Source organism: Lynx canadensis, chromosome C1 (assembly GCF_007474595.2).
Source record: "Lynx canadensis isolate LIC74 chromosome C1, mLynCan4.pri.v2, whole genome shotgun sequence".
Classification (NCBI taxonomy): domain Eukaryota; kingdom Metazoa; phylum Chordata; class Mammalia; order Carnivora; family Felidae; genus Lynx; species Lynx canadensis.
In genome coordinates this window covers 188,555,610-189,132,325 of record NC_044310.1, presented here as the reverse complement: position 1 = coordinate 189,132,325, position 576,716 = coordinate 188,555,610, and the positions used below count along the sequence as shown (strand labels likewise).

The following is a 576,716-nucleotide window of genomic DNA, read 5'->3' as shown; positions in this document are numbered from 1 at the left end:
TATGAGTTTCAGAAAACATGACCAAGCTTACATCTGTTGGTGAGTTCCTCAGAGGTTAATTATCATAATGTCTCTAATATATAATCACCCTACTGTCTGTAGTATAATAACATCATGCCTGAGATCGTAGGCTTTCTATAAGGCCTGACTGGATGAACGAAAAATAATTAAATGAATACATGATTTATAATTAAATAGTGTCCTTTTTAACCTCTGAAACAGTTCCAAGCTGTGCTACTCAAAAGTCCCAAAAGATGTTAAGAAGTATACCATAAAAGTGGGCTCTACTGGAATGTTCTACAGATAGATTCCTGTAGAGAATTTTCAATGCATATTAGCTTAATAAGTGTTCTGAGAGGTACCTGAGAAGTAAAGAATCTAATTTTATTTATCCAAGTACTTCTTAAACATTTGCCCACAGAAATCACTCATTTCTTTTTACAGAATTCTTTTAACTTCCCTTCACACACCAGTGTTCTATGGAATATGGTTTCAAAAAGAAACATTTAAAATAAAATCCCCAAACCTAATAGTGGCAGGAAGATACCACAAAAGAGAATAAAAGTATTCTAGGTATAGGAGTGATATTTTGAAAAAGTTCAGAGACAGGAATAGAACAATGTAACTGAAGGTCAGTTGGTGTGAGATGGACCAGATCAAAAAGCACCAGAAAATCTAGGATGCAATGTCCCATCGGACACACTCTTGTGGACCAGGAGCTCTGGGACTGTTCTAGGTTAGGCATTGGACTAACAAGGACTAGATTAGTGTCAGGAAGATTCCATGTAGGTGCAGGTGAGGGCTAGAAAATAAGAACCCCGGTACCTGGATAGCTTAGTCAGTTGGGCGTCTGACTTCAGCTCAGGTCATGGTCTCACAGTTCATCAGTTTGGGCCCCAAGTTGGGCTCTGTGCTGTCAGTGTAGAGCCTGCTTGGGATTCTCTCCCTGCCCCTCCCCCCACTCTCAAAAATAAATAAACATAAAAAAATAAATAAAAGAAAAAGAAAGAAGAACCCAAGCATCCAAGGCATCCAGGAACAGGCAGAAGCAGAGATGGAGGTTGATGGCCATCAGAAACAGAGAGGTCTTAGCAAGCACAAATTTCTATAGGGACTAGGGCCAAGGACCAGAAGTTTAAGCCTAAGAGCCATAGTGAAAAAGGTAGATTCCAACCCCAGAGAGGTTCAAGTAACAAGTCAAGAATGTTGACAAAAGGGAACTAGTTAGGGCCTAATAACTATAAGTGTTATGTACTTATGTAGCATTATATGTTGTATTATATTATATGTATTATATATTATACTTCTCATATTATATTAATGTATATCATATTATGCTATAAATATAATGCAATTAACAAGGGGACATCCCTGCTACTAGCACCAAAATTTAGAATTCCTCCATTCACTCTACTCCACCTTAGGGCTTAGGGCATCCAGAACCATTGCTGTATCCAATGCACAAAAAGGGTCTTGGGAACAAACTAATCTATATTGTTTGGGTTTGGGTCTCTTTAGTGGATAGTCAGTTTAGGTCATGATTAGCACCTTCTTAAAAATCAAAGCCCCTCTTTCCCCTCTTGCCTCTTTCCTTTATTTTGGAGATCTTGTGAATGTTAATCTCATCATGCCTATCATGGAGGGCTGCCACAAAAGGCTGTGTAGGCTGTGCACTACTCAAGGGGACACCATTACAAGGCACTAACATCCTTGTTATTTGATTACAGGTTCCCCTCCGTGCCCCATGTAAATCCCTCCTACACTCTGCCTTCTATATTTCCATCCACAGTTCATCACTTCAGCCAATCCTAAGAATTCTTTTGCTCAGATGCCTTTCATTTCAAATCTATTTATCTAATACAATGTCAGTCCTCTTTTCTCTACTGTGTTAGACCACTGGGGAAAAAAACAAGGTCTCCAGAAAAAAAAACAAACTCGGATATCAATATGCCTACATGTTCTTCCAGGGTATCTCTCACTGTTTCCCATTTTTCTCGCTCTCCTCAAACCTTCTACTCTATCCCTGAATCACTCCCTCTGAACCAGAGACTTAACCTCCTGCTCCCCAAGACAGTGGAGGTAATTAGAAAATTCCCTCAGCTTCAGTTCCCCGACTTTCTGCCTTCGTACTCATCCCTGTTCTTCTTCTCCTGCCCAGTGCAAGAAGGGTCCTTCCTCCTATCCCCCCAACCTGCTCCCAACTCACCTGTCTCCAGTTTTCACCCTTTTTCCTCTTCTTTCTCAGCTGGTTCTTTACCACCAGCATTTAAACAATTCACCCTTCACCTCCACAGGTACCTGTACTTATCATGCTCCAGGCCTTCCTTTTCACCTCTAAATTTCTTGAATTCACTAGCTTCCCAAACTCACTGTCCTCTTGTATCTTCCATCCTGAATTCTATTCCTCTCCTTTCTCCCTCACCTCCCATTTATCCTGAGCCCATTGCTAGCTGGCTTCTGCCAAACATTCCACTAAAACTCCTCTTGCCAAAGTTCACCCTATCACAAATGGACTGTTTTGCATTCTTATCTTATGCACTTCTTAGCAGCATTTGACACTGGTGATCACTCCTGCCTCCTGAAGTGATTTCCCCTTTAGGCTTGTATGACACTGCATGCTGCTGGATTTTCTCCTGCCTCTCCAGTTACTCCTTCTCGATATCCTTCAAGTGTTCTTTTCTTCCTATCTTTCATTCTCAGGATTCTTGGAACCTCTCTTTTTATCCATCTACTCAGCCTCCCTGGATAATCTTAACTCTACTTCTAGGCTTTCAAGTAGCCTCTTCATGCTGACTACTTCCAAATCTTGTCTTTCGACCTAAATATCCAGCTACTTAAGAGATGTTTACACTTGCATCCACAAGCACTTCAAAGACCACATATGAACTCATTGTTTTCCCAGTCCATCCTGCTCCCCAGGCATCATCTTTCCCAGCAGCTGCTCAGTGGAACAGGGGATGGAACAAGAAGCTCACCATCTTCCCTGCAAGGGAGCTAGGTAAAGCAGAACTTCCTCCAGGCTCAACGACTTCAGGCAGATGTCTATACTGCAGCAAAGTGACATATTTAAAGCAGCAATAGGGATTCAGTGAATGGTTTTAAAGTCCTAATTCTTGGCACACAAGAGTTTTCTTTGGCCACTCCCGATTTTTTATTGGATACTATAGCTAAATAATAGTAAACCCTTATTATTATGCTATTAATAGGCACCATTGTATATATGCTATATATATGTATATATATGCATACATATATACATATGCATATATGTAATATGCTATTATTAGGCACCATTGTAAGTAATTGTACATATTAAGTTTATTATTTTTCATTGCAATCCTATAAGAGTTTCTATTGTTATTCCTATCTTATAAACGAGGAAACTGGGGCAAAAAAGATTAAGTATCTTGCCCAAGGTTACATAGCAGCAGTCAGAATTCAAACCCATGTGGTCTGGCTTTGAGATCATGATCTTAACTCCTGTGTTATAGTGCCAAACAGGGCTACTTAGCATTCCTGAAACATGCTGTGCTCTGGTTATCCTCCAGCCTCTCTCTCTCTCTCTCTCTCTCTCTCTCACAAACACACACACACACACACACACACACACACACACATTTTTCCCTATGTACTTGAGTAACTCCTACTCATCCTTCAGATCTTCGTACAGAAATCAACTCTAGGGGCGCCTGGGTGGCTTGGTCGGTTAAGCGTCCGACTTCGGCTCAGGTCATGATCTCACGGTCCGTAAGTTCGAGCCCCGCGTCGGGCTCTGTGCTGACAGCTCAGAACCTGGAGCCTGTTTCAGATTCTGTGTCTCCCTCTCTCTCTGCCCCTCCCCTGTTCATGCTCTGTCTCTCTCTGTCTCAAAAATAAATAAACGTTAAAAAAATTAAAAAAAAAGAAATCAACTCTTTTGGGAAGCTTTTCTGAAACCCTCTTCTGTACCCACCCTATGCTCTCTTCTAGAGGTTGATGCCTCTCCCAGAGGTTCCCACAGTGTCCTGTACACGGCCATGTCACAGCACTTAACACTACTGCAATTGCTGGTTAACTTGTCTGTCTACTTCCAGACTGAAAGACTCTCAAGATAAAGACTGTGTCTCAGTATTTGTTGGGTCTTCGTTGTTTTACGCTGTGCCGGACACATGGAAGGGAATGAATGGCAGGGGGATAGATGATGAATAAATACAGGGAGAATGTTCAAATGGCATCAGCAGAAAGGCTGGCTTGAGGCTGAGTTTTCCGGATACTGGCCTGGGGCTCTTTAAATTGCCTCAGACCTGATCAAGAGTTGTTCCCAAATATAAGTGTAGGAAAGAATGTGTGAGTGAGGGCTTTGGGATCTCAGCTGTTGGGACCAAAAGAAAGGTGATTGCTGAACACCAAGAAGAGACTAAAGAATTAGCCTTGATAGAGCCTGAACAGGTTTTATAAAGTGGATTAGGATATAAGAAAAAAAAAATAAAAGCAGATAAGCAGGAAAGACAGCAAAGGATTAAAAAGAGTATTACTCTGGGAGGTTAAAATAAAGAGTGAGTATGGGAATTTTATACGGGAGCTTGATCTAAATTTAAACTAGGGAGTTTAAGGTTCCCCACCCCACACTATTGGTTTAGAAAATGTGACTAAGTTGAACAGCAGTGATGGTGCATTTAGAGTAAGCATTTCTGTATGATTTGGAGTGTGCTCTGAATGTCTGTAATGATTTATTTCTTGTAGGTAAGGGCAAGCCTGGCATTTTTCTGTGTTTATTTACCACTCTAGAAAGTAGTGCTGGAGTCAACATGGCAGAGGATAGAACTCCTATTCTAGCTGAAGGTCCATCAGGTCCAAGGTCCAAAGGGTTGGTTTGCTTTCTGGATGAAAATTGATCCTGGTTATAATCGCTCCATTCACCAACTCTTTTAATAGATGCCTAAGTCTAGGGCAAAAACATTAATCTACTGTGGCAGTCCAGGCTAAGAAAAGCAACTCAGCAAGAAAAACCAATGCAGTTACCACCACAAACAGCAAAATAACTAGAAATATCAGAAACATGTCTTTTTTGTGCATCTATTTTAATGAACGTTATATTTATAATAAATCATCTTGTAAATATTTTAAATATCCTCCTTTATACTAAATTTCATTATTTCAGATTCATTAATTTAAAATATGTAATAATCAGTCCTAGGTCTGATATTAAAAGGGAGTTTTTGGGGGCACCTGGGTGGCTCAGTCGGTTAGGCGTCCAACTTCATTTCAAGTCATGATCTCATGGTTCATAGGTTTGAGATCTGTGTCAGGCTCTGTGCTGACACCTCAGAGCCTGGAACCTGCTTCAGATTCTGTGTCTCCTTCTCTCTCTGCCCCTCCCCTACTTGTACTCTGTCTCTCTCTCTCTCTCAGAAATAAACATTTTTTTTTAAAGTTTTTAAAAAAGGGGTGGAGCATTTTGGGGCACCTAGGTGGTTCAGTCGTCAAGTGTCTGACTCTTGATTTCACCTCAGGTCCTGATCTCACGGGTTCATGGAATGGAACAGCACAGCATGAAGCCCGCTTGGGATTCTTTCTCTCCCTCTCTCTCTCTCTCTGCCCCTTCCTGCTAACACCAGTGTGCACTCTCTCTCTGTTTCTCTCTCTCTCATTTTAAGTTTATTTATTTAAACAAACAAACTTTTTAAAAGAGGGAAGTTTTGCCCCTCAAAACAGTTTTATTTTTCCAGCAATAGAGGTCTGGTATATTTTTGGGGGTCAGGTTGAGATAATATATAAAAGGCAATTAAAACAGTGCCTGGCAGGGGCACCTGGGTGGCTCAGTCGGTTGAGCGACCGACTTCGGCTCAGGTCATGATCTCATGGTTTGTGAGTTCGAGCCCGGCGTCGGGGTCTGTGCTGACAGCTCGGAGCCTGGAGCCTGTTTCAGATTCTGTGCCTCCCTCTCTCGCTGCCCCTCCCCCACTCATACTCTGTCTCTCTCTGTCTCAGAAATAAATAAACATTTTTAAAAAATTAAAAAACAAAACATTGCCTGGCACACAGCAAGAGCTATGCAATGTTAAATGTTATATTTAGCTTGTACTGAAATTAAGACTTCAAGAAAACAGTTTACCTCCTGAAGAACATAAGCAGTTATTAAAGACTTTAAAAATGTGTCCAGATGTTGTACAATGGGTATAAAGTTTCAGTCATACAAAGCAAAAAAGTTCTAGAGATTTGATGTACAATGATGTGTATATATAGTTAACAATACTACAAGGTACACTTAGATTTTTCTCAGTGGTTAAATTCATGTTATGTGCTTTTTTACCACAGTTAAAAAAAAATCTATGTCCAAATGGTCTGTTAATTGCAAGTGAATCTCATCTATTCATTAAAGTAAGCCCAGCAGAATCTCTTATTGGAAATTTCCAGTAAATGACAGTAATAAGGGTATTTACATTGCTGGAGAAACACTAGTTGCTGTACAAATAAATTTCTGTTGCCTTATAGCTGTTACACACTTTGAAGCCTACTTCTTGCTCGTGTAGTACTTCTGGTTGGCAGGCAGCTTTCTTCCAGATGGTGACTTGGGAATCAAGGTTCAATTTATTTGTGGCCCCACCTCCATCAGGCCCCCACCGTCATGTGCCTCCAGCTGGATGGAGGAGGATAAAGAGGAAACAGAAGAGGAGATTGCAGTAGAAAGTTATGCCTGCTTCTTAAGCCTTGGCCTAGAAGTGACAAAAGTCATTCCTGCTCGCATTCCATTGGCCAAAACTATCACATGGCCACACTTAGGTGCAAGGGAGACTGGGAAATCCAGAGCCTGGCTCAGTGGCTATGTCCAACAACAGCTCTGGAACAGATTTTGTCAGTACAACTGGACATCTCTGCTACAGCACTTGAAAAGAGTTTTTGAAACATGTTTAATCTTAATTTCAGACCTCTCACAAAATCAAATTGTTATCCTCTTCAGTACTCTGAAAGTACTTTAATTGCAAAAATACTATACAATTATTTTAGGATTCTCTTTTCTCATAATTTTTCCTTTTTCCTTTGTCACGTCCTTAATTTCCATATATCTGACTTTTAAATGTGATTTAAAATGATCCAAGAACCACAGAATTCTTATTGAGACTTTAAAGAAATATTCAACGTTAACAACATGGATGGAACTGGAGAGTATAATGTTAAGTGAAATAAGTCAGTCAGAGAACTATAAATACCATATGATTTCACTCGTGTGGAATTTAAGAAACAAAACAAATGAGCAAAGGAAACAAAACGGAGAGAGAAAAGCAAGAAACTGACTCTTAACTACAGAGAGAAAACTAGTGTTTACCAGAGGGGAGGTGGGTGGAAGGATGGGTGAAATAGGTGAAGGGGATTAGAGTACACTTATCATAACAAGCACCGAGTAATGTATAGAATTGCTGAATCACTATATTGTACACCTGCAACTAATATAACACTGCATGTTACTATACTGGAATTGAATTTAAAACCTTAATTAAAATAAAATAAAATATTCAACACTGACAAAAATGGCTTCCAACACTTCCTCCTGGCTATAAAAACTTATTATTTTATACGATGCCTACAACATATATTGAATGTACAGTAAGAAAAATAATGTCAGCCAAATTCCAACTTAATTCATATGGAACACTCACTTATTCAAACTTCTGCTTTTGGCTTGCACATCAAATTCACAATGCAGATTCATAATGCAATAATTTCCTGATAAAATAAATACTGTAAGCAATATTTAGAAAATCATTTATTCAGGGATTGAAATGGAAAGTAAAAGCCCTGAGTTGACATTAGAGGTGAGTTCCTAAGAAGTAAAAGTAAAAAGGGGCGCCTGGGTGGCTCAGTTGGTTAAGCATCCAACTTCGGCTCATGTCATGATCTCACAGTTCATGAGTTTGAGCCCCACATTGGGCTCAGTGCTGACAGCTCAGAGCCTGGAGCCTGCTTTGGATTCTGTGTCTCCCTCTCTCTCTCTGCCTCTTCCCAGCTCACACTCTGTTTCTCTCTCTCTGTCTCTCTCTGTCTCTCTCTCTCTCTCAAAAATAAATAAACATTAAAAAAAAGAAATATAAGTAAATGGAGACAGGATATCACAAATATGAGGAGGGATAATAGGATTTCAACTTCTTCCTATTTGAAAAATGGATTGAACCAACAATTTGGGTGAATCATGTGAATTCGCACATTCTCAGTATTTCTGTATAAGTAACCTGTGGTCGTACGTACATTTCTAATTAATAGAAATGGTAACTAATAATAAATAGTAGCTTACTATGGAAACCTGAAACTACCTTGTCTAGAATTAGACTGCTTTGTAGTGAAGTTGGACATTTTAAATCCTCCTCCCCACATGCAAATCCTTCTATAAAACGAGAAGTATGCATTGTGTAATTCAAAAGCAATATTCTTGAGTGGAATAAATGACATTTTCCTTTAGAGTCCTCGTCTCCCTCTTCTTAGAAAAGACTCATTTGAGTCTTGCTGCTCAATGGAGGCTTCTCTCCACCTCATCACCCACTTCAAGGACCCAGTAGCTTCCCCCAAATCAGTCACTTAAGCTTACTGATTAACTGGTTTATTACCTTGGTATGAATGAGTTTCAGTCAATGTATCTCTTCAACTAGGCACTTGTCTTATACTCTAATTGTCCATAAAAGGATTTGTCAAGGAAAGGAATGTCAAGCATAATCAAGTGGGTAAAGAGGTCTTTGTTGGGTCAGGGAGACCCTGGAATCACCTATGCCCCCTCTGAATGAAGAATTCATTTTTTCCCCATATTTTAAGTGTGTCAGAGTCCCCATTGGGCTGAATCCTTCTCCCTGGCCTTGAAGAAACAGCAGTTTTCAACTGAGAAGAATTCCCTTGATAGGTGGGGGACAAGGTTCCTAAACCAACTTACTCAATCTCCCTGAGAAAGGGGTTCACATCTATGCAGCTTCAAATCAGGTCAGAAGCTGGGACCTCCCTGTTTATTCAAGTTCCTGATCACATTTCTCAGAAAGGTCAACCATTTGGTCAGTGGGCTATTGGAGACACGGTTGGAGGAATCAAGTCCGAAATTGAAGAGTAAGAGCTTTTGAAAGGGAAAAGGGCCCTGCATGGGTGCAAAGTCAATAATGAGGTCAGGCTTTCTAGAATTGAGACCTCAGTAGAACCTTATACTTTGTTAGAGACAATTCAGACCCTAGGACATATTCAGTGGATCAAACTCTTTCTGGATGAAGTGCTGTGTAACCCAGCAGACCAGAGCTTTATTTCGGTAGGCCTGAAACTTTGATACTTGGAATATTGAAAGTCTAGGGAAAAGACATCTGCCCCAACCCACAGTTAAATTCTAAAACTATCACTAGCCTGACCTCAGGTAACCCACATCTGGCCTGACCTTAGGTAACCCGCTTCCTGCTACCTCACCCCATGCCTGGCCTTACGTTAGATGCTACCGCTCTGTTCCCACCTGCAAAACTGTGTCTGGTACAATTTCCTAGCCACTTTCTTGCCCACCAATAAAAGGATAGGAAAATGTCAGCAATGACTACTTTCTTCCCACTTAAATAAATGGCTTTCTCCTCTCCTGGGAAAGGATGTTAGACTCTGGCTCCCAGAATTCTATTCCCAGAGGATAATAGGATCAGAGGAGCAAGAATCTCCTTTTCACCACTAATGTCCTGGGTGGAGCCCAGTCTGTCTTCAAGGCCCTTCTGTCTCCTAGAACTTCCTACTCTCTCCAGCACAGCTATATCCTCGCCTCTTAACCTTAAACTTACTTCTTCCCTTCTTTTCCCAAGACTCCATCATGGATTCCCAGAATGTTTTCTTTAATTCGAGATAGAATTTAATTATACATTCAGATGACAAAACTTATTTTCCTACATCTTACACCTTCTATATTGCTCCTACTTTTTAAAGAAGTTTTTATTTATTTATTTTTGAGAGTGTGAGAGAGAGGGGGAGAAGGGCAGAGAGAAGAGAGAGAATCCCAAGCAGGCTCCATGCCGGCAACGCTGATCCCCACACGGGGCTCGAACTCATATACTGTGAGATCATGATCTGAGCCAAAATCAGGAGTTAGATGCTTAACCGGCTGTGCCACCCAGGTGCTCCTCTACCTTTGATTAATAAAGGTTTTAACCATCTTTAAATGTGATGCTTTATTTGCTAATAAAACACTACATTTATATTATTGTTATACTTTTTCAGACTGAGAAAAGTCTTCATAGGTGTTAGTCCTATAAGATCTCTTGACTCTCGTTTTTGTAATTTAGATCAATTTGTCTTTAATATACACTGTAACCAACTTATTAATGGCGGGGGGGGGGGAACATGTGACTTTCCAAGAACTCCAGAAAAATTGTGTTTGCTTCTTTGGTTTATATGATGAGGGACATTATTTTGATGCTTTTAAACAATAGGATGAAATTTTAAGAAGAATTTGATGATGAAAGACAAGACTTTGATACTTCTCTGTCTTCTCTGCCCCCCCAAATTCTCCATGCCCTAAACTACACCCATTGTCCTCTCATAGGTTCTGAGTCCAATCCTGTTTCTGCGCACAGAGGATAAGAAGCCTGAAAACTAGCTTTCTGCCAGTTATGCTCTGTCTGAATACATTCTCTTGTTGTAAATCACTGAGTTTTGACCTAGTTCCCTATAACCTATCTCCTATCTCTTACCCCTATCTCAATAGCTAAATCCTCACCTCTATCCCTTATTTTCCATGGAGTTTCTATCTTGGTTTCTATTTCAATTAAGAATGTGTTTGACTGTAGGCAACAGAATTCCCAAAGGTGGCTTAACCAAACAGGTGCGGTTTGTTTTGTTTTGTTTTGTTTTGTTAATTACAAGAAGCCTGGAGGTGTGGCATCCAGAGCTAGGATTGTGGCTGCACAGTGTCAAAGACCTAGCTAACCTTATTCTCTTTTCTCCACCATCCTTAGCATTGTCTTTGATCACTATGTACTGATGCAGCATGCAGCATGCTTACATTCAAGGCTGGAAAACAAAAAGCAAAGGTTCTTGCCAATAATGCTTATTCCTATTTCTCAGGAAAGCAAAATATTTCCCCAAAACTTTCCCCTTACTCCCAACAGACATCCTTTAATATGTCTTGCATTAGAATTGGATGCAATTGAATGCAAGTGAATGGCTACCCCCAACTGCCAGGGAGGGAAGTGGAGAGGCTTTTGGGTAACAAGCAAGAGTATGTTGCCACTCCAGTTATTCTAGCCTTAGGATCCACCTTGTTCTTGTCCTCCTGGGAACCAGAACCTGCAAATCCCAGATCTATAACAAGGGTAGTGCTACCAGCTTCCAGGCCTCCCTACTGCTAACCCTTGCCTGGGGTTCTACTCATTGCTCTGACATGATTCGTGGCTATTACTCTCAGGAGATTGACTGGAGAGCTTCCCATCGCCTTGGCTGACCTCAAAGCACCCACTCTATGTCCAGAGCTTGGTCAGGTACGGTGAGCCCCCCATCTCCACCCCTCAAGTCAAGCTATTCAGGAGGGCTGAGCTCCAATACTGATCCTTGGAGACAATTCAGCTTTTCAGTCCTAGATTGCCTTTGATCTCATGTTTCTAGGAATGTACCTGACACATGGCAAGCCCTAACAAAAGTTTTTCTAAAGGAATGAATGTCCAGGTCTACCCGATAAACACAGATTCGAATGGAAGTTTAGACAAGCCAAACATCCAGAAGGAATGTTCTGTGATAATTCTTTGTTCTATATGAAACTGTAGGAGTACACATTTCTATGTGATAAAAAATTTACACGTAGATGATTTGTTTTTCAATCGCTATGCTGCTTAGAGAATGCTGGAGGAAAAAGATTTTTCTCCCTTTCTGGAGCCTTAAGGAAAGAATCAGACACACATCCTCATATTACACTGAGAGCTAGTAACTTTTTTGTTGGCCTTCCATGCATGCAGTTTTAATGTCCCTGATTCTGTGAACCATGATATATAGACATGGATAATCAGTGGCAGATGTACATATCTTCTCCTCTAGAATAAGTTTAAGGAAATATGATCTAATTGAGGAACAGTTCAAACAAACACTGATATTTAATTAAAGGTCATGTTCCCTTTGGATAATAATTAAGAGAAAGAAAGTTTTTGTCATACAAATAGAAGCTTAAAATGTAAATAGGAAATATAGTAAAAACATTTAGGAAAAAAAATCTTTCACAGTTTTGACAAATATTCTACACGGACATTCCCTCAATAGAAAAATGCATAAAAGGCCCTTGTGGTTTCCCATTATTTGTTGTGGTAACAGCAAAGCACTGCAAAGATGTATCTCATCCTACGTTACCATGATATTCTAATTATAACTTTTACTTAGCATTGCTATCACGTGCATAAGTGTCTCCAAAACTGGAGCAGAGGAGCAGAGCATAGGAAATCTCCAGACAAAATGGAAACTCCTATGTTTCCCTCTGTTAATTTCTACATTTCTAAAAAAGAAAAATAGTAATTACACAGCAAAAGTTATTACAGACGTTGCCAATATATATCATAGAAGAAACTACTGGTAGTGACTTGCCTCACTCTTTACCAAATTATTTTAGGAGGAAAAAAAATCAATGAATGAGTTAAACATAAATACATGGGAGAGGATTTGCCAAAAATCACCTGGGGATTCTTCTTACAGTATAAATTGTTAACTATGTAAATTACATTCTCATCAATATTTTTTTTAATTTTATTTTTAAGTAATCTCTACACCCAATGTGGGGCTCAAACTCAAAATCCTAAGATTAAGAGTCACATACTCCACAAACTGAAACAGCCAGGCACCCCTCTCATTGATATTTTTTATGCGAGAATCAGGCTCTCAAAGGACAAAGTCACTACTGAAATTTTTCAACTTTAACAATTGATCCATATTATAGGTGCTCATGCTTTGAACATTTTACATACTGGAATTAATCTTGTATTAATAAATATCAACCAAGGAAAGAATTCCATACACCCGTTTTCCTCATATCTCTGATCTTAGACTTTTCTTTCTCATCAGAACTTCAACTGAATTTGTAGAAGAGGGCAGATACCATGTAGCTTATTAGTAGTTGACCCTTTTGCATTAAGACTTCAGGCAGAAGATTCGCATTCAGCGAAGCAAGCTTGGACAATCTGACAGTGTGGGAGGATGAGGATTTTGAGACATCTATTTATGGCTGCCTTGTATATTTTTCTCTTTCTCATCCTAAATTCAGGAAGGTAGTAGGCCACATGCTTCTTTGCCTCGGGGGAGTATTAAATATGTCACAGGGAAGAAAGCAGAAGTTGCCTACAAGATACTTCCCTACTTGGTTTTATGTCCAAATGCCAAAACTGCCCACCTCTTCCCCCTTCAGAAATCTATGCTAGATTCCCTGGAGGGAAAAGAGAACTGAGTATGCATGTAAGGGAAAAAAGGTTGTGCCTTGAGGAAAATTAGACATTTCTGTGCACCCTTCCTTTCCTGCCGTCTCTTCCCTGGTAGTAGCCTGAAGAAGGGGCCAAATATTTCTAGCTCATCAAAGATGCCTGTACCCGATGGTTGAATGAAAGCCACAAGAGTCATGGATCTGAGAGACTCTGAGAACTATGTCAGTGGGCACCTCCACGGAACGCAGAGTGGGTGGATGACAGAAGGGACCTCCCCAGTGCTTTGAGGCTATGTGAAGCCTCGTACTTGCTTGGCAAAGGATGGGGAGCAACAGGGCAGGGGAGTGCCAGGAACAACTGAGCTTGAATTTCTTGCCTACATTGTGGGAGGGGAGATTGCGGGTCAAAATTAATTCAAGAAAACAAAGAAATGTGGTGTTTTTTGCAAATTAGCAGTTGAGGATTAAGATTCATAGCCAGAACAACTGAATACAAATGCTTAAAAAAAGCATAAAACGGAAAACATACCTCTTTTCCTTATTGAAAAAGGGTAGTAGTCCCTTTTACTGACAACTGATATTCTTTAGAAACAGTGGTGAACCACAGGTAAGAACTAGATGTGTTCATTTGAGAATGTGATCTTCAAATATATACGAAGCATTTAGTGGACCAGTGCGCATTTGGATATATGGTCCTATTTCATTGCTCAAACCTCCCCATTCCTTCATTCAATCAGTTAATTCCTCTCTGCCCTTCATTCCCTGGGCTCACAGACACCACTCATTCCCTAAGCATATGCCCCATGATGTGTTCCCATAGGACCCTTTTACTTGCCTTTAATAATAATGTCCAGATTCTGCACTGATCTGTAAAGTCCATAAGGGCAAGGGTTTTGAAAGGAATCATTCTTTCTAGAGGACTGCTATCCTCATTATTTGTTCAAGTTTTACAATACAGTGTAGGGGCAGTTGGCTGGCTCAGTTGGTGGATCGCGTGACTCTCGATCTTAGGGTTGTGAGTTCAAGCCCCACATTGTGTGTAGAGATTACTTAAAAATAAAATCTTTAAAAAAACTAATTTGGGGTGCTTGGGTGCTCAGTCGGCTAAGCATCTGACTTCAGCTCAGATCATGATCTCATGGTTTGTGAGTTCCAGCCCCACAGTGGGCTCTGCACTGACAGTGAGAGCCTGCTTGGGATTCTCTCTCCCCCTCTCTCTCTGCCCCTGTCCAGCTCTCTCACTCTCTCTCTCTCTCTCTCAATAAATAAATAAATCTTATAAAATAAAATAAAATAAAACAAAATTTAATTTAATTTAATTTAATTTTAAAAATACAGTGTAATGACAAGAACAGCAAATGAACATATTAACTACTTTAGACCCACGATGGACCAGCATTGATACCGACATGGTTTCCTCCCCTGACTCTCTGAAATTAGGGCTGAAATACTGCATTATTGGGGGGGTAGAAAAGGAAAGGGAAAATTTTGTCACAAGTGCTTTTGGTTTCATAGGAACAACAATCGGGTATTCTCCCTAATTTTGGTTCATAGTGAATAAGCAGAACCACATACACACACACGAATATTCATGGCTTCAAATTTAATGTATTTTCAATGAGACTCTGATCATTACAGCAACAGGATTTTCCTGGGTGTTTAAAAGATTGGGCAGACCATTTATTATAGATATATATTGGCTATATGTAATATTCTTAACAAAAGATAGCTATTTTATGCTTACTTTCTTTCCCTAATTAAGGACTCATTCAGGTACTTGGAATCCACTTTTTAAAAATTAGGCTATTTATTTTAGAGTAGTTTTAGGTTTACAGAGAATTTGAGTGGAATCTACAGAATTCTCATACATTTCCCCGTACCACCTTCCATGCCTTGTTCCCCTCCCAAGTCTTCCTATTACTAATATCTTGCATTAGTGCAGTATGTTTTACAACTGATAAGGCAATATTGATACATTATTGTTAACTAAAGTCTGTGGTTTCCATTAGGGACCACTCTTTGTAAACATCCCATGGGTTTTGACAAATGTATAATGACACCTATCCACCATTATAGTATCATACAGAATAGTTTTACTGCCCTAAAGATGCCCTGTGCTCCACCTACTCATTTCCCCCTCCCCTGAGACCACTTTTTAGGCTGGTAATAGATATATCATTGGTGCTCTACTGGTCCTGATGGACAGTACTACATAGAATTGAGCTGTTTTGGGGCGCCTGGGTGGCGCAGTCGGTTAAGCGTCCGACTTCAGCCAGGTCACAATCTCGCGGTCCGTGAGTTCGAGCCCCGCGTCAGGCTCCGGGCTGATGGCTCGGAGCCTGGAGCCTGTTTCCGATTCTGTGTCTCCCTCTCTCTCTGCCCCTCCCCCGTTCATGCTCTGTCTCTCTCTGTCCCAAAAATAAATAAACATTGAAAAAAAAATTTTTTTTTTTAAAATAAAAAAAAAAAAGAATTGAGCTGTTTTGTGCTGTTAGAATTATTGTGAGAAGGGTGTCATTGTCTAGGTAGAGAATACAGTTAAATGTTTTTCATACCTGATTTGGATTTAAAATTTACCTTTATACTTGAAGCAAAAAAGGCAGAAATAATTTCAAAGCCAGAAATTGGGTTATATCTGAACATAATTAAGTTTTTCCTTGGAAGAAAGCAGATGAATAGATCAGGCAAAGTTTTTAACTTATCCCTGCATGTATTTAGAACAAGACATTCTCCTTTTGTGGAGAAAACAACAAACACATCTGCATACATAGCTATAACATTTAAATGTAATTCAAATTTTTTCCCTCCTCTGTATAATACTAAATTTTTATAAAATATATCCTTATAGTTAGTAAAAATTTTTTGTAGTCATTTTATTCAACTTCTTACCTTTAGATAAAATCACCATTAAACCATTCTCCCTATTCCTCCCAATTTTTTTTTCAGAACTACCATAGAACTACATAATACAAATTTCAGAATTCATTTAATTGTTTGATACTTTTATGGTGATAAATTTGTCTAGGCACACCTATATTTCATCATATGATTGTATCTTGATTCCCTGACTAAATCTCTGTTCCTAGGGAGAAGAGCCCTATCTTCTGTACAGCAAATTTTCACAAATGTTAACATTATTGTTAGGTTCACTTCCATTTTTTTCCCTCATGGCTAACTGATTCTGGTTTCTTCATCTTTTCCCATTAGGTCTTACTTCCCATTCTTAAATTATTTCTGTGGAAATAATGAGAAAACATGCTAATATAAGGATGACAATTTAGTATCATGAAACTGTCTTCAGTGGACCAGACCATTTCTAACTTATAAATATTCACAATGGCCTATGCTTTCATCCAAAAAGAACTACACCTTAATATTTCTGAGCTTTGACTTAACATGTAATTTAATCAACATGAGCAATGAGTTCTATGAGGGCAATTTTTAAAACATGGTATGGTTTTCGTCCTCATGGGGTTTATCAAATCATAAAAAGTGGACATAGGTATTGAGTGCATGATACAGACCTTACGTATTATAAATATATGGAGAAGAGACATTTCTGTGGCTGATTTGGTGGATATTTCCTGGAGTGTCCTAGAGGCAGCCGGGAAGGTTGGTCAGGATTTGGATGCAAGGGCAGGGAGGGGAGGAGAAAACAGTCCAGACTGGAACAAGAGCAAAGCCACAAAAGCAAAGGCCGTAAAGTGAGTGAAGAAAGATGAGAAGGCCAGCCAGAGTGCAACAATGTTGAGAAGTGGGGGCAGAGAAGGAGGGGGTGGTAAATAGCTTTGAAGCCAGTCAGGGGAGCTAATTTGAGACAGTAAGTAATAAGCAACAGGGAATAGCTATGGGCTTAAAAACATATCTAACTATTTTAACCTGACTCTTTTGTTGCAAATTATAGTAAGAGCCAGTTTGGGTAGAAAGAGGAATCTATTGGTTTATATATCCAAACCTAGGGAAGGAGGGGAATATAGCGAGCAGTTCATTAGACAATTCCAACCATGCATGCAAAATACCACTGGGATTCTCCCTCTCTGTTTTCCTCATCTCTGCTTTGCTCTCATGTTTTCAATGATATTAGAACCATGATCACCAGGGTGCCTGGGTGGCTCAGTCAGTTAAGCGTCCCACCTGAGTTAAGATCATGATCTTGTGGTTCCTGAGTTTGAGCCCCGGGTCGGGCTCTGTGCTGGCAGCTCAGAGCCTGGAGCCTGCTTCAGATTGTATCTCCCTCTCTCTGCACAACCCCCCCCCCCCCCACTCATGCTCAGCCTCACTCTCTTTCAAAAATAAATATACGTTAAAAAAAGAAAAAAAAAAAACATGGTCACCAACATTTTCTAGTTTGCCTTTTCATGAGTGCCCCATCAGAGAAGAAGACTTTTTCCCCTAATTCTGGTTAAAAGAAAGAAAGAAAGAAATGCTGGGAATGTCCCTGGTCACCCCAGTGTGGATCACATGTTCTCATCTATAACCGTGGTAGGGTCCCCTCCCTAAGAAAAGAAAAAACCTCAAGGCTATAGGCATATGTGACAACATCCCTCACAACCTCGTAACAGAAAACCACTTAATCAGACTGCACATTTGTGTGTTGCCATATATGGGAGACAAAGAAGCAAAAAAATATATTAAAAACTATGCCAGGTGGCTCTTGGGGTTCAGTTCTTTGGGCATGGACCCAACTGAGCAGTGCTGGCAGGAATAAAGTTGTTTCCTGGAAACAAAAGACTCCGTGTCACAACTCTGTGCGAGAATCCAGCTACGTAACCAGTAAAGAGGCACCATGATTGTCAGCTGTTCTTAGAACCACACAGCTGAGGTTGGAGGCTGGATTAGGAGTAGATCCAAAAGAAAAATACTGTCTCCAGAAAAAGAGAAGAGGACAGGGCAGAGAAAATAGCAGATGTCCTCTATAATGACATTGACTTTTTTCATTGTTGTCATTATGTGAATAAACAAGTAATGCAAGAGCATTTTGAAAAGTAGGAATATTGATCAAACACAAAGGAGTAAAAATTAAAATCACCTGAAGTTCTTAATCTAGAGATAGCAAACTTCTTAATTTTTCATGCAAATTTTTATGTATCTAATGTTTGGGTGTGGTAGACAGAATAATGCTCCTCCCCTCAAAAGATATCTATGTTCTAATTCCTGTAACCTACGGATATGTTACTTTACATAGCAAAAGGGATTTTTTCAGATGTAATGAGAGGTCTTGAAACAAACAATCTAACCTTATACCCAAAAGAGCTAGAAAAAGAAGAATATACAAAGCCCAAAGCTAGTAGAAAGAGGGTAAAAAGTAATATTAGAGTAGATATAAATGAAATAGAGAAATAAATGAAACAGAAAATTTCAGTGAAACCAGGACCTGGTTCTCTGAAAAGATAAACAAAACTGATAAACCTTTAGCCTGACTCATCAAGAAAAAAAGAGAGATGGCACAAATAAATAAAGTTAAGGATTTTGAGATGGAAAGATTATTATGAATAATCTGGATGGTACCAAATTAATCACAATGGTGCTTAAAAGAGGGAGGCAGGAGGGTCAGAGTCAGACACTAAGAGAGATTAGAAGATGTTATGCTCCTGGCTTTGTAAATGAAGAATGCGGCCATGAGCCAAGGAATACAGGCAGCCTCTAGAAGCTAAGAAACAGATTCTTCCCGGAGCTTCCAGAAGAAATGCAACTCTGTCAACACCTCAATTTTAGCCAGCTGAGACTGATTTTGGACTTCTGACCTCCAGCACTGTAAGATAATAACTGTAACTCGTGTCGTTTATATATGTATGTATGTATTTATGCATATATATGTGGGTTTGGAGTTTTTGCTTTCAACAAAATCAGGATCATCCTGTACTTTACTTGATGTTTTGTGATGTATAGTTCTCCAAAATAAAAAGACTGTATTTTTGGCTTGTTTTTAACAGAAAAAAACGACACAGTGAAAGTGGTCCTGGTAGAACCAGAGATTGGTTAGGAATATTATTGCAGGGCATTATCAAAAGGAGAAGGGAGAGGCTAGTGGGAGATAAGCCCACAGACTTTTGCAAAACTCTAGTTAGAGATACTGAAGATCTTGAGGGGTATAGCAGTGGCGTGGACCATGAAGAAGGGAAAATTAGGGACATTTGAAGAGCATGACTGATGGGACTCAGTGATAGCACCTTAGGTGATGTCATGTTATTTGGCATAGCCTTGCTTCAAAGCACATAACTGAACAAAAGTTCTAGTGATCAGTGATCAGCCAGTCATCTGTTTACCTTGTTTTTCCATGACATATTTTTCAAATGATTTTTCCCTAAGCAGTTCAAAGAATCATGCAGATATGACCATGAGGCAACAAAGGGAGAGAGCCTTTTCTTAACTCAATCATCAATCCCCTAGAGGAATTACAAAGGAATAAAGTGGTAAGTGATAAATATATAATAGAAGAATCTAAAAATGTTTTCGGTAAAATAACACTTGTAATTGTTCCAAAATGCATATTTTGTCTATATACTGCATACATGCATTTTGACCATTAAGTCTGGAAACCTACATAATATATATATATTTTTTTTACAGATTGAACACTCTTGATTACTTCTTCTAGGGTAAGCTAAAGATATACATTTTTCTATTTAAAAATTTTGTTTTAATGCTTATTTTTGAGAGAGAGAGAGAGAGAGAGAGAGAGAGAGCAAGCGGGGGAGGAGCAGAGAGAGAGGGAGACACAGAATCCAAAGCAGGCTCCAGGCTCTGAGCTGTCAGCACAGAGCCTGACGCAGGGCTCAAACTCATAAGCCGTGAGATCATGACCTGAGCCAAAATCAGGGGCTTAATCGACTGACCCACCCAGGTGCCCCAAAATATACATTTATTCAAAGGCAATCTGAGACACAAATCATCTGAAGCAAAGAATCATAAATGAATGTGCAGGGGTCAATGGAAAGACTGCATTAATGCACTATGTCCATTGCTATTTTGCACAGTGAATTCTTTGCTTATGAGGAACAACATAGTAAACCTATCTTGCACTATAATTGAAAATATCATGTGTGATCATATCAATAAACCATGTATTATATATAATATATATGTATATGTATATGTGCATGTGTGTTTCCTGTCCTTCGCCCCCACCTCCACCCCAGTCTTCAATTACTATGTTGCCAGTCTCTGTGGCTACAAGGTATGTGTGTATTTATTTCTTCAGCCTTGATTTCTCACCTTAGGTAAGTCCCTTCAATTCAATACATATTTACTGGGCAGCTGTCATGGACTGAACTGCATCCTTCTTCTGCCCTAACCACCCCTCCCTGCTTCTAGAATGTTTTCCCTGTTTACAGTGGCAACTGTAGACCTGGCAATAACCCACACTAAAGGGATACTTGATGGAAAGTCACGTTATGCCCTGTTCTTTCCCATTGCAGACATTTTTGAGATGGGCATAGCCTTTATAGTTTATTAAGCACTAAACACTAGTCACTCACTCTTTCAGTTAGCGTGTGTAGCTAATACTACTGCTAGTAATTTAGTTATTGAACTAGAAAGCTGGCTCAAAAGTAGCAGTCTGTAACATGTGCATAATCAGAGAATTGCTGCGTTCTGATTGGTTGAATTTCCACGTGGTCTGATTGTGGATGAGAGAACACTCATAAGAGTGCAGGTTGTGGTAACTGCTCTTGCATAATAGCTGTTGTTTGTTCTAAATAAATATCTGGAAATGTCCAGTTCTACAGATTTTGCAGATAACATGTCCCCTCCTGTAGAAGGGCTACGTGTAAAAAAAAAAAATCTAATATAACGTTTTAAAAAATTACAAAGAATATGTAATACTCTACTTATTACATATTCATATTACATGTAAATCCCACTTGTGAGAAAGAAACAAACATACTGTTATAGGCAAAGATCAAGTGTTCCGCAGTTGTTAATGTTCAACTGGGAGGGCTAACATTAGCATGGGCTGTGCAAGGCTCTTGCCTCACCTTATATTACTACCCCTGACCCTGTTTCTCCCCTTGGCATTCAGATTCCTAGTGCCAGCTACGTCTCACTTCTTTCACGAAGTCATCTTAACCTGCTCCAGTCCCATTCAATTTCTCTTCTCTTTTTCTTTTTCTTTTCCTTTTCTTTTCTCTTCTTTTCTTTCTTTTCTTTTCTCTTAATTTTTTTGGAGAGATAAAGAACGAGCAGGGCAAGGGCAGAGAAAGAAGTAGACAGAGAATCCCAAGCAGGCTCTGTGCTCAGACTCACAAAAGGCGAGATCATGACCTGAGCCCATCAAGAGTCGGAAGCTTAACTGACTGAACTCCCTAGGTGCCCCAATTTCTCTCTTCTCTTAACTCCTATTATATTCACAATCTGTATCAGAGCTGAGTTTTTAGTTGTTCTCAGGTTAGTTCATTGGTTCTTGCCTCACCAACAGTTTCTTGAATGCAGAGATGCCTTTTTATATTAAAATTAACTTTATTTTCTGTTAAATATTTTATGCTCTGTGTGTTATTTTCCTCAACATTTTGTTTCAGAGATTTATTTACCTTCATAAATATTAACTTAGTTCATTCATTTTAATTTCTAATTAAAGAATACAAATTCATTAAAAGATAAAGAAATAAAGTACCGTAATCTTATACCAATCAGCAATAAACATTTTTGTCTTCTTGTGGTATTTTCTACATTTCTCCTATGTAATATGTTTTTTTCATGAATTCATATTATCCATGTTTGTAATTTTTTATTAATCAACATATTGTGCATATCTCTTCATATCAAAAACTATTCTTCTAAAAATCATCATTTTATTAACCTCATTGCTAGACATTTAGGGAATTTATGATATTTACCATCATTTCACAATATCCTAGCTAATGTTTTGGTCTTACTCCTTGGAATAAATTCATAGAGGAGAAATTGCTTGGTCAAAGAGATAAACAGTTTAAGGTATTTTAATGTCTATTGCTAAATTGCCCTCCAGAATAAGTTTGTAACAATTTACATTCCCACATACAGGATATGAGAATGAGTTGTGTTGTTCCCCCCCCCCCCCCCCCCCCCCCGGCCTTTCCAACAATGGGTGAGATCACTTTTTTAAATCAGAGACTACTTCTTGTATTTCTCTAGTACTGCTTAAAGTGATTCAACAGAGCTGGAGACATGGTAGACACTAAAGAAATAGTTTTGATAAATTGATAAATAAGTAGTGTTCTTTTCACTTATGACTACAGATTTCTTTAAGTAAATAATTAGTCATTCACTCAACATATTTACACTACATGGGATGGTCCTTGGTGTGCCTACTAAAAATGAAGATAGCATCTAGAAATGAAATAGTTTGTTTAAATTACTAAAACATAAGACTGTGGTGACTAATTTTAAAGGTAACGTGTATAAAAGCTACTCTTAAAAAGAACGTGTCCTATTGTCCCAAGAAGTCTCTTGGGAACAAATAATTTGTCTCCTTTCTCTAAGAATAGGAAGTACTAAAACTTCTCCTCTGGGGAAAAGGACTATGAATTTAGGATACGAAAATCTTCCCATCCATTAGCTATTAGCGTCTTCAGAAGCAGGGGAATTGTGCCAGAGAGGAAGTCAAAACCTGGTGTGGATTTTCATAGTCTCAGCACATTTTGGAAGCTGTCCTTTCTTCAAGATGAAGGGGGAAAAATCAACACTAAAATTTCTGGGGAGAGTTTTTATGTTTCTATTCATTCCTGAAAGTTTATTTAAAGATACCTCAGGGCTAGGGCAACTAGATGGATGTCCTATTAGGTGATTTAATTTTACGAGGCTCCTGCTAAATTATCAGAAAGATCATACTAAGGTAGTAATTGGTCCCACTTTTCCAATGTACAAACATTTTTACCTTATATAAGGTGGTAATCATTAAAAATTATCATAGCTTTAGAAATTATAGCAGAAAGAGCATGTGAGTGGGGTCAGAAGATGTGGATTCCAGTCCAATGTCTTCTAATAATAGCTATTTAACTTTAGGCAAGTCACTTCTCTTGGGGCTACAGTTTTCTCTACTCTAAGCCAAAAATCTGGCTTAGGTCAGCATTTCCCCAAGTGTGTTGTGTGAAACACATGTTTTATGAGATGTTCCACTGAAAAAAGCAGTTCAAGGTTGAATACATTCGGGAAATGCTGCATGTAACATGTATCTCTTAAAAAATTCACAGTGAACATTAACATATTAAAACTCCTGAAAACCACTCTAGTTTAAAAACCCACGAAATTTTAACCTAACATTTTTTCACTTATTCGATTAAAGGACAATTTTATGTTTTTAGAATCCTACCTACTAAAATCGTGTGGAACTCGAGTTCCAAACAACACACTTTCGGAAATGACAGACTAAGATCCTTTGATGTACCATATACCTGGTGTCTTTCTCCTATAGGTATTCAGCCTGTCCCCTGAAACCTGCTCTTCCTTCCGGGGTCCCTACTTCACAGAGATGGCTACTACATTCCAGTCTGACTTCCAAACCAAAACCCTGAGGATCATCCTAGCTCTCTCCTTCTCTTTCACTCCCTCATATCCAATTACACATCAAATCCTATGGAGTCTCTCTCCTTAGTATTTCTCCCATCTAGTCCATCCTGCCCACTTCACCTGCAGCATACCTTGTCCCGGTTGTTGCCATCACCTTCTAATTTACTCTTGCCCCAGTCTGGTCTCCCTGGTCTCCAAAACACAAACTCAGGTGTTCTGGGGTTTAAAATCTCCAAAGATTTTATTATTTATTATATTTCCTGGAGTATCAAGTTCAAACTCCTGGGTTTAACACATGAGCCCCCTCCCCCTCCCCTGTTTTAAAGAAGCCCTTCTACCTTTTCCTCCCTCCTCTTTGACCCTTCTCTCTGCTTGTCTGGACAAAATGGAACTGCTTGCAGAGCCTCTAAAGCATTGTGCTGTTTGGTGCCTCCATTCCTGCACAGGCATTGTTGCCTTTGCCTGGAATGCCAGCTCATTTCTTCCTTAACAGGTTAGCTCTTCCCTGTCGCTGAACATTCAGTTCAAGAATCCCCTCCACTGGAAGGCTTTCCTGAGCTGGGAATGGACTCTACGATAGTGACTTCCTTGCATCCTTTACCCATTAGACTGTGTGCTTTTTGAGGGCAAGAACCACCCTGCCTTGACTTTCTTGCATTTGTTAGACCTCAATAAACCCTTGTTTAATAAATCAATGGTTTTATGGTTTAAATGTTAAGAACTTGCTTACTTTTCTCAATGGCTGAAAGTGTGTTTCTTTCTTTTTCTTTTTCGTTCTTTCTGTCTTTCTTTCTATCTTTCTTTCTTAACCTTGACCAACCTAAGCACTGGGAGGAAAAAGCTATCTAAAAAGCACTCAATGATCTATTTTTTAAAGGAAGTTCAGTGAAGTGAATATCTTCCTTGTATAGTATCTCTCAGCCTGGTAATAGCGTTTGATGACAAAAGAAATTTATTAGGTCTGGCACTCAGGTGTGCATAATCTCAACAAACCTAGCCATAAGGGAAATGGGATGAAAGGCTGTAGACAGATACATATGAGTTATCACTTATCAAAAGGTTTACACTTGTTAATTTAAAAATATTTATTGTACAAGGTACTATGCTAGTATTATGGAAGATATAAAAATAAACTGTTGTATTACATTCATTAGGCAAGATCATAACTTACTAAAATAATTATAATTAGGGGTAATGAATGATGAATTCCACAGAAAGGAACAGAAGGCAAGGAATTGGTCAGCAGCACCATCTTCATTTATAAGATTACGTTATTCTACAGAAGAATATGAAAGCACCTACAAACTTAAAATGCAAAAGTGCAGTTATGTTTCTAAAGTACAAATATCTCAAGCGTGAAATGCAACTAGTAACTGTATTGTATGGTTCTAAATACCAGTTTGAACGGATTGTGCACCAGTTTGGAACAGATTGTGCAAAAAGCCTGAAACCACTCGTGAAAGTCCTCAAGAATATATGAAAAAAATGGAATGTAATTAACCAAACCAGGATATGGCCCCAAGACAGAGAAATGAACACTCTGGTTCTTAGAAAGGGAGCCCAGGTGTCAGAAATGGTATAGTCAATCCTTCATCTGTGAAAATTCAAGGTGCAGATACTCATACTTAGCAAGCAGATGGGAAGGCATGAAAAAGGAATGTTCACTACAACTATTTCCAGGTCACCTTCCAATTGGTCAATTGTTTTAACGCTGTCAACAAACTTACTTTGCATGTAGCCAGGCAAAAATAATTTAATTCTATTTTTTTCTCTCTTTGATGAACTTTAGGAGGTCAAAATAAACATATAAAAACTTAAGATTAAACCTTAAAAGTCTGAGTAAGTCAAGCCTGTATCAAAATGAGCAGTATCTGAGGAATTTAGAGCTTGGTAATCCAGAAAAATGCCAACACCTTATTCCTAAACAATTTCAGTAAGGGGGGGGGTGGTGACAAAACTTGGTGACACCAAGGGGGGTGGTGGTGACAAAATGTGCAAGATAAGCACATTTCAAAGGTAAAAAGTAACTAAAAATCATTGAAATGTCCAATTTCTAAAAGCTTCTCAATACAGTGCATGAAAATACAGAGAGTTGTCGGCCAAAATGGGTTTTCCTAACAAAATGCCTCACAGACTGTTACGACCATGGTCCTTTAAGCACCTAAGACATCTGATGCGTTGCTGGGGTGTTTGGATACGTGGATGACATAAAGGTGCATGCATACAGGTCCTTTGACAGATCTGCTCGAAGCTTCCGTGTGTCTCACGGCCCTGGGACCTAGGCCACTGGGCCTGCGTCCAACGAAAGGCGAGCAGGGGGTGGGACAGCACCGGGATTTTCCTTCCTCGCTCATTCATTCTGTGATTCACTGGTTCCTGGAGGCGGTTCACAGGCGCGCGCGGAGGAAAGGCGGAGCACGGAGCACAGCCCCGGCTGGGTGCGGTCCGGCGCCTGCAGGGAGGGTGAGCAGGGCCGGCGAGGGGGCGCGGGCGGGGGGCGCGGGCGGCGGGCGGACGCCCGGGAGGGGCGGGCGCGGCCGCCTGCGCCGGAAGTGAGTGGTTGGCGGCGGGCGGGGGCAGCTAGCGGCGGGGCGTGAGTCGGTCCGCCCGTCCGCTGCCCGGCCGTCAGCTCCGCCTTCTGCGCCTCGGCCGGACGCGGCCCCACTGGGCTCGGCCACCGCTGGGCGCTGCGGCCGCCCCGCCTGCTGCGCGCTCCCGCCCCGCCCGGTCGGTCAGTCAGTCAGTCAGTCACGGTGCGCGCGGCGCGAGAGCTGCGGGCGCTCACGGCGTCTCCGGGGAAGGAGCGCCGCGCCTTAGGAGGCGGCGGGGTGGCGGCGGGAGCAGCGCGAGCAGCGCGAGCGGCGGCTGGCCAGCCCGGGGCCGCTGGAGGATCGAGCAGCTGCCGCGGTGAGTGTTTAGCCTCACCCTCGGGGCGGGCGGAGGGAGCCGGCCGGGCGCGGGCTGTGAGGCGCTGCCTCTGCTCCCGCCTCCATTTTCCCGGCGCCTGGCGCGGCCCAGCCGTCCGGGCGCGGTGCGGGCAGCCGAGCCTGGGGCGGGGTCGCTGCCGGGCCGGGCTCGTGGGACCACGCCCGGCTAGGCGGCGGCGGCGGCGGGTGGTGGGTGGGGGTCGTTGGGGCCTGGGCTGCCCCCTGCGCCCCTGGGGGCAGCGACGGAGGGAGACAATGAGATACAGGACCGCCTGGAGGGTGCGGTTGGGGTTGGACCCAGTACGGGGGGCTGGTGGCCCGGGACCGCGAGGAGGAAAGGACTCTTCCCCGACTCGCCGCAGAATCCTGTGATTCCATGTCTGGGATTCCTCGGGCTTCGGTGGCCCCCACCTTCCATACATGAATTCATTGCAGAGATACAGAAATGCGGGGCGCCTTCTGCGTCTTGTTTCTAATTAAGCAGGCTAAGTAATTGCGCTCTTGCTTTTGAGCCCCCTCTCATGTTGCTGTGTCCGTGTGCATTCCCGCCGGAAATCCAAACTGCAGTTCGTTGGGGGGGGGGGGCGGGGGACGGTAAGGAGGAGAGGGAGGCAGAGTAATAACTATTAGGATGCCTTCATTTCAAGAGTCTGTAAGATGCGGTTTTCTTATTCAGACAGTGTCTTAGGGTGTCCCCACAGTGTGAACTGGGAACCGCATAAGCCTTTACTGCTTGTAAGCACGAAGACGTTGCTGAGTATGAAATAAGAGCTTTTTGGAAGGGTATAAGCATCGCATCAAATGTGTCTCGTGTGGGGGAGGTTTCTTCTATTTTGTGGGAAGAGCAGTTGGGGAAATCTGGGAGAACTGAAAGGTTCTTCACTTAACCTCCCCATAAGGGTTGATAGGTCTGCAGCATTTCTTTTGAAGATCTGGAGAGCTGCCTGTGTGTATGTAAAATCTGTATAGGAACCGTAAAGGTAATGGGCTAGGGATAGAGCGTGAACGGATTGTTAAAAGGGTGGTAGTGAGTTCAGAGGAATATTAAATTCAGCGAATCTTTGTGGAATACCTTCTTGTCTGTTAGAGTGAGAGACACACAAAGTGGACAAGACCTGCAGCACAGCTTGATGGAAAGAGCTTTTTGAAGCCAGGGAAACCAGAGGCTCCATAAACCTGGAATTGTCTAGTAGTGTGACGGCAAAGCTGTTAACTCTCAGCAGTACTTTTCTATCAGTAAAATGGGAATAACACCACCAGTTATCTCCCCAGGTGGTTGTCAACGAGATTGAATGAGATAATGTATGCCAAATGCCTAGCACCTTGCAAGGCTCTGAGGTGTTAGCAAATGTTGATTCCTTTCTTCCTTAGCCTACTGCTCTTGAGATTTACCTGAGGGTAAGGTGGGGGAAGAAGTTAAGGTAGATAATTGTAATGCAATGCATTATATAATAAAATGTTGAAGTAGAGCTGCAAAATATGGGAGCAAAGAGGAGAGAGACATTATTTCTAGATTGGGAGCACTGGGGGAAAATTCATGGAAGCTGTGGCATTTAAGTGGAACCTTTAAGAATGGGTAGAATTTCAGCTGATGTAGATGGGGAGGACATTCCAAGCAGAGGTGGCACTGTCCTTTGACAGCCCAATTGAGGAGTAAGACCAATGGGGGAAGGGCAAAATAGAGACGCTCAAAAGCCTTTTCCGCTCTTGTTGAGTCAAAGATTGTCTCTGTTATTTTGCTTTTTGTGTTGCGAATTTCCCAGAAACCAGATCTAGCCCTATCCAAAGAAGTACAAAAAATGTCAACAAAGCTTTAATACATGAGTTTTTGGATTAGACATTTTGTGTAATTTGGACTGCTGCTCTCTTCTGTTTGAATTTAATAAAGAATTATTTGTAGATGTTTCCTCGTGGTGCATATTAGCTCCATTTGGTAGAAAAAGCAGCTGATTTTTCAGATTGAGAGGTCTCACTAAGATTATATAGTAAGTGGCTAACAGGAGTGGAGTAGTGTGCACATATTGGGTGTGCCTCATACTCTTGGTCAATATAATTTGGTTTTCACTAATGTTTTAACACTTTATTTTCTGAAGAAGTGTTTTTAAGCATGTCTTTGAGAATAATTAAGATGACTTTCCTTTTGGTTTTGCTACCTTTTGGTTTTCACCCCATATATAATTACTGTATTTTTTAGATTAGCATGGTGGATGGTATCACACTATTCATAGAGTCTATAGAATCTCATGGCTTTGCTTTGGTTCTGAAGTATTTGAATGTCAACATTATTGTTCATCTCAAACTCTTATTTTAGAATAATTAATATTAGCAAAACAAGATATGTGACCTAGGCAAACCTCTTATCTTGGATTTTAATTCCTTTACCTGTAAAATGAGAAATTTGGATTAGATCACTGGTTTTCAGTGTGTGTTTTACTGAACTCTGGAATTTTGAGGAGGACCTTCAAGGGCTCTGCGGATGTTTCACTTAAATCTCATTAAAAATGTATTTTAAACCTACAATGGTAAAAAGTGACTACTAAATGACATGCCTTATTTTTAATGCTTTACATAAAAAATTTATTTAATTCTTGCCATAATTCTATGAAGTAGATTCTGTTACAGTCTGAGCAAACAGGCTTAGACTACAGAAGTATAAAATGACAGAGCTGGGTGTGAAACCATTCAACATAATTCTTAAGCTTGTTTTCTTAACTACATTTTTATACTGCCACCATAATTAAATAAATAACACACAAATTTTTTATTGTAAAATATACAACATAAAATTACCATTTTAACTATTTTTAATTGTACATTTCAGTGATATTAAGTACATTCACAAAGTTGTACAACCATTATCACTATCTTCAGAACTTTTTCATCATTCCAAACTGAAATTACTCATTAAATAATAACTCTGTACACCCCCCCCCCCCCAGTCCCTGGTAGTTACTTTTCTCCTTACTGTTTTTATGAATTTGACTTCTCTAGGTTCTAGGTACTTTATATAAATGGAATCCTACAATATTTGTTCTTTTGTATTTGGCTTATTTCACTTAACATAATGTCTTCAAAGTTCATTGTATACCATGAATCGGAATTTCGTTCTTTTTTTAAGTGTGTGTATACACACACACACACACACACAGACACACACACACACACACCACAGTTCTCTTGGGTATATACCCTGAAGTAGAATTGCAGGATCTTATGGTAATTGTATGTTTGATTCTTGAGGAACCTCCATGCTGTTTTCCACAGTGGCTGTAGCATTTTATACTCCTACTAGCAGCGTACAATGGTTCTGGCTTCTCCACATCTTCAGCAACACTTGCTGTTTTCAGGGTTTTGTATTGTTTTATCATAGCCATCCTAATGAGTGTGAAGTGGCATCTTATTGTGGTTTTGATTTACATTTTTCTAATGATTAGTGATATTGAGCATCTTTTCAAGTCCTTATTGACCATTTGTGTATCTTTGTAGAAATGTCTATCCAAATCCTTTGCCCATTTTTAAAAATTGGGTTTTTATTGTTGTTGTTGAGTTGTAGGAATTCCTTATATATTCTGGGTATTAATTTCACATCAGATCCATGATTTACAGTGACTTACAACCCATTGCCATGGGTTGTCTTTTCACTCTGTTGATGGTATCCTTTAATGTACACAAGTTTTTCATTTTAATGAAGTCCACTTTATCTTTTTTTTTCTTTTGGTGCTGATGCTTTTGGTGTCATGTCCAAGAAATCATTGCCAAATCCAATGCCATGAAGGTTTTCCCATATGTTTTTTTCTAACAGTTTTATAGTTTAAGCTTTTATGTTTAGTTAATATTTATGTGTGGTGTTAGAAATGGGTCCAACCACATCCTTTCACATGTGTATATCCAGTTTATAGCACCATTTGGTGAAAGGACTGTTTTTTCTCCATTGAAAGGACTCAGCAACCCTCACATACATACACAAAAAATTTTAGTTCACAAGTGGCTGGCATTGTCGGGTGTTTGTGTGTTGGTGTGGAGGTGACTCATTGTGATTGGATTTAGTGTCTTTGCATTCGCTAGCAGGTCAAAATGCAAATCTTCACTAAGACTTTGACCGGCAAGACTATTGCCTTGGAAGTGGAATCCAGTGACACCATAGAAAAAGATCCAGGATAAAGAGGCTCATTATTGCAGGCAAGCATCTGGAAGATGACCAGGCTCTTTTTGATTACAATATCCTGAAAGGGTCGACCCTGTACCCTGCCCTGCATCTGAGGCGTGGTATGCAGATGTTTGCGAAGACCCTGACTGGCAAGACCATCACTCTGGAGGTGGAGCCCAGTGACACCATTGAGAATGTGAAAGCTAAGATCCAAGATAAAGAAGGGATCTGCCCTGACCAGCAGAGGCTCACCTTTTTGCAGGCAAAGCTGCTGGAAGATAGCCGCACTCTTTCTGATTACAGCACCCAGAAAGGATCAACCCTGCACCTGGTTCTCCATCTGAGGGGTGGCTGTTAATTCTTCAGTCTTGAATTTATATACCCAATGATGGCATTACTCTGCGTTCTAGCCATTTGTCCCACTCTAGGTTTAGATATTACCAGTTTCATTAAAGCTGAATTGATGTTTCTTTCGATAGCTATTCAAAATGTTAATAAAGGTTTTGTTGCATGGTAAAAAAAATTTTTTTAACAAATTGAAAACTATAACAACATATTCAAAACCAATTTTGAAAGAAAAAACTTACAAATTTTTTTTTTTTTTTCAATTTAACTGAATCATATCCTGAGACTACAAAAGCTGCTACCTACTTGGAATTACTTATCTGGGTGAAATCAAAACAAAACTTTACAGTAATAAATGGTTTGCTTAGATTGTTATAAGACTATAACATACTTAATCCTTAACTTGTCTCTTTGAGTTGGTAATAAATTAATATATTTGAACATAGAATAGTATTAGCAGCACTTGGGTCAGTTTTACGTATCTGAGATGCTGTATAAAGATTTCGTCTGGAGGGGCACCTGGGTGGCTCAGTCGGTTAAGTGTCCAGCTTCTGCTCAGGTCATGATCTCACAGTTTGTGTGTTCAAGCCCCGCCATCAGTCTCTGTGCTAACAGCTCAGAGCCTGGAACCTGTTTTGCATTCTGTGTCTCCCTCTCTCTGCCCCTCCCCTACTCACACTCTATTTTTCTCTCTCTCTCAAAAATAAACAAACATTTAAAAAAAGAAAAAGATTTCAGGGGTGCGTGGGTGGCTCAGTTGGTTAAGGGTCTGACTCTGGCTCAGGTCATGATCTCACAGCTCGTGAGTTGCCCCTCTGTGTCAGGCTCTGTGCTGACAGCTGTGAGCCTGGAGCTTGCTTCCGATTCTGTCTCTGACTCCCTCTGCCCCTCTCCACTTATACACAGTCTCTATCTCTCTCTCAAATATAAATAAACATTTAAGAAAAAAATAAAGTAAAAAAGATTTCATCTAGACATGCACCCCAGTGTTTATAGCAGCAGTATCAACAATAGTCAAAGTAAGAAAAAAGCCCAAATGTCCATCGACTGATGAATGGATAAAGAAGATGTGGTATATATATAATGGAATATTACTCAGCGATTGAAAAGAATGAAATCTTGCCATTTGCAACAACATGGATAGAACTAGAGTGTATTATGCTAAGTGAAATAAGTCAGTAAGAGAAAGACAAATATGATTTCACTCATATGTGGAATTTAAGAAACAAAACAGATGAACGTAGAGGAAGGGAAGCAAAGTAATGTAAAAATGGAGGGAGACAGGGGCGCCTGGGTGGCGCAGTCGGTTAAGCGTCCGACTTCAGCCAGGTCACGATCTCGCGGTCTGTGAGTTCGAGCCCCGCGTCGGGCTCTGGGCTGATGGCTCAGAGCCTGGAGCCTGTTTCCGATTCTGTGTCTCCCTCTCTCTCTGCCCCTCCCCCGTTCATGCTCTGTCTCTCTCTGTCCCAAAAATAAATAAACGTTGAAAAAAAAAATTTAAAAAAAAAAAAATGGAGGGAGACAAACCATAAGAGACTCTTAAATACGGGTAATAAACTAAGGGTTGGTGGAGGGGTTTTGGGTCGGGGGGATGGGCTAAATGGACAAGGGACGTTAAGGAGGACACTTGTTAGGATGGGCCCTGGGTGTTTTTTGTGAGTGATGAATCACTGAATTCTATTCCGGAAATCATTATTACACTATGTTAACTAACTTGGATTTAAATAAAAAAATTTCATCTGGGAAAGTTTTATTGGGAAATATTAGAAAACCCCCAAATTACATGTTCTCTAAAGCTTCATCCCATGCTCTTACTGCTGTTACTTTAAGATGTAATTTACCACATGTTGGGGCAGATGTCTTAAAATACATCACTCTTGATTTACAGATTGGCTTTTAAAACAGTATATATTTTGCTGCTAATAAAATACATATTGTTTTTCTTCATTGGGCAGAGCTAGATGTAATGGAGAAGTCAGAAGAGCTAGGTATTCACCCCTCTAAAACAGAGAGGATGCCAGTTTAAGTGCAGGATACAAGGAATTGGTAGAGAATGTAATCAAGGGAGCAGAGTCCAAGAAGAAAGCACATGGTACTGGGATTTGAAAAAGGAGAGGGATTAGATTTAGAAAAGAAAGGACAAGTAAGTCATCCCTTTACATGAGAAGAAAAGGTTGGGAGGTCCATAATGATGTCTTGTCATTGTGTGACACTTAAAATTTAAGCCCCCTGGTGAAGAATAGTGAATCTGGAGATAATTGGAACTGTAAACATTTTAGATAGGCCTAAATATTGTAGAATTGCAGTAAACCAATTTTGTAACGGTTCTTAAGAGGTAGATGCTTTTTTGGAAAATACCTTTAAAAGAATCTTGCTAAATTTGATATGTGAAGAAAAGTGTTAGCTAAGTGAGTACAGCAAAACAACTATATACAGTATATTCTTTTCTTACCCCAGGTTGTTCATGCCTCTATCCATGGTTCTCAGACATGCTTTGTTCTATTTTTTTCCAGTCAAAATCTCACTTACCCTTTGCGACCCAGCTTCATACACCTTCTTTGTGAAGCTGTTAGACACCAAGCAGAATTGCTTCCTTCTTCATTTCTCTAGGCCATACTTGATGTGCTTTGTGTTGTAGATAATTGTACTGTCTTAAATTCCCCTGAATTTTGGATTATTGGCCCTGCTTTTACTCATCTGAAATACCTCAGTCCCTTAAGTAGAATAGAAATTGAGTAAAGTTTTTAATGAAAACTATTATTTGAAGAATTATTTACAGTTGGTTACATCTCCTGAAAGGATTCACTAAAATCTAATAATGTCTAATAGTGTTTACTTTATTTATAAAGAATAATTCTTTATTGATTAGTTTATTTTATATTGTAACAAATGGTTTTAGAGACTAGTGAAGGGAATCATGATCCCCTTATCTATGAGTGGAGTACTTTATAAATGTTAGTAATGGCTACAAAACCTTTTTGTTTACAATTTTAAAATAAATACATATTTTTTAAAGCAGGAGCAATGACTATGCTGCATTATGTTTGAAAAAATCTTGGGTTTACTACTTGGTAATACAGAAATTCCAAAGTCTGCATCTGAAATCTGTTTAATTTGGTACTTGGTTTTAATGCTTGTCTTAACTAGAAGGCAGCTTATATAGGGACATATGCCCAAAAAGAATAAGTATATATTTGGCTGTGCTTTCTTACTGGAGATACCCATTGTTTAATTTCCATCCATCACTTTTGCAGATTTAGCTAGTAAAGTTTGCTTTTCCAGTGTGAGGATTTGCACTGATATATTTTTAATAAATGTGTTCAAAATCCATAGAAAACCCTGGAAAGCATTGAAAGACTTAGAAAATGGTTTCTCTGTTTTTAGGATATGTGAGTGATTCAAGATGACACACCTTGTTTTCTTTTGGAAAACAGATATTTTCTTACTGAGTTTTAAAATGTCTCATTGATTTTTAAGGTACAGATTAACCAATTTTTTGTTTTTGCTGTTGAAAACAGTGGCTAGGTGGTATTCTACTGTAGTCACCACAGAAAGTCCGCAAATTTAGACTCTTTGTAAAAAAATAAATGCTTAACTTTTTGACACCTCTTTTAAATACTTTGCCATGAAACAACTAATAAACCTGTTTGATATAAAATACGGTGGTCACTCCTCAACTACATCAGTAAAATATTATAACACTTGACAATCTTCTTGCTTCAGCTTGTCTTTTGCTGGCAGTAGTTGCTTTTGAAATTAAATCTTACTTCCTGCCCCCAACTTTCTTTTGTTGAAATCAAAACAGCTGCTTCATGAAGGATTATATAATAGTTTTTCCATAAAATACTGTTTCTATTCAGGAAATCGTTTACTGTTGAAACTGTATCTTCTCTGAACCCATTTCTTGTAGCACATTCCAAAAAGTCGTGTTCTTTATTTCATTATTGAAAAAGAATCTAGCAAATACGATCACTGTCTCAGAATACTTAGAATCACTTAGTACCAGAATACTTGGATTACTTTATATCAGGTGTGATTGATTGGTGGCCATAATGAAGATGCCAGTGTCATTTTGTGTGTTAAGGAAATCTATATATTCTATTACCTTATATTATACTTAAAATACATACGTATGATACAGATTAAATACAAAAAGAGCTCCTAATACGTTCTTCTTAGATCATCACTCCTACCTCCTGGGGTCGAGTCACCTCCATTTTAGAAACCACTATACAGTCTTACTGAATTATTATTGTTTTTTTTGTTTTGTTTTGTTTTTTTCAACGTTTATTTATTTTTGGGACAGAGAGAGACAGAGCATGAACGGGGGAGGGGCAGAGAGAGAGGGAGACACAGAATCGGAAACAGGCTCCAGGCTCTGAGCCATCAGCCCAGAGCCCGACGCGGGGCTCGAACTCACGGACCGCGAGATCGTGACCTGGCTGAAGTCAGACGCTTAACCGACTGCGCCACCCAGGCGCCCCTGAATTATTATTGTTAATGGACCTTTCAGAAGAGTTCCATTTCGTAGTGTATAATATTATTATATGAATCCATCTTAAAAATAAAGCACTTAGGGGACACCTGGGTGGCTCAGTTGGTTAAGCATCCATCTCTTGATTTCAGCTTAAGTCACGATCTCCTGATTCCTGAGATGGATCCCCACGTTGGGCTCTGCACAGTCAGTGCAGGAGGATTCTCTCTCTCCCTCTCTCTTTGCCCCTGTCCTGCCCCCGTTCACTCACTCACTCTCTCTTTCAAAATAAAAAACAAAGACAAACAAAAGTACTTGGGACAAGACATTCTCATTTTCTTAATGATTGGGAAATGATTTTTATAGAAGAAAAATATGTAAAGTGAGACTTCACAGCAAAGTGAGACCTAAATAAAATTCATTCTTCACCGCAATTGAAATTATAGACTTTTTTCAGAAACTTAAATTTGGATTTGCATTATGCTTTTGAGGATTATTGAAGGTGATTTAAAGGTACCAGTTAAACATTTAATTTAGTTATTCACTAGTTTTGATAGACATAATTTTTCCATATTCGTAGTGAGCATTTTTTTCCTGACATTTCTAGTGAGATCTAAAACATTTCTATGACTACTCTTTACCTTCCCCCACTCTCTCTCTACTTCTCCCTATCCTAGATAGTTACTTCTTCTAGAAGCAACTACAACCATAGGTAAATTTTGCCTTTTCTATAACTTTCTGTTAGTTGATTGTGCATATGTACTCTTTTATCCCTGACCTCTTGCACCCAGCATGATGTTTTTAGACACATGCATGTTATTGCTTGCGTTAGTAGTTTGTTTCTTTTTATTGTGGAGTAATATTCAATTTTACAAGCAGTGTGTACCATAGATTGTTTATCTAGTTTCCTATTAATGGACACCTGGGCTATTTCCAGTTTGGGACCATTGTGAAGAAAACTGCTATGAATATGTTTGTACAGGTCTTTTTGTGGACAGATGTTTCATTTCTCTTGGATAAAGGAGTCAGATTGCTAGGTCATAGGTAGATGTTATATCCTCTTTTAAAAACTTTGTATTGAGGGATGCCTGGGTGGCGCAGTCGGTTAAGCCTCCAAATTTTGGTTTTGGCTCAGTTCATGATCTCACAGTTCGTGAGTTTGAGTCCCGCATCAGGCTCTGAGTGGCAGTGGGGAGCCTGCTTGGGATTCTCTGTCTCCCTCTATCTTCTGCCTCCTTCTCTCTCTTTCTCTCTCTCTCTCTCTCAAAAATAAATAAACACTTAAATAGGAGTAAAAACAGTATTGAAGAAAAATATACAGAAAAGTACACATATCATAAGTGTACACTTTTACAACTTGACTGCTCTTCTGTAACCAGTACAGAGATGAAAAAAAGAAAAACACAGGTGTGCCAGAAGCCCCCTGCCCCACATCTGCTTCTCTATACCCCTGCCCCTCATGGCTAGCCACTACCTTGACTCTAATTCTGCTCTAAAGTTTTTTGGTTTGCTTGTTTCTTGAAAAATTTTTCTTCTACTTTATTGAGATATAATTTCCATATAATAAACTACACAGTAAGGTATACAATTTGATGTGTTTTCATACACACATGAAACCATCACTGCAATCAAGATAGTAAACATTTCCATCGTCCCCCAAAGTTTCCTCATAACTCTTTGCAAGTCATATCTCCCTTCCCCTCTGTCTCCAGGCAACCTGTCACTATAGATTAGTTTGCATTCTTAGAATCTTATGTGTAGAATCACTCAGTGTTTTTCTCTCTCTCTCTCTCCCCCCCCCTCACCTCCCCCTTCTCTCTTTCCCCCTCCCTCCCTCCTTCCCTCCCTCTCCCTGAGCTCTAGCTCTTGCCCATGCTCTAGCGCGCGCGCGCGCTCTCTCTCTCTCTCTCTCTCTCTGTGTGTGTGTGTGTGTGTGTGTGTGTGTGTGTGTGTGTGTGTGTGTATAATCTGGCTTATTTTCAAGTAGAATAATGATTTTTAGATTGTTCCATATTGTTGCTTATTTATCCATTCACCTGTTGATAGATATTTTGCTTCCATTTCTGGCTCTTACTAATAAAGCTGCTATAACATTTGTGTACAAGTCTCTTTTATTTGTATACAAGTCTCTTTTATTTCTCTTGGATAAATACCTATGAGAACATGGCTGAGTTATATAGGGTAGGTGTAATTTTAATCCTTCAAGAAACTGACAAACTTAGCCCAAGTTGTACACATCATTTTATATATTCAACAGCACTTGGAATTGTCAGTCTTTTGCCTTCTAGCCACTGTAATGCCAATGTAGTGGTATCTCGTTGTAGTTTTAATTTGCGTTTCCCTGATCCCCTGTAATGTTGAGCAACTTTTCAGGTTCATATTAGCCATTTGGGAAATGACTGCAAGTCTTGCCCATTTAAAAAATTGGGTTATTTTTTTTATTGTTTAGTTGTAACAAGTCTTTATATTTTCTCAATACAAGTCCCTCATCAGATATATTTGTGAATATTTTCTCTTAGTCTGTGACTTGCCTGTTTATATTTTTAGTGGTGTCTTTCAAAGAGAAGAAGTTTTTATATTGGACTTTATCAAAATATTTTTACTTTCATGGTTTAGTGTTTTCTATCCTTATACATCTTGACTTACACCAAAGTTGCAAAGGTATCTTATATTTTCTCCTAAGGGCTTTATAATTTTAGCCTTTACATTTCAGTCTGTGATCCATTTTGAATTGATTTTTGTTAATGGTTTGATAAAGAAGTGGAGGCTTCCCCACCCTCAATATTTATATGTTTGCTCCAGCATCTGTTAAAAAAAGCTTTGTACTTCAGTTTGTCAACTATATCTCAGGAATGGTAGAAAAACAAAACCTTTCCTTTTCAACTTACCTACTTTGACATCCTTGTTGAAATCATTTGACATTGTAAGAATGAGCCTATTTCTGGACTGTATTCTGTTACAATGATGGAATTCTCAATTCTTTTGCCATTACTACATTGTCTTGATTACTTAGCCTTAGAGTAAATCTTGAACGCAGGTAGTTTACCCCAGGTTCTTTTACCAGATTCTTTTGGCTGTTCTGGGTCATTTGCTTTTCCATGTAAATTTTAGAATCAGACATTGGGATATTGGCTATAATTACATAGTGAATACTTAGTTCAATATGGGGACAAGTGACGTATAATGACGTTCCATCTTTCAGTCCATTAATAATGGTATATCTGCCCATTTATTTAGGTCTTTAATTTCTCTAAACAGTATTTTTTATTTTTCAGTTGCCATGGAGTATGTTATGTGAACACTGCATGCTGTCCTATTTGTGTCATTTCTTACAGCCAAATTGTTATTTACACATGCTTATTTTTATGATATAAATTAAGATTTGGTATGAGATTTTCCATGTGAAAACCTTATCTAATGCATAGATGAAGGGACCATATATTTCGATGTGACAGTGCTAGAAACAGCAGAGATTAAACGGGTATCTTTAGAAACTGTAAAGTATAATTTTACAGCTGTATAGTTATTGGTGTAATTCTTTTGGCTTGTATAGTTGTGAATATTAATATTTAAAGAGGTTTATCTTTGTTAACATAATCCAATAATTTTAGAATCAAAAGTAAAACAGAATCTTATCAGGTTAATTGGGAAGTAAGTTTTTACAAGAGGATTTTGAGTTTGTAGTTTACCTTCTCCTTTTTCCCCCCTTTCATTAATATTAATGGAAATATGTGACATTTAGAGATGTATAAAGCAGAAAATAAAACTCTGTCCTACCACGCAGAAATGACTACAGTTTAAATTTTTGATATATTTTCTCACCTTTGTGTATGTATGTTATATAGCCATTAAGTATGCACAATTTAGTTTTGCTTCTTTCATTTAAAGTTTTATCACTGGCATTTTCCCATACATTAAATGCTTTAGGAATAATTTACAGCACCTGCATTATAATCCAGAATGGACATAAAACACACCCCAGTTTACTCAGGTTTGGTTTTTTTTTTCTTGTAGGATATTTAGTTGCCCCCCCCCCCATTTTTTCCCTGTTTTTTTTCCCCTTAATATTTGTCTTTAAGCATACTGTTCACAACTTTTTTTAATCCATCTTTGAATTTCATTTTAAAATAAATTTGTTTTTTTATCACTTCTAGGACTTTGGTTAAGATCAAGTGTGGTGTCTGTTCTTATCTGTTTAATATCCAATGCATCCTTTGTCCCAGGATAATATAGTAAGTAGATTTTTGGAGCAGGGAGATGGAATAGGAGCTTGCTCCATCTACTCCACACATTGACCTGGTATTGCAGTACCCCAGGAATGATGCACTTCCTCAGGGGAAATATTCAGGTGTCTAAAGTCAACTTAAACTGTGGGGAAATGTATCATCTGGGATTGTGTGCACTGGAATGCTTCTGTCTGTGAGTGTTGGGGTGGGTGGCTTGTGCCTGGGTTCCTGGAGGGGGAGGTGTATATATATATATATGCACGATGGTCATCTTCCACCCTAGGAACAGCATGAGTAGAAGTATGATTATACCTGTAGTGGAAGTGGAAATAAATAAATTAATAAATAAATTAATTAGTTTTTAATTTTGAAGAATTTTATTTTTTAACTTCAAGTAATCTACAGAGTGGAGCTCGAACTCACCACCCTAAGATCAAGAGCCATGTGCCCCTAAAACATTTTAAATAAAAGTGTAAAACATGATAGACATCTGCATATACTCATCAACTGTAGTAATCAGTTTTTATTTTCTTCAAATAACTTATTTGAAGAGATACAATGGGTACAGCAGAAATCTTCTCCTAGATAACAGTTTGTGTTGTTTTGCTTCGTGTTTTAGTGCATTTAATACACATGTATCCGTAAAATTTTGTTTATTGCTGTTCTGTGCTTTTGAATTACATACAAGCCATAAACTATATTTGCCTCCTAAAATTTTCATTTTTTTTCCAACTAGATGGTTTTACAATATTCAGGCTGATTCTTCTAGATCTGGTTCATATTTTTCTCAGAATGAGCCAGTTTTTCCATTCACCTTTTGAATGCTGTGGTGAATTTTTTTGTACATTTTTCCTGACATTTGTCTCTTAAGTACTTGGACACTTAGAGGTATTATTGCAGGATCTTTAGATATGTAATCTCCAAATGGCTCTCTGAAGTGATGAGGAATGTATGTACCTACCAAAAATGTTTCTCTTGTTCCACATCCTCCCCAACTTCTGGTCTGGGTATTTTTTTTAGTTTGTTTCTGGAAATACAGTTATTAGGATAAGGAGTATGAGGTTCTGCAGTATATTCAATGAAATTTTTCATCCATGGAAGTTGTGTTCTTTCAAAGGTCTGTTAAAGAAATTTTTTCTGATCACAGACCAAAGCTTTTAAAGAGTTTTGAATAATGGCACTGTTGCTTATGTTTATTTACAGTGGTATAAAAGTGTTTTCTCTAAAGATACATTAGCTGTCCTAGCTATAAACCTGTTTCATCCTGGAGAATTGACTAAAATACACTAACTCCTATGTTATGACATCTGTATAGATAATTTGGATGATTATTTGGCTAACAACCCCTGACTGATTTTACTTCCAGTACGTTTTTTAGGGAAACATATTTAATTTTTTGTAATCATGTATAGTAGAGTAAAAATACAGTTATCAGCTAGTTGGTGAATGGTTATAACAAAAGAGTAGAGATTATTTTTTCTGAAAATGCTGAATGTATCCTTACAAAATTTGTCTTTAAACTCCCCCACCATGTGCTTGTGTGTGTGTGTAATATAAAAACATTTCAAATTTAAAATATTGTACCATGTAGTAGGTGCATTCATTTTAAAAGTAAAAAGTATAAACGGTATAAAAGTTCTGTTTTGTTGTTGGAGATTTTAATAAAATTGCCTGAGGGGAGGGACCCTATTTTACTCTTTATATAGCTGTATTCCCTGTAACTTACCAGTACAGTGCCCAACTTCATAGTAGTATTTCATTACACATTTATTGAATGAACAGTATTATTTCTTGTCAAAGAGTACTAATCTGAAGTGAAACATTACTATTTTTTTGTACAAATAAGCAGAGTTAATTCTATTTGAACCTAGAATTGTCAATATTCTCAAATAGTAATTTAAACTTTGTTCTTTCTTGTCTTCTGAGAGAGAAGCATGCCGGTAACAGTTGTCCTAAATTGGTATGTTTTATTATAGAGGAACCCAACTCTGGTTGTATTTTTAACCGAAAAGGAAAGCTAACCTATGAATTCACTTGGAATGCCTCATTTGTTTTGTTTCCTAAATTCCACATACTAGTGAGATCTTATGGTATTTGACTTTCTCTGACTGACTTATTTCACATAGCAAACTACTCTCTAGCTCTGTCCATGTTGCCATTTATCCAAATGGCAATATTTTGTTCTTTTTTATGGCTGAATAATATTCCATTGTATGTTTATACTATATCTTCCTTATCCATTCAACAGTCAGTAGTCATTTGGGTTGCTTCCATAGTTTGGCTATTGTAAATGACACTATAATAAATATAGGGGTGCATGTATCCAATGTTTTTGTATTTGGGGGATAAATACCCAATCGTGCAATTACTGGATTTACATTCCCACCAACAGTGCAAGAGGGTTCCTTTTTCTCCATGTCCTTGCCAAACAGTTGTTTCTTATGTTTTTGAATTTAGCCATTCAGACAGGTGTGAGGTGATACCTCATTGGTAGTTTTCTTCTGCATTTCCCTGATGATGAGTGATGTTGAGCATCCTTTCATGTGTCCTTTGGCCATCTGGATGTCATCTGGAGAAATGTCTGTTCGTGTCTTCTGCCCATTTTTTAATTGGATTAGTGTGTGTGTGTGTGTGTGTGTGTGTGTGTGTGTGTGTGTTAAGTTGTATCAGTTCCTTATACATTTTGGATAGTAGCCCTTTATTAGATGTGTCATTTGTAGATACCTTCTCCCATTCGTAGGTTGCCATTTAGTTTGGTTGATTGTTTCTGTCACGGTGCAGAAACTTCACATTTTGAGATAGTCCCAGTAGTTTATTTTTGCCTTTATTTCCCTTGCCTCAGGAGACATATCTAGAAAGATGTTGCTGTGACTGACATCAGAAAAATTCCTGCCTGTGCTCTGTTTTCAGGTTTCAGGTCTCCTATTTAGGTCTTTAATCCATTTTGAGTTTATTTTTGTGCATGGTGTAAGAAAGTGGTCCAGTTTCATTCTTTTGCATGTAGCCGTCCAGTTTTCCCAGCACCATTTGTTGAAGAGATGTTCTTTTTCCCAATGGATATTCTTCCTGTTTTGTCGAAGATTAATTGACCGTATAGTTGTGGGTTTATTTCTGGGTTTTCTGTTCTATTCCATTGACCTGTATGTCTATTTTTATGCCAGTACTGTTTTAATTACTACTGCTTTGTAATATAACTTGAAGTCTGGAATTGTGATACCTCTGGTTTTGTTTTTCTTTTTCAAGATTGCTTTGGCTGTTTGGGGTCTTTTGTGATTACATACAAATTTTAGGATTGTTCTAGTTTTGTGAAAAATGCTGTTGGTATTTTGATAGAGATTGAATTATATCTGTAGATTTGCTTTGGGTAGTATAGACATTTTAACAACATTTGTTCTCCTAACCTATGAGCATGAAATGTCTTTCCATTTCTTAGTGTTGTCTTCATTTCTGTCATGTGTTTTATAATTTTCAGATTTCAGGTCTTTTACTTCTTTGGTTACGTTTATTTGTAGATATTTTATCATTTTAGGTGCAATTGTGAATGGGATTATTTTCTTAATTTTACTTTTTGCTGCCTCATTATTAGTGTATAGGAATGCCACAGATTTCTGTATATTGATTTTGTATCCTGCAACTTACTGAATTCAGTTATCAGTTGTAAATAGTTTTTGGGTGGAGTCATCAGAGTTTTCTTTTTTTTTAATTTTTTTTTAATGTTTATTTATTTTTGAGACAGAGAGAGACAGAGCATGAGTGGGGGAGAGGTAGAGAGAGAGAGGGAAACACAGAATCCGAAGCAGGTTCCAGGCTCTGAGCCGTCGGCGCAGAGCCTGACGTGGGGCTCGAACTCACAAGCTGTGAGACCATGACCTGAACCGAGGTCGGACACCCAACCAACTGAGCCACCCAGATGCCCCATCAGAGTTTTATATATTTATATATATAAAATCATATCATCTGTAAATAGTAAGAGAAGTTTTACTTCTTCCTTACCAGTTTGGATGCCTTTGATTTCTTTATTGTGGGTTTTACTTTTATGTTGTCTAATTGCTACAGCTAGAACTTCCAGTTCTATGTTGAATAAAAGTTGTTGTTGTTGTTTTTTTCCAATGTTTATTTTTGAGAGACAGAGACGGTATGAGTAGGGGAAGGTCAGAGAGAGAAGGAGACACAGAATCCGAAGAAGGATCCAGGCTCTGAGCTGTCAGCACAGAGCCCGATGCGGGGCTCGAACTCACGAACCATGAGATCATGACCTGAGCCAAGGTTGGACACTTAGCCAACTGAGCCACCCAGGCACCCCTTCTTGTTTCTGACTTAAGGGGAAGAGCTCTCAGTTTTTCACCGTTGAGTATGATGTTGGCTATGGGTTTTTCAATTAAGGCCTTTATTATGTTTAGGTATGTTCCTTCTAGACCTACTTTGCAGGTTTTGGTTTTTTTTTTTTTGTAATCATGAATGGATGTTGTACTTTGTCAAATGCTTTTTCTGCATCTGTTGAAATGATCATATGGTTTTTACCTTTCTTTTGTTGATGTGATGTATCACAATGATTGTTTTGCCAATATTGAACCACCCTTGCATCCTGGGAATAAGTCCTACTTGATCGTGGAAAATAGTTTTTTTAACATATTGTTTGATTTGGTTTGCTAATGTTTTGTTGAGGATTTTTGCATCTTTATTCATGAGAGTTATTGGCTCATAGTTCTCTTTTTTTGTGATATCTTTATCTGCTTTTGGTATCAGGGTGATACTGCCTTCATAGAATGAATTTTGAAGCTTTCCTTCCTCTTCTATTTTTTTAAATAGTTTGAACAGAATTGGTATTAATTCTTCTTTAAATGTTTGTTAGAATTTGCCTGTGAAGGTGCTTATATTTGTTGGGAGTTCTTGGATTGGATTACTGGATGAATTTCATTGCTGGAATTGGTCTGTTAAAATTTTCTATTTCTTCCTGCTTTCATTTTGGTAGGTTGTATATTTCTAGGAATTTATCCATTTATTTTAAGTTGTCCAATTTATTGACATACAGATTTTCATAATATTCTCTTACAATTGTTTGCATTTCTGTGGTGTTATTTCTTCTCTTAGTGATTTTGTTTATTTGGGTCCTCTCATTAACTTTTTTTTTTTTCTTTCTTCATTTTTTTTTTTTATGAGTCTAGCTAGAGGTTTATCAATTTTGTTGATCTTTTCAAAGAACCAGCTCCTGGTTTCATTGATCTGTTCTAATTCTTCAGTTTCTGTATCATTTATTTTTGCTCTCATCTTTATTATTTCCTTTCTTTTGCTGGTTTTGGGTTTTATTGTTCTTTTTCTAGATCCTTTAGGTGTAGGGTTGTTTATTTGAGATTTTTCTTACTTCTTGAGATAGGCCTGTATTGCTATAACTTCCCCCATAGAACCACTTTTGCTGCATCCCAAAGAGTTTGGACCATTGTGTTTTCATTTTCACTTGTTTCCATGTAATTTGTATTTCTTATTTGATTTCTGGGTTGACCCATTCATTGCTTAGTAGCATGTTATTTAATCCCCATGTATTTGTGCTCTTTCCAGATTTTTCTTGTAGTTGATTTCTGGTTTCATAGTGTGTGCTCAGAAAAGATGCATGGTATGACTGCAACTTTTAAACATTTGTTGGGACTTGTTTTGTGGCCTAGTATGTTATCTCTTCTGGAGAATGTTCTATGTGTGCTTGAAACAAATGTGTATTCTACTGTTTTAGGATGGGATGTTCTGAATATGTCTGTTAAGTCTATCTAGTCCACTGTTCCCTTGTTGATTTTCTATTTGGATGATCTGTCCATTAATGTAAGTCGGGTTTTAAAGTCCCCTACTATTATTTTATTAGAGTTAATTATTATTTACTGTTTTATGTATTTGTGTGCTTCTATGTTGAGTGCATAAATATTTACAGTTGTTATATGCTGTTGATGGATTGTCTCCTTTAATTTTATGTAGTGTCCTTTTTTGACTCTTGTTACAGTCTTTGTTTTAAATTCTGTTTTGTTTGATATAAGTATTGCTACTCTGGCTTTCTTTTGACATCCATTTACCTGATAAATGTTTCCCCATCCTCTCACTTTCAAAATGCATGTGTCTTTCAGTCTAAAATGAGTCTCTTATAGGCAGCATATAATTGGGTCTTGTTTTTTATCTACTCTATCACCCTATGTCTTTTGATTGAAGCATTCAGTCCAGTTACATTCAAGATAGTTACTTATAGATATATTTTTATTGCCATTTGCTACTCATTTTGTGGTTGTTTCTATAGAGTTTCTCTGATCCTTCTCTTGCTCTGTTTCATGGTATGTTGGCTTTCTTTAGTGATATATTTTGATCCTCTTCTCTTTATTCTTTGCATATCTGTCACTGATTTTTTAATTTGTGGTTACAATTAGGTTTATATATAACATCTTATGGATATAGTAGTCCATATAAAGTTGATGGTCACTTGAGTTTGAACCCATTCTTTAGTCCTCTCCCCCTCATGTTTTAGGTATATGGTGTTATACTTTACATCCTTTTATTTTGTGAATCCCTTGACTGATTTTTACAGAAATACTTATTTTTACTGCTTTTGTGTTTTTTTGTTTTGTTTTGTTTTCATACTTTCACTTATGGTCTTTCCTTTATACTCAAAGAATCCCTTTTAATATTTCTTGTAGGGTGGTTTAGTGGTCGTGAACTCCTTTAGTTTTTGTTTGTGTGGAAAACTCTTTATCTCTCCCATTCTGAATGGTAGCCTTGCTGGGTAGAGTATTCTTGGCTGCAGCTTTTTTCCCTTTCAACACTTTGAATATATCATGCTGCTTCCTTCTGACTTGCAAAGTTTCTGCTGAAAAATCTGCTTATAGCCTTATGGGATTCCCCTTTTATGTAATTGTCTGCTTTTCTCTTGCTGCTTTTTTTAAAGTTTTTTTTTTCTTATTTATTTACTTACTGATTTATTTATTTAGTCTCTACTGTCAGTGTGGGGCTCAAACTCATGACCCCCGAGGTCAAGAGTCACATGCTCTTCTGACTGAGCCAGCCAGGCACCCCTCTCTTGCTGCTTTTAAAGTTTTTTTGTCACTACTTTTTGCCATTTTAATTACTGTGTGTTTTGGTGTGAATCTCCTTGGGTTGAATTTGTGGGGGGTTCTTGGGCCTCCTGGATCTGAATATCTGTTTCCTTCCCCAGGTTAGGGAAGTTTTCAGCCATTACTTTTTTGATAAGTTTTCTACCCCCTTTTCTCTCTTCTTCTTGTAAGATCGCTATAATATGAATGTTATTACACTTGATGGAGTCACTGAGTTTCCTAAGGCTATTTAGAGTATAAAGTCAGTAATTAAAAAATAAAACTTCAGGGGTGCCAGAGTAGCTTAGTCAGTTAAGCATTGGACTCTTGATTTTGGCTCAGGTCATGATCTCGTGGTCATGGGATTGAGCCCAGCATTGGGTGCTGCGCTGGGCATGGAGCCTGCTTGGGATTTTCTCTATCCTTCTCTCTCTGCTCTTCCTCCACGCATGCAGTCTCTGTCTCTCTCTCAAAGTAAGTAAATAAATTTTAAAAATTAGAACCAAAATTGGTTGGGAGGTGTTAGGTGAGACTTTTGGATTTGCTAGTCCATCTTTTCTTTTGCATATTAAGAAAATAAGACCTAAGGATTTAAATAATTTAGCCTGAAGTTGTAGTTAGTTAAGTGGCAGAATAAGAATTTCCAGTCTCTCCTGAGTCCTTATTTAGTCTTAGATGACTTAGGCTAGGAATATCTTGCAGACTTTCTTTAAATAGACCCTTTCACTAGTATAAGATAATGAAAGTTCTCTCCTTACTAATTCAGACTTAGGTCATAAAAATGAAATATTTACCTACTTGAGTTTTCTTGTTAACCAGAATTTGTGTTAAAAATTTTAAAGGATGTTTTAGCATTTGCTGTTTGACACCTTTGCAAATTCTTTTTTTTTTTTCTTTCAACGTTTATTTATTTTTGGGACAGAGAGAGACAGAGCATGAACGGGGAAGGGGCAGAGAGAGAGGGAGACACAGAATCGGAAACAGGCTCCAGGCTCTGAGCCATCAGCCCAGAGCCCGACGCAGGGCTCGAACTCGCGGACCGCGAGATCGTGACCTGGCTGAAGTCGGACGCTTAACCGACTGTGCCACCCAAGCGCCCCGCAAATTCTTAATGAAAATTTCAGTAACTATTTGTCCTATCTTTTCACCCAAAGCAATTCTTGGCCATTAAATATTACCCATTTCCATTTGTGGCTGGTTAATGTCAGGAATAATGAACCATCTCTGGTTGGATTTGTGACTCCCGCCAGAATAAAATACTGATATGCAAAGATGGAAGAAGAACTACTACTATATGTGGGATTTACTAGTAAAGTGATTTCTCCCCAATCTTGAGTTTTTATTTAGAGTTCTGGCTAATCCTAAAAATCTATTTCAGCAGTTGTATGAATTCAGTGTTCTGGCTAATTCTAAAAATCTATTTTAGTGATTTGTGAAATTTAGGAATTGGGAGTAGCTTCTTTCAGGGATATGGAGAGAAAAATATTGATGGGACAGAATGAGAAGAGAGAATCTAAAGAAATGGACATACAGGGGCGCCTGGGTGTCTCAGTTGGCTGATTGTCCAACTTTAATTTTAGCTCAGGTCATGATCCCAGGTTTGTGGGATCAAATCCCACATCAGGCTCCATGCTGAGCATGGAACCTGCTTAGGATTCTCCCTCTGCCCCTCTCTCCCACTTGTGTGTGTGCGTGCACTCTCTTTATAAAGAGGAAGAAAGAAAAAAGAAAGAAATGGAGATTTAAAGCAGGTTGCAGAATAGGAGTACAGAATTTTGGAATGAAACCTTGGAAAGGAGAGAAATAGAGATGAAGTTGAGAGAAGAGATACAGTGTGATAAATGTACTGACAAATTTCTTTAAACTTTGAATTTGATTATATTCTTTGTTTATAAAATTAATTTCAATTAGGTTTCAGTCATGTGCAGGAACCCTTACTATTACTCGTTTGTTACTTGTTAAGAGGGTCATTTTTTAAAAAAAAATTTATTTATTTATTTTGAGAGAAAGAGAGAATCTTAAGCAGGCTCTGCACTGTCAGTGCAGAACCAGACACAGGGCTCGATCTCACGAACCCGTGGGATCGTGTCCTGAGCCAAAATCAAGAGTCGGACACTTAACCTACTAAGCCACCCAGGTGCCCCAGGAGAGTCATATTATTAATATAGCTATTGAATCAAATCATATCCCTAGAAACAGCCTTATAGAAATATTATAAAAATATTTTGTGAAAACTAAAGTGCATTGTAGAATTTTCTTCAGTTTTTTTTTTTTTAAACCGTTCTTCTGTTGATAGCGAAATTAATTTTAAATTAAGTGTTGGTTCCAGGGCACCTGGGTGACTCAGTTGGTTAAGTGTCTGACTCTTGATTTCCACTGAGGTCATGACCTCATGATTTGTGAGATCAAACCCTGTTTTAGGCTCTGTGCTGATAGTGCAGAACCTGCTTGGGATTTTCTCTCTTCTTTCTCTCTGTCCCTCCCCTGCTCTCGCTTGCATGCACTGTCTCTCTCAAAATAGATAAAGAAACATAAAAAATAAATGTGTTGGTTCCTTAAACTTAGTATTTATTGAAAATTGGATAGGGGCGCCTGGGTGGCTCAGTCGGTTAAGCGGCCAACTTTGGCTCAGGTCATGATCTCACGGTCCGTGAGTTCAAGCCCCACGTCAGGCTCTGTGCTGACAGCTCAGAGCCTGGAGCCTGTTTCAGATTCTGTGTCTCCCTCTCTCTGACCCTCCCCTGTTCATGCTCTATCTCTCTCTGTCTCAAAAATAAATAAACATTTAAAAAAAATTTAAAAAAAAGAAAATTGGATAAATTAGCCACTTTTTTTTTCTTTTTTAAAGGAGCTCACCTTTAGTTTTGAGTCCTCTGAAATTAGATGTCATCTTCTATTTGGAGTCCATCAAATTAGAAATATTTAACAGAAAAAAGTTGAAATTCAGATGAAGAAAAAATATATTTCTTTGATAGTGGCTCTGGGATGACAAATGAGAACCATATGATCTCTCTCCGGAAGTCTGCAACCTAGTTGGGTGTGGAGGGTGATAAGGCAAAGTACACATAATATAAAGCTGATTTGCGGTAAATGCCATAGAGAGGTACAAAGTTTATGGGTGTCTTAGAGAAAGTAGCATCCAACTCTTTTTTGTTTAGCACAGTGCTTAAAATTTTTTTTAGTTTTTGTTTTAAAAATTGAGATATAATACACATATATAACATTAACTTTTTTAAAGTATAAAATTCATTGAGTTTTAATGTTTTTACAAGGTTAAACAACTTCATCAAATTCTAGAATAAACTTTTTATTTTTTTTAAAGTTTATTTTCATTTTGAGAGAGAGCAAGCAGGGGAGGAGCAGAGAGAGGGAGAGAGAGAATCCCAAGGGGGCTCCACAATGTCAGCGCACAGAGCCTGATGTGGGGCTCGATATCGCAAACCATGAAGTCATGACCTGAGCCAGAATCAAGAGCCAGCCGCTTAATGACTGAACCACTCAGGTGCCCGTAGAATAAACTTTTTAAAACTTTGAATGTTTTTAGGGGAGGTTGTGCCTTCTGGTTCTCAGGACCACCCACTCCCTATTGTTTTACATCTGGTTGCTTCTGGCATTTATATTGGTTACCTAGGCTTGCTACTAGGCTTGAGAGAGCTGTTTTTTCTAGCTTCATTAACCTAGAAGCAAGTGCCAGAATTTCCCTAGGTTTGCCAGTGTGGGGAATACTGGTTCTTGTCCTGCTGAGCATCCTTTTTCCCACCTCTATCCCTCTGCGCATTTTATCGTCTACCTCCAAAAATGGTCCCCACCTCTGCTGCAGCTTTTTGTGAGGAATGACTTGTCATTGACCTCGAGAGGGCTTTCTTAGAATAAAATCCAAACTTCTGTTTCTTGGTTTACAAATCCTTGAATGATCTGGCTCTCTCTTCCTATCAGACTATTCTTTCTTTCTGTTTCCTGACGCACCAAATTTGTGTGCTGTACCTGGAATGTTCTTCTCTCTGATTTGTGCATGTCTGACATCTTTTTGTCATTCATATCTTAGTTTAAATATCACTAATTAGGCCTTTTCTGTGTATCCAATCTAGAGAAGCTACTCCCATCACTTTCCCTATAATTGTAACCTAATTATCACCATACTTGTCATGGGTCTTATTTTTTTGTTTTTGTTGTTTAATATTTCTCTACCTTAACTAGAATCCAAGTTCATTGTTAACAGATCCCTTGTTTGTCACATTTATAACTATAACCTGAGCTTCTAGAACAGTGTTTGGCACACACTGTGTGCTCATATATATTTGTTGAATAAATGTTGAGTGAAAAATGCCTGCTTTGAGGGCTCCTGCTCTGGTTCATCTTTCTGTATCTTCCTGTTTTTGTCTTCCAAAAATTTGCCAGAATCTCTGATCTTTGGATGCCTTTGCCATCTCTAGCCTTCATTGCCTTTGAGTTTATTCCCTTTTGCAATTGTTTACTGTCACTTCAGTGGGATTTTAGGGAGAGAAAGAAATGTATTTCCCCCCCCCTTTTTTTTTTGACAGATGGAGAGGTTGCAGTCAGGTTGAAAACATGAACACAGGCTATGTTAAGAAAGCATGCTTGTTTTTTGAGAATACTGAGTATGAAAGGTAGAAAATAAGGTTGAAAATTTCGGTTGAGGCCATGTCAGAGAGGGTGTGAAATCATTTGATGAAGTTTTACTTAATTCAGAATGTCATGGGAAACCCTTGTGGGTGTTTGATCAGAATCATGGCATGAAAAAAGTTTTTAAGGAAGATTAGTCTGACAGTGATGGATTAAAAAAGAGAGGTCAGTTAGGAAGTTGGTAGAATAACGTGAGGACAGTGTAGTGTGGATCTGAACCAAGATAGTAGTCATCAAAATAAGAAAGAGGGCAAAGGCTGAGAAAAATAGTTGAGCCTCCTGGTGCTGACACTGATGAATTGCTCTGTGATAATTATAGTTTAGTGATGTGACTTTTATTTAGATGGATTGGCTGATTGTATGGGGGACTGTATTGAATGTATGTTCTATCAGCAATGTGTTGTAAATGTCTTTCCTAGGATTTTTACATTTATGAGGGAGATGAAATGAAGCAGACAGCTTTGTTGAAGAGGGGATATTTGGTCAATTCTGGCACTTACTATTCTAGATGTCAGGCAGGAGGTCATGGAATATATTGATGAATAATGCAGGATACAAGTGTTTCACTCCCTTTGTTCTCACATTTAGTAACAACATTTTTAATATCAAAGCAACTTAAAAAACCATCTTGAAGTCTGAATTTAGCTTTACCCTTATTATTTGATTAAATACAGTTGACCCTTGAACAGTGTGGGGACTAGGGGTGCTGACCCCCATGCAGTCAAAAATCCAAGTATAGCTTTTGACTCCCCTGAAACTAATAGCCTACTGTTGACTAGAAACCTTATTACCAATATAAACACTTTATTAACACATATTTTGTATATGTATTATTTACTGTATCCTTACCATAAAGTAGGCTAGAGAAAATAAAATGTTATTAAAATCACAAGGAAGAAAAATATATTTATAGTACTGTACCATATTTATCTTAAATATCTGCATAAAACTGGGGTCAGTTCAACCTGTGTTGTTCAAGGGTCAAGTGTATTAGTCTTCGATTTAGAACACATTCTGACTTATTCCTGACATACTATATGACATTAACCAATTTTTTTTTTAATTTTTTTAATGTTTATTTATTTTTGAGACAGAGACAGAGCATGAGTGGAGGAGGGGCAGACAGAGAGAGGGAAACACAGAATCCGAAGCAGGCTCCAGGCTCCGAGCTATCAGCACAGGAGCCCTACATGGGGCTCGAACTCACAAGTTGTGAGATCATGGCCTGAGCCAAAGTCAGATGCCCAACAGACTGAGCCACCCAGGCACCCCAACCAATTTTTCTTAAGTTTATTCATTTTGAGTGAGAGTACATGCATGGGCAGAGAAGGGGCAGAGGAAGAGAGAGGGAGAGAGAGAATCCAAGCAGGTTCTGTGCTGTCAGTGCAGAGCCCAATGCGGGGTTTGATTTCACAACTGTGAGATCATGACCTGGGCCAAAATCAAGAGTTAGATGCTTAATCGACTGAGCCATCCAGGCACCCCTAGTTACTTCATTTTTCATCCAAAGGTTAGAAATGATAGTCTTTGCTTCTGTGAAAGAATTATCTATTTTTTCTAAATAGATATTTTTCTATTTAGAAATTTTTCTAAAGTGGTAAGCTTTTATTTGCATTTTTCTAAAGTGGTAAGCTTTTATTTGCATTATTTTTCTAAAGTGGTAAGCTTTTATTTGCATTAAGTAAAACTAATTTTATAATGACCAAAATAAGCTAAAAAAGTTAACTGAGTAAACCAGGCAAATGCAGTTTAGGAATGGTAACATATGCATACGGTAATAAAAATCATGTGTTGGAGAAATTTGCAGTTATTTTTCAGGGACCTTAAGCTGCATTATTTTATTTGGTAAAAATGTTTTTCAGCTTATGTGGTTTTTTCCTTTAAGTTTATTTCTGAATTTTACATGATGTATTAGTTGACATCCTGTGTTTTCCTAACTGAACTACAATTTCCTGAGGGCAGACTTTTCTTTATCTCCCCTCCCTCCCTCCCTTCCTCTCTCTTTTCTTTATAATTTTTTTTAGTGTTTATTTTTCAGAGAGGGAGAGGGAGAGAGAGAATGAGTGGGGGAAGGGCAGAGAGAGAGAGAGAGAGAGAGAGAGAGGGAGACACAGAGTCCTAAGCAGACTCCAGGCTCTGAGCTGTCAGCACAGAGCCTGATGTGGGGCTCGAACTCACAAACCATGAGATCATGACCTGAGCCAAAGTCAGACACTTAACTGACTGAGCCACCCAGGCACCCCTCTTCTCTCTCTTTCTAAATTTATTTTGATATAATTTGAAACTTACAGAAAAGTTATTATAAGAAGACTTATACAAACAACTGTAGTTTACTTTTTGCCTAATTATTATTCCTCTCTCCCTTTATACATATTTACACACATACATACACACATACATTGTTTTTCTGAGCTATTTGAGAATAAGTTGCAGACATTTATGACTAAGTTCTTTAGTGTGTTTCCTAAGGGCAAAGATATTCTTACATAACTGCAGTAGTGTTATCAAAATCAGGAAATGTAACATTGATACAATATTGTGATCTAATCCACAGTCCGTAGTCAAATTTTAGCAATTGTCCCAATAATGTTCTTTATACCTATATTTATGTATTTTCTCAGGGTCTGGGATCCCGTCCAAGATTGAGCATTGCATTTAGTTGTCATGTCTTTTTAGGTTTCCTTTAATCTGGAACATGTCCTCAGGCTTTCTTTGTGTTCTTGACCTTCACATTTTTTCAGCTTTAGGTCAGTTATTTTGTAAAATGTCTTACGATTTGATTCGGGTAATGCATTTTGTCAGGAACACCACAAAATGGTAATATATCTTCTCAGTGTGTTATTTCTGAGAAAGTATATGATATTAATTTGCCTCAATATTAGTGATGCTAACTTTTATCACTTGGTTAAGGCAATTTGTGGGGAGATAGTTTTGACAGTTTGTAAATAGTCTTCTCACATCTTCACCTGTTGATCATTCTTACCTGAATCAGTTGTTATCTGTTGATCATTCTTACCTGAATCAGTTGTTACTACAATGGTTACAAATGGTGATCTGTCATTTCATCTACATTAATTCATTGGCATTCTATGAAGAAGAGCTTTCTTTCCCATATGTTTGTTTATATCAGAATGGATTCATGGATTCTTATTTAATGGGCTATGTAGCTTCTTCCTGTCATAATTGATTTTAATGCTTAAATTGTCCCATATTAGGCTCCAGGGACCTCCTTCCGGCTGGCCTCTATGCCCTTATGACAGACATGTCCCTATCTTTATTGAGCACTTTCTGGCACAGAAGATATTCTAGGTTCTCATCTTGTTTGTTTGTTTTTTCCTCCAGCCCCAACTCTTGACTCATTAATCCAAGGGCCCCTGGTTACTTTTTGGGTAGAGTGTGTATTTAGAAACCAAAAACTGGATGCTAAGTATGCTAATTGCTACTGGGATGTTATTGCTATTAGGCCCTTTGTGTGGACATACCTACAAACACACATAAACATAGGTCTATCTTTATTTCTATCTATTCCATATTTACCTGTTTGAAACCTTGAGTTCAAACATAGTGATGATTCATCCTGTCCAAATGGCTTCTAAACTGTCTAGCACTCTCCCTCTCATTGAAGTCGGAGAGTGTATGCACAATATCAGCTGTGTCCAGAAATAACTGGTATGTGGCAGGGACAGTCCCAGGTATGGAGCAGAATAAGCAACATGAACATCTCTGTCAGCAGTCATGTAAGCCCCATTTCTACTGATATGTATAGTGACTGTATGTGTCTCCTAAGGCTGCTGTAACAACTCATCACACACTGGGTGCCTCAAAGCAACAGACATTTATTCTCTCACAATTCTTGAACTTTCAAAACTGGAATATAAACAAAAGAATATTACTATTATTTGTTCTTGTTTTTGGTTTATTGGGCTTTTCTGTTATTTCAGATTATGGTTTATGGTGTACTATATAATAGTTATTATATACATTTATAGTATATTATATATATATACATATATATAGTATATAGTATACAATATAGTACATTATAGTACATCAATATAGTACATATTGATCATTAGAACTTCTTATTTATTAGGAATGTTAGGGGTTTCTTTGAGACCATTGAACTAAGATATTTTTTTTTTTGCTTCAGATAAGGTATTCCTGTTTAGAATTTAGTATATTAACAGTATCCAATATTATGACAAATACAATGTAAATAAAGAAATGAATATGGTTCATTATCTGTGAAAGGAATTCCTTACCAGGGGTGCATTTAAGTGCTTTATAAATAAAACATTAAATTAAGCATATTGCCTTTGATTTGATTTATAGTTTTCTTAAAACATTATAATCGCCATCAACTATTAAAAAATTTCTTGTTTGTTTTATGCTGTTTTTTTTTCTTTTAATTATCTTTAGTTACCTTAGAGTTAATGTACATGATAATGAAGAGGATGTGTTAGTTACATCTTGGGTTGTCAAAAAACTGAGACATAAATAAAGGAGAAGGCATAAGGGGTGAATCACCTCCCTTAGTGGTTCTGTCTCCTGGGTAAGGAAGGATTCATCTTGGCCAACCAAGAGTAATACACCTCTCTTATTGATTTGGGAGGTTTAGTTCCATGGGAAACTACAAAACTTAGATCCAGATGTCAGCTCACTCTCATAGGACAAGGTGTCATGTAAGTTTCCTGGTGGCCAATTTTCTCAGGTTGCTCCCATGAAGCCTTCGAATAACAAGTACCTCGCTTCTTTCTTGATCCCTTTCAACACTTAGGAGACCATAACTTCCTTTAGATTTGATTCATGCACAGGCCTACAATAGGAACTTCGTTTTTAGAGAATTTTTTAATCAAGATACTTCAGTATTTACCATCTCTCCCATGGTTAGGATTAATGTTCTTTGAAATAGTGGAATGTATTTTTTGCTTTCTTTGTATCTTGCATAGTACTTGGCATAATGCTGTTTGTAGGCAAAGTATTTGAAGTATTGGACCTTAGGTAAAATTTGGGCCATTTCTGTTGAAGGCCACTAACCCTAACAGAGAAAACTTCAGTGATTGATTTATAAAAAGCAACTTTTGAGTTTTTGAAAAAACTCATCTGCTTTATAAATTAATAAAGTATAAAGTGATGTTTATATAAGAATAGGCTCATAATGGAAAAGAATCCTCAGGAAAAAACATAGTATGTATATGGAACATAAATATATAAATAAAAGAAAAATGAAATTTTGGGAGTAATCAATTAAGGTTCTTACTCTCATGCCAAACTAAGCTACCTATGTTAAATGTGATAACTACAGAAAAGAATGAATGATAAAATAAAACTAAAAATGTACATAAACATTTATGAGATTTTTGGGTTGTGAATAATTTACTGACCAGAACAGTGCAAGAATTCACCAGGAGGGGCACCTGGGTGGCTCAGTCAGTTAAGTGTACAACTTCAGCTCAGGTCATGATCTCATGGTTTGCAGGTTCCAGCCCTGCATCAGGCTCTGTGCTGACGGTCGGGAGACTGTTTGGGATTCTTGCTCTCTGCCCCTCCCCTACTCTCAAATAAATAAACTTTAAAAAAAAAAAATTTACATGCTTGATAACTTAAAAAATAAAACTTTTGGGGTGCCTGGGTGGCTTAGTAGGTTAAGTGTCCAACTTTGGCTCAGGTCATGATCTTGCGGTCCATGAGTTTGAGTCCCATGTCGGGCTCTGTGCTGACAGCTCAGAGCCTGTAGCCTGCTTCAGATTGTGTCTCCCTCTCTGTCTGCCCCTTCCCCACGCGCACTCTGTCTCTCTCTCTCAAAAATAAATAACATTAAAAAAATAAAAATTTTTAGCAGTATCTTAAAAAAGGAAAAAAGACCGTACAAAATTAAAAGATAAAACCAGAGGGAAAAGTTGCTGTACATACAACACAGTATTTAATGTCTTGATTCTGTGAAGAGCTTGTGTAAATTCAGTTAGTTTGTTAAATTCCCAATTTCCATTTGGGCAGTTTACAAATGGTAACATTTAGTTCACAGCAGAACTAAAGGTTCTACGTTGAGGAGTGTAGATCAAAAGCAGTGAAAAGCACCTCTGGATGCCCTAGTTACATGAGGAGTTAATGGCCCTCCATTCCCCACAGTTCTCACTTGATGTACATTATGTTGTGTCCTGTTTCTCTCCTCTTCCTTCTCTGCTGTGGCTTCCTCTCTCCTGCTTTTGATGAGTCTTCTTCCTCTTTTTGTGCCTTGCTAATTTTAACAGAGTTTTTTTCTTATTGTTTCTTTTGTCTGATTTAAGTTTCCTTCCTCCTGCTTTTATTTTGCAGGAGTTGTATCTTGCACAGTTGGGGGCACTCCTTGAACCTGGAAGTTTTTACAGCCTCGCTTATCTAGTGCCTGTTTTTCTTTGGAATTATTTATCAGATTAGAGCAGCATAGGAGGTTTTTCAAAAACTGTTTTTGTGATAGAGCTACTGAAATATAACTGGTCATAAAAAATGAAAATTTTATCTCAATGAATAACTCAGAAGAAGCTTGGAACTGTGGTATAATGGAGGAGTAATTGAGATATGTTAATTAAGGGATCTTCTCATTGCCTAAATTATTTATGGGCTTTGAGAATACTCATTCCAGGTTGCTCTACCTATAACCAAATTGTGATTGTGTGAAACTGCATCACTTTTGTCTTGCAAATCCACCCAGTTATAATTATAACACAACACACTGTGCAGTTGTCAGACTTTAGTAGGCATAAAGAATATGTGGGATGACTTGTTAAAAATGTCTTAGGACCCTGGAAATTAGTATTCAGTAGACATTAGACACACCATCTTAAAACGGACTTTAAAAGAAGCACCCCAGATAATTTTAATGTAGGTCATCAGGAGACCACAACTGGAAATAGATTGCCAATCAGCATCAAGTCCAAACTCTGGTATGGCTTATAATTTTGCCGATAATTCCTTTCCAGCCCCATTTTCCATGGGTCTACACCACATATCTTATGCTCCAAAAATGTTAAGTCACTTAGAATTCTCAACGTGTCTTACTTTGTCACAGCTTTATGCCCTTGCACATCGTGGTCCCTCTGTCTAAAACACTCTTCCCTGCAAAAATTCTCAATAAGATACTAGCAAATCGAATTCAACAGCATATAAAAAGAATTATTCACCATGATCAAGTGGGATTCATTCCTGGGATGCAGGGCTGGTTCAACATTCGCAAATCAATCAACGTGATACATCACATTAACAAAAAAAAAGAGAAGAACCATATGATCCTGTCAATCGATGCAGAAAAGGCCTTTGACAAAATCCAGCACCCTTTCTTAATAAAACCCTTGAGAAAGTCGGGATAGAAGGAACATACTTAAAGATCATAAAAGCCATTTATGAAAAGCCCACAGCTAACATCATCCTCAACGGGGAAAAACTGAGAGCTTTTTCCCTGAGATCAGGAACACGACAGGGATGCCCACTCTCACCGCTGTTGTTTAACATAGTGCTGGAAGTTCTAGCATCAGCAATCAGACAACAAAAGGAAATCAAAGGCATCAAAATTGGCAAAGATGAAGTCAAGCTTTCGCTTTTTGCAGATGACATGATATTATACATGGAAAATCCGATAGACTCCACCAAAAGTCTGCTAGAACTGATACATGAATTCAGCAAAGTTGCAGGATACAAAATCAATGTCCAGAAATCAGTTGCATTCTTATACACTAACAATGAAGCAACAGAAAGACAAATAAAGAAAATGATCCCATTCACAATTGCACCAAGAAGCATAAAATACCTAGGAATAAATCTAACCAAAGATGTAAAGGATCTGTATGCTGAAAACTATAGAAAGCTTATGAAGGTGATTGAAGAAGACTTAAAGAAATGGAAAGACATTCCCTGCTCATGGATTGGAAAAATAAATATTGTCAAAATGTCAATACTACCCAAAGCTATCTACATTCAATGCAATCCCAATCAAAATTGCACCAGCATTCTTCTCGAAATTAGAACAAGCAATCCTAAAATTCATATGGAACCACAAAAGGCCCCGAATAGCCAAAGGAATTTTGAAGAAGAAGACCAAAGCAGGAGGCATCACAATCCCAGACTTTAGCCTCTACTACAAAGCTGTAATCATCAAGACAGCATGGTATTGGCACAAAAACAGACACACAGACCAATGGAATAGAATAGAAACCCCAGAACTAGACCCACAAACGTATGGCCAACTCATCTTTGACAAAGCAGGAAAGAACATCCAATGGAAAAAAGACAGCCTCTTTAACAAATGGTGCTGGGAGAACTGGACAGCAACATGCAGAAGGTTGAAACTAGACCACTATCTCACACCATTTACAAAAATAAACTCAAAATGGATAAAGGACCTAAATGTGAGACAGGAAACCATCAAAACCTTAGAGGAGAAAGCAGGAAAAGATCTCTCTGACCTCAGCCGTAGCAATCTCTTACTCGACACATCCCCAAAGGCAAGGGAATTAAAAGCAAAAGTGAATTACTGGGACCTTATGAAGATAAAAAGCTTCTGCACAGCAAAGGAAACAACCAACAAAACTAAAAGGCAACCAACGGAATGGGAAAAGATATTTGCAAATGACATATCGGACAAAGGGCTAGTATCTAAAATCTATAAAGAGCTCACCAAACTCCACACCCGAAAAACAAATAACCCAGTGAAGAAATGGGCAGAAAACATGAATAGACACTTCTCTAAAGAAGACATCCAGATGGCCAACAGGCACATGAAAAGATGTTCAGCGTCGCTCCTTATCAGGGAAATACAAATCAAAACCACACTCAGGTATCACCTCACGCCAGTCAGAGTGGCCAAAATGAACAAATCAGGAGACTATAGATGCTGGAGAGGATGTGGAGAAACAGGAACCCTCTTGCAATGTTGGTGGGAATGCAAATTGGTGCAGCCGCTCTGGAAAGCAGTGTGGAGGTTCCTCAGAAAATTAAAAAGACCTACCCTATGACCCAGCAATAGCACTGCTAGGAATTTATCCAAGGGATACAGGAGTACTGATGCATAGGGGCACTTGTACCCCAATGTTCATAGCAGCACTCTCAACAATAGCCAAAGTATGGAAAGAGCCTAAATGTCCATCAACTGATGAATGGATAAAGAAATTGTGGTATATATACACAATGGAGTACTATGTGGCAATGAGAAAAAATGAAATATGGCCTTTTGTAGCAACGTGGATGGATCTGGAGAGTGTAATGCTAAGTGAAATAAGCCATACAGAGAAAGACAGATACCATATGGTTTCACTCTTATGTGGATCCTGAGAAACTTAACAGGAACCCATGGGGGAGGGGAAGGAAAAAAAAAAAAAAGAGGTTAGAGTGGGAGAGAGCCAAAGCATAAGAGACTGTTAAAAACTGAGAACAAACTGAGGGTTGATGGGGGGTGGGAGGGAGGGGAGGGTGGGTGATGGGTATTGAGGAGGGCACCTTTTGGGATGAGCACTGGGTGTTGTATGGGAAAAAAAAAAAAAAAAAACACTCTTCCCCTTCTCTGCCTTGCACATTCATTCTTCAGGTCTGGACTGAAGCGTCATCCCTTTCCAGTCTCCTCAAACTAAATTAAACTATAGTCACATAACATACCCCTGTTGTAGTACTTAACACAGTGTTTTATCATTGTTGGTTTCCTTGTCTGCCCCCTACTAGATTATACATTCCTTAAAGACAGAGGCTATCATGTCCATCTCTCTTCCCCCAGTGTCTAGCACACAACAGGTGTACAGCAAACATTAAATTAAATCAAAGCTTCTCTTGCCTCTTTGGAACATTGAGCATGTTAGACCTGGAGAAATGCTGTAGTGGCAGCTTTGTACTGCTGCATTCTGGGAGTTTTCATGTGGTTTTAAGTACATATATACATACATATGTATGTATGTATGTATATATATACATATGTATGTATATATTTTTTTTTAACAAAAAAAACAATTATTTTTGAATTGTTAAAGGGACAAAAGTTTCAGTAATAAATAAGGCACCTTTGTTTAATACCATGTATTTTTCTTGCCACTCTCTAAACATATGACTTGGACTTCAATTTCCATTTGTGTAATTATCTCTACATAATATTCACAGTAGTCCTCTAAATATTAGCCCCTTCCTAATAACTTTTACACAGTTAAAATACCATTTCTGAGTAAAATACCATTTCTCCCCCCTACCCCTTTGCTTCTGTGTTTGAAAATACGGTTGCCTTCTGGGGGAAAAATAGACTTGGCTTTCAAAGTCATATATATGACCTTAGTCCTCTTAAAACTCACTTTTTCAAACTCTTATTTTATTTGAGTCAGTGACATGACAGTTTTATAAACACAGGCTTTCTCCTTTGCTCTTTATAATTTGTCCTACCTGGAATATATTTATTCAAATTCTTAAATCCTACTCTAAGCCCAGCCTTCTTGATAAAGATCGCCATTCTATCTCACAGTGAGAAAATTGAATAGTAAACCAAAATATCTCCCAAGAGGAAATCTAATAGGGAAAATATGTTTAAATAATTAACTTCATAGAAAATTTAGTGGAAATAATATTGTTTCTTACTAAGGAATACTAAATGAATTGTTTTGTTGTGTGTAGTAGAGCTTGCTATATGTAAGTTTTAACCTGTAATAATTGAAGCACAATTATTGACTGTTATCTGTAAAATGAAACCCAACCTGCATATTAGCAACAGTGGATCATTCCCCCATTATTTTTGTTTTTACTACATGAAAAAAATAAATGTAAGTTAGCTTAAAATATTAGTTCATTCATTATTACCTGCAATCTGTGATTATTCTCTAATAAACGTATGATTTTGAAATAATCAGGCAACCAAACCTTCTCATTACCTGACTCCTAACCCTTCCTCACTTTTTCCAGTTGGGTATTTACTAGACATCTCTTAGTCTATCTTCAAAACAGAATCTACACCCTCCCCCCACTTCCTGCTCCAAGGAATAGCAGGCAGGACTGTGTGGTTGGAGGGTAGAGTGGGAAGAGAGGTCACAGAGGTCCCTGAAGTCCAGGATTACTCAGGGTTTTCTTGATCTGCCAGTGACTATGGATTTATTTTATATTCAGCAAGTCTGCCCTTTGGGGAATAAACCTTTTCGTTTGTGTTAGGGTACATTTATTTTTTCAGAACATAATTTCCCTCAGATGTAATGGAGCAGGGAATTAAAGTGAATATTCCCCTCACCCCCAAAGTACCTAATCTAATAGTCATAGGATAATTTAATAGTATTCTAGTATGCATTATAATTTAAAAACAAGAGTCATAAGTTCTATTTTCTTTTCCTTAATTTTTTCATCTTTGGAGGGACAGTTGACTGTTGTATTATTTTATTTGCATTTTCTGATGTTATTTCCAGTAGGGGCATTATGTTGGGAAAATTCAGATTTAGAATTGCGATCTATTTGGTGACAGGTATCAATATGTAATAAGGAATGAATTTCTGTACCAGATTTTCTGACTTTAACAGTACAGCCAAAGACAACTTTGGGGGGGGGTGCTATTTGGTGTGTGTAATAATTAGAAAATGATGCCATTTCTGGGTGTAGGAGAATAAAGATCAACTTCAGCTTCTAGAGAATGGAGAATGGTATTTAGGGTGTAGATATGTTAAGAAGATTTTAGGACCTAAATTTTTTTTGGAAAAGTCTCTGGATAAGTGTCTTAAGTTAATTTTTATAGAATAACCCATGTAGTGACAGAAATTCAAGAATGGAAAAAATTGCAAAGTTACATAAATAGTAAAAGTCAAATAGTTGCTTCATATTTCCATATTGCTCCCTAGCCATATTTTCCTCTACTTTAATCTGTAGTAATCCAGGTAAAACTATTAATGAAAACATTTAAAGAGATTTAATAAATCTGATAATTATTGAGTTTGAAGTAATAGGAAAAAACTCAAAATTACACACTAGTCTTTGATGTGGAGGCTATAGTTCGTTTTAGTTCTGTGATAAGTTAAAATACTTATATTCATTTGAACTATTTCACATATGCCTCTACAAATTATATGCAAAATTATATTCCTATTTTTTTTCCAGTATAGCATTTTTCCTTACACGGGCATTAATTACAGTGTGTGCTCAGAAGGGAAGTGCAGGCATAATCATTATCTCAAAGCAGAATTCCTGCTAGAATATTTTAGCTTCTGGGTATCCAGTGTATTTAATTTTAAGATTAGAAGGAAGAGGAAGTTGACTTAAATTCCAGTTTTGTTGCTTTTTGTCTTCATTATTAGACCTGGGTATTACTACCCCTAGATGTTCTCAAGCTAGCAACTGGTATTTGAGTAATTAAATTACCTCATCAGGTTTTTTCTTTGTACAAACATTTTATGTCTTTCTGGGTATATTTAGTGATTAAGTATGATATCAGTTTTCTGTTGAGATAGATCATGTATTCATTAATGAATAAAAATCCTTGAACTATAACACAAGTGAATTATAAAAACCAAATTTCTTTAAGACTCAAATGTATGAATGGGGAATTAGTGGATGTATTTTCCATTTGTCAAGACAGAAAGCCCTGGTCAGGGGGCAGGGCGCCAGGGTGGCTCAGTCCTTTAAGCATCTGACTCTTGATCTCTGCTCAGGTCTTGATCTCATGGATCATGAGTTCAAGCCCCACCTCGGTCTCTGTGCTGACAATGCAGAGCCTACTTGGAATTCTCTCTCGCTCTTGCGCTCTCTCTCTTTCAAAATAAATAAACTTAAGAAAAAAAATGTCCTGATTTATACATGTTTAAGGTAGTGAAATTAAGAAAATGAAGAGTTATCAGTTTACATTAGAGATATTGCTAAGCTATGATCCTTTGTAGTATTAAGCTTAAGAAAATTATTTTCCTTAAGTGATTAAATGGGATATGATCTGATTTTCCACATCCTTAGAACTAAGTTCAGTTTGATTTTGCAACATTATTTGACTCTGCAAAATTTTATCTAGTAAAATAAGGTTTAAAATTTAGTTTCATGATACTTCATTAGACAATGAAATTCCTCACATAGCATACAACCACATTTTAAGGATCACAATTTTGTTGATTGTTGCTTTGGAAGTATAATATGTGTACAAATTCTTATTTGAGATTAGGATATCTTTAATCTCTGAGGAATTGTTTAAACCAACTGACAGGCAGTATTCCAAATATTGCCTAGATCCACTGGAACAAAATTAGTGTTTCAGAAATGTGAGTCAAGAGTATGGAATATAAGGGGCGCCTGGGTGGCGCAGTCGGTTAAGCGTCCGACTTCAGCCAGGTCACGATCTCGCGGTCTGTGAGTTCGAGCCCCGCGTCAGGCTCTGGGCTGATGGCTCGGAGCCTGGAGCCTGTTTCCGATTCTGTGTCTCCCTCTCTCTGCCCCTCCCCCCGTTCATGCTCTGTCTCTCTCTCTGTCCCAAAAATAAATAAACGTTGGAAAAAAAAAATTTAAAAAAAAAAAAAGAGTATGGAATATAAAATGATGATATTCATTGTGTCCCTGGGAAAGTTAGTAGGTATTACTCCAAGTTGAAGGTAAAGGACTTGGGGTCAAATTAATTTGGAATATGTTGGTTTAAGCAAAGGTAATCTTTACTAAAGATGTCTGAGAGAGAGCCAAGCCAAGAAACAGACTCTTAACTGTAGAGAACAAAAATGATAGTTACCAGAATGGGGAGATGGGTGAAATGGGTAATGGAGATTAAGGAGTGTACTTGTGATGAGCACTGGGTAATATATGGAATTGTTGAATCACTCTGTTGTACACCTGAAACAAATATAACACTGTAGTTAACTGTACTGAAAATTTAAAAGATTTTCAGAGCCTTTATATTGAAATATAATAATCAGATTAATATTACTTTAAGAACTTTAAGTATCTGGTCAGTAATTGATCTTTGTTTGTGTATCTTTTTTGCCTCCTCAAAACAATGTGGTAGGTTCCATGTCAGATATCCTATGATTAATGAGAAGGAAAAATATCTCTTCTTTCATGAAAATTACACTTGAAAAGTCATACATATATTAAAGTTTTCAATTCCAGTTTCTAAGGTTTTTTAAATTTCAATCTGGTTCCTTCAATCTTGTAGTAACTAATGAGAAAATAAGATAGAAGAATATAGGAGGAGGAACTAATTCAACAAACTACCTAGATAAAATATTTTGTTTTGTCTTTTCCTCTGAAGTGATTTTTGGACTAAAGTTTTGCAGGATACATACTTATTTGGCATCTAACAAGATTTTACCGAATAAGTGAGATAATAACTTGCTGGATTGAAGTCTTCTGAAATTGTTTCTCTGTGGGTGTTTGGAGTGTTATAGGATTCAGTTAGTGGAGAAAACTGTACTACCATAAAATCCTCTGATTATGGGAGGGCTCTGCAAGTTTTAGAATTACTGTTAACTTGTGATTCTGGTCAAATCTGATACATTTTGCTTTTTCACAATTTCCTAAAAATTTGAGACTTAAGTGCTCATTCCTATCTCACTTGTCAGTCCTGTCTCCATTAATGATTTCTAGTTCCTTTGTGTAATGTGCATCCCTAGTTTTGAGATTTAACTCCAGAAAGTTGCAATATATATCACAAGAGATACTGCATAATTTTTCAAGTTCAGCCTGTTACTCTTCATTCTACCCAAATATCTGTATTTCAGATGGAGCAGCTATCAGATGAAGAAATTGACCATGGTGCTGAAGAAGACAGTGATAAGGAAGATCAGGACCTGGACAAAATGTTTGGAGCCTGGCTAGGGGAGCTAGACAAACTCACTCAGGTTAGAAATAGTACTTGAAAAATTATTCGATGATTTTAGTCATCACTGTGTGCTAAAAGTTTACTGTGTGGACATAAGGATATGGATATAGGTTTCATTTTTAAATACTGGTACAAAGGGAAAATGTACAAAACATTCAAAAGTCAATGAATGGTAACTCTAGAACACAGTGTTATCTTCTGTGGTTATTTTAAGAAGTCTAAAAACCAAAAAATACTTGTTGCAGAAGTTCTGTTCATCTAGAGGGATTACTTAAAATCTCTTTTGTAAATTGAGATTGCTAGCTAAAAAAGTTTTAAAACCTAAAATCTAAAAAGTCTAAATTTTAGCAAATCTTATTACATAACTTAGTAAATACGAATATATTTTACAACATAAGTAATGTCTTCATATGCAAGTATTTTCTATTACATAATTCTAGAATACTGACAAAACTTCATTCCTGGCTGCATTTTAAAATAGTGGCAAAGCTTTTTCATCTTGTTTTATTGTATCTTGGGTTTAAAAAAGGTGGAATAGTGGGGTGCCTGGGTAGCTCATTTGAAATCCAACTCCTGATTTCAGCTCAGGTCATGATCTCACAGTTGGTAAGTTTAAGACCCACATTGGCTCTGTGCTGACAGCATGAAGCCTGCTTGGGATCCTTTCCTCCTCTCTCTCTGCCTCTCACCCCCGTTCTCTCTCAAAAATAGGTAATAAAACTTTTTTTTTTAAAGGTGGAATAGTAACTCCATGCTATTTCATTGCAAATGGCATTTCTACTGGTTTGGTACTTGTATTCTTCCCAGTGTGTTTAAATTTCTTGCCATATAATGTAAAGAGCCACTCACCAAAAAAGTTGGCTCCTAACCTAATGCTGTGGACTGTTTTGTTTATAAAATTTTTTTTAATGTTTATTTATTTTTGAGAGAGAGTGTGAACAAGGGAGGGGCAGCGAGAGAGGGACACAGAATTCGAAGCAGGCTCCAGGCTCTGAGTTGTCAGCACAGAGCCTGACGCAGGGCTTGAACTCATGACCATGAGATCATGACCTGAGTGGAAGTCAAATGCTTAACTGACTGAGCTACTGGGCACCCCATTGATTTTTTTTTTTGTTTTTGTTGTTGTTGTTTTTGGTTTTTTATTGTATAAATGTGTCTTTAGAGACAAAATTAAAACCATTGCATGCTGTGGCTCACTGCTAACAAGTTGCTTGTCAACACTTTAGAAATTTTCAAAAAATGGTTTATGTACTTTATTAGCGGCTGAAACTCAAGTTTTTGTTTCATTATTTAATTTACTACAAAGTGTCATCTGTGCACCTGTATCATACATACTGTGTTAATGGGATTTTCAACTTTATATTAAATTGAGTTTAACTTCTAAGTGGTTGGTGAATCCTCTAAAATCATTTGTAAAAATTTTTGTGTATTTGCCTTTTCTTAGAAGAAGGGTCATACATAGCTTTTACAAAATTCTCATGATACTTCCCCCCACCCTGCCCAAACACCCCAAAAGAGTTAAAAACCATACTACTTGGTTACCAATTTCTTGGTGTCAAGGAGTATTTCTTACTATTTCCCTTGTTCCCCTAGCACTGTGGGTACAGCAGATAATTATAACAAGTATCTGTTTATTTGAACTGGTAAATAGATGGACTCTTAATATGTCCTCAATTATATTCAAGTTCTTTTACAGAAAATATTATCTACCTATTACTTTTCATTTCCACTGAGAGAAGCATTAGGGACTTAAATTGCAGGAAGAACTGGGTTTGAAGTTGAAAGAATTTCCTGACAGTTTTGTGAAACTTTGAAATAAGGCAGTGAATGGTTATAGAAATCCTTCATATGATAGCTTTAAAAACTGGTTGGACACTATCTGAATGGATTCCTTTTATCTTGAGACAAGTGAATAAAGAAGGCGCCATTCTAATCTAATTCCATGATTCTACAAAAAGACTATCCAGCATTCTTTTTGTATTTGAAATCTATTTGATTTTAAATAGAAATTAAAGTTTTAAAAGACTATTCCTAATATTTGCAAATTTATTTAAATAGACACCAACTACTGACCTTTCCCCTGAATTTCTCTGTTGTAAGCATCTTATATTCTTTATTGTAGAAAGGTTAGAGAGGAAAAGTGTCACTTAAAGAGTTAGCAAGATAACTTACAAGACACTGTCCTTAAGTACAGTGTAATTCTAGACTTACAGGCAGTATCACAGCTGGATTACATTTTGTCCTCCTCTTAATAGAGTTTGAGAAGAAAAAGGATATTCCGTCGTTGTTTGAAGTTGTAGCCACTCTCTGTTGAGATCTTAGGTCTTAGAACTTCTGGGGAAGATAGTGGAGTAGGAAGATCCTAAGCTCACTTGGTCTGATAGATACAACTAGGTAACACCCACATCAGTGTAAATGACCCAGAAAATGACCTAAAGACTGGCAGAACAAACTCTCTGTAGCTAAATGTAGTGAAGAAGCCACATCCAAGAGAGAAGGAAGGGCAGAGACATGAGGGAGGGGCATCCTGGGTGTGGAGAGGGGAGAGAAGCAGATGCTCACATGAGGGACCCTGCATGAGGAAGACATATCCCCATACATTTGGCTTTGAAAACCAGAGGGGCTGAATGTCCCTTCTTATAATCAGTGGAGGTTAACACTTAGAACTTTAAAATCAGGGGGCTTGGCTCTGGGAGACCCAGAAGGGCTAGAGGAAACTGCCCATGAAGAGGCAGCACAACAAACAGCCCCACTGAGATAGAGCATAGAAGCAACAGTTTGAAAAACACTTGGGGTAAAGGAGAGGAGGATTTGTTTATTAATCTCAGAAATGTTAAAGGGGACTCTGAGTGGAAAGACCAAAAGTTAGGAGTGAGAAAAGTAGGAAGCACAAAAGCAGTAAAATAAGTATTTTTATAAAAATAAGTCAAGAGATTCACAAAATAAAAGGATGTAAAGTATGACACCATACACCTAAAACATGAGGGGGAGAAGAGTAAAGAATGGGTTCAGGGGCACCTGGGTGGCCCAGTCGGTTGAGCGTCTGACTTCGGCTCAGGTCATGATCTCGCAGTCTGAGTTCGAGCCCCGCATCGGGCTCTGTGCTGACAGCTCAGAGCCTGGAGCCTGCTTCAGATTCTGTGTCTCCCTCTCTCTCTGCCCCTCCCCCCTCATGCTCTCTCTCTCTGTCAAAAATAAACATTAAAAAAAAAATTAAAAAATTAAAAAAAAAAAAGAATGGGTTCAAACTTAGGTGACCATCAACTTCGTGTAGACTGCTATATACAGAAAATGTTATATACAAACCTAATGGTAACCATAAATAAAAAACCAGTAATACATATGCAAACAATAAAGAGAAAGGAATCCAAGTATATCACTAAAGAAGGCCAAAGAAAAAAAGAGACAAACCAAAATATAGATCCTAAACTATAGAGAACAAATTGATGGTTACCAAAGGGGAGGGGATTGGTATAATGAGCACTGAGTAATGTATAGAATTGTGGAATCACTATATTGTACACCTGAAACTAATATAACAGTATATATTAACTAGAATTAAAACTAAAAAAAACAAGTTTTTAATAAAAATAAATACAAAGAAAAAAATGATCTTGGATTTCACTCATTTTGAGTCCAGAATTTTGCCTTATCTTCAGGGTACTTCATACCAAGAATGAGACTATGCTGGACCAAAACCAAATCCCTTTGAGGAGAGAGATAACAGAATTCCCTGCATTGTTCCTTTCTATTTCTTATCTTTCCATGTCCATATTCATACCCTCAGATTATAATGAATTTATATAAAATGAGTTCATCACTTGAGGTATTCGGAATGATACTCACTCTGAACTAGGATGGTCTTAAATGCCTTAAAGTTAAGTATGTATCTAACAATTGAAAAAAAAATTATAGCCAAAATAATATGAAAAACAATTACACTTTTCCTTAGGACTAGAAGGATTTTGGTTTTATTAACTATTCTATGAAAGTTCAACTAATCAAACTTTATCTTTTTTTATAATCGAAGCCTGAAAATAATACAACTTATTAAACTTTCTTTTTTAAAGAGCTTAGATTCTGACAAGCCCATGGAACCAGTAAAAAGATCTCCTCTTCGTCAGGAAACAAATATGGCCAATTTTTCTTATCGCTTCTCCATATACAACTTGAATGGTAAGATGTAATTGGAAATAAAATGTAAAATAGCATACTAAATTATATAATGTGGAAGCAATGCAGTTACAGTTCTGAATAGCTCAATGTAAAAACTACATGCATAACTTCAGTAAGTTCGTATATTTCTTGGTTTGTGCATTTTATTACTAATTGAAATGATCACAGAACAAACTGAACTGGAACATAACTAAAATAGTTTTCTAGTGATTAATAATTTGACCAGGTACATACTCAAGTTGGAACCCTATGACAAACTTAATTGCATTGTTGTATTTTCATTGAAATAAAGTCCAGTGAAATTACCTGTTAGTTTTTAAATCAGCTCCTCTGGCCTTTATTTAATGTATTCTGCCTAATCAACTTTATAATATTTGGAATTGACATCGTAATCTGCAATTTTTTTAGGCCTTGTATTTTTCCTTCTATGCTCTCAACTCTTCAGGTATTAACAGCTCTACCAAGGCACTGATCATATTAACAGCATATAGCCTACGGTAAAAAGTTGGATGGGGGATGTGGTTAAAACCATGGGACAGTATATGATTTTTGCATTATTTTTATCTTTCAACTCATAATTTTATTCTCTGCTGATTACTATAAATCTTAAAAGATGGACTATTTGCTTCTAAAAATTTTTCTGTGAATTTAAAACAAAAAACTCTTAGAAATATATATTTGGTAGGCTTTAGGCCCAATAGGATACATTTCTTTGCTTCTTCCCCTGCATTCATTAGCAGATTTATAATAGAATGTATAAATTCTCATTCAGTGTGATCTGGACACATCATGTATATTGTTTATTGCAGAAGCTCTGAATCAGGGAGAAACTGTGGATCTGGATGCCCTGATGGCCGATCTTTGCTCAATAGAGCAGGAGCTCAGCAGTATTGGTGCAGGAAATAGTAAGCGTCAAATCACAGAAACAAAACCTACTCAGAAATTACCTGCTAGCCGACATGCATCAAAACATGGCACTTTGAAAGGATTGTCGTCCTCGTCTAACAGAGTAACTAAAGTGTCACATGCCAACTACTCCCTGGATGACATCACTGCACAATTAGAGCAGGCTTCCTTGAGCATGGATGAGGCTGCTCAGCAATCTGTACTAGAAGACACTAAGCCGTCAGTAACTAATCAGCACAGAAGAACAGCATCAGCAGGCACAGTGAGCGATGCTGAAGTGCGCTCTATTAGTAACTCCTCTCGTTCTAGCATCACCTCTGCAACGTCCAGCATGGACTCATTGGATATTGATAAAGTAACACGCCCTCAAGAACTGGATTTGACACATCAGGGGCAGCCAATTACTGAGGTAAGTAGATGGAGCTTTTTTTCCTGGCATTTTAGTACTAAAAAAAAAGGAGGAAATTATATTTTTTTAAACGTAGTTTTAATTACTATCTTTTTTTTTCTACATTTAAATTTGTCAAGGATCCCTCTAAGCTAAGTTTTCAAATCAGACTACAGAAGGAATATATTACCAGATACAGCAGTGTCACAATAATTAAGAGAGTTTCTTCATTTTATTCTTAGGCTGTTTGGAGCCCTTGAATTAATATCATTTGTTTCACATGATTTAAAAACTTGAAATGTGATTTATATTTGATGACATTTTGCAAAGCTGTTATAGTTGTTAAGCTGATAATAGTTGCTTTTAATGTATGTTTATTATAAAACAACTTATGAAAAAGATACCTATCACCACTGTAGTCCTCCAATATTCTATTTTGTTATCAAAGAGTAAGTGTACTGTAGTGAAAAAAGCCACTGGACTTGGAATCAGAAAACTTGGTTCCAAGTGTTATCTTTGCCACTCACTACCATTAGGACCTTAAATGAGTTATTCAACCTCTGTGGACATCAATTTCTCCTAAGTAAAATGGAGCTAATAGCACAGAGTGTGCTCCTCATATGGTGGTTCAGAGAATCAAAAGGGATAATATATGTGAATGGATTTTTAAAAGACAAAGTTTTTTGGATGTGTTGGGGCAAGAGTAAGAAATGGATATATGTTAAAATGAGTTTAGCAAAAGCTGAGTTTAGTGTAGGTAAATTCTTTATTGAATATTTTTGTCAAGAAGAAGGCAATATTATTACAGGGTAAACAGCAAGAAAGAAGAAAATCACTGTGGGCAAAATAAAGCCAGCCTTCCATTTGGTTTCTGTTTACAATGCTCTCTACCACAGGGTAAAATAATCTATTTGTGAATAGTCAATACTAAGGTAAAATCTTGGCAAACATGATACGAAGAATCACAGAGAAATTTAAAATTTACACCTATTACTCAACATTATTGATTTTCCCCCCATTGATTTAATTCATTAGATTAATTTCTATCAGTAACTCTTTGTACCCATTAATGTACCTAGCTTGTTCTGGGCACAGTGCGGCATAAAAGAAGCATGGATCATGGTGGTTTGGAGATAAACTTGAGTTTTATTGCTTGTAAAGAATATGTACATTATATCAATCTAAAAAATAAACTTTGACTTATTTAAAATGAAGCTCATTTAAGTGGTATGTATATTATATAGAGAACTTAAAAATTGATTTCTGTCTTACGGTATTTGGGGATTATATTTAGCACCAGCTCCATTTATGTCTTTTAGATTTACCCTTTGGAATATGAGCAATATTTTATTAGGGCTATGCTTTCTTGGTTATTCTGTGTTTTATATATTGATATTCCTTCTTTCTAATCAGGTTATTTTGAGTTGGGTCAAGATGTATGTAGTCAGGTTATGAACTAATCCTTAAGTATCTTTGTGTTTCATCTGTAAAAATATACTCATTATATAAATTCATACAATAAAATGAAAAATTAAAAATCCTCTCCCAGCAAACTCTTCAAATGTGACCTTGTGGCATTCATAGGCAAGGATACCTGTGTTCAGTAGTATCATGTTTAATGTAAGACTTCAGTATAAAGTTTGGTGAGTAAACCAGGAATAAAGCAGGGAAAGAGTTGAAGCCTTCTCTATCCAGCCTGTTCTTTTGCCTTGCCTGGATGAGTAGAAAAGTGGTTTAACAAATCTGGAACTTGTTTTAGTGCACTTTTTTATGGATCTAGTCTGTTCTTCAAATTAAGAAAACCAGTTGAGGCTTACTAGATCCCAAACCCATGTATCAAATTGTCCCTACACTCAAATACAATTTTTAAAGCATATTTTAATTACATTTGCATGCATGGAGTTTAAAGAGCCCAATAGTTCTGTGAGGGTTGTTACAGAAAACACTGCTACACATGTGTACAAACATGCTATATTCTCTCAGAGGTTAAAACTGTCTGCTCTTTTAGCTGATTCTCAGGGTATTTACATCTATATCATTAAATCTATACTTCTGTTACTATTTCTTGATTTATTATAGTTATATGTGCTATCTTCTGACTTCTTGTTCTGGAAGATTAGGATTTAGACAATTCCTTTTTAGACAGCTCCTCTCCCTTCTCCCTTCCTATCCTCCCAGTGTATTTTGGTTGGGATACTATTCAGTGTTTGTATTATCATGACTGTATACATGCAGTTAGGTGCTAAATTCTATATGCCTGTCTTTTCTTTCTTTTCTTTCTTCTTTCTTTTCTTTCTTTCTTCTTCTTTCTTTCTTTCTCTCTCTCTCTCTCTCTCTCTCTCTCTCTCTCTCTCTCTCTCTCTCTCTCTCTTCTAAAATTTTTAGGAGAGATAGGGAGCAAGTGAGAGAGGGGTGGGGGGGGGGGGAGACAGAGAATCCCAAGCAGGCTCTGCAGTGTCCGTGCACCGCCCAGTGCGGGGCTCAAACTCAGGAACTATGAGATCATGACCTGAGCCAAAACCAAGAGACGGACGCTTAACCCACTGAGCCACCCAGGTGCCCCAGGCTTTATGTGCTTTTATTACATTTCCTTTCTGGGACATTACATTTTGCTTACCTGGAATTAAAACTTGTCTTTAAGTTTAAAAACATACAGTTTTTTTGTATGTTTATCACTATTTCAACTCCAAACTTTCCCCCAGTTAATTAAGTCTCTTGGTTCAAACAAAATTAGTGTTCTGTTACTATCATCTTAAAATTCTTTGTTGTCTTTTGCAGTCTTTGCTGTAGGATCATTCTTAGGTCTTTTCTCTCAGGTGGGTGAGCTTCTCCAGAGAAGATTCTTCCATTCTCCTGCATGGAGGGCATATGCTTGGCTGCCGGTGCATTAACAGCCCATTTGAGAAGGCTTGCAATGTGAGGTGGTCCTCAGTGTTCAGTATGTGAACTTCTGTCTAATCCCTTTAGGTCAGGATTTCTCAACGTTCACTACTAACATTTTGGGCTAGATAATTCTTTGTTGTGGGAACTATCTTGTGCATTGTAGGACATTCAGCAGCGTCACTGACATCTATCCACTAGGTGCCAGGAGTACATATGCCTAGTTCAGTTGTGACAGTTGTGACAACTAGAAACATCTCCGGACGTTGCTATATGTTCCCTTTAAGGCAAAAGTTCCCCTTCAAGAATCACTTTTTTTTTTTTTTTAAGTTTATTTATTTTGAGAGAGAGAGCGCGCACGCACACATGATCAGGGGCAGGGCAGAGAGAGAGAGAGAGAGAGAGAGAGAGGATGCCAAGCAGGCTCCACGCTGTCAGCACAGAGCCTGACATGGGGCTTGATCCCATGAACCGTAAGATCATGACTGGAGCCAAAATGAAGAGTTAGGTGCTTAACCGACTGAGCCACACAGGTGCCCCGAGAATCACTTTAAGTAGAAAAGGGTTAATAGCAAGTCTGAGCCCTTATTTTCATGGGAAACAATCTTGGGTGTTTTCCTTCTCCTGGCATTTTTTTTTTTTAACTAGAAACTTGACTAATAAATATAGAATGTTTCCAGGTAATATTCTTTATTGCACACTGACTCCTGATTAGTGAGTGCATATGGACTGGGAAGACTGAGTAAACTATAGAAGCCGATGAAAAGACACAGTCCTTTGTTTCCCAGTGTGCAGTGTGTCAGTTTTGTAAGTGAACATAAATACATCCCTTGAGGGATCCTAGAACCTATACTCATTGGCTGTTAAAATGTACTGCTGATTCATGTGGAGTATGAAGTTTCCCTAAGCCAGAGTGATTTCTGTACTTACCTACATGATCTCTGTCCTTTACAATGGTGTGTCCACAAAAGGCTCCTGGGGGACTGTATAATCCCTTCTAAAGATAGCATGTCTCATGCTAGCATGCTTTGTCTTTCTGCAGAACTAAGTAAACTTGGTGCCAAGCTATGGTCTGTTGGGTCCTATAAGTGACTGTCAGTCTGAACTTGAGACCACTGCTGGTGGGCGAGTAAAGGAAGGAATCTGGGAATTAACTGCTTTCTTAAGTATGCTTTCAAGTAAGCCTCCTGCTTTTCTTCCCACGATCATTTCTCTTGCTTCTGGAGACTTTTGAGGTTACATGATGTACATTGGGTTGTTCCTGTGCTTTTCTCCAGTGCTGGCTCAACATTCAGCTTTCCTTGGGTCTATGAGTTGATTACCACTCAACCAAATGCTTTCTAGCTTCCAAAATTTTGTCATGTCTTGTGAGTTTGTTATTAATTTTTTTTTTTAGAAAGCAACACAAGGGGTGCCTGGGTGGCTCAGTCAATTAAGCATCCAGCTCTTGATTTTGGCTCAGGTCATGATCTCACAGTTCATGAGCTTGAGCCCCCATGTCTGGCTCTGTGCTGACCGTGGAGTTGCTTGGGATTCTCTCTCCCCCTCTCTCTCTGCCCCTGTTCCGCTCATACTCTGTGCACACACACATGGGCTCACTTGCTCTCTTTCTCTCTCTCAAAATAAATATTTTTTTAAAAGGCAACAGAAAAAAAAAACATTTATCTTTGTTTTAGTTTGATTTGGGGAAGGAGTGGATGCATATCATTGACCATTCCTTCACAATCTCTTTCTCATGTCTATGGTCTCTTGACATTGGAGTACCCCAAGGTGCAGTCCTCAGACTACTTTTCTATCCAAATCCAGTCTTGTGAGCTTAAGCACTGACAACTCCCACATTTTAGTACCCTATTTCATTTTTCCCCACATTTTAATCCCTCTAAAACAGTGGTAACTGGGAGTTATTTTGCACTTCCCCCAGGGGACATTCAACAGTGTGTGGAGACATTTTTGGTTATCGCCGATAAAAGGGTGTTACTAGCACGTAGTGGGTAGAAGCCAAGGGTATTGCTAAAATCCTACAACACACAGGACAGCCACCACAGCAAAGAATTATCTAACCCAAAATTGTACCGAGGTTGAGAGACCATGTTTTAGAAACAGGTGGCATTTGTCACTCACTGTCAGTGAGGTGGCAAATATATTCTGTGTGAAGTTTTCTTTTGACAGTTCCTGATGAAGATCAAGAAAGTACCAGCATTAAGTCATCTTAGACTCAAAGAAATACAAGTGTCTTTTGCCAGCACCTCCACCCTGACCTCCAGGCTCATACATCCTGTCTCTAATCAGTATCTCTATTTGGACGTCTAATTGGTAGCTCAAATTTAACTCATCTAAAACTGAAATCCTGATCTTTTCTCCCAAACTAAAAGTCTGGGAGAAAAGTCTTCATCATAGTCAGTGGCTCTGCTGTCCTTCTAGTGCATCAAACAAAATCCTTGGAGTCTTAGTCTACTTCTTTTCTTTCCACCCCCCATTCCAGTCGTAGCAAATTCTGTTTCCTTTACCTTCAGAATATATCCAGAATTTGATCACTTCTCATGACCCTCACTGCCACCAAGCCAACATCATTTTGATGTAGATTTTTGCAATAGCCTCCCAGCTAGTCTTCCTATATTCACCTTCCCCTTAACATCATACCATCCATACAGAAGCCAGAGTGATCCTCTTAAAAGGTAGGTCGGGTTTTACCCCTCTTCTGGAACCCAAAGACTTTGTATCTTACTCTAAACCCCAGCTCCATGCAATGGCCTGCAGGATTTGCTTTCCCATTACCTCTCCCTCCTTCTCTCGCTTTGCCAGTCATGCTGCCTCCTACTTTTTTGCCAGACATCTGAGCCAGGTTAGAAGAATCAATCTGAGATTGGTATTGTTCTATCTTGGAGGCATGGGTAGTCAAAGTGCCCATCTAAAAATGAAACAATACCATGGCTTATCTTTTTGCCCTCTTTTGCTCTCTGAAACCAGGATAGGCACAGTACCTTTTCACATCTGGAAGAGTAAGTCTTTTTTTCCTTGCCTTTCTCTTTCCTAACTTTTGTTGAAATACTGTGCTTTATTTATTTATTTCATTTAAGCCTTCTTAGTATTTATTTATTTATTTATTTATTCCAAAGAAGACAGTAAGTAGTTCAAGTAACTGGGGAGTCTATATTTGAATTACGAAACTATAACATTTGCCCCCAGTTTTTATCAGTATATTAAAAATAAACTGAAGCTGATTGTTAAAAAATGATTACTTCCTGAATGTTAAAGAATGCTTTACAATAAAATATTTTCCATGGATAAACATAAAAATGGATCATAGAATAATTACAGTCAGTATTCTTATGAAGTCTACCAGTAGTATTCATCTAGTAAATTTTTAAACTGGAATTCATTGTGGTTGAAATAAATTCAAATGTAGCCTCTTTGTATCTTAACCCATGTGAAATAAATGTTGCAGCTGATTTCCTGGCATTGTTATGGCACTTTTATTCATGTTAACTGATAAGACAATAGTTTTCAATTAGATAGCAGTTGGCAAATTTAAATGGTAATTTCATGTTATAAATTTTATATAGAATAGGGTTCACTGATAAAAGGTTAATGCTAAAACATTCCTTTATATTTATTTTTTTGGTGAGATTGAAACTTTAATGATTCCTCTGAATTTGGAACTTTATACATGAAGTTGTACTTTTAAAATGAAAATGCTTTTAAGAGCTATTATTATTGTAGTTTATGGCAGATTCAAAACGTTTTATTGAATCCTACTAATACTTGATGATTGTACTATAAATATTATGATAGGAAAAAATTTCTTAGTATCTGATCTAGTAAATGAAATCTTTCCTAGATGAAATCTTTCATTGATAATACCATTATAACTCGATATGCCAATAGCATATCATAGGTTCAGTGCAATAAATTCTTCCAGTTCCTTCACTTTTTAGAACTATTTAAAGAATTAATTAGAAATTTTGAGGTAGTGGAAAGAAAATAGCAATTGTGTTTATTGTAGCACAAGGAGGTGGGGAACCACACTGGAATTTAAGTCCTGAGTTATTCTTAGCAAACAACCTTTTGGTCTGAAGTATTAACTTGAGAGCACAGGCTTTCTCAAACTTTAAGAGGACTGCATATCTAAAAGATAGGGATTATTAATTGATTTCTCAATTATTGCAGCTATTTTTCTCTTAAAATTCTGATGGCTGTGTTACTACATTTGACTGAAATTTATTCACGTGTACCAACTTGGGTTTAATTCCAATTTCACTGGCTTTCTGAGGTTAATAAATAGTAGAAAGAATAGGTACCAGATGAAAGAACTGAAGATTTGTTGAAAACCAGGATGAGGGGCGCCTGGGTGGCGCAGTCGGTTAAGCGTCCGACTTCAGCCAGGTCACGATCTCACGGTCCGTGAGTTCGAGCCCCGCGTCGGGCTCTGGGCTGATGGCTCAGAGCCTGGAGCCTGTTTCTGATTCTGTGTCTCCCTCTCTCTCTGCCCCTCCCCCGTTCATGCTCTGTCTCTCTCTGTCCCAAAAATAAATAAACATTGAAAAAAAAAATTTTAAACCAGGATGAATGTCTAGTTCTCACACTTTTCAAACACACCACCCCAATCAACATTTACATGTATACCCTGATTCTTGTTTTGTGTATTTCTTAGTAATCTGTGCGATTTTTCATCTCTATTTGATTTTAGGTCTGTTTTGTTTTTCTTTTTAGTTTTGTGTTGTGAGGGCTGGTAAAGGACCTTTTTTGAACAAGAATAGAAATAGATTCATCTGTTTTTACACTGAATAAGGACTATAAAATATAAAAGAAATAATTTTAAAGCATTCAGACATTTACTGGTTACATAATGGCTAGTGAAAGAGGAATAGAGAGAAGAGGGGTGAAAAACAGGAAAATAATAGCCCCTACTGTATTGGGCGTTTATTCTGTATTGGGCATTGTGCCTACCATGTCTTAACACACTGAATCTGCACAATGTCTTATGGAATAGATAGCATTACCTCCATTTTTACAACTGAAGGAACTGAAGCAGAGAGTGACCAAATAAGTTACCCCAGGGTTTGAACCCAGACAGTCTGGTTGTAGAGCTCATACTGCAGTACCTTGCTGCTTCATCACAGAATTGAAGGAGAATCAAGACAAGGCTAGACTGGCCTGTGCTCTATTTTTTTGTTTAAATATGAAATTTATTGTCAAATTGGTTTCCATACATCACCCAGTGCTCATCCCAACAGGTGCCCTCCTCAATGTGCATCACCCACTTTCCCCACCCCCCCATCAACCCTCAGTTTATTCTCAGTTTTTTAAGAGTCTCTTATGGTTTGCCTCCCTCCCTCTCTTTTTTCCCCCTCCCCCATGGTCTTCTGTTAAGTTTCTCAGGATCCACATAAGAGTGAAAACATGGTATCTGTCTTTCTCTGTATGACTTATTTCACAAAAGTATGGCCAACTGATCTTTGACAAAGCAGGAAAGAATATCCAATGGAAAAAAGACAGTCTCTTTAACAAATGGTGCTGGGAGAACTGGACAGCAACATACAGAAGAATGAAACTACACCACTTTCTTACACCATTCACAAAAATAAACTCAAAATGACCAGTGCTCTTAGACCCAGACCAAGAGACAGAAATACAAGGGTGGAGGAAGAAAAAGGGTGAAGAGATTCACGCAGTAATATCCCCATCTTGTGGTGTTTTAGTATATTCCTGAATGTATTGTTAAAATTTAACAACTCTAAACTAGCCCTAATTTAAATGAATTGAGGCATAAATGAAATTCAGATGAAGGTTGGTGGTTTCCCACATTTGTAATAAATAGTAATGGTATTCACTTCTTACAACAGCCTTTGGAGAAAATGCTATTATCACTCTATTTAACACATGAGGAAACAGGTTAAATAGTAAGCCTAGAGTCACAATGCCAGTAAATGGCTAAGCTGAGAGGCTCAGACTGGAATGACTATTCCAGCCCTAGGGTCTGCATTCTTTACTACCAATGCTGTGCTCATTTTTAATATTTGTGAAAGATGCACACACATCAGTAAAGGATGAATGTAAATGTTTTATTGAAACCTAATGTGTGTCCACTGACTTCTTTTTTCCAGTTGTAATCTAAGGTGTTAGCTATCAAAAGGAAGTGTTTTGTTCTTTGGTGTGAGGCCATTTCTTGATTATGGTTTGGCTCCTATATGAGATCAATGCTTTTCTGTGCACCTGCCGCCCCCCCCCCCCCCCAACACCAGCACAAGATTCTGGCTTGTAAATGACACTTCATTTTTTTTTTTTTTTAATTTTTTTTTTCAACGTTTTATTTATTTTTGGGACAGAGAGAGACAGAGCATGAACGGGGGAGGGGCAGAGAGAGAGGGAGACACAGAATCTGAAACAGGCCCCAGGCTCTGAGCCATCAGCCCAGAGCCCGACGCGGGGCTCGAACTCACGGACCGTGAGATCGTGACCTGGCTGAAGTCGGACGCTTTAACCGACTGCGCCACCCAGGCGCCCCGACACTTCATTTTAATATGTTATAGATTCAGTTCAAAAAAGTGGTGATTCATAACTAACTTTACTAACTTTGCAGAGATTTTTGGAGTTTTTGATTGATAGATGGAAAATTTGATAGCTTGCTAAGAAAAGTTTTTGGAATTGAACATTTTTATAGCAAAATTGATGTGTTGAATTGATTGACCCCCAGATTCATTTTTGAGGTAAAAACTAGATTTGGGGGAGATAATTTTTTGTAGTAAAGTATTTGAATATTTTGTGGAAGTGGAACCTAATATTAAATAAACTATATCATTCCATGATCCCTTTCATCTGTATTAATGTAATGACATTTAATCTTTGCACATGTACTATTTCTACTTCTGTTGTCACTTTGCATACATATATTCATTTTTGGTGAGGATGTGTTGAATTAAAAAAAAATTTTTTTAATGTTTAATTTTGAGAGAGAGAAAGAACGAGAGCAGGGGAGGGGCAGAGACAAAGGGAGACAGAGAATGTGAAGCAGGCTCCATGCTGTCAGTGCAAAGTCTGACGTGGGGCTTGAACCCACAAACCGTGAGATCATGACCTGAGTCAAAGTCAGACACCCAACTGACTGAGCCACCAAGGCACCCCTCAGTGTGTTGAATTTTAATAACTAATGTTCCGTCATACTAACATGGTGTATAGTCAGTCATCTCTTTTTGTTGAGCACTTCAGATGGGAGTTTGTGTGAGATGGAGTCTACAGAGAATAGATTCTTAACTTTTTATTTTGGCAGAGAACAAACTGAGGGTTGCTGGAGGGGTTTTTGGTAGGGGGGATGCACTAAATGGGCAAGGAACATTAAGGAGGATACTTGTTAGGATGAGTACTGGGTGTTTGTTACATGTAGGGGATGAAACACTGGATTCTACTCCTGAAATCATTATTGCACTGTATGCTAACTAACTTGGATGCAAATTAAAATAAGTAAACAAATGAACAAACTTTTTATTTTGAAATAATAGGAAACATTCGAAAACTTGAAGGAATAGTACAAAGAACTCATGAAACTCATTACTCAGATTCACTAATTTTTGGTATTTTGCAACATTTGCTTTATTGTTTTTTTATATATACAGTTGCTTCCCCATACCATTTGGCAGTCGATTGCATTTATCATGCCCCTTTAGTCTTTAATACTGCAGTCTTTATTTATTTCCCAAGAATGAGGATATTGGCAATATACATTTGATAGGCCTCCCATGATAGAGTGATTGGCACGTTAGAGAATATGTTTAATGAGACAGTGTAGAGAGGGCAAAGAAAAAAGTCTTTTTTTTTTCTTAAGAGTCACTTATTTGTCAATTATACCTCAATAAAGAAAAAACAGTTTTTTTTAATAAAGTCATTTATTTTACTTCTGAATATTTACCAGTACTGGGCACAGTTATAGATGCCCCTCAATAAATGCATGTTGGCTGATTTTTTTTTAATATTATTTATTGTCAAGTTGGCTAACATACAGTGTATATACAGTGTAGTCTTGGCTTCAAGAGTAGATTTCCATAATTCATCACTTACATACAACACCCAGTGCTCCTCCCAACAAGTGCTCTCCTCAAAGCCCATCACCCATTTTTCCCTCCTCCCCGCACCCCCAATCAACCCTTAGTTTGTTCTCTGTATTTAAGAGTCTCTTATGTTTTGCTTTCCCTTCTGTTTGAAACTATCTTTCTCCCTTTCCTTCCCCCATGGTCTTCTGTTAAGTTTCTCAAATTCCACATATGAATGAAAACATATGATACCTGTCTTTCTCTGAATGACTTATTTCACTTAGCATAATATCCTCTAGTTCTATCCACGTTGTTGCAAATGGCAAGATTTCATTCTTTCTCATTACCAAGTAGTATTCCATTGTATATACATACCACATCTTCTTTATCCATCCATCAGTTGATGGACATTTGGGCTCTTTCCATACTTTGGCTATTGTTGATAGTGCTGCTATAAACATTGGGGTACATGTGTCCCTGTGCATCAGCACTCCTGTGTCCTTTGGAGAAATTCCTAGTAGTGCTATTGCTGGTTGTAGGGTAATTCTATTTTAATTTTTTGAGGAATCTCCTCACTGTTTTCTAGAGTGGCTGCACCAGTTTGCATTCCTGCCAGTGGTGCAAGAGGGTTTCTGTTTCTCCACATCCTTGCCAACGTCTGTTGCAGAAACAGTCTTGATCTGAACAAGCTTGTGGTGGGAAATCCAAGAAGCAGTGGTCATTTATTCATGCCATAAATATTTGAGTGCCTAGGCATTGTACTAGGCTGTAAGGGGTAAAACTGTGAACATAATACAGTGTCCTTAGGAGGTTATAATTTATAGTGTGAGGAGAAAGTGCCAGTACAGACAACCAAACAATTTCAGTTTCAGTACAGTGTAGTGAGTGCTATGATAGGAAAGATAGAAATCCTTGGTTAAAAGATCATTGATGACTTTGAGAATGAATTGTAGAATGCATTACAACTCAAAGGATGCAGACTTTGGAGAAAAAAGATAGATGCTAGATTGCAGGAAATTGAGAGATAAGTGAAGGGTAGTATACTATAGCTGAATTCAGGAAATTTAGCAGTGAAAAGGAGAAAACACTAGTTTAACAAGAGGTGGGTACCTAGAAGTATTAATATTTTTCTGTCTTTCCCACTCCCAATAAGCTGGACTAGTTGAATATAGAGACTGGGAATGAGGGGAAATGAATGGGATCTAGGACATACTTAATATATATTTATTCATACAGAAATGGAGAAAAAGATGAGAAAGAGGTGTGGTTCAAGGATACATTTTAGTGATGAAAATCCTCACTGAGGGCTGTGATGTTCTTAGTAATGGGGTGAAATGAAGTCATACGAAGAGGTGGAAGGGTGAAACTAGAAGCTTGACCAACTTGGAAACTGCTTAGAACGAGCTTTAGAGGGAATGACTTAGGAAGTGGGGGGAAGAGACTAATAAGAGTACTGCCAAACAGCAGTCAGGGCCCAGTTGAAGCAGGAATTGGTATTAGACTTGGTGTTTGTGCATAGCTTCCCATAGAGCTCTGCTGTCTCAAAAGTAGTGAGGTTATCCTTAAGTTATCCTTAAGTTATCAAGGGTTAGATCATCTGGTTCTTTTTTATTTTTGCATAATATAATTAAAGATGCATGCAACTTTTCATTACTATTTTGTTTCAACAATTCATTTCAGTGATCTTTTTCTCTTCCTGCATGATAATGAGACTGGCCCTTTTCCACCTCCTTTACCTATCATTTTCTTCCTTCCTGCATTTTCACAGCATGCTATTTCTCTGAGATGCCCCAGCAAGCAGGCCAAGCATCATACTGACTTCACAGAAGAACAGGCTGAGCTGACACCTGTAAGTTCTGTAAACCTGTCCGTGGGACTGCTAAAATAGCAATGAAGAGGAATGCATTCTTTAGAACTCCTGATGATGAAAACTGGTCATATACCTAAATTTTTTGAATTAAAATTAAACCAGTCTTAAACTAGCAGAAAACAAATGAGCAACTGCATGAAACAGTACAACTGAATGTTAATACGGTAAGATTATATAGGTGGTAGGATAGCTGATATAAAGAAATTTTGTATCAGAACCTAAAGCTACATACTTTCTTTCTTACTCTGAAACTAAGGGCTTTTGTATATTTCTTAAGGTATGGACAAATTTAGCTGTTCTTCCGAATGGGGTTGTCAAGTAGAGTGACTCTTCCACACTGATGCTTCACTGAAAACCCAATTTCTTTCTTCAAAAATGTACCCTCTGATCAGTGGTTGACAAAGCTGGATGTTTAAGAGCTATGCTGTTCCTTATGGTAGCCCCTAGCTACATGTGGCTATTAAGCACTTGAAATGTGCTTAATCCAAATTGAGATGTGCTGTAAAAATAAATTACACCATGGATTTCAAAGACTTAATATTAAAAATATAAATGTTAATATTTTTATTGATTACTTCTTGAAATTATATTATTTTGGATATTTTCAGTTAAATAAAAGATACTAATGTTCATTTTACCATTCCTTTTTTTTTAATGTGGTTACTAGAAAATTTTTTTTTAATTTTTTTTTTTAATGTTTATTTATTTTTGAGACAGAGAGAGACAGAGCATGAACGGGGGAGGGTCAGAAAGAGAGGGAGACACAGAGTCCGAAGCAGGCTCCAGGCTGTCAGCACAGAGCCTGATGTGGAGCTCGAACTCACGGACCGTGAGATCATGACCTGAGCCGGACGCTCAACCGACTGAGCCACCCAGGCACCCCTAGAAAATTTTAAATTTTATTTGTGGCTTGTATTATATTCAGTTGGACACTGCTGCTTCAGAATCATCTATGAATAACAAGAAAATGCCAAGTTCCTGACCGCTGTCCAACCGAATCAGATTCCCTCTGACCCTCCTTCCATTTCTTTCCATCCCCTTCCCTTCCCTGGTAATAACCTAGTAACCCAGTGAATTGATTTCATAATCCACTAGTGGGTTATATCCTGCATAGTGAAAAACACTTTTCTTACCTCACCTTCAGCCCCTCCCTTATACTCTTAAGCATCATCGACACTTGCTGTAATATTTGCATTGCCATCTACTTGTTTCAGTTCTTAATCCTTCCAGTCCCAGTACCCCCATTTTGTAACAAATAATATAGATCACTATGTTTATCCCAAGTGAAATTCATAGATACTATACCCTACCTACATACCTACTTTTTAAAATAAATTTAATGCCCTAATTAATATCCATGGTGGAGAATAACCAAAAAGTAACTTATAATATAATAATGTATCTATTTCAGTTTTTAAATGTTTGACCACCACTGTAGTAAAAGACATAATAACATAATCATATACCTACTTATAATTTGGATTTAAGAAAGGTGAGCAGATCAGAAGTCATTTTTTACAGGAAAAAAGGAGAAATATGGGTGGGCCTAGAACTAAAACATTTTATGACAAATAATTACAGACAAAATATACCTATATTTGGTAATAGAAAAAGGAAAGTAACCTTAACTGAAGTAGGGATAATGTGCTGAGGCTACTTATAGGCTCAAAGAAAAGAAAATGGGGAAGTATAAAATTTTTACAAATGAGTCTTATTTCTAATTATGATAAAACCATTCACTATCTTACAAATCGGATGAGGCAATAATAAAATTATTTTGATATTTGATATTTTTACAGCATAGATTTCTCATTATGCTATAACTATTTTAAATAAGATAGTAATATGGAATATTTTAAAAGTCTTTATTACTGAAGCTCAGAGAAGTCCTTGCATTTCATGTCTTTTCATTAATAGTATTTAGTTCTTAATTCTGTTAAAAGGAATTTCAAATCTCTCCTGTCATTTACTTACATGTGACAGAGTGCACAGTGGTACTGTCCGTTCTGGTTTGGCAACTCTTTAAGCTAGGTTTCCATTGGTGAAATGATTTTCCAACATAATGAATAACTCTTGGCAAACTTTGGACAAAAGAAAGTGCAGACTTCCCCCAATTTATTTCACAAGGTAAATAGCATTCTTGGAAGAGTCACTGAATATTAAAATTACACAGAAATATATTGTATTTATATGTAAAACGGAGTTGGGGTCTAAGCTCAGAATATTAGGAACAGTATTTTCCATCTATATGATTTTCTATATAAAGACAGTAAAAGTTCATGTATGATGTGGGACTTTTACCGTTATTATGTGGCATTGTTCCATGCTTCAGGGCATCCAGCATTTCTGTTTCCGTCATAATAAATTCCAATAACACCCTCCTCCTCTTCATTGTGACAGTCCAAAATATCCCCATTTTCTGAAATGTCTTCTTGAAGGTAGTACTGCCCCCTTCTAGAGCCTCTGATATCTCTATTTGTTCTGTTTCTACCTCCCACAACACCCCTAGCTGCTGCTTACTCATCTTCCAGGACTCTAAGCATTTTGAGAAATACTTTCTGAGCCCCTAATTTTGCATTAGATACTCCACCTCCTACCTGCTTCCATACCACTTAACACATTGTATTAAAGTTGCCAGTTTATCTCCCTGTTAGACTCTGAGCTTTGTGAGAGCAACGGAATGCCTATCCTGATCACCTTTGCATTTCCAGTGCCTTACATGGCTCCAGGCTCAAAGTTGAAATCTAATAAATAATTGAAAAAATAAAGGGGAAAATGAAAAAGAGAAAATAAGCTAATAAACCAGTGAAATGGATTGAAAATAAGTCACTGACTTTGTATTGTTAGTGGTGAATGAAAGAAAATCTAAGAAGGCCCTATTTAAATGAAGTGATGTGCATTTTTGTTACCAGCACTGTGTGCCATGACAGAAGACTAGTTTAAGGACATGCACAAACCACTGTGGCCTTTGCTTTTCTCAGTCCTCCAACTGCATACCACTTTTCTCATCCCTCTTGCATTTTTCTCCAGTAACCAGTTCTCCTGACATCCTAGCCCACTTTCTGAGGAATTGTAGAGCAACACATGACTGGCACCATTAGGGGAAGATAAAGTAAGGCATTTGTTGAAGGAAGGAGTTGGCTGCTTGTGGTTTCTAGGTTTTCATTTTTGTGCTACAAATACTTAAAACTTAGAGGAAACATGCCGGCCTGGCTTCCCTCCCAGCTAGTGAGTAAGCAGTGAATACCTATGTGACTGTCCCAAGCACAGAATAATTTATGATCATGTTCTGATATTGTTTGTGGTCTAATTTTTTGGATGTGGATTATTTTTGGTACACCAGCTATGGTAATATAATGATTATCTCCCTTTTATTTTAGGCTGTTTGAACCTTTTAATACCTTCTTCTTTTTTTTAATGTTTATTTACTTTGAGAGAGAGAACATGCATGTGAGTGGGATAGGGACGGGGTGGGGGGGGGGAGAGAGAGAGAGAGAGAGAGAGAGAGAGAGAATGAATCCCAGACTGACAGTGTAGAGCCTGACATGGGGCTGGATCTCATGAACTGTGAGATCATGACCTGAGTGGAAATCAAGAGTCAGGAACTTAACCCACTGCGCCACCCAGGTGCCCCAAACCTTTTAATATTTTTAAATGTATAACTTCTATTTATGAGTCTTTAAACAAATACAGTTAGGTATCATTATTTCTCACTGATTAGATCACAGGTTTCTTTTTTAGTGATTTGAAGTCTTGAGGTGATTTGAGTTTGAGGACTAATTGAGTAAATCCTGTATGATTTTTAAGTTTAAACTCAAATTTAATGTCTGGAATTATATTCACCAAATAATAGTTCATTTTGATGGCATGAAGGAGATTTTTTAAATTTAATTTGAAATATAATTTTCTGAATACAGATATTCTACTTATTTGAGGGATCTTTTTCTGAAAAAGTAATCTTTGAATAAGATAAAGGAAATAGGAGTAGGTTTTTAAGAAATAGTTTTCTGTGTATTTTACATAATTGTGTAAGAATACATTTGTTTCCAGGGACACCTGGGGTGGCTTAGCTGGTTGCGTGTCTGACTTTTGATTTCATCTCAGGTCATGATCCCAGGGTTGTGGGACTGAGCCCTGCACCGGGCTCCATGCTGAACCTGGAGCCTGCTTGGGATTCTTTCTCTCTCCCTCTGCCCTTCTCCCTCCCTTGCATGTGTGGTGTCTCTCTCTCTCTCTCTCTCTCTCTCTCTCTCTCTCAAATGAATGAATGAATGAATGAATGAATGAATAATAAGTAAATAAATAAATAAATTTTTAAAAATTAAATAAAATACATTTGTTGCCATTGCATGTGAGCAAAAAATGAATGAATGGAAGAGCAGTGAAAGTTATAGTTGCTCTTTTTAATTGTCCTTCCCAGTTTTCTCCTTGGTCTTAGTGGATTGTTAACCTCAACAATTAAATAATTAAATTGCAATTTTAGAAATTTCTCTTGCCCTGCATCTTTATGGATAAGCCAACTAATCTTTTCCTTCAGGAGGATTATACTATTTAGGTAAATGAGGACCTAGAGATAATTGTCTCTGTTCTTGTTATTGTTTGATCCTGTTAGTGCTAATCTTAATGAATATGCCCAATTTTTTTTAACCTTAGTTTTTTTTTCCTTTGTTTTTTTTTGTTTGTTTGTTTTTGTTTTTGCAGGAATGGGTGAAAGGGGCAGGTATGCTTATAAGGTTCATCTTGTATTAAAGCATAAATTATATAGACAATCAAATATTAAGTAGCAAACTCAACTCAGTGTAGTGTAGATATGAGCAAAGATTAATATTCTTTTCTGTAACAGTGTTTCTAATCTTAGAATAGAATTAAGATTAGAATTAATATAAGATTAATCTTAATAGGATATTAATCTTAGAAGTAGTGTGTTTTATTATCTCTGACAATTTTCTGAGAGTGGGTGCTACTCTAGTTCATTTAAATTTCTTTCCAAAGAATTTTTTTCTCAAGAATAACTTGATATACAGTTATATTTATAAAATATATATTTATATATTACAAAATATAACTTTGTATACAGTTATATTTATAAAATGTAATATCATAGAGTATTTTCTGTAATTCCACTCAGCAGTGTCGATGTATTGTTTTAAATGGTGGTTAGTAACTACATAGCTTTAAAAAATAAATTCTAATTCAGAATTATTTAGGGACAGGCAAGTTTGAATTACATATATATGGAAACAACTATAATTTATACTCTGTGAGTTCAAATACAATTGCATGAACTTACGTTGAATATATTACTAAAAAGTTATTAAGGGGGGAAAAGGATAGTTAGGGACTTCATTATTCACAAACCATTCTTACGAAAATATACTAAATGCTTGAATTTAATCAGTGTAAAGAAACTATACTGTTAATATTTTGTTTATGTCATTTGTTTGCTATGTAAGTCCTTTATTGTGCAATATAGTCCTATTAGTGTTGATATAATGAGTGAATTGATAAGATTTTATTGAAAACAGATGATATCCACTAGGCAAAATATTTATGGACATTTTTTTCTCTTGGTGTAGCTATCATTGAATTGATCAGAAATACTTGCAGAGTTTTTGAAATGATATAGACTTGTTCTATTTTCATAAGAATATACTACCTAAAGCTATAGTAAGCTATATAAGTAAAGCTATATAAGCCTAAGTCTCTATAGGCTTTAATAAGAGGAAGGAATACATTTAGTCATTGGTCTTCAACACCTATTTATCTGTGCCGTGTGCACAGCACTCACAAACATTGCCCAAGAAGACCAACTGGCTCTGTGATCTGTGCAGTGCATGGTCCATTTTCTCAGAGTGAGGGACCACCAGGAGTCAGGTAGGGCATGCCTGCTGGCATAGATGGTATCTGCCTCTCCATCCTTTTCTTCTTCTTTTTTTTTTTTAAGTTTTCTTATGAACACATTTCACTGTAGGAAAGAGACATGAGATTAATGATAGAGAATCATTCTTTGTCTACTTTATATTTTAAACACATAAAATCTCTGCTGACTTCTATTGCCTTTTTTGTTTTTCTCTCTTTTTCTGCACAAGCACTCCTATCTGGACAGGGAAACCTCCCTTCTTCTGAGAAACATTGCAGGAAAACCTTCTCATTTGCTGACCAAGGTGATACTTCTTCTTTCCACCTGCATGTAAATATTTGTTGCCTTTTAGGTAGAATATAATTTCCAGTTTTGATTGTGCTCTCAGATTGTACTTTCTTATTTAAGCACTTTTGTTGTTAGTAGAGTTATTTTTTCTCTTACTGAAGGTAATTATTTATTGATCTTAATGACTTAAGATATAATGACTTAATATTCTGCTCTCAATATCAGAAAATATTGAGAGTGGAAAATATTTTCCATAATTTTTCACTAGTTTTTAACTTTTGTAAATGACCTGACCAATCTAGTTTAACATTTTATTTCATTTTAAAGCCAAAAAACATTGCTTTAATTTTAACTTTCATTACTAGTGGTTATCCATGCTCTGAGTTTCTTTAGCAAATTTTGTTCTCTAATTCTTGTTTGCATTATAAACACTTTGTTTAATTAAAACATTTATTTATATAAACAGAATCTTACTTTAATTTACATTAGTTTAATCAAATTGGAAGAGAAAGCTGTAATTTTAATTTCTCAGTTCTCTGCCTTCAGAATGGTTTGAATTGGTCCAACTGGATTTTCACTGGGCTGATATTTTACATCAATTTAAAATCCTTTTAAAAAAAGGGTGGGGGGAGGCAAGGCAGTGGTGGGTTTAAAAAAAAATCCTTTAGCCACTGTCTTTATTAACTAAGGAATAACAGAATAGGGAAGCTGAATAGATTTTTACCTCTTTTCAAGTCATGTTTTTATTTCATTATCTTATTTAAATACTGTTAAATTCAAGAATGGTTCAAGAATGAATTCAAGAATTCAGACTTGGTTATAGTTTCTTTGGAATATGTGTGGTGATAATGGGTAATGTGTGTTAAGTTATTATGTCTGAGGGTTTTTTTAAAAAATGTATTACTTAACCTTATAAACTTGTGAAAGAGGGTAATAAGGCTAAAATTAAAATCTCTCTGAGAGGAGCAGCTCAAAGACCCATGAGTCCACAGTGAAATCCTTTCTCTCGCTTGAGTTTCTCTTTAAAGTGATCTAGGAATGGGGTAGAAGCAGCTTATGGTAGGGAAATGTAGAATTCTAAGCAGATAATAGCCACGTTATACTTTATAACCATAGCAAAGTTTTTTCCTTTCCTCAGCTCCTACTCTGTTTACTCTCTGTCTCCCCAGAATCCACACTCATAGCTTCAACTAGGATCTCTGTTCTAGATGAGATCTCTTTACCTGAGAGCAACATATTTCCAGATCGCTATCGCATTTCTTAAAGATTACCAGCATTTTCCCAGCATCTCCACTCCTACAGATCTCTAGCTTTGTTACTCACACTTACCCTGGGGCCTCACAGTTTATGTCCTTCTTCTTGTGACATTTCTGTTTCTGTTCAGAATGCTGCCACTGTCCTGGTTACCCAAGTGTGAGCCCTCGTTACCATCGATAGTGCCTTTCTTCTCAGTTACTATCTTAAAGCTACAATGAAGAAATTGCAGGATTAGGCTCACCCATCCATTTTATTACCATTGCTACCACCCTAAAATAGGCGCTTACCTCTTATCAGGCTACCGCACTGGCCTCTTCATTCTTGCCTCTCTTTCCTCCAGTCCATTTTGTATACTGCACTCAGATGTAACATTTTACCATTTCTGTTGTTTATTTATTGAACAAATATTTGTTGAGTCAGGTATTATGCTAGGGGCTGAGTTACAGCTTTGTATAAAATGGACATATCCCTCTACCCTCAGGAGCTCACAGTCTACTTAGGAAGACAGATTAAAAAAATATTAACAAGCAAATAGAAGCAAATTCTAAATTATGTTAAATACTATGGAGGAAGCAAGGTAAAACAATAGAGAGTACTGGGCAGAATATTAGGGATACATTTTCTTTAGATGGTAAAATCAGAAAAGACCCTTCTAAATGGGCAGCACTTAACCTAAACATTGAAGGATGAAAAGAAGCCAGCTTGAGGGTGAAGGTTAGTGTTACATATAGATAGGCTCAGGGAGAAGAGTTAGGTAGGTTTGAGAAGTTGAAAAAAAGGCTATGTTGCTGGAGCCACAGTAGTTGAATGTAGATAGGAGTGGTCTTGATTTGGGTTTGGAGAAGTAGGCAGGAACCAGATTGTTCACAGCATGCTTAAAGAGTTTGTATTTTTTTTCCAAATGTAGTGGCAAACTGTTGAAGAGAATAACTTCATTCAACAGATACATGCTATGTTCACAACCCTGGGGCTTTGGCAGTGAACAGTACAAAGTTCCTATCTCGGGGAGAGTTATCCAGTCAGTAACTCTCATTTCCCTCTGCCCAAGAGACAGTGATACCAACTGCAGCATCAGAGCCATCTCTGCTCGGATTATCTCCTTCTCCCATTACCTAGGTGTTGGAACTGCTGGTCTATATAGCCAACACCTGGCTCCAGCTATGTCCCTGCTTACATACAACAAGAAATTTGAGCAAGAATGTGATTCATTAGCATAGAACCTAAATACATAGGCTGGGATGGGGCATGGAGTCAAGGAGGTGGTAGAAATCCCCAGATAACCCATGCTGCAGGAGCTTCTCAATGTCAGTGTCCTCAATACCACAGAATTTGGCTGTTGTGAAGCTAAAATGAATTTATACCTCTTGCATGCCACCTTTGTGGCAGTCTGGTTCCCTTTACCCAAAAAGCATCATGCCCCAGTTACGACCCACCTCTCATATGCACTTTTCCAAACTAAGACATTGTGACACCCAGTAGAATGAACATAGTGGCACTGTGCTTAAGCCAAGGCAGCAAAGGGAATGTTTTGTTTTGTTTTGTTTTGTTTTTCCATATAAATCCAGTTGTCCCTATACCTCTATTACCGAACTAACTATCCTACATACAGTTCTGAGCCGGGAACCTCTGCAAAAACCATACCAACCAGTTTCTTCTAAGAATGGCATTAGTGCCAGCACAGAACTATTTTGCCATAAATGGAGCAGTGGACAAAGGACACATTGTTGATCTGATGCCCTTAAAACTCTGGGTACCATTCTAAATGCCTTCCTTGACCTCCTCATCTAACAATGTGTTTTTGTCACTCTTTACTCCCTTACCCTGCTTTATTTTTTTCCGTAGGACTTATCCCTGACTGACTTATCATACATCTATTTCTTTATTGTTTTATCTCCTTAAATGTAAGCTCCTTGAGAGCAGGAACTCTCTCCCCTGCACTCAGATCCAAGCCTGCATAGTCTCAACAAACATCTGTCACATAACACAGTGGTCCTTTAGTGACTTCTAAGGACTGTTAATAATGTTAACCACCATTTTCTTTGCTTCAGGGAAGTTACAAAAGTGCTATTATATTACTGTAAGTCTTTTCATTTTTCACAAGCAGTTTTTATTTACTGCTTTCCCATAAGTTTGTGCTATAACGTTTAAGAACAAAAGGAACTGTGACAACATTATAGTGGAGAGAGCAAGTAGTTAGTCATTTGGTAACTGCCGGTATGATCTTAGAAAGATTAGTCTTTCTGGGCCTTGGTTAATCAGTATAATGGATATAATAATGATATTGGCTTTGTATAATTCAGAATTAAGTGAGATACTATGTGCAAGAATGTCTCATAGTGTGTGGCAAGTTTTAGGTGTTCAGTTAATGTTAAATGTCCTGATTTCTCCAAGGAAATAAACTAGTTGTTACTATTACTATTTGGGCTCTAAGTAGTAAAGAGTAGAACATTTCATAGGCAGTGAGCTATTTACCACTCAAAGTTTCCTTGGAATCTTTTTAAATTTACATAACTTTTTGTAAAATGTGAAGCTAGATCCCAAAGAAACTGCTAACCACTTTTTAACCCCTTAATTTCAGTTGGATTTGTTCTGAACCATAAAAGCCTTAATAATTTCTTAGTTGAAGGAATTCATTGGCTATCTCTTAGCAACTGTCACTCTTTCTGTGAGATTTTAATTTTTACACTAAAGAGAATGCTTCAACACTGTGTAACCACAGCATTGGCTTTCATTTAATCAGAAGATCTTCACTGAGTTTTGTTCTTTATGTAAATTTGAAGAGGCTTGGCATTTGATGGTTATTGATAGCCCCACAGGAGTTTTTCAGGTTGAAAATGGGTTGTCTTTTGCTCTTTTAAGAGACAGGCTAGGAGAGAAAGTTGTTGTATGTGTGAGATACCTTTTACTTATGTTTAGGATGGCTGTGGGACAAACAGTGTGGAGAAAGGGATAGTCAAAAGATAAGGGGCAGAGAAGGCTTAAGACCTGAGGGTTTCTGCATTAACAAAAAGAAGAGAACATGAGATGAATAAAGCTTTGTTCTTTGTATTGAAGTCAGTTTATAAATAAACTGCCATATGTCTTCTTACTGTATAATCTAAATATATCAACAAAGAGTGATCTTTATTGTACACTTTATGAACTTAAAACAATTTCTTCCTCTCCTAGGTTGTTAGGGTCAACATGATAATGTAGGTGAAATCAACCTTTCCGAGGAAGAGGTTATCCATAAGAAGCATAAAATGCTATGATCTTGCAATTTGATATAAATATTTTTATTTTCAATTTTGCTCCAGTGATGATATTCAGACTCTAAAATCTAAAAGTAAGAGGTATCTTGATCAGTTGTTTCTTCAAAAAGCTTCTAGCAAGGATCATCCTTGTTAATAAACTGGAGAAGAATAAACTAAAATTTGCCTAGGTTGACATTAAGCACATAGTTCTTAAATTTGAACTTGATATAGTTTTAAAACAGATCAAGAGTAGTATTTTAAGTACGTGGAAGGGCTGAATTTGGATGTTAAAATAGCCCCACCTAGGGGCATCCGGGTGGCTCAGTCGGTTAAGCATCCGACTTGGGCTCAGGTCATGATCTCATGGTTCATGAGTTCAAGACCCCACGAGTTGGAGCCCCGCATTGGGCTCTGTGCTGACAGTTCAGAGCCTGGAGCCTGCTTCGCATTCTGTGTCTCCTTCTCTCTCTGGCCTTTCCTCCACTCTGTCTGTCTGTCTCTCTCTCTCTCTCTCTCTCTCTCTCTCTCTCTCTCAAAAATAAAGAAACAACAACAAAAAAAATTTCTACATAGTCCCATCTAGGGTGCTTTACATAAAGATGGTTTCTTACTGATGACTAGGAAATCTAATTGGTTTAATATATGTCAAATGGTTGCACTGTATCTCTTGTTTCATTAATTCTTTCTTCTGGTGTGTCAGCATTTTTCCTGTTAGCCTGTGGAACAAAAACTTCATTGAAACTAATCTTACAATTGAATGACTTTTTTTTAATCAGTGCTTCAAAAGGTAGCACTGGTTGTGTTCTTTTGTATTTGGCAAATAATATTATACTAAAAGGGGAATATGAAAATATTATTTTTATATTTATAACCAGTATCAGAATGCAGTATTCAAATTTGTATATTCCTTTTTAAAATAAACTTTATGTTTGTAGAGAACTTTTAGATTCACAGTAAAATTGAGGGGAAGGTACATAGTGATCAACATCCCCCACCAGAATGGTACATTTGATACAACTGATGAACCTTTGTTGGCATATCATTATCACCCAGAATCCATAGTTTACAGTAGGGTTCCCTCTTGGGAACCCTCCAGTTTATTAACAAGGACAGTCTTGGATTTGAACAAATGTATAGTGACTTGTATCTAACATTGTATCATGAAGAATAGCTTCACTCCACTTATCCCTCCCTCTTCCCCAACCCTGGGCAACCACTCGTCTTTTTACTATCTCCATAGTTTTGCCTTTTTTTAGAATGTCCTGTTGTTGGAATCATAGTGTGCAGGGTGCCTGGGTGGCTCAGTTGGTTAAGCATCTGACTTCGGCTCAGGTCATGATCTCACGGTTTGTGAGTTTGAGCCCTGTATCAGGCTCTGACTGCCGGTGCGGAGTGTGCTTGGGACTCTCTCTCTGTCCCTCCCCGACTTGGACCCACGTATGCCCACTCTCTTTCTCTTTCTCAGATAAATAAATTTTAAAAAAGAAAGTGGAATCATATAGTGTGCAGCCTTTTCAGATTGGCTTCTTTTGCTTAGTAATATGCGTTAAAGTTTCCCTGATGTCTTTTCATGGCTTGATCATTTGTTTTTAGCACTAATATTCCATTGTCTGGATGTAGCACAGTTTATCCATTTACCTACTGAAGGATATCTGGGTTGCTTCCAAGTTTTAGCAAATTTATAAATAATGCTGCTATAAACATCTGTGTGCAGATTTTTGGGTAGAGGTAAATTTCACCTTATTTGGGTAGATACTAAGGAACATGATTACTAGATCATATTGTGAGAGCATGTTTAGTTTTATAAGAAACAACCAAACTATCTTCCAAAGTGGCTGTACCATTTTGCATTCCCATCAGCAATGTATGTGAGTTCCTTTTGATCCACAACTTTACCAACATTTGATGTTTTCAGTATTTTAGATTTGGGCCATTTTAATAGGTTGTGTAGTGGTATCTCGTCTTAATTTGCAGTTCCCTAAAGACATATGATATTGAGCATCTTTTCATAGGCTTATTAGCCACGTGTGTATCTTCTTTGGTGAGTTGTTCGTTTGTGTCTTTTACCCATTTATTGGGTTCATTTTATTGAGTTTAAGAGTTCTTAGTATATTTTAGATAAATAGTCCTTTATCGGATAAGTCTGATAAATATTTTGCAAATATTTTTTCCTAGTCTGTAGCTTGTCTTATCCTCCTGAATATTCTTTTTCTTTTAAAAATGTTTTTTGGCTTTGGAGACAATTTTTTTAACTTCTGCAGAATAATTATAATGTTATAAAAGTATTTGGCCTTTTGGAAGTTCATGTTTATATTACAAATACACAAAGCATTGATTTTGCATATCAGTCTTTCCTCACCAGACTTTGAGGTTTAAATTTGCTTTTCAGAGACATGAAGTAAAACTTGAAAATATGCCTTGATAAATTTTTCTTCTCTGTAACAGCCATTCATACTAATACAAAGATGTGGGAAATGAGCCATGAGGAACATAAGATCATTATCCCATTGAGAAAACATTTGTAAGACTCATGCTTCCTTCTTTCCTCTCCCCCCACCCCCCCCCCCAAAAAAAAAAAACAACCTGTCAACTGATTTCATAAAAACCACTGGAAATGCTAGTATTCAAAATTCCTTTCTAGAGTAGTGCTGTACTCAGAAGCCCAGGGTTTGGTAATTTAATAATGGTTTGTTTCTCTAAGACACAGAATTCTAGAAACTAAGTTTTAATGACAGTAGCATAGTTTTCTCACTGTATAGCCTGCATTAAAAAGAAAAAAGAAACTTACTGTGAAATACACAGGCAACATAGTTTATGTTGTTTATTTGCATAAAGGGGGGGTGGATACAGGATTTAATCCTTTAATCAAATGAATATACCTAGAATAGTCTAAGAATCAAGTCTTATCTTACCCCCTCCATTGTTAAAATAAAGTTCTTTGTTCCCTAATTGGGTTTACAGATAGTATTTCCACGCCTCAGTTATTATGTTAATTCACTGGCTCCTTTCATTGAAAAGGATCTGATTTCTGGCAAAGGAGCCCAGTATCTTCTCTAACCACTATTTTCTTCTCTGTTCTACAGAGTAGTAACTATTAAGCTTGAAATGAGGGAAGATAGCCTAGATTATGAAATGGAAAGAGAACAGTTCAGAAACAAGAAAGACAACAATTTAGGAGAACGGGGAGTAAATCTTATAAATGAAGTTTGTTTTTGTTTTTGACTCTGGAAGCTTTAGCTTTTTCGTGAAGAGTAACATATGGATTGTATTTTTTAATCATAATCCAGAGCAGGTAAAGTTGGCTGATATAACCAGGGTTTTCTTTTGTTTTAAGTCTTATATTAAATATAGGAATGTATAAGATGGTAGTGTATGTTTTTCTTAGATATTTTCCAGAGTAATCAAAAGCTTAGAAATAGAAAGTAATCCTTCATAAGTGAAGATTTACTTATATGAGTTTTTCTCAACGGGAGATTAAGGCTACAGTATACAATGGCCTATTGCTGGAAAGTGCAAGTAAGTACCAGTATTACAGTACTATATGTTATTTTAGGAAAAATTAAACTGTGTAACTGTGGTTGTAGTTCTTGATAATTTTATTACTACTTATCTAAATTTTATAAAGAAGTTACTAGAAATTAGATATTTGGAAAATTATATTTGAAATTATATTTGAAATTTTAAAAATTTCATCAGTGAGTTAGAAACAAATTTGAGTTTAACTGACATAAGACATTGGTTATATTGTATATTTTTTAAGGTAGAATGAAACCTAGTGTATAATGCATTCTTCTCTATCTGAATTGGTATATTAATGAGAACATACCTGTATTTTTTATTAGGGACTTTTATGTCAGTGCAAAGAAATAAACTGATACTTTTTTTTTTTTTTTTTTTGCTGTTTATGATGAAGATACATTTTTAGTATAATAGAACAAAACATTAGTATGCTGAAGATTACCCGGACTTCAGAGGCGAGTGTAAATTCAGAGTTGAGGGATTGTGCAGGTGTGACAAACTGGCAGGACCATACCACAGCACATTATGCATTCCTGTTTCTCCTACCTCAGAACCTGAAATTTATCTGCTTCAGATTGATAGATTTACTACATTACAGATTGCTTTTCCTTTAGAAGGTGGAATCTGGTCTTATAAGAGATCTTCAAGTCTTCATCTTAAAAATGTTCTTTGTATGTCTATCTTAGTGAGTAGGGTTATTTTTTAAATGTGCTCTATGTAAGTGGCTGAAGTTATATTCTTACTAAAATTCAATGCTGGCAAACATCCTTAAGATAAAAAGACTTTTCAAAAATTCTCATTATTTTAGCATCAGTTTACCTGAAGTGCTTTGTGTTCACAGGAAGAACAGGCAGCAAAATTGAAAGCTGAGAAGATCAGAGTTGCCCTGGAGAAAATTAAAGAGGCTCAAGTGAAAAAGGTGATATTTGGGTGTTTTCCTGGTTTGGGATTTTAAAAATCAGATTTATAAAGAATTGCCTTGCTTATATACCATACTTCTAAGGTACGGAGAGACAGAGGGGTATTTCTTCCTAATACATTTTCCGCATGTATTTTTGGAGATAAAATGTATTATAAAGAAATAACTTTGTTTTAAATTCTAAAACACAATTGTCTTCTGATAACCTTAAAAATGCTTTAAATTTGTTTAGGTAGGTTATTTGATACCTAATTTTAGAGTTTCTTGCATAATAAAGTCATTATTTGTGTTTTAATTTATATTTAACTAAGAACATTACTCAGAACATTGCTTGATATTGGAAGAAATTTCTAGAATGCCTATTTTTCGGTTTGTTTTTAATTTCCTTTTACCTGTTATAGTTGGTGATCAGAGTTCACATGTCTGACGATAGTTCTAAAACAATGATGGTGGATGAGAGGCAGACGGTGAGACAAGTGCTGGACAACCTAATGGACAAATCCCACTGCGGTTATAGTTTAGACTGGTCACTCGTAGAAACCATCTCTGAATTACAAATGGGTTAGTAGTATAATTGCTTTACTTACTTTTTCGTTTCTATGTAATTCTAACAGCTTGCGTGTTAACAAAAACACTTTGAGACATCTATATATATTTTTTTCTATATATAACTTTGGATTTCATACACTATCTTTTTTTTCATCAAGTATTTTGAGATTTCTTTGAATGCAAGATCATTCCCAGTTCACTTCAGATCTTATGGCTAAAACTTTTTTTTTTTTAAGTAAGAAAATACTTTTTCCCTTAAGTAACTGCATAAATAGACACACTTGCTAAAAATCATTATATCTATTCACATTTGTTCTGAGTTCCTTATTTTTTTAAAAACAAGTCTTACCTTTTTTTTTAATGTTTATTTTTGAGAGGGAGACAGTGCAAGTGGGGGAGGGGCAGAGAGCAAGAGAGGGAGGGAGACACAGAATCTGAAGCAGGCTCCAGGCTCTGAGCTGTCAGCACAGCCTGACGCGGGGCTCGAACCCACAAACCATGAGATCACGACCTGAGCCAAAGTCCTATGCTTAACTGACTGAGCCACTGAGGCATCCCTGTTCTGAATTCCTTAGACCAGCATTTGACTTTTAAAAGGGAAAACATAAAACATCTTTTTTTTTATTTTTAGCTAGATGTACTAAATCTTAGTTTTCTATGATTTGTAATGTAGTGTGGTATTTTCTAATTTTAAAAATTCCTCATTTTTAATGCCATCATGGACTCTTTAAAAAGGTTTCTTTTTATATTATTAGTTGTGTGATTATAGCAACCTGGCAATTATTATTTTATTAGGTATTATTGAATCAGTAATCAATTTCAACTTTATATTTTATTTTAAAAAGTATTTGCATTGCTCTTCCTACCTCTTGTATCTTTAAATATTTCACAGCAGTTTCCAGAGAAATAAAAGTTTAATTATTCTTTGGTCACAGAACACACATACATCACCCCCAAAACTAAGCCATAAGTTATTAGTTTATTAACATGTATAAAATATATTCTAATAATGCTGATAACTATTCTGAGAGAATTAGAAAGGTTTGAGTTTATAGGTATGGCATCATGGTACACAGAAAATGTTTGGATGCTAGTTCTTGGAATATATCCAGAGCTATAGATTAAAGACCCACATATGTAATATTTCTCTATTACAATTAGCTACAGTATCTTAACAACTGTTAATTTAATCATATATGGCACAGTGCTTCAAACATACATACTTCAGACAGTATGTGATCACTCAGTATTTGTTGAATGAATAAAACGAGGGACTACTAAGTACCCAAAATAAGATGGTGAAAACAAATTATAAGAACTGTCAATTATTCAGTTAAACAGTAAAGATCATTAAGGATGAATAAACAAAATGTAAAATGCACCTGCTTGCCAAAGACCTATTACAATACTAAAGACACAGAAAGATTGAAAGTAAAAGGAGTGTGAAAGATACTCACTAAAAAAAAAGATAACTATGTTAAGATCAGACAAAATAGACTAAGCAAAATGCATCACTAGGAAAGGAAACCACACATCTTCACCAGGAAGATGTAATCATTCTAAATGTTAATCTAATAATGGCATTACAATGTATAAAGCAAACGTTGACAGAACTACCAAGAGAAATTCACAAGTCAGCCTTTGTAGTAGAACTTTTTCACCTAAGAATCTCTTCAGTGATCAGTATAATCAAGCAGACAAAAAAGGATATAGGAGATTTGAAAAATAAGTTTGATCTAATAGACATATTAAGAACACTAATAACAGGACAGTGTGCATTCTTTTCAAGCAGAGATGGAATATTTTCAAAAACTGATTCAAATGTCAGTCCATAAGCACCTGAAAGGAAATTTCAAAAAATCCATATCTAGGATGTGTTCCTTGAACATGGGTTAATATATAAGACATGTTCTTTGATTCCTAATTTGGAAATTAGAAAATATATCTGTTTAAAATTAAAACCAATAGACCAAAGAAGAAAACATCTTGGAAATTTTTTAAATGATAAGAACTCAATACTATTGGGAATACTTAATATAAGAATTTATGAAATGCAACTAACATGCTGGGGGATTTTGGTGTTTGTTTTTTCAAGGGTGGGATGGCAAAGGCTGAAGGCTGAGGAAGACGCAGAAGTCAGAAGACCTAGATTTTAGTCCCAATTCTTCCATGTAGCATCTGTGTGACTTTGCTGAAATCAGTTAACACCACTGGGCACATTTCCTTATATGAAAATAGAGGGAAGGGGCGCCTGGGTGGCGCAGTCGGTTAAGCGTCCGACTTCAACCAGGTCACGATCTCGCGGTCCGTGAGTTCGAGCCCCGCGTCAGGCTCTGGGCTGATGGCTCAGAGCCTGGAGCCTGTTTCCGATTCTGTGTCTCCCTCTCTCTTTGCCCCTCCCCCGTTCATGCTTTGTCTCTCTCTGTCCCAAAAATAAACGTTGAAAAAAAAAAAAATTAGAAAATAGAGGGAAGACCAGATAATCCCTAAGGGCCAGGGACTATAATGTCAGTTAAAATTGTGTGGTTCCGCTCTGAATTACTTCACAAGGTTGCATACCTTTGATGCAGATCTGATGAATACTAACAAAATATTGATATTTTATCTTGGGACAGAGAGAATCTTTGAAGACCATGAAAACTTGGTTGAAAATCTTCTTAATTGGACAAGAGATAGCCAAAACAAGCTTATATTTATGGAACGTATAGAAAAATATGCACTTTTCAAAAACCCACAGGTGAGACTGAATAACTTACAGAAGCCATGATTTCTAAATGTTCACCTTACATTATTCTATTACTTTTAAGTTAATAGAATTTAAAACAAAAAACAAAAAACTGACAACCACCTGGTTGGAGCATTGTGGTTGCAAAACCTCATGGGAGCATTCACTACTGCTGAAGTGGAAGGTCTGCTGGGGCCCTGGTGTCAGGCCTCAAAGAGGCTACCAGTCTCACAGAGCCAGATGGGGTGAGCCTTTGGGGCATCAGAAGGAACTCCAGGGAGATACCAGGTTTCTCCTCTTTGTAATCCAGAGCTGTTGAACTCAGCTGTTTATTTGGTGAGCTTCTCATCTATCAAAGAAAAGTACTTTCATATTTAAATTCTCTGCTTCCTCCATTTATCCAGTTGACACTTTATTTTGACTTTTTAAAAAATCTCAATAACCTTGATTATAAATGATTCTACCTTCTAGTTTAAGTTACCTTGATTTATTTGGCATCTTTGCTTATTTCAGAATGTTTAATACTTCCTAACACAAATATTTTATAAAAATCAGTAGGTAAGAGAAAACAACTCCACTATAAAAGGAAGTAATGAAAAATGGTTGCAGTGTTAAAAGTATTAAATAATTATCCTTCAGACAGCTTAATCATGATACATTTTTACCAGATATTTTTAGTGAACAGTACACATTTGGGAATATTAATAGATCCTTTTATACGTGATTATGAAAAAGTTTAGAATTAGAATTCAGATTTTGGTTGAGTCAAGCAAATGATATAATGATAGTCTCAGAGAATTGAGAATTTCTTCTCTTAAAGCCAGAACACAAATTAAAATTTTTGTATCTGGATCACTTAAGCTTAGCATATTTTAAGGAAATTTGCCTGACTCTACTAAATTTGTAAACCTTTCAGGTCCTTTCATCAGTTGTTGAAAACATTTGCCATCTGTTACATGTGATATCACCTCCGGATTTGGGGCAGGGCTGTTTATGGAATAGTTCAAGATATTGGGAAAAATGAGGAGGAGGAGGCATTTTAGCCCTGATGCTCATGCACCAGTTACTTTTCAGAGCAGTATTCCTCTCATTCTATACAAGAAGACACAATTGCGAAATCTCGAGAAGAAATCATATATGCACCTGTTCCAAGGGAATAATAGGGTGGGTTTATTCCTTAACTTTCATCTATTTATTTTTCCAGAATTATCTTCTGGGGAAAAAGGAAACCGCTGAGATGGCAGATAGAAATAAAGAAGTGCTGTTGGAGGTATGACTCTTCACTCCCCTCACCGCCTTTTTTCTGCACATTAAAATATTAAAATACTAAGCACCTTTTTTGAAGTTGAGTATATCAATGCTATATATTCATAATTGCACTTGCAACTAGAGAAGCCTGTATTCCTCCATATCCTGAGGGGGAGAATTCAACTATGTGACTGTTAGGCCACTGAAGAACCTCTTAAAATCTGTTATTTTGCCAAGTAATATATCAGTGGACTAAAAAGGAGTCATGAGCTGTTAGAAGCAGACAGGTGGGGAAAAAAGGCTAGTCAATGAAGGACATGACTGTGGTGTTTTATCTATTTACCCAAAGAGAAATTTGAATATACTTAGTTATTTACGGAATACTTCAAGCCTTACCTTTATATAATTCAAATAATTTTATAAATCATGATCTTTTAAGATGTACACATATATACATACATATACACACACGCACACACACACACATACATACGCCCCAATGTTAATAAAATAAATTCAAACATAATTCAGTGTTTTGTTTTTTGGCCTTTGCTGATTTTAGAGAACTAAAATCAAAGAAGTGAGTATATTTAAAAACCAGAATAAACTTAGTTAGCAAAAAGGCAATTAGGAAAATGAAGATCAACACTCACCTTTTCATAGTAATACTAGTTACAATTAAAAATCCTCTTTAGGGCACCTGGGTGGCTCAGTCGTTTAAGCGTCCGACTTCAGCTCAGGTCACGATCTCGCGGTCTGTGAGTTCGAGCCCTGCATCGGGCTCTGGGCTGATGGCTCAGAGCCTGGAGCCTGCTTCCGATTCTGTGTCTCCCTCTCTCTCTGCCCCTCCCCCGTTCATGCTCTGTCTCTCTCTGTCTCAAAAATAAATAAACGTTAAAAAAAAAAATCCTCTTTATAATTCCTGATTTCTCTGTACTTGGAGAAGAGAGAAATTAATTTAGGTTCAAAATATTCTATGTTAATATTTAGTAAGGATTTCTATTTTTCTCTTACCAAATACATAACTGATTTTTTAATTACATTTTTATCTAATATAGACATTAGAATTCATAATGTTGAGTTTACATTGCTTTCAACCTAGTTTTAAATCTTTAGAAAATTGGGGCGCCTGGGTGGCTCAGTCGGTTAAGCGTCCGACTGCAACTCAGGTCACGATCTCGCGGTCCATGAGTTCGAGCCCCGCGTCGGGCTCTGGGCTGATGGTTCAGAGCCTGGAGCCTGCTTCCAGTTCTGTGTCTCCCTCTCTCTCTGCCCCTCCCCCGTTCATGCTCTGTCTCTCTCTGTCTCAAAAATAAATAAAACGTTAAAAAAAAATTAAAAAAAATAAATCTTTAGGAAATAAATGACCTCTTTGTTTTAGAATCATATAAATTGATAATTTTTAAATTGTGAATTTTAATTTATCACTTAGCAGGTTGCTTTCTTTTAAAATTTAGTTTGACAGCTAATCAAAATGTGTTGTTAATTTGGAGAAAAAATAAAATCTAATGCTTATGTTAGCTCTGAGACTTTTATTAAATTTAGTGTTATACTAATTTATTAAATTTAGTGTTACAGTGTAAATGCTGTTTACAGATGCATTTAAATCCTGTTACATGCAGCTCAGTTGACAGTTCAGCTTACTTTCTTCAAAACAGTGTTAGGTAGGGACACCTGGGTGGCTCAGTTGGTTGAGCATCTGACTCTTGATTTTTGACTCAGGTCATGATCTCAGAGTCATAGGATGGAGCCCTGAGTCAGGCTCCACCCTGAGCATGGATCCGGCTTAAGATTCTTTCTCTTCCTCTGCCCCTCTCACCCGCACCTGCATACTCATGCTCACTCGTGTGCGCGCGCTGTCTCTCTCTAAGTTAAAAAAAAAAAAGGGGGGGGTGCCTGGGTGTCTCACTCGGTTAATTAAACGTTCAACTTTGGCTCAGGTCATGATCTCATGGACTGTGAGTTTAAGCCCCATGTCAGGCTCTGTGCTGACATCTTAAAGCCTGGAGCCTGCTTCAGATCCTGTGTTTCCCGTGCTCTCTGCCCCTCCCCCACTCCCACTCTGTCTTTATCTCAAAAATAAACATTTAAAAAAAATTTTTTTTTTAAGTGTCAGGTGAAAGTTCGTAGGGATAGCCATAGTTGTTTCACAATAAATCTACATGATGTTTAGAATAGGATGTTCTAACTGAGGTAAAATTAGCAATGTGGTTTTACTACAAAGCCATTTTGGTTTAATTATAGTATCATGGATTTTACAGGCTAAACACAGTTTTGTTTTGAGAATCAAAAGATCACATGTCTTTCCAAATCATCTTCTTATTTTAGGAATGTTTTTGTGGAAGTTCTGTAACTGTACCAGAAATTGAAGGAGTCCTGTGGCTGAAAGATGATGGTAAAAAGTCCTGGAAAAAGCGTTATTTTCTCTTGCGAGCATCTGGTATCTACTATGTCCCTAAAGGAAAAGCAAAGGTGTGTCCCTTCTGTTGGCTTTTGAGCTTCCTCATTATGGCAATTGATTTTAATCTGCAGTGAGTATGCTGACAGGGTGAATCCAGGCTCTGATGGTTTCAACTCTTGTAGGACACACAGGATACTGCTTTGTTTATTGATCTGTTATAAAGAAAAAGACCCCTGAAAGTGGTCACACTTTGGTCATTCATTGGGCCCATCTCAATTATCTTGTCACATTTGAAATCATACTGTTATTTAGTATTTTTGGAACTTCTGTCAGAGTAGGTTTTGCTTGTTATTGTTTGGGGAGAATAGATTTTTGGGATTATAGGCATTTCAGCCTCACTGGGATAATATGCTCCTGCTGAGGGCCCGTTTGGTAGCTGTCACTTCTCTGCTTACTAGGGACCAGCACTGTTTTAAACTCTTTACAGCATCATCTTATCCAGTCTTAACCACCATCCTAAGAGGTATATTTTGTTGCCTCTATTTAAGGTGAGGAAACGCTGACTTAAGAATCATTGTACTTGAGATATGCATTACAAGCACTGAACTACACGATTCTTTATTTTTTTCCAGAGCTCTGTTATACTATGTTGTATTTAATATACTATATTATATTTAAAGTCTCTTTAAAATGCCACCCTTTCCAAGTAAGTGTGTTCATTGTGAATGGCAGGCAGTAAGTGAAATGGACTGCCTTTTTGTTGCATTATGGATAAAAGAAGGAACATTTATAGAGAATCTCACTGTCTTGTTATCTACAAAATATCACTATTTCCACTAAGCAAAGTTTTTATTCTCCACCAGAAACTGTTAACCAAGTATGATATTTGCTTCTTTATACATTATTGTTCATTCAGTCTTTTGGGTGTTTTTATCTTAGGTCTCTCGAGAACTGGTGTGCTTTCTCCAACTGGATCATGTCAATGTTTATTATGGACAGGACTATCGGAACAAATACAAAGCACCCACAGATTATTGTCTGGTGCTAAAGGTAAGCATGTTTCTCTTTTTAGGAATTAAAAAAAAATGTAATGTTTATTCTTAGAGAGAGAGAGGGGAGGGGCAGAGAAAGAGGGGGACACAGGATCCGAAGCAGGCTCCAGACTCTGAGCTGTCAGCACAGAGCCCGACATAGGGCTCAAACTCATGAACCGCGAGATCATGACCTGAGCTGAGGTTGAATGTTTAACCAACTGATCCACCCAGGCACCCCTCTTTTTAGGAATTTTAATTGATGTTAGACATAGAGCTAGTTATTGGACATTTTAGAATCGTTTATATCTCTATTAAGTATACTATTTTTGCCTTCTCTTTAAGTTTTGAAGAGAATAGTGAAGGATGGTAAGGAAAAGAAGTATATGCTTAAACCACAGCTGACCACTAACTCAATAGCCCTAATTAGATTGATGTTGCTAAGAAATGGATACTGTATAAGCTTTGGGTCAGAATATACAAAATATTTAAATTTTACCTTTGAGATTTTTATCTAAAAGCAGGCTAATTTTAGGAAACTTAGATCAAAGCCAAAAGTGGGAAATAGGTATTTTGTGTTTTAGTTCTTTTCCTGTATTTACCCAGCAGAACCATCAGGGGGCAGTGTGCCCAATTTCAAAGTGGACTGGCTCATATCTGGTCCAGAAATGACTTTTGTCACTTTTTCCAGCAAACCATAGCCCTGATAGCCAATGCATATATTATGACCCATCTGAGCTGTTTTTAGTGAGTTTCTTCCCTCTTTTATCCAAACTTTTGAGCTTCTCACACGGACTATAACTGTGCTTTTGAGAACTGATATTTTTAGTGCATTTTTAGTAATCTTTGGAACACTGATAAAGAAAACATTTAAATATTCAAGATAGGGGCACCTGGGTAGCTCAGTTGGTTAAACATCCAACTTCAGCTCAGGTCATGATCTCATAGCTCGTGGGTTCAAGCCCCAGGTCGGGCTCTGTGCTGACAGCTCAGAGCCTGGAGCCTACTTCAGATTTTGTGTCTCCCTCTCTCTCTGCCCCTCCCCTGCTCGCACTCTGTGTGTGTGTCTCTCTCTCTCAAATATAAATAAACATTTAAAAAAATAAAAATAAAAGTTCAAGATAATTATGGAGATGACTTAAGTTTTCCTCATTGGTTCCATCTTAGTTACCTCTTGGGTAACTACTTATGTCTACATGTTTATGTCATTGATTTTTCTTTTCTCTGAGAATTGTCAGTTGAGTTTGGGGGTAGAGTTTTCATTGCTTTGGTAAAATTAACTATTGTAATGGTACCCCTTTATTAAATAATCCTTTCCTGGAGAATACCACTGTATCATTTAGGTTATAGCAACAAATAATTTTTTAAAAGTCATTACAAAGTAGCTCAATCCAGTAGTTTTCAAAATAAAGTCCAAGCTCCCTGGGAGTCCCTGAAACTCTGTCAAGGGGCCTGTGGTGTCAAAATTACTATTCCGGTAATGCTGAGATGTTATTTGTCTTTTACACTCTCATTCTCTCACAAATGTATTGTGGAGTTTTCTAAGAGATTACATGACATGTGATGATAATTTTGCTGTCTTAGGTAGTGGAACATATATTTGTATACTTTTGTATTTTAATTTTTCTCAGTTTTAATTTCTTATAAGGTAAGTATCAGTAGACATAACCCATATAAGTGAAAGTTATTTAGGGGTCTCATAACATGAAGACAGTAAGAGTTGGTTATTTCAAGGAGTCAGGGTTGTAAGAACCGAAATTTCTTCCTTCTTTCCCTATTCCATCTTCTGCCTTATCAGCTTATCCTCAGGCTGGCTTACTTCACAGGTACAGATGACCACTGTAGTTCTAGGCATCACCTGGATGATGGATCCATGATGCAGTGGATCTAGAAAAATCCAGCAGCAGAAGAGGGACTATTACTCCCTGTATTTGTCTAAGAGTGAGGAAATATTTCCCAGGAGCTACCAACAGTCCTTCTCTTGAGAATCATTGGCCTGAGGACATGCGTACCTTTTTTTTTTAATTATTTTTTAAATTGAAGCACAATTATCAGATGGTGTTTTAATACTTTCAGGTGTACAATATAATTCAATAATTTATACATTTCTTCTTGCTTATTAAGAAGAATGTACTCTTAATCCCCTTTATTTCTCCTGTCCCCCCACCCATGCCCCCTTAACCACTAGTTCTATGTATTTAAGAGTCTGTTTTTGTCTTTGTTTGTTCACTTGTTTCTTAAATTTCACATATGAGTGAAATCCTATGCTGTTTGTCTTTCTCTGACTAATTTCACTTAGCACTATACTCTCTACGTTCATTCATGTTGCAAATGGCAAGATCTCATTATTTTATGGCTGAGGAATACTCCTCTGGGTGTGTGTGTGTGTGTGTGTGTGTGTACACACACCATGTCTTATTTATCCATTCATCTATCAGTGGACATTTGGGTTGCTTCCATAATTTGGCTATTGTATATATTGTTACAGTAAACATAAGGGTGCATGTATTTTTATGAATTAGTGTTTTTCTTTTCTTTGGGTAAATACCCAGTAGCAAAATTACTGTATCATATGGTAATTCTATTTTTAATTTTGAGGGGAAATTCCATACTGTTTTCCATAGTGGCTGCACCAGTTTGCATTCCCACCAACAGTGCACAAAGGTTCCTTTTTCTCTATATCCTAACACTGGCTATATCATATGTTTTCGATTTTAGCCATTCTCACAGTTGTAAAGTGATATCTCATTATGGTTTTAATTTGCGTTTCCCTGATGATGAGTGATGTTGAGCATCTTCTGTGTCTGTTGGCCATATGTATGTCTTATTTGGAAAAATTCTGTTCAGATCCTCTGCTCATTTTTTGATCAGATTATTTGTCTTTTTGGGTATTGAGTTGTGTAAATTCTTTATATACTTTGGATATTAACCCCTTATTTGACACATCATTGGCAAATATCGTCTCCCATTTGTAGGTTGTCCTTTTGTTGATGATTTCCTTTGCTGTGCAGAAGCTTTTTATATTGGTGTGGTCCCAATAGTTTGTTTTTTTTTATAACTTTTTTTTAACATTTATTCATTTTGTGGGGTAGGGGCAGAGAGAGAGAGGGAGACAGAATTAGAAGCAGGCTCCAGGCTCTGAGCTGTCAGCACAGAGCCTGACATGGGGCTCGAGCTCACAAGCTGTGAGATCATGACCTGAGCTGAAGTTGGATGCTTAACCGACTAGCCACAAGGGTTTATTTTTTTTCTTTTATTTTCCTTGCCTGAGGAGACATACTCATAAATATGTTGCTAGAGCTGATGTCCAAGAGATTACTGCCTGTGTTTTCTTTTAGGAGTTTTATGGTTTTCAGGTCTCACATTTAGGTCTTTAATCCATTTTGAGTTTATTATTGTGTATGGTGTAAGAAAGTGGCCCAGTTTCATTCTTTTACATGAAGCTGTTCAGTTTTCCCATCACCATTTGTTGAAAAGACTGTCTTTTCCCCATTGTATATTCTTGCCTCTTTTGGTGTAGATTAATTAACCATATAAGCATGGGTTTCTTTCTGAATTTTATATTCTGTTCCATTGATCTATGTGTCCTTTATTTGTGCCAGTAATACTGTTTGATTACTACAGGTTTGTAGTATATCTTCAAATCTGAGATTATGATACTTCCAGCTTCATTGTTCTTTTTCAGGATTGCTTTGGCTATTTTTGGTCTTCTGTGGTTTCATACAAATTTTAGTATTATTTGTTCTAGTTACATGAAAAATGCTGTTAGTATTTTGATAGCAATTGCATTAAAGCTATAGGTTGCTTTGGGTAATATGGGCGTTGTAAGATTTGTTCTCCCAATCCATGAGATTGGACTGTCTTCCCATTTCTTTGTGTCATCTTCCATTTCTTTATCAGTGTTTTATAGTTCTCGTAGTACAGGTCTTTCCTTGGTTATGTTAATTCCATTATTTTTGGCTTAGCCTAATCAGAATGCACATCCTAAGATGAGGAATTGACAGACTTCCAAACAAAATTGAGGCTCTTTCAGAAAAGAAGTAGGGGAGAAGAAATAGCTGTGAGGAAGGCAACAAACAGTGTCTCTTACAGCCAAAATTAATTATGACCACTATTATTTTAATCCCTTTTGCAGCTCACAGAATTCTTAGGTCAGGAATATTTTTGTTCAGAGGAGTTGTTCGCTAGCTTATATAGTAATTTATGTACTTCATATTTGCTTTTAGTGAAGTGTAGGTTAAGCTGAATTCATATATTTATATTGCCTACCTATTTATATCTAAAAATGTTCAAGGTACTGAAATAAACCATACCGCTAGGCACAAATAGTAGTAAAAATAATGGCTGTCATTTATCGAAGAACTCTAGGGTAGCAGACACTGCGCTAGAAGCACTGCATGACAGTGTCACACAGATCTGTTCTAGAATCCCCATTTTTCAGATATGGAAACTGAGGTTTAGAGGGATCACTGTTCTTGAGACGACACAACTGTTAGTATTTAAGACTTGCCTTTTTTTCCTGCAAAGTCTGTACTAGATTTTGCCTATGTAAGTATTTTTATTCTTGGGCATATGAGTTCTAACAAACCCAAAAATGCTGCCACACAGGATCTACACAAATGTAAATATTTATAGGGTCTGATTCTACTTATCACCTTTGGGCTATAATGACTGAGTCCGTTCTTCCAGTAAAATGCAGGATACAGGAAATATAATACACACTTGTAGAAAGTAATAAAGCACATTGTTTAGTAACTAGTTTATTTTTTTATTTTTTTAATGTTCATTTATTTTTAAGAGAGAAAGACACAGAGTATGAGCAGGGAGGGGCAGAGAGGGAGACACAGAATCCAAGGCAGGCTCCAGCCTCTGAGCTGTCAGCACAGAGCCAGATGTGGGGCTCAAACCCACAAAACATGAGATTATGACCTGAGCAGAAGTCCAATGCTTAACTGAATGAGCCACCCAGGCGCCCCTTAGTAATTAGTTTTTTTTTTTTTTAATGTTTATTTATTTTTGAGAGAGACAGAGACAGAATGCAAGTGGGTTGGGGCAGAGAGAGGGGGAGACACAGAATCTGAAGGAGGCTCCAGGCTCCGAGCTGTCAGCACAGAGCCTGATGCGAGGCTCAAACTCACAAGCTGTGAGATCATGATGTGAGCTGAAGTCGGACGCTCAACCAACTGAGCTACCCAGGCGCCCCAGCAATTAGTTTTTTTAAAGGTATTAATAAAAATGATGGGAAGAGTTTGCTCATGAAATATGACAATGAGGGAATAAATAGGACATACGTTATCTATTATCTGAAAGAGCTCCGTACATGTTGGATACATGTGTATGCGTGTATATACGTTACTTAAAGGAAACTTACATTTCTAAAATACATATACCATGGTAATTGTTGGAATATAGCTCATCTTACCCAGGTCTAAATGTTTATTCCTAAAGAAATGAGGCAAAGTAATTTATTTTAGTATGTTAGGTAAGAAGGAAAAAATGGTTAATATTTAGAGGTGGAATATGAAAATGAACTTCAAACACCATTATTAAAAGAAAGATGTTATATGATAATGGTGGAAGTAGTAGGATTGAGTGTTATGTATTTTGTTTTTTAACTTCTTACATGTTAGTGAGAGAATTAATTTTCAAGCCTATTTGTGTTTCCAAAGTAATAAATGGGTAGTATATATTCATTGGTTTTCCTTTGGCACTTGGACTGTGATTTTAGAGCATTACTTTTACTTAGTTTTAAGAATTACCTGTCTCGGGGGGCGCCTGGGTGGCGCAGTCGGTTAAGCGTCCGACTTCAGCCAGGTCACGATCTCGCGGTCCGTGAGTTCGAGCCCCGCGTCGGGCTCTGGGCTGATGGCTCAGAGCCTGGAGCCTGCTTCCGATTCTGTGTCTCCCTCTCTCTCTGCCCCTCCCCCGTTCATGCTCTGTCTCTCTCTGTCCCAAAAATAAATAAACGTTGAAAAAAAAAAAAAAGAATTACCTGTCTCGGGGCACCTGGGTGGCTCAGTCGGTTAAGCATCCAACTGGTTCAGGTCATGATCTCGCGGTTTGTGAGTTCGAGCCTCGTGTCGGGCTCTGCTGACAGCCTGGAGCCTGCTTCAGATTCTGTGTCTCCCTCTCTCTGACCCTCCCCCATTCATGCTGTCTTTCTGTCTCTCTTAAAAATAAATAATCATAAAAAAAAAAAAAAAAGAATTACCTATCTCAATCGAATTTTTGGCATAAACAGAGAAAATTAATCTGATAGTACAGTAGTAATCCGGAATTTCCTACTGTATTCTTAAATATTTTTATTTAATTCTCACATTTTTCCTTTGTTTTTTTTTTAAGTGTATTCATTTTTATTTTGAGACAGAGAGACAGAGAGCAGGGGAGGGGCAGAGCGAGAGGGAGAGAGAGAATCCCAAGCAAATTCCATCCTCTTAGCACAGAGCTCAGTGCAGGTCTCAAACCCATGAACTGTGAGATCATGACGTGAGCTGAAATCAAAAGCTGGAAGCTTAATGGACTGAGCCACCCAGGCACCCCTCAGATTTTGTCCTTTATGAAAGAATGCAAACTTTCCAAATCCACATCATTTTAAAGATGAAATGATAAAATAGCTGTTAATTTGTTTAGGGGAACAATTTGATTATATATATATATATATATTTTCTTTGCAATCTTTAAGAATCTAAATGTTAAGCTTTTGGTTTTTGACAAAGAATGTTTCCTCCACACTTGCTCCTAGCTCTTGTGTGATGTTTACAGTGGTGGAACAACAGGGGGGAAAAAGAGGAGAGAGGCATCATTTTTTGGAAGAAGATATCACCACTAATAAGACAGAAGTATGACATTATAATTAAAGGTACAGGCCCTGGAATGGATGGCATGGTTTCAAATCCTAGTTCTTTCACTAATAAGCATGAATATGTGAGCAATTTGGAGTAATGAGCCTCAGTTTCTCTTCATTTGGTGAAGATAGTAATATGTAACTCATCAGGTTTTCCTGAGGAGGGAATGCACTAATTAATATATGTGACATATTTAGCATAATGCCTGGTATGTACTAAGTGCTCAATAAATGCCACTTTATATCTCTACACCCAACATAGGGCTCAAGAGCCCCATGACTCCTGATCAAGCGTCCCATGCTCTATCAGCTGACCCACCCAGGCACCCCAATAAATGCCAGTTTTAAGAAAATAATATTTTGGTGGAACAGGCAACTGCCTGAGGTATTATTGCGGAGCCTGGGTGACCGTAATGAAGGCTATAGAAGGATTGTCTCTATTACGTGGGAAGTTAGAAAAGAGAAGTTATGAGGTCCAAAAATGAACTTTAAACTAGCAGGTAATCTGCAGATACTCAAATAATCATATCCATAGTATTCTTCAGGGTGTTATATGGATTCCCAGGTTAGAGAAATGAGAGGATGGAGGATTGTTTCTCTTTGATTTTCTCTGATATTTTATTGATAAAAATACTCCCTTAATGTAGAGAATGAGTAGAACACAAACGCTCAGGCAGGGCCACTGCTGCAGTTGAATGCCCATGCGTGGTAGGTAGCCCTGCTCTCGGGAAATGGAAGGAATCGGTCAAGAACGGTTTGTGAATCACCATAGAGGGGGTGGTGGTAAAGGCTGAGTGCCACCTTGTAGACCTTTGTTCAGATGTCCACACCGTGTCCTGTAGGCAGTGCCTGAGTGAAGCAGGAGATGGAGAACAGCTACTCTTCAAGAGCTAGCTGGCAATACTGAAAAAAGCTCTTTTTCAGTCATCCCATTTTATCTTTTTTTTGTTGTTGTTAATGTTCATTTTTGAGAGACAGAGAGAGTGAGGGGGGAAGGGCAGAGAGAGAGGGAGACACAGAATCCAAAGCAGGTTCCAGGCTCTTGAGCTATAAGCACCGAGCCCGATGTGGGGCTCAAATTCATGAACTGCGAGATCATGACCTGAGCTGAAGTTGGACGTCTAACCGACTGAGCCACCTAAGCGCCCCATCCCATTTTATCTTCTGCATGGACTGTGACTTCTTCTGTTTTGCTCACAGTATATCCCAACACCTACTTAAAGATTTGGCTAACAGTTCTTAATATTTCTGTTACATGAATGAATGAGATAGAATTCTTCTTTCTTGTATGGAAAATACATCTCCTCTACCTGTCCTCCTTTACTTTTTCAAGATTGCTATGGTGGTTTATTATAATGTAATTTAATAAGGATGAGGAAATATATGCCAAGAGAAGGCCGTGGAACCTATAGAATTAGGAGAGAAAACTGTTAAGTATTGTTTTGCTAACCTCTTTTTGCTGAGAACTTATTGTTTAAAACTTTGACTATAGCCTTTAGTAACTAAATTGGTTTTGGTATTAAATGTTTTATTATAGGAGCTGAGCTTTCTAAAGCAATGCATAGAATAAAATAAATGGATTTAAATTCCTCACACTGTAGACCAGAGAGATGGATCTTTTTTTTCTTTTGAGAGAGAGAGAGGAAGAGAGAGACTGATGTGCATGGGGGGAGGGGGAAAGGGAGAAAGAGAATCCCTAGCGGAGAGTCCTTTGTGGGGGCTTGATCCCACAACCGTGAAATCATGACCTGAGCCAAAATTTAGAGTCAGATGCTCAACCAACTTATTTTATTGATCTCATGGATTCCCACAACAAATGTGGTTAGAGAATCTTGAAAGCCTCTCATAATTGAACATAATTGTAAATATTTCCCCAGGTAAAATATAGCCATTTCAAAGTTTTTTCAGAATAACTGAAAAAAGAAGTAATAAATTAACAACCATTACATCCAGACGAAGTGTGATTTGGGGCTTTTCTTTCCAGGTTGTGGCCCAGTAGAGTTAAAATACCTTCAGTCCATTCTAGCACTTGCATTGCGTAGTTGGTCTGGTCAGTCATCTCCCATCCTAGCTGCAGCTGAAAAGTACATTGGATTGTGAAAACTCATTCTGATGATGCAGTTGAAAGGCTGCTCATTCCTTGGAGGGTACGTGCTGTGGGTAGAAGGGGTGCAGGGCAGTGCTCAGTCCACAAAGGGGGCACCACTGCACCAGGTGTGAGCACCCACTTCTGTCTTAGGTGCTGTGTCCTGCACTTCACCCACTCCACCCATTGGTTCACCTCCACAGAAGCTCTAGAAGCTTTACCGAAGACGCTCTCATTTGGAGTCTTCTGAACTCATGATTCCAATGGGTTCAAAGTGAAATCAAAATTTTCCCTTTCATAGTCTTACAGATGAAGAGTTATATTGATTTGTTAACCTTGATGGCCTCTGTTTCTCTGAAATACAGAAGGTATTTGGGAATTAGCCATGACATGAAGGTATTTTTTACCTTGCATATATCTTGACCTAAAATTTAACATAAGTTTTTTTGTAGTTTATTTTGTAAAAATACTTATGGGCCATTTTATTTGGCCTTATGCCCACATAAGAGGTTTAAATTATTTTTGGCCATTACTCTAATGGCCTATAACTTGTCAGGGTATGTTTCAGCTTTGATAGAGTTTTTCTTTAGTTCTCCAGGGGACTGAATTAGACTTTGCCTTTAATATTGCAGCACCCACAGATCCAGAAGAAATCTCAGTATATCAAGTACCTTTGTTGTGATGATGTGAGGACCCTGCATCAGTGGGTTAATGGTATTCGCATTGCAAAGGTAGGGTGTTTTTGTTTCTGTTTTGTTTTGTTTTTGGTTTGATGATAGAATTTGATGAGGTGTTTCATGTGGTTTTGATTGTCATGACAATTCTAATCGTTTCATGTTTATGATTTTGTCAGTGTTAGTTCTGAGTTTTATGTTTGAAATGTCTTCTTTCCTTGGTGAGGAGATAGACATTTAACAGTTGGTATCCATGAAATCATACTGCTGGTAAAAGTGTAGCATCAGAGTGATTTATTTTGGCTCTGGAGAACACATTACATGATTCTTCTGTAGCAGAGTTTAGCCTAAGTCAAAGAAAGTTTTTGAGAATTAAATTGCTTCAAGGTGGGAGTAGGGGGATGAATACGCAGGACACCAGATTTTTAGGTCAGTGAAAATATTCATACTCTGTAATACTGTAATGGTGAATACATGTCTTTATACATTTCTTCAAACCCCATAGCATGTACAACACCAAGAGTGAACCTAAGGTAAACTATGGACTTTGATTATAAGGTGTTAATGTAGATTCATTGATGGAAACAAATGCACCCTCTGGTGGAGAATGTTGATAAAAGAGAGATGGTGCATGGGCAGTAGCAGGGGCATATGTGAAGTTTCTGTACCTTCCTCTCAATTTTGTTGTGAATCTAAAACTCTTTAAAAAAGGGAAGTTGTTGAAAAAAATTTTAAGGACATCTTGAAGAAGATTATACATAATACATGAAGGAATATTTTTGCCCATTAAGTAAAATAAAATTTATTATAGCTATAAAATCAGAGTTGCCTTAGGAATAACAAAAAAAACTTTATATTGATAAGGAATATGAATGAAGTGTTAATTTATTGGTATCTTTATTAAAATGAAAAATAAGAGTAGATTATAATTTACTGGTAATAAAATAACTTTTGAAGTATTTATAGGTATTAATTTTAATGCAAACTATGAATCAGTAAACAGAAATGCATCCCCCTGTCTTACCTCACCCATCTGTATCATACCCAGTAAAGTTCACGTCACCATTTACTGCCTTCTGTTTAGTATGGGAAACAGCTCTACATGAACTATCAAGAAGCCTTGAAGAGGACAGAGTCGGCTTATGATTGGACTTCCTTATCCAGCTCCAGCATTAAATCAGGATCCAGTTCTTCGAGCATCCCAGGTAGTTTGAAACACTGAAAGCACTGTTTACTGCCAATATGAAGATCTCTCTATGAACTGACGGCAGACCTGGTTATTTCAGCATGGTTGTTAAAAGCAGAGCTATACCTAATGTCTAAATTATAAAATAAATTTTTTGGTGATTAGAGGGGACAATATCATGGGCTAGATCACAAATGTATTTGAAATGGAACAGCAGTATAGAGTTGTAAATTCAGGAGTGTTGTTATATATTTGTAAAGTTTATTTAAAACTCAGTCATAGTAGGGCACCTGGGTGGCTCCATCAGTTAAGTGACTCTTAGATCTCAGCTCAAGCCATGACTTCATGGTTTCGTAGTTAAAGCCCCACATCGGGCTCCGTGCTGACAGTGTGGAGCCTGTTTGGGATTCTCTCTCTTCCTCTTTCTGCCCCACCCTCTACGCTCAAGTAAATAAATGGAAAAAAAAAATCATACTGCCAAAAAACAACTGTTGATTCATACTCACGGGTAGAAAAGTTCCTTGGAGAAAGTCTCCATACTGAGAATCCATGATGAAATTGCCCTCCTTCCCCAGAGGATTCCTGACATTTCAACAGAGTGGAAATAACTAGAATTAGTTCAGTATCACAGTTAAGGAGGCTGTTTAAGTTATCAAACTTAACTAAAGTTTTCACAGAAAATCAATGATACTCAAAAGGTACTTATTTTCAGATCCCACATCCTTAAAGTATGTGGTGATCACACCTAAAAATGCTTCTTTCCCTTCAAAATATTTCATGAATATGAGTAACTATGTCCTCTAAAAGCAGAATGTTTTTATTTGTTCTTACATATTATGAAAGAAATAATGACTTTAAGAGATATTTGAAAAAAAAAAACAAACCTCTCATCATTTATTAGTACAACATATGAATTAATCTTTTACTGTGTTTTTACCAGGCTATGTGTATATGCTTTAAGAAAATTCTACTTTTCAGAATCTATTTTACTTTAGGATAAAATAAAAACATGGACTTTTATGTACTTAAAATAAAATTTTAAGTTTATTTATTTATTTTGAGAGAAACAGACACAGTGCAAGTAGGAGGGAGGGAGAGGGAGACAAAGAATCCCAAGCAGGCTCCATGCTGCCAAGTGCAGAGCCTTTCGTGGGAGTAAACTCATGAAACTGGGAGATAGTGACCTGAGCCGAAACCAAGTGTCAGACGCTTAACCCACCTACTTGCCCCAAAATACAGGCTTTTTAAAAAGAAGTATTTGACTAAAAAGTTGTATGACTTTATTTCATCTCTACGAAACAAAATGAGAATGTGTATACACATCGGTTAGTATACATACATATATTTCCTAGTACTGTCCACAGAGAGGGGTAGGAGTGGTGACACCCCAGTGGCAGTGAAAATGCAGAGAGCCTAGATCTTGGTTTTCTAACTCCATTTTCCAGAACAAAAGAACTAGGGCTCTTTGGCAGATGGCTGATTCTAGGGCTGTGGCAGAGAATAAGAGGAGCCTGGAGCAGCTTGTAATGAAGGAAGTGCTCAAAAAACACAGTGATTAGTCTGTGCAAAGGGACACAGGAGCCACCTGAGAGAGTGTCCAGGGACCAAAGCTGTAACAGTTGGAACAACAAAATAACTAAGATCATAACCCAAATTATAAAATAAACAGCCATCAGTCCATATGGATATAAATTCTTGAATAAATAAATGGGGAAGAGACAGATCTTCTGGATGGAAGAGTTCTAAGTGGTTTGTGCAGACACTCTTCCCTCAAGGAGATGGAGCTTAATTCCCCCCTTAAGTGTGGGTTGGCAGAGTGACTTGCTTGCCAAGAGGATGGTTAGGTGTGGGGGAAGGGGAGTAACTGTACAGTGCAGAAACCTGACAAAAATTAGCTCAGCCAAGTTGTCAAGGTCAGTGTCTTCAGTAATATGTCCTGTTGATAGCATGTACCCTTTACATAATGTGATGAAGTTGGCACTTTGCCTCTCTTGGTCTTCTTCCCCAAATTTCATAACTCAATCTAATCAAGAGAAAAACATCAGACAAAATAATAATTGAGAGACATTCTCTAAAATACGTGACCTGTTACTCCTCAAAACTGTCAAAGTCATCAAAAACAAAGGAAGTCTGAGAAACTGTCATAGGAGACATGACAACTAACTATAAGTGAAGTCCAAAAAAAGCTTGTGGAGTTTAGTTAACAGTGACATATCCTTGTTGGTTCCTTTATTGTGGCAAATGTACCAGGGTAATGTAGCAACTTAATAATGAGGTAAATTGGGTGCTAGGTGTGCAGGAACTCTGTTAGCTTTGCAACTCTTCTATAAATCTAAAACTCTTGTAAAAATGTTTATTAAAAAGGGAAGACACTTTTGAGACAATGGATTGAGAAAGACAAGGTAAGAATATGTCACAAGTAAGATTTTAGAAAAAGAAATTTAGGGAAAGATTGAGAAAACAGACGCCATAATATATATTTTTTAAATTTATATAGCATTAATGCAGGTTCTTCCACACATTTTATGACATGGTGTGGTGCCTTTTCCTAGTCCAGCATCATCCCTTCTTATACAGTGTGTTAAGTATTATGCAGCCTTGTAAATATAAATTGCAAAATCATGTGCATTCATGCTGAAGAGAGCTCAAGGATTCACATATTCCAGCCTCTTATCTTACAGGCTGTTGTCCTGAATAGCAGTTAAATAGGGACATACGCTAGTGAAGTTGCAACTTTTTAAAAAACATTCAGCAATTACACAAGAAACAAGTGTTGGTGAAGTTATGGAGGAAAAAGGAACACTTGTGCATTGTTGGTGGGAATGCAAATTGGTGCATCCACTGTGGAAAACAGTATGGAAGTTCCTCAAAAAATTAAAAATAGAACCAGGAATCACACTACTGAATATTTACCCAAAGAATACAAAAACACTAGTTCAAAAGGATATATGCACCCCTATATTTATGGCAGCATTATTTACAATAACCAAACGGTGGAAGCAGCCCAAAAGTCCATTGATAGATGAATGGATAAAGAAGATGTGGTATACACAAGCACACACACGCACACATAATGGAATATTATTTGGTCATAAAAAATGAAATCTTGCCATTTGGAAGAACAAGGATGCAGCATGAGAACATTAGGCTAAGCGAAATAAGCCAGAGAAAGACAAATACCATATGATTTCACTCATGTGGAATTTAAGAGACAAAACAAACGAACAGGAAAAAAGAGACTCAAACTAAGAAACAGACTCTTAACTATAGAGAACAAACCTGCTGGTTACCAGAGAGGAGGGGTGGGGGAGCGGGGGATGGGTGAGATAGGTGATGGGGATTACAGAGTACACTTACCATGATGAGCACTCAGTAATGGGTAGAATTGTTGAATCACTATACTGGACACCTAAAACTAACACTGTATGTTAATATACTGGAATTAAAATTAAAAGCTTAAAAAACACTCAGCAATTAGATGGTGGAGAAAGAAGAAAACAGAGTAGGTTTTATCTCATAGCTTATATTTTGCCTTGAGGATATGTCCTGACTTTATCCATAGGAGTTTGTGGCTGTTATCTGTGTACTTCTTTGGCTACCTTGGCTGGACTTGATTAATAAAGCAATCTGATAATAACCCCCCCTTCACCAAGTATTAGATGGGACTGCTTTAACACCTGAATCTCCATCATTGAGCTAGGTGCTTCCTTCTGCATGGTTATCTTGCCTGACTTGGGGTCCAGTGACTTAATCTCCCCAGTTCCCTGGATGTCAGATTGCAGTGTACCCTTCACCATACCCAGCTCCCTCGAAGAGGTGTTCTTGCCTTACCAGGAGGCCAGGCTGCAGTGTGGCTAGCTGCCTTGTGGTGCCAATACCTGAATCCCTAGAAAACACTTCTCACACAGGTGTAGTTCCTAAGTACTAGTCGCTGCAGGCAAAAAAGGAAGTAGACTTCATGTATGATCTGAAGTTGTGAGAACTCTCTAGGATGGTCTGAAGCAGGGGTGTATACAAAGATTGAGTCTTGGTGTAATGAAGATGTGATTGGAAAAAAAATTCAACTCCTCTATTGGTAGTTTACTGATTCTCTTAATTGCTAGGAGTTCTTACAAGAAGTTTTCAGGATACCAGTAATGTTACACGAACCTTTCATTGTAACGGTCAGCCTGTCATGGTGAACTATTTAAAAAGAATCAAGATTTCCTACCAGCCCTAAGATAAAAATTTTCTAGTGGAAGGTCCAGACAGTGTTTATATGAAATGAGTTTGAGTAAAAGTAACTTGTTGCACTGTGGCATAGCATCTTGTCTTGTGTAAAAGAGCTAAGTGTGCACATTCACATTGTCACAACAATGACTTATTTGATCCTATTTTTGAAAATCTCTTTTAAAGAATCTCAGTCAAACCATTCGAACCAGTCTGACAGTGGAGTGTCTGACACTCAGCCAGCAGGACATGTCCGCTCCCAGAGCATTGTGAGCTCCATCTTCTCTGAAGCCTGGAAACGGGGCACTCAGTTAGAAGAGTCCAGCAAGGTAGGTAACACACTTGTGTTCACTGATAGGAAGAAATCTGTTTGACGTTTCATGGGTTTAGTTTGTTGCTCTTTTATTCCTTGGTTAGGACTCTCTGGGCCCTATTTCAGTATTCTTACTTTGACTTCTCCTCAAAAATGAGTATCTGTCACTTGACTCTAATGCCCTAAGATCTCAAACTAGCAGTTTAACGACTTTATCAGTGGCTCACATTTTTAAGAAATAACAATTTCTTCTTTTTCACCCTTAATCAGTTTGGATGGAGTAACGCCATTTAGTGCCAGTGCCCTAATTTTGTTCCAGAGAAGCTGCTTATGGTGCATTATTTGTTATTAATTTAATTTATTTAGACTCACTCCTTTGTCGTCTTTTCCTTTACGCTTTTTTGGCATTTCTCTGCACATTGATGAATTCTCTCAAATTTTAGTATATGTGGAAGACTAAAATCAGATGAATCCCCTTAAAATTTTGGATCCCTGAGCTTTGTATGGTAGTTTTTTCAGTGACACTGAAGGACGAGTATGATTATTGCAAGACTATTCAGAAATACAGAGGTTCTTTAGCCCAAGTAGAAGACATCATATCACACTACCTGTGAAGTTCTGTGGGCAGTGTTGCGTCCCAGCTGTCCTTGCCCTCTGAGCAGGCAGGAGCCCACACCATCACCGAAGGACCAGTGGCACACCTGGCCTGACTGTTGTGTTTTTACCCAATAATCATTGTGATTTTTCTTGTTGCTGTTGTTGTTTTGGTCTGAATCACTTTACACAAGTGTATTCACCAATGTGAATTAAACAGATATTTTCCCTTAATTTATCCAGTTATTTATTTATGTGGTTGATAAACTGGCCCTCAGGAAGAGGCATTAGTAGGCTCTTAGTAGTAGGCTCTTAGAGGCATTAGTGGTAGTGTGGGGATGGAACACTTTGTCTTAGAAATAAATATTTGAGAATTGGTTCTAATGACCTAAATTCTCAAAACACTGCCAGTTTGTTTAACTCCCATATCAGGGGTTCATACTTTTAAGAAATTATGGTCTACCTTTCCCCACTTAATCAATTTGGGTGGAACAGCCCTATCTGGTACTAATAATTTTATGTATGTAGAAAAGCAGATTTATACAATTCAGGTATCTAAAGAAAAGTCTTCTCCCTTACTAAATTTTTAATGGTGTTCTCCATGTGCATTTGAAATGAAAGGCCAAGGAAAACAGAGGTCCAAATGCTGTGTGATGAAGCAGCATAGTTCGTCTTAGTAGTTTCAGGAGCGTGCACCCTGCTGTGTAGGGGTGCTAGTCTGTTTGTCTTGACCCCCCACCCCTGTGTTTCTTCTGTTACCTCAGCCTCAGGTGCCAAATGAGAAGGCCAGCACAGCTAAGGTCTGCACCCCTGCAGCAGCCAAGACAGGGTCAAGTTAAGGTCAGGGACTGTTCTTTGGAAACACATTAACCTGGGTGACTCCTGTAACCAAATCTCCCAGACTAATGCTTTTATTTTGTGCAGTTTTTAAAGAAACATATGAGTGTCCTAATGGGCATTAGAATTCAGCCTTCTAGTCTACTAACCTAAGCATTTTTGACGCTAACTAGATGTCATTCATAATTTGGAAACAAATGATTTATATTGGATCTTCACAGTTTGTTCAAAGAACCTAAAAGATGTACCCAAACTTAATAAACCAAGGGTCCTTCTTTTGCTCTTTACAAAAGTACTTGAACCACATTCTTGTGTGAGTTGGCTCCGTGAAATGGATGACCAAATGTGGTAATTCAGGCAATGCCAGAGATGCCCAGATGGGCTGGTCAGCAGGTTGTTGGCAAACTCTCATTCCCATTTCTTGATATATCTTCTTTACTCTAGTTTTCAAAGGTTTCCTCTCATTTTCTCCTGGCTTTTTCTGTGATGGTATTTTAATGATCTTTTGCTGTAATGTTTATGAAACATTTCTTTATGTATTTTCCAGTAACACAAATGTAAAGAATGCCCCCCCCTTTACCTGCATTGCTGGACTTCTGTGCATGTTGGATGCAAATGTCTCACACGAACACGAGTGTGTGTGTCAAGCTCATTCATTCCTGTGTGACTGTGCACGCCTGCTGAACATTCTCATATTCTCACGTGTCCGCTTGCTAGCATCAAAAAGCCATCCTCATTCCTCAGGAGGCCCTCCACCAGCACTCCTAAACCCAGTTATGGCATCTGCTTGATGTGGATGCAGCCACAGACTGAAAGGTGAACTCGACCCATCACGTCTCCACTTGCCACAGTCCGGGTGGGGTCTGTGCTCGGAGGTCCACCCACGGGGGTGCCCATTCAGGGCAGGTGTGAGAAAGTCAGGGCTCAGAAATCAGGCCGCCCATCACCCGTCAACAGCTTTTGCAGCAGGACCTTTTTCCTAGATTGTTAGGCAGTCTTGCCGTTTGAGAGTATTGCTGGGTGATCAAATGCTGTGCCTTGCTGCCCAGGGAGTCTGATTTTCGCCTTTGTGATGTCCCACTGCTGAGTCCTTTCTTGCATGTCCCAGATTCCTTGCTGTTTAGTTTGACGCAAAGCTTACCTCTGTAACTGTTGTGTTTGTTGTGTTTTCTCTCTCCCATCCCACCACCCCTTTTATACTCCTTTTAGGCCAGAATGGAGTCTCTGAATCGACCCTACACTTCACTTATGCCCCCTTTATCCCCACAGCCCAAGCTGGTCACCCCCTACACCGCCTCACAGCCTTCCCCACCTCTGCCGCCCCCGCCCCCACCCCCACCCCCGCCCCCGCCCCCTCCCCCCCCACCTCCCCCTCCCCTGCCCAGCCAGTCTGCACCTTCTGCAGGTTCAGCAGCCACGATGTTTGTCAAGTACAGCACAATAACCAGGCTGCAGAACGCTTCTCAGCACTCGGGAGCCCTATTCAAGCCTCCACCACCCTCAGTGATACAGTCTCTGGCTTCCACCCCACAGTCAGGAAAACCTCAGATCCTGGTGCCCCCCAATGGAGTGGTTCCCCCACCCCCTCCTCCACCCCCACCCCCCACCCCGGGCTCAGCTATGGCCCAGCTAAAACCGGTGCCCTGCACCCCATGCCTCCCACAGTTCAGCCCTCCCCCTCCCCCTCCCCCGCTGAAGATTCATCACGTGCAGCATGCCACTCAAGTGGCTCCTCCCACACCACCACCTGCCCCTCCTGCCCCTGCACCCCTCCCTCCCCAGGCACCCCCCAAACCCCTTGTGACTGTGCCCCCACCGACCGGCACCAAGACCGTGCCACCTGTCATGACACAAGCTGTGCCACCTACACCTGCTCCTCCAGCTCCCCCCGCAAAAAAGCAGCCAGCTTTTCCTGTTTCCCACATTCCACCCTCTCCCCCTGCTCCTCCTGGCCCTATTCCGCCACCCACGTTACCCAAGCAGCAGAGCTTCTGTGTAAAACCGCCTCCCTCCCCACTATCTCCGGTGCCCTCGGTAGTGAAGCAGATAGCCAGCCAGTTTCCGCCCCCCCCAACCCCTCCTCACATGGAGTCACAGCCCTTAAAGCCCCCCACAGCAAATGTGGCCCCTCAGTCCCCTCCTGCTGTAAAAGCAAAACCTAAGTGGCAGCCCAGCTCCATCCCTGTCCCTTCTCCGGATTTCCCTCCTCCTCCACCTGAGAGCAGCCTGGTGTTTCCTCCACCACCACCACCACCACCACCACCACCACCACCGCTGGCCTCAGCCCCGCCACCACTGCCAGCCACACCCACAGCTTCTCCAGCCTCCGCCTCCGACAAAAGTGGATCTCCTGGCAAAAAGACCAGTAAGACGTCCAGCCCCGGGGCAAAGAAACCTCCCCCAACCCCACAGCGAAACTCCAGCATTAAGTCCAGCGGTTGCGCAGAGCACCCTGAGCCCAAAAGACCCTCCGTAGACAGTCTAGTGAGCAAGTTCGCATCGCCAGCAGAACCGTCAGGGTCTCCCAGCAAAGAGAGCCCCCCTCCGGCAGCACCCCCCAAACCTGGAAAACTGAATCTTTCTGGAGTTAACCTTCCCGGAGTTCTCCAACAAGGATGTGTATCAGCAAAAGCATCCGTTCTGAGTGGACGTGGAAAAGACTCCGTGGTAGAATTTCCTTCTCCTCCATCTGATTCTGACTTTCCACCTCCTCCACCTGAAATAGAGCTTCCTCTGCCCCCCATAGAGATTCCGGCAGTATTCTCGGGAAACACCTCTCCAAAAGTGGCAGTTGTCAATCCTCAACCCCAGCCATGGTCCAAAACATCCGTGAAGAAGGCCCCTCCCCCCACACGACCCAAACGGAATGACAGCACCCGCCTCACTCAAGCAGAGATCTCTGAGCAGCCAACAATGGCCACAGTTGTGCCACAAGTGCCCACCTCTCCCAAATCCAGCCTTAGTGTCCAGCCTGGATTCCTAGCTGACCTCAACAGGACACTGCAACGGAAGTCCATCACCCGGCATGGCTCACTCTCCTCCTCCCGCATGTCCAGAGCAGAACCCACAGCCACCATGGATGATATGGCATTGCCCCCGCCCCCCCCTGAACTGCTTTCTGATCAACAGAAAGCTGGTTACGGGGGGAGTCATATATCGGGCTATGCAACGTTGCGGAGAGGACCCCCTCCCGCTCCCCCCAAGAGAGACCAGAATACCAAGCTCTCAAGAGACTGGTAGTAGCTACCATAGGACTTTATTTTCATGGTGTCTGTAATCAGTTCTACAATCAGCTCACCTGATCACCTATGAATTCTGGTGTTCAGAGCCTCCTAGTATGATGTTGTTATTCAGGTAGTATCCAGCTCTATGTGTGTGTACATTTGCGTGGACACACATAGCTATACACATATAGTGTGTGTATGTATATGTATATATATGTATACATATATGTATGTGTATATGTATATATATAGCTGAGAGTGAATCTATTTATTCCTTTTCTCTCCTAATCTGAAAATGGGTTTGTGTATCTTGGGTGGAAGAGGCCTGGAAGGGGATTGTGTCCTGTCCCTTATGATTTCTATTATCTATCGTGTGGATTGGACCAAAAACTTATAATGACTTATTTAGAAGGCATTTTATAAGTGTCCATGCACAGCCTGTCTGTGCACGTTGTGTATTATATCTTAAGGAATAGATGTATTATGTGCTGGTGTCTCAATCTGAGAAGACAACAGAATGTTTGGTGTACCAATGGGGCTTTTGTGTTTGTTTTTTCCCCATTTGGCTGAAGTTCGAACTGCTTGACTGACACTTCATGACTGTACATGAAGGGGCACTTTAAATCAGGAAACTCTGTCAGCATCACGGATGGAGAAATAGTGCAGTATGGGGAAGTTTTCACAGACACCATATCTGTTCGTGCTCATGCATAGGCAGTAAATATATGATGTAACCAAACCATTCTAGTTGCAGTATTGCTGCCATGATCCCACCCGTATCTAGGATGTGTTCTGTCACAGGTAAGCTCTTCACCTACAATACATGGATAATTTAGTACTATAATCCCGGGTAGTTCTTTTTGTACCATTGGAATCTTTTTCATAAGCTTTGCGAAGCCTCATCAAGCTTGGCTTCATGATCCTTGCTTTGATTTGTTGTGAGAGAATGTCTGACACAGTACCCCTGGAATGCTCCGTCCCACCAGTTGTAGTGTGTGCTTTAGGTAGACGTTGATAGTAGGTATCTGTAGACAATTGCTATATCAAGTATACACATCCCATGTCCGAAATAGTGCATCATTACAAAAAACAAAGTTACCTTCTGAAATGCGTATTTTTTGTGTGTTGCTCTAGGATGGGTGATTAGGAAAGAACAAAACTGGCCCCTGTGCAGGTATCATTAATCAGGTTGTACTTCGTTTAAGCATGGGACTGTCCTACAGGGAGGGAAAAATATGAGCTTTTTGACAATTTCATCCTCAGCTACTGGAGTGCACTAGGATTCTTGCTTGCCGTAGCTTGGTTGTGGAGATTTGTCCAGGTTAACCAGGTGTTCTGATGGAGTAGTGTAGTCCAAAGTGACAATACATGATATGCATGTGCAATTTGGTATAACACAGAATTATCACTCTCATCACACCCTGCAATCCTGTATGCTTCACATTATACTTAGGCAAATTTTTTTTTTTTGTCCTGTGAATTTTCCTTGGTATGTGAGCTATGTACTGTCTCATCAGCTTATGATGATAAAGTGACCATTACAAATAAAATGCAACCTCAGAGCTGCTCTTACACAATAAAAACTAGCCATCCCAGCAGTGATAAATGAGCACATCTTGTAAATGAAAGTCTCTACCTGTTGTGAATACGGATTACCAGTGCAAAATAAGGATTGTCCCATAAGGAAAAAGTGATGCCATAGCAGTGGGGCAGAGATAGTAAATAATTCAAAAATAAGCAAAAGTTGTACTGTATACACAAGATATTCCTATAAAGCCACCTCCAGAAAAGTATGGCACCATAGAGGATGTGAAGTGGCACCTCACCATTGCCACAGCCCCAGGGTATCGGTCTGCATATTCGTGTGCTTACAGAGCAATGTGTACCTTTGTGCATTTTTTAAAGCCCTGCTTCTTTAAAAGGTACTTTGGACTTTTTCATTTGTTCTCAAAGTTCTGTGTGCTTGATATCCTTAGGCTTTTAAAGCGACCTTTAACACATCTGCGTTAATTAATTTAACATGCACAGCAGTTTGGGTAATGGTTGAATACAGATTGCCACGCTCCACTGTAACTCACGAGAGAAGGAATTTCCCATTGTGTTCTGCCTGCAGCTTTATATTCTAAGGATCACCCTTATTTGTGGGGTAGAGTTATTAATATGAATCCAGTGGCATATTCATCACTAGGGTTTTTGTTGTGATGGTGGCCTTTATATATATGTATACGTATACGTATATGTGTATATAGGTGGACTTCAGCTTTGCTTGGGGGGGAGGGGGACAATAATGCGCCCTCAGTCTTCCTTCACCCATGATTTGAGCCCTAAGGTACAGCCTCTGTTTAGTCATTGTAGGATTCCTTAGGCCTTCTTGCCTGATAGTCATCTTGAACTGAAGCTTCCAGCATATCACTTTCCTGAAAGAGCAGCCATCCTTTAGAATGCTCATGGCACGGAGAAGAGAGCAGGACCAGAGGAAGAACTCTCATTCTTACCCCAATCCAATGGCTAGTCTACAATAGGCTGTTTTCTTTTACCTATCTCCAAAGACAGAGAAGGCTATTAATCAACTTTCCCATTTGTTTTTTGTGAAACGCTGAATAAAAAAAATTAAAAAAAAAAAGTTAGATTATACTTCTAGTGTTTTACTCCCTAGTGGAGTGTTTTTAAATTTGGATTTTTGTTGGGATGTAGTTCTGTGGGCTTTTTTGTTTTGGTTTTTTGACACTACTCTGTTCTTGTAACTTTTCTCTGGTGTGTTCGTGGAGAACACCTGCTGCCAAAGGACACTAATACTGTGCCTTCTTCCACTGCCTTCTGCTCAGCAGCTCTTCCAACCCCACATAGCTGCATCTGGTCAGAGAAGAAAATCTGGACAGCTGAGACTTGGCTGTGCTGAAAAATGAACAGCATGGATGAGCTCATCGTGCTGCTGAGGGCAGTGCAAACAGGTGCCTATTTCAGCCAGTGACTCAGTTAATTAGTGACCCCCTTAACTTCTACCACAGATAATTTCAGAATTAGACCACCCTGGGCTTAAAGTTTTGGCACCAACTTGGAAAGGCAGCAGAGCCTATTCTGTTGATAAAACAACTTACACTAGGTTCTAGGTAATAATACAAATGCTAGACTATTCTGTATTGCAGTTTTATTCAGCTGGGCTTTTACTACTCAAATACATTATTTCTTTAGCTGCTGTAATTTTTTCTTAAGTATTCTTAAGGTTTTCATACGTACTCATTTAACTGTAAATTTGTTTTTAATTTTGGGGACTTTTTAAGATGAGAAAGATGACGTTTCAACATTACAGGAAAATGATTTTCATGAGAAAATTTCAAAGTAATGTAGATGTGATGGTGTTTTACAGTCCTCTAAAATCAAGGTGCTCCCGCCCACCAATGGCATACTCTGCTAAGGGCTGTGAACTTTCCTGGAAGTCCTCTCTCTGTGTAAGTTTACTTGCCACTAAAAACAATGCCGAGTTTATCAACAAAGTTTAAACAAAATTGGGAGGTCGTGAATAAGTAATTCCAGTGGAGTGACAACTCTGAGATCAAGATTTAATAGGAGCTGTGCATCCAGTTAGAGTTTGAGAAGCTGCTGTTCTGGGGGAATACAGCTGTTTATCACCTTGTGTCAGGGATGTAAGGTTATAAAATAGCCTGGAAAAAAAGTGTCAGGTAATGGTATGGATTGGTTTTATTTGACTATCAAGCCACCAACAGAACCCTTTGTCACCTTTTTTCCCTAGTTTTATGTTAACAAGCTTTTTCATATACCTTCAGAGCTAATAAATTACAACTGATAGAATGTCTCACATTTTATTCAAGTTTAGACCAATTAAACCTCTATGGCCCTGTATGATTACAGGGGTAATTACTTGCTTTAAGTAAAGTAGGTATAATTTGGACTTACACACTTGATGAGAGGATGTCTAGTCCTAAAACTCCCTTTCAGGTTGCAAGTATCTTTTGGCACTTCGAGTCTTGTTTTATTGACATCACTTATTTATATAAAGTGGGTTATCCCGAACCCTGTAGGAATATGTGATCACTCACAAGTTGAGATTTGATGCAATACAATATCCCACAATTTTTTAAGATTTATTTTCCTTTAAACATTCAGTAGAAGAACATCTCTATACCTTTACCAGGCTGTCTCTCCAACTAAACAAGTGCTCTGTTCTTATTGTGCCCTCAGAAGGTCTGTATGTAAAAGAAACCTGAAATATAGCTGTAGAGTAAATTTGCTAAATAAAAAGAATATACTTGAGAAACACATAAGGGAAAACATCTCCAATTCATTTGCTCTTTGTTTGTTGAAGAGAAGACACTATCTGCTATAATCCCCAGTGCCTTGAACTCTTTTGGAGGAATAGCATTTAAAAAAAAAATCCAACAAGCAAACTTTGAGGTGCTAATGAAAGAGAAGGAAGATGAGTATTTGTAGTTTGTGCAGAAATAGAAAAAATGTCTGTCTCACAAGAGATGGCTTCATCTAGCTGAAGAGTGGCCACTTTCTACCAAAGACATTTAGAGAAGTAAGTCGAGTCAGGGTGATGGCAAGTACTGCGTATTAAAAGGTAGCTAAGTTCAGAAGTGACCACATTGATCACGGATGGCTATTAATACCAAGCTCATCATTGTTGAAGCCTCAACCTCTTCTTAGGCAGAACATGCTTGCAGCACTTAAAGTCTTTGCATTTTGGGAACTGTCCATTGTTTGTTAGATTTATTGTAACCTAATACCAAAAACTGCCACTTTTCATGATTCCTACTTCCTATATATTTTTTCTCTACTTGTAAATAATCCCTCCTCGAAAATAAGCATTAACTGGAATGTTTCAAATGATTTTGCTTAATTTTATCATTAGCCACTAGTGAACTCCTTTTATAGAAATGTACAATTACGGTATCATTAGCTTGTGCTAAATATTGTAAAAATCATTGTTTACTGTTTCAAAGGAAAATTGCACATTATATTTAACTGGGATTGCTCGTTTTCCCATTTCTTTAAAAAATGGAGTCAAGGCTTACACTGACATCCAGGCTGTGGGAGCTTTGTTATAAATAAATAGATACAGTGTAGGAATATAGTTTTTTAAAGCATGAAAAAGGCGGCAAAAAGAACTGCATTATAAAGTACCTGATAAGAGGACATTATTCAAACCATTATGATTATGCACAGCTCGGTAAAGGTGAAGTTACAATTTTTCTTTCAGCTTTGTTGCTATTTTCTTCTGCTTAAATGTACGCTCTCATTTCATTATGTGCCTTGCTCCCTGATTGTGCAAACCTATATATAGATATATATAGAGATATATATATATATATATATATATATATGAGAGAGATATATTCAGTACTACTGACGATGTTTTTTTTTGTTCTGCTGGATTAAGTTATTTTCCAAATTACTCCTACCAGTTACTGTCGGTGAAATATTGTAATGGCTTAGGACAGTAGTCATACAGTCAGTGTAAATTTGTTTTCAGTTATGTGTTTTCATTATGTCAGCTTACCCAATTCTTAATAAAAAGAATACATAGATTTCATTTAAACATGGGGACTTGACTGTTTGTGGATTGACATCATTAAGAACTTGGTTTCGCTGTTCATGTTGGTGGTACCCATAAATAGGCTGTGCGGTAAGAACAAATTAAATACATTCAATTCGTTAACCTTTAGTTTTTACTGACAGATGAGAAAGCTTTGGCTACTGAATACATTAGCAATTAAGTAGTGATAATAAATTTTAAGATTTTTCTTCTTAAAGTACAACCTTTTTTATTTTAAAGCCTTGCTATCACCATTATGTGTTGGCCTGCCATGTCGCCATGTCAAGGTATGTACACTGTGTGTTTGCCAAACAAGGCAAAGAAAAAAAAACCTCCTCTTTTTTATATTAATAGAATTGTATTTGGGGGCAAGTGATCAGAAAACAATTTAGAGCAACACGGAAGGATACACTTCAGCTTACTCACCTTAGTACTTAACCTCTTTGGTTACTTGCATAAATACATTCACAAGACACTTGGACTTACTTTGTAGAATTTTATTTAGGTCAAGTTCTTAGTACACAGCAACAATTTCAAATACAATTTTTGAAATTAAGAAGTCAATGTTCCCCCACTCATCTGGAGGTGGCTTAATGGCACACACAAAAAACATTACTGGCAACAGACTGCTCCCTCAAGTTTTCCTGCATGATTTCTACTCAACTCAGAACACCAACCCTCTCTGCAGGAGCTTAAAAATACAACTGGCCAGATCACAAGTGTTTACATTCTTTTTTGTAAACCATTTTAAGAAGAAAGATGCATGGACACAAAGTATGAAAAACTGCTTTTCCATAGAATTCTGAAGTTGCAAAAGACATTACCATTTTAATGTGAAAATAAGCTTTTTGTGTTTTTTACAAAAAACCTCAAGATATTTAGCAAGGATCATTTATACATAGCTAGGCCCTATTGTCAATTTTAAGAATTATGAAATTCTTAAGAAATAGGAACAAAGATCAGCATAAAGTAAACTTCAGGTTATGAGCACAATGCCTCCATTTAAGAACTGTCTTATAAGGCTCTCTCAATAAGGCTTTTTGCTGTGCTCCTGCCAGTGTTGAAATAATACAACCTATTTTTGCTACATAGTACTGAGTGTAGTAGAGGGTTAAAATGATTATTTTCACTAATTAAGGTTGCACTTAGTACACTCCTTTAAACAATTTGAATACTGATGGTATTTATCGAAACAGCATATCTTTTCAAGTATCTTCCTGAAGACATCAAGTAGAACTCAGTTTTTAAAGAAACATAGCACATTCAATTAAGACAGTTGTAGAAAGAGTACCAGGCGTTGAGTCAGGAACTCTACCACTGTTAACTAGCTGTTATCTGAAACGAAACGTCTAACCTCCTCAGTTAAAATGGAAAATGAACTAAAATTTTTTATCCTCTAGCTCTAAAATTCTATGATCCTAAGTAAATCATGTGAGGGAAATCATCACCTTCACACCAGTCAGGAGTTCCTGGCCAAAGACGTTCAGAAGTGAACAGATGGGAAGTGATTCAGATCCCTTCTTTTTGAAGACTTGGCAGTCACCTGCCAATTCCTCCATCAAACCCTTTTCAGAGGGCAAGGTGGCCTTCAGAACATGTCATGCTCTCTCCACCAAGGAGAAAAGGTAATAAAAATAAAGGAACAGTTCTTAATGCAGAAAGGTACCTGCTAAAAGAAAATGAACACAAAAGGATAAAAGCAAACTACCATCATTTTGATGCCTCTCCAGCAGAAAAATCTTTTAAGTAATCATCAGTAATCAACATAAGACAGCTAAGGAGCACACCTGCATCACAGACATCACTGTAAAGATGCACAAAACCTTCTCTCTAGCTGGGTAATAAACAGCAGCAGGAGGGGGAAAGAAAGGGAGGGATAAGAATGTCCCACCTAGTGACTTTTAGGAATACAGCAAAAGTAGCAGGCCCTTGCCAACCCTAAGATGGGAACAGCAGGTGCCCCTGAGGGAGATAGAAGGCAACTAGCCAAAAGAATGGAAAATACTGATCAAGACATCTCAAAAGACTCATATTTACTCCCAATACAGGCTGAGTCTCTCGGGGCTAGATTTTGGTTTTTAAATTTATTGCCCTGGTCAGAAGGTCAACAAGAAAGTGTATTTTCATTAATTTCCCCATGGCCTTTTAAATAGTAGTACCAAAAGCAACGGGCGGGGGGTGGGGTGCTTAAGTCACTTTTTTTTTTTTAAATGGAAAAAAAAAGAAGCACTTGAGGAGGAAAAAAATCCCCTCTCCCATTAGATTCCCTCTATCCTGTCAGAATGGTTGCTTACTAGTCAGATTTTAGACTTGGATCATCTTTGCCACAATATTATGTATCCTGTAAGATTTCTGTATTCATTTGGAATTCCTACTACCATCTTGTAGTTTATAAAAAGTAAATGGGGGAAACTTACGATAAATCAAGAAATACTACCTTCACAGACTATTAATAGCATGCAATCTATGAAATATTACATACATTAAAAGTCTCCAATTAGTGTAGGCCTGGCCTATCATCATTACATAGCATCCTTCCAAGACAATATAGAGAATTCAAAACTGTACAAAAATTTAAAATATGCCGAAAATCCAACAGGTTTTTTTTAAAACAATCACACAGATTAGTACTAAATAATAAAGAAAAAGCTGACCCATGGATCCCCCTCTGCTGCAGGTCTTCAGTATGAAGGACTTCATCAGTGTCTTCTGCACCCCCACAATCCAGAAGGGGTCCAACAGGCAAGCGGACTACCACCAACTGTTTTGCACAATTATCTTCTCTGCTTCTGTAGGTGTGAGCTGTGAGAACTATACTGGATTTCAAAATACCTCCTTGCCTTAAAAATCCACTAAGCTTTCTCAGCACAAAGCTATTTAAGTAAAAACTGGAACATCTAATTTCAAAACAGGTTTCCTAGTTATACACCAACACTAAGAAAAGTTTAATCTATCCAGGTCCATAATGAACCCGAAGGCTCAGACGACACTTCAGGGCCATTACTTTGAAGGAAAACAGGGAGTAAAGAATGTCAAGATGACCTAACAAAAGCATGGAGCAGAGGCAAGTTAATGAACACCAAAGTGTTGAAGAAATCTAAAAGCAAACAGCTAACCTGCAGTGTGTGGGAGGAAAACCCCTACAACTTTAAAACGAAAAGTCTTGATAAGGGAACTCTATATCTGGGTCTCAGTTAAATGGGGATGAAGTTCTGTGCTCAGATTTGTAAGCAGAATATTAACTTTTGCTTACACCGAATTCCCTCACACACTAGTGCGCACTTGTTCATTTTTCAAATTTCTCGACCTCTACTATCCTGTTAAAGGCCTTCACTTGAAGTAAATGCAGCTATTGCCTCTCCCCTTTCACCCAGCACCAGAAAATGACCTGGCAAAAGGCTCTTCTGGCCAAGTCCCTGGGACTGGGACAGACCCACAGCACTGTTGGGTCTGTGAGCTGGGTAATCGCCGCAGCTTCCACCTGCTGAGCAGCAAGCCCTCCTGGACGTTTCCACTATTTTTTATACTGATTAAAGAAGATGAGTAAATCCACCTGCCTTACAAACTCCAATGCATTTGAAGCTATAATTTGTACAGACAGAAATACTTGTTATTGTTTCTCTCAACATTACGTTAATTTTTAGCAATGTAATTAGATAAGTATTTGGCCTTACACCTCTTATCCCACGATTCTTCGTCTGAGGTACAAGGTTCAAATTCTCACCAACAGAAGCTACTAAAGCCAGTCACACAAAACTGGGAGAGTATTTCCCTTTCCTAGAATTGAGTAAACTACTCAGCAGCAGCTAACACTGGCCATTAACAACAGAGAGGACGGTAGCAAGACTTTTGTTCCCAGTAACTGTTAAGAGACTTGAAAGTAGCTGCTATTTTCCAAAAAAGAATTTTTTCTAAATAGTGAAAGAAGTAAAGAAATAACTGGTCTGACCTCCAAGATTCTACTCCTGGAAAGAATGCCTAAGGCAAGGGTTTAGGATGCCTATTGAGCAGAACGTTTCTACAGTTCAATCTCTTCAGAACCTCAGGACCTCACATCTAGCTTCACGCGCCTACTTCAGTATACGATCCGGGCTACCACACTTCACACATCTGGGTACACAAGCCATTAGTGGCAATGCAGTCTCATGCAGCAGCAGCACATTAAAATCAAGCCAGCGATTGTTAACCACCCTCAGAATGTTTGGGGACTCATTTCATCATCCTCAATCTACAAACTGAAAAACATGAAGGGATGCAAGTCAGCAGCGTTAACTCATCTGGTGCACTCAAAGTGCTGAGAGAATGCAGAATTTACAGTGTTAAGAGGAAATAAGTCATCGAAACAATTATAAAAATGGTTAAGTATGGTATTTAAATACTAGTTCACTTCTCCTCATACAAGTGGAAGAAAGTGTGGGGTGCGGGTACGGCGCGAGACCACAAGGCTGACCCTTTAGCACAGGCACTGAAGAGCATCCAATGCCACAGATTCTGCAGGAGAAATCCCAAGGGTGTACAGTATTCCTGAGAAAAATCCCAGATTTTTTCTGAATCAGTCTTAACCTGATTTGTTTTACAGAGTTATGCTATTATACCTCTGATATATTTAGAAATGGTCACTTTATTTTAATCCAAACAGGTCAGCATAGTACAAATAATGGCAGAAAGACCCATTTGTTCAGATTCAGCTTGCTTTTTTAATACTGGGGAATAAACCAAAAAAACATAAGTAGTTTGTGTCATTTGTATCTTTCCTTCATTTCACTGGAGGGGAAGCCCCAGGGCCTTTTGATAATCTGGGAAGACCTGACTATTCAGGGAAGCATAGCCCTGCTGAGCTTTACTCAGAATAATGCATGATAGACTCAACATAATTCCCGGGAAAGAGCCCAGTCACTCCATTCATAACTCCCTCATACCAACCATCATCATTCTTCTTGATGACATAAATAATGGCTCCTTCCTGAAAGGACAGCTCATCTTCCTTGTCTTTTGTATAATCATAAATTGCCACAACTAGAGGGAAAAAAAAATAGGATGTGAAAAGAATAATATTCCTAGAAAGACAAATAAATGAATAATATCCATCCTTTCCCAACTTCTGCAGCACTTCAAACAGTAACTTTCTAAACACAGACTAAAAAATTTGTTTCCTAATACCCAGTTTATATACAGTGGAATCCCATCTTGGAGAGGTTAGGTTCAAAACAGCATAAATGGCAAAAAAAAAAGAAAAGAAAAAGAAAGAAAGAAAAAAGAAAAAAAAATCACATTTAGTCAAACTTACCTTCAAGAGCCTATGGACAAATACCTCATTGAAGAAAGATGCACAATCCCAGAATCGGGAAAGATGGCTGCTACTTCAGTTGAGCTTGTATTGAAGCACCATATTGTGTAAATCTTTAAACATGAGAATTATACTAGTGCAGTGAGATGCACCATAAAAGGCAAGTGAGAAATTGAGAGAGAATAAGGGAATAGCAGATTTACTTCTCCTTTCTCAAACTCCCTAGAACTTATATTGGCATAAGGCAGCATGTGTTTTGAAAGAATATATATAGTAGATTCCCATTGTTCACACATATAACTTGTAGGAAATTCAGTAAGTTAGAGTTAAATTGGGATACCCTGTAACTTGCTCAACTCCATGTAAAGATTTATCTTTTTTATAAAAAGATCCTCTGCATCTTCATTATACCACTCAGAACTCCAGTCTCCATCTGGCCATCATTCTGATAAGTATATACTGACTATTAGTTTTTCATACAACCTTAATCTTCACATACAAAAACAAAACTACAACAGGGACTTAGGATGTAATGCAACTTACCCTAGTTAATTTTTGTTTCTGGGCTGCTTTAGTAAAATTTAAATGGCTTTCTTAATCTCTGAATATTTGCCATTATAGTAATCTATTACAGATGCCAGAAAATACTTTGGAGGACTCTAAGAGGAACCTAATTTTTTTTTTTTAAGTTTATTTTTTTGAGAGAGAGAGAATGGCAAGCGGGGAGGGGCAGAAAGAGAGGGAGGGGCAGAAAGAGAGGGACTGCTCGGACTCATGCCTGAGTCACCCAGGCGCCCCAGTCTAGGAAGAGTTTATAGTGTGGATTTCTCAAAATATAACCAAACACCTAAACACAAATGCAACAGAAGTTTAACTAAATGTAAGAGAATGTAAGATATGTAGAGTACTTAGTACTTCGTCAACCTAGGTTTTGTTAGTTTTTTGTTTTTGTTTTTTTGTGTTTTTTTTGAGTTGATAACATTCTTGATGCTTCTGGAAATGCAAACCCACTGCAAGTAATTAGCAGGAGAATATCCCCCAAGTCCTGTTAATTCTACCTCCTATGTCTCTCAAATCCAAATACTTTTCTCCATCATGACAGTCACTGCCCTACTTAGGGCAGCAGTCTTTAAAAATACACATATCACTGGGGTGCCTGGGTGGTTCAGTCAGTGAAGCAACCAACTTCAGCTCAGGTCATGATCTCGTGGTTTGTGAGTTTGAGCCCCGTGTCAGGCTCTGCGCTGACAGTTCAGAGCCTGGAGCCCATTTTGGATTCTGTGTCTTCCTCTCTCTCTCTGCCCCTCCCTTGCTCGTGCTCTGTCCCTCTTTCCTTCAAAAATAAACATTAAACACACACACACACAAACACACATATCGCTGGCTGTACCTGAAGATTTTCTAAATTTTTTTTTTTTTAACGTTTATTTATTTTTGGGACAGAGAGAGACAGAGCGTGAACGGGGGAGGGGCAGCGAGAGAGGGAGACACAGAATCGGCAGCAGGCTTCAGGCTCTGAGCGATCAGCCCAGAGCCCGACACGGGGCTCGAACTCACGGACCGCGAGATCGTGACCTGAGCTGAAGTCGGACGCTTAACCGACTGAGCCACCCAGGCGCCCCTGTACCTGAAGATTTTCTAAACAGTATGAGTCACAGATAATTTTATAGAGACACTTTCTAGATTCTCAAAGCATACTGCTTCCTTACACCTAAAGCTAATATAATACTGTATGTCAACTATACTAGAATTTAAAAAAAAACTGCTTCCTAAATCTGATCTGCTAGAAATGATACCTTCAACCAGACATCAGTCATAAAAATTCTCATTTCCTATTTATCTTTCTCCTACTTCACAGAAGTACAGTTGTGGACCACCTTAAAGTACAAAACAGCTCTGGGTACCAAAAGGACAATTCAAGAATCTGGTGTGGTATTAAAAAGGAATTACTCCACTGATTAACCCAACCTGCTTGCAAGTTGTTCCCCTTCCTTTGCTTTTAACAAAATTTAAAAAATACTATACTGGAGTTATCAGCTGACACATGATCACAAACATAATTTTTAAAGACAGAACATTATTTGATTTTTGGTACATAAACTCTGAAGGAGTTTAAAAAATGAGTGACAGTGCCACATAAAAATACTTCCATTTGCATCTACTTATTTATGTAAACAAGATTTTCAGCACCACTGCCTCGCCCTAATCTGTTGCTTAGGGAGGTATAAATTCCTGGTTTTCTTATCTCAGATTATCTTTTTTTCAAAAAAAGTTAAAATATAACTTTCATGGGAAGTTATTAATCTGCTTAAAAATCTTACACAATTTCCCTCCACCATTACATTTTTTTAAAAGAAAAAAAATGCAAACACCTCAGGCTGGTGGTATTTCAAGGCTTCCCACCGCTAATTACAACGTACTTCTCTTCCTACACTCCTACCCCACCCTCTCCGTGCCACCCACCCATGTTGCATGTGACACTACTCACCATATCCCAAACCACCTTGCCCTTTCACTCAAGAGGATTCCCTCTGCCTGGATGGCCCTTTCTATCTTTCTTCTTTGCCTGAGACACACCACAAAGCCATGTTCTCTGAGCAGCCTTCTGGAATCCCCAGATAGAATTAATGGCACTATTCACTTTTTCACAATTGTTAATGGAGCATCCGTGCTAATTTCTAGAGATACAAAGATGAACAAGACAAGGGACTGTCATAGTCTTGTGAGGCCAGAAATATTATCTGATAAATTACCATACACTGTTTATACTTCTAACAAGAAGTTACAAGAACACAAGAACAGATGGCTTGTTAGAAGGAAGGAATAGAAAATAGGACACTGACAAACAGGTTGAAGTTTGCCAGGAAGAATTTAACACTATTAAATAGTATAGCTAAAACTCAATCCCAGGTTTGAGATCAAGCTAAGGACAGTGGTTAAGAATGTAGGCTCTCGGAGCACCTGGTGGCTCAGTCGGTTGGGTGTCAAACTCTTTTATTTTTTTTTTTAAGTTCATTTATTTAGAAAGTGTGAGCAGGGGAGGGGCAGAGAGAGAGGGAGAATCCAAAGCAGGTTCCACACTGTCAGTGCAGAGCCCGACGTGGGGCTTGAACTCACAAAACTGTGAGATCATGACCTACGCCAAAATCAAGAGCCAGATGCTCAACCAACTAAGCTACCTAGGCACTCCTGATTTCTGACTCTTTGATTTTGGCTGAGGTCATGCTCAGCATGGAGCCTGCTTAAGATTTTCCTTCTGCCCTTCTCCCCCACTCTCTCTCTCTCTAAAATCAATGAATGAATGAATGAATGAGGGCTCTAGGTTTATACCACCTAGTTCAAATCCCAGCTCTAGCACTTACAAATTTACAGAACATACTTAACTTTCCTAAGCTTCTTTTTACTCAAATGTATAATGGGAATTACAATAGTGCTAACACCTCAAAACAATGTAATATTGTCATATTAAATGAAACAATGCACATACAAAATGTTTATAAGTAACCATTATCTATATAAATGTTAGCTTCTTTTATTATCATTTATAGCTATTATGATATACTGTCTTTTCTGAAACACTAACATTTTCTGTTATATAAATAATTTTTGAACCTCAATTTCCTAGTTTGCAAAATGGGGAGATTAACTGCCTTACTAATGTAATAAGTTTTGCATTATGTCAGGCACATAATAAATACATGAAAATATCTGTTCTTAGGGCATCTGGGTGCCTCAGTCAAAGTTTGACTCTTGATTTCAGCTCAGGTCATGATTTCCTGAGGGTCGTGGGATTGAGCCCCGTTTTGAGCTCTGTGCTGAGAGGGGGGAAGCCTGCCTGGGATTCTCTCTCCTTCTCTCTGCCCATCCCCTGCTTGCACACATGCACATGCTCTCTCTCTAAAAACAAATAAACCTTAAAAAAAAATAAAGAAAACATCTGTTCTTTACCCAAGTTAGATCAAGATACTTACATATACACATTATCTCCATTTGGCAGGTAAGGGCAGTAATCAAGGGTTAAGATAAACCACCTCCTATGACAGTGGTTCTCGACCCTGGAAGAACTCTAAAAAATTCTGATGCCTGGGTTCTGTGCCCATGGATTCTGATTTCATAGGTCTGGAGGTGCAGACATATTAAATGCTGCCTAGATGACTCTAAAATGCTGGCAGGGTTGAGAACCAGGCCCTAAGGTCTAAGACAACAAAATGAGTCATTAGACAGTAGCCTTAACATTGATGCACACTCAAACAAAAAAAGCAACCACAAGCTAAGCATGGTTGGTTATTTTTGTTTTGCCAGAAAGAGTAAGAAAGAGCTTAATTGATTTTCATGTTTTAAAAGATCTGAAATTATCAGCTAAATCAAACTTTGAAAAATATCTTTGGGAACAATTCAGGCATATTCTTTTAAATTTTAAAGGGTTACTTGGACTGAAAACAACTAATTTTCCTCTCTTAAAATTTCTCCAGAGTTTTACACATTCACCGAGGAGTACATTTTTAGAAAGCAAAATCTTTCATTGGCCGTTCTCAAGGAATAACTGAGCTGGTTCTTCAGAGCTGAAAACTGTCATCCCTTAACTAGGACAGTGTTAAAATTAGGTAGGGAGTTTGTAAAATGTCAATGCCCAAAGCCACACCCTAGTGTAGTGCCTTGGGCTCATTTGTTTTTCTTAAAAACAGCTTTATTAAGGTTTAATTGAGACACAAAATACAACAAATAAGTTTTGCCAAATATATGCACTTGTATATATGACAAATATATAACCACCACCACAATCATATAGAACATGCCCATCACCCCAAGGTTTCCTTTTGCTCCTATGTAATTTTCCTCACCATGGAAACTACTGATCCAGATTTCATTTAAATGGAATCATGAAGTATGAGTCTTTAGTGTCTAGATTCTCTCATTAGTATAATTGTGTGAAATCCATCCATGTTGTTGCTTGTATCAGTAAGTCTGTTTCTTTTCATTGCTGAACAGTATTCCACTGAATGGATGGATATCTCACAAGTAGTTTATCCATTCACTAGTTGAAAGATATATGGGTTGTTTCTAGGTTTTAGCTATTACGAATAAAGCAGTTATGAACATCTGAGTTCAAGTCTTTGTGTGAACATAGATCTTCACTCCTCTTAAGTAAATAGGAAGGAACTGAAAGACCAGCTTGCAGGTGTATGTCTAACTTCATAAACTGCCAACTGTCTCTCAAAGTAGCTGAAACATGCTGCACTCTTACTAGCAGTGCTTAAGAGCTACAGTTTCACCACACTTTCTCCAACACTTGGTATTGCCAGTGTTTCTAACTGCAGCCATTGTAGAGGGTGTGTAGCGGTATTTAGTTTGGTTCACTGTAGCTTTAATTTGCATTTCCCTAGTGACTAATAATGTTAAGCATCTTCTCATGTGCTTATTTGCAATTCATGGACCTAACTGGTCAAGTGTGTTCAAATTTTTTTTTCTCAAGTTGTCTGCCTCCTAACTGAGTAATTTAACGAAAATTCTTCCTAATCTACGCTTGCCTTGTCATTTTCTTTACAGTGTCTTTGAAGAAGAAAAGTTTAATGAAATTCAGTCTGTCAATTTTTTCTTTTAAGCTTCATGTTTTTATACACTCTATACATTTTTTTTTTCCTAATCCCAGGACACAAAGATTTTCTCCTGTATTTTTCTCCAGAAGTTGTATAGTTTAGGTTTTACATTAGGTCTATAATACATTTCAAGTGAATTTTTGTGTAAAGTAAGGGTAGAAAGTACATGAACATTACCTTTGTACCTTTACTTTACCATACATAAAATTTTTCCTGGATTTATTCCTAACTTTTAGGTAGGGCAAATCTGATTACTGTTGCTCTACCTTGGCCAGCAGTGGAAGTCTGCTATTTGTTACTGTAAGCTCCACAGGTGATGGATATTCAACTGTTAGAGCATATTTGTTGAAAACACTATCCTTTTCCACTGAATTACCTTGGCACCTTTGTCAAACAATATATGTGGATCTATATTCTATTGATTTATATTTCTATACTTAACATCAGCACCACACTGTCCTGAATACTATAGCCTTAGTTTAAATCTTCCAACATTAGTCTTAAAAAAAAAACAACAGTTTTGATTCTACTAGATCTCTTGCATTTCTATGTAACTATCAGAATCCCCTTGTCAATTTCCATAAGAATGGCTGGTGGAATTTTTATTGGAATTGCATTAAATTTGCAGCTCAATTTGGGGAAAGCCAGTCTTTAAACAATAATGATCAAAGAACATAATGTATCTCTCAATTTATTTAAGGCCCTTAATTTCTTTTCATGTTTTATAGTTTTCATTATATAGGTCTTACATATATTTTATTAAAGTTATCCTTAAGTATTTCATATTTTTGATGTTACTACAAAAGGTACAGTTTTGTAAATCTCAATCTCCAAGTATGTGTTGCTAGTATATAAAAATCCAATTAACTTTTCACATTGACTTTGTAGCCTATAATCTTGCTAATAAGCTTGCCTTTTAGTTATACCAGCTTTTTTTGTAGATTGCCTTGGGGATTTTCTACACATAAGATCATATCTGCAAATGAAGATTATTTCATACTGTCCCACATATCTGTTGCTCTGTTTTTGGTTTTTCTCCATGTCTCATTTTGGATAGTTTCTATTGTCATATCATCAAAGTTGCTGATTTTTTTCTTCTGAAGTACCTCAGATACTGTGATTTTTCATCTCTAAGAAATTCCATATGGGTTTCTCTTTTTTTGTAAAGATATTCTACTTCTATCTCATGTTTTTGTTTTCTTTTACTTTCTTGGACATATGTAGCATTTGTAATATTTTTTGTAATAGCTATATAACATCCTTTGTTAATTCCTCCAGCTCAGTCATTTTAGGTTTGTTTCTATTGACTGACTTTTTAGTTACGACTTACATTTTCCCGCCCCCCCCCCTTTTTTTTTTTTTATATATTTTGTAATTTTTGATTGGATGCTGACACTGTGAATCTTACTTTTTGGTGCACTGGATTTTTTTGCTTTTTTGAACAATGTTGGATTTTGTTCTGGAGATCAATTAAGTTACCTGAAGTCAGTTGGATTGCTTTCAAGGTCTGCATTCAAGCATTTATTGGGGCAATCCACAGCAACCTTTAGTCTAGGGCTAATTTGGACCCATCACCGAGAGGACAGAGTTTTGAGGCCTCTTCTCTATGCCTTGTGTATTACATGGTCTATTCTGGCTGGTTCAGGAGCATGAACTGTTCCCAAGCTTGTTATTTTGAATGATTTTTTTGCATACTTCTTTTGGTTGTTCTTTCTCCAATCTCGGGTAGTTTCTTCACACACATGCACAGATCAATATTCAATCCCAAAATCTTAAGGGGACCCTTCTGCAGATCTCCGGGGCTCTGTCCTCTGTCTTTGTGTAACTACTTTTTCTCTGTGGCCTCCTAAGACTCTGATCTCTATCTTGTCTATGCAGTGAGATCTCCAGGTTCTGTATGGGTTCCACCTCCTTGCACTATGACCCAGAAACTTCCCCAAGTAAAGCAAGCTAGGACAATCAAAGGTTTACCTTGTTTGAGTTCCTTCTCATAGTCTACCACTGCCTATTATCCAATGTCTGAAAATCATTATTTTTTGTCTTTTTTTTTTTCTGGATTCATTCTTGTTTTAGGAGGGTAGGTAAATCTGATTACTGTTGCTTTATCTTGGCCAAATTGGAAGTCCATTATTTGTTAATGTCAGCTCCCCAGGTGATTCTAATGTGGTCAGTTTTTAAAACCAGTGAGTCAGTAGCTTTGATTTCCTTAACAGAAAATTTCAAGATAGCACACATTTTTTCTGAGCTAATAAGTCTTGGTGAGATTTGGAAGTCTGTGTCCCAGAAGTGTCATGTCACTATTACCTAATATGTTTAGAGGAACTTTTTACTAAAAGAAATGCCAAATACTACTTTGCAAAGAAACTAAGAAATCATTATTGTTTGGAAGAAAGTTTCATATGGAGATGATTAAACTAAAATATCTGATAGAAGATACCACAAAAGAGTGCTTCAAAGCATGGGGGTAGGAATAACGAATAATTTAGAAAAACTATCCTCTTCCTGAGGCATTCCACTAAAGCCCTATTTTTAAAATTTTTGTCTTACTGAAGAAACCACTCATAAAAAAGCATGTTCAGTAAGAACAATAAATAAACAATATAAAATCAAATAGTCACAGAATTTTACTAGTGTGGCTTTCAAAAATCATGAGCCTTGTAAACTAAATTAATAAGAACGTTGCACAGATTATTACAAGCAAAACTTTACCTATCAGTAGAAAGTAAGATTCTCTTCAGTACCAGTAAATTCCATTTCTATGTAGAGGTTTCTTCCCATCCCTCTAGATATCCCTCTAAAACTTACCCTTTTCCAAGTAAGACCTTGGAGCCCACGGTGGGTCTTCTTCAGCATAAGGATCACTATACTCGACCACAGCTGCTTCTTCCTCTTCATAATCTTCTGGAGGAGGAGGTGGAGGGGGGGATTCATCAAAGACTGGTTCTTCCACAGGTGGTGGTGGAGGTGGTGTATCTGAAACTAAGAACGTATCAGGCTGATAACAAAACTACATGTTATGTGAAGTTCAATATTTCCTATCCAAGCTTCTACGTACATGGTATATAAATCTAGATTTGAAAATAATGCTCTTTCAAAAAATGAGTAAGGGAAGGCTCTCCACCAACTATAATGTTTCAAATCTCCAAGCACGACTTTCTCCTCTCTCTGGGTCAGGGCTGATGGGTGTTAAAGTTTAGCTAAAACAATTATTATTAGAGCCTCCTGGAACCTATTTATACTAATACATCAACCTCTTTTTCATAGAAAGAAAGAAATACAATATAGTTTGGCTTTACATTATATTCAATGAGTGGTGGTTATCAGAAATATTACTAATTTGGACATTTATAACCATATTTAATTTATAATAAATTAGAATGCACCAGTGAATAATCAAATATTGTTATCTACATTCCTCTCAATTTTTTAATAGCATTTTACCAAATTTAGTGGGATGGAAATCACAAGACTGGATAACTTCACCCATGAAGATGCTTGTGTTTGCTATTTTTTATATATAGAAAGAATTTTAACAATTCAGACTAATATAGGATCCAGAATTTCTTTAAGCTAAATACCCAAGAGTGATTTAAAAATCTCTCCTTGTAGAGATCTGCTTCCACTGCTCAGGTATCGGCATATAATAACATCTAAAAGATTATCTCCAAACTCTGGGAACTCAAAGCTTTCAAAATACTTGGTACATAAATAAGCACAGCTCAGCAAAAACTGAGTAAAGCTGCATTTATCAGCTACGCGATTTTATGTATTAATTTTTATTATGAGGTATTAGTACTGTTTCTGTGAAATCCTCTAAGCAATCTTGTTTATTTTCTATCTTTCATATAAGCCTACTGATTCAATCAAAGGGATTTGAGAAGACTGCTGATGTCTGGTGAGGATAAGCCACATCATTAGCCACAGGATAATGATAATATCATTATCATATTCTGTCCTATTCCAATATTCTTTCACCTGCTGCCACTCTACCTCCCAACCTATCTGCTTTATGCACTTCAAAACTTTCCTCATTAAAAGTAATTCTTGGGGGTGCCTGAGCAGCTCAGTCAGTTAAGGGTTCTACTCTTGATTATGACTCAAGTCATCTCACAGTTCATGAATTTAAGCCCCATGTTGGGCTCCACACTGATGGTGCAGAGCCTGCTTGGGATTCTCTCTCCTTTCTCTCTGCCCCTCCTGCACTTGCACACTCTCTCTCAGGAATAAACTTTAAAAATCCTTAGAGTTTTGGGGCGCCTGGGTGGCGCAGTGGGTTAAGCGTCCGACTTCAGCCAGGTCACGATCTCCCGTCCCGTGAGTTCGAGCCCCGCGTCGGGCTCTGGGCTGATGGCTCAGAGCCTGGAGCCTGTTTCCGATTCTGTGTCTCCCTCTCTCTCTGCCCCTCCCCCGTTCATGCTCTGTCTCTCTCTGTCCCAAAAATAAATAAACGTTGAAAAAAAAAATTTAAAAAAAAAAATCCTTAGAGTTTAAAAAAAAGAAAAAAGTAATTCTTTAGGGGGGCGCCAGGGTGGCTGAGTTGGTTGAATGTCCAACTGTTGATTTCAGCTCAGGTCATGATCCCAGGGTTGTGAGATCGAGCCCTGCATCAAGCTCCAAGCTGAGCATGGAACATGCTTAAGATTCTCTCTGTGTGTCCCTCTGACCCTCTCCCTCACTCACACTCTCTCTCTCTAGAAACAAAAAAAAAAAAATTCTTTTAGTACTAATGGGTTTTTTAAATAAACAAAAAATATAGAAATATGATTTAGCATATATTTTATGAGAAATTGCATATGGTTGGGGTAAGAATCAACAATATAAACAACATAACCTATTTGCATTTACAAGGTAAAGAAACTGACTTTAAACAATTACACAAAACAAAGATCCAAAGGAATACTGTCTTTCAAAACAATCACCTTGAGAAATTACACTACAAAATTACTCAAAGATTCTGCCATTGCTCGTTTTTTACCTTTTCTTATAATGTCTCAGAGTTAATGAGAGTAACATAAGCTACCATTTTTTACTTAAAATGTTCTAATTACTCAGCTAGCACTTTATTTCATTTAATCTTTACCTTGGGAGGTGGTGTTTTTAAGCCTCATTTTATGGATGTGGAAACTGGCTTTCCAAGATTAAGTACGACTATACTAAATAAGTGGAAAGCAAGAATTTGAACTTCAATGCCTATGATCTTAAAAGAAACACTATGGGAAGAGATCAATTTGATAACTTTGAAGTCATGGTTCATTACTCATTCAACAAAGATGAACTGAAAGCTTACTATGGCTAGTTACTATGCTCAGCACTAGGATAGAGCAGTAGGCTTAAGTCATAGAGACACAGACAACCAAATTATCACTTATATAATCAAGTGTGGTAAGTGCTTTAAGTCATTATGGAAAACAGAGGAATAGACCAAAACTCTTACGTGGGTCAGGAAAGGCTTCCTGAATCTGAAGGATAAGTAAGAGTTAATGGCCAGAGGGTAGGATGGAGTGAGGGTGGATATTTCATGTCGGATGTAAAGGGGAGAAAAAAAAAAAAAGATAAAGTAGGAGCTCTTCAAAGAACTAGCCAAAGTTCAGCAGGAAGAGGCATGAGGAAGCTGAAGAGGATTAAGCAGGAAGGGCCTTCAACAGTTTGAATTCTATCCAAAGAGTAATGGGGTGCCATAGAAGGATTTTAAGAAGAATAATAGAATCATAGCTGCACTAATTAGCCCAGGATACCTGGTTCCAAATAATTCCAGACTGTTTCCAAACATCAATCTTATTACAGACTAAGTAAGTATCTGCTAACCACAGAGTATTTTCAAAATAATATACCTGAAAACTATGAAGATAATTCCAAAGACAGGTATGTATCTTTCCAAGGTGAATGTTTTGAAAAAAACAACATTCATTTGAATGTAGAAGTCCTGCTATGTCTGTAAAATCAGCCACAGCTCACCTCATATACAAAGTTTTCTTATTTTTATACATTTTTAGGTGAGAAATGTATATTACTATTGAAAGAAAGAAAAGACTATTCCAAAAACCAATCACACTATGATAAACATTGGAGCTGCTCATGGTTTACCTTCCAATAAACAGAAGTTAAACAGACTATTTTCAGAAGCTAGCAAACAGAGGTGCAAAGGCACCTGAAAGAGATACTGAGCCCTCAGGCAAGTAAGACTGGATTATAGCCAGTTAAAATACAACAAAGAAATGTGTTCATAAAAAGGGGGCATTTAGTTAGAAGCACAAAAAAACAAAAACAAAAATAAAAAATACCAGGACTGTGTCAGATGCTTCTCTAAGTGCTGGGGAAACGGCCAGCCAACAGAACAACCAAAAATTCCTGCTCTCGTAAGAGCTTACATTCTAGAATTGGCAATGCCCATTTCCAAAGAAGTAGGAGTCCTAAGCAACAGAGTGCCAGTATTTCTACCCCACTGGTGAGACCATCCCTGTTATGAGATGCATACACTGGGCTCCTTCATACTGATGGCATTAAAACTTTCATTAATGTAATGCCTCTCATTCAGATTCCATGCCCATCATGCAACCTTACAATTGTGATGTGGGCTCCTTGTGTAGACTGCTGACAAAAAGAGAATTCACCTATCATACAGACTATGTTCATTGGTCTCTTTACCAGCAATTCCTCACTGAATATTGATATAGGCCTCCTGCTTTGTAGACATCAGTCTCCTGAGCTTCCTTAATGCTTCCCTAGGAGAAGACTGAATGTGTCAATAATATTAGTTATTTGATCCTGCATTGCTCAACACGAGACCACAGGCCAGTGTAAATTCACTGCCAATCTATGAGGTCTCCTGGGAGACAGACTGATAATTTTGCTTCCCTGAGACCTACCATGGCATGGCCATTTTTACACCTAGAATCCCAAGACTGGGGAAGATTCTCAAGCCGGCCATAACACCCTACAACTCCAGTGACAGAAAACTAGGCTACTACTTGCTTGAGCAACTCAGAGAAAAAGATGTGATATCTGATGACTAAAGAGCATCTCCTTGGTTAGAAATGGTTTTTGTTCTTATATGTGCTTTATTTTACTTTTGTATTATCTTCACTACCAGATTTAAGTTACCTGAAAGTAGAGAACTTCATCTTATTTTATCATTCACACTAGCTGCTCACACAGTGACTTGTTCATAATATTCAAATATTTGAAGTATTAGCGATATGAATGACTATTCAGCCAATCATATATAAATGACATTTTATGCCTATAATCTGATCTACAGCATAAAGAAGACATAAACTTACTATTTTCTTGGACTCGGGCCACAAATCCCATTAAAGGTAACTGAGGAGTTACCTGTAGGATGGAGGGAGGAGGAGGAGCAAGAGATACTGCAAAAACAAAAAAGGTGTGGAGGATAAGGGGTAAGGGCAAGTTACATTAAAAGGAAAGGATAATACAATAAAACAAACATATAAGGAGGGAAACCACTATGTACAAATATTTTATAAGCTATCTTAAAGATCCTCTTTTAAGGGATAATACATTAACACAAAAAATACAAAGTATTAGGGGGAGTTTTAAGAATGTTTCAAAACTTGCAACAGGAAGCATTTATTATATACAGATCTACTCTAACATGTAATGGCAAACTGATCTGGTCATATCGCTAACATGTCTTCTCAAAGAAAGAATATCTTCAGATTATCATGAATAATTTGTTTTTCAGGATTTTAAAGGTTACAAGTTTAATGTTCATCAATACAAGAAAAAAAACATCACATCCCAACATCCTAAATTTATACTTTTCATTGCTTCATTAACAAAGTAAGTAGTTCTTCATTCATTAACTAAACAAATATTTACTGACTTTCTAGTAAGCAGTAAGCACTTTGCTAGGAGACGAGTATCAAAACCATTCTAACAGGTCTGAGTCATTATAATTTTTCATAATCCCAACTCATACAAAAAAAAAAACACTGGCCTCATTCAAATCATTCTCTCCACCCAAGGTGTCTTCTCTTCTATCTCAAACACTGGTACAGCGCCTAGCACTAGTCAGCATTCAACAAACGTTTAACGTATATAAATAAACCAGATACATGCCCAACAATTGCCCAAGATTAATTCTACAGTTATAGTTTCCTTCAGAAGGGGTATTAAGTATGGTATACATCTTTTTATAAAAAGAGAACACCTTTATTAACTCCAAATTACAGTTAAGACCAATACAACTAAGAAGATGAATAAGAGTCACTACCCTCAAAGAGATCACATTGTAATTGGGAATATAAAACAAAATAATAACCTTAACCCAACAATGTTTATGCGAGAGGCAGCAGTAGTGATGGTGCAGTGTGACGGTGGTGGGGGTACAGGATGGGGTAGTGGTAAGGAAGGCCACGTAGAAATTACCTCTGAACAGGCACTAGAAGAAAAAGGAGTTCAATACACAGACAAGAATGAGAATCAAAGGAAGCTGAAAACCAAGTGACGGGCAAAGGCTTAGAGGTATAAAACAGCATGACCAGTTCACAGGACTGGACATGTTTCTATATGATTAGCGTAAAATGGCCCAGGGAGAACATACAAACCTGGAAAAGTAAAGTGTTTGGATATGAAATAGAGAAGTACCTTAGGTGAAAGATTGCTTAGTGGAAAGAGACTGGACTTTAAAGTCATTCAACGTCAAATATCTGATTTACCATTTCCTTGTTGTTGGAACACCAAGTAAAAACTTCTCTGAGCCTAATCCATAAATGTAATGAAAGAGAGTGGTTTACTTTACAGAATGATTGCAAAGATTAAAAAAATCAAAAAACTAATGCACGTAGAGAACCTAATGCAGGACCTGGCACAAAAAAAAAAAAAAAAAAAAATCAAGGCTGCATAAACAAAAGAAAAGGAGAGAACTTAGTGTGAAAAAAGTGCCACTTGGTACTTCTGGGTAACTAAGGAACATATATAATGCAGACAAGAGCTAAGTTATTAATCCTGAAGAATATCTAGATATAAGGGACAGAGCAGAATAACCCTAGAAATGGGTACCTTTTCTTTTTATAAAAGACACCTGTTGATTAGGTTTTTCCCTTAAGTCATACTTCTTGATAGTAAACCCTTAAGTTGTATGTCTCCCACTTGCAAAGACTTGGAACAATTTGATATGGTCACAATACCCTATGTTTCCAAACTTAGGAGAAGATGACATAATGAACATAGAAATAGCAGAGACAAAGCTGATAAAAGAGAAAGAACGGCAGGCAGCAACTGGCACTTCTAGAAAAACAGAAATCAGGTATATGTTCATATCAAATAAGATGAAATGTTCCTCTTCTGTTAGCACCAGTCCCAACCTCTCCTAGAACAGAAAAGCAGGAAATTTCCCACTTCAGATATTGTTTCTCATCCAAATTGAAAAAAAAAAAAAATGAACTTCTGGTACTAAACAAGAATGATTAGGTGTTTAACTCCGAACACTGCTTTTGTAAGTAGAGTTTATTATTTTTTAAGATGCGTATTTATTTTTTTGCTAGTTCTGAAAGTGAAAATCTGAAACCATATTGGTTTTAAGAAGTCCACTGACAGCACCCCAGGTAAACACCAATGCCAAATCTTTCTAAAACAGAATTACTTTACAGCAAAACAAGTTAGATTTTTTTCAAAGCCCGTCCATGTTAAAAAAAAAAAAAAAATTCAGTTCCAAATGGAGTTTACAAAGGCCACCCCAAATGCTACCCCCCACCCCAGGGAAAACTTTTTAGGTGATGGTCTAAATTAATTCAGATACCACAGCATTTTCTTTCTGGACCAAATTAAGAATTCATCTGACCAGAACTCTTTTTTTTTAATATGAAATTTATTGTCAAATTGGTTTCCATACAACACCCAGTGCTCATCCCAACAGGTGCCCTACTCAATACTCATCACCCTCCCACCCCCCCATCAACCCTCAATTTGTTCTTAGTTTTTAAGAGTCTCTTATGTTTTGGCTCCCTCATTCTCTAACCTTTTTTTTTTCCCTCCCCTCCCCCATGGTCTTCTGTTAAGTTTCTCAGGATCCACATAAGAGTGAAAACATATGGTATCTGTCTTTCTCTGTATGACTTATTTCACTTAGCATAACACTCTCCAGTTCCATCCACGTTGCTACAAAAGGCCATATTTCACCCTTTCTCATTGCCAAGTAGCATTCCATTGTACATACAAACCACAATTTCTTTGTCCATTCATCAGCTGATGGACATTTAGGCTCTTTCCATCATTTGGCTATTGTTGAGAGTGCTGCTGTAAACATTGGGGTACAAGTGCCCCTATGCATCAGCACTCCTGTATCCCTTAGGTAAATTCCTAGCAGTGCTACTGCTGGGTCATAGGGTAGATCTATTTTTAACTTTTTGAGGAACCTCCACACTGTTTTCCAGAGCGGCTGCACCAGTTTGCATTCCCACCAACAGTGCAAGAGGGTTCCCATTTCTCCACATCCTCGCCAGCATCTCTAGTCTCCTGATTTGTTCATTTTAGCCCTTCTAACTGGAGTGAGGTGGTATCTGAGTGTGGTTTTGAATTGTATTTCCCTGACGAGGAGCGACGTTCAGCATCTTCTCATGTGCCTGTTGGCCATCTGGATGTCTTCTTTAGACAGGTGTCTATTCATGTCTTCTGCCCATTTCTTCACTGGATTGTTTCTTGGGTGTGGAGTTTGGTGAGTTCTTCATAGATTTTGAATACTAGCCCTTTGTCCGATATGTCATTTACAAATATCTTTTCCCATTCTGTTGGTTGCCTTTTAGTTTTCTTGTTTGTTTCCTTTGCTGTGCAGAAGCTTTTTATCTTCATGAGGTCCCAATAGTTCATTTTTGCTTTTATTCCTTTGCCTTTGGGGATGTGTCAAGTAAGAAATTGCTGCAGCTTAGGTCAGAGAGGTTTTCTCCTGCTTTCTCCTCTAGGGTTTTGACGGTTTCCTGTCTCACATTCAGGTCCTTTATCCATTTCGAGTTTATTTTTGTGAATGGTGTAAGAAAGTGGTCTAGTTTCATCCATCTGCATGTTGCTGTCCAGTTCTCCCAGCACCATTTGTTAAAGAGACTGTCTTTTTTCCATTGGATATTCTTTCCTGCTTTGTCAAAGATTAGTTGGCCATACTTTTGTGGGCCTAGTTCTGGGGTTTCTATTCTATTCCATTGGTCGATGTGTCTGTTTTTGTGCCAATACCATGCTGTCTTGATGATTACAGCTTTTTTTTTTTTTTCAACGTTTATTTATTTTTGGGACAGAGAGAGACAGAGCATGAACGGGGGAGGGGCAGAGAGAGAGGGAGACACAGAATCGGAAACAGGCTCCAGGCTCTGAGCCATCAGCCCAGAGCCCGACGCGGGGCTCGAACTCACGGACCGCGAGATCGTGACCTGGCTGAAGTCGGACGCTTAACCGACTGCGCCACCCAGGCGCCCCATTATTACAGCTTTGTAGTAGAGGCTAAAGTCTGGGATTGTGATGCCTCCTGCTTTGGTCTTCTTCAAAATTACTTTGGCTATTTGGGGTCTTTTGTGATTCCATACGAATTTTAGGAGTGCTTGTTCTAGCTTCAAGAATGCTGGTGCAATGTTGATTGGGATTGCATTGAATGTGTAGATTGCTTTGGGTAGTATTGACATTTTAACAATATTTCTTCAAATCCATGAGCATGGAATGTTTTTCCATTTCTTTATATCTTCTTCAGTTTCCTTCATAAGCTTTCTATAGTTTTCAGCATACAGATCTTTTACATCTTTGGTTAGGCTTATTCCTAGGTTAGGCTTATTCCTAGGTATTTTATGCTTCTGGGTGCAACTGTGAATGGGATCAGTTTCTATATTTGTCTTTCTGTTGCTTCATTATTAGTATGTAAGAATGCAACTGATTTCTGTACGTACATTGATTTTGTATCCTGCGACTTTGCTGAATTCATGTATCAGTTCTAGCAGACTTTTGGTGGAGTCTATTGGGTCTTCCATGTATAATATCAGGTCATCTGCAAAAAGTGAAAGCTTGACTTCATCTTTGCCAATTTTGATGCCTTTGATTTCCTTTTGTTGTCTGATTGCTGATGCTAGCACTCCCAACACTATGTTAAACATTAGTGGTGAGAGTGGACATCCCTGTCGTGTTCCTGACCTCAGGGGGAAAGCTCTCAGTTTTTCCCCATTGAGGATGATATTAGCTGTGGGCTTTTTATAAATGGCTTTTATGATGTTTAAGTATGTTCCTTCTATCCCGACTTTCTGGACAGTTTTTATTAAGAAAGGATGCTGAATTTTGTCAAATGCTTTTTCTGCATCGACTGACAGGATCATATGGTTCTTATCTTTTCTTTTATTAACGTGATGTATCACATTGACTGATTTGCGAATGCTGAACCAGCCCTGCAGCCCAAGAATGAATCCCACTTGATCATGGTGAATAATTCTTTTTATATGCTGTTGAATTCAACTTGCTAGTATCTTATTGAGAATTTTTGCATTCATATTCATCAGGGATATTGGCCTGTAGTTCTCTTTTTTTGCTGGGTCTCTGGTTTAGGAATCAAAGTAATGTTGGCTTCATAGAATGAGTCTGGAAGTTTTCCTTCCCTTTCTATTTTTTGGAACAGCTTAAGAAGGATAGGTATTATCTCTGCTTTAAATGTCTGGTAGAACTCCCCTGGGAAGCCATCTGGTCCTGGACTCTATTTGTTGGGAGATTTTTGATAACTGATTCAATTTCTTTGCTGGTTATGGGTCTGTTCAAGTTTTCTATTTCTTCCTGTTTGAGTTTTGGAAGTGTGTGGGCGCTTAGGAATTTGTCCATTTCCTCCAGGTTGTCCAGTTTGTTGGCATATAATTTTTCATAGTATTTCCTGGTAAATGCTTGTATTTCTGAGGGATTGGTTGTAATAATTCCATTTTCATTCATGATTTTATCTATTTGGGTCCTCTCCCTTTTCTTTTTGAGAAGCCTGGCTAGAGGTTTATCAATTTTGTTTATTTTTCCAAAAACCAACTCTTGGTTTCATTGATCTGCTCTACAGTTTTTTTTAGATTCTATATTGTTTATTTCTGCTCTGATCTTTATTATTTCTCTTCTTCTGCTGGGTTTGGGGTGTCTTTGCTGTTCTGCTTCTATTTCCTTTAGGTGTGCTATTAAATTTTATATTTTGGATTTTTCTTGTTTCTTGAGATAGGCCTGGATTGCAATGTATTTTCCTCTCAGGACTGCCTTTGCTGCATCCCAAAGCGTTTGGATTGTTGTATTTTCATTTTCATTTGTTTCCATGTATTTTTTAATTTCTTCTCTAATTGCCTGGTTGACCCATTCATTCTTTAGTAGGGTGTTCTTTAACCTCCATGCTTTTGGAGGTTTTCCAGACTTTTTCCTGTGGTTGATTTCAAGTTTCACAGTATTGTGGTCTGAAAGTATGCATGGTATGATCTCAATTCTTTTACACTTATGACGGGCTGTTTTGTGACCCAGTATGTGATCTATCTTGGAGAATGTTCCATGTGCACTCGAGAAGAAAGTATATTCTGTTGCTTTGGGATGCAGAGTTATAAATATATCTGTCAAGTCCATCTGGTCCAATGTATCATTCAGGGCCCTTGTTTCTTTATTGATCCTGTGTCTAAATGATCTATCCATATAAGTGGAGTATTTAGAGTCCCCTGCAATTACCACATTCTTATCAATAAGGTTGCTTATGTTTGTGATTGTTTTATATATTTGGGGGCTCCCATATTCGGCACATAGACATTTATAATTGTTAGCTCTTCCTTATAGACTCTGTAATTATTAAATAATGCCCTTCTTCATCTCTTGTTACAACCTTTAAAGTCTACTTTGTCTGATATAAGTATGGCTACTCCAGCTTTCTTTTGACTTCTAGTAGCATGACAGATAGTTCTTCATCCCCTCACTTTCAATCTGAAGGTGTCCTCAGGTCTAAAATGAGTCTCTTGTAGACAGCAAATAGATGGGTCTTGTTTTTTTTTTTTTTTTTTAATCCATTCTGATACCCTATGTCTTTTGGTTAGAGCATTTGGTCCATTTATATTCAGTGTTATTATTGAAAGATATGGGTTTAGAGTCATTGTAATGTCTGTAGGTTTCATGCTTGTAGTGATGTCTCTGGTACTTTGTGGTCCTTGCAACATTTCACTCACAGAATCCCCCATAGGATCTCTTGTAGGGCTGGTTTAGTGGTGATGAATTCCTTCAGTTTTTGTTTGGGAAGACCTTTATCTCTCCTTCTATTCTGAATGACAGACTTGCTGGATAAAGGATTATTGGCTGCATATTTTTTTCTGTTCGTCACATTGAAGATTTCCTGCCATTCCTTTCTGGCCTGCCAAGTTTCAGTAGATAGGTCTGCCACTAGTCTTACCAGTCTCCCTTTATATGTTAGAGCGTGTTTATCCCTAGCTGCTTTCAGAATTTCTCTTTATCCTTGTATTTTGCCAGTTTCACTATGATATGTTGTGCAGAAGATCGATTCAAGTTACGTCTGAAGGGAGCTCTCTGTGCCTCTTGGATTTCAATACCTTTTTCCTTCCCCAGATCAGGGAAGTTCTCAGCTATGATTTGTTCAAGTACACCTTCAGCCTCTTTCTCTCTCTCTTCATCTTCTGGAATTCCTATTATACGGATATTGTTTCATTTGATTGCATCACTTAGTTTTCTAATTCTCCCCTCATACTCCTGGATTTTTTTAGCTTTTTCTCAGCTTCCTCTTTTTCCATAATTTTATCTTCTAATTCACCTATTCTCTCCTCTGCCTCTTCAATCCAAGCTGTAGTTGCCTCCATTTTGCCTCATTTATAGCATTTTTTAGCTCCTCATGACTATTTCTTAGTCCCTTGATCTCCATAGCAATAGATTCTCTGCTGTCCTCTATACTTTTCTCAAGCCCAGCAATTAATTTTATGACTATTATTCTAAATTCATGGTCTGCTATATTGCTTAAATCGTTTTTGATCAATTCGTTAGCTGTCGCTACTTCCTGGAGTTTCTTTTGAGGAGAATTCTTCCGTTTCATCATTTTGGATGGTTCCTGGGGTGGCGTGGAACTGCAGGGCACTTCCCCTGTGCTGTCTGGAGTAACTTGTGTTGGCGGGCGGGGCCGCAGTCAGACCCAATGTCTGTCCCCAGCCCACTGCTGGGGCCACAGTCAGACTGGTGTGTACCTTATCTTCCCCTCTCCCAAGGGCAGGACTCACTGTGGAGTGGTATGGCCCCTGTCTGGGCTACTTGCACACTGCCAGGCGTGTGGTGCTGCTTTGATGGGATCTGGCGTATTAGCCGGGGTGGATCTACAAGGTGCACAGAGGCGGGAGGGACAGGCTTAGCTCGCTTTGCCCTCGGTGGTCCCCTGCAGGAGGGGCCCTGCAGCACCAGGAGGGAGGCAGACCCATCGGAGGGATGGATCCACAGAAGCTTGGGTGTTTGCGCAGTGCAAGCAAGTTCAGTGCCAGGAACTGGTTCCCTTTGGGATTTCAGCAGGGGGATGGGAGAGGGAGAGGGCGCTGGCCAGCGTCTTTGTTCCCCGCCGAGCTGAGCTCTGTCTTCCGGGGCTCAACACCTCTCCTTTGCAGTCTCCTCTCGCCCTCCCGCTCTCAGAGCAGAGCTATTGACTTATAACATTCCAGATGTTAAGTCCCACTGGCTGTCAGAACTCACACAGTCTGGCCCTTCTGCTTTTGCAAGCCAGACTCGAGGGCTCTGCCTTGCCTGGTGGGCTGCCCCTCCACCGCCCCAGCTCCCTCCTGCCAGTCCATGTAGCATGCACCGCCTCTCCGCCCTTCCTACCCTCTTCCGTGGGCCTCTCGTCTGCGCTTGGCTCTGGAGACTCTGTTCTGCTAGTCTTCTGGTGGTTTTCTGGGTTTTTAGGCAGGTGTGGGTGGAATCTAAGTGATCAGCAGGACGTGGTGAGCCCAGTGTCCTCCTACGCCGCCATCTTCCTCCTCCCTACTATCTGACCAGAAAACTCTTGTGAACCAGAAAATCCTTCTTTAAACTAGATTTATCTTTCTTAGAGCTGAATACAAAATCAACCATTCTAGGAGATTTAAGCAGGAATCTGATGAGAAGAATTATTTGCAATATTCAGTCTAGTCCTAGGCATCTTGTGAACAGGGAAGGGCAGCAAGTAAGTAGACATTTGTTTTCACTACACTTAGCTAAGATGATTCCTCATATGACAACACCCTTTCCCTATAACCACCAAAAGGTCTCTAAATGTAGTAATTTTATGTTCACAATATACACTAATGATGTTAATGTGAGGAGATGTCTTCACCAAGTGACTGGACCAAATATGCAAACACTCACACACTCACTCACACACACACACACACACACACACACACACACACACACACACTAAAAGGCTCTGCAAGCAAACCTAATTTACATTATGAGTCTGTGCTGATGAAATATATAGCCTTTCCAAGCATGACCTTCCTGGTTATTTATAAAATCCTTTGTAGCACAATCTTTGAGGCTTACTGTTTTAAAACATCCAGTTCAAAGAGTTCTGAGGGGCACCTGGGTGGCTCAGTCAGTTAAGCATCCAACTCTTGGTTTCTGCTCAGGTCATGATCTCATGGTTTCTGAGTTCCAGCCCCACTAGGGCACTGCACTGACAGTGTGGAGCCTGCTTGGGATTCTCTCTCTCCCACTCTCTCTACCCCTCCCCTGCTTGCTCTCTCTCTCTCTCGCTCTCAAAATAAATAAATGGACTTTAAAAAATAAAAAAAAAGTTTTGAAAAATCACTTAGGATTTTACATCTTATTTCTACAGGTTTATAAATACTCTGAGAAAAGCAGACAAAACAAACATCCTCAATACTACTACTAAAACCATTAAAGAATACCACCTTTAGAAGTTGTATTTATCTGACAGCCCATTCAGGTTTAGCTGCTTATATTTTACATTGCAGTGAGGGAAATGATTTAAACAATTCATTTTAAGAGTGAAATATTTTCTGAGCACCTGGGTGGCTCACTCAGTTAAGCGTCCAATTTTAGCTCAGGTCATGGTCTTGCAGTTTGTGGATTTGAGCCCTGTATTGGGCTCTGTGCTGACAGCTCAGAACCTGGAGCCTGCTTCAGATTCTGCGTCTCCCTCTCTCTGCCCCTCCCCCACTCGTTCTCTGGCTCTCTCTCTCTCAAAAGTAAACATTTTAAAAAGTGAAATATTTTCTAAACATGAATAGCAAGGAGTATTTAAAAGTGAACTTAATGATACTCAGGAAGGAGGCTTTTTTGATGGAAGAGTATATGGTTACCAAATAATTATCAATTCTGTAGTCTCAGAAGGGTTAAAAGAACTGGATCATTGTTGTTATTCCTTTTGAACCAAAAGAGTCACAAGATGTTATGCCAAGTGAAAGTAGCAAATTAACAGTTTAAAAACATAACCTGTATTAATAATCAGTATAAAGGGCCTATCTGGCTTACTTGGTCATCTGAGAATATACGTACCACTGTTCAGTTGTTCCCTTGCTTTTTCGTTCTTAGAGTAAGCATTCTCTAACAAACACTAAAGACTGCCTAAAACAAGGACTTGAAAATAGCTTCTTGCTACTGCTCTTTATTCATACTCTGCTAAAGCTCTACCACATCTGCATTCTTCTGGAAATTTATGGTAAGTATCATTTAGTGAATATATGTTATTGATTTCTCTCCTGCAATATCACCAACCCAATATAATTTTTTCATTGTTTCTTTTTAGTTGTTTTTAATAACATTCAGTGGTTAAAACGTGGCATTTTCCCTGTGTAAAACACAATACTCATTCACAAATTCCTCATACAAACTATATATAGTCACATTTCTTGCAACCAACATTCCACTTTATGAATTAGATTTTTTTTAATCTTTGCTATAAGAAAATATGAGCAGTATAATATAGGATATCTATTAAAAAAGGTGTTGGTACTTAAATACATTACTGATTCTTTAATGTTATGGATTGAATATTTATGTATCCCCTAAGTTCATAGGTTGAAATCCTAATGTGATGGTATTAGGAGGTGGGACTTTGGGAGGCAGTTAGGTCATGAGAGTGGAGCCCTCATGAATGGAATTAGTGTCCTTACAAAGGAGACCTAGAGAACTCCCTCTCTTTTCCACCATGTGAGGATACAAGAAGATAGCAGTGTGCAACCCAGAAGAGAACTCGAGAAATTGACCATGTTAGCACCCTGATCTCTGACTTCCAGCTTCCAAAACTATGAGAAATAAATTTCTGTTGTTTATAAACCACCCAGTCTCTGTTATAGCAGCCTAAACTAAGACACTTACCAAACGAGGTTTATATATGTAAATGTACAAATGTACAAACACACACATACTTATTTACCACCAAAGTGCTTCATATTGATATTTAAAATAAAAACTGTTAAAACTTGTTAGCTCTATTTGTTTCAGTGACTCTCTTTGCAGCTGACAAGATGAGTGATACATTGGTATTCCTATTTCTTTGACTACATTTTTAAGAAACAATGAGAGCCAAAGGGATTTCAGTTATGCCCTGATCAAAGTGTTCCTTTCATTAAATTGCTTCTGAAATAATCTCATTAGAAAACAATTACTGTACCCTTAGGATCATTACAAAACAATTATTGTACTCTTAGGACTTGGCACTTCAAATAAATTCCACCAACAGTTCTCATAATTCCATATTTTAATTCCTATGTTTGGTTGCCTTTTCAACTCAAACCAACTACAGTAACAGTGCTGCTAGATTTCCATCTCACAGAAAATCACATTGAATTTAGAGACACATGAATCCCAGCCTGTCAGCTCACCCCTTCAGAAGTCCACATCCATTTTAAGCCTCTGATTGTAAAAAAACAGGCTCATAAAAAACACAGCTGGGATCATTTTTGTTAAATCAGGGAATTAGCTGCTTGAGAAAGCACAACACACGTTTTTTCATTTTAAATATTAATAAACAGGGATGAAGGTAAGACCCATGGGAATAATACAAGACACATAATTTTCTAAAGCAAATAAAAAGAAGAAACACCTAGTAGCCTTAGGACACTGGTTTGCAAAGTATTGATTCTTGAAAAAAAAAAAAAAAAAAAAAAAAGAAAGAAAAGCTTTTCAAAGAACACGATTTAGTAAAAATAAATTTTAATTCAAAAAAGCACCATGATTAATAAACTAACAAAGCTGCAGTCACCCTCTTTAAACAGTTACCAAATCCCTAGAGATGAAAGGCATAACTTAAAAGAGAGGCATACAGGAGAAAAAAAATAAATAAACGAATTGTCTCACACATTATATTGAAGGCTCAAGAATCTCAATTCGTTTTATATCCATGAGTGTGAAAAATACTTTCATTAAAATTATTCCTGAGAGTAGGGCATTTTTCTGCTTTAACACATACTTTCGTTAAAATCAGATTTACAAAGAAAGTACTGAAATATGTACATAAAACACATTTAAGTATGTGCTCAAATAGCCTTCAAATAAATTCCACCAACAGTTCTCATAAGACCAATATTTTATACGTGTATATGTACACAAAAAGAAGTAAATATCCTTGTACCTATTTCCTGAATATCATATACACATGGGTCATCAACTGTAACAGTGAAGTATCTCTCAGCTCCATTAGGGAACCAGCCATTTTAGACTGACACCACTCTTTCAAAATTCTACTTGAGCACAGGGAAGGGTGTATGGGCCATAAGCAGTATTTGTCTAGACTTCCAAGGAGGGCCAGAGAGAGACCTTACCTTCAACACAACTATGAAATAAGCCATATCTACTAACAAACTAAAGTTTAAAAATAATAACTGCATTTAGGTATAAAAATGAGTTTGGAACACATGATTTAAAATCAGAATGTATGAAAAAGATAGGCAGATTTGTCAAAATTAAGCTCAAAATGAGTGTAAAAGAATGGCACAGCAAAAAATCATTAAGTGTAATCAAGGACAGCAGCAAGAGTATATTTCAGCTCAGGCAGTTGGTCATCACACTACAGTGTAAATATGGCATTTAATCTGTAAGAGGGATCCAAAAGAGTCAAAGGATTTGAGTAAAGGAACAGGAATTCATTCTACATCCAACAGCTACTGAGCACTATTCCCAGGATAAAACTGTATAAAAGACTGACGAGGTCTCAGGCTCTCAAGCACTTTATATCACATTTGTGGGATCCTCCTCACCTCCAACCCCCTACCTCCCAAAAAGAGACTACGAGAGTAAGAGGAAGATTTTTTAAAGTCCGAAGTTAGGTAGGATAGTATGAAAGAACATGGAACTCAGAGGCAGACGATCTAAGTTCAAATCCTAACCTGACATCACCTCAGCCTCAGTTTCTTCACCTATAAAATACAGATGAAAATGAACACATGATTAGAGGAATCAAGTGAGATAATATATAAAGGCATTCTTTAAACTGCATTTATCAAGGGGCACCTAGGTGGCTCAGTCTTAGGTTAAGCGTCTGACTTCAGCTCCGGTCGTGATCTCACGGTTCGCGAGTTTAAGCCCCTCACTGGGTTCTGTGCTGACAGCTCAGAGCCTGGAGCCTGCTTCGCGTTCTGTGTCTCCCTCTCTCTCTACCCCTCCTTGGCTTGTGTTCTCTCTGTCTCTCAAAAATAAATAAACATTAAAAATAAATAAGTAAACTGCATTTATCTAGAAAGAGGATCAAATTTCTTCTGCATAACTCCCAAGGAATAAGGAGGTTTCACCAAAAGGTAGCCATGGTCGACTGGTTTCAGGGCTTATCAAAAATGGAATGGGTTGTCCCTTAATATTAAAGGTGATCATATACAGACTTACTGGCCTCTTGGCAAAAATCCAGAAAAACACAGTAAGTTGATATACCATGTCCACAATAGTCACAGTGTCTAGTATTTGCTTTTACCTTCTCTGGGGAAGAAGCAAAAATAATGTTTGCATGACTTTAAATATGTGCCAGATTAATTTTTTTCTGTATGCATGATGCATGATGAAAGACTGACTGTAGTATCTGGATCAATCTGTCCAAGTCCTAGCTTTTCCATCATAGGTTTGGTATGAGACGTGAATACGACAGTATAACTGCCTAGCACAAAACAGCTTCAAAAATATCATCTCTCCTTTACTATGCCACTTATAAACTATGTTCATATACAGTCAATTTTCATTATTTGGTATTCGTAGAGCAAGGATATCTGATAAAATAAGAAGGAAATACTGTTCACCACAGTATTATTTTTAAAAGCAAATAATCACCAGCACAATCAAAAAGATTGTTTGGAAAAATTAAGTTCTACTTTATATGGAAATCGTGTACTGATTAAAAAAAAAAAAGAAATGGATGATATAGTATTAGCAACCTTGTAGTCATTCTTCCATTCATTGAACAAATAGTACTAAACACCTATTATGCGCTAGTCATTTGTAATAAAGGTCTTTTCTTCTGTAATTGAAATTTTAAATATTCTATAAAATGCAGAAGAAAATCTAACCTGGATTCTGGCTATAAAAAGGTCCTCCATTCATCTGATTCTGAAGGCTTGTTTGTGAAGTTATGGAAGGAGGGCGTCTATAGGGCAACGAGCCCCCTATTGTTGGGGGAGTATGGCGAGAGGCAGGTCTATTCATGCTGTAGAACTGAACAGGATGACCTGGAAAAGGGATAGAGCATAAATTTGCCATTAAAAGAAAATTATCTCAGACAACCAAATGCTTTATTGTCTGAATCTTAATAACATGATTAAAAATAACAATGCTTAGCTAACTTAATTGCTATCTGACAAACATCATACAAGGCCACAGCTATTGCTTAGCTAACATATCAAAGTGCAAAAGCAAGAGGGGCGCCTGGGTGGCTCAGTCGGTTAAGTGTCCAACTTTGGCTTGCATCATGATCTTATGGTTTGTGTGTTCAAGCCCCACATCGGGCTCTGCACTGACAGCTCAGAGTCTGGAGCCTGCTTTGGATTCTGTGTCTCCCTCTCTCTCTCTGACCCTCCCCAGCTTGTGCTCTCTCTCAAAATAAATAAATAAACTTTAAAAAAGAAAGTGCAAAAGCAAGAAAGTAGGTAAATAAAACTAGGTTTGGAAAAGCTATGGTCTAAACAGATTACTAATTAATACTATAATTGTATTAAACTAATAATTTGACAGGGTTTCAAAATCATCACAATTAAAATCTGTGGCTTACTTCCTCCTCCACCCCTCAAAAATGGCCACTAAAAACTAAACAAAAATGACATTTGGAAAAGAAAAAGAAAAAATGTTTGACACACAGTCTTATCCAAAACAATAATAGTAATAATAACAATAGCAATAAATTTAAGTAGCAAAGCCAATTCATTTAAAGGAAAACAAAGTATTTCACAAAAGGTCAAGTGACATAATTCCAAATCAAATACGTCTTTATTCAATCAAAAACCTCCATGGGGCACTTGGGTGACTCAGTTGGTTAAGCATCCAACTTCGGCTCAGGTCATGATCTCACCATTCCTGAGTTCGAACCCCACATAGGGCTCTGTGCTGACAGCTCAGAGCCTGGGGCCTGTTTCAGATTCTGTGTCTCCCTGTCTCTGCCCCTCCCCCACTTGTGCTCTGTCTCTCTCTCTCTCTCTCAAAAATAAATAAACATTAAAAAAAAAATTAAAGGGGTGTTTGGGTGGCTCAGTCGGTTGAGCATCTGACTTCAGCTCAGGTCATGATCTCGCAGTTGAGTTCAAGCCCCGCATCTGAGCCCCGTGTCCAGCTCTGTGCTGACAGCTCAGAGCCTAGAGTCTGCTTCAGATTCTGTGTCTCCCTCTCTCTCTGCCCCACCCCCACTCATGCTCTGTCTGTCTCAAAAATAAATAAACATTGAAAAAAATTTTTTAATAAAAAAAAACCCCTCCATTTCCGAAGGTAGATTATTTTGCCTTAAAATTAGAGGTTGGGGTGCCTGGGTGGCTCAGCTGGTTAAGCATCTGACTCTTGATTTCAGCTCAGGTCATGTTCTCAAAGTTTGTGAGATGGAGCCCTGCATCACGTTGGGCTCTGTGCTGACAGCAAGAAGCCTGCATGGGATTCCCTCTCTCCCCAACTCTTTCTGCCCCTCCCTCTAAATAAATAAATAAATAAATAAATAAATAAATAAATAAATAAATTTCTTAATTAGAGCTTAAGCAATTTACAACTATGAATAAAGCTAAGATACAAAAAAGTAAAGTATATCTTATTTGTAATACCATCTCTGAACCTATACATATTTATTAGCAATTTCACTCAACTGTGCTGAGAATACTTAAACAGGTAATGCTAACTAAAGATATTCTTTCATAATCTATCCAAGTCCCTAATGCAATTCAGCTCCTAAATTTTCTCTTGACTCCACTTCCACTTAACATCATTCAGCTGAAGGCCTACTATAACAGACAGAGCAAACAAAGCACTAGAACACCCTGAAGAGACCACTCCAGTAGACAAGAAAGGAGGGGAGGAAACAGGAGGAGAGAAGAAGGGAAGGGAGACGTGAGAGGGGATGAAAGGGGAAGGAGAGGAGAGATAAAGGGAAGAGGATAGGAGGACTTGTGTGGCTCAGTTGAGCGTCTGACTTTGGATCAGGTCATGATCTCGTGGTTCCTGGGTTTGAGCCCTGCACTGGGCTCTGTGCTGGCAGTTCACAACCTGGAGATTACTTCAGATTCTATGTCTCCGTCTCTCTCTGCCCCTCCCTTGCTCACGCTCTCTCTCTCTCAAAAATAATAAACAAACATTAAAAAATAAAAAACAAAGGGGAAGAGGAGGAGAAAGTGCAGGGAGGAAGGAAGAGAGAGGGGAGAGGAGAAAAGAAAGAAAAACACTTCTGGCAATTTTTCATCTTATCCATGATTGTAAAAAGGATGGATTTACATGACTAAAACTGGTCTTCAGGAACTCCAAAAATTTATCAAACTTGGTTTCATATGAACTCATATAAAAAATATTTTAAAAGTACTCAAGATCTGCTATATCATTTAATTTTACATACGACAGCATCAAAACCTAAAAATCAATTCTGTTGTATAAAAATCTGGAGTATTCAAGCTTAAACATAATCTACTGTCAGGGGGCACCTGGGTAGCTCAGTTGGTTAAGCCTCCGACTTCAGCTCAGGTCATGATCTCACAGTTCATGAGTTCAAGCCCTGCATCAGGCTCTGTGCTGACAGCTCAGAGCCTGGAGCTTGCTTGGCATTCTGGGTCTCCCTCTCTCTGCCCCTCCCCCCATCTGCACTCTGTCCCTCTCTCTCAAAAATTTAAAAAAAAAATTTTCTTAAACATAATCTACTGTCAAGTCTATATAACCACAATAAAAAATGTAAAAACATATATACTAATAAATTATTACTTCAAAGGTATGTTTCGTCATTTGAATCATCAGATACAAATACATTATTGGCATTTTAGTAATTAATCTGTAACAAACTAATACAAACCTATGATCTTCAAGTTAAAAACATCCTCATAATTGACACCATTATGAATTTTATAGATTACATCCAGTCTAAAATCTCATATAAGTCATCAATAATTCAAAAACACTACTAAAAGACAATCTATTGATACCATTAATAAAGCATTTATTTTGCCTTGGGTTAAAAAAGCAAACAAAGCTACAGTTTAATTTTACAGACCTAACTATAAAACCTAAAACTAAAAACTTTTAGGAAAAACAGAACAAAATCTTTATGACCTTGCATAAGCTAACAAGTTTGAAAGTATGGCACAATTCATAGAAGAAAAAAATCAATGAACTAGACTCAATCAAAATGAAGAACTCCCCCTTTAAAAGATACCATTACAAGAATGAAAAGTTAGTCATAAATGGAAGAACGTATTTCCAAATCATAAAATTGATAAAGGACTTTTACTCAGAAAAAAAAGAATTCAAGGGGTGCCTGTGTAGCTCAGTTGGTTGAGCATCCAACTCTTGATTTTGGGCGTCATGATCCCAGGGTCACGAGATTGAGTCCTGTGTTAGGCTCTGTGCTGAGCGTGGAGCCTGCTTAAGATTCTCTCTTTCCCTTTGCCCCTCTCCCACTTCTACACACTCACTCTCTCTCAAAACAAAACAAAACAAAACAAACGAAAGAATTCAGTAAGAAAACAAACAACCCTATTCAAAAGGTGTGTGAGGGGAGCAAAACATTTGAACAGACATTTCATCAAAGAAGATAAAATGATGGCAAAGAAGCAAATGAAAAGATAGTCTACATCATTAGACATTAGGGAAATGCAAACCAAAACCACACAAGAAACCATTGTACACCTATTACAATGGCTATAGTTTAAAAACAGTTTGGGGGGGTGGCGCCTGGGTGACTCAGTCAGTTCAGCATCTGACTTCGGCTCAGGTCATGGTCTCACGATTTGTGGGTTCGAGCCCCACATCCAGCTCTGTGCTGACAGCAGAGCCTGGAACCTGCTTCAGATTCTGTGCCTCCCTCTCTCTTTGCCGCTCCCCACTTGCACTCTCTCTCTCCCAAAAATAAACAAACATTAAAAAAAATTTTTTTTAAAAGACAAACTGACAATAGCAAATGCTAACAAGTATGCAGAGCAACTGGAAGTCTAACACACTGCTGGTCGAGGTATAAAATGATTTAGCCACTTTGGAAAACAATCTGACAGTTTCTTATGAAGTTAAACATTCACTTACTATACAACCCGACAATCCTAATCCCTAGGTGTTTACCCAAATGAACTGAAAACTGACAAACACACAAGTCTGTGTGTGTGTACCTACAGCAATTTATTCATAATAACCCCAAAATGGAAATAATCCAAGGGATAAACAAACTATGGTACCTCCGAAGGATACAACGCTACTCAGTAATAAAATAATGTAACTTGAAGCAACATGGATAAATCTCAAATGCACTGGTGCCAAAAAAACAGACCCAAAAGGCTACATACCATATATTCCCATTTACATGACAAGCTAACAAAGTCAAAACTTTAGAAGGAAAAAAGAACGAAAAAAACACAGATCAAAGGGTTACCAGGAGCTAGGAGTGAAAGGGAAGGACTGATCACAAAGGGAGCATGAAGGAAATTCGAGGATGACAGTATTATTCCACATCTTGACTGAAGTTGTGGTGACATTACTGTGTACATCTGTCACAGAAATACATGCTAAAAAGGGTGAATTTTACTGTATGTAAATTATACCTTAATAAGAAGAAAAGAAAAAAGTACTTGGTGATTCAAAAACTGTATTAAAAAGATTATATTGATATGTTATTAAGGCATTTACCTTGATTTTTATTAAGAAAAACTATAATTATTCAGTCATGTAACAAATGTTTATTCAGGGTAAACTCTGAACCAGTACCTGCTATTAAATTATGATTTTATTACTAAAATATTCACTCTTGGGTGGGAGCGATTTGTTCTTTCTGGGCCTACAACCAACTTCAAGATGTATTTTTTACTGCACTGATGTTGGAGTATATAGTAAGATTCCTAGATTTAACTAGACAGTCTTGCCTAACAGAGGTGTGTATAGATCAAAGTACAGTCCATGTTTACATTCGTACACTATGGAAGCTTTTCTTACAAAGTGCTATTATAGAAGTTATCCCATAAAACGCCATCCAAAATCCATTTTAGCTAAGTGTCCTTTAACACAACCATCTAGTTATAGCAGGAGAGCTAAATATATATATATTCTATGAAGTATTTAGCAAGCTAAGGTGATACATGTCCAAACACATACATTTTTATAATAAAGAATTTATTTACTAACCAGCATCACTATTAACTTTGCAAATATATTTTGTAGAAAGTGAACCTTTTCCCCTTCCCCAACAAAACAGATTTTAAGTTGCAGTTTTAAAACACTAAAACACCAGCCAACTTTAAGTAACACTTAAGTAAGCCTGAATTTCTTAAAAAGTCCATTGTCTACTATGTGTTTCCAGTGCTACTTTAAAAGACTTACAGAGACATTCAATATGTTAAATATTACCTATAAAATATACCTTAGAATTATTTTCATAGACTTTTCTATTTGTTAAAGACGTAATCTGTAACAATAATTCTAATGATAACTTCTCGAAACTGTACAGAAGAGGGCTCCATACTAAATTCACAAATCTCTAGTAAGTGAAATTCAAGCAATAAAAAAATGTATATTTGTGTTACTCTACTGGAAAAATGTATGTCAACTTCACCCTGATTTCCTCAGTAAATGTTACTCTTGTGGTCACATGCCATCTTCTAGTTAGTCCATTACTCTTCAGATTTATACACACACACACACACACACACACACACAGAGAGAGAGAGAGAGAGAGAGAGAGAGAGAAATAGAGCACAAACAAACAGAAGTCATAAAGCCAGAGTTCCATGTAAAAGAGCCAGATGACTGGATGTGCCTGCCAAGGAACAAGCCATACTCACCTGTAGGGGGAGTGGAAGAAACAACAGGGGGAGTTGGAGAAGTGAAGCCATCAGCAAGGGTCTGGGCACCCCCAGCAGCAGCGTCTGGGGCAGTGGAGGAAGGGACAGTAGCAGGAACAAGAGGGGCAGGGGCAGATGCAGAAGTAGCAGGAAGGGGAGGAGTACCAGCAGAGCCAGCAGGGGCTGAGGGGAAAGAGGAGTAAGAGGCAGCATTAATGAGGCAGACCCATTAGGCAGGATTAGAAAAGGCATTAGAGAACCTAATGTTAGATATCCAGTGCTTAACACTAACCAAAGAATACAGAGAGTGTTAAAAAAAAAAAAAAAAAAGAAAAAAATTAAGCTTATACTAAAGGATTATTAGCAAATAATTCAAAATGTTCAGGGTAATGTACAGATTTTTTAACTCATTAGAAACAAGCATTCCATTTTACCTAAAAGCCACTACTCTGGAAGAAAAGTGCTCCCTTTATATTGTAATTTTTAGCATAATATTTTGTAAACAGCATACAAATCTAAACAGAATACACTAGAAAAATAGTATTCCATTTTGAATTACACAAATCAGAAAATAAACATATATTTCAGATATAAACACCCTATTTGGTAAAAAAAAAAAAAAAAAAAAAAAGAATTTAGAAAACACAAATCTTTTTTTATGATTTTTAAAAAGGTATTATCTATTTGCTATTATAAGTAAATTAAATACAAAATATTCGGGGCGCCTGGGTGGCTCAGTCAGTTAAGTGCCCAACTTCGGCTCAGGTCATGATCTCACGGTCCGTGAGTTCGATCCCTGCATCGGGCTCTGTGCTGACAGCTCAGAGCCTGGAGCTTGCTTCAGATTCTGCGTCTCCCTCTCTCTCTGACCCTCCCCCGTTCATGCTCTGTCTCTCTCTGTCTCAAAAATAAATAAACATTAAAAAAAATTTTTTTTTTAAATATTCTATCCTTATGTCTTCTGTGTCATACTTTTAAAATAAAGTTTAACTTTGGTGTCTTCACATTAAACAAGCATATTTTTCTGTTTCAGAAAAAAAAGGTAGTATTTCAGACAGTATTAAATTCCATAAGTCCACTAAACTTAAGTGCCAAAACTACTTTAAAATCTGCCACTGAATGTGATTCTCACACTAAGTACCCACTGTGTCCAAAGGCATGCAATGTCATAACACTGGCTGGAATATAACTCATACCCAGGTGGTACGGGAAACCTGAAAGCACCAACTGAGCCACAGCACCAAAGGCATAAAGCTAAATGACAGAGAAGTATGTGAACATGAACTCAGAAATCACTTGGTCAAAAATAACAAGAGCAGAGGGATAAGTGGATGGCTCAGCCGGTTAAGTGTCCAACTCCTGATTTCAGCTTAGGTCATGATCTCACGATTCATGAGATCTGCACTGAGCACAGAGCCTGCTTGGGATTCTCTCTCTCCTTATCTCTCTTTGCCCCTCCCCTGCTCGCTTGTGCACATGTACACATGCTTTCTCTCTCTCCCTCAAAATAAACATATAAAAAATGCATAAAGATTTCCCAACATTATTAGAGTCCTAAAGAAAACAAAATCCTGATTATGAAAAAAGCCCACTATAGTTAAATCAAATCATACATTGAATTCAAATTGAAAAAAGACAAGTAAAGATGAAGTACCATTTGTGTTTTACCTGGAAAGACACTGGGAGGAGAGGGAGTCGGGACAGCAATAGGAACCCCCACGCTCCCACTGCCACTGTTCTCCCGACTGCTGCTCCGACTACTCGGGTGGCTCCCTCCACTACTCCCGCTGCTGCTGAAGAAGTAAGAGCCACCAAAGCATGAGTATTTATATATAGGAAGATACTGCCAGCATTTCCCAAAATTTGCTGAAATGAACATATAGCTAAATAAAGATCATTCAAAAATCTTCCACTTCAAGTATTAATTTCTTAAAACAGGAAAAATACTAAGTTCAAGAAACTTGCTTTGACCAACTTCTAATAAGCATCTATTAAAGAAATTGAAAAAGAAGGAAAAATATATGTGGTAAGTGATAGGGTTCAACATATAAAAATACTATTACTTTCCTTTATTGTCTGAAGAAACTTGTTTTATAATAAAAACAGTTTCCCTAAACAGGTTATTTGATTAATAATTAAAAACTAATTTTATTTGTAATACTATCCTGATATACCATTCCATATTAATGTTTTATTGCATATAGTTTTTCATCTGTAAAGTTCCACCAAAAAACAACTTGCAATTTCCCACATCTGATCCATAACTTTTTTTCCCATATCTGGTCCACAACTTTTTCCAGATCAACTAAACTATTAATTTTGTAGAGAAGTCTGTATTTTAAGATGTCTGTTTTTTCTGTTTTTCAACTTCCTGACCTCAAAGCTTCATCAGAACATGAGAAGAGAGAAGTAGAATCAGATGAGGTTTGGGGGAGTAGAGTGAGGAAAAGAACTTAGTGCTTGGAAAATGAGAGAGATTTAACTGAAGTAATCTGAACAAATTATGGTACTATGACCATCACATTTTGCACTGAGGTAGAGAAAATACCTGTAAGTTCGATTTCTTTGATTCACAGAAGCTGTCCTCACAGGGCTCTGCTGCGAGGGAGCCATATTACGGGTTGGGCTAGGTACGTAATCATTTGGTACCACTGGAGGACGCACTGGCTCCAGTGTGCGATAGGGGGAGTGCCGCCTACAAAAAGAAGAGCGTATGTATTGTGTGATTAGCAAGTTTCGGCACAATAAATTCAAAGAGTTGCCAGTAGTGAAATACAATTTGTATTCAGAGACAGGAAAATGTTTTCACATAACCCAGCTACCAATTTCAGTCTTTCCTTAAGTATCACTTCTTTGTCATTAGGGTTTCAATGAGTATTGCTATTGTTTAGTCTCCAACCTCATTTCCCTGTACTAATGCAATTTTGTTCATTCATTCTCAGAGAGCACAAAGATTCTCCCACCAAGTAAGCCAGTGTTTCCCAGACTTTTTTTTTTAATGAGTTCGAATTATTTTAGTACCATGCCAAAGTTTCCCAACTGTACTGCATGAATGCACTAATTATCTTCCTCACCCCTCTCTCCCTAACCAAAGATATTCAAAGATAGGGTAAATAAATCTATAATTTGACTCCACAACCCCCCACAGTGATCATCAATAGCAACTCTAACAAGTCATTTCCCTTTCTATATAGTAAATACATAGAATTTGCACTACACATCCACACATAGAAATACACAAGTTAATCTCCTCTCCTTCCATTCTCCCCTCACTTCCTTTCTCACCTCACTCAACTTTTACCTTGATCTCTTTTACCTCTTACCTTCCTCAGTGTTCAACATTTAAAAGGAAGAGGAAAAAAAAAAAAAAAGACCACCTAAGTCTTTCTACTTATTTTGCTTTGGACTGTAAAGTACAAAACAGACTGGATTTTATTAATATATTTCCTTCTTCTCAAAATCTCCTTTAAAAGGAAGAGAATGAGAAAAGTAAGAGGAGGAGCCCCTGGGTGGCTCAACTGGCTAAGCATCTGACTTCAACTCAGGTCATGATCTCACGGCTTATGAGTTAGAGCCTCGCATTGGGTTCTCTGCTGTCAGCACGGAGGCTGCTTCAGTTTGGGTCCTGCCTCCCTCTCTCTCTGCCCCTCCCCAGCTCGTGCTTTCTGTCTCAAAAATAAATAAAAACATCAAAAATAAATTAAAAAAAAAAGAGGAAATATGACAGGAAATAGGATGCACAATGGCATATTAATGATTATTAAATTAGTTCTCATCTCTAAGTTTCTAAATTCTTTATGACAATGATAAATACTCAACTGACGTGAAAGTGACATTCTGCAGATACAATTCTGGTTTCTAAAGAATAAAAATTGGGATCTCAAGATGTGAAAATTAAAAAGCTATCTTTTCCTGAAATGATGTTCCTCCCTTACAAATTTCTCAATAATTCACTCCTCCCAGAGTCCCAAGGTTCCTTTAAATACAGTTTTCCTGGGCTACTCAATAGCCCAGATAGATTTTCAGTGAGATCACTTTGTAGTGACCCTGTCCACTCTACTACCCTCAAAATCTTGCATAAACACATATGTACATTAATAATTAAAAATAAGCAGTAGTGCCTGGGTGGCTCAGTCGGTTGAGCATCTGACTCTTGATTTCAGCTCAGGTCATGATCCCAGGGTGGTAGGATGGAGCCCCACATCAGGCTCTGCACTGAGTGTGGAGGCTGGAGATTCTCTCTCTCTCTCTCTCTCTCTGCCCCTCTCCCCCACCTGCTCTCTTCTCTCTCTAAAAAATAAAAAAATAAGTAAAAATAAGTAAAGGGCACTCACTAGATGATACAGTACGTCCAAGGAAGGAAAAGGAATATCAGGAACGTGGATTTAAAATACTACAAAGTAGGGTGCCTATGTGGCTCAGTAGGTTAAGCGTCGGACTTCCACTCAGGTCATCATCTCATGGTTTGTGAGTTCGAGCCCCGCATCATGCTCTACATTGACAGCTCAGAGCCTGCTTCAAATTCTGGGTGTCTCTCTCTCTCTCTCTCTCTCTCTCTCTCTCTCTCTCTTTCTGCCCTGCCCCCACTCTCTCTCTCTCAAAAATAAACATTTAAAAAAATAAATAAAATGTGAAAAAGTTTAGGGGTGCCTGGGTGGCTCAGTCAATTGAACATCAGACTCTTGATTTTGGTTCAGATCATGATCCCAGCATTGTGGGATTGAGCCCTGGGTCGGGCTCTGTGCTGAGGTGAAGCCTGCTGAGGATCCCTCTCTCCCCCTGCCTCTCTCCCCTATTCGTGCTCTCTCTCTCTCTAAAATTAAAAAAAAAAAAAAATACTAAAAAGGTTAGGCATCTGAAATTATAATGTAAATATAAAAAAAAAATAAGATACGGATTCATTTCCAAACATCTCATTTCCAGACAATAAAAATGTTCTGTTTCATGCAGACAAAAACCCTTGCTGACTGAGAGCAATACAGTGAAGGCAATGATAAATACAAAGTAAAAAATAAGGGCCAAAGGAACAAAATATGATGGCTAGACAAAGATTATGCAAAAACGCCACACTGTGACCATCAACTGGTTTGTAGTGCTCAGCAACTCTGGTCTCCAAAGATCCTGCAGAGCCCTTGCTAATACACAAGGGAAACAAATACTGGTATATGAATACATCTTCAAAATTTGAGAGCAACAGAAAGTTTTCTTTTACTAAGAGGACAGTGGGTTACCTTGTTAACAATCTTGACTTAAAACCTAACAAAATCTGTTAGGTACTACATATAATAGAAATATAGACATTCCACAGGAAAACAAATACTTCCTCTTGATCTCTCTACTTTTACATCTGCACCACTACAGCCTACCATGTCATCAACATACTACACTGAATGGGAATGCTAGCTGGTGTAGCCACTCTGGAAAACAGTATGGAGGTTCCTCAAAAAACTAAAAACAGAACTACCCTACGACCCAGAAATTGCACCACTAGGCATTTATCCAAGGGATACAGGTGTGCTGTTTTGAAGGGACACATGCACCCCCCATGTTTATAGCAGCACTATCAACAATAGCCAAAGTATGGAAAGAATGGATGAATGGATAAAGAAGATGTGGTATATATATACAATGGAGTATGACTCGGCTATCAAAAAGAATGAAATCTTGACATTTGCAACTATGCAGACGGAACTAGAAGGTATTATGCTAAGTGAAATTAGTCAGAAAAAGGCAAAAATCATATGACTTCACTCATATAAGGACTTTAAGAGACAAAACAGATGAACATAAGGAAAGGGAAACAAAAATAATATAAAAACAGGGAGGGGAACAAAACAGAAGAGACTCATAAACATGAGAACTGAGGGTTACTGGAAGGGTTCTGGGAGGGAGGATGGGCTAAATGGGTAAGGGCACGAAGGAATCTACTCCTGAAATCATTGTTGCACTATATGCTAATTAATTTGGATGTAAATTTTAAAAAATAGAAAAATTAAATAAATAGATAAATAAATAAATAAAAACATACTACACTGAAGTTTAAATCTTATTTGATCTACTCGATGCTTTCCTCTCTAATCTAAGCAGAATTTGTTTTGCTTAGATTAAATAAAAGCATCCTATTCCTGGCCGGAATTAATTTTCATCCTTTTATTTCCCATTGTCCTAACTATAATTCGTCTACCAACATTATCTTCTTTTATATTCTAATTCATCTTGTCCTGTCCTAATTAGTATTTTTGTCATTTTCTTTTTTCCCTTTTCTTTTCTCTCTTTTCAGTTTTTTTGGTTATGGTTTTTTTTGTTTGGTTGGTTTTTTTGTTGTTTTTTTTTTTGGTGAGGGGGCCAAAAACAAGATTGTCAATTTAAAAAATTTTAAGCATGTATCATCAAGCCAATGGGTATCAAAGCATTTTGTCTTTGTCTTACACATTTTTTGAAAAATCCAATTTGTGGTACAATGACTCTGAAAAGTTGATAGAGAACAAATATTACCCCCTTTTACAGATGAAAAAACTGAATTGCTAAGAGGTTGACTATGCAAAACCACAGAGCAGGAGCACAGCTGGACCACCATTTTAGTCATCTGGCTTTTGGGATATATTATGTCCACCTGATCACAAATCTCCATGATAAACCAAATGTTTATATTATGATGCTACAGAAGAAAAATGTTAAGCTTTTACATTAAATGGCCATTTCTGCCAAAAGTCAAATCCAGAGCTCACTTCTGTGAGATAGAATTAAAGCTCAGTATTCTCATAACCACACAAGACATACAGAATTTTGTAATTTACAGTGTTCTCCAGAAGAATAGTCTAAAATAAGCACAATCAGAATACTCTAAAACATTTCTGAAATTAGAGTACAATTTATAATAAACCATGAACTTGGGCTAGGATTTTACCTCAAATTTAAAATTCAACAGAAAAATAACTTTCAAACAAAATCTTTTTAAAATTATAAAGATGTTTCCCAGAAAAAAGGATAACCTTGGGAAGAAAATGTTCTTGTTTCAAATATTAAAAAATAGTTTAAACATATGTAGTGTTTAGTTTTCAACAACACTACATGAAGTGGTTTTCAATCATTACATACTTACCCAAGTGTCCCTTTCCCTGACATAGGGGGACTGGGGGGTTTCTGAGTTGGAGGTGTTGTACGCGGCAGCCCACCCATCTTCATATTCTGGGTACTCACCTAAAAAAATTTGGAGGAAAAATCAACTCGTATGCAGTGAAACAAAATGTCACTTTTGGGAAATAATGTTATGCTATTTAACAAAGGAGGGGAAGGTTTAAATAGGAAAAAAAAAAAAAATTAGAGGCCATGCATTTCATATGCAATTTCTACTCTACTATTATTCTACAGTTGTACTCAAAGGACTCTTCCTAACATGAGATTTTCAAATGATTGTAAACTTGTATGCAAAGACTGTATTTGCCATTAGGCCATCACACCAACAGATCACTGGTTAGACTATTTGATACTATATTTAATTGAAATTAAATAGGATAACCATAAGAACTTTAGTTTTAACAAAGAAAAACTTGGTCAAAAACAATAATGCCTTTAAACAATTCCTTGTTTTTTAGATAGCAAGTATATCATAAAAAATACATGTTTCCCAATAAAATATGCAGTATAGTTTTGATCCATTGTAACTAGAGAATACAAAGTCAAATTGTATGGTATACCAAAAAATTTTCAGTTTTTAAAATAGTGGATCAGCCTTACAATTCAGATTTCTTTAACGTTCTTTTATGAAGGAATCACCTACCTGAAAGCTGCCAGAAGTTAAGTCATGTTCCTAAACATCTAAACTAGAAAGTTAGGGCTGAGATATCCCATTCAATTATGAGCAATACAGAGGCCAAAGGCAATGTACTAGTTCCAATGGGAATTAGACCCACTCAGGCCGAAAATAAAGATTATGGGAAAGATGTAACATCGTCCTAAATCAGAGCTGGGCCATCACTCCTCACTATTCCATCTCTCTCTAATTGAAAATATGAGAGAAAGAGAGTAGCATAATCTGGAAACAAATGATGCCACCAAAGAAGTATATCAGCATTCATATAGAAAGCCCTAGAAATCTGGATATCTTAAAGAGGTAAGAGAAGTCATTCACAAATATAGTTCAAATGCAATCTCAAATTGTCTGAGATTACCAATGGGTTAGAGTAAATATGTTCAACATAAAGGTTCATACCTGACCCTATTTTAAGCCCCCAATATTGTGGATTACCAAACACTTCAAAAAAAGATATTAACTTTTCTAATAAGATTATGTCTGGAGTATTCAATTTTATTTATAAAATGAAACTGCAAGACATTACACCACTGAAATCAGAATGTATTTATAACTATAATTTCAAAATATAAATTTTAAGAAAACAAATCATAACCAAATACAGAGTACTGAGGCTGCCAAAATTACTCTGGCTTAAATGAAATTTTTAAAAATCCTGAAATACTACTTGTTACCTGAATAGGCAAGAAATAATATATCATGAAACAAACTCTGCAAATGAATAAGCCCAGTGAACAAGTTGTGTGTGATGTTAAAACAATCTTTAATGACAAATGATACCTTTGAGATGTCAATATTTTTTCAAGTGAAACGTTTATCTGAAATCCTTTGGTGTTACTTTTAATAAACACAAAACAAACCAGTTATCAAGTAAGACAGATTAACTTATCCTTGTTCCCCCCTCATTAATAAGCAGAGGGTATACTAATCATATCTTAAAATGAAAATGCCAGAAGTTTTTAAAACATCAATCCACATTTAGGTAAAATTTCAAGAGTAATAGGACAAATAACCAGTAGCTTTTCAAACTGTAAATCTTAATTTATGATATCAGATTTTTTATAGTAATAACCAAAGTCCTTTAAGCTCAACCTTAAACAACATAAAACCCAAAGTTACTTTAAGTGATGAGGGAGAAGTAGGTGAGCCAACACTAAACTACATCAATTTGCTAGAAACGGGAAGGAAAAGGAGCAGCAGTAGAAAAAGTAAAAGAGAATTTTATTCTATATATGGAATAGCTAAAATACTTGAAAACAGCTTTTCAACTTTGATTCAAGGTTTTGGCATGTAAAGTGTTTTTATTTAAATTGCAGTATCTTCTAGAAGTCTTTTAATCTATAAAAATATATAAAATAAACAACCTATATATTAAAATCCAGTGGACACTTCCATAAACAAAACTTGATACATTTTATGATCTGTAGAATCATCAAATGATTGTATCTGCTTGGTTAATGGGGTTTGGATAAGTAACTTAAATCATGTAAGAAACCAGAGTCCCTGTAGAATGTCCAAAAAATCTGTAATTTTATACTTTATTGATACTGTACCTTTATATGAAGCTAAAAGAGTTTTTCAATACTTCTTCAAGGTGGTTTTCCTTTGTGAAAAAGGCTAAGTAAAACGATGAATATGCTATGCAGAGTATAAATACTGCCATCTAATTTGAGGAAAAGAGCAAGAATAGGAATAACTGCCGAACAAAACTTAATGTGTCGGGGCGCCTGTGTGGCTCAGTCAGTTAAGCATCTGACTGGCTCAGGTCATGATCTCACGGTTTGTGAGTTCAAGCCCCATGTCAGGCTCTGTGCTAACAGCTCAGAGCCTGGAGCCTGCTTCAGATTCTATGTCTCCTCCTCTCTCTGCCCCTCCCATCCTCATGCTCTGTCTCTCAATAATAAAGAAATGTTAAAAAAAAAAACAAAAAAAAAAACAAATAAAAACTTAACATGTTTATCACAGGCAGGATCTGTATTACAATTAAAGAAAGTTTATTTCAAATATAAAATAATTTGATTAAAAAAATTCACTTGATAGCCATCATGGTTCTAAACACTATTTTGAGGGAAGCTTATGGGGGAGACATCACTTCCTCACAAGCAGCAAAACACAGGACTAAATTTTGTGTGTGGAGAAGTGGACAGCCGGGGGCGGGGGGGTGGGAGGGAGAGAAAGAGAGACAGGAGAATGAGAATGCACCATAAACTCAGGACAAAGAAAACAAAGCAGAGCTACACTTACTTCATTACAGCAATTCCACATGAAACTTTAAAACAAACTATAAACATAAGCAGAACTATCATCTGGTTCATAAACATGCAGTTAATGGTCCTGAATCATGAGTGTGCGTGTTCATTATATTTCAAAGTCTTTTTTGGAAATCAGAATGAAGCTTTTAACCATCGAATTATGTGGGCATTTTTTTAATTCTATAAAGGGGAAAGTCATCATTGAGAGCTAAGTAAAGCAGGTATTAGGTATAAGGAGGAAACAGTAGGAAACATTCTCCCCCTTTTTTTCCCACCAAAAAGAAATCCTCAAAACAGAAGAATTATTTCATTTAAGTGACAATGCTCAAATACTTTGCCATTGGCCTGTGACTAAGGAATGTAGGTAATACTGGAGGTAGAAAAGTTCTTTTATGTTCAAAGAGTGGTCCTATCTCCCAGGCTTTGGAGATCTCTACTACTAGCACCAAGCATCAAGCTCATTCTTATGGCCTTAATATTTTTTCTACAGTGCTCCTACTCTCCTGCTCTATGCTTTTTTGGTACATTCAATAACTCCTTGAACCTTGATATATCAAAATACAATGTTTATGACAAATCTCAGTGCTTTTTCAGAACCCTGTGAACTTCAGTATTTTTTATAAAGCTGGCTGGCCAGATATCTCTAGTTCACAAAGGACACTTCTGCTATGAAGAAATCTCCCACTGACAGATGACCTGCTGTGACAGAATAGTACCAGACACATTCTAAAATGGTTATCTGTGGTATATTCCTCATTTATCAACCACTTTTCATCTACCAGACTAGTAGGCAATGGAATATGAAAAAATTTTCTTTTTTAATTTTTAACATTTATTTGTTATTAAGAGATAAAGAGCATGAGCATGGGAGGGGCAGAGAGAGGGGGAGACACAGAATCCGAAGCAGGCTCCAGGCTCCGAGCTGTCAGCACAGAGCCCAACGCAGGGCTCGAACCCACAAACCACAAGATCATGGCCTGAGCCGAAGTCAGATGCTTAACTGACTGAGCCACCCAGGCACGCCAAGGAATATGAAAATTAAGGGAGACATGGCAGGGGGTCAGAATGAGACACAAAGGCCTATAAAATGATTTCTCTGCTTTTAAGGAACTTAGAATATTTTAGAATAAGACTATGTTTTAAACAAAAAGGAATGTCTACAAATTATAGAAATCTCCAAAAAAAGAAATATCAGTATTAATAAACATTTTTAAAAAGCAGGATTTAAATATACAAGGAGGAGCAGTATGTATAGTTCAAGGTAAATTACACTTTTATATGGTTTATTATCTGCAGTCCTTTCCAACTTTAACATTTTTAAATTCTATTTTCTACCTTAATGTATTATATTATTCCATTCATCACCCTTTGAAAACCAATCATTTTTATACCAGCACTAAAAGAGAAATAATTTGTTATATGCTGAATACTTTTTTCACTCTACTTTGTTTTGGTTCACCAAAAATTATTAACAATGTGCTTAAAAAAAAGAGGGGAGGGGGACAGGAAGGAAGAAAAGACAGAACGTTGGTGCATTGTAGCTTCTAGGATGAATGCAGGGTACTCTTCTCACTCAGTAAACTGCACCCAGATATAACAGCAACACCTATATAGAGCCACAGTACCCAAAGAGTGAAGGTTTTTGGTACAAAGAGCAAAGATGTTAAGGAATCTTATCCAAGTGTGATATTTCCTTGCTTTCTAGGAGCTTCTCTCATTTCCCACTCATTTTGGTCTATCTCTCACATGAACAGATCCTGAACCCAGGAAGGTCAAGAAGGAATCTGGAGGAAATGAGCATGGGATAGCAGCTTAGGCAAGCTGGTCTAAACTTACGAGGAAAAGAATTAGTCCACTTCTGTGTTTCATTCAGGTAATCTTTCTGTTCTCTTCAATCACTTTAAAACATCAACAGCCAAAATCTGCCTATAGTATTTACAGGAAAAGAGCCAAGCGACTACACACTGCTTTGGGTGTAGTTCTTTGTTATGCAAAAGCACTCTCCTCACAATTCCACATGCCTTCACTCAGCAAGACTGAGGGCTTGGAGCCAACATCATCTATTCAATAACACAAGAAGTACTATTTGGGGCGCCTGGGTGGCGCAGTTGGTTAAGCGTCCGACTTCAGCCAGGTCACGATCTCACGGTCCGGGAGTTCGAGCCCCACGTCAGGCTCTGGGCTGATGGCTCAGAGCCTGGAGCCTGTTTCCGATTCTGTGTCTCCCTCTCTCTCTGCCCCTCCCCCGTTCATGCTCTGTCTCTCTCTGTCCCAAAAAAAAAAAAAAAAAAAAAAAAAAGTTGAAAAAAAAAAAAAGAAGTACTATTTGCCTCAACTCCTCTAGTCACATCTCTCTATCAGATCTGTTGAAATGTCAGTGGCCGTGGTTAATAGTTAATGATTCAGATCTCAGTTATCTTCCTGTCATCACTTTCTATACTGAAGACATGGCAAATAACAGGGTTTAGAAAGAAAATGTATTTGAAAATAAATTACAAGGGTCAGTTAAGAAAATAAAGGGGCGGCTGGGTGGCGCAGTCGGTTAAGCGTCCGACTTCAGCCAGGTCACGATCTTGCGGTCTGTGAGTTCGAGCCCCGCGTCAGGCTCTGGGCTGATGGCTCAGAGCCTGGAGCCTGTTTCCAATTCTGTGTCTCCCTCTCTCTCTGCCCCTCCCCCATTCATGCTCTGTCTCTCTCTGTCCCAAAAATAAATAAACGTTGAAAAAAAAATTAAAAAAAAAAAGAAAATAAGAACAAAAAGGAAATGCATGCTTAGTTTGGTGAATACGATTTTAGTAACTGTATTTAAAAGAGACTTCTTGAATATACTTGAATGTCTTTTACCATTAATTCTCCAAAATACTAAAACTGTAAAAAAAAAAAAAAAAAAAAGAAAAAAACACCTAAACTGTTACTGAAACACATAACAAAATATTTCTCTAATTTTTAACCTGTTGTTAAATATTATCATGAACTTTTGATGTTTTGATACAATATTCAGCTAGAAAAACTCTTAAAATGAGTTTATACTGAAATATTGGAAAAAAAGAAACTAATCTTGATTTTAGCAAAATACATGATACTGCAACTTAAAAAAAAACCCATAACACTGAATATTTTCCACTTCTCACTTTCTTTACATTGACTAAGAGTCAAGAGATAATGACATACTGGCCACAAGTGTATAATAAAGCACACCATTTATAGAATAAAAAGGCTATTACACAGGGGGAGGGTTAAATGAAGCACATTAGTTGGCCCTCCAATCCATAACATAAATTCTACATTTACAAAAATCCAGCTAATTTTACTCCATAATGACATTTTATGATACGGTAACTTACATTTTATTTTCACAAAACATATTAACATTGCAAAATAAGCATTTATTCAAAAATATTTACTAAGCCACTAGTGTGTGTGTCAGGCACTGTTCTAGGAGCACAGGACAAGGTGGTGAACAACACAAAAAAATCTGCCCTCACAGAACATGAAGACACACCACAAAGTTGCATGACAAAAAGTTTTAAATATTAAAAAGAGGAATAATTTGTTGATTTTAGAAGGCCAAGTGCCGAGTATCTCTTCACTCCCCATATGTAATATTCTACATAAGAACAAAGAATGGAAATCCAGCCCTGGAATCTCTTACCTTAAATCTAAGCAACCACTTAATGCATAAATGGAGCAAATAAAAGAGGTAAGGAAAAAAAGCATTGAAAGGTTAGTTGGAACTTCAGGATGTGAAGAGAAAGGAAAAAAACAAAGAAAAAACAAGTTAAGCATTCAGCATTAAAAAATAATGTTTCAGTAGATCATAGAAAGAGTGGTCAAAGCAGAATGTGTCATGAACAGGAAGGTTTTTTGATGAAATTATATGACATTGCTTTATTCAAAAAACATTATTAAAGATTTCTTCACATTAGTGTCGCCTAAACACTAAAAGTCCAAATAAGAAGGACTACAGAGTCCCAAAAGAGTAATATTTTACTTGAATTAAGTAAGAATTGGAGTGGGAAGGAAATCATGTTTTTATTATGTAAATGGGCAAGCACAAATATTATGCTTTATTCTAAGTGCCTTTTGGAAGTAGATTCCAGCAGTATCCTAAAATTTTCTATTTACAGTTATTAGCCTTGAAAAAAAATCTCAAAATTATAAAATGTTAAGTATTTTATAAAATTAAATATCAAATTCCAGATAATAATGCTTATATTAAAATTCTAAGAAAAATATTTTTTTAATTATACTGTATGTTTTCTTTTACCAAGATATACATTAAATTTAGACTTAACTGATTTCTAGCCATACTAGTATAGTGTATTTTTTTAATTTACATTTGCTTATATATACAGACATAAATCAACTGCATAAACTATACAGTTTCACTTATATGTATATTGTATATATTTATCCAAAGTCACATTCAATAAGTCACTGCCTTTCAAATCAATGATTAAGATGTAAACTTTAAGCTACTTAATACTTAGCTGATGCTCCAAATAGTTTAAGTATAAATACCAATTTCATTGAAATTTATATGCACTTCAGTTTTGATCATGGTATTTTATATATACAGCAGGCACTCTAATACATTTTAAAAGATAGCCAAAACACATAATGGCTACATATTCAAAATGGGTAGAAATATTAATTCATATATTACTTTTGTCTACACTATTCTCACCCAAATGTTAAGACAGAATTATTTTAGAAAAATTCAAAGTACATGTTTGTTTACATATGTTCTTTCTGAAAACTAATGCCAGAAGCTTGCTGATAAATTCTTGAGGTAAGGTAAATACTTTAATAACATGCTAAGTAATCTTTTAATCAGTCATATTAAGTCATTAAAAGACTACAGAAATTATACCACACTTATTTGCCCAATCTACATGAGGTCTAATCATAACTGTTTAAATAAATGCATTTCATTTACAGATGACTGCTTAAAACTTGACAACATAGCACTAAGAAGAAGCAAGAAGGATAAAATAGTTATAGTAGTAAGGAATCTTCAGAACCACAACTGGGCCAAAACTTGGGCTTCCAAAAAAGATAAAAGCTTCATTTTCTAAAGCGTTTCATTATGGACTGCTATTTTTAAAAGGCTGACAAAAATTATACTTACCTTTACTCCATGTCCAATATCATCTAGAATTGTATAGTCAATAGGTTTTCTAATATAACGAACTGGTCGTTCAAGATTGGCTGGAGCAATAATCTTATGTGTCCTTGAAGTGTTTTTATTGGTAGTCAAAATACCAATCTCTCTTCTTGCAACCTTCTCTTTATGAATATCAACGGTCTGAAAAATATAATGTAAGTGCAACACGAGAATGTATAGTTCTAATAACCGGAAAAGCCAAAATATAGGTGCTCAGTGACTTAACATCATTATTTATATTCTTAACCCCAATGGCTAAATTTTCTCCTTTTTGGACCTACTGGCTTTCTCCATTTCTAGGCTAAAGCAAGGGCTGGCAAATCATGGCTGGCAGACCAAATCTGGCCCACTAAGTTTTTTACCACCTGAAGTTTTTTGTTTTTACAACCCAGGAGTGGTATTTACATGTTTTAATGGTTTTAAAAAGTCTAAAGAAAATTAGTGCCATGACATGTGAAAATTATACAGAATTCAAATTTCAGTTTCTATACATAAAATTTTATTGGACCACTGCCATTCTACTCACTTACATATTTTCATATTACAAGGGCAAAGATGAATGTTGTAACAAAGGCTGTATGGCCTGCAAAGCCTAAAATATTTATTAGCTGGGCCTTTACAGAAAAAGTTTGCCAATCCTTGGGTTAAAGCATGCTAATTTTTCCCAAACCCCATTTATATTTATACTAATACAATGATCAAGAAAACCCCAGTGGTTAAGTTGGTTACATTTTAAAATAACCTATTAGTGTAATTTCCATTGGTGTTTAAATGCCTTTTTTATTTAAAAAAAAAAAAAAAAAAAGGAGCCTGGGTGGCTCAGTAGGTTGAGCGTCCAACTTCGGCTCAAGTCATGATCTTGCAGTTCGTGAGTTCGAGCCCAACATCAGGCTCTGTGATGACAGCTCAGAATGTGGAGTCTGCTTCAGAATCTGTGACTCCCTCTCTCTCTGCCCCTCCCCTGCTCATGCTGTGTCTTCTCTCAATAAATAAATAAACGTTTAAAAAAAAAAAAAGGGCCTAAAATATAAATACAATGTTAACATTTTTTTACAAAAAAATTTGTTTTTTATGACACAATACTCATAAAATATTTCATTAATTTATTGGGTTTATTAAATGTTCACATAGGATGTGTTTTTTTACTTTTCCATTTGCTAATAGAGGGTGAATTTCTGTACACAGATAATACTATGTTTCTTACTAATTTAATTAATACTATTAAACAGCATTTTCAAACAGCAGGCTATAATTTAGTGGCATATGAAGAGCAATTATTTTATATTTTTTAATTTTTTAAAGTGTTTTTATTTATGTTAAAAGAGAGAGAGAGAGAGAGAGCTGGGGAGGAGCAGAGAGGGAGGGAGAGAGAGAGAATCCCAAGCAGGCTCCACACTCCCAGCACAGAGCCTGATGCAGGGCTCAAACCCACAAACCACAAGATCATGACCTGAGTGGAAATCAAGAGTTTGTGCTGTCAGTGCAGAGCCTGCTTGGGATTCTTTCTCCCTCTCTCTCTGCCCCTCACCCACTCCCACTGTCTCTGTCTCTCTCAAAATAAATACACAAACTTCAAAAATAAAAAACACTTTCAGGGGCGCCTGGGTGGCGCAGTCGGTTAAGCGTCCGACTTCAGCCAGGTCACGATCTCGCGGTCCGTGAGTTCGAGCCCCGCGTCAGGCTCTGGGCTGATGGCTCGGAGCCTGGAGCCTGTTTCCGATTCTGTGTCTCCCGCTCTCTCTGCCCCTCCCCCGTTCATGCTCTGTCTCTCTCTGTCCCAAAAATAAATAAACGTTGAAAAAAAAAAAAAAAACACTTTCAAAACGTTTTTCAAAAACAAAAAATAAAATATCTGTAATAATACAGAAAAGATGACCATATGACAGTATTAAATATCACTTTATGAAATATGAAAGCTGATTATCTATCCTCTTAAACTACCTACGGTATGAAGGAAACTTGAAACAAATTCAAAGCCTCTTATTTCAATGAAAAGACTTAAAAACAATTTTTTTAAATGTCTGTTTATTTTTGAGAGAGACAGAGAGACAGAGCACAATCAGGGGAAGGGCAGAGAGAGAGAAAGACATAGATCTGAAGCAGGCTCCAGGCTCTGAGCTGTCAGCACAGAGCCTGACGTGGGGCTCAAATGCACAAACTATGAAATCATAACCTGAACTGAAGTCACCAACCATAACCAACTGATAACCCATAACCCAGGTGCCCCTCAGCCAAAAGACTAAAAGCCAACAGGATCTGTAAGCTTCACAACTAGTATCTAAATAAAGTATCAAATCAAAGACTGGCCAAGGTAGTAACTTTATCATTTAAGTATTTCTTTTTAAAACAAAAATAATCTTTGAGCTTTTTCTGAGCATGTTAAGTAAAAATGACAAAATCTGCTTTCCTTTTCAACTACTTGGTAGAGCTGTAACAGAAAAAAAGAAATTTGTATATTAGTGACAATGTTGGTATTTACTTATGTTTAACTTCAGAGAAATAAAAATCTCATTTTGAATAATTTTTAATGAGTCACATTCTAAATCATTAAAAATATGGGCTAAGAAGATTTCGTATATATTAAGTACACTTCAAAATAAACAAAAACCAAAGAAAATAGGCACATTTTTGTACCTATTTTTTATATAACTGGTCTTAAACACATCAGTAAAGGAAAATTTATCAGAGAATGTTATTTTCTTGAGACATTGTTTCCACCCCACTTTTTATTTTTTTAAGTTTATTTGTTTTGGGGGGGGGGGGCCCACCAGCACAGAGCCCAATGCCAGACTGAAACTCACAAACTGTGAGATCATGGACTCAGGAAGATGGCGGCGTAGGAGGACGCTGGGCTCACCGCGCGTCCTGCTGATCACTTAGATTCCACCTACACCTGCCTAAATAACCCAGAAAACCGCCAGAGGATTAGCAGAACGGAGTCACCGGACCCAAGTGCAGACGAGAGGCCCACGGAAGAGGGTAGGAAGGGCGGCGAGGCGGTGCGCGCTCCACGGACTGGCGGGAGGGAGCCGGGGTGGAGGGGCGGCTCGCCAGCCAAGCAGAGCCCCAGAGTCCGGCTTGCAAAAGCGGAGGGGCCTGACGGACTGTGTTCCGACAGCAAGCGCGACTTAGCGTCTGGGAGGTCATAAGTTAACAGCTCTGCTCGGAAAGCGGGAAGGCTGGAGAACAAAGGGAGGGTGAGCTGCGGAGCCCCCGGACGACAGAGCTCAGTTTGGCGGGGAACAAAGGCGCTCGCCAGTGCCATCTCCCCCGCCCATCCCCCAGCCAAAATCCCAAAGGGAACCAGTTCCGGACAGGGAAATTGCTCGCTCCGCGCAAACACCCAACTCTGTGCTTCTGCGGAGCCAAACCTCCGGCAGCGGATCTGACTCCCTCCGGCTGCCACAGGGCCCCTCCTGAAGTGGATCACCTAAGGAGAAGCGAGCTAAGCCTGTCCCCCCGCCGCCGTGCACCTTGCCTTCCCACCCCAGCTAATACGCCAGATCCCCAGCATCACAAGCCTGGCAGTGTGCAAGTAGCCCAGACGGGCCACGCCACCCCACAGTGAATCCCGCCCCTAGGAGAGGGGAAGAGAAGGCACACACCAGTCTGACTGTGGCCTCAGCGGTGGGCTGGGGGCAGACATCAGGACTGACTGCGGCCCCGCCCACCAACTCCAGTTATACACCACAGCACAGGGGAAGTGCCCTGCAGGTCCTCACCACACCAGGGACTATCCAAAATGACCAAGCGGAAGAATTCCCGTCAGAAGAATCTCCAGGAAATAACAACAGCTAATGAGCTGATCAAAAAGGATTTAAATAATATAACAGAAAGTGAATTTAGAATAATAGTCATAAAATTAATCGCTGGGCTGGAAAACAGTATACAGGACAACAGAGAATCTCTTGCTACAGAGATCAAGGGACTAAGGAACAGTCACGAGGAGCTGAAAAACGCTTTAAAGGAAATGCAAAACAAAATGCAAACCACCACGGCTCGGATGGAAGAGGCAGAGGAGAGAATAGGTGAACTAGAAGATAAAGTTATGGAAAAAGAGGAAGCTGAGAAAAAGAGAGATAAAAAAAATCCAGGAGTATGAGGGGAAAATTAGAGAACTAAGTGATACACTAAAAAGAAATAATATACGCATAATTGGTATCCCAGAGGAGGAAGAGAGAGGGAAAGGTGCTGAAGGGGTACTTGAAGAAATAATAGCTGAGAACTTCCCTGAACTGGGGAAGGAAAAAGGCATTGAAATCCAAGAGGCACAGAGAACTCCCTTCAGACGTAACTTGAATCGATCTTCTGCACGACATATCATAGTGAAACTGGCAAAATACAAGGATAAAGAGAAAATTCTGAAAGCAGCAAGGGGTAAACGTGCCCTCACATATAAAGGGAGACCTATAAGACTCGTGACTGATCTCTCTTTTGAAACTTGGCAGGCCAGAAAGAATTGGCACGAGATTTTCAGTGTGCTAGACAGAAAAAATATGCAGCCGAGAATCCTTTATCCAGCAAGTCTGTCATTTAGAATAGAAGGAGAGATAAAGGTCTTCCCAAACAAACAAAAACTGAAGGAATTTGTCACCACTAAACCAGCCCTACAAGAGATCCTAAGGGGGACCCTGTGAGACAAAGTACCAGAGACATCACTACAAGCATAAAACATACAGACATCACAATGACTCTAAACCCGTATCTTTCTATAATAACACTGAATGTAAATGGATTAAATGCGCCAACCAAAAGACATAGGGTATCAGAATGGATAAAAAAACAAGACCCATCTATTTGCTGTCTACAAGAGACTCATTTTAGACCTGAGGACACCTTTAGATTCAGAGTGAGGGGATGGAGAACTATTTATCATGCTACTGAAAGCCAAAAGAAAGCTGGAGTAGCCATACTTATATCAGACAAACTAGACTTTAAATTAAAGGCTGTAACAAGAGATGAAGAAGGACATTATATAATAGTTACAGGGTCTATCCATCAGGAAGAGCTAACAATTATAAATGTCTATGCGCCGAATACCGGAGCCCCCAAATATATAAAACAATTACTCATAAACAGAAGCAACCTTATTGATAAGAATGTGGTAATTGCTGGGGACTTTAACACCCCACTTACAGAAATGGATAGATCATCTAGACACACGGTCAATAAAGAAACAAGGGCCCTGAATGAGACATTGGATCAGATGGACTTGACAGATATATTTAGAACTCTGCATCCCAAAGCAACAGAATATACTTTCTTCTCGAGTGCACATGGAACATTCTCCAAGATAGATCATATACTGGGTCACAAAACAGCCCTTCATAAGTTTACAAGAATTGAAATTATACCATGCATACTTTCAGACCACAATGCTATGAAGCTTGAAATCAACCACAGGAAAAAGTCTGGAAAACCTCCAAAAGCATGGAGGTTAAAGAACACCCTACTAACGAATGAGTGGGTCAACCAGGCAATTAGAGAAGAAATCAAAAAATATATGGAAACAAACGAAAATGAAAATACAACAATCCAAACGCTTTGGGACGCAGCGAAGGCAGTCCTGAGAGGAAAATACATTGCAATCCAGGCCTATCTCAAGAAACAAGAAAAATCCCAAATACAAAATCTAACAGCACACATAAAGGAAATAGAAGCAGAACAGCAAAGGCAGCCTAAACCCAGCAGAAGAAGAGAAATAATAAAGATCAGAGCAGAAATAAACAATATAGAATCTAAAAAAACTGTAGAGCAGATCAACGAAACCAAGAGTTGGTTTTTTGAAAAAATAAACAAAATTGACAAACCTCTAGCCAGGCTTCTCAAAAAGAAAAGGGAGAGGACCCAAATAGATAAAATCATGAATGAAAATGGAATTATTACAACCAATCCCTCAGAGATACAAACAATTATCAGGGAATACTATGAAAAATTATATGCCAACAAATTGGACAACCTGGAAGAAATGGACAAATTCCTGAACACCCACACTCTTCCAAAACTCAATCAGGAGGAAATAGAAAGCTTGAACAGACCCATAACCAGCGAAGAAATTGAATCGGTTATCAAAAATCTCCCAACAAATAAGAGTCCAGGACCAGATGGCTTCCCAGGGGAGTTCTACCAGACATTTAAAGCAGAGATAATACCTATCCTTCTCAAGCTATTCCAAGAAATAGAAAGGGAAGGAAAACTTCCAGACTCATTCTATGAAGCCAGTATTACTTTGATTCCTAAACCAGACAGAGACCCAGTCAAAAAAGAGAACTACAGGCCAATATCCCTGATGAATATGGATGCAAAAATTCTCAATAAGATACTAGCAAATCGAATTCAACAGCATATAAAAAGAATTATTCACCATGATCAAGTGGGATTCATTCCTGGGATGCAGGGCTGGTTCAACATTCGCAAATCAATCAACGTGATACATCACATTAACAAAAAAAAAGAGAAGAACCATATGATCCTGTCAATCGATGCAGAAAAGGCCTTTGACAAAATCCAGCACCCTTTCTTAATAAAAACCCTTGAGAAAGTCGGGATAGAAGGAACATACTTAAAGATCATAAAAGCCATTTATGAAAAGCCCACAGCTAACATCATCCTCAACGGGGAAAAACTGAGAGCTTTTTCCCTGAGATCAGGAACACGACAGGGATGCCCACTCTCACCGCTGTTGTTTAACATAGTGCTGGAAGTGCTAGCATCAGCAATCAGACAACAAAAGGAAATCAAAGGCATCAAAATTGGCAAAGATGAAGTCAAGCTTTCGCTTTTTGCAGATGACATGATATTATACATGGAAAATCCGATAGACTCCACCAAAAGTCTGCTAGAACTGATACATGAATTCAGCAAAGTTGCAGGATACAAAATCAATGTCCAGAAATCAGTTGCATTCTTATACACTAACAATGAAGCAACAGAAAGACAAATAAAGAAACTGATCCCATTCAAAATTGCACCAAGAAGCATAAAATACCTAGGAATAAATCTAACCAAAGATGTAAAGGATCTGTATGCTGAAAACTATAGAAAGCTTATGAAGGTAATTGAAGAAGATTTAAAGAAATGGAAAGACATTCCCTGCTCATGGATTGGAAAAATAAATATTGTCAAAATGTCAATACTACCCAAAGCTATCTACACATTCAATGCAATCCCAATCAAAATTGCACCAGCATTCTTCTCGAAACTAGAACAAGCAATCCTAAAATTCATATGGAACCACAAAAGGCCCCGAATAGCCAAAGGAATTCTGAAGAAAAAGACCAAAGCAGGAGGCATCACAATCCCAGACTTTAGCCTCTACTACAAAGCTGTAATCATCAAGACAGCATGGTATTGGCACAAAAACAGACACATAGACCAATGGAATAGAATAGAAACCCCAGAACTAGACCCACAAACGTATGGCCAACTCATCTTTGACAAAGCAGGAAAGAACATCCAATGGAAAAAAGACAGCCTCTTTAACAAATGGTGCTGGGAGAACTGGACAGCAACATGCAGAAGGTTGAAACTAGACCACTTTCTCACACCATTTACAAAAATAAACTCAAAATGGATAAAGGACCTAAATGTGAGACAGGAAACCATCAGAACCTTAGAGGAGAAAGCAGGAAAAGACCTCTCTGACCTCAGCCGTAGCAATCTCTTACTCGACACATCCCCAAAGGCAAGGGAATTAAAAGCAAAAGTGAATTACTGGGACCTTATGAAGATAAAAAGCTTCTGCACGGCAAAGGAAACAACCAACAAAACTAAAAGGCAACCAACGGAATGGGAAAAGATATTTGCAAATGACATATCGGACAAAGGGCTAGTATCTAAAATCTATAAAGAGCTCACCAAACTCCACACCCGAAAAACAAATAACCCAGTGAAGAAATGGGCAGAAAACATGAATAGACACTTCTCTAAAGAAGACATCCAGATGGCCAACAGGCACATGAAAAGATGTTCAGCGTCGCTCCTTATCAGGGAAATACAAATCAAAACCACACTCAGGTATCACCTCACGCCAGTCAGAGTGGCCAAAATGAACAAATCAGGAGACTATAGATGCTGGAGAGGATGTGGAGAAACGGGAACCCTCTTGCACTGTTGGTGGGAATGCAAATTGGTGCAGCCGCTCTGGAAAGCAGTGTGGAGGTTCCTCAGAAAATTAAAAATAGACCTACCCTATGACCCAGCAATAGCACTGCTAGGAATTTATCCAAGGGATACAGGAGTCCTGATGCATAGGGGCACTTGTACCCCAATGTTCATAGCAGCACTCTCAACAATAGCCAAATTATGGAAAGAGCCTAAATGTCCATCAACTGATGAATGGATAAAGAAATTGTGGTATATATACACAATGGAGTACTATGTGGCAATGAGAAAAAATGAAATATGGCCTTTTGTAGCAACGTGGATGGAACTGGAGAGTGTAATGCTAAGTGAAATAAGCCATACAGAGAAAGACAGATACCATATGGTTTCACTCTTATGTGGATCCTGAGAAACTTAACAGGAACCCATGGGGGAGGGGAAGGGAAAAAAAAAAAAGAGGTTAGAGTGGGAGAGAGCCAAAGCATAAGAGACTGTTAAAAACTGAGAACAAACTGAGGGTTGATGGGGGGTGGGAGGGAGGGGAGGGTGGGTGATGGGTATTGAGGAGGGCACCTTTTGGGATGAGCACTGGGTGTTGTATGGAAACCAATTTGTCAATAAATTTCATATATATAAAAAACAAAAAAAAAACAAAACAAAAAAAACTGTGAGATCATGACCTGAGCCGAAATCAAGAGTCAGATGCTTAACCAACTGAGCCCCTCCATGTTGTTTTTAGAAACATAATTATCCTATTCAAAAATGAAGCCATAAGAATGCAAACCCAAGCAACCATAGAATTCTAAGCTTACTGCAAACTGAAACTTCAATTTCAAATTTTCATGCTGGAAATATGAATAAATCTCTACAAAATAAAAATGGGGAAGCAACTTTCCATATCTGCACTAATATATAGTTACATTTTATAGTAAGCACATTTTTTTAATTGTTTGAAAAAATTGAGGCTTTTTTTTTTAAAAAAGCACTCAAAACATTTGATCATACCTGGTGACTGGGGCATTTACATATTACTTCTATGTTCTCTTTATATACACACAAACACACAGCCCAAACCCACAAACCTTTATGCTAAGGATAAAACAAAAACCAGTATAGCAAAGAAAAAGATCTCAGACCTATGAGCCTAAATAAGGGCTAGTTGCTATAAAAGGACATAAAATTGGGCTCTTACATCTTCCTAGGAGAGAAGGCAAAGTACAATGAATTACAAGGAAATATATCCCTTCATGAGGAAGGGACAATTTTCCCCGGACTAAACTCTAAAAGGATTTGGTTGAAGGAATTCTGAAGAGAAAAATGTTGCTTCTTGTATTAATTACCAGTAAAAACTGAATGCATGCTCTAAAACATAATTCTTAACAGGATATATACATGGGAAATCAAATGAATTTAGTTTCACTATATAATATTCTAGTTGTCTATTTTAAAAGAATACCTACATCTGGGAAAAACTAGAGCAGGGCTTCTCAACAGAGACACTATTGAGATTTGGGGCCAGATCATTCTTTGTTGTGGGAAGCTGTCCTGAGTATTGTACAATGTGAAGAAGCATTCCAGAAGATACCAAGAGCACCCCAAGTTGTGACAACCAAAAATGTCTGCAGTGCCAAATGTCTCTGCAGGGGTAAAACTACCCGGATTGAGAACCAATGATCTAGAGGAGAGACTAATTCACTTATCCTTACATTATGCACTCTCAAATATCAATTGTTTCCAGACTTGTTACAAGAGTTGATTTAAGATTAATGTCTCTAGCGACTGGATAAGTATAGATATTTGGTGTCTTTAACTTTTTAAAAACATATACAGTAATAAAAGTAATATATGGTTAAGAAAATCAAAGAGCATAAGTTGTATTCTTCCCATCCTACTACCACACTAGGTTGAACTGTAGGAGTTCTTGTGAATCAAATATATCTTCAGAAAATAGATAGCTATGATTTTATTTAGAATCTGAATAATAACAGAGAACAATAAATCTACTCCATAAAGAAGGAGAAGAAAGTTTGGTCTATAACATTCTGAAATTTTCAGCAATCACCTACTTCAAATTTTTCAAAGGTTTCTCTTGGGGAAAATCACATTCAAATTAGATGGAGTAACAGAATGAACACTCCTCTATATACCTAAAATCCAGCTTCAACATTCATCAACTCACAGCCAATTATTAGTTTTAAAATAATTTTTTTAAAGCTCTTATATTTTTTTATTAAAAATATGGCTACTCTGTTTTTCCTAAATCAAATTCATAGCCTTCAGTAATCATCATTGCCTTGCCTTTTCATATTCTTTGAAATTACAAAACTAAAATGTGTTAAAGTTAAATTTTGGAAGTACAAGTTCAACATTAATATTTAGGAAGAATTTTAATAGAAAAAAAAGTATTTCAAATTTATCCTGTCACTTCTAGAGTTGTTGGTTACATGATAATAAATTTAGTCTTATTTAGTAGAGGTCTCAATAATACCACTTACCTGTGGCAAGTAAAAAATGTGTTTAGCAAAGATGACCAAAACTAATGCAAGTAACTTTTAATAAATACTACTATTGTTTGTTACCTGTTAACCAAAAAATAACACCAAATAATGTCACTGCAACTGTGTGGTCTATTCCTATTAACTGATCCTTATTAATTTGTTTCTCTATCCTTCTCATGGCTATTGCCAAGTCTGGTCTCACATGCTGTGGGCTTCCCCCATGACACTTTAGCCAAGTAGTGCCAAACCCAAGCTCTCTAGGATACCTCTTATCACCCTCAGATAACCATAATGGCTCCCAACTCCCTTGCAAGCCTGAGACCCACTCCTACATCTCCTTCATGGATCCAAACACATGCTCAGGCCACAACAGATATCAGGCAGGTACTGTATAAAGTACTTTGTTTTAGGATTACCCATGCATTGTTGTGGCCCATTAACACAGATAATCAAAAGGTGACTGTACTGGACAGTACTACTTCAGCTGATCATCAGTGTGAGAAAACATCTGCAAATAGTTACGGTGGAATAACTCAACTAAGTTGGGTGTTTTCAAATATGTCTCAATTTTTTAATTATAAGTTAATGTTTCAAATAAGCATTTAATTATTTAAATGACAAATAGGCTTTAAATTATTCATCTTTCATAAAACAAATTAGTTATTACTAAATGGCAATTTTCACTTATTCATTTTTTATAAAACGATATAAACTATACGTAAGAATTTTAAAACTGTATAAACCCTATCTTCTATGAATAATTACATATTGATAACCTTTCAAAGGATCTCCTTAATTTAAAATCGAATTTTTAAACAAGGCTATAAAGTTTGTTCTTAAGTAGGCTTCATGCCCAGCACGGAGCCCAGTGTGGGACCTGAACTCACAACCCTGAGATCAAGGCCTGAGCTGAGATTGAGTCGGATGCTTAACTGACAGAGCACACAGACACCCCAAGGCTACAAAGTTTTTTAAACAAAAAATTACCTGGGACTCCTGGGTGGCTCAATTGGTTAAATGTCCAGCTCGTGATTTCAACTCAGGTCATGATCTCACAGTTCATGAGTTCAAACTCCCAGATGGGCTGTGTGCTGACAGCACAGAGCCTGCGTGGGATTCTCTCTCTCCCTCTCTCTCTCTGCCCCTCCCCTGCTCACACATGCACACTCTCTCTCTTTCTCTCAAAATAAATAAATAAATTTTTAAAAATTACCTTACATGGTAAGTTCCTCAGGGGTTAGAACTTCCACCGCCTTTTAGTATCTAGCCCTTGAGAAGAATTACTTCCCTTCTCATAGCATTTAATAATCATTCCTTCCTATTTCCTTTACTCTCTGTTAACTACTTCAACACCTGGCCAAATAAATTCTAGTCAGCTCTTAGAGTGGGAAGAACACTACTCTTTAAGTTCTTTATGTTGCCTTTGAACCCCCTGATCTTCTTCTAAGCCATAATGAGGGGGCACTTGCGTGGCTGAGTCGGTTAAGTGTCCACCTCTTGATTTCGGCTCAGGTCACAACCTCATGGTTCGTGGGATAGAATCCCAAGTCCGGCTCTGCATTGACAGCGTGTGGTCTGCTTGGGATTCGTAGCCTCTCTCACTCTGCCCCTCCCCCACCTCACACTCACACCACACACTCTGTCTCAAAATAAATACACTTTAAGCCATGATGAACTGAATGTAGACAGTATTGACTCTTTAGGTTAAGTTGAGAAAAGCGACAGGCCTGGCTTGGAAAAGTTTTAGTTTATAAGCTTATAAGAATTTTAGTTTGGGGGACCTGGGTGGCTCAGTCCATTAAGCATCCAACTCTTGGTTTCTGCTCAGGTCATTTCACGGTTTGTGAGTTTGGCCCCATGTCAGGCTCTGTGCTGGCAGTGAGAAGCCTGCTTGAGATTCTCTCTCTCCCCCTCTCTCTCTGCCCCTCCCCTGCTCACACTGTCTCTGTCTCTCTCAAAAAGAAATAAGTAAACTTAAAAAATATATTTAAAAAAAAAGAATTTTAGTTTGAATAATGTTCTCATAAACCTTTTTTTTTTAACCAGAAATGGACACAAAGTCAAGGACACAGTAATAGCATTCATCCTTACACATAATGCTATACTGACTTAAAAGTAGCTATGTATGTTTATACAAGTAATTCAGTAAAATTAAATGTTTGTTCTGATAACTATATATTTTTGAAAAATATTTAATGTTAATTTAACTCCTACTCTCAGTTTTAAAATTAAAAATTTGTTAGCTTTTTAAATAATATGCTTCCAAAGAAATAAGATAACAGCAACAAAGCTAGAGATAGGATTTCTTTAAAATTGCCACCCTTGGGAGACGCCTGAGTGGCTTAGTCGGCTAAGCATCCGACTTCGGCTCAGATCATGATCTCATAGTTTGTGGGTTCGAGCCCAACATTGGGCTCTGTGCTGACAGTTCAGAGCCTGGAGTCTGCTTCAGATTCTGTGTCTCCCTCTCTCTCTGTTCCTCCCCCACTCATACTCTGCCTCTCTCTGTCCCTCAAAAATAAATGTTTAAAAAAAATTTTTTTAATTGCCATCCTTGGGGCACCTGGCTGGCTGAGTCAGTGGAACATGTGACTCTTGACCTCAGGGTTGTGAGTTTGAGCCCCACAATGGGTGTAGAGAGTACTTAAAAATAAATTTTTTAAAAATATTTATTTCTGAGAGAGCACAAGTGGGGGAGGGGCAGAGAGAGGGGGCAGAGGATCTAAAGTGGGCTCTGTGTTCACAGGCTGACGATAGCAAGCCAATGTGGGGCTCAAACTCATGAACTGTGAGATAATGACCTGAGCTGAAGTCAGACACTCAACTGACTGAGCCACCCAGATGCCCTAAAAATAAAATCTTTAAAAAATAAATAAAAAATAAAAATTAAATTGCCACCCTTAAACTACCTAAGGTAATCTACATCAAGAACCTATCCTAATACTTCGTATGGATATGGTGAGTGTGGTGTAAATTAGTGCACTACTTCATACTATGTTTAGTACAAAAAAGTCTGATACTAAATATTCGTAATCAATTCTATTTTGTTTTTTTTAAAACCTCTGCCATTCAGTTGGCTAAGTCAATGGAATTCCCATCTTCAGATTCTAATTCAGAATAATTTAGGCAATAGTTCAGTTATATCAGAGTGATGGAGGGTTGAGGTCAGCGGGGCACAGACTGAGGTGAATAGCAGAGCCAGCAGAATAGAAAGAAAAAAAGCAAATATAAATCAAGTTCATTTGTAGGAACCTCAAAAGAATAAAGAATTCCAAATGGAAAATAGCTCAGATATCATCTAATCAGTCTTATCATTTTACAGATGAGAAAACTGAAGTTCAAGTCAAATGTCACACAAGTCAGCAGAAGAATCAAAGTAAAACTTAGATCCCTGACCCTCCCCACTCCCAAACATATGGAGAAAAGAGGTAGAGCACTAGGCCGCTGAAAAGTGATAAGGTTCCTACCCATGACACAGAAAAAAGATACTGATGAGGAAAGAAAGCAAATACATCAGAGATCCAGTATCTCCTAGTCCTGAACCACTCTACCAGACAATTCCTACAAAACAACTCTTAATACCTACTAGCATTCCAATAAATATGTGATCTGGTCTTTGACCTGACTGAACCTCCATTTCTTTCCTTCTTCAATCCAATCTTCTCTCCAAATTCTCTAAACCTAATACTTTTGCTCAAATTGCCAAAAAAAAAAAAAAAAAAAAGAAAGAAAGATAGAAAGAGAAGAGAAAAGAAAAAAGAGAAAAGAAAAGAAAAGAAAAGAAAAGGAAAGGAAAGGAAAGGGAAATCTAATCTCAAGATATCATAAGAACGTTCTGGCTCCCTCTAAAAACACAGTAATATTCTTAATAAAGCATAATAATAATAATAATAATAATAAATATAATTACCAAACATTAGAAAATAACAGTATTTAAGAACAAGGGCTTGCAAAAACTACAGCCTACATGCTAAATCTGGCCTGCAGACTGCTTTTATATGACCTACAAGTTAGAATAGCTTTTTACATTTTTAAATAGTTGTTTAAATACACACGCACACAGAGAATAACACAAAACTGATACTACACATGTGGCCCACAAAGCCTAAAATATTGACTAGCTGGTCCTTTACAGAAAAGGTTTGCCAATCCTTGTATTTAGAGTATTTACTAAGTATTTGCTTTGTAAACAGAAAATGTTTTCTCATACTATAATCTTTCAGTCTAAAGAGTATCAAATAACTCTGATGTTCAACTGACTTTTCTTTTTTAATGTTTATTTATTTATTTAATTTATTTTTGAGAGAGAGAGAGGGTGAGAGAGAGAGAGGAAGAGAAACCAGGAGACAGAGAATCCAAAGCAGGCTCTGCACTGACAGTCCTCCATCAGCCCATTTCTCCTATTCAGCCTCTCACCCAGCATACTCTTTTGTAAAGACTTAACAGGTATTATACAACTGCAGATCCCTCACCCTTCCAGGGATTGTTCAACTTCAAATGAAGGAGAGTCAACATATTCTTGACAGCTCTGACTCAGGCCCCTGTTATTTCCCTTTTTTTTTTTTTAAGTTTACATATATTTGAGAGAAAGTGAGATAGAAAGACAGAACCAGTGGGGGAGGTGGGCGCAGACAGGATCCAAAGCAGGCTCTAGACTCTGTGCTAATACCAGAGAGCCCGAAGTGGGGCTTGAACTCATGAACCATGAGATCATGACCTAAGCCGAAGTCTGATGCTTAACCGACTGAGCCACCAAGGTGCCCCTGGCCCCTGTTATTTCTGACCTACTAATCTCTATCCATTCATCTCTCCCATTTTTCACTTACTCCATTAAAATGGCTTTAAAAGACAGTACTAATTAGACTATTAATTATATGTAGATTTATGTGACACTCAAAAATAAAATGTTCTCATTAACTGAATTCATACATATAATTACAACTTAGAGTAGACTTATTCACCTTCCTCCTTAAGACTGCTACCCTTCTCAGGTGCCTGGGTGGCTCAGTCAGTTGGGCGGCTGACTTCAGCTCAGGTCATGATCTCACCGTTCATGGGTTCGAGCCCCACATTGGGCTCTGTGCTGACAGCTCAGAGCCTGGAGCCTGCTTCAGATTCTGTGTCTCCCTCTCGCTCTGCCCCTCTCCATCTCATTTTTTCTCTCTCTCTCTCAAAAAATAAAAATATTTTAAAAATTAAAAAAAAAAACTGCTACCCTTCTCTACCAAAGTAGTACAGAATTCTAATCAAAAAATAGATGATTATCAGGGCACCTGGTTGGTTCAGTCAGTAGAGCATCTGACTCTTGATCTCAGAGGCATAAGTTTGAGCCCCACGTTGGGTATAGAGATTACTTTTAAAAAACAGATGATTGGGGCGCCTGGGTGGCGCAGTCGGTTAAGCGTCCGACTTCAGCCAGGTCACGATCTCGCGGTCCGGGAGTTCGAGCCCCGCGTCAGGCTCTGGGCTGATGGCTCAGAGCCTGGAGCCTGTTTCCGATTCTGTGTCTCCCTCTCTCTCTGCCCCTCCCCCGTTCATGCTCTGTCTCTCTCTGTCCCCAAAAAAATAAATAAACATTGAAAAAAAAAATTTAAAAAACAGATGATTATCTTTCATTATTATTTGCTTATTGTCATCATCTATCTTCACAATCTCTTCTACTTTCACAAACTAATAACAAATTGTTCATCCTTTTTAGAAACTCTATTAATGTCTCTTCTGCATTTGAACTTTTCTTCTCATAGTCTTTTTTGGTCCTTTGTTAAGACTTCAAATATGCAGAAATTCTAAAACTCTTAACTGTAAACCCCAAAATTCTCTATCAGATTAGTAATTTGTCAATATCCCTCCTTTTACAGAAAACCAAGTTCATCTATTTCATTATTATTATTTCTTCTAAGGGGTCACTTCCAAATAAAATTTACTTCTCGTTAAAACTCACCAATTCTTGGGGGGTTTGGGGGAGGGCTTGTTTTTTACTTTAAGAGATACAGCAATATAGCAAGCAGTAAATTATACAATGTCTACAGAATTTCATATGGGATGTAAAGAAAACCTTACAGTGGCAAATACATTTTTAAGATTAAATAGTATTAAATAACAAGAAGTCCCTCTAAATCAGTTTGGTGAACTTTCAAATAGCAAATATAAGTAAGTCTTCTCATATCTGGTTTGATTATCTGGACTCTATTTTATTTAATTACACAAATTAAGCTTCAGACTTTGAAAATTTGTTGGATTAGTCAATTTCAGAAGCATCCTAAACTCTGCTACTCAGTAACAAGACAGCTAAACTAGAAAAGCTCCAAAGATCTCATCAAAGAGAAGCAGGCAGATCAAAACCTCTATCTTTTTAATGTTTTTTAAAATTCATTTTGCAATTACAAATTGGCTTTTCATTGCAGTATTATTTAAATGGCCCCCAAATACAGAAATGGTTACGAAAGCTGTGACATACACATGCAATATTATACAGCCATTGAAAATGTTTATGAAGAGTTTGTAACATCATGGGAAGATATCTGTTGTCATAGTAAGTTAAAAGAACAAAATCCAAAATTCTATACATAATATAATCACAGCTACGTTTTTAAAACTATTTATAGGAAAAATGTATTGGAATAAAGTATTAAAAGTAAAAAGTTTAAACAGTGGTGAAAGGGTTTGTTTTTCCATTTTTTTATTTTTCTATATATTAAGGGAATGGCTTTTACAATGGAAAAAAGTATAACATTAAACTTTTTTAAGTTTTATATAAAGATAATTTTATAAGTTCACTTAAATTAATATTTTCTTTATTGAGATACGGTACCATCCTGATTAAACAAAAGTCCTACCAACAGAAAAAAAAATGTAAAGAAGTGATTAGGCTATCACATTAATATTTTTTTTGAAGATAAAGAAATGTGGAATTCAGTACAAGTTGGAAGAAACCAGAGAAATTTTCACTCAAAGATGATTATTTTAACATGACTACTGAATTTTAATAAAAGTATTAAAATCTGCTTCCCTGTCAAATTCATAAAGAATCGCTCCACAAAAAGAATCAAAAACAACCTGATACTGAATTTGTATTTTGCAAATCATACATGTGAGTTAACTCACATGATAAAGCCTGCCAGCATTATACAGATTGCTTGTGTTTATAGTGTTCCTCAGAAGCAAAATAGAAAAGCAGTGTGGTCTCACTTGTGAAATATGATTGATTGAAGATTCCATCCTTCGTAGCTGGGATGCTTGGATATCCAGCATCTGCAGGACATTGTTGGCCAAGGTATTTATCAGATACGCAACACTTGCTAAGGACTGGGTGGTGTAGGCTTTGGTTTCTTCTAGAGCTCGCTGCTTATCTGCTGACTAAAGGGGGAAAAAAAACAATCATCAATTTAAAGATAACTCATTCTATCAATCTACTCTACAAAAATGCTCATAAAATCCATTGTTTCTGAATCTACATACACTAGTTAAAAATGTTCTGAATGTTAATTATCAGTATCATGTAAACCCAACAACTGTTGGCTGAGTTAATATTTTCATGTTGAATAGATACATCTTTGTATAGATGCATAAAATCCTATAGCCATTATTTTAAAAATGAGATCCACTGGATTTTTAAAAAAAATTTTTTAATGTTTATTTATTTTTGAGAGAGACAGAGCATGAGCAAGGAAGGGGCAGAGAGAGAGGGAGACAAAGAATCTGAAGCAGACTTCCAGCTGTCAGCACAGAGCCTGACTCAGGACTCGAACTCATGAACCATGAAATCATGACCTGAGCCGAAGACAGATGCTCAACTGACAGAGCCCCCAGGCGCCCCCGATCCACTGGATATTTTGAGCAATGGCAGCAAGTACATAGCTTCTCAAGATCACCGTCTGGAAAAGTAGCACTGATGTGAATGTATAAATTCTAGCATCCATTTCTCTAGTTTTCTGAATTTGTTCTTTCCTTCCATTCTAAATGTGAAATGTGGGTAAAATGTAATGTCTCGTTAAAGTAATAATAATGACAAAACAATTATAATGATAAGTAAAAATGACACTGTAAATAAAAATAGGTAATAATTGTGGCAAATAATGAAAAATTAAAATTAAAATAATTAAATCTTTCTTCTCAATCACTTTAAGTGCTATAACTCTATGGGACATAAATTGCCAAGTATCAAACTCTGGTTGAAGAACAGAGTACACAGTAAAAAGTGGTTAAATCATTATTTCCAAGGTCACAAGGCAAAACAATGGTAAAGATACATATGCTATGTTGCTAAATGCTAGACACCATCTTCTATAGAAAACTTTGGTTTAGGGTGCCTGGGTGGCTCGGTAGGTTAAAGTGTCCGACTTCAGCTCAGCTCATGATCGCACGGTTCATGAGTTCCAGCGCCACGCTAGGCTCTGTGCTGACAACTTGGAGCATGGAGCCTGCTTCAGAATCTGTGACTCCCTCTCTCTGCCCCTCACCCACTCACACTCTGTCTCTCTCTATCTCTCAAAAAAATAAATAAACGTTAAAAAATTTTTTAACATAAAAAAAGAAAAGAGACTGTAGTTCAGTAGAAAGTACATGAGCCTCTGAACAAGAAACCTTTTATTTTCATGTCATCTCTACTATTTACTTTACAAGGTATCAACTTGGACAAGATTAACAGTTTCTCAATTTCCTCAATTAGAAAGCAAAAGAGATAAACCTCTATATCAACCATTCTAAGTAGTGTGAATACCAAATAAGATAATGAATGTAAAACCACTTTCTAAAACTACAAATCATGATATGCTGTCATTATCTCTTTGAGTGCTCATTAGCTATTCAAAGTTCACTACATTCCACTCTCCTCTCTTTCCTACACAGTACAGGAGTCAAAATTAACAACCCTAGATATGTTCTTCCAGGGAGAGCAAAATTCTTTTGAAGAAGGAGCAGTCAACAAAATAATCAAATTACACTCAGTTTATCTTGCAAAGAGTTAAAGATAACTATATTAGCTTTTTTTTCTCTTTTCTATCTTAATCCTTAGTAATCTCTTTTTTTAATTTTATTTTTTATTTTTTAAAATTTACATCTAAATTAGTTAGCATATAGTGCAACAATGATTTCAGGAGTAGATTCCTTAGTGCCCCTTACCCATTTAGCCCATCCCCCCCCAACCCATCTAGCAACCCTCAGTTTGTTCTCCATATTTATGAGTCTCTTCTGTTTTGTCCCCCTCCCTGTTTTTACATTATTTTTGTTTCCCTTCCCTTATGTTCATCTGTTTTGTCTCTTAAAGTCCTCATATGAGTGAAAAAAAATATGGAACGCTTCATGAATTTGCATGTCATCCTTGCGCAGGGGTCACGCTAATCTTCTCTGTATCGTTCCAAATTTAGTATATGTGCTGCTGAAGAGAGCACAGTAATCTCACTCTTATCAATACTTGAATTAACAACAGAGTTGAAACCAAATCTGGTAGAAGATAAATACTTTAAAAAAAACCCACCATACAGACTTCTAGATTCTGATTATACACGTAAGGAGCCTGAAAGACACTATTCCATCCTAACAAATAAAAAGCTCAACACAATGACAACGATCAACAACTTTTCTTGAATTCACAGCAAAAGCAGCAAGTCAAGTGAAGAGTAACACTTTTCAGAAATTACTCTAAATCAGGGGCGCCTGGGTGGCGCAGTCAGTTAAGCGTCCGACTTCAGCCAGGTCACGATCTCGCGGTCCGTTGAGTTCGAGTCCCGCGTCAGGCTCTGGGCTGATGGCTCAGAACCTGGAGCCTGTTTCCCATTCTGTGTCTCCCTCTCTCTCTGCCCCTCCCCCGTTCATGCTCTGTCTCTCTCTGTCCCAAAAATAAATAAACGTTGAAAAAAAAAATTAAAAAAAAAATAAAACTTTAAAAAAAAAAAAAAGAAATTACTCTAAATCAGAGTATTAACTCTAGAGAATAATTCAAAATTAAAACACTTAGAAAATTTATTTGATAGTATGCCTCAAAGGATCAAGGGGATGGATATCTGGACAAACAAATATTTTCAATGTACCTTTTTATATTGGATAGTATTTGAGATTTTTTGAAGAGCAAATATTATCATTTCATGCTCTGCCTTTGTTCCTAGTGAATATATGAAATCATGTAGCTGATTGATCATCAAAGATATGAGACCCTTTTATATTAGGTAGGCTTTGTGTATATCTACTTTTCCACAGAAGACTGAAGACCCTGTAATGTAAAATATATGAGAGATGCTTTTTGTGGCTGATATAACATTGATGTAAACCAACATGAAGTATGTATTTAGGGCATCATTCTTCTACATTAAAGTAAGGCAAAGGAACACTGTGAATTTTATAAATAAATTGCTATACCAATTGCTCTTTAAGGAAAAAAAGTTGGGAGTCCTTTAAAATCCTGATGTATCCTCATAATAGTGAAATCATGAATATATAGAAGTCAGGAATATCAGCTGATGTGATTGAAATGAAAGAATATTCACATACATCAGAGAAAAGTATAGCTTACTTTTCTACAAGGGCATACATTTATTGTACATTCATGTTTCCTAAATAATTGGCCTCAGTCTTGAAAACCAAAGAACGCACAACTCTCAGATGATTGTATCAGGAGAACAAAAATGCTTTTATTTTTTTAACATTTATTTATTTTTGAGAGAGACTGTGAGTGGGGGAGGGGCAGAGAGAGACAGAGAGAGAGAGAGAGAGAGAGAGAGAGAGAGAGCGAGAATCCGAAGCAGGCTCCAGGCTCTGAGCTGTCAGAGCCCAAAGTGGGGCTCAAACCCACTAACTGTGAGATCATGACCTGCACGGAAGTTGGACACTTAACTGATTGGGCCACCCAGGCATCCCCAAAAATGTTTCTTGATTGTTTGTAATCTATTTTTTCACCAAGGAGCACACAGTGGTGTGCTTTATTTAAGTGCTTTATTTAGACCAAGTATGAACTTTATATATTTAATAAAACTAAATGGTTTCTAATGTATTAAAAGAAAAAAGTTATTCCTGAAACCCTTTAGAAGGAAAGGGCATAGATGACATGATCACCTATACAGAAATCCCAAAGAATTGACCAAAAAAATTCTTGGAACTTAATAAAAAGATTACATCAAGGTTGCAGGATACAAGGTTAACATAAAAAAGTCAACAGCTTTCCAGCAATGAACATAGTAGCAATGAACAAGTGGAATTTGATATTAAAAACAATATCACTTACATTAATAACCAAAAATATAAAATACTCAAGTACATATCTAACAGAATATGTCTGAGATCTATATAAGGAACATGGCAAAACTCCAACAAACAAAATCAAAGAACTGAATAAATGGATAGGAAGACTCAATACTGTCAAGATGCCCATTCTTCCCAATCTGAAATACAGAGTCAATGCAACCCCAACCAAAATACCAGCATATTATTTTGTGTATATCAACAAACTGATTCTAAAATGTAAAGGCAAAAGACACAGAATAGCCAATACAGTATTGAAGGAGAACAACAAAGTGGGAAGACTAACACTACTCAACTTCAAGATTCACTCTACAGCTATAGTAATCAAGACAGATATACTAATCAAGTATGGTACTGGTTAAAAATGGACAAAAAAGTTCCATGGAACAAAACAGCCTAGAAATAGAACCACATAAAAACAGTTAACTATCTTTAACAAAGGAACAAAGGCAATACAATGGAGGGAAGACGGTCTTTTCAACAAATGGTCTGAAACAACTGGACATTTAAATAAAATACACACACACACACACACACACACACACACACACACAGCTTATACTTCTCATAAAAATTAACTCAAAATGGATGATAGACCTAAAAGTAAACTGCAAAACTATGCAACTCCTGGAAGATAACACAGGAGAAAATCTGGGTGACCTTGGGTATGTCAATGACTCTTAAATACAAAATCAAAGGCAAGATCCATGAAATAAATAATGGATAAATTAGATTTCATTGAAATTAAAAACTTCTGCTCTACACAAGACAATGTCAAGAGAAATGAGAAGACAAACCACAGACTGGAAGAAAATATCTACAGAAGACACAACTGATAAAGGACTGTTACTCAAAATAAAAACCACTCTTCAAAGTCAACAATAGGGAAAAAAAATCAATTAAAATAGGGACCAAAGACCTTCACACACACCTCATCATAGAAGACACACAGATGGCAATAAGCCCATGAAAAGATGCTCCACATCATATGCCATCAGGGAAATGTAAATTAAAACAACAACAAGATACCATTACACCTATCAGAATGTCTGAAGTACAGGACACTGATAACACCAAATACTGACGAGGCTGTGGAACAACAGGAATTCTCATTCACTGCTGGTGGGAATGCAAAATGGTACAGCCACTTTGGAAGACAGGTTGTTGGTTTCCTACAAAACTAAACATACTCTAACCAGATGATCTAGTAATCCAGCTTCTTGGTATTTACCCAAAGGAGATGGAAACTTATGTGTACACAAAAACCCATACAGAAATGTTTATAGTAGTTTTATTCATAATTGCCAAACTTAGAAGCAATCAAGATGTGGTACATCATACCACACTAAAAAGAAATGAGTTAGCAAGCACTGAAAAGACATGGAGTAACCTTAAATGCTTATTACTAAATGAAAAAAGATGAATCTGAAAAGGCTACATGTTGTATGATTCCAACAATAAGACATTCTGAAAAAGGTAAGACTCTGACCATGAAGGCAGTAAAAACAACAGTGGTCTGCCAGGGGTTGGTCAGAGAAGGGATGAATAGGTGGAACACAGGGGATTTTTAGGGCAGTGAAAATACTCTGTATGATACCATAAGGGATACATGTCATTACACATTTGTCAAAACCCACAGAATGCAAAACACCAAGAGTGAACTCTAAAGTGAAACTGTGGTCTTCGGGTGATTATGTGTCAAGATAGGTTCATCAATTGTAACAAATATACCAATATCGTGGGGGATGTTGAAATCTCTATACCTTCCTCTCAATTTTGCTGTGGACCTAAAACTGCTCTAAAAAATAGTCTTAAAAACAAACACAAAATCATTCTCTGTTGTCAGCTACTTTCAACACAGGCATATCTGTTTCAAATTTCACAAATGTCAATGCCAACAAAAGATGTAAAAATTGAAACAGACTCTTAACTGTAGAGAACTCTCCTGTTGCCAAAGGGAGGTGGGTAGGGGGATGGGTGAAATATGTGATGGGGATTAAAGAGTATTCTTATGATGAGCACTGATAATGTATAGAATTGCTGAATCACTGTACCATACACCTAAAACTAACACTGTATGTTAACTGTATTGAAATTAAAATTAAAAACAACAAAGTTTTAAAAGATACAAAAATTATACTGTCATCAAACTTATATAAAATTAGAATTATGCTTATAAATTATACCATAAATTAAATTTATTTCTAAAAATTTAACAGATACCCTACAGTTGAAGGTAACAAAACTCCAATTCCTCTATTCTGACATTTGCCAAAATTTTTCATACTACACCTAAGCAGATTATTCAATAAAGAGCCACAGATTATAGGATTTTTAAGGTGTCAGATAGCATCTATTTAAGAATAACTATGAGAGAGACTAAATCACGGTATCCCAAATGTAAGTTCACAGATATTCCCCAGAAATCAGCAAATGTCTTTAATAATTTTTTGTACTTTAAATTTCCACAATAATGTATTTACAAAATTTTAAAATTCACATATTAACATTACATAATATAAATCCTCTGGAATTACTGAAAAACTAAGACGCAAAGCAAATTCAGCTCTGCTTTGGGGCTCAACTGTGTCAGGCCAAAGTCATGCTACTTTAATTGCAAAGCAAATTAATGAGATAAAAGAGGCAAACAATATATAAATAAAGCATTCGCATCAAATGATGACCAAGTGTACACTACATTGTGCTGTACAAGCAATTAAAGTTTTTTAAAGGGTTTGCAATGGCTTAAATAACCAGGAGACTTGAGTCATTCCAAGGAACCCCCGAGAAGTCCATCGTACACTCTGTAATACTGCTCAAAATAATCTGTAAACCGAGACACCTGGGTGGCTCAGTCTATTGAGGGTCTGACTCTTAATTTTGGCTCGTCATAATTTTGTCGTTCATAGGATTGAGCCCCCATTGGGCTCTGCGCTGACAGTGTAGAGCCTGCTTGGGATTCTTTCTCTCCCTCACTCTCCCAAAATAAATAAACATTAAAAAAAAAAAAAGTTAGAAAAAAGAATCTATAAACCCACCACATATTCAAATTTCAAGGACTATTAAGTTTTGGCAAAATATTACCCATGACATTAGTGCTCCTGATTTAAATTTTATTAATTTAGTATTTTGTTTTGTTTATAAATTTATTACATATTTATAGTAATAAATATGTTACTAATAAATATGTCTTGTTACAAGACAGCTGTAATTTTAAGTGGCTTATATCTAAGTTTACGTTTGAACATTAAATAACATTAGCATAAAAATTACATTTATTTTTCAAAATAAATCAAGTCAATACAGGCAGTCAGATTTCTTTCTTTCTATTTAAAAGGGTTTGATCTTTACTTAAGCCTAAGAATTACTATGTCAGTTCATATGTAATTATGAAAAAAGAATGCAAATACAGTCCTTTAAGCATTAAGATAACAGCCCCAGAACACATGTAGACTAGGGAGATAAATACTTTTTTCTGATCTTGGTCCCACAGAATAAGATTGCATTCAATTAACTAGAAATAACTCATTAACCTATAATACTCATTCTTGTACAAAATTCACAGACAGCTTAGTAACTATTTTCATTAGAAGAGACAAAAATCTGGTTTACATAAACTCTATGAAACAAAAATAACAAAAAATGACACATAGAAGTAAATGCTGAAAATGAACACTACAATGAAGGAGAACTGTATGGCCACTGTTACAAAAAAAAAAAAAAAATGTTGACCTATCATTCAATGTAACATAACTATCATATATATAAGACACTGCTCTCAGAGCTAAGGAATTTTAAAACATTGTATCTGCTCTGAGGGATCTATTATGGGAGAAGACATATAAATAAATTACCAATGTGAATTAAACAAGGTTAATAAAAACTAAGAAGTACAGTGAAATAAACATAATATGATAGTATGAGGAAAAGGCATGTTGAAAACAATTATCAATTATGTCAAACACCTAGGTCGATTTTTAACCAAGAAAATAATGAATTAACATAGTATACACAGCTGATTCAGAAAAAAAAGTAATTCCCACAGATTACTTGTATTATACGTATCTTTTTAATCAGGTAAACCATTTTATGACAAGTCTTAAGTAAATGTGTAAAAAAAACTCTACTCCCTTATTAATCTTCAAATAAAAATATCAGGAAACTTTTACATCATTATTACTTTGCACTGATAACCAAAACAGGTTAACAATGAAGACATGAGTAATGTTTTCATAGGATAAACACCCTATATATAAACAACTCCCTATACAAATAACTGTATATATTTTTCATTCTTAATTTGTAAAAAGCTTATTCTGTCTTGGCCTCTAAATCATGGGATTATAATACTGGAATCAGAACTTATTCAGACACCTCTAATTTTGGCTTAGCCATTAATTCTACCCCCAACCTATTACCTAATTCTCCCCATATTTGGGAGAGAGGCCATCCTCATCATCTTCTCTACCAGATCCTCCACCACTCAATTTGAATGTTAAAGAACACACATTTTCAAATACATAGCTACCCCTCCAATCCTTCAACAGAGCAATTCTGGAAACACTTCAGCATGATCAACTTACACTATTCTGATACACCTGAGTCTGACACTATAAAACACTATTCTCTGGCTTATCAGGTCATAATTTACCCTAAAAACATACCTCTATTCCAAGGGTTTCACTATTCTGATCTAAGCTTATATAAATTCCACTACCTTTATAGCTCTAAATCTATCTCAGAAAAATAATCAATTATGAAAAAGGCACAGATAGGGTGTTCACTGATGACACAATTAGTGGGGAAGGAAAAGAAACATAAGACTGATTAAACAGTACATTTATATAGTACATTCATACAGTAATGAGAACAGTATTGCTATGTATTACTGAGACAGAAATACATCTACAAAGTAAGTGCAAAAGAGCCAGTTATGAAGCAATTTTAACACAATCATCCTGATTCTGTAGGTGCCTGTATGTAAAAATGAGCATAAGAAAAGAGTCAGAAAAAAATAAGCTCCAAAATATCAACATAAGTTTTCTCTGAATGTTGGGAATATAATTTATTTGGGTCTTTTCATAAAGATTACTTCAGGCAAGTATTAATTTTATGTGTCAGAAAAAAATAAAGCTATTACTTTTTTTTTTTTTTTTTTTTTTTTTTTTTTTTTATATATGAAGTTTATTGACAAATTGGTTTCCATACAACACCCAGTGCTCATCCCAAAAGGTGCCCTCCTCAATACCCATCACCCACCCGCCCCTCCCTCCCACCCCCCATCAACCCTCAGTTTGTTCTCAGTTTTTAACAGTCTCTTATGCTTTGGCTCTCTCCCACTCTAACGTCCTTTTTTTTTTTTTTTTTTTTTTCCTTCCCCTCCCCCATGGGTTCCTGTTAAGTTTCTCAGGATCCACATAAGAGTGTAAAGCTATTACTTTTTAAAGTTTATTTATTTATTCTAAGAGAGAGAACAAGCAAGGGAAGGGCAGATGGAGAGAGAGAGAGAGAGAGAGAGAGAGAGAGAATCCCAAGCAGGCCCCACATGGTCAGCATGGACGCCGATTTGGGGCTCGAACCCGTGAACTGTGAGATCATGACCTGAGCTGAAATCAAGAGCTGGACACTTAACTGACTGAGCCACCCATGCGCCTCAGAGGTATTACTTTTTTTTTTTTTTAACTGTAACACATGCATTAATAAAAAGGAAGAGAAACTTAAGTGTTCCGCCCTAGTCAACTCTAAGGAATATTTGTAAGGCATAAACGTTCCAAAACAATTTTTTTAATTAAACTTTCTGAAATGTATTATACATTTGCAGGCTTACTAAAACAGTTATTTGGGGCTCAAAGATTTTTTATTATTATTTCTAAGTCCAAAATGAAGTTGTAAAGGGTCGAGGTTGCTGCACATCTACTATGAATAAGTCAACCCAAGGACATTCATTAAGGTTTTATAAGAATCTAGTATAACAAGAACTGATATTCTAAGTTTGAGATTTTTGTGATCACTTCACCAGCATATTTACTAAAGTTGAGAATTTTTCCCCATAAAATGTTCAATAAAAATCGGTATCAGAATTTCTACTTTACCTTTAACAGAGAAACCTATTAATTACAAAGAAGCTACAGTATCTTATTTCCTATAAAAGAAACAGTGAATAGTACTTTAACAGAGGTTGTTTTGCAGTTCCTAAGCAGCAATGTCTGATAAGTAAATGCCTGTGACTGACCTTTGCTATAAGTATATTTAAGTACTGACTAGATTACGGTTATATAATTTATGTACTAAAGGCATAAATAACACTTCAACCCAGCTATTTAATGTTCCTACTTAAATGAGATTAAGAAAAAAGAAAAAAAACTTTTAGAAAAGAGGAAATTATCATAGGTTTACAGAAAAACATTACAATGTATTCTCTGTATAATAATCCTACAAAGACAGATTCTTACACAGAATAAAGTAACCTCCCTAGCAGGTCCATATTATGCAATGATTAATCCTTCCAACTTTGCTATGTCTTTAGTTTCCCTCATGATACCAATTACTTTATACGTGGAGATTTTCCCAAAACCTGTCTTCAAACTACTTCTCTTCTTATCGTACTTTCACTCCCCAGAAAGAAACTTTATTCCTTCCTCAGCTATCAATTTCAAGCACAGAATTTTAAAATCTATTTACAGCTTACCTTACATCTCTGCAAAATCCATATTTTAGTTGACATAGCATCTCACCTTGCATATTATGCCAGCTCAATATATCCATAACTCATCACCTTACCCAAAACGACTTCTTAATTCTGTTCCTTATCACCATTACTCCATGATCTAACATACTTTCCAACTTTCTGTACCCTACACCTAATTAGTTGCCAAGATACTTATATTCAATCTGTGTCTTACATTCTTTCTTTCAATTCCACTGCCTACAATCTACTTCAGGTCCTCATTACCTTTCTAGTGCTACTTATACTGGTTTCCAGGTCAGCTGTAGTATCTTACAATCTGATGACTGTCCTAAAAATTCATCTTCCTAAATCAGTTCTGAAACCCCCATAGCTTCTTTATACCTACTTCTATGTAAACTCCCCTATTTATCATTTACAGCCTCCCTTAATATTGCCTAGAATTTATCTCCCATTCAACCCTACTCGGACCTTAGATTATAGCTTAATGAAATTTATGGTTCTCAAAACATAGATCATTGCTTCTTACCTTAGCCTATTTACTTTACCTGTAACCCATCAACTTCAACAACCCATCCCTTGCCTCTTCAAGGAAACCATCCCTGATTGTGATACTCATCATTTCTTATTGAGAACTCATTCCCACAGCATTCGGTCATCAGACTTGGAGCACATGTTTTATAATATGCGCATGTTTCATTGACCCAAACTCCCACGCCCCCCAGTGGTAGGCCCTTTGAGGGTAAGTACTATGCCTTACATATCTTCTTATCACATTACACATGGAAGTTACATATTATTTGTTGAGCTGTATCTACCTTAAGGTTTCAGAGAATCACGGTTACCTCTATCACCCAGTGGGGGTGGGGAGTGGGGAAGGAGAAAAAGTGCTATAAGGGAGATTTCCTGGATGTCCAGATGGTTTGGCACCATCCAAGCTATTCATGCCTTATTGTGTACCCCTAAGAAGATGATTTATGCTTACTTCTCAATTTGATGTTCTGGGATTGGTACTGGGAAATACAAAGAGTAAGAACTTTACCCCCTCTAGAGCACCTCAAAACTATAATATCACTACAACCAGATTCCTACCATTATTTATTTTTCCTTTCTACTTCTACTAAATAGAACCACAGATTTGGCAGATATTGCATAGATAATGGGGAGGGGGGCAGGAAGAGAATGACAATATTTAGGGAGCATGAGTGGGAACATGCAGGAGACAGTTTCCTCTACAGATAACACCCTGGAGATCTACTGTCAGTTTCTTTCTATTCCCAAGCATTAAATCTCTTGCCTAGTCTAGTCCAGTACATTACACTACCTGGAAAATAATACAATTATTTTTGCTCTGAGAATAAACTACAACCAGATTAGATAAAATATAGGTACTTAGTTCTCATTCAGTGTTAGCCCATCTAAAGTATTAAACAATTCCTTCTAGACCCTCCATGATATAATTTAATTCCATCAGTTTATTTTAATAATTTTGGTTTTTTTTGTTTTTTGTTTTTTTGGAGAGAGAGAGAGAGCACTCAAGCAGGGGAGGAGCAGAGGGAGAGGGAGAGAGAAAATCTTAGGCAGGCTCAATGCACAGCCCAGAGTCCAACATGGGGTTCAATCTCACCACCATGATGATCATGACCTGAGCCAAAATCAAGAGTCAGATGCTTAACCAACTGGGCCACCCAGGTGCCCGTTTTAATAAACTCTTATTCACTGAACACATATTACATGACATATACCGTACTATGCAGCAGGACATCAAAATGAATACATGTTCTCTGCACTCAAGAAGTTTCAGTCCAATACAGAGAAAAGCAAACAAACAAAATATCAACACAAAATTTTCAAGGATACAAATGATATCCAAGTAGGAACACTATCCTAGACGACCATCCAAATAGTCTCAAAAATGGAGTTATTACTACCAAGCAAGGGTGAGAGAAGTTATTCCAACTAGGGAAAACAGCCTCAACAAGGACGAAGAGGCATGAAAAAGAGTCCCTGGTTCAGAAAACATATAGTTCGGTATTATTAACGTATCATGAGTTCACTATTCACCCCTGCATTAAGACTGGGATGTGCTGGAATTTAAGATTGGTATAGTAGCCGTTTTCCTTCTTACCAAACTGTTAAGAAGGTAAAATATCATACGTGTAATTAACCTAATTAGGTCATGGCAGACTCACAGCATCTGACTCAATATGTGGCAGAGGGGAGTATTCTTATAATACCTATTTACTGAGCTTCCAATTCTGCATTCTAACAAATCTCATAACTAAACCAAATTTGAAAGAAAGACCCACCACTAAATTCCACTGAAATTCAAATAATAGCTTCTAAAATATATGACAATCATTACACGCAACTGGAAAGTTTTTGCCAAAAGAACGTGCAAAACTGGGGCACCTGGGTGGCGCAGTCGGTTAAGCGTCCGACTTCAGCCAGGTCACGATCTCGCGGTCCGGGAGTTCGAGCCCCGCGTCAGGCTCTGGGCTGATGGCTCAGAGCCTGGAGCCTGTTTCCGATTCTGTGTCTCCCTCTCTCTCTGCCCCTCCCCCATTCATGCTCTGTCTCTCTCTGTCCCAAAAATAAATAAACGTTGAAAACAAAAAAAATTAAAACAAAAAAAAGAACGTGCAAAACATTGGAGATATACACCTACTATGCCTTCAGAATTGTTCAACTATTAGTTTCTATGATGCCTATGGAAGAATATATTCATGCTTTGCTTCCAGATTCTTGGATGGAGAATATAGTCTTAAAAAAAGACAGTATGGCATTCAAACTAGAATAAGTCATACATGACACAGTGAGACACAACATAATTCAATAAACATGGACAATTTACAAAAAAAAAAAAAAATAACACAAAACAGACATGAACACGGGAAAATATTCCATACAAATGATGTGGATGGAGGAAGGATGAGAAAAACAAAGCACTATTTTTACCAAGTAATTAACAAGGGGAAAAAAGTTTTTAAAAACATACCCACACTGTTTTAAATCTGCTTTGTAATTATCTTCCTTTGGCAGATGAAGAGAAGCTCATGACAAGGATGCCAAATGCTTTTTTTTAATGTTTATTTTAAGAGAGAGCGTGCACGCATGAGTGAGGGGAAGGGCAGAGAGGAGGGAGAGAATCCCAATCTGGCTCCACGCTGTCAGCACAGTGCCCGACACGGGGCCTGATCCCACAAACTGTGAGATTATAACCTAAGCGAAAATCAAGAGTTGGATGCTTAGCCAACTGAGACACTCAGGCACCTCGGGATGCCAAATATTCTTAAGAAAGCTAAAGTAATACTGAACCTGTAAGTATTATGGTATGAACTTATGGTAAAAAGTGCTAGATTCTTTTTTTCAATGTTTATTTTATTTTTGAGAGAGATTGAGCGGGGGAGGGACAGACAGAGAGGGAAACAGAATCTGAAGCAGCCTCTGCACCAGCTCAAACTCACGAACCCATGAGATCATGACCTGAGCTGAAATAGGATGCTCAACTGACTGAGCCACCCAGGTGCCCAAAAAATTGTGCTAGACCCTAAGGCTGTTATATTTTCCTACATTAGGAATAGGGTTAACTAAAAAATAAGCTCCTAGTTAGAAACAACAACAAAAAAGGGAACTAAATGTGCAAAAATAAATTAAGCAAACCTGGGGCACCTGGGTGGCTCAGTCGATTTGACTGTCCAACTTTAGCTCAGGTCATGATCTCCAAGTTCATGAATTCGAGCCCCACACTAGGCTCACTGCTGTCAGCCTGTCAGCGCACAGCCCACTTTAGATCCTCTGTGCCCCCTCTCTCTGAGCCTCCCCTGCTTGCACTCTCCCAAAACTAACTAAATATTTAAACATAAATAAATAAAAATAAAAATAAATTAAGCAAACCTATTATCACTCATTAAAAATGTTAATATTTTGCTATATTATGTAATATTTATATTTGCTATCTCATTGTTACACATTATATTTTCATTAATCATGGAAAAAATCTGTAAATGAGTACAAAGAAAATATACAGTATGCATTTAATTATGTAAAAACATTCACAGAGCAAGAATGGGGAAAAGAGAAGTTTTTACATCACTTAAAATATTAGGGTAACTTTTTCCTTTTGAAATATTTTTAAATGTGGTTATAATGTCATATGTACACTAAGCAAACATAAATTTTAAAAAGGGACAGGGGTGCCTGGGTGGCTCAGTCAGTTAAGCTACCAACTACTGATTTCAGCTCAGGTCATGATCTCAAGGCTTATGAGTTCAAGCCCTCTGTCAGGCTCCATGATGACAGTTCTAAGCCTACTTGAGATTCTCTCTCTTTCCCTCTCTCTCTGCCCCACCCTCATTTGCTTGTGTGCATGGGTGCACACTCTCTCAAAATAAATAAACTTTAAAAGGTGACAGATGAAATTAAAAGCACAGGCAACAAAAGAAAAAGCAGATAAAACGGACTTCATCAAAGTTTTAAACTTCTGTGCAAATGACCCTATCAAGACAGTGAAAAGGTAATCCACAGAATAGGAGAAAATATTTGTAAATCATATATTTGATAAGGGATCAATAGCCAGAATATATAAAGAACTCCTAAAACTGAACAACAACAACAAAAACAAGCAACCCAATTAAAAAATAAGTAAAACACTTTGGGGTGCCTGGGTGGCTCAGTTGGTTAAGCGCCTGACTTTGGCTCAGGGTCATGATTTCATGGCTTATGGGTTCAAGCCCCCATGTCAGGTTCTGTGCTAACAGCTCAGAGCCTGGAGCCTGCGTCAGATTCTGTGTCTCTGTCTCTCTCTCCCTCTCTGCCCCTCCCCCACTACACTCTGTCTCTCCTTCAAAAATAAATAAACATTAAACAATTTTTTTTTTTTTAGGGGCGCCTGGGTGGCTCAGTCAGTTCAGTGTCTGACTTTGGCTTGGGTCGTGATCTCACAGTTCATAGGTTCAAGCCCCACGTCGGGCTCTGTGCTGACAGCTTGGAGCCTGGAGCCTGTTTCAGATTCTGTGTCTCCCTCTTCCTCTACCCCTCCCCAACTTTGGCTCTGTCTTTCTCTCAAAAATAAACAAACATTTAAAAAAATCTTTTTTTAATTTTTTTAAATGAGTAAAACACGTGATAGAGATTTCTCCAAAGATATACAAATGGCCAAAAAACACATGAAAACATGTTCAACATTACATCTTTAGAAAAACACAAGTGAAAACCATATGGTACTACTTCATATATATTAGAAAGGCTATTACTTAAAAAAAAAATAACAGAAAATAACAAATGCTGGCAGCAAAGAAATTAGAACCCCTTTGCATTGTTGGTAGGAATGTACAATGGTATGGAGACTATGGAAAACAGTTTGGTAGTTTCTCAAAGAGTTAAACACAGAATTACTAATATGATTCAGCAATCCCACTTCTAGGTATACACCCAAAAAATTTGAAGCAAATACTGAAAAAGATACTTATACACTAAAGTCCACGGCAGCATTACTCACAACAGTGAAAAGGTAGAAACAACCTAAATACCTCTCCACAAATGAATGATAAATAAAATCTGGTTGAACTAAACAATGGGATATAACAGAACCTTAAAAACAAGTGAAATTCTGGTACATGCTACAACATAGATGAACCTTGAAAACATAACATTAAGTGAAATAAGCAAGACATGAAAGACCAATGTTATGATTCTACTTATATAAAGTACTTAGGGGGTGCCTGGGTGGCTCAGTTGGTTAAGCATCCAACTCCTGACTTCAATTCAGGTCATGATCTCACAGTTTGTGGGTTGGAGCCCCACATCAGGCTCTGCTCTGGCAGCACAGAGCCTGCTTGGGATTCTCTCTCTCTGTCCCTCTTCTGCTCACATTCTTTCTCTCTCTCAAAATAAATAAAGTTTTAAAAAATAAAGTAACTAGAATAGGTATATTCATACAGATAAATTATAGTAGAGATACCAGTGCTGAGAGGGGAATGAGGGACTACTGTTTAATGGGTACAGATTACTTCTTCCAAATTTTTTTCAGTTAGAATTAAAATATACTCCTATATCCCAAATCTAGCCATTACTAAGGTCTTTCATTAGCTACAGGGAAAGGGTGTTTAGTAACACCAGCATGAACATGCTTCCCACATCAACAAGCAGTGACTGATTTCTTCTATTTGTGATTATGAAATCAACAAAAACTACTTTTACTTCCCAGTGAAACTTTACCATTATAGTGCTGACACCATACTTAGCCACAATATATCAAGAAAATACTGAAGGAGACACAAATGGTTTACTACACATGAGCACATGTCATTTACAAGACAGAACTCAAATTAAAATTGACAAAGAAGCCCTCACTATCTCAAAAGTTTCAAATTCAAAATTTCAAAATTCAAAATTCAAATATCAAAAGAATTTCATAATTGCATGTAAGATCTCACCTCCATGATTACTATTTATCACTAGTCTCTTTTATAAGGATATAAGACTAAATCCTTAAGTCTGTTCCCACTTCTGCATTACTAGAGTCATGCTGAATCTGAGTTGTCTCTAAGAAAGTCAAATGGAAGTGGGAACCTATTTGGGACAGAAGTCAAGAAATTTAAAAGACAATGGAAAGTATACTGTATTTAAAAGCATGGAAATGCAGAGCACTCCTGAATCCCCAATATTGCTTAGAAACAGCAGGCAATACAAAGTAAGTGCCCAAAAAATAGTTAAAATGAAAATATGAATGAGATGTAGAGTATAAAGAGAAGAAATGATGACTAGGAACTATGCTTCAGAACCCAACCTTCAGAGACTATGATAATGAGAAAGTAAACAATCTGTAAAGGACGAATGAGGTAGAACACCTGAGACTGCAATGTCACAGAAACCAAGATAAGAGACTGTTTCAAGAAGGAAGACATGGTCAGTGCTACTGAGAAGTCAGAAAAGATGAGGTCATATCCAGTGAATGGCTGTGGCAATATGGAATCATTTGATGAATTTGAAAAAAGTCATTTTTGTTTAACAGTACTGTAGAAACCAGATTAGAATGAATGTTAAGTGAAGGAAGCAGAGGTAGGTAAGTCTGTGAAAAATGTTTGTTCATACAGGGAATTATAGAAAAGGGACCAGAGCTAGAAGAAAATATAGGGTTAAAAAAAAAGTTTAAGATGGGAGATAACAGAGCATGTTTGCATGCTGAGGTAAATGATCCAAAGGGACAGGAACAGTTGAAGAGGCAAGAGAGTGTAAGCAAAGGAACAAAATATTTGAGAAAGAGCTCAAGTGGAGCAACTGGTCTTTGATAGAAGGAGAACAGTTCTATTAATGGAAAAGAGAAAAGGGAGAAAGTTGCTGCAGCTATAAGGTTTGTAGATTTTAAGGCGGAAAGATGAAGGAGATTTAGTCTAATGGTTTTAATCTCTGAAGTACGAAGCAGGGTAATCATATAAGAATAAAAAAGACAGATTTTGGATATAAAAAGAGACAGATGAGGATATGACAGAATTATTTCAGACAGTAAAAAACACGGATGATTAAATGAGATCATGCATGCCAAGAATTTAGCACAGAACTTGGCACAATGAAAGAGCTCAAAAAATGACAGCCCCTTTTATGTTATCTGATCTCTAGATGGAAAAAGTTTGCTAAATATAAAGCAATGGTCAAAAAGACAACCATGATCTTCAAAAGCGTTATACCACAAAATGTTTTAAATCATAAAATGAAGTTTCAAAATGGAAATAAACAAAAATCTATACCCAATGGTATAGAAAGAAAAATTAAAGTAATAAAAAAATTTGAAGACAAATTTGAGACAGAAAACTTAAAACTTCAACTCTGTAGAAGACAGTTACGTTAAAAAAATAAGCCACAAATTGAGAAAAAAATATTTACAAAACACACATTTGATAAAAGTCTGGCATCCAAAATATACAAAGAACTCTTAAAACTCAAGAATAAGTAGGGGCACCTAGCTGGCTCAGTTGGTAGAGCATGTGACTCTGGATCTCAGGGTCATGAGTTCAAACCCCAGTTGGGTATACAGCCTACTTAAAAACAAAACTCAAGAATAGTAAGCAATCAATTTTTTTAAAAAAGCAAAGATCTGAACAGATACTTCACCAATGAGGATATACAGATGGCTAATAAGCATATGAAAAGATTCAGCATGTCACCAGGAACTATAAATTAACCAATAACATACCACTACACACCTATTAGAATGGCTAAAATACCAAACACCAACAACACCAAATGCTGAAAAGAATGTGGAACAAGAACTTTCTTTCACTGCTGGTGAATGGAAGACAGTATGGCAGTTTCTTACAAAACTAAGTATACTTTTACTACGTGATGCAATAACCATGCTCCTTGGTATTTACCCAAATGAGGTGAAAACTTAGGTTTACACAAAAGCCTGCACAAGGATGTTTATAGCAGCTGTGTTCATAAATACCAAAACTTGGACGCAGCGAAAGTGTCCTTCAATAGGTGAATGGATAAACAAATTGTACAAACAAATCATACAATGGAATATTATTCAGCAATAAAAAGAAATGAGCTATTAAACCATAAAAAGACTTGGAGGAACCTTAAATGTACATTGCTCAGTGAAAGTAATCAATCTGAAAAGGCTACACATTGTATGATTCTAGCTATAAGACATTCCAAAAAAGGCAAAACTATGGACACAGTAAAAAGACTGCTGGCAGTTTGGGGAGGTAAGGAGGGATGAATAGGGGGAGCACAGGGGAATTTTAGGGCAGTGAAACTATTCTTTATGATACTGTAATTTGTCAAAATCCACAGAATACATAATACCAAGCATGAATCCTAGTCAACTGAATAATAATTATGGACATTGGCTCATCAGTTGTAACAAATTACCACACTAACGCAAGACATCAATAATAAGGGCAAGGGCGGGGGGGGGGGAGGAGGATTAGGGGTATATGGGAACTCCCTATACTTTCATTTTTCAGTAAACCTAAAACTAGTCTAAAAACAATGTCTACTTTTTAAAAAACCTACAACCAACAGACTTACGACAGAAAATCATTAAGAACAACACAAAGGTAGAGCAATGGATAGAACAGGAAATTCATTAAAGAAAAAGTAACATAATGGGGCGCCTGGGTGGCGCAGTCGGTTAAGCGTCCGACTTCAGCCAGGTCACGATCTCGCAGTCCGTGAGTTCGAGCCCCGCATCAGGCTCTGGGCTGATGGCTCGGAGCCTGGAGCCTGTTTCCGATTCTGTGTCTCCCTCTCTCTCTGCCCCTCCCCCGTTCATGCTCTGTCTCTCTCTGTCCCAAAAATAAATAAACGTTGAAAAAACAATTTTTTTAAAAATAAAAAAAAAAAAGAAAAAGTAACATAATAAACAAAAAGACGTGTAACCTCACTAGCAGAGCAGTTTCATGCTTAAAGCCTGTAATCCAACATTTTTGTCTCCACCATTTACTAGCTATGCCACCATAAGCAAGGTTTTAAACTTTTCCAAGCATCTGTCTCTCAAGCGTAGTGTACTGACTAGGATCAACAGCATCATATGGAACCCACTTGTTTGAAATGCAGAACCCTGGACCAAATCCTAGAATTACTGATTTAGAATCTGTTTTAACAAGATGCCTAGGTGATTCGTATGCACAGTAAACTTTGAGATGTCTACTCTAAGTCTCAATTTTCTCACTTCTAAAATGAAGAGATTACCATTTATCTCAGAAGACTATTAAAATTAAGATGAAACACATACTCAGTAGCCACCAAAAACTTGATAAAATGTTCGCTATTAACTATAGCAGTAATTGAAGCAAAGTAAATCAAAAGATACATCTTTTTTACAGCTTTAACCTAGCAAAAAATTTCAAAAACAACAATCAATCCTGGTGAAGGTAAATTAAGACAGATAACCATCCACAACTAGCTAACGATGTATTTGAGGTACAATCTCTCTGGAAAGCAATTTGGCAAGACTGTACTGAATGTCTTTAAAATGTTCATACTCTTTGACCCACTTCTGGGAAACTATAATAAAGAATTAAAGAGAAATATGGACAAAAACTCTGTTCACAGATGTTCTCTGCAGTTATTTATAATAGCAAGTTTAATAAAATGAACTCCAGGGTAGAATCATAAATTAACTAAATCTTTTCTCCAAACCATGCTATGTTGGGGTCTCCTTTTCCTGCTCCTAAATTATGTCACCAGATTTCATAGCTTTTGTAGTAAATTTCAGGTATTAAAATAGTTTCATTATCAAACTTCAAAAGGATCATTTCAACCTAAATCAGAAATTCAATTTTCATTCTAATTCCTCAGCTCAAGCCTAAACTGAAAATTGCACAAACCAGAATTAGAAAGCAATGTATGTTCTTTCATTATTCTTCTACCTTGCTCTTCCACTCTTCCTGCCCACTTCATGATGCTACTTCTAGTTCGTTTCTTCAGAATCAGAAGCAGCATGGTAGAAGAAAACAAGAGGAATGAAAGGAAAAGTGCAAGGACTTACGTGAGTAACACCAAATTCTGACCCTCTTTCGTGTGAACTACTTTATGGGTTCCTCAGAGATCCTCTGAAGGTGATTCATTCTATGGCAAATTCCCATACTTGGATCTTAGCTTAGAAGGCAGGGGGCACCTGTGTGGCTCAGTTGGTTGAGCATCTGACTCTTGGTTTCAAGCCCCGTGTCAGGCTCTGTGCTGAGTGTGGAGCCTGCTTAAGGTTCTCTTTCTCTCTTCCTCTGCCTCTTCCTGACTCATACATGCACTCTCTCTTAATAATAATAATAATAATAATAATAATAATAATAATAATTTTTTTAAAGGCACAAATCACATAGCCTCTTTCTGAGAGGGATAACTCCCCACAGCAGGCAGTTTTCTTGGGCAAGATCCTTAAAAGATAGCTCTAGGGGCGCCTGGGTGGCGCAGTCGGTTAAGCGTCCGACTTCAGCCAGGTCATGATCTCGCGGTCCGTGAGTTCGAGCCCCGCGTCGGGCTCTGGGCTGACGGCTCAGAGCCTGGAGCCTGCTTCCGATTCTGTGTCTCCCTCTCTCTCTGCCCCTCCCCCGGTCATGCTCTGTCTCTCTCTGTCCCAAAAATAAATAAACGTTGAAAAAAAAAAAAAAAAGATAGCTCTATCCCAACTAACTTCTGCTCTACTTATTTTGTCCATGGGGAGAGAAATCAGCATTTTTGCCCCTCTAAAACTCTAGAAGTACTAGGTCCTCCCATTACAACCTCTTCTCTTGCTCTACTCCAGGATGGATCTAACCTTCAGACTTTTCTCAGGAAAGTCAGGCAATAATTTCATGCCCACTCCCATGCCATGCTCAATTCAACTAGGGTCAGGATCTACTCAGAATTCTCTCCCTGTACTTCACAGCTCAAGCATTTCTACAAATTAGTAAGCTTCAAGCTGGGGGTGAAATCTCAGTTATTTTAGCAGATAACCCCAACTGACATGACTGATTTTCATAAAAACTCTCTTGACTTATTTGGAGATGAGGAGAAGCAGAGCATTTCTATGCCCCTCTTAAAAGAAATCTTCATTCATTTACATATATGTGTGTAATGTATGTATGTAAAGAATGGCTATATATCCATAAATATGTATATTCATGGATATACAGAGAATAAGGGGGGTTAAAAAGCAGTTTCATCTTTCAACAAATCCTATATGAGTAATCTAACACCCTTTATTAAAATATGGAGATAACTGTTGAATATTGTCCTCACCTCTGGAGCCTGAACTATAACTCTAAGACAACAGGAAAAGTCTCATTTAATATCCTGTTACACAAATAATTGGAAACCATCTAAACATCCAACAGAGAAAGGATTAAACAAAATTAGCACAATTATATCATTAAAATTTTTGTATTAAAAATGGGCTCCCGGGTGGCTCAGTCAGTTAAGCGTCTGACTCTTGACTTTGGCTCAGGTTGTGATCTCACAGTTTGTGAGTTCGAACCCCACACTGGGCTCTGTGCCAACAACATGGAACCTGCTTAGGATTCTGTCTCCCTCTCTCTCTGCCCCTACCCCTCTTGCTCTCTTATCTCTCTCTCAAAATAAATAAAAATAAACTTAAAGAAAAAGGTGATACCTATAGGGTGCCTTTTGAGGTAAAGAAAATGTTGTAAAATTAACTGTAGTTATGGCTGCAGAAATCTGTAAAGATGCTAACAGCCCCTAAATTTTATATGTTAAATGAGTAATTGCATGGTATGTGAATTATATCTCTATAAAGCTGTTATTTAAAAAAAAAAAAAGGATGATATACTAACATAATACAACACGGTGAACCTTAAAAACATATTAAGTGGAAGAAGCTAGACACAAAAGATCATATATTGTAGGACTCCATTTATATGAAATGCCTAGAACAGGTAAACCCATAGAGAGAAAGATCAAAGGTTGCCCTAAGACAGAGGGAGAGGGGGATGGGAAAGTAACTGACAATGGGTATGGGGTTTCTTTTTGGAGTGATGAAAATGTTCCAGAATCAGACAGTGGTGATGGCTGCACAATCTTATGAATATACTAAAACCTACGAAACTGTACACTTTAAAGTGGATGCATTTTATGGTATGTAAAATAGATAATGACTCTAAAAAGTTAAATAGCCATAAATGACCAGTGACTACTATTATTGGACAGGAGAGCCACAGAAGATGCTTAAATTCAGAGCAGATCTTCTAAGAGCAAGAAACAGACTTTTGTTTTAAGCCATGTGGGAAGTATGGGTTGGGAGGGGAGGGGAAGCAGACAAACTTCCGAGTACCAAAGAAGTGTAAAACATTTGGACTGCAACCATTTAAAATATTTAAATACAAATTCAGATGAAAGTCTAAAAGCTATGGTCCAGGGATAGAGAACTTCAAAAGAATGTTCAAATTCTATGGATATAAGCTTCTAGGTTTATAAAAAGAAGAAAATGGTGCTTGCTCACTTCGGTAGCACATATACTAAAAAGAAATAAATGAACTATAACAGCAATTCTAAGACTATGCTATAGTATTTATTAAGAGCTGTTGGGCATGCATAAAATAGTTCTGAGGACTATTATATTTCATGAAACACTACATTTAGGTAAGTTAAAGGTTTCTTCAATGCAAGACATCCCAGAACATTTAAAATTATATTGTGCCTTATAGGTTTAAAAGGGGGCACATTTTGCAGTATCCACTTTACAACACAAATATTTGTACACATTATGCAATGCTAGTTTGGGAAATACAGGACTACATGGTTACAATGATTCTGTCAACTTCAAAGTTGTAGGATTCTTAAAGACTTTTGGCTTCATTTTTTTAATTTAATTTGATTTTTCATGAAGGCAAATTAGTAATTCGTAAGAAAAAATAGTTACTTCTATATAAAGAGTGATATATTTCTCTAAGTTCTTAACATTTTAGTCCTAAGGTTACAGAGAAATAAACCATCGTGTCAACTATAATATTCAAAAAATATCATGCAGTAATCCACATTATGGAATACAACTACATACAGTTAACTAAAGCCTAAGTACGTACCAATATTATATCGTCGTAACTTCTGTGACGCTGATGTTAACAACTACTGATCCCTTCCACTCAGATATCAAAGTGGCTGGAATAGTGTCTTCCCTAAAGCCTACCCTTTCTATTTTATTGCACTGATTCTTTTTTTTAATATAATTTATTGTCAAGTTAGCTAACATACAGTGTACACAGTTATTATTGCACTGATGGGCAAGTTTTCCCTAAAATATAGTCCATTTGGTATCTCACAAGTGCCTAAAATAAGTCACTTCTTTGTAAATTACATTAGCACTACAAAGAATTCAGTAGAGAGATTTTTTTTTTCCTTCCTTAAACACACTTACTTCATTTTTATTGGAGGTAATCAACTGTGCAGCAGGCATAGAATGTTCAAATCCTGCACATTCCAAAGAAAGGACTGGCCCTTCGTCAGATTCTGGGAGAAAAGGTGTAAGTCCTTGTAATACCTTGCCTGATAAGAGTATCTCTGTATACCTGGGGCCCAGGGCCATTGTTAGTTATGCTAACAATGTGACTTATGGTGAAATCCATTTTGTTCACCAGGGGCCCTAGGTTATGCTGTACCAGTCAGCTCTCTCAGGATGGGAGCCAGGAAGCCAGAGTTAGAGTCAGCCACAAGGGAGCTCCATATCTATATGGCTAAGCTCCAATAAAAACAGCACACACCAGGACTTGGGCGAGCTTCTCTAGTGGCAATACTTCATATGTGCTGTCACATGTCATTGCTGGAAGAGTATACACTGTCACAACTCCACTGGGAGAAGAAAATTGGAAGTCCATATCTGTTTCCTCCTGGACTCCATGTTACATGCCTTTTTCCTTTGCTAATTTTAATCTATAATAAACAAAAACTGTGAACAATGTTCCTGAGTTCTGTGAGTCCTTCCAGCAAACTGTCAAACCTGAGGATGGTCATGGGGACCCATGACACACCAACTTACTAAAGCTTGAGTGGAGACACTTCTCAGTTGTAAGAACTTTTAGAGAATACAAAATTCCAGTAACTACAGAAAATCATTTTTATAACTAAACACCTTTTACAGTAATGTTGTTGGTTGGCACTACACCAGTTTAAGGGTTTACACATTTCTGAAACAAGCAGTAATTTAAGCTAAGATTCTGTGTCTCTATTTGAAACATTATGAACAAAAGAGATATGGTATAAAAAAAGATGTTTTCACCCCAAATGAAAAGTAATATAAAAGGCTACATGCAGGACAATTTGATCATTAAAATAAGTAGTGATAAAAATGGATTTTAACCCTATGAATAAAACAGGCTAAAAGCTAAATGAAAAATGGGACATATGCATTATATCAAAGCATCGTCCCACAAGGTACTTTTTAATTCCAGAGAAACATTTCAAGAGTAACTTCACCAATGGAGAAACCTGTCAGAAACAAAGTTCAGTCAAGTGAACAAATAAACATCTTCAATAACAAGACAAAGTGAATCATCAGTAATAGGACAAACTGCAATCAAGACAAACTTGACAGGAAGCAAGGAAATAACACAGCATCATTTCTGTGACATTTTTCTAAATGTCTATTTATTTATCTTGAGAGAGAGAGAGAGAGAGAGAATCCCAAGCAAGCTCTGTGCTGTCAGCACAGAGGCTGACACAGGTCTCGAACTCACAAGCCATGAGATCATAACCTGAGCCGAAATCAAGAGTCGGACACTTAACTGACTGAGCCACCCAGGTGCCCCTCTGTGACATTCTTACCAAAAATGCTTAACTTGAATCTAATCATGAGGAAACATTAAACGCTGAAGAACACTAAACAAACAAATAAACAGACAACCCTGCCTAAAGTTTTCAAAGGTATTATGGCCATGAAAAGCAAAGAAAAATGAAGAAACAAGTAACTGTTTCAGACTGAAGGAGGCTAAAATTCACAACTAAATGCAACATATTTCTAAACTGTATTCTTTTTTAATAACAAACATTATTAGCACAGTCAGCAAAACGTCAATGGATATGAGGACTTGATAATGAAAATATATCAATATTATTTCCTGATTTTGATGATTATTTTGTGATTAAATAGAAAAATGTTCTTGTTTGTAGGAAAAACACACTCAAGTGTTTAGCAATAATAGGACATCAAGTCAGCAACTTATTTCCAAATGGTTCAGAAAACAAAAAGTTCTTTAACTTTTTTAATTAACACTATAAGAAATTCCTTACTTCACCTGGATGGAATAATATTAAATTATTGTTGAGTTAAAAAAAAAATTGAGGGGGCGCCTGGGTGGCGCAGTCGGTTAAGCGTCCGACTTCAGCCAGGTCACGATCTCGAGGTCCAGGAGTTCGAGCCCCGCGTCAGGCTCTGGGCTGATGGCTCGGAGCCTGGAGCCTGTTTCCGATGCTGTGTCTCCCTCTCTCTCTGCCCCTCCCCCATTCATGCTCTGTCTCTCTCTGTCCCAAAAATAAATAAAAAAACATTGAAAAAAAAATTAAAAAAAAAAAAAATTGAGGAAAGGTTTCCAGTAACTTAGTTTCACCATCATTAAATTCTGTCTCATAAATCTACTAACATACAACTTTTAATTATCCTGTCAACACATAACTCATAATTAAGCATGTAAAAAAAAATCTTCCATAGTCCCTTTATCCTATAAAAGGCATATATATAAATTATGCATATTTTTACCACTACTTCTTAAGCTAATTACCTCCTGCATGCTTCATACCAATTAAAATAATGATTGAGTTTTAAAGAACTTTTCATGCTTAATGTGGAGACTATTACTCACCAGGAGTGAATAAACTTAAAAGTACTAGACTGAACCTTAATGACGTTATTTTTACTTAGGATAGAGTTACTAAGCTTCTTCTCTTTCAAATCATTTTCCTTTCATGTTAATATATGATTACCTGGTTAATACCAAATTCTAAGTATCTAGAAAGTATCCAAGTTGCAGAATTCTGAAAATATTACAAAATGATAACTCCTATATGTCAATGTTCTTGTCATAACTGTCAGGCTTTAAACAAACTGCCAAACCAAAAATTCATTAGCAACATCCAATGACTAAAAAAGCAACTACAATATGCCGTTTGAAACCAAAGAGTGGTAACAGATATTATATAATAGTTTGTTCAGAATAAATCTAAATTATTTCAAAAGTAGAATCCAATCCTTATGTAATTTCTATTCCCAACTCTAACAACGGGGACCACTATCTTACTTATGTCTGCTCTCTCACTGACCAGAAAGGCTAGCACATGGTGAAGGTCTATAAATGTCTGCTGAATACAACTATTTTCCAACTTCCCACTGCATCTTTCCTTGGGAAGTAATTTCATCATGCCACTTAGGAATACTATGGTTGTGTATTGGATCCTATTTCCATTATGAGATTATAGGACTAGATGTATTATGAGAACAAGAATCATAGTTTATTAGTTTCTTTTTAATTCCCTATGCCACCAGAATCTCACACAAAACAATAAATATTAGTTAAAAACCTTTGATCTATGAACAAAACTTGAATAAAATTAAGAGTCAGGATATCATCCTTTCCATTTACAGATGAAAAAAGAAAAAAAGGAAGAATTACTAGATGTAGGACTGTAGAACTGAAGCTTAGATCTCATGATATTCATACTAAAAAAAAGCTTTCCACTCAACTCACCTCCATGGTTTAGCCACAAACCAAACCCATCATTTTTTCACCTTTTTTATGATGACTCTCTGAGGGACATGCAATGGCTCTAAACAAACTAACAATAAAAGTACCTAATGCACACCTCAGGGCAATCACTATGTCTTAATTATGATTTAAAGACCAAAAGACCATTTGAAACTCAAGAGGAAAACAACTACTAAGTAAAGCAATGCTTAACAAAATTAAAACAGGGGCACCTGGGTGGCTTGGTCTGTTAGGCGTCTGACTTCAGATCAGGTCATAATCTCACAGCTTGGAGTTGAAGCCCCGTGTCAAGGCCCTGTGCCAACAGCTCAGAGCCATGAGTCTCCTTCGAATTCTGCCTCTCTCTCTCTCTCTCTCTCTCTCTCTCTCTCTCTCCCCCTCCCTCACTCATGCTCTTGCTCGCTCTCTCAAATATAAATAAAAACATTAAAAAAAAAATAGAACTAAAGTTTAGTAAATAATGAATGACTGAATAAATTTAAAAATCCACTATAGCATATGAAGTGAGGTAGCAAAACCAAGGGCTCCATGTATGGGGTTATGGGGTCAATTTTAAAAGCTAACACTGGGGTGTCTGGGTGGCTCAGTTGGTTAAGCATCCGACTTTGGCTCAGGTCATGATCTCATGGTCCGTGAGTTCGAGCCCTGCATCAGGCTCTGTGCTGAACAGCTCGGAGCCTGGAGCCTGTTTCGGGTTCTGTGTCTCCCTCTCTCTCTGATCCTCCCCCGTTCATGCTCTGTCTCACTCTGTCTCAAAAATAAATAAACGTTAAAAAAAAAATTTATAGGGGCGCCTAGGTGGCTCAGTCGGTTGGGCGGCCGACTTCGGCTCAGGTCATGGTCTCGCAGTCAAGTGAGTTCAAGCCCCGCGTCAGGCCCTTTGCTGACAGCTCAGAGCCTGGAGCCTGTTTCAGATTCTGTGTCTCCCTCTCTCTGACCCTCCCCCATTCATGCTCTGTCTCTCTCTGTCTCAAAAATGAATAAATGTTAAAAAATTTTTTTTTAAATAAATAAAAGCTAATACTGTAAGACTAGAAAATAGAAACAGGAAAAAATGACATTTCATGATACATGTCCTCCTTCTTGTCAGCAGTTTACTAATTTATAACCTGCCCTCCCCAGAGTAGGGTAGCTCATTGTTTCCTACTTTACAGGTCAATGTCACTTCCCTCAAAAACAAAATGTTAAATCAAAAAGATAGGATAAGAAAAAAGAATACAAGTTTATATCCCCTTAATCTAGAAGGTAAAAAAAAAAAAAATATATATATATATATATATATGTGTATATATATATATGTGTATATATATATATATGTGTGTGTGTGTGTGTATGTATATGTATGTATGTGTGTGTGTATAGCTTAGCCAATGACAATAAAAAGGAGACAGGGGAGTCAAAGACCATAGGAACTACAAAAAGAAGATATGTGCTGTATTTATGATTATACAGCTCTAGTAATGGATAAACCCAAAATATAGCAGATGGATTTCTCATCTCCTCATCTGCCTTCTTACAGTTAATGTATTCATTCAGCCAGCAACATGGTATATCCCACACAATGGTGATACAAACATGCTTACTAGTTCGTTATGTCCCCAAGTAGAATTATCTCCTTCAAAGACACAACGAAATCAACAAAGATACAGTATCTTTTTTGTTAGCACAAACTTGAGAAAGATGCCAAACACAAAAATAGCATTTTACAGACTTTTCTGGTTTGTGCATGTCTGCAACACTAAATTTCTCAAATATTTAAGTAGTTGGGAAAGAACATATTCTGAAATCTTGTTTGGAAAAGTCCACACAGGGTTACAATAGAAGAAATTTTTATCACAAGCAATCTTATTGAAAAAAGAAAATGTAGGGGGCCCTGGCTGGCTCAGTTGGTAGAGCATGTGATTCTTGATCTTAGGGTCATGAGTTGAACCCTATGTTGGGCGACGAAATTAACAACTAAAATAAAACAGGGGGTACCTGGGTGGCTCAGTCGGTTGGGCGGCTGACTTCAGCTCAGGTCATGATCTTGTGGTCTGTGAGTTCGAGCCCCGCATCGGGCTCCGTGCTGACAGCTTAGAGCCTGGAGTCTGCTTCAAATTCTTTGTCTCCCCCTCTCTCTGCCCCTTCCCCATTTGCACTCTGTCTCTCTCTGTCTTTCAAAAATGAATAAATGTTAAAAGAAAAATTTTTTAAAAAACTAAAATAAAACAAAACTTTTAAGAATAAAACAATGCTTAAAAAAAGAAAATATTGGGGCGCCTGGGTGGCTCAGTCGGTTAAGCGTCCGACTTCAGCTCAGGTCACGATCTCGCGGTCCGCAAGTTCGAGCCCCGCATCGGGCTCTGGGCTGACGGCTCAGAGCCTGGAGCCTGCTTCCGATTCTGTGTCTCCCTCTCTCTCTGACCCTCCCCCGTTCATGCTGTGTCTCTCTCTGTCTCAAAAATAAATGTCAAAAAATTAAAAAAAAAAAAAGAAAATATTTACAAAAAATTATATGATTCTTTAGTTTCTCATTACAACATATTTTTACTGTTTAAAAGCAATTGCTGGCCCTGTGTAATTTTTTTGAACAATCATTAAAGACTAACTTCCCTTTCTATGAACAATAATATTCATGTCAGTCTTTATTTGCAATTGTGAGATGGTAACTTTACACTTCTAGGTAAGATTCTTTCTAAACAAAGATTAAACACAAAGCTTTATCATTAATGTAACAAAAACAACAGTAACACTTGGCATTTCAAGTCACAGGAAATTAGAAACACACCTAAATTATTTTTTTTCTTCCAAGATTTTGTTTAGATTCAAGTCAGTTAACATATAGTACAGTACTGGTTTCAGGAGTAGAATTTAGTGACTCATCACTTACATATAACACCCAGTGCTCATCCCAGCAAGTGCCCTCCTTAATGCCCACCACCCATTTAGCCCATCCCACCCACCCATTTCCCCTCCAGCAATCCTCAATCTCCACAGTTAAGAGACCCTTATGGTTTGCCTCCCTCTCTGTTTTTACCTGTTTTCTTTTTCCTTCTGTTCCCCTATGTTCATCTGTTTTGCTTCTTAAATTCCACATCTGAGTGAAATCATATGGTATTTATCTTCCTCTGACTTATTCCACTTAGTATAATATACTATGGTGCCATCCACGTCATTGCAAATGGCAATATTTCATTCTTTTTGATAGAAACAAATACATCTAAATTCTTTTTTTTTAATTTTTTAACGTTCATTTATTTTTTTTTTCAACTTTTTGTTTTTTTTGTTTTTTTTTTTTTTTGGGACAGAGAGAGACAGAGCATGAACGGGGGAGGGGCAGAGAGAGAGGGAGACACAGAATCGGAAACAGGCTCCAGGCTCCGAGCCATCAGCCCAGAGCCTGACGCGGGGCTCGAACTCACGGACCGCGAGATCGTGACCTGGCTGAAGTCAGACGCTTAACCGACTGCGCCACCCAGGCGCCCCAACGTTCATTTATTTTTGAGAGAGAGAGAGAGAGAGAATATGAGCCGAGAAAGGGCAGAGAGAAAGAAGGAGACGCAGAATCCGAAGCAGGCTCCAGGCTCTGAGCTGTCAGCACAGAGCCTGACATGGGGCTGAAACCCACAAACTGTGAGATCATGACCTGAGCTGAAGTCCGGGGATTAACCAACTGAGACACCCAGGCGCCCTTGAAATACATCTAAAGGGCGCCTGGGTGGCGCAGTCGGTTAAGCGTCCAACTTCAGCCAGGTCACGATCTCGCGGTCCGTGAGTTCGAGCCCCGCGTCAGGCTCTGCGCTGATGGCTCAGAGCCTGGAGGCTGTTTCCGATTCTGTGTCTCCCTCTCTCTCTGCCCCTCCCCCGTTCATGCTCTGTCTCTCTCTGTCCCAAAAATAAATAAACGTTGAAAAAAAAAATTTAAAAAAAAAAAGAAATACATCTAAATTCTTAATTGGCTTATTTATGCCTGGATTAACATAAACCTGAAAACATTAAACTCAAATCTAACAAAATAAGTCCTTTTGAGAACCTATGTATTTTCTCTACAATTCTGAAATAATTTATAATTACAAATACTGAAACGATTATTTACAGACTGATTTCCCTTTTCATATTTATGCTTTTCTACCTAAAAAAAAAGGTGTCCATAATAAGGAAAAATATTAAAGCATACATGATCATAAATGTAAATAAATATTCAAGATAGAAGTCCCAACAGGCCAGGTAAATCATCAGAGGCCCTTCAACCATGCTCCTCCACCTCTGCCTTATAAACAGAAAAAAAAAAAAAAAAAAAAATGATGCTACTACACTCTAATTCAAAGGCAAGAGAGATATTAGAGTCAATAAACAGCACATAAATACGTTACAAGGGTGGAATGTACAGCATGGTGACCATAGTTAATAATACTGTATGATATACTTGAAAGTTGCTGGATAGATCTTAAAAGTTCTTATCACAAGAAAAAATAAATTCCATAACTATGTACAGTGATGGATGTTATTAGCTAGATTTACTGTGGTAACAATTTTCCAATATATAAAAATATCAAGGCATTTTGTTGTATACCTAAAACTAACATAATATTATATGCCAGTTATACTTCAATACAAAAATAATAAACAGTAGCACAGAACAACCTGATATGCATGTTTCTCTCCACACCCAGAGACTATTGACAAATGTCTTAATATTAACCTCTTAGGGACCAAGGGTGTATGACTTAGGATTCAGTTATAAGAAATAGTGCCACATTTTTCACAGAAATAGAAAAAACAATCCTAAAATTCATGTAAAATCATGTAAGACCCCAAAGAACCAAAGCAAACCTAAGAAAAAAGAATCAAAGCTGAAAGCATCACGCCTCTTGACTTTATATTACAAAGCTGTAGGGGCGCCTGGGTGGCGCAGTCGGTTAAGCGTCCGACTTCAGCCAGGTCACGATCTCACGGTCCGTGGGTTCGAGCCCCGCGTCGGGCTCTGGGCTGATGGCTCAGAGCCTGGAGCCTGTTTCCGATTCTGTGTCTCCCTCTCTCTCTGCCCCTCCCCCGTTCATGCTCTGTCTCTCTCTGTCCCAAAAATAAATAAACGTGGAAAAAAAAATATATATATATATTACAAAGCTGTAATAATCAAAACATTATGACACTGACATAAAAATAGACACTCCAACGGAACAGAATCAAGAGCTAAAAATAAATTTTCACATCTACAGTCAACCAGTATTTGACAAATGAGCCAAGAATACTCAATGTGTAAAGGACACTCACTTCAATAAATGGTGCTGGGAGAACTGGATAATCACATAGAGAAAAACGAAATTGGATCCCATCTTACACCACTCACAAAAATTAACTCAATATGGATTAAAGACTTAAATATAAGACTTGAAACTATAAAACTCCTAGAAGAAAACACAAGGAAAAAGCTCCTTGACATGGATCTTCACAACTATCTTTTTGGATATGACACTAAAAACCACAAACAACAAAAGTAAAAATGAAGAAGTGAGACTACATCAACATAAAAGCTTCACAGGAGGGGCGCCTGGGTGGCGCAGTCGGTTAAGCGGCCGACTTCAGCCAGGTCACGATCTGGCGGTCCAGGAGTTCGAGCCCCGCGTCGGGCTCTGGGCTGATGGCTCAGAGCCTGGAGCCTGTTTCCGATTCTGTGTCTCCCTCTCTCTCTGCCCCTCCCCCATTCATGCTCTGTCTCTCTCTGTCCCAAAAATAAATAAAAACGTTGAAAAAAAAGAAATTTAAAAAAAAAAAAAGCTTCACAGGAAAAGAAACCATCAACAAAATGAAACGGCAATGTACAGAATTAAAGAAAATATCTGTAAATCATATATCCAGTAAGGAGTTAATATTCAAAATATGTAAGTAATCAAATCAAAAGCAAAAAATCAGGAGCAAAAATACAAACAACTGTGGTGCCTAGGTGGCTCAGTAGGTTAAGTGACCAACTTCAGCTCAGATCATGATCTCGCAGTTTTTGAGTTCAAGCCCCACATTGGGCTCTGTGCTGACAGCTCAGAGCCTGGAGCCTGCTTCAGATTCTGTGTCTCCCTCTCTCCATCCCTCCCCTACTTGCGCGCGTGCTCTAAGATTAAACATTTTTTTAATAGTTAAAAAAATAAATTATGAATCTTTAAAAAAATACAAACAACTGGGCAAAAAAAATGAGCAGAGAAATTGAATATATATTTTTCTGAAGAAAATATACAAATGGCCAAAAGGTACACAATGAGATGCTCAACATCACTAATCATCAGGAAAATGCAAGTCAAAACAACAACGATATAGCACCTCACACCTACTACAATGGCTATCATTAAAAAGAAAAAATATAACAGTGTTGGCAAAGATGTGGAGAAAGTGTTGATGGGAATGTACATCCACTATGGAAATATGATGGAGGTTCCTCAAAAGTTAAAAATAGAACTACCAAATGACCCAGGAATGGGATTTTATATACCCAAAGAAAATGAAATTACTATCTCCAGGAGGTATCTGTATTCATGTGTTCACTGCAGCATTATCCACAATAGCCAAGATAAGGAAATAATCTAAGTGTTCATCTACAGATGAATGGATAAAGAAAATGTCACACACACACACACACACACACACACACACACACACACACAAATACCATTTAGCCATGAGAAACAAGGAATTCCTGCCATTTGCAACAACATGGTTGGGCCTGGAGGGCATTATGCTAAGTGAAGTAAGTTAGAGAAAGATAAATACTGTATGATCTCACTTAAATGTGAAATCTAAAATAGCCACACTTGTAGAAATATAGAATAGAATGGTGGCTGCCAAAAGCTGCAGGGTAGGGGAAATAGTAAGATATTGGGTCAAATGATAAAAACTTTTAATTATAAAATGAAATAAGTTCTGGCAATCTAATGTACACCATGGTGACTACAGTTAAAATACCATATCATATACTTGAAGGTTGCTAAAAGAGTAAATCTTGGGGTATCTGGATAGCTCAGTTAAACCTGACTCTTGATTTCAGCTCAGGTCACAATCTCACAGTTTGTGAGATCAAGCCCCACATCAGGCACTGCGCTGATAGAGTGAAGCCTGCTCGGGACTCGCTCTCCCCTCTCTCTCTTTGCCCTTCCCTCTCTCCTCTCTCTCTCTCTCTCAAAATACATAAATAAAAACTTTAAAAAAGAGTAAATCTTAAATGTTCTCACTGCCGCTCCCCCTCAAAAACAAGTATGTGACATGATAGAGATGTGACCCTATTGTGATAATCATTTCACAACATATACATGTATCAAATCTTCAAGTGTATACATTAAACTTACACAATATTACATGTCAGTTATATTTCAATATATATAGGGGTGGAGTGGAGAACAGTGCCACACTCACTTTGAGAAATTTCTACAAGGCATTGTTTCCCAAACAATAGGAAACACGAGAGGAATAAGTTCTAGTATGCACCACCAGATACCATGTCCATAACAAAATTACAGAATTGCCCCACCCAGAACAGATATATCACTAACACAAAGATGTGAGAATAAACAGAAGGTAACCACTGAAACTCAATCTGAGAAACACACCACCTTATTATGCTATGATCAGTAAATTGGCATATAATTACTGCTGTACCTAGAATCCATAATGCCAAGTAAATTGCATCATCCAAGAAATAAATGTGCCACATCTTAGCACTCAATACTCATGAATCCAGTTACTGGACAATGCAACACTGCCACAAAAACTAATGTTTCCACACTATTCTCGCTAGCACAAACCACAGTGAGAGCAGGAATGCAATCCCTATCCATTTCTACATCCAAATATCAAATGAATACATCAAGAATGACAGTTATAGAATCATTATTTTACAACTACCAAAACAATAAATGATTCAAGCAAAAATCATAAATGGATATGAAAATCAACATGAGAAAATTACTCATTAAAAAAAGGAAAAAAGTAACTTTACATAACAGAAATATGACAAACACCAGTTGAAACAAGTAGTCAAATTTAACATCCCCAATAATGATACTCTCCTAATTATAATGCTCTGTGCTGAGAACTTATTATCACTATTTCCTGCCAAATATACAAAAACGCATAAACTGACTGTTATCACAAGGAAACATTCAGAGAAATACCAGTTGAGGGACAATCAAAAACAAAACAAAACAAAACAAAACAAAACACTGGCATATACCTTTCAAAAATGTCCACGTAAGTTAGAAAAGTTAAGGAATTGTTCTAGTTTAAAGATTAAAATGACATGACAAATAACTGCAATAAGAAATCCCAAACTGGATCCTGGATTGGAAGGAGAAAAGAATTCTGTTGAAATAGGTATTATTGGTATTTACTTACTTATTTACTTACTTATTTATTGGCAAAAGTTGGAGTTCAGTAGACAGAGGCAAGAAGCTGGGAAGACCATAAGTTAAAAGTAACAGAGTGTTACACAGAGAAATCCAGAGATGTTCCAGAGGGTCTCCCTTTAGTATTCAGCAAAATACTGATCAGTACATGCATAGGAGAAAACTACCCAACAGTGGGGAGAGAATCAGCCAAGAGGATTATAAAGAAGAATGCCTGGTCCTCACACAAGATAGGAAATAATGCATGCTCCTTCAGCCAAAATGGAAAGCTTCCCAATTCATGGGGAACTGGTGACACTAGAGGGTCTTCCTTTCTGAGTAGTGGGGAATAATTAGCCCTAGAATAATTACTATAGTGAGAACTCTTCACACCAAAAAAAGACACATAAAGCACGAAATCGTTTTCATAATGGTTTCAATAAAATTGAAAAACATTCATAAAAACACATAAAAAACACAAAAGGATCAAATGGTTTCCAAGTAAGCTAACTGCATTCAAGAATAAACCTTAAGGGGTGCCTGGGTGGCTCAGTGTCCAACTTTAGCTTGGGCCATGATCTCCTGGTTCAGGGTTTGAGCCCTGCGTCAGACTCTGCTGACAGCTCAGAGCCTGGAGCCTGTTTCAATTCTGTGTCTCCCTCTCTCTCTCTCTCTCTCTGCCCCTCTCCTACTCACACTCTGACTGTCTCTCTCTCTCTCTCAAAAATAAACATTAAAAAAATTTTTTTAAAAACAATAAACCTCAAGAACATTTATAGGAAAATAAAAAAAAAATCAAGCACCCTGTAAATTAACACTCACAATGAGTGGTAATCAATCAAAAGTTACCAGACAAAAAAAAAAGGAAAATGATTGATAATAAGAACAAAAATCAATTGAAACCCAACTAGAATTGGCACAAATGTTAAAATTAGCAACAAAGTCACTAAAATAGTTATTATAGGGGTGCCTGGGTGGCTCAGTCAGTTGAGCATCAAACTCTTGATTTCAGCTCAGGTCACAATATCACGGTCGTGAGATCGAGTCCCTCCATGCTGAGTTGGAGCCTGTATGGATTCTCTCTCACCCTCTTTCTCTCTGTTCCTCCCATTTGTGTGCACATATGCACACAGGTGCTCTCTCTCTCTCAAAATAAATAAATAAATTTAAAAATAAATAAACAAACAGATAAAATCTTAAAAAAAAACCAGGAAGATGCTCAACATCACTCATATCAGGGAAATGGAAATCAAAACCAAAATGAGATATCACCTCACACCTGTCAGGATGGCTAAAATCAAAAACTCAAAAAACAGCAAGTGTTGTGGCACCTAGGTGGTTCAGTCGGTTAAGTGTCCACCTTTGGTTCAGGTCATGATCTCGCGGTTGGTGAGTTCAAGACCTGCATCAGGCTCTGTGCTGACAGCTCAGAGCCTGAAGCCTATCTTGGATTCTGTGCCTTCCTCTTTCCGTCTCTCCCCTGCTCACACTGTGTGTGTGTCTCTCTCTCTCAAAAATAAACAAATATTAAAAAAAATTTTTAAAGAAACAAGTGGTGGTCAACAAAAGAAAGCTGGAGTAGCCATACTTATATCAGACAATCTAGACATTAAAATAAAGACTGTATCAAGAGATGTAGAAGGGCATCATATCATAATCAAGGGGTCTATCCACCAAGAAGACCTAATAAATTGTAAACATTTATGTGCCAAATGTGGGAGTACCCAAATATATAAATCAATTAATCACAAACGTAAAGAAACTCATCAGTAGTAATACCATAATAGTAGGAGACTTCAACACCCCACTCACAGCATTGGACAGATCATCTAATCAAAAACAAGGAAACGATGGCTTTGAATGACACACTGGACGAGATGGACTTAACAGATATATTCAGAACATTTCATCCTAAAGCAGCAGAATATACATTCTTCTCCTGTGCACAGGGAACGTTCTCCAGAATAGAACATATACTGGAACACAAATAAGCCCTAAGTAAGTACAAAAAGATCAAGATCATACCGTGCATATTTTCAGACCACAACGCTATGAAACTCGAAATCAACCACAAGAAAAAATTTGGAAAGGTAACAAATACTTGGAGACTAAAGAACATCCTACTGAAGAATGAATGGGCCAACCAAGAAGTTAAAGAGGAAATTAAAAAGGTCATGGAAGCCAATGAAAATTATAACACCACAACCCAAAACCTCTGGGATGCAGCAAAGATGGCCATAAGAGGAAAGTATATAGCAATCCAGGCCTTCCTAAAGAAGGAAGAAAGATCTCAGATACACAACCTAACCTTAAGCCTTAAGGAGCTGGAAAAAGAACAGGAAACAAAACCCAAAACCAGCAGAAGACAGGAAATAATAAACATTACAGCAGAAATTAATGTCATCGAAACCAAAAAAAAAAAAAAAAACAGTAGAAAAGATCAATGAAACCAGAAGCTGGTTCTTGGAAAGAATTAACAAAATTGATAAACCACCAGGCAGTTTAATCAAGAAGAAAAAGGAAAGGACCCAAATAAATAAAATCAAGAATGAGAGAGGAGAGATCACAACCAACACAACCGGAATAAAAACCATAATAAGAGAATATTATGAGCAATTATATGCCAATAAAATGGGTAATCTGGAAGAAATGGATAAATTCCTAGAAACATATACACTACCAAAACTGAAACAGGAAGAAATCGCAAATTTGAACAGACCCATAACCAGTAAGGAAATCGAATCAGTAATCAAAAATCTGCCAAAAAACAAGAATCTAGGGCCAGATGGCTTTCCAGGGGAATTCTACCAAACATTTAAGGAAGAGTTAACACCTACTCTCTTGAAGGCGTTCCAAAAAATAGAAATGGAAGGAAAACTTCCAAGCTCTTTCTATGAAGCCAGCATTACCTTGATTCCAAAAGCAGACAGAGACCCCACTAAAAAGGAGAACTACACACCAATTTTCCTGATGAACATGGAAGCAGAAATCTTCAACAAGATATTAGCCAACCGGATCCAACACTACATTAAAAAAATTATCCACCACGACCAAGTGGGATTTATACCTGGGATGCAGGGCTGGTTCAATATCTGCAAAACAATTAACATGATTCATCACATCAATAAAAGAAAGGACAAGAACCACATGATCCTCTCAATAGATGCAAGGAAGCATTTGACAAAATACAGCATCCTTTCTTGATAAAAACCCTCAAGAAAGTAGGGATAGAAGGAGCATACCTCAAGATCATAAAAGCCATATATGAAAGACCCAAACGCTAATATCATCCTCAATGGGGAAAAAGGGAGAGCTTTCCCACTAAGGTCAGGAACAAGACAGGGATGTCCACTCTCGCCACTGTTATCCAACATAGTATTGGAAGTCTTAGCCTCTGCAGTCAGTCAACACAAAGAAATAAAAGGCATCCAAACTGGCCAGGAGGAGGTCAAACTTTCACTCCTCGCAGATGACATGATACTGTATATGGAAAACCCAAAAGATATCACCAAAAATTGCTAGAACTGATTCGTGAATATACCAAAGTTGCAGGATATAAAATCAATGCACAAAAAATCAGTTGCATTCCTATGTACCAACAATGAAGTGACAGAAAGAGAAATCAAGGAATCTATCCCATTTACAGCTGCACAAAAGACAATAAAATACCTAGGAATAAATCTAACCAAAGAGGTGAAAAATCTATACACTGAAAACTATAGAAAGCTTATGAGAGAAACTGAAGAAGACACAAAAAAATGGGAAAAGATTCCATGCTCCTGGATGGGAAGAACAAATATTGTTAAAATGTCGGTCGATACTACCCAAAGCAATCTACATATTCAATGCAATCCCTATCAAAGTAACACCAGCATTCTTCACAGAGCTAGAACAAATAATCCTAAAATTTGTATGGAACCAGAAAAGACCCCGAATAGCCAAAGCAATCTTGAAAAAGAAAACCAAAGCAGGAGGCATCACAATCCCAGACTTCAAGCTACACTACAAAGCCTAATCATCATGACAGTATGGTACTGGCACAAGAACAGACACTCAGATCAATGGAACAGAACAGAGAATCCAGAAATGGACCCACAAACGTATGGCCAACTAATCTTTGACAAAGCAGGAAAGAATAGCCAATGGAATAAAGACAGCCTCTTCAGCAAGAGGTGCTGGGAAAACTGGACAGCGACATGCAGAAGAATGAACCTGGACCACTTTCTTACACCATACACAAAAATAAATTCAAAATGGATGAAACACCTCAATGGAAGACAGGAAGCCATCAAAATCCTCGAGGAGAAAGCAGGCAAAAACCTCTTTGATCTTGCCCGCAGCAACTTCTTACTCAACACGTCTCCGGAAGCAAGGGAAACCAAAGCAAAAATGAACTACTGGGATCTCATCAAAATAAAAAGCTTCTTTCCGCACAGCAAAGGAAACAATCAGCAAAACGAAAAGGCAACTGACAGAATGGGAGAAGATATTTGCAAATGACCTATCAGATAAAGGGTTAGTATCCAAAATCTACAAAGAAGTTATCAAACTCAACACCCAAAAAACAAATAATCCAGTGAAGAAATGGGCAAAAGACCTGAATAGACACTTCTCCAAAGAAGACATCCAGATGGCCAACCAACACATGAAAAAATGCTCAACATCACTCATCATCAGGGAAATACAAATCAAAACCACAATGAGATACCACCTTACACCTGTCAGAATGGCTAAGATTAACAACTCAGGCAACAACAGATGTTGGCGAGGATGTGGACAAAGAGGATCTCTTTTGCACTGTTGGTGGCAGTGCAAGCTGGTGCAGCCACTCTGGAAAACAGTATGGAGGTTCCTCAAAAAACTAAAAATAGAACTCCCCTAGGACACAGCAATTGCACTACTAGGCATTTATCCAAGGGATACAGGTGTGCTGTTTCGAAGGGACACATGCACCCCATGTTTATAGCAGCACTATCAACAACAGCCAAAGTATGGAAAGAGCCCAAATGTCCATCGACAGATGAATGGATTAAGAAGATGTGGTCTATATATGCAATGGAATATTACCCAGCAATCAAAAATAATGAAATCTTGCCATTTGCAACTAGTGGATGGAACTGGAGGGTATTATGCTAGCAAAATCAGTCAGATAAAGACAAATATCATATGACTTCACTCATATGTAGAATTTAAGAGACAAAACAGATGAATACAAGGGAAGACAAGCAAAAATAATATAAAAACAGGGAGGGGGACAAAACATAAGAGACTCTTAAATGTGGAGAACAGAGGGTTGCTGGAGGGGTTGTGGGAGGGGGGATGGGCTAAATGGGTAAAGGCATTAAGCAATCTACTCCTGAAATCACTGTTGCACTACATGCTAACTAATTTGGATATAAATTTAAGAAAGCAGGAAAGAAAGAAAGAAAGAAAGAAAGAAAGAAAGAAAGAAAGAAAGAAAGAAAGAAGAAAGAAAAAGAAAGACAGACTTATTCTTCTCAAACTATGCAAAAAAAAAAAAAAAAAAGCTAGAAAAGCAATGAAAGCTTCCAAATTTACCAAAACCACATAAAGACACACACACACAAAAGACAATTACAGGCCAATACCTCTGATGAACACAAATGCAAAAATCTTCAACAAAATATTAACAAAGCAAATCCAACAATACATTTAAAAAAATCATTCGCCACAGTCAAGTGAGATTAATTCCTGGGATGCAGGGTGGTCCAATATTTGCAAATCAATCAACGAGATACATCCTATGAACAAGAAAGGATAAAAACCTATGATTATTTCAACAGATGCAGAAAAAGCATTTGGGAAAGTGCAACATCCATTCATCATAAAACCCCCAACAAAGTAGGTTGAAAGGGAACATACCTCAAAATAATAAGTCCTTATGTGAAAACCCACAGCTAACATCATTATCAATTGTGAAAAACTGGGAGTTTTTGCCCTAAATTCAGTAATAAGACAAGGCTATCCACTCTCACCACTTTTATTCAGCATGGTACTGGGAAGTCCTAGCCACAGCAATCAGCAAAAAAAAAGAAATAAAAGGCATCCAAATTAGTAAAGAAGAAGTCAAAGTCTATTTGCAGATGACAGGATACTATATATAGAAAACCCTACAGACTCCACCAAAAACTACTAGAACTGATAAATGAATTCTTGTGTTACTGATTTTAGTTATTCTGACAGGTATGAGGTGATTGTGGTTTTGATTTGCATTTCCCTGATGATTAGATCTGGAGCATCTCTTCATGTATCTATTGGCCATCTGTATATGTCTTATTTGGAGAAATGTCTGTTCACATCAACTGCTTAGTTTTTAATTGGATTATTTCTTTTTTGGATGTTGATTTGCATAAGTTATATATTTTGGATACTAACCACTTATTGGATATATCATTTGCAAATATCTTCTCCCATCCAGTAAGCTGTTTTTCAGTTTTGTTTCCTTTGCTGTGCAAAAGCTGTTTATTTTGATGTATTCCCAATAGTTGGGTTTTTTTTCTCCTTTTTGCTGTTGTTGCTTTTGTTTCCCTTGTCTTAGGAGACATATCTAGAAAAATGTTGCTGCGGCCAATGTCAGAAAATTACTGTCTGTGCTCTTTTCTAGAAAGGATTTTTATGGTTTTAGCTCCCATATTTAGGTCTTTAATCCATTTTGAGTTATTTTTGTGTATGGTATAAGAAAATGGTCCTGGGGCGCCTGGGTGGCTCCATCGTTTGAGCGTCCGACTTCGGCTCAGGTCATGATCTCACAGTTCGTGAGTTCAAGCCCCACGTTGGGCTCTGTGCTGACTGCTCAGAACCTGGAGCCTGCTTTACATTCTGTGTCTCCCTCTCTCTCTGCCCCTTCCCTGCTCACGCTCTGTCTCTCTCTGTCTCAAAAACAAATAAACAGTAAAAAAAATAAAATGGTCCAGTTTCATTCTTTGGCATGTGGCTATCCAGTTTTCCCAATACCATTTATTGAAGAGACTTTTTCCTTTTTTTGATGTGTATTTATTTAATTTGAGAGAGAGTGTGTGTGAGTGGAGTGGGGGCAGGGCAGAGAAAGAAAGAGAAAGTGGAGGGGGGTGGAGGGAGGGAGAGGGAGAATCCCAAGCAGGCTCCACGCTGTCAGCACAGTATCTGATGCAGGGTTCAATCTCATGAACTGTGAGATCATGACCTGAGCCAAAATCAAGAGTCAGATGCTTAACCTACTGAGCTACCCAGGTGTCCCAAGACTGTCTTTTTCCCGTTGGGTTGATTGTGGGTTGATTTCTGGGTTTTCTATTGACCTATGTGTCTATTTTTGTGCCAGTACCATACTGTTTCGGTTACTACAGCTCTGTAGTATATCTTGAAATCTGAGATTGTGATACCTCGTTTTGTTTTTCTTTTTCAAGATTGCTTTGGCTATTCAGGATCTTTTGTGGTTCCATATAAATTTTAGGATTGTTTGCTCTAGTTCTGTGAAAAACGCTGTTGGTATTTTGATAGGGATTGCATTAAATCTGTAGATTGCTTTGAATAGTATAGACATTTTACCAATATTTGTTCTTCCAATCCATGAGTATGGAATACCTTTCCATTTGTTTGTGTTATCTTCAGTTTCTTTCATCAGTGTTTTATAGTTTTTGGTGTACAGGTCTTTGACCTCCTTGGTTAAGTTTATTCTTAGATATTTTTTATTTTTGGTGTAATTGTATATGGGATTGTTTCCTTAATTTTTCTTTCTGCTTCTTCATTACTGGTATACAGAAATGCAACAGATTTCTGTATACTGATGTTGTATTCTGTTGATATATCTGGTAAGTGGTTAATATCCAAAATATATAAAGAACTTATACAAATCAACATCCAAAAAAAATAATCCAATTAAAAACTAAGCATTTGATGTGAACAGACATTTTGCCAAATAAGACATATACAGATGAAAAAAAAAAAAAAAAAAGACACATACAGATGGCCAATAGACACATGAAGAGATGCTCCAGATCTAATCATCAGGGAAATGCAAATCAAAACCACAATCACCTCATACCTGTCAGAATAACAAAAATCAGTAATACAAGAAACAACGTGTGGAGAAAAGGGAACCCTTGTGCACTGTTGGTGGAACCATAAACTGGTGCAGCCACTGTGGAAAACAGTATGGAAATTCTTCAAAAAATTAAAAACAGAATTACCACATGACCCAGTAATCCCACTACTAGGCATTTACCCAAAGAATACAAAACACTAATTTGAAAAAATACATGTACCTGTATCTTTATTGCAGAATTACTTACAACAGCCAAATCATGAAAGCAACCCAAGTGTCCACTGATGGATGAATGGATAAAGAAAACATGATATGGAGCACCTTGCCAGCTCAGTCACTAAAGCATTCAACCCTTGATCTTGGGGTTGTGAGTTTGAGCCCCTCGCTGGGCATAGAGCTCAAATGAAAAAAAAAAGAAGGGGTACCTGGGTGGCTCAGGTCATGATCTCATGATTCGTGAGTTCAAGCGCCACATCAGGCTCTGTGCTGACAGCTCAGAGCCTGGAGCGTGCTTCACATTCTGTGTCTCCCTCTCTCTCTGCACCTCCCCAAGTCACGCTCTGACTCTCAAAAATAAATAAAAACGTTAGAACAAGTTCTAAAAAAAGGAGACGATGTGGTATTTGTGTTCAATAAAATATTACTCAGCCACAAAAAAGAATGAAATTCTTGCTATTTGCAACAACATGGGTGGCACTAGATGGTCTAATGGTAAGTGAAGTCAGTCAAAGAAAGATAAATATATGATTTCACTCACAGGTGAAATTCACTAACTTAAATGTGAATTTAAGAAGTAAAGCAAATAAAGAAAGGAAAAAAGGCAAACAAAAAACCACTCTTAAATATAAAGGATGAACTGATGGTTACCAGATGGTTACCAGGAGGATGTTCAGGTGAAATAGGTGAAGGGGATTAAGAGTACACTCACCATGAAAACAGTGAGTAATATATAGAATTGTGGAATCACTATAATGTACATCTAAAACTAATATAACACTATGTTAATTACACTGAAATTAAAAAACAATTTTGTAATATTTTTTAAGTTAAAAAAATTTAAAAGTTGACATTTGATCAAAGGCATGAAAAAGGTAAAAAGATCCAGTGATACAACTATCTGGGGGATGAATACTCCTGGTAGAGGGCACAGTAAATGCAAAATAAAAAAGTCTTGAGGTACCTTTCTTGCACCCAGCAACCTTGGAGTCCGCTCTTAGTTGGGGCCATCCTGCACCTAAGACAGGTGAAAAAGTCGCTAGAGTTGATAACTCTAGGCTCCAGCTCATAATGAAAAGTGGAAAGTATGTGCTGGGATAGAAGCATACTCTGAAAATGATCAGACATGGCAAAGTGAAATTGGTCATCTTCGCCAACAACTGCCCACCCCTGAGGAAATCTGAAACAGACACTACATCATAGTGGCCAAAACTGGTGTCCACTACAATGGCAATAATACTGAACTGGACACAGTATGTGGGAAATAATACAGAGTATGCATACTGGCTATCAGTGATCCAGGTGATTCTGATATCATTAGAAGCATGGACAGCACAGACTAATGAAAAATAAATCATGCAAAATTTTTCAATAAAAACGGCTAGAGTTTAAAAAAAAAAATGTGGAAGCAGAACTATGCCTGTTATGTTCAAGGAAAAGGAGCCAGAGAAGCTGGGTGGCTCAACCTCATGGTTGGCAAGTTTGAGCCCCACATTGGGCTTGCTGCTGTCGGCACAGAACCCACTTCGGATCCTCTGCCCACCCCCCTCTCTCTGTCCCTCCTCCACTTGTGCTCTCTTTCTCAAAAATAAATAAAACATTAAAACAGAAGGAAAAGAAAAAGAGGCCAATGTGGCTGAAACACAATTAGCAAAAGAGAAGAGGAATTACATTAGGAGAGGATTCAAGACTAGAAAGCTAGATCATTTGTATCTTGTAGGCAATGTTAATTTCTAGTTCTTAAACTGAATGAGACAGAAAATCTCAGTATTTTGAACAGAACATGATCTGATTTAGATTTTTAAAAAAGATCACTCTGGCTTTTGCTATAATCTAACTGAGTGATAATCATATCTTGGTCCAGGTTGGTAGCAGAAGAGGTGGTAGTAGTCAGATCCAGACATGTGAAGACAGAGCCATTTGTTATCCAATGCAAAAGATAAGAGTCAAGGACAGTACCAAGGTTTTGGGCTTAGGTACCAAAAGGGTTACAGCCAATTACTGATACAGGAAGGAAAAGCTATGTTCAAATATTATAACTGAATAGTGCCTCCCTCCTCCCCCCACCGCCCCCCCCCCCCACAACCTTCACCCCCCAGCAAAGATGACCACATCCTAATCCCTGGAACCTGTGAATATGTTACCTTACATGGCAAAAAGGGATTCTGGAGGTGTGATAATGATCCTGAGATTGGAAAATTATCAGAATGGGCCCAACATATAATCACATGAGTCTTTATAAAGAGAGGCAGATGGTCAGAGTCAGAAAAGAAAATGTGACAACAGAAGCAGAGGGAGAAGGGGGAAGTGAAGATGGAAGCAGAGAGACAGAGATGTGAAAACAGAAGCTGAGGTTGCAGTGATGCCACTGCTGGCTTGGAATTTTAAAGAAGGTCATGAGCTAAGGAATGCAGGTAGTCCCTGAAAGCTGGAAAAGGCAAGGAAACCGATTCTCCCCCAGAGCCTCCAGAAAGAACCCAATTCTGTGGCCTACTATAGACTTACCATCTCCAGAATTATAAAATGGTAAGTTTGTGTTGTTTTAAACTGCTAAATTTGTAGCAATTTGTCACAACAGCAATAGAAAATTAATGTAAATACAATAGTTTGAATATTTAGAAATTAAGAACTATATGTATCAGATTTTTTTGTATTATAACAAAATCTCCTTCAAAACTTGAAAACAATGCCATAGGACTAAAAGACTGTACACTCAGAAGGTATTGTGTCAAGTTAAACAAATGTCTTAGCATTATAAATAAACTGTAACTCCTTATAAACTTTTCATGCAATTTTTAATGAATTCTGGGAGTATCCTTTTTGATAAAGACAAAAAACGAGGGCACCTGGGTGGCTCAGTCGGTTAAGCATCAGAGTCTCAATTTCAGTTCAGGTCATGATCTTATGGGAGATGGAGCCCAGAGTTGAGCTCTGCCCTGACAGCATGGAGCATGCTTGAGATTCTCTCTCTCCTTTCCACTCTGCTCCTCCCAGAACACACTCTCTCACTCTCTCAAGGTAAATAAATAAACTTAAAAAAAAATGTTTAAAAAAGACAAAAAACAGAAGTCATTAATGACATCTCTATTGCTCAAAAGCAAAAAATATATATTTCACATAAAATTTAAGGCACATTTTGTAAAAATGTTTTATAAAGTATTTTTTATTTTATTATCTTTTCAAGCAAGCTCTACATCCAACATGAGGCCTAAACTCATGACCCTGAGATCAAGAGTTGCATGCTTTATGGACTAAGCCAGCCAGGCACCCCTTTAGGTACATTTTTAATTTCTGTTCTTCTGAGCAAAACCATGTTACTGGATGATTTTGCTCTTACTCCAAATAATGGACAACGGGATTTTACTATGTATCTAAAAAACAAACAAACAAAAAAAAACAAAACAAAACAAAAAACCAAAAAACCAATTAACTATTTTATCTAACGAAAGGAAAAATGTTAATAATAAGTTGGTTTTTCAGAGTTACTCTAGCAAAGTAACAACTATAAATTTATTTCATCTACCAAACATTAAAGCAACTCCTACTATTATAAAACTCTTTTGGGGCACCTGGTGGCTCAGTCAATTAAGTGTCCAACTTCAGCTCAGGTCGTGATCTCACGGTTCAGGAGTTCGAGCCCCAAGTCAGGTCTTTGCTGACAGCTCAGAGCTTGGAGCCTGCTTCAAATTCTGTCTCCCTCTCTCTCTGCCCCTCCCCCACTCACGCTCTCTTTCAAAAATAAACATTAAAAAAAACAGTAATAAAATAAAATTCTTCTATTTGTAAAAATGTAGATTCCAAGTCAATCAAAACATTGTTTAAAATTTCTGGAAACTTTTTAGATTAGGTATCAATGTTTATATTAATAAATGAAAAAAAGAACACAGGTCCTACATGTATCTTTACAAAAGTCCTTAACAATTACTAAGTCCTTTTTCACAGACAAGAATTAAAATCAATCAGGAAATACCAGCAATTTTAGTTGTAATTTTTTTCATCAAATTTTTTAAAAATTTTAAGTTTATTTATTTTGAGACAGGGCGAGCATGAGTGGGGACGAGTAGAGAGAGAGGGAGAGAGTGATAGAGGGAGAGGGAGAGGGAGAGGGACAGGGACAGGGAGGGAGGGGAGGGAGAGAGGGGAGAGAGAGGGAGAGAGTTTCTCTTTCTCTCTTTCTCTCTTTCTTTCTTTCTTTCTCTCTTTCTCTCTTTCTTTCTATCTCTCTAAGATGAATTCCTCACCATTAATGCTCCTTTACCTGTCAGCAAATCTCCCTACACAGGGCTTGAACTCCCAAAACTGTGAGATTATGACCTGAGCAGAAATCAAGAGACGCTTAGGCAACTGAGCCACCCAGGTGCCTCTTAGCATCACATTTTAGAAAAAATATTTTTACTGTCACTTTTTCTAGAGGTTGAAATAATAAAACAAAAACCATCTAAATTTTTACTGAAGATGATTTTTAAATTTCTAACATTAACTGCATTAGTATCCTGGAAAACCGCTGTCTACAACACTGTTGTCCACAACGCTGTTCTACCTATAGATTGTGGGTGTTAACACAGGCAGTATCTGGTCACTCCTAATGCTGATAATGTATCTGAAAGATATTTTTATTAGGAACAATTTAAACACGATACAGTTGTTTCCAGAAGGATAGCAAAATCATTTTCCTTCCTTTGCTCAATTTCCACACTAAATATAATCCACATTTAGAGCATTCTTATTTCTCTTAGTTATGTGGCTATTCCTATGCTTAAAACCAGCTACTTAAGAACACTGAACAAAGACCCTTACCCTTTGTTACACATGTTTCAACAGATTTATCTTTTTCTACTTTACTGGCAAAAATTACATTTCCACAAAATAAAGTAAGTGTTGGGTTAGTTAACTTGAGCTAGTAGTTAGGATATGATGCTAAAACAAGGCTAAACTGACTATGTGATCATATACAACCAATTAATTTTCATTTTCTACAGGGTCAGAGGCAGCATCAAAACCCCTGCTGGTCAGTTCTTTGGTCACAAGGAGAGCCAGTTGGGTCAAATGTACAGCTAGGTCAGCACAAATCCACTATCAGCATGTTCCATTTATCAACTTTACTACAAACAAATCATGTAAGAGCTGTCATCTCATAAGAGAAAAACACCAATATTATACCCACATAAAAAAGATGATAACCTAAGAGGTAAAATCTAATCTAACATGTAAAATCTATTTTAGATGTTAAACTGAAAAAATATTTTTAAATCTAATTCCATTAATCAATAGCTATACTGTGCATTTAAAAAAAACCACACTAAATTATTAGTCCTATTGCTAAAACAGATAATGGTGACCGTAATGACAGAATAGTGTAAAATATTTAAAAAGATGACAACCCTTAATCCCTTTAACCTCTCAGTTTTATTAATCCATGTACTTTACCTTTATGTATCAATTGTAATCTAAGAAAAACTATACCTTCAAATTATAATAAAAATTATGTTCCAAAGAGAGACAAATCTGTTTTTTTATTACTGGTAATAACCGCTACCCAATCACTTTTCTATTCTCAGTTTCTCTTCTGACCTATAACTCCCATAATATGCTGCAGTCAATGGAATTACCGCTTCAGTCCTTTAGATTTGCCACTCCTAGAGACAGTGAATTCCTTAGGAATAGCATATCTTCCACCTGGCCTTCTCCCCACCTTCAGTCCCTTAGAGTATAAACTGACACACTACATTATTCATTTGCTCACAGATCAGCCTCTCCTACTAACTACACTATGAAATTCTGTAGACACTAGGTGTGTTTCATCAACCCTTTACACAGTGGCAAGCTATACAAGACTTTTGAATACATGCAGTTGAACACTGAACAACTTAATGTTTGATTCTTTTCTATCCCACTCAGTATTTAAGAAGCACCCTCCAAATATGGACCACTGTGTTTTTTTGCATGAATCTCTGACCGAAGACACATTTTTTTCTGTTCCTACTAGTTTCAATAGTCTCTTTGGAGGGAAAAGCCTTGGATTATGCCTGGTCCCTTCTTCAATACAAATCGTTGCTACAAGATAATACAGAGTTAAGTATATACCTAATTTAGTAAAATCTCACAATAACATCCTTGATTAACCACGTGATCCTTACAAAATTTATAAACCTATAAATTCCAACACCTTTTTTTTTTAGTTTACACTAAGACTAAAGAATGCTTCCCAATATAACTGATATTAAGAAGGATGCCTGGAGAGATGGAGGTGGGAGCGGGGCGGGAGGTGGGGGGGAGAAGACCATAGTGAAAGAACAATTTAACACACTTCTTCCATTTCCACCTTTATCCCAAGAGAATTTAAACGTTAAGGGAAAAAACGGAGGTAGAATCTGTGACTCCAGAATAAGCCACAAAGAAACAAAAGACGCTTAATTTGCAAACTGTTTTAACCTACCCTTTCAAATAATTTTTCAAGAAGGATTTTTTTTTTTAAATCCACAGAATCTTTTGCTGTATCCAGGCGCAGCTGGATCTCATCTCACCCAACACACCCCACCTCCATACACATACACACAGCGTTACCACTCTGAGTCTCTGTACCAAACCAACCATCTCGGGAAAAATTAAATCATGAGGATCATTTCCTAATCCTTGCTGAAAAATACTTATAATTCTTTTTCCCACAGGAAAATTAACTATTCTAACGGGATTGTCGAGGGAAGGGGGGGTGGTGCTCATTATCATGCAGCTTCTCATTCTCCATAAGGAGGAAAATGGCAATAACTTCCAACAGACAACTGCTCTTCTACAGTAACCCCGGCTAGAAACTAAAAAATAAACAGAAATACCAGTCTCTTGAGGCATTTACATGAATATAAAACTGAGGCACTTTACTTTGCAACAACATAGCCCCTTAAAAATCCTCCAGAGCTTGGGGGAGGGGGTGATCCATCAATCCCCCACACACCCCTGCCATATGGGGGAGCAGGATTCTGTCAAATAGAAAAAAACACTCTCCGCCTCCACCGCCATCCCGAACACTGACGGGTACCGAGTGCGGGGGCGGCCGAGGGCAGAAGAAGCGAAGAGGCGGGGACACGACACATACACCGCAACGAGGACTGATTCATGGCTTTTTAAAATGTTTTAAAGCTACAATTTCCTCCAGCCGGAGGTTTCTCACCAATTCACCAGACCCAGCTCCCACCCTATTCTCCCCCTCCCCCGCCCTCGAGGGCTTAGCTAGGCTGGGTCCCCGCCGCGGCCCCAGCCCCGCGCGCCCTGCGCCCCCAAGCGCGGCCCCCGGCCCTGGGATCCCCCACGCGCTGCCCACCAGAGGCCCGACGCGCCCAGGCCGGGACATGCTTCACACCTGGATGTAGTTGTTCTCGCAGTAATCTGCCACCCGTTCCAGATTCGTGTAACTGTCGAAGAGGGCCCGGCGGCCCCCCGGGATTTCCTCCTCCAGCAGCATCTGCAGCTCCGCCATCTTCACATCCTCCTCCTCCTCATACAGACCGCAGAGGTAGCGGCGGCAGCAGTGCCTGGGAAACCCAAGACTGGGAGAGGAGGAGCAGCGGCGACCGCGGCGGCGGCAACTCGCGAGGAGCGAGAAACACCCCCCGCGCGCGACAGGGGAGGGGGCAGCAGAACGGGGGCGGGGCGCGAGCCGACGGACTCCGAGGACGGTCACCGCGGCGACGGACGGACGGGCGCGCGCACGCGCGCTCCCCTCCCTCCGCCCCCGGGCGCCCGAAAAAGATTCCCACCCTCCGCCGCGCCGCCCGCCCCTCCCCCACCTTCGGCGTTTCCTAGCGACCGCGGGAGTGGGGGCCGGGAAGCGCGCGGGAGTCGGGCGCGCGGTTAACCCTTCGGCCCCCGCAAGTTGCGTGGCTCGCTAAGTGTCTCCGGCGGCTTTTGTTGGTCCGAGTGAACGCGCTACCCGGCTCTGCTGTCTTCCCGCCCGCGCCCTCTTCGACTCCCCTTCGCGTTATTCTCAACCTGAGGCCGAACTCCGTGGTCATTGGACTGAAGGATAGCAGCCCACAAAAGTTCCGTGCAGCTTTAAGTGCGCCTTGCTTTCCATTTTTCTCTTCTTCTTTGACCTTATCCATCCTCTTTGGTACAGATAAGTAAATTCCAGTTTCATAATCCCGTATTTCCTGCACCCAGGCTTTTTTGCGCTTATTTGCCCACTAAAGCTATCGCCCCCACCCCCACCCGGCCAGGTTAGTCTCCGTTCGGCTCTCAATTCCCTGTCGCCTGGACCTCAGCTTTTTGTGCTTGCCCTCTCCATGATTCTCTTCCTCACTGACATCCTTTTCTGTCATTTCTCTGGTTCAATTCCACACCTTTTTTCTTCGTGTATCCAGTATTTAAAGTTCTGAAAATGGTTTTGCTGATGATAATTTTCTTACTCACATGGCTGCTACATGGATAAGATAATAGTATATGTGAAAGCACTTTGAAAAACGTTAAATGCTACAAAAATTCAAGGTAGATAATTTTGATTTTCGGAGTTACTCTGTTCTTGTTCCCCACATACTGTATGTTTTCCTAAATCTTGACTACTCCACACAATGTAATCTTTTAAAAAACCTAAAATTTTAAAAACCTAAAATATTAGACAACTGCTGAGTTGCCCATGACCTTAATTTATACCGTGGTAAATCAAGGTTGACTACATTTGCAGTTTAGAACAGGATCCATTATTTCAGGTCTCGTTCTTGCTTTTTGTGATATCTTAGTCCTTCTACGGTGATTCCCCCGCCACCTTTTTTTCCCAGATGCTGGGGCAAACTATATTATACTTCCTTGAAAAATCATTTGAATGTTATGCCATTCCAAATTTTTGGAGCAATCTCTGGTGTTATTATATTGGGTGTATGACATACACATTAGCAAAAATTTAGCAAGTTATTTTGAATTTTCAGTGTGGAACCCAAATTAAAGAATACTGAAAATGTCCAGTTTATCTAGTTTTATTCTTACATAACCACTTCAAACTTTTTTTTTCATGTTTTTTATTTATTTTGAGAGAGAGACAAAGCATGAGCAGGAGGGGTAGAGAGAGAGGAGAGAAAGAGAGAATCTCAAGCAGGCTCCAGACTGTCAGCACAGAGCCAGACTTGGGACTGGAACCCACAAACTGAGAGATCGTGACCTGAGCTGAAGTGGAGTCCAATGCTTAACTGACTGAGCCACCCAGGTGCCCCAAACATCTTTTGCTTTAGTGGTTCTCAAACTTAAGTATAAGGAGCTTGTTAAAAATGAAAGCTGTAGCGTCACACTCTAGGGATTCATTAGAGAGCAGTAGTGATGGAATGGGCTAGTTACTTAAATGACACATAAACTTGCTTCAAGGAATAAAATAGTATGAATAATCAAGTGAATAAAACAAATTGGATGAAACTTTTGTTTCAAACCTGAGTAAATCAAAAGGCAAGTGTTGAACTGTAACAAGCCCACCAGGTGAGTTAAGTGGTAAACGGACTCTTTCCCCATTATACTTATTTCTACCTAGCATTCTTTCAAATACTTCTTAGCAATTAGTCCAATAAACAGATCTCCCTGAGGGATAATGGTTATCCTAGGAATCACTGCCTGAAAATACTGGTACTTTCTTAAATTGACTGGTGACAACCTCTTTGGATCTTCTTTATCTGAAAAAACAAAGGTTTTAACTCAGGTATGTTGTTCTCAGACTTCAGCATGGATTGGAATCACTTTGGGGGCTTGTTAAAATACAGGATTGTTGGGGGCACCTGGGTGGCTCAGTCGGTTAAGGCATCCGACTTCGGCTCAGGTCACGATCTCACGGTCCCTGAGTTCGAGCCCCACATCAGGCTCTGTGCTGACCGCTCAGAGCCTGGAGCCTGTTTCAGATTCTGTGTCTCCCTCTCTCTCTGACCCTCCCCTGTTCATGCTGTCTCTCCCTGTCTCAAAAATAAATAAACATTAAAAAATTAAAAAAAAAATACAGGATTGTTGGGGCATCTGGGTGGCTCAGTTAGTTAAGCATCCAACTTCGGGTCAGGCCATGATCTCATGGTTCCTGAGTTCAAGCCCTGCCTTGGGCTGTAAGCACATAGCCCACTTGAGATCCTCTGTCTTCTCTCTTCACTCCTCCCCTGCTCGTGCCTGTGCTCGCTCGCGTGTTCTCTCTCTATCTTAAAAATAAATAAACATTAAAAAGAATTTTTAAAAAATAGGATTGCTAGCACCCACCCGCAGAGATTCTGATTCAGTTGGTCTGACCCAATTTATAGTTCTGGCCCAGGTAATGCTGATGAAATGGCCCTTCTGGCTCTGAAGGTGTATGATCATAATTTCTGGCAGCTGGGAATCACCACTAAGCAAGGAGCTTTTAACACTGAGCAGACAATTAGGAATCACCTCACACTTTTCAGAATGGCTAAAATCAACAACACAAGCAACAACAGGTGTTGGCAAAGATGTGGGAAAAAAGGAACCTTTTTGTACTGTTGGTAGGCATGCCAAGTGGTGCAGCCACTGGGGAAAGCAGTATGGAGTTTCCTCAAAAAGTTAAAAATAGAACTACCTTATGATCCAGTAATTGTAGTATTGGTACCCAAAAAGTACAAAAACACTAATTTAAAGGGATAGTATACCCGATGTTTATAGCAGCATTATTTACAATAGGCAAGATAGGGAAGCAACCCCAGTGTCTATCAATTGATGAATGGATAAAGATGGAATACAAACATACACGCAATGGGATATTATTAAACCATTAAAAAAAAAGAATGAAATCTTGCCATTTGCAATGACATAGATAGACCTAGAGAGTATAATGCTAAGTGAAATGAGAGAAAGACAAATAGCATATGATTTTACATGATTTTATTCATGTGTGGAATTTAAGAAATAAATCAGCCAAGGGAAAAAAAAATACAAACCAAGAAACAGAGTCTTTAAATTATAGGGAACAAACTCATCGTTACCAGAAGCGTGGTGGGTGAGGGGACAGATTAAATAGATGATGGGGAATAAGGAGTGCACTTGTCCTGATGAGCACCAGTTGATATATGGAACTATTGAATCACTGTATTATACACCTAAAACTAAGATAACACTGTGTTAACTAACTGGGATTAAAATAAAAACTTAAAAACCACTCAGCAGAATCTAAGGATCCAAGTATTTAGATAGATATCAGCTGCCACCATGATAATTTAAGCAAAAAGGAAGACAACTAGAAGTTCTATAAAAATATATGTATCGTGTGTATATATATTATCTGAGTGGTGGGATTATAAGAATTTTTGATTTTGTTCATCCTTTTCCTAAAATAAACATGGATTACTTTTCTAAGAGTCCAGTGAAACTATTATCTCCCAAAATTAGAGCAAATATTTTTATTAATACTGCCCAAGCTTACATTTTTTAAATTTTTTAATTTTTTTTAATATTTTTATATTTTATTTTTATTTTTTAATGTTTATTTTTGAAAGAGAGATAGAATGTGAGTGGGGGAGGGGCAGAGGGAGATTACAGGACTAGAAGCAGGCTCCAGGCTCTGCACTGTCAGCACAGAGCCCGACTTGGGGCTCGAACTCACAAACCATGAGATCGTGACCTGAGCCGAAGTCAGATGCTTAACCAACTGAGCCACACAGGCACCCCCATTCTTTTATTTTTGAGAGAGAGAGTGACAGAGAGTGAGCAGGGGAGGGGCAGAGAGAGAGGGAGACACAGAATCTGAAGCAGGCTCCAGGCTCCACACTGTCAGCATAGAGCCTGACTTGGGGCTTGAACCCACGAACTGTGAGATCATGACCTGAGCTGAAGTTGGATGCTTAATCGACTGAGCTGCCTAGGCGCCCCCCAAGGTAACATTTTTAAAGCAATTTTATCATCAGCTTGATTAAAAGTAAGCAGTATAGATTTTTTTTAACGTTTATTATTTTTAAGAGAGGAGAGAGAGAAAGCAGGGGAGGGGCAGAGAGAGAGGGGGGCAGAGGATCTGAAGCAGGCTCTGTGCTGACAGCAGCTAGCCCGATGTGGGGCTCGAACTCATGAACTACAAGATCATGACCCAAGTCGAAATCGGACTCTGAACTCACTGAGACAGCCAGGTGCCCCAACGTTTTTTAAAAAATGTTTATTTATTTTAGGAGTGAGAGAGAGAGAATGTAGGGAAGGGGCATAGAGAAAGGATCTCAAGCAGTCTCTGCACTGTCAGCACAGAGCCTGATGCAGGGCTCAAACTCACGAACCCTGAGTCATGACCTGAGCTGAAATCAGGAGTCAGATGCTTAATCTACTGAGCCATCCAGGCACCCCACTGATTCAAAGTAAGCATTAAATATTCCTGGATTTTTTACGTATTAATCCACTCATACCAAGTACAGTTGATTCTTTTAAAAATCGAATTGCAATCCTTCCTTCCTTCTTACTTCCCTCTCTCTTTCTCTCTTTCCCTTTCTTTCTTTCTTTCTTTCCTTTCTTTTCTTTTCTTTCCTTTCTTTCTTTTCTTTCTTTTCTTTCCTTTCTTTCTTTCTTTCTTTTTTCTTCTTTTTCTTTCTTTCTTTCTTTCTTCTTTCTTTTCTTTCTTTCTTCTTTCTTTCTCTTTCTCTTCTCTCTCTCTCTCCTCCTCTCTCTCTCTCTCATCTCTCTCTCTCCTTTCGTAAGCTTCACACCAGCACAGGAACTCACACAGGACTTAAACACAGACTCTGAATCAGGACCGAGCTGGTATAAGTTGACAGCTCTAACAATTAAGCCCCCAGGTGCCCCAATTGCAGTTCTCTATAACCATAAATTATAACTTGCTTTGGCCAAACTTTAATCCTCATTACCGTCTCTGGAAATAAATAATCTTGTTTTACATCATCTACAGTCTGATAAGCAAGACTTTTCGGGTTCATCATACCCTCATGTTGAACAAATCAAGGCAAAAAAGAGGAGCCTGATGGCTTACCCTTATAAACCTCACTTAGTTGTTCAGACTACTGTTAGTATACAGTAGTCCCCTGTTACCATAGGGAATGCTTTCCAAGACCCTCAGTGGATGCCTGAAACCTTGAATAGTACTGAGCCCTACATATACTATTTTCTCCTATACAGACATACCTAGGATAAAGTTTAATTTATAAATTAGGCACAGTAAGAGATTAATAACAAGTAACAATAGAACAATTATACTGTAATAAAAGGTATATGAATGTGCTATGTCTCTCAAAATATTTTGTTATACTGTACTCAACCTTAAGATGATGTGAGATGATGCCTATGTGATGAGATGAAGTGAAGTGAATGAGGTAGGCATTGCAATGTAGCAATAGGCATCTCCTTCCCGACTGCAGTTGATGTCTGGTAACTGAAACCACAGAAAGTGAAACTGTGGATAGGGGGAACGACTGTACCTTAAATTTGGCCAGTTCTAAATGGACCTTAAGGGATTCACAATTATTCAATATTTCATCATTGTAGTCATAAGACTGGTGAAAAAGTGTCAAATTCCTCTGCTGGAATAAAGACATACTATGTGGAATTCCTCTGATTTATATCATTCTAGTAACTGTATCCTTAAGTGAAGAAATTAAGGATTTGTTAATTTCTTAAGAAATTAAAGAAATAAATGTTGTTTAACTGAACTGTTTACATTGCTCATCTTACAACATCTATGAGACATACCCATTCACTCCAGACTTTCCACTCAGATTCTTTCTGCACATCACTGACATGCTAATTAACCATAACCATTGTTTTCACTATTAACTCTTTGCCCTGAAATTTTCTTTAAGTTTATTTATTTATTTTTTTTTCTTTTTTTTTTTTTTTAAATTTTTTTTCAACGTTTATTTATTTTTGGGACAGAGAGACACAGAGCATGAATGGGGGAGGGGCAGAGAGAGAGGGAGATACAGAATCGGAAACAGGCTCCAGGCTCCGAGCCATCAGCCCAGAGCCCGACGCGGGGCTCGAACTCACGGACCGCGAGATCGTGACCTGGCTGAAGTCGGCCGCTTAACCGACTGCGCCACCCAGGCGCCCCTATTTATTTTGAGAGAGAACTAGACAGTGCAAGTGAGGGAGGGGCAGAAAACAGAGGGAGAGAGAGAATCCCAAGCAGACCTCGTGCTGCCAGCTCAGAGCCTGAAATGGAGCTGGAACTCATGAAACCTCAAGATCATGACTGGAGCAGAAATCAAGAGTCAGACACCCAACCAACTGAGCCACCAACGCACCCCTCTCTCTTTTAAATGGCATCAACCTATCAGCTTTAGTATCCTTAATATTATTAAGAATGTCAATCAGTACTTAGTGTAAATGGATTTTCTCATAAATTTTTAAAATCTATTAAAGAGTAGCATCTATGGCACCTAAAGAATAAAACCAGCTGTTTCCTATCTGCACAAAGTATTTCCTGTAATAATTGTCCATTTTCCTCTTTTTACATTAAATGCTTGGAAACTATTAAATAAGAATGTCTTCCTTCTTCATGAAGATACTTTTGTGATGTTTTCCTTTTTTTTTTTTAATGTTTATCTATTTTTGAGAGAGAGCACGAGTGGGGGGAGAGAAGAGAGAGAGGGAGATACAGAATCTGAAGCAGATTCCAGACTCTGAGCTGTCAGCACAGAGCCAGACGCAGGGCCGAAACCCACAAACTGTGAGATCATGACCTGAGCTGAACTCGGATGCATAACCAACTGAGCCACCCAGGTGCCCCATGAGGTTTTCCTTTTTTACCTTGAGAAACTCAAAACTAGTTTTCTGGCTGCCATATGATTTTTTCAGGCAATACCAAGTTGGATATATATGTATACATATTTTATATATGTAATAACATATTTCAGTGAAGGAATATATATATTTCTTTTTTTTTTTCAACGTTTATTTATTTTTGGGACAGAGAGAGACAGAGCATGAACGGGGGAGGGGCAGAGAGAGAGGGAGACACAGAATCGGAAACAGGCTCCAGGCTCCGAGCCATCAGCCCGGAGCCTGACGCGGGGCTCGAACTCACGGACCGCGAGATCGTGACCTGGCTGAAGTCGGACGCTTAACCGACTGCGCCACCCAGGCGCCCCGGAATATATATATTTCAATGAAATGTAAAACAATTCCTTTTTGTGCAATTATGTTTCCTGTTAGAGATATTACACAGTACATAGGAGAAATGCAAACAGAGGGTTTTTTTTTTAGGTTTTTATTTAAATTCCAGTTTGCTTGCAGTGTAATATTAGTTTCAGGTCCACAATATAGTAATTGACACTTCCATACATCACCCGGTGCTCATCACAAGTGCACTCTTTAATCCCCATCATCTATAGTTAAGAGTCTGTTTCTTGGCTAGCCTCTGTCTCTCTCTTTTCCCTTTGCTTGTTTTGTGTCTTAAATTCCACATATGAGTGGAATTTAATGTGGTATTTGTCTTTCTCTGACTTAGTTAATTTGGCATAATACTCTCATGCTCTATCCATGTCATTGCAAAAGGCAAGATTTCATTTTTTATGGCGAATATTCCATTATATACGTGTATATGTATATGTATCTATATCTATACACCACATCTTTATCCATTCATCAACTGATGGACACTTGGGCTGTTTCCATAATTTGACAATTGTAGATAATGCTGCTGTAAATATGGGGGTACATGTATACATTTAAATTAGTGTTTTTGTGTTTTGGGGGGTAAATACCCGGTAGTGTGATTGCTGGATCGTAGGGTGGTTCTCTTTTTAACTTTCTGAGGAATCTCCATACTGTTTTCCAGAGTGACTGCACCAGGTTGCATTCCCATCACCAGTGCAAGAGGATTCTCCTTTCTCCCCATCATTGCCGACACCTGTTTTTTGTGGTGTTGATTTTAGCCATTCTGCCAAGTATGAGGTGATCATTGTAGTTTGGTTTTGCATTTTCCTGATAATAAGTGATGGTGAGCATCTTTTCATGTGGCTATTAGCCACCTGGATGTCTTTTTTGAAAAATGTCTATTCATGCCTTCTGCCCTTTTATAATTGAATTACTTGTACTTGTTTTTTTGAGTTGTATAAGTTCTTTATGTATTTTGGATACTAACCCTTTATCACATGTCATTGGCAAATCTCCCATTCCATAGGTTGCCTTTTATTTTTTAAGTTTATTTATTTTGAGAGAGACAGAGACAGCACAAGTCGGGGAGGGGCAGAGAGAGAGGAAGAAGAGAATCCCAAGCAGGGCTTGAACCCACAAAGTTGTGAGATCATAACCTGAGCCAAAAACAAGAGTCGGACGCTTAACTGACTGAGCCACCCAGGCGCCCCCCCATCCTATAGGTGCCTTTTCAGTTTGTTGATTGTTTCCTTCACTGTGCAGAAGGCTTTTATTCTGATGTAGTCCCAATAGTTTATTTTTGCTTTTGTTTTCCTTGCCTCAGGAGACATATCTAGAAAGAAGTTGCTACAGCCAACGTTAAAGAAATAACTGCCCGTGTTCTCTTCTAGGACTTTTATGGTTTCAGGTCTCACATTTAGGTCTTTAATCCATTTAAAATTTGTTTTTGTGTAGAGTGTAAGAAAGTAGTCCAGTTTCATTGTTTTCCAAGTTGCTGTCAGGTTTTCCCAGCACCGTTTGCTGAGGAGACATTCTTTTTCCCATTTGATATTCTTTCCTGTTTTGTCAAAGATTATTATGGGCTCATTTCTGCGTTTTCTATTCTGTTCCACTGATCTATGTGTCTATTTTTATGCCAGTACCATACTGTTTTGATTACTACCGCTTTGTGATATAACTTCAAGTCCAGAATTGTGATGCCTCTAGTTTTGCTCTTCTTTTTCAAGGTTGCTTTGGCTATTCAGAGTCTTTTGTGCTTCCGTGTAAGTTCTAGGATTGTTTGTTCTAGCTCTATGAAAAATGCTGTTGGTGTTTAGATAAGGATTGTATTAAATGTGTAGATTGCTTTGAGTAATATAGACATTTTAACAATATTTGTTTTTCCAATCTATGAGCATGGAATGTCTTTCCATTTCTTTGTTTTATCTTCAGTTTCTTTCATCAGTGTTTTATAGTTTTCAGAGTAAGAGGCCTTTCACCTCTTCGGTTAGGTTTATTCCTAGGTATCTTATTGTTTTAGGTGCAATTGTAAATGGGAGTTTTCTTAATTTCTCTTTCTGCTGTTTGATTATTGTTATATAGAAATGCAACAGATTTCTGTATGTTGATGTATCCTACAACTTGACTGAATTCATTTATCAGTTCTAGTAGTTTTTTGGTGGAGTTTAGGGTTTCCTATATATAGTATCATGTCATCTGCAAGGAACAAAAGTTTTACTTCTTCTTGCCAGTTTGATGCCTTTTATTTCTTTTTGTTGTCTGATTGTTGGGGCTAGGACTTCCATTACTATATTGAATAAAAGTGAGAGTGGACATACTTGTCTTGTCCCTGACCTTAGGGAAAAAGCTCTCACTTTTTCCTGATAGAGGATGATATTATCTGTGGGCTTTTCGCATATGGCCTTTATTATACTGAGGTATGTTCCGTCTAAACCTACTTTGTTGAGGATTTTTATCATGAGTGGATATTGTACTTTGTCAAATGCTTTTTCTGCAAGCAGAGTTTATTTAAACAATTACATGGTTAATTGAGTTCCCATCCTTACCCCCAAACAAGAAAAAAAATTATTGGTGATTAATATGTTCATAGTATTTATATGCATTTTGGGGTTTTAATTACATTTAAGACTATCAGGAAATTTTAATACGAAGTGCATATAACTTGGGCATTTTAAACCTTTGAAAAAAATGTTCTGTATATACAGTCAAAAGATAAATGCCTGGAATCTAAGCTTCACATTTTTTTCTAAGCTGACTCTATGCCCAACAGGGGGCTTAAACTTACATCCTAGAGATCAAGAGTCACATGTTCCACCAACTGAGACAGCCAGGTGCCCCTAAGCTTTACATTTTTAGGAAAGCTTTTCATCTGAACCCTGTGGTAATGATTGATATAAACTTTTAGTTTTAGTAATATGAACTTTGGTCTCAATTTCAGGGATATTTAATGGCTAAAAATGTACTACAGTATTTTGTATGAGTATACATTTTATTATATAATTTTAAAATTATTGAAAAAAAATAATAAAATAAAATAAAATTATTGAAAGAAATACTAATCCTCTGAAATTAGTTTGTAAAAAAACAAAACAAAACAAAAAGACAACTCATTTTCAGAAAGTCAGTAGCTATGTTGCCCATGAATCTCACACATTCTTTGTTTCATTTTTATTGAAAGTCATATTTTTTGTTTCCTTATTATGGAAATTATAAATATACAGTATGGAGAATGGTATAATGAATACAAAATACCCATTAATTAGATATAACAATAGCTTCTATTTTACCTTATTTTCTCATAGTATTCTTTACTAAAGAATTTTAAGTATAACATGACATTGAAGAATGTTAAGCATATATAACATGACATTTAACCCCTCCTTTATTTTAGTATATATCTCTAAAAAATAAGGACATTTTGCTATGTAATCATAATATCCTTAGTGCACCAAACAAAATCAGTAATAATCCTCTCATACTATCCAATTCCGGTGAAAAATATTTTTAAGAAGAAATTATTCTAATAAAGACAAGGAATATCATATACCAGAATACAACCTGAGGGATTTTACTTAACTACTTAGTAATATATAACAGTTTTCTTTCAGAGACAACAAAATAGCTCCTTTCCTTGTGAAATATAAAAAGAGAAAAAATATTTTTTAAGTTTTTATTTTAATCACCAGGTGTTCATCAGAAGTGCACTCCTTAATCCCCATCGCTTATTTCACCCATCCGCCTCCCCTCTGGTAACCATCATTTTGTTCTCTATAGTTAAGGAGAAAATAACTTTTTCCATTAAACTGTGAAAGTGGACAATATAAGCCTGAAATTTATTCATGGTAATATATCTCTGTGTATAGGTAAAACCACGGGGTAGACAGTTTATCTTGAAAGGTATATGTTTTTAAAGAATAAAAATTCGTCTGTTCTTTAGTCCTTACTAAAATAGGCTTTATGTATCCTGCCCTGCAAAAAACACTGAATTTCAGAGCTAAAACATAAAACAGGTAATAGTTTTTTCACAGCAGCTTACAAGTCAGTTCACAAAAATTGATTTCTAAAATTACTTACTTTTGTTCACATTTTTGTTTAAATTATGTTAAAGATTTCATAAAACTTCAAGCCTCAAAATGTACTAACTGGGTTTTTATTACTGAAAACTATACAGTACTGACCTTCATTTAATAACATGAGTTGCTAACAGTTTTAAACGTACCAGTTGAGTATGCATTACTACCATTAGAACCTCTTTGCTGAATATTAACTGATCTACAGTATGTATGATTTCCAACGCTTTATTAAGACAATCTGTTTCGGGGCTCCTGGGTGGCTCAGTCGGTTAAGCGGTTGACTTCCGCCCAGGTCATGATCTCACGGTCCGTGAGTTCGAGCCCTGCGTTGGGCTCTGTGCTGACACCTCGGAGCCTGGAGCCTGTTTCGGCTTCTGTGTCTCCCTCTCTCTGACCCTCCCCCGTTCATGCTCTGTCTCTCTCTGTCTCAAAAATAAATAAACGTTAAAAAAAAAATTAAAATAATCTGTTTCTTGTCAGTGTCAGTAATGTAAATAAAGAGGTTATACTTTGACAAAATTGCTAATTAAATACCACAGTGCATTAGTAAGTCTTACTTATGCAATGCAAGGTTGATAAGAATAAGGATATTCCCTTTTTGAAAAATTTTTTAGTTTTTATTTATTTTTGAGAGAGAGAGAGAGGCAGAGCATGAGTGGGGTAGGGGCAGAGAGAGAGAGGGAGACACGGAATCCAAAGCAGGCTCCAGGCTCCAAGCTGTCAGCACAGCGCCTGACCTGGAACTGTAACCCATGAGCCATTAGATCATGACCTGACCTGAAGTCGGATGCTTAACCAACTGAGCCACCCAGGTGCCCCCAAAATAAGGATATTCTTGACCACTGATTGCTATGTTCATGAAATGGAATGTAAAAGAGGTTAATAGCAAGAAAAATTATTCATAATTTTGTCAAAGTAATTTTATGTAGCCTCTTGGAAAGAAAGGCGCAGAACAGAATAATTTTGATATTTTGAAATGGCAGGGAACACTGAATTTAACTACACTTAAAAATACATCAGCAGGATTTCTTCCTTCCTCCTCCACAGGAATTAACAATATATTTCTCACAGATTTCTGTTAGCTACTTCTATTATCTAAATGTCTACCCCTATGAATAAGTAAATGACTCATATCACTGAAATATTTCCTAGGATTTTATGCAATTTCACAGAAAATTTCCATTTTACCTTTAAGCTGAAAAATCTTTGGCAATAGTGATTAAAATACAGGAAAAGTAAAAGTTCCATCAGTGAAATGGAGGTTCAAGATGAGATTTTTACTGTATTAGAACACTTTTGCAACTTTAATATATATGCGTACTACGAAATTGCCTTTTTTAAAGTTTGGCATCTATTTATTGCCTGTTGTGTATATAATTTTGAAACAGAATTTTAAACCACTCAATGATAAATAATAAATAAAACATTAATGGGTATTTGCAAGGACAACTAGCATACAATCAGAAAGCATAGCTCTCAAAAATCACTGAGTCACGGCACCATGCCGTGTTAAGGTCAGATGTGTCCAGGGCTGGCTTCATGGGTTGCAAACAGTGCAGTCCCACAGAATCCCACTGTTCAGAGGGCCATATGCTTGGAATATAATACTTTGAGGGCACTGTCATGAAATTCTTAAAAATTTTACTTTTCAATATGTGTTTTGTAAGTGGAGTCTCATGTAGCATGCCTTGGGGGCTTGGAGACTACTTGCTTGTCTCCCTGACAGGTTCTCAGTGACCAGCTCCCTGCTGCCTGGTGTCCTCGGCCCCACCTGACTTTTGTTCTACCTACCCTTGCTGGTGAGCAGTGCCATCTTTTGCTCAGGGCAGCAATAGGATTACATTAGCAGGGGAGTTGGTGAGGGAGGCCCACTTTTTGCCATGGTCATCCTCCAGTGGGGGCCTGGGGTGCACCCCCCCATGGGGAGGTCTGGGGTCCCACAAGCAGTTTGTTTGGAGCATCTTGAAGCAGGGCAAAGAAGTAGTCATTCCTGCCCTGGGCTGGCCACACACTACAGCATGTTCACTGATCAGGACTGTCTTGCCTACCCCTGATCGAGGTAAGTAATGCATCCTGGTACAGAGTTCAATCCCTTAGGTGATCCCTTAGGGGTCACTCATCCACCATAGTTTCAAAGAGCAAGTCCATAGGAGGGGAGACTGACTTTGTCCCCAGCCAAGGCCTCGTATTTTCATTTTGCACTGGGTCCCACAAATTTTGTAGTCAGGCCTAATTATGCCTCCCACAATCAAACTAAAAAATATTTATAGACATCATAGAATGGACTGTGGGACATCTCTTTTCAAGTGTTGTTTGTTTTTAGGACACTATTATCCTGTTTCTCTCAGTTATCAATACATAGTACACTAATTTAGCCAGTTCTTTTTGCTTAGGGGCTTTTTCCTTTTTTAAAAATAATTCTTCCTTGAGAGAATAAGATGAAATAAAAAAGGAAATCTAAACACGTGGTTTTTTTTAAAGTATAAGCCTGAGCATATTCCCATATAAAATAACCCTTCAATTTAAATTTCCCCCTTCTATATGGGGATTGGATTAGAAAATTTCTATGGATTCTCTTAAATGAACCATAGTATTACCAAACCTATTAAGACTAAAGTGAATCAAAGCTAAAAAATTAATAGATCATACTTCTGACCTCAATTTAGTTAATTAGCTGTCTTCAGGGATTCTTAAATTACTATAAACATTAATTTTTAAAAACTGCACCACAGAGAAACTACAATACAAAACACATAGCTCTTTAGCAAGTATCTCAAAATTTCAGGTATCTATGTTAAAATTAAGTTAAGTAAAAGTCATAGTTGTTGTTACAAAAACTACCCCCTTCTTCCACTGCTTAATAAATCCACATTTTCAGAATTAAGGGTGAGAATTCCTTCCTCCTAAACTTCGGGTCCCCCAAATCTTACTATTCTTCTCCTGGCCCCTAATGTCCAAAATTGAGCTTACAGACAAGGATATATGAGGTGGGGTAAAAGGAGGTCTAATAATGGTATCTGTCTAGCAGTGCTGGATTGGAGTTCAGGCCAGAAGGAACTTCTGAGGTGTCTCTGTGCATACACATGCCTGGCCACTGTAGAGAAGTCTCTTCTGGTTCTGAGTTGACCTATGATATCAACTGTGGTTTAGATTTAGATGATCCCAGGGAGACTAGATCAGTCTGGGGGTTAACTAAGAGATTTGGTCCAGAATTTCCCAACTTCTCAGGCCCTCCTATAAATCTTCTAGAAAAAACAGAAAATCGTAACAGACTCATTGTTCTACTTCAATCCAAAATTGCACCTTGGGTTTGAAACCAGATCAATTTCTGATCATGGAGAGAACAAGATGACATTTATCTTGATGGGAATGCTGTGCTACAGTACTGCCCTATTGCTTGATTTGCCTTTTCCAAAATTACATAATTCCCACAGGGCACCATGCAGACAGAAATACTCCACAGTGATTCTTGTGATTAGACCCTATACTGGAAAAGATGAAAACCTCAGAGACAGACATAAAATTTATACACACATTAAGAAAGGTTGTCATGGCAACTTTGCTTGAAGATATGTATTTTTAAATCTAAGTAAATTTAACATTCAAAACACATTTGCATCTACCTCAAAAGTTCTGTATCAAGAAAAAATTTTTTTAAATTTCCCAATTCCTTCTAAAGCTACACCTCTTTGAAAGCTTAATAAAATCCTATGAATACAATGGCAGCATACTTAAGCACATTTCAGAAGGATAGGAGAAAAACCCAAAGTGAAAGCCCAATAATGTTATTAGTTCCAGAAGCCCTAGGCTTCTCCCTCTAAAATCTAAAATTGTGAGCAGGCTGGGGCGCCTGGGTGGCTGAGTAGGTTAAGTGACCAACCTCGGCTCAGGTCATAATCTCACGGTTTGTGGGTTCAAGCCCTGCGTCGGGCTCTGTGCTGAACACTTGGCTCGGAGCCTGGAGGCTGCTTCAGATTCTGTGTCTCCTTCTCTCTCTGCCCCTACCCCGCTTGTGGTCTGTCTCACTCTGTATCTCAAAAAAAGTGTAAAAAAAAAAAAAAATTAAAATTGTGAGCAGGCTATGCCATATAATCTCTACAAGGTCTTTATAACCTCTAAAAATCAATTCTCTATTAGCTGAAGACCTTGCAACGCAAGCAACAAATCATGAAAGTTGAACACACCTAGTGCTGCCGTATAATTAAGCAACAATTCACACAAATGGCTACAATAAATATTTTTCCTTAACCTAGTCAAACCAATTCTTAATACTGTTTCATCTCACTCTGAAAGTTCTATTATTCTTTCTATTTAGCATCAATGTTGACAGTTTTCCTTGATAAGACACCTAGATTCTTCTCTTGCTCATACGCTAAAAAATACATAAATAATGGTTTACCTTCAACAGTTCCTTGTGCTTCTTCCCCCACTACAGCCTATAATTGAAGCCTTCCATGTTGTCATGTGATCATCTACAAGCTCCTTCCTAAGTTCCTTTCAGCGACTAACTTAAAGGATTCTTGAGCTGCTTCCACACCCAGGACCTAGAGAGCTCTGAGTGCTAGAAGGCTAAGCATTGGGATGTGAAACTTTAGGGTTCTCTCTCCTGGGTTGGAGCAGAGGAGAGAGAACACATTTATAATGTCATGTCTGTTTTGTTCACTGCTCTATCCCCAGTGCCTAGCTTAAGACCTGGCATGCATTAAGTGCTCAATAAAAAACTGTTGTCAAAATACATAGGAATAAATCTAACCAAAGAGGTGAAAAATATATACACTGAAAACCAAAGAAAGCTTATGAAAGAAATTGAAGAAGACACACAAAAAAAGGAAGAAGATTCCATGCTCCTGGATAGAAAGAACAAGTATTGTTAAAATGTCAATACTGCCCAAAGCAATCTGCATGTTCAGTGCAATTCCTATCAAAATAACACCAGCATTCTTCACAGAGCTAGAACAAACAATCCTAAAATTTATATGGAACCAGAAAAGACCCCGAATAGCCAAAGCAATCTTGAAAAAGGAAACCAAAGCAGGAGGCATCACAATCCTGGACTTCAGGCTGTACTACAAAGCTGTAATCATCAAGACAGTATGGTACTGTCACAAGAACAGACACTCAGATCAATGGAACAGAATAGAGAATCCAGAAATGGACCCACAAATGTATGGCCAACTAATCTTTGACAAAGCAGGAAAGAATAGCCAATGGAATAAAGACAGCCTCTTCAGCAAGAGGTGCTGGGAAAACTGGACAGCGACATGCAGAAGAATGAACCTGGACCACTTTCTTACACCATACACAAAAATAAATTCAAAATGGATGAAAGTCCTCAATGGAAGACAGGAAGCCATCAAAATCCTCGAGGAGAAAGCAGGCAAAAACCTCTTTGACCTTGCCCGCAGCAACTTCTTACTCAACACGTCTCCGGAAGCAAGGGAAACCAAAGCAAAAATGAACTACTGGGATCTCATCAAAATAAAAAGCTTCTTTCTGCACAGCAAAGGAAACAATCAGCAAAACGAAAAGGCAACTGACAGAATGGGAGAAGATATTTGCAAATGACCTGTCAGATAAAGGGTTAGTATCCAAAATCTACAAAGAAGTTATCAAACTCAACACCCAAAAAACAAATAATCCAGTGAAGAAATGGGCAAAGGACATGAATAGACACTTCTCCAAAGAAGACAACCAGATGGCCAACCAACACATGAAAAAATGCTCAACATCACTCATCATCAGGGAAATACAAATCAAAACCACAATGAGATACCACCTTACACCTGTCAGAATGGCTAAGATTAACAATTCAGGCAACAACAGATGTTGGCGAGGATGCGGACAAAGAGGATCTCTTTTGCACTGTTGGTGGCAGTGCAAGCTGGTGCAGCTACTCTGGAAAACAGTATGGAGGTTCCTCAAAAAACTAAAAATAGAACTACCCTACGACTCAGCAACTGCACTACTAGGCATTTATCCAAGGGATACAGGTGTGCTGTTTCAGAAGGACACATGCACCCCCATGTTTATAGCAGCACTATCCACAATAGCCAAAGTATGGAAAGAGCCCAAATGTCCATCGACGGATGAATGGATACAGAAGATGTGGCATATATATACAATGGAGTATTGCTTGGCAATCAAAAAGAATGAAATTTTGCCATTTGCAACTATGTGGATGGAACTAGAGGGTATTATGCTAAGTGAAATTAGTCAAAGACAAATATGACTTCACTCATATGAGGACTTTAAGAGACAAAACAGGTGAACATAAGGGAAGGGAAGCAAAAATTATATAAAAACAGGGAGGGGACAAAAACATAAGACTCTTAAATATGGAGAGCACACAGAGGGTTACTAGAGGGGTTGTGTGAGGGGGGATGAGCTAAACAGGTAAGGAGCATTAAGGAACCTACTCCTGAAATCATTGTTGCACTATATGCTAACTAATTTGGATATAAATTTAAAAAATTAAAAAAAAAAAGCCCATCCTCTAGTATATTACACTGCCTTTCCTGTTGTGTGCCATTATGTCGATATGCCACCAATTAATAAACTGACCTATTGTTAAATTAAAAAAAAAAAAGATGTGGTATATATATACAAAGGAGGATTACTGGGCAATCAAAGAGAATGAAATCTTGCCACTTGCAACTACGTAGATGGAACTAGAGGGTATTATGCTAAGCGAAATTAGTCAGTTAGGGAAAGACAAATAGCATATGACTTCAGTCATATGAGGACTTTAAGATACAAAACAGATGAACAAAAGGGAAGCAAAAATAATATAAAAACAGGGAGGGGGACAAAACATAAGAGATTCTTAAATATGGAGAACAGAGGGCTGGTTACTAGAGGGGTTATGGGAGGGGGGGTGGGCTAAATGGGTAAGGGGCATTAAGGAATCTACTCCTTAAATCATTGTTGCACTATATGCTAACTTGGATGTAAATTTTAAAAAATAAATAAAAAAAAAAATGTTGCCAGGGTAAATAAGTCCCATCTCTTTGGATAGGTATATAAGTCAGGACAGGAGTATAAGGAAGACTCAGTAGAGCTATAGGGTGTTGTGCTCTCACAGAGAAAAGAGGTAGAGATAAGGAGTGAGAGAATTTGGAATTCAGGTGGTTTGGTTCTAAGACTATGGTTGTTCCTAGTCTAGAGAAGCTCTGGACCATGCAGAGTTTAAGGAACCAGACAAGACAGATATCCCTTGAGACTATTTGTCTCTAGGTCATGTTGGACAAAATGGGTTCCGTTCTATAGAAGACTCATTCCATGAAACAGTGTTTGTTTTTTTTTTTAATGGTATAAAAACAATATTATGTTTAATATTTATATTATTGAATATTATCCAACAGTGGTTTTTATAATAAAAGATGTAACTGAAAAAAAGGGGAATCTTCATCAAAACACATTAGGAACATTCAAAATTATCAAGTTTAAATAGGCTCCTTTACAGTTGAACCTCTCATCACTTCTGACATATTAATACATATTATAAATATCTGAGAAAGATTATAGTATATAGAATCTGAGAGTATGATCAAATAACCTTTTCCTCAGAGTATTTCACAGGATAGCAGTCCATGGAACATACTTAGGGAAATAATGCTCTCACTAATTAAAACAACTGTGGTCCTTAAACATTTCCAGATTTAATGATGATCTGGTGATATGATATAAAGAAAGGACTACTTGCTTACCAACTATTTTCATTGATGTTTTGTGTAACTACAGCCTATCATGAGTCTGTGTTCATACCTAATATCACTGATAAGTCTATGTTCATACCTAATATCACTAATCACTGAAAGATTTCCATAAAACATCTTCTTAAATATTTCTAGTAATGGGATACACTTAGCATATCACAAAGTACTATTAGCATTAGAGGTAGTTTGGCTACCTGGAAATCTTTTTCAACTATTAGGTAATCACCTTTACTTTACATACACAGAAAACCTCAATGAGGATTTCACTCATTTATTTAAAAATATTTATTGATTGACCTTTTTGGAGACAGACACTTTACAACTTTATAACATAGTTACGGTGGTAATGTAACAGTTTTATTTGCTCCTATCATGTGTTAAAAAAGTAAAACAAGAATTTGCAAGTATTTTAGATAAAAATACATTTGTGGGTTTTTTTTTTTAATTACCAGACAGGATCTTATTTGTTCATGACATTTTATCACATGCTATAACAAGATCCATTCCCAGTCTCTAGAAAGCCACCAAACTATAAACCGACTAAACAGGGAGTAGAACTGGAAGAAGAATGTCATTTCCTGCCCTTTTGTTTATTGCCTGGATGTTTTACAAAATGGCTCCTAACTCCAATTTTACAAGTATCCATTCACTCTGTGTCATCAAAATAAATTTAGTATTTGATTTACAGATTTTAAGTCTATTTTCCATCCCACCCCCCAAAATCTATTCCCCAACACCCTTATAAAAGTAACAAAGGAAAATTAAAATATATTAAGTGAAAAGCAAACTATATTATGATTGAAATGTTTACAAATATATGTATGTGGAAATAGGAAAAAAAATTAGACAGTTATACAGATGATGGTTGAGTTGGCAGCATTAGTTTTCTTTAGGATATCTTTTAATACTGCTGTTACAATACTCTTTTTAGTCATTTTCTTTAGCTATTATGAACACTACATCATTTGAAACTATTGCTTGATCCCCTCTTGAGTAACAAATTATACCAATGAACCCCCCCGAAGATATGAAGATAATTTGAAATTTAGATCTTTTTATATTTCTTTGCAAGTATATGCCAGTATTCATTTATAGTATTTCTTCTAGCAGGAATGAAAAACTATTTTAGTTTGTCACTACTGTCATGCTCTAAAGGACTAAATAAGTGTATAAAGTATTTAGTTTATAACAAACGCTCCCTCCACTCCCCTCTTCTACTTTCAGCTTAACTCTTGCTGTGAGTTTCACTCTCACTCCTTTTATCAGTGGGGGGTCACTCATGTGCCTCAAAGCAACACTGTATAAAGCCTTTTTGGCTGTGCCGATTTCCTCTGACTCCAGTGTAACAGTAACTGCTTTGTTATTATACCCCACTTGCCTCCATCCTCACCTTCTACCTTAATCATTGGTCTTAGTAACTTAGGAAACAGGCATAGGACTGGCCAAGAAGAAAAATAAGGTTGCTCATATCAATTTGTTGATATTATACAAACCTGCCCCTGAAAATAGTTTTCTTTCAAAGAAAGAATAATAGTTTTCTTTCAAAGCTACTACACTTACTCTCTGATGTTTATTGGTCATGTCCTCAGTTACACACGGTAGAATTGTGTTTAAGCAGTTTTCAATCGGTCAACATAACCACATATGGAAAAAGTACATTTTATAGGTCAACAGCACTTTTCATGGATCTGAGGAAAAAATCACGACGGCTTCAAGGGAAGAATCTTAGTCTGTTTGTCTGACTCCAAAACAACAAAGATTCTTAAGATTTCCTCTTAAAAGCTGAAATGCCAGAACACCTGGATGGCTCAGCTGGCTAAGGGTCCAACTTTGGCTCAGGTCATAATCTCATAGTTTGTGGGTTCGAGCCCCACGTTGGGCTCTGTGCTGATAGCTCAGAGCCTAGAGCCTGGAGCCTGCTTTGGATTCTGTGTCTCCCTCTCTGACCCTCCCCTGCTGGCACTCTCTCTCTCAGAAATGAATAAACATTGAAAAACAAACAAACAAACAAACAAACAAACAAACAAACAAACAGTTGAAATGCCACATTGACCTGAACTTAATTGTATTTTTCTTTGGATAAAAGAGTAATTTCATTTCTTAAATGCTCCTTGTAACACCTAGACTTCTATGACTTTAGCAACTCAGATGTACAAATATATAAATTACTGTTTTGATAAATGGATGAGGAAGTAAAGCCATTTTTAAAGCTGAAAAGAATAACAATACCTGCAAAGGGAAAGAGGGGGGAAAAAGAATGACAAAAATCTGTGCTTACATTCTGAGTGAGAAGAATATGAATGTTCCAGCTGTAGAAAACATTATTGGTTCATAATATATTACATGAAGAGAACATTATGTATAACAAGTCTGTAAAAAGTATATGTGGATACAAAAGAACAGAAACATCTACCTCAGAAGCTTAATACTGGCTTACTTCAAGTAGTGGGACTATATAGGTGACTAAGTTTGTTATTTTTGTTTCTGTATTTCCAAGATTTTTCTACAGTAAACTTATATAATTTTCATAACAAAATAGAACATTTTGTTTTTAAAATATGTAATATTTTAAGAAGACAAACACATTTTTACATAGGGTCTATAAATAAGATAGAATCTACTTATATAAAAAAAATGGGACTGCACATTTGTGGGCCAGATATAACAGTATGTGAGTTTTTCATTTTTCCCATGCACAGAATTAATTCTGTCTTGAATTTTATTAGCACAAAGTGTGGAAGAATCCTTTCTTTCCATAAAAAATGTGTGTTGTGCTGGTGTTTTTAACAATAAACTTATCAACATTTGAAAAAAATGCAGATGAGGGGCGCCTGGGTGGCTCAGTCGGTTAAGCGTCCGACTTCAGCTCAGGTCACGATCTCACGATCTCACGGTCCTTGAGTTCGAGCCCCGCGTCGGGCTCTGGGCTGATGGCTCAGAGCCTGGAGCCTGTTTCCGATTCTGTGTCTCCCTCTCTCTCTGCCCCTCCCCCATTCATGCTCTGTCTCTCTCCGTCTCAAAAATAAGTAAACGTTAAAAAACAAAATTAAAAAAAAAAAAGAATGCAGATCAAAATCAGGTAATAAATAGTTTTAAAAAATCCAAAAAGCTACAAAATTTGAGTCCTGCTTAGTGTCATGCTACTAGCCATGAGTAACACTGAGGCTACTATAATTTCAGTCTTTGATAAATACAAAGGGTCAAGTAAGAACAGTGAATGGATAACTTATTTCATACATAATTAACAATATCTTTATTTAAAAAAAATCCTCTAGAAGATAACTTATTTGTAATGTTTTAAGTTAGCCATATAACCATGGATAAAAATGTGCTTATTCAGCTGATTCTTTTATTTTCATTGATTCAAACCAGTAGTAATTATACATTGGCTTGTATATTGGCAATATACCAATTCCTTGACCCTTTGGATCAACTACCCTGTTTTTGCCTTGATGATTGCTGATCAGGTCTCACTTGCTTTAAAATACAACTTACCTCAAACTGATTTTACTGACACTTGGTTTACATATCAATTGCCTACTCTAACTTTCCACTGCCAGTTTCCAAACCAATCAAGGTACTGGGATAACAAAGGAAAATATGGATACACACAAAACCATAGAAAATGATAGGTGGGAACTTAACAGTGTGCCTTTTTGGAAACAACATGATGCTGGAAACTAAGAATACATTTCACTTAAAGTTTTAGAATTTAAATTATTCCATAAATTATTTTGGCAGAAATAAAAGCTGCATCTAATTACTTAAATTCTATCTTAACCACTCCTAGCTAGTTCTAAAATGTTGGCAATCTGACCATAAACACAGCATAAAATAACTCAATAACTAGGGTACAATCTTGAAACTAAAATTACAAGTGGAATTCAGCAGTGTCAAAAATAAACCCATTTGCAAATAGTTATCATTTTTCTTCCTTTCCTCTCTATCTGCACTTGCCATATTTCCTTCAGTTGTTGTCTTAAAAGAATTCTCAAGAACAATGTAACCAGAAAAGGTGGACAAAACTATAATGCTATCAATAAAACAGTATTAAATATAAAACTTATCAGTGTAAATAAGTAAAATTTTGAAAGATACTTAAAGTGTTTTTAAAATAGCCCCCAAATTCCTTTACTTACTAGTGAGACTAACACTTTTTTCTAAAATTTTAATAGCTATTTCCTCCTCTAAGAATAGTTTATTCATGTCTTTTGATCATTTTTCTATTATGTTTTCTCACCAATCTGTAAGAGCTGTTTATATATCATATGGATATTATCCCTATCAGATGTTTTGCAAATTATTTTCATCCATGTTTTGTTTTTTTTTTAATTTGGTTTTGTTTTTTTGGTTAGTGCTCTCTCATTTCCTAATCATTGAAGTTCATTATATTTAGTACATGACATAATAACAACAAAGTAGAATTCAGTTGTTTCCACAAATGAGAATTGTTGAAGTAATATAGTGCCAGTAACACTTCCAGCCAAACAAAAGAAAAGACAAGCCTCAATCTTAGTTTGTCCCTTAGGAGAGGCACTTCAAAAACACATTCAAAAACAATGGTAGTAGTTTCCAAATGATTTAGAACTGCTCAAAATGATGATCCTTGTATAAGTCATGAAATGAACAGTATTGTCTGGGGAGGTATAAAAATAAGCAAATACAAGGTAGGTTACTCAAACCTACTAATAACGACTAAACACAAACTAATTTATACTCAGAAAATAAAAATCTTAACCCAAGAAATAACATAATGGGAAGTTCTTATTTTCCCCCATTAAAATGATTTACTGGAAGTATGAAAAGAAGTTAGGATTATGTTTCCCTTTTATAAATATTTAGAAAACATGACTTGCCAAAGTGTGCAAAAATAATGTCTCTCTTCAAGAATATTAGAGATTTAAAAAAAGAGCATTAGAGATTAAAGAAAAATAATATGAAGATAATGGCATAGAAAGTGATAAAACAAAAAAGCAGAGAGCTTCCCATTAAAATTATCATTATATTGATATAATAAGAATCAATGTATATCATGAATTAAGAAAATCTGATATACAAAAATCCAAATTTACATAATGAAGTACTAGTATGTATTTATATTCCACAGTATTACTTAGTTTATAAAAGGATTTAATACAGATTTTTCTAAACCATCATTTTCCTCCAGAAAGCTGAATGTATAAAATTTTAATATCTCTTTGAGACAGTGATCCAAGCTTCTTCCTTGGATGATGTTACCAGTTCATACTTAGTTTCAATAACTTGTCCCTCCACAGAAAGTAGGTGCAGCCTTCTCACCAATACACTCAGAAGTACTGTGGTCACCATATATGCAAACCTAGACAGGAAGAAAGTCAACCAATTACTAAAGATGAACAATTACATTTTTATATAATTATACATAATTATATAGGTTGCTTATTCTCCTCAGCAGCAATCATCAAAATTCTAAGTATAAAATTTGGCATCTTTCCTTTTACTTTCCTTTCTCTATCACCCACCTCAACTCTGGGCATTCCTGTGTGCCTGAGAATCCAAGCAAGGAGAAAGTTTTCATTACTGATTCATCATCAAACCGGTCTGGATCAAATCTAAAAAGAAGATTTGGGCAGATCAAAACAGCTCCACTGGCATCTTACTTATTTGTACTATAAAAACATAGATAGGTATCTAACAAAGTCTGAAAAATGTTTAAAATAAAAACTGCTGTCAAAATTGTATTTCAATTTCACCTATTATGTTCTCAAACTATTAAACATATATTGAGTCTTTTTCTGCTTAATTTATTATTTCTACACAATAGATACAAAATACATTTCTCTGGAATCAGCAAGGGATGAAAGTGTAACTGGGTGTACATCATTTTATGAGATATAAGGCTAAATCATACAAAATCACATAATGAATTATTTAAATTTAAGAGCATTAAAAACATCTGTTACATAAGACCATCTCATCAAAATGTGAAGCATCTTACAATGTCTCTACAATTCAAATGTATTTCGTGGGGTCCTGTGTGGTTCAGGCAGTTAAGTCCCTGACTCTTGATTTCGGCTTAGGTCATGATCTCACGGTTGAGAGATTTAGACCCAAATCAGGCTCCTCGCTGACAGTGCGGAGACTGCTTGTGTTTCTCTCTCTCCCTCTCTCTCTCTGCCCCTCCTCCGCTTTCTCTCTCTCTTAAAACAAAACAAAACAAAACACACAAATGTTAAAAGATCTAAACCACGGGTGCTTAGCTGTTCAGCTGGTAGAGCATGGGACTCTTGATCTTGGGGCTGTGAATTCTAGCCCCACGGTGGGTGTTGAGACTATTTAAAAATAAATAGAGAAATAAAAGACCTAAACCATACTGTGGGAAAAAAATAATTCTGCTTTCATTTTCTTTTAAAAAAGTGTAAATTATGTTTCACTATTGGAATATACCAGACTTACATTACAGTCCATGTAACAATTATATCAAATTAAATCGGCTTTTCCTTTTTTTTAAAGTTTTCTTTTTTTTTAAGTTTATTTATTTATTTTGAGAGAGAGAGACCACGAGAGGGGAGAGGCAAAAAGAGAGGGGAGGGAGAATCCCAAGCAGGTTTTGTTTTGTCAGTGTAGAGCCCAATGTGGGGCTCAATCTCATGAACCATGAGATCATGACCTGAGCCAAAATCAACAGTCCAACGCTTAACCGACTAAGCCACCCAGGCACCCCTCCTTTTTTTTTTTTTTTAAAGTTTTTATTTATTTATTTAAATAATCTCTGGGGTGCCTGGCTGGCTCAGTTGGTGGAGCATGGAATTCTTGACCTCAATGTTGTGAGTTTAAGTTCCATGTTGCATATAGATCTTACTTAAAACAAAATAAATAAAATAAAAAATTTATAATTAAGTAATCTCTACACCCAAGGTGAGGCTCGAACTCGTGACCCTAAGATCAAGAATCACATGTTCTTCAGACTGAGCCAGGCAGGCACCCCAATTAGCTTTACCTTTTATAAACTATCTTAAAAACTGAGACCCTAAATTTTTACCTGAAGATATCTACATGTTTTTATTTTTTTAATTATTTTATTTTTTATTTTTATTTTTTTTAAATACCCGGTTTTCTATTTATTTTTCCCCTCTAATGCTTATTTATTTATTTATTTATTATTATTTTTTTCAACGTTTATTTATTTTTGGGACAGAGAGAGACAGAGCATGAACGGGGGAGGGGCAGAGAGAGAGGGAGACACAGAATCGGAAACAGGCTCCAGGCTCTGAGCCATCAGCCCAGAGCCTGACGCGGGGCTCGGACTCAAGGACCGCGAGATCGTGACCTGGCTGAAGTCCGACGCTCAACCGACTGCGCCACCCAGGCGCCCCTATTTATTTATTTTTAAGAGAGGCAGAGCACAATTTGGGGGGAGAGGCAGACACAGAATCTGAAGCAGGCTCTAGGCTCCGAGCTGTAAGCACAGAGCCCAAGTCCAGGCTCAAACCCATGAAGTGTAAGATCATGATCTGAGCTGAAGCTGAACACTCAAACAACTGAGCCACCCATGCACCCCCTGTTTTTAATTTTTAGAGAGAGAGAGAGAGAGAGAGAGAGAGAGAGCGCGCGTGAGCACATGAGTAGGGAAAAGGGGCAGAGAGAAAGAATCTTAAGCAGGCTCCATGCTCAGCATAGAGCCCAACATGGGGCTCAATCCCACAATCCCAGGATCATGACTTGGGCTGAAATCAAGAGTCAGATGCTCAAATGACTGAGCCACCCAGGTACCTCTATGTGTTCTTAGATTTTAAAAAAGAATCAAACTTGATTTTTCCAATTACTTTATAAAACACCTCACAATTTTTACGATTAAGAATAAAATGAAATCCAAACTAAAAATAGTTTAATCCTAAATACTGAGGGATTTTGGTTTTTTTAGCTTTCAGTATATTTGACAAATGTTATGTATTTAAAGTATACAATATGATCTGATATATGTACACATTTTGAAAGAATTCCCACCCTTAAGTTAATTAGCACATCCCCCACAATAGAGTTACTATTTTGTGTCTGTGTGGGGAGAACACTTAATTTCTACTGTCTTAGCAAATCTCAATGACACTATACAGTATTACCAAACATGGTCATCACATTATACAGGAGATCCACAGACCTTACTCATCTTATAACTGAAAGTTTGTACCCTTTTACCAGCAGCTCTCTTTCCCCTACCACTACCTGCAGTCCCTGGAAAGGACCATTCTACTCTCTGCTTCTATGTGTTTGACCTTCCCCCTCACCCCCCTCCATATTACACATGTAAGTGCTACAATGCAGTTCTCTGTCTGGCTCATTTCACTTAGTATTATGCCCTCCAGGTTCATCCATGTTGCACAAGTAGCAGGATTTCCTTCTTTTTTAGGGCTCAATAATATTCTACTCTATCTATATATGTATATATAGAGAGAGGAATATATCTACATATATATCTATATATAGACATACAGATATATAGATAGAGTGGACTATTCACTTCTTTATCCATTTACCCACTGACAGACACTTAGGTCATTTTCATACTTGTAAATAATACTGCGATATACGTAAGTGCAGATATCTCAAGATGACAACACCATTTCTTTTGAATATATATGCAGCAAGTGGCACTTCTGGATGATATGGTAGTTTTATTTTTAATTTCTTGAAGATATCCATACTATTTTCCACTGTGGTTGTAGCAATTTACATTCACACCAACAGTATACAAGGCTTCCCTTTTATCCACATCCTTGCCAGCATTTGTCATCTCTTATCTTTTTGAATCTCAACATATGTGAGATGATCTCTCACTGTGGTATATATTTGCATTTTTCTGATGAGTGATGTTAAGCACCTTTTCATGTACCTCTCAGCCATTTGCATGTCTTCTTTGGAAAAATGTCTATTTGGGTCCTTTGCCCATTTTTAAAATTGGGTTATTCTTTTTCAGCTATTGAATTGTATGACTTCCTTAAATAGTTTTATTAAGCCAATATTGGATGTGTGGTTTGCAAATACTTTCTCCCACTCCATAAGTTACCTTTTCATATTGTTGATGGTTTCTTTTACTATGCAGCTTTTTATTCTGATGTAGTCCCATGTATTTATTTTGACTTGTGCTGCCTTTGCTTTTGGTGTCAAATCCAAGAAACCACTTCCAACATATACGTGAAGAATCTTACCCCTTATGTTTTCTTCTAGGAGTTTTAGGGTTTCAGCTATTACACTTAAGTATTATTCCATTTTGAGTTGTGTTTGTGCATGGTGTACATTAGGAGTCCAGTTTTATTCTTCTGCATATGAATATCCAGGTTTCCGAGAACCATTTATTGAACAGACTATCCTTTCCCCCACCGCTTATTCTTGCCTCCTTTGTTAAAAAATAACTGACCATAGGGGCCCCTGGGTGGCTCAGTTGTTTGAATGTCCGACTTCAGCTCAGGTCATGATCTCGCAGCTCGTGAGTTCGAACCCCGCATCAGGCTCTATGCTGACAGCTCGGAGCCTGGAGCCTGCTTCGGATTCTGTGCCTCCCTCTCACTCTGTCCCAACCCACTCACATTCTGTCTCTCAAAAATAAATAAACATTAAAAAAAATTTTTAAAAATGACCACATATGTATGGGTTTATTTACAGACTATGTGTCTATGCGTCTCTGATCTGTGTTTTTATGCTAGTACCATATTATTTCGATTACTAAAGCTTTATAATATAGTTTGAAATTAAGAAGTATAATGCCTCCAGATTTACTCTTCTTTCTCAAGACTGCTTTAGTTATTCTGGGTCTTTTGTGGTTCCACACGAACATAAGGATTGTTTATTTCTTCTGTGAAAAATGACCTTAGGATTTTGAAAAAGCATTTAAGGTTTTATTTTTAAGTAATCTCTATACCCAATGTGGGGTTCAAATTTACGAACCTGAGATCAAGAGTTGCACACTGCATTGACTGAGCCAGCCAGGCACGCCGATATTAGGATTCTGAAAGGAATTGTCTTGAATCTGTAAATCATTTTGGCTACTAAGGGCACTTCAACATTATTCTTTTTTTTTTTTTTTTTTTTTTTGTAGATTTAGGTTGCCATTATCATTATTATTTTATTGTCAAGTTAGGTAACATACAGTGTAGTCTTGGCTTCAGGAGTAGATTCCCATGATTCATCACTTACATACAACACCCAGGGCTCATCCCAACAAATGCCCTTCTCAATGACCATCACCCATTTTCCCCACCCTCCAACCTCCCACCCCCATCAAGCCTCAGTTAGTTCCCTGTATTTAGGAGTCTCTTATGGTTTGCCTCCCTCTCTGTTTGCATCTTACTTTTTGCTTCCCTTCCCCTATGGTCATCTGTTAAGTTTCTCAAATTCCACATATTTGTGAAATCATGATATCTGTCTTTCTCTGACTGCCTTATTTCACTTTCAACATTATTAATTACTGCAATCCAAGAACATAGATTATCTTTCCTACTTCAACTATTTTCATCAATATTTTAGTTTTCAGTATATAGATCTTTCATCTTCATTGAATTTATTCCTAAATATTTTACTCTTTTTGATGTAAATGGGATTATATCATTTCTTTCTGATAATTCATTGTTGCATATAGAAATGCCACTTATTTTTGCATATTGATTTTGTGTCATGCAACTTTACTGAGTTTATTATTTCTAACAATTTTTGGCAGAATTTTTAGGGTTTACTATATATAATATCATGTCATCTGCAAATTGAGACAACTTTACTTCTTTCTGATTTATTTATTTATTTAAAAAATTTTTTTAACGTTTTATTTATTTTTGAGACAGGGAGAGACAGAGCATGAACAGGGGAGGGTCAGAGAGAGGGAGACACAGAATCCGAAACAGGCTCCAGGCTCTGAGCTGTCAGCACAGAGCCCGACGCAGGGCTCGAACTCACGGACCTCGAGATCATGACCTGAGCCAAAGTCGGAGGCTTAACCGACTGAGCCACCCAGGCACCCCTACTTCTTTCTGATTTAGATAACCTTTTTAAAAATTTCTAATTGAAGTATAGCTGACATGTAATATTGTATTAGTTTCAGGTGTACAACATAGTGATTTGACAATTACATACATTATGAAACGCTCACCATAAGTATAGTTACCATCTGTCACCACAGAAATTATTAAAATATTATTGACTTATATTCCCTATGCTGTAGATGCCATCCCCATGACTTACTTATAAATCTAAGTCTGTATTCTTAATCCCTTTCACCTTCTTTGCCTATCCCCTCCCAACCCCAGCAACCACCAATTTGTTCTCCGAATTTATGGGTCCATAACTATTTGTTCTATTTTTTTAGGTTCCAATTACAAGTAAAAATCATTTGGTGTTTGTCTTTCTCTAACTTATTTCACTTAGCATAATACCCTTTAGGTCCATTCATGTTGTCACAAATGGCACGACTTTACTCTCTTTAACTGCAGAGTAATTTTCATTATGTACATACACTACATCTTCCTTATCCATTCATGTATCAGTAGACATTTGGGTTGCTTCTACGTCTTAGCTATTGTAAATAATGATGTAATAGGGGCACCTGGGTGGCTGAGTTGATTAAGCATGTGACTCTTGGTTTTGGCTCAGGTCATGATCTCATGGTTTATGGGAACAAACCCTGTGCTGGGCTTTGTGCTGGCACCATGGAGCCTGCTTGGGATCCTCTCTCTCTGCCCCTTCCCTGCTTGCTCACTCTCTCTCAAAATAAATAAACTTAAAAAATCTTTTAAATATTGCAATAAACATAGGAGTGCATATATCTTTTCTTTACGAAAACTAAAGGATTGTTAATTTCATTTATTAAATAATTTTTAAATATAAATTTAAAATTTTAATTCAGTGTAGTTAATATACAGTATTATAATAGTTTCAGGTGTACAATACAGTGATTCAACAACTCCATATATTACATACTGCTCATCAAGGTAAGTGTACTATTAATCCCCTTCATCTATTTCACCCATCCCCCTCACCTTCCCTCTGGTAAAAATCTGTTGGTTCTCTACAGTTAAGAGTCTAGTTATTGAGGGTGACTGGGTGGCTCGGTTGAGTGTCTGACTTCAACTCAGGTCATGATCTCACAGTTCCTGAGTTCGATCCCTGCATCTGGCTCTGTGCTGACAGCTCAGAGCCTGAAGCCTGCTTCAGATTCTGTGTCTGCCTGTCTTCCCTTCCCCTGCTCACACTCTGTCTCTCTCAAAAAAACAAAACAAAAACACAAAAAAGAAAACTCTAGTTTTTGGTTGGTCTCTTTTTCTTCTCCTTTGTTCGTTTTGTTTCTTAAATTCCACATATGAGTGTATACTGTATGTCTCCCTCTGGCTGACTTATTTCACTTAGCATTATACTTTCTAGATCCATCCATGTTGTTGCAAATGGCAAGATTTTGTTCTTTCTATGGTTGGGTATTATCACATCTTCTTCTTCTTTTTCTTTTTTTTTTTTTAATTTACATCCACATTAGTTACATATAGTGCACCAATGATTTCAGGAGTAGATTCCTTAGTGACCCTTATGCATTTAGCCCACCCCTCTTCCCACAACTCCTCCAGTAGCCCTCAGTTTGTTCTCCATATTTATGAGTCTCTTCTGTTTTGTTCCCCTCCATATTTTTATATTATTTTTGTTTCCCTTCCCTTATGTTCATCTGTTTTGTCTCTTAAAGTCTTCATATGAGTGAAGTCATATGATTTTTTGTCTTTCTCTGACTAATTTCACTTAGCATAATACCCTGGAGTTCCAACCACGTAGTTGCAAATGGCAAGATTTCATTCTTTTTGATTGCCGAGTAATAATCCATTGTATATATGTAACACATTTTCTTTGTCCATTCATCCATCAAGGGACATTTGGGCTCTTTCCATATTTTGGCTATTGTTGATAGTGCTGCTATAAACATGGGGGTGCATGTGTCCTTCTGAAACAGCACACCTGTATCTCTTGGATAAATGCCTAGTAGTGCAATTGCTGGGTCCTAGGGGAGTTCTATTTCTAGTTTTTTGAGGAACCTCCATACTGTTTTCCAGAGTGGCTGCACCAGCTTGCACTGCCACCAACAGTGCAAAAGAGATCCTCTTTGTCCGCATCCTCGCCAACATCTGTTGTTGCCTGAGTTGTTAATCTTAGCCATTCTGACAGGTGTAAGGTGGTATCTCATTGTGGTTTTGATTTGTATTTCCCTGATGATGAGTGATGTTGAGCATTTTTTCATGTGTTGGTTGGCCATCTGGATGTCTTCTTTGGAGAAGTGTCTATTCAGATCTTTTGCTCATTTCTTCACTGGATTATTTGTTTTTTGGGTGTTGACTTTGATAAGTTCTTTGTAGATTTTGGATACTAACCCTTTATCTGATAGGTCATTTGCAAATATCTTCTCCCATTCTGTCAGTTGCCTTTTCGTTTTGCTGATTGTTTCCTTTGCTGTGCAGAAAGAAGCTTTTTATTTTGATGAGATCCCAGTAGTTCATTTTTGCTTTGGTTTCCCTTGCTTCCGGAGACGTGTTGAGTAAGAAGTTGCTGCGGGCAAGGTCAAAGAGGTTTTTGCCTGCTTTCTCCTCGAGGATTTTGATGGCTTCCTGTCTTCCATTGAGGACTTTCATCCATTTTGAATTTATTTTTGTGTATGGTGTAAGAAAGTGGTCCAGGTTCATTCTTCTGCATGTCGCTGTCCAGTTTTCCCAGCACCTCTTGCTGAAGAGGCTGTCTTTATTCCATTGGCTATTCTTTCCTGCTTTGTCAAAGATTAGTTGGCCATACATTTGTGGGTCCATTTCTGGATTCTCTATTCTGTTCCATTGATCTGAGTGTCTGTTCTTGTGCCGGTACCATACTGTCTTGATTACAGCTTTGTAGTACAGCCTGAAGTCCAGGATTGTGATGCCTCCTGCTTTGGTTTCCTTTTTCAAGATTGCTTTGGCTATTTGGAGTCTTTTCTGGTTCTATATAAATTTTGTTCTAGCTCTGTGAAGAATGCTGGTGTTATTTTGATAGGGATTGCATTGAATATGTAGATTGCTTTGGGTAGTATCGACATTTTAACAACATTTGTTCTTCTTATCCAGGAGCATGGAATCTCTTTCCATTTTTTTTTTTTTTTTTTTTTTTGTCTTCTTCAATTTCTTTCCTAGGCTTTCTATAGTTTTCAGTGCATAGATTTTTCACCTCTTTGGTTAGATTTATTCCTAGGTATTTTATGGTTGTTGGTGTAACTGTACATGGGATCGATTTCTTGATTTCTCTGTCGCTTCACTGTTGGTATATAGGAATGCAACCTATTTCTGTGCATTGATTTTATATCCTGCAACTTTGCTGAATTCACAAATCAGTTCTAGCAGTTTTTCAGTGGAATCTTTAGGGTTTCCCGTATAGAGTATCATGTCATCTGCGAAGAGTCAAAGTTTGACCTCCTCCTGGCCGATTTGGACGCCTTTTATTTCTTTGTGTTGTGTGATTGCAGAGGCTAAGACTTCCAATACTATGTTGGATAACAGTGGCGAGAATGGACATCCCTGTCTTGTTCCTGACCTTAGGGGGAAAGCTCTCCCTCTTTCCCCATTGAGGATGATATTAGCGTTTGGGTCTTTCATATATGGCTTTTATGATCTTGAGGTATGCTCCTTCTATCCCTACTTTCTTGAGGGTCCTTATCAAGAAAGGATGCTGTATTTTGTCAAATGCTTCCTTGCATCTATTGAGAGGATCATGTGGTTCTTGTCCTTTCTTTTATTGATGTGATGAATCACGTTAATTGTTTTGCAGATATTGAACCAGCCCTGCATCCCAGGTATATCCCACTTGGTCGTGGTGGATAATTTTTTTAATGTAGTGTTGGATCCAGTTGGCTAATATCTTGTTGAGGATTTCTGCATCCATGTTCATCAGGGAAATTGGTCTATAGTTCTCCTTTTTAGTGGGGTCTCTGTCTGCTTTTGGAGTCAAGGTAATGCTGGCTTCATAGAAAGAGCTTGGAAGTTTTCCTTCCATTTCTATTTTTTGGAACGCCTTCAAGAGAGTAGGTGTTAACTCTTCCTTAAATGTTTGGTAGAATTCCCCTGGAAAGCCATCTGGCCCTGGACTCTTGTTTTTTGGCAGATTTTTGATTACTGATTTGATTTCCTTACTGGTTATGGGTCTGTTCAAATTTGCGATTTCTTCCTGTTTCAGTTTTGGTAGTGTATATGTTTCTAGGAATTTGTCCATTTCTTCCAGATTGCCCATTTTATTGGCATATAATTGCTCATAATATTCTCTTATTATTGTTGTATTTCTGCTGTGTTGGTTGTGATCTCTCCTCTTCCATTCTTGATTTTATTTGGGTCCTTTCCTTTTTGTTTTTGAACAAACTGGCTAGTGGTTTATCAATTTTGTTAATTCTTTCCAAGAACCAGCTTCTGGTTTCATTGATCTGTTCTACTGGTTTTTTGGTTTTGATGACATTAATTTCTGCTCTAATGTTTATTTCCTGTCTTCTACTGGTTTGGGGTTTTATTTACTGTTCTTTTTCCAGCTCCTTAAGGCCTAAGGTTAGGTTGTGAATTTGAGATCTTTCTTCCGTCTTTAGGAAGGCCTGGATTGCTATATACTTTCCTCTTATGACCGCCTTTGCTGCGTACCAGAGGTTTTGGGTTGTAGTGTTATCATTTTCATTGACTTCCATGTACTTTTTAATTTCCTCTTTAACTGCTTTGGTTAGCCCATTCATTCTTTAGTAGCATGTTCTTCAGACTCCAAGTATTTGTTACCTTTCCAAATTTTTTCTTGCGGTTGATTTCGAGTTTCATAGCTTTGTGGTCTGAAAATATGCACGGTATGATCTTGATCTTTTTGTACTTACTTAGGGCTGATTTGTGTTCCAGTATATGTTCTATTCTGGAGAATGTTCCATGTGCACAGGAGAAGAATGTATATTCTGCTGCTTTAGGATGAAATGTTCTGAATGTATCTGTTAAGTCCATCTGGTCCAGTGTGTCATTCAAAGAAATTGTTTCCTTGTTGATTTTTTGATTAGATGATCTGTCCATTGCTGTGAGTGGGGTGTTGAAGTCTCCTACTTTTATGGTATTACTATTGATGAGTTTCTTTATGTTTGTGATTGATTTATATATTTGGGTACTCCCATATTTGGCACATAAATGTTTACAATTGTTAAGTCTTCTTGGTGGATAGACCCCTTAATTATGATATAATGCCCTTCTGTATCTCTTGATACAGTCTTTATTTTAACGTCTAGATTGTCTGATATAAGTATGGCTACTCCGGTTTTCTTTTGTTGACTATTAGCATGATAGATGCTTCTCCATCCCCTTATCTTCAATCTGAAGGTGTCTTTAGGTCTAAAGTGGGTCTCTTGTAAACTGCAAATAGATGGATCTTGTTTTATCCATTCTGTTACCCTATGTCTTTTGTTTGGAGCATTGAGTCCATTGATGTTTACAGTGACTACTGAAAGATATGAATTTATTGCCATTTATGATGCTTGTAGAGTTGGAGTTTCTGGTGGTGTTCTCTGGTCCTTTCTAATCTTTGTTGCTTTTGGTATGTATGTATGTATGCATGCATGCATGTATGTATTTATCTTTTCATCTTTTCTCCCCTCAGAGAGTCCCCCTTAAAATTTCTTGCAGGGCTGGTTTCGTGGTCACAAACTCCTTTAATTTTTGTCCGGGAAACTTTTTATCTCTTCTATTTTGAATAACAGCCTTGCTGGATAAAGAATTCTTGGCTGCATATTTTTCTGACTCAGCACATTGAATATATCCTGCCACTCCTTTCTGGCCTGCCAAGTTTCTGTGGGTAGGTCTGCTGCAAACCTGATCTGTCTTCCCTTGTAGGTTAGGGAATTTTTTTCCCTTACTGCTTTCATGATTCTCTCCTTGCCTGAGTATTTTGTGAATTTGACTTTTGTGATATGGTATTTTGTGATATGCCTTGTTGATGGTCGATTTTTGTTGAATCTAATGCGGGTCCTCTGTGCTTCCTGGATTTTGATGTCTGTGTCTTTCCCCAGGTTAGGAAAGTTTTCTGTTATGATTTGCTCACATAACCCTTCTACCCCCATTTCTGTCTCTTCCTCTTCTGGGACCCCTATGATTTTGATGTTGTTCCTTTTTAATGAGTCACTGATTTCTCTGATTCTTAAATTGTGCTCTTTTGCCTTAATCTCCCTTTTTTTTCTGCTTCATTATTCTCTATAAGTTTGTCCTCTATATAGCTGAGTCTCTGTTCTGCCTCATCCAGCCTTGCTGCTGCGGCATCCATCTGTGACTGCAGCTCAGTTATAGCATTTTTTATTTCATTCTGACTAGTTTTCACTTCTTTTATCTCTGCAGAAAGGGATTCTAATCTATTTTTGACTCCGGCTAGTATTCTTATTATCTTGATTCTAAATTCTGGTTCAGACATCTTGCTTATACCTGTGTTGGTTAAATCCCTGGCTGTCGTTTCTTTGAGCTCCTTTGGGGTGAATTCCTGCTGAATTCTGTGCTTCAGGTTGTGCAGATTGTTGTGTTAATCATCCAATCAGTTTTCTAGGTGTGCAGGATGGTTTAGTGTTGGTCTGTCTGTATTTCATGGACACAAGACACACAAAAAACTTCCATGCTGTTCCACCATCTTGACTCCTCCAATCTATACCACATCATCTTTATCTATTCATCTATTGATGGACACTTGTGCTGCTTCCATACATTGGTTATTGTAAATAATGCTGCTATAAACACAAGAATACATATATCCCTCTGAATTAGTATTTTTGTATTCTTTGGGTAAGTACCCAGTAGTGGAATTACTGGATCATAGGGTATTTAGTTCCTTTTTGAATCTTTTGAGGAACCTCCATGTTGTCTTCCACAGTGGCTGTACCAGTTTACAGTACCAACAACAGTGCAAGAGGGTTTTTTTTCTTCTCCACATCCTTGCCAACACATGATGTTTCTTGAGTTTTTGGTTTCCACCATCCTGACAGGTGTAAGGTGATATCTCATTGTGGGTTTTGATTTGCATTTCCTTAGGATGAGTAATATTAAACATCTTTTCATGTGTCTGTTGGTCATCTGTATGTCTTGTTGGGGAAATATCTGTTCATTTCTTCTGCCCATTTTTAATTTTTTTTTAAATTATTTTTTTAATGTTTATATTGAGAGACAGAGAGTGTGAGCGGGGTGAGGGGCAGAGAGAGAGAGAGAGGGACAGAATCCCAAGCAGGCTCTGCACTGTCAGCACAGGAGACTGACCTGGGACTTGGTCTCACAAACCGTTGAGGTCATGTCCTGAACCGAAATCAAGAGTTGCATACTTAACCAACTGAGCCACCCAAGTGCCCCTTCTGCCCATTTGTTGGTTATTTGGGTTTTGAGTGTTGAGTTGTAGAAGTTCTTTACATATTTTGGATACTAACTCTTTATCAGATATGTTATGGGCAAATATCTTCTCCCATTCAGTAGGCTTTTAGTTTGTTGGTTGTTTCCTTTGCTGTGCAGAAGTTTTTTATTTTGATGTAGTCCCAATATTTTACTTTTGTTTTTGTTTCCCTCACCTCAGAAGACATATCTAGGAGGACTTGCTACAACCAATTTCAGAGAAATTACTGCCTGTCTCTCTTCTAGAACTTTTATGGTTTCAGGTCTCATATTTAGTTCCTTAATCCATTTTGAGTTATTTTTGTGTATGGTGTAAGAAAGTGGTCCAGTTTTGGGACACCTGGGTGGCTCAGTCAGCTAAGGGTCCTACTTCGGCTCAGGTCATGATCTTGCCGTTCACGAGTTCGAGCCCCGCATCAGGCTCTGTGCTGACAGCTCAGAGGCTAGAGCCTGCTTCAGGTTCTGTGTCTCCCTCTCTCTGTCCATCCCGCACTCACGCTCTCTCAAAAATGAATAAACGTTAAAAAAAAATGTTAGAGGGGCGCCTGGGTGGCGCAGTCGGTTAAGCGTCCGACTTCAGCCAGGTCACGATCTTGCGGTCCGTGAGTTCGAGCCCCGCGTCGGGCTCTGGGCTGATGGCTCAGAGCCTGGAGCCTGTTTCCGATTCTGTGTCTCCCTCTCTCTCTGCCCCTCCCCCGTTCATGCTCTGTCTCTCTCTGTCCCAAAAATAAATAAATGTTGAAAAAAAAAAATTAAAAAAAAAAATGTTAGAAAGTGGTCCAGTTTCATTGTTTTGCATATAGCTGTCCAGTTTTCCCAACATCATTTATTGAAGGGACTGTCTTTCCCCACTGTGGGTATTCTTACCTCCTTTATTGTAGATTAATTGACCACATAAGTATGAGTTTATTTCTACCTCCAATTTTGTTCCATTGATCAATGTGTCTATTTTTGTGCCAGTATCATATTGTTTTGATTATTACAACTTTGTTGTAACTTCAAATCTGGGATTGTAATACCTATAGCTTCGTCTTCTTTCTTAAGACTGCTTTGGCTATTTTGGCTATTCATCATTCCATACAACTTTTAGGATTATCTATTCTAGTTCTGTGAAAAACACTACTGGTATTTTTTTCAAGAATAAAAAAAAATTGTTTTTAATGTTTATTTATTTTTTGAGAGAGCAAGAGAAACTGTGAGTGGAGAAGGAGCAGAAAGAAAGAGGGAGACACAGAATCCAAAGCAGGCTATAGGCTCTGAGCTGCTAGCACAGAGCCCAAAAGGAGGCTCAAACCCACAGACCATGATATCATGACCTGAGCTGAAGTCGGATGCTCAACCCAGAAAGCCACCTAGGCACCCCGCTTTGTAAAGATTTTTTTAAAGTAATCTCCACACCCCACATGGGGATTGAACTCACAACCACGAGATTAAGAGCTGCACACACCACTGACCAAGCCAGCCAGGTGTCCCACTACTGGTATTTTGATAGGTATTCAATTGAATTAGATTGCTTTGGGTAGTATAGGCATTTTAACAGTATTCTTCCAGTCCATGGGCATGATACACCTTTCTATTTATATATCTTCAATTTCCTTCATTAGTGTCTTATAGTTTTCAGAGCATAGGTCCTTCAATGCTTGGTTAAATTTATCCCTAGGTTTTAGTTGTGTTTTTTGTTTTTTTTTAATGTAATTGTAAATCGGATTGTTTTCTTAATTTCTCTTTCTAGTAGTTCATTATTAGTGTACAGAAATGCTACAGATTTCTGTATATTAATTTTGTATCCTGAAGCTTTACTGAATTTATTAGTTCTAGTAGTTTTTTGATGGAGTGTTTAGGGTTTTCTATATATAATATCATGAGATGTGCAAATAGCAACAGTTTTATTTCTTCCTTACCAATTTGGATGCCTTTTATTTATTTTTCTTGTCTGACTGCTGTGGCTAGGGCTTCCAGTACTATGTTGAATATAAGTGGTGAGACTGAACATCTCTGTTTGCTTTGTTTTTTTTAATGTTTACTTATTTTTGAGAGAAAGAGACAGAGCATGAGTGGGAAAGAGGCAGAGAGACGGAGACACAGAATATGAAGCAGGCTCCAGGCTCTGAGCTGTCAGCACAGAGTCTGATGTGGGGCTCGAACTCATGAGCCATGAGATCATGATCTGACCTGAAGTCGGATGCTTAACTGACTGAGCCACCTAGGTGCCCCTGTCTTGTTCTTGATCTTAGAGGGAAAGCTTTCTGTTCTTCACCACTGAGGATGATGTGGGCTGTGGGTCTGTCCTATATGGACTTTATTATGTTGAATTATATTCTTTGGCTACTCGAGGCCTTTTGTCATTTCATACAAGTTTTAAGATTACTTGTTCTAGTTCTGTGTAAAATAATATTGGTATTTTGATTATGGGTCACACTTTGTCAATGTGAAAGCAGTCAAACCCCTTCCAGATAAAGACTGAAATAAGGGCATTTGCCCGCCGCCTTTGGATTGAACTCTGGGAGCTAGCCACAGTAAGTACCTGCATGCCTATTAACAACTACTTCTTTGTTTGCTATTATCCTATGGAAATTATGAATACAAGAACCCAAGCTATCACAGGTAATTTGGGGCATATACCTCAGATAGCAGCTGTAAAAGTTAGGCCACTAAATGTGTGCTAAGGGAGAGTCCTCTGACGTGGTTTTATTGTTGGGGTGAATTGGAAGTGGGGTTAGGTCATGCCCACTTGCTCCCCTAGGTTTCAGGAAGGATCATGGCCATTACAGGGAGATGTGTGCTAACTAAAAGCTAGACCCTCAGGCAGCAGCTTCTAAAATTTCCAGTCAAACTCCTTCCTCTGTGCTGAGCCCTAGAGGAAAAGCCACAGCAAGTGCTATGCTCCCATTGTGCACCATTAAGAATTGTTTCTTGGAGGTGGGGGGGAGCCTGCTTCTGTGGTATAAGCCTGTGGGACTCATCAACACAAGCCCTGGTGGCTTTTAGAGCTACATGTTTTGGAAACCCAAATCTCAGGTGAGAGTCTTCAATTTGGGGCAGTAAGAGTACAGTCCAAACCCTTTGATCCTCAGGGAGAAGCTGGCAGTTGGGGGTTCCCTCCCAATTATATGGCACTGTGCTGGGGGTAGGTTTATGGTAAGAGTGTGCCTCATCCTTTCCTACACGTTTTAATATGGATATTTTCTCATTTGCCCCATTGTGTTGGAGTCACTAAGCTAGTTTCTGGATTTCTCTCAGAGGGATTTGCTCCATGCATGGCAACATTGAGTGCTGCCATGTTTCTGGAGGGAAATTCAGGAGACTGCTATGTCACCATTTGGTCCCAGTCCACACTGAGGTTTTGACATTTGTCTTCATTCTTTTCAGCTGAGAATTTTGTAACAGTCTGGTTTTTAAAGTTGATAGTATTTCATCCTTTACTATAGAGTAGTATTTACATTATTGTCCATTAAAACCACAGAATTTGACCCGGATTTTCTTGCTCTGACATATTGCAAATATGGTAACAGTAATAATGTATTTCTATGCATTTATTTTTATAAATAAATCATATCCAGACATTTCTCTATAGGGAGAATGTGTTAACATCAGTTACTCAAAAAGAAAACTTCTAAAAACCATAATGAACTACTGAGAATCCCTGAAAAACAGCCTGGCAGTTTCTTACAAAACTAAACATGCACTAGCCATATGACCCAGCAATTGCACTCTTGGGCATTTATCCCAAGGAAATGAAGCCTTATGTTCACACAAAAACCCTTACATGAATGTTCAAAGCAGCTTCATTACCAAAACAACCCAAATGTTCTCCAGTGGGTGAAAGGTTGAACAACTCTGGTATATCCATATAATAGAATACTATGCAGTTCTAAAACGATAGGAAACATATTACGTTGACCTCAAGAGCATTAGATTTAGGGACACCTGGGTGGCTCGGTCACTTAAGTGTCCAACTCTTTAAATTCGCTTAGAGGGGCGCCTGGGTGGCTCAGTCGGTTAAGCGGCCTTTTGGCTCAGGTCATGATCTCGCGGTCAGTGAATTCAAGCCCCGCGTCAGGCTCTGTGCTGACAGCTCAGAGCCTGGAGCCTGTTTCAGATTCTGTGTCTCCCTCTCCCTGACCCTCCCCCATTCATGCTCTGTCTCTCTGTCTCAAAAATAAATAAACGTTAAATAAATAAATAAATAAATAAATAAATAAATAAATAGGCTTAGGTCACGATCCCAGGGTTGTGGAACCAAGCCCCGTGTCAAACTCCATGCTGATCATGGAGATCGCTTAAGATTTTCTCCCTCCTCTCTCTTTGCCCTTCCTCCTGCTCACACTAGCGTTCTCTTTCTCTCTCAATAAATAAATAAACCTTAAAAAAAGTGATAATAGGAGAGACAAAGAGAAACAGATAGCAGATTCATGAATGAAATAGTGAACAGAAGATATAAAGAGAAAGCAGTGGCTTTCTTATGTTATATCACTGTCACATATTAAATTTTCTCCTCAAAATTTAGAAAAGGAATGCAAAACATGCAAACACATGAGAATCAATAATCACAAGGATAAAAAAAGATATTTCATACTTGTGTGGTAATGGCCAAGTACTGGGATCCTGAAGTACCACACCAAGGGCATAAAGAACAAGAGTCTGCAAAAAAAAAAAATTACTCTAGTTAGTAAAGGTCTAACAGAGATGAAGTGACTGCCAGAAAGCCGACTCATCCTAAATGCTCTTTTAATACAGATAATGAATACAGAATAAAAATAGAAAGTAAAAGAAGAAAACACAGGCCATTATTTTGATGATTATATAGTGGGGAAGGCCTCCCTAAGTTTGTCAAAATCTGGAAGTCATAAAGGAATAACAGATTTAACTATGAAAATTTAAAACCTGCATCCAGTTAAAACAAAACAGACCAAAATCACCAGTGAAAGATAAATAATAAGAAACACATAATAAGTGTTTAATAAATAAAATAATAAGAAAAACACATTTCCCATATAATTGACAGTTAGTATGTACAATACACAAAAAGACATTTAAGCTTACTAGAAGAAAGAGTAAGTTAGAAGCACATAATTCACAAAAGAAGAAATACAAACTGTTAAATATGCATGAAAAGCTGCTCAATCATTCCAATGATCAGGGAAAAGCAAATTAAAATAATGATATAGTATGTCATATAAGAAATGTGTAAAAAGTTCATAAATCCTGAAGTGGTAAGGATATGGAGAGAAAAAGCATTCTCATACACTGTTGCTAAAAATATAAACTGCTTTTTAGAGGGCAACTTAAATTTAATATACATAAGCAGTTTGACCCCAAAACTCTTATTTCTAAGGCTCTCTCTACTCAATACCTATACAAGTATACAGTTTGTAATAACAAAACAAATGATGTCAATCTAAATTTCAACCAATGGAGACTGCTTAAATAAACTACATAACACACTCATACAATGGAATGAATACTCTACATCCATTAAAAATAATGAGTTGGATCTGTATTAAACACCAGTTGTACTAATAGTCATGATACACTTAATTAAAGAAGCAAATTAATGAAGGATATATGAAAAACAACCTTTCACATATAAATTCAGTTTTTACAATAAATACATATATGTATATTACACACACAGAGGAATATACATACATAGAAAAAGATCTACAAAAATACTTTAGTATTAATAGTAGCACACATGAGGAAGGAAGCGTTTCTATTATTTAGACTTTAAAACAGCATATGTTATTATTATTTAAAATAACTGTGTCCTTCATTTATTTTATTTATTTATTTTGAGAGAGTGAGTGAGCACAAGTGGGGGAAGGGCAGAGAGTAGGACAGAGAGAAAGAATCCCAAGCACGGTTAACACTGTGAGTGCAGAGCCCAACATGGGGCTTGAACCCACGAACCATGAGATCATGACCTGAACCAAAGTCAGACACTTAACCGACTGAGCCACCCAGGTACCCCATGTCTTTGATTTAATAACAGGTATAATTTATTGGACATTTTAGACAATACAATTTAAAAATACACACTAAAAGAGTTGAAAAGAACAACTAGATGAGTTAGTAAGTATAACAAATATTTCCTACCTCTCTAGGAATAATAAATTTGTCAACCTTTCCTTCAATATCTTGAAGCCGGGCAGAAACTGGAGTCAGTTTGGCAGTCCGAACTGTTTCACAAAGTACTTGCCGACAATATCTGTTTAAAAAAAACATTTTTACAGATTTTTACTCTGGGAGAGGCAGTTTGAAATGTACATACATTTTAAAATGTCATTCAACAACTTTAATAATCTTCCTAATTTGAAATAGTCACATCATAATTCTAATGTGTTTTAAAATAAGTTATGTATTAGAGGTATATAAAGTCCAGGTAGGTATAAATTTAAACAAATGAAAACAACTTTAAAAGTACCAGAAGAAAACTCAAAACAGTTATTTTTATATTTGAGTGCAAAAATCCTTTATTTTTAAAATAAAATAAAAATAAAAATATTGACACGACAGAAATCATAAAGAAAAATACAAATAATCCAAGTATGAAAATGTAACATATTTGCAATTGTAAGTACAACTGAAAAACAACTAGGAAAAATATTATCACAATGCGTAACAGCTCTTTAAAAATCCATAATTATTGGGGCGTCTAGGTGGCTCACTCAGTTAAGTGTCCGATGCCTGACTTCAGCTGGAATCATGATCTCATGGTCATGAGATAGAGCCCCAATTGAGGCTCTGCACTGGGCATGGAACCTGCTTGAGATTCTTTCTCTCCCTCTGCCCCACCCCAGCTCGTGCTCGTTCTCTCTCTATCTCTTTCTCCCTAAAAAATAAACAAAAATTTATAAAATAAAAATAAAAATAAAAATAGATAATGAAAATCATCAAACACCCTGACAGAAATATGGACAAACATAAAAAAGTAATTCACATACAACAAAATACAAATGTCCTGCAAACATATGAAGTGATACTCAACCTCTTTAATGGTGGAAAAATTGCCAATTATAGCAAATTAAAAAAAGTTTTTAACGTTTATTCATTTTCGAGACACAGAGACAGAGCATGAGTGGGGGAGGGGTAGAGAGAGAGAGAGAGAGAGAGGGAGACACAGAATCCAAAGCAGGCTCCAGGCTTTGGGCTGCCAGCACAGAGCCTGACGTGGGGCTCGAACTCACAGACCGTGAGATCATGACCTGAGCCAAAGTCGGATGCTTAACCAACTGAGCCACCCAGGCACCCCTATAGCAACTTTTTTCTTACTTGACAGATCAGCAAAGATGAAATAGAATGACATCAGACAATACTAATAAAAAATGGGGAAAAGAGGGGTGTCTGGGTGGCTCAGTGGGTTGACTTTCGCTCAGGTCATGATCTCAGGGTTCATGAATTCAAGCCCCATATCAGGCTCACTACTATCAGTGCAGAGCCTGCTCAGGATCATCTTTCTTCCTCTCTCTCTGCCCCTCCCCGGCTTGCGCTCTCTCTCAAAAAAAATATGTTTTTTAAATGGGGAAAAGACATTTATATCCAGTTGTTGGAAATATAAATTGGTACACCCTTTCTGAAGGATAATTTGGCAATGTATAAAAATTTTAAGTGTACAACACAATTAGAATAAAAGCTAAAATGTATTGAAATCTTATCATAAGCCAGTTCTATTAAATATTCTCTATGCACCATCTCACTTAATCCTTATTTAAACCTCATGGATGCTATTATTATTTTAATTTTACAGATTTTTAGAAATGAGGCAATTTTTTTTTTAGTTTTTTTCGATTTTTTTTTTTTTATTGAGAGAGAGAGAGAGAGAGACAGAGTGCAAGGGAGGGGCAGAGAGAGAGGGAGACACAGAATCCAAAGCAGGCTCCAGGCTCTGAGCTGTCAGCAAAGAGTGCAATGTGGGGCTGGAACCCATAAACCACAAGATCATGACCTGAGCCAAAGTTGGATGCCCAACAGACTGAGCCACCCAGGCGACCCGTAAAATGAGGCAATTATTTAAGATCAACACAGCAGGGAAGTGGTGTCAACAGAATTCAAACCTAGGTCTGTCTTAGTCCACAGCCCCTTATCGTAAATACTAAGTTACTGTATATATCCTTCAATAATAATCTCACTTCTAGGACTTTATTAATAGAAACAATTGGAAATATTAACAAAAATACAAGTGTAGGAAAGTTGGCTGTTTATAATGTCTAAAAACAACAAAAACAAAGGAGCCAAATCCTTCCTTTCCTCTTTGAACAAGTATTTATTAGGTACCTACTACATTAGAAGCACCATGTTAGATCCTGAACTACAACAGTGAACAAGACAGATACCCACAAAGGGACTCAAAGTCTAGTTGGTAGGGAAAGAGAAGGAGGTAGGGACATCAAGGATGACAATTTAAAAAGCATACTAATGGTTATGATAAAGGAAGTTCAGGGATTTGGATAACATATGGCATAGCAGGAGCACCTAACTAAAGAAAGGACTTTGCAGAGAAATAAGCATTTTAGGCTGAGACCTGCTGGGGAAAAAAAAAAAAAAAAAAAGGCGTTAGCTAGAAGACAAAGGAAGAGAGAATCTAGACAAAGGAGTAGTCTGCAAAAGCCAGAAGATAAGAAAGACTACTGCAGCTTTGCAGAAACAAAAGAATTTTAGTATAGCTAAATCCTAGATATGAAAAGGTACAAATAATAAGAGAAAAGATGGGAGAAGAATACAAAGCCCAGCTCTTAGAATGCCTCATAAGCTACACTGGTGAGTTTAAATGTTATCTTAGGGGCAACCAGAAGTCACTGAAGGCTTTTAAATTAGGGAGTCATCTGCCCAGATGCTGACTCCCTAGGTATAGAAAAACCACTAGCACAGTAATTCTCAACATTAGAATTATCTGAGAAGCTTTTGAAAACTGATGCCTGGAGATTGTTGGTATAGAATTGGTCCTAGGTTATCTGTATGTTTAAAGCACCCAGTGTTTACAGTGTGTAGTCACAGCCTCCAGTAGCAACTTGGAAAATGGACTGGAGGGGACCAAGATCCAAGGCTGTTGAAATATCCCACGCAAGTTGATGGTGGTCTGAATAGAGTGGGGGCGATGAAAAGAATTAAAATCAAACTTCCAACTAAAATGTGTTTGGAAAGTACAAACAACAAACCTAATAACTGATTGGATGTGGTGGAGTTATACATATATAAAAACACTGTCCATAAAATATTTAGAGAAAAAATTAAATTTACAGAAGATTTATATTTTAAAATATTTTGAAATTTTTTATTTTAAATATATATGTATATATGCACAGAAAAAGCTGGAAAAATAGTAAAAATAGTTAACAGTTGTTATCTCTTAAGGGTACACTTACAAAAAACCTTCACCTTCTACTTCATACACTTCTGTATTATAAAAACTTCAAAAGACAATTATGTATTACTTTCAAAATGAAAGGTTATGAGGAGCCTAGATGGCTCAGTAAGTTAAGCGTGTGACCTCAGCTCAGGTCATGATCTCATGGTTCGTGAGTTCGAGCCCCTCATTGGGCTCTGGGCCGACAGCTCAGAGCCTGGAGCCTCCTTTGGATTCTGGGTCTCCCCCTCTCTCTGCCCCTTCTCCCCTTGCACTCTCTCTCTTACTCCCTCAGAAATAAATATCAAAAAATTAAAAAAAATAAAATGAAAGGGTTAAATTTAAGGTAATGAATAAAACTTCCAACATTCTGAAGAATTTGTAAGATAAGTCTCCCTATCTTCTTTTCTATAGTTAAAAGAGGTAAATACAAAGGTAGGGTTGGTCACCTGCTATCCAGACTCAGACTTCAACACCTCAAGCAGTCATAGTTGTTATTAAAAAAAAATCTTTTTAGGGGCGCCTGGGTGGCTCAGTCAGTTGAGCGACCGACTTCGGCTCAGGTCATGATCTCACAGTTCATGAGTTCGAGCCCGCAATGGGCTCTATGCTGACAGCTCAGAGCCTGGAGCCTGCTTCTGTTTCTGTGTCTCCCTCTCTCTCTGTCCCTAACCCACTCACATTCTGTCTCTGTCTCTCTCAAAAATAAATAAACATTAAAACAAATTTTTTTAATCTTTTTAATTAAGGTATTATTTACATATAAAAATTTGTCTATCTCACCTGTACAATTTAATGAACTTTAGTCATTGTGTATAACTGTCTAACCACAACCACAAGCAAAATACAGAACAGTTCCCTCACCCTAAAAACTTTTCTCATTCTCCCTCCTAGTTGATCCCCTCCCTATTCCTGGCCCCAGACAACCACTGATCTACTTTCTATCACTACAGTTTTTTCCTTTTCCTAGAATTTCACCTTAATGAAATCATATCGTATGCACACTGTATGTGTTTGACTTCTTTCACTTAATAGAATGACATTTATCCACATTGTTGTATATATATTATCATATTTTTTTTTACTACTTGGTAATATTTCAAGATAACACAATTTGTCTATTTACCAGTTGATCAACATCTGGACTGCTTCTACTTTTTGCTATCATGAATAATATTGCTGTTAAATTGGCATAAAGTTCTCTGTGTGGACATATTTTTTCATTTCTCTTGGGTAAATGCCTTGGAGAATTTTGGGGCTATATGGTTAAGTGTATGTTTAACTGCCACATTGTTTTCCAACAGGACTGTACCATTTTGCATTCCCATCACTAAGGTTCCACTTATTTGAACATCAATGATACTATTTTATACAGTTTAATGTAAAGGTTTCCCAGAACTACCTTATGGTTTTTATTTTTGTTTTATTTAAGAGAGAGAGTGTGAGCGGGGGAGAGAGGCAGAGGGAAAGAGAGAGAATCACAAGTGGGCTCCACACCGAGTGTTGAGCCAAAATCAAAAGTTGGATGCTCGACTGAGCCACCCAGGCACCCCTATCTTATGATTTTAAAGAGCAAATTAAATTATCTAAGTCCTATAAAAATATATACCTTTCCCAGATATTATCACTAGCTTTAAATAAGCTGGTTAAACTTATTAGTGAGAATAAGAAGTTCGTGAGTTCAAGCTCTGCGTTGCTCTGTGCTGACAGCTCAGAGCCTGGAGTCTGCTTCAGATTCTGTGTCTCCCTCTCTCTGTGCCCCTTCTCAGCTCACACTCACACTCTCTCTGTCTCAAAAATAATAAACATTAAAAAAATTAAAAAATTAAAAAAAAAAGATAGTTAAACCAATTCAAATTTACCTTTTAATCATCTCTTCTTCTTTTTATTGTATTCTTACCTGAGCTGCTCAATTTTCTCTGGAGTAATGGGATCCTTCCCCAAAACTTGGTCTATCTCTTCATAAAGTTTTTTCTGAACCTCTTCAGAGGTGGTTAAAAAACAGATTGCCCAGGTGCACACTAAGTAAAAATTTATATTAATAACAATGAAAATAGCTAACTCATAGTTTGGGTACTATTATTATTTTGTTCCTGTATTTTCCTTTTTTTCTGATAGGCAAGATACCTAAATGCTACCAAAAAATAAAACAAGATTATTCACAGGATTTGTACTTCATTGAACAGAACACAAATATTTATAGAACATTCCTAAAGAGATAGTACAATCTGGAAAATTTCTTTCTTAAAAACTGGCAAGTAACTGAAGCCAAAAATGCATTTTAACTTAAGTAAAAATAGTAATGATAATAAATAAACTTCACATCTGAAGGAGTGTTAAATGCTGACAACTGTAACGGACTGTCTGGTTCATCCAACTTTGTGTAATAAAAATACTGATTTATCAGTTCACTCAGGAACCCTAATGAAATGATTCATACAAATCAAAGTAGCAGGAGATTTACCTATAAATCAATACTCTAAATTTTTACTTGTAATGGTAGATACAATGGCTCAAGAATTGGTACCAGTTATTGCTTAGGACAGTGGTTGGTTCTCAAGGTTCTCAAAAACCACCTGGGAATTGATTGATAGCACAACCCCACATTTCGCAGATTCTGATTCAACAGGTTTAGGAGAGTCCACGCATCTATACTTCCAACAAATAACAATTATTTTGATGAACACCAAGATTGGAAGATTATTAAACTTATGGACTTATTTTTGCTTAAAATGGTTTATAGATTATTCACTGAGAAAATGAGAAGATAAGAAAATTACATGATGAACATAAAACAGAGGTAATAAGAGTATTTATATTTCCTTTAGAAATCCACTGGGATTACAAACTATTCAAAGAATGGAACCATTCACATACATAGTACCTTTTGCCCTAGATTATGCTTGAGATGACTCGATCTATACTACTTTTTCTATGTCAAGTACTTTAAAAAATGCATTAAGTAGTTTCTACCTCCACTTATTAATTATCTCTTTCTTTAACTAAGGGCTGTCTTAAATTTGTTTCAAAGTTACTTTTTTTTTAAATGTTTGCTTTATTCACATATTATCCAATTCCGATTCCTGAAAGGACGTACTCACTTTCTAAGTGTTATTACCATTAAAATTTATAGCTGCCTGGTACTCAATTATTTTTTTTTTTTACTCACATCCAGAGTTTATAAAAGGCACATGAGTAACTGCCTGTCCTTAGCTTTTTCCTACAAAAACTTCTTTATTAGGGCTTTTGAGTGAACTACAGAATTTGTATTTCACAAGTGACATGAAAACTTGTACAGACAGTGCATAATATGTACGCATTTTTACTATAGTAATATACAACACTAAAAGAGTACAAGGATATGCACACAGTAGGTACTCATATACCCCACTTTACTGTATCATTACTTGAAATATAATTATATAAGCTTAATAATCTCAAACATTGGTTCTTTTGTAGAACTCCATCAAAAAGTATGACTGAGCACAACTTAAATGTAAGATTTTAAGTCACTGAATGTTCTTTAATTATGATACTGAACCAAAGACACAAATGTATATTTGAGAGATACCTAGGAGGTCATCTAGAGCTAAATTCTTATTTTAGAAAAGGGAAAAATGTGGGGCGCCTGGGTGGCGCAGTCGGTTAAGCGTCCGACTTCAGCCAGGTCACGATCTCGCGGTCTGTGAGTTCGAGCCCCGCGTCAGGCTCTGGGCTGATGGCTCAGAGCCTGGAGCCTGTTTCCGATTCTGTGTCTCCCTCTCTCTCTGCCCCTCCCCCGTTCATGCTCTGTCTCTCTCTGTCCCAAAAATAAATAAACGTTGAAAAAAAAAAAAAAAGAAAAGGGAAAAATGTAAAGGCAAGTATCTTGCTCAAAGCTAATTAGTAGTAGAGGAAGGACTTTAAAGTTTCCTACTATCTTGACTCTCAAAAACTTTAGAGATACCTTAAAAAATAACCAACCCATGTACAAAGAAACAGTGAGTGATAGGCTAAAATCCCCCCTAAAAACTGCAATACCATTAAAACATTAACTTGACTTTGGAAATGGTCACTTATTGTGTTCTGTATCCAGAGCACAACCAATTTAGATTTTTTTGAAGGTCTTTAGCAAAGATATATTTTAATATAGTAAATTTTTTTAATGTTTATTTTTAGTTTTGAGAGAAAGTGTGAGTAGAGAGAGAACTCATGAACAGGAGAAGGGAAGAGAGAAAGGGAGAGGCAGGGAGGGGGGAGGGGCAGAGGATCCAAAGCAGGCTCCATGCTGAGGGCAGAGAGCCCCAGGGGGGCTCAGGATGTAGGGCTCAGGCTGGAACCCAGGAACCCTCAGATCATGGCCTGAGGTCAGATGCTTAACTGACTAAGCCACCCAAGTGCCCCTAATGTAGTAAATTTTTAAAACAAGTACTTTTAAAAAAAAGTTCAATACATTATTTTTGACACATTTGACCTAAATTCCACAACTCTAGATGTCAAAAATTTTATAAGGAAGAAAAATGTATGGGAAGTTTACATTTTGAATCATTGTTTTTAAACAAAGTTGTAAGTGAAATCCTTCAAATATATAATTTTTTTCTATTTCAAACTGTTATTTTAGTATTTCCTTTAACATTTTATACTAGTGTATTTTTAGAAACATACACAGATTTTTATAAACACCATATGAATTAATGGTACTCTGCTAAACTAAAATACAGTAAGGAAACATAGAAACATATCACACATTTTAGAATTTTAAGTAAAAATCACCTTCAATTCTACCAAGAGAGGAGTTCTTTTAAATTGTGATCTCTGTGGCCTATATCCTCTGTTGGTAGACCTTAATAAGAGCAAACTGGATTGGAGTCAAAGAGAAAAGCCGCAGCAGGAAATTGAAAATCTCACTGCTCTGGTTGGAAAAGTGTCAATAGCAGTTCATTTTAAAGGCACTAACTAGAATTCACAATCCATAAACTGTGTCAAGAAATTTATGGCAATGTTCAGAGGTGGCATAGAGCACCTGGGGTTAAAAAAAAAAAAAAAAGGCAGCTGTGTGAATCAAGCCTTTCAAACAAGAATAAAGAAGAAAAGAGACAGGAAATTATAAAGAGGTCTTGCAAACAATGTTTCTTTTGTTTTATCCCTGTGTATAATATCTCTCAAAAAAAATCAGTTTATACTTACATTTTGCAGTTATTATGCAACTGGCCAGAGAAAATATCATACTGTCTTCAAGGATCTAGGAAAGAAAACTAAGTTTAGAAAGTGTAAAATGTTTAAGGTGGCCTCTATTAGATCCTATTAAAATAATGTGTAGTATAGAATTAGGGTCAAGGAAAGGAAAAAAAGTCTATTATTTCTTTACAATGTTTTCACTTAAAAAAAGTCTAATGTAAAAACCAATCTAAATACTGTATTGATTTTTTGATGCAATAAACATTTATCAGTAATATCACTGGCTCATGATATGTTTTTTTGCAAATATCACTGGCTCAATCCTATCTTTCTGGCTTGGCCCGATGCAGCAGCAAAGCCTCAAGAACAATGGAGAAGAAGCTGCCATTGTCCTTGGAGCCTTATTCAATTTCTGCACCCATACACATACCCAGCAAACCATTCTATCTCTGAAATTTGCATGCATAGAGTGGGCAGAAGAATCCTATAAAGAACAGGTGTGGACTCTTGTTCTTTGCCTGACAACACCACACAGTGGTATGCTGGGGGTAACAGAGGCACCCTGGGAACAAGCCAAGCTGCTATATCTAGTCATTTAGGTAGAGCAGCTTGGCTGATAAAGACTTCTATAAGTCCACGGGGCACCTGTGTGGCTCAGTTGGTTGGGTATCCGACTTCAGCTCAGGTCATGACCTCACAGACCATGAGTTCAAGCCCCGCATCAGGCTATGTGCTGACAGCTCGTGGCCTGGAGCCTGATTCGGATTCTGTGTCTTCCTCTCTCTCTGCCCCTCCCCTACTTGTGCTCTTCTCTCTCTCTCAAAAATAAACTTAAAAAAAAAAAAAGACTTATACAAGTCCTCCTCTTTTATGATAGAAGAATTTTGATTCAGTATTTGCTTACTCAATATTAATTAATATACAGCTGATCCAAAGATCTAAATACCTGTACTAACATGAGACTAAAATACCTATACTATTTATAGATGATGTACAATAAAAAAGAAGCCACTAAATTTTAGGAGGGAATCTGGATTAAAGTGAATAAAAAACATACTATACATGTGTGATTATCATTTATTTGATAAACACTGAACAATTACATCACCTGCTGGTCATTAAGGTTCCCTTGTACTAAGGAGTCAATGAAAATATGTTGACTGAAGTTCCTTCCTTTTCGTTCTTTTATGATTTTCTTTAAGATATATTCCAGTTGCATAAGAGCTTAGAGAAGAAATCCAAAAAAATTTAGAATATAAACATTTGTAAAGACTGAACATTTTTTAATATTTTTGTACACTGTTGCTATGTGCAGAACAAAGCTTTCAAAAGTAAAAGAGGTGTAACCGACAATTTTTAAAAAGCTAATTTATGCTTAAATTCATGAACTTTCTTTTCCTTATTTTTTGCTAAATTTTACATATAAAAAGCTGTTTAAAGCATGTAGGTACAATTTAAGGAATAATAAAGCAAACACCCATAACAGCACCACCTACATCAAGAAGTAGAACTAATGCCAGCACCTGGGAGGCCTCCACACACATAAACCTCTCCTATGATATTATCTACTTTCCTTCTAAATTCTGTCTTTTTAACTCCATTCCTCTCCCACATCAGGCATTTAGGAACAGAAACAGATGTAAAATAATCAGAAAAGTAGATTTATGAAACCAGAAGGATACAGAATAAATAACTGATATCCAACAGTCAAAATTATCCCGAAGTCATTGCTCAGTCTCCATCTTACTTGACCCATCACAGGATTTGATGATGTTGATCACATAGCCTCCAGGTGTAAAATTTTCATTTGAATCTTGGGGTTCCAATGTTCTCCTGGACTCCATACTTACCCTACCTTGTTGCCTGCTCATTCTGTCTCCTTTTGTTGATTCCTTCCCTTGAATTTCTTAATGATATAATGTCCAAGGTCAGGACCGAGTTTTTGGACCTCTTCTCTTTTACTATTACATTCTTTACCTTGATGGTCACTAGTCTCAAGGCTTTAAATACAAGCTATTGACTGAACACTCCCAAGAGTCAGGAACTCTTTCCCCTTAACTCCAGACTCACGTATCTAACAACCAACTTATTAACCTCTCCACTTAGATGTCTGAAGCATATTAAACATAACATATACACAAATGAACTCTTGATTTTTCCCCACCAAAACTCGATCGTCCTACAGTCTGCCCCCTCTCCTTCATTCTCCAACTACTTCATTCTCCAACTACTTCATTCTCCAACTACTCAGGCCTAAAACCTTGGTGTCACCTTCTCTCTTATACCACACAACTAATGTCAGTTAATGTTGGTGTTCTACCTCCAAAATATAGAATTATTCTCCCTTACTATTTTTTTTTAATTCTATATTTTCTGTTGCCTGCCACCTAGTCCAATCCACATTATTTCTCTTGCCTGTTTCATTGCAATAGCCCCTGAATTAGTCCCTGCTTCTGCTCTAGGTGCCTGTAATCCATCACAGCAGCCATAATGACCCTTTAAAAACATAACCCAGATTGGGGTGCCTGGCTGGCTTAGGTGGTAGAGCATGCAACTCTTGATTTTAGAGTTATAAACTCAAGCCCCACGTTGGATGTGGAGATTACTTAAAAATAAAATCTCTGGGTGCCCCTGGGTGGCTCAGTTGGTTAACTGTCTGACTCTTAATTTCAGCTCAGGTCATAATCTCATGGTTCATGGGAATGAGCCTCACATTAGGCTCTGTGCTGACAGTGCAGAGCCTGCTTGGGATTCTCTCTCTCTCTCTCTCTCTCTCTCAAAATAAATAAACATTAAGAAATAGTAAAATAAAGTAAGATCTTCAATAAAATAAAATAAAATAAAATCTTTAAGGAAAAAAAGCAAACATAACTCAGATTATAACTGTTCAAAACCTTCCAGTGGCTTCCTATCTCATAGTAACAACCTAGTTTACAATGATCTATAACTCTGACAAAACCTGTTCCTCTCCCCAATCTTTCTGGTCTCATCTCCTTCTATTCCTTTTCTGACTGTCTCCTCTCCAGCCACAAAGTTCCCTGAACACCAAATAAAACAGAATCCCACCTCAAGGACTTTGTAATTACTTTCCCTCTACATGGAATCTCCTTCCTTTGGATATGGAGATATTCACATGATCTGCATTGCCTGGTTTCCAGTGTTAGCTCATAAGTCACCTAATCTTAGTGAGGCCTTTCCTAATAACTAACCCTATTCAAAATTGCAACCTTCTCATCCCTGGCACGCCCTATTCCCCCTCCTGATTTAATTGTCTCCATAGCACTTTTCATCTTTTAACACACTATTCGGTTTACTTATTTAAAATTATTGGGGGCGCCTGGGTGGCTCAGTCAGTTAAGCATCTGAACTTCAGTTCAAGTCATGACCTCACCCACGGTTCGTGAGTTCAAGCCCTGCATCGGGATCCGTGTTGACAGCGTGGAGCCTGGAGACTGGTTCAGATTCTGTGTCTCCCTCTCTCCCTGACCCTGCCCCGCTCTCTCTCAAAAATAAATAAACGTTAAAAGAAAAATTTTTTAAATACATAAAGTAAAATAAACTAAAATAAAGTAAAATAAAGTAAAATGAAATAAAATAATTGGCTGCCTCTTCCCACTAGAATGTGGAGCCACAAGGACAGGAATTGTTTGTTCTGTTCATGGACATCTCCCCAGCACCAAAATCATACCAGAATATTACAGATACTCAGTAAATAGTTATAGAGTGACATGAATGTAACACATTAGTGATTAATATGAGAAATTATTAACACTGTACTGCAATGGTTCCCAACTTTGCTACAGATAAGAATCACCTAGGAAGCTTTTTCTAAAAAATCGTAAAGTACAAGTCACACCTCATACCAATTAAATCCGAATGTTTAGGAATGGAAGCCTGGCTTCAATATATATATATATTTTTTTTTAAATAGTTGTTTGTTTGTTTTTAGTGATCTCTACACACAGTGTGGGGCTGGAACTCATGGAATATATATATATTCAATATATATATATATATATATTTATTTTTAAATAGTTGTTTGTTTGTTTGTTTGTTTGTTTTTAGTGATCTCTACACACAGTGTGGGGCTGGAACTCATGACCTCGAGATCAAGAGCCATATCTCTGCCGACTGAGCCAGCACCCCTTATATTTTTTTAAAGATTCAATGTTCAGCAAAGTTTGGGAACTATTTCTGTACGTTCTCAAACCTACAGGTACATCAAAATAACCCAGAAAGCTTTCATAAAAATATCTGATGCCCAGGGCACCTCTCTCTCAGACTTCAAATAAACTGGCTTAGGGTAGGGCCTGATCTTCACTTTTGTGTCTTAAGTTCCCAAAGTGATTTTAATGTATAGACCAGGTTGGAAATTACTCACTTGAACAAAGGATGCACTGATCCAGCCATGGGATCCCAGTCACATAAACCAACACAGACTCCTTTTCAATAAAAGCTCAAACTTTATTTATGCCAATGTTACAACCCAAGTAACGCATCATGTTAGACAATCTACTTTTATTTAGAATCAAAGAATGTAAATTATTTTAATTTTGTATAAATTGAACCAATATTTGTGAAATACTTTTTTTTATTAAAGGGTATGAATCCTAATGCATCCATCAAGATAATCACAATGATACTGAAAACCAGAGTATAGAAAAATATGTCTGTTAAACTGGCTTTTGGGGGCTTATGTTGGACCTCAAAGGAATCACTAGAATGGTAAGCCCCATGAGGGCAGGGATTTTTGTCTCCTTCACACAAAATAATGCCTCAATAACATTTGTTGAAAAGAATGAAGGAAGAGAGGCACTTAGCTGGCTCAGTCAGCAGAGCGTGGGACTCTTGATCTCAGGGTTATGAGTTCAAGCCCCATGTTGGGTGTAGAGATTGCTTAAAAAATAAAACCTTTAGAAATAAAAGAAAGAAAGAGAAGGTAGGAAGAGACTACTGGGAAGCAACACTATTATATATGAAAAATAATCCATTTTTTCAATACAGCCCATGTACTTTAATTTACCCTACTTTCAAAAAAAGAACCAAAGCAGCTGAAAATAAAGGCATTAACGTATTAGAATCATAGGGGCGCCTGGGTGGCTCAGTCGGTTGAGCGTCCAGCTTCGGCTCAGGTCATGATCTCACGGTTTGTGAGTTCAAACCCTGCATCGGGCTCTGTACTGACAGCTCAGAGCCTGGAGCCTGCTTCAGATTCTGTGTCTCCCTCTCGCTCTGCCCCACCCCTGCTCGTGCTCTGTCTGTCTCTCAAAGATAAGTAAACATTAAAAAAAATTTTTTTAAGTATTACAATCATAAAATTACTGACAGAAAATAAAAGGGAGAATAATTTTGTGCAGCTTTCATAAACTAAAATTGTTATTTTTCTGTGCAAATTTTATAAAGTTATAACCAATGCCCAACAATTTTGAAAAATAACTCAACGTTATAATAGCAAGACTTTTTACATAGCTACATTTTTTACAAAAAATCTATACAACATTTAAGTTGATATTATTTCCTTAGTAATTCCTACATTGTTGGACATCTAGATTGCTTCTTGTTTTCTACTTAGCACTACAAAGCACTACAAAAAAATATTCATGATTTTTTTCTTCTTTTAGATAATTTCATTTATTATTTATGACTTTAATATGTATTATCAAATTGCTTTCCCAGGACTGTACCCTTACATTTTCCTATAGGCTATACCAACCTCATTCTACAGTGAGTACTAAAGCTTTGTTTACTGATTCACTGCTTTTTCCTCTTTTGTTAAAGAAAAACCTTTAATATAGGAAACACAGGAGAAAAATATAAAGAGAGAAAATATAAATGACCTATAATCTCATGATTCAGAGACAACCTTATTAAAATTGGGGCACATATCCTTTTGTCCTTACTATAATTTAAGAGTAGTAAAACTTACCATCTTCATATTGTTTTTTCCGAGTTATACTTTTATCAAGTGATCCATCTAAAAAGCCTTTTCCAATTTCAGACCAAACCTGAAAATAGAAAAACATACCTATTATCTTAATAAAGTACATTTTCTAAAGAATGACACGCAATCTAAGCTAATAATTGAGGATTTTGTATCTTACCAACAGATCTGATAATTAAGCTCTCCCTTTTAAAATTGGGCTAATCGGGGCACCTGGGTGGCTCAGTCAGTTAAGCATGCAACTCTGGATCTTGGCTCAGGTCATGATCTCACGGTTTATGAGTTTGAGCCCTGCATCCGGCTCTGTGCTGACAATGCGGAGCCTGTTTGGGATCCTCTCACTCTCTGCCTCTCCCTCTCTCTCAAAATAAATAAACACTTAAAAAAAAAATTTTTTTTTTAAATAAAAGTGGGCCAGTCATTCACTTCAGAGTCTCTGAAGATAGAGTTCAAATATATTTTAATAATTTCAGTCAAGGCACTTTAAAACTAATTACAATTAAAAAGTCAAAGTTCGTTGGGGCTCCTGGGTGGCTCAGTCGGTTAAGTGATGACTCTTAATTTCAGCTCAGGTCATGATCTCACAGTTCATGGGTTTGAGCCCCATGCTGGGCTCTATGCTGTCAGTGTGGAGCCTGGAGCCAGCTTGGGATTCTCTGTCTCTCTCTGTCTCTCTGCCCTTTCCTTGATTGCACTCACTCTCATTCTCTCTCTCTCAAAAATAAATAAATATTAAAAAAATAATTAAGTAAAATAAAAAAATGTAATGTCAAAAAACAAAGAAAAGGTGAGGACTATTCCACATTAAAGAGGTCTGGCCACGGGGCGCCTGGGTGGCTCAGTCAGTTGAGCATCCGACTTCAGCTCAGGTCACGATCTCATGGTCCGTGAGTTCGAGCCCCAAGTCGGGCTCTGGGCTGATGGCTCAGAGCCTGGAGCCTGCTTCCAGTTCTGTGTCTCCCTCTCTCTCTGCCCCTCCCCCATTCATGCTCTGTCTCTCTCTGTCTCAAAAATAAATAAACGTTAAAAAAAAAAATTTTGTTTTAAAAATAAAAAAAGAGGTCTGGCCACTGAAAGTTAAGAAATTTGAGGGGCACCTGGGTGGCTCAGTTGGTTAAGCGTCTGACTTTGGCTCAGGTCATGATCTCACAGTTCATGGGTTCTACCCCACATCGGGCTCTGTGCTGACAGCTCAGAGCCTGGACCCTGCTTCGGATTCTGTGTCTCCCTCTCTCTCTGCCCCTCTCCTAGCTCACACACTCTCTCTCTCAAAAATAAATAAACATTAAAAAAAAAAAAGAAATTTGAATATGGGCTGTGGAGAACAGTATTGTATGAATGTTCAATTTCCCAAGTTTGAAAACTATGTTGTTGCTATATAAGAGAATATCCTTGTGTTTAGGAAATACAGACTGGAGTATTTAGGGGGAAAAAAGACAAAATGTCCACTTTTTTTCTCAAATGGTTTCAGTAATGGTTCGAAAGAGGTAGGTAATGAATTACAAAAGCAAATGGGGCAAAATGTAAACAACTGGTGAACCTGGGTAAAAGATATATGGGAATTCCTTACACTAGTTGCAACTAGTTTCTGTAAGTTTTAAATTATTTCTATTTTAAAGTTATAAGGAAAGAATGAAAAAGGAAGAAAAAGAAAATATCAGCATGAAAACATACTAGAAATAACAGGTCACCGTATAAATAACAGTGGAGGTCTCTTAAAAACTGCTGTCTTATATGGGGTACCTGGGTGGCTCAGTCATTGGGATACTGACCTAAGCTCAGGTCATGATCTTGCAGTTCGTGGGTTTGAGCCCCGCATCAGGCTCTGTGCTGGCAGCTCGGAGCCTGGAGCCTGCTTCAAATTCTGTGTCTCCATCTCTGCCCACCCTGTGCTCATGCTCTGTCTCTCTCTCTATCAAAAATAAATTAACATTAAAAGAAAAAAATTTTTTAAAAAATGTTGTCAATATGAAAAAAAATCAGACAAAAATAACTGAGTCAAAAATTGTTTCTTCATTAAAATATGAAAACATTTTAGGAATTCCTTAATCAATTTATTTTGACTGGGTATACAAACTAGTTTACTCCAGGAAGTGGAATTTAGAGTGATTTTTCTACTTTTATTTTTACACTCCTATGTGGACGTTTCATAAAAATGTGTGTGTGTATATATATATATACACACACGCATAAATATAATATACACATATATTTTTCTTTTTGAGAGAAAGCAAGTGCGAGCAGGGGAGAGGGGCAGAGGGAGAGAGAGAGAGAGGAACCTAAACATGCTCCAAGCTCAACATGGAGCCCGATGTGGGGTTCGATCCCATGACCCTGGGATCATGACATGAGGTGAAATCAAGGGTCGGATGCTTAACCAACTGAACCAGGCGCCCTAAGAAACATACATTTTTTAGTCATCAGGCATAAAAATTAAACAATTTTAATGGGAAGAAGCATATTAAATAACAGGGAATCAAACCACAGTTCCTAGTGATTTTTGTTTAAAAAAATTTTTTTAAATGTTTATTTACTTTTGAGAGACAGAGTGTGATCGGGGAAGGGGCAGAGAGAGAGGGAGACACAGAATCCGAAGCAGGCTCCAGGCTCTGAGCTGTCAGCACAGAGCCCGATGGGGGCTTGAACCCATGAACCGCGAGATCATGACCTGAGCTGAAGTTGGATGCTCAACCGACTGAGCGACCCAGGTGCCCCTCTAGTGATTTTTGTTTTAAACACATTATCCCAGTTATTTAACCAAAATGTTTTTATAGATTTGAATAAAATAAGGAATAATTAATTTCTTAGAGACCCAAAATGTGGCCAATGACCTAAGTATGATTTGAATTGAATAAATTAATTTAATATTGGGATTAAACACATGAATGCTGAAATTGATAAAAATACAGAAGAAAATAAATTCCATATGTGAATCTAGAAAAAAACAGAAAATAAATCATTTTTAGACTGAATTAGTCTTTCTTCAAATCATATTCATTTCATTTTAATGCTCTACTGGCTTTAATTTCTTTCTATATGGGACATAGTCTAGTTCTATTAAAGTTTTTCTCTTTATTCTAGAATTCAGTATCATTTTATAACATTCTTCTAAGTATTAAAAGGAAATTTCTTTAGTCACCCACTTTTTACATTTCAAAAAGTAACTGCTGAAAAAAAGTAATTTTTACATTTTTGAAAAATACAATTATCTTTGCTTGCATTGTTGATTTAGCCCCAAACGGAAATTCTATACTACAGGATGTGACATCTTTTTCTTGAGAGGCAAAGTCTACATTATTCAACTATCCAATTTGATTGAAAGAATAATTTTAAATTTGGCCCTAGACTTACTGTGCCATGATTCTTCTGAAAGTGAATGACTTCCTGGTCATCTTCAAATGTACTACCCATCACCATCTGTGTAACAGACTTCATAGCAAAACCAAGCATATGCTGGCAGAGAGGTACATGCTGCGAATCTGGGTAGGAGAGCCATTTATCTAATAATTCTTCTGAAAGCTGGAAGTGAACAGAAAACCACAATGATTTACTATTTCTTCTTGCTAGAAAAATTCAGCAAGTAGATTAATTTCACAGTGCAACTCTGTAATCAAAGTAAACATTCAAGTGTTTATTTCAACTGTCAGGCAACTTTGGCTCCACCTGTAATTATATCTTCAAGGATTCAGGTTCAGATTCTGTCAAAGGGTTGATTTGCAAAACAAAACAAAACAACCACCACAATAATAAAAAGAGAAAATATAAATTACAAATTCAAGAGCTGGTAGAACCTTAAGCCTAATCTTAGTCTCTAATTAAAAATAGTAAAGGTTCATCACAGAATGCCTGTGATAAATATATGAATATGTAAAACCTTAGACATGCTCCAGTGACAGAAACCTCTCATAGTCTCTTTGTCATTCCTTCATTCAACAAATACTTATTAAATCCCTTGTGGAATAAAAACAATGGGTAGTAAATAGATCAAAAGCTTTGGAGTAGAAAAACCTTGGTGTTACTTCAGGCTCTATCTCTTAGAAGCATTGTGGCTTTGAGCAATTTGCTTAACTCTTCCAAGGTTCAGGTGTCTCAACCATTATATATGGATGACATCTACCTTGAATGGCTGCTGTGATATGGTAATTATAACCACATCATATAATGCAGGAAGAGTTTTTGTAAGGTAATATACATGAACTTAAGTTCCTTTCCCACATGAAATTTATGAAAGTTTTGTCACAGTATAAAGGATTAAAATTAAACGTGAGAAATAGAATAAATGTTTAAAATGAAAAGATTAGCACTACGTAGGTTTATACCAACTTAAAGTAACATATCTGGAGTACTTTTTTTTTGAGAAAGGGAAGGGAAGCTTTAATGATTCCATAGTATCAAGATTAACAAATATACCTTTTTTTAAGTTTACTTTGAGACAGCACACATGTATGTGAAAGCAGGGGAGGGGCAGAGAGAGAGAGGGAGAGAATCCCAAGCAGGATCCACACTATTAGTGCAGAACCCAACTCGGGGCTCAATCCCACAAACCACGAGATCATAACCTGAGCCTAAATTAAGATCAAACTCAACTGACTGAGCCAACTGGGTGCCCCAAATATACTTTAAAAATCTCTTTGAGATGGGTGAAGATGAAGAAAACAGGAAGATAATTATTAAAACAGAGCTACATTATTTTTTTTTAATTTTTTTTTCAATGTTTATTTATTTTTGGGACAGAGAGAGACAGAGCATGAACGGGGGAGGGGCAGAGTGAGAGGGAGACACAGAATCGGAAACAGGCTCCAGGCTCCGAGCCATCAGCCCGGAGCCTGACGCGGGGCTCGAACTCACGGACCGCGAGATCGTGACCTGGCTGAAGTCGGACGCTTAACCGACTGCGCCACCCAGGCGCCCCGGAACAGAGCTACATTATTAAAAAATAAATTTCAGGGGCGCCTGGGTGGCTCAGTTAAGCGTCCAACTTCAGCTCAGGTTGTGATCTCATGGTGCATTAGTTGGAACCTCACATCAGGCTCACTGCTGTCAATGCATAGCCTGCTTGGGATTTTCATTCTCCCCCCACCCCTCTGCCCCTCCCTTGCTTATGTCTTTTCTCTCTCTCAAAATAAATAAAAACGTATAAATTTTTTTTAATTAATTTCATGTTATGGACAAAATAATCTCAGATACTTTAAAAACTTAGAATTCTACAGTTATTACTCAAGTTTACATAACTTCATACTAAAAGATGAAAAAAGGGGCGCCTGGGTGGCTCAACTGGTCAAAGGTCCAAATTCAGCTCAGGTCATGATCGTGCAGTCTGTGAGTTCGAGCCCTGCATCAGGCTCTGCACTGACACCTCAGAGCCTGGAGCCTGCTTCAGATTCTGTGCCTCCCTCTCCTTCTCTGCCCCTCCCCCATTCACATTTGATCTCTCTTTCTCTCAAATATAAATAAACATTTTAAAAATTAAAAAAAAAAATAAAAGGTGAAAAAAGATTTTGGAAGCAAACCATTAAAGTGACAATATTTCTAGGTAAAACTGGAAGAGCTAATGTAAGTTTGACTTATGGGTAATTATAGAAGTTTCAAACGTGAAAACTAAATATTAGGGGTAAAAAAGCTTTCTTATAGATTGAGTGCCTGGGTGGCTCAGTCAGTTGAACATCTAGCTCTTGGTTTCAGCTCAGGTCATGATCTTACAGTTTCTGGGATTGAGACCCATGTCAGCCTCTATGCTGACAGATCGGAGCCTGCTTGGGTTTCTCTCTCTCTCTCTCTCTCTCTCTCTCGGACTCTCCCCTGCTTGTGTGCGCTCTCTCTCACAAAATAAATAAACATAAAAACATTTTTTTTAAAGTTTTGTGGAAAAAATAAAACATATTAATAGATATAAGATAAACCAGTAAGATTTCCTTTGTCTAAACATGAAAGTTTTTTTCCTTCAGAAAACATTATTTTCCTTAGTATGCATGAGATTTTGTATCAAAACAATTCTAGTACAACTATATAACTTGCAAACATCTCAGCTTCATGCACAGAACTGGGAAACCTAACTGTGTGTTAAGTGTTCACCCACTCAGACTACAATGCCAGACTGCACCTTTTTCATCACTCCATCTACTCCTAAATATCTAATCCTTTTTTAAGTAAGTCATCAAGCCCAATGCCATGTGACAAAACTACAACCTCATCATTTACAATCTTAGTGTTGAGGTATTTGTTTGAATTTATTCCAAGTATCATATGTCAATGCTGAGCCTTTACCTTGATTCTTACATTCATTTTAATTTTTTAATAAATGTATTTATTTATTTTGAAGGAAAGAGAGTGAAAGCAAGTGAGCACGAGTGTGGGAAGGGCAGAAAGGGAGAAAGAGAATCCCAAGGAGGCTCTGCACTGTTACTGCAGAGCCTGATGCGGGGTTCAAACTCACAAACTGCAAGATCATGACCAGAGCCAAAATCAAGAATCTGATGCTTAACCGACTGAGCCACCCAGGCACCCCGATCCTTGCATTTAAAGAATTTACAGGGAGCCTGGGTGGCTCAGTTGGTTCAGTATCGACTTCGGCTCAGGTCATGATCTAACGGCTCATGAGTTCAACCCTCGAATCCTCTCTCTGTGGTCAGCACAGAGTCCGCTTCAGATCTTCTGTCCCTCTCTCTTTGTCCCTACCCTGCTTGCGCTCGCTCTCTCAAAAATAAATAAAAAACATTAAAAAGAAAAAAAAGCCACAAGTAGGATTCCAAACTCTTAAATCATAATAAAGTAGAATTTACTTTGGTATTAACAGTGAATTCCATTTACTTATTTTTCCATTTAATTTTGAAAATGCTTACACTCTGTTTACCCATTAAGTATGTCTTTTTTCCACTAATTTGAAATGCCACTCACTCTTTATATACTGGATTCACACACGAACTTGGGACTTTTTCTGGACATTGTCTATTTTGTTGACTACACATATGCCACTATCATAACTTCGAAAATTTATTTTATGTTTATAATGTGTACTATTATTATTTTCTTTCAAAATGTTCCAGAAGAATGACTTCCAGAATGGTGGAGTGAGGGCCTTGTTGATATTGTTCTTCCTCTAAAACAATGCTAACACATGCACACCAATGAAACAATAAAAATCAATCATTTCAGCACGGTGGCAATTAACCAGGATCCAGTGCCCACTGAGGAGTATCTAGTCAACAAAAACTACAGGACCTCAGTAGGACAGTGGGGTCTGTGATGCTTTAAAAAAAAAAAAAATTAACGTTTATTCATTTTTGAGAGAGATAGAGCATGAGTGGGGGATGGGTAAAGAGAGAGGGAGACACAGAATCTGAAGCAGGCTCCAGGCTCCAAGCTGCAGCACCGAGCCTGACGTGGGGCTCGAACTCATGGAACGAGAAATCATGAGCTGAGCTAAAGTCAGACACTTAACGGACTGAGCTACCCAGCTGCCCCTGTGATGTTTTAAGTTAAGGTTATTTCCATCTCCCTTCTATCTCCAGCTCAGTAGTAGCATGGTAGCCAAAAGCCAACAGCATTGCAGACAACACAGAAACCTGACATCTTTGGAGTGTTACTAAAGCGTGATCACCACTGGTTATCAAATGGTCACTGAAAATGGGGTAGGGAATCCCAAGACTCTCTCCTCCAAAAGCAAGTAATGGGCTGGCCCAAACTCAGAATCAGCTTCCAAAAAACTCTACAACACAGTCAAAAACTTACAGCAGCCAGGGGAAAGCCTGGTGAAGAAAGAAGCTGCTACTTTGCGGTAAGCACTGTGGCATTTTAAACAACCTTCCTACCATCTCAAAACCCCAGACAGGCAACAGCTATGACAACAGCAGTCTACATTCCTGCTACAGAGTGCTAGGAAGCAATACAGGCATTATTCTCAAAGAACTGTAGTTGTGAGTCTCAATCTGCCTGGCAGCTCCCATCAAGGACTGGTGCAAAGGCTTTCCTTTATTTTGCACAACTCTACATTCTCAGAGTGTTCCTAGGACACATTCTTGGGTAGTTTGTGCTGAAAACATTTAAAGGCACAGGTATTGGCCACAACAGCTGGAGCAAGAAACCACATTTGAGACAAGCAAATAACAGACTAAGAAGCCTGGGAAGGAAGTGGTTAGGAGAGGAGATAAATGTGGGAATAAGATCTTTTGAAAGTTTCTGCATATACCAGGATTATTAAGAAAGCCATGCACATGCCAAAGAGCAGGATATATGCTCGGAGAAGGCTGGAGAAGAGTAAACTTTCACAGCTGACAGGTCTTTTGGCTCCATACAAGTAGGAAGTGAAAGCTGAAGTGGATTTATAAAAGGCCCAGATAAATGTTAAAGGAGGGCCCAAATGCAAAGCCAGTCTACAAATACTGGAAGAGTTTTTGTTTCTGTTTTGTTTTTAAATGGCTTCATGCCCAGTGTGGCACCTGTCTTGAGGCTTGAACTAATGACCATGGGATCAAGACCTGAGCTGAGATCAAGAGTCTGATGCTATACCAACTGAGGCACCCCAGTGCCCAAGAGTTTTTTTCTTTTTACTTTTCTTCTTTTCTTTTGTCAAGTGTTTAAGGTAAATCTGTCAACACCAGCTGACCATTAAGCTAACAGAACAGATGCTTCCAGTGGCCATACATGAGAAGAATACAGACCTTACAAAAACAGGAAAGGCACTAAATAAGCAAACAGCAACACTGCACAACAAACAGCAAGAAGAACCTCTGAGGAAGGTAAAGAATCTGATTTTGAGGGAGGAGTTAAGATGGTGAAGTAAGGGGACCGGGATTTCCCTTGTCCCTCAAACACAGCTGTAATGAGGTCAGATCACTTCGAACACCCAGGAAATCAATTTGTGGAGTTGCACAAGGATCTCCACAGGTGGAGGGAGACAGCTTGGCAGGATCAATGTGCGTGTGTGTGTGTGTGTGTATGTGTGTGTGTGAACTGGCAGAGATAAAACGGAGTAGGCAGGGAAGGGAGGGAACCCCTTCTGTGGAGAGACAAAAGGGAGAGAAAGTGAGAGGGTTTTGGTATCAACTTAGCACAAGAGGAAAACCTCTCCAGACCACGGACTGTGGAATGAGAAATACATAGAGTGCCAGTTTCTATTTTGCAAACAGCCTTAGGAGCTGAAACTCAGAGGTAGCAAAATGTGCGACTTTCTTTCGACTTTCTCCAGATGGAATCTGCTACCCTATGCGCATGCCTGGGTGGGTAGAGAGCCAGCCCTGGGCTCTGTAGCGATCTCAGGGGCACACTGGGAGAGAACAGTCCCCTTCCTCAAGTACTGTGGGAAGAGGGTTTATTGCCTCCCCACAGACAAAAGAGGCCTTTTATCAGCTGACTGAGGGGTGCTACACCAGAACATGGTCTGAGTGGTACAGGGCCCTTTAAGACATCGGGTTTTGAATTCCAGGCTGAGCACCTAGAAGACACAGGATTACTGTGGAGCAGGGCAAACTGAACCCGTGCTATTCTTTGAGGGCTGCTTCAACAGTGTGCTTTGAGACATCCAGTCCAGGGAAGAGAGACTGGGGTGTCTCCATTTTTCTCCCCAATACCAATACAGTGGGACTTTGGAGAGCATCACAGCAACCCCCAGTGGAGGCAGGACCTACTTACACCAAACCCCACCCCTCCATGCCTGGCAACAGCTTATCCACTAGAGGATGACTAACTGACCCAAGGCAGCAGGCATCTCCTCCAGACAAGCGCAACCACCGGTTCCCCCACCACCCTTTTCCATTTTTTTTTTAAGGGTTACTTCAATTAACAAATCAAAGTGCACTTGGTTGAAGGTCCAAACACTCCACTACTACAAGCAAGGAGGAGCTTTGCAGAGGACTGACCAGTGCGATAGAGCAGCCAAAACACAACAGAGTGCACGCAACACACTCCAGAAACATTTCTGAAGTGCCAGGCCCTGGACAGTGTATGACCCCTTTTTAATATAGTGGTACTTGCAAGTGCAGAACACATAACAAGCTATGAAAACACATAAAAGACAGAAACCTAACCAAAATGACGAAATGGAAGAACTCTCCTTAAAAGAAGAAAATTCAGGAAGAAATGGCAGCCAGAGAATTGCTCAAAACAAATATAAACAATATTTCTGAACAAGAATTTAGAATAACAGTCATAAGACTAATAGGTGGGCTTGAGAAAAGCATAGAAGACAGCAGAGAAATTATATCTGCAGAGGTTAAAGATCTACGAACTAGTCACAATGAATTAAGAAATGCTACAAATGAGATGCAAAATAAACTAGATACAGTGACAGCAAGTAAAGAAGAAGCAGAGCAGAAAACAGGTGAAACAAAAGACAAAATTATGGAAAATGATGAAGCTGAAAAAAGAGGGAAAGGAAATTACTAGATCACAAGGGGAGAATTAGAGAGCAAAGTGATTCTATGAAATGAAACAGTGTCTGTATCATAGGAGTTCCAGAAGAAGAAGGGCAAGAGAAAGGGGCAGAAGGTTTATTTGAACAAATTATACCTGAGAACTTCCCTAATCTGCGGAAGGAAACAGGCATCCAAGTCCATGAGGCACACTGAACTCCCTTCAAAATCAACAAAACAAAAACAACACATCAACACCAGGACATATTATAGTGAAACTGGCAAAACACAAAGATAAAGAGAGGATTCTGAAAGTAGCTAGGGAAAAATGGTCCTTAACTTACAGGGGTAGACACATAAGGATGGTAGCAGAACTGTCCACTGAAACTTGGCAGACCAGAAGGGAGTGGCAGGAAATATTCAATGTGATGAATAGGAAAAACATGCAGCTAAGAATCCTTTATCCAGGAAGGCTGTCACTCAGAATAGGAGAGAGAAAGGCTTTCCCAGACAAAAACTAAAGGAGTTCATGACCACTAAACCAGCCCTGCAGGTGATCTGAAGAGGGATTCTGTGAGTGGAAAGCAGCAAAGACTACAAAGGACCAGAGACATCACCACAAACATGAAACCTACAGATAACACAATAGCACTAAATCCATAACTTTCAATAATCACTCTGAATGTAAATGGACCAAATGACCCAATCAAAAGTCAAAGAGTATCAGAATGGATAAAAAACAAGATCCATCTATATGCTGCCTACAAGAGACTCATTTTACACCTGAGGACACCACAGATTGAAAGTGAGGGGATGGATGGGACACCTGGGTGGCTCAGTTGGTTAAGTGTCAAGACTTGAGCTCAGGTCATGATCTCATGGTTCATGGGTTCAAGCCCTGCATTGGGCTCTGTGCTGACAGCACAGAGCCTGGAGTTCTGTGTCTCCTTCTCTCTCTCCCCCTCCACCACTCATGCTCTGTCTCTCAGAAATAAACATTAAAAAAAAAAAAAAGAAGAAGAAGGAAAGAAAGTGAGGGGATGGAGAACTGTCTATCATGCTACTGGACGTCAAAAGAAAGCCAGAGTAGCCATACTTGTATCAGACAAACTAGATTTTAAAACAAAGACTATAACAAGTCATGAAGAATGGCATTATTACATATATATATATATATATATATATATGTGTGTGTGTGTGTGTGTGTATGTGTGTGTGTGTATAAAATTATACATATAATTAATTGGTCTATCCATCAAGAAGAGTTAACAATTGTAAATGTTTATGCCCCCAATGTGGAGGCACCCAAATATATATATCAAGTAGTCACAAACATAAACAAATGTATAGATAATAATACTGTGATTGTAGGGGAATTTAATGCTCCACTTATAGCAATGGACATATCATCTAGGTAGAAAATCAATAAGGAAACAATAGCTTTGAATTACACACTGGACCAGAAGGACTTAACAGGTATATTCAGAACTTTTCATCCTAAAGCAGCAAAATACACATTCTTCTTGAGTGCACATGGAACATTCTCCAAAAGAGATCACGTACTAGGTCACAAAACAGCCCTCAACAACTATAAAAGGATTGAGATCATACCATGCATATCTTTCAGATCACAACACTATCAAACTTGAAATCAACCACAATAAAAAATTCAGAAAGCCCCCATATACAGGGAGGTTGAAGAATATCCTATTAAAGAATGAATGGGTCAACCAGGAAATTAAAGAAGAACTTAAAAATATAAAATGAAAATGAAAACACAACAGTCCAAATCTTTTGGGATGGAGCAAAGGCAGTCCTAAGAGGAAAATACATTGCAATTCAGGCCTATCTCAAGAAGCAAGAAAGATCCCAAATACACAGCTTAACCTTACATCTAAAGGAGCTAGAAAAGGCAGCAGCAAAGAAAGCCCAAAGCCAACAGAAGAAGAGAAACAGTAATGATTACAGCAGAAATAAACAATATAGAATCAAAAAAAACAAAAAACAAAAAAACAAAAAAACAAAAAAAACAAACAAAAAAAAAACAACCCAGTACAACAGATCAATGAATCTAAGAGTCGGTGTTTTGAAAAAATAAACAAAATTGATAAACCCCTAGCCAAACTTCTCAAAAATTAAAGAGAGGACCCAAATAAATAAAATCACAAATGAGAGAGAGAAGAGATCACAACCAACACCACAGAAATACAAACAATTATTAGATAATATTATGAAAAATTATATGCCAACAAACTAGACAATCTAAAAGAAAGACAATTTCCTAGATACTCACATACTACCAAAACTCAAACAGGAAAAAATAGAAAATTTGAACAGACCCATAACCAGTGAAGAAATTGAATTGGTTATCAAAAACCTCCCAACAAATCAGAGTCCTGGGCCAAATGGCTTCCCAGGGGAATTCTACCAGGCATTTAAAGCACAGTCAATACCTATTCTTTTCAAACTGTTCCAAAAAATATAAAAAGAAGGAAAGCTTCCAGACTCATTCTATGAAGCCAGCATTACCCTCATTCCAAAAGCAGACACAGATCCCACTAAAAAGGAGAATTAAAGGCCAATATCCCTGATGACATGGATGCAAAAATTCTCAACAAGATACTAGCACATCGAATTCAACAGTACATTAAAAGAATTATTTACCATGATTAAGTGGGATTCATTCCTGGACTGCAGGGCTGGTTGAATATTCGCAAATCAATCAACATTATACATCACATTAACAGAAGAAAGGATACGAACCATGTGATCCTGTCAATGGATACAGAAAAAGCATTTGACAAAATACAGCATCCTTTCTTAACAAAAACCCTTAATATGGCCTTTTGTAGCAACGTGGATGGAACTGGAGAGTGTTATGCTAAGTGAAATAAGTCATACGGAGAAAGACAGATACCATATGTTTTCACTCTTACGTGGATCCTGAGAAACTTAACAGAAGACCATGGGGGAGGGGAAGGGGAAAAACAAAACAAAGTTACAGAGAGGGAGGAGGCAAACCATAAGAGACTCTTAAAAACTGAAAATAAACTGAGGGTTGATGGGGGCGGGAGGGAGGGGAAAGTGGGTGATGGGCATTGAGAAGGGCACCTGTTGGGATGAGCACTGGGTGTTGTATGGAAACCAATTTGACAATAAATTTCATATTAAAAAAAAAAACCCTCAAGGAAGTCAGGATATAAGGAACATACCTTCACATCATAAAAGCCATATATGAAAGACCCACACCTAATATCATCCTCAATGGGGAAAAACTGAGAGCTTTCCCCGTGAGATCAGGAACACAACAGGGATGCCTACTCTCACTCCTGTTGTTTAACATAGTGTTTGAAGTCTAGCCTCAGCAATCAGACAACAAAACAAAATAAAAGACATCCAAATTGACAAAGAAGTCAAACCTTCACTCTTTGCAGATGACATGATATTCTACATAGAAAACCCAAAAGACTCCACCCAAAGCCTGCTAGAACTGATACATGAATTCAGCAAAGTCGCAGGGTACAAAATCAATGTGCAGAAATTGGTTGCATTTCTATACACCAATAATGAAGCAACAGAAAGAGAAATCAAGAAATTGATCCCATTTACAATTGCACCAAGAAACATAAAATACCTAAGAATAAACCTAACCAAAGATGTAAAAGATCTGTATGCTGAAAACTATAGAAAACTTATGAAGGAAACTGTAGAAGACAAAAAGAAATAGAAAAACATTCCGTGTTCATGGACTGGAAGAATAAATATTGTTAAAATGTCAATACTACCCAAAGCTATCTACACATTCAATGCAATCCCAATCAAAATTGCACTGGCATTCTTCTCAAAGCTAGAACAAACAATCCTAAAATTTGTATGGAACCACAAAAGACCCCAGATAGCCAAAGTAATGTTGAAAAAGAAAACCAAAATGGGAGGCATCACAATCCGACGTTAGCCTCTACTACAAAGCTGTAATCATCAAGACAGTATGGTATTGGCACAAAAACAGACACATAAACCAATGGAATAGAATAGAGAACACAGAATTGGACCCACAAATGTATGGCCAACTAATGTCTGACAAAGCAGGAAAGAGTATCCAATGGAAAAAAGACAGCCTCTTTAGCAAATGGTGCTGGGAGAATAGGACAGCGACATGCAGAAGAATGAAACTGGACAACTTTCTTACACCATACACAAAAATAAATTCAAAATGGATGAAAGACCTAAATGTTAGACATGAAATCATCAAAATCTTAAAGGAGAAAAGAGGCAGCAACTTCTTTGACCTCAGCTACAGCAACATCTTACTTGACATGTCTCCGAAGGCAAGGGAAACAAAAGCAAAAATGAACCACTGGGACCTCATGAAGATAAAAAGCTTCTGCACAGCAAGGGAAACAACAAAACTAAAAGGGAACTGACGGAATGGGAGAAGATATTTGCAAATCACATATCAGATAGAGGGTTAGTATCAGAAATCTATAAAGAACTACCAAACTCAACACCCAAAAAACAAATAATCCAATGAGGAAATGGGCAGAAGACATGAATAGACACTTTACCAAAGAAGACATCCAGATGGCCAAGAGACATATGAAAAGATGCTCAACATCACTCATCATCAGGAAATATAAATCAAAACCACAATGAGATACCACCTCACACCGCTCTGAGTGGCTAAAATTCACAACTCAGGAAACTACAGACGTGGGAGAGGATGTGGAGAAAGGGAAACCCTCTTGCACTGTTGATGGGAATGGACACTGGTGCAGCCACTCTGGAAAAGAATGTAGAGGTTCCTCAAAAAATTAAAAATAGAATTATCCTATGACCCAGCAATTGCACTACCAAATATTTATCCAAAGGATACAGGAATGGTGATTTGAAGGGGCACAGGCATCCCAATGTTTATAGCAGCACTATCACCAATAGCCAAATTATGGAAAGAGCCCAAAAGTCCATCAACTGATGAATGGATGAAGAAGATATATACACAATGAAATGTTACTCAGTGATAAAGAAGAATGAAATCTTGCCATTTGCAACAACATGAATGGAACTGGAGAGTATTACGCTAAGCAAAATAGTCAGAGAAAGAAAGATATCATATGACTTCCCTCATATGTGGAATTTGAGAAACTTAACAGATGATCATAGGGGAAGGGAAGAAAAAGATAAAAACAGAGACGGAGGCAAACTGTAAGAGACTCTCAAATACAGAGAACAAACTGAGGGTTGATGGGGATGGGGAAAATGTGTGATGGGCATTAAGAAGGGCACTTGTTGGGATGAACATTGGGTGTTAAATATAAGTGATGAATCTCCCGTAGCCAAGACTACGCTGTGTATTAACTAACCTGAGAATAAATTTTTAAAAAAAGAAAAAAAAAGAATCTGATTTCAAGAGTTCCCATTCACATCTGTGCCCCTTAAAACAGAGTCTGGGTCTCAGTCCTGGGGGCATGGGCCCTCTGTCTCAGCCCTAGAATTGGTGACTGCTTCCTATACCTGCTATCCTATATTCTTTAGAGTTCTGTTTACTTCTGACTAGTCAACCTCTCATTACTGCAGTCCCATTATAGCTAATAATTCTTTATATTAAACTTTTCCTATTTAAATAATTGTGTGCTTTCTCTCTCCTGACTGGACCCACAATAATAAAGATCTTTAGGGGAGACTTAGTGGCTTAGTCAAGTAAGCTGACTCTTGATTTCGGCTTCGGTCATTGTCTCATGGTTCTTGAGTTTGAGCCCCACGTAGTGCTCTGCTCTAGCATTGTGAAGCCTGCTTGGGATTCTCTCCCTCTCTCTCTGCTCTTCCCTACTCACACTGTCTCTTTCTCCCTAAAGAAATAAATAAATAAAAATCTTAAAAAGAAAAAAAAAAAATAAAGACCATTAGAAACACTAATCAAGAATTGAATTGCATAGGACAAGATATGGGGTTCACGAGTTCAAGCCTCGTGTCGGGCTCTGTGCTGACAGCTCAGGGCCTGAAGCCTGCTTCAGATTCTGTGTCTCCCTTTCTCTCTCTGTCCCTCCCCCACTCAAGCTCTGTCTCTGTCTCAAAAATAAATAAACATTTAAAAAAAATTTTTTTTAAAAGAAACAAGAGAGGGAAGGTACTAAAGAGCCTAAGGACATTAAAAATATAACAGAATGTTTGGCAAGAAAACAAGAAAAGAAAGAAAAGGTAGTAGAAATGGAAAAGAAAACTGTCCATTGATCTCAAATACCAGGATAAACCATTAGAGTTAATAAGGAAATCTGGCAAGGTTAATGACTACAAGGTCAATATGCAAAAAAATCAGTTGTATGTATCAGCAAAAAAAGAAATTTAAAAATAGTACCATTTATGACAGCATCAAAGCCCCACTAAATATCTAGAAGTAACTTTAATAAAAGACATGACCTTTACACTGAAAAGTAAAAAAATATATATATACTGAGAAAAACTAAAGACCAAAATAAGTGGAAGTATACTCTTCCATGTTCATGGAGTAGAAGATTCCATAACACGTAAAGATAACTTTACATAGGGGCGCCTGGGTGGCGCAGTTGGTTAAGCGTCCGACTTCAGCCAGGTCACGATCTCGCGGTCCGTGAGTTCGAGCCCCGCGTCAGGCTCTGGGCTGATGGCTCAGAGCCTGGAGCCTGTTTCTGATTCTGTGTCTCCCTCTCTCTCTGCCCCTCCCCCCGTTCATGCTCTGTCTCTCTCTGTCTCAAAAATAAATAAACGTTAAAAAAAAAAAATTAAAAAAAAAAAAAAGATAACTTTACATAAATCAAGTGACCTATACAATCACCTGGTTTATGATAAAGGTAACATTACAGTATAATAAAGAAAGGATGATCTTTTCAATAGGTTATGCTGGACCAACTGGATAACTGCCTAGAAAAATAAGAATGTTAACTCCCTTCCTCATTATTTACACAATAAACACCAAACGTATTATAGATCTAAGTGTAAAAATTAAACAGTAAAAGCCTCAAAACAAAACTCAGACGAATATCTTCATAACATTAGGATAAACATGTTAACTAACCAAAATTTAAATGAAAACTTGAAATTAAAAAAAAATTTCTTGGGGCGCCTGGGTGGCGCAGTCGGTTAAGCATCCGACTTCAGCCAGGTCACGATCTCGCGGTCCGGGAGTTCGAGCCCCGCGTCAGGCTCTGGGCTGATGGCTCAGAGCCTGGAGCCTGTTTCGGATTCTGTGTCTCCCTCTCTCTCTGCCCCTCCCCCGTTCATGCTCTGTCTCTCTCTGTCCCAAAAATAAATAAACGTTGAAAAAAAAAATTTTTTTTTTTAAAAAATTTCTTACATAGGACACAAAATGCAGTAACAAAAAAAGGCAAAAGAATAATAAGTTGACTACACTAACATTAGTATCTGTTCATCAAAAGACAAGGTTAAGAGCATATAAAACCAAGCCACAGAGGAAGATAATTAATATTTCAATAAAGTTCTTAAATTTGGAAATTTTTAAGACCTCTTAAAAATTAAAAATAGAGAAGACCCCAAAGAAAAATGGTGAAAAGATTTTAAGCAACACTACCTCAAAGTTAACAAATGAAAAAAATGTTCAATTTTATTAGCTATCAGGAAAATACAAATTAAAATCACAATGAGAAACCTCTATACATCTACCAATACCAAGGAACAGTGAGGATGCAGAAAAAGGAGAATGCTCATACTCTGCCATGAGACTCTAAGTGGTAAAACTACTCTGGAAAACTATTTGGAAGCATTTTCTAATGTATGAATTCATTTACTCCTTAATACTATGAGACAAGTAACCGTTATTACCCTCATTTTATAAATGAGGAAATGTATCACACAAAAAAGTAACATGCCCAAGGCTACACAACAAAAATCAAAGAATTCGTATTCCAACCCAGGTAGTGTGATGAAGAGTCCAAGCTGTCAACCATTATGCTTCTCTTTATATAAGTAAAAAAGGTAAGAACATATACTCTTAGACTAACTAATTATGTTCTTGTTGGGAAACTAAAATCAGAAGACAATTGGAACTTCAAAAATAGAAGGTGTTTTGAGATTAAGGGTCAGGATATAGGCCAAGAGTAGACTTAAGAGTAAGAGAAATAGAAAGTGGTAAAAAGTTTGCTGTCAGAAACTCAGTTTGAGACTGGTTCCAACATTTAACAAAAGGAATGCATTTACGTAGCATCACTATATTATTTAAAGACCCAGTACTTGATAACCATTAGACATAAACCTTCTTGAGGGTAGCTTTTTATACTGGTAATCAATCCTAGTACCTAGCAGTGTCTGGCAAATCTTAGATGCTCAATAAATTTTTAGTGAATATAACCAACTCTCTTTTTCAAAATGACTGTCCTGTATCTACTACAAAGAGTAAGTTATGTTTCTGACAAGACTAAGAGAACTCTCTCAGAAGTTAATAGATACTTCTTTAAATATTCAAGTCTGTCTTACTAGTAATATATGTCCCAACTATATGTAAATGTAACTAAATGTAAAGTCGTTGATCATCAGATCTTTCATTTCATAAAATTTGGCTTTTTACAAAGAACAGTTTTTTTTTTTTAATTTTTCAAAAGACAAAAAACAAAAAACAACTCTGATGAAAAATACTGAACAACACAGTAACCAGCAAGGAACATAATTCTTCCCAAATCAACTCCTGCATATTAGCAGTTTCCAGAAAAATAAAGGAAACCAAATATACAGTCCTAAAAAGTCCATAAATAAAAGGCTTTGTTCTTAGAATAAACTCAGTTTTGGTTTTAATTATTCAATGAATTATTAAACTTTGTTCCTAATGAAAATTCAAATATTCAGACTATCCCTGATAGCTGAGTTCAGTTTTCCTGAAAAGAAATGAAAAGAAAGAAAAATAATATAAATGAAAATATAGAAATTAACTTAAATCACCCTAAATTTAACCCAGATGGAGATAACTACTTACAACATTTTTGTACCTAGCTTTTCATATGTTTTTCTATGGGATGAGTATCCATCTATAAATGTGCATACATGTGTGTATATAGATATACTTTGGAAAATGTACTAATACTATACAAACTGTTTTGTATGCTGGTTTTTTCACCTACCATTATGTTATGGGTTGAATTGTATCCCCCCAAAAAAATCTTATAGTCCTAACCCACGTACCTGTGGATGAGACCTTTTTTGGCAAGAGGCTCTTTACAGATGTGCAAGATGAGCACATTAGGGTGGATCTTGATGCAATATGACTGCGTCCTTATAAAAAAAGGATACACACATGGAGACCTCCTTATAAACATGAAGGCAGAGAATGGAGTGATACATCTTACCAGACAAGGAACACCAAAGATTGCCAGCAAAACCAGAAACCAGGAAGAAACACAAGACAGATTCTCCCTCACAGTCCTCAGAAGGAGTCAACCCTGCTGACACCTTGATCTTGGATTTCTAGCCTCCAGAGCTGTGAGACAATATATTTCTGTTTTTTAAGCCATCAAGTTTGTGATACTTTGTTATGCCAGCCCAAACAAACACCATCTTAAAATAATCCTCATATATTAATAAATAAATGTCTGCCGTCTTTTTAATGTCTTTATTCTGATCCATTGTAAGGATTCACTATCATTTAAATAATCCTCTACTATTGGACATTTAAGTATTTCCAATTTCTGCTATAATAAACAATGCTTCAGTAATCATCTTTGTACATACATCTATTTCCATTTGGCTTCCCTTACATATGAAATTTCTGAGTTAAATAGTAATCATTTTTTAAGCTTTTGATATATATAGCCATACTGCCTTGCAGAAGCACTTACCAATTTATATTGTTATCAGCAATATCAAAGTACCCATTTCCCACACCTCTGATATAAGTAGGTATTGTCATTAAAAAAAAAGACCCTGTCAGCCTAACAGGTAAAAAATATCTCAACATGGCTTTAATTGGCTTATTTTGCTAATTACTGGTAGGGTTTAGACAAGCTTCAAATATTTAGAGGCCATTTAACATGTTTTCTTCAATGTACTCCATGTTCACATCTTTAGCCATTTTTCTTTTGGAGCTTATATTTCTTTAAATTTATTTTAATGTTTATTTATTTTTGAGAGAGAGAGAGAAAGTGAGGGAAAGTGCCCCTGGAGCTTATATTTCTAATAATGTATAAAAGATTTTATACGTAGTTGGTTTTTAAGTGAAATCTGAGGGGGCACCTGGGTGGCTCAGCCAGTTGAATGTTTGACTTTGGCTCAGGTCATGATCTCGCAGTTTGTGGGCTTGAGCCCCACATCCGGCTCTGTACTGACAGGTTGAGACCCTGGTGCCAGCTTCAGATTCTGCGTTGCCTTCTCTCTCTCTGCCTCTCCCCCATTCGTGCTGTCTCTATCTCAAAAATAAACATTAAAAAAAAAAAAAAAAGGGAATCCTGGGATCTTTCATTTAAATTAAATCCAGGGTGGGGTTCCTGTGTGGCTCAGTCAGTTGAGCATTGGCTCAAGTCATGATATCATGGTTCATGGGATCAAGCCCCACATCAGGCTCTGCACCAACAGCATGGAGCCTGCTTGGGATTCTCTCTCTCCCACTCTCTGTCTCCCTCATTTGTACTCTCTCTCTCTCTCACTCAAAATAAATAAACAATCTTTAAAAAAAGAAAGTCTTTAGGTAATTATTGTGAAATTATTAAAATTTCAGAGAAGCAAATGATTTTCAATTCCACCTTACATTAGGTTATTATTGTGACTGCAAACTTAAAAAAGATTTTTTAAAAAAGGGAAAAAAAAAAAACCTAGCCAAGCAAAACTACATCCCAGGGTAGCAGAACAAGCTAGAGAAGAAATGTGCCAGACTGGAATGATATCCTGATCCTACTATTTACGAGCTATATGACCTTGGACTGGTTAATTTAACCACTCTATGGTTCCTCATCTGTAAAAAGGGGTAAATAACAACACCTATTTATAAAATTGTTGTGAGGCTTAAATGAGTTCATACAATCCACTGGACCAACAAACTCAACAATTTTCACTATTAACTATTACTAAGCTGTCAATTAAGAAGATTCTGGATAATAGTCCTAAATTACAAATCCAGAAATAGTTATTAAATCAGAATTTTTCCCACAAGTGACAGGAGAATATGGGGTTTCAGCACAGAGAATAGACAAGTTACACTCACAGAATTAAAGTGGAGGTTTACACACAGTGGAGCAAAGATGGTCAGGACAGGAAGGAACCAGAAGTCAAAGGATGAGGTTTGAAAGGATTAGAGAAGAATCCAAACAAAGAACTCAGATCTGGACAAAAAAACAAAAACAAAAAAAGGCAAAAAGATTATTATGTGAATATAAAGTAACATTTATTTTGGGGGGGAATAACTCTGGTAACAGCACTCTTCCCTCAAAGAAAAAATATTGGTAAGGAAAAGGAAGATGTTCTGACAGCAGCACTCTCTAGTCATATTCTTCTTGATTAAACATTTAATTAGTATTTCTGATGACTAAGTAACTTGCTTGTACTACGGGATTGACAATATAAACTCAAAATATATTTCTCACATTTGGACCCAGTCTATGAACCAAAACTTAAAACTATGATGGCAAGAAACATGAAAATTTGGAAATAATTTTCCATCTTGATTTGCCTTTAATCAGGTAGGAGGAGAAAAATCTGGAATACAGAACAAAAGCAAAGAAGAAAGTTTGGGAAACAGAGCCTATGATAAAAGATTAAAAAGTTAGAATTACTTAGTTTGAAACACAGAAGAAAGAATAATTAAGGCTTACAATAAATATTACTTTAAAAAAAAAGGTATTTCTGTCACCACTGAAAGCAAAGCAAGGAGAAATGGGCAAAACTCCCTGGAGTTATACAATTAAATACGAAAAGATGTTGGTTACTGGCAAATGTTAGGTATTTAAACAGAACAGAAAAGAAGATTCTGACTTGTGAATGTTCAGAGAAAGGCAACCTAACTGCTTCCAGGGAGGACAATGAGGGATGACAAAACAGGCATGACAACCCAAGTGGGAAGCCTAATAGGCCTTGAGAACTTGATGTGAACAAAGCTAATAAGGTTTGTTTGACACACCAAACAGGAATGATAACAATGAGAGGGTGGAGATTTGGTATATAAGTCTCCTGACGGGCCAGTAGAAATAGGAACTGGAAGGAGAGAGACTAATCAACATCCAGCCATGGATAAAGGCCTTGTTTCGTCTGTTTTTAGGAGGAAAACTGTGCAGAGGAGTCAATGTATTAATGCTTCCAGTAAACTCAGCAAGCCAGCCTCAAGTTTTTTGTTTGTTTTTTTTTTTTTCAGCCTCAAGTCTTGAATAGAAAATATTAGTTTCAAACAAAACTCTGATAAGGAAAAAATGGCATTAAGTACTTATTAAATGTTATTTTTATTTTTATTTTTTTTTAAAATTTTTTTCAATGTTTATTTATTTTTGGGACAGAGAGAGACAGAGCATGAACGGGGGAGGGGTAGAGAGAGAGAGGGAGACACAGAATCGGAAACAGGCTCCAGGCTCTGAGCCATCAGCCCAGAGCCCGACGCGGGGCTCGAACTCACGGACCGCGAGATCGTGACCTGGCTGAAGTCGGACGCTTAACCGACTGTGCCACCCAGGCGCCCCTTAAATGTTATTTTTAAAAAGTAGTTAAGAGTCAATTATGCATCCTCTTAACAGCTTTCAGGTATTCTATAACTCAAAAAAGTTACAGAAGGGCTTATAATGTGCATTTAAGAACATTTTTAGAAGGAATGAACAAAGTAATAGAAGATGAGAAGGTAAAGAAAATAAAACTGACCCATGTGGGGGCACCTGGATGGCTCAGTCAGTTAAGCATCTGACTCTTGATTTTAGCTCAGGTCATGATCTCGTGGTGGTTGTGAAATGGAGCCGTGCATCTCTCTTAAGATTCTCTCTCTCCCTCTGTCCCCCATCCCTCAGAAAAGAAAGAAAGAAAATCTACTTTTCAAACAAACAAACAAAAAAGAGCTATTTCTTGAGTAGTAGTTACTGTGTCCTAAGACCTGTAGTTGGGAATTTTAAATCATTATTTCACATCATCCTCACAGGAAATTTGTAATGTAGATGTTATTAAGATAAGGAAATGAAAGCTCAAAAGGCCAAGTAACATACAAACCATCATGCAGATACTAAATGGTAGAAGCAAGATTCAAAGCTTCTTGCCCAAGCTTAATCTTCACACTGTAAGATAATCCTATTTCCAAGGAGCTACATCAAACATACAACAAAATAAATAACTACAAATTGAAGCACAAAGATAAGAAAAAAGGAGATGGAAAACACAATCTAAGAAGGGAGAAAGATAAGAAAATCAATTTAATTTTGTCATGTCAGGTTGTTACTGTAGTTTAAAGAAGGTGCATGAAGAAGGGTACATAACTAAACTGGATACTACAGTAGGAGTTGGCCAGGCAACATGAGAAACCTATTTTTTTTTTTTTTTTTTTTTTTTTTTTAATTTTTTTTTCAACGTTTATTTATTTTTGGGACAGAGAGAGACAGAGCATGAACGGGGGAGGGGCAGAGAGAGAGGGAGACACAGAATGGGAAACAGGCTCCAGGCTCTGAGCCATCAGCCCAGAGCCCGACGCGGGGCTCGAACTCACGGACCGTGAGATCGTGACCTGGCTGAAGTCGGACGCTTAACCGACTGCGCCACCCAGGCGCCCCGAGAAACCTATTTCTTAAGAGAGAAGATGGGGCACCTGGGTGGCTAAGTCAGTTAAACATCCGACTTCAGCTCAGGTCATGATCTCAGGGTTAGCGCATTGAGCCCTGCGTTGGGCTCTGTGCTGACAGCTCAGAGCCTGAAGCCTGCTTTGGATTTGTGTCTACCTCTTTCTCTCTGCCCTCCCCCACTTGCACTCTGTCTCCCTCTCAAAAATAAACATTAAAAAAATACATATTTTTTTAAATAGAGAGATGAGTTTGACTCATAGAGAAAACAAAGGAGACAATGACTAAAGAACTTTAAACTGGTCAGGTTTTGTTTTGGTTTTTTTTTTTTTTTGCTAATTTTTTTAAAGGTCTGGACACTTAACCAACTGAGCCACCCAGGTGCCCCTAACCTTGTTAGTTTTAATAAATGTTTACTAAGCTCTGCCACTCTCCATCCCACAAAGCTGCTGCTGCTGAGCCAGTCCTGACCTGGAATACTGCTCACATCAGATGCGCTCATCTAGGAAACAGAATGTTGGGGAGGCGCAGGAAGATGGCGGTGTAGGAGGACGCTGGGCTCACCGCGCGTCCTGCTGATCACTTAGATTCCACCTACACCTGCCTAAATAACCCAGAAAACCGCCAGAGGATTAGCAGAACGGAGTCACCGGACCCAAGTGCAGACGAGAGGCCCACGGAAGAGGGTAGGAAGGGCGGCGAGGCGGTGCATGCTCCACGGACTGGCGGGAGGGAGCTGGGGCGGAGGGGCGGCTCGCCGGCCAAGCAGAGCCCCGAGTCCGGCTTGCAAAAGCGGAGGGGCCTGATGGACTGTGTTCCGACAGCAAGCGCGACTTAGCGTCTGGGAGGTCATAAGTTAACAGCTCTGCTCGGAAAGCGGGAAGGCTGGAGGACAAAGGGAGGGTGAGCTGCGGAGCCCCCGGACGACAGAGCTCAGTTTGGCGGGGAACAAAGGCGCTCGCCAGTGCCATCTCCCCCGCCCATCCCCCAGCCAAAATCCCAAAGGGAACCGGTTCCGGCCAGGGAAATTGCTCGCTCCGCGCAAACACCCAACTCTGTGCTTCTGCGGAGCCAAACCTCCGGCAGCGGATCTGACTCCCTCCGGCTGCCACAGGGCCCCTCCTGAAGTGGATCACCTAAGGAGAAGCGAGCTTAGCCTGTCCCCCCTCCCGCCGTGCACCTTGCCTTCCCACCCCAGCTAATACGCCAGATCCCCAGCATCACAAGCCTGGCAGTGTGCAAGTAGCCCAGACGGGCCACGCCACCCCACAGTGAATCCCGCCCCTAGGAGAGGGGAAGAGAAGGCACACACCAGTCTGACTGTGGCCCCAGCGGTGGGCTGGGGGCAGACATCAGGACTGACTGCGGCCCCGCCCACCAACTCCAGTTATACACCACAGCACAGGGGAAGTGCCCTGCAGGTCCTCACCACACCAGGGACTATCCAAAATGACCAAGCGGAAGAATTCCCGTCAGAAGAATCTCCAGGAAATAACAACAGCTAATGAGCTGATCAAAAAGGATTTAAATAATATAACAGAAAGTGAATTTAGAATAATAGTCATAAAATTAATCGCTGGGCTGGAAAACAGTATACAGGACAGCAGAGAATCTCTTGCTACAGAGATCAAGGGACTAAGGAACAGTCACGAGGAGCTGAAAAACGCTTTAAATGAAATGCAAAACAAAATGCAAACCACCACAGCTCGGATGGAAGAGGCAGAGGAGAGAATAGGTGAACTAGAAGATAAAGTTATGGAAAAAGAGGAAGCTGAGAAAAAGAGAGATAAAAAAATCCAGGAGTATGAGGGGAAAATTAGAGAACTAAGTGATACACTAAAAAGAAATAATATACGCATAATTGGTATCCCAGAGGAGGAAGAGAGAGGGAAAGGTGCTGAAGGGGTACTTGAAGAAATAATAGCTGAGAACTTCCCTGAACTGGGGAAGGAAAAAGGCATTGAAATCCAAGAGGCACAGAGAACTCCCTTCAGACATAACTTGAATCGATCTTCTGCACGACATATCATAGTGAAACTGGCAAAATACAAGGATAAAGAGAAAATTCTGAAAGCAGCAAGGGGTAAACGTGCCCTCACATATAAAGGGAGACCTATAAGACTCGTGACTGATCTCTCTTTTGAAACTTGGCAGGCCAGAAAGAATTGGCACGAGATTTTCAGGGTGCTAGACAGCAAAAATATGCAGCCGAGAATCCTTTATCCAGCAAGTCTGTCATTTAGAATAGAAGGAGAGATAAAGGTCTTCCCAAACAAACAAAAACTGAAGGAATTTGTCACCACTAAACCAGCCCTACAAGAGATCCTAAGGGGGACCCTGTGAGACAAAGTACCAGAGACATCACTACAAGCATAAAACATACAGACATCACAATGACTCTAAACCCGTATCTTTCTATAATAACACTGAATGTAAATGGATTAAATGCGCCAACCAAAAGACATAGGGTATCAGAATGGATAAAAAAACAAGACCCATCTATTTGCTGTCTACAAGAGACTCATTTTAGACCTGAGGACACCTTTAGATTCAGAGTGAGGGGATGGAAAACTATTTATCATGCTACTGGAAGCCAAAAGAAAGCTGGAGTAGCCATACTTATATCAGACAAACTAGACTTTAAATTAAAGGCTGTAACAAGAGATGAAGAAGGTCATTATATAATAGTTACAGGGTCTATCCATCAGGAAGAGCTAACAATTATAAATGTCTATGCGCCGAATACCGGAGCCCCCAAGTATATAAAACAATTACTCATAAACAGAAGCAACCTTATTGATAAGAATGTGGTAATTGCTGGGGACTTTAACACCCCACTTACAGAAATGGATAGATCATCTAGACACACAGTCAATAAAGAAACAAGGGCCCTGAATGAGACATTGGATCAGATGGACTTGACAGATATATTTAGAACTCTGCATCCCAAAGCAACAGAATATACTTTCTTCTCGAGTGCACATGGAACATTCTCCAAGATAGATCATATACTGGGTCACAAAACAGCCCTTCATAAGTTTACAAGAATTGAAATTATACCATGCATACTTTCAGACCACAATGCTATGAAGCTTGAAATCAACCACAGGAAAAAGTCTGGAAAACCTCCAAAAGCTTGGAGGTTAAAGAACACCCTACTAACGAATGAGTGGGTCAACCAGGCAATTAGAGAAGAAATCAAAAAATATATGGAAACAAACGAAAATGAAAATACAACAATCCAAACGCTTTGGGACGCAGCGAAGGCAGTCCTGAGAGGAAAATACATTGCAATCCAGGCCTATCTCAAGAAACAAGAAAAATCCCAAATACAAAATCTAACAGCACACATAAAGGAAATAGAAGCAGAACAGCAAAGGCAGCCTAAACCCAGCAGAAGAAGAGAAATAATAAAGATCAGAGCAGAAATAAACAATATAGAATCTAAAAAAACTGTAGAGCAGATCAACGAAACCAAGAGTTGGTTTTTTGAAAAAATAAACAAAATTGACAAACCTCTAGCCAGGCTTCTCAAAAAGAAAAGGGAGATGACCCAAATAGATAAAATCATGAATGAAAATGGAATTATTACAACCAATCCCTCAGAGATACAAACAATTATCAGGGAATACTATGAAAAATTATATGCCAACAAATTGGACAACCTGGAAGAAATGGACACATTCCTGAACACCCACACTCTTCCAAAACTCAATCAGGAGGAAATAGAAAGCTTGAACAGACCCATAACCAGCGAAGAAATTGAATCGGTTATCAAAAATCTCCCAACAAATAAGAGTCCAGGACCAGATGGCTTCCCAGGGGAGTTCTACCAGACATTTAAAGCAGAGATAATACCTATCCTTCTCAAGCTATTCCAAGAAATAGAAAGGGAAGGAAAACTTCCAGACTCATTCTATGAAGCCAGTATTACTTTGATTCCTAAACCAGACAGAGACCCAGTCAAAAAAGAGAACTACAGGCCAATATCCCTGATGAATATGGATGCAAAAATTCTCAATAAGATACTAGCAAATCGAATTTAACAGCATATAAAAAGAATTATTCACCATGATCAAGTGGGATTCATTCCTGGGATGCAGGGCTGGTTCAACATTCGCAAATCAATCAACGTGATACATCACATTAACAAAAAAAAAGAGAAGAACCATATGATCCTGTCAATCGATGCAGAAAAGGCCTTTGACAAAATCCAGCACCCTTTCTTAATAAAAACCCTTGAGAAAGTCGGGATAGAAGGAACATACTTAAAGATCATAAAAGCCATTTATGAAAAGCCCACAGCTAACATCATCCTCAACGGGGAAAAACTGAGAGCTTTTTCCCTGAGATCAGGAACACGACAGGGATGCCCACTCTCACCGCTGTTGTTTAACATAGTGCTGGAAGTTCTAGCATCAGCAATCAGACAACAAAAGGAAATCAAAGGCATCAAAATTGGCAAAGATGAAGTCAAGCTTTCGCTTTTTGCAGATGACATGATATTATACATGGAAAATCCGACAGACTCCACCAAAAGTCTGCTAGAACTGATACATGAATTCAGCAAAGTTGCAGGATACAAAATCAATGTCCAGAAATCAGTTGCATTCTTATACACTAACAATGAAGCAACAGAAAGACAAATAAAGAAAATGATCCCATTCAAAATTGCACCAAGAAGCATAAAATACCTAGGAATAAATCTAACCAAAGATGTAAAGGATCTGTATGCTGAAAACTATAGAAAACTTATGAAGGTAATTGAAGAAGACTTAAAGAAATGGAAAGACATTCCCTGCTCAAGGATTGGAAAAATAAATATTGTCAAAATGTCAATACTACCCAAAGCTATCTACACATTCAATGCAATCCCAATCAAAATTGCACCAGCATTCTTCTCGAAATTAGAACAAGCAATCCTAAAATTCATATGGAACCACAAAAGGCCCCGAATAGCCAAAGGAATTTTGAAGAAGAAGACCAAAGCAGGAGGCATCACAATCCCAGACTTTAGCCTCTACTACAAAGCTGTAATCATCAAGACAGCATGGTATTGGCACAAAAACAGACACACAGACCAATGGAATAGAATAGAAACCCCAGAACTAGACCCACAAACGTATGGCCAACTCATCTTTGACAAAGCAGGAAAGAACATCCAATGGAAAAAAGACAGCCTCTTTAACAAATGGTGCTGGGAGAACTGGACAGCAACATGCAGAAGGTTGAAACTAGACCACTTTCTCACACCATTTACAAAAATAAACTCAAAATGGATAAAGGACCTAAATGTGAGACAGGAAACCATCAGAACCTTAGAGGAGAAAGCAGGAAAAGACCTCTCTGACCTCAGCCGTAGCAATCTCTTACTCGACACATCCCCAAAGGCAAGGGAATTAAAAGCAAAAGTGAATTACTGGGACCTTATGAAGATAAAAAGCTTCTGCACGGCAAAGGAAACAACCAACAAAACTAAAAGGCAACCAACGGAATGGGAAAAGATATTTGCAAATGACATATCGGACAAAGGGCTAGTATCTAAAATCTATAAAGAGCTCACCAAACTCCACACCCGAAAAACAAATAACCCAGTGAAGAAATGGGCAGAAAACATGAATAGACACTTCTCTAAAGAAGACATCCAGATGGCCAACAGGCACATGAAAAGATGTTCAGCGTCGCTCCTTATCAGGGAAATACAAATCAAAACCACACTCAGGTATCACCTCACGCCAGTCAGAGTGGCCAAAATGAACAAATCAGGAGACTATAGATGCTGGAGAGGATGTGGAGAAACGGGAACCCTCTTGCACTGTTGGTGGGAATGCAAATTGGTGCAGCCGCTCTGGAAAGCAGTGTGGAGGTTCCTCAGAAAATTAAAAATAGACCTACCCTATGACCCAGCAATAGCACTGCTAGGAATTTATCCAAGGGATACAGGAGTACTGATGCATAGGGGCACTTGTACCCCAATGTTCATAGCAGCACTCTCAACAATAGCCAAATTATGGAAAGAGCCTAAATGTCCATCAACTGATGAATGGATAAAGAAATTGTGGTTTATATACACAATGGAATACTATGTGGCAATGAGAAAAAATGAAATATGGCCCTTTGTAGCAACGTGGATGGAACTGGAGAGTGTAATGCTAAGTGAAATAAGCCATACAGAGAAAGACAGATACCATATGGTTTCACTCTTATGTGGATCCTGAGAAACTTAACAGGAACCCATGGGGGAGGGGAAGGAAAAAAAAAAAAAAGAGGTTAGAGTGGGAGAGAGCCAAAGCATAAGAGACTGTTAAAAACTGAGAACAAACTGAGGGTTGATGGGGGGTGGGAGGGAGGGGAGGGTGGGTGATGGGTATTGAGGAGGGCACCTTTTGGGATGAGCACTGGGTGTTGTATGGAAACCAATTTGTCAATAAATTTCATAAAAAAAAAAAAAATGTTTACTAAGAGTCTATTCTACACCAAGAGCCAAGTATACAGACACAATTAATACAGAATAGTCCTTCCCTGCATAGGGCATACAGTTTAGGACACAGACATTCAAAGAATTACACAAAATGGAATTAACAAAATGGAAAGTGTTGTGAAGTAAAAGTACAGACTGTTATGACAGCATCTAAAAGGGGACAGTGGAATAATTAGAGATGGTTTCCCTGAGGAGTGACATTCAAACTAAGAGCTAAAAGATGAACTTGCATTTACTAGGTATGTGAGTAGTTAGAGGAGACAATCTAAGCGATGAGAACAGCATATACAGAGGCCTTGAGACAGGAGAGAACAAGGTATAAAACTAAAAGAAAACCAATGTGGCTAGAGTATAAGCACAAATAAGAATGAGAAATGAGGGTGGAAAAGTAGGCAAGCTAAATCACAAATGGCCTTTAAAACTTACATTAAATATTCTGGAATTTGTCCCAAGAGCAAAGGGAAGCCAGGGGAGTTTTCTGATTAAGGAAATAATAAAATAAGAATTGCAGGGGCGCCTGGGTGGCTCAGTTGGCTAAGTGTCCGACTTTGGCTCAGGTCATGATCTCATGGTTCACAAGCTCGAGCCTTGCGTTGGGCTCTGTGCTGCCAGCTCAGAGCCTGGAGCCTGCTTCAGATTCTGTGTCTCCCTCTCTCTCTGCCCCTCCCTCACTCACGCTCTGTGTCTCTCTTTCTCTCTCAAAAATAAATAAAAACAGGGGTGCCTGAGTGGCTCAGTTGTTGGGCGCTGGACTTAGGTTCGGGCCATAATCTCACAGTCTGTGGGTTCAAGCCCCACATCAGGCTCTGTGCTGACAGCTTGGAGCCTGGAGGCTGCTTCGGATTCTGTGTCTCCCTCTCTCTCTGCCTGTCCCCTGCTTGCACTATGTCTCTCTCTGTCAAAAATAAATAAACATTAAAAAAAATTAAAAATAAATAAAAACATTTTTAAAAAATTAAACTAAGAATTGCATTTTGAAAATATCTATTCTCACAGGTTCTGAATCTCAAGTCCACAGACACAAAAGGGTCTCTACCTAGAATCCAGGAGTTCATGAAATTGAATGAAGGAGAAAAATCTTTATTTTTTACTCACCCCTGATTGAAATTTAGCATTTCTTTTAATTGTGAATATAGCTCCTTTGACTCTGTCATCGATACAAATTTCAAATATGTACATATCATATGATGCTTATTACAAAACTTTCAAAATAATGGTTTTGTCCCTCATAAGGCCATTACTTTAATATTATGGAAGTTTTGGGGCACCGGGGTGGTTCAGTTGGTTAAGCATCCAACTCTTGATCTCAGCTCAGGTCTTGATCTCAAGGTTATGAGTTCAACCCCCGTATTGGGCTCTATGCCCCAATCCATCAGTTAGTTAATTTATGAAAGTTTTGTACCCTATGATCCAGCAATCACACTATTAGGTATTTAAAGAATACAAAAGTACTAATTCAAAAGGATACACGCACTTTGATGTTTAAAGTAGCATTATTTTTTGTTTTTAAAATTTTTTTAACGTTTATTATTTATTTTTGAGAGAGAGGGAGACAGGAGCGCAAGTGGGGAAGGGACAGAAAGAGAGGGAGACACAGAATCCAAAGCAGGCTCCAGGCTCTGAGCTGTCAGCACAGAGCCTGACACAGGGCTCAAACCGTGAGATCACGACCCGAGCCAAAGTCGGATGCTTAACTGACTAATCTACCCAGGCGGCCCTTAAAGCAGCATTATTTACAATAGCCAAATTATGGAAATAGCTCATGTCCATCCATTGATAAATGAATAAAGAAGATGTGGTGTATATGTATACAACGGAATATTAATCACCCATAAAAAGAACGAAATCTTTTGCATTGTTGTTGCCATTTGCAACAACATGGGTAGAGTGAGAGAGTATTATGATAAATAAGTCCGTCAGAAAAGACAGTATTTTCCATCAGAAAATACCATAAGATTTCACTCATATGTGGAATTTAAAACACAAAACAAAGAAACAAAGGGAGGGAAAAAAATGAGAGAGAGAAAGAGAGAGAGAGAGAGAGAGAGAGAGAGGCAAACCAAGAAACAGATTCAACTGTACAGAACAAACTGATGGTTACCAGAAGGGAGATAGGTGATGGGAATTAAGGAGTGCAGGTGATTTATGGAATTGCTGAATCATTATATTATACACCTGAAACTAATATAACACTAATGTTAACTGAAATTTAAATAAAAACTTAAAAAAGATAAAAAATTAAAATAGAATCCATTAAATGTAAAAACTTAATTAAAATTACGGAAGTTTTAGAAACATTGCTAGATCTTGTTATTTAATGAATTAATAATGATGTATAGAGGCACCTGGGTGGTTCAGTCGGTTGAGCATCCGATTTCGGCTCAGGTCATGCTCTCACATGAGAGTTTGAGCCCCGCATCAGGCTCACTGCTCTCAGCACAGAGGCTGCTTTGGATCCTCTGTCCCCCACTCTCTCTGCCCCTACCCCGCTTGCGCTCTCAAAAATAAATAAAACGTTAAAAAAATAATGAAGATGAGGTACATACATTAAAATATCACAAATTTTTAAAAAATAATATTCTTGGGGCGCCTGGGTGGCGCAGTCGGTTAAGCGTCCGACTTCAGCCAGGTCACGATCTCGCGGTCCGTGAGTTCGAGCCCCGCGTCAGGCTCTGGGCTGATGGCTCAGAGCCTGGAGCCTGTTTCCGATTCTGTGTCTCCCTCTCTCTCTGCCCCTCCCCCATTCATGCTCTGTTTCTCTCTGTCCCAAAAATAAATAAACGTTGAAAAAAAAAAATTAAAAAAAAAATAATATTCTTATTAGTATATCGTTTTCCCTTGTAGTTACACATATCTTTAAGTTTATTTATCTTAAGAGAGAGAGAGAGAGCATAAAAGCAGGTGAGGGGCTGAGAGAAGGAGAGACAGAATCCCAAGCAGGCTCTGTGCCATCAGCACAGAGCCCCAATGTGGGGCTCAAACTCGCGAACAAAGAGATCATGATCTGAGTCAAGATCAAGGGTCAGATGCCCAATTGAGAGCCACACAGACAGCCCTGTAGGTACACATTTTAAAATGTTATTCTCAGAAGGACTCCATAGGTTTCACTAAAGGTACAAGGGATATGTGTCATAAGAAGAGTTTAAGAATCCCTGCAGAGGATAGAAAACGGATTAGGGGAGAAGCACAGAGAGAAGTTAAAAAAACAAGCAATCGAGGTAAGATTATGGAAGCTTAAACTAGGATGGTGGCAGTGCTGATTGAAAAAAGAAGATCAATTTGAAAGATATTTGGAAGGTAAAATTGAGAGCAGAGACTCTTTTCAAATGTAATTATCAAAGAATAATGTTATAAGTGCTTATAATAAAATGGAAATAAAAATGCAGAATCTAGGGGCACCTGGTTGACTCAGTCAGTAAAGCATGTGACTCTTGATCTTGGGGTTGTGAGTTTGGATATAGAGATTACTTAAAAATAAAATCTTAAAAACAATTCAGAATCTAAAACTATCAATATAGTATGATGCTGATTAAAATTCTAACGTGTACAGAAAAAATAAAATGATAGAAAGCATTTTAAAATGTTAAACATGGTTATCAACGAGTAATGGATAGCATTAAAAATGTTTATTTTTTTCCTTAGGATTTCCTAAATTTTTCCATTATTTTATAAAATGAATCAGAAAAAAGTAAACATAATTTTAGTTATTTTGGGGGAAATTCTAATGGCATGGAAAAACGTTTGTGATACGTTTTAAGGTGAAAAGTATATAAAATTATACATACAGTATGATCTCAACCACACATACATCTATAGTGATATTATGAATGATTTATTTAAAGTTAATGCTTTCTGGGGCACCTGGGTGGCTCAGTTGGCTAAATGTCCAACTCTTGACTTCAGCTCAGCTCATGATCTCACTAATTTGTGAGTTTGAGCCCCACATCAGGCTCTGAGCTGATGGCACAGAGCCTGCTTAGGATCCTCTCTCTCTCTCTCTGCCGCTCCCCCACTTTCTCTCTCTCTCAAAATAAACATTATTAAAAAAATAATAATAAAGTTAATGTTTTCTGGGGTGGCTGGGTGGCTCAGTTGGTTGAGCATCCGACTTCAGCTGAGGCCATGATCTCATAGTCCGTGAGTTCCAGCCCCGGGTCAGACTCTGTGCTGACAGCTCAGAGCCTGGAGCCTTCTTTGGATTATGTATCTCCCCCTCTCTCTGCCCCTCCCCGACTTGTGCTCTGTCTCTGTTTCTCTCTCAAAAATAAACATTAAAAAAAATAAAAAATAAAATGTTTTCTACAGCAACCATACATTAATTTTATAAATTCCATTATTAAAAATTTTTTTAATGTTTATTTATTTTTGAGAGAGACAGAATATGAGTGGGGGAGGGGCAAAGAGAGAGGGAGACAGAATCTGAGGCAGGCTCCAGGCTTTAATCTGTCAGCACAGAGCCCCATGTGGGGCTTGAACTCACAAACTGTGAGATCATGACCTGAGCCGAAGTCGGTCGCTCAACCAACTAAACCACCCAGGTGTCCCAATTCCATTGTTTTTAAAGAGCACAAATGGATGGATTAGTTTTGTACAGAAGAAAGGGTTCTTTAAGATTTAAAATGATAAGAAAGAACAAGATTGAGATGGATAGAGTTTGTGGGGAAATAGGATATTGAGGGAATTTACAGGTAAGGGACACTATGGTCTCAGCAAACCAGGAGGCAAAGACACCTACAGCAAGCAAAGGGATTTGTTAGCAATACTAGAATAAGGGTGAAGGTTTGGAACAGTGCTATTGGGACACAGAGAACTGTCAGCACATAGGGCTCAGCTAAGGATCTTTAGGGACAAAAAGTAAATAGTATGGATTACTATTGTTCTCAAACTTTGTAAATAAGTCATTTGTGGAACATCTTAAAAATGTCAGATCCCTAGGGGTGCCTGGGTGGCTCAGCTGGTTGTGTCCAACTTTGGCTCAGGTCACAATCTCACAGTTTGAGGGTTTGAGCCTCCATCGGGCTCTGTGCTAACAACTCAGAGCCTAGAGCCTGCTTCAGATTCTGTGTCTTCCTCTCTCTCTGCCCCTTCCCCACTCGCACTCTCTCTCAAAAAATAAATAAACATTAAAAAAATTAAGGGGCGCCTGGGTGGCTCAGTTGGTTAAGCATCGGACGTCGGCTCAGGTTTGATCTTGCAATTTGTGAGTTTGAGTGAGCCCTGTGTTAGGTTCTGTGCTGACAGCTCAGAGCCTGGAGCCTGCTTCAGATTCTGTGTTTCCACTTCTGTCTTCCCCTCCCCCACTCATGCGCGCTCTCTTTCTATCTCAAAAATAAATAAACATTAAAAAAAATTAAAAAAAAAACTGTTGGGGCTGCTGGGTGGCTCAGTCAGTTAAGCGTTTGATTGTGGCTCAAGTAGTGTTCTCACTGCTCATGAGTTTGAGCCCCACATTGGGCTCTGTGCTGACAGCTCGGAGACTGGAGCCTGCTTCAGATTGTGTCTCCATCTTTCTGCCCCTCACCTGCCCATGCTCTCTCTCTGTCTCTCTCAAATATAAAATAAAACATCTAAAAAAATGCTTTAATAAGTAAATAAAATAAAAATAAATTTAAAAAATTGTTTAAAAAAAATGCCAGATCCCTCTGCAGTATGATTTAGTTTTGTCTATTCAGAGGCCCAGTAAATCTGCAGTTTTAACAAGAGAATGTGTTTTAAGTGAGCTTAGATCAGGTTTTGGGACTGGTTTAGAGTCTGGCCTGGACACAAAGGACAAATCTATTGACACAGAAAATTTGTTCAGGTTCTCTCCATTCCCATCATTCCAACTTACACAGAAGAGTACAGGTGTGAAGATTATTTATTGTTGTTTGTTTTGTTTTAGAATTTCAGGAGAATAAAAATCAGCTTAGAAAGACAAGAAAAAAAGTAGCAAAGACAAGACACACTAATAGTCAAAAATATACTATCATCTGTATTAAAGAATTCTGGGCCACACTTCTCATCACCTTACCTTTAGCAGGAGAGCAAAATTACTCTGCAGAGAATTAGTCACACCACTTTCATATAATTTTTTCCTCATGTGGTTTTCATTCACATTCCCACCATCAGATTGATACCTTAATAATGACTTAAGCATGGTTTCAAAAGGGTCCGCTGAAACAGACAAATTAAGCATTTCTGAGTCCAAGTGGGCAACAGAACTGAAAACAAAGAAAACAACTATAAAAACCTAGCACAAAACAAAGAGATCAAGGAGGTAGGGGACTGTAGCTAACAGCATGCCAAGTTTTTTCCCAACTCCCTTCATTATCTTTCCTAAATATGAACAGTTCAAGAGGCAATAAAAACTGTTAAGAATACAATATCCTGACAATTACACTATAAATAATTAATACTTAACATAAATACTCTACCTACATGACAACAATATCTTTGATTTTTAAAAAAGCTCATTCCACTGGTTTTAAAGCAAAATTGTTATTGGTGTGTAAAGGTTAAGTATTACAGTTAAAATTATTTGGCTGAGTGCAGAAATTTCTTTTTTCTCTTTCATCCATTTTTTAAGTGTTTCTTTAATGACTATATTGTTTCATACAAAAAAAAATACATTGTCATTGTAAACAATTAAAACAACAGTAAAATACAAAAGAAAATTCGTCTAAATTTCACCAGAGAGATAATGTTAAACATTTTTGAGACTGCATTTTTTTTTTTTTGACAGAGAGAGAGGAGGGGAAGAGGGAGAGAGAATCCCAAGCAGGCTCCACGCTCAGCTCAGAGCCCCAAACAGGGTTCAATCTCATGACTGTGCTATCATGACCTGAGCCGAAGTCAAGAGTCGCTGCTCAACCAACTGAGCCACGCAGCTGCCCCAATAAGACTGCTTTTGTTTTGTTTTTATAGTTAACATTACTTAACAGAAGGAAAGAGAAAAATGTCAGATTTTACAAATACAAACACTTCTTTCAGAGCACTTCTCCCAGTTCATTAGTATGATCACTTCAATGTTTACATGGTTCTCCTACTCCCCAGTACACCATAAGCTCCACAGGAGCAGAGACCACGTCTGGTTTTACTCATCTTTGCATTTCCTGACAGAGCCATCCTTCCACGTTATGGAAAGCTTAGTGATTAAGAACACAAACTCAGGACAGACTGCTTACCTTCAAGTCCCATTTCTATCACTAATAAGTTGTGTGATCTTGGGCCAATGACCTAACCTCTTTGCACCTCAGTTTTCTCTAATGTCTACTTCATAAGGTTGTTCTAAGGATTAAATGAGTTAATATCTGTAAATGGCTTATAATAGTATTGGCATATAGTAGGCCATACAGATATTTGGTAAACAAAATAAATCTACATCAGCATATTAAAGCCTGATTATATTTTTTCATTCAGCCACTAACATTTAACTTTGCTTCAAATTTTTATTATAAATAATATTAATATGTGTTTTCTCATATGAATATCAACTTATGATAAATTCTTTATGATATTATTGCTAAATCAAAGATCCTGCCAACCCTCTCTCCCAAGTTTATAAAATATTTACATTCCATGTTTGCCTATTCCCTTAGCAACAATGCATTTTGCCAGTATTTTTCATATCTTCCAAGTAAGATAGGTAAAACTTTTATTTGCATCCCACTAATTATTAGACAGGTTGAAATCTTCATTTATTTATTGGCCATTTTTATTTCCTCTTTCTTAATTACCTTGTTTTTGCCCATTTTTCTATATCTCCATTTTATTTTTATTTTCTTATTAGTGTTTACTTATATATATGGATGGTAAATGGTTTCCCCATCTCTTTTAAACTTTTTCAGGGTACCTTTTTATTTTACAGAAATATAGTAATCAACTACACATCATGGGTAGTAATCTGTGCTTTTTATTGTACTGAAATTTCTCATTTTTATATAGATTTACATAAAAATTTAAGACAGTTTACCTATCTTGTGCTTGATGGCTCCTAGATCTCATGGTAAGAAAAGGTTTATCAACACCTATCCCCAATTTAATATTTAACCACGTTTTCTTCTAATACTTTTTAGGACTTTAAATTTTAATCATTTGGAATTTATTTTGCTATAAAGAGCAAGGCAGGGATGCAGATTTATTTTTTTCCAAATAGCTAACCAGTTTTCCAAAACCGTTTATCACCTTTCCCCTTTATCATAAAATGCTCTCTTATCATGTATACTTGGTTTGTCTACCAGACTACCTACTCCATCAATCTGTCTAGTCTTATCATAATACAAGATTCTTTAAATTAATCTAGATTTATAGCACATTGCTCTATCAGATGGTATAAGTATTCCCCTCATGAATATTCTTTTCTAGATGTTTTCTGACTGCTCAAGTACCTTTACTATTCCAGATGCACCCTGGATCTATTTTTTTCAAAAAAATCCTGTTGGAATTTATATTGGGATTCTACTGTATATATCTATAAACTGAGGAGAAAAATAATCATTTTACAATACTGTAACTTCAGTGAGGTACTAATTATACAGACCTTAGCATAATGCCTGGCATATAGTACAAAACATTCAACAAATGTTAGCTAGTCTTACCCATGAACAATGTGTGGCTCTTCACGTATAGATGTTTATTCGTAAAAGATAAGGATCAGATAATTAGAAAAAAAATTAAACTTACATGTCTTGTTGGGGTTGATATGCTGTTTCAGGACATCAACAGTGCCCAAACTAACCACAAGGCGCCTGCCAAACCAGAAAGAGACCACAGGCCCATATCCCTCATGCAAATTAACCAGGAACTCGTGCAAACTTCCACTCTTCACAATATCTGGAAGATTACCATCTCTGAGAAAAGAACAACATTTGAAAAAATAACTTGGAAAAATAAGAAATTTAACTTGGAAGAATCAGAAAAACAATAACTGATACTGAATTAACTGTGTCAACAGATGAGAGCAGAGTTGAATGAAATGCAAATTATTGCAAAATCTAAAACTTAATTAAATTTGACTCCTTACTTTCTGTAGTTATATTTAGATATGGATTTTTCTGATATTTTGAGAATTTGTAACAATTCAAACCAAGAAAAAAGCTACACAAGGAACATCTGACTTACACAATGGAAAATAATCCCATTTTTGCAACATCTCATTTTGAGATAGCAATGATCATCATAGGCTGATTTAAATCATCAGATCAGTTCTGGCATTTTTTTCTAATTTCCTTCTATCTTAATTATTGTTTTTTATTTTCAATACTCTGGCTAGAGAAAGTGAAAGCAATTAAAGTTTTGTGTTGTTTTTTTTTTTTTCAGATTTTGTGCGTATAACTTTTTATTTCTTATTTTTTAAAGTAAACTCTACACCCGATGTGAAGCTTGAACTCACAACCCTGAGATCAAGTGTTGGATGTTCTAATGAATAAGCCAGCCAGATACCTGAAAGCAATTAGTTTTTGTTTATACAGCTCTCCTTTCTGTTCTTAACAAAGTTCAGGTTTAGGCCCAGAGTTAAATTTAGAGTAAATAAAGGAATTAAATAAACTATGTAATTTACAAATATGGTTTAGTTTTGATACCAAAAATTAAATAAGAGTTAACTCTACTGAATTCCAAAAAAATAATAATAATAACAATAATAACTACTCACTTTTCTTCAGTTGGAGTAATCCCTGGAATTCCTGCAGCTTGTCTAGAAGCCTTAAGGAGAAATTTTAAAATAGTTTAGTATAATGACTTAATGTATAACATATAACTTAATGTATAATCACATAACCCATAAGTCAGATGTTCTGCCAAGACATCTGCAGGACTAAGTGATGGCTTTCCAATTTGGTTGAATATCAAGAATTCTTTCTATATTAAAATACAAAAACTGGGTTCCTTGTATTTAAAAGAATAATCTTAATATTCTTCCTCTGTGTCAATTAAACTAACAAGTTTGAAAGTTTTAATATCCATTCTACATCAACTAATATATAACAAAGTACCTTTTTTGTTGTTGTTCTGAGTCTACGTATGGTCCCTTCTGGCTTGGCTTATAAAAAAAAAATCAATGTCATGCTTACAAGAGTTTCATTCCTAAAACTGTTCTCTTTCTAGCCAAAGAATTTACCAAAATACAATATGATATTCATCTTTTGCTTTAATGTAGTCAGTTTTTAAATTATTTTAGAGAAAGCATGCACAAGTAGGGGAGAGGCGCAGAGGGAGAGAGAGAATCTTAAGCAGGTTCCATGCTCAGTGTAGAGCCTGACTTGGGGCTCAATCTCATGACTGCGAGATCATGACCTGAGCTGAAATTAAGAATTAGATGCTTAACTGACTGAGCCATTCAGACGGCCCAAATATAGTCATTATTGTCAGGGTCATACAGTCATTGAGGTGTGTGGCATACAAATAATAAAATAATTCATAGCAAATTGCTCAAGTAACAACCTCTAAAATGAACTGGGGAAAAGTATGTAAAATTTTAATATTTACAATGTTATACTGGGGTTACAGCTGCTATGTTTTGGGATCAATGTTATTTTTTTCTTAGTTTTTATCTTATGACAAGCATATTATTCTTTAATATGACTTTTTATAATTTTCTTTTGATGTTTATTTATTCTTGAGAGAGACAGAGTGTGTGTGGGGAGGGGCAGACAGAGAGGGAGACACAGAATCCAAAGCAGGCTCCAGGCTCCGAGCTGTCAGCACAGAGCCCGACGCGGGGCTCGAAGTCACAAACCATGAGATCATGACCTGAGCCGAAGTCAGATGCTTAACCGACTGAGCCACCTAGGCTCCCCAGCTTTTTATCATTTTTAAATAAACTAAATATTTATAGAAAAAATAACATGAAATATTTACTCCAGGATCAATTCTGAATTTTGTCAACAATTTTGATTAATATTAGTCAGCATTTGTCTATCTAGCATTCTGCCCCCTTTCTTTTTCCTAATTAACATTACATAAGTAAATGAATAAATATTTCTTTACTTGAGCATTTATTGTTTTATATCTTAATTAAAAGGTTTCCTTTTTTATTTTTAATTCTAATATAGTTAACATACAGTGTTATATTAGTTTCATGTGTACAACATAGTGATTCAACATACTTGAACATTTAAAGGCTAAACTATGTTCATCATGTAGTAGAAATTGCCTAGGGCACCTGGGTGGCTCAGTCAGTTAAGCATTCGACTTCAGCTCAAGTCATGATCTTGCAGTTCCTGGGTGCAAGCCCCACATCGGGCTCTGAGCGGACAGCTCAGAGCCTGGAGCCTGCTTCAGATTCTGTATCTCCTTCTGTCTCTCTGCTCCTTCCCTGCTTGTGCACTCTCCCTGTCTCTCAAAAATAAATAAATAAACATTTTTAAAAACTAAAAAAACATTGAGGGCCACCTGAGTGGCTCAGTTGGTTAAGCGTCTGACTTTGGCTCAGGTCATAATCTCATAACTCATGAGTTCTAGCCCCGCATCGGGTTCTGTGCTGACAGCTCAGAGCCTGGAGCCTGCTTCGGATTCTGTGTCTCCCTCTCTCTCTGCCCCTCCCTCGCTCATGCTCTGTCTCTCTCTTCTTCAAAAATAAATAAACAATAAAAAAATTTTTTTAATTGAATTTAAAAAAATTTTTAAAAAGGAAATTGCTTAATCATTTTCCTACTATACTGCTATAAAACATCTCGGCTATTTTTTTTTTCTTTCTTCTGTTTTTTCATTAATATAAGTAGTGCTATAAAAATCTTTGTAAAACTTTACTTTTTTCCTCCTTTGGGGTATATATGCCAAAAGAGAAATACTAGATTGAACGGTACTAACTATAGAGTTTTTCAGTTTCTGCTAAATACTACAAGAATGCTATCTAGGTAACAGTATGTGTAGTATGTGTCACTTGTATTTAGCTGATAACAATGAAATCTACAGTGTATAATTCTGTCCTACAGTCATCAATAATGGAAACTTGTCAAGTTTAATATTTTAAATAGGGAGGAAATTAGAAAAAAGATAAACCCAGTGGTATAAAAAATCCTACTTTCAATTTCCTGGGATAAAATTATTAATCATAAAACAAGCTTCTTGATTTCTCTTTAAACATGGTAGATCCATAACATTCATCAATTATCTGTTCCTTCTGAAATCCCACTAAATGAAAGTGAATAAGAAAGGAGAAAACAAAAATGAAGAGAAAGGGAGAGGAAATAACAGAATGAACAATTCAACAAATTTCTGAAAGTGTTAAGCTGTTGGAGAAGTGATTAATTGACATAGTTGAGAGGCCTCCTCTAGGAGTCTGCAGAGGAAGAAGGAGGATTCCTAAAAAAGCAATCAGATTTGCACTCAGTAACCAGAAAGCCTGGATAAGACATAAGGTAAGACACAGACTTAACCAATTCTTAAAAAGTTGGCATACAGATTCTTTATTCCTCTGATTACCATCCTTCTGGAAGTAAACCTCAAGATTCCAAATTCAGGAAAAACAGGCTGGGGGAGTGGTTGCACCTATAATTCTAAGGGAAAATATTCTATAATCTAATACGAAGCCAAACTATTATTCAAGTGTAAAGCTAGAACAGAAACCTTTCAAATAAGCTAGGTTTCATAAAATGTATTTTCCATGCACACTTTCTTAGGAAGCTACTGTAAAATGATGCACTGCAGCATATATAGCAAGTGAAACAAGAAAGGATTGTGAGGCATGTAGGAAATAGGGTACATAACACAGGTGAAGAGAATGCCCACAGTGATAGTAAAAGAACAAGAGCTAAACTGAAGGAGACTATAACCAGTACCAGCTGGGGAAGGAAGATGGATGGCTCCAGAATGTGTATCTTCATGCTGAAGAAAATGCAACTGATGTCTTTGAATATTTGGACACCTTCACAGAGTAATGTTACGACAGAAATGTTGAATATTTGGAAAAAACTACTGACACGCAGGGGTGAATAAACTCTAACGATGTGGAAATACTAAGTACAATCCCTCCCCACTAACCTAATCCTGGCTTCCACAACTCCGTCAGCAAACAGGAAGAGGGAGCATTAGAAGTCTGTGCATCCTCTGGATAAAATGGTTCCTATAGCAAATGCCACATTTCATCAGCAAAAAAGAAGAGTGAACCTCAGAATGCCAGATAAAATGCTCTCCCACTCTTTACTACATCCACATCTCCCAAATAGCTAAAATGATGAGAGGGATCCCAAAATTAGTATGCACCTGGACAAAACCCTGCAAAACTTCAATCTCCCCATTTCACTGCCTCACCACTACCATTGGCCTTGAGACTATCCAGAGTGTTATTATGATCTTTTTCCTTACTTATATTAGACACCACACAAAGGCCAGGACTACCAACCTTAGGTCTTCTCTCATCCCCAGACTCCTATACCTACAGAAGTTTATCCTCTTTCCCTTACCCATCTCTCCCCTATTCAAGCCTCCGCCCTATCTTAGCAACTCATTCCCATGGTCATACATTAGATTTTTTTTTTTTTTAATTCTTAACGTTTATTTTTGGTAGAGAGTGTGTGAATGGAGGAGAGGCAGAGAGAGAGAGGGAGACACAGAATCTGAAGCAGGCTCTAGGCTCTGAGCTGTCAGCACAGAGCCCAACACAGGGCTCGAACTCACAAACCACGAGATCATGCCCTGAACCAAAGCTGGACGCTCAACCAACAGAGCCACCCAGGCGTCCCCATAAATTAGATTTTTACATGACCAATAACTTCAACATCTCCAGAATTTTAACATTAAGCATCCAAATCTCCAAGCACCTCCTATCTTTCCTTCTCAACTATTTTTATTATCTTCACTCCAAAAACTATTTTTATCCCAAAAAGTACTTTTAACACACCCACTTACATATTCATTTTCCACTTTACTCAGGTTAGATTCCATGGTACGTCATTATAAACATTCCTTTGTCCTGTATCCTTTTGCCCTACATCCTGGTGTCCCAACAAAACCCCAATTCTAATTAAATCCAACATCTGACAAACTGTCCCTGAATCCACACAGCTGAAGAGAAACACAACCATGCTGACTAGTCTTATTTTAATTTCATGAACCCCCAGTGAACTGCCTGGAAATCACACACTTCCCATGTCTATCATTCTGTAATCTTCTAGATGGCTCTTCTGCTCCTTTTCTTTCTTTAAATCCCCTATCCCCACCAGTAACTGATCTTGCTACTTTTCCACTGAAAAAATGAAAGCAATCAGGAAATAACTTCCACACCATGACTATCATCTGCCTACCTGTATGCCGATATATTCCACCTTCCCTCCTATTAAACTGTCTATGCTCCAAATGAAATATACCCCTCTTCCCTCCACACTATCTCTGCTATCAAGCTAGCACCAGATCTCACCAAAATTATTTTAACAGCTTCCTAACTACCCTGCCTACTTCTACCCTTACCCTAGGTCCACAAGTTTATTCTTTTTTTTTTTCGACGTTTTTATTTATTTTTGGGACAGAGAGAGACAGAGCATGAACGGGGGAGGGGCAGAGAGAGAGGGAGACACAGAATCGGAAACAGGCTCCAGGCTCTGAGCCATCAGCCCAGAGCCTGACATGGGGCTCGAACTCACGGACCGCAAGATCGTGACCTAGCTGAAGTTGGACGCTTAACCGACTGCGCCACCCAGGCGCCCCCACAAGTTTATGCTTAACGTATCAGTCAAAATGATTTGCTTAAGATTTAACTAATAATATTAAATTTTTAACTCCCTTAAATTTAAAATGTCACTCTTCTGTTGAAACCCTCCAGTGGCCTACTTCAGAATGAATGCCAAGTCCATAAACTGGCCTACAACAAAAACCTGCCTTTCCTCCCCATCATTCTGATTTTATCTTTCTTACTAGTTTCTTCCTCACTCCACTCCAGCCACACTAGTCTTCTGTTTTCCTGGAACACATTAGGATGTTTCCCCCTGAAGATGTGCATATGCTATTCTCTTTGTCTGGAATGCTTTCTCAGATACTTGAAAGAGGTATCTGATATCTCAGATACTTGAAAGAGGCTTGCTCCCTCCCTCATCTCCTTCAGGTCTCTTTTCCAATTTCTCCTTACCTCTTGGTCATCCTATTTTATTAATATTTTTAATTTTAAATTCCAGTATAGTTAATATACCGTGTTAGTTTCAGGTGTACAATATAGTGATTTAACACTTTCACACAACATGTGGGGCTCACCGTGACAAGTGCACTCTTTAAACCCCATCACCTATTTCACCCATCCTCCCACTACCTCTCCTCATAACCATCAGTTTGTTCTCTATAGTTAAGAGTCTGTTTCTTAGTTTGTCTCTTTTCCCCCCTTTGCTCATTTATTCTTTCTTAAATGCCAAAAATGAATGAAATCATATGGTATTTGTCTTTCTCTGACTTATTTCACTTAGCATTATACTCTCTAGCTCTATCCATGTCACTACAAATGGCAAGATCTCATTCTTTTTTATGGCTGAATAATATTCCATTGTAAGTATACACCACATCTTCTTTATTCATCTATGGATGGACACTTGCACTACTTCCATAATTTGGCTGCTATAAATAATGCTCTATAGGGATGCATGTATCCCTTCGAATTAGAGTTTTTGCATTTTTTGTTACATACTCAGTAGTACAATTACTGGATTGTAGGATAGTTCTACTCAAGAAATAACAACTGTTAGCAAGGATGTAGAGAGAAAGGAATCCTCTTGCATTGTTGGTAGGAATACAAATTGGTGCAGCCACTCTGGAATATTTTTCCTTAAAAAAACTGACCATCCTACTTTAAAATAACACTACCTGTTCCCAACTTTATTTTGCTCCATAATACTTAATACTAGTATTTTAGTGTTATTTGTTTATATTATCTGTTCCCCCTCACCAGAATATGAATTTTCTGCCTGGTTTGTTCACTGCTGTATAGCCAGTACATGGAACCGTATCTGGCTGAAAGACTAAACAGTGCTCCTTCCTACAGACTAATCAAAGAGCAATCTCATTTAAAGATTATCAAAAATTCAAGATCTGGAGAGGCACCTGGGTGGCTCAGTTGTTGGAGGGTCCAACTTCGGCTCAGGTCACGATCTCATAGCAGGTGGGTTCGAGCCCTGCAACCAGCTCTGTGCTGACAGTTCAGAGCCTGGAGCCTGCTTCGGATTCTGTCACCCTCTCTCTTCTCTCTCTCTCTCTCTCTCTCTCTCTCTCTCTCTCTCTCTCTCTGCCCTTCCCCCTCTCTGCCCTTCCCGTTTGTGCTGTCTCTCCCTCTCAAAAATAAACACACATTAAAAACAAACAAACAAACAAAAAAAAACACCTCAGGATCTGGAGTCACTAAACCTTTAGTTTCTAGATAAATAGGATACAGGACATTACAGGTTGTGTAGCTGCAATATTACAATCTAATCCATTTACCATCTCTGAACATTTAAGGTGTTCCCTCATTATTATCAGTGAGGTTTTGGGGAGCTCAGCTACTTAACTTTTTCCACGAAAACACCACCGTCTTTTGTAAACAGGTTAAGAGATGATTGCTCATCTACTAGCTCCTTTCCCTCTCAGAATCACCCCCTGAGGCTGATAAAGGCAAGCAGATAAGTCTAGTAGAACAAGATTCAGAGCTAACGCAAAGTCGCTACTTCAAGCTCAGGAACTAACCCACCACAACGCTCATTCCACAGCTCCATTTGCTTCCGAGGCCCTGCGAAAAGCAAGACCGATCTGGGCCGTGAGGACTTTGGATTTCGTTAACAGACGGAAAGACTGATCGAAAGGCAGGACACGAAGGAGAAAAAAAAAAAAAAATCCAGGAGAATCCTCAGAAAAGGACAAAGGAGTGGAGCACTCTCGCACCCTCAAGTTTCCTCCCAGACACCCTGGAAAATGGAATTTGGGTTTGGCAGGATTACTGCCCAAAAGTCACCCCAAAGTATTGCTCACGCAGCCTGTGACAGAGGCGTGGCAGTGCCGGGAGCAGGCAGGCAGCAGGACCCAGAAGAACGGCCCTAAGCCCTCAGTCGGCAACGCGTCCCTGGCCGTGCGCGCCAGAGGGGTCCTCCAGCCGCCCGCTCCGCTCTCCCAGCGCAGCCCGCGCGCACCCCGCGAGGCGTCACGTGCCCGAGAGCTGCAGCAGCGCGATGCGGGAACGGGAACACAAGCGAGGGCGGGAGCCCTCCTCTCAGGCCCGCTCCCTGCGGCCCACTGCGCGCAGAGCGACGCGGATACGGCAACAGAGGCTGGGGCTGCTGTCAGAGTCCCCGAGGCCGAGACGGCGATTACCGGATAGAGGTAGAGCACCGCTGCCACCAACGCCAGCAGGAAGGTAACGGCGAAGATGGCAAAGTCCAACATGGCTCTTCCGCCGACGAGCCACGTCTCACACCCCGCGCTCCGGCAGCAGCGCCTCAGCCTGACCAGCTCTGCGGAATGGGCGTGAGGGCAGAGGCGCCCTGTGGCCCTTGCGAGCCAATGGGCCCACCGGGGGGCGGGGCCGGGGCCAGGCGAGGCTGGCGGGGAGAGCAATGGAGTGCCGAGGCCCGCGGCGGGGCCGGAGCCACACCCCAGGGCGGAGTTGGCGGCGGACAAGGCCTCGGGGCACGCCCATGATTTGGGGTTCCTGTCGCAGGAGAAAGTGGAGTCCAGGCTTCTGAAACACGTTAGGAGTTACCATCGCTCTGCCCAGACCAACACTTGTCCCAATGGTTTTAGGATTAAAACTCATAAACCAAAGATTCTTACGGCGTAGCTTCCGGAGCAGCAGCAGCAGCACCGGGGAACTTGCTAGGAATTCTGATTCTCTACCCCACCCTGGGAGCGAGAGGGATTCCGCAAGTCTGTGCTTTATTTAACAAAGCTGTTAAACACCGTGAGAACCACTGACCCAAGCTAACCTGGACAGGAGTGTCTAAGAGTCAAGCATCGTTAGATGTTCCTTGTTTCGAAAAATTATTTGAAGTGCTAATAAATGTGATTCCTTGACACTTTCTCGTGATTGAAGGCAGCGAACTGTTCAGTTATGGTAAGATTTCCTGACTCTGCTAGAGTTTCAGAAAATTGAATTTTCTAAGCTTCCATTTACTTATATATAAAGCAATGGAAATAATACCACACAGAGTTGCCTGCTGGAATAAATGAGGTATTTTATGGAAAGTACTTAATACAGTTCCTAGCAAAATGCTCGTTAGTATTTAGCACTAGTTATTCTGAACATAAAAATATCCTAGGATCCCTCTTCTTTTTCACAGGACTCAGAAGGCTTTGTTTGTTTGTTTGTTAATTTTGAGAGAGCGCTTGAGCAGGAGAGAGGCAGAGAAAGAGAGAGCGAGAAAATCCTAAGCAGGCTCCAGACTGTCAGCGTGGACCCAGTCCCAGAGTTCTGTCCCACGTACTGGGAGATTATGACCTGAGCTGAAATCAACAGTCCCACACCTTACCAACCAAGCCACCCAAGCCGTGATTCAGAATTTTTGGTATGTATAATGTAAGGCAAAGGCCATTACTTACTGGTGTTCCATTTAGTGAATGCACACTCAAAGTATGTATGGTTTTTATAACTTTCATAGTATAAAGTGTGTGTCTCTCACACACACAGACACACATACATTCACACACAAAGGCAGCAATTCAGTAAGTGGAATCATTTGAGATTGCATTTTAGAACATCTGTGATAAATGACTTCTCGAGTAAGCATGAAACATCTCATTGAAAATGCCAAGGCTTTTGGCATCTATAGCAACTATAAATGTTGCTATTTGATATTTTATTTCGCAGAAATTGTACTTTTTTTAAAGAGAAAAGTATGTATGTATGTATGTATGTATTTTAATGTTTTATTTATTTTTGAGACAGAGACAGAGCTCGAGTGGGGGACAGGCAGAGAGAGAGGGAGACACAGAGTCCCAAGTAGGCTCAGGCTCTGAGCTGTCAGTCCAGAGCGGACGCGAGGCTGGAACCCACCAACCTAAGCTGAAGTCGAAGGCTTTACCGACTGAGCCACCCAGGTGCCCCTACCTAAAAATATTTTATGAAACCATGTATATACTTTCACACATTTTGATGTTGACATCTAAAATTTTTATCTTGACTTAAAAGGATTAAATTTTCAGTGTATTGTAAATATTCACATTTGAAATTATTGTATCTCTTTAAATGTATGAAAAGGAATTTAAATACCATAGTGATGTGATGACTATCACCGAGCATTTATTTTTATTTTTTATTTATTTTTAAATTTACATCCAAGTTAGTTAGCATGTAGTGCAATAATGATTTCTGGAATAGATTCCAGTGATTCATCCCCTATGTATAGCACCCAGTGCTCATCCCACCAAGTCTCCTCCTTAATGCCCCTTCCCCATTTAGCCCATCCCCCCCCAAACACAACCCTTCCAGCAACCCTCAGTTTGTTCTCTGTATGTAAGAGTCTCTTATGTTTTGTCCCCCTCCGTTTTTATATTAATTTTGTCTCCCTTCCCTTATGTTCATCTGTTTTGTATCTTAAAAAAATTTTTTTAATCTTTATTTATTTTTGAGAGAGAGCATATGAGCAGGGGAGGAGCAGAGAGAGAGGCAGACACAGAATCCGAAGCAGGCTCCAGGCTCCGAGCTGTCAGCACAGAGTCTGATGCGGGGCTCGAGCCCACGAACGGTGAGATCATGACCTGAACCAAAGTCGGACACTGAACTGACTGAACCACCCAGGCTCCCCCATCTGTTTTGTATCTTTTTTTTTTTTTTAATGTTTTTATTTTTGAGACAGAGACAGAGCATGAGCAGGGGAGGGGCAGAGAGATGGGGAGACACAGACCATCTGTTTTGTATCTTAAAGTCCATATGTCTGAAGTCATATATTTGTCTTTCTCTGACTATTTTCGCTTAGCATAATACCCTCTAGTCCCATCCACGTAGTTGCAAATGGCAAGATTTCATTATTTTTGATTGCCGAGTAATATTCCATTGTATATATATATCACATCTTTATTTATCTGTTGATGGACATGTGGGTTCTTTCCATACTTTGGCTATTATTATCAATAGCTCTGCTACAAACATTGGGGTGCATGTGCCCCTTTGAAACAGCACACCTACATCCCTTGGATAATACCTAGTAGTGCAATTGCGGGGTCATAGGGTAGTTCTATTTTTAACTTTTTGAGGAACCTCCATTCTGTTTCCCAGAGTGGCTGCAGCAGTTTGCATTCCCACCAGCAGTGCAAAACAGATCCTCTTTCTCCACATCCTCACCAGCCTCTGTTGTTGCCTGAGTTGTTAATTTTAGCCATTCTTACTGGTGTGAGGTGGTATCTCATTGTGGTTTTGATTTGTATTTCACTGATGATGAGTGATGTTGAGCATCTTTTCATCACATAAAAGTCTTTTAGAAATTTCTCATGGGTGAAAAGAACAGCTTTAAATCCAAATGACAGCCCTGCCTTAGTTTAAAGCTAAGTTCTCTTTTCTGCTTATTATGGATCTTTGATAAAAAATACAATTGCTGAGAAGTCTGTTTTGCTTGCTGTTTGCTACGAGCATTGTGAGGTCTTTCCTGAATGTAACTCGCTATGTAATAGAGTAAGTTGTGAAACTTCCTAAATGTAGTCTGGTATGTAATAGAATAAGTGATTGTACATGAACTAACCGGCATTTCTCGCTTCTGTAAACCTGCTTGCTTAACACATTCCTCCCCTACCCCCTTCCCCCTTCCCCCTTCCCCCTTTTCCTCCTGCCACAAGTAACGGACAAAGCCTTCCCGCCAAAGAACAGACAAAGGACGCCCAATCAGAGAACAACAAATGTCCTTACTTTAAAACCAACTAATCAGGCCCCTCATAATTTGAAACCTCCCCTGTGCTATTTGTCTCTGTCTATAAAAACGCTGTACCAACCCTGATCGAGGCCTCTACTCGTCACTGGCGACGAGTGCGCAGAGGTCCAGGTTCGAACCTGCAGTAAACGACCCTTGCCGCTTGGCTTTGACTTACGACTCTGGTGGTCTCTTGTGGGGGGGTTTCGCGACCTCGGGCATTACATTTGGAGGTTCCACCGAGATTTCCCCCGAGCCCACCAGACTTCTGGTCAACGGGTCGTATCTGATTCGGATCGGTAAGTAAGCCGGCTCTAACGTTCTTCCTTTTCTCTGATCTGTGTTTCTTCTCTGGAGAACCAGTTCTGTCTGGAAGCTGGTGTGACCCTGGCGGACGCGCTATAGGGCACCCGGCCGGGGTCAGTTGGAGACGTCCACTGACATCTGGGGGCCTTCTGGCTCATCAGGGGACCTTCTTGGTCCATCGGGGGGCCTTTTTGGCCCATCAGGATTCTTTTCTGTGGGCTGCTTACGCCCAACGCTCCTGCGAACTAAATACTTTCATTTTCTCTATGAACTTACAGAGTGCTAAAAAAATATCTCTAGGCGTCTAAAAGAAAAACCATCTAGGCATGCCAATTGTTACCCGTATTCTGATGTGATGTGTGTCTGTGTGTCTGTCTGTTGAATTGACTGGAATGATTGTTGAGAGTCAGGGGCACGCACCTGACTTACCCTATGTGTAGTCCCACGGTGTAAGCTACAGGATTCGAGTGGGCTCTAACCCGATTTCTGCAGTGATCCTCATATGGCTTAAGGTGGTCAAAATCTTTTGATCCAAGCAGGGGGTTTATACCTGCCCGCCTATGCTAAGAGGCACCTAAGCTCCCTCGAGGGACGCAGACGGACGAGTACTCGAGTGCTTCTGTGTCAGTCTAAATGTATTGTCACCCCTGGGCCTTTGTAATAATAACCATCCTAGCCGTAACCCTTTCTACCGGGTTGGCTGAAACAGCACCAGAAAGTTGGAACCGCTGCGAAAGATTCTTGTTAGTTCTTGTTTTTCTTTCATGGGTAGGATGCTTTATTGGAATTGTTTTCTCGGCTGATCAGAATTAATTATTTCATCCTTTGTTCCTCTCTCCTCCTTGCTCAGCTCCCTGCGGCTTTCCCTCCCGCCCCTCCGCCTGGGGCCCAGCCAGGCCGCTGGGGGTCTCACCCTCGGAGGTCGCTGTGCGAACTCCTCCACCGCTAATTTCAGCCGCTTCAGGGCCCCCTCCGTGCCGCCCCCTGGCCAGCGGCCCCCCCCCCCCCCGCGTCCGTGCTGCCCGCGCCCCCTTCTCTTCTCCTCTTCCTCAGAATCATAACATGGGCCAAACGCAGAGCACCCCTCTCTCCCTCCTCCTCACCAATTTCAAAGATGTAAGAGCTAGAGGACACAGCTTAAGCCTAGACAATCGCAAAAGGAAGTTGATCACCTATTGCCGCTCTGAATGGCCCACCTGTGGGGTCAATTGGCCTACAGAGGGAACCTTCTGCCTCCCTGTGGTCCTTAAAGTAAAATCAAAAATTTTCCTACCAGGGAAAGAAGGTCACTCGGATCAGATTCCCTATATTCTGGTGTGGCAAGATTTAATAGAAAACCCACCTCCCTGGATGGCCTCTTTCTTAACAACAGGGCCATGCAAAATTCTAGCGGCTAAACCTACCAACCCTCCCAAGCCACAAACTCCGAATGCACCCCCTGTTCTCCCCGACAGCCAAGATTCACTTTCCCTTGACCCTCCCCCTTACCAGATTCCCCCCCTTATTCCTCAAGCTGCCCCCATCCCTGCTCCCGACCCCATTCCTCCCACCCCATTCCTCCCGCGCCGGCAGAGCCTCCCGTAGCCCAGCCAATGGAAGAACTAGAAAATAGGGAGGCTCAACCCGCGCCCATGCCTAGTGGGGGCGAAATCCAAGGGCCGGCTGGACGTACCCGTAGGCGGGCCCCACATGAGCCAGGACTCCGCCTTCCTGACTCCACCGTAGCTCTACTCTTACGGGAAATAGGGCCTCCCGATGATATGGGGAACCCCCGGCTTCAATACTGGCCCTTCTCCACCAGTGACCTATATAACTGGAAAACCCAGAATGCCCGATTTTCTGATAACCCTAAAGATTTAATAGCTCTCCTGGACAGCGTTATGTTCACCCACCAACCCAACTGGGATGATTGTCAGCAACTCCTCCGAATCCTGTTCACCACTGAGGAGCGAGAAAGAATTCAATTGGAAGCAAGAAAGCTGGTTCCTGGAGATGACGGCCAACCCACTGCTAACCTTGATCTCATTAATACAGCTTTTCCCTTGACCCGACCCCCACAGGATGGCTGGGACTACAACACGGCAGAAGGTAGGGGACGGCTACGCATTTATCGCCAGACTCTAATGGCGGGTCTCCGGGCTGCTGCACGCAAGCCCACTAATTTGGCAAAAGTGTATTCAGTAATACAAGGTAAGACAGAGAGCCCTGCCGCTTATTTAGAAAGATTAATGGAAACCTTCAGACAGTATACCCCCATGAACCCCGAGGCCCCTGAAAATCATGCTACTGTTGTAATGGCCTTTGTAAATCAGGCAGCCACTGATATTAAAAAGAAACTCCAGAAACTAGAGGACCTGGAGGGAAAACAGATTCAGGACTTACTCCACATTGCCCAGTGTGTCTATAATAATAGAGAGACTCCAGAGGACAGGCAACTTAAAGCTACCGAAAAAAATGACCAAAGTCCTGGCCGCTGTCGTCCAAAAGCCCCTGGATAAAGACCAATGTGCCTATTGCAAAGAAAAAGGCCATTGGGCCCGAGAATGCCCTAAAAAGAAAAAGCCACGTCATAATCAAAAACCGTGGCAGCCAAAAACCACACCCGCCCTCTTCACTCAAGATGTGGAATAGGGGGAGGGGCGCCTGGGTGGCGCAGTCGGTTAAGCGTCCGACTTCAGCCAGGTCACGATCTCGCGGTCCGTGAGTTTGAGCCCCGCGTCGGGCTCTGGGCTGATGGCTCAGAGCCTGTGAGCCTGTTTCCGATTCTGTGTCTCCCTCTCTCTCTGCCCCTCCCCCGTTCATGCTCTGTCTCTCTCTGTCCCAAAAATAAATAAACTTTGGAAAAAAAAAAATTAAAAAAAAAAAAAGATGTGGAATAGGGGGGACGGGGTTCGGATCCCCTCCCCGAACCTAGGGTAACGCTACAAGTGGAGGGGAACCCAGTTCAATTCCTAATCGACACAGGGGCACAACATTCGGTCTTGATCAGACCCCATGGAAAAATTTCTGAAAAATCTTCCTGGGTCCAAGGGGCTACCGGAATAAAAAAATATCCCTGGACCACCCAGAGGACTATGGACCTAGGAAATGGAAAGGTCACCCATTCCTTCCTAGTCATCCCCGACAGCCCCTGCCCCTTATTAGGAAGAGACTTGCTCACTAAAATGGGGGCCCAGATTCATTTTACGCCAGGGGGCCCCCAAGTGACTGGCCCTCACAACCAACCCATGACCATACTTACTCTAAGATTAGAAGATGAATATCGACTCTATCAGGAGCCACCCTCACAAAGTCAAAACATAGAGACCTGGCTCCAGCAGTTTCCAGAAGCATGGGCTGAAACCGGGGGTATGGGGTTGGCTAAACATCACCGGCTCTATTCATAGAGCTGAAACCGGGGGCAGATCCAGTTTGGGTCTGACAATACCCAATGTCAATGGAGGCCAGAAATGGCATCACGCCACATATCCGTCGCCTCCTAGACTTAGGCATCTTGCGTCCCTGCCATTCAGCCTGGAACACCCCCCTGCTGCCTGTACGAAAACCTAACGGTGCGGACTACCGTCCAGTCAGTACAAGATCTGAGAGAAGTTAACCGCCGAGTCATGGACATACACCCAACAGTACCCAACCCCTATACCCTCCTAAGTGCCCTCAGCCCAGAAAGACAATGGTATACTGTCCTTGATTTGAAAGATGCTTTTTTCAGCCTGCCTCTGGCCCCCAAAAGCCAAGAGCTCTTCGCCTTCGAGTGGTCCGACCCTGAGAGGGGCATAAATGGGCAACTCACCTGGACCCAGCTCCCCCAAGGATTTAAAAACTCACCCACCTTGTTCAATGAGGCACTTCACGAGGATCTGGGTGAGTACCGGAATCAAAACCCCGAAGTGACTCTCTTGCAGTACGTCAACGATCTTTTAATCGCCGCTGAAACTGCCGAAGCTTGCTTGCAAGGCACCAGGAACCTCCTCCGGACACTTGGTGCCCTGGAGTACCGGGCTTCAGCAAAGAAAGCCCAAATTTGCAGATCCGAGGTAACCTACTTGGGGTATCTGTTAAGAGAAGGCCAACGATGGCTCACTGATGCACGGAAGGAAACCGTCCTCCGCATCCCCCGACCCACAACGCGAAAGCAGGTAAGAGAATTCCAGGGATCGGCCGGGTTCTGCCGCTTGTGGATACCTCGGTTCGCCGAGATGGCTAAGCCTCTTTACCTGGTCACCCGAGAACAGGCGCCCTTTGGGTGGACAGAGAAAACTGAGCAGGCTTTCCAGCAAATTAAACTCGCCCTGTTGTCGGCGCCAGCCTTAGGGCTCCCCGATGTCTCCAAACCCTTTCATCTCTTCGTAGATGAAAATAAGGGGGTAGCCAAAGCAGTGCTGACGCAACTCCTCGGTCCATGGCCCAGGCCCATTGCCTATCTTTCAAAAAGACTAGACCCAGTAGTGGCTGGCTGGCCCCCTTGCCTCCATATGATCGCTGCTACAGCTCTAATGGTAAAGGATGCTGATAAGTTAACTATGGGACAAGAGTTACATGTTACAACCCCTCATGCCATCGAGGGAGTCCTCAAACAATTTCCTGACTGATGGATAAGTAACGCCCGACTGGTTCACTACCAGGGACTATTATTAAATCCCCTCAGAATCATTTATGCTCCCCCCCGAACACTAAACCCTGCCTCCCTGTTACCAGACCCAGACTTAGATACCCCCCTCCATGACTGCGCTGAGATATTGGCACAGGTTCATGGAGTTCGGGAAGATTTACAGGATCACCCTCTACCAGACGCCAAGGTTACCTGGTTCACTGACAGCAGCAGCTTTGTACATCAGGGTCAAAGGTACGTGGGGGCAGCAGTCACAACTGAAACTGAGACTGTTTGGGCAGAGCCTTTGCCAGCTGGCACCTCTGCCCAACGGGCTGAACTTGTGGCCTTAACCAAGGCACTGACTTTGGGAAAAGACAAGAGACTAAACGTGTATACCGATAGCAGATATGCTTTTGCTACGGCCCACATACATGGAGCTATATACAGAGAGAGAGGACTGTTAACTGCAGAGGGGAAAACTATCAAAAACAAAGAAGAAATATTGGCTCTTTTAAAGGCACTCTGGCTGCCTAAACGACTAGCCATCATACATTGCCTAGGCCACCAAAAACCGATCACACCGGTGGCCAGAGGAAATAATTTGGCTGACCAGGTGGCCCGAGAGGCAGCCTTACAGGTGGACTGTGCTTTAATGACCACCCTACCAGACCCCGGTTCAGCTAGTTTATCAGAAAATCCCGCCTACACTAAAGAAGACCCAAACTGGATCCAAAAATTACCTTTAACTCAGTGCCTTAACGGATGGTGGAGGGCAGCAGACTGTAGCATAATTCTCCCAGAAGAAATGGGAAATAAAGTCTTATCCAAGATGCACCGAGCCACTCATATGGGCACAAGAAAAATGCAAGACTTAATAAGGCATGCTAGAATCACCATTAAAGACTCCAGGACAAAAATTGAGCAGATAGTTACTAGCTGTAAAGCTTGCCAACTAACTAACACCACCAACCACGGGAAAAACCCTGGCTCCAGAACCCGCGGAACCAGGCCGGGAGCCTATTGGGAAGTAGACTTCACCGAGGTAAAGCCTGGAAAATATGGATATAAATATTTGTTAGTGTTTATAGATACCTTTTCAGGATGGACAGAGGCCTTCCCCACCAAGCATGAGACTGCGCAGGTAGTAGCAAAGAAAATGTTGGAAGACATCATGCCCAGGTACGGATTCCCTACCCTAATAGGATCAGACAACGGACCAGCATTCATTTCAAAGGTAATACAAGGGATAGCGCAGTTTATTGGGGCTGATTGGAAACTACATTGTGCATATAGACCCCAAAGCTCAGGACAGGTAGAAAGAATGAATAGAACTCTAAAAGAGACCTTAACTAAATTGACCATGGAGACTGGCGCTAACTGGGTAGTCTTACTCCCCTACGCTCTGTTCAGGGTGCGGAACTCCCCTTACAAACTGGGATTAACCCCCTTTGAAATCATGTATGGAGTGCCCCCCCCTATAATTCCCAACCTACAGTCTAATGTGTTAACTGAATTTGATGATCATAAACTTCTTATTTCCCTGAGGGAACTCCAGCACACCCACCAGGAAGTTTGGCCCAGATTGAGAGCCATTTATGAGAACGGGCCCCCTCCTGAGCCGCATCACTACCGACCCGGAGATTGGGTATACGTGCGGAGACACAAGCAAGAGACCCTCCAACCACGGTGGAAGGGACCCTACATTGTGATCCTAACCACACCCACTGCTGTCAAAGTCGACGGGATTGCTACCTGGATCCATTACACCCACGCCCGACCAGCTGATCCCTTTGCGGTTCGAGAAGACTTCGTGCCGGAAGCCAACACCGCCTGGACGGTTGACCAGAGTAAGACCCATCCTTTAAAATTGACTCTGCGTGGAAAACCTGACCCCGAAAACCGGCTGAGACCAAAGGCCTGGGTGTCCCATATCAAGACTGTTGCAGCAGCTCCGGACCCACAATGATCGAAGGAACACTCATTAGCGTGCTCCTGCTCACCTCCTACGGACTGATAAGTATTGCGAGCAACCCCCATATACCCTATACTTTAACTTGGGAGGTTTCTAATTTGGAAACCCAGGAAGTCTATAATACTACCACAGCAGACGATACTCCCCTAAATGCCTGGTGGCCTGATCTATATTTTAACCTAGAGGACGTAGCTGTAACCATGGGGGTACTTCCCCCCAACGGAAGCCGCCAGCGTCCTAATCCGTCATGGACCGGAACCCCAGAAAATGAAAAAAAGCGCATAAGGTCTGGTGGGTTTTATGCATGTCCTGGGTTCAGAACAGGAGCAATGAAAAAAACCTGTGGAGGAATCGAATCCCTCTACTGTAAGGCTTGGAGTTGTGTTACTACCAATGATGGAAGCTGGAAATGGGAGGTAAAACCCCATTATATTGACATGAAATTTGCCAGCCCCTGTCCCAAGCAAACCCGTGCCTGTAACCTTATTCGTATCAAATTCCTAGAGGACGGAAAAAAGGAGACAAGATGGATTACAGGACTAAATTGGGGAATTTACCTGTATCGGGGACCACCTTACTTTGCAACTGTTATTCAGATAAGATTAAAAATAAAACCCAAAGCTTCACCAACACTAACAGGGCCAAACCAGTCAGTATGGCCCACAAGTAAGCCTAATACTACCCCGAGGTCCACAAATAAGGGTGGTTTGAATCCTGGTTCAACACGTCCCCTTGGTTAACTACCCTGCTCTCCGCTTTACTCGGGCCTCTGGCCATTCTACTTCTCGCTCTCACATTAGGCCCCTACATCATAAACAAAATTATTAATTTTGTCCAAGACAGGTTCAATGCTATACAATTAATGGTCTTACGAACTCAGTACCAACCGCTCGAGACATTACAAATAGAAAATTGAAGATCCAAGATTGGCTCTTTAGGCACAAGAAAAAGGGGGGAATGAAAAGAACAGCTTTAAATCCAAATGACAGCCCTGCCTTAGTTTAAAGCTAAGTTCTCTTTTCTGCTTATTATGGATCTTTGATAAAAAATACAATTGCTGAGAAGTCTGTTTTGCTTGCTGTTTGCTACGAGCATTGTGAGGCCTTTCCTGAATGTAACTCGCTATGTAATAGAGTAAGTTGTGAAACTTCCTAAATGTAGTCTGGTATGTAATAGAATAAGTGATTGTACATGAACTAACCGGCATTTCTCGCTTCTGTAAACCTGCTTGCTTAACACATTCCTCCCCTACCCCCTTCCCCCTTCCCCCTTTTCCTCCTGCCACAAGTAACGGACAAAGCCTTCCCGCCAAAGAACAGACAAAGGACGCCCAATCAGAGAACAACAAATGTCCTTACTTTAAAACCAACTAATCAGGCCCCTCATAATTTGAAACCTCCCCTGTGCTATTTGTCTCTGTCTATAAAAACGCTGTACCAACCCTGATCGAGGCCTCTACTCGTCACTGGCGACGAGTGCGCAGAGGTCCAGGTTCGAACCTGCAGTAAACGACCCTTGCCGCTTGGCTTTGACTTACGACTCTGGTGGTCTCTTGTGGGGGGGTTTCGCGACCTCGGGCATTACATGGGTCAGTTACATCACAAGAGATTGCCTTTTATCCGGAGGAACTCCCATATCCCCTCATTATCTCCAGGCTTATAGAGAGAGTTAAACTCCTCATGGCCCACAAAGAGAAATGCCTAATCAGTTCCTAGAGGAAATAACCTAACAGTGGCATTTCAACAAAAAGAGGCTAGTGGTGGAGCACCCCCAGCAGAATGGAGGAATTTATTACTGACATTTTTATGATTTCCAGCACATGGTGATAATAAAAAGAAGACATTTAGTTGGTTTATTATTGCTTCAAAATTCTCTACACACAGTGCTCACTTCAGCAGCACATATACTAAAATTGGAATGCTAGAGAAGATTAGCATGGCCCTTAAGCAAGGATGACATGCAAATTCATGAAGTGTTGCATATTTTAAAAAATAATAAAAATAAAATTCTGTACACACAATGCACCCCCTTTTGTCTGAACCTGGAGCAGAACACTACATCAAACAAACAGTAAGGCCTTGTTAATTTGTGTCAGAGAGAACATAGGTGGATTCTAGGCATGTCTGTTTAAAAAGAATAAAATATAAAGGCTAGGAAGGGCAAGTATATTTATATGGTTTCATTCATTCAGGATTTGAGATTTTAGTGTTACATTGAGCACCTGATATTGGATCTGAATGTGCTTGGTTAACTGAAGCCTGGATTGAATACTGGCCAACAGTCATTCAAGTTGAGATGCCAGATATTTCCTGGCAGGGAGTCAGCAAACTAAGGAATTGGGGCCCCATCTGCTTTTGTAAATAAAGTTTTATGGGAAGACAGCTATGCTCATTTATTTGTGTATTGTCTATGGCTGCTTTCATGCCACAATGGCAGAACTGAATAGTTGTGATAGAGACCACATGGCTCTCAAAGCCTAAAATATTATCTGGTCCTTTAACAGAAAAAGCTTGTGGGTCCCTGCTGTAGGGGAAAGAAATCTACAGATTTAGGGAGATGGGAATGTTGGTATGGATTTTGTTGACATGTCAAAATACTTTAGAACTCACAAAGGAAGTTAACAAACTGTTACATAAGTGATATTCTATCTTTCTGCCCTAAAATTATACCTTCATAATGCCAAATTTAAAATATGTGTAAACTATGGTTTTTATGATTGAAAGTCAATAAACTAACAAAGATAGGTGAACTTAGTTATTGCACATGCCTAGGTATTCTAGAATGGTCTAGTGTGTTTGGATAAAAAATAAAATATAGACACATAATTCAGAAATTATTTGTTTTATAAAGTTAATTTTTCATTTCAGCAGTATCTCTGTTTTTATAATCAAGATTTCACATCTTTTTTTCCTGGCAGTGTTTTCCTGGAAGTAATGCCAAATTAGCTTATCTTGGGTCATAGTATTTCTTGGATAGATTTTTTTAAATATAATCTTTTCAGGGGCACCTGGGTGGCTCAGTCGGTTAAGCGTCTGACTTCAGTTCAGGTCATGATCTCAAGGTTCGTGGGTTCAGGCCCACGTCAGGCTCTGTGCCGACAGCTCAGAGCCTGGAACCTGCTTCGGATTCTGTCTCCCTCTTTCTCTGCCCCTCCCCTGCTCATACTCTCTCTCTCTCTCAAAAAATAAAAATTAAAAAAAATTTTTTTTCAAGTTTATTGAGGCATAATACATATACAGGATAATTTTTAAATTCTTTTCAATTGGAGAAATTTTCTTTGTTCAGACAGTAGGGAATAATTTGGCTCAGGTAGCAAAAAAGAAAAGAATGCATAACTGCTATGTACTATTTTTCACATTCATTAGTGTATCAGGCTGAATAATGGCACCCAAATATGTCCACATCCTAATCTCTGGAATTTGTAAATGTTATTTTACATGGTAAAATACACTTTGCAGAGGTGATTAAACTAAAACTCTTGAAATGGAAAGATCAAGTTGGATTATTCATGTGGGCTCAACATAATCACAACAGTCCTAATAGGAAGGACACAAGAAAAGTCAGAAACAGAAACTGAACTGAATCACTGAAACTGATTTCTAACTTAAAAGTGAATTTATGTTGTTTTAAACCACTAAATTTGTGCCAATTTGTTATAGCACCAACAGGAATGTAGTATAATGACCTTTAAATAAAATGACACAACTTAAAGAATATCTATCAGTTAAGTACTATTTTATAGTAAGTAGATTCAGGGTATTAGCTATTCACTTCAAAGAAACTTACTTCGCCTCTCTTACTAAAAGGTTACTCCTTGCCAAGGAAGTAATTTCTCTTTTGTGTCAGACTATCTAAGCAACTGATCTCCTTGAATAAGATTTGTCTCTTTATTTTATTTTAGTCTGTGTTGCCGTAACATTGTATGTATCATATATTCCCTTAATAGTGTATAACTTATTATTAATCTTTTGGTACGTTTTTATGAAGAATTCCATACTTGTTACCTAACACTTTAACATATGTAGCACAATAATCTGGATCCCTACAACCAGTATGTCATTTGGCCTACTTTCATTAAAGTGAAATTAAAATTATGTATTACAACAGTGTATTTCTTTTTAAAAAATTTCTTGGTTTATGATCTTATGAATCACAGCTTACCTAACAAGCATCCTACTACATCTCATCACACATCCTTCAGATGATTGCCTGTGTCTGCTCTGATTAATGATGTGCTGGACTTAAAATTTACACTCACAGGGCAGTCAATGATCCCTTATTTTCTTGTTCTGATTTTTTTTTAAATTTACTTTTTTAGTAATATCTACACCCAAATATGGGGCTCAAACTCATGACCCAAAGACCATGAGTTACAAGCTCTTCCAACTGAGCCAGCCCGGTGCCCTCTAATAGTGTGTTTCTTACCTCTGATCCTTTAATGTTATTTCATTTGATCCCTAAACATCATTAACACTCTATTTTACACATGAAATAACTAAAACCAGATAGGTTTAAGTGTCTTACTCTAAGTCATAGAGGTACTTTATAGGAGAAGTGTAAATTGAAGCCAGATCTTTTGTTCCAGACCTGAGCTCTTTCACTGGATCCCATTCTATTAAAGACATATGATAATATCTGAGAATCTTGACCAATATTGATGGGTAGATCAAAATTTCCCATTTCAATATACTTAAAAAAATAGTAGTGACCTTAGTACATTAGGATCTGTTAACAGTATGTAAGACAACTGTGAGAAATTAAAGAATGAGGGTTGTCTTGGGATGCCTGGGTGGCTCAGTTAGTTGAGCATCCGACTTCAGCTCGGGTCATGATCTCAAGGCTTGTGAGTTCGAGCCCCTCATTGGGCTGACTGCTATTGCTGCAAAGCCTGCTTGGGATCCTCTGAGTCCTCTCTCTGTCCCTCCACCACTTGGGCGCACAATCTTTCTCTCAAAAATAAAAAAAAAATGAGGTTGTCTTAGGAAGGAAACCACTAGAAAACACTGCATTATAAATTAGTGAATTTGCACTGTAACTTATATAGGTCACTCTTGTGAACTTGTGTCAATTAGCATTCCCAAGTTTGATTTTCTTTAGGATAGTGATAGCGCCAATTCCCAAACCATCACAAGTTCATCACGGTAACACCATCTGGAGAAAGCCTGTACCTGGATAAATCTCCCCATGTGACTATGGCTCTAATTAATAAGACTGTTAGTTAATATTCTATTCATTTAGTCAGTATGGGAAAACAAAAATATTTGCATATAACACAACCTCTCAAAATGATTTTGGGTTTTAATGAAAATTTAGATTGTCTTCTCAAATAAAAGTTCCTGATGATCCACATATTCACTTTCAGATGTAAAATCTGATCGTTTTTAAGCTGTCAATGTCCATTTTCAACCTGTTTGACACTGTTCAAGTTCTCATTAAACACATTCTTATGTGTCTTCCCATATGTAAATGCCTCTGTGATGTTGCTTGAAGTATTCTGACCAAAGATGCTTAAATAGGATTCTGCAACTATTGTTCTAGGTTAAATAATTAAACCCATCTTTACTTCTCTTTAATCATCATGCCATATGCATAGGAATGACTTGGCACACTATTTTCTTCTGAGAATCCATGATTTTTTGAAAATTTATTCTGACAGAGAATGTGCCAACAGGGGAGGGGAAGAGAGAGAGAGAATCCCAAGCAGGCTCCACACTGTCCGCACAGAGCCCAATGCAGGGCTCAAACCCACAAACTGTCAGATCATGACCTGAGCTGAAGTCAAGAGTCAGACACTTAACTGACTGAGCCACCCAGGCACGCTTGAGAATCCATGATTTGTTAAATGATTTGGGACATAAGTTAAAGTTGAATACTGTAAGAAGGCACTTAACTTTCAAAAAGAAGTTTCTATCACTAGATCATGAAAAATGCTAATTCACAAATTTTTTGAGGCCTTCCTCTCACTCTCCAATTTCTGCAAAGTTACAATTGAACCACTTTTGAAGGGACACTTTCTATTGTTGTTGTTGTTGTTGTTGTTTTTAATTTTAAAATGTTTATTCATTTTTGAATGAGAGATAGGGAGACCCAGAATCCGAAGCAGCCTCCAGGCTCAGAGCTGTCAGCAAAGAGCCTGACACAGGGCTTGACCCCATGAACCATGAGATCATGACCTGAGCCGAAGTCAGATGCTTAACCAACTGAGCCAGCTAGGTGCCCCTGACACAACTTTAGAAAATGCACCAAACATACTGTGAGGTAAAGAGTTTTACAAGTATTGAATAGACTGTCAAAATTATTCTAATATGTTTAGTAGTGAAAAAAGTAGTAAAAAATTTTCATAATAAAAGGTTTCAAAAATGGTTTAATTTCTCATCAAATGAATGATACATGGTGAGAAAATATAACTCCAGTATAATTGCATAAAATAAATACATTTGTTTGATGCTTGGTATGGCATTATTGACTGATTTCAGAGAAGCAAGGCAGTCTTATTATTTTTTTTAATGTTTATTTATTTTTGAGAGAGAGAGAGCATGAACAGGGGAGGGGACAGAGACAGAGGGAGACACAGAATCTGAAGCAGGCTCCAGGCTTCAAGGTGTCAGCAAATAGCCAGAGGTGGGGCTTGAACCCACAAACCGGGAGATCATGACCTGAGCCGAAGTTGGACTCAATGGACTGAGCGGCCCAGGTGTCCCAAGGCAGCCTTAATTAAGCCTTTAAATAACACGGCTTTGTCCTGTGACTAAAAGTGTAGTATGATGCAAAGATGGTATTAGGCTACAAAAAGGTTAATGTTCATTTCTGTTGTGTCATTACTCTAGATCTAGAAACAAAAGTACTAAAAACCTTAAACTACTAAAAAAGTACTAGAACAGAGCTTAGAATTCTGTTTTATTATGGATTAAATTTTATTAACCCTAACAAACACAGGAGAATTAGGTCAACATTTAGACTGTCAAAAGTTGATGAATAAAAGATTTTAATTATATGAAAGGAAATAAAAGTTTTAAAAAACTCAGCTCAATGTATTATTTAACTACAAATGGAAATCTCTTACGATCATTAACCGAGGGAGGAAAATGTAACTATGTTTCTAGGGAGATTTATAACCAAAGGCTTAATATCTGTTTTATGTATGACAAAAACTGGTCAATTAACATAATATTTATCTTGTACACATAGGACTACAGAAGAGATTCTCAACGAAAGAAGCAGTGATTACTGCTTAACAAAAACTGTATTCAATCCCTTGCCCAAATAATTTAGCCATGGCTAAGTTCTAATCAGACCATGAAGTGACAATTGCAGATAAACTGAAGAAAGTAACATCATTTTTTTATTTAATTTAAACCCATTTAATACACAAAGCTAATGTATTATGTACAAAATAAATGTAGATTCTTAAAAGCTGTTAGAATACAAATTTCCAAAGGACTAAAAAAAGTGCAAAATTCTCAATTATCTTCAATCATGCTATACAGAAACAAATATTAGCTCATATATACACACTGAAAAATTTAAAACAGCACTCAATGTAACAAAATAAAATATACAACTTATATATTTAATCTTAAAAGGATGAGGCAGGAAAGAATGTATTGCACCAAATTAACAGTAACTTCATTTTAATGAGAAGACTAATCAAAATTTACACATTTTTATTAAATCTAAAATTTTCTCAACTTTAAGACCACTTTTTTTGGCATACAAATATTGAGTCACAGTTTGCAGTCAATAATTAGATATAAATAAGGCTTGATATTCTTTCTCATGGTCAATTCCAGTAATATAAATGAGAAGGACCATTTTATGATAACTACACAACTTTCTGAATTCCTTAAATATTTAAGTAGCAGCACGATTTGCAAGTGTTTTTTTTTATAACAAGTAATTCCGAATTTTCAGCTATCCTCCTTTATGTGCATATATATGCATTCAAGTCACTGTCACCATCTGTGATAACACTGAAATATTCCTGTTTAATCTGGGTCCCAGAAAAACTGACATAAGAGACAAACATATATGTTTGATAGTTTTCTGTCTTAATCGATTCATTTCTGTAGCAAAGCATCTGATAGAAAAGGACGGTCTAGCTAGATCTCTGCTTACTTTTTGCTAATTGTTTTACTCCAACTATATAAAAAGCGTACAACTGGGGAAAAGAAAGCCATACTCCTTAAGAGTTTCTGAAGACAACAGAGCAGCCATACAGTTTTGTAACAGTTTTTCTTACATAAAGATAACTATAAAATAAACAGTATCCGAAGATATTTTTGGTGATAGTATTTCTGAATCACAGAAAACAGTAAAATGCAGAATACGGACGAAAAAGTCTAAAATGTGAAAGATCTTTGATAGTAAGATCTTTGCTGTAATATGCCATAATTTTGGAAAAAGGTAGACACTATTATAAATATTTAAAAAAGCAATCAAAACCCCAGAGGAAGAAATAGTTATTCTCTTTAATCCCTATATAAGAATTTAAGAGGCTGAATTTTTTCAGTTAAGTGTGACAACTGGTATCTCCTTACCAGAACCATTTTCTGAAGTATTTATTGATTAATATAATTTTAGCATTCTGAAGAGCAAAATGGCGGCCATCACAGATAAGTTCTTTTCCTTCAAAATGCAAGATGTGCATATGTTGAATTTGTAGGTTGAGCCCCCTAAGTCTTAAAACACATTGCTTGGATGGTGTGGGAAATAGTTCCAAGGGAAGGAACATAAAAAATAGCATTTTAATATTACCTAGTTAATACACTGGCTATCAGAGAACCTCTGGTTTTAATACATATTAAGTTGAAAGATATTATTGCCAAAATAAAATTTTAAAACGTCCACTTGGAATAAGACTTTTAAAGTTTTTATTTAAAACAATAAAATATAATTTTATTTTTCAACCCTACCTAAATCCTAACTTGTTTTTTGTTCTCAAATTACAATGCTACATTGGAATAAGGAGATAATCATTTTGTATGTTCAAAAATAGTTATAAATTTTAAATAATGTGACAGCCATTATATTATAAGTGAAAACACACACACAAACACACCCCAAACTCCATTAATAGTCAACTTTGAAAACTGAATGGGTAATTCTTTCAATGACAGAACTGTGCTGTTGTGTTATTATGGTAATATTTACAAAGTAAGTTTCCAAGGAAACATTAAAACTATACCACAGAAAACAAATGTTAGATTAGTAACTTTCTACTTGTTCCTTTGAATTTTCAGTTCTTAAGATTATAGGCATTAAGACAAAAGTAAACGCAGTTGATTTCTGTCCTTTTATTTTTTACTACAGCCATTTGCTTCATAGGTCCAAATCCTGTTTAGAAATCACCCACATGTAACAAATATCAGTGAGATAACCTAAGATATGTCTGATGATTTATACAATCTAACCAAAAAATGTATAATATAGCCACTTTTACACAGGTTCTTATCCTGAAGAAAATCATGTAACTCCTATATCTAGGATGGCCTTATATTTTTAATGTAGAAAATTGCATTGTTTCCAATATATGCCTAAATATCTTAAATGTCAATGCTTTTATTTTCTGAAATACTAGGACTTTTTATATGAAAAAAATTAAAGATTATTTCCATAAAGTCATCAGAAGTACTTAGGGAATATATATACCCAATGCTTTTTAATTAGAAAAATTATATCATTTCCTTTAAGGCTATAAGAGATCCAATTGTATTTTTAAACCTAGCATTTTGTAAATCATGCTTTTTATTGATACTTCAAAATGTTACCAAATTCAAATATGCAAAAATATTCACTAACAGTCACTAGGAACTAATATAAGCAAACAGCATATCTTTTTTGTTGGAACCACTATTAGTTAGAATATTCAAATATGACAGGTTTGAAGAAAATTATAAGAATGATGCAACTGAAAAGGAAATTTGGTTGTTGTGGTGGCAAGCAAAATGAAGATAGGAAAGCCATTCCAAGCAAATTTTAGACAAAATGTTTCCAAGGACAAAGATTAAACCTAGTTTCATATAAGCCTGTGAATATGCAATGATTCCTAAAAATGGATGGATATAATTTCTACAGCAGAAAATATTTTAAGACAACATATAAATTCTGGGATAATTTTTTTTTGTACCAAGAGATTCAGAAAGTCCAGAACAGTGCCTAAACTTCTGTGTGTGTGTGTGTGTGTGTGTGTGTGTGTGTGTGTGTGTGTGTGTGTCTATCTATGTATCTATGTATCTATCTATCTATCTTCATGGACAAGTCTGATCTACAATCTCAATGAAGAAACACTGGCTTAGAAAATGCTGGATTCAAATTAAAGAACTAAAGTTGTGGTCAACATTTTAACAATATTGAAATGATGACTGGTAACACTGTACTGTTGTTGCAACAATGTCATCAGAAAAAGCACCACCAGGACTCTGATACAGAAAAACTCTTCAGAACAATGTTCTGGATGGGATCAAATTTAAAGCAAAGCAAATGCTGGGTACATACGATAAACGAATTAGGCAAAAAAGAATACTGAGAGTGGATATTTGTTGAGAGTGATAAATATTTAAGATTGGCTACTTACTGGGAAAGAACAGAGTCAGTGGATGAAAGGAACAGTAAATTAGGACAAGCTAGGAGTCTGGCTGATAGAGGAAAACAAAGGATTAGATTTAGAAAAGAAAAATAATTTATTTCATTTCTTATATCAAAAATTACATCCTACAGACAGGTTTAAGAATTAATGGAAGACAAACTTACTGATGTATTTGAAGAGACCAACCTTCACTCACTCGTACACATACCCTATGATAGTACATATTATCTAATATTTATGTTTAATATAGTCCATGTACTTGCATCTTTTCATTGGAAAGGTGATAAAGACAATGCTACTCATTTCGTGAAAGTAAATATACAAAAGGAGTTAACCTCTTTAAATTTAACTAGAAGATTTTCATGAGTGATTTCTTTAGTCACAATATAAAATACACTTCAGGACAAAGGCCATGTGTCGATCATCATTAAATAAAAATCTGGTATTCAAGTTAAAATTTTCTCTGCTTACTCCTATTCAAGTAAAATATAAAAAAAAATCTTAGCTTAAGATTTAACTTTCAAATCTGAATTCTAATTAATTATGAGGGTACACTTATTGCTTCAGAAATGTAAAAGTAACTTTCAATACCAGTCTCTTAAGGATAATTGTTGTATGCCTAACAGAAAAAAAGGAAGCCTCACTGATGTTTCTTGCTGATGACACATGAATATCTGGCATTTTTCTCTCTGACAAAAGGCTGTGACCTAAAAAAAAAACCACTGTGACCTAATGGAAGTTAATAGATAGACACTTAATAACAGCTGACACAAGCTTCCTAGGCTTAAAAAGATTTTAAACCAACTGGACAAGCTTTATTTTTATATACTTTTCTAATTCCCATGCCCTGATCTATTTTTCCTTCTCTCCTCCAATTTTATCTAAGTAATGACAGAATACTGATTGGAGAGTTGAAAGTTTGCTTTATTTTCTAAATGAACACAGGTATTATATGCTTTAATATTTTAAATCTCACTTTCTAAAAGTAAAATCATTATTTTAGTATAAATCTCTTCCTATCACAGGATGCTGAGATTTTTATTTCCATCATTATTACCAGTGTCAAGAAACAAAAGCAGATGAAAGTTTCTTTAGACAACAAACTTCATAGCAGCCAAGTTGAGATACTGTATTTATCAACTGAAATGTCTACTTGTTATTCCATTTTCATCACACTGTTGTTCACTTCTCCCATTATATAAGCAGAAACCGTTTCTATGGATAACATCTAAATACACCAGAATCCCCAAAGTATATCTTTTCAGTGATTTTATCTGGTCATTTTTTTAATTAATTCAGTGGGCTACACTGTTTAAAAGAGGTTTATATTATTCAACTAATGGTTCTACTGTATTTGTTTAATAGATAAAGTTAACTTCCATTCCTTTAGACTGTTGCTAGTATTATCAGATTTTCCTCAAAATCCTACATTTTTGGTTTTCACTTTTTTGGAAAAAGTAATATAAGGAAGAATTCCATAGCTCTAAACATCTATTGTTAGTCTAGGTAGGATATTTATTTTACTGTGAACAAAGGGTCTTCTATTTGTGATATAAAATGAATACTGCTTGTTTTGTTCTTCAATCTAAAAAGCAGCAAAGTAAAACACCATAAATTTAGGAATTTTTCCCTGGTAATTTTAAAACATCATAAATTTAGGAATTTTTCCCTAATAATTTCAGTTAAACTTCTTTATAACTTTCCAAAATAATTCTAAAACCATTATTAAGTAACCTTAAAAATAAAGAAGGCAACACTATACCACAGTCAATGGATAAGTAAGCAAAAGAAAAATTTCCGAAGTTTTGATTCAGAAAAGTTTTTTTAAAATTAACATTTAAAATACTCCAAATCAATCATGTTGGTTTTGCTGACTTGAAACCTTCTAAAAAATGTAATAGAAAAAATAAAATGAAATAAATAGAAGCAATAAATTCAATAAATCATAATTATCTTTACTGATTTGAGACATTTTCATCACAAATTCCTGAAACCCTTAAAAAGGCTTCACATTTACATGTGCTCTATTTTATACTTGCTGCACCAGTTTGTTTCAGTGTTACTTATCTAAAACTTGGTTTTTTGTTTTTGTTTTCACTGAATAAAACAGGATTTTAAATAATTGTAAAGAAAATTCTTCTATAAATTTTTATTAGTCCTGACTTGAACAGATCATATCTATTCAAAAAGCTTCCCTAAACAGAATCTTTTACTTCTCATAAATTTTTTACTCATTCATAGAATTATAAAGAAAAGGGCAATAGATACTGGGGGCAAAAGAAGAATTGCAGAGGGAAAGGTTCTCAAAGATTCCATGGAGAAGAGAATTGGATGTAAGGAAATCTATGATTTGTGGAATAAAAAGGAATATTATTTTATAAGAAGCTATTATTATCTTTTTTCCCCCTTCTGATCAGAAACCCCTTTATGAAAGCCACACACTCACTCACTCCTGAAAAAAAAAACTGCAGTTAACACACAGAATTTCCACACAATTTCAGGGGATTCATAAATTACCCCAAACCCGTGGTATCTCAGATTAAGGACACTTGTAGTTGTAAAAGCTCTCTGACCTAACTCAAAAGGATGACCTTATAAAAGCACTAGGCTTATCAACCACTTTGAATTCCAAAATAAATTTATCAGCATTTTACTTTAAAATTTCGAACAGTAAAACATAATGTAACACTTAACTATGTATAATAAAATTAATTATAATCTTAAAAGTTATACATAACATGAAATACAAACGTGTCTTTAACAATTACTATGTCTAAGTGACTACTTTAATGATGCATTATCTTTTTAATTCATGTATCAATCACATGGAAGTTCTAGGTAAAAATGTTAATGTATTTGGGTATCATTGCTAACACTTCTAATTATTGGGGAAACACAGTATCTGCTTAGTAAAGAATAAACCAAGAAATTTTGAACTTTGCAGATAATAAACTATGCTACTTAAAGGATCCAACTGTCAAAATCATAATCAGCATTTTTCCTTAATTATACTACCAATGAAATACACCTGCAAAATATATCTCAGCTTCTCTTATTCCTACTCAACCTTTATTATTTAAGCATATAATAATACATTTCAATAAGTTCTCATTAATAATATGCTAGCAGTAGTGGAATGACCCAATGTACCGGTTTCAATAGTCTTATAGTCAACTTATCATGAAAACCTGGAATTTACACTGAGTTTTGAAAATCTAAGTGTGCAACAGATGCCTTTAAAATATTACCTCCAATCAGGAGTTTCATAAATAAACTGATATATTTTTAAATATGGTGGTCAGTAAATAGGAAAATGATTAACTAAAGAATATATTAAAAGCCATGTCTCTCAACTGTCCCATCATCTGTACTATTTTATTAGAAATACCTTAAATTTTGTTGTTTGGAATAATAAAGGAATCATATGGTATTTCTTTATTTTTTAGAAATTTTTTTTTTTAATGGATCTAATGATCTTTAGGAATGAACCACAAATCTAATTCAAATGTATTTTCTCAAATCCACCTTAGTGTAGACCAATAATTAGTCAATACAACTGGGTTTAATATTAACCAGAAATTTTTAAAGTGGCTAATAATACAACCTATGTCTTTATACACATTGCATATTCAATTTTGATAATCCCTAAATGATTTTCAGTGATAAAAGCCCTGAAACATTCAGATAGTTGAGAGATGTGGTTAAAGTGACAAAGCAATAAATCAAGTTTCAGTTATCCATGACAGAAGATGGAAATAGTAATCACTTGGAATCTTGAGTATTATATTCAGTTTCTCCAGCTGAAATCTGGCTGAGCCGCTTGCTAGATCCCCACAATTTTCGAGAAAGCTGACCTGAACGCATCTGTTTAAGGTAATCCAGAGAAATGAACAACAGATGTGATTAAGAAAAAAAGAAAGAAAAAAAAGAAGTGAGACTGATATATAAGACACTGATTTTGTAGGATGCAGAATGTAAGAATGTAAGTTTTGTTAGCAGAATCATTCATATTAACATTTTAATGATTCTTGATTAATAATAATTAAAGAAAGGCTTCTCTATACCAATTGTCTTTCAACTGAGAAAGGTCTAATGCCAATGTGTAAATTTTAAAATTAAATGTCCCAGTTTGTCCAAATTATCAGTCCTTTTCTTTATAAATTAAAGAAATATATTTCACAGTTCATTAAAATAATCTTCTGAATTTTACTTTAGCTAATAAGACACATAATTTTGAGGATTTTCTCCTTTTATATTTAAAGTACTATTGATGCTAATCACAAGGATAATAAGAAAGTACAATAATGTTCTGATGGAAACAAAATAATTTTAGAGTATTTTGATATAAGAATTTCAAAAAATGACATTTAGCAACAAAATGATAAAATATAATTTAGAGAACAAGGTGAGAAGGTGAGAATCACATTTGTTCACCATTAAATTTGTACCACCTAGCACGCTTCTCAGCACATAACAATTATTAATTAAATATTAATCCAATCGGTAAATAAATGCCCCTCTAAAAGTGCTTATAATTCTAGGTAAGGCAAAAAAGAATCCATGTGGGACACATTTCTCAAACTAACAATATGACTTGTTGGAATTACTTTCCCAAGTATAATCTATTTTTTATTTGTCTGCCAGCCTTTTTTAATGGTTACCCTTCTCTAGGGTACATTTATTAAAGGGATAAAAAAAAAAAACCAAGCCTCATGCAAAGACACTTTAGCATGCTTGTTTTGCATTTTCATTTCCAGAAACATTATTTCCATTAATCTATTATCACTTTACCATATGATTAATAAATATGAATTTCATACTGACAGTGTAATATACAAAACTGATACATGGCTTAAAGTACACATTAATCAAGACTTTGATCTTTTATGATAAATTTAGATCTTTACATAAAGATCTTTTCATAACTAAAGCTTTAATCATACTGTCATATGGAATTATATCTTAATTATGCAAGATTCTAAGTATTTGATTATGTACTAAAGTAGATCCATACTTCAACTGATACATCCAAAGATGTAAAACAGATAAAAAATACTTTTATTCCAAATCTGCACACAATTCAGATTCTATGTGTTGTAGACTACATAAAACTTTCAAGGAGGACAAAAAACTTACTTAATAAACAGTACAAAACACTGATTTAAGCCTACAAAATGAAGTTGCTTAGGCATTTTTGTTCCAATCGATTTTTAAAAGAAAAGTGTGCACATAATGGTCACTTCATATAAAAAAATTCAGTAAAATCAGAAACTGAAAAATTACTTAAGGTGGGGAGATGCAGGCAAATTTAAAGGGCACTTGAGTAATCCACAGAAAGTGAAACACATTCAAAGAGAAAAAATGCCTAAAATGTTTTAAATGTAAGTGAAATACCAAGATACAGACTTGCTGACATTCTTTGGGGGACTGTTACAACTGAAGGTAAATGGTGCAATCACTTTAATTTAATAAGACCTCTCTTTTGTTATAATAATATCCTGAACAGGTATAAGAACTGATGAAAACTTAGCAAAAAGGTTCCTATGATCCGTGGTAGATTTATTAAAAGCAGTGACACTGTGTTATTCACTAATGACTTCTCTTGAAACAACTACTACAGATGCCATATTTTAGATTTCTCAGAAAAGACTGATGGTATCAATAAAAATTGATAATGCTTAATTTGACTCTATGTAATACAATTAACTTTCTAACAGAATCACTATATTACTTGGAGTATAGCCACCAAGTTTTCTAAGGAACAGTATCAGATTTATGATATCTGAATGTTCAGTAATTGATAAACCATTGGCAAATAAGTTTACAGTAACTACAGGAAACTCACCGAGAATTAGGATATTATATGGGGATATCTGTAGTTCCAAGTAAAAAAAATGATGCTTTTACAAAAGGATAATTGACATACAGTCATACTGGTATTTATTGAAATTAAAGTAAATAGTTTTATTGTTTGAGCCTGTATTTAATTTTTTATAAAGGCTCTTATTTATTAAAAATCCAAGTCGTGTCTTGAATCTAGATTTGGAAAGACAGAAAATAAAAGAACTTTCTTATTCATTTAGAGGACAGAAACTGTCAAATGTATGCCTTCAATTGAAGCATAATATAAACATCACTCTTGAATACTAGCTTTATCGCCTTTTCATTTACTGCCCTTTGAAAAATCAAATTTGGTTAATTTGTTCATCCATAATGGAGACTTCTGATTCAGCTGGAACAAAGGAGAACCAAAGGAATCCCCAATAGTACGGGAAAAGAAGTTCTTGATGCTATGTTTTACCTCAGCTGGCTTGCCAACACCCACTACAATCAATTTGCCATCTTCTAATCCTACAAGAATATGGCTGTATTCTTTGGTTACACAAACACAGTGGATAGGCATCCGCATGGCTAATGGATTCATGCTGAGATTCAAACTAGAAAAGAAAGAAAACACACACACATAATTACATGGATACATAACGTATTCATGGAATTTAATACCTGGAAGATAATTTAATGATCACCTGGTTCTCCATTCTAATTTTACAGATGTGTAACTTAGATTCAGAAAGGTTGAACGGCTCACACAAGGGCCTACATTATAGTATTACTTAAAATACTTAATCTATCTTTTCTCATTCTCAACATCTGTTTTTCTTCTAACTATATATACAACCAAATATATATATTTTTTCTTCTAACCAAAATCTTCTCACTAAAAGATTTTCATCTTGTTGATTAAAAAGCTAAAACAGTGTGCATGTGTTGGGGGGTAAGGTCAATAAAATCGGTCTATTTGCCTTGTCTTAGAAGATATATGTATAAATATATAATATAAAATAATACATAATATTTAAAACCATAAATATATGGTTATGATATAAAAACATAACTCAACTATGGAAAATATCCATGGCTTTTAGGATTACAGAATGAAGAATCCTCTGAAGTACATACTGTGTTTAGACTAACCTGCTATAAGATCTTATTCATTTTCCTGATTTGAGATTCTCTTAATAACACCCTGAGTAAAACAAAATGTTGGAAAGATAAGATTCAAATAGGGATTCAGTGCTCTTCCACAGGAGAAAGAATGACAAAAATGAGAAGGGACATACAAAAACAGGGACGGGTGTTGGTACAGAAATGATTCTGACATGAATGTGGTAGGATAGAGCACAATGGATCAGGAAATGATTTATAAGAAAGGTTTGGGGGGAAAAAAAAGAAAAGAAAAGAAAGGCTTGGGAGGGGCCAAGATAGTCTCAGTAGTGTAAATAAGCCACAATAAATTTTGTAAAAATGGAAGAAAAGAATGTATTTGGGCATAACAAATACAAATACAGGAAATAACAGTGCTTTGTATACATAAACTAGTAAATACGAAGAATACAAAGCTCAAAAACGTATCCGCTATTTAAACATCCTTTCCCTTCACTTTAATAACAAGACTCCCCACCCATTTTACACACACATACACACAATCATGAACACATACATTAGCCTTAAAAATACCTTAGTTTGTTTTACCCCAATTAAAAAAAAAATTAAACCCTAACTTTAGTTTGTAAAAATTCAAACTATAATTTAACAAATTTCCAAATCCATAATTGAGACTTGGCACTATGAAATTTTTTTTCTGTTTTTTAAAAAATTTTACTTGTGGTAAAATATACGTAACATAAAATATCCTACATTTTAAAAATGTACATCTATATTTCACTTACTAATCCAGAAATTCATTAGCTTTCTCAATTTTTTTCAGAGTTACCAAAAAAAAGACATGTTCATAATAAATGATAAACCAAAAGATTAGAAATCTTTGATTCCTGATTTCCACTCTAGGCTGAAAGTATTACTACTTTTTCTTTTCCTTTTTTTTTTTTTTTTTAAGATTTTATTTTTAAGTAATCTATACAACCAATGTAGGGCTTGAACACACAACCCCAAGATCAAGAGTCACATGCTCCATCAAGTGAGCCAGCCAGGTGCCCTATTACCACCTTTTCTTAAGTGAGATTTCAACAATTCTTTATATTTACCTGTGGAGATCTCTTATGGACAGGAAACCTTGTAAACTGCCCGTGATAATGTGTTCTCCAGTGATACACAGATCTGATATTTGTTCTGTCAGGACTTGAGACCCTAAATACTTGCCATTTACAGAAAACAGATGTAGTGCACTCTTATCCTATAAAGTTAGATGAAAATAATTTAATGATCTCAAAATTTAATGATTTAATAATTTCAAATTTAATGTTGAAATAAACATACAGTTATGTATAAAGAGAGTGTGTAGACAATATTATTAAAGTGATTTTAAATCAGAAATAATTTCATACTTTAAGAAAATATTTAATAACTAAATAATTGCTAAGTAAACAATATTAAACAAGAACTCTCACCCCTCCAAAAGAATTAAAATCTCATCCAGTTATGGGGCGCCTGGGTGGCGCAGTCAGTTAAGCGTCCGACTTCAGCCAGGTCACGATCTCACGGTCTGTGGGTTCGAGCCCCGCATCAGGCTCTGGGCTGACGGCCCAGAGCCTGGAGCCTGTTTCCGATTCTGTGTCTCCCTCTCTCTCTGCCCCTCCCCCGTTCATGCTCTGTCTCGCTCTGTCCCAAAAATAAATTAAAAAAAACGTTGAAAAAAAAAAAATTAAAAAAAAAAATAAAATCTCATCCAGTCTAAAAAACCCCGCATTCTTAACATAAAACAAAAAGATTCTCTTAACTTTTTTTAAAGCTATAAGGTTTTTTTTTTAATTTTTATTTAACGTTTATTTATTTTTGAGAAACAGAGACAGAGAACGAGCAGGGGAGGGGCAGAGAGAGAGGGAGACATAGAATCTGAAGCAGACTCCAGGCTCTCAGCTGTCAGCACAGAGACTGACATGGAGCTCGAACCCATGACCTGTGAGATCATGACCTGAGGTAAAGTCAGTTGCTTAATTGACTGAGCCACCTAGGTGCTCCCCCCTCCCTTTTTTTTTGAGAAAGAGGGAGAGAGAGGGAGCATGTGTGGGGGAGGGGCAGAGAAAGAGGTAGACAGAGAATCTGAAGCAGGCTCCAGGCTCTGAGCTGTCAGCACAGAGCCCGATGCAGGGCTCGAGCTCACGAACCATGAGATCATGACCTGAGCTGAAGTCAGACACTTAACTGACCGAGCCACCTGGGTGCCCCTGTGTTTTTTTTTTTTTTTTTAAACTTTTTAAGTAATCTCTACACCCAATGTGGGGCTCAAACTCACATCCCTGAGATCAAGGGTCTCATGTTCTATCAACTGAGCCAGCCAGGTGCCCCAAGATTCTCTTAGTTTTTAAATAGCTTTATCATGGAAAGAAAAATAAACATAATTCATGGCTTGTTTTTTCATACCCAGACTGTGCAAAAGGAATTTAATTTGGTTATAATTTCCACTTAAGTTTATGAAGTCCCACATAATCAGAAATTCTTTTTGAAATCATGTATTATATAAGTCCATATAAATCCCTAAACAAAATAATATCTCATAAATACAGTATAATATGGAAAGGAAAAGATGGGCTTATAGATAGTCTAGCCCTACTGTATGAAACTGTTATATACCTTGAGATTGGTCTTTTCTTCAGTGCTGGAATAGATGACAATATGTCCTTCCCAAGATATCGCCAAATTAGGAACAGTGAGGAGTAGAGAACTCTCGCAAGGTGGTCGTAAAGTCCTCATGTACTGACCTTTCTGAATGGTATGTATAATCACAGTGCCATCCTACACAGAAAATATTAGAATATGAAAAAAAGAAACAGAACAACACAAAAAGAAAGAGGACCAGATAAATAAATACAGGAAAGGAACTTAGAAAATGATTATTCTACCAAGGCACATGTACCTTAGGAAAAATTCCAATCTTGAAATTTGAAATAGTCTTTTATTTCATAAAATGCCCTCTTTCCTTAACTTATAAGACCAATAAAATCCCAAAATGGAATCCAGTCTGTTTAAGTTTCTTCTTTCTGGATTAATCCTACTTCTGCAAGTCATACACAAACAATAATTTCTATGCTTTTACCAATTCTAGAAAAAAAATTATTTTTCCGATTTTAGCATATGTGCTTCTAAAGCAAGCATGAAAAGAATTTAAATTTAAATATTGTTTCACAATTTGTAGAAAAAACTAGCATTTCTTAAAGGTGAAATCTTACCCTTGATCCTGACACTGCCATGTCAAGTTCAGTGCTGATGCCAACACTCAATACCTCATCAGTGTGTCCATACAGAATCTGAAAGGGTTTCGATGCTAAGCCCACGGGAACACCTCCCTAGTGTTAAAACATAGAAACAAAGGTAATTTTCTAGTCGGCTATTTTCTACAAAAAGGCTTATACTATATTTAAATTGTCTAATCGCAAACGAATATTGCAAAACAAGTTCTTACTACTGCATCTATTTATAGTAGTATTCATTCTTGTGTTTTTCCTTGGATTCCTAAATTATTCCTGGAGAATTCCCAAATTCTCAGCCCCTTTTGAGGCTCTAAAACTTAAGCAGGCCCAGGCTCTGAGCTGTTGGCATAAAGCCTGACACGGGGTTTGAACTCACAAACTGTGAGATCATGACCTCAGACGAAGTCAGACACATAACTGACTGAGGCACCAAGGTGCTCCTATATGGTTTTATTATAGGAATTCCAGAATGGTTCAAGCCTAGGAGAATTTTCAACATAATACATTAAGAGAAAATAAGAGAAAAACTACAAATAAAAGAAGACAAACTGTGAAAAATAGCTAAAAAGGACATTATGGGAACTACTAGCAAAATTAGAACATGAACTGTGGATTAGATAACTATATATATTATATATTGTATAGGTGTTCTGATTTTGATAGCTGAACTGTGATTATATATAAGAATGACTTGTTCTTAGAAAATATACACTAAAGTGTTTAGGGGTAAACGAACACAGTATCTTTACTGAGAGAGAGAGAGAGAGAGAGAGAGGGCAAGGGCAAAGGGAGAGAGACAAAGGATCCAAAACAGGATCCGTGCTGAGAGCAGAGAGGCTGATGTGAGGCTCAAACCCACAAACCACAAGATCATGACCTGAGCCAAAGTCAGAAGCTTAACTGACTGAGCCATCCAGAGGCCCCAATATCTACAACTTTTAAATTGTTAAAAAAAAAAAAAAAAGATGCTGGGAGCGAAAGACATTAGGAGAGAATAATAAGACAAATGCAAAAATGTACTATTTTTGTAACTTTTCTGTAAACTACTAAAAAGCTACCAAAAGAAAAAAAAATCAGAAGGAAAGTAACTACTTAAATATCAAAAAAAAAAACCCCACAACCCAACAGCAATGTATGGTGAAATGCAACAGCAAATGGTATACTAAATGGCACAATGGTGAAGGCACTTTCATCAAAATCAGACATAAGACAGGGATACTCACTATAATTTTCTTACTCTATTACACTAGCTAATAATGTAATAAGATAAAATGAAATCATTTTATTGGAATCATTATATTGGAAAAGATAAAGACATCTACTTTTTTTTTTTTTTTTAAATTTTTTTTTTCAACGTTTATTTATTTTTGGGACAGAGAGAGACAGAGCATGAACGGGCAAGGGGCAGAGAGAGAGGGAGACACAGAATCGGAAACAGGCTCCAGGCTCTGAGCCATCAGCCCAGAGCCCGACGCGGGGCTCGAACTCACAGACCGCGAGATCGTGACCTGGCTGAAGTCGGACGCTTAACCGACTGCGCCACCCAGGCGCCCCAAGACATCTACTTTTACTTTCGGATCATATGATTATATATCTTATCTACTTTGTTATCAGAAAACCTAAAAGATACTAATAATTACAAGAGCTGGATAAGAAGATTTGGTAAACCAATTAGATAACTGTATAGAAATCAATAGCTTTTTTTTACACTAGCCATAATCATTTAGAGTAAAAGTGATTTAGGGGTGCCTGGGTGGATAGGTTGGTGGTTAAGTATCTGACTCTTGATTTCAGCTCAAGTCATGATCTCACAGTTCATGAGACTGAGCCCTGTGCACTGGGCTCTGTGCTGATAGTGAAGAGCCGTTTCGGGATTCCCTCTCTCCTGTCTCTCTGCCCCTCCTCCAGCTTGTGTGTGCTCTCTCTCAAAATCAAAAAGAAGTAAAAGTGACTTAAAAAAGTCCCTTCAAAACAGTAATAATACAATAATCAGAAATAAACTTAAATAGGGGTGCCGGGGTAGGAGACACCGGTTAAGCGTCTAACTCTTGACCTTGGCTCAGGTCATGATCTCATGGTTCGTGAGCTTGAGCCTCACGTTGGGCTCTGTGCTGACAGTGCAGACAGAGCCTGCTTGAAATTCTCTCTCCCTCTCTCTGTCCCTACCCCACTCCTGCTCTGTCAAAATAAACTTAAAAAAATTTTTTTTAAAGAAATAAACATAAACAAGTACAGAACCTAATGGAAAAAAATAATTAAAAGATTTTGTTGAAAAACATTAAAAAAAGAACAGAAACAAATATGGAAAGACATGTCCTATTTCTGGATAGGAATGATTATAAAAATGCCAATGCATACCAAATTAATGTATAAATTAAATATAATTTCATCAAGATTAAGAGATTTGTGAGGAAGATATGGTTAAAATATTTTTTAAGTTCATATGGAAGAATAAATACTAATATAAGACTAGCTGAGAACATTTTTTATAAAGAAACATAGTGAGAGGAGATTTGTTTTACCAAATATTAAAATGAAAATGTTTTGGTGTTGCTATAGAAACAAAATGGCGAATCTAGAAGAAGATCCAATTCAGTAGGTAGTCATTTATGCTGGCATAAATGACTTTCCACTGAAAGTAAACATAATAATACATTTTAATATTCTATATTATTATAGAATATATATTACATACTCTATATATTCTATCCTATATATCTATTTTTTTTTTAGTTTATCTTTATTTTTGACAGAGAGAGAACACAAGCAGGGGAGGGGCAGAGAGAGAAGAGAGGGAGACACAGAATTTAAAGCAGGCTCCAGGCTCTGAGCGGTCAGTACAGAGTCTGATGTGGGGCTTGAACCCACGAACTGCGAGATCATGACCTGTGCTGAAGTCGGACGCTTAACCGACTGAACCACCCAGGCGCCCCTATCATATATATCTATATATTATATACATAATACTCTTATTCTCTATTATAAAAAGAAAAATTAATTACCAAAGGATTGAAGATTAAAATGTAAAAAAAAAAAAAAGTTAAGAAAAATATTATAGGAAAATTTTTAGGTAATTATTTTAATAAATTTGAAGTAGAAGAAAGCCTGTCAAGTAGAAAATCTAAAAGCCATAAAAAAGACACTTTACTTCCTTGAAGCAACATCATAATGAGTATAATATGGCTGATAAAAATTATAAATCTGTAATTTCTAGTAGTCCCACCAGAAAGGAAGATTATTTAAATGTGTAACTAACCTGTTGTATTATTTGCCATATCATACATGTAGTGTCTCTTGAACCAGAAATCAAATGTATTCCACAATAATCTGTAGCTAAACAAGTAACAATATCTGTAAGAAAAAAGGAATTACAAAAAAATGAAATGGCATGGTTTTGCTGGAACAGAACTAAAAGGGCAATTTTAGTTCATGGTCAAACTATTACTAAATTGGTTGTTCTAGCAGGAGAAATGTAGGAACGGCAATGGAAAAGCACTGGGGAAGAAGAACACAGGAAACAAGCATTTCTAAACTCATGTAGAGGATCTTTCTTTGAGGTCACCCAGCTTTGAGAGTTAAGAGTACACACGGGGCAGGGAAATGTCCATTAGAGTCCTGCTAGTGGGTTAGGAGGCTTGAAATGGATCCCCAGGTAGTTTTGATAGGCCTCTCTGCTCTCTTACTCTCTCATCCCCATTTACCTTCTACTCCCATTAAGAACTGAAATCCTGTGGAATATATGCCCCTAATCAAAAAAGTACATATTACACTGCAAATTCACACAATATAAAATACATTTCTACTAAAAGGGAAAAACCTGAGCTAAGTGGCATCTCAGGAGCCACTGGTACAGAATTAGTAGCAGACTCCCATTTCCCTTTTGTAATAGGTTTATCAGGAGGAAATCTACACCATGTCTTACTCTTATACTAAAATGAACAGCCTAAGAAGTACCAGGTTAAACCACATTCAATAATTTACCTCTTTCATGCCTAACTATTAACTAAGTAATAGGGCAGGTGATGTCTTCTTCAACAACGACAGATTTTTTTTTAAGTTTTGTCTTAAAATTCTTACTTGTATCAACCAATTTTTTTAAAAAAGGCTTAGCCTAACATCTTTCAGATACTATGAAGCTGTATTTAATTTATATGGTATTTAGTATACCCCAAAACATTAAATACTCTTAAAGAAAGCATATAATGTTCATAACATTGCTCTATCAAAAAAAAGTTCACTCAGCTTCAAAGGTAAATACTAATGTTTTTTATAAGGAGGATGTACTACTTTTGTAGTTAGAAGACACAGGGAAACTTTGCTTTTTTGGGAGAAAAAAGTTAACACTTACCCATGTGTCTAATATTGTGTGAGATAGTTTTGCCTTTTGTAAGTGACATCACTTGAATGCTATTATCCCAGTGTCCAGCACTGAAAAGCAACTTTGCATCATGTGATACTATGAATAGCTTAGAAGTTATTTCCAGCCCTGGAGCAAAAGGACCATTCATACTACGCTGAGTTCTGTAAACATAATTAAATATTAGACTTTTCCATAAAAGACCATTTACACCGATATCAACTATTTTTTAAATCTCTTTAAAAAAGAAGTAAAAATAAATCTTAACTGTTCAATTGAAATGACCATTAGTGAATGATAAAGATTTTCAGAAAAAATTAATCTTATTCATATTTTTCATCAAATAAAAATATACATAATAATAATCTCAAGGGTTAAGCTAAAGAAGTTGAGACTGGTGAAGGTGTGAAAAAGATTTAAATCTTGTCTTTCAAAGCCTATTTAGTAAGATTGTCAATTCTGTAAAATGTAGTATCAAACTATTAAGCACAAGAAGGATATGACAGGATGAGGAACTGGAAATCAACTCAAACCAGAAATCTACCTCATAAGCAGTTAAATGTGTATCGAACAATATTCATGAAGATAATTCTTCACTCAAACCAAAGCAAGCATGTTGGTTTTATCTGTTTCCCAGTGAACTAACTGTGAACTCAGTCAACCCAGATTTTGCAGAAAGATACAAAGAAGTAATTGCACTTTAGCGTGCATACAGAGAATGAGGGCCAATTCTGACAGTTCAGCTCTAGAATTTTATTATTCAATATCAATATGCTGAAGGTATGCTTTGTGCCAAACACAAAGAGTACTAAGACCTATGTGGGATAAGAAGGAAAAAAGACATTGCTCCTAATAAACAGCTCAAATAACTCTGAGTAAGGGAAACATCACTTTAACTTAAAATGTAACCTTTGGATACTTAACAAATTAAGGTAAATAATAAATTCTTCTTATATAAACACATAAGGCTTATTTATAAACAACACTGTACAATAAAAATAAAATTAAGCCTCAAAACTATTGCTAATAATTTGTTTCCCTATGATATTATATAAGTTGTTTTATCCTTAAACCAGTATCAAGTCAGGAAGAGGGAAAGAACAAAAGAGAGAAGGAGGGAAGAAAATCTGGAGGTCTACTGTATTACTATCAAAATGACACCAATCAATCTAGTTGTTTTTCCTGGCAATAAGGTACCAGCTGCACCTGTTTTGCTTTAAATGTTCATTTACTTACTTTGGATTTGTCACAGTTTGATCTTTGATGAATGTAAAGTAATTAGAAATGTTTCTGTCATAAGGCAGCCATCCATGGGTTCCAACAACATAATTCATGCTTACTGTTATCTGGAAGAGAACATATGAAGACAAATATGAAATAAAAGATTAAAGAAAGCAGCACAGAATAACCAAATGCTCACATGATGTTAGCATTTATCATTTAGGGAGTAATGTGGGATTGTGTACTTAAAACACAAAATTCATTAGTCCTTTTTAAGATTTATTTTTAAGTAATCTCTGAACTCCATGTGGGGCTTGAAATCACAGCCCCAAGATCAAGAGTCACATGCTTTGCCAAATGAGCCAGCCAGGCATCCCTCATTAATTACATCTTAATTCTTAAAAAGAGTAGTCTTAATACTAATAAAGTCTTAAAATGGAAAAAGTCATTTCTTATTTTTATCTTTTATGTTATTGCAAGAAAAACTGTTCAATGAATCTTTCTTTAGTGAGAGAATTTTTGTCATTTCTCAAACTGTATTAGCATTTTAGTTGGCAGTCAGAAGAAATTAAGGGTCAAGTCTTACCATAAAAATACGACATATTATATATAATTTAGAACATAAATCAGAAGTACAATTTATGACAAATTGTTAAGAAGGTCTCTCATCTTAGTGACAGTAAGAGTGAACGTTGTTTTAAAAATGAAAAACTGGGGCGCCTGGGTGGCTCAGTCGGTTGAGCGGCCGACTTCGGCTCAGGTCATGATCTCGTGGTCTGTGAGTTCGAGCCCTGCGTCAGGCTCTGTGCTGACAGCTCGGAGCCTGGAGCCTGTTTCAGATTATGTGTCTCCCTCTCTCTGACCCTCCCCTGTTCATGCTCTGTCTCTCTCTGTCTCAAAAATGAATAAACATTAAAAAAACAAAAAATGAAAAATGAAAAACTTTCCCCCCCTTGATTATAAAACATATTAAAAAAAAGATAACTTAAAGAAATGCAGGTATTAAAGGTGAAACCATAAGGATTCCATCATTGAAAAGCACTTTCATTTTCTTTTGTTTATCTTTCTAGATGTTTTTCCTAAACAAACACACAATATGCGTAATTAGAAAGATAAGTCTAATTCTGGAATCTCTACTGTTCACTATGCTATACTCTGTTTTTATAATTTGTACCTGACAAAATGAGAATAAGACATACCTAAGTTTGGTCCATGTGCCTGTCCCAGATCCAAGATCCTTTACTTGCTAGTTCTATGACTTCGAGCAAATTACCTTTCTTTTTTTAAGATTTATTTATTTTTGGGGTGCCTGGGTGGCTTAGTTGGTTGAGTGTCCAACTTCAGCTCAGGTCATGATCTCATGGTCTGTGGGTTCAAACCCTGTGTTGAGCTCTGTGCTGACAGCTCAGAGCCTGGAGCCTGCTTCCAATTCTGTGTCTCCCTCTCTCTCTGCCCCCCAGCCCCCCGCTCATGTTCTCCCTCTCTCTCTCTCAAAAATAAACATTAAAACAAAAAGATTTATTTATATTTGAGAGAGCGAGCACAAATGAGAAGGGCCAGATAGAGAGGGACTGAAGACCCTAAGTGGGCTCTGTGCTGACAGCAGTGAGCCTGATGCAGGGCTTGAATTCACGAACCATGAGATCATGACCTCAACCAAAGTCTGACGCTCAACTGACTGAGCCACCCAGGTGCCCCTGAGCAAATCAGCTATGAATTTTAGTTTCTAAACTATAGGAAGGAAATAATAATGGTGCCCATCTAACAGGATTATTAGTGCCCATCTAACAGGATTAAATTACAAACTTCGTGTAAACTACTCACTAACATCTCCCGCATCTATACCTTCCTCAATTCTGTATTATTTCTCATTTTTATTACTTATACTGCCTTATGATATATTGTAATATCTACTAAGATGTTACATTCTATTTTTCTGGTATAAAATTTTCTGGTATTAGGACACCTGGATGGCTCAGTCAGTTGAACGTCTGATTTTGGCTCAGGTCATGATCTCACAGTCCATGAGTTCAAGCCCCGCGTCGGGCTCTATGCTGTCAGCTCAGAGCCTGGAGCCTGCTTGGGATTCTGTATCTCCCTCTCTCTCTGCCCCTCCCCCAATCGTGCGCGCGTGCTCTCTCTCTCTCTCAAAAATGAATAAATGTGGAAAAAAAGATTAAAAAAATAAAAATAATAAAATGTTCTAGTATTTTCACATCAGAATTACAGCTAACTACTTGAACATTGCTATGAAACTAGAAGAAAACCACAAGAAAAACATCTGGAAAGACCACAAATACATGAAGGCTAAATAACATGCTACTAGGCAATGAATAAGTCAACCAGGAAATAAAAGAAGAAATTTAAAAAATACATGGAAACAACTGAAAATGAAAATACAACAGTCCAAAACCTCTGGGATCCAGCAAAAGTGGTCCTAAAAGGGAAGTACAAAGTAATACAGGCCTACCTCAAGAAGCAAGATCATTTATATAAATAATAAGAATCTAACCTTATACCTAAAGGAGCTAGAAAAAGAACAGTAAATGAATCCTAAAGCAAGCAGAAGAGGTGAAATAATAGATAAGAGCAGAAATAAAAGATATAGAAACTAAAAAAAACAATAGAACAGATCAATGAAAACAAGAGCTGGTTATTTGAAAAAATTAATTGATAAACCTGTAGTCATACTATTCAAAAAGAAAAGAGAAAGGACTCAAATAAATAAAATCACAAATGAGAGAGGAGAAATAACAACCAACATCACAGCAATACAAACAATTATAAGAGAATATTGTGAAAAACTATACCCCAACAAACTGGATGATCTGGAAGAAACAGATAAATTCCTAGAAACATATAAATTACCAAAACCGAAACAGGAAGAAACAGAAAATTTGAACAGACCAATAACCAGCAAAGAAACTGAATCAGTAACAAAAATAACTCCCAACAAACAAAAAACCCATGACCAGATGGCTTCACAGGCAAATTCTACTAAATATTTAAAAAAGAGTTAATACCTATTCTTTTCAAACTATTCTAAAAAACAGAAAAAGATGAACAACTTAATTTCATTCTATGAGGCCAGCATTATCCTAATCGCAAAACCAAATAAAGATACCATATAAAAGAGAAATATAGGCCAATATCCTTGATGAACATAGATGCAAAAGTTCTTTAAAAAATACTAGCAAACCAGATCCAACAGAACATTAAAAAAAAAAACATTCACCACAATCAAGCTGGATATCCTTGGGTTTGCAAAGGTGGCTCAATATTCACAAATCAACCAACATGATACATCACATTAATAAAAGAAAGGAAAAGAACCATATGATCATTTCAATAGATGCAGGAAAAGCATTTGGCAAAGGACAACATCTATTTATGATAAAAATAAATGGAAAGATATTCCATGCTCATGGATTGGAAGAAAAAATATTTTTAAAAAGTCATACTACTCAAAGCAACCTACAGTTTTAATGCAATCCCTATCAAAATGTCAACATCATGTTTTCACAGAACTAGAACAAACAATCCTCAAATTTTTATGGAAACACAAAAGAGAAAAGCAAAGCTGGAGTCATCACAATTCCAGACTTCTAGTTATATTACAAAGCTGTAGTAATCAAAATAGTATGGTACTGGTACAAAATAGACCCACAGATCAATAGAACAGAACAGAAAACCCAGAAATGAACCCACAACTATATGGTCAACTCATCTTTGATAATGCAGGAAAGAATATCCAATGGGAAGAAGAATGTCTGTTCAGCAAATGGTATTGGGAAAACTGGACAGCTACATGCAAAAGAATAAAATGGGACTACCTTCTTATAGCGTACACAAAAGTAAATTCAAAATGGGTTAAAGACTTAAATGTGAAACCTGAAACCATAAAAATGCCACAGGAGAACATAGACAGTAACTTCTTTGACATTGGCCACAGCAACTTCTTTCTAGATATGTCTCCCGAGGCAAGGGGAACAAAAGCAAAAATAAATTATTGGGACTTCATCAAAATAAAAAGCTTCTGCACAGCAAAGGAAACAATCAACAAAACTAAAAGGCAACCTATGGAATGGGAGAAGATATTTGCCAAGAACATATCTCATAAAGGTTAGTATCCAAAATATATGAAGAACTTAATAAAATGGAACACTCAAAACACCAAATAAACCAATTAAAAAATGGGCAGAAGACATGAATAGACATTTTTCCAAAGAAGATATACAGATGGCCAACAGACACATGAAATGCTCAACATTACTTATCATCAGGGAAATGCAAATCAAAACTACAATGAATTATTACCTCACACTTGTCAGAATGGCTAAAATCAACAACACAAGAAACAAGAGGTGTTGGTGAAGATGTGGAAAAGGGGGACCCTCCTGCACTGTTGGTGGGAATGTAAACTGGTATGGCCACTCTGAAAACAGTATGAAGTTTCCTCAAAAAGATAAAAATAGGACTACCCTGCCATCCAGCAACCACACTACTAGGTATTTATCCAAAGAATACAAAAGTACTAACACAAAGGGATACAAGCACCCTGATGTTTATAGCAGCATTATCTACATACCATAACCAAATTATAGAAATAGCCTAAATGTCCATCAACTGATGAATGGATAATATTGGAATATTATTCAGCCATAAAAAAGAATGTAATCTTGCCATCTACACAGACATGGATGGAGCTAGAGAGTATTATGCTAAGTGAAATAAGTCAGAGAAAGACAAATACCATATGATTTCACTCATATGTGGCATTTAAAAAACCAAAGAGCAAAGGGGGAGAAACAGATAGAGGGAGAGAGGCAAACCAAGAAACTATGGAGACCAAACTGATGGTTAGCAGAAGGGAGATGAGTGGGGAGATGAGCAAAATAGGTAATGGGGATTAAGGAGTTATACTTGTTGTGATGAGCACTGGGTGATGTACACAATACTATATTATACACCTGAAACTAGTAGTATACTCTATGTTAACTGGAATTTAAATGAAAACTTAAAAAAATTTTTTGACTCTAAAAATTGACCAAAAGCAAAAAATAAATCAAGACACATTGACAGAAAAAAAAAAAGTGTATTACAGTTAACTACTTGAAATAAAAGCTGTGTATCTAGAAGATACATTTTTTATACTTAGTCAAAATAATTCCATAAAAATTGTCTTTATTATTTAAAAAGTCTTTAAATTTTTTTATTTTCTCATTTTTTAAAAACGTTTATTTATTTTTATTTTTGAAGGAGAGAGAGACAGAGTGTGAGTGGGGGAGGGGCAGAGAGAAAGGGAGACACAGAATCTGAAGGGCTCCAACTCACGAGCAGTGAGATCACGACCTGAGCTGAAGTTGGGACACTTAACTGACTGAGCCACCCAGATGCCCCATATTTTCTCAATTTTTTTGATGAGTTGTAATGTATACAAACATAGCAGTGAGAAAAAGCCATAAATCTACTTACCAGTAACTCAGGACTGCCTTGAGACATAAAAGAGCGAGACTGATTTTTGGGGACAATGGCCTTTATTAGTGGAATACCATCACTAATTCCCTATAAAATAAAAGACGGAGGCTTAGTGGCTGGTTCTGTTATCTTTATTAGTTACAAGTTATTGAAAACTTCTATTTCTTTAAACAAGAATGAACCCGGTAATACAGCATTTTACTCTATCAAAACATATCATTTAATTAAAATGTAGGAAAGGAGAATCACTATGCTGTACTCTTGAAACTAATATAACAGTGTGTGTTAAATGTACTTTAATTCTTTAAAAAGGCTAAAAAATGTAGGAAAGGAATTATATACCATGTTTGGATGGCATACTTGAAACTTCTCAAACCCATCATTTTCTTGTATTCTACTACTTCACTGTGAAACAGATGCAGATTTCAAGGAGTATCAACCATTTAAACAGCCAGTGATTTAGAATCTTTCCTTTTCCCTTGCCATACTGGCATTAATATAAAGTAGAAAATATAGACCATATAAGAGTACATTGCTCAAATAAGTCAAATGAGACAACTGGTTATATTCTATAGAATTTCCTTTTGGGTTTAACTTTCAAAACACAGATCTATCCCATTAACTGAGGCAATCTCTGTAAGCCGTAACAATAGGACGAGAAAATAAAGAGTTCTCAGAAAATTGGCATTTATCTTATATAACGTGAAATGGAACAATGATTTGAATTAAGTTTTGTGACAGTGGTTCATAAATTATACCTAACATTTATTAGGTAAATTATAACTTAATATGATTGGGTATATACTATGTACCAGGTGCTATTCTAAGAGCCTCATATGAATAATCAATGATAAACTATAAAAAGTTAGTGCCTATCTTTTCTCTTCACTCTGTAGATCAAGAAAAGAACTTACATTTGAACAAGCATAAATGAAAATGGTGTCTGAAGAAAACTATTTATTAGGCCCTTGCTTTCACTGCTACCTGTTTTCTTCACCATTTTAACTAGGAAGAGATGACCTATAGAGACCTTTTTTCATATGAATGAGTGGGGAAATACCTTCCCCTATGATGATGTAAAGGGATTAACAAATTATTAGTACCCAAGGATATTTATTGTGTTTTTTATCCTGCTCCAGATACTGGTCCCGAGGATAGCTACCCTGTGACACAGTGGGTACAGAGAGGGACAGATGTCACTGCAGTTGCAAATGCAACTTGGAATGTATTATTCTATAAAAACAAAGTTGCACATGATTAGACATGGTGAAATCATTTTATCACCATTGCATAATAAATATAGTATTACATGTCCATCAGATTATAGGATAAATAGGGTTTTATGGGTTGCCCTATGTGCAGTGGAGAGTTAACACAGAAGGATTGAGACAGCTCTTTTTAATTTTTTTTAATTTTTTTAAATGTTTGTTTATATTTGAGAGAGAGCGAGAGAGACAGAGCGCTAGTGGGGGAGAGGCAGAGAAAGAGGGAGACACAGAATCTGAAGTAGGTTCCAGGCTCCAAGCTGTCAGCACAGAGCCTGATGCAGGGCTCAAACTCACGAACCTCAAGATCATGACCTGAGCCAGAGTTGGACACTTTGACTGAGCCACCCAGCCATCCTGAGACAGCTCTCCTTAGAAAGGCCTTCTTGTAAGGTCGGCCCTTGGCTGGTATCTGGGAACTTGGTGGGCAGAGTTCCTTACACTGATATAAAACTTGTCTTCAATGATAAAAGTGGCTCATTATTTCTAGATTACTTGTGCAAACAATATGGCTTGTGCTGAAGATGTGCTTTTGTACTTGGAGTCTAGAATTTTAGCATGTGCTAAGCAGAGGTTGCTCATGTTACCAGCCTCCAATAAAAACCCTGGGTGTTGGGGTGCCTGGCTGGTTAAGTTGGTAGAGCATGTGACTCTTTATCTCACAGTTGTCAGTTCTAGCCCCACAATGGGTGTAGAGATTACTTAAAAATAAAGTCTAAAACAAAACAGAACAAAACACAACACCTGCCCTGGGTGGTGAGTCTTTAATGAGCTTTCCTGGTAGACAAATTTGTTTTCACATTTCATTACCGGTAGAATTAAGCACATCTTATGTGACTCTACTGGGATAGGATTAATTCTTGGATGCTTGTACCTGGTTTCCCCTGCACTCCACCCGATGTGCCTTTGTCCTTTGTTGATGTTGTTTTGTATCCTTTCACTGTAATAAATTTTAGCTGTGAGTATAATAATAGGTTGAATCCTGTGAGTCTTTCTAGCAAATCACCAAACCTGAGGGTGGTCTTGGGGACCCAGAACACATCTGGGAATTAGTCATCATCTTTTTTTTTTTTTTTTTTTTTTTTTTTAAGCTTTTTGCCCAACGTGGGACCTGAACTCATGATCCCAAGATCAAGAGTCCCATGCCCCACCAACTGAGCCAGCCAGGTGCCCCAAATTAGTCATCATCTCTAAGTACTGTTTCCATTTATGCTGAATTTCAGGCAACTGACTTAGATACTTTGGGAAAACAACTGATTCTGGGGAGTTTGTATTATTAAACACTAAATAACTATCTCATTAAACATGAATTTAAGAAAGGAGTGACAAAGATTAATTATGAAGTGCTTTCACAGACATGTGAAAACATTTACATTAAAATACCGTAGAGCTTACTACAACATTGTTCATTTGAGTAAAAGTCAGTTTAAAGCTAACTATAACAAACTTAAAATTTGTTATACCAAAGTATCAAAAAATTCTTTAAAGACTTCCCATGGTACTGAACCTAAGAAACACATTACAATGATGCTCTGGTGCAGGGTTTGACAAACTAGGCCTATGGTTGAAGTCCTGCCTACCACATGTTTTATAGGTTGTAAGTTGAGAATGGTTTTTAATTTTTACTTTTTTTTTTTTTAACGTTTATTCATTTTTGAGAGACAGAGAGAGACAGGGCATGAGCGGGAAAGGGGCAGAGAGAGGGAGACACAGAATCTGAAACAAGCTCCAGGCTCTGAGCTCTCAGCACAGAGCCTGATGCGGGGCTTGAACTCACACACCGTGAGATCATGACCTGAGCTGAAGTCGGATGCTTAACCGACTGAGCCACCCAGGCGCCCCAATTTTTAAATGGTTATATTTTAAGTGGTAATTATGTACCTACATAATATTCTTGATTTTGACTTTGGATTACAAAGTCCAAAAATATTTACTATCTGGTTAAATTAAGAAAAGTTTACCAAACTCTACTGTATTGCATGAGTTACTGCTTGTTCCACACATCTCCAAGCTATTCTTTTTTTCCCCCCAAACTATTCTTAATAACATTTTTTTGAGAGAGAGAGAGAGAGGGAGAGACAGAGAGGGAGAGAGAGAAGAGAAGAGATGCATGCGTGGGGGAGGAGCAGAAGAAGAGGGACAGAGAGAATCCCAAGCAGGATCCCTGCCCAACACAGAGCCAGACATGAGGCTTGCTCTCACAACTGTGAGATCATAACTTGAGCTGAAATCAAGGATCGGATGCTTAACTGACTGAGCCACCCAGGCACCCCTTCTTAATAACATTTCATTATCATTTTTTCTTCTTGCCAAGAGTTAATATTATCTGTCCTAACCAAATTCACAGGTATAAATGCATTCATATTCTGAACCATGCTAAGTAATTCAACATGTATAAACATTTGAATTTAAAGCACTCTTTCAATTATAGTATTAACTACCTTGTTTACTTCATTATTCCTTCTGATATTAGCAATTAACAATTTGACTTGCTGGGCCATATTTATAAATATGCAGACACTGTAATTAAGAGTTATTTCACACACCCTCTACCTATCATCTCAGCTGTCATAAAAAGGAATTTAAATCAAATTATTCCTTTTTCCTTGTCAAGAAAATGTAAAATAAAAGAAAGCTAAGAGAAACATTTCACACTACCACTCAGTGGCAAACAAAACTCCCAATAAGATTGTTTTAAAAATCCTGGATGCCTAGGAGGTTCAGTTGGTTAAGCATCTGACTCCTGATTTCAGCTCAGGTCATGATCTCATGGTTTGTTGAGTTTGAGCCCCGCATCAGGCTCTGCACTGATGGTGCAAAGCCTGCTTGGGATTCATTCTCTCTCTCCCTCTCTCTCTCTCTCTCAAAATAAATATATTTAAAAAAATAAACAATAAAGAAAAAATTGTTTTAAAAATTCAAGAACATATTATTGCAACATTATTTATGATTTTGGACTAAATATTTATGATGCCCCTCCCTATAGAGAATAAAAGGAGCATTGAGGTGTACAGAATTCATAGAGAAAATGCTTTGATATTACCAAGTTTATATTACCTCTATAAAAAATGACTTGAGTTCGGAGAGGTGCTGAAACAGGTTCAGGGTTGAAGTGTCTGTTTTGGCCTGCTTCTGCACTGCTTCCTCTGCTGACAATCTAGGAGGATGTGGTTCCTTCAAAATAATTTTAAGAAAAATAATTCCGTAATTATATTAAGACATATCTTACTGTATTCTTTCATACATACTGGGCTCTAGTTACAACAGATTATATACCATGCACTGTTGACAATTCTAGGCCATTGTTCAGAGTACTCCCCTCAGCAGAATTCCTACTCTTTTCATTTCTAAAGAAACCCTACTTCTACTTTAAAGTTTTTCTTACTGATGTCTATCTTGAATTTCTAAGCCAGAATTAATTATTCTCTTTGATTATCTTCACCAGCATATTACTTTGTTTAGTATTTTATTTGTTACTTATTTCTAATTTGGATTACATACTTGTTTATGGTCTATCTTTTCCAACTAGGCAATAGGTATCTACCTTTTTTTTAATTTTAAGATTTTATTTTCTAAAATAATCTCTACACTTAATGTGGGGCTCAAACTCACAATAGCAAAATTAAGAGTTGCATGCTATACTGACTGAGCCAGCCAGGGGCCCCTAGGCAACAGGTATCTTTAAAAAAATTTTTATTTTTATTTTTAGTTTATTTATTTTTAAGAGACAGAGAGAGAACCAGCAGGGAGGAGTCGGGGCGGGGAGGGGTGGGGGGTGGATAGATCTGAAGCAGGCTCTGTGCTGCCAGCAGAGTCTGATGAAGGACCCAAACTCATGAACCGTGAGATCCTGACTGAGCTGAAGTCAGACACTTAGTCAAATGAGCCATCCAGGTGCCCCAGCAGTAGGCGTCTTAAAGTCAGAAAACAAGTCTTACTCATTTTTGGATTTTCGATACCTGTTATATTGAATATGACAGAGGCTTAATAAGTATTTGGTAAAATTAAATGAATTGCTCAGAAGTCAAAATTTACATGAGTGAATCCTTATTTCCTGAAATAAGATAGAAATGTCAATACTATCAGAATCCTATTATACATATTGCTGCATTTGTTTTCAAATAAATTATTCTTCCTTAACTTTAATGTCAGAGACATAGAACAGTGTTACCTTTATAAATAAGAAGTAAACGGCAAATCAAATTAATATGCAAAAGGCATAGTTAAAATGCATAACAGAATTCCATCTATAGGGGATTTTTCTATCTCCATCACAAAATATTCAATTATAGAAAATAGTATGACAGCTATAAGTACTTCAATAGTACTCAATTAGCTCTCAATCCATATATTAGTCACTTTATTATTTAAAAAAATGTTTTTAATGTTTATTTTGATAGAGACGGTGCAAGTGGGGGAGGGATAGAAAGAGGGGGAAGAAAGAGAGAATCCCAAGCAGGCCCTGCACCTTCAGCACAGAGCCCAATGCAGGGCTCGAACTCAAAAAACACAAGATCATGCATGAACTGAGCCAAAATCAAGAGACAGATGCTTAACTGACTGAACCACCCAGGCATTTCTTATTCACTTTATTTTAAATCAAAGGCTGACTTCTCTGTCATTTTTTATGGTAATAAAAACTAATTAGCACTTGTTTTATAAAAAAAAGAAAAGTACAGCCAGTACAAAAATAATATGGAATCTATTTCAAAACTCAAGTGTTCTATTGTCTTCTGTTCCTTTTGCACAGCAGATAGGGATAAAGCACTGATTTTAAATATGACTATTTTGTAAAAAACCCATGTTGGAGGCTTTAAATAAACTCTAAGGGATAGTAGCAATTACAAAGCTAGGTGTGATAACTGACTTAACAGAAGTACAAAAGATCTATAAGCCAGACTTTAGATCCACTCTTGCTATAACAGCTGTGGAGATTTCAATTCACAAATATTTGCTGCACACATACTATATGCAAGAAAGATATAAAATGATTAAGAAAAGGTTGCTGCCTGTAACATAGTTATAATAAAGTGAGGCAAATGCATAAATATAAAACTAAGGCAGAAAATGTCATAATTAGGATATATATAATAGCCCATAGAACACAGAAAGTGATGTAGTTCAATAAGGGGGATTATGGCTAATATTCAGAGGAGACGTGGCATGGTAGAAAGGCTTTTGAGTTAGCTAGTCATGCATCCAAATCCTGCTCCAGTCACATTTTAGTCATGTAAACACAATAAAATGATTGGCTTCCTGAGTAAATATAACTCCTCTGTGATTTGAGAGTTATTGACTATATATGTGGATTTTGACTACAATATTTTGTTATTTCAAAATAGGAACATTTAAATCTATTTATTTTTTAATAATATAATGACAGTATAATTTTTGTCAAATTCTAAATTCTGAGATAAAGCGTTAAATCATTAAAATACTTAAAAACACCAGTAATACTGCTCCTCAGCAATTAAAATTCTAGACTTCTGATGCAATCAATAACTTTTATGATTTACCTTTAACAGTTGACAAGTGTTTGCCCAAAATTATTAATCATCCCTTCTAAGGCTTTTCTTTCCTTTTCATCTGTTAAGGCATCTAGATCCACAGCTCCTAAAACAAGGAAAAGTCAACTCACTACAGAGTGAAAACAAATCAGCAAGACACACAACTGATAAATATACTGGGGACTGATGAGTATATTTTCAATAAAATATTATTCCGTTCTTCAATTTATAAGAATATTGTGAGAGGTCACTTAAAAAAAAAAAAAAAACACCGAACCCTCAACATTAAATATGTATAAAAATAAATTCCATCTATTATTCTCCAACAAAAAAAAAGTGGGGGGCGGGTAGCAACTGGGTAGCTCAATAGTTTGAGTGTCCAACTCTTGATTTCTGCTCAGGTCATGATCCCAGGGTCATGGGATCAAGGCCCGCTCTGGACTCCACACTCAGCGTGGAGCCTGCTCCAGATGATTCCCTCTCTCTCTCTCTCACTTGTGCTCTCTCTTAAAAAACAAAAAATTCCATCCATTATTTAGAACAAAAATGTTTCAAACAAAAGTTAACTGGAAGTCCATAAAAATTTCTCTTGGAAAAGTACAAATTATTCACAGTATACTTAATTGTTTTCTTCATGATAATCAAGCTGAAACAAATGTAATAATCACACAAAATACTACTATAAATTACCATTTATCTAACAAATACTAGGAAAGGTAAACACTCCTGGTTAACTGATTACACCCAGCCATACTTGATATGGTTAGTAATTGGCCAAACTAGGTAAGTCTGATTTCAAATCAAGCCTATGCTCATAACGAACATGGATACTACCTCTCTACAAAACTATTATCAAATGAATATGGCAAAACAAGAGCATGTTTGTTTATTTACCAAAAGGCATATGGACTCTGCTCATATTTACATAACTTCACACTATTCACAATCTTTAGAACTATTAGGATTAGATCTACTGAATGATTAAAAAGAAAACAAACTACTTTTTTTTAATGTTTATTTTTGGAAGAGAATGAGAGAGAGCACGAGTGGGAGAGGCGCTGAGACAAGGGAGACAGAGGATCTGAGGCAGGCTCTGTGCTGACAGCAGGGAGTCCAATGCCAGGCTCAAACTCATGAACGAACAGTGAGATCAGGACCTAAGCTGAAGTCAAATACTTAACTGACTGAGCCACCCAGTCGCCCTGAAAACACTATTTCAAAGCCTTCAGAAAATGTTCTTCATCTTGAGCTAAACACTGGAATGATGTCATCTTACTATTATTTGAAGACTTTGTTATTTATAATACTAAAGGTCTTCTTTCAAAGTCTGCTAACAATTCAACACTAATACTTATTGTATGACCTGACTGAATAGACACATATGGTCAGAGATCAAAACTTTTATGACACCAATAACTGACATTACAATCAGATTTTCCATACATACTGTTTTTTTAATCCCCTTTATCTATTTCACCCCTCCCTGCACCTACCTCCCTGCTTTGGCAACCACCAGTTTGTTCTTTGTATTTAGAGTCTTTTTGTCTTTTTCTTTGTTCATTTGTTTTCTCTCTTGTGCTTTTTAAAAAAAAATTTTTTTAATGTTTATTTATTTTTAAGAGAGACAGACACAATGCGAGTGGGTTAGGGGCAGAGAAAGAGGGAGACACAGAATCCAAAGCAGGCTCCAGGCTCCGAGCCGTCAGCACAGAGCCCAAAGTGGGGCTCGAACTCATGAGCTATGACATCATGACCTGAGCTGAAGTCAGACGCCCAACTGACTGAGCCACCCAGGCGCCCTAAGACATGTACACTTCTTAATCCCATCACCTATTTCACCTGTTCCCACACACACCTCCCCTCTGGTAACTATGTTTGTTCTCTATAGTTAAGAGTCTGTATCTTGGTTTGCCTCTCACTTCGCTTGTTTTGTTTCTTAAATTCGACATGAATGAAATCATGGTGTTTATCTTCTTTCTCTGATTGGCTTATTTCACTTAGCATTACATTCTCTAGGTCCATCCATATTGTTACAAATGGGAAGATTTCATTTTTATGGCTGAGTAATATACCATATAGTACATATACAGTACATAAAAATATATACATCTTCTTTATCCATTCATCTATCAATGGACACCAGTTGCTTCCATATCTTGGCTATTATAAATAATGCTACCATAAACATAGGGGTGCACAGATATTTTCAAATTAGTATTTTCCTATTCTTTGGGTAAATATCCACTAGTGGAATTACTGGATCAAAGGGTACTTCTATTTTTAATTTTTTGAAGAACTTCCATACTATTTTTCACAGTGGCTGCACTTGTCTGCATTCCCACCAACAGTGAACAAGGGTTCCTTTTTCTCTACATCCTAACATGTTATTTATATATTTTTTAATATGAAATTTATTGTCAAATTGGTTTCCATATCACACCAAGTGCTCATCCCAACAGGTGCCCTCCTCAATGCCCATCACCCACTTTCCCCTCTCTCCCACCCCCCATCAACTCTCAGTTTATTCTCAGTATTTAAGGGTCTCTTATGGTTTGCCTCCCTCACTCTCTAACTTTTTTCCCCCCCTCCCCTCCCTCATGCTCTTCTGTAAAGTCTCTCAGGATACACATATGAGTGAAAACATATGGTATCTGTCTTTCTCTGTATGGCTTATTTCACTTAGCATAACATTCTCCAGTTCCATCCACGTTACTACAAAAGGGCATATTTCATTCTTACTCATTGCCAAGTAGTATTCCACTGTACATACAAACTACAACTTCTTTATCCATTCATCAGTTGATGGACATTTAGGGTCTTCCCATAATTTGGCTATTGTTGGAAGTGCTGCTATAAACATTGGGGTATAAGTGTCCCTATGCATCAGCACTCCTATAACCGCTTGGGTAAATTCTTACCAGTGCTATTGCTGGGTCACAGGGTAGATCTATTTTTAATTTTTTCAGGAACCTCCACACTATTTTCCGGAGTGAATGCACCAGTTTGCATTCCCACCAACAGTGCAAGAGGGTTCCCGTTTTCTCCACATCCTCGCCAGCATCTATAGTCTCCTGATTTGTTCATTTAGCCGCTCTGACCCGCGTGAGGTGGTATCTCAGTGTGGTTTTGATTTGTATTTTCCCTGATGAGAAGTGACGTTGAGCATCTTTTCATGTGCCTGTTGGCCATCTGGATGTCTTCTTTAGAGAAGTGTCTATTTCATATCCTCTGCCCATTTCTTCACTGGATTGTTTTTTGGGTGTGGAGTTTGGTGAGTTCTTCATAGATTTTGGATACTAGCCTTTTCTGATATGTCATTTGCAAATATCTTTTCCCATTCCCTTGGTTCCTTTTAGTTTTGTTGATTGTTCCTTTGCAGTGCAGAAGCTTTTTATCTTGATGAGGTCCCAATAGTTCATTTTTGCTTTTAATTCCCTTGCCTTTGGAGATGTGTCAAGTACGAAATTGCTGTGGCTGAGGTCAGAGAGGTTTTTTTTCCTGCTTTCTCCTCTAGGGTTTTGATGGTTTCCTGTCTCACATTTAGGTCGTTTATCCATTTTGAGTTTATCTTTGTGAATGGTGTAAGAAAGTGGTCTCGTATCATTCTTCTACATGTTGCTGTCCAGTTCTCCCAGCACCATTTGTTAAAGAGACTGTCTTTTTTCCATTGGATATTCTTTCCTGCTTTGTCAAAGATTAGTTGGCCATACATTTGTGGGTCCAATTCTGAAGTCTCTATTCTATTCCATTGGTCTATGTGTCTGTTTTTGTGCCAATACCATGCTGTCTTGATGATTACAGCTTTGTAGTAGAGGCTAAAGTCTGGGATTGTGATGCCTCCCGCTTTGGTCTTCTTCTTCAAAATTACTTTGGCTATTCGGGGTCTTTTGTGGTTCCATATGAATTTTAGGAGTGCTTGTTCTAGCTTTGAGAAGAATGATGGTGCAATTTTGACTGGGATTGCATTGAATATGTAGACTGCTTTGGGTAGTATTGGCATTTTAACAATATTTATTCTTCCAATCCATGAGCACGGAATGTTTTTCCATTTCTTTGTATCTTCTTCAATTACCTTCATAAGCTTTCTATAGTTTGCAGCATACAGATCTTTTACATCTTTGGTTAGGTTTATTCCTAGGTATTTTATGAGTCTTGGTGCAATTGTAATGGGATCAGTTTCTTTGTCTTTCTGTTACTTCATTATTAGTGTATAAGAATGCAACTGATTTCTGTACACTGATTTTGTATCCTGCGACTTTGCTGAATTCGTGTATCAGTTCTAGCAGACTTTGGTGGAGTCTATCGGAATTTCCATGTATAATATGTCATCTGCAAAAAGTGAAAGCTTGACTTCATCTTTGCCAATATTGATGCCTTTTGATTTCCTTTTGTTGTCTGCTGATTCTAGAATTTCCAACACTATGTTAAACAACAGAAGTGAGAGTGGACATCCCTGTCGTGTTCCTGATCTCAGGGGGAAAGCTCTGTTTTTCCCCATTGAGGATGATATTAGCTGTAGGCTTTTCATAAATGGCTTTTATGATGTTTAAGTATGTTCCTTCTATCCCGACTTTCTCGACGGTTTTTATTAAGAAAGGATGCTGAATTTTGTCAAATGTTTTTTCTGCATCGATTGACAGGATCATATGGTTCTTATCTTTTCTTTTATTAATGTGATGTATCACATTGATTGATTTGTGAATACTGAACCAGCCCTGCACCCCAGGAATGAATGCCACTTGATCATGGTGAATAATTCTTTTTATATACTGTTGGATTCGATTTGCTAGTATCTTGTTGAGAATTTTTGCATCCATATGCATCAGGGATATTGGCCTGTAGTTCTCTTTTTTTGCTGGGTCTCTGTCTGGTTTAGGAATCAAAGTAATACTGGCTTCATAGAATGAGTCTGGAAGTTTTCCTTCCCTTTCTATTTTTTGGAATAGCTTGAGAAGGATAGGTATTATCTCTGCTTTAAATGTCTGGTAGAATTCCCCTGGGAAGCCATCTGATCCTGGACTCTTATTTATTGGGAGATTTATTTTTTTATTTTTTAATATATGAATTTTATTGTCAAATTGGTTTCCATACAACACCCAGTGATCATCCCAAAAAATGCCCTCTTCAATGGCCATCACCTACCCTCCCTTCCCTCCCACCCCCCCCATCAACCCTCAGTTTGTTCTCAGTTTTTAAGAGTCTCTGATGCTTTGGCTCTCTCCCACTCTAACCTCTTTTTTTTTTTCCTTCCCCTCCCCCATGGGTTTCTGTTACATACACAATGTTGGGAGATTTTTGATAACTGATTCAATTTCTTCACTGGTTATGGGTCTGTTCAAGTTTTCTATTTCTTCCCCTTTGAGTTTTGGAAGCGCATGGGTGCTTAGGAATTCGTCCATTTCCTCCAGGTTGTCCAGTTTGTTGGCATATAATATTTCATAGTATTCCCTGATAATTGCTTGTATTTCTGAGGGATTGGCTGTAATAATTCCATTTTCATTCATGATTTAATCTCTTTGGGTCATCTCCCTTTTCTTTTTGAGAAGCCTGGATAGAGGTTTATCAATTTTGTTCACTTTTTCAAAAAACCAGCTCTTGGTTTCATTGATCTGCTCTACAGTTTTTTTAGATTCTATATTGTTTATTTCTGCTCTGATCTTTATTATTTCTCTTCTTCTGCTGGGTTTGGGGTGTTTGCTGTTCTGTTTCTATTTCCTTTGGGTGTGCCGTTAGATACTGTATTTGGGATTTTTCTTGTTTCTTGCGATAGGCCTGGATTGCAATGTATTTTCCTCTCAGGACTGCCTTTGCTGCATCCCAAAGCGTTTGGATTGTTGTATTTTCATTTGTTTCCATGTATTTTTTAATTTCTTCTCTAATTGCCTGGTTGACCCATTCATTCTTTAGTAGGGTGTTCTTTAACCTCCATGCTTTTGGAGGTTTTCCAGACTTTTTCCTGTGGTTGATTTCAAGTTTCACAATATTGTGGTCTGAAAGTATGCATGGTATGATCTCAATTCTTTTATACTTATGAAGGGCTGTTTTGTAACCCAGTATGTGATCTATCTTGGAGAATGTTCCATGTGCACTCGAGGAGAAAGTATATTCTGTTGCTTTGGGATGCAGAGTCCTAAATATATCTGTCAAGTCCATCTGGTCCAATGTATCATTCAGGGCCCTTGTTTCTTTATTGATCCTGTGTCTAGATGACCTATCCATTGCTGTAAGTGGAGTATTAACGTCCCCTGCAATCACCACATTCTTATCAATAAGGTTACTTTTGTTTGTGATTGTTTTATATATTTGGGGGGCTCCCATTTTCAGCGCATAGACATTTATACTTGTTAGTTCGTCATATGGATAGACCCTGTAATTATTATATAATGCCCTTCTTCATCTCTTGTTATAGCTTTTAATTTAAAGTCTACTTTGTCTGATATAAGTATGACTACTCCAGCTTTCTTTTGACTTCTAGTAGCATGATAGATAGTTCTCCATCCCCTCACTTTCAATTTGAAGGTGTCCTCAGGTCTAAAATGAGTTTCTTGTAGACAGCAAATAGATGGGTCTTGTTTTTTTTATCCATTTTGATACCCTATGTCTTTTGGTTGGAGCATTTAGTCCATTTATATTCAGTGTTATTATTGAAAGATATGGGTTTAGAGTCATTGTGATGTCTGTAGGTTTCATGCTTGTAGTGATGTCTCTAGTACTTTGTGGTCCTTGCAACATTTCACTCACAGAGTCCCGCTTAGGATCTCCTGTAGGACTGGTTTAGTGGTGATGATTCTTTCAGTTTCTGTTTGTTCGGGAAAACCTTTATATCTCCTTCTATTCTGAATGACAGACTTGCTGGATAAAGGATTCTCGGCTGCATATTTTTTCTGTTCATTACATTGAAGATTTCCTGCCATTCCTTTCTGGCCTGCCAAGTTTCAGTAGATAGGTCTGCTACTACTCTTATGTGTCTACCTTTGTAAGTTAGGATCTGATTATCCCTAGCTGCTTTCAGAATTTTCTCTTTATCCCTGTATTTTGCCAGTTTCGCTATGATATGTCTTGCAAAAGATCGATTCAAGTTAAGTCTGAAGGGAGTTCTCCGTGCCTCTTGGATTTCAGTGCCTTTTTCCTTCCCCAGATCAGGGAAGTTCTCAGCTATGATTTGTTCAACTACACCTTCAGACCCTTTCTCTCCCTCTTTTTCTTCTGGAATTCCTATGATATGGATATTGTTCCATTTGATTGCATCACTTAGTTCTCTAATTCTCCCCTCATATCCTGGATTTTTTAATCTTTTTCTCAGCTTCCTCTTTTTCCATAATTTTATCTTCTAATTCACCTATTCTCTCCTCTGCCTCTTCAGTCTAGCTATGGCCGCCTCCATTTTATTTTGCACCTTATTTATAGCATTTTTTAGTTCCTCATGACTATTTTTTAGTCTCTTGCTCTCTGTAGCATTAGATTCTCTGCTGTCCTCTACGCTTTTTTCAAGCCCAGCATTAATTTTATGACTATTATTCTAAATTTTTGTTGTGTTATATTGCTTAAATCGGTTTTGATCAATTCGTTAGCTGTCACTACTTCCTGGAGTTTCTTTTGAGGAGAGTTCTTCCGTTTCGTCATTTTGGGTAGTCCCTGGGGTGGTGTGGAACTGCAGGGCACTTCCCCTGTACTATCTGGAGAAACTTGTGTTGGTGGGCGGGGCCGCAGTCAGACCTGATGTCTGCCCCCAGCCCTCCACCGGGACCACAGTCAGACTGGTGTGTACCTTATCTTCCCCTCTCCCAGGGGCAGGACTCACTGTGGAGTGCTGTGGTCCCTGTCTGGGCTGCTTGCACACTGCCAGGGTTGTGGTGCTGCTTTGATGGGATCTGGCCAAAGGCATATTAGATGGGGTGGATCTGGATGGTGCACAGGGGCGGGAGGGGCAGGCTTAGCTAGCCTTGCCGTGGGAGGGGCCCTGCAGCACCAGGAGGGAGGCAGGTCTGTGGGAGGGATGGACCCACAGAATCAGTGTTGAGGGTTTGCGCAGTACAAGCAAGTTCGGTGAGAGGAACTGGTTCCCTTTGGAATTTCAGCTGGGGGATGGGAGAAGGAAATGGCGCTTCCCAGCACCTTTGTTCCCCCTGCAGAGCTCTGTCATTCAGGGTTCAACAACTCTCCCTCCCTGCTCTCCGAGAGCAGAGCTATTGACTTTTAACATTCCAGATGTTAAGTCCCGCTGGCGTCAGAACTCACGGAGTCCGGCCCTTCCACTTTTGCAAGCCAGACTTTGGGGGCTTTGTCTTGCCTGGTGGGCTCTCCCTCTACTGCCCTGGCTCCCTCCTACCAAGTCCGTGTAGCACACGCTGCCTCTTTGACCTTCCTACCCTCTTCCGTGGGCCTCTTATCTATGCTTGGCTCTGGAGAGTCTGTTTTGCTAGCCTTCTGGTGGACTTCTGGGTTATTTAGGCAGATGTGGGTGGAATCTAAGCGATCAGCAGGACAAGGTGAGCCCAGCGTGCTCCTACACCACCATTTTCCCAGCTATCCTTATGTTTTTTTATTTTAGTCATTCTGACAGGTGTAAGGTGATATCTCACTGTGGTTTTGATTTGTATTTCCCTGATGATGAGTGATGCTGAGCATCTTTTCATGTGTCTGTTGGCTATCTGTATGTTGTCTTTGGAAAAAGGTCTGTTCAGGTCCTCTGCCCATTGTAAAAATGGGATTATTTGTTTTTTGGTGTTGAGTTGTATAAATTTTTTTTTTCAATTTTATTTGAGAGACAGAACGTGCACACAAGCAAACAAGCAGGGGAAGGGGAGAGAGAATACCAAGTAGCTCCATGCCCAGCGTGAAGACCTACATGGGGCTTGATCCCATGACTGGCAGATCACAACTTGAGCCAATATCAAGAGTCGGACGCTTAACCAACTGAGCCATCCAGGCGCCCTGAGTTGTATAAATTCTTTATATATTTTGGATATTAACCCCTTATCAGATATATAACTTGCAAATATCTTCTCCCACTGCGTAGGTTGCCTTTTTGTTTTATTGATGGCTTCCTTTGCTCTGCAAAGTGAAGATCTGCACATATACTCCTAACTACTATTTAAAACAACCACACATCAGGGGCACCTGGATGGCTCAGTCAGTTAAGCGTCCAACTTCAGCTCAGGTCATGATCTCACAGTTTGTGAGTTTGAGCTCCAAGTCAGGCTCTGTGCTGACAGCTCAGAGCCTGGAGTCTGCTTTGGATTCTGTCTCCTTCTCTCTCTGCCCCTCTCCTACTCGTGCTCTCTGTCTTTCATAAATAAATAAACATTAAAAAAATTAAAAAACACACACACACATCTCTTAACCTTTCAAATAAAAAAGATCATTTAAACTATTTTTAAATGCAGTCTTTCTCATGTCCAAAATACCACATATAACCACCTATTAAATAATACTTTCCATTGATTGAATGCAAGATAAAAAGTATATAGGCTATACCTTCATAACTACAGTAATAGAAAACATTGAGTGCTTCCACTGCAGCTGGACCCCTCTGTTTATAGCCAAAAATCAGATCTATCCATTCATGAAGATGAGCAGAAACATATTCAGACTCCTAGAAAAAGAACAAATAATAGAGACACCTTCCAACAACAATGTAAATATGAGTCTTTTTAAAAAGTAAATCAAGCATTTCTACCCAAAAATGTTACAACTATAAAGAAAATTATATCAAAATCATGTTAAACATTTGATCAGCATCTACTACATATTTTACATAGATTCTATCTAGTACAATATAAACATATTTATTAATATTTAATAATATATCTCTTAACTAATGGCTAAAGAAATACTCAAATATTCTAATAGTCAAATATCAACAACAAAAAACTTAATGATGGCTATGGATGTATCTTTCTTGTTAAATTTCCATTCACATAGCCATCTAGAAACTCACTTCAAAGAAACAAACCAGTTGGGGTAGATTAAAGATGGCTGAAATCACCCCCTCCAACCTACCCAACTTGATACCACCCCACTAAAAAGGTGGACTGGGTGGCAGGCAGAGAGGCTTGAAGGACCTCCTGAAGCCTGTTAGTGACGGTTTGAAAGACAATATGACAATTGTTATTGGAGACAGGAGAAAAGGGGATTCAAGTTTAGTTCTAACAAAGAGAGAAAGAGTACCTAATTACCTCATGAATCTGGGGTAGAGATTTTTTTTCAGTTTCTATTTTAACTCCAGTTGGGTAACATACAGTATAATACTAGTTTCTGGTATACAATATAGTGATTCAACACTTCCATACAATGGGTGGAAGGATGGGTTAAAATTTTTTTTTTTTTTCAACGTTTATTTATTTTTGGGACAGAGAGAGACAGAGCATGAACGGGGGAGGGGCAGAGAGAGAGGGAGACACAATCGGAAACAGGCTCCAGGCTCTGAGCCATCAGCCCAGAGCCTGACGCGGGGCTCGAACTCACGGACCGCGAGATCGTGACCTGGCTGAAGTCGGACGCTTAACCGACTGCACCACCCAGGCGCCCCGGAAGGATGGGTTAAATAGGTGATGGGAATTAAGGAGTGCACTTGTTGTGATGAGCACCTGGGTACTGTATGGGGATGGGGATTTTCGGGCAAAATGTTTTTAACTGGTAATTTGTGCCTTTAACTGCCTGTGATAAAGCGTAGAAGGAGTAACATGAGTTTAAAAAAAGAGCTATTTGGATTTTAAGCATAATTTAAGAAAAATATAAAGGAGCAGATCTTGCTGGGTTCCAAATAAAATTATTTCTCATTTTCAGGATACTAGAGAGCAAAGACTCTTGAAGTGAGAAATGGCCAAGGTCAATGATGAAATCAGTGTGTAGCCTGTAAAATATGGTCTCAGGTGAACGTTTAGTTCAAGAGTGTAGCTGTGAAGCAATCTGTTCACACCTCAAAGATTTCAGGCTGTGCCACACAGACCCACTCAACTAGAAAAGAGAATATCTTAAGAATCTTTTTTGCTTTTTGTAACGTCTTATTTTATTTTTGAGCCAGAAAGGTCAGAGAGAGAGGAAGACACAGAATCTGAAACAGGCTCCAGGCTCTGAGCTGTCAGCAGAGCCCGATGCGGGACTTGAACTCGCGAACCGTGAGATCATGACCTGAGCCAAAGTTGGATGCTTAACCAACAGCCAACCAGGCTCCCCAATATCTTAAGAATCTTAAAGGTATTTTCCCACATTAGCTTCCAGCTTGGCCCAAAGGAAATAATGGATCGTATTCTAAAATAATGTGAAATGGTTTTTGTCCGATAATACTGATGCGTAAGAAACCCATTAAATTTTAAAAGAAATTATATTAGTTCAGACTGAAGTAAGTAGAGACTGTTAAAAAAAAAAAAAGATGAGAGGCCTTTGATTTTCAATTTACTGTGGTTAGGTAAGAGGCTGACAAAGATACTCATGCAATTTTTTTTTTTTTTTTGAGGTAAAAGAGAGAATGACTCAAAATAGGAAGCTAAGAGCCAAAGGGTAAAACAAAAGAGCCACAAAGAACCACTGGAATAGCACTGGGCCCTCGTAAAGGAACGGAAAGCATGTCCCTGTTGGAATTCTGAATTGCTATAAACCAATTACTGTTACATAGCCCTTGTTTTTCTCTCCCCCACCCTTTTTGAAATTAAATTATTTGCCCAACATGGGGCTGAAACTCATGACCCCAAGATCAAGAATCTCATGCTCTACCAACTGAGTCAGTCAGGTGCCCTTTTTAATCTCCCTTTTGAATGAGAGTGTCTATTATAGTTCTCCTGTCCTGGTCACACCACTGTTGTTATGTGGGGGCATATAACCTGTTTCTTTACTCCACAATCTTCAGATCAAGAGGAGACACACCTGTATAGTTTTGTGCACAAATAGATTTGATTTAGATTACTAAGAAGATTCTGGACTTCAGACATCATGCTTTAATGCAGGGATCAGCACACTACTTACTGCTTGTGGACCAAGTTTTACTAGCTCAAAATTTCTAGAGTAGTAGAACACAGCCACGTCTAATTTTTTTTGCACTATAGTGGCAGAATTTTGCCACAGACCTTAAAGCCAGCAAAAATATTTACTATCTGGTCCTTTTTTATAGAAAAAGATTGTAGATACCTGACTTAAAAGTCCCTGACATAAGCCTTTGGGAGGATCTTAAGAGGAAGTATGTACATTTTGCACATAGGAGGAATGTAAATAATTTGTAGTCAGAGGGCAGACTGCGTGTGATGGATTAAATATGGTTGCAAATTCTTTTTCCCTCCCACCATTGTGAAATGGAGTTTACTTTCCTTGCTTTTTTTAAGAGAGAGAGGGTGCAAGTGAGCGGGGGGCAGAGAGAGAGAGAGAGAGAGAGAGAGAGAGAGAGAGAGAAGCAGAGCTCACCTGAGTGGGGCTTGTGCTCACCTGATGTGGTACTCGAACTCATAAACCATGAGATCATGACCTGAGCTGAAGTCAGATGCTTAACGGGTTGGCCCTACTTTCTCTGCTCTTGAATCTGTACTGATCCTATTACTGTTTGACAGGGTGACAGAAGTGCTGTGACAGTTCACAGACTTAAGCTTTAAGAAAGGGTAGAAGCCTTCCAATTTTGTACTCTTTTCTGAGCTGTGGACATGTAGATATCTGGCTACCTAGCTAGAGAGACTACATGAAGAGGAGATATCTTGAGAATACATGGAAAGAGAGAAAAGTCCAGCATTCCAGTGTCTCAATGCAACCTCCAGATGACCTCAACCTCAGCTGTTATATGCCTGCAAGGCTATGAGAACCTCAACAAGATGAGAATTGCTCAAATGAAACCAGCCAACTCACAGAACTGTGAGAGATAATAAAATGGGTATATTTTAAGCCACTAAATTTTGGATAGTTTTTTATATAGCAATACATAACTGAAACACAGGTTTCTAATATTTTAATATAAAGAGCGTGTCTTCCTAAAATCCTGGACCCTTACTTCATGTCATAGATACTATAGAGGAATACATCTGAGAAGTTCCTGGCTAGCTAGTAAGTAACAGATTATTTTTCAGAGTTGCTTAGTTTTTTTCCCAACTCCTTATTCATATATAATGTTCTTGAATTTTGTAAATTTGACATACTATGTATTAATGACAAGGCGTGTTTCCAAGTATTGGCCAAATTAGTTTCAGAGTCTGAAACATTTCAGTTTAGAAAGAGAACTAAGTGGACTATTGAAAGGGAAAAAAAACCACATCATTTACAAAATGACACAATTATCAGTGCTTAACTCTCACTACTCCTTTAATTTCAAGCTGGAAATTCAGCTAAAAACGACTATTTTTTAAAGTGGAATTTAGGATTTAGCAGTTGTATTAAAAACTTACTGAAATCCTTGAGAGAACACAAAAATCCTTCAGAGGACACAAAAATGTGCTCATTCTTGTTAGATTTGAAACAAATATGGGAACTGAAAAACACTAAACTACACCACCTTGGTCGTTAGAATACTTTAAAATATAACAGGCAGGTACCTTATAAAACTGAATTGCATTTTTTTTTTTTTTTGCTATACATCCATTGGACTATACTATATTCTCACGATATCAGAAGATTCAATATCTCAAAAGAAATTACTATATTATACTTTCTACAACAGCATATATAACAGATGACAAGTTAATCTAGAAAAATAATTGTCAGATATACTTCCTCTGACTGTTAGACTGTTTCTTTAGCCCATTCTTCGGAAAACACATACATCTCTATCTTAGTAATCTGTCTAATAACTAAACACAAAAATCTTACCAGAGCTTTCCTGTGTTTATAGATGAAATCTTCAGCTGACTTAGCCCATTTGGGGAGAATGACATCATTTACTACATCTTTGGAAACTTGTAGACAACCCAAGTTAAATTCTAAGACAAGTAAAAAATAAATGTATCAAATCATTTAGATTTAAATAAATCAAGTAAAACAATATGAGGGCACAATCCTTAGCAAAACTAAGGATTTTTAGTTTTTTTCTTCTTTAATTAAGAGTAAAATGTGAGAACCAAGTTCCCTTCTCTTGATCTAAGTTTACTTAACAGGTAAAAACAATTCTTATCATATTGGAAATGTATTTTATCAGTTGATTAAAAAGGTAAATGAAAATAAAATGAAATTAGTTATTACAAGGTAATTATTAGTTTTAAATTAGTCATTATAAGGTAAATCAGAAAACTAATTGATTTGGGGTTGAGAAGTGGGGAAAACTATAGATATGACCAAAACCTTAATCTACACAAAAACGGAATATTCAGTATTCTTCTTACATTTAAATTAATTAATATAGTCCTTCTAGTGGTTAATTTACAAAATGCAACTCCTTAGAACTTTTTTGGTGTAACTTATACTTTAAATTCACTCAATGGAAGTGTTATATTTGTCATATGGAAAAAATATACTTACATACCACTATTCTAAGTAGATACTGACATAAAGATTTGCTCATATAGTTAAAATGCAGTATTTTGACAAAAGTGTCCCAAAGATGAGGTTTTCTTGTTTATATGAGGAAAGAAAAGTGTTAAGACAAAAGACCTTCATAAAAGAAGCTGCCTTAAAATATCAGTGTGTTCCAAAGCTGGAGAGAGGTTTGAATGTCATAGAATGACAGGATGCACAGGGCCTGTGGCTTTGTTAACCCCACTACTGTGTAGCAGACATTGTTGCCAATGTGCTAACCATTCCTCCTTATTTGGTAACAGAATCTTGATTTTATTCAAGTATCCATCCTTGCCCTATGTTTTATGCCTGTAACAAGTTGACTGGTGTAGGGGTTGGTATACGACTCAGCTCTGGACAATAGGGAGAAGTTATGAGAAAGAATTTCTCACTCTTAAGAAATGACACAAAAAATTACAATCTTCTTCTATTGTATCTGCCTATGATGCCTAGAAATGCTTCAGTCATTTGTAACCATGAGAGCGACTAGCCAAGGACAAAGTCAAAACACTTAGAAGAGCAGAATGAAAATACAAGAAGAACTTAGCTTTGATGATGATGTTAAAAACTACCTGAACACCATCATAACTTGGGGGTTTTATTATGGAAAATACTAAAATTTTCTTGCCTGTACAATTCTAAGTTGACTTTACTAATATTTGTTTTACTAATTAATATTATTATTTGTTGACATTCTAATTAATGTACTTTGCTTTCTCCCACCTAGCTCATTTCAAACAAAGAAGCAACTCACAGTTAGAAAAGGAGGACAGTAGGACAGTAGTATGAGACAGCAAACTGCTCTAGTGCACATCAGAAATTGTCAAGCTAAGAGTATAACTTCTACATCCAAATTTAATCTCCTCAGCCCTCCTAGTGCAGATATCCTGCTTTGGAGGCTCCTATGGGTAAGAGTCTAGGATCAGAATCCATTAACAGACTCAGTTGATTTTCTGAAAGTGACCAATTTTAACTGCCTTACTCTGAGAAATCAGATGCCAACAGCATGTCCCAGAATGTATGATCAGAGGACACAAAGCCCTGGATATGCTCTCCCTAGCATGGCAAATAACTCTGCTGAAAAAGCAAAGGGTCAAACATTAACATTACACACTAGGAGAGGAAAAAGAAGTTGGAAATGGTCCTTTGACACTGCAATTTCCCTTAAGAACACCAGTAGTAACAATCTTGTCATTATCTTATTGTGCTTAAAAATAAATCTCAAACTACTTCACAGAGGAAGTATTTGGGTATTTTTAAAGACTGTATTGGCTCCTTAATTCTCTACTTCAAAACATAATACGATTTTTCAAATATTGTGGTAATTTACACCCTGTCATTATTTTCAATTTGCCTTAAACCAGGAGTCTGCAAACTTGTTCTATAAAGTGTCAAAGAATATTTTTTGCTTTGTGAGCACCATGGTCTCTGTTGCAACTACTCAAATCTGCTGTTATGTTATGAAAGCAGCCACAATCTGTATGTAGATGAACTGGTTGGGCTGTGTTCCAACAAAACTTTAAAAACACATGAGTTTGCCTGTGGATTTAATCCATGGACCCATAGTTTGCTAACCCCTGATCTAAATTTTCATCTTATCTAACTCAAACACTTTTAACCTAAGTGGCTAGCTATATGGCTGAAAGAGCAATGGCATTTTTCCTTTCTAGTAACCACTGTACTTTAATAAATTCTCTCACCAACTCAAATTTGATTCATCATAGGCCAGTGTAGCATTTTCCTGGAAAAGTAAGACTACAACTGGGCATTGGTTAAACCCTATTACTAAATAGTACAGACAGAATGAACCTTAAATAATCTACAGAATTTCACAAAAATATCCAGAAAGGTATTTTTCAGGATCCTCCACTGGGACCCGTTGAGGTAAATTTTTAATCTATTTCTTACGATTTTGATTTTCCAAAAACTCTGGGAAATAGAAGAATTCAGGAATAAGTTCTTTCACATCATATGGATTGTCCATGAGAGCCTGCCAAGTGGCAGGGATGGAATGGAATTGTCGATCTGCACAGTCAAACCTGCACATGGAGATTGGAAGAGAACAGTGAATGAATACTGAAGGAGAGCAACAACAACCATGAAACAAACCTTAAACTCTCCCCATGTTTCCTAATGGTTAGAGCTTCTCTTTCATTAATTTTACTCTTCATGTCTAAAAACACAATTTGCTCTCCTTCTTATGATAACCTATCTTTCAAGTCTTGTTGCCAAGAACTAATACTGTAATTTTAATCACAAGTATCATCTTAGTCAAAGTAGCTGAAAACCAAATAACACTAGAGAAAATTTTCAAATAATTAAATGTAAATCTAAGAGACTTTTATTTTTTTTTAATATATGAAATTTATTGTCAAATTGGTTTCCATACAACACCCAGTGCTCATCCCAAAAGGTGCCCTCCTCAATACCCATCACCCACCCTCCCCTCCCTCCCACCCCCCATCAACCCTCAGTTTGTTCTCAGTTTTTAACAGTCTCTAAGAGACTTTTAAAGGATGGTCTAATTTTTGCTAAGGTAAATTCATTACAGAGAGTGAATAAACATTATGTGGATATTTTAAAACCACAGAGTTTAAATATCATTATTAATATACATGATTAACAACATCCATAGCAATGCTGATTTAATCCTCTCTGTATAAATACCTTTACAAACTCTTCTGCTAAAAACCAGAGAGTGAGTTAGGGAAATAGTTCTGTGGCTAAAGCTTTTATATTTTATTCACATATACCATTAACTTATTTTATGTGTTTTAATGTTTGTTTATTTTTGAGAGAAAGTGCATGAGTAGGGGATGGGCAGAGAGAGGAGGGGACAGAGGATCCTAAATGGCTCTGAGCTGACAGCTGTCAGGGACTCGAACCCATGAACTGTGGGATCATGACCTGAGCCAAAGTCGGACGCTCAACCAACTGAGCCACCCAGGTGCCGCTAACTTTATTTTTAAGTTCCATCACAGGCCTACAGTAGTTGAAACAAGCTCAAGTAGTCATGTTGCAATTTTATTATACTTTCTCTATTCACAAAAAGCATCTTCTGTTTCATCTCCTTTGATATTATCTTCCTGGATTTACTTAGTAATGACTTACTGACACTGATGACTAATTTGACACTTTTTATTCCTACCAATCTTGTTTTGAGGTGGAGGTGAACTTGGCAGAACTCTGAATTTAATTATGGCTAATGATTGGGTCATCAATAACGTCTAACGATGGTGCATCCAAATTCAAGGAAATATAGTTTCAATGGTAGAAATTTTTGTTTGGGTGGGGGAGAACAGCTTTACTGATATAAAATTTACATATAATTCACAATTCAGTGGTTTTCAGTATATTAATGAGTTGGGCTATAATCACCACAATTTTAGAATATTTTCATCACTCCCAAAAGAAACCCTGGATCTATTAACAATCACTCTCCATTCACCCTATCTCCATTCCCTGGCAACTACTAATCTACTTTCTGTCTCTATGGATTTGCCTATTTGGGACATCTCATGTAAGTCATACGACATATGACTTTTTCTGTCTGGCTTATTTCATTTAGCATATTGTTTTCAAGGTTCATCCATGTCGCAGCATGTATCAATCTTTCATTCCTTTTACCTACTTGTGGCCAAATAATATTCCATTGTATGGATATATCACATTTTATTTATTCCTTTATCAGCTGATAGACTGTTTCTAGTTTTTGGCTATTACAAATAATGCTGCTATGTACGTTTGTATACAAGTTTCTGTGTGAATATTCTGTCTTCAAGTATTTTGGCTATATAGCTAGGGATGAACTACTAGGCCATATGATAATGCTGTATTTAACCCTTTGAAGAACTGTCAGACTGTTTTCCACAGAGTTTGCATCATCTTACATTTCCAACACAGGCAGTATATAAGGGTTCCAATTTCTCAAAATGCTCATCAACACTAGGTATTATCTGTCTTTTTTATTATAGCCATCACTATAGGTCTGGAGACGTATCTCAATTTGGTTTTGATTTGGATTTTCCTGATGACTAATGATATTGAGCATGTTTTCATATGTTTCTTGGACATTTGTATATCTTCCTTGGAGAAATGTCCATTCAGATCCTTTGTTCAGTTTTTAATTGGGTCATTTGTCTGTTTCTTATTGCATTGTACACTTCTAGATACAAGTCCCTTATCAGATACACAATCTACAAATATTTTCTCGCCCTGAATGTGTTGTCCTTTTCCTTTCTTGATGGTGTCTTTTGAAGCACAGAATCTATTTTTGAAGCTTTGTAATAAAATTATTTGATAAAGTCACTAAGAGCTGAAAAGACCCACTTACACTTTAATGTGGGGAAAATTACCTGCTATCATGGTAAATGTAACATTTGGAGATGGTTAATATGATATTGGGGACAGAATCTCTTCTTGAAAGCCAAGGTTTATTGTACAAAAATAGGAGTAAAAGTTAATTTTGAGAGATAAAACTGTAAGCAAAGAAAGTAGAATAGGCAATGCTTAAATAGCTTGATTGGGTGGGTAGGAAAGGCAAAATAGTAATGCTAAAGAATAAGGCAACATGGAGACAAAATGTGAATAAACAGGGAGCTACCCAGAGGATACTTTGGAAAAACCAAGGATTCATGAAGAAGCCTGTTTCTTTAGAATTATTAGGAAAGTGTGAAACATAGTAAGTTATAATTCTGACAGGTAATATAATACAATGGCATTACAAACCTGTGTCAGTTATTGCTAATAATGTAATCCTTGTGATTAATAAGCATTTTAAAGAGAAATACATAAGCATTGGTTAGGTTTGAATTCCTGGCAGATATCTTGGATCTAGGTTGAAATCAGTTTAAACTCTAAATCTCTGGTAGGTTCCTAAAACCAGTAAGAATCACAAAGGTACACTAGATAACAGTAAAAAGGAATTCTCCTTAAAGGTTATTTATGTAAGTCAATTGGACTAATCCATTCTCAAACTAGTTTGGCTATTTTCATCTAGAGGCTATGAAATGAATCAAAACCTAATACCAGAGAATAAAAAAAGATAAGGCTCTGTTATATAGTACATGACACGAAGGCAAAGAATTTTCAACACTAACATGCAGTCTCAAGAAAACAGCTTATGTATCCAAAACATACCTTCCACTCTGAAGCTGGATATGAAGGGTGGTGAATGGTTCTGTGCGAATAAGATAGTGCATAACCCCAGCAGAATTTGAATAGTGAGTACCATAATGAAATTTATCAATAGTTCCCATAGGATCCTCAAAATTTTCATATCTAAAAAAATAAACTAAAGTTTTGTAACCACAACAGTAAAATTACATTAGGAGGACATTAAGGTTGTATTGCATTGTTAGAAACATAGTTTTTAAGAAGTCCTTATTAATATTATTCATTATGTATGTATTCATATCATCACACCATGTTAATAAATAAAAAAATTTTATCCATTGATACTTCTTTCTGAACATAGTATCACTAATAACTGGATTCTGAAACAGTCTCATACGATAATACAATTTACTATAGATAGATCAGAAAACACACACACACACACACACACACACACACACACAAAGGGGCGCCTCGGTGGCTTAGTTGGTTGAGCATACAACTTCGGCTCAGATCATGATCTCACCATTTATGGGTTCAAGCCCTGAGCCAGGCTCTGTCCTGACAGCTCAGAGCCTGGAGTGTGCTTTGGATTCTGTGTCTCCCTCTCACTCTCTGCCCCTCCCCCACATGTGCTGTCTCTCTCTCTCTCAAAAATAAACATTAAAAAAAGTTAAAAAAAAAAAAAAAAGACAGAAAGAAAACACAGAGAACCAAAAAAGGAGAAACTTAAAATCAACCAGAGATAACATTAACATTAAAAAAAAATATTAATTTATTTTGAGAGAGAGTAGGAATGCATGCAAAAGTTGAGGAGGGGGCAGAGAGAGAGAGGGAGAGAGAGAATCCCAAGTAGGCTCCTTGCTGGCAGGGGTCAATTCCACAAACTGTGAGATTGTGACTTGAGCAGAAATCAAGAGTCAGATGCTTAACCAACTGAGCCACCCATGTCCCCCCAACATTAACATTTTGATGAATATTTGCCACCCTTAATGTGTAAGTTAATACACAAATATATTTCAGTATAAAAGTGCTATACATAATATATTGTTCATAACCTAGGCTTTCATTTTCTATTTATGTCTTTCCAAATAACTGAATAATCTATTTTAATAGGCACGTGGTATTTATAACAGTGACATATATGAATGTATGACAATTTAACTATTTCTTTACTTTTAGATATTAAGGACTGTTTCTATTTTTCTGCTGTTGTAAGCAATGTGATAATGAGACATCCCTTTGTGGCCAAGGTAATGAAAGAAAAATATGGAGGATCAGTCAAGAATTGTGAAAATGAATGCTTAACAATTAAAGGTAAGAGAAGAAGGTAGGAAAGAAAGGAAGATTATGGGTAGGAAGATGACCTAACCCAGAAAATAAACAAAGGATATATATAGTGATTCTGTAAGCACTACCAGTGTGTAATCGTTTCTGAATGGTGGTTTGAATAGTAACATCTGAATTAGTGGGTATAAAATCTGAGTAAGAATGAAGTTTTTTAGAGGAAATAAACATTAAACTTTCAAACCAAAATAGTAATTAATTCATCAAGCTGAGGCCAATTTCCTGTTACACAGTAATCAATATTCAAGGGAATAAAAGTTTTCAGGTCAAAGTCATCTGTACCAGTGCAAAAACATATACCACTGAAATGTATTTAATTAAATTAATTAATTAATTAATTAATTAATTTTTAAAGTAGGCTTCATGCCCAGCAAGGAGCGCAATGTGGGGCTTGAACTCACAACCCTGATTATCAAGACCTGAACTGAGATCAAACGTCAAACACTTAACTGACTGAGCCACCCAGATGCCCCAACTGTTGAAATTTAAAACAATTATTTCCTTTTGAACAGTGTTAAAAAACAAACAAATAAACCTTGTTCTTTTGTTATTGTCAGAAAATCTTTGAGGTAACACATGGCAGAATTCTACTAGTATATCAGATCAAATATTAAACACTGCAAAAAGTCCTAAGGTAGATTTGCAAATAAAAGAAAAAAAATGTACAATCTACTCTCAAATAAACCTATTTTGCTTGCAAAACAGTTTTTGCCCTTATTATTAGAAGTCATAACTGACAAGTCATCCACAATTTCACGTGGAGAAAAAGGGAAATTAAAATCAGACTATTCTTTCACTTGTCAGCAACTTGCTTTGAAAAAAAAACGTGAGACATTTACAGGGTCAATTGTAAACATACAGAATTATAAAAATTCCTTTCCTAATTAAAATAGTAACTTTCTACACATTTCACTATTCTTTATTCACATCATTTGTAAATAATAGTGTTAATTTTGTATCTACAAAAATGTTATATTAAGTGGGTATTTTTTTGCTGGATTTTTAAAAAAGTTTAATTATTTTGAGACAGAGAGAAGAGAGAGAACACATAGGAGCGGCAGAGAGAGACGAGGGGAGAGATACAGAGAATCCTAAGCCATGGGGCTCAAACCCACAAACCACGAGATCATGACCCGAGCCAAAGTCAAGAATCAGTTGCTCAACCAACTGTGCCACCCAGGTGCCCCTTAAGTGTGTGTTTTTGCATGTTAGAGAATTATTAAGTCTAAAATACCTGGGAAGAAAAATTATCTTTCGGCACATACATGACAAGGTGAAAGAAATTCTAAACAATATCAACTTAAATTTGGCAAAAAAGGTAAACAAACAGCCTATATATATTTAAGATACTTGAGGGACAAGAGATATATTTTCAAAAAAACATCATGAAGGGATTATCAGACTCTGATTATCAAAAGTAGTTGTGCATTTAAAAAAAGTAACACTTGATTGGCCATAAGAGAAATCAATACAAATTCAAAAACACCATAAAAAATGATGGGTATCTTTTTTTTTTGACAGAGAGAGACAAAGGGAGGGCAAGGGAGACAGAAAATCTTAAGTAGACTCCACGCCCAGTGCGTGGCTCCACGCAGGGCTCGATCTCATGATTCATGACCTGAACCAAAATCAAGAGTTGGATGCTTAACCAGCTGAGCCACCCAGGTGCACGTGATGGGTGTCTTTCAAAAGGGATAAAAGACACTTACTTTTCTCGCATGGCTTTGGCATTTTTATCATTAACTACTCCAATTGGTTTGGAAAGATCTCGAAATACAGATGGATTATTAAGGTCCAACTCTTCCGAAGTATAATCTTGTAAAATCCAGGGAAACTAAAAGAGCCACAATTTACAATTCAGACATTCCTTACCAGAGAAGCTACTATCCCCATATATAATATCAAATGCTTATTTAAGACAAAAAGGGATAGTCTTTAGAAATATTTTCCTTGTTGCAAATGTTTATTCAGCTTCAGTTCCATAACCAGAAGCATTACTTCCTATAATTCCACTGGAATATTTTTAGTGAAGTGAAAAAAAAGCTTTAATTATTTAATTATTCTTTGTGTTTATAATCTTTCTGAAAATAGCAAGGGAGAAAATATACACAAAGGCAAAAACAGTTTTTATGTTTTGAAAGATGAAAAATAACCATAATACACACATACATTTCTATGTATTATAGAACTGAAAGGCTATTCCATATGTATGAGATTTCTATAAAACTTACCACTGGATACTGTGCAAGGTCATTATATGTTCGTCCTGCCATTGTATTTATTTGAATGAGGTAGTCAAAATTTGTTATCTCTCTGTTCACCCATTTCTAGACAGCACAAAAAAAGAACAAAATCAAAATTAATCTATATCTCTTCGAAGTTTGTATTACTGATAGTACTAAGGTAATCTTTTTTTTTTTAATGTTTATTTATTTTTAAGAGAGAGAGAGACAGAATCCGAAGCAGGCTCCAGACTCTGACCCGTCAGCACAGAGCCTGATGCAGGGCTTGAACCCACAAACCGTGAGATCATGACCTGAGCCCAAGTTGGGACACTTAACCAAACAAGCGACCGAGGCACCCACTAACAGAATCTTTTGTTCCTATTATCTTGGTGTCTTTCTCATAAAAGGAATGGGGATTTTAAAAAAGTTTAACAAGGAAATAAAATCAATATATTTTTTCCTAAATTTACTTCCTTTTAAAAATCAGTCTTCAGAAAAGGTACAGAAAATTAAACATAAATCTTTTATTATAGTCAAACTTCATAAGAACTAAGTCTTTTTTTGAATTAAATTATTTTATTTAAATACCTTTAAAAGATCAATTTTTGAAGGATTGTCCAACATTGAAAATTTTGTTACAGGGGCGCAAGAGTGGCTCAGTCAGTTAAGCATCTGACGCTTGGTTTCCATGCAGGTCATGATCTCACAGTTTCATGAGTTTGGGCCCTGTGTCAGGCATCATGGAGTCTGCTTAGGATTCTCTCTCTCTCCCCCACTTCTCTCTGCCCCTCCCCCACTCGTGCTGTCTCTGTTTCTCTCAAAATAAATAAATAAATTTTTTTAAAAAGAAAATTTTGTTATAAATTGAAATTTTCATAAGTGCACATATTTAAAAAAAGCATCTTAATGTACTAAAATGATCTACAAATTTTAAATAAATTTCATGTTAACTATCCTCAGAGAACTGTCTTGCCAGAGTAACAGCAGATCAGAATTTGCTACATTAGATACAAATTTTCTAAAGAAAATCATAATCACTGTTTTCTTTAATCACTTCATTGTACCTAACCTGTTAATTACACGGTATGGGTATTCTCAAGAATTTTGTTGACAGATTAACATTCACCTTTAAGTTTACTAAGTGCCTTAAGCAAAAGATACACTCATGGGAAATGGTGAGAAATGAATGTATATATATAGAGAGATTTTACAGAAAGCCCAATTATAATTATTCTTGAGTGCTAACCTGAGAAATACTCTAATGAATAAAGTTTATTCCAAAAAAAACAGGAAATGTACTCCACTAAATAAAGCTTATTCCATAAGCAACAAGAAGGGATTGATGATAGCTTTTGAACAAGAGCCACATTTAAGATTAAGACTAATGCATATGTAAGAGAAAGGAAAGAGCCAGGAGGCAGAGACCTGAGTTAGGAGACTACTGATAGTCCTGGAGAGCAAAAAACAATGGCCTTTCCTTGGTTTTTGGTAGCAGAAACGTAAGAGAGATGTTGGAATATAGGTGGGGATAAAAAACAGCATTAATTAGCTTTGGCAGATAGAAGAATTGGTCATTTTTTGCCTTTTTTTTTGCCATAGTGTCTTTTGTATTTTCCCACTTTTTATTTACTTCATGTATGGATAACTTCTATTATTAGGAAAAAAACCCAGCAAATTCACCTGCTATATTTTTAAAAGATAAAATTATTAGAAGAATTCGTAAGATATGCCTGGGAACCAAATGATATGGGAGCTGGAGGACAGGGTACTATGCATTAGTGAAACAGGAAGATTCAAAGATAATTCAAAACATCAATTTGAATGGAAGAATGGTTATAATAATCAAAATAAAATAATCAGAAGAGAAAGTTTTACGTTTAAGCAAAAGCCTGAGATATAAAATGAACATAAAAATAGTGACTGTTAGGGGCGCCTGGGTGGCTCAGTCCAGTTAAGTGGGTCAGGAGACTCCTGAACCATGAAATCAAGCCCCATGTTGGACTCAGGGCTGACAGTGTAGAGCCTGCTTGAGATTCTCTCTCTCCCTCTCTCTGCGCCTCCCCTGCTAATGTGCATTCTCTCTCTCTCTCTCAAAATAAATAAAATAAACATAAAAAAAAAAGTGACTGTTGAAATTTCCTACCTGTGTCAATCCTGATGCTTTGAACAATTCCTGTGGTGATCTGGTTCCGTAACTATTTGGAGAATGAAGTGACAATAGTCTGCTATATACTTTGTTTCTAACCTAAAAAACACAAACAAACAGCATTTTATAGTTTAAAAATTGATCAAAACAAACTGCGATTATGGTTTTTGTAATTGCTTTACTGAGATACAATTCACATGTCACAAAATCTACCCTTTGAAGTATGTAATTCAATGGGTCTTTTTGTATATTCACAGAGCTGTGCAACCACAAACATGATCTAACTCTGGAACATTTTTATCATCCTCAAAAGAAACTCCACACTCACTAGCCATCACCCCCCACCCAGTTCCCACTCCCTCTCATCCCCCGACAATTGCTAACCTACTTTCTGCCTCTACAGATTTGCCTATTCTGGACAGTTCTCATAGAGGATTATGGTTTTAACTTCTCTACTATACTAGATTTGGTGAAGTCAGGCCATATAAATTTTGAAAAGGTTACAGTGTATACTGGAAGGATCACCAGACACTAAATCATAAAACTAGCTCAAGTCCAGTTCAAATTTAGTTTTGTTATTTACTTATCATACTGGCAAATCATTAATTTACTGAGTCTCATTTGTCTCTATCCTTACAGTTTTCTGAATTTTTCAGGGCTACCCAAATGTAAAGTAATAAAATTCATCTTTGAACTTCAGTTTCCTCATCTATAAAAAAAAAGGAATAATGGAATTTGCCATATCTAATCTGAAGGTTGTTATGAAGATTAGATACTGCATATAAATGTGCTTTAAAAACTCTAAAGTTAGAAGCACCTGGGTGGCTTGGTTGGTTGAGCGTCCGATTCTTGATCTTGGCTCAGGTCATGATCTCACAGGTTTGTGGGATTGGAGCCCCATGTCAGGCTCTGTGCTGATAGTATAGTGCCTGCTTGGGATTCTCTCTTTCCGTGTCTCTCTGCCCCTCCCCTGCACACTCTCCCCTTCCTCTCTCTGTCCCTTCCCCATTCTCTCTCTTTCTCTCAAAGTAAATAAATAAACTTAAAAAAATAAAAAACCTCTAAAAGTGCCTGGGTGGCTCAGTCGGTTAAGCATCAGACTTCAGCTCAGGTCATGATCTCATGGTCTGTGAGTTTGAGCCCAACATCAGGCTCCACACACTGACTGTGGAGCCTGATTGGGAATTCTCTCTCTTCTCTCTCTCTGACCCTCCCCAGCTCACACTCGTGCTCTTGGTCTCTCAAAATAAATAAATAAACATTAAAAAAAAAAAAACACCAAAAAAATAGTAAAACCTCTAAAGTTATACAAAAGGACAGTATTCAACAAGAACATGCTTGGTTTGACACACCTTCCTAAAAACATAAGCTTTGTATATTCCTATGGAGAAAATTTATTTTTAACAGTAAAAAAGTATTATTTTATAAAAATACAAAATGCCTTTAAACATCTGAATAAAATCATCTACAAGTAAACCTGGATCCCACAAATGAACAGAAACTTAGTTACTGACTACAGCAAAACTGAATTGAACATTCAAGGAATTTATCAGGAAAGACGCCTGTGAGAGAAAATGGAAAGAAAGCTAGGCAAGATCAAGAGTTGTCAGACAGTGATAGAAGTGTGACTCCATCACTGTGAAAAAAAGAGGGAAGGAAGGTTGGGAGTAAGAATCCTAAGTAATATGCTGAAGACACACAGCTATTGGCAGAGCTAGTACCTGGACCTAGACAATCTGGCTTCAGTGGTAATCACTTAACCACTTACACTATTCAAGAATATACTCCACTCCTGGGGCGCCTGGGTGGCTGAGTCCATAAGCATCTGACTTCAGCTTAGGTTGTGATCTTGCAGTTCATGGGTTTGAGCCCCATATTGGGTTCTATGCTGACAGCTCAGAGCCTGGAGTCTGCTTTGGATTCTGTGTCTCTCTTTCTCTGTCCCTCCCCAGCTTGTATTCTCTCTCAAAAATAAATAAATTAACTTTTGGGGGAAAAAAAAGAATATACTCTACTCCTGGAAAAAATACCTGCCCCATTATTATTTAACTGAACCCAACCCAATTTCATCAATTTGTCAAATAGTATCTATTGATATTATTTCACAACTGGATACTGTGAGGCACTTATTGGCTGACACTCAATATTCTACTGATTTATCTACTCATAAATAAACACTGAAAACAAGCAACCTAAAAATACTCAAACATAAATCCCAACAAAAATTCATATACTACTTAGCCCCTAAGGCAGAGATTTTTTTCCTCTAATATTTTGACTTTACAAATGAGTCCAAAGTTTTACACAGCTCACTAGGTGGAAAATTATTTCAAGCTAATACTTGGAGGCTTCCAGAAAGGCAGCATCTTACATACCTCCTTTTTGAAATTGAGAAAGTAGTTGGATTGGTCAACATGAAAAATCTCAAGGGCGGACCTCCTTAAATTGTAACGCCGCAGGTGAATCTCTCGAATCTGAGAATGAGGCCACTTGAAATCAAAGCCTACTCCTGAAAACAGAAGAAATCTTGTGACCAGAGTACCATATGAAGTTACTTGTATTATGCAGAAGATATCTCCTAGCTCCTAACAAAAGTAGCACTTAGGGAAAAGGAATTACATTTATTTCATAAAAACCATTTGATAAATTTAGTGGATGTTTAGATGGTTTCTTTTAAAAGTATTTTTAAATTCTATAGCTATTCTATTTTCTTCTCATGAAAACAGAATAATCCTGATCATTACATCTCAAAAACATTTTTCCTTTTCTCTTTATGTTGGCATTTTAGATTTAAATATTGTTTAATTTTCAGATAATGAATTATGTGAAAAGCTGATAGAAATAAATGTGCAAATAAAATTAAGACTGCATTTTATAACACAAGTTTACAGCAATCCCTCTTACCAAATCTTTAAAAAACATTAAAAAAGCATTCCCTCCAATACATTGTTGAAATTTAATTCCATATTGACTTTCCATTTCTCCTCTTACATAATAGACCACAATCCCACAATCCTATGTCACTGTTTTCTTCTCATTAATGATTAATAAGCTGGATACTTAACTATTGAACAACAGAAATTATTCCCCCAGAACTCCTCACCATCTTCTTTTTCAATGCTGCAATCATAGAAGTAAATGTGTTGAGTAGTAATTTCTAATCTGCCAGGAATTACGTCAATTATTGTAATGAGCTCACAGTCTTCTGACAACACCAATTTTTCTTTTTGATCCTGTTCTTCTTTTTCATCACTGTAAAAACAAAAATCAACCAAACAAAAACCATCCAACGTATTCTGTGTAAATGGAAAAGAATATCAAGAAAGAGTATTTGAATTACCTATAAAAATATTCCACTGAATATTAAACTAATTAAATACTGTCCAAAATGTTATTTCCCAATAACTCAGTTAAAAAAAAACAAAGTTTTGTATTTTAATTGTATGTGGCCCATTAAAACAAAATATAGTGAATCTTTAAGACTACTGGCAGAGGACAGTTCGAACATACAGCAATACTAGTCATGTCATTTTAGTTATATTTGCGAGAGATGAGTTGACCTAGGGAAATATGAATCTGTGAATAAAGGAATGCATCATTAGTGATGTTTTATGAATAATTATCAGAAGCACTAATTATGACTGATTCTTAAACTGTAAAATGAGACTTTTCAAGAGCAACTAAATCTAGAGCAACAATATCATCATAATGTCTCTACAATGGAACTGGAGATAATACAAAGGGCTACTATAGCAATACCTTACTTAAAATAAAGTCATCTTGTATTAAGAGGACTGTTATCTTCTCCAATAAAAATAAGTTATAACAGTAATTACAACATAATTATATAATTTATAATTAAATAGAATTATAAATAACAAACTATAATTTATAAATTATAAATCTTCAGAAATTATTAAAATTATATTAACAAAAATCTTATTTATGCCAATGAAGATTACTACTGAACCAGGTCAATTTGTAACATTAAAGTAAGTTCCAAAGAAATGCTTGCCATGTGTAGTTTATAATCTAAAAAAAAAAGTGATGTCCAGAATAAATTATGTATTTGGGTCTTGAGTACTCATTTTTTTTTTTTTTTTTTTTTTTTGGGACAGAGAGAGACAGAGCATGAACGGGGGAGGGGCAGAGAGAGAGGGAGACACAGAATCGGAAACAGGCTTCAGGCTCCGAGCCATCAGCCCAGAGCCGGACGCCGGGCTCGAACTCGCGGACCGCGAGATCGTGACCTGGCTGAAGTCGGACGCTTAACCGACTGCGCCACCCAGGCGCCCCTTGAGTACTCATTTTTGGCCGAGGCTTTACAAACATAGAAAGTAAAAGTCAGGGCACATGTGTAAATCATGAAATTTGAACACGTTCCCTAAGGCACACACACAGATCTACTGGCAAAGAATGGCAGTCTTCTGGAACAAGGGATTTAAATACTAATTATTGCCTGACCACTAACCTATACTAACTTTTTACAAAGGGCCAGACTTTTTTTAAAAACAGGCTTTTTCAGGTCACGATCTCGCGGTCCGTGAGTTCGAGCCCCGCGTCGGGCTCTGGGCGGATGGCTCGGAGCCCGGAGCCTGTTTCCGGTTCTGTGTCTCCCTCTCTCTCTGGCCCTCCCCCGTTCATGCTCTGTCCCTCTCTCTGTCCCAAAAATAAATAAACGTTGAAAAAAAAAAAATTAAAAAAAAAAATAAATAAAAAATAAAAAATAAAAACAGGCTTTTTGTTTAAAAACAAAACAAAGTAAGGGCACCTGAATGGTTCAGTCAGTTAAGCATCCAACTCCTGATTTCAGCTCAGGTCATGATCTCACAGTTTCTGGGATTGAGCCCATGTCAGGTTCTGCACTGATGGCGTGGAGCCTGCTTGGGATTCTCTCTCTGCCCCTCCCCTGCTTGTGCTCCCTCTCTGTCAACATAAATAAACTTAAAAAAATAAAAATAAATTAAAAAAACAAAACGAGTAAAACAAAAACCCAATGAGTACAGACATCACTGGCAACACAGAGCAGGTAAGACATACACCACAAAATTAATCCAGGAAAGTCACTAAGCAAAAATACCACCATAATAACCATCATCAAAGAAGGGGATCAGAAACCAGAGTGGTTACAATTTATTATCTAAAATGCAAAGAAGAAGTAAATTATGAGCCATAAAGAAAAACACAGTAAAAAGAAACTGTCTTTGGGGAACTTCAGATGTTCACATTAGCAGACAAAAACATCAAAGTAGCTATGGTAAATACATTAAAAGAACTACAGGAAACTATGTTTAAAGAACTAAAGTGCATTCATTATGGCAACAAAGCCTAGTCAAATAGAGACTGTCAATTAAGAGACAGAAATTACATAATCTTTAAAAAGGGAACCACATGGAAAACTGTGGAATCAAAAAGCATAATAACTAAATGAAAATTTTACCAGGACTCAATAGCATTTAAAAAATTTTTTTTAGTGTTTATTTGTTTTTGAGAGACAGAGGGAGACAGAGCACAAGCAGGGGAGTAGGCGGAGAGAGAGGGAGACACAGAATCCAAAGCAGGCTCCAGGCTCTGAACTGTTAGCACAGAGCCCGAAGCGAGGCTCGAACCCACGAACTGGGAGATCATGACCTGAGCTGAAGTCGGATGCTTAACCGACTGAGCCACCCAGGCCAGGCACCCCTCAATAGCATATTTGAACTTGCCTCTCAATAGCATATTTGAACTTGCAGAGGAAAGAAGCAGGACTCTTGAAGACAGTTCAAAAGAAACTGTCCAACCTGAAGAACACAAAGGAAAAAAGAAGCAGGATGAAAAAACCTCAGAGGGTTACCATCATGGGAAACAACAGATGTGTAAAAGGACTCCCAGAAAGGACAGAGAAAAAGAGCCAAACATACATATTTGAAGAAATAATGCCTGAGAACTTCCCAAATAAAAAAAAAATAATAATTCACACATCCAGGAAGATTCTATGAATATCCAAAGATATCCACACATGGACATAAAGCCAAGGTGCTGAAAGCCACGTACAAAAACCACCACAATACAGGATGCTAAAATGTAGTGGGATGACATATTCAAAATGCTGAAAAGAAAAGAAGAGAAAAGAAAAGAAAAGAAAAGAAAACAAAAGAGAGAAAAAAGAAAAGAAAAAACACCTGTCCACTAAGAACTGTATATCCAACAAAATCATCCTTTAAAAAAGAAAGCAATGGTCCTCAGGCAATGGATAATCACATGCAGAAGAATGAATATGGACTCCTACATCATACCACATACAAAAATTAACTGAAAATGGATCAAAGACCTAATGTAGGAGATAAAATATAAAACTCTTAGGGGAAAAAAAGATAAATGGGACCTCAAAATTTTAAATTTTTGTCCAACAAAATGAAGGAAAACACATTCAATGGGAGAACATTTTTGCAAATCATGTATCTGTTAAGGCATTTGTATCTAGAATAAAGAACCACTATAACTTAATAACTAAAAGACAACCCAATTAAAAAAAATGAGCAAAGGATTTACATAAATATTTCTCCAAAAAAGATATATAAATAGTAAACAAATCCATGAAAAGATGCTCAGCTTCATTAGTCATTAGGAAAATGCAAATTAAAATCACAAGGTATCATTCCAAATCTTATAGAATAGTATAATAAATAAACACACAAAATGTCAAAAATTGGGGTAGATGTGGAGAAATCTGAACCCCTATATGTCACTTGGGGGAATGTTAAATGGTGTAGTCAGTATGAAAACAATTTTACAATTCCTCAAAAGGTTGTACATAGATTTACCATATAACTAACAAATCCATTACTAGGTATATACCCAATATAATTAAAAACATATGTCGGGGGCGCCTGGGTGGCGCAGTCGGTTAAGCGTCCGACTTCAGCCAGGTCACGATCTTGCGGTCCGTGAGTTCGAGCCCCGCGTCGGGCTCTGGGCTGACGGCTCAGAGCCTGGAGCCTGTTTCTGATTCTGTGTCTCCCTCTCTCTGCCCCTCCCCCGTTCATGCTCTGTCTCTCTCTGTCCCAAAAATAAATAAACGTTGAAAAAAAAAAAAATTTAAAAACATATGTCGACACAAAGTTCTGTACATGAATATTCATGGAAGTATAAATTACAAAAACCAAAAAGTAGAAACAACTGTCTGTTCATCAACTGATGAATGGATAAACAAAGGTGGTATATCCATATGATGGAATATTATTCAACCATAAAATGGAATGAAGTCAAGTTACATGCTACTCCATGAATGAACCTTGGACACATTATACTGAATGAAATAAGCTAGACATAAAAGGCCACATATTGTAAGAAACAAATGAAATGTCAAAAACAGACAAAGCCAATAGAGACAGAAAGCAGATGAGTGATTTCCAGGGGATGTAGGAAGGGGAAAATTGGGAGTGTCTACTAAAAAAGTACAAGATTTCCTTTCAGAGTGATGAAAATGTTCTGTAATTAGACTTGTGAACATACTAAAACCTATGGAATGTTACACTTTAAAAGAGTAAATTTTATATTATATGAATCTCAATTTTCAAAAGATATATAACTAAAATTTTGTTAAAAAGTAGCCAAAAATGAAGGCAAAAATAAAGACTACCACAAATAACAAAGCCTGAGAGAATCTGTGGTCAGACATTCCTCACATGAAAATAAAAGAAGTCCTTCAGGCTAGAAGATGAAGACACCAGATGGAAATTTGAATGTGCACAAATAAACAAAGTATATAAGTATGGTAATTATGCAGGCAAATAAAAAATACAGTTATATAGTTTTCTCTATTCTTCCCTTGACTGATTTAGACAAGTGCATACAATAGTAACTACAAAATTGTATTGTTGGCCTTAAAACACATGCAAGTCTGTATTTATGATAATTAATACAAAGGAGAGATAAGGAAACCAATATCTTTTATGTTTGGGAAAATTTTCTACTACAAATTCAAAATTTTTAAATGTATCTAAGGCTATTCATTTTAAATTTTCTTCTTGAGGGAGGTTTGCTAATTTGTATCTTTCAAGAAATTTGTCCATTTAAGTTGTCAAAATTTATTGGTAAAGTTGTATTTAGTATTTCTTTTTAATCATTTTAATATTTTTAGTGTTCTCTCCTTTTTTAATTCCCAATATTGATAATTTATGTGGCCTTTCTTTCTTTCCTGACCAGTCTGGCAAGGAGTTTATGTTTTGTTAGCTCTTTTTTTATTTTTTTAATAACTAGCTTTTGTCTTCTTTGGTCTTTTTCCTTTTCCAATTTTCTTTTCATGACTTCTGCTTTCATCTTTATAATTTCTTCCTTCTGCTTAAGAGTTTATATTTTATTCTGTACTTTCTATCTAAACTTTAACTATCTAAACATTCTATCTAAGCTTTAACTGTATCCCACAAATTTGATAGGTTATGTTTTCATTATCATTCAGCTAAAAATATTTTCTAATTTCAAGGTCCAGCTCAAAGTTATCTCAGTTCTAAAAAGCATGCCTCAATAATGTCAGTTAATACTGATAGACTATTCACAACTGATACAGCAGTAACTGATGGATCCTGCAAATACAGTTGACTCTTAAACAATACAGGGGTTAGTGGCACTGAAGCTGGTGTAAAAATCTACAAATAAAATTGACTCCCTAAAAATTTAACTAACAGCCTACTGTTGACCAGTAGCTGTTACCAACCAATAATATACACAGTTGATGAATAAATCTTTTGTATATCTTATATACTGTATTCTTACAATAAAGTAAGCTAGAAAAAAGAAAAAGGTTTTAAGAAAATCATTAGGAAGATATAATACATTTACAGTACTATATTGTTTTTATTGACAAAAATCATATATAAGTGGATCCATGCAGTTTAAACCTTTATTGTTCAAGGGTCACTGTACTTAGTATTTTAAGCAAATACCTTCCATGATTTTAAAATCCCGTTTTTCAGAACAAAATTTTTTAATGTTTATTAAAATACAACAATATAATGTTTATATTGAGACACACACACACACACACACACACACACACACACACACACACAGAATCCTAAGCAGGCTCCACACTGTCAGCGCACAGCCCTGTGCAGGGCTCAATCCCACGAACCTTGAGATCATGACCTGAACCAAAATCAAGAGCCAGATGCTCAACTGACTGAGCCACCCACGCTCCCCCAAAACAAAATAATGTTTACTCCTTTCAAATACTTATACATACATATTTACTCTGGCTGTTATGTCTTCTTCAGGAAGGTCTAATTTATCCTCTTCCATATTGCTAACTTTTACTTGTTTCACTACTTCCAAAAGCAATGAATCACTAGAAGGCTGTGAGTGTTGGATACCTGTCGAAAATAAATACAAAATATCTATTAAACACAAAGTAAAAAATAATCCTATTATAGTCCTGTAACTTCTGGCTATTAATTACATAATAATATATATATATATATATATATATATATATATATATACATATATACATATATATATATATATATTAAGTAAAGGAAGAGAGTAAGGGAATTGGGTGAAGGTACTCAAAAGGTCTAAACTTCCAATTACAAATAAGTATTGGGGACATAATGTGCAATGATGACTATAGTCAACAATGCTATATGGTATACTTGCTACAAGAGCAGATCCTAAAAGTTCTCATCATAAGGAAAAAATTTTTGTTAACTACACGACATGATGGGTGTTAACTAAACATTACGGTAATTATTTTGTAATATGCACATATCTCAAGTCATTATGTTCTAGATCTTACATAGTATTGTATGTTAATTATATTTATAAAACTGGAAAAAAACCTTGGGAGGTAAAGTTTTCTAAGATAGAAAAGATATTTACTACAGAAAAGTTTTTAATACATGATTTAGAGTAATCTGGGTTGTTTGTGATTTTTAAAAACTACTACATGTATAAAAAAAGGAATAAATGTTTTTAAAATATGTCTATAATTTTTTTATTATTTATGTTTGTTTATTTTGAGGGTGAGACAGACAGGGTGTAAGAGGGAAAGGGGCAGAGACAGAGGAAGACACAGAATCTGAAGCAGGCTCTAGGCTCTGAGCTGTCAGCACAGAGCCCATGAGGGGCTTGAACTCACGGACCGTGACATCATGATCTGAGGTGAAGGTGGATGCCCAACCAACTGAGCCAGCCACCCAGGTGCCTCTGTCCTTTATTTTTAATGATGGTATTATTTATGTTTCAAAATGGGTCAACTCATCTCTTTAATTCATTTAATTCTAACATATGCCAGTAAGTCAAAGAAAGAATTATTCTCACTGTATTAATAAAACTATTTTTATTGTGTACTTGTACTAAAGAAATATTAAGTAAGAATGTGACAAATTATCTTTAATTGGAAGAGAATACATAATACAAAAGCTGAAGTGTTCTTTTCTGGAGCACATGGAATTTAAAAAGTAATTCTAGATACATATATATGCAATAAATGAATGGATTTTATAAAATATACATTTTGTAAGAAGACAGGGCTAATAGGGGCGCCTGGGTGGCGCAGTCGGTTAAGCGTCCGACTTCAGCCAGGTCACGATCTCGCGGTCCGGGAGTTCGAGCCCCGCGTCAGGCTCTGGGCTGATGGCTCGGAGCCTGGAGCCTGTTTCCGATTCTGTGTCTCCCTCTCTCTCTGCCCCTCCCCCGTTCATGCTCTGTCTCTCTCTGTCCCAAAAATAAATAAACGTTGAAAAAAAATTAAAAAAAAAAAAAAAAAAGAAGACAGGGCTAATATAATGGGAAGAACAAAGGCTGTGAGGTGGTGAACTTAAATTCAAATCCGGTTCTGCCATTTATTAAATAGATGACTCCTCTGAATCTTTGTTTTTTTAACTGTGTAATGGAGATACATCACATTACATTAAGTATAAAATAAATGGCAGCTATTATAATTGTACATTTACTTCTCAATTATCTGAGTGGTATAAGAGTAGTAATAAAAATAACTGCATAATTTATAGGTAGGACTGGGAAAAAGTTATGTATGTAACTATGAATAAAGACATTTCAGTTGCGGAAAACAAAAATAATTCATACCAACTAACAAAACATTATAAAGACGACAAATCCTCCCTTAATTTTTCATATGGTATCATTGCTCAGACATAGAAAATGAATCAACCTAATGTACAGCGGCATTTTTCTGTGTAAATCTGCTTTGATCACACCTTTGTCTATAGATAGGAAGTACTGGCTCACACTTTTCCTAGTTACTGAATGTTTCTTCATATGTTCTAATTTATTGCAGGTGGCAGTATTTATCGTTCAGCATGTAAGTAAAGCACATGAGCATGCAATGAAACTGAAAATCAGGAATCTATGTAATGTGATACAAAGAGAAAACAGACTTTATGTAGCTGGATGACACTATTCCATTAAGAGTGTAAGTTCAGGGGTGCCTGGGTGGTTCAGTCAGTTGGGTGACCGACTTTGGCTCAGGTCATGATCTCACGGTTTGTGAGTTCAAGCCCCACGTTGGGCTCTGTGCTGACAACTCAGAGCCTGGAGCGTGCTTCTGATTCCATGTCTCCCTCTCTCTCTGCCCCTCCCCCACTCATGCTGTCTCTCTGTCTCAGAAATAAAATAAACATTAAAAAAAAAAAAGAGTGTAAGTTCAAAATGTGATGAAAGACTGGAGAATAAACTGACGATGGGAAACACTTCAGGCAAAGAGGCCAGCTGGGAAACTACTGTAACTTTGGGAAAAGATAGCACACCAAACTAAGTCATGACAACAGGAAAGGGAATGAAAATAAGGAAAACCATTCAAAAGCTATGTAAGGGAGAATTAAGAGGACACTGTACCTAAAGAGCTATTATTATGTAGGGGATTAAGAGGGATGAGGACAGATTCATGGCTAATATTATTTTAATCTGAGTAACTAATAAATGAAGAAAATGAAACTACAACACAAAATGTGAGAGAAGCAGAGTCTAGGGCGAGGAGTAGACAAATGAGAAAACATAATGAATTCAGTTTCAGAAATTTTACATGGAAGCCCCCCTGTGGAGGAGGTATCCAATAGACAAGACAGGCAGCTGGAAATCTTCAAAAGGCAGGTTAGAATAGAAACACACGTGGGAAAGCATCATTTCATATACAAACAGTGGTGAAGTCATGAGATCACCACTTCACAGAGAGAATAGGCAAAAGGCAAGATGGCTAGGCATGGATCTGGGAATATAATCATTCAAAAGGTGAACAAGACTAAATATTAGTAAGAGAACTAGGAGCTTAAGCAGCATTGCTAGAAAAATATAGTTATAGAGGAGGATAACTACCAATGGTTCAGAGACAAGAGAAACTGTAAGAAATAAAAACAAGTTGTTGCAAATACTCAGAAAAGAGTACTTTTTTAAAAAAGATTTTAAGCAATCTCTACACCCAATGTGGGGCTCGATATTACAACCCCAAGATCAAGAATTCCATGTTCAAATCTACTTCTGAAATCATTGTTGCACCATATGCTAACTTGGATGTAAATTAAAAAAAAAAAATAGAATTGCACGTTCCACTTCTTTTTTTACATAAAATTTTTTTATGTTTGTTTATTTTTAGACAAAGACAGAATATGAGCTGGGGAGGAGCAGAGAGAGTGGGAGACATAGAATCCAAAGCAGGCTCAGGTTCTGAGCTGTCAGCCCAGAGCCCGGTGTGGGGCTCGAACTCATGAACCACAAGATCATGACCTGAGCTGAAGTCGGACACTCAACCAACTGAGCCACCCAGGTGCCCCAAGAAAAGAGTATTGCTAATGAAAAAGTATGGACAAAATTTTTTTATAAAACCAAATAAAAAAAAATAAAAGCAGACATAACAAAACTCTAAAACCAAGTATTTTTAATAATATATTTAAAAATATACTTTATTTCTGACTATTTAAATTCCACAATTTACAAGTGGTTGTGTTCCAAAAGATACTTCACAAATCACTTGTTTGGAATTCACAAATAATTTTCCATCAAAAAAATGTTACACATGTTCAATAAGTAAAAAAAAAAAAAAAAAAAAAAAAATCATGTTTGCCAATAAAAAAAAAAAAAAAAGTTACAGATAATGGATAAGTTTCTAGGTTAGCCCACAGTGTCAAAACTATCCTGTAAATTTGTAGTGCGATGTTACAAAGCAGAACTGGGGTAAATGAAACAAAACAAAATATTTTTTAGAATACCATGATTTCTGGCAGCTAATGAAAATACTTACAGACATAAAAAGGAGTAGGTAGAACATTTTACAATTAATTCTGAAGGATACTTCAGAGAACTTTAAAGAGCTTTAGAGATTGATGCCACTGGTTTTATACTATTTCCAGTTTCACTTTGAAATGTATGAAATTTTTTTTCTTCTGTACTATCTCACTATCACTATTATACTTGGGGTATTTTTGAACATTGGGTAAGGAGAAAAACTGAGAGATGAAAAAAAGAAAGAAGGGGCACCTGACTGGCTTCAGTCCAGAAAGTGTGTGACTTTTTTTTTTTTTTTAATGTTTTATTTTATTTTTGAGAGAGTGAGAGAGACAGCATGACTGGGAGAAGAGCAGAGAGAGAGGGAGACAGAATCTGAGGCAGGCTCCAGGCTCTGAGCTGTCAGCACAGAGCCCGACACGGGGCTCGAACCCACAAACTGTGAGATCATGACCCGAGCCGAAGTCGGATGCCCAACTGACTGAGCCACCCAGGCGCCCGTGGAAAGCGTGTGACTCTTGATTTCAGGGTTGTGAGTTTTGAGCCCCACATGGGGTATAGAGATTACTTAACTAAATTAAAAAAAGAAAGAGCACTAGTTTTCCTATACTTAACTAAAACCAAGGAGAAGGGACATAAAATTCTACCTATGTACAAGTATAAACGGGTGAGGAAAGGAAGAGGAACAGGGAATTTCCTGAAGTGGGATTTCTTGGCAAAAACAAAGAAAAAACAGGGGACACCATTCTTTAAGTATTACTAGATTCAAGTCATTCACTAATAGGTATTTGCTGAGTAATAAGCACAGTCGAATTTCAATGAGTAGAGAAAGTATAATAGGTCTCAAGATATGTACAGGGAGGATAAGCTATATGTAAGTGACTATTCCTATAAAAGATATTCTTAAAGTCAGAGTTTCTTTCGGGGGTAGGACCATTATTTTGCCTTAAGGAAAATTGGTTACTGTGTCTGATTTATTTTAGAATATAAGACCATAAATGGTAGGTATCATAGATAGCACTCTTGATTAATTTACGGCATCAAATGTATTGGCCAATATATTAAGGCAGCTTTAAAAAGATTTAAAAACTGGTACTTGAATTCCATCTAAAACTTAGCCACTAAAAGCAGGTGGCTACGATAAAACAATCACAATTTAGTATACACACGATTGCCAATGACTCAACAATCAACTATATTGGGTATTTCACAGACCTGTCTTCAAAAAAGGAGATACCAAGTCAGAAAGGTAGGGTCAGAAAGGTGGCCAGAAAGGAAGGGTTTTTTTCTAGAAAAAGATACTGGCCTAAGTTCCTAAGGGTCCAAGAAGAATAGGTTATAAAACAAAAACTTAAACGGTTGCTAAGAATTTTAAATATATCTAATATTAGCCCTAGTGTTGGTAAGCAAAAGACTAAGGGAAAAGAACTAAAGCAAAAGACTAAGGTACTGTTTCAATGTACCATAATGGATACAAGAGACAATGCACTGCACATAAACTACAGTATAATTTTATGATTGCAAATTACGCTTTTCTTTGAAAAATTACAATTAATTAAAATAGGAATCATCTTAGATTTAGGCCAAAGAACAGCATTTAACATACACAACCATTTAAAAATCAACTATATTGTGTACAACAAAGCTTTGTATATAAAACTTTAACATTCTGAAAAAGAAATAATTACAAAATGTCCCCCTTCCTTCATGAGTAAGCAATTCTGAAACAATGAAAACAACAAACAACCCACCAATACCCTCATTATCTTCAAGAAATAATTAAACAGCCATTGGAACTCACCTAGATTATCTCTCAAAGCACTAGCATCTTCATGAGTTCTGAAGTTATAATTTGGCACCAATTTAAGTCTCATGCGGGAATAATTTTCTACATTAGCTAGTTTCCAGTGAACTGGATTTTGTTTCCTATGGATATTCATAAGTAAACAAGTAAAATTACTTAGTTTGAAGTTACAAAGATTGATTGAAACAAAGTAAGAAAGTAAGAAAGTTACAAAGATTGATTGATTGAAACAAAGTAAGAAAGTATTCATATTAAAAACATTCATATTCATTATCTCATTTGACCCAAACAACCCTGAAAGAAAACTAATGAGAATATGCACAGTTTCAGTTTATACATGAAGAACCTAAGACAGGCTAAATTATTTGCCTGAAATGCTATGTTGTTTACAGGTAGCAGAAATAAGAACTGAACATAAATCTTCACTTTACAGCTTGATAGATTTTACTTTTTAACTGTTCAACGATAGTTCTTAACTAGGTATATAATGAGTTTATTCCAAATGCACTGTTCAAAATAAAATAATAATTTTAGTACAAATAAAGAGAGTATAATTGCAAATAGATCAAATCTAAATGTAAGAGCTAAAACTCTTTGAAGAAAAGATAGGAGTAGGGGAGCCTGGGTGGCTCAGTCGGTTAAGCATCTGACTTCAGCTCAGGTCATGATCTCACAGTTTGTGGGTTCGAGTTCCGCATCAGGCTCTGTGCTGACAGCTCAAAGCCTGGAGCTTGCTTCGGATTCTGTGTCTCCCTCTCTCTCTGCCCCTCCCCGGCTTGTACTCTGTCTGTCTTTCAAAAATAAATAAATGTTAAAAATTAAAAAAAAAAAAAAAGAAGAAAAGATAGGAGTAAATTTTCATGACCTTGGACTTGGGTATGGTTTCTTAGATATTATATCAAAAACACAATCAACAAAAGAAAAAAGACAAACTGGACTTTGAAATTAAAAACTTTTTGTGTACCAAACGCTAGTACCAAGAAAGTGAAAAAGACAATCTACATATTTACAAATCATAGATCTGATAAGGGTCTATTGCTGAGAAAAAGAACTCTTACAACTCAACCAAAAAACATCAAACAATCCAATTTAAAAATGGGCAAAGAACTTAGACATTTCTCCAAAAAAGATATACAAATAGCCAACAAATGAAAAGATACTCAATGTCACTGGTCATTAAGAAGTACATATCAATGGGGTGCCTGGGTGGCTTAGTTGGTTAAGTGTCCGACTTTGACTTACTAAGGTCATGATCTCACGGTTTGTGAGCTCGAGTCAGCGTTGTGCTCTGGGCTGACAGCTCAGAGCCTGGAGCCTGCTTCGGATTCTGTGTCTCCCTCTCTTTCTGTCCCTCTCCCACTCATGCTCTGTCTCTGTCTCTGTCTCTCTCTCTCCCTCAAAAATAAACATTAAAAAAATTTTTTTAATTAAAAAAAAAGAAATACAAATCAAAACCATAACATAGCCCTTCACATCCATTTGCCCTTCACATCACATAATAAAAAAATTTTACAAATACTGGTAAGGTTGTGGAGAAACTAGAACCCGCAAACATTGCTGATGGGTATGTTATATGATGCAGTTGCTGTGGAAAACAGTTTGGCAATTAGTAAGTAAGACATTGGATTATCACATGACCTAGTAATTTTGCTTATAGGTATACACTTAAAAGAATTGAAAACAGATGTTTGGAAACAAACAGTGTTCACAAATGTTCAAAGCAGTACTGTTTACAAAAGCCACAAGAAAACATCTCAATGTCTACCATCTGATGAATGAATAGACAAAATGTGGTTTGGCTATTGAAGAAGTGCTGATACATGATACAATATAATGAAAACATTACGCAAGTGAAATAAGTTGGACACAAAAGTCCACATTTGTAAGATTCTATCTATATAAAATATCAAGAATAGGTAAATCCATAGAGACAGAATACAGGCTGGTGGTTGCCAGGGACTGGGTAAAGGAACAATAGAGAGTGACTGCTTAATGGGTCCCAGGTTTCTTTCAGCAGTAATGAAAATGTTCTGAAGCTGGACAGTGGTAATGATTGCACATTATGAATGTACTTAATGTCACTAAATTGTGTATTTTTAAATGGTTAAGATGGTAAAGTTTATATTATGTGTATTTTGCCACAATAAGAAAGGTGTGTGTGTGTCTGTGTGTGTGTGTGTGTGTATATATATATGTGTGTATATAAGCTGACAGCCAACAATATTTTAACAGTTTATTTACTTGATCCTAAGTCACTTCTATTTTGCTGATTCAGCAAAGTATGACTTAGGATCAAGTAAATAAACTGTAAAATATTCAAACATATAACATCACTAACTCCAGCTCAAAGAGGCAGTATCAAGAAGAAAAAAATAAACTGATTCAAGACTTAAACTCTATAACACAGTGTAAAAAGAAGGGAAATAACTCCATGGTGAAAACACATATATGAAGCTCTGAACATCCCAGACCTGTAATTCACAAAAAGACAACCAAATTAATTAAAAGCAATTTTTTGTAAGTTGAATGTTTTAAAAATTGAATTGGAGAGGTCACTGGCTCAAAAAGTTCTAGACAGAAGTTATAATGAAGAAAGAATATTTAATAAATGATATCCTCCTACCTTTCAGCCCAAGGTCCCCTTTCAGATGTAAGATAGAGCTGTATTGCCTTCCAGCGTCTCAGAGTGACTAACTGTTGACTGCTAAGTTGTTTAAGCATATTATTATACCTCAAGTTCTCTTGGCGTGCTTTTCGATTAAATGGCTCCACAAAAAACTCCTGAGATAGCAATAAATAATAGCCTTGAATCTTGTATTTACAGGTATATTTAAATTTTAATGCCATAATTTAAAAAATTTATTCCAATACAATCATGGAAAAGAAAGAAGCTGACAACCAACAGTATTTTCTTATTTCATTAGGATAATTTTCTTTCATGAAGCATACTACTCTATAATCTGTATTTTGTAGAACTTTAAAAATCTAAACAACAATAAACATGTGAAGAGCTTCAAAAATGATGTACCTCAATACAGAATTTTAAAACTCAGATTTATTAACCTTATACTGTCAAGTAAAATGATCTTCCTTTGGAGTCTTTTGGTTTTTAAGGCGCTGGAATGAAACTCATTCTTAAATAAAGTAGAAGGAAGAGTAACCACATCCACAGCTACTACTGGGGATCTAAAAGGCAAGGCCAAAGACAAAAGAAATCCATAGGGGAAAATCTCTCACAATGAAAAACTTCATCATTTGAATTGCTGCTCTCTGAATAATATCCTAGTCAGCAAATGAATTCACAAACTTATTCCAGTTTTCAGGATAAAATTCACTCTGATAATAGGCTCTATCAAGATATAACTCAGTCCTGAAATTAAGTTTTATAGTTTTCAAAAAGAAAAGTAGTAAGACTGACTCAAACAGATATTCATCTATCAGGAACTAAAATAACAGTATTTGCTTCACAAAATCAATACTGAATTATGTTAAAAAGAACAGTTAAAGACATGGATTTAGATGTGGGTTTAAAAGACATCTTTTAGAGAGGCAATACAGCACAGTGCAGTTAAGAGTTTAGAGTTAGGCCTGGTACAAATCTTAGGTACTTAATTCTCTGAGGTCCAGTATCTTCATCTCTAAGATGAGGCTGACAATATTTGTCATCAAAAAAGATTAAGATTTAAAGTACTTAATACAGTGCCAGAAAAGTAGCAAGCTCTCAATAAACTGTAGCTCTTATTCCTATAATTGTTACTATAATTACTAGACCTTTGTGAAATCAATGATTTGGTATTATTAAATATTTAAAACAGGTCAATGCTAAGAAAACTGAAGAAGTCATGACAACTCCATTAAAATTAAACATCAATTTCACAATTGGTGAAGTTCAAGCAATAAGAATATTCTAAAGTTAGTTTTACCCAGAAAAGCTAAGGATGAAGTTACAAAGAAAGTGCTGGTTGGAATAGAAACTAACAGAACTTCTATGAGAGCAATAGAACAGTATTTTAAGCAGTGCTGCATCCAGTAATTCCACTTATCCTAGTAAAGCCATCCTGAATAAGCATAAAAATATGACTATAAGGATGATCAATGCTACTTAAAATGAACATTGATAAATTAGGTCCAAAAGTGGGACATAAATTTAATTATGTTCTAATACATAATATAATGGAAAACTACACAGTCATATAATGGCATGGAAAGATGCTCACAATAAGAAAAGGAGCAGTAAATGAAAAGTGTGCCATTTTTATATACATTAAAAAAACCAAAATGTTAATAGTGGTGGGTTACAAATGTTTCTTTTTATACCTATTAAGGAATAAATGTATTTTTACTTGATCATCTTTGTTTCATCAGTGTTTTGCCTGTACATATTTTATTCGATTGATATCTAAATATCTTATTCTTTTTAGAGATATTGTAAGTAGTGCTTTTTCAAAATTTCAGTTTACAATTGCTCATTGTTGGTATATAGAAATATGACTAAATTTTGTATATTGTATGTCTTGCAGTATTGCTAAACTCATTAATTGTAGGAGATTTTTGGTAAATTCATTAGGATCATCTACATAATAATATTATCTGCAAACAGTTTTATTTCTACCTGTCCAATGTAAATGACTTTTATTTCTTTCCCTATTCTTAATGCATTTGCTAGGATATATAGTACAACAGTGACTAGAAGGGTGGTGAGAGTGGACATTCTCAGCCGGTTCTCTGCTTACAAGGAAAGCACTCAGTTTTCCACCTTTAAATATTTAAATATAAAGCTAGCATGGTGCCTGAGCCACGCAGTTGGTTAAGCATCAGACTCTTGATTTCAGCTCAGGTCATGATCTCATGGTTCCTGAGCCAGAGCCGTAAAACAGGCTCTGCAATGAGAGCATGGAGCCTGCTTTGGATTTTCTCTCTCCCTCCTCACATGTGCACATACATATGCACATACATGTGCATGCTCTCAATATAAATAAACTTTAAAAACAAATATGAAGCTAGCTGTAAGATTTTTGTTGAGATTCTATTTCCAGTTTTCTGAGAGCTTTGATCATAAAACAGATGAGTTTTGTCAAATGCTTTTTCTACATCTGATATGATTAGTTTCTTTTTAATAAATATGAATTTAGTCCATTACCCTTATATTGGCTGACTGTCAAATGTTGAAGCAATCTTGCATTCTTAGGATAAACTCTACCTGGTGTGATGTATTACTTTTTTATATATTGCTGGATCTGGTTTCCATCAATGTTCCTAAGAGATATTGATCTGTAGTTTTCCTGTACCATTTTTGTGATTTTTTAATTCCAGTATAATTAATATACAGTGTTATTTGAGCTTCAGGTGTAATCTTACACTATTTTTGTATGATTTCAATAAGGGGATAACACTGTCCTCACATAATGAGTTGGAAGTGATTCCATTTTTCTGTTTTCTGAAGAGACTGCGAGGAATTGGTGTTATTTCTCCATTAAATGTTCAACAGAATTCACCAGTGAAACCACTTGGGCCTGGAGTCTTCCCTTTTGGAACATATTTAAACTGTAAGTTTAGTTTCTTTAATAGGTAAAAGACTAGGTTATCAACTTATTATTGAATTTTGGAAATCTGGATTTGTCAAGAATTGAGACATTTAAGTCATCTTATTTATGTGCATAGATTGGTTTGTGGTAGTACCTTATTATCATGTTGATGTCTGTGACTGAGTGGTGATATTCCCCTGTCATTTCTGGTAATGGTACTTTTTCACTTTCTTTTTTTTGTTTTGTTAATCTGGCTAGAAGTTGACCAATTTTATCAACATTTTAAAGAAGTAGATTTTGGTTTTATTAATTTTCTCTATTATTTTCCTGCTTTCAGTTTCATTGATTTCTGCTCTTATTTTTGTTTCTTATTTAGAAACTAGTTTAGTTTTCTTTCTAGTTTAAGGTAGATACATAAATTATTGATTTGAGGCCTTCTTTTCTAAAGCAAGTATTTAGTACCATCAATTTTCTTTAAGCACTGATATATACCCAGCCTCCTGAGAGATATGAACTATCAGCCTAATAGACTTTTTACGTATCCACTATGCATAGAACATTTTGATATTAACTTTTTTGTTACTGATTAGTCTTTTTCTTTCAATTCTGAAATAATTTTCAAATAGGAAACTGCATTTGTTTTCAAAGTTGACTTATTACTCTCATTTTAATATCAAATGCTTGAAATCAATATAAAAAACTAGACACTAAAAACATTTAATAATTTTTACCTGAAACTTAAGCTTGCTTTCTCCTCCTTCCCGGTCTCGTTTATGCATATTCACCATTAAGGCTTCATAACAATCCTTCCAATAAAGTGCCATGTTCTCATGACCACCATAAAATGTAAGGGTTTCATATTGCTTCATGTAAGGCACAATCTTACAAAAATATACATATATACACAAAATTTAATACATACTTCTAATAAAAATGACAATAGAAAATTCACTCAAAATAGATAAAACTTACATATTTTTCAATGTAAACTTGCCATTCATTTGAACTGCAATATTCTTGAAAATCTTCAAAAAATGAAGAACTACCATTGGTAAAAGGCAAAGAAGGCAGGTGCAAGTTCATGAAGAGAAGCTCATAAATTTTGGAAACCAGGGTACGGATAAGGGGAATCAGAAATGAGTAGATTTCAGTCTGTTCCTTGATTGACTGACTTAGAACATGTTCCAGCTTCCCTAAAATGTAACATGCTTCATCCTGATTTTCAATCACTTTGGTCTGAAGAAGGGTGTTTAGCTTAGCTGATGCCATTGCACAAACCTGAGGAAAATAGTACAGGTGAGAAAGAACAAAATAAAGCAGACATTTAGCAAAAGATCTTTGGCTCTTCAAGTTTTGTTTGTTTAATAATTTTTTTTAATGTTTGTTTATTTTTGAGACAGAGACAGAGCATGAACAGGGGAGGGGCAGAGAGAGAGGGAGACACAGAATCTGAAACAGGCTCCAGGCTCTGAGCTGCCAGCACAGAGCCCAACGCGGGGCTCGAACCCATGAACTGTGAGATCATGACCTGAGCTGAAGTTGGACACCTAACCGACTGAGCCACCCAAGTGTCCCTGTTTGTTTTTTTTAATCAATTATAAAAGCAGAATATACAGAAAAGGTATAGTGGATAATTAATCACCCAAACATCTATTCCACTCTTCCTAATAGTGTGCAAGGACAGAGGAATTATACTAAATTTTTTTTAATGTTTATCTATTTATTTTTGAGACAGAGAGGAGACACAGAATCTGAAGCAGGCTTCAAGCTCCAAGCTGTCAGTGCAGAGCCCGATGCAGGGCTCAAATCCACCAACCTTGAGATCTTGACCTGAACAGCAGTCAGATGCTTACTCAACTGAGCCATCCAGTCAACCCTAACTTTTCTACTTTTAACTTAAGGTTCTACTGCTGAAGCTTTTCCATTCTCCTCAGACTTTCCAAATCTTTAACTTTAGTTTTTGAACCTGACTAAAGCAGCTTAATTCTAATAGAGACCAACAAATATAAGAAAAAAGGCCATAGGGGCACCAGGATGGCTCCATCAGCTGAGCGTCTGACTTTGGTTCGGGTCATGATCTTTGGGTTCATGAGTTCAAGCCCCACATCAGGCTCGCTGCTGTCAGTGCACAGTTCGCTTCAGACCCTCTGTCCCTCTCTCTCTCTGCCCCTCCCCAGCGTGCACTATCTCTCAAAAATAAACAAACATTAAAAAAAAGAAAAAAGGCCATAAAATTTCATCATACAGGAAATACCAGAACTAATAATTCTGGGCTTTTTTGCTATGTGTTTAAAAAAAAAAAATTTTTTTAATGTTTATTTTTGAGACAGAGAGAGACAGAGCGCAAGCAGGAGAGGGGCAGAGAGAGAGGGAGACAGAGAATCTGAAGCAGGCGCCAGACTCTGAGATGTCAGCACAGAGCCTGACACAGGGCACGAACCCATGAACTGCGAGATCATGACCTGAGCCAAAGTCGGATGCTTAACTGACTGAGCCACCCAGGCGCCCCTACTATGTGTTTTTTAAAACACTGTTTATATTGGGGTATCTGGGTGGCTCAGTCGGTTAAGCGTCTGACTTGGCTCAGGTCATGATCTCACGGTTCACGGGTTCGTGCCCCACATTGGGCTCTGTGCTGACAGCTCAGAGCCTGGCGCCTGCTTTGGATTCTGTGTCTCCCTCTCTCTCTGCCCCTCCCCTCCTCATGCTCTGTCTCTGTCTCTCAAAAAATGAATAAACATTAAAAAAAATTTTTTTTAAGTAAAATACCGTTTATACAAAAAGTTAAACATCTAGTGCTTTGCTTTTAACTTAATATCATGGTATTAAATGATGTTAATATGTTTATTTAGAAGTATAAAGATATTTCAATGAATACAAGATAATTTACTTGACCACTGCCTTAATTTTGGATAAGTACACATGTCACATACAGATACATATGATCCCCTCCTACCCCCATTATAAAGAGCACTGCATGAGGGTCACTTGAGAAACTACAAAAAATACTGATGCCTTATTTCCTCCTTTCTAATATAATTACTATGGTGATGCCCCACAAGGTAATTTCATGTTCTCATCACTGGCTCAGGTAAGACAACTGGGGGAAGAGGAAACCAGAAAAATGGAGATCATATGCTGCATCTAAATAAATCAGCAACCACCTAGTCCTACTTTAGAGACAAGCTAGGAAATGTTGACATTTATGTGACATCTTCTAATACATACACACAGGCAATTAACGAGTAAGTATGAGCCACACAAAACAAGTTTGTAGCCAGAATGGTAAAGAACCTTTATTTTTAAAAAAAAATTTTTTTTTTTCAACGTTTATTTATTTTTGGGACAGAGAGAGACAGAGCATGAACAGGGGAGGGGCAGAGAGAGAGGGAGACACAGAATCGGAAACAGCCTCCAGGCTCTGAGCCATCAGCCCAGAGCCCGACGCGGGGCTCGAACTCCCGGACCGCGAGATCGTGACCTGGCTGAAGTCGGACGCTTAACCGACTGCGCCACCCAGGCGCCCCTAAAGAACCTTTATTATAACCCCTATAAGGGAAGAAGTTGCTTTCCCAGCCTTTAACATGTACAATAACCTCAGAGAAATGTGTTTTTATTCCTGAGAGAATAAAATTAAACAACTAGCCAGTAAAAATGTTTTAGGTTACTAACTACTGGTAAACAATCCATAGGTTCTGTACTCTTTATTTAACAAGTATTTATAGAGGCCTACTATGGGACAGGCATTGAAATATTTAATGGTGAACAAATTAAACAAATAGGTATTTATGGAAATTTCATTAAAGAAAAACACTGAGAGTAATTATAAGTGGGGGAAAAAAAACAACCCCAAAACCAAGAGTTCTCATATCCACCTGGCATGCTGGCTGCAACTGCTTTAACAGCCATCAGGCTAATATTAATGAAAAGGCCCCAAAAACTATTTTCATTCTATCTCTCGGTAGAAAAAACCCGAGAATACCACCATGAACATCCATCAAGGCTGTTTGGTATTTTACATTATTATTTTAGGATATACTTTTAGACTAGAAATACTAGACAAAGAGTGTGATTGTTTTTTTAAATACATATATTTTCAAATTACATTTGAATGGATACATAATTCAAGGTTCCACAATCCATGTATCAGCAAGCAAATCTTATTTATTTAGCTTTTCTGTGTTTTCCATGTTTCTACAATGAATATGTTACTTTTATGATTAAGAAAAAAACCCCACTATTTTAAAAAATTTCTTTTGCGATTTTAATTTTATTTTTATTTATAAAAATAGCGCACAACTGGGGGAGGGGAGAGAGGGGGAGAGAGAGGAAGGAGGAACGAGAGAGAGAGAGAGAGAGAGAGAGAGAGAGGGAATGAATCTCAAGCAGGCTCCACACTCAGTGCAGAGCCTGATGCAGGGCTTGATCTCATGACCCTGGGATCATTACCTGAGCTGAAATCAAGAGTCAAACACTCAACTGACTGAGCCACCACTCAGGAGCCCTCCAAAAAACCCAATGTTTAAAAAGTTAGTAATATGGGGAAAGGAATTCAATATAATTGTAAGAAAAAAAGAAAATAAAATTATCAAAATATATGATGTTTTCAATCATCTGAAAAAGATAAGTGCATAGAAAAATATTGACAGTTATTTCTTCTTGGGCTATGGGATGATGGACTTATTTTCTTCTCTTTACGTTTTTGTGTATTTTCCATAATGATCATGTTTTACTTTTACAATTAGGAAAAAATATCTATTGAAAATATGGCCTTTTAAAAAATATGGCAATCTTATGGAATTTTAACCTGTCCATGTTATCAACATTACAGTAAGTTTATATATATTAGAAACCATCCCCAACCCTACCCCTTTGCCCCAAGTACTTGAAATTCCAAAATCAAAAGGAAATTAAAAGGGCCAGGTAAGTAGTTATGAGATACATGTCATGATTAACTCAACCCAAGTTCTCCAATATAAACCGAAAGTTGACAGACTAAAATTCATTGCAAATTTTCCAACCTGTAATATTTTTTAAAAGAGTTTTTTCTTAAGTTTATTTATTTTGAGAGAGAGAGAAAGAGAGAGAGAGACAGAGAGACAGAGAGAGAGAGGGAGAGGGAGAGGGAGAGGGAGAGGGAGAGGGAGAGGGAGAGGGAGAGGGAGAGAGAGAGAATGAGAATGAATGGGGGAGGGGCAGAAAGAGAAGGGGAGAGAAAATCATGAGGGCAGAGCTTAACAGAGGATCATGACCTGAGCCAAAACCAAGAGATGGATGCCTAACCAACTGAGCCACCCAGGCACATTCCTCAACCTTTAAAATTTTTAATTAAAGATAGAAATAATAAATATTCCTTGAGTCCATATTTTATTTACCTGTGTTTTGAAAACCTAGCACAATGCTCAAACTTGGTAGGTATTCACAGTAAGCATTTGATTAATTAAAAAATGAGATATAATGTAAAACTGTGGATTAGTAAAGTAACAGAAAAAGATTTGAAAGAAAAAAAACCCTCAATTTTCCTCAAAATATAAGCCCTAAAGTTCACATGTATGAGTGACAAGTATAAATAGTCCAAGCAGGTTGTGTACTTCCTAGCTACACTACAGATGATATAATACCTCCTAATATAAGCTATGTATAAATCCTTTAAAAGGCAATGTTGAAATTATATTGAATCAGGAAGAAACCATCAATGAGCTGCCTCTGAAGCTTCTTTCTGATTAACAAAACTGAAACATATATGCTTTTGGAACTAATAAAAAAAATTAAAATACTGAAAATTATTACCATTTAATATTAAATTATTAAATATTAATATATTAAATATTATCATTTAGTTATTACACAAATAATTCCTATACTGCATACAAAGTACAAAAAATAATGCAAATGAGTTGACAAACCTGCACATTACCCATTCCAATGAATCCTAGAAGTAACTGGATTTGAACTTGAGAAAGTTGTGCCAATACTGAACTTTCAGAATACCAAACTGACAGACCATCGAAGAGCAGCATCAGATCCTCTAAAAGCTATCACAAGAGAAAAATTGAGAAATAAAAACATTCCATCTTAGAATCAACTGATGAGTTCTCCCCAACAGTAATACACATTATAAGTGTTTTCAAAACTAGTTTAATGTACAAATGGAAAAAGCCAAGAGAATTATCTTAGTAATAGCTAATGAAATTGGTTAACTGTTTATCCATGTTTGTTAAATCCAATTAAATTTTAATGCTCCAAAAAGGGGGTACAAAAGTTTTTTTCCTTGAATAAAGTGCTTGACTACAGAAAGTAATTTCAAAGTGTTATTTATTGCTGTACCTTTTCAGTCCACATGTTTGAATTAACAAGCCCCTCTGACTGCAGAAAGTCCTGTATGATCAGGATGAGCCGCAAGGCATTTTCAGCAGTTACTGGATTCGTGTTTGATTCTCTGTTTTCCATGACTGCCCATTCTAACATCTTCTGTAGTAAACTAAGTGCAAAACAAATCCTCTTAAAACCATTTTCAGCTTAGAAAAATAGTAAAACATGAAAAAAGTCAATTATTTGTTAATATGACTGTATTCCTAAAGATACACTATCACAGGCAGGGATCCAAGGACATTGTAGATGGTATCTAATAACAATGAAGCAACTTTTTAATCTCTGAAGTATCTACCCTCAATAAGTATAATACAAAGGCAAAGTAAAAGTTATCTGTTCTACTTGACTATAAAAAAGCTATGAAAATATTTCAAATTCCAGTTTCTATAAGATAACTAAAAGTTTCTTTAAAGCTCTAAATTGGGAAGGCAAGAAACGGCTTATTATGTCTTGCAGCGGGTCTAGCCCTGCAGAGAACTCTAAATGCTTTAGAGAAGTAATATCTATGAAAACACTATTTGCTTCCTTTAGCATGGAAATCCTCAAATTTGGACAGACTGTAGAACACAATGCACTGAGTACTTAGATATTATCAAAACTATTTTAAACAATAAGGAATATGTAATCCCTTAAGCCCAAACTAAAGTTTTAAAGTTGGAATTACTTTTGGACTTCTCTCTAGATTCCACTAAAATGGTAACAGAGAGGAAAAGGAGCTGAGTACAAAGTTTCTCCTTTTCTCTCACTATACCTACTGAATCCTGAATAAATGTTCAATAAATAATATTATTTTAGACTCCAGACCACTCCAAAAGGAGAGGGTAAATCACCAAATAAATGCTTACATTAATTTTATTTCATCTGATGGTCGAAGTAGTTCACTGGATATTCCTGGTTTAGTTAGTGCTGAAAACACTTGTCCTCGTTCAATCCAAGTATTATTGTCTGACTTTTCTAGTCCCTTACACATTACATAGTTCAAAATATTTGTCAGTAATTGAAGAAGCTCCTCCTCACATCTCTGTAAAAAAAGATAAAGTAATATTAAATTATTGGAAGGAGGAAGTATGAAAAGCACATTAAAAGAACCATCCTATATAGTGACTGTAATTATTTAACATATTTTTAATGTGTCTTATGAACCAGGAACTTTGCTAGGTAGGCCCTAGCAATACAAGGTTGAATACAACACCGGTTTTGCTCTCAAGACACAATTTAGTGACTTCTAGGCTTCCAAAATCTTATATCTTGAGACTTAGAACATGAGTATAATATGAAATTGTTAACAATCACACAATTCTAAGGACTAGAAATATATCATAGATGCATGAAAATAAAAACAGCTTTTGGACAAATAAGGAATTTTACCTCTTGGCTTTCAAGTAACGACAAGTCATCACTAAACCCCGTATCATTTGTGATGCTGCTCTCTTTGTCAGATGGCACAGAAAATGATTTAGTAGATTCTATTGGGGATGGTGTACTAGGCAAGCTGTCTGGCATGTGACTTCCACTGTCGCTCAGTTCACACGAGTCTATTCCACTGAAATCTAAACTCAAATGTGAAGGATTATTATTCCAGAATTCTTCTTGATTCTCTGATTTGAAAGTTAATTCTCCCACAGAACTATCTTCTTGAAATAATGGTGTGTTTGAGTCTAGAGAGTGTCTATCCTCTAAACTCCACTGATCGGAAGACACATTAGCTGAGCCAAAAGAGTTGATTTTTTCCTCATCAGTCTTTTCGTCGAAGTTCCTCTTAAGATCTTCACCTACCACATTTTTATCATTGTCTTTCATTGAAAGAGCTCTACTGTGCTTATGAAGAGTATTTCCATTTTCAAAATTTGTTTTTAAAAAGAGCCTAACCAAAGTGTCTTGCCAACCCACTTGTTGAGATATTTGATGTGCTGCATCTGGCTGGGACTGCAAAATCTGTAAAATCTGTGAAGAGATTAAGAATACAAAACTTGTCAAAAAGTACACAGTACTTCACATCAAAACCAGTTTCTTCCCAGTTATTTTAATGACAAAGTAATTTAATGAGAAACTGTGGGAAGATACACTTTCAAAAGATTATGTTCTTAACTGGATTACAAATTATCTGGAGGGCACACACTGTGTTTTTAACTAATCTGCATATTACTCATTGTACAGAGTACTTAAATATTTGCTGAAAGATAAAAAAGAAAAAAAATAAAATGATCCTCCACATGTCAACACTCATGTTATTAATTTAATTTGGTCAGAGAGAAAATATACATAGAATGAAGGTACATATAAAATGTAATAAAGTTATATCCTCTCAACTAAATACCTTCCATGAGCCTACTGCATTTCTTTAGCAAATACTGAATATCTACTATGTACCAGGCCCTGTTCTGGCCCTAAGGTTAGCAGAGTAAATATGACACACAAATACTTTAAGAGAACCTAGATATCCCAAGAATGTTTCCCCATCTCATTTTATTTTTATGGGCAAAGTAAATGGCTACTTTTGCAAAAACACTTTTTTTCCAATTAATTCTATCTTGAATAACAAAATAAAAACTGTATTTTATTTCTTTATTTATTTGAAAGAGAGAGAACGCAAGCAGGGGGGAAAGGAAGAGGGAAGAAAAGAGAGAGAGGGAGAGAGGGAGGGAGGGAGGGAGGGAAGGAGAAAGAGAGAGAGAGAGAAAAAAAGAGAGAGAATCTTAAGTAGGCTCCACACTTAGCATGGAGTCCAAAATGGGGCTTGATTCCACAACTCTGGGATCATGACATGAGCCGAAATCAAGAGTCAGACACTCAACCAACTGAGCCACCCAGGCACCAAAGAAACTATATTTTAATTTGAAAACACTAACTCCAATAAAATGGATATGGCTATTTAGCTGGAAATAGAAACTGAAATTAAAGAATACACACAGAAATGTCAATGAGTATAATCTCTACTATCCAACTCATTTCCCATTTTTGGATTAAAACAGGTTCTCAAACACTGTCAGGTATTCAGTTAAGACCCTTAAGACATTTTTATCACAAAGACAATAAACTTCTATGTAGATGAAAAGAAATTTTGCTCCCAGTATTTAGAAAATCTCTTTTATCTCTGACAAGTTTCATAGGAGATGAATAATATTGATAGGGACTTTAATATCAATGGCTCTAATGCATGCTGATGCTGATATAGAAAGCAATTAGTCACAATGAGTCACAATAATGTGATGTTTTCCTTTCCTTCGTTGTGATAGGTGAGCTACCACTATTCTAGTGATAGAAAATACCATTTTTTCCCCACAGCAAAGAAATTTTCGTGATTTCATAATTTTAAAATTTCCATAAGGGGCGTCTGAGTGGCTCAGTTGGTTAAGTGTCCGACTCTTGATTTCAGGTCAGGTCACGACCTCACAGTTTGTGGGTTTGAGCCCCCCATCAGGCTCTGCACTAAAAGTATGGAGCCTACTTGGGATTCTCTCTCTCCCTCTCTCTCTCTGCCCCTCCTCCTTCACTGTCTCTCTCAAAAATAAACTTAAAATAAAATATCCATAAAATTACTTATTTTATGTTCATTTTATATACATGTAATGGATAAAAACTAGGCTGCACCAAAAGTTGTTTTCAAACTGAAAGGAAAGGATCAATCTATATGGCCTGCTTCAAGGACAATATGGTAAAATCCATCAAAATGCAAAATGTGAGTACCTTCTGAGACAGCAATTCCATTTCATGGATTAGGTCCTACAGATATATTACCAAAAACAGGTAAAAGTATATGTAAAAAAGTGTTCTTAACGGAAGTTTATTAACATATAAATGTAGGAGACAATCTAAATGTCCATGTACAGGGAACCAGGTAATACTTCATACAATAGTCATAGAATGAAAAACTCTATGAGGCCAGTAAAGAGAAAGATACATATACAGACTTATAATGGAAAAATACTGTAACATAACTAAGGAGTAAAATTAAAAAGAAAAACAAGAAAATAAATAGTGGTCAGAGGTTAACAGCAGGGAAGACAGAAGGTTATAATTAGGAAGAAGCACACAGGATAACTAGTTCTTGACTTAGTTAAAAGTTAAAGGAGTACATTCTCCTTGCTAAGTCACTCTTGCTTTTCCACGAAGTTCAAAAGATTAACTCTAAAATATGGTATATGAATTAGAAATGGTTTTTATCTTTGAAAGTTCTTGACAAACTATTCTCTTGTAATAAATCTTTTACTGGGGCAAGGGCATATTTCCAGGTGACTACATGAGGCTAAGAAGAACACATTTTTGTGGTTACATGAAGTTAATTCACCTCAAAAAAGGAAACTATTTAAAAATCGTGCCATTTATAAAATAACAGATATTAAAACTTATACCTGGTATAAAATACTCAATATAAAAGCTATTCACAGTATGACAATATTGTTACTTCTAAAGTGTATTTTAATTTTTTTAACGTTTACTTTTGAGAGAGAGAGAGAGTGCGAGTGGGGGAGAGGCAGAGAGAGAGGGAGAAAGAAACTGAAGCAGGCTCCAGGCTCCAAGCTGTCAGCACAGAGCCCGACATGGGGCTTAAACTCATGAACCACGAGATCATAACCTGAGATGGAGTCAGACGCTTAACCAACTGAGCCACCCAGGCACCCCTTTAAAGTATATTTTAAAAGTTCACTAACCTTTCTGCAGATAACCACCCTGACATTTATATGTGTCCTGTGAGATATATATACCATGGACAACAGATCTTTGAAATTAATAGCAGGATCTACGGTGGGGAAAAAACAAAAAGTTAAAATTAAATTCCAGAGATAGCCAAAGAACTATGAGTGATGGTTAATGAAATAACTGTTTTCATTTTTATTTTATTTTTCTTGCTGTCAACAATTCACAGCCTTTGGTTTTTTCTAGCTTTACTAAGATATAATTGACATAAAACTGCATAAATTTAAGGTGTAAAACATGATGATCTGATATTCGTATATATTGTAAAATAATTACCACAATAAGGTTAATTAACATCCATCACCTCACATAGTTACCATTTTCCTATCATGGTGGTAACTTTTAAGATCTGCTCTTAGCAATTTCAAGTCCATAATACAGCATTGTTAACTATAGTCACCATGCTGCACATCAGATCCCAGAACTTATTCATCTTATAACTGGAAGCGTGTACCCTTTGACCACTTCATTCATTTGCCCCACCTCCCACCCCACCCCAGCAACTAGCAATCTGTTCTCTGTTTCTAGGAGTTTGGTTTTTTTTAATTTCTCAACATACGTGAGACCGTACAGTATTTGTCCTTCTCTGACTTAATTTCACTTAACATAATAATGTCTTGCAGGTTAATGTGTTACAAATGGCAGGATTTCCTTCTTTGTTGTGGCTGAATAATATTCTTTTATATATACATACACACACACATAACACATTCTTTATCCACTCATCCATCAGCAGACGCTTAGGCTATTTCCATGTCTTAGCCATTATAAACGATGCTACAATGAACATGCAGATAATTCTTTGAGATAGTGATTTCATTTTCTTTGGATATATACCCAGAAGATGGATTGCTAGATCATATGATAGTTCTATTTTTAATGTTTGGAGGAACCTCCATACTGTTTTCTATAATGGCTGCACTAATTTGCATTCCCAGCATCAATGGACAAGGGTTCCCCTTTCTCCATAACTTCACCAGCACTTGTTATCTTTTGTCTTTTTGATAATAGCCATCTTAACATGTAAGACCTGCTATCTCCTTCTGGTTCTGATTTACATTTCCCTTATGATTAAAGATGTGGAGCACCTTGTCATCTACCTGCTGGCTACTTGTATGTCTTCTATGCAAAAACTGTCTATTCAGGGGGCAGCTGGGTGGCTCAGTCATGATCTCACAGCTCGTGGGATCGAGCCCCCCTCAGGCTCTGCGCTGTTGGCGTGGATCCTGCTTGGGATTCTCTCTCTCCCTCTCTCTCTGCCCCTCCCTGCTTGTGCTCTCTCTCTCTCAAAATAAATAAATAAAACTTAAAATAAGTCTCATCAGGTCCTTTGCTCATTTTTTTAACATTTTTTTATTTTTTGAGAGAGCGTGCACATGTGCATGTGCACGCAAGTGAGGGAAAGACAGAAAGGGAGGGAGAGAGACTCCCAAGTAGACTCTGAGCTGTCAATGCAGAGCCCAGCGTGGGGCTGGATCCCACAAACCATGAGAGTGTGACCTGAGCAGAAACTGAGTCAGATGGTCAACCAAGTGAGCCACCCAGGCACCCCCTTTTGCTCATTTTTAACTGGATTTTTTTTTGCTATTATATTATATGATTTCCTTATGTATTTTAGATATTAACCTCCTCAGATATTTGAGTCACAAGTATTTTCTCCCACCCTGTAGACTGCCTTTTCATTTTGTTGGTAGTTTTTCTCACTGTGCAGAAGCTTTTTAGTTTGATGTTGCCTCACTTGTTTATTTTGCTTTTGTTGCTAGTGCTTTTGGGGTCATATCCAAAAAGTCATTGCCAAGACAAATGCCAAGGAGCTTTTCCTTATGTTTTCTTCTAGGAGTTATATGGTTCAGGGTTTACATTTAAATCTTTAATCCATTTCAAGTTAATTTTTGTGAGTAGTGTGAGATAGGGGTCCATTTTCATTCTTTTGCATATGAATATCCAGTTTCCCAACACCATTCATTGAATAGACTATTTTTCCTCCACTGAGTATTCTTGGATCTCTTGTCAAATATTAGTTGACCAGATATACATTGTTTTATTTCTGGGCTCTCAATTCTGTTCCAATGGTGTATGTATGTTTCGATTACTCTAACAGTTTGAAATCAAGAACCATGATGCCTCCAGCTGCATTCTTTTTGAAGTTCTCTCTCAAAGAATGAACTGGGGGTAACAGTTACATAAATGCTGAAATAACTCTCATTTAAAATAAGGATTATACATATGTTTAAATCTTGCAAAGAAAATAGATTTAGGATGTTTGACATTCTCCTGAGGAAGCCCTAACTGTTCTTTTCTTTTATTGCCTGAAAATACTATCCATACTGTTATAATATCCATATTATTTATCTTTTTATGTACATATCTTATATCTTATGTACTTGTCTTATCAATGAGAAGGTAAACCAATCAAAGCGAAGAACCTTATCTTGTACCTTTTAAACCCCCAGCATCTGACATAAACACTATAGTTTGTCCTAAGTACTAAAAAAGTTTTATTAAAAAAAATGAGAAGCAAAAAAGAGTATCTGAAATTAAGGATTTACGCTCCCTAAAGAAAAATATAAAATGTTTTGTATGTATTTTCTCTAGCATCTTTTCCTTATAGAGAACTCAATTATTTACTAATCAATCAGTAAATTTCTACTGAAGGCCTATGGCACTATGCTATGCCCTGGGGAGATAATAACAAAAAAGATAGATAAAAAATAGTACCTAATAAAGCCCTGCTGAATCAAATAACAGGTAATTTAAAAAGTAACCCGAGGAAGGAAAGGAAAAAAAACCTTCAGGAAAAAAACTGAGAATATCAAATACAATTATGCTACTATGAAGAACATTTCTTAAATATATCAGTATTATCAGCCTTAGTCATACCTGTATTTATAATTTGATTGGTGAGGCTTTTAATGAGATTGGCATTAACGGGTGCTTCATTAAGAAGAAGTCCCAATCCTGAATAGCCAACTTCTCTGAGCCGAATGCGCTGTTTACTTCGTTCATAAACATTCGTGCATTTCAACATTTGTTCCATAACCTGGTTACAACAGTAATATATTTTTCTCAACACAGAGAACTAAGGACAGTCTGTCACTATTTAAAATAATTTAAAATTTCCTTTTTAATGGCTAAGGCTTAGATGGAAACAAACCCTACAGCCTCCAAGAAGAACAAAGATATGTTATGAAAGAAGAAAAAGATACTTCTAGATCAATCTCATAATTTGTATAACACTTATGTAACAGTTATCAAAATAATTTTCAAGAACAAGGAAACATTTTGTAAAGGAAAACAACCATATACTAAAATGGGAGAATGAATTAATAATCCCATACCTCTTGCAGTGAGATCAACATTTAAAAGTGAAACACTGAAACCCTAGGTACAGGGTAATTTTGGCAGAGTATCATGAACAATCCATATAAGGTCATTTTTGGAGAAATAACATTTAATCTCCATAAAGGAAAGCTTATTTGGGCAGATGCTTTGAAGAACAGCCATGGGGGGCACCATAATTGATACTCAAGAGAGCCTATGCCAGATCATTTTTATTACACCCTTGTTTTCCAAAGTTTCGGGATTCCAAACCCAGTCAATCCAAACTTGACCCCATAAGTAGACTTTATAACATAACACTAATGATATAAGAGGAAACAACTGCCACAAGCAATTAGGCATAATGAGTAGAATAAATCATGAAAAGTAGAAATAGGACCAATTCCTCTATTTTTTAACAAAAAAGGTTAAGTGGGTAGCTTCAACCGAAGCTCAAACTGACTACTTTGGATAGCTTAACAAAATATTCAATATCCTCTGACAAGTTACCAACCTCTCTGGCCTCAGTTTCTTTATCTGTAAAATGGGAATAATAATATTCACTTCATAAGGTTTTTGCAAGGACTAAGATAGCTAATATATGAAGAATATATTACTGCCTGACAAATAGTGGTGTTACATAAAGTCAAGTTATTACTATAAACTGCTAAAATGTCTGACCTGCCATGAAGACCCATGGTAAGTCAAGAGACAGAACAAAACGAGTGAAAGGGAGTGGGAGGTATAGGCTTCCAGTTAGCTCACAGGAATAAAAGGTACAGCACAGGGAATATAGCCAATGGCATTGTAATATGTTATATACTGACAAATGGCAGCTAGACTTGAGGTGAGCAAAGCATAATGTATAAACACGTAGAATCACTACGTTGTATGCTTAAAACTATTATAATACTGTGTCAAATATGCTGAAAAAAAATTTTTTTAAAGAAGGCAAAAAACGGATAAGTTTTATACAGAGAATGATATAACCAAGTGGATTTTCCACTGAAATAATTGATCAGATATCCATACAATTTTTAAATATTCAAACAATAAAAACACAAAAAATATGTATCAAAACAAACTGAACAGTTTAAAATTAGAAGTAGGTATGAAAAAAGAATTTACATTCATAAAACGAATATTTACAATTCATATACTCACAAATATCCCCAAATATAAAGATGTTTAAGAAATGTTTATACCTTAAAAATGATTTCTCTTAGTCTGTCAGAGTACTTCTGATTTAAGAGCAAGGCATAAAGTATGTCAGCATTTCCTGGTTCAAACAGCAGTAAGAAAAGCTGACCTCTAGTTGGGCTGGTACGCAGGAGACTGAAGAGCATATCCAAAATTCCAAAGAGCTTTTAAAATTAAACAACACAAAACAAACAACCACATTCATACATGGAAGCACAAATACAGTCATAAACCACAGTTATTTATCTAAATCATATATACCCTAACGTTGTAGCTTAACTGGACTATCTGATGTCTTATGAAATAGCCCTGCCTCCTACCTCCATTATGCTTTTGGCTTGTTTCCTTTTGTGTAATCCTCTCAACCCACATATTCACCTGCTGAATATACCTATAGTGCTATAACCACATGAAAAGCCATGTCTTCCATAAAGCCTTTCCTGGTCTCCTCAACATGTAATATTCTCTTATGCAAACCTCATAGGACTTTGTATCTCTCTTACAAATATTATTATATTCTTTTTTTGTTTGTTTCAAGATTATTTATAAAGCTCTCTTACCTACCCTTGCCTCCATTAGGCTAAAAGAGTGATAACTCATTATTATATACCTATAATATCTTACTATGATTCTGTGTAAGTAAGCTTTCAGTAAATAACTCTTTGACTAAATTGACCAAGAAAACACCATTGGCAATGAATCACAGCAGGTGGCAATACAGCTATTATGAAATAAGGTAGCTATTATTACTCTAAATAAAAACAAGCTTCTGAAGTAGTCGAACCTTACAGAGAAACAGCATAAGTTAACTCATCTATATAATATTAATGATGAAGTCCTGTAAGCACTGAGTACACAAAGAATACTTCATCGAAAAGCACAAAATATTTGAGTCAATATAAATTAAGGCTGCTCAAGTTTGGTGTTGAGAAAGAGCACAGAAATAGCAGTAGATATACTTGGGTTCTATTCCTAGGTTTGTCAGCTGTATGACTTTTTAAGTCACCTAATCTTTCTGAATATATACTTCCAAAGGTGCAAATGGGAAGGTTACTTCCTGGTCCATATATTTAAAAAAAATTTTTTTATGTTTTTTAAATTTATTTTTGAGAACGAGACAGAGCACAAGCAGGAGAAGGGGAGAGAGAGAGAGAGAGAGAGCGAGACGGAGACACAGAATCCAAAACAGGCTCCAGGGCTCCAAGCTGTCAACACAGAGCCTGACACAGAGCTTGAACTCACAGACTGTGAGATCATGACCTGAGCCGAAGTTGGATGCTTAACCAACTGAGCCACCCAGGCGCTCCCTTGTCTGTATATTTTATATCAGTGGTTTGCAAATTTTACCATGTGCCACAATCACCTGGAAGACTTGGTTCAGCAGTTCTGCATTTTTAACAAGTTCCCAGGTAATTATGGTCAGGAACCATACACTGAGAACCACTGTCTTACAGAGTAGTTCTGAGGTATAAATGAAATGAATAATGTATATATAAAAGTACCTAAAAATAGAAATATAATTTACTCTTTATGCAAGATTTTTATAAACCTATGTTAAATTCATGTGAGAAATCTGTCCAGTATCTTTGATAACAGGTAAACGTATATTATGTGGCCTATAAAAATAGTCTTCAGAAGTGCCAAAGCAACTACTTCCAGATACTACTTTATAGCTACTTGAAATATTTTATTACATTACCAACTACTTTATTAAACTTATAGTTAGGAGATAAAATTTACTTCTTCAACTGCATAATATTGTGTTATATCTAATAAACATTTTACTCTTAAAGTATGTTTAAAAATATTTTTTTAATGTTTTTATTTATTTTTGAACAGAGAGAGACAGAGCATGAGCAGGGGAGGGGCAGAGAGAAGGAGACACAGAATCCAAAGCAGGCTCCAGGCTCTGAGCTGTCAGCACAGAGCCTGACACGGGGCTCAAACTCACAGAGTGTGAGATCATGACCTGAGCTGAAGTCAGATGCTTAACCGACTGAGCCACCCAGGTGCCCCTAACGTATGTTTAATATGTATGTAATTTTAAAAGATGATGTAGCAACTTAAGTGTGGGGGAAAAAAGTTATCTGGAGCATGATACCTGTTCTTCTTCATTGATAGCAGCTATGTAACCCATAATACTTTGTATCTCTTCATGAGTTCCACCCTTGCACAGAAAATATTTAATTAGTCCATACAAAGAAGTCCTTATTGTTCGAATGTCATCTACAGACAGCTCACTGTATTTACAATCACTCCTGGAAAAGAAAGTAAAATGCGAGAATTGAAATTTAAAATTTTTATAGTTTAGTGCTTTTTATACACAAGAATTCATAGTATAAAAAAAGATGTGTCCATGTTTCATGGTATCTGTTTTTTCTTTTTAAGGAAAACCTTTTAAAGCTTGGAGTTGCAATGACAAAGATAAAAATAGTTAGAACAGCTTCTTTTATTTATTTACTTACTTACTTATTTATATTTTAGAGACAGAGCACACATGAGCAGGGGAGAGGGAGAGAGAGAGAATCTCAAGCAGGCTCCACACTCAGTGGAGCCTCATGCGGGGAGCGATCCTATGACCCTGGGATCATGACCTGAGCCAAAATCAAGTCAGACGCTCAACCGACTGAGCCACTCAGGGGCCCCTAAATAGTTTATATATATTTAAACAATACTAAGGAGAAGACACAGTTGTAAGTGCTTTACACATTCTTAATTCTTTAGTTTAATCCTCAAAACAACCATAGGGTGTCACAGGTTTATTATTTCCTTGTCACAGACACAACTTAAGCACAGAAATTTGAGTAAGTTACCTACAGCCAGTTGATGAAACATAAGATTCAAACCCAATATATGTGATACATTGTTCATCATTTTAACCTCCACATTTTCCTGTCTCTCTGAAGTTAAAGGATATTAGAATTTCTGGAAAATAAATAATGTAGAAATTCCAACCCAGTGGCAGGCAGAAAATAGTATCGAACTGAGAAGGAACAAGGACATCATACCCATAATAGATCCTAAGTGTATCTAGGAGAAATTGCACACCGTACTTCTTTCGGAAAACTCTCCTGCTGTCTTTGATGATGGTGGAAAGATACTGTATATGACCTAAAATACAAAGTTCACTCTTAAATGATATGCCTAAAATAAAATCCCACAAATAGTTATAAATTTCTAAAACAATTGTAAAATTTGATCCAACAGCCTGCTCTCTCACCAATTCGGAAGGGAAAATCTCCACGGTTCCAAATACGAAAGTCAAAGAGTAAATACTGATACATTTGTTGCAGGAGCTGCATATTTTTCTCTAATGATACCTGTTCAATTAGTAACTGAATTGCCATCAATACATTAACATCCATCAAGGCACTTGGCACCTGAAATCCAAACAGATGAGGGCTCTGTAAATTTCAGCTTAATTATCATTAAGCTACATTTAAATTACAAATGATTAATTCAGAATATCTACTAAGTATGAAAATCTCTGTTACAAAAATATAAACAACTTAAACTTTAATTTTTCCAATGTCTGCTAGAACATATTTTCCTAATGTCATATTCCTAAAATCATATTTAACAAAGATCCCAAATACCAATGTTAACAAAGCCCTATATATAAAAATTATACACTATTATGTAAGATTACTAATTCTTGTAAAAATGTGATTAAGAGTAGGATAAAATACCTGCTTGTGAAATAAAATTACATCCACTAATATAAATGAAGCCATAGTAGTGTAATTTAAAATAATATTTACCTAGTAGGAAAAAAAAAAAACCCTAAAGACAAACTGCTAATTACAATCATTAGCCACATCTGCAAATTTGTTAAATTTGTGCTCACCTTCTGAAGTAAGGCACCAAGAGTGGCAACTCCATGGGAGTGAATAAGATTGTCCTGGTTGATGGGATGTCTTTGAATAAAGTGTTTCACAATCAAGATAAATGTTGCAATTAGATTTCTCTCTAATCTTGACTCTGAGGAATTGTGAACAGGTCATTAATGATCATATTACTCTAAATAATTTTTATAACACATTTTCTATATCATAATGCATATAGTAACAAACAAGAATTTGGTTGAGCAATTTGCCTCCAAAGGTCACTTGCAGAATGCAAATATCAGAGAAAGCAGCAACTGCATATTGTATACTTGCATGCACATGGAAACATTTTTTTCTACCATAGGTTTAGCAATGCTGTTATATTTCCATTAACAGGAGAAACTGAGGACAATCAAGAGTAAAGCCAACATCTTAATTTTTTTGACTAAAGTATTAATGAACTTTTTGAATTACATTAGTAAAATTAGGGATGGGCTGCTTCAGCTACAAATGGTTAAATTTCTTCCTAAGGGTGGCAAGACATTTTAACCTATTTTTCAATTAATTCTCAACTTTCTCAATGACTATTGTGTGTTAATTTCATCTTAATACCTGAAGCCTTTGTGGAGGTCAATACCACCCAATCTCCTTCTACAGGTGTTACCAATTCAGAAACTGTACTTTCATTCATTCCTTCAGAAATCTGTCCTTCACCAAAGTGGCTGATTTGTTCCAACAGAGGAAACAGTACATTTAATCCACCTATACAGTTTATGATGTCCTGAAAAAGAAAATTACAATCTTTTAATCTTATAAAACAAGAGCAATTTTGTCATTTAACACCCGCACAGCATGTGTGACATTAAAAATGTGCTGAACTTTCAGGCAATGTACAAGATAGCCTTAAGCTAAAGGAACCTTAATTCAGGGAGATGCTTTGAAGAGTAGCCACAGGGTGGGAAGGTGCACAGGGCAGGGGACACCTGGATGGCTCAGTAGGTTAAGTGTCCTGCTCTTGATCTCAGCTCAAGTCTTGATTCAGGGTTGTGAGTTCAAGACCCATGTTGGGCTCCATGCTGGGCATGAAGCTTACTTAAAAAAAAAAAATGTAGCTAGGGGGAATCACCATAATTAATACTCAAGAAACACTATGACAGACCATTTTTACCACACCTTTGTTTTCCAAAGTTTAGGGATTCCAAACACAAGCAATTCAAACTTGACCCCATAAGTAGACTTTATAATGTAACACTAATGATATGAGGAAACAACTGTCATAAGGCAATTAAGTATAATAAACAAAATAAATTAAGAAAAAAATCATTTGGTGGTAGAAATATGACTGACTCCTCTACTTTTAGTTAACAAAGAAGTTGAAGTGGGTGCCTCTGAATGTCAAAATGACTATTTTGAATAGCTTAACAAAATACAGTCCATATTCTTTGACAAGTTAGTAATCTCTCTGGCCTCAGTTCCTTCATCTGTAAAATGAGGATAATAATTCCCACTTTGTAAAGTTGTTACCAGGATTAAGTAAGCTAATAAATGAAAATGAACTGGTACTACCCACCCAAGGTTAGCCATTATTAAGTGCTAAAATATTCTGATCTGCCATCTAGAAAGTTTCATTCTTTACACAACCCTCTTCATACTTTTTGTCTTCATGCTGATATTTTTTTTAACATTTAAAAAAGTATTTTATCTCTGAGAGAGAGAGAGAGAGAGAGAGAGCGCGCACACGCAAGCAGGGGAGGGGCAGAGAGAGAGGGGGACAGAGGATCTGAAGCAAGCCCTATGCTGACAACGGTGATCCCGATGCAGGGCTTGAACTCACAAACTGCAAGATCATGACTTGAGCTGAAGTCAAACACTCAATCACCCCTTTCATGCTGATTTTTAAAAGCTATGTATAGTAAGCAAATTAAGTTTTTGGATGGCAAGTATTTTTTTTTTCAGTTGTCACGTAACTTTTTTTGTGTTTGATTGTGCTGCAGTATAAAAATACAATGATCCTTTTCTTGTTAACTCTGATCCCATATGATTTCCCCATAGCTGTACCTCAAGGCACCAAAAATTACTTTGATTTTTAAGTATAATGTATGGCACAAATAATCAGCTTTCTACATATAAGTAATACATGAGAACTAGCCTTGTAAAACCAATCTTATAAGTGACAGCAAAAGTTAACTTATGAAAGGGCAAATGCTACATATCTTACTATTTTAACAGATATGATTAAGTGGTCTTATCTCACAAAGAGAAAAATACTTTATACCACATAACATGAGACTAACATTAATTAATGGATTCATTTTTATACAGGCAGAACTATCCTAATAATGTCTGTTCCACTGAAACAATAAGCATATTTGATTGGTGTTAACTGAGGACAAGATAAAATGGATTTTTTGCTGATTTATCAGCAAGTCCCCTTAAAATATCTTTTATATTTCTTTTGATTTTACTTAAGCTATAATTTCTATTTAAGAAGTATCTTTTAGAAATAGGTATCTCTGACTTGACTTTCACAGTAATCTAAATAATCTTTATTAATTTAGTCACTCAGTCAAAATGTTATTGCATATCCCTGTACCAGGCACTGGTGAAAAAAGCAGTGGTACCTCTTTTCAAAGTTCTTAAGGACTACTGGAGAATCAAGCTCTAAATTACCAAGCAAATTATTATTCATCACACTAAGTGAAATGATAAACTATTGTAAGTATTCATGACAAGAGCAGTTAACTCAGTCTTGGAAAATAAGCAGAGGCCTCTATATAGAACCAAAGACATTATGTCCAACTGTCACATATATATGAGGCACATCCAGAAGTCAGACAAGATATGACAGCTCCAGAGGGGATGTGGGGAAGAGGAAAAGTCACTTATCTTTAGCCTTAGGGAGGAAAGATCGAAGTATGTTAAAAGCTAATAGACGGGAGACTGTTGACAGAAGCATGTGATACAGGAGAAAAGGGATAATCAATGAAGTCTCTGAGAAGGTAAGGGATGAAATCTGTCACATAGTTTTAGGAATGAAATACCTTAAAAGTGGAGCAATGATTTTAAGGTAGTATTATTTTTCTTAAGGAAACTGTTAAACAGTTTAAGGAGGTAACTAAGTTTCAAGCAAATTAGTCCTTCAACTACTTAATTGTTTATACCTCAAACTGTATATCTTGCTTGCAAACATTTTCACTGAGACTTATTATTCAGATCAACCTGGTGGTGCTAAAAAGACAAATTCTTTAAAAGGATCTGTAAACTTACATAAGACGTTGCTCATCATTAACTTACCTTAATGTCCCAGTTCACTACTTTGTTTCCTGTTAATCTTCCATGCAAACAATTAGTAGATAAATCAAGACAGATTGAATTTTTGCAAGCCTAAGAATAAAAGGAAAATATGGCCAACAGCTAAGCACAATAAGGACAAAAACATAACTTTATATATGAAATATTTCACCATAATTTAAAATGATAAAATGCTTACAATATTAAGTTTAGTACTGCTATTCTCATTGCCTCTTAAAAGAATCAGGGACTAGATTCTATTTTTTCTTTTAAATATAAATTATTGTCAAATTGGTCTCCATACAACACCTAGTGCTCATCCCAACAAGTGCCCTCCTCAATGCCCATCACCCACTTTCCCCTCTGCCCACTCCCCATTAACCCTCAGCTTGTTCTCAGTATTTAAGAGTCTCTCATAGTTTGCCTCCCTCCCCGTTACTTTTTTTTCACCATTCCCCTCCCTCATGGTCTTTTGTTAAGTTTCTCAAGATCCACATATGAGTGAAATCTGACTGATTTATTTCACTTAGCATAATACCCTCCATTTCCATCCATGTTGCTGCAAATGGCCAGATTTCATTCTTTCTCATTGCCAAGTAGTATTCTATTGTATATATAAACCACATCTTCTTTATCCATTCCTCAATTGATGGAACTCTTTCCATAATTTAGACTCTTTCCATAATTCGTCTATTGTTGAAAGTGCTGCTATAAACATTGGGGTACATGTGCCCCTATGCATCAGCACTCCTGTAAGGGACTAGATTCTAAAGGACTCACTCATCAAAAGCAGGTCACTTCTACTTGTCACCTGATAGAAGAGCTATAGCAACAAGTTACTCACCCATCACTGGAGTTTACATTTTTTTCTCTTTCAAGAACAAATTGATGGTGGCCAGAGGGGAAGGGAAGGGAGTGAGGGTGGGGAGGGATGGGCAAAATGAGTGAAGGGGAGTGGGAGATCCAGGCTTCCAGTTATGGAATGAGTAAGCCACAGGGATGAAAGGTACAGCACAGGAAATACAGTCAGTGGTATTGTAATAGTGCTTATGGTGACAGACAAGAACTATACTTGTGGTGAGCACAGCACAATATACAGACTTGTCAAATCACTGTGTTGTACACCTGAAACTAATGTAGTATTGTGTGTCAACTAAACTTCAAAAAAATTTTGGGAGGGCGCCTGGGTGGCTTAGTCAGTTAAGCATCTGACTTGGGCTCAGGTCATGACCTTGAGCTTCAAGAGTTTGAGCCCTGCATCGGGCTCTATGCTGGAGCCCCCTTCCAATTCCGTGTCTCCTTCTCTTTGGCCCTCCCACACTCGTACTCTCTTCCTTCTCTCAAAAATAAACATTAAAAAAAATCTTTAAAAAATAAAAAAATCCTATAAAGTTAAAAAAATTAAAGTTTTAAACCAACTTATGCAAACAGCTTTTGGCTATTTATTTATTTTGAGAGAGAATGAACAAGCAGGATAGAGGAAGAGAGAGAGGCAAGTGGGACTCGATCCCATGGATCATGAGATCATGATCTGAGCTGAAATCAAGAGTTGGATGCTTAGGGGTGCCTGAGTGGCTCAGTCGGTTAAGTGTCTGACTTCGGCTCAGGTCATGATCTCACAGTTCGTGAGTTCAAGCCCCACATCGGGCTCTGGGCTGACAGCCTGGAGCCCGCTTCGGATTCTGTGTCTCCCTCTGTCTGCCCTCTGCTGCTTGCACTCTGTCTCTCACATTGTCTCAAAAATAAATAAACATTTTTTAAAAATTAAAAAAAAAAAAAAAAGAGTTGGATGCTTAACCAACTGAGCCACCTAGGTGGCCCAAGATTTTGAGTCTTTAACAAATTCAGTGTTCTATTCCCATGAGTATTTCCCTAGGCATAATTTCACTGGTACACATAATTATGTGATTAAAACGTGAGATACAGAAATCACAAAACAGGGCACCTGGGTGGCTCAACTGGTTAAGCGTCTGACTTCAGCTCACGGTTTGTGGGCTCAAGCCCTGCATCAGGCTCCATGCTGATGGTGCAGAGCCTGCTTGGGATTCTCCCTCCCTCCCTCCCTCCCTCTCTCTCTCTGCCCCTACCCTATCTCTTTGAAAATAAATAAATAAACCTTAAAAAAAAAATCACAAAACAGAAAAACATATGATATAAAATTCTAATCACAGGCATAAGACACTTTTCCTTCATGTTATAGACAATTCTGGATATATTCATATTAAGAGTCTAGTCTGCAATTCTAGAAATTATCAAATATATTTGTTAACTTCCATGAAGGATTATAAAGCATATAACTTCGCATCCAATCTGTGAATTTGCAGATAATGAAGCATCCTTGAATCCAATTACCATTCAAAAAAAAAAAAAAAAAACTACTACAAATTTTAGCATAAATGATGCATCATTGCTTTCTTCTTAAGGCAACTGAGAAAAAATGCTTTAATAAAACAAACGGAAACTGAGTTTACACTTAATGTAAACTATATTAGTCTCAAAGACAGAAATGTCTTTCTCCCATTACTACCTCAGTTTTGGTAGCGTGTATCTTTGACCTGTCCTCATACAATACAACTTCTAATGGCATGACTGCTTCCTGTCTCCTATCCCTCCAATCCAACTTTCACAATGCAGCTTGAGACCTTTTTCTAAAATGTAAACCTTATCATATTTTGTTCTTCTGCTTAAAATCCTATCCACTGCCTACTACTTAGCCTGCCATAGGAGGCTTGCTATAATCTGGCCTCTATGTGCCCTCTAATTTCATTTCCTGCCATCTTCTCTTCCTACTTGCTTAGTGCCCTAAACCCAAATATACGTAGATCCCAGTTTTAAAGTCTATGCCTTTGTAGGTGCTGCTTGTTACATGTGGCACATCCCTCCTCAGCCCTGCCTTTTAAAACACAAATCAAACCATCTTTGCTATGATATGAAAGAACTAACCACTCATGCCTTTATATTCTCACTATATTTTATACACAATTCCAACACAGAAATACTGTATAGTGGTTAAGGATATGCACTGAACAGACTGAATTCTAACTCCAGCACTACCATTCACTAAAATTATGAGGCTAAGCAAGTTGCTTATCTTTACTGAGCCTCAGAAAACCACAGCTCATAAAAGACACGGGTAATACCATACATCCCTTAGAGTTTTTATGAAGGTTAAGTGAAATAATACATATAAAACATTTAGCATAGTGCTTAATATTAGTGTAAATACCCAATAAATGGTAGCTAAAAAGAAAAATGCTCATAAAATTACATTGCACTCATTTTTTTTTACATATTTACTTCAGTTTGGGTTATAAGTTTCTTTTTTTGTTAATTTTTTTTGATGTTTGTTTATTTTTGAGAGAGACAGAGACAGAATGCAAGTGGGTTGGGGGAGAGAGAGGGAGGCACAGAATCCAAAGCAGGCTCCAAGCTCCGAGCTGTCAGCACAGAACCTGACGCGGAGCTCGAACTCACAAGCTGTGAGATCATGACTTGAGCCGAAGTTGGACACTCAACTGACTGAGCCACCCAGGCGCCCCTGGTTATAAGTTTCTTAAAGCCAGACACTGAATTCATCTTTAGATCTTAAAAGTTCAGCACAATTCTTGGCATGGAGAAGACACTCAAAAAATTATAAACAATGGATGGTTCAACACCTCTTACAAGCGATTACAAAAATGAAAAGCTGTTGACTCTCAGAAAATCTTCAAGAGCAGCTTTTCTCAAACTAGCATTTGTTAAATAAGTGAGATGAAAAAACAGAACGTGTTCTATGTTCAAATAACTGGTCAAAGAGTAGGATAAAACAAAAGTAAACTAAGTTTTTTCTAATAAGATTTTTCAAGTATATGATCAATCTCCAAAATGGATATACAGAATACAGCATTTCCCCAAACTCCGTTAACCACAGAACACTTTTTATCATGATATATCACTGCTTCAAGAAATATTCCTCCAAAAAACTGTTTTATTGAGTATTTGTCATACTGAGTTTCTTGAGGAAAAACAATAATACCTATTTTCTTATTAGAGAATTTTTACTGTTGGATCTTCCAACTACTGGAAGGAAGTTCCAACAGTAAAAATTCAACCTAATGTTATCAAGTTTAAATTTGGAAAGAGAATAAATATGACAAACATAATGCCACAAAGACTCAGTTAACTAACATGTATCTAGGACATGCTATTAAATATATCAGTGAGATTAAATTCAATTATTTCCTATATATTTAATAATAACAGTAAAAAGAAAATAAGTATATGATCTAGCCCCTGCCAAGAAAATAAAGTCTAGTTCAGTAAACAAACATACTGGAAAAACATTAGTGTTACAAAAGGCAAACACTAAAAAAAATAAGGGTCCTAAGAGACTTTATAACCAATGCAAGGCATGAACCTTGATCCAGATTTAAGTTTTTTAAAAGGCTAAACAAAATATTTTTGAGAAAGCTGGGAAAATCTGAATGAGTTATACAGTACATAAATTATTGATAATTTTCCCAGGTAGGTTAATAATTACATAAATACATAGCTACATTGATACCTATGTCAATGTGCCTTCACAAAGACAGGCAACAGGTGTCAACGGGTGTGGCAAAATTGGTAATTGGTGAATTCAGGTGGAGAGTATAGAGTATACATGATTTCACTTTACCATTCTTTCAATTCCTCTCTAGCTTGAAATTATTCAAAACAAAAAGTCAAGGGGAATACAAATGATAGGTGAATTTTATTAGGTCAGATATCACAAATAAGTATTAAAGTAATAAGTTATGACCATGTACTAGCTGGCTAAACTAGAAAAAAAATTCTATAGTGCATAATCTCACAAATAAAAGCATTTTTTGTGTCAGTGTTAACATTTAGTACAATTAAGGCAACTGATACTGTTTATGCCACTTTCCCTTTTCTTCTCCCAGTTCTTTCCCTCAGACTTTACGGACCTTAATTACTTTCACTAGGTAGGTCTTTGAGGGAAAAAGGACTATGCATGCTATGCATATAGGTAGTTTCTTTTTTCTCCTTCTGAAGTAAACATTTCATTTTTTTGGTTTGTTTTCTTGCTAGAATTACATTTAAAAAATAAACAAAAAAATGTTAACCATAATTCTGTTTAATCTCTCCTTCCCAAAAAGTGGGATAATCCAAGTTTAAACAGTTTCATTTACTGAAGTCAATTCATTAGTAAAACTTCCCACCACAACGATTCCTACTCATACTATATGATTCCTCACTCATACTACTGGGATGACATAATCAAAACATTTGAATCCTAGTTGAGAGTTGCACCTCCTCTTCCTTTGAAAACGAGTAATTTTTAAATTTAATTCAAGACTATCCTTCTCAATTAACCACTGAAATGACAAAAGGAACAAAAAAGGAATTTTAGTTCATAGCACAGTTACAAGTAGATACAGTCCATGCATTTACTCTCACCTTTGCAGTATAGTGAAGAAGGATGTTACCAGACAGGTCAGCCATGTCAGACTCTTGAAATTTCCAAGGGCTTAAACAGTTTGGACCTGAAAATTATTTACACACACGTACATAAACATCACTGAATATTTTTGGCCTCCTTGATTCTGTGTAATCAGAACAAAATTTAAAATTAAGTTGTTTCTCCCTCAGGCAAGTTCAAAAAGATCGAAATCATACTATGCATATTTTCAGACACAACGCTATGAAACTTGAAATCAATCGGAAGAAAAAATTTGGAAAGAAAATGAAAACTTGGAGATTAAAGAACATCCTACCGAAGAATGAATGGCCAAGACATTAAAGAGGAAATAAAAAAGTACATGGAAGCCAATGAAAATGATAACATGACAGCCCAAAGCCTCTGGAATGCAGCAAACGCGGTCAGAAGAGGGAAGTATATAGCAATACAGGCCTTGCTAAAGAAGGAAGAAAGGTCTCACATATACAACCTAACCTTACACCTTAAAGAGCTGGCAAAAGAACAGCAAATAAAACCCCAAACCAGCAGAAGATGGGAAATTATAATAAAGATTAGAGCAGAAATTAATTCTATTGAAATCAAAAAAACAGAAGAGATCAATGAAACCAGGAGCTGGTTCTTTGAAAGAATTAACAAAATTGATTAACCCCTAGCCAGTCTGATCAAAAAGAAAAAGGAAATGACCCAAATAAAATAAAAAATGAAAGAGGAGAGATCACAACCAATACTGCAGAAATACAAACAATAATAAGAGAATATTATAAGCAATTATATTCCAACAAATTGGGCAATCTGGAAGAAACGGAAAATACCTAGAAAAATACAAACTACCAAAACTGAAAACAGGAAGAAATAGAGAATTTGAACAGACTGATAACCAGTAAAGAATTAGTAATCAAAAACCTCCCCAAAAACAAGGTCCAGAGCCAGATGGCTTTCCAAGGGAATTCTACCAAACATTTAAAGAAGTGTTAACTTCTATTCTTTTGAAGCTGTTCCAAAAAATAGAAATGGAAGGAACTTCCAAACTCATTCTATGAGGCCAGCATTACCTTGATTTCAAAACCAGACAAAGACCCCACTAAAAAGCAGAACTATAGATAAATTTCCCTGATAAACATGGATGCAAAAATTCTCAACAAGATAGTAGCCAACTGGATCCAATAATGCATTAAAATAATTATTCACCATGATCAAGTGGCATTTATATGGGATGCAGGGCTGGTTCAGTATCTGCAAACAAATCAGAGATATATGATACTAATAAAAGAAAGGACAGAACCACATGATTCTCTCAATAGATGCAGAGAGAGCATTTGACAAAATACAGCATCCTTTCTTGATAAAAACCCTCAAGGAAGTAGGGATAGAAGGATTATAACTCAAGATCCTAAAAGCCACATACAAAAGACCCACTGCTAATATCCTCAATGGGGAAAAACTGAGAGCTTTCCCCCTAAGGTCAGGAACAAGACAGGGATGTCCACTCTCGCCACTGTTATTCAACATAGTATTAGAAATTCTAGCATCAACAATCAGACAACACAAAGAAATAAAAGGCATCCAAATCGGCAAGGAGGAAGTCAAACTTTCACTCTTCACAGATGACATGACACTCTATATGGAAAACCCAAAAGATTCCATCAAAAACCTGCTAAAATTCAGCAAAGTGGCAGGATATAAAATCAATGCACAGAAATCAGTGCACCAATAATGAAACAGCAGAAAGGGAAACCATGGAATCGATCCCACTTACAATTTCACCAAAAAACCATAAAATACCTAGAAATAAACCTAACCAAAGAGGTGAAAAACTTACATACTGAAAACTATACAAAGCTTATGAAAGAAATTGAAGAAGACACACCAAAAAAAATGGAAAAATATTCCATGTTCCTGGACAGGAAGAACAAATATTGTTAAAATGTCAATACTACCCAAAGCAATCTACATATTCAATGCAATCCCTATTAAAATAATACCAGTATTCTTCATAGAGCTAGAACAAATAATCCTAAAATTTGTATGGAACCAGAAAAGACCCCGAATAGTCAAAGCAATCCTGAAAAAAAAAACAAACCCAAAGCTGGAGGCATCACAATTCTGGACATCAAGATGTATTACAAAGCTGTAATCATCAAGACAGTATGGTACTGACACAAAAACAGACACATAGGTCAATGGAACAGAAGAAAATACTTAGAAATGGACCCACAAACATATGGCCAACTAAGCTTTGAGCAAAGAATATCCAATAGAATAAAGACAGTCTCTTCAACAAATGGTGATGGGAAAACTGGACAGCGACATGAAGAAGAATGAACCTGGATCACTTTCTTATACCATACACAAAAATAAACTCAAAATGGATGAAAGACCTAAATATAAGACAGGAAACCATCAAAATCCTCAAGGAGAAGGCAAGCAAAAACCTCTTTGACCTCTCCTGCAGCAACTTCTTACTCAACACATTCTCCAGAGGCAAGGGAAACAAAAGCAAAAATGAAGTACTGGGATCTCAGCAAGATAAAAAGCTTCTGCATGGCAAAGGAAACAATCAGCAAAACTAAAAGGCAACCGAAGGAATGGGAGAAGATATTTGCAAATGACATATCAAATAAAGAGTTAGTACCCAAAATCAACAATGAACTTACCAAACTCAACACACACAAAAAAGCAATCCAGTGAAGAAATGGGCAAAAGACATGAATAGACACTTTTCTAAAGAAGACATCCAGATACGGGTGCCTGGTGGCTCAGTCGGCTGACTTCGGCTCAGGTCATGGTCTCACGGTCTGTGAGTTCGAGCCCCACATCGGGCTCTGTGCTGACAGCTCAGAGCCTGGAGCCTGCTTCAGATTTTGTGTCTCCCTCTCTCTCTGACCTTCCCCCGTTCATACTCTGTCTCTCTTTGTCTCAAAAATAAATAAACATTAAAAAAAATTAAAAAAAAAAAAAATCCAGATGGCTAACAAGAGACATGAAAAAAATGCTCAATGTCACGCATCATCAGGGAAATACAAATCAAAACCACAATGAGATACCACCTCACACCAGTAAGAATGTCTAAAATTAACAACTTGGGCAACAACAGATGCTGGTGAGGATGCGGAGAAAGAAGAACCCTTTTGCATTGCTGGTGGGAATGCAAACTGGTGCAACCACTCTGGAAAATATGGAGGTTCCTCAAAAAATTAAAAATAGAACTACCCTATAACCCAGAAATTGCACGAGTAGGTATTTATCCAAAGGATACAGGTGTGCTGTTTCAAAAGAGCACATGCATCCCAATGTTTATAGCTGTGCCACTGGCAGCACCAAAGTATGGAAAGAGCCCAAGTGTCCATCAACAGATTAATGGATAAAGATGATGTGGTATATATACATAATGGAGTATTACTCGGCAATCAAAAAGAATGAAATCTTACCATATGCAACAATATGGATGGAACTAGCGTGTTTATGCTAAGTGAGATTAGTCAGAGAAACAAATACCCTATGACTTCACTCATATGAACAATTTAAGATACAAAACAGATGAACATAAGGGAAGGGAAACAAAAATAATATAATAACAAGGAGGGGGACAAAACATAAGAGACTCTTAAATACAGAGAACAAACTAAAGGCTGCTGGATGGGTTGTGGGTGGAGGGATGGGCTAAATGGGCAAGGGACATTAAGGAGGACACTTGTTGGGATGAGCAGTGGGTGTTTGTTACGTATAGGGATGAATCACTAGATTCTACTCCTGAAATCATTATTGCACTATATGCTAACTTGGATGTAAATTTTAAAAAAATAATAAAAATAAATAAAATTAAAGTTATTTAACAATATGAATTCTGTAAATTACTATTCATACAACATTGCCATCAATTTTAACAGATGAATAACGAGAATGACACAGATAATATTGTACATGATATTTGGTTGTTTTTCTGTTTTTTCCTTTTATTAAAGAGAGCTTGTTAAAATAAATAAATAAATACATAAATAAATAAATAAATAAATAAATAAATAAAATTAAGCTGTTTCAAGCTATTCAACACAGTTAAACCATACTAGCCAAAATGAACTTCATTTTGGTATCACCTTCAATTCATCTAAAACCTAGAAAAGTTGTGGGTGGTTCAATATCCACTATAGAAAGGAAACTTTATACAGCATTAAAAACCTAATATCAAATATAACAAAATTTACCTATTAATTTATCTAATGTTAAGTAATTTAAGTTTAGAAGAAAAAATAACAGAATAACCAACAATGTGAAAAGATATCACAGAAATTGAATAGTAAATGAATAGTACTAAAAAAAAAAAAATGCAAATTCAAACAAGGTTCCACCTTACATCAATAAAAGGAGGAAACAGTATTGACCATTCCATGTGTGTGTTTTTTTTTTAAGTTTATTTATTTATTTTGAGAGAGAGAGAGAGAGCATGGATGGGGCAGAGAAAAAGGGAGAGAGAGAATCCCATGTAGGCTCCACACCATCAGCACAGAGCACAATATGGGGCTCAAACTCACAGGTCAGTTCTTAAATATTATCAACATACATGTAAAACACTATAATTATGTGAGGGATGCAGGTGCTAAATAACCTTGTGGCAATCATTTTGTAATATACACGTCTATCAAATCATTACACTGTACATCTTAACACTGTACACGTCTATCAAATCATTACACTGTACATCTTACGTATGTTTTATGTCAATAATATCCCAATCAATTGAGGGTGGGCGGACAGGGAATGTAGTGGGATTTTTCTTCCCTTTCAGCTTCCATTACAAATACAAATACACTCTTCAGATCAAATATATTCTTCAAAATATATGTAGGCAGCAAAAAAAAAAAAAACAACTAAGTTTAAACAGTATGACTGTACATGCTCACCTGCTAAATACAATGCCTTCACCTGAGGAGGCTGTAGTCCTTCATAAAATATGATAACAGACCCTAGCTGGCCCTCCAGAGATGTGGGACATCCCCATTCACTATCTTGAGTTCCAGCTGATATCAATTTGGTAATCAATTTTGATTTTTCAAGTGTTCCTCCCCAGGAGGCTGATGACAGAATTCCACCAAATGATGTCCGATGAGGGATAATGGGGGAAGAAAAAGGTGGATCTGGGATTTGGGATGGTGGAGGAGTGGTGGTTCTTTGCCCAGCTGAACCAATGCAGCAGGAAATAAAAGGCTAAAAATTAAGAAACAAACAAAATAAATTACACCATTTTAACTATATCTCGATCTTCAGATTGAAAATAAAACAGCACATAAAATTAAAAAAACAAATAGATGGAAAATAAATTGTAAGTTTTAATTTTATTGGATCATAATGTGTGCATGTGTGTGCATACATAAGAAGCCAATGAGAGATGTTACTTTTGGCCTATGGGATTTGGATGTGTTACTTTTATAACTCACATTATATCCTTCTGTAAATTTTGAAATTTTAATGAGTATTTTTAAAAACTTTAACAACTTTACTATATTCTAAAATAAAGGAAACTACTTTTCTCCCTTAAAATTTATAAACAGAACTACACATTAGTATAATAACACTAATTACAGGCTATCCTAAAATGAGCATCAGGATGAACATCAATAAGAAACTACTAGAATCAGAGAAGCACCTGGGAAATAACAGATTTCATTACCTTCAAAAAAGGCTCTTTTAGAATTATCTAAGAATTCTCAAAGAACTTTTACAATAATATTTTTTTTCCATTTCTAATACAATATGTAAGCAATCTTTATTTTTGATTTTTTAAACAGAGCTATTACAAATTGCAGCTTTTATTTCTGATTCTTTTCCCCAAATAAATTTTTGAAAATAAATCAGTGTGCTATTTCCCAAGCTTACATCCTACAATCCTGACCTGTGAATCACTGCTACAATAATATTCTTTAAGAATCATCTCAATAAGTTCCATCTTATATTTGACTACAATGTAAAGGCTTAAAGTTTCTTCATTACTGTTTCAAATTCAGTGAGGATGGAAAAGAGACCATCATAATAGTCTCTAAGTATTTTGTACACTTGGGAGGGCTTTATTATTATTTTTCTAAAGATTTTATTTTTAATTTTTTAAAGTTTTTTAATTTATTTTGAGAGAGAGAGAGAGAGAGTGAGAGAACACACTAGCAAGGGAGGGGCAAAGAGAAGGAGAGAGAGAATCCTAAGCAGGCTCCACACTTGCCAGGCTCAACCCCAGGAACCATGAGACCATGATCTGAGCCAAAATCAAGAGTCTCAAGAATGAGATGCTTAACCTACTGTGCTACCCAGACATCCCATGGGTAGCTCTCCTCTATTAAATTTCTTTGGCTTTCCCATTTTAGGTCTTTTTCTCCATAAGTTTTTTATTACATTTGTTTCTTCTTTGAGTTGTTTTTCTTTATTACATGTTGTCCAACTTCATCTAATAATGATAGGCTAACAGTATTAAATATTAACTTACTGTATCTTAGAACATACAAAACATTTTAAAATCCCATGGTCCCATAACAAGTAGATAAGGTGTGCTTACTTCATTCATGGCAGGAAATCTGAGAGGGGCAGAGACCTTCTGCTGTCCGTTGTCATAGATATAGACAAAGCTCTGACCAAAGGGTCTTTTTCCAGGCATGTGAACAATGGTTATGTTGTGCTAGTAAAGTAAAGCATACATTTAAAGACTAAAATTACATTAAATCTTTGGAATGACAAATGTTTTCAGAGTATTACTCAATAAGTTTGTGTGAATAGCAGAACATTGAGATTAAGCATAATTAAATGCTGGTTAAAATTCTGTTCGTAAGAGTGAATGACGATTTTTTCTGTAGTACTACAAAAGCATTTATATATTGTTCTAGCAACTTATACACAACTGTAACAAAGTATCTTTCCTGTATTTTCCAAGTCTGAGTATTCTTTAGAATCATTTTCCTAATGAGAAGCATTTTATACTTTAAGAAAAGCAAGAGAGATGCATCGCTATTAATAATTTATGTTCTCATTTTAAATTGAATTCCTAAACCAAATCTGATTCTAGAAAACATGAAAGAAATGGAAATATTTACTTTTAATTTTTTAGGAGAAAAATTATTATCGCTGAGTTTATAATGAGGATGATAATGCTATTAACTTCCTTATAAATTTCAACATAAGCAGAATTATGAAGTGAAAATTAATCAATGCTGAAAAAGGAGATAATTCCTGATGTACATTCACCAAATGTGTGATTTTAAAGAAAAGAACCAAAAAGTTAAATGTGATGTCCTAAAACCTTACCCAGAGGGAATCACAGAAACTGTGGTCAGGAAGCATAACTGCAGCATATTCTCTTTTTGTGCACACTGCAACAACCAGCATACCTGAATGGGTAATAAAAGCTTCAAAACCCATGCCACTTCCTGTAAAAAAGCTAACAAAAATATATATTATCAGAACTTTTGAAGTCAGTTCAGTTTTATCACTGAATACACACAAAACCGTAAGATCATCATGAATATCTTTATCAATAATGCTGTGGCTTACATTCTATTGCCACACATCAGTCCAACCTCATATCAATGGTAATTCCTAAATCTTTTATGGGCTTAATGGTTTAACAAATTATAAAAGGTAGCCAGAAGAGTGGAATTCCATTATCAAACAAAAGTAAAATGGTAAATTTTGAAGATTTCAAAATTCTTTCAAATAGGATTCAGAAAGCATGAATAAATGTCTTAAAAATCACAAGGCATTAAATTTATTTAAAATTATCAGTTACCAAAGTAACTAAGTTTGGATGTACATACACATAGGTTTTGTGATCCTTCATATAAATATAGAGCACCTTTAATGGAACATAGAGATCACCATTCATTTTAAAATTTATTACACTTTTTTCTCCACTTTTATCATACTTTTAAGAAGGAACTTTGTTTCCAAACTAACCAAAGACCTACCAAAATATTTGATGTATGTAATCAATATCATGAAAGCGATAAAACACTTATAATTACGCCCTAAGGATAAAGCGGTTTCAGCTAAACTGTTGTACATTTAAAAACTAGATGCTTGAAAAGCTTTTTCCTGTTTGAGAATTACAGCATATATTGTTATGACAGTATTCATTTATATTCCATAACTTGTATCAGTACCTGTACAATTGTTTTCTTTTTCCTCCTTTGTTAGCATTGCCAAGAGTCAACTGATCCTGATCTAAGCAAAACCAAGCATTGAAAGAAAAGGCAGACCCTGGCCATTTCTGTATGGAAGGCACAGAGATTCCTGCCATACTATGTGACAAATTAAAATACTGCAGTGCGCTTTCTAGACTTTGTTTTCGGGCCATTGTCAGAATTGCTCGAGTCACAGGAGTAGTATAAGGGTGAATATACTCAGATTCATCCACTCTCAGCAATCTTAGCAGCTGACGTATTTCTTCTGAGCTCACTGACTGACTCCCCAAGGAACCATGAAGTGCAATCAAGTTCTCAGCACAAGTTCGATGGAGGGAAGAATGGGAACCAAGGGTTTCAATGATGTGAATTCCCATGTTTGCATTGACACAAGTAGTTCGACTCTGCCTATTAATACAACAAATTCTTTTCAGCCAATCAGAAATGAAGATTTGCAGATCATGGGATTCTAGCTCTGGAAGCCACTGGATAAGAAGCAAGAGAGGCTGGACATTACTAATGCCCAAAATCCCAACTGAAGTGTGGTCACCCTCTACAGCCTATAAAGCAACATAAAAGACAAAAGGTTAGTAACCATTTTGGATATGGAGATAATGGAACTTGTTTAATACAGCGAAAAAACTCACCATATTCATAAGTTCTTTAAGTAGTTCTAGCGGTGGCTGACCCAGGGATTTTAAAACCTCAAACATATGTGTATAACCAATTCTTTCTTTAAATACTTCCTAAGGGAAGGGAAATAAACACATCAAAACATACTTTCAAAGACTGAATTTGTTGATTATTTAAAATGTTGAATAATACCCATTTCAGTTAATACTGAAAAGACTGAGTACAGTATTTGCTTCTTAAATCACATCTTCATCTTTTTTTAATTAAAAAAATGTTTAATGTTCATTTATTTTTGAAAAAGAGAGAGAGAAAGAGAGAGAGAGAGACAGAGTACAAGTGGAGGACGGGCAAAGAGAATGAGGGAAACACAGCATCTGAGGCAGGGTCCAGGTTGTGAGGTGTCAGCACAGAGCCCAATGCGGGGCTTGAACCCATGAGCCGTGCATGAGACCATGACCTGAGCTGAACTTGGACGCTTAACCTTACTGAGCCACCAGGCACCCTCTAAAATAGATTCCATAGGTCTTCTGAAATATGATGTGACAATAACCTACCAAATGTAAAATAAATGAAATTAGCAATAATTGTATAATTGTATATTATAAAAATATTATATAAATTTCAGATTAGGGTACAACCACTTTCATCTTCACTTGATTTGTAATTAGTAAAGTATTACATGAAGTCAAAACAAAAATGGCAAAAAAATGAGAAGACTTTGGGGTAACAGGAGCCAGGCAGCAGTCTCAAAAGACTAGAGTCCTGGCAATTTTGAGTGGTGACAGAAAAAACTGGGTAATTTTCTCTCTTCTTTTTGTATCTAAATGGATTGAATTTATCTCAAACATCAAGTTCATTTTAGAAAGGTCTAAGTCATATGTATTTTTGAACTAGTGGGCACACAAAGTCATAAAGTAAAATAAAAAGACAACAAAAATCTAGTAATGCTAAACTAGTCCAGTAAATCAGGCAAAAATGTATACACTTTTATTATAAAATTAAAAGATGTAAACAAAATGAGTAAGACTGGTTGTCTCTAGGGAGAGGAACTAGTTGGCTGTGAGCCCAGTGGTAGAAAGAACATTTTTTTCCAAAAGGTATTTTTTAATACTAATTCAAAGGGATACATGGACCCCTATATTTATAGGAACTTCATGTACAGTGGCCAAATTATGAAAACAGCCCAAGTGTCCATCAATTGATGAATGGATAAAGAAGATGTGGTATATACATAAAATGGAATATCTTTTTTAATTTTTTTAACGTTTATTTATTATTGAGAAACAGTGAGAGACAGAGCATGAGCATGGGAGGGGCAGAGAGAGGGGGAGACACAGAATCTGAAGCAGGCTCCAGGCTCCAAGCTGTCAGCATAGAGCCCGACATGAGGCTCAAACTCACAAACTGCAAGATCATGACCTAAGCTGAAGCTGGACGCTTAACCAACTGAGCCACCCAGGCAACCCCACAAAACAGAATATTAATCAGCCATAAAAAAGAATAAAACCTTGCCATCTGCAACGACATGGATGGAACTAGAGAGTATTATGCTAAGCAAAAGCAGTCAGTCAGAGAAAGACAAACATCATATGATTTCACTCATATGTGGCATTTAAGAAAACAAAACAGGCAGAGAACAAACTAATAGTTACCAGAGGGTAGATGGGTGGAAAGATGGGTTAAATAGGTTATAGAGATTAAAGAGTGCACCTGTGATGAGCATGGAGTATTATATCTGTAGTAAATGTATCTGTAAGGAATTGCTGAATCTCTATATTGTATATCTGAAAATACTACTACACTGTATGTTAACTAACTGGAATTTAAATTAAAACTTAAAAATCTAATACCTATCATTTTTAAAAAGGTATTTTTAACATAACCTTTTGAATTTTAAACCATGCATTACATAATAAAAAAAATTATATCTTAAGACTTGAACATCACTTGAGACTTGAGTTTCATAATACAGTACAGCTAATTCATTATACTCATAAACCAATTACTTAGAACTTAAAATGATTTTTTTTCCCTTACAGAAACTATTGTAATTAGAATTAGATTCCCAAGCAGGCCTGTAAAATTGTAAAAGCTGTCTAGTAGGCATCTAACCATAAGCTACATATGGCAACATTTATAGAGCAAACATTAGTGTCCTAGTGGAACCAATGGAAAGTTAGTAATACTACTGAAGGCATGGCTTAGGAAACCAGGAATAATTCATTCATGTCTGCTACTAAAAGGTAAAGCATGAAATACATTACAGGTGGTAAACAGAAGGTAAAATATCATCATCATCATCATCGACACTGAGATTTATTAAGCACTTACCATGTGCCTGGCACTATAGGTTTACCACTTTACACAGATGATCTCACTAATCCTTAAAACTATTCAATGACGAAACTACTAGCACAAATCAGCATAAATGGACAACAGGACAGAGTTAGTAGTTGTGAATGAGACAGAAAGAAAATCCTGAGGTTTGGTAACAGAGAAGCAGAATTTCCAAGGCCATTGTGAAAAACAAGTCCCAAACTGATAGGGCTATTCATGTGAAAAATTTTCTCACAGTCTAGGCAGTCATAAACTGAGCAAAGAGTGAAAGAGTGATTATTTTATTAATGAAGAAAAACTATGATATAAAATTTAATTTTTTAAACTCACTAACCATAGAATCACTTAAAATGATCTTTTCAACAGCAGTGCTATCTTTGTTTACTGACACTGTAAGTCTCTATTAGCTTACAGTTCTATCATATAATTATATGCCTATCTTATAATCCAAAGCAGTCCCCATAGGCGTTTGTCTCAAAAGTTAACAGCAAATGATTCCTATACTGAGATAGTTTGTGAACTATTTCACTTCAGGTATAACACCAAATGTATTATATATATACTTTCATACATTACTTTGGGGATTTCATAGTGAAAACTGGCGTATCTAGGATAACATTTTTGAGCTTGAGGATTTTATGTTTCACCTTAGCAGCTGGAGATTTATTCATTACTGCTGTCAAAGCCTTAATGGTTGATACAGCCAAACAATCCAATTGCCCCTGAAACACCTATCAGAGAGAAAAAAAAATAAAAAGGAAAGAAATTAACAACGTGTTCAAGATTTGTATTTAGTTAGGAAACCTTTGTTCTGAAAACCTGAAAAAATAATTACTTAACATGCAATACATTCCTCTTACAATAAAATAGATTTCTGAAACACTATACCTGCAAGAAAAGTTACCTACTTGACGAAAATAAACCATGTGTCAAGAAGGATAAAGCTACATTCACTCATCACTTTGAAATGTTTTGGGAAAAAAACCAAAAACCGAAAAGAACACAAGCTTAACACATGCTTTTAAAAATAATGGACAATCTCCAGAGGAAGGGAGAAAGATCTATCATTGAAAATTCTATTATATTTTAATTTCCCTTCAAAAATACACTGAACTTCCTAGCTTTAAATTTCATTAGCATGTATAATAAGGTATTTAAAATGGTGTTGTCTATTCGGTTTCCAAGCCTTGTGTTATAATTGAAATGGTATATTTATTTACCAATCAATCACACTTGCAAGCAAAAAGGTATACCTATTTTTACATAAGATGCAGAATTTGAGGTAGAACAGAAAATGAAATATGTATCTATAAGTATTATCATGTTTTTGAGTAGGCAAGCTTTAATGCCAAAAACTGTAAGAAAAAATAAAAAGCAGCTTCATTTTGTCTATTTTGTATAAGCTTCATCATAAAGAGAAGTGTTAAGTTTCAGAACAGTGCATTTAGAGACAAAAGGTGAAAACAAAATACAACATTAACATTAAAAAATTGAATATGACTGGGTTATATCAGCAGGCTTAATGAACCATGAAAGCCTTACATGAGAACTAGAAAGCTGTAAAAACTAACAGTTCCAAAAATCTGCTTTTGGTAATATTACTATGACTTAAAGGCAGTCACTTCATGAGTAGGATTTTCCTCTCTCCCTCCCACTAAAAATGATTTAAGGGACTGATTAGATCTTTGTCATTTTAAGCTAAGCTCTACCAATTTTAGGCAAGTTATTTAAGCCAGTATCTTGATTTTTGTTGATGTTGTTTATTAAACATTATTATATATACCTATTATATGTGTAATAAACATACTATGCATTAATAATTCTGTATAGAGAATTTCTTATAAATAAGATCTTTCCTACACTTTGTCCAAAGACTAGTCATCACAGTACCTACAATTAGGAATACTAACATAAACCTCTGAGAATATCATTGTAACTGTTTTATTAATCTATATAGGCCTTGAGAGGGACTAACATTTATAGAGAAATCTAAAATGGTACTCTGTAATTGGTATTTTACATCCAGAACAGAAAATAATCATCATATCTATACCATAGCTCTATTTATAAACCTGGATATTAAGATAATATTAATAAAAGACATCATGAAAGCTCTCTCACAAACATTTCAGGAAAGAAAAATAACAAAGCAATTTTTATAGGTAGTTTTTTCCAAAATGAATTACCTAATGCAGAAAAGCAACAAAAACTGCTTATTTCTGCCTTTTACCCACATAGAGGTGACTTTCTACAAAAGACAACAGTTAAGTTTTATGCTAAATTAAAGAGAGTTCAGCGTCTTCTTCCCTTCCTCCAGGATTCAGGTTGTCCATTGAATTATAATCATTACTTGTCAACAAGAAGCAAAGAATCAAGGTATTAAAACTGACCATACATATTCACAAACAAAGCCCTAAGGTCCCAATACACCACAATGCTTAGAAAAAGAAGCTCCCAAAATATGAAGTCACCACCACGTTGATATTGGGATCCCATTCCTGTACTTTATATCTCCTCAAATTGACAAGAATACACACATACAAAGATGGAATACTGTTGATCATTTACATCAACCACCAAGATTTCAACAGATTTATCTTTTAGATGAAAAAAATTTTTAATTTTTTTAACAATTTTAAAAAGTAATTAATGAACATTAGGATTAGATAGTGTTGGTGTATTTTAAGACATAAGAAGAAAAGTACAGGAATAGTTGCTCCCACTGACTGATTTTGGACTTCAGCTGAAACAAGATGCAGGCTTTGTAGATACCTGGTCCTCATTCATTTCTGTCAGTAATTTGTTGGCAAGGTCTTTCTCGTTCTTGTCTGCCACCTTATTGTTAGCATTTAAAAATAGCTGTTAAAAACAGAGATAAGAATAATGGAGAAAGAACATTAAATTGTTACCTATAAGCAGAAATGAAATTTAATGGATTTCCATGTCTCTTGAAAATAAATCCAAGAATCCATTCGTGAAGAATACTATTTTAAACTGACAATCAACTATTCACTTTTTGGATTACAAACTAACATTAGGTCATATACTATACAATAAATTGGTATTTATTTCTCTCTTGGAACTGAAAATTACTAAAATAATAATAGCAACAAGTAAATTAGTTAATATTCCTAAATTCTTAAAGAATTAGCAGAAAATGTCTCATAGATAAGAAGGAAATTTGTTAGTGAGACAGATTAAAGATACTGTAGTAAATAATGTACAGTGAGGATTCTGTAGTCAAGTATATTTGTAGAAGCTAACCTACCTTTTAAAGTTTCTTTTTGAAAATACTTCCCAGACTCTCAAATATGCTACTGTACTTTGAAAAAGGTATACATATTTTTCAAATCATCAAAAGTTGGGCATAATTTATATTAGCTTCTATAAAAGGGGGATTAAGGATTTTCTCTGATAAACATGAGGATTGCTAAGGGAATCAAGTATTTTGGTTTAAGTATGGAAAACTAGCATTCCAAAAGATCTCAGTCACATTTTGGATAAAAAGTTAATTCAAATGAAAGTGAAAAGGGAAAGAAAGAAAGACTTATAAAAGAATTTATGAGGAGCATCCAAGGAAGGAAGTTCTTCTTAGGAAGTTCTATCATTTCAGAAAATAGAAAAGTCCAGTAATATACTGAAATAAGGCAATATAAAATAAAACAGATAAAGATAAGGCATGATATGATATGCAGAGCATATATAAAGTTTAACCTAAAAATAGATTAGTGTACACAACACAGGCTTTGGAATCAGAAACCTGGATTTGAATCTTGGTTCTGCTACTTATTAGCTGTCTGGTTTTAAGGAAAACTACTTAACTTCTCTGAGCTTACTTTCTCAAAAGGGAAAAGAATATCTCATGAAATAGTTGTGCAGATTAAATAAAATAATCCATGCTAGGTTATTAATACAATGTCTGACACATAATAGGGTTTAGTAAATGAAAGCTGTTATTAATAACAAAAATTTTTTAAACAATAGTATTCCATATTATCTGGTACAGGAACACAGGAATGCTAAAAACTGATGAAAGCAAAAATGAGTAAAGTCTTCCCAGAAAGCAATCCATATCAAGAATCCTAAAATTACTCTTTAAGTCTATAATTGTATTTCTAGACATTTACCTAAAAAATGGTCAGAAAAGATTTTAGAATCGAGATCCTCACTTCAGCTTTATTTACAACAGCAAAAAGTAAGAAACTGCCCAAATATCCTTAAACAGCAGAATACTTAAATAGATTATGGTTCATCCATAGACTGAAAGGGAAGTCCTGAAACTTTCTGGCCTCAGGACCACTTAACAGTCTTAAAAATTACTGAGAACCCCAAAGAAATTCTCTTTATGTGGGTTATATCTATCAATATTCACCATATAAGAAATTAAAATAAAGACATTTAAAAAAATATTTGCTTATTCATTCAAAAAAATAAACCTATTACAGGCTGACATAAGTAACACATTTATGGGGAAAAAACCCACTCTATTTTCCAAGTATACTTAACTGAGATTGGCACTGCTTTTACATTTTATAATTTCTTTAAATGTCTGACTTGATAGAAGATGAATGAATTCTAATATTTACTTTTACATTCAGACTGTTATGATAATATTGTTTGATTCAAGTTTATGAAAAAACAATCTAGCCTCAAACTGAAATGTTAAGATCAGACTTTGCAGATTCCCTAAAATGATTCTGGGGACCCCATACTTTGAGAACCTTGGGTTGAAATATTTGTAGTTATTAAAAATACTGTTTTGGGGTGCCTGGGTGGCTCAATCAGTTAAGTGTCCAACTTCAGCTCAGATCATGATTTCCCAGTTCATGGGTTCGAGCCCTGCATTAGGCTCTGTGCTGACAGCTCAGAGCCTGGAGCTTGCTTCAGAATCTGTTTCTCCCTTTCCCTCTGCCCCTCCCCTGTTTCTGCGCTCTCTCTCTCTCTCTCAAAAATAAGTAAAAACATTAAAAAAAATACTGTTTTGAAAAATATATGATGGTACATGGGAAGAGTCAGGATATAATACATTTAAAAGCAGGATACAAAAATATTCACTGGTATTCCAAATTTGTAAAGGAAAATATATCCACATTAAAAAAATATATATAAAAATATTATTATGTGTATTTTGCCACAATTTTAAAATTTAAATATTTATATATACATACATGTTTTACAAAAAGATTGAGAAAATATATTTTTATGTATCTTTTCCTCCAAAATCTATAATTGATTATTGCTTAAGAATCTAAATAAAAATCTCTTCTAAAAAATGAAAAGAAATTTGTTCAAATAGTCAGTGTGTATGAATCCAGGCAGGTGCCAACTCCCAAAATCCAGCTTTGAATTATACCATTTTATATCCACCTCCAACAGTCTTTTCCACAAATCATCCCTCAGTTGCTCCTTTTATAAATTTTCATTTTTACTACTGCCTTGATGCTAAATTTTTGTTCTAGTTGATTTTCAGGGGCAGAAGTGGAGAAGGAAAGGAAGAATGTGAAGAGAACAAATTAAGGGATGCAAACAAGACCAAAATATCAACAGCTTTCCAGAATCTTATGACTTAGTCCTCAAATAGACCTTTACACATTTATAATATGCTGCAACATCTATATTTTTAAAAAACTGATTAAAACTTCAAGCAGAGTGCTAAAGTATTTGTAATGGTTTTGAACCCTCCTCTTTATTACTAGAAATTTGTTGTTATTTTCTTCTCAATTCAAATACTGAATTGGACAGCTTTTAAAAATAATTTTTACATTAATCCAAAGCACGTCCCCCTTCCAAAATGTAATATAGTGAAACAAAACAACTCTTAAATGTTTAAAGTTCATCATAGCTTTCAGAAAAGTTAAATGTATGATTCTACTGAAATATATTCTAAGTACTTTACAGTATGATGAAACTCATTTTGACAAACCGGAAGTCTTTACACAAATAGTTCAGGAAATAAATGCATAAACTGGCTGGTGAATCTCACAGAAAAAGAAAAGCACAGAAACTACAGCAATCAGCCTAAAGTTCTCCATATGATTCATAAAATGTTTGTGACACTTTAAGCTTTAGTTGACAATGTTTCCTCTAGGTCTGAATATTCAAACAATAATTGTCTTGACTCTGTATTACTATATAAAACAGAAAAAATTATTCATTCCTTACAGCAAAATACTTTAATAAAAAGTCAATCATAGACATCTATAGCATCCTGTAATATATTTAAGAACTTAAGTTTTCACAAGACACCAAATATTTTTATATATTTAAGAATCGTATTAACCTATCTCTATCAAATGTGTTTAATCAATAAAACCTGTACTTCCCCTATATTTAACACAAAGAAAACATTTTTCTACTGACCTTAAGTACCAGTACAACAAAACTACATACAACCAGTGAACTTAGGGTCAGAATACCTGTGTAAGAAATCTACCTCCATTGTGTACTAGTACTAACTTTGTGTTAATCATTTAATCTCTTATGACATATTTCTTCATTTGTGGAATAAAAGAATTGGGCAGTTTATTTCAAAGGTTCCCCCACACTTTTCGGACTTAATCACTGTAATGTTTGGTGATGAGCTTTTAGTGATTCTGACTAGAATTCCTGCCTAGAAGAAGACCACCTGCAGCCGAGAGGGATGGGGTCCCAAAGCCTGGCTTTCCCATCTGAAATGGGTTTCTTTTCCAGCATTGCCTATCTCAAAACAAAGTGTGATAGGTGGTATAAAATAATTAAATTTTAAAACATTATGACTATCAGCAAGTTTCAAGATCTAAATTACAAGAAATTCTGGTCTATACTACAGTAGAAAGAGCTTTTTATTATTAGCTCAACATCATTACAGCTATGCCAAAAAGCTGTGCACTTTTAAAAAAGATACTGTTGACCATGATAAGATAGAGATTTTTAATATATCTGACTGTCATATATTGAATTTTAGTAGGAACTAAATTTTATCCTAGTGATTTACTCTTTTATAATGTGTGACTGGTAGAGTCTCTACACATGGGACATTTTGTCTTTATCACTTTATAACTGATAAAGCCTTTATAACTGATAAAGCCACACTACTTTTTTTTTTTTTTACAACAAACAAAAGGTTTTATAAACAGTTATTTTAAACTCTTTTCATCTTCCTAGGAATACATTCCCAAGAAATAATTTTTAAAAGGTAGGGGAGGCATCTTCACTCCCTAGTGACAGATTAGTACTTCCATTGACTTCATAAATATTCATTATTATTGACTTCATCAATACATTCTTTATTATTTTATGCTACTTCTTTACTATTTCACTATAAGCTAAAAAATATAGTGACATAAATGCTTTCAGAGATATCTCTCCTAACAGTGAGAGCTGATATTAATATCAAGGAGCTGATATTAAAATCCTTATACTGGAATATTCTCAAAAATCAGAATGAAACCCTAGTATTTTTTAGCAAAGAGTCCATGAAAGGAATACCTCAAACAGAAAGAATTATCTGAAGTAGTTTCTCTTTCTTTTTTTTAAATATAATTATATTTTGCAGGCATTTTTAAAGTTTATTTATTTTTGAGGGGGAGAGCAAGTAAGCATAAGCAAGGGAGGTTTAGAGAAAGAGAGAGAGAGAGAGCAGAATCCCAAGCTGGCTCCATACTCTGTTCAGAGCATAACGCAAGGATCAATCCCACAACCATAAGATCATGACCTGAGCCAAAATGAAGAGTCAGAGGCTTAACTGAGTCACCCAGGCACCCTGTAGTTTTATTTTCAAAGGCTTTTCAAGAAGCTCTCTAAAAAATATCTGATACAAACTTGAAATTTATGAAAATATGATATAGTAAGCGACACAAATCTGTCAAAAGTATAAATTAGTAAAAAATAAGAAAAATAATAAGAAAATTGGCAGGATATATCAAGAACATTAACACTATTTCTATTATTCTGCTTTTCTATATTTCCCAATTATTTACAAGTTGTTTTATGTAATGTTCTCTAATTTCATTTTTTTTTTTTTTAATGTTTGACCTGAGCTGAAATCAAGAGTCAGAGGCTTACCTGACTGAGCCACCCAGGCACCCCACTTCCCTAATTTTAAAAAAGCACAAAATTTTATGCCCCTTGACCTAGTAATTCTACTAGGAATAGAATTCTGTTCTATGAAACTTGAAAGAGTTATGTAATGGCAAAAAAATTAGAAGTAAATTGAGTATCAGCCAATAGGGAATAGTTATGTAAATTATGATACGTCCACTTAATATAATATTATGTAGATATTAAAATCATAACACAGGAAAACGCAAACAAAATCATCTTACATGAAACAAAAGCACAAAATTATATGCATCAAATGCTCACACCAAATTTTAACAATGCACAACAAAAGACTAAAAGTCAACGATAAAAACCAAACCCAATTAAAAAACACACAAATAACTTAAATATACATTTCTCCAAAGAATATTTATAAATAGCCAATAAGCACATGAGGAAATGCTCAGTATCACTAGTTATTAAAGACAAATCGAAATCACAATGAGATACCATTTCACAGCAATTAGAACAGCTACTATCAAAAAGAAGAAAATAACTGTGAAGGAAAATGTGAAGAAATCAGAACCCTTGTGCACTGTTGGCAAGACTGTAAAATGGCAGAGCCACTATGGAAAACAGTAAGGTGGTTTCTCAAAAACTTTTTAAAAATTTAATTACTATATGATCCAGCAATCTCACTTCTGGAATATATCCAAAAGAACTGAAAACAGAGTCTCAAAGAGATATGTGTATATTCATGTTCCATAGCAGCATTGTGGTATGTATATCCTATGGAATATTATTAAGCCTAAATAAAAAAGGAAGAATATTCTGCAATATGCTACAACATGGATGAATCTTGAGGCTATTACGCTAAGTGAAATAAACCAGTCACAAAAAGACAAATACTGTATGACACCACTTACATGAGGTACTTAGAGACAGGAAGGTGGTTGTCAGGGGCTAGGGGAGGGAGAATGTGGAATTATTTAATGGATATAGAGTCAGTTCTATAAGATGTAGACTTATGAAGAATGGATGGTGGTGACAGTTGTACAACAATGTGAATGCATTTAATACCACTGAACTACACCCATTAAAATGGTAAATTTTACGTGATTTTTATCACAATAAAAAAGAAAATTAGTAATATGTTCAAATTTGAATCAAAGCATAAACAAAATGATAGCTTTTTAAAACCAAACACAATAATAACAGAAAAATACCTTGCAATTCTGTAGCAGTCGTATGAGATGTTCAAAGCAATTACTGTTAAGAAAAATGGCCTGAAGAACAGGCCTATCAGTGCAGTCTAACATGGCTGTGATGGTATCTGGGAAAATAAAAACAAAATAGTCCATTTATAAAGTGGGAAATTTGGAATCACAGAAACATTTACTTTGGCCATATATTTTTTTAATTTTTTTAATGTTTATTTATTTTTGAGACAGAGAAACACAGAACATGAGTAGAGAAGTGGCAGAGAGAGAGGGAAGCACAGAATTTGAAGCAGGCTCCAGGCTCTGAGCTATCAGCACGGAGCCCGACATGGGGCTCAAACTCATTATCTGTGAGATCATGACCTGAGCCGAAGTCAGACAACCAACCAACTGAGCCACCCATGTGCCCCATACTTTGGCCGTATTTTTAATTTAGGCTTTTCAGTCGACAAAGGGATGTAAAATTAGTTAGGAAAAAATAGGGATGGAGAGTACAAAACAAAACTGTACTTATTACTTGTTAAGAAAAGTAGACATTTGTAATTTATTATTGACAATATTTGTTTTTATACCTAAGAGTGATATATATTTCCCAGAGATTTAAATAGCTGTTATTCGATTATAATGCTCAAGTATAGCTTGCTACTAACAAATAAGCAACATCTAGTTATGTTTTGCAACACAGTCTCATCACACAGTAAAAAATTAGCATGTGGCCATTAAGAAAATGAGACTTAGGGAATTAATCCATTTGTAATGATAGTTTGTTCTTGTTTCCTACTGAAAAGATATCCTCATTCAGAAATCTAGGGATAATCTACATAAGTAATGTGATAGTTTTTAACAAATAAGAAGTCCATTAATATAGACTCAAACTTCCTTATAAATTTATAATTTATTACAATTACAAAATGTAACATATCATATAAAATAACAGAAACTAGATAAAATGAATCTTATTTTCCTACAGAAACAGTTGTAAGAGATCAAGTTTCACCAAGATTCTGGTGTCCAATATTTTTAAATTAGACAGCACACATGCCCTCACACAAGCACGTTAAGTCTCTAGAGCTACACAATAAATCATTAATGATGGATATGTCTGGGTGGTAGGATATAAAAAGCTTTTCTTTTTACTTATCCAAATTTCCCAGGATAGCTGTAATGAAAATATTTTACTTCTATAAAAAGAAACTCAATTAATAATACTTGTATCTATCAATGTAACAGGGGAATACAATAAGAAATCACATATATTGATGGAGTTTACAGAGAAAGGGACATATAAGCAAAGAATGACAAACCAAAAAACACAAAGAGACAGCAAGAGAAACAAGACAAACATACACAGAGGCTCTGAAGAAACAAAACAAAACAAAACAAAACAAAACAAAACAAAGGCCCTCTAGAGAAAGGACAGATGTTAAACTGACCTCTACAGAGATTTATAGAAGCACATATAAAATTGATCATATGTGACTCTTTGCCATAGGTCAGATAATGCAAATGGCACCTCCTGAAAATTTACTTTTCCTAGAATTTGAAAATAATAGCTTTCTTAATATTGATGCTTTTAGTGGATTACACTTTCAAAAAATGAATAAAGGCTCAATTTTGTCACTGTTAAAGCAAAGACGCTGTTAAGAAATCAATTCCATATTAATTATTTTGAAGTCAAAATCTAAAGTCACACAATAGCTGAATTAAACAATCGATACTTCCTATAAAATGGTCTTGAATTTCAAATAAGTCTAAAAAAAAGATTCAGAGAAAACGGAGTGTAATAAACTTTATGTAATACTTACTCAACATTTTTATCTGTAGAGCTATGAATCGGCTTTCCCACTGTCTCGACCTCCTTTGATTAGGTAAAGCTGAATGATCTGAATTTAGCAATTTAAAATAGTTCTCCAAAAGAGTGCTGGTTTCCACTTGACGCTGGTCAGAGCTGCTAGTGAGAAGGATATGTACCACTTCTGTAAGGCACTTCAGAGTAAGTTCTACCTTCCTACCCACTTCTTCAGGATCTCCATCCTCCCAGGAATCACAGTCTGCCAAAACTCTCATAAGAACTTCCATGGTAGCTGGAGAAATTGCTTGCAAAGCATTCCTCTGAAACATGAGAGATAATAAAAATAAAATCCAAACCTAACTGAAGTTCTGTATGTTTGCAAAAACAAAGAGAGTTTAATAAATGTGTGGACTTTTTCTTTTAATAAATCAACATATAAAAAAATTTAAACATATACTTTGATGGGCAATGCTAGTGTTTTATGCAGATTAAGTCTTCATTTCCTCACTAGATTACTAGATTTCTGATTTTATTCAGATAGCAATCTGCCCACATAGAAAACTTGTTTACCACCCTCCCTTGCAGCTAGTGGTAGCCATGTGACATGGTTCTGGTCAAGAACATATGCCAGAAAGCTATGAAGAAAACATAACTTTACAAATAAAAATAGAAGGACCCTTGGCTCTTGGCCTTTTCACCTTTTTCCTGCCTGGAATGCAGACATGATGCTTGGAGCCACCTTTAAATCATTAAGAAACAAACCCAAGAATTAAAGTAGCAGGCTAAAGAGAAAACAGAAATGCAGAAGGACTTAGTCCTTGATGATACCATGGAGTTGCTATATCAGCCCAGAACTGCTTACATCTGGATTTGTTATGCAAGAATAAAAACAAACACCTCAATTTGGTTAAGCTTCTCTAGGGTTTTCTGTTGGTTATACCAAACCCATCCCAAATGATATAGATAAATAAGACAACTGGCTTGACTTTGATTCTGCAAACATTTCTGAAATTCTAAGTTATTGGTAGCTATTCAGGGTGACCCATTAAACTTGGAAAAAAACCATGTATTTTGCCCAAATCTGTTAAACTGATAGATAATGAATCAAACACAGTTATGCAAAAATAATCTGAAAATAATAGCACTTAAGCCATTAGAACTGGTAATTACCAACAAAATAAGTAATATCAATAATAACAAGTGCTACTTTGAAAGAAACCGCCTATAGGGGCGCCTGAGTGGCTCAGTCAGTTAAGCATCTGACTTCGGCTCAGGTCATGATCCCATGGTTCATGAGTTCAAGCCCCATGTCAGGCTCTGGGCTGACAGCTCAGAGCCTGGAGCTTGCTTCAGATTCTGTATCTCCCTCTGTCTGCTCCTCCCCTGCTTGCACTCTGTGTCTCACATTGTCTCAAAAATAAATAAACATTAAACAAAAAAAATTAAAAGAAACTGCCTATAGAATACCCAACATCCATTTCCTCCACTTCCTTATCAAAAGAACCCCTGATATTTCACTGGACATGTGGCTACCAGGAATAAAAATTACATTTCCTAACTTCCCCTGCTGCCAAGGAGGCTGAGGAAGCAAGTTTTACCCAATTTTTTATCTAGACATATTTTCCTTTGTTGTAGTTATCTCATGGAGTTTGGAAAATGAGATTTAAAAAAAAGATGAGTATCAGCTTTTCAGTATCTCCTTTAAAGATAGTTGCCATTTGTCTCCTTCACCACCCCCCCATTTTTGTGCCCAAAATACAGACACAACGCAGATAGCCAAAACTCTAAAAGCTAATCTTGTAGCAAAAGAAATAGTAACAAACTGACATTCAAAGGAACCTGAGTCCCTGAAGATCCTAGAGCCACCAAATTAGTTCTTACAAGCAAATGCGTTACATATATTATGCACCATTTGGTCCTTATGACTACCTTATAGTGTTCTTATTTCCATATTATAAATAAAGAAACTAAAACACATGTAAATAGTTTTCATCCAAAGTCACAGAACTAATGAGAGATGGACATGGAATTCAAACCTATGTCAGTCTGGCTCCAAAGCCCATCCTCTTAACACAAAATAGAACAAATATGCCAATGGGAAGCCCAGGCACGATTCTTTGAGAAGGAAGACCAGTCATGGGACTTCAGTTTTTCTGCTGTTTATGACAAGGCCATTCTTATATCTTTAGATATTTCATTCGTCTAAATATCCTGGTACCTATCCCTATATTCAATAAATAACCTTCTGACCTCAAAACAGCTGTAACTATAGCTATAACCTGATTAAAAGGATTTTGAATATTTTCAGTACATAAAATAATAAATTGGCCTTCTAGTATCTACTTGATTTCTATGTTCATTTTAATCACTAGAGGTCTCTCAGGGCTTGATTACCCCTGGGCACTAACAAGAACAAGTCTCTGTGTGTTCAAAATGGTAATGGGATCCGATCAGCTTCTCCAATAGTCAAAAACAATGTCATTTCCAATTTTATTCATGTATACTCATTAATTCTTATTCTTAGTAGTGGAGAAATGATGGAAATAGGGAGATACTGATACAAAAGAAGGATATGAGCTAACAAAGGAAGGTGACAAAGCACACAAACTGAAAAATAAGATTCTAGCCACCATCACTCTCACAAAAAAACAGATTCCTCTACTAGAGTGAAGAGGGAAAGGCAAGGTAGCCCACTAGGAAAAAAGTAGTATTATTAACAACAGCTGTAACTCTGTTATCAATAGAAATCATATAAATTTTCATATATTACAGTTACAGTAATATCTCAAAATACCAGGTTTGTCTCTTTCTTGAAATTGCATTTGTTACTAGACTTGATGCTGTATCTCTTTTAGTGTGTTCTAAGCACATATTACTATGTTAGAAATTTATCTTAGTATTTTAGTAACTGATTTCAGCCTAACTAGTTTCCTTTGTGATCCTATGTGTTTTATTTTATGCATTTGAAACATTCTGACAAGGGACTTTATAGAGGGCATATGTGTTACAAAAAGTGTTAGAAACTTCTGATCTAAACTGTGTGCCTAAAGAAAACATGTAGGATGTTCTCTCTGAACTATAATCCTGTTTTCAACTAGTAGTTACACTCAAAGTCTACCACAGACACCTTCAAACATAAAGAAACAAGTATTACTAGAATTTCCTTCTTGTGAGTAATAAAAAAACTAGCTGAGTTTGTTGAAAAAGTGCATATAAACCTTGTATATATGCATTTAGTAATTAAGTTGACAGAATAGTGATTAATTCATGTATATTTAATTTTGAGTTGATTTCACCATGTAGACTAACAGGGCTGACTCTATGCTCTAAAGAAAGAACTAGTAGCTGAAAGTCAATACAACTAAGAACTTAAAATAAAAAAATGTTAAATATGGTTATTTATGCAGTAATTTTATTGTTAGTTTATTATAAGTTATTATATATCGTTATATTTTAAGTAAAATTATTACTTAGGTTTTTGAAGAAGTTTGAAAAAATAAAAGAGTAGTTTTAAACAAGACATAAACTCAGAAAAATATTTGTGTGGTTCATGAAATTATAAAAAGAAAAAGAATACATTAAAATAATCCATGGAAAACTTTTTGCACTGTTAACTACTATTTTAAATATTAACTTTTAACACTTTCCTCACCTGCCCACCGGCTACAATGGCTCCAAAGAGATGCAATAAGCAACACTTAAGACTTTCCTTGAGATGTTCGCTTTCCTGAAAACACTCTGTGAATATAATACACAAATAAACAAATAAGATTTCTCTTTCACAGTATGATTTATCTGTAAGGAATGTCTGACACTGAAATATTAAAAACTATGAAAAGGCTAAAATTTGTTAAAAGGCAAGGTTGATATGCATTTTTTCATAGTAAAGGAAAAGAAACCACCTATCAGCTAGTATTTTAGATAACTTATTTATCTCATTTAATTCTCTAATACTCCATATGAAGGTATTTTGCCCCCATTTATAAATAAGCAAATGGAATGTCTTGCCTAAAGTTATAGAGCTAAGTGACAAAGTTAGAAGCTAACTGAAATCTGACAGAAAATTAGATTTTTTTTTTTACTACTACTACTGCATCTTATTAGTATAATTGACTATAATTATTCAATAATAAAATTGGAAGAGTTGGACAAAAGGATTTTCTGGGTTTACTCCAGGGCAAACATTCTAAAGTTCTGGTACCAACAGCAATCTTCCTTTTAATTTATAAAGTAGTGTATTGTTTTTAAAAGGTTATACATGCACATGACGAAGAATAATTAAAATAGTATAAAAGAACTGACAAGCAAATATAAGTCTCCCTCAAACCTATGCCTCAATTTACCCTGCTCTCCACACCTTAAAAAAAAAAGGCTATAGATATCCTACTGCATCATGTTTTTTTTTGTTTTAACATAATATACACTGGGTATTATTACATCTTAACATACACATCTTCCTTATTCATTTTTATGACCATTACAATGGCGTACCTTAATTTACTTAAGCAGTTCTCTACTGATAAACTTTTATGATTTTCTTCTTTAATATTCAAATAACCCAGTAATGAATATCTTTTTGCATGTATCATTACATACACAGACAAGACTGTAACAACAGAATTATTTCCAATTTTATACATAACAAACATTACCAATAAGAAACAGCTTTGAGGTAAATGTATTAATAGCAATTTACATTTAAAAAGTTAAATGAGGGGCGCCTGGGTGGCGCAGTCGGTTAAGCGTCCGACTTCAGCCAGGTCACGATCTCGCGGTCCGTGAGTTCGAGCCCCGGGTCAGGCTCTGGGCTGATGGCTCGGAGCCTGGAGCCTGTTTCCGATTCTGTGTCTCCCTCTCTCTCTGCCCCTCCCCCGTTCATGCTCTGTCTCTCTCTGTCCCAAAAATAAATAAAACGTTGAAAAAAAAAATTAAAAAAAAAAAAAAAAAGTTAAATGCTTCCTGCTATGTTGGAATAACTGTCATTATATGTGGCTTCCTACTACAAATAACTAGAAAATTAGACAAAATAAGTAGAAATTTATACATCCTAGAAATTTTCCTTCTCTCAATAGACGCAAAGTGAGCCCAAGGATTATCTCAGCTTCCTGTTGTAGACATGTTCTGAAAACTACCAACAAAAGGGAACCCTAAAAGAATATAGCTATTTGCTGACTTAGGAAATAAAGTTTGGGGAGGCCTAGGCAACTAGAATTTGTGAAGTAGTACTGGAGTGGAAGAAGCTATACAGGGAAAGTACTCCAGAAATACAGGGCTCACTGTGAGTCAAAGTGAAATCCCACAAGACCAGCAAAAACCTACCAAGAGGTTTCAAGTTGAATGACTATCAGATTTGACACTGAGCTGCAAGATGACAGACTTCTACTCAGCCACAGGAGACACACAGAAAACACATATAAAGGATATAAAAAGATATATACCATGTAAACTTTAATCATAAGAATGATGGAGTGGTTTTATTAGCATCTGACAAAGCAGGCAAGAAATATTATGAAGGAAAGTCAAGGAATACTACCATTGGTAGAAAGGGACAGACATGTCTTTATCAAAGACAGGCAATGAAAATAAAACTCACTTTTTAAAAAGTCGTTTATTTTAAAGACCTTTATATTTATAAGTACTTGTGATAACTTCTTTGGGATAAATTATCAAAATATATGCACAATCTACATGCTATAAACTATAAATATTGAAGAAACAAGTAACAAAAAAATAATGAGATCTATCAGATTCATGAATTGGAAGTCTCAGTATTCTTAAGATGTTAATTCTCCTAAAATGCTTCCATAGATTGAATACAATTCCAAACAATATCCCAGCAAGGCTTTTTGTAAAAATATTAAAAATCAGCCATTTTTTTAAATTAAATTGGCTTCTAAAATGTATATAAAAATGTAAGGATTCAGAATACCCAAGAAAATTCTGAAAAATAACAAGGCTGAGGAATTACTTCAAGACTTGGCATAAAGTTACAATAATCAATACAGTGTGATAATATAGTAAGGGCAGGTATGTGAACAAAAAAAAGAGAATCCAGAAATCAGCTACTGGTGGTCAAACAGAGTGGGCACTGCAATCATCTTCACCAAGCACTCAAACAAAGGACTATTTCTGCCTTGTTTTAATTCTTAGGAAAAAAAGAATAGAGAACCAAAACAAATATGGCAAAATATTAAGATCTGACAAATGAGTGGGAAGCACAAGGTGTTCCTTTTATATATTTTGCAGTATTTTCTATATTCTTGAACTATGGCACAATCATTTTTTAAGAAAGAAAACTAAAGTCCACATAGGACACACATAGAGTAGCCAATTCTCTTAAGTTTCTTTTAACTCATGGTACAAAAGTATTCAATAAGTGCCACATCAGTACAGAAAAAACACATAACCTGTAGCTCATCCTTCCAGAACAGCCAAATGAAAAGTCAGTTCAGAATTTTATTTTTACTTTTTAATACATTTAAAAAGTAACAAATAATAAATAAATGTAACCATATATAGCTAGAAAGAGAAAGTTAACACATTGGGAATTCAACTACTATGTTTTTTCTTCTTTCTAGAGACGTAACATCATGTTTTCTGGTCAGTAATGTTCAACCACTGTACTGAATAAAAGCAAATGACCAGTAAAGCTGTTCTCTATATCCTACTGATGCTGAACTGCTTACACCCATGGAAACCATCTTAGTAGATTTTGATAGGAAGAAGGAACTCCTTACCTCAACAGAAAACCTAATGAACTGATTTATACAGAAAGGGTTTAGCAAACCTTAACTTGCTATAAGAAAAGATACCTTTAGCCTACTTTCAGCATAAGTACACATTCATTGGTGTTCACTAAAACAGAAACACCAGGGTACCTGGGTGGCTCAGTCAGTTGGGCGTCCAACTTCAGATCAGGTCATGATCTCATGGTTCATGGGTTCAAGCCCAACATCGGGCACTGTGCTGACAGCTCAGAGCCTGGAGCCTGCTTTGGATTCTGTGTCTCCCTCTCTCTCTGCCCTTTCCCCACTCACACTCTGTGCCCCTCTCCCTCAAAATAAATAAACATTAAAAATAATAATAATAAAAAAATAAATAAAATAGAAACACCAAGACAGAAAGGATTTTGGCTTTCATAGTACTAACAACTAAAAAGCACACAGCGTATTATAATTTGAAATTTAAGTGGGTAATCATGGCAGTTCCAACATTACATCCACTAGGTTAGCCTGAATGTTCATCTTCTTAAAAACATTTTTTCAAAATGCTTAAAAGAGAATTCAAGAAACAGAGAGACTATATCAGGACTAGCAGAAGATTGTGAAGCAAATATTAAGATGAGAAATTGATTTTCACATGTAGCTTTTGGGTAAAGGACACCTCTCTTAGTTGATTCCTATAGTCAAGACTAATTGTGATAGTAGGAGCTTCAGAAATTTCAAGATGGGCAGCTGGCTTTGAGTAACACCCTGGATAAATACTCCTAGTCAAAAACCCCATTAAGGCTACAGGATTGAAACGTTGATGAATATAAAAAGCTTAGTGTGCAAAATGCCTAGTGGGAAATGCAAAAACTGTTGGCCAAAGAGAGTTGGTGACGGTCAGTTTTTCAAATGCTGACACACCTACATGTATGCTGGGGAAGGGGTCCCCCAGGTAGAATGCTGGCCTTGGGATTGCTCTACAGGAGCCTGACTCAAAAGCCTCTGAAAGAGGTGTCTACCCCAGAAAAAGTAACAGGATCATCGAATACAAGAGAGTGTTTCAGGAGAAAAAGGTCCCAGGAGGGTCAGGTAATTTTCTTTCTGACCCACCAATACTTAACATTAATGAACAGCTGCAGAACAGAGTCAGTCTTTCCAAGATGTTTTCATCTTGGAAACATCATACTAGCATTAGCCTCCTATAGTCTAGTGAGCTGGCAATCTAGAAAGATTTCATTGCCCAGAGGTGGGCCCTTGGGCCTCAGATTGCTCTGGGAAGCTGGCAAAGAAGATGATTTGCACAACAAACTCACCACTAAACCACTGCTTAAACCCAGTACCCAGCCTTCTCCTTCTGTTCCATAGCCCAGAAACATTTCTTTAAAAGCCAGAAAATCCATAAACATGAACAGCATGTTGAATATGTCACCAGCCACTTCATCTTTATGGTACTGTAAAGTTGCTGTGCAAGTAAGTCCCCATGTTAAATCCATGAATCTGACTTTTCTACCAAAGAACTGTATTCACTACAAATAGGTGGGTAGGATGGGGCGCCTGGGTGGCTCAGTCGGTCAGGCATCGACTTAACTTTAGGTTATGATCTCATAGGGGGGAGTTTGAGCCCAGCATTGGGCTCTGTGCTGACAGCTCAGAGCCTGGCGTCTGCTTTGGATTCTGTGTCTCCCATCTCTCTGCCACTCCCCCGCTCATACTCATGTGCACTTGCTCTCTCTCTCAAAATAAATAAACACTAGGGGCGCCTGGGTGGCGCAGTCGGTTAAGCGTCCGACTTCAGCCAGGTCACAATCTCGCGGTCCGGGAGTTCGAGCCCCGCGTCGGGCTCTGGGCTGATGGCTCAGAGCCTGGAGCCTGTTTCCGATTCTGTGTCTCCCTCTCTCTCTGCCCCTCCCCCATTCATGCTCTGTCTCTCTCTGTCCCAAAAATAAAAATAAACGTTGAAAAGAAGAAAAAAAAAATTAAAAAAATAAATAAATAAACACTAAAAAAAAAAAAAAAAAAAAAAAACCAAATAGGTATGCAGGTGAATTTATTCTCTCCCATGTCTTCAAATTCCTGGGAGTGCTTGTTCATAAAATTTTTCTTTAATAGCTGAACTCTTAATCCATGATAATAAATCCAACCACAGCATCCAATTCTGTATCAGAGGTGGAAGAGAAGGAAAATGCAAAGCTCTTTTTGCCCTTACTCCATCCACCTGTGGGGTGAGCAACCTGTTGGTCCCCTCCCTGAACGCAGCCTGGGCCCAGCCTGCACTCAAGCTCTGAAAAGCCCCAATCGCAAAGGAAGGCCTCATCCCCAAGGCCAACACCAGCAAACAGCCCAGCCAGGTATTTATCACCTGGGCAGGATGGCCCTGGTTTCAGGCTCTTGGGCAGTGGTCATGCACTGGCTGGGCGTCCACAGCCCCTCTATTTCTGTAAAAATTCTGAAGTTTCTATACTACAGTCATTAAAATATTAGCTCTTCTCTAAATAAAAACACTTTCAGAACAGTAAATTAAGTAAGACGAAGAACACTAATCACAGCAAATACGAATCAAGTACTCCAGTGATAGGTCCTTACAATCTTTATCTTACAAATACACAAAGCTGAATCAAGCACAATCAGAAAAGAATTTAAGCATAAATAATGATCAGAGTAACATCAAATCAAAGAGAAATTAGGACTAATACTTACGATAAAAGAAAGGGACAAACTCCACTGTGAGAGAAGCTGGTTTGTATTTCTGTCTTGCTCTTTTCCACAGTACTAAGGATTCGTCTATATTAAAAAGAAGTTAATAACAAATTATAACATGAGCAAGTAGAGATGGCATAATTACAGAAACAATATAAATTTAGTATATTACTTTTTATTTAGTTACTGAAAAATACATCTCTAGGACTGGCATAATCTTGAAAAGGAAGTCTAGCCAATAATTTAAATGCTAACCAATGAAAGGATTTCTTCTTTTGAATTAAGAAAAAATTTTTAAATGATCATGGTGAAACACAGCAGCCAGGTTAAGTCTCTAAACAACTGGAAATAGAAAAAGGAACTAGGCATTAAGTTTTCCAATCTGTAGGGGCGTCTGGGTGGCTTAGTTGGTTAAGCATCTGACTTCAGCTCAGGTCATGATCTCAGTTCATGGGTTTGAGTCCCATGTCAGGCTTCTGTGCTGATAGCTGGAGCTTGGGGCCTGCTTCGGATTCTGTGTCTTCCTCTCTCTCTCTGCTCCTCTCCCCGCTCACGCTCTGTGACTCTCTCTCTCAAAATAACAGTAAAAAAATTTTTTTTAAATAAAATTTCCAATCTGTAGGGGCCCCTGGATAGTTCAGTCATTTGAGCGTCTGACTCTTGGTTTGGGCTCAGGTCATGATCTCAGGTGCATGAGTTCGAGCACCATGTCTGGCTCTGTGTTGGCAGTTGTGGAGCCTGCTTAGGATCCTCTCTCTTCCTCTCTCTCTACCCCTCCCCTTCCTCTCTCTCCCTCTCAAAATAAATAAACTGAATAAAGTAAAATCTCCAATCTATAAAAGAACTTGTTCAGCAGTAATGTTAATCTGACATCTAAGGCTGTGGAGCTTATTACCACAGTACATTACCACAGTACAAGCTAAATTCATCAGAAATCAGGCCACGCTTTGCCACTTCCTGAAATTTCATCTGGACACAAAGAATTCCATGCCATGGTCTTCTTCCATTTAAGTATGTAGATCTAGTATTGGCTGGGATTAATTTTTATTTTAATGATATTCCAGTAGTCTTGATGGCTGAAAATTTTCTACAGACTTCGGTAGGCCAACACAATAGCATGTGCTTTTACCAAGAACATTTCAACACAGAATGAGTCTCTTAGATGGACAATGCAGTGTGGGTTGGGAGTATAAGGCTATTGTTACAATGATACATCCAACTGGTAAACTGCTGAAAATTAAAAAACAAAAATAAAAAAACTTATTTTTTTAATGCCCTGAAAAAACTCTTAACATTGTTAGAGAAAGACAACAAAAATGAAAAGTTTTTGAAAAACAGCCACAGAGAAAATTCCATACATCTAAATATGATCTACTGATAAAGCAATGGATTAAGATGACTTCTTAACAACCATAATTGAGATATTAGAATTACTTTCCTTATATTCAAAGCTAGGAAGAAAAGTCAACTGACCACAGAAAAAGCCAGTAAGACAGGCACAGCTGGACTCAGTAATGGCAGAGTAAAGAGTTCTAAGATCCAGATTTACTAGAAATCATATCAGACACCATCTGGTACTGCACTGCTTTACAATCTGTGCCTATTTCATTGTGGAGAAGGCAGAAGAATTATCACATTTTGTATTTATTTTAATTTTTTTTTAATGTTTATTTTTGAGACAGAGACAGTGTGAAACGGGGTAGGGCAGAAACAGAAGGATAACACAGAATCCGAAGCAGGCTCCCGGCTCTGATCTGTCAGCACAGAACCCAACATGGGGCTCAAACTCATGAACTGTGAGATCATGACCTGAGCTGAAGTCAGATGCTTAACCAACTAAGCCACCCAGGCACCCCTGTATTTATTTTAAATTCAAACACTATTGGATCTTTCTATTTAAATAATACTATTATTGAGATTTTTTTGTATACCTTTAAGACAACACAAATATTACTAGAGTTTCAAATTAAAAATTTAGCCACGCCTTAAAAAAAAAACTCAGTAATATGATAGAAAAATTAATTTAAAAGGATGATTTACCTTTCAGTTAGGTTTTTTCCATGAGGCTATTTACATTTTGCTATTTATTATAAGTTATGGTATGAGCTAATAGACTGGATATATCCTATCCAAATATCCTATCCAACTACTATGCTACAAACAATAAAAGCTGTCACTTTAGTAACACAATAAAAATATACTCCCACGATTTGTGATTCATGACTCATTCTAAAGGCGCTGTATTAAATGTAACTACGAACATACAGTTCCCATTATTGTTGTAGCAAAATTTAATATGTTAACATAAATAAAGGGATGAAAAACCGTTATACATAACACAAACATTAAAGCATGAGTAGTCTGCACTACATGTTTTCAATAGGATAAGACAGAAGAACTAAAAATGAACTTAGTCTTGTACCATTTTTAGAACACAGCCTACTTGTTTCATCATTATCTGATATTTGGGTCAAGCATCTAGCACTTAGGACACGCTAATACATACCAATCTTCTAAGGACTGCAAAACGAGTTTGCATCTTAGTTTTTTAAGTTCATGTCCTTTGATCAATTATTTTGTGCTTCTTTTTTGTGCTGCCATCATGCCTAGGACATAACTATCTTTCTTAATCTTTAAACTTTTAATCTGGAAATGAATTCAAGCTCTCGCAAAGTTGCAAGAATAAAAATAGTACAAAGAACTTCAAATATATCTTACTCAGGTTCACTGTTAAAATTTTATCCCAAATGCTTTATCATTTGCTTACTCTCTCCCCATATATACAGTGCACATGTATTTATCTATACATATATTCACACTATAACATTTTTCAGAGCATTTAAAAGGAAATTATGTACATTCTGGCAGTTTCTGAATACTTAAGTGAATACTTGCTAAGAAAGGGATAGTATCTGGGGCGCCTGGGTGGCGCAGTCGGTTAAGCGTCCGACTTCAGCCAGGTCACGATCTCTCGGTCTGTGAGTTCGAGCCCCGCGTCGGGCTCTGGGCTGATGGCTCAGAGCCTGGAGCCTGTTTCCGATTCTGTGTCTCCCTCTCTCTCTGCCCCTCCCCCGTTCATGCTCTGTCTCTCTCTGTCCCAAAAATGAATAAACATTGAAAAAAAAAAAAAGAAAAGGGATAGTATCTTACACAATAACACAGTATAATTATAAATTTCTATACATGTAACATAATACATTTACCTACCATTCATAATTCAGTTTTGTCAAATGACCAAAGAATATCCTTAATAGCATTTTCTCCCCCTCTTAGTATAGCTTCCTATCCAGATATTACATTTAGCTGTCATGGCTTTTTTCCCTCCTTCAACCTGAAACATTTATGATATTTTTAAAGAATGCTGTCCCACACTCCCTCCTTTATTCACTAAAATGTTCTTCATTTTGGGTTTCCTTAATGTTTCCATTCAATTAGATTCAGATTATGCATTCTTGGTTGGAATACTATAAAAGCAATAACGTGTCCTTGGAGCACCACAGTTGGAGGCCCAGATATCCATGTGCTTCTCACTGATGTTAATTTTTGATAATCCAGTCAAAGTACTATCCAGTACTGTACAAAATAATTACTAATTTTTCTTTTGCAATTAAGAAGTAATCTTTGGCGAAGCATTTTAAAATGCAAAAATCATGCTGCTTACCAAAACTTCCCTAGATTTAGCATCCTGATCCATATCTTCCCTTATAATTTGTGTAAAAATGCTGATTTTTTTCCCAACACCCCTTATACATTTACTAATTGTCATTTGGCCTTCTATTATAAACAACTGTCCTCCCTTCTCCCTTTATCTATCTATCCATCCATCCATCCATCCTTCCATCCACCCTACTTATCATCTACTTATCATCTATTACTGGTATGGACTCATTAATTCCTTTTTTTCTGAACGGTTTATAATTCTTTTTTTGTTTTGTTTTTTTTTAATTTGAGGGGGTGGGGGGGCAGGGAGAGGGGTAGAGGGAGAGAGAGAACCATACACAGGCTCCACACTCAGCAGGGAAAGCAATACAGGGCACCATCTCCCAACCATAAGATAATGACCTGAGCTAAAATCAAGAGTCAGTCGCTTACCAAGTGAGCCACCCAGGTGCCCCAATTCTTTTTTTTTAGTAGTAAACTCAACTACGCCCAATGTGGAGCTCAAATTCACAACCCAGGGATCAACAATCACAGGCTCTACCAATTGAGTCAGTTTATAATTCTTTACAACAATTAATTATTTTCATGTATCCATTGTCTTAGATTTGGCCAGTAGGAGCCCCAGGGCATAACTAAATCTAATTAACTTGTTTTATCTTGGGCAGGTAATGAGTCCTACTAAACTTACACTGGGCACAAAGTAGAAACTTGATAAATATACTTCTACATAAATGCTTGAATTGAGTAAGTACTTTTCAGGGAAGAATTCTTTCCCTACACCTATTTTAGTTACACTTGACAAAATTCTTTCTAAATCAGTAAAATGCTACAAACAGAATCAAAACTGAGCAATAGATTAATCAAATCTATTCAATTAAATCAAATTGCATATGGAGATATGAAAAAAATCTATATATTTTATGAAACAAGGTATTTTAAATGCCTCTGTAAGCAACAAACAGAAATAATAAATAAGAAAATATATACATTCCAGTTTCCACTTAACTTCAGAATCAGATTAATTTATAAGGTATAAGTTACTGCTATAGCTCCCTCATATAGATCTCCCATGAGCTATAGATTTTTCCTAATTCCAGTATTTATTTGCAGTATGTTTTCATTTCCCTATCAAAGTCAAAGTAAGCGGAGTCTGACCTCTGCTTTACCATCTACCTCTAATGTAGTTCCTACCATTAGTAGCAAAATGTTATTACATTTATTAGAGATAATACATGGACAGCTTCCAGCATAATTCCTGGCATGTATATTGCACACACACTCATGAATGCCACCACTGATCCCCTACTCTTTGTTCCTCTTCCTGTTGTCATCTTATATATGTAGAATTCTCTTTCTATGCTGCAGTGTTTAAATTTTTTCTTGTTGTTGGCTCTCAAAAGTTGTTTTTGTCTTCTTTACCAATTTTATTTGTTTTAGTTTGTTGTCACATCTACTTTTTTGTATCTTATCTCCTCCCAACTTTATTATTTTTTAAATTATTTTAACGTTTATTCAATTTTGAGAGAGAGAGAGAGAGCAAGAGCGAGCAGGGGAGGGGCAGAGAGAGAGGGAGACACAGGAACAGAAGCAGGCTCCAGACTCTGAGCTGTCAGCACAGAGCCCAACATGGGGCTCAAACTCACAAGCTGTGAGATCAGGACCTGAACCAAAGGCAGACCCTTAACTGATTGAGCCACCCAGACGCCCCTCCTTCTCCCAACTTAAATTTATTTTGTTCTTAAGATTCCTTTAAAAACCTCTCTGTCATTTTCAGACTGATTTTATGTTCCTCTTTCTGTGTATGTCTTGCTGTTTACAAAGAAAAACTGTCATTGTTTCAAAACTTAAAACGTTATCTTAGATTTGCCATTACTAACATATCTAAGGTGGAAGATGCAGAAGTACCAAGAGTGAGAGCAAGAGATGCCATTTTTCTTAAGCAATCCCTGGCATAAATGTCAAAATAGAGAGAACACTGGCTTGAGTACTGCGGAGCAGCAGCCACCCTATAGACGTGGGCCTCAACAAAGGCCACAAAGTGACTAAGAATGGTGAGCAAGCCAAGCACAGCTGCTGCCATAGAGCTGCTCAAGGTCTCCAAGGACAAGAATGCCCTCAGAATGTTCATCAAGAAAAGGGTAGGGAGGGGCGCCTGGGTGGCTCAGTCGGTTAAGCGTCTGACTTCGGCTCAGGTCAATGTCTCACAGTTTGTGAGGTTCGAGCCCCGCGTCGGGCTCTGTGCTGACAGCTTAGAGCCTGGAGCCTGCTTCACATTCTGTGTCTCCCTCTCTCTGCCCCTTCCCTGCTCATGCTCTGTCTCTCTCTGTCTCAAAAATAAATAAACATTAAAAAAAAATTTTTTTTTAAAAGAAAAGGGTAGGGAGACACACACACACACACACACACACACACACACACACACACACAAAGAGGAAGAGAGAGAAGATGAGCAACCTGGCAGCCATGAGGAAAGCAGCAGCCAAGAAGGAATGAACCCATCCTCTCTGTATGTAATAAAGCCTTTTTGGTGGTGGGAGGGGTGGGGGTGGAAAGAACATTGATTAGTCAGAACCAAAGTGATGAATGAGTAGAAAGACTATAAATGGAGCACTCTTCTTTTTGAGCCCTGAACTGGTCATTAACTATTGTCATTAAGCTGCAAACCCATCATCCTATATTCTATCTGTTTTGTAAGGCTGTGACAGGCACTCTGCACACAATACTTCTCTTTTTCCAGGTACTCAACTGTTGGGTTCACCAATAGTGAATATTAAGTGGAATCTGGAGAGGCGCCTGGGTGGCTCAGTCAGTTGAGCATCTGACCGGCTCAGGTCATGATCTCACCACTCGTGAGATCGACCCCGCTTCGGGCTCTGTGCTGACAGCTCAGAGCTGGAGCCTGCTTCGGATTCTGTGTCTCCCTCTCTCTCTGCCCCTCCGCCACTATCTGATTATTAGGATTCAACTGCATTACAAAATAAAAATTCTGAGTAAATTATTTATCTGGAAGTGGCAGTTTTTACTAATTCATTACTTTCCAATATAGCTTTCTATCTGAGATAGAGATAGGGCTCTTATACACATCTTACCAGATTTTTTTCATAGAGAATAAGACCTGCATTGAAGAATTACATATATTTACGACATGAAGGTTTAAGTGAACATTATGATTTATAAGACATACCCTGAAATTCTATGCCTCCAATTCCGATATGGATCATATAAACTTTCACAAAATGCCAATGCATGGATTACAAATTCTTCAATAGATGTCTGATCTGCCAATTCCTTCTCTTTTTTTTTTGCTTTTAACTGAAAGTAGAGTTAAACATAAAATTGTATTTAGTTAAAATGTTAAACTGCTTAACATTCTTATCTACATCATTAAAAGACAACACCTTTCATTGATCATCTAATAAATCATTTTTATTCAAATAACCCTAAGTTCCAACTGAGTTTAAAGAGTCAGTTAATCATATGGACTAGATATAACCCTTCAAATGTTAAATATGGCCTAGGAAGAGTTTCAAATGGATACGCATCATCTGTGCAAAAAGAATATGTTTTCAATAAGAGGAATATTTGATGATAAATAATACATAAGTTGACAAATTATATCATTGTAAAAAGCCATTTATAAAACAGTAATTTTGATTAAAATAAAATATATTAACAATTGCTTCTCTTTTAGATATGTTTTAAGATGTCTAAAATATATAGTTCTAATGGTACTTTAATTCTCTTCTCAATTATTAGCTCCTCTAAAAACATTTAACTTAACTAATTATAATATTAAAAAAAGGAAAACCTAGTTACTCTCAGTAAAGCAACAAAAGGAATATATAATTCACACCTACTTGCTGAATGTAGAGTGTTGTCATAGTGATGACATGATTAATGTAAGAGCAAGTCCCAATTTCTTCCACATTAGACAGATTTCTGTGAGGAAAAAACAAAGAATATTATTACACATGAATAATGAGAAAAAGTATGCTCTGTGTTCAAGCTGAATTTGAAATACATGTTGGCAAATGAAATGTAAATGACATTTATTAAAACTTAAAATCAATATGGTTATATAACTGCTTTCCCACTAAAACTGTAAAATACACCTCATGCACATTTAACTACTACTATAGCAGAAACATTTAAGAAGTACATGCTGATCACATTTATTTATTATAGACAAAATTGAAAAATAGTCACAAAGCGAAACAAAAGAGAAACAGTTATTTATCTACAGGATATCAGATTTCTTTAAAATTGTACTAAGTAGTTAACAGGACAAAAATCAACACACCAACTCATGTCTTATCACCTAAGTAAACCCTTTTTCCTCAACTGTTTTAGTTCTTGTATTATTTTTCTAAATTTTAAGGATGATAAAGAGCACAAAATCAGCAAAGTGTCTACAGTTCTGGAAGAGCCTAAATTAGGAAAGAAACGTTTTAGCAATAATTACTCAATTTTCCATGATTCCTGCAATCAAACGCAATGAACAATGAAGGAAAGGTGATAAATGCACAGTAAATTAAGTCCCTGTTTGACTACTAATTAATTCTAAAATATTTATTAAAAAAATAGTACATACTATAAGAAATGTATTTCAGAAAACAAGAGAGGAGGCATACAGTGCCCTAACTCAACCGTTCTTAAATTTATATATGCCGGTTAATGTTCAATTCAAGAAAAATTAGACTGCCTAAACTCTTTGGAGTCAGAATTTTCATAAGTAAGTCTCAAGCTCTGTATTCCTATTAAGCTTCCCAGTTGATACTTATACACACCAAAATTTAAGTACCACAGACCTAATCAGCTATCAACCCGGAAAATATAGGCTATAAAATAATTATACTTTCTTGGCAAAATTATAAAATTAAAGATTAGAGGGGCGCCTGGGTGGCGCAGTTGTTAAGCGTCTGACTTTAGCCAGGTCACGATCTCGCGGTCCGGGAGTTCGAGCCCCGCGTCAGGCTCTGGGCTGATGGCTCAGAGCCTGGAGCCTGCTTCCGATTCTGTGTCTCCCTCTCTCTCTGCCCCACCCCCGTTCATGCTCTGTCTCTCTCTGTCCCAAAAAATAAATAAACGTTGAAAAAAAAAAAAAAAAGATTAGAAATATACATTTCACAAATGATAATGCACAGCACTAAAAATGTATGTATGGTTTACAGGTGAGGACCACACAGAAAATACAGGTGCAACAAATTCTTGGGTTAGGTAAAAAACTCCCATCACTGTCCTTACAGCAATTTTTGTTTTTTTAATCTTGGCTGAATGTCTGTACAACTAAGTATGGTAACTAAAAGGCTTTCCAATAGCGGCATCTGGCTCGCTCAGTCAGTGGAGCATGTGATTCTTGGTATCGGGTTGTGAGTTCAAGCCCCACAATGAGCATGGAGCCTACTTTAACCCACTAACTAAATAAATAAATAAATAAACAAATAAATGGTTTTCCAATATAATAAATCAAAAGCCTTTCACAGAAGGTGCACGCAATCTTTAAAGCTCCAATGAGCAATAAACACCATTAATAATAATAAATGCATTATTCTTTTGATAATTATTTAAAACAGATAGCTAGTTTGTTTATACAGGTACCTGCAAAGAATAATGAAGAACTTGACGAGCAAAACTGACAAGTTTGTTGCTGTTCCTCTAACCCATCTGCCATTTTCTGAACACACTGTAGTAGCTGGATCCTTAGAACCTGCAGAATATTATCAGGAAGTAGAGATATTCCTGGAGGCACATCATCTACCCTACAATTAAGGGGAAAAAGTAAGAAGGGTGATTAAGTACAGGAAGAAAATCTTTGGCAGTTTAAAACAATTGCATTTTCACCTCAAATTCCTATGAAGCTCTTTTATTTCAGGTGCTCAGTGCCTTCTCTGCAAGGCACCACCAGAAGATCAGTGTGACACTTTAGAAGATTAGTAGAGCAGAGTAAGTAGTCTTACTTCAGAAGAGGCTTACAGAAAGAGAGTAAGAAAGAGAGTCTCTTTACTACCTTCAATTGTGCTATTTTCAAATAAAATTTTTAGAATGTAAATTAGTTCAACGTCTACTTAGAAATAAAATCTATGTGTATATATGTATGTGTGTATACCATTTCTAAAAGAAACAATAACTAGCAAATAAAAATGAAGTACCTATAACTAGTTTAATATCTGTCAACTGCTTTACTAATAAACATATTCAGGTACCTATAGGTTCCCAAGCTATGTGGTCAGAAGAGGGAGAGAAGATAACCAGCACAAGGAAGGAAATAAACAGATAACAGATGAATAAACAGATGGAGAACCCCAAGCAGGAGCATTAATACATTCAAAAAAAATTTTTTTAATGTTTATTTTTGAGAGAGAGAGAGAGAGAGAGAGCGCATGAGCAAGGAGGGCCAGAGAGAGAGGAAGACACAGAATCTGAAGCAGGCTCCAGGCTCTGAGCGCTCAGCACAGAGCCCAACGCGGGGCTTGAACTCATGAACTGTGAGATCATTACCTGAGCCAAAGTCAGACGCTCAACCGACTGAGCCACCCAGGTACCCCACATTAATACATTTTTAAGTAACATTTCAATTTTTTTCTAAGTTTTTTGTTTAAGTAACATTTCAATATTTTGTGACAACTGGTTTTTGGATAAGACGACCATCAGTTTCTTTACAGAAAAAACCAATACTGGATATGACTGGCTACTCTCCTCTCACAATTCCCCTGGAATCAAAGTGAAAAGACCTGTGTACTTAAGTTCCACCTCTGTCCCATGAAGCATTAATTTAATCTCTGAGGTGCCCTAATCTCTAAAATTATAATATCATCTGCCCTATTTCACCAGGGTTCTGAAGCCAAAAGTCAATGTACATTTTTAGCTATGATATATGTAAAGAACTATAAAATGTAATATATTTTAATATACCATCACTAAGCCTAAGAATCTTTTCATAAACCACTAAATACTAATTTTCCTATCTCTATTAAGAAAAATACCCAATCACAGGGAGCCTGGGTGACTCAGTGGTTAAGTGTCAGACTTTTGATTTCAGCTCAGGTCATGATCTCCCAAACCGTGAGATCTCACAATTTGTGAGATCAAACCCTGCAATGGGCCCTGCACTGACAGTGCAAAGCCTGCTTGGGACTCTCTCTCTCTCTGCCCCTCCCCCACTCACGCTCGCCCCATGTGTGCACGCTCTCTCTCAAAATAAAGAAAGAAAGAAAAATACCCAAACACAAAGGAGCACCATGAAGAGCTCCTATAATTAAATGACAATTATACTTGATAATAGTCTCTTCTTCAGATAAGGCTTAATATGAGACTTACTACTATTTTTATACTGAGTATAAAGCTATTTTATTCATTGTAGCCAGAAAAATTTGAGGCACATTACCAATAGTCTCATAAATATATATGTTAATAGGGGCGCCTGGGTGGCGCAGTCGGTTAAGCGTCCGACTTCAGCCAGGTCACGATCTCGCGGTCCGTGAGTTCGAGCCCCGCGTCGGGCTCTGGGCTGATGGCTCAGAGCCTGGAGCCTGTTTCCGATTCTGTGTCTCCCTCTCTCTCTGCCCCTCCCCCGTTCATGCTCTGTCTCTCTCTGTCCCAAAAATAAATAAAAACGTTGAAAAAAAATTAAAAAAATATATATATATGTTAATATTTTTTTTCAACATATATGTTAATATTTTTTTTTCAACATTTATTTATTTTTGGGACAGAGAGAGACAGAGCATGAACGGGGGAGGGGCAGAGAGAGAGGGAGACACAGAATCGGAAACAGGCTCCAGGCTCTGAGCCATCAGCCCAGAGCCCGACGCGGGGCTCGAACTCACGGACCGCGAGATCGTGACCTGGCTGAAGTCGGACGCTTAACCGACTGCGCCACCCAGGCGCCCCTCCTCCTTGAAGATTTTTAATTCTCTCGATACTCTTTCTCATCGTCAACCACCACCCATTCTTCTCCCTTCCATAGTCAATATATGTATAAAATGGAGTTCCTTTTGTGGCTAAAAGTGTCTAGTGCCTCCTCATTTCTCCAGCTTTTTACCCTAGCCAACCTGACCTCTCTTACCTAACATCTACAAGGTCTTCAAGATGGTTTCATATACAGTAAAAACTTCACCTGGGAAGTGATCTTATACTTTCACTTGCACTTTTCCACAAAATTGAATTTTTTCTCCCATTTATGATATTAAATCCAGCTTTGAAAACTTCACCTCTTCCACGATATTTTCTAAGGCCTCTATAATAAAACCATACTTGTAAGCATAGTGCGTTCATCAGTCAGAGAAAAACAAATATCATGACTTCACTCATACGAAGAATTTAAGAACGGAACAGATGAACATATGGGAAGGAAAGCAAAAATAAGATAAAAATAGAGAAGGAGACAGACCATAGAGACTTTTAAATACAGAGAACAAATTGAGGGTTGCTTGGTATGGTATTGGGTGTGGGGTGGGCTAAATGGGCAAGAGCATTAAGGAGGGCACTGTTTCTACATACCTGGTAGGCAGCTTTTCAAAGTCAACATCTAAGAATTGTTCATAGCTAGAAACAAAATTGTCCAACCATAGCTTCAGATAATCCGGATCTTTCTGGAATAAGAAAACCAATATTAAATATATGTACGTGTCAGGAAAAAAAAAACATGCTTTCATTCCTATTAAGCAGATATGAAGTGACAAATCTAAAGAAACAATAATATGAAATCTCTTGAGTGATATTCAGGAAAACATTAAGTGTGGTTTTAAATGTCTTTTAATGGAAAATACAAATCAAAGCCCACTGAGATACCACCTCATACTGGTCACAGTGGCTAAAATGAACAAATCAGGAGACTATAGATGCTGAGAGAACGGGAACCCCCTTGCACTGTTGGTGGGAATGCAAACTGGTACAGACACTCTGGAAAACAGTGTGGAGGTTCCTCAAAAAATTAAAAATAGAACTACCCTATGACCCAGCAATAGCACTGCTAGGAATTTACCCAAGGGATACAGGAATGCTGATGCATAGGGGCACATGTACCCCAATGTTATTGTAGCACTTTCAACAACAGCCAAATTATGGAAAGAGCCTAAATGTCCACCAACTGATGAATGGATAAAGAAGATGTGGTTTAAATATACAATGGAATACTACTTGGCAATGCGAAAGAATGAAATTTGGCCATTTGCAGCAACATGGATGGAAATGGAGGGTATTATGGCTAGTGAAATAAGTCAGTCAGAGAAAGATACCAAATGTTTTCGCTCATACGTGGATCTTGAGAAACTTAACAGAAGATCATGGGGGAAGGGAAGAGGCAAAACAGTTACAGAGAGGGAGGGAGACAAACCATAAGAGATTCTTAAATACAGAGAACTGAGGGTTGACGGGGGGTGGGGAAGAGGGGAAAGTGGGTGATGGGCTTTGAGGAGGGCACTTGTTGGGTATGGAAGCCAATTTGACAATAAATTATATTAAAAAAAGAAAAATAAATAAAATGTCTTTTAAGTATAGTGAACCCTCAAATGACTTCCCATGGAACTCACACAAAGAGCTATACTCTTAACAATGTCCCATAAGATTCTAAACAATTTTCCCTCCCCTATCTCTGTGATCTTATCCACTATCACCCTCTACTTCATGTCCCTGGCTGTTACTGGGACATGCCAGACATACTCCCACCTTATGGTCTTTTAATAGCTGTTTTCTCTACCCAGAAGCCTCTTCCCCCAAATAGATGAATGGCTAACTCCCTCATCTTCTTCAAGTCATTCCTTAAATGGCATTCTCAAGAAAGCTTACTTTTACCCTTTCTTAAAACTGCAAATCTTCTTACTAACCTTCACCTGACCCTATTGTGTTTCCCCAGCCTGTGGTGCTTTCTCACCTTCTACCATAACATATTATTTACTTATTAATTTATTGTCTGTCATTTCCCTAAAATGTAGGCTTCACAAGTGCAAGGCCTTTCTAAGGCTTACCATGAGCGACTTCTTTTTGTTTACTAATGGATACCAAGTGCTTAAACAATGCCTGGCACTGACCAGGTGCTCAATAAATATTTGTTCATGAATTAATGAGAAATACAAAATACATAAATAAAATAAAATCAGAGATACACCATTAACCTAAACATAAAAACTAAAACTAAACTCTTCTAGAAGAAGATATAGGGGGAGTACCTTTGCAACTTTGGGGTAGACAAAGATTTCTTGGCTAGACCACAAAAAAATCACAAACCAAAAATAAATTAAATAAATAAATAACTCGTAATCAAATTAAAAACATCTATTCAGCAAAAGACACCATTAAGACGATGAAAAGGCTAGCCATACATGAGCTGAAAATATTCTTAATACATACACTTAACAAAGGACTTACACCAAGAATATATAAAGAACTCCTAAAAATCAATACTAAAAGGACAGCAACTCAACAATGGTCGGACACTTTACAAAAGGGAATACATAAATGACCAAATAGTGTAAGAAAGCATGATCAACAACATTAGTTATCCAGAGAAAAGCAAATAAAAATCAAATGGAATACCTATTACACACCCACTAGAATGGCTAAAACTAAAAAGTCTGACCACACCAAGTGTTGGAGATGTGGAGCAACTAGAACTCACACTTCTGGTAGGAGTAGAAAATGGCATAATCATTTAGAAAATAGGAGTTTCTTTTAAAATTAAACACAGACAGGGGCGCCTGGGTGGGCAGTCGGTTAAGCGTCCGACTTCAGCCAGGTCACGATCTCGAGGTCCGGGAGTTCGAGCCCCACGTCAGGCTCTGGGCTGATGGCTCAGAGCCTGGAGCCTGTTTCCGATTCTGTGTCTCCCTCTCTCTCTGCCCCTCCCCCGTTCATGCTCTGTCTCTCTCTGTCCGAAAAATAAACGTTGAAAAAAAAAATTAAAAAAAAAATAAATAAAAAAAAATAAAATTAAACACAGACATACCACACGGCCCCCCTTTGAGAGAAAAAATATATATAACTACAAAAACATACAAAAATATTCACAGATTTATTTTTAATAGGCAAAAGCTAGAAACAACCCAAAATTCCATCAACCAGTTAACTGACAAAGAAATCGTGGTATATTCATACAGTGGAATGCTATTCAGGAATAACACTTAATAGACCCAATGATACAACAACAAATAGAAATTTCAAGAACAGGGGCACCTGGGTGGCTCAGTGGGTTAAGGCCTCTCACTCTTAATTTCAGTTCAGATCGTGATCTCACGGTTTCGTGAGTTTGAGCCCCACCTCGGGCTCTGTGCTGACAGTGCAAAGCCTGCTTGGGATTCTCTCTCTGCCTCTCTCTGTGTCCCTCCCCCACTCATGCACGCGCACTCTCAAAACAAATAAATAAGCATTAAAAAAGATCTAAAATTTTTCAAAACATATTGTGCAAGAAATACCAGGCATTAAAGTTTAGACACTGTAGGATTTCACTTATACAAACTTCTAGAGCAGACTATGGTGACAGAAATTAGATCACTGGCTGGCTGTCCTTCGGAGGACTACAAAGGGACACAAAGGGAAATTTCCTAAGTGATAGAAATGTTCTCTTATATAGTGGTTACACAAATGTTTGTTTATATCAAAACATGAAATCTGACACTTAAAATTTGTGCATTTTATGGTCTGTAAGTTATATCTCAAAGTTTATTTAAAGAAAAAAGGATTCTTCAGAAATGTCGTTAAATATACACTGCATCATTAAAATGATGCTCAGATTTATTTCCTTCCTCTCAATACTTCTTTACTGCAGTAAATTTCAATGATACTCAGAAGTCCTACTTAGTCATTAAATATTATTAGTTAGGCAGTGCTCTTGGATAAAGGGAACTCAAGTAATTTATTTCCCTAAAATAAAGCATTACACTACAAATCAGAATTGCTAAAAGAATGTTCCCAGAGGGGCGCCTGGGTGGCGCAGTCGGTTAAGCGTCCGACTTCAGCCAGGTCACGATCTCGCGGTCCGGGAGTTCGAGCCCCGCGTCGGGCTCTGGGCTGATGGCTCAGAGCCTGGAGCCTGTTTCCGATTCTGTGTCTCCCTCTCTCTCTGCCCCTCCCCCGTTCATGCTCTGTCTCTCTCTGTCCCAAAAATAAATAAACGTTGAAAAAAAAAAAAAAAAAGAATGTTCCCAGAATATGCAGAGACTGCTGACCTTTTGTGTATTTGTTTTTCTATTTATATACTGTTCCAAAATCAGATCACGAATTGCCACTATCTACATGATGACTGAGAAAGAAAATGGAAATATCTCAGAAAAAGAACTACCTCATATGAGAAATTTTCTCAAGGGTTCCAATACTTGTTTTTTTCATTTTCAACTAGCACATTATTCATTTATTCATTTACTCATTTATCCATTCAGGATAGGATTCCAGAAATACAAGTAGGTGGAGTTTCCTTACCATTGTTGCTTTTAATAAAGCATAGGATTATCTTTCTGTAAAAGTTCAATACAAAACAGTCTCATAACACCATAAAGAATTCATGCATTTCTCCTCATAGTTTACTTAGGAACTCTACAATATCTGGTTCAAAGTCTAAAGGTCAGGGTTACCAATTGGTTGTCAGGTACAGAGTTCTTCTAGGAATTTGAACAATCATAAGGAAAGAAATGGTACTTAAATCTGAATATGTTTGTTTAGTAAAAGTAAGGCAGTTACAGTTTTTTGAGCACATGCCATATGCTCAGTACTACAGCAGGTATTTTAAAAAAATATGTATCATCCCATTTACTCCTTAAACCTATCCAGAGGTTTCATTTCCCCATTCTGTAGAAAAGGGATGTTCTAGAATATATAACTTGTCTACAGTCATACAGCTAGTAATTGATAGTGCTGGGATTAAAGTGCAAGATATATGACTCCAACTGTGCTCCTTCCCCTACACTATACTGTCTTTGAATTATAAGCACTACTTTAGTGAGCAAATAAGAGGAAAAGAGTTAGGGTCAGTAAACTCAGGGCCATAAACAATTTAACACATAATACAGCCACATTCCACACAGCCTGACAAAATTCTTAGAGAATCTACATTTTACTGCCAAAAACCATAAAAAGAAAGATCTCCACACACCCAGAAACCATGTTAATTAAATTTCAAGCTTAGGTCACTTTCATGGTTAGAGTTTGGCATACTGAAACACCACAGTATGGTCTCTCTCTCCATTTGTACACTATTAATTAAATACAACCCACAAATGTATTATATACAGAAGGAACACTGGGGTCCAATTATGTAGACTCTTAATACTTGCCCTGCTACTTTCTTTTTTTTTTTTTTAATTTTTTTTTTCAACGTTTATTTTATTTTGGGACAGAGAGAGACAGAGCATGAACGGGGGAGGGGCAGAGAGAGAGGGAGACACAGAATGGGAAACAGGCTCCAGGCTCTGAGCCATCAGCCCAGAGCCCGACGCGGGGCTCGAACTCACAGACCGCAAGATCGTGACCTGGCTGAAGTCGGACGCTTAACCGACTGCGCCACCCAGGCGCCCCGCCCTGCTACTTTCTTAAACAAGTTATCCTATGTTTGCACATCAATTTTATCCTCCATAAAAATGAGTCTGATAGTATCTTTGTGAAGATTAAATAATCTATTTCAAGGGCTTAAAACAATGCCTAGCACAAAGTATATGCTCAAGTATTAATATTATTTTTATAACCTACGATGTGACAAGAACTAGGAAACTCACATAAAACAGGAATATTCTGGGCAACACATTTAAATATTTCATGATGCCCCTTGCCTAATGATTTTAATTTTATTCTTTTCCTATCAAATCTTTGTATTTATGGGCTGTGTGACTTTAGGCAGGTTACTTCATCTCTCTGATCCATTCTTCATCTATAACATTTCCTACCTCATAGAGTACTGAAGGCACTAAATGAGATAATATATGTAAAGCATTCAACAATGCCTGCCATTTAGCAATTACTCAAAATGTTTGTTACCATTAAGATACAGACTCTGCTATCAAGCTGGTCATAATCCAATGTAATAAGTAGTTATGAAATAATTACAAAATCACCTTTGATTTGCAAACATTTGTCCAACCATCTGCCATTGTTTAAGATAGTCCTTCATTTGAACTGTTATGTAGTTATGTACTAGTGTTTGCAGTCAAATGCTCTACCACTGAGCTATACACCCCCTATGTACTAGTCTTTATAGCTTCAATTTCTCCTCCCTATACACAGCTACTAATGGGATTTGTTAAATTTAAATCTAGTCATTTCTTCTCTCCTGTTCAAATACTTTCGATGGCTCCCCATTACCACAGCATGAGGTTTAAACACTGAGAGAGAGATGTGCTGTCCAATAGGGTGGCCACTAGACAAATGCGATTACTTAAATTACATCTTAAGATCCACTCTCCGGTGGGGATGCTTTAGTAGGAAAGGGAATTAAAAGACCCATACAAGGGGGCGCCTGGGTGGCGCAGTCGGTTAAGCGTCCGACTTCAGCCAGGTCACGATCTCGCGGTCCGTGAGTTCGAGCCCCGCGTCAGGCTCTGGGCTGATGGCTCGGAGCCTGGAGCCTGTTTCCGATTCTGTGTCTCCCTCTCCTCTCTGCCCCTCCCCCGTTCATGCTCTGTCTCTCTCTGTCCCAAAAATAAATAAACGTTGAAAAAAAAAAATTAAAAAAAATAAAAAATAAATAAAAAAAAGACCCATACAGGGGCATCTGGGTGGCTGAGTTCGTTAAGCATCCAACTTCGGCTCAGGTCATGATCTCACCATTATGAGTTCAAGCCCCACATAGGGCTCTCTGTTGTCAGCAAAGAGCCCGCTTCAGATCCTCTGTACCCCTCTCTCTCTGCCTCTCCCCCACTTGCACTGTCTCTCAAAAATAAAATAAACATAAAAAATTAGGAAAAAAAAGGGGAGACCCATACAATTTCACCTAGTTCTTAAGGGGTAAGTACAGGTAAGAATAAGAGAATACCTTACTTCCTTCATGCAAGGATATTGGGTTGTAGTATTCTTTCAACTTTTAAAACTACAAACTTTTGCTCTTCCTGTAAGTGGCCCAAGGTGATCTCTGAAAATGGTTATGCTATTCACATGACCCGGAAAAGCCCACAAATTCATGCAAATCAAGAGGTTCAAATCTTCGTGTTCACTTCAAGAATACATGTGAAACTGCCCAGGCCATCTAGGGTATGCATATCCAAAAGCCACCAAGTATCTGAAAGCTGTCACTTTGCAGAAGCAATGGGTGCCATTCCAACGCTACAATGGTGGAGTTGGTAGATGTGCCCAGGCCAAACAGTGGGGGCTGGACACAGAGTCGCTGGCCCAAAAGAGTGCTGAATTTTTACTGCACATACTTAAAAATGCAGAGAGTAATGCTGAACTTAAGGGTTTAAAATGTAGATTCTCTGGTCATTGAGCACATCCAGGTGAACAAAGCCCCCAAAATGCGGCATAGAACTTACAGGGCTCATGGTCGGATTAACCCATACATAAGCTCTCCCTGCCACATTGAGACGATCCTTACTGAAAAAGAGCAGATTGTTCCTAAACCAGAAGAGGAAGTTGCACAGAAGAAAAATATATGGCAGAAGAAACTGAAGAAACAAAAACTTATGGCCAAGAGTAAATTATGCAACAAATAAATGCAAACAAAAGTAAAAACAGAACACTGGGTTGTCTTTATTATTAAACATATTTCAAGTATCCTCACAAAATGGATCAAATAGGTTTTCTTCTGATTAGAATTAGAAACAGATTATTCTGTTAGCACTGTGCCACTAATTTTGGTTCATAAACATGTTTTGAAAAAATAAATTTAATTTAATTTAATTAACTGATTAACTAAATAAAAATAAATTAATTAAAAATTAATTAATTAAATACATAAAAATAAATAAATAAAACCATAAACTTTTAAATGCATATACATATTTCAACCAATACCGTGAAGCTTCCAACTTGCATGAGTTGCATTGTAAAGTTCACTTAAATCAGTTACATTTTATAATATAGTTTCTAACATCCTACCAAAAGAAGATAAATCCTGCCCCCCAAAAGCATCATTACTTTTATTTTTTTAATGTTTATTCATTTTTGAGAGACAGAGAGAGACAGAGAGTGAGTGGGAGAGGGGAAGAGAGAGAGGGCAACACAGAATCTGAAGCAGGCTCCAGGCTCTGGGATGTCACCCCAGAGCCTGATGCGGGGTTCGAACTCACAGACCACAAGATCATGACCTGAACTGAAGTTGGACATTTAACCAACTGAGCCACCCAGGCGCCCCCCCCCCCCCAAAGAAACATTATTAATGGTAATTCATCTTTCAGGCCATCCGTCAAGTTTTTCTGACAGAACCTAGCTACCTCAAAATACATTTAATAAATACATACCAACTAATTAACAGTACTAGACTCTATGGCTATCAAGACAAGTAAAACATAATCTTAAATCAATTATACCTCAAAAAAATACGTAATCTTATCCTCAAAGTGCTCATTGTTCCATAGAAAAGAGGCATAAACAAATAAATGCAAAATAGCACAAGAAGTGACGCAGTTATAAAAAGTACTGAAATAATAAAAAGGGAGTTTATGGACCTCAAAATTGTAAGTAACTGAGTAGCAGAACCACTCAAAAGTTTTTCACAGATCATTATAAGCAGATATACTCAAGGAGGAGGGAATTCCAGACAGATAGAAAACAGCAAGATATTATCAAAGAGGTACAAGACCTAGTTCTGTTAAATAAATAAATAAAACTGGAGAAGTCAGAATTTCCTGAGCAAGTACTTAGGAACACTGTTCACTATGATGGCAAATACAATGTGAAGTTAGAAAAAAAGGAGAAAAACAAAGATGGCTGTGCTTAATCAAGTTTGAGAAGCACTAGTTAAGCAAAATTAAACACGATTTTTAACAATATATTATCTTTAAGATGAAATATGCCTTGAGGCGCCTGGGTGGCTCAGTCGGTTGAGCATCCGACTTTGGCTCAGGTCACAATCTCATGGTTCTGAGTCTGAGCCCCACGTCGGGCTGTGTGCTGACAGCTCAGGACCTGGAGCCTGCTTCAGATTCTGCATCTCCCTCACTCTCTGCTTCTCCCCTGTTCATATTTTGTTTCTCTCTCAAAAAATAATAAAGATTAAACAAAACTTTTTTTAAAAAGATGAAATATGCCTTGTGAATGGCATTGGAAGTAGTAGTTATAATGTGAAATTTTTAAGAACTATATAACCATGAACCTTATATTCCTGACTCATTAGTTTTATCAAAGACACAACTTATTTGGTTGATCTTTTCCATTACATGTATTATTTCATTAATTTCTAAAAAAATTTTATTAAACAAAATTTCAAACATACTTAGAAGTAGAGAGAATTGTATAATGACTTAGCTTTAATTATCAAATCATGCATGAACATAATCTTTCACCTATATCCCCATTCTCAACTAGATCATTTTGAAACAAACACATCATTTCATCTACATTTCAAAACATATTCCTAAAAGGAATTTTTAAAAAATATGAAATATTATCACATCTGAAAAAATTAGCAGCTCCTTTATATCAGTTACTGTTCAAATTTTCCTGATTTGCTTACAATATTCTTTTTTTAACAGTCTGATAAGATCAGGACCCAAATAAAGTCCACAAATTGCATTTGGTTGGTGTATTTTTAGCTCTATTTAAACCTATGGGTTTCCATTACATTTACTTTTTTTGGCCTAATTTATTGGTTGAAGACACTGGGTCATTTGTGAAATAGTATTTCTCACATTAGGACTTTGCTGACTGCTTATTCTTAGGTCATTTGACATGTTCCTCGGCCCTCTATATTTCCAATTCATTAGTAGATCTAGAAACTATCAAATTTAGGTTCTTTTTTTTGGCAAAAAATACTACATAGGTGTTGCTATGTATGTCCTTCAGAAGGTACATCTGATCATCATTTTCTAGATCTAGTATTTTATGAGTAATTTTTTTATAATAAACCTCGTAATTTCCTTGTATCACCATTACTACTAGAAAGATTTGCAAAAGAAACGGCTATTAACTTAATCTCATTTCCACGTTCCTAAGTAAGACTATATCCATTTACACATTATGTTTTGCCATTCATCCCAAGATGTTATATAATAGATAATGATTTATCAAAATTAAACGTACTCCTGGGCACCTGGATGGCTCAGTTGGTTAGGCATTTGACTCTTGATTTCAGCTCAGGTCGTGATCTCATGGTTCAAGGGTTCATGCTCCACATCGGGCTCCATGCTGACAGTGCAGAGTCTGCTTGGGATTCTCTCTCCCCCTCCCATGCTCACATGTGTGCTCTCTCTCTCTCAAAATAAATAAACTTAAAAAAATTTAAATACACCCCTTTTATGTCAGCCTTCTTATATGCATATTATTTCCTGCAATATATAAAAAAAATAAAAAAATGAGAATTTTCATATTAAAAATAACATTACAATTTGCCTCACTCTACTTTGTTCAGGTTTATTCTTGTCTTCTTGAAATGGATGGCATATTAATAATAAATCTCTGCATTACAAATTAAATTTAGGAGCTTAAACAATATTTTATCAGTTTTTTGGATCAAGAATTCAAAAGCAGCTCAGATGGGTGGTTCCTGCTCAGAGTTTCTCATGAGCCTTCATCATAATGAAGATGTCAAATAGGGCTGCACTCATAGCAAAGCTTGACTGGGCTGGAAGAACTACTTTCTTTAAAAACCGTTTCTTTAAATGTTTATCTATTTTGAGAGAGAGACACAGAGCGTGAGATGAGGAGGAGCAGATAGAGAGGACACAGAATCCGAAGCCAGCTCCAGGCTCTGAGCTGTCAGCACAGAGCTGAACTCGAGGCTCAAACTCACGAACCACAAGATCATGACCTGAACCAAGTCAGACGCCTAACCAATTTAGACACCCAGGCTCCCCTGGAAGAACTGCTTTCAACCTCGTTCATGTGGTGGCTGGCAAGGCTTCAGTACTTCACAAAATGGGCCTCTACATAGGACTGCTCATGACATAGCAGTTGGCATTCCCAAGTGAATGATCCAAGAAAACAAAGAGTAACTGAGATGGAAATAACAGTGTCTTTCTAATATCAGAAATGACATACCATCACTTTTGCCAAATTCTATTGGTCACCAGAGAACCCTGGTACAACATAGGAGAGGACTCTAAGGTTGGCAACCTCAAACGTCTAACTCATTTTTAGCCTTTTTAAAAACGTATTTATTTAAAGCCATAAATTTTCCTAAGTAATGTATAGCTGCTTCCTATCAGTTCTAAAATACATAGTTTTATCATTCAGGTCCCCCAAAATTCTAATTTTTATTATTCTTTCATCAAAGGTTTATTTAAAAGGGTGTTTCATGGCCTCCAAATTTTCCTTTTTAATCTATTTTGTTATTGATTTCTTCCTTCTCATTGTTAAATATACTCTATTATTTTGACCATTTGAAATTTGTTAAAATTTGCTCTAAGGTCTCCTGTAACATTTCTGTAAGTGCTGTATGCTTGAAAGGAATGTATTTTGGGTATGGTGTTCTACATAAATCCCTTGTATCAAATTTGTCAATCCTATTGTTTAAATCTTGTATCTTTATGGATATTTTGTCTATTCAATCTATCAGTTACTGAAGTTTTAAAAAAAAAAACTACTAAATCAAGTCAAATAGAAAAAAACCCCATATGTTCATTTGGGTTCAGAATTTGGTAATGTTCAGAATTACCCATGTAATTCTGTCAATGCTTGTTTTATTTTGAGACTATTTATAGGGTATACACAAATTTAAAATTGTTATATTTTCCTGGTTAACTGAACAGTTTTGTTTTGCTGAACATGGCTTTATTTCACTTTCCTCTTTGAAAAAATTTCATTGATTGGAAATAACAGACTGGTATGTTTTTTCTTTAATGATGTCGACCTTTTCCCCTTCCACCATTATTACTGAAAAATCAGCTATTAATCTGTCATCCCTTTGAAGAGAATTTTTCTCTGGCAGCTTTTAAGATTTTTCCCTTTCTCTGGTTTTGCAAAACCATTACGGTTTCACTATGCTGTATCTTGGAATGGAGTTATTTTTACTTATGCTGTTTGAAATTCAGTGGATATTCATTAATCCTGGAATGTTCTCACCTATAATCTCTTCAAATACTACATTTGTCTCATTCTTCATCTCCTCTCCTTTACAGAGTCCAATTAAACATGTTAAACCTTCCACACTAACATTCATATATAAATTATATATATATATATATATACATATATATATATATACACACACACACACATATATATATAAATGTTTATTTAGTTTTGAGAGAGAGAGAGACAAGAGTGCAAGCCAGGGAGGGGCACAGAGAGAGGGAGACACAAGCTGGCTCCAGGCTCTGAGCTGTCAGCACAGATCCTGACATGGGACTCAAACTCAGGAACCTCAAGATCATGACCTGAGCAGAAGTCAGATACTTAACCGACTGAGCCAGCCAGGTGTCCCCTAGGTTATATTCAAAAAGAATTTAGGATCCCCCTTCCAATTCTCTAATTCTCTTCAGTTGTCTAAACTCATATTAACCACATTCACTGGTTTTTAATTATTGGGTTTCCCCTCCAATTTCTAGACAGTCTATTCCTTTTTAAAACTCTTTGTAAAGTTCACATATCATATTTGATTCTAAAATTCTTTACGTTTTGGTATCTTTGAAATCTGAATACATCTTACAATTGCTGAGAGGCTGCTGTTAAGACATTTGTCAATGCCTGTGCAAAACTAGTACAGGTGTTTCATATCGATAACCTTTTACTAGATTTGTGTATATAGTACTACATGTTGAGTTTAACTGCTATTCAAAATGTTAAAAAAATTATACTTTGATTAGGCAATAAAATGAAGTTACTGTGTATACAAAAAAGGCATGAAAACAGAGCAGCAGGGTATAATTTGACATTAATGATACAACTATTCATTACTGTAGAAATAATCACATTTTATGTTTTATGGCAAGGCCAACCGCTAAGTGCTTTACAAAGTTGATAATGGGAGATACACTCAAACAGAGGAAACAGAAATACATGCCAAAGAATTAGCTACCACATGCCAATTAATGCAAATGAAGACAGGAGTATCTGCCAAATCCCTTGGAAAAAGATGAAAGAAATTTCAAGGCAATGAGAGCCTGGTATGGTTGATTCATATATCATGAAATTAAAGTACTAGCTGCAATTTGAAAAAATATTTGGTATCTGCACTCAAAGTTTCTTCTTCCAAAGGGACTGCACTTGCTTTTACCAAGCACCAGACTAGTCTGCATGACTTGAAGCTTTTTGAACTAGAACAAAGGATACATCTGATTTGCAAAATCCATAAAAGCATCAACTGTGGGAACATCATCTCAGGGACTTTTCAAACCTTTTGACTCTGCTTAACACAAAGACATTTTCCCTGGAGTCCCCAAAGGAAGGTGGAAGAGTGAGGTTGGGTTGGCTTTCAGTTGATCTTTACCCCAAGGGTGTACAACTTTGAGAGTCATAAGGGAAAAATCTTAGACTTCTCACTCTGATTAGCCCCTTGGCTTTGCTTTCTTCCATCCACAAGACCATGAAAACAAAGGCTCAAGTTCACCAGGAAAAGTGGCTTCCATTCTCCATGTATCTAAGTTCCTGCTTTCACTAAGATTTAGCTTCATAATGCCTTACCGGCTTGCAAGCTTTTCAATGCCATTAAGATGCTTCTTAAATTTTATTCGGAATTGTAAATGACTTTCAGAAAAAGGGTTGGTCCAACAACCTGGCTTAATTTACTACCAAAAGGATTGTCTTTACTAGGTCACTTTTCCTTTGTATAATGTATATGTGCTTGGAACATGTTCTGTGACTATTACACTACTATCTATTCTTTAAAATCTTGACAAAATCCTATCTCTCTAAGCAATTTTCCCTAAGGTCTCACATCAAGGCCTACAATCTAAGTGGAAAACTGACTTTAGTTGGAAAAACAGGCCCACAGATGAAGTCAGTCAATTAAACAGATAAAATACAGAATTTTGAAGAAAGGCAAGTCTGTCATATATTGAAAGATTTGGAAGTCATTTTAACATAAAATAAAAAGCAATATTCAAATAGAGGTCTACATAAAAAGTAGGCTTAGAAATACACCAATCCCTAGAGAGAACGGTTTCAAATTTTACTTTAGGTATTTCTTTAAAAAACAAAAAAACAAAACAAACAACAACAACAACAAAAACCTAGTCATTCAGATAACTAATGGAGTTCCAGGTTTGATCAACATAATATAGAAAATGCACAGTTAAAATTAGCAAGACTTGAAAAAGCCAACATCTGGAATGTTGAAATGTTAAGTAGAACATGATTTGTTGCATTAATTTTGTGTTCATCTTGAAGTTTCACACATGGTAGATAAAGAAATTTCTGGTTCAGGTGTTTTTGGGAAATCAGTCAAGTGATTGGATGTCGACAGCCAGGAAGGTTGTGCATACACAGGAATACAAAAGAACTCTCTGTAGTTTCCTGTTTAATTTTGCTATAAATCTAAAACTGCTCCAAAAGTTTATTAATTAAACAAAAAAAATTTTTTTTTTTATTATTTATTTTTGGGACAGAGACAGAGCATGAACGGGGGAGGGGCAGAGAGAGAGAGAGGGAGACACAGAATCGGAAACAGGCTCCAGGCTCCGAGCCATCAGCCCAGAGCCCGATGCGGGGCTCGAACTCACGGACCGCGAGATCGTGACCTGGCTGAAGTCGGACGCTTAACCGACTGCGCCACCCCGCCCCTAAACAAAAATTTTTAAGAGGAAAATATACCCTTAAAGGGATAAAATTACAGTAAATAACATGTGCATACAGCAGGTACCCAGTAACTAGTTGATTTAGACTAAACTGAATTCTTTTTTTTTTTTTAAGATTTTTTTAATTAACTCAGTTTTTTACATAAGCTCACACCCAACATGGGGCTCAAACTCACAACTCTGAGAGTCGTATGCTCTTCTGACTGAACCAGCCACGTGACCCTGACTACAGTGAATTCTTTAAAAAAGAAGAGCCTACCATTATGTATGTATTAACTAACTATAACATTGATACTTTTTAAGTGGAGCTTAAAAGTTTAAAATAATGTTGAAGTTTCATGTCAGGTTGAAATTTTTCAAACTTATTATCTTAATATTATTTGTAGTAGTAAATATAATTAACACAGACTTTTCAATCACATCCATAAAATACTTTAACTGAAAATCTCTGAATGAAATTTTTACTTTCTATATGTTTGTTTTTCCATAATTAACTTGTATCTTAAATTAAAAAAAAAATTTAATCCCAGCATAAAACATTACTACTTTTCATAATAAATTAGAAAATTCATATTCTTTATCCCTAAAATGAGGTTCACTAAGAAAACTGAAATTTTAAAACTGTACTTAAATATATTTTGACAAAAATCCTAAGTCAAAATTATTCAATAAATGTATAATTCACCTCATAATGATATCATAAATTAAAATAGAAATTATCTCTCCTACTACTCAAATGTTTAATGTTTAATGTCAGGAAAGATTATATGTAGTTAAATGTATAATACAAAACTACTTTTAATACTTTTTTTTTTTTTTTGAGAGAGAGAAAGAGTGCATGTAAGAGAGAATGAGCAGGGGAGAGGGGCAGAGAGAGAATTGCTGGGCATGGAGCCTGATGTGGGGCTCAATCTCATGACTGACATCATGACCTGAGCCAAATCAAGAGTTGGACACAACCAACTGAGCCACCCAAATGTCCCAAAACTACATTTTTTTTTACAGAAGAAACTGTTGTGAAATGCCTGAATGACTTTTGTGACAAATAAATACATGGATCAGTTAATCCTCTGGTTCACTGTGAGTACGAGCTTGAATCTAAACATAAAAGAAAATGTTGATACTCCTTATAGGTAATAACAAGTTATTTTCAATATTTTAGAAGACAATATTAGTCCAGGGGCACCTGGGTTAGGTGTCCAACTCTTGATTTCAGCTCAGGTCATGATCCATGGTTCGAACTAAGCCCATGTTGGGGTCTATGCTGATGGCACAGAGCCTGCTTGGGATTCTCTCTCTCTACCCTTTGCCCACCCTCTCTCTCTCTGAAAACAAATAAACATTAAAGGACAGTATAGTCCATATAAATATATGTAAAAGCAGAGCTTCCCCAATAAAAGAGAAGTGGCATATTATAAAGTGAATTCCATTCTTTGTAGTAAAAGATGAGGAAATCAGTGTTGCTAATTATTGTCTGAATTCTGACATCATCAAAGGAATTATGGCAGATTTCAATCATTTTACATAGTAACCCACATCTTAAAAATTTTGAATGACCAGAATAAAATTGTCAGAAAAAAAAAATTCTATTTTCACAAAATAAATCAAAAGTTTTTGTGAAAGCCTCTGAGTATAAACAGAAAAGTAGATAGGCCAAACACTTAAATTCATAAACTACAAGGCACTAAACTTTGACCTATAAGCATTGTATTTACGTATTTTAAAATGAAGGACTACTGAGATTTAAATGCAGCAGCACCTGCTTCCAAATGATTCATAATGATTCTAATGAAGGAGAATTTTTAAATGGCAGCTACTACCTACCAATGATTAAAGCAAGTTATGATCTTTTCACACTAAGTCTTACAATTTTTCTGGAACTCAGGAATAGTCTGATCATCCACATCTTAACATGTACACACACACAAAAAAAAAGTACTTTTATAATATATTGTAATAGAACAAACCTGCAATAGAAATGTCAAAAGTATACCTAAAAATGAATAAAGTAAAACATCATTTATCTACCATAAATGTCATCTATGAGTAAAAGAGGTTATACATACACATCTCAGTCCCAAAGTCTGAAGCTAACCAAATAGAAAATCCCAGCCTTTTCCCCACTACAGTGAGGGAGAAGACAAGTATGTCTTTTATTTCAAATACTACAGAACATCATGTTGGAATTATTGGACAACATAGACGAGAGAAAACAAGTGAAGGCAGAAGAATTCGAAAGTGGACTCCCCATTTTCTATAAGGGATTTCCTATATGCAAGAAGCCAGATGAGGGAGTTGTTCAGTCACAAGAAACTACAGTCTCCAATGCCTTTGGATGTACCAAAAGAATGATAGAAAAGGTATAGCACGAAGATCAATAGAGAACAGTAGCCTGTGCAGCCACTCCCAAGAAACAACCAGAATCAAATCATGAAACATTCCTTCTTTGAAGGTAAAAGGACCAGGCAACATTTGCCCAGTTTTCAGAACTGCTATGGATCAAAGCCTCCTATATGCCTCCCATTCTTTTTTTTTTCAAGAGTCTTTATTGTGGCATTCCCATATCGGTTTCACCACTCTATATTCGATTTATGGGTACTACATATCAATAGCATCTTCTGAGGTCACAGGTTTCAGTATCAATAAAACCAGAATTGAGCCAGATCTTGGATTTCAACTGATACCATGATTGGATGAGACTTTTGAAATTCTTAAACTGGGCATGAAGTAGATTTGTATATAGAAGAGAGATGAGTAATTGAAACCAAAAAATCAGACTTTGATAAACTAGATTCTTAGTTCCAAATTTCACGCCCTTGTAGTAAATTTGCCATGTAATTTTGCAATAGGGAAAGGAAGATGGAGAAAGGCAAAGTAGCAGCATTATGTCAGATAGTGATCAAGGCTTATGTTTCTGAAACAGGTCCAAGAACTCTGGGAGTTATAAGAAATAGTTCTGGGTCCGTAAGTTTCATACAAAAATTTGTTAAGTTTGTGTTCTCATTTCTATTAATTTTCAAGTTAATTTAAACATATTAAAGTTGACTACCTTGTAACTAGTACTCAATTTCAGTGGTCATATTCACATTGCTACTAAATGATCATCAGTGACTACTCAATTTGTAGAGCTGTATTTTTCAAATTACAGATGACATCTTGGCAATCTGAAAATTTTCAGATGTTCTAAAATCATGCCACGCAAAGTGTGGTACAGAGACCAATAAAAGTCCTTGGCTAGAGAAGAAAGTCAAAAGTAAACATTCTCAAACTTTAATAGCAGCAGTTTGGCAGTAATTTTAAGCCTGCTGAAATTAATTTAAAAATTAACGACGTGGCGATTTGTATTTTTAACATCTTTATCCCCACTTGTTGAAGAACTACTTTGCTAAAGCCACTAATAATCTCTTAAATATCAAATCCAATATATGCTCCATAATGCTTTTATTTATTGCCAGATTGAATGACAGTACTGACTACTCCCTTCTTTATAAAAGCCCTCTACTTGAGGCAACCACTCACTCCTGGTTGTCCTTCCACTCAAACTCCTTACGAACTCTTCTTCCTCTATCCTTCTCTTAAATGATAATGTTCTGTAGGACTCCCTGACTATGACCTTCTTCTCTTATGTTCATATAACTCGTCAATAATTGCCAATTAAACCTGAATGTGCCAACAAAAACCCTGAGGATTATTTTAGAGTTTTATCTTTCACTCATGCTCTTTCTACACATTTAAATACTATCAATTCTACTTTCTACCAGGGAAATTTAAATTTGATATTCAAAAGGAAAGAAAGAAATATTCATGCATCTTAAAACTTTTTATAGTAGTACATAAGCTCAAGTCAAATCACAAAAGTAATTAATATTCCTTTCCTAAAGGCCACTTCCATGTCTGCTAATATAAAATATTCATTTTTTGCTTTCACATTTCCTAAAACAAACATGTAATTGGTAAGCACTACCACTGAGTTGCTAACAATTTTCTCTGTTTTGCTTAAGGTCAAACATTACTTGCCTTACGTTAAAAGTCATTATTAAACCACAGAAAATTAAAAGCCATTTTATACTTTGCATATACTGGAGACTTATTAAATGTAGACTAATTATAAGGGTTGATGTATATTGAGGCATCTTACTACACGGTTCATTTAGGATTATTAAATTGTAACTTTTTCATTAGAAGAGTTTATGTTCATTTTTTCCAAATCTACGTATAAAAAGAAGTACTTGCTTTTTTATCTGAATAAAATACTTCTATATTCTATTTTCTTTATGAAGCAAAACTTTTATTCTGAAAAGGAAGTTTACTCTGAGCTCATTGCAAAACTATCTATTTCAGTCATATTCCAGATATAGCAGGACAAAGGGCAACACCAGGAAATGGAGCATCACCAAGGTTCAAAACAAACTTGGTTTAGAGTAAAAAAAGTTTCATTTTTATTATTAGGAATAATTAAGCACTATGCTTGAAAGAAAAAAAACAAAAACAAAACAAACAACAAAAAAACGATTAAAAATTAAGATACTGAGGGGTATACCTTCATCACTAGATAAAAAGGTGAGAATACTATTCTCTATTATTATCTTAAATAAAGGCAAAATGGAAGTACATTTTATGTTTCTTACCCTTACAGTACATTTAAATAAAATCAATTCATTTTTTTCTCAACAATTTTGAAACAGATGAAAAAACAGTTATTTTTTTTCCACTTGACAGATGAGAAAACTAAAACAAGAAGAAATTATGTAACCTGTTTTTAGGTTTTTTTCCTTAAGATCAGATGCAGAATTGGGACTAAATCTTGGCTCTAATTCTGTAGCTTCATAAAATTTTTCAGTGTAAAATTAGCATCAAAAAACAAAACAAAAAAAGGCAAATGACAAAAATGAACCTTGAATTTTAACCCACACTGCCACATTTCGAATGTCATGATGCTTTTGAGTTACCCTGTATCTTTTTAGTGACTTAATGTATTTGATACTTTCCACTGTTACACAGAACAAAAATAACTTAATCTTACCAAACAATTTGAGAGGCTCAGTTTTTCTTCTGCATAGTCTGGTGATCAACTGTAGCATTCCCAAGAGACTAAATGTTTAACAGAAATATATCTTAATGCCTATCCAAGGGGAGTTGAGATATGGACTTTATGATACATACATGTCATTATTTGCAATATATGAATTCCAAAAAGGATGATGTAGGATGATGTAGAGATGAAAATCATTCTCAGCACTGTCTCTCTTACCATAAACACATTATGTGAAAAAACAATGTGAAAGGATACAGGGAATAACATGATGTCTACTATAGATAGTATGAACTAAAAATCTTTAGATATTAAAAAGCAAATCAAATTTGCCTTCAATACTTAAGAAAAATACTCAGACAAGAAAAGTATGCTTAGTCAACAAGTAGTTAACTACTAAACTAAAATCCAGATACGTGATTAAACATGTTCAAATTAATGTTTAACTTATAAGAGCTATATGAAATGCACTGTTAATAAAATCCTTGACTCTGGGTGACCATTTGGAGACAAGAAAAGTTCAGACTACATAAGCTGGCAAAAGAATCTATAGTAAGCAGGAATATTGGGTGTTCAGAAATCAGCCAGCCTATATTATACAATAACCACACGAGGTTAACAAATAACCTAGTAGGAAGATGCATGTTTCTAACAATGCAATTAAATCGTGTTCCTAGAAGGAGAAAGTGAAAAGTTAGACCTGAAAGTTTGGTTAAAAAACAAACTGCCAAGTTTTGTACCCAAATTATTTTCAAATATGAAGTTTCATACATGAGAAGCCATCTGCCAAAAACTGAAACCAGTAATTTACTTTAATCGTACTTGAAAGACTTTAATCATTAGCATTAAGGTTTACAACTGAACCCAGACTAACAGGTAGAAAACATATTTATACATTCTCTTTTCTTTGCCTAAGCAGTATTATCCAAGCATTATTTCTGATAGAACCCTATTTAAACACCTACTCAACTTTTATAATTCTCAGTGGCAACTTTTAAAATATCACCTTATATAGAAACAGTAGGATAGTACCTTAATATTGATCTATGGCTAAGACACTGCAAAATACGTATGTTGGTCAGCACTGTGACAAATATGGAGGATGTCTTAACCTTACTGCTTGGAAGCTGACCTTCATAAATCTTTGAAGCCATCTTCTTTAATCAGATATGTATACAATGTTTGGTATGGATAACACACCAACTAGGGCAGAAAAATGGTAGACAATATTTAAATTTTAATCAGTAAAGATGAATTTGATACTCAAGAAAAATAATTGATCAACTTGGGAGGAGGCAAGTAAATCAAGTCATTATTCTGAAAACAAAGAGAAAGAATCAAGTATCTATCTTGCCTGCCTTCCCTTTAAGGAACTGTCATCAACTGATGAGGGGACATTTCTCTATATATGTTCTGCTAATAATGAAATGACAGAATTGAAGTATCAGTTTTGTAAACTCCTAATGAAATAATTACCACATGTAGGTATAACTCATTGATAGTGGAGACACATGAATTATTCTAGCCTCCCCCCACCAAACAGAATGTGAATCAGCCATGTCTCTATATCTGCCAGTTTGCAGATACCAGGAAAAAAAAACAATTAATTAAAATGAAGGAATTAAACCCAGCAAAACTGAGACTGAGGAAAACTTTAATGTCAAAACCTGGTTTCTTCAACAAATAAATAGAAGGAATAAAAAGTATGCTGAGGGGGAACCTATAGATTAAAAGATTTAATAGACATTTTCAACAAAATATGATGTGTATCCTTTGTTTAAATATTGAGTCAAACAGCAGGAAAACAAACACATTTATGATACTACCAGAAAAGTTTAAACTGTGCAGATATTTGATGACTTAAAGAATTATTGTATTGTGCTTATGTTTTTAAGAGTTGTTTCTAGATAAACTTTTTTTAAATTTTTCAATGTTTTTATTATTTTTTTTTGAGAAAGAGAGAGAGAGAGAGAGAGAGAGAGAGAGAGAAATGTGAGCAGAGTAGGGGCAGAGACAGAGGAAGACACAGAATCCAAAGCAGGCTCCAGGTTCCAAGCTGTCAGCACGGAGCCTGATGCGGGGCTCAAACTCCTGAACCTTAAGATCATGACCTGAGACAAAGTTGGACGCTTAACCAACTGAGCCACCCAGGTGCCCCTACCCCTGAATTATTTTAAAGCAAATCCCAGACAACATCATCTTATCCATAAATATTTAAAAGTATATCTAGGGGCACCTAGGTGGTTTAATCGGTTAAGCGTCTGACTTCGGTTCAGATCATGATCTCACAGTTCATGAGTTTAAACCCCACATCAGGCTCCGTGCTGACAGCCTGGAGCCTGGAGCCTGCTTTGGATTCTGTGTCTCCTTCTCTGCCTCTCTCCTGCTCACACTCTCTGTCTCTCAAAAACGAATGTTAAAAAATATATATATAGGGGCACCTGGGTGGGTGGGTCGATTAAGCATCCGACTCGGTTTCAGCTCAGGTCATAGTCTCACAGTCCGTGAGTTTGAGCCCCACATTGGGCTCTGTGTTGACAGCTCAGAGCCTGGAGCCTGCTTTGGATTCTGTGTCTCCCTCTCTCTCTGACCCTCCCCCATTCATGTTCTGTCTCTTCTCTGTCTCAAAAATAAATAAACATTAAAATACATATATATATATTTTTTTTTTTAATAATTCAGGGGTAGTGGAAGGTTACAGATGAAACATTACTGAACATGAAGTGGTAATTACTGAAGCAGGGTGACAGATACAAAAGAGTTCACTATACTATCTTCTCTATGCCCACTTCAAATCTTCCATTAAAAAAACTTAAAAAGGAAGATGAACTAAAAAGGTCTATATCACAATCCGTAAGAAGGACAACAAAATAAATGCATGTCCCTCAGAGGTCAAAAAAACCCAAATGAAAACCTTAACGGTAAATTAGGCAAGCATTCTCGCTGCACACACACATACATATGTACACACACACTCTTACGTGAAAAATGAGAAACTGTGAGACCCAAAGAGGTAAGTCTTGCTCAAGGTCACAAAACAAAACAGGAGCAGAGCCAAAACTAGACCTCACAACTGCAAGCCCAGAAAGAGTCTAAGTTGGAGCTAAAAGAATATCTGAGGAGTCCTGAAGTAGTCTGAAAGCCCATCAAAGGTGTAAAAAGAGAGTTTAAAAGTTAGGTGAAAAAAACAATCCCGTGTTTAGAAGGGCAATATGCTTGAGCGAGCACTAAGACTAGAGAGAAGTATGGAGAACAACTGGGTATCTGGCAATCATCCTCACCAGGGAGCAGAAGTGTTATATGTATGAGGTATGTTTGGAAACTACTTGAATTCAAAGTGTTTGTAGAAAAGAAAATTGTCATCTAGCTTACAAGTTTAAACATGAACTAATGAAACATAAAAATCATTATTTTAATAACAATTTTTGAAAAAAGCTGAAAAAGTTTAAATCTTAATAAGTACACAACGAACTTAAACATAAAAATGGGATTTATCTTCCTGTCCAAAAATAGGCTTCAAAATTTGACCATGAAGGGTCTTCATTATTTACTCAGACATTTTCATAAAAGAGTAAGGATTCATATTTATATTAAAAGTTATAAAGAATAAACCTGTGTATGCCAACAAATTATACTATCTTTTCTTTTTTTTAAAAGATTTTATTTTTAAATAATGTCTGCACCCAATGTGGAGCTCGAACTCACAACCCTGGGATCACAAGTAGCATGCTCTACTGACTAAGCCAGCCCAAGCACCCCTATACCATTTTTTGAATAAGCACAATGACAAAACATTAACTCCACCTAGAAACAAAAAATAATGAATAAGACAATGTAATCGCATTTAACTTTCATCATTCTGAAAATGTAAAATCTAGTATGTCTGATGTATTTTTAAATAAGTCATTTTTAAACTACCACTCATACTAAAATGCATTTTAATTTTTGGCTGACACGTGTTAGTGACTATTTCCAAAAGTGGTGAATTCAATTCCTTTTTTATTAGAAGAGTGGTCTATTTTTAAAAACACATTTCTGGCATTAAATTACACAAAACTACAAAGCTTTTTTAAAATACGTATCAAACATTTCAAAGTATATCCTTCACTAATTATAAGAAATACCAAACCAGGAAGTCAAAGAAAATTCCAGGGTGACCTCTAAAATTTAGTATTAGAGATAACTAAGATCATTTGTTAAAGAATAACTTGTTCTTTAAAAAGCTGAAAGTATAAAAAAGGAGTCTGAAGGGGGATAATGCAGAAACAGAAGCTGAGACTTGAGAACTTCACCACAGACTTAAAGTAACTTAAGCAGTAAATTAGAGATGTTTCTCTGACCCTTGCCAGTATCTTCAAAGCAGTTGTAGCTCCTCTCTTGAAAAACATGTTTTTCAGTACCCTTCTCCTTAATATCAAAGTTAATATGTAAAAAATCACATAAAGACCAAGACAGAAAACATTATTTTTGAATAAGAAAATGAAAAATATTAAGGAATCATCCTGGATAAAAACATGGACTTGACTCAGGCAGTTCTGCTTCTCAACAGCCCCTTTAATTTCTGCATCAATTTTCTTACCAGTAAAAAGGGATAAGTACAATAGCCACCTCCCAGGATTGTTGTGAGGATTAAATGAGACAATATACTATCAGTAAGCTTGTAGTAACCGCCTCAAATCAATAACATTTTTACATAATGAATAACATTTTTTATACTATTTAAAAGGTTAATTATAGGAAAAATGCTGAATGTTCTTCTCATAAAAATATCTCTATCCTACCCCTACTTGTGGGAGAAAAAGAAAAACACAAAAATAAAAATATTTTATTTTTCTGCTAAGGTCATATTACTTACATAACTTAAAATCACTGAAGAAAAATAAAAACCACACCCTAGAGGTTTAAAAGGGGTGTCAGTATCGTGTATGTGTTCAAACCTGGGAAAAGTGGAAAATAGAAAAATCCATGTTGTTAAATTCTGGGTCATTACTATAATACTATGCATTAAAGTGATAAGGCCAGTCACAAAATTTTACAACAAAGTACTTTAAAACTTAGAAATAAAAAGGAAAGCAGTTACCTTTGTACAATAAAGCATCCAAAGTTCAAAGAGCCTCTCTCTAGATGCCATTCTGGCTTTCACTCTGGCACTTTAATTTTTCCTCCAAAAAAAAAAAAATTATGTTCACGACCACAGCATGTTCATTTTATTTTCCAAGTTTTTCAGCCATTACAGTAAAGTTCAAAGCAGAAGGGAAAACAAAATAAGTGAAATCAAATGGGCTGTCTTCTGATCAATAAAATTCAGTTCTAGCAGTCACTCCAACTTATCTTCATCATGGTAGTTGGGCGATTAAATAAATCTGTGAAAGACAAAATACGCAAAAAGTTTGCTAGAAAAAGGGGCCATAATAAAAACTGTAGATTTATCAGAACTATAGATTTATCTACTTCACTTCCTACAAACAACCAGCTAAGCTTTTATACTGATTGATTTTACAGAAAGTAGTGCTTCGGGGAAACATCACTGCTAACACAATACTTCACATCAATATAAAGTTAGAATTCTCTAGCGCAGACCCTGAGACAAGTACTCATAACCAAAAATGCGTCCAGTGATAATAAACCGCAAAACACCGTTGCCATTCATATTTTCTAGAAACAAAAAGGCCACACTTACTAGTGCTATATTTCAAAGACAAAGAATCCCTTAGAATATTCTAGTCTGCTTAAGACTTGTAGGGAATGTTTGTCGTTGAGTTGCAGGGCAGGGCGTGGGGAGGGTGAGGAATTCCTGGTTTGTTTGTTTTAACAATTCTCGCAGGGTGAAAGCCAACCTGCCCACCTGGCCTCTCTACCTCTACCTCAGGAAGAAAGAAGCACGCACTGGCAAGGTAAACACCCCGGGAAAGCTTCCCAATGTTTTTAGGGATCTTTAAATTCCCTCCTCGCAACCCAGACAACGGAAACAGAGGCAAACCTAAGGTGTGCAAGCTGCCAAGAGAAGCTTTGGAAATGGTGCAGTGCGAGCTCCTCCGCATCCCCCGACCCGCTATCCACGCCCTGCAGACCGCACTGGGACACACCCGGGTCGACCTCGCCCCCTCATAGCCGCCAAAGACTCTACAGCGCGTTCCCCACCACGCACCGGGGACCCTCCCACGTCTGCCACGCGGCCACTTCTTCGCTACGACCCGCTCCCCGTCACCACGCTCACGTTGGGGGCTACGCCAACGCCGCCAGGCCGACGTCTAACTTACTTCCCTCGCCCCTTCCCCAGCCGTGTCACCTCACCTCGCAGCAGGGAAGGCGGGCGAGAGGAGGCGGGGCGACGACGGCGCGAGGCGGGGAGCGAGGGCCTGAAGGAAACAAGGGCGGGGCTATCCTCTCGGCTAATAACTCCGGCCTCTAAGGATTTAGCCGGCCCCGGGGCAGTCGCTATTCATTGGTCGCGCAGGCCGGGGGCAGAGTGACTTGAAGCTCCGCCCCAGCATTCCTGCGCATTCGCAGTCGACCGGGCTCCCGAAGATTCGGGGGCTGGCGCCAGCCGGGACGTTCCAGTCAGTCTTCCCAGGCTGGACGAGTAGGCTGACAGACGTGCTGACGCTAATACACCGCCACTCCTGGGGCCGGGCAGAGGTAGCCTTTGGCTGATGGCGTCATTTCCGGGACTCATTTGAGGGCGGAGAATCCTGGAGTGCTCACTAAAGGGGGTTTTGTTTTGATTTCCTGTAAAAAGGGGATTGGTCTTGGTAGTGTATAATACAAGAAAACAGACAACTATCCCCACACCCTGAAAAAGAACAACAAAGTCTTTTCCTTAATCTCGCTTGTGCTTTCTACTTCCGCAGTCACGAAATGTCCAATACAAAGTGCTTATTTTAACACTACTGAAGGCTTCAGAAGAGTTTTTGCTTTTTCAGAAAAACAAGACAAACGGCTGCGTTTACTAGACATAGACAACTTTCAGGAGATTTTTGTCGGAAGGGATGAGAAGGAAGACATACAAGATAAATCACCTTTGGTACACCTAACACATTTAAAAAACTTTGTATTAGAAAATGTCAACTCTATACAAAAGTAAACTAGCATAATGAAACCCCACATACCAATTATCAACTAATTATGTCCCATCTTTTCATCTGTACCAAAACTTGGCAACTGTGAACAGTAAATATTTTAGGTTTTGCAGAGTGTCTTGGTACGTATTTTTAAAATAATAGAAGAGTGGGGCACCTGGGTGGCTCAGTTGGTTAAGCCTCCAATTCTTGGTTTCGGCTCTGGTCATGATCTCACAGTTTTGAGGGTTTGAGCCCTCCATCAGTTCTGCACTGGCAGCGTGGAGCTGCTTGGGATTCTCTGTCTCTCCCTCTCTTTCTCTCTCTCGTTCTGTCTCTCTCAAATAAATAAACTTAAATTTTTATTTAAATAATAGAATAGTATTTAGTAATATTTGAAAATTAGATGAAATTCAAGTTTTAGTGTTGTAAAGTTTGTTGAAACACAGCCATGCCCATTCCTCTACAGTTTTGTTTGTTAATAGCCTTTTTTTTTTAATAAGTCTAGACCCAATGTGGGACTTGAACTCACAACCCTGAGATTAAAAGTTACATTCTTTTCTGCCTCAGCCAGCTATGTGCTCCCCCTTTACTATTAATACCTGCTTTCACTGCAAGAGGGCAAAGTTGAGAGTAATTTCCAGTAGTTATTTCCCAATTATGCCTTTCAGCATCTCTCTTTGGTTGTGAAGAACATACGTGAAAATATATGAAAACTTCAAGGAAACGGAGAGGAATTATTCTTGCTCTGGATCTGCCATTTTAGTAATTAGCAACTCCATTCTTCCAGGTGTGCTGTCCAAGAACCTAAGAAGTATCTTTGCCATCTTTCCCCGTATACTTCACATTCAGTCTAATTTTTTCAGTTATAGCTTCAAAATATATCCAGAATCTAACCATTTTCCTACACCACCACCACTACCACCCTGATGTGAGTTACCACTAAATCTTTTGTAGATTATTAATCTCATAACCAGTTTTGTCATCCTGCCTCTGCCTATGCACTCTCCCTACCCATGCATTATTCTCAACACAGTAAGCAAAGTGGTCTTTTAACATAGATAAGACGTTACCCTCTGCTAAAAACTCTCTAGTGGTTTCCCCATTCCACTTGAAACAACCAGAAATACCTGTGTTTTCCTCCCACACTTACCTCTTTACCTTCTCCAACTATTCTGGCCTCCCCTTATTTCAGTCCATACAAATGGCTTCTTGCTGCTTCTAAAATTCACAAAGCATTCTATTCAGTATTTTACATAAGCTGTCCCTCTACCTGGAATTCTCCTTCCCCAAATGTCCACACACAATCTTCAACCTCTGCTGAAGAATCACTTTATCTGTTGCTATAGTCTGAATGTTTGGGTCCTCTCAAATTTATATCCTATCCCCCAAGTGATGGTATTAGAAGCAGTGCCTTTGAAAGTACTTAGATCATGAGGGAGGAGCATTAGTGAATGGGATAGTACTCTTATAAAATAGATCTCACAGAGCTCCCTATGTGAGCTTTCAACTCTGTGAGAATACAACAAGTCTGGAAGATGGCATTCACACAATCACCCTATTTTGGACTTCCAGCCTATAGACAAAGAAAGCAGAAGCAGAAGGAACAAGAAGAAGAAGGAATGGGAGGAGGAAGAAGGAAGAAGAGAATAAGATGGTAGGAAGTAGGAAGATGAGAATAAAAGAAAACAAGAGCAAAAGAGGCGAAAGAAAAGAAAAGAATCAAAAGGAAGAATTGTAATCTACTGTCTGTGGTATTTTATTATAGCAGCCCAAACACTAAGACATCAAAAGCTCCCTCACCTTCTTTTAGAGAATATCGTCCTTTTTTTCCTTCCTTTCTCTATTTTTCACTGTAGCACTTAACAGCTCACATATAATTTGTCTTTGTGAGTTCCCCCTAGTAAAATGGAGCACTATGAACACGGGGTTTATTCACTGCTATATCTTTCAGGCCCTTGAATAGTGTCTTTTAATGTTTATTTATTTTTGAGACAGAGAGAGACAGAGCATGAACAGGGGAGGGGCAGAGAGAGAGGGAGACACAGAATCCAAAGCAGGTTCCAGGCTCTGAGCCATCAGCCCAGAGCCCGAAGCGGGGCTCGAACTCGTGGACGCGCGATCGTGACCTGAGCTGAAGTCGGACGCTTAACCGACTGAGCCCCCAGGCGCCCCGAATAGTGTCTTATACACAAGAGACACCCAATAAATATTTGCAGACTATAAAATAAAAGGAATAAATTATCTATTTCACTATATGTCTATTATTCCATGTCCCTTCTTGAGTCTGCCAAATTCTGCATTTATTTTTTTTTTAATTTTTTCAATTTTTTTTTTATTATTTATTTTTGAGAGACAGAGAGAACAGAGCCTGAGCAGGGGAAGGACAGAGAGAGAGGGAATACAGAATCCAAAGCAGGCTCAAGGCTCTGAGCTGTCAGCACAGAGCCTGACACGGGGCTTGAACCCGAAACCATGAGATCATGACCTGAGCCAAAGTCCAACACTCACCGACTGAGCCACCCTGCCCCCCCAAATTCTGCATTTAGATGGCATCTAGTGTCAGCTAGATGCCAAAAGTCTTCCTGTGCTGAGACTTCTGGTAGCTCCCTGGAGTGGAGATAAGCTTTTTTTAGTGAGTCTTTTATCAACACTTAGGTGTCTCCACCAGTGAAGCTATAGCCACTTTTTCTTCAGGCAGACCTCAAGGCCAACACATTTGTCACCTGAAGAACATATTTCCTTAGTAAAATTGTTACTTAGTCACCTTCTGAAACAACATGGCCTTGCTATACTAAAATCATATTTCTGGCCTAATTTTCATGACAAAATGTGTTAACCTTAAAAGCAAATCCAGTAAAAATGTCTTTATCCAGGAATAATAGAGAATTGCAATTCAGAACATGCAAAATGGCAAAACCAAAGGTAAGTTCAACAAACAAAGGAGAAGAATATATTTTATGGAGAAGCAGGAAGAAGTTGGGAAGGAATGTTCTGAATGCAAGTTGATTGGACAAAAGCATGGGGTCTTCATGATGACAATTTCTCATTGGCTGAGTTGCAGGGGTAGTTGATTTCTTGTAGAAGATGCAATGTACCTCTTTCCCCATTGGGGACTGTAATTGGTGATTCTTTCCAATTTAAGATTTTTCTGTTGGGGTCCATAATTGGCAGTTCTTCCTGTAATTTGATGTTGAGTGGTATGGCTCTCATTTCTAACCTCCCTTTCTATCCTTCCTATTCTACTTTAGTAAAGTTTCACTTTGTTTTCACCAAGGCATACTCATGAACTGAAATGGCCCTCTCTAATCTACCAGGTGGTCCTGTACTCAAATAGTTTCTCTTCTGATAACAGGGTTAAGAGTCTCAGTTCACTTCACCTATATAACCTTAGAATGTTACTAAATTAATTAACAATGAAAATTACATCTGCCAAGACAATTGGACTACTTATGTAAATCAGTCAGAGGATTATCACCTCAAAGAAATAATGACATAGATCAGGGCATCTGGATGGCTCAGTCAGTTGAGTATCCAACTCTTGATTTTGGCTCAGGTCATGATCTCACAGTTCATGAGTTCGAGCCCTGCATTAGCTCTACACTGACAGTGTGGAGCCTGCTTGGGATTCTCTCTCTGCCCCTCTCTCCCTGTCTTTCTCTAAAATAAATAAATAAACTTAAAAAAAATGACTAACATAGGTAAATTATAATCTTTGAGTTACTTTTTCATCATGGTTCAGAGCAAGTAAATTAATTAGATTAACTTGATAAGTAGTGATATCTTATATAATAACCTACATGCAACCATTCCCATTATGGACAACCTACCAACTGAAGCAGATACTCAACTGTAGTAGATAGAATACAGTTTCCCTTGGACAGAGTTGGAGACATTTCACCTCTTTGGTTAAGTTTATTCGTAGGTATTCTGTTGGTTTTGGTGCACTTTAATGGGATTATTTTCTTAATTTCTCTTTCTGCTGCTTCATTATTGGTGTATAGAAATGCAACAGATTTCTGTACATTGATTTTGTATCCTGTAACTTTATTGAATTCATTTATCAGTTCTAGTAGTTCTTTGTCAAGACTTTTGGGTTTTCTAATATAGTATAATGTCACCTGCAAATAGTGAAAGTTTTACTTCTTCCTTACCCATTTGGATGGCTTTTATTTCTTTCTGTTTTCTGATGGCTATGGTGAGCACTTCCAGTACTATTTGAAGAAAAGTGGTTAGAGTGGACATCTTTGTCTTGTTCCTGACTTTAGGGAGAAAGCTTTTCCACTAATTTCTATTCTTTTAAATTTGTTAAGGTGTGTTTTATGGCCCAGAATGAGGTCTATCTTGGTGAATTTTCCATGTAAACTTGAGAAGAATATGTATTCTGCTGTTGCTTTGTGAAGCAGTTGATGGATGTCAACTATATCCAATATGATCAACATGGTGATATTGAGTTCAACTATGTCCTTAGGTCAGCCTGATGGATTTGTCCATTTTTTATATACTTGGAGCAGATTTATCTATTTCTCCTTCCAGTTCTATTAGTTTTTCTTCACATATTTTGATGTTTTCTATTTATTTATTTATTTATTTATTATTTATTATTTATGTTTATTTATTTTTGAGAGAGAGGGAGTAGGAGAGGAGCAGAGAGAGAGGGAGGCAGAGGATCTGAAGAGGGCTCTGGGCTGAGAGCAGACAGCCCGATGCAGAGAGCCCCATGAGATCATGACCTGAGCTGAAGTCAGATGCTTAACCAAATAGACTGAAACACCCAGGCACCCCCCTCCCCCGCCTTTAAAAAAAAATATTTATTTATTTTTGAGAGAGAGAGTGTGTCAGGAAGGAACAGAGAGAGAGGGAGACAGAGAATCTGAAGCAGGCTCTTCATTGTCAGCACAAAGCCCGACTTGGGGCTCAAACCCATAATGTGAGATCATGACCTAAATCAAAGTTGGAAACAACCAACTGAGCCACCCAGATGCCCCTTAATGTTTTCTTGTTAAGAACATACACATTATGGGGGCACCTGGGTGGCTCAGTTGGTTAGGCGTCCAACTTCAGCTCAGGTCATGATCTGGTGGTCCATGAGTTCAAGCCCCACATCAGGCTCTGTGCTGACAGCTCAGAGCCTGGAGGCTGTTTCAGATTCTGTGTCTCCCTCTCTCTCTGACCCTCCCCCGTTCATGCTCTGTCTCTCTGTCTCAAAAAACTAAACATTTAAAAAAAATTTTTTTTTATTAAAAAAAAAAGAACATACACATTATGGGGGCGCCTGGGTGGCTCAGTTGGTTAAGCGTGTGACTTTGGCTCAGGTCATGATTTCACAGTTTGTGTGTTTGAGCCCTATGTTGGGTTGATGGGTTCGGTGCTGACAGCTCAGAGCCTGAAGCCTGCTTCAGTTTCTGTGACTCCCTCTCTCTCTCTCCCTCCCCTGCTCACACTCTGTTTCTCTCTCTCAAAAATTAATAAACATTAGGAAAAAATTTTTAAAAAAGAACATACAAATTATGAATTATTATATCCTGTATAATTGGCCCCTTTATCATTATGTAATGCCCCTCTTTATCCCTGATAAATTTCCTTGCTCTGAAGTCTGTTCTATCTGAAATTAATATAGCTATTCCTGCTTTCTTTTTTTAGTGTTAGGATGGTTTATCTTTCTCCATACATTTATTTTCATCTATCTGGGTCTTTTTGTATTTAAAATGGGTTGCTTTTTGATGACATATAGTTGAGTCTTATTTTTTCCACTTTGACAATTAAAAAAAATTTTTTTTAAGTTTATTTATTTTGAGAGAGAGAGACTGAAAGTGCATGCATGAGCAGGGGGGGAGGCAGAGAGAGGTAGAGAAAGAGAGAGAGAGAATATCCCAAGCAGCCTCCGAGTACTGTCAGTGCAGAGCCCAATGTGGGACTCGAACCCACAAACTGTGAGATCATGACTTGAGCTGAAACCAAAAGTCAGACTCATAACCAACTGAGTCACCCAGGTGCCCCAACAATCTTTGTCTTTTAAATAGTGTATTTAGCCAATTGGTATTTAAAGTGATTATTGATATTGTGTACTAATATGTACCATCTTTGTTACTGGATTTTATTTGTTGCCCTTATTCTTTGTTCCTATTTTTCCTTCCACTTTTTCCTCCTTTTATGGTTTTAACTGAATATATTTTTTTTAATTTTTTTAACGTTTACTTTTGAGAGAGAGAGAGAGAGAGAGCAGGAACAAGACAGGAACAGAGAGAGAGAGAGAGAGAGAGAGAGAGAATCCAAAGCAGGCTCCAGGCTCTAGGTGTCAGCACAGAGCCCGACACGGGGCTTGAACCCACAAACCGTGAGATCATGACCTGAGCTAATGTCAGACACTTAACCAACTGAGCCACCCAGGTGCCCCTAACTGAATAGTTTATAATATTCCATTTCCTCTCCTCTATTTTTTTCTTTAGTGGTTGCCTAGAGTTTGCAATATACATTTACAACTAATCCAAATCCAGTTTTAAATAACCCTATACTTTTTCACAGGCATTGCAAGAGCCTTATAATAACAAAATATTTCCCAATTCCTCTCTCCATCCCTTGCGTTTTCATTTCACTTATACATAAGCATGCATATGCATATGTACATAAACACACATAACTGAACATATTGTAGCTATTATTTTAAACAATTGTTAGATCAATTAAAAATAAGAAAAACAAAGTTTTATTTTACCTTCACTTATTCTTTCTCTGATGCTTTTCTTTTCTTTATGTAGACCAGAGTATCTGGCCTCTATCATTTTTCTTCTCTCTGAAGAACTTCTTTTAACATTTCTTGCAAGGGAAGAATTTCCCTTTTCTATTTTTATTTATGTATTTATTTTGTCTAAGCAAGTCTTTATTTCCCTTTTACTTTTGAAGGATAATTTCACAGGTACAGAATTCTACCTGTGTTTTTTTCTTTCAGTGCTTTATTTTTTTTTCTTTTTCCTTTTTGTTGTTTTTTTTTTAATGTTTATCCATTTGAGCTTCATTTTGAGAGAGATAGAGAGCAAGAGGGGTAGGGACAGAGAGAGAGAGGGAGACAGAATCCCAAACAGGTTCCACGCTGTCAGTGCAGAGCCCAATGTGGGCTCGAACCCACGAACTATGATGACCTGAGCTGAAATCAAGAGTCAGACACTTAACCGACTGAGCCCCCCAGGTGCCCTCTCTCAGTACTTTTAATATTTCACTCCACTCTCTACTGCTTGCATGGTTTCTGAAATGAAGTCAGATGCAATTTTATCTTTGCTCCTCTATAGATAGGTATATTTTCCCCTCTGGCTTCTTTCAAGATTTTTCTTTATCATTGGTTTTCTAATGTTTGAATATGATATGCCTAGGTGTAGCTTTTTTGGGAGGGCATTTATCCTGCTTGGTGTTCTCTGAGATTTCTGGATCTGTGATATGGTGTCTGTCCTTACTTTGGGGAAATTCTCAGTCTTCATTGCTTCAAATATTTCTTCTGTTCCTTTCTTCCTCCTCTTGTATTCTCATTCCACATTACACTTTTTGTTGTTGTCCCACAGTTCTTGGATATTCTGTTCTGATTTGTTCAGTCTTTTTTCTGTTTGCTTCCCATTTTGGAAGTTTCTATTAACATATCCTCAAGCTCAAAGGGTCTTAGCCATGTCGTCTACTGATAAAAGTCATGTTTCATTGCTGTTATGGTGCTTTTGATCTGTAGCATCTCTTTTTGAATCTTAGAATTTCCATCTTTCTGTTTATGCTGTATATCTCTTTTTGTACCTATTAGCATATTAATCACAATTTTTTAAATTCCCTTTCTGATAATTCTCAACATCCTGCCATATTATGAGTCTGGTTATGATGCTTAGTCTGTCTCTTCAAATTGTTTTTTGCCTTTTAGTATGCCTTGTAAATTTTTAATATCCAGACGTGATGTGCTGGGTAAAAGGAACTGCAAAATAGGACTTTTCTTTAGTGAGGTGGTAAGATGTTAGGGTAAGGGAAGCTTTCTATAGTCCTATCATTAGGTCTCAGTCTTTAGTGAGCTTGTGCCTTTGAACTGTGAACTTCATAAGTGTTTCTAAGTTTTTCCCCCACTTAAGTGGGAAAGGATGGGCTGGAGTTGGGTATTTCCCTAACCCCCGATCAGTTAGGCTCTGGTAAAATAATTTCTCTTGATGGTGGGCCTTGTTAAAAAGAAAAGAAAGAATGCTCTGGTTATTTGAAAAGGGTTCCTTTCCCCCTTCCCCTGCCAGAGCCATGAGGGGATTTTTCTCCAATATTTACTTTGAGAAGTTGGTTGAGCTCCTAGAAATAAAACTCACAAAATTATGCCCCCCACCATGACTGCACTCCCCTAGAGTTTTTAACTCTCAGACTTACCCGCTTTGAGCCCCCAGCAATTCATCAATTATAGTTTAGATTTTCCTATCACAGTATGGGTTCCAGTTGAGGGTTCTGCTCAGGATTTCTGCTCTGGTAAACTGTAATTCTCAGTATTTGCCTGTCGCTCCAATTTTGGGGGTAGTTTTTTACCCTGTAACCTCACATCTCTGATGGAGCTAAGCTGTTTTGTTTGTTCCGCTTTTCAGTTGGTATTAGGATGGAGTGATGACTTTTAAGATCTTTACATGCTGATCCAGAAACTGGAAGTCCTGTCCATACCTTTTCGGTAGGTACCATAAAATTGTCTAAGCTTCAGTGTCAGACATGCTAATACAAACACTCTATGATTACACTGATTAGAACGTGGGTGTTTCCAAAATTCCTTAGCCACCCATTTATAATTATTTTATTAAGGTACATTACTTACGTATTCTCATTTAGAATCACAAAACTAGAAGTGTCTGGCTGGTTCAGTCAGCAGAGCATGTGACTTTTGATCTCAGGGTCGTGAGTTTAAGCCCCACATGTGACATAGAGTTTACTTAAAAAAAATTGGGATCACAAAACTGGAAAGCTGGAAGTTACATTAGAGATCATGTAATTCAATATGTCCGTTTTAAATATTGAAAAATCAAGGCCTGAATTTGAATGTAACCAAAATTCTTGACAAGCACTGTTCAACAGAAATTTCTGCAATGATGGGGGGATCCTGGGTGGCTCGGTTGGTTAACTGTCCGACTTCGGGTCAGGTCATGATTTGGGGGTCCATGAGTTCGAGCCCTGCATCAGGCTCTATTGACAGCTCAGAGCCTGGAGACTGCTTCAGATTCTGTCTCCATCTCTCTGTCCCTCCCCTGCTCATGCTCGGTCTCTCTCTCAAAAATAAATAAAGATTAAAACATTTTTAAAAGACGGGGCGCCTGGGTGGCGCAGTCGGTTAAGCGTCCGACTTCAGCCAGGTCACGATCTCGCGGTCCGTGAGTTCGAGCCCCGCGTCAGGCTCTGGGCTGATGGCTCAGAGCCTGGAGCCTGTTTCCGATTCTGTGTCTCCCTCTCTCTCTGCCCCTCCCCCGTTCATGCTCTCTCTCTCCCCCCCAAAAAAATAAATAAACGTTGAAAAAAAATTAAAAAAAAAAAAAAAAAAAGGAAAAAAAAAAAAGAAAAAAAGAAAAAAAAAACATTTTTAAAAGAATTTTCTGCAATGATGGAAACGTTCCACATCTGTGTTGTTCAGTGCAGTAGCCATTAGCCATATATTCTATTAAACAATTGCAATGGGACTTGTGCAACAGGGAAATTAATTTTTAGTTTTATTTAATTTTAACTTAAAAGACACATGTGGCTAATGACTACTGTACTGGACAGATCCATAGCTAATTTACATTGTAGGAAGCACAGAGGATAGAGAAGTAAGTTAAGTGACTTGTCCTGCAGTGCACCACTTGTAGTCAACAGAACTGAAACTAGAACCCAGAACTCCTTAATCCTAGACTTTTGACTATGCTGTCTTTTCAGAGTTCAAAGGACAATGAATTTAAAGCAGGGTTTCTCAACCTCAGTACTACTGACATTTTGGACTGGATTTTTTGTCCTGTTCACTATAGACTATTTAGCAGCATCCCTGGCCTCTACCCAGTAAATACTATCTTCCAGCCGTGACAAACAAAACTGTCCCCAGACAAAGCCATATATCCTGGGGGCAAAACTGGGGGCAAAATCATCGCCTTTGAGAACCGTAGGTTACTAGGATTTCCTAGTCACACAAGATGTCCTTCAGGACCCCTGTAAGAGGCAGGTTAGATCCAACTTAACAGTCAAATGAGAACTTTAAGAATATGATATAGAAAAAAAGAAGGAACGAGGGCAGGAATAAGAATGGGATGGGGATCATGACCGCACAAAAGAGAGAGACCAGGACCATGATCAGATCAGAGTCGATCAAGACAAAAGAGCAAGATCATGAAAGGGAACTGGAGCAGGTAAGAGAGAGAGAGAGAACAGGAGTGAGAGTGAGAAAAGGAATGGGAAAGAGAGAGAGAGAGAGACAAGAAGTGGGACTGAGGAGAGGACAAAGAAGATGCTTATGAACAAAGAAAACTTGAAAGAAAACTCTAAGAGAAAGAAGCTGCTTACCAAGAGTACCTTAAGAATTGGGAAATCTGAGAACAGAAGAAAACCCAGGAGTATGAGAAAGAGGCTGAAAGAGAAGAAAGAAGAAGATAAATGGCAAAAGAAGCTAAATGACTAAAAGAATTCTTAGAAGATTATGATGATGATAGAGACGATCCCAAATATTACAGAGGAAGTGGTCTTCAGAGAAGGTTGCCTGGTAGGCAAAAGGAAATGGAAGCAGATGAACGGGACAGAAAAAGAGAAGGAAGAGCTAGAGGAAATCAGGCAGTGCCTTTCTGGCTGAAGGGCACCGGGATCCAGATGATGGAACAAGAGGCTGAATTGTGCAGACAATCACAGATAAAACAAGAACCAGAATCAGAGCAAGAGGAAGAAGAAAACAAGAAAAAGAAGAAAAATGGGAGGAACCAATGGAAGAGGAAGAAGAGTCAGAGCAAAAGCCCTGTCTCAAACCAACTCTGAGGCCCATTAGTTCTGCTCCATCTGTTTCCTCTGCCAGTGGCAATGCAACCCCCAACACTGTTGGGGAGGAGTCTCCTTGTGGTACTGTTATTCCTCATGAAAATTCACCAGATCAACAGCAACTTGAGGAACATGGGCCAAAAATAGAGCTAAGTCTTAAACTGGGTGTTTCCAATAGTCCTGGTCAACCTAATTCTGTGAAGAGAAAGAAACTCCCCATAGATAGTGTCTTTAACAAATTTGAGGATGAAGACAGTGATGATGTATCCCTAAAAAGGAAACTTTTGGTGAAGATGATAAAAATGGAAGATGGATTATGGTGAAGATGATAAAAATGCTGCCAAAGGCACTGTAAACACTGAAGAAAAGCTCAAACACATTAAGGTCTCATTGAGAAAATCCCTATGGCCAAACCTGAGCTCTTTGCTTATCCCCTGGACTGGTCTATTGTGGATTCTATATTGATGGAACGATGGATTAGACCATGGATTAATAAGAAAATTATAAAATACATAGGTGAAGAAGAAGCTACAATAGCTTATTTTGTTTGTTCTAAGGTTATGGTTCATAATTCACCTCAGGGCATTTTAGATGGTGTTGCCATGGTACTTGATGAAAAAGCAGAAGTTTTTATAGTCAAAATGTGGAGATTGTTGATATATATGAAACAGAAGCCAAGAAAATTGGTCTTGTGAAGTAAAAATCTTTTTACATTTAGAGTTTCGTTTCAGATTTCTTCTTTTCCACCCTTCAGAAAACTTTGACTTTTTCGGTCTTCAGAGACATTTGGAGATCTGTGCTTTTTTTTTCCAATGTAGAAAATGTGAATTTTTTTGTCCTTTAATGTGGTGATGCCCTGTGTACACCCTTGGTTCTCTTTATACTCACCAGGTAAAAATTACTGGTATGTTTTGTAAGCCACAGCTACTGTACACAGCCTATCTGATATAATCTTGTTTTACTTTTTGTAAGTATTGAAATGACCCCCCCACAAAAAAAGTGCAAATTAACTCAACAGGGATGCCTATTGGTGGCTACCACTTGAATGGGGATTAAAAATCAACTATGCATAATAATTTGTTGAGCACCTACTATGTACATAGTACCATATGCTTTACATATTTTATCTCTAACTATCAAATTAACATTGCAAAACAGATGGAATTCTCTTCATTTTACAGATAATTGTGGTATAGAAGTTTAACTGGCACAAGGTCACACAGCTAGCTAGCAAGAGGGAAATGCAAAATTACACACCAATTAGCTATATCTGAATTTAACACCCATGTATTTTCTACTTGAGTATACCTCTAACAACGTCTTTATTACTCAGGACTGAAGAGGCAGATCTGAAACATAAGATAAAGAACAGAATATAAATAGAATGAAGAGAATTCTTAAAGAGGTAAAGGTACATTCAGTGCGGAGAGTTGCAGGGAGATATTACCAAATGATTACTATGCTTAAGGAAGAAAGTGGTACTTGAGCTATACCTTGAAGGAATGTCAGAATTTGAGTGTCCAGAAAAAAAAGAATTCTGAAAAGAGACTGCTTAAGTAAAAGATTGACTCCTCAGAAAATTCTCCTCTAAATTTTGAAGAGGCTGTGATTTACGTGAGCAGTCTAGCTAGCGTAGAATAGGAAGGAGATGAGGTTGGGAAGATAAAGGATGCAATTAGCTCACAGTAGGTCCTGAATGCTGGATCAATGATTTAGATTTCATTCTGTGTAAAATGAGAGTTTTTAAGCAAGGCCATGACAAGAATAAAATTATATTTGTTGTCCTACATCTTGTGATATCTTTCCCAAGGCAACATGTAATCCTACACTCTTTCCAACACACAGAATACAGTAATTAAAATTTAGTTGAAACATGAAAGAAAGCCACTTCACTTTCACGTAAAAAACTTTCAATGGTGGCTGGAAAGTTAATTGAAAGTTAAGACTTCCAAAGTCTACAGTAGAGAAAAAATCTTTAATCAAGAAGAAAAAAGAAATTACAGGAAAATTTTACTTATAAAGTAGCAATTTCTCTTTCTAAAATTATTATTTCCTTTTACCTAAATGTGAATAAAATAAAAATTTGAGGCTGGGAGAGATTTTCTAAGAAAGCAGCTTTCTTGAAATCCAATTGCTCTAATTCAAATTCAAGTATCTGAGATCTCTTTACTGTTATGTATCAAGGATTATTTCTTTCTTACAGCAATACAATACTATATGAATTAAAAAGAAAATTCAAAAAAAACCACCTCTATGTAATCTCTACCCCATGTATGCTGTACAACCACACATCTCAATTACTTTTTTTCCCCTACATTATTCACAGTAAAGAATGTATGAGGGGCCCCTGGGTGGCTCAGTTCATTGAGTGTCCAACTTTGGCTCAAGTCATGATCTCATGGTTTATGGGTTCAAGCCCCACGTTAGGCTCTGGGCTGACAGTTCAGAGCCTGCAGCCTGGTTTGGATTCTGTGTCTCCCTCTTTCTCTGCCCCTCCCCTGCTCTCACTCTGTCTCTCTGTCTCAAATGCAAATAAATATTAAAAGGAAATTAAAAAAAAAGAATATGATATTTCTAACATTAATCTAGTAGTTCTTAGGAACTACATCTGGTACTAGTTTTCTGGTTTTTTTGATATTATTTTTTGATTTGTATATTCGTTTGATTTATTGGCTCCTTACATTTTTTCCGTTTCAGTAATAAAGTGGATTAATAATTATCAGTGTATTTGGAATTAAGATTATGAAATCTAGAGTGTCAGGGGTAAACAACTACGACTGACTCATAGGGCTTTACTTTTTCATATTACCACAAAATTTTAATAGTAATCAAAAAGTAACACTTATTAAAACATCTGAGTTCAGGTAGTTTGTAAAGGTTAATTACATATTAAAGGCAGTCAAAAATGATGAAAACACAAAATGTTTCACAGTTTTCTGAAGATATTTCTGAAAAAAGTTACCTATTTCACTTTTCCTATTTTATTGTAATGTATTTAATTAAGGAGAAAGATCTTTGTTTACTGAGCATTCCATTCCTGTATTTATTTCCTGCCAAAAGGATCATTAGCTTTTGTTTATCATATGATTCATCATGGTGACACACATTAGGAGATCAAGAAGATTATGGTTTCCAGTTTCGAATAAGCAGATGGAAAATAGTGCCCTAAAGGAATAAGTTGAATGAAACAAAAGCTTGTTTCAGTACAAATTAAGAGGAAGAATAGAAAACTAAAGAAAAAATTTTCCATTTAGCTTTTAGGTTTCCAGATAAGAAATCAAGTAGCCACTGTAAAGAAAATACCCTCAGTTGAATAATTTTACAAATAGAAGTGGCATACACAAGCCTACTTTCCTGGGGTACCTGGGTGGCTCAGCTGCTTAAGTCTCTGACTGTAGCTCAGGTCATGATCTCAAGGTTCATGAGTATGAGCCCCCATGTCAAGCACATCCTGCTTCAGATCTTCTGTCCCCCTCTCTCTCAGTCCCTCCCAAACTCATGCTGTCTTTCTCTCTTAAAAAAAAAAAAAAACTAACATCAAATGCCCACTTTCCCAATTATATCTTATTGTTTGCAGTTATCCACTCAGTCTCATTAAAAGCTTTCTGATGTTTTAGTGGGTATTTTATTACAAAAAAGAGAACCACTTAGGGCAGTGTACAATGGGGAGTTATTATTTAATGGTTATAGAGTTAACGTTAGAGATGAAGAAAAAGTTCTGGAGACGGATAATAGTTCTGGAGATGGTTGCACACAGTGTGAATGTACTGAATGGCAAAGAAGTGTACACTTAAAAATAGTTAAAATGGTAAACTTTACCTTATGTATAGTTTATCATTAAAGAGAGAGCAGAGAGAGAAAGAAAGAAAGGTGCAGTTATTTTACTTGACTAGGATATGGTAAAAAAAGGCAAAAAACGCTAAAAGCCAAAATAGGCATTTATGTAATAATTTAGGCATTATAAATTTTATTTCTCATCAGAATGTTGTAATAGCTATTAAAAACAAGAGAGGTTATGGAAGGGAGTATAAATTCCAGATACTTAAGTGACCAATAACTGACCAAATGAGTCAACATATGATTAAAGACAGCAACTTCCTTTCCTTTTTAGATTCCTGATCCACCCTTTACAGATTTTGATTTAAAGTGGTATCTTGATAATTTCCAACATTGCCAACTTCCTAGGCTGTGCTCGTACAAATCCTATTATCTTTCGGTCTCTCCCCTCCTATTCTTAACTACCTGTGTAAGTTAAGGGGTGGAGGGAGAGTTTAATGTAATAGATGTAAAATGCAGTGGATTAAATAAAATGGGAATTTTAAATCTTTCTAACAATCTTAAGGTAGGTAGCGCACCTCGATCCCACAATGAGATTCAAGGGCCCCAGTTCTCCCCTTCTCATTGCTCTTTGAACTCACAGGATATTGTCCTTATCAAGCAGCTTACAGGAAGGAAGAAAAAGTGGAAATGAAGGACCATTTCCTTTTGGTTACACAGAAGTGGCACTCACTTCTCAAATTCCATGAGCAAGACTTTAGTCAACACCTACATCTAGCTAGAAAGGATACTGGAAAATTCTATTTCTCACTAGGAGTCCATATACCTAGGTAATACTATGGAAAATGGATTTGGGGAGAACAATGTGTAGTCTGAACACTACCCTATTCCCAACATCATCAGGTGACTGAGCATAGTTTGTTTGGTTCTCTTATAATACCAGTATTTCCAGACACTAAAAACTGTTAGGTTGCATCTATCACAACATTTTTTTTTTAAAGGTTCCCATGGTCTTTTTATTCCACAATTCTTACATAACAAATCATCTTAAGACCTTGTGGTGCCCCTTGAAGGCATTATGCTGAGTGAAATAGAAAGAGAAAGGCAAACACTGTATGATCTCCTCTCTCTCTTTTTTTTTTTTAATAAATAGAATCCAAGTTCATAGATACAGAGAACAGATTGGTGGTTGCCAGAGGCAGGGGTTGGAGGGTGGAAGAAATAGATGAACTGTTGCTATTGTTTTGTTTAAACAAATTTAATAAAAAACAAATATTTGGAAAGATCCTCAGGTATCTTTAAATTTGAATGAAATTTCTCTTCCTTTCAGTTAACTTTGTGTCATTATTTGTAAATATGCATGATCCAGAGATAACCATGACAACTCAGTTATGTGTATTTTCCCCATTTTTCTAAATTTATTCAATGATGCAAGTATATGTTTTTAACAAAATAAAATTATGCTATGCATTAAACAATACTTAGTAAAACTTAGTGGCATAAAACAAAAATTTTATTGTGTTCACAGACTCTATGGACCAGGGATTTGGGTAGAGCAAAGAAGAGATGATTAGTATCTACTCCACAGTGTCTGGGGCTTCAGCTGGGAGACTCAAAGGCTGGGAGTGACTCAATGGCTGAGGGCTGAAATAATCTGAAGACATCTTCACTTACATGTCTGTGGTTGATGCTGCCTGTTGACTTGGAACTTCATTGGACTGTCAACATAAAATATGTGGCTCGGTCGGATGGCTCAGATGAGCATCTGACTCTTGATTTCGGCTCAGGTTATGATCCCAGGGTTGTGGGATTGAGCCCTGCATCACACTGAGCATGGAGCCTGCTTGAGATTCTTTCTCTTTCCCTCTGCCCCTCCCCTGCTTACGCTCTCTAAAAACAAAAACAAAACAAACAAAAACCCCACAAAACCTGTTAAATGTGGTCTCTCTGCACAGGCTCGTTTAAGCTTCCACACAGTGATTTCTGAAACAAGAAACAAAGCACTAGCTATAAGGGACAAAATTGATAACTTTCACTACAATAAGATTTAAAAAGCTTGTTCCTCAAAAGCACTACAGAGAGAGCAAAGACACCTTGGAAAAGGAAAATATATTTGTAAAACATATTTTTAATAAAAGACTCTTACTTGGAATATGTATAGAATCCCAACAAAAAAGTAATAGAAACTATCTAGAAGTTAATTTTTTAAATGTTTTTTTATTTTTGAGAGAGAGAGAGAGAGAGAGAGAGAGAGAGAGCGTGAATAGGGGAGGGGCAAAAAGAGAGGGAGACAGAGAATCTGAAGCAGGTTCCAGGCTCTGAGCTGTCAGCACAAAGCCTGACTCTGGGCTTGAACTCATGAACCATGAGATCATGACCTGGGCTGAAGTTGGACACTCAACCAACTGAGCCACCCAGGCGCCCCTAGAAGTTTTTAAATGAGCAAAATATTTAGATTGGCCATTCACAGTGAGGGAAATACAAATGGTGAACCAATATTGAAAAGGTACTCAAACTCAGTTGCAATTAAGGAAATGCAAATTAAAACCACAATTAAAACCCACTATATATTTAGGAAGTCTGACAATAAAAAGTATTTTTAAAGATATGAAACAACTGTAATTATCATACACTGTTAGTGAGGGTATACACTGGTACAATCGATTTGGAAATCAGTTTGGCACTATCTAGTAAAGCTACATGTATATCCAATGATCCAACTACTTCGTATGGAGCTGGAGAAACTGTGCATGTGTGTACCAAAAAATATGTATGACATGTATCATTTAAACATCCATCTATATAGAGAACAAGCTGGGTTAACATGTGACGGAGATCAAGGACTGCACTTTTTTTTTAATTTTTTTAATGTTTATTCATTTTTGAGAGAGAGAGAGAGAGGCAGAGTGTGAGCATGGGAGGGGCAGAGAGAGAGGGAGACACAGAATCCAAAGCAGGCTCCAGGCTCTAAGCTATCAGCACAAAGCCCTATGAGGGACTTGAACTTCTGAACTGTGAGACCATGGCCTGAGCCAAAGTAGGGATTACACTTTTGATCAGCACAGGGTGATATATGGAAGGGTTGAATCACTATACTGTACACCTGAAACTAATATACACTGAATGTTAACTAAATGGAATTAAAATAAAACTTTAAAAAACCCATCAGTCTATGCATTTCACCAATTTAATAGACTAAAGGAGAAAAACCATATAATTATCTCAATAGATGCATTATGTGACAAAAGTCAACATCCACTTGTAATATAAATTCTTGACAAACTAGAAAAGATCTGGAATCTAGACAGCTCCAAATGTATATAAATTACAGAATGAAATGCTTATTTTCCAATTTAAATCCTCTGAACTATTTAGTATACAAAATCTAAGACAGTAATGGCTTAGAGCCAATGTTCCTTAAAGATTGTCCCTCAGGGTGCCTGGCTGGTTCACTAGGTAAAGCATGTGACTCTTGATTTTGTGGTTGTGAATTCAAGCCCTATGTCAGGTGAAGAACTTACATTAAAAAAAGAAAACTTAAATACCGTCCTCTATTAGATCTTTATAACAACTTTTTAATTAAATATTTTGTTTCAGGAGATTTCAAAGATCAAGGTGGGTTGAAAATAAAAGTGTTAATACTACTCTGAAAAAAATATTTGCTCCCCCATTAATATATTAATCTATATCCTACAGTCCCTTATCTTTTAATTTATAAACACTCTAGGTTGGCAGGAAGCACTCTTCCTCATGGTGAATTTTGATAGTTCATGAATTATTTAATTTAGAGTGAAATCTGATTATAACACAGACTTTGGAGTAAAAAAGTCCTGGGTTTAGATTTTTGATTCTTGGCTTCTTAGCTATGTATAATCTCGGGTAAAGTATTCAATCCCTCTGAGTTTGTTTTTCTTCCATAAAATTGGGATAATAAAACCCAGGCCAGGTGTGAGGATTAAATGATAAATATAAAGCATCTGGCACTCAATAAGTGTTATCTATTACCATATTTTAGAACTAAGTAAAGTAAATATATGTTAATTGTTGCTGGGTGAATTTCAGAGACCCCAGGCCCTGGGGCCTGGACCCAGCCCAACCCAAAGAGGTTGCCAAAGGTTCTTGTTTTCATCCCAAGAAAGAATTCAAGGACAGACACAGCACACCAAAGGGGTGACACAAGCAGGAAAGTTCATTAAACTGAAAGTACACTCTTGAGATGTAAAAGGAGACTAGCTCAAGAGAAACAGAGAGAACAAAAATCACAAATGAAAGAGGAGAAGTAACAACCAATACCACAGAAATACAAATAATTGTAAGAGAATATTATGAAAAATTATACAAATTGGACAGCCTAGAAGAAATGGATAAATTCCTAGAAACACATAACCTCCCAAAACTGAACCAGGAAGAAATAAAAATTTGAACACAACATTTACTGGCCATGAAATTGAATCTGTAATCAAAAAAACTTCCAAGCAAATTCTACCAAACATTTCAAGAAGAGTTAATATCTATTCTTCTCAAACTATTCCAAAAAATAGAAGAGGAAAGAAAACTTCCAAACTCATTCTATGAGGACAGTTATCACCCTGATGGCAAAACCAGATAAAGACACCACAAAAAAAAAGAGAACTACAGGACAATATCTCTGATGAACATAGATGCAAAAATCCTCAAAAATTACTAACAAATAAAATCCAACAAAACATTAAAAAAAATCATTCACCATGATTAAGTGGGATTTATTCTTGGGATGCAACAGTGGTTCAATACTCCCAAATAAATCAATGAGATAGATCACATCAATAAGAGAAAGGATAAAAACCATATAATCACTTCAAGAGATGCAGGAAAAGCATTTGACAAAAGTACAACATCAATTCATTATAAAAAACCTTCAACGAAGTAGGTTTAAAAAATATTCTTCAACATAATAAAGCCCCTATATAAAAAACCCACAGCTAGGGGCGCCTGGGTGGCGCAGTCGGTTAAGCGTCCGACTTCAGCCAGGTCACGATCTCGCGGTCCGTGAGTTCGAGCCCCGCGTCAGGCTCTGGGCTGATGGCTCGGAGCCTGGAGCCTGTTTCCGATTCTGTGTCTCCCTCTCTCTCTGCCCCTCCTCCGTTCATGCTCTGTCTCTCTCTGTCCCAAAAATAAATAAACGTTGAAAAAAAAATTAAAAAAAAAAACAAAAAACCCACAGCTAACATCACACTCAACAGGGAAATGCTTTTCTCTCAGCTTTTCCCCTAAGGTCAGGAATAAGACAAGGATGTATACTCTCACCACTTTTATTCAACATAGTACTGGAAGTCCTAGCCATAGCCATCAGACAACAGAAAGAAATAAAAGGCATCCAAATCAGTAAGGAAGAAGTAAAACTTTCACTATTTGCAGATGACATGATACTATATAGAGAAAACCCAAAGACGCCACCAAAAACTACAAAACTGATAAATGATTTCAGTAAAGTCACAGGATACAAAATCAATATACAGAAACCTGTTGCATTTCTATACACCAATAATGAAGCAGCACAAAGAGAAATTAAAAAAAAAATCTCACTGGGGCACCTGGGTGGTTCAGTTGGTTAAGCATCTAACTCCAGCTCAGGTATTGATCTCGTGGTTCCTGAGTCTGAGCCCCACGTTGGGCTGTCTACTGTTAGCATAGAGCCTGCTTTGGATTCTCTGTCTTCGTCTCACTGCCCCTCTCTTGCATCTACTTGCATGCTTCTCTCACTAAGAGAAAGAAAGAAGGAAAGAAAGAAGGAAAGAAGGAAAAGGAAAGAAGGAAAGAAGAAGGAAAGGAAAGGAAAGGAAAGAAAGGAGAAAGAAAAGGAAAGAAAGAAAGAAGAAAGAAAGAAAGAAAGAGAGAGAAGGAAGGAAGGAAGGAAGGAAGGAAGGAAGGAAGGAGAGGAAGGAAGGAAGGAAGGAAGGAAGGAAGGAAGGAAGGAAGGAAGGAAGGAAGGAAGGAAAAATCCCATTTACAATTGCACCAAAACCAATAAAATACTAGGAATAAACTTAACCAAAGAGGTGAAAGATCTTTATTCTGAAAACTATAAAACTTCAATGAAAGACACTAAAGATGACACAAAGAAATGGAAAGATATTTCATGTTCATGAGTTGGAAGAACAAATATCTTAAAATGTCAATACTACTGAAATCAATCTACATATTTAATGCAATCCCTATCAAAATACCAACACTTTTCACAGAACTAGAACAAACAATCCTACAATTTGTATGGGACACAAAAGACCCTGAATAGTCAAAGCAACCTTGCAAGAGAAAAGCAAAGCTGGAGGCATCACAATCCTGGACTTCA

At 37.1% G+C, this 576,716-nt stretch overlaps 6 protein-coding genes, 1 long non-coding RNA gene, 3 other non-coding genes and 4 pseudogenes across 44 annotated transcripts; 9 read left to right on the top strand and 5 right to left on the bottom strand.

The window, feature by feature from the left end:
- The first annotated feature begins 30,797 nt into the window (after positions 1–30,797).
- LOC115519952 (ubiquitin-like) lies at positions 30,798–31,448 on the top strand. The gene is given in 3 exon segments (XM_030323847.1): positions 30,798–30,923; positions 30,925–30,942; positions 30,944–31,448. Coding segments are annotated over 3 exon segments (429 nt in total). The 5' UTR covers positions 30,798–30,852; the 3' UTR covers positions 31,284–31,448.
- Positions 31,449–39,887: 8,439 nt separating this feature from the next.
- Positions 39,888–40,076, top strand: LOC115522692. The gene has a single exon (XR_003971572.1). It is a non-coding gene; the product is annotated as a U2 spliceosomal RNA (small nuclear RNA).
- A 26,218-nt stretch (positions 40,077–66,294) lies between these two features.
- Positions 66,295–183,448, top strand: RAPH1 (Ras association (RalGDS/AF-6) and pleckstrin homology domains 1). 7 transcript variants are annotated; one of them, XM_032594463.1, is made up of 15 exons: positions 66,295–66,461; positions 70,513–70,618; positions 71,428–71,933; positions 84,585–84,665; positions 90,776–90,850; positions 99,685–99,762; positions 100,164–100,323; positions 102,927–103,048; positions 104,241–104,306; positions 106,613–106,756; positions 107,625–107,735; positions 117,279–117,377; positions 118,405–118,525; positions 122,902–123,044; positions 125,669–127,910. In XM_032594463.1, the coding sequence occupies exons 1-15, from the start codon at positions 66,342–66,344 to the stop codon at positions 127,697–127,699; spliced, it is 3,963 nt and encodes a 1,320-aa protein (XP_032450354.1). In that variant the 5' UTR covers positions 66,295–66,341; the 3' UTR covers positions 127,700–127,910. The 7 variants fall into 7 exon arrangements, with proteins under 7 accessions (XP_032450354.1, XP_032450356.1, XP_032450355.1 ...); XM_032594469.1 differs by lacking the exon at positions 125,669–127,910 and adding an exon at positions 124,387–125,661 and having other exon boundaries at positions 66,306–66,461; XM_032594467.1 differs by lacking the exon at positions 125,669–127,910 and adding an exon at positions 183,333–183,448 and having other exon boundaries at positions 66,307–66,461.
- ABI2 (abl interactor 2) lies at positions 133,717–256,747 on the bottom strand. 28 transcript variants are annotated; one of them, XM_032594485.1, is made up of 14 exons: positions 204,535–204,608; positions 197,613–197,623; positions 197,447–197,481; positions 196,347–196,373; positions 186,710–186,886; positions 185,231–185,248; positions 178,616–178,713; positions 174,062–174,208; positions 173,182–173,306; positions 171,514–171,696; positions 165,589–165,747; positions 151,405–151,491; positions 146,930–147,103; positions 136,310–138,256 (listed from the first exon to the last, which is right to left on the bottom strand). In XM_032594485.1, the coding sequence occupies exons 1-14, from the start codon at positions 204,606–204,608 to the stop codon at positions 138,081–138,083; spliced, it is 1,491 nt and encodes a 496-aa protein (XP_032450376.1). In that variant the 3' UTR covers positions 136,310–138,080. The 28 variants fall into 28 exon arrangements, with proteins under 28 accessions (XP_032450362.1, XP_032450361.1, XP_032450365.1 ...); XM_032594482.1 differs by lacking the exons at positions 196,347–196,373; positions 197,447–197,481; positions 197,613–197,623 and adding an exon at positions 256,415–256,747 and having other exon boundaries at positions 136,310–137,943; positions 138,164–138,256; positions 173,182–173,303; positions 204,535–204,702; XM_032594481.1 differs by lacking the exons at positions 196,347–196,373; positions 197,447–197,481; positions 197,613–197,623 and adding an exon at positions 256,415–256,746 and having other exon boundaries at positions 136,310–137,943; positions 138,164–138,256; positions 204,535–204,702.
- Positions 206,629–206,735, bottom strand: LOC115522509. The gene has a single exon (XR_003971415.1). It is a non-coding gene; the product is annotated as a U6 spliceosomal RNA (small nuclear RNA).
- A 22,476-nt stretch (positions 256,748–279,223) lies between the features above and the next one.
- On the bottom strand, positions 279,224–362,661 carry LOC115520094 (cytochrome P450 20A1). 2 transcript variants are annotated; one of them, XM_030324109.2, is made up of 13 exons: positions 362,498–362,661; positions 354,891–354,940; positions 353,921–354,087; positions 351,270–351,412; positions 318,075–318,242; positions 314,709–314,787; positions 309,891–310,006; positions 308,792–308,846; positions 305,526–305,646; positions 300,379–300,490; positions 298,859–298,923; positions 281,398–281,487; positions 279,224–281,234 (listed from the first exon to the last, which is right to left on the bottom strand). In XM_030324109.2, the coding sequence occupies exons 1-13, from the start codon at positions 362,567–362,569 to the stop codon at positions 281,084–281,086; spliced, it is 1,389 nt and encodes a 462-aa protein (XP_030179969.1). In that variant the 5' UTR covers positions 362,570–362,661; the 3' UTR covers positions 279,224–281,083. The 2 variants fall into 2 exon arrangements, with proteins under 2 accessions (XP_030179969.1, XP_030179970.1); XM_030324110.1 differs by lacking the exons at positions 351,270–351,412; positions 354,891–354,940; positions 362,498–362,661 and having other exon boundaries at positions 280,908–281,234; positions 353,921–353,957.
- Positions 349,491–365,920, top strand: LOC115520095. Its single transcript, XR_003970692.1, has 3 exons — positions 349,491–349,502; positions 355,024–355,029; positions 365,795–365,920. It is a non-coding gene; the product is annotated as an uncharacterized LOC115520095 (long non-coding RNA).
- A 1,980-nt stretch (positions 365,921–367,900) lies between these two features.
- On the top strand, positions 367,901–373,153 carry LOC115519903. The gene is given in 5 exon segments (XM_032594120.1): positions 367,901–368,758; positions 368,760–368,955; positions 369,207–369,693; positions 369,696–369,898; positions 369,900–373,153. Coding segments are annotated over 5 exon segments (4,710 nt in total). The 5' UTR covers positions 367,901–367,919; the 3' UTR covers positions 372,885–373,153.
- Positions 373,154–374,772: 1,619 nt separating this feature from the next.
- LOC115522535 lies at positions 374,773–374,877 on the top strand. The gene has a single exon (XR_003971439.1). It is a non-coding gene; the product is annotated as a U6 spliceosomal RNA (small nuclear RNA).
- A 5,328-nt stretch (positions 374,878–380,205) lies between these two features.
- On the bottom strand, positions 380,206–555,308 carry NBEAL1 (neurobeachin like 1). Its single transcript, XM_032594462.1, is given in 59 exon segments — positions 380,206–387,339; positions 389,777–389,912; positions 391,521–391,669; positions 393,067–393,228; positions 393,663–393,779; positions 396,940–397,034; positions 398,032–398,204; positions 399,277–399,386; positions 404,737–404,826; positions 409,062–409,178; positions 411,521–411,537; positions 411,540–411,617; positions 420,989–421,106; positions 425,294–425,403; positions 427,883–428,013; positions 431,114–431,254; positions 434,146–434,270; positions 434,668–434,763; positions 436,805–436,906; positions 439,183–439,316; positions 439,911–440,059; positions 446,031–446,157; positions 451,827–451,951; positions 454,453–454,610; positions 458,086–458,235; positions 458,327–458,632; positions 463,261–463,389; positions 463,682–463,835; positions 464,572–464,747; positions 465,095–465,670; positions 468,379–468,467; positions 471,305–471,464; positions 472,948–473,106; positions 475,044–475,200; positions 475,951–476,053; positions 476,163–476,322; positions 476,790–476,923; positions 477,382–477,550; positions 480,064–480,153; positions 485,497–485,582; positions 490,417–490,720; positions 492,057–492,176; positions 492,800–492,932; positions 493,654–494,234; positions 494,322–494,420; positions 497,292–497,375; positions 499,417–499,503; positions 505,890–505,996; positions 507,689–507,995; positions 511,328–511,413; positions 517,080–517,134; positions 517,136–517,163; positions 523,924–524,051; positions 524,597–524,678; positions 526,338–526,380; positions 526,383–526,498; positions 529,239–529,330; positions 553,657–553,939; positions 554,837–555,308. Coding segments are annotated over 58 exon segments (8,163 nt in total). The 5' UTR covers positions 553,708–553,939; positions 554,837–555,308; the 3' UTR covers positions 380,206–387,237.
- LOC115521556 lies at positions 515,354–516,785 on the bottom strand (annotated as a pseudogene).
- Positions 522,633–523,232, top strand: LOC115521550 (annotated as a pseudogene).
- Positions 535,799–536,365, top strand: LOC115521543 (annotated as a pseudogene).
- Positions 555,309–566,084: 10,776 nt separating the features above from the next.
- LOC115519690 lies at positions 566,085–567,308 on the top strand (annotated as a pseudogene).
- Positions 567,309–576,716: the final 9,408 nt, after the last annotated feature.

What these genes read in the sequence shown, in the direction of transcription:
- RAPH1 (XM_032594463.1), top strand. Translation starts at nt 66,342, where the DNA reads ATGGAGCAGCTATCAGATGAAGAAATTGACCATGGTGCTGAAGAAGAC. An exon ending in CTTCTCATTTGCTGACCAAG is followed by an intron (nt 90,851 to 99,684) that starts GTGATACTTCTT and finishes TTGTGTTCACAG; the next exon opens with GAAGAACAGGCAGCAAAATT. An exon ending in ATAAAGAAGTGCTGTTGGAG is followed by an intron (nt 104,307 to 106,612) that starts GTATGACTCTTC and finishes TTCTTATTTTAG; the next exon opens with GAATGTTTTTGTGGAAGTTC.
- LOC115520094 (XM_030324109.2), bottom strand. Translation starts at nt 362,569, where the DNA reads ATGTTGGACTTTGCCATCTTCGCCGTTACCTTCCTGCTGGCGTTGGTG. An exon ending in TATCAACCCCAACAAGACAT is followed by an intron (nt 351,413 to 353,920) that starts GTAAGTTTAATT and finishes TGTCTGTTTCAG; the next exon opens with CGGACCCTTTTGAAACCATG. An exon ending in TTCAGAAGAATCATGGCACA is followed by an intron (nt 314,788 to 318,074) that starts GTAAGTCTAGGG and finishes TTCTATTTTCAG; the next exon opens with GTTTGGTCTGAAATTGGAAA.
- ABI2 (XM_032594470.1), bottom strand. Translation starts at nt 256,531, where the DNA reads ATGGCGGAGCTGCAGATGCTGCTGGAGGAGGAAATCCCGGGGGGCCGC. An exon ending in GCGAGAACAACTACATCCAG is followed by an intron (nt 204,703 to 256,414) that starts GTGTGAAGCATG and finishes TTCCCCCTTTAG; the next exon opens with TCAGCAGATAAGCAGCGAGC. An exon ending in ATATTGGACATGGAGTAAAG is followed by an intron (nt 178,714 to 186,709) that starts GTAAGTATAATT and finishes AAATTTTTTTAG; the next exon opens with GTGAGTACCCAGAATATGAA.